The following is a 576,716-nucleotide window of genomic DNA, read 5'->3' as shown; positions in this document are numbered from 1 at the left end:
AGGGTGGACAAAAATATTTACAACAAGGGGTGGTGAGGGACAGAGTCTCTGAATTAAACAGAATACTCTCACCCAGTCAAGAGATCAGGGCTAGATCCAACACCGTTTTTTAGCTCACTGCACCATCCCAGTTTCAGAACCTGGCTGTATGCAAATTAGTCTGTTCCTGTCCCAGTGCATGATGGGAACAGGGCAAACCAAACTACAAAAGCCAATTCTTACACTGGGAAGGAAACAAGCTACCGGGGACCGGTTTCTGGCATTTCAGCCTCTTCGGCCCGGCTTGCTTGAATCCTGATGGTGCAATGAGCAAGGGACTCACATCTGAGTATACCCTTCCACGCTTAGGGTGGACAAAAATATTTACAACAAGGGGTGGTGAGGGACAGAGTCTCTGAATTAAACAGAATACTCTCACCCAGTCAAGAGATCAGGGCTAGATCCAACACCGTTTTTTAGCTCACTGCACCATCCCAGTTTCAGAACCTGGCTGTATGCAAATTAGTCTGTACGGTGATGGATCAAGCCCTGATCTTTGGACTGGGTAAGAGTGGTCTGCTCAATTCAGACACTCTGTTCATCACCACCCCCTTTTGTAAATCGATTTTGGCCACTATAGGTGTGGCAGGGTATACTCAGACATGAGTCCCTTTCTCACTGCTCCATCAGGATTCAAGCAAGCCGGGCCGAAGACGGCTGAAATGCCAGAAACCGGTCCCCGGTAGCTTGTCTCCTTTCTGGTAAAGAATTGGCTTGGTAGTTTAGTCTGCCCTGTTCCCATGATGCACTGGGCCAGGGACAGACTGATTTGCATATAGCCAGGTTCTGAGCTGGGATGGGGCAGTGAGATAAATAACGGTGATGGATCAAGCCCTGATCTTTGGACTGGGTAAGAGTGGTCTGCTCAATTCAGACACTCTGTTCATCACCACCCCCTTTTGTAAATCGATTTTGGCCACTATAGGTGTGGCAGGGTATACTCAGACATGAGTCCCTTTCTCACTGCTCCATCAGGATTCAAGCAAGCCGGGCCGAAGACGGCTGAAATGCCAGAAACCGGTCCCCGGTAGCTTGTCTCCTTTCTGGTAAAGAATTGGCTTGGTAGTTTAGTCTGCCCTGTTCCCATGATGCACTGGGCCAGGGACAGACTGATTTGCATATAGCCAGGTTCTGAGCTGGGATGGGGCAGTGAGATAAATAACGGTGATGGATCAATCCCTGATCTTTGGACTGGGTAAGAGTGGTCTGCTCAATTCAGACACTCTGTTCATCACCACCCCCTTTTGTAAATCGATTTTTGCCACTATAGGTGTGGCAGGGTATACTCAGACATGAGTCCCTTTCTCACTGCTCCATCAGGATTCAAGCAAGCCGGGCCGAAGACGGCTGAAATGCCAGAAACCGGTCCCCGGTAGCTTGTCTCCTTTCTGGTAAAGAATTGGCTTGGTAGTTTAGTCTGCCCTGTTCCCATGATGCACTGGGCCAGGGACAGACTGATTTGCATATAGCCAGGTTCTGAGCTGGGATGGGGCAGTGAGATAAATAACGGTGATGGATCAAGCCCTGATCTTTGGACTGGGTAAGAGTGGTCTGCTCAATTCAGACACTCTGTTCATCACCACCCCCTTTTGTAAATCGATTTTGGCCACTATAGGTGTGGCAGGGTATACTCAGACATGAGTCCCTTTCTCACTGCTCCATCAGGATTCAAGCAAGCCGGGCCGAAGACGGCTGAAATGCCAGAAACCGGTCCCCGGTAGCTTGTCTCCTTTCTGGTAAAGAATTGGCTTGGTAGTTTAGTCTGCCCTGTTCCCATGATGCACTGGGCCAGGGACAGACTGATTTGCATATAGCCAGGTTCTGAGCTGGGATGGGGCAGTGAGATAAATAACGGTGATGGATCAAGCCCTGATCTTTGGACTGGGTAAGAGTGGTCTGCTCAATTCAGACACTCTGTTCATCACCACCCCCTTTTGTAAATCGATTTTGGCCACTATAGGTGTGGCAGGGTATACTCAGACATGAGTCCCTTTCTCACTGCTCCATCAGGATTCAAGCAAGCCGGGCCGAAGACGGCTGAAATGCCAGAAACCGGTCCCCGGTAGCTTGTCTCCTTTCTGGTAAAGAATTGGCTTGGTAGTTTAGTCTGCCCTGTTCCCATGATGCACTGGGCCAGGGACAGACTGATTTGCATATAGCCAGGTTCTGAGCTGGGATGGGGCAGTGAGATAAATAACGGTGATGGATCAAGCCCTGATCTTTGGACTGGGTAAGAGTGGTCTGCTCAATTCAGACACTCTGTTCATCACCACCCCCTTTTGTAAATCGATTTTGGCCACTATAGGTGTGGCAGGGTATACTCAGACATGAGTCCCTTTCTCACTGCTCCATCAGGATTCAAGCAAGCCGGGCCGAAGACGGCTGAAATGCCAGAAACCGGTCCCCGGTAGCTTGTCTCCTTTCTGGTAAAGAATTGGCTTGGTAGTTTAGTCTGCCCTGTTCCCATGATGCACTGGGCCAGGGACAGACTGATTTGCATATAGCCAGGTTCTGAGCTGGGATGGGGCAGTGAGATAAATAACGGTGATGGATCAAGCCCTGATCTTTGGACTGGGTAAGAGTGGTCTGCTCAATTCAGACACTCTGTTCATCACCACCCCCTTTTGTAAATCGATTTTGGCCACTATAGGTGTGGCAGGGTATACTCAGACATGAGTCCCTTTCTCACTGCTCCATCAGGATTCAAGCAAGCCGGGCCGAAGACGGCTGAAATGCCAGAAACCGGTCCCCGGTAGCTTGTCTCCTTTCTGGTAAAGAATTGGCTTGGTAGTTTAGTCTGCCCTGTTCCCATGATGCACTGGGCCAGGGACAGACTGATTTGCATATAGCCAGGTTCTGAGCTGGGATGGGGCAGTGAGATAAATAACGGTGATGGATCAAGCCCTGATCTTTGGACTGGGTAAGAGTGGTCTGCTCAATTCAGACACTCTGTTCATCACCACCCCCTTTTGTAAATCGATTTTGGCCACTATAGGTGTGGCAGGGTATACTCAGACATGAGTCCCTTTCTCACTGCTCCATCAGGATTCAAGCAAGCCGGGCCGAAGACGGCTGAAATGCCAGAAACCGGTCCCCGGTAGCTTGTCTCCTTTCTGGTAAAGAATTGGCTTGGTAGTTTAGTCTGCCCTGTTCCCATGATGCACTGGGCCAGGGACAGACTGATTTGCATATAGCCAGGTTCTGAGCTGGGATGGGGCAGTGAGATAAATAACGGTGATGGATCAAGCCCTGATCTTTGGACTGGGTAAGAGTGGTCTGCTCAATTCAGACACTCTGTTCATCACCACCCCCTTTTGTAAATCGATTTTGGCCACTATAGGTGTGGCAGGGTATACTCAGACATGAGTCCCTTTCTCACTGCTCCATCAGGATTCAAGCAAGCCGGGCCGAAGACGGCTGAAATGCCAGAAACCGGTCCCCGGTAGCTTGTCTCCTTTCTGGTAAAGAATTGGCTTGGTAGTTTAGTCTGCCCTGTTCCCATGATGCACTGGGCCAGGGACAGACTGATTTGCATATAGCCAGGTTCTGAGCTGGGATGGGGCAGTGAGATAAATAACGGTGATGGATCAAGCCCTGATCTTTGGACTGGGTAAGAGTGGTCTGCTCAATTCAGACACTCTGTTCATCACCACCCCCTTTTGTAAATCGATTTTGGCCACTATAGGTGTGGCAGGGTATACTCAGACATGAGTCCCTTTCTCACTGCTCCATCAGGATTCAAGCAAGCCGGGCCGAAGACGGCTGAAATGCCAGAAACCGGTCCCCGGTAGCTTGTCTCCTTTCTGGTAAAGAATTGGCTTGGTAGTTTAGTCTGCCCTGTTCCCATGATGCACTGGGCCAGGGACAGACTGATTTGCATATAGCCAGGTTCTGAGCTGGGATGGGGCAGTGAGATAAATAACGGTGATGGATCAAGCCCTGATCTTTGGACTGGGTAAGAGTGGTCTGCTCAATTCAGACACTCTGTTCATCACCACCCCCTTTTGTAAATCGATTTTGGCCACTATAGGTGTGGCAGGGTATACTCAGACATGAGTCCCTTTCTCACTGCTCCATCAGGATTCAAGCAAGCCGGGCCGAAGACGGCTGAAATGCCAGAAACCGGTCCCCGGTAGCTTGTCTCCTTTCTGGTAAAGAATTGGCTTGGTAGTTTAGTCTGCCCTGTTCCCATGATGCACTGGGCCAGGGACAGACTGATTTGCATATAGCCAGGTTCTGAGCTGGGATGGGGCAGTGAGATAAATAACGGTGATGGATCAAGCCCTGATCTTTGGACTGGGTAAGAGTGGTCGGCTCAATTCAGACACTCTGTTCATCACCACCCCCTTTTGTAAATCGATTTTGGCCACTATAGGTGTGGCAGGGTATACTCAGACATGAGTCCCTTTCTCACTGCTCCATCAGGATTCAAGCAAGCCGGGCCGAAGACGGCTGAAATGCCAGAAACCGGTCCCCGGTAGCTTGTCTCCTTTCTGGTAAAGAATTGGCTTGGTAGTTTAGTCTGCCCTGTTCCCATGATGCACTGGGCCAGGGACAGACTGATTTGCATATAGCCAGGTTCTGAGCTGGGATGGGGCAGTGAGATAAATAACGGTGATGGATCAAGCCCTGATCTTTGGACTGGGTAAGAGGGGTCTGCTCAATTCAGACACTCTGTTCATCACCACCCCCTTTTGTAAATCGATTTTGGCCACTATAGGTGTGGCAGGGTATACTCAGACATGAGTCCCTTTCTCACTGCTCCATCAGGATTCAAGCAAGCCGGGCCGAAGACGGCTGAAATGCCAGAAACCGGTCCCCGGTAGCTTGTCTCCTTTCTGGTAAAGAATTGGCTTGGTAGTTTAGTCTGCCCTGTTCCCATGATGCACTTGGCCAGGGACAGACTGATTTGCATATAGCCAGGTTCTGAGCTGGGATGGGGCAGTGAGATAAATAACGGTGATGGATCAAGCCCTGATCTTTGGACTGGGTAAGAGTGGTCTGCTCAATTCAGACACTCTGTTCATCACCACCCCCTTTTGTAGTACGACACATCAAGACTGCTGGCTGTGCAGCTCTGCACTACTCAAGTGCAAGGGGAGTGGGAGGATCAATTTGGAATAGGAAATGTGGCATGCCTGGCCTGTCCCCCTAACGCAGTACATTGCTACACATAGATGTGCAATTGATAGATGTGCGGCATGGCCCCATGTGGGTCAACAGGTCTGATGACATGAGTGTTACATTTTGAAGGCTACTTCTAGTTGATGAGATGCGGTTGAGTAGAAATGTACTGGGACTGTGACATAATCAAAAAGAGGATTTTACATGTATTTGCATGTTGAACCTTCATATTATGTTTGTTCATGCTCCATGACAGTACATGTGCTTCAGGCGAAGAAATGTTGTGCCGGGTATTTGCATCGCCTATTGCCAGCCACTGTATTCAAGATGTCTCCACATCCTCATCATCCTCATCCTCCATTGGGTCCTGCTGTGGATGGTCCCCATACCTTGGAACATTCATGCAGACACAGATATTGTGTAGAATGGCACATAAAAGTATCATCTTGCACACCATAGAGGGCGAATAGAGTAATCTCCCCCCTGACATGTCTAAACATCTGAACCTGGCCTTGAGCAGACAGAATGTTCTCTCAACAATGTTGGGAGTCTTGATGTGTGCCTGACTGTAGTTTTTCTCCGGGTCAGTCTGGGGTGTAATTGGGGTCTTGACCCATGGCTGGAAATCGTACCCTTGGTCAGCTGAAAATGAAAAACAAATGTAATTTGTCAATGCCTTTCCTTTCTGTCACAGCTACATTACTGTCCATGTGTGTTATGTGTACTGAAATACTCATACACATTTCTTACAGTAATTCACAATATGTGTGACATCTGCAGTTGTTCATTGGTTTAGACATGTCTATTCCATTTCTCTGTGTAATAGCAAATGATGAGTATGGCCTGATACATTGTACACTTCTACATCAGGACTTTCATGTCACTCCAGTAGATTTATGTGATGGCTATTTGGAGATGTTCCTGACCACTCAATCTTGTGTGCACTCACTACATGTGTGAACTGACAGATTGGTGGTTAGACATTTGGCTTGTTGAGTCTCTCTAGGTAGGTAGTGACATTTCCAACATGTACTAAACTTACTTATACAGATGGCCATAGTAAACCACAGATGTATTTTTGGCCTACGTGACATTGGCACAGGCATTTCATGGTACACTTATGACCATGTGATTTGGGACATACATGCAGTGAAGTTCAAACATGTCACCTGAATTGTTATGCTATTCATTGATCTAATTTGTAGGGGATTGTGTACTTCAATGGCTTGATTTCTTCCTTATTGCTGTTGCAAATGGATGTTGAGTTTGGTATCTTGAGTACACTGTGGTACCTTGTTCAGGTAGGATATGTTGATCACTGAAGTAGGAAATGTTTGGCAGTATTGGGTTTGACTTTGTGAGTTTAACTATTCTGGGGTCATATGCTTTTTATTTGATATACTTACTACACAAGTGAGTCGTCACATTGGTGACATCTGTCAATGCTGCTGTCTGCCTACATGTATGTGTGTACATCAACTGTCAGTTTTCCACAGACCTATATGTGTTTTGTACTGTTGGTGTCACAATGTTATCCAGGATTGACATTTAGACTTGTATAGGACCTACACTGACATGGTATGCCACACATATGCCTTCCACATACTTTTTTCTGAGACTTTAGTCCACATACAATTAAACTGCCATGTGTAACACACTTGATTATTTCCAACGTACTTGTTCTCACAACTCTGACCTTGTTGGACCTGTGACTGATACCAAGAGTTGATACGCCATTGATGAGACACTCACCTCAGACTTTGCTCTGGTATTGCCTTTGTACTCATAATTGGGTTATGTGTCATGCCACATGATTTCCTTCATGATTCATCACCCAGTGTGGTTAATCTGTTTCCATCCATTCACACAGTGTGAACTGACACATTGCTATTGCCATTGACAGATCCGCAAGTGCATGTCAATGTCGCACATAATTGTCTGCACATTGCAGTGCATTGTTCCTGCTATGCTCCCATGACAAAAGGACCCATATATTTGGGAGACTGGCACTGTGCAGTGCAGCAAGCCACCTTTCTGCACTGCAATGCATCACTGAGGAAGTAGTGCATGCCATTTCAGCCGTACAGCACATTCTTGGACATTTCGCAACCCATTAGCACACAATATGCTGCATAGCATGATCACAGACATACTTGCACCATAGTGCTCGGAGGCCTGCATTCATGCAGGATTGTCTTCTTGCAGGATGATGCATCTCCCAGCACATGGTGAACCCTCAGAGGCCTGACCGTCTATGTATGTGTGCCATAGACTTCAACACACATAGGAAGCAGGAGTGCCTTGAATAACTTCAGTTTTTTTCTAAGGTTACACATCACCTGGGTAGACCAATTGATTTGTCATACTACAAAATTATCCTGGGATGAGATACATGACATGCCTCATAAACCATGGGAGTTGCATGGAGACACCCCCACAAAGCTCATGGAACACCTCTCTTACACCCAGTGATTCTACACTGCGTTTTTGCCAGCATTGCATTGCTCTGTAAATTTACGCCATCCAAAGGCACTGAAAGTGGCTTTCCGTGTCTTAACAAGTGTGACTTGGGGGTTGCATTACACATGTACAATGTTACATGGTTCATGTATGAGGCACACCCCTCATACACATGGCCCTATCTGTGTCAACAGACACAAAGATGGCTATTTGTAGTTGAGCTTGGCTTACCTACAAGTAGGCCATTCCCATATTGCCCATTCTGGAAGTGCTCATTGAGAATGAGGTGCCTGAAGATGTAGGTATCATGCACACTCACTAGGTATTTTGTCAGCACGTTGGTGAACATCCACAATGGTCCACGATTTCCTGAGAACTGATCGGGTAGGTGTGCTTCATGGTCCTGTACAGATGTGATGTTGCTCAGGGGGAACCATTTGCACATGTGTGCAATCCATAACACCAAGCTCATGTGGGAAACCTGCGATGGTACAAAACCTTGCTTGGTCTCCAGCTGCAGTTGTGTGTTGGGGAAGAGAAGGTACTGGTGCGTCTGGCGCATGATAGCATCCAGGACAGAGGGTAGGAAAGCCAAGAAAGGTGACTGCAAGAGTCCTACCATTCTGACTGTTGTATTCTGGAATGAACTAGTTACCAGCAAATGGATAACAGCCATCAACTTGGCTTTGCGGAGGGATGTTGGTGGCCCTGGCAGTTGGTAGTTGGAGCTTTGGAGCTATCTGGTGTAGCAGTTCTACTATGGACTCCCTCCTGAGCCGGTATAAGATGTTGACCTCATTCTCCCTGAGGTCAATGAGGGAGGTTCGAGGCCAATAAAACCATTCCCTTCTCCTGCCCTGCTTATGTGGTTGTGGGGGTTTTGGGGGGATGTGGTTAGGGTGGTCCTGGTAGTCGTCATCTCCTTGCGACTCCTAGCTGCAAAACAAGCACCTCCATGGTGTGGTTGAGCTTCCAAGACTGTTTTGTGTGACTTGTCTTTATGTACCACAGCCAATGCATCAGTTCCTATGCCTGGGTTGCCGATGTGCAGAACTTTTGATGCATTTCAGGCTCTGCTTGCCGATAATGCGTTACACATTGACAAAAACATAAATATCAGTGCATACATTTTACAAAGGATTTTATGTGGAAACGCCTCCCTTACATATTTGAATTCCTGCGAGGCACAGCTAGTTCTGGGGCACATATATTCAGAAGCCAGCCTACAAAAACGGACGCATTTCACCACATGTGTCTATTTGTACATATGGAGTATGGTCTGCACCGCCGATGCATTAAAATATTTGACAGTGAACAGAACAGAATTGCTAGCCCTCCCACTTATTTAGTCTCGCCTTAAGTTTATGAGACAACAAACAAAAATCAACGTCTCTTTGTTTGTATGGGTAATTTTATTTAACCCTTTTGTTCATTATTTTTAGTAAGATTTATCTTTTTCATAGGCAAGAAGAACACTTTATATATACCTATATACAAATACAAAACATTTATACATATTTACAACTACTATACAAATATCACATACACAATGGATCAAACAGTTATCAACAAACTTCTCGAATGAGAAATATATAGCAATTCCGTGTTCACAAATAGTTAATCTTTGCGAAATAATCAAAAACCGCTACTAAACCCAAAAGGTTGAAAAGAAAGTAATACGACAGAAATCAGAAATTAATTCACAGTTAATTCCAACAGTAAAGACTGCACCCGTCAAGGGCAGATATTTTGAACTGTCTGTCTGTCGTTTGCCTTGCCAACGCGTTTCGAATCTGTCTAGAATTACAGATTCTCCTCAGGGCTCTCTCAGTGTTTTCAATCTAAACAAAAGAATAAAACGAAGCTTGTTTCAGTGTTTGTAACTTGTTTATAAAGGGCCCCCTAAAATAGCTGGACTGTGCTGAACTAGTTACCTTTAAACAGAATGCGGTGGGCTCTCGTGATTCAGTTGTACACGAAGGGCTGTGCGCCGCAGAAAATCAGTAAAATGGAAGAATTATTCTGAAAGAAATAATAATAATTCAAAGACTTACAAAGCCATCTGGAGCAGTGCCTAGCGACTGCTACAGACCTAAAGCTGAACGCTCATACCTTCGTCAAGTGTGGCATTGGATGCTATCTTAGGTCCTCTGTTTGCTCATTCTATCCTTTTCGTGTGACCTGTAAAGCATAAGGGTCGCGCTCAGTATTGACATTAGTTTATGGTATAGGCACGCTCGTGAGGTGCTGCGGAAACATTGTGAAGCCACCTACCTAGATTTCTGGTAGTGAGCACGGGGCGTCGATCGCCATGCCGTGTGGTCGTTGTCTTAATCTAACTCAGATTCAATCAGTGGCGGGGGCGCGTGTTCCTCACCGTTGTTTATAGATGCGCGGCTCACTCGCGCTGTAAGACATAAAAGGCCCCTTAGTCCCTGACTTAATACAGTTTAGATGTACTGGCATCTCACGCGTAGGGAGACCCACAAACACTCACCTTTCTTCCACAGGAGCGAACCAGGAAATGCAAACGCAGGAACAGCCTGGTGGCTGTACAGGGCTCCTACATCATAGTGAGCTTGGAGCTAGGCATTGTGGATGTTGTAGTTTCCAAATTTCGGGTGCATGAACTTATTACAATCTCGAGATTTCTGAAAGTGTGTTCAACCCCGTTTGGGTACTGTTGAACTTGAGTATCAAATAGGCCTCTTTTTTTAAAAGGATCTGTTCTAAATTGATACCCGTTTTTGGTTGATTAATGCTGAATAGCACGGTCCAAGTGAAATCATTTTCCCCGTGTTGTTTTTCGGAGAAATGTTGGACGAGGGGCGCAGTTAGCACTTTCTTTTTAATGCGCGACCTATGCTGTGTCATACGTGTGTTGACCTGCTGATTGGTCTTACCAATATAAATTTTGTGGCAGGCGCAGATTATGGCATAGACGACATTTTTTGTTTTACAGTTAGTAAAGCTGGTATGAGACCAAGACGTGTTGGAATGTTGAAAGGTGGTGCCCTCAATGGTTGTATCGCACGCGATACAGTTCCCACACCTATGGTGTCCCTCTATGGGTTTGAGACCTCATTTTGACAATAAATCACTTTTAGGTTTGGCTACTCTGATGTCCGCACGGACTAGTTGTTGGCCAATATTTTGATTTCTTCTGAAAGCGAATATTGGGCGTGGAATGGGTGTCTCTAATTGTTCCAGCAAGTGCCAATGTTTCAATACCATTTGGCGTATGTTGTGAGTTTCGGCGCAGAATGTCGTCACGCAAACTAGATTCTTAAGATCACGTTTGACTTTTCTTTCAAGAAGGCACTCCCTCGGTGTACAACGTGCTCTTTTAAAAGAATGCTTGAGAAGCTTTTTAGGGTACCCCCGTTGCGTTAGTTCTTCACAAAATTTTGATCCATGTTGCTCAAATTGTGCCAGCTCCGAACAATTTCTCCTGATTCTCAGGAGTTGTCCATATGGTAAGTTTGCCCTCAGGTTTCTGGGATGTGAGCTCCCATAGTGGAGTATGGTATTCCTGTCCGTTGCTTTCTTGAAGAGTGAGGACTTCAAGGAACCGTCAACATCCCTCACTTCCACATCAAGGAATGTCATTTTGACATTACTTGAGTCAATTGAAAATTTTATGTCCTTATGTCTATTATTGAGCCACTGGTGAAAGTCACCCAACTCGGCATGGCTCCCCTGCCACAGGAGCCACACGTCGTCGATGTAACGATACCAGTGCACAATGTGGTGCGCGAAAGGGTTGTCCACCTCCTGATAAATTCACTATGGTAGAGGAGCCCACTACGTTTTGTAATAGTTTCTCCTGGTTCGCATCTCCCATCTCCCTTTGGCATGGGAGATGCGAACCAGGAGAAACTATTACAAAACGTAGTGGGCTCCTCTACCATAGTGAATTTATCAACTAGGACTTTGACAAAGGAGGAAGAATCTGTCCTTAACCTAGGACTCAAATTTGTTCCATCTAAACAAACAGACTTTACTAAGATTAAACTAGAGGCAATAGAATTTTGCCGCAAAATCCGACTTAAAGTCTTTTTTGCTAACCAACCCCCTAGTGCCAGTATGGAAACAACAGGCCTCAGAAATAAGTCCACTTTTGTGCCCAATCAGAACATTCCTAAACAGGTACACGCATTTGAACAAATCTTGTTATCCTCAATTACCAAACTAGAGAGTAAACATAAATTCGTGAAGCAAAACATCTCGAAGGGACGACGATTGGCCCTTAAAAGCTTGAAAGAAGATCATTCATTGATCATTAAACAGGCCGACAAGGGCGGAGCGGTGGTGTTATGGCCCCGAGAACAATATCTTGCGGAAGGGGCTCTGCAGGTAAACAACCAAGAATGGTATAGAAAACTGCAGGAGGACCCACTACCACAGATTCAGTCTGCAATCACAGAAATTGTCCAAATAGGCAGAGAAAGTGGTTTCCTGGGACCCAAAGAGAGCGATTTTTTGGTAAAGAAATGCCCAAGAACTCCTGTGGCATATTTCTTACCAAAGATTCATAAAAACCTGTCAAATCCACCAGGGAGACCGATCGTGTCTGGTTGTGATTCATGTCTTGAGCCCTTGTCGAAATATATAGATTTCTTCCTGAAGCCCTTTGTGGCAAATGTGAGGTCCTATTTAAGAGACACTACTGATTTCCTGGTCAAGGTTGAAGGGACCCCATTCGATCATACGTCACAACTCATGGTAACAATGGATGTGACGTCCCTATATACCCAGATACCACAAGATGAAGCACTGGAGGTCTTGGAACTCTATCTAGACTTAAGGGAAAGACCACATAGAGTCCCAACGTCCTTCATTTTGAGATTGGCCGAAATAACCCTTAAAAGAAATTATTTCCGCTTCAACAAGGATTTCTTTATGCAAATCAAGGGCACCGCTATGGGGTGCCCTTATGCCCCAGAAATGGCCGTACTATACATGGCCGAATACGAGAAAAAATACGTGGAGGTGGACAACCCTTTCGCGCACCACATTGTGCACTGGTATCGTTACATCGACGACGTGTGGCTCCTATGGCAGGGGAGCCATGCCGAGTTGGGTGACTTTCACCAGTGGCTCAATAATAGACATAAGGACATAAAATTTTCAATTGACTCAAGTAATGTCAAAATGACATTCCTTGATGTGGAAGTGAGGGATGTTGACGGTTCCTTGAAGTCCTCACTCTTCAAGAAAGCAACGGACAGGAATACTAGGTGTGGGCGGAAAATCCGTTACGCTCGCGGATTTTGCGGATTTTTGGGAAATTCGCAATCCGCGAGATTTGCGAATTTCCCGCAAGATCCGCAAATTCGCACGCAGCGGATTTTTTTGGCGGCGCGCGGCGTTGGTGATACAATTTTTGCGGCGCGCGGCGTTTATCATCGTTTGCCGAGTTGTTTTTTTCGATAGTTTGCGAGTGCTGCGCCATTTTGGATCTTGCTGTGTGATCCCGCGGGAATTGGCGAGCGCGATTACGTCATCGCGGCTTGGCAGCGATAGTTTGTCAACGCGAGTACGGCGAGATCACGTCTCGCGGTACTTCGCAATTGCGAGATTTGAGATGCGGCGAGCGAAAATATAAATTTGCAATTCTGCACAAGAAATCCACCAGCAAGCAGCATAAACCTTCTAGAAATGATGATTTTTATGTGAATAACTCCTTAGTTTGACATTTGCCTGCACTTTTTTAGCGAGGAGTCCATTTTGGGGAGGGGGGCAGGGGGGTGGGAGGAAGGAAGTGCCCCACAGTCTTCAACTTCCTGTTCCTGTTCAGCAGGCTCCTCCCAGTGCTTTGTCCATCTCCTGGTCACTTTTCATTTGGGTCTGGAGCTGGAAGGATTACTTTTTGTGGATGCTGCTGGATATTTGGATTTGAGGCCTTTTTGACTTTCTTTGGATCACTGTTGGATTAGAAATTTTACAAGTAAGTTTGTTTGGGGCATTACAGTTGCTGCAATTAAAATTTTGGAATTTTCGATTTTTGGGCTGTTTTGGGGCCTTTTGCCCAGGGGTACTCAGTGGTGGGTGGACTGAGTCTTTCTGTGGGTTGTCTTGAACTTAAACATCATGGAGGCCATGGATGAATTGGGATTGTGCTGATTTTTCTGTGTTTTTCGATTTTTGACCTGTTGTTGGGACCTTGACCAGGGGTAGTGAGTGGTGCATGGGCCTAGTCTTTCTGTGGGCTGTCTTGAACTTAAACATCATGGAGGGCATAGATGGAATGGGATTGTGCTGATTTTTCTGTGTTTTTCGATTTTTGACCTGTTGTTGAGGCCTTGACCAGGGGTAGTGAGTGGTGCATGGGCCTAGTCTTTCTGTGGGGTGTCTTGAATTTAAACATCATGGAGGGCATGGATGGAATGGGATTGTGCTGATTTTGCAGTGTTTTTCGATTTTTGGGGGTGTTCATGGGGAGGGACATGCCATGTGGCTGGTGGCCATTTTGAGTGCAGCTACAGGCACTGGCCATGTGCTGGCAGGCAAGTGGCCATTTTGAATGCAGGCTTTGTTGTTAGGCCTCCAACCATTTTGCCTACTTTTCAACCTTTATTTATGCCCAGGGGTAGTGAGTCTTGCATGGGCCTAGTCTTTCTGTGGGTTGTCTTGAATTTAAACATCATGGAGGCCATGGATGGAATGGGATTGTGCAGATTTTTCAGTGATTTTCGTTTTTTGGGCCTGTACTTGTGGCCTTTTCACCAGGGGTATTTGAGTCTAGCATGGGCCTAGTCTTTCTGTGGGCTGTCTTGAATTTAAACATCATGGAGGCCATGGATGGAATGGGATTGTGCTGATTTTGCAGTGTTTTTTGATTTTTGGGGGTGTTCATGGGGAGGGACATGCCATGTGGCTGGTGGCCATTTTGAGTGCAGCTACAGGCACTGGCCATGTGCTGGCAGGCAAGTGGCCATTTTGAATGCGGGCTTTGTTGTTAGGCCTCCAACCATTTTGCCTACTTTTCAACCTTTATTTATGCCCAGGGGTAGTGAGTCTTGCATGGGCCTAGTCTTTCTGTGGGTTGTCTTGAATTTAAACTTCATGGAGGCCATGGATGGAATGGGATTGTGCAGATTTTTCAGTGATTTTCGTTTTTTGGGCCTGTACTTGTGGCCTTTTCACCAGGGGTATTTGAGTCTAGCATGGGCCTAGTCTTTCTGTGGGCTGTCTTGAATTTAAACATCATGGAGGCCATGGATGGAATGGGATTGTGCTGATTTTGCAGTGTTTTTCGATTTTTGGGGGTGTTCATGGGGAGGGACATGCCATGTGGCTGGTGGCCATTTTGAGTGCAGCTACAGGCACTGGCCATGTGCTGGCAGGCAAGTGGCCATTTTGAATGCAGGCTTTGTTGTTAGGCCTCCAACCATTTTTCCCACTTTTCAACCTTTATTTATGCCCAGGGGTAGTGAGTCTTGCATGGGCCTAGTCTTTCTGTGGGCTGTCTTGAATTTAAACATCATGGAGGCCATGGATGGAATGGGATTGTGCTGATTTTGCAGTGTTTTTCGATTTTTGGGGGTGTTCATGGGGAGGGACATGCCATGTGGCTGGTGGCCATTTTGAGTGCAGCTACAGGCACTGGCCATGTGCTGGCAGGCAAGTGGCCATTTTGAATGCAGGCTTTGTTGTTAGGCCTCCAACCATTTTGCCTACTTTTCAACCTTTATTTATGCCCAGGGGTAGTGAGTCTTGCATGGGCCTAGTCTTTCTGTGGGTTGTCTTGAATTTAAACATCATGGAGGCCATGGATGGAATGGGATTGTGCAGATTTTTCAGTGATTTTCGTTTTTTGGGCCTGTACTTGTGGCCTTTTCACCAGGGGTATTTGAGTCTAGCATGGGCCTAGTCTTTCTGTGGGCTGTCTTGAACTTAAACATCATGGAGGGCATGGATGGAATGGGATTGTGCTGATTTTTCTGTTTTTCGATTTTTGACCTGTTGTTGGGGCCTTGACCAGGGGTAGTGAGTGGTGCATGGGCCTAGTCTTTCTGTGGGGTGTCTTGAATTTAAACATCATGGAGGGCATGGATGGAATGGGATTGTGCTGATTTTGCAGTGTTTTTCGATTTTTTGGGGTGTTCATGGGGACAGGCCATGTGGGTGGGGGCCATTTTGAGTGCTGGTACAGGCAGGCCCTGGCCATGTGCTAGGAGGCAAGTGGCCATTTTGAATGCAGGCTTTGTTGTTAGGCCTCCAACCATTTTGCCTACTTTTCAACCTTTATTTATGCCCAGGGGTAGTGAGTCTTGCATGGGCCTAGTCTTTCTGTGGGTTGTCTTGAATGTAAACATCATGGAGGCCATGGATGGAATGGGATTGTGCTGATTTTGCAGTGTTTTTCGATTTTTGGGGGTGTTCATGGGGAGGGACATGCCATGTGGCTGGTGGCCATTTTGAGTGCAGCTACAGGCACTGGCCATGTGCTGGCAGGCAAGTGGCCATTTTGAATGCAGGCTTTGTTGTTAGGCCTCCAACCATTTTGCCTACTTTTCAACCTTTATTTATGCCCAGGGGTAGTGAGTCTTGCATGGGCCTAGTCTTTCTGTGGGTTGTCTTGAATTTAAACATTATGGAGGGCATGGATGGATTGGGATTGTGCTGATTTTGCAGTGTTTTTCGATTTTTTTGTGCTCTATAACTGAACTGATGTTCCTCTGTCTTCCATTTTTTTTAGGTGCACAAGACTCAAGAGAACCACCAGTGCCAGGAAGAAGTCCTGCAGCGGTGTGTGTGTGCAGCATAACGTCACGCGACGTCACGTCTGGCCTCAGACAACTCTACAATTCGTGCAACTGCGGCCTGCTGTCTGACCTGCTCTGAAGAAGATGGCCCCGCCCCCAAAGAAAGTTCTCCGTAGCTCCTCTAGCAAGAAAGTTGCTAGTAAGGAGCAGAAGAAGCAAGTTACCAAGGAGGCTGGTGTGCCACCCGCCACGTTTTTTGGGAGCAAAAAAAAAGTACGCCTGCAGCAGCAGGATCTGCTGGGGACCAAGCTGGGAGCAGCACCCCTGCTCCATTGGGTTCAGTGCCTCCACCACCACGCCAACTTAGGTCAAAGCCCTTGAGTGCTTCAGAGGCAGTCAGTGTACTTCTCCAATCACCATCGACCAGTGATGTTGGCTCATCGCAAGAAAGTAGCAGCAATGTCCCTGAATCAACACAGGTTGTTGTAACTCATCTGACAAGTGTTGAACAACCACAGCCGCAACAACAACACCATGTGCAAGTACACGCCCAAGTACATGTGGAAGGAGAGGCAGCAAAAGGAGATGCGCAAGCAAAGGTGCATGGAGGTTCACAAGTGCCCACAATAGTTGTTCCTCCCGAAGTAGGGGCACATTTGGAAATCGACAATGAAGCCGAGGTATCATTGGAAGCCACTCCTCCTGATGATCATTCATTGTCTTCCACATCCCTAGCAAGGAAAAGATCAAGGGGGGTGTCTACATCTTCTTCAAGCCCACCTCGTTCTGATGCAAGTGATCTGTCTTGGGAACCACAACTGCGGTCTGACAGTGAGGCACACCATGATCTGACACCGGTACCTAAGCGTAAAAGGAAGGTCGTCCAAAAACTCAAACCTATGGAGTGTGATGAGGCTCAACAAGAAGTGACAGATACTGCTGGTGATGAAGCCTCTCACGATGACGACGAGCCAGTCATCACAAAGGTCACTGCAGCCCCACCGGGCATGCAGCAAAGAGACATTTTGACCCTATCCCGAGAAGCTGCTGAGCGTGATGATGATGTCGGCGAGCAGGCAATGGAAATGGAATCATTAGATTTGGAGTTAAGTAGTACACCAAAACCTACCGCTTCCATATTTCTTCCTCGCAAGAAGGTACCCACCTCGTCCTCGACCTCAATTCGTGGTGGTGAAAGTGCAAAACGTACTGAAGTTCGGCAATCCACATCCTCCACTTCATCTGGCATTAGCAGCAGGACCACCACCACCAGTATCGCCGCCTCCTCCGGCCCCCGAAGACATTTCAAGTCTCCAGTTTGGGACTTCTTTAGTGTTTGCCCAAAAAATGAAAACGTAGCCATTTGTAGCATTTGTAAGCTTCGAGTTAGTCGTGGTAAGTTGGGTTCCAACTATGGTACCGGAGGCCAGAGAGGTCATCTTAGGAGAACGCACGATGTCCAATGGTTTGCGCACCTACACACGATCAAGGAAGCCGCAATTGCACGCAATGAAAACGTTGTTTTTTCATCTGGTGATGACGAGGAGGTAGAAGACGATTCAAACACTTCACTTACACCCAGTTCCCCTGTCAGCAGCACACCCCATGGGAGCCACACTAAGAGTGTGGGAGAGAGTGAGACATCAATGCGGAAAAGTTCATCAGCGAGCGTAACTGGGTCGAAGAGATCATCATCATCCCGTAAATCCTTGGTCCAGGGCAACATTAAAAAGATGTTGTTTACAGAAGCGCAATATGAACGCAACCACCCAATGACCCGCCTGTATAACACTAAGCTGGCTAAAATGCTAGCTCTGGACCTTCTCCCTTTTTCTTTTGTAGAAGGGGTTGGTTTTCTAGAATTAGTGACAGCGCTCTGCCCTAAATGGAAGGTTCCTAGCCGGTTCTATTTTTGCCCGAGTTGCGGTTCCAGCACTACATGAAGATGTTCTGAAGGTGATTGGGGCAGCTTTGCAGAAGAGTGCTGTTCACACTATACATCTGACAACAGACATGTGGACCAGTGGCGCAGGCGCTGATTACATGTGCATCACTGCACACTGGGTCTCTTTTTCAGGGGCTAAAGCAAAGCTAAACTCAGGTGTTGACACTAACATTGTTTTTAAAGGTGCTCGGAAACATGCAACACTAGCCATGTTTGGTTTGGAGAAACGTCACACAGCAGAAAACATTTTGGATGTCTTTAACACAAAGGTCCTTAACTGGCTGTCCCCACTAAAACGCAAGGTTGGTTATGTTTCCACGGACAATGGCGCCAATATAGTTAAGGCCATGAGGGACGGTTACTATTTCAGAGTGCCGTGTTTGGCGCACTGTATAAACCTGGTTGTCCAAAAATTCTTGGGTAATAAAGGCAGTGCAGCGTACAGTGTATTGGAGACCTGCCGAAAAATGTGCAAGCATTTCAGGCATTCTTTTAAGGCCCGGAAGCAGCTGAGGAGCCTGCTATATCAACGTCAAATGCCAGTGAAAGCACTCATCCAGGAGGTGGTAACACGTTGGAACTCAACCTTCTACATGCTTGAGCGTCTGTATGAGCAGTATACGGAACTCGATCAATATTTCTTTAAAGAGGGTATAGAGGAGCTGAGGATGGGTGGGCCGCAATGGAACATAGTTGAAAGCCTGACACGCATGCTTCGTCCTTTTGAGTTCTTCACGCGTGCAGTCAGCAAGGAGGACTCTAATTTGGGAAAAGCTATCCCATTGTTGTACATGCTGGAGGACCAACTGAAGGAGGTGTGTTCTGTGTTTGGAAAAGATGACAAAAACCAAGACTCTTTGCTTCTGGCTGAGCAATTATTAGAGCTCCTACAAGGTGATGAACGTCTTAAAAAGATCCACTCAGAACAGCATTACATTTGTGCTACTATTCTGGATCCACGCTACAAAAAGGCGCTGGCAGGCCAAGCATTCTTTCCTTTTGATGATGAACATGTTCCAAAGTACAAACGTTGGCTAGCCTTGTCAGCCAAGAAGTTTGAAACAGAACGGCTGGAAATTGAAGGAAATGGCAGTACATCAGCAGGCCATCCCCAGTCAAAACAATCCACTTCTGCACCTGTGGCCGTGGCACAAGTGACCTCTCAGCCGTTAAAGACACCGGAAACCGGATCATCTGCACGAAAGACAACAGAAACATTGGAGGCTGAAGAGGATTGGCTAGCTCTGCGTGGGTTTGGTTCTCAAAAGGTCAGAGGCACAGCAAGAGCTAAGCAAAGTGGAGGAACCTTGGATGAGGACCTTGAGTCGATGGTGAAGGACTATCTGAATGACTCAACAGAGGTCTATGTTAATTCTGACCCATTGGCGTATTGGCATGGGAAAAAAGAATTGTGGCCACAGCTCACCAACCTGGCTTTAAACTACTTGTCTTGCCCACTCGCAAGCGTGTCTTCTGAACAGGTTTTCAGTGCGGCTGGTGGGATTGTAACTCCCAAACGGAGCCGCCTCTCGCCCAAAAATGTGGAGAGGTTAACAATGATCAAGATGAATCAGCACCTCATACCACCAGATTTCAGAGTACGAGAGAGCGTGCCGGATGAAGAGGAGGTGGCCAGCAACATAGATGAGGGAATTTCTACTCTGTCAGGTGACACTGAGCTCACCCTGCCTGAATTCGCAGAGTATGATGACGAAGCCTTATTCTTATTCCTGGACCGTGATACCGACTTCGAGCCCTGAAAATGAGACAACGAATCAATAACTTTCTTTTTCATCCTTATTCACTTTTATTCCTGTGTGTCTGTCTTTCTTTGTTGTGCACAGTTAATATAATTCAAACTTTAATCAGATAATCACAAAAACAAGCCCATCAGCAGAACTGTCTTCACTTGTTTGCTAATTGATTTGAAAGTGCCGCAGTCTGCATTCCTCAGGTTCACAAGTTCAGAAGAACATGCTCCTCTATCCTCCTCCTCCAGACTCCTATTTCCATCAAAGCAGAGGGCTGGTTTACGCCCAATGAAGAAAGACTCAGCACTTGTGGGGGTGTTGTTCTACCTCTTTGCAGGTGAGTTGACGGGTCTGGGGCCATTGCTGGGAAGCACTAAAAGTGGTTTGGACCAAATCCGAGGCGGAAAATTTTTTGTGTTTTTGATGACTTGCTTGCCTTTGAGGTGCTCTTAGGGGGGGTTCCGTCTGTTTGTGGGTGAGTTTCGTGGTCTGGGAGCATTGCTGGGACACTCTAATCTTGATTGCATTTGCTTTTCAGGAAATCTGTCGTGCCAACCCCGACTTATGGCCTAGCTACGCAGCGCGTTTGGACCGAAGGCCCAGAAATATTGCAAGTATGAGATTTTGCTTTTGGCCTGTTTGGGGGTGTTATGCTTCTTGGCGGGTGGATTGCCGGGTCTTGGGGCATTCCTGGGAAGGTCTAATACCGGGTAGAAGTGGTTGGGACAAAATCCAGGCCGAATTTTTTTTTGGCTATTTCTGACATTTTGCTCTATGTAGAGATTTCGGGGGTCCTGTTTGGGGGGCTTCCTGGTGTTTGTGGGTGAGTTTCGTGGTCTGGGAGCACTGCTGGGACACTCTAATCTTGATTGCATTTGCTTTTCAGGAAATCCGTCGTGGCAACCCCGACTTATGGCCTAGCTACACAGCGCGTTTGGACCGAAGGCCCAGAAATATTGCAAGTATGAGATTTTGCTTTTGGCCTGTTTGGGGGTGTTATGCTTCTTGGCGGGTGGGTTGCCGGGTATTGGGGCATTCCTGGGAAGGTCTAATACCGGGTAGAAGTGGTTGGGACAAAATCCAGGCCGATGTTTTTTTTGGCTATTTCTGACATTTTGCTCTATGTAGTGTTTTCGGGGGCCTGTTTGGGGGGCTTCCTGGTGTTTGTGGGTGAGTTTCGTGGTCTGGGAGCACTGCTGGCTATATATACTTTACTTTGCAAGAGGTTTGAAGCAAATCCATGGTGGCAGAGGGGACTTAGGGCCTAGCTGCAGAGCGCGCGCGGAGTGATTTGGGAAATTTGTGAAAAGTTGACTAAGTCCCCATTTTTGTACTTTTGCTCTTTGGCTGTTTGGGGTCTTCTACTCGTTTTCTCCTGGGTTGACGGCTCTGGGGCCATTGCTGGGAAGCTCTAATACCGGATAAAAGTGTTTTGGACCAAATCCCAGGCGGAATTTTTTTTGTGTTTTTGATGACTTGCTTGCCTTTGAGGTGCTCTTAGGGGGGGTTCCGTCTGTTTGTGGGTGAGTTTCGTGGTCTGGGAGCATTGCTGGGACACTCTAATCTTGATTGCATTTGCTTTTCAGGAAATCCGTCGTGCCAACCCCGACTTATGGCCTAGCTACGCAGCGCGTTTGGACCGAAGGCCCAGAAATATTGCAAGTATGAGATTTTGCTTTTGGCCTGTTTGGGGGTGTTATGCTTCTTGGCGGGTGGGTTGCCGGGTCTTGGGGCATTCCTGGGAAGGTCTAATACCGGGTAGAAGTGGTTGGAACAAAATCCAGGCCAATTTTTTTTTTGGCTATTTCTGACATTTTGCTCTATGTAGCGTTTTCGGGGGCCTGTTTGGGGGGCTTCCTGGTGTTTGTGGGTGAGTTTCGTGGTCTGGGAGCACTGCTGGCTATATATACTTTACTTTGCAAGAGGTTTGAAGCAAATCCATGGTGGAAGAGGGGACTTAGGGCCTAGCTGCAGAGCACGCGCGGAGTGATTTGGGAAATTTGTGAAAAATTGACTAAGTCCCCATTTTTGTACTTTTGCTCTTTGGCTGTTTGGGGGTCTTCTACTCGTTTTCTCCTGGGTTGACGGCTCTGGGGCCATTTCTGGGAAGCTCTAATACCGGATAAAAGTGTTTTGGACCAAATCCCAGGCGGAATTGTTTTTGTGTTTTTGATGACTTGCTTGCCTTTGAGGTGCTCTTAGGGGGGGTTCCGTCTGTTTGTGGGTGAGTTTCGTGGTCTGGGAGCATTGCTGGGACACTCTAATCTTGATTGCATTTGCTTTTCAGGAAATCCGTCGTGCCAACCCCGACTTATGGCCTAGCTACGCAGCGCGTTTGGACCGAAGGCCCAGAAATATTGCAAATATGAGATTTTGCTTTTGGCCTGTTTGGGGGTGTTATGCTTCTTGGCGGGTGGGTTGCCGGGTCTTGGGGCATTCCTGGGAAGGTCTAATACCGGGTAGAAGTGGTTGGGACAAAATCCGCGCGGAAAAGCCTTTAGTTTTGGCACTTTTTGTAACTTAGGGTTCGTTAGGGTTAGCCCTAGCAGCAGGATTGCATGTGTTTCGGGGTGTTCTAGATTTTTCCAACTGAGTTCTGGGGTCTTAGAGCACTCGTGAGAATGTGTAATTTTGGTTGCAAGTCATTTGAAGAAAATCCATGGTGGGAAAGGGGGGATTTGGCATAGTTAAAGAAAGCCTTTGCCACTATTCTTAACTTAGGGGTTGTTAGGGTTAGCAGTATTTCTATTGCATGTGTTTGAGTGGGGGGGATTTCGAGTCTTGGAGCGATGCTGGCTATGGCTACTTTTGCTTGGCTGCTTGCAAGTGGTTTGAATGCAATCCACGGTGGGTAATGGGTAATTAGGAAGGGGGTACTTCGGCCTACTTTTACTTTCAAAGTAAGTTTTGTCACCAGTTTTCTGCTAGGCCTCGTTTTTTGAGATTTGATTGGGGGTCTTCTACATTTTTGCGACTGGCTTTAGTAAGGGTCTGGGTGGGAGCACTGCTAGGAAGATCTAATTTTGTTCTAAAACACAGTTTACAGTACACCTAGCTTGAGGGGCAAGATCCGCTACATTAATTTGCCCATACTTATTTATCCTTCAAAAGGTGACTCAGAGTACGCACTTTCAAAAATATTGTACTGTCTACTAGGAAAATCAAATTGTGACTTTTTGCACTCCACAGCCTACATACCTTATATTTATTTATCAGTGGTGTTGTAATATTATATCACTTCCTGTTTTTCGTTGAATAATTACAGGCCGGGTTTCAGTCTCTGCAATGGGGAAAAAAGGATGGAGTCAGGCTTCACAGTAGCGAGCCACAATTCAGCATCAGGCAGGCAGTGGACAGGGTGTCTTCTGGTGACCAACATCGATGGACGAAGCGTCGGCTGCAATGGAGGAGTGCCGCTAATAGGAGGATTTTTTTTCTGCAGGCAACTTACTTACCACTTCCAACAGGACCACTACAACCACATAGATACAGTATCCCTTGCCTTTTTCTCTGACTGTGACTGCATTTCTTGGCTCTCTCTCGGCTTCTAAATTGATCCCTTAACACATCACTTAGTCCACTCGACTATCACATCTGCACCACACATAGTCATTTGTAAGTGCTCCTACGTAATTCGCAAGTCGCAGCACGCCCCAGGCCGTAGAGGACTGGGATGGCCCCAATGATGAAGCATGTCACCAAGGGGCAACCCTGGTGAGTGAGGGGACACCTAGAAAAAAAGTAATTTCTCCTTTTCTATCTACTATACCTTCCAGACCAACCCCACTGAGTGTTGTTGTGAATGGATTTATAGTGACCAGCAAGGCTCTCGGGTATCTGGCTACAGAGACCTTATGTTGAATATCGTTATCAATAATTTACACATAGGCCCTTAACTGTTGCATTCTTTCTTCCACAGTTGTCGAATGTACTACTTACTTTTCACTGACATGCATGCAGTAGTGCATGCACTTTCAAAGATTGATGGATAGGTTTGTACCCAAAGAATTGTTTATGTTCAATTGTTTGTCTATGCTGTGCTTTTTTTTACAGGGTGTCTTCTGGTGACCAACATCGATGGACGAAGCGTCGGCTGCAATGGAGGAGTGCCGCTAATAGGAGGATTTTTTTTCTGCAGGCAACTTACTTACCACTTCCAACAGGACCACTACAACCACATAGATACAGTATCCCTTGCCTTTTTCTCTGACTGTGACTGCATTTCTTGGCTCTCTCTCGGCTTCTAAATTGATCCCTTAACACATCACTTAGTCCACTCCACTATCACATCTGCACCACACATAGTCATTTGTAAGTGCTCCTACGTAATTCGCAAGTCGCAGCACGCCCCAGGCCGTAGAGGACTGGGATGGCCCCAATGATGAAGCATGTCACCAAGGGGCAACCCTGGTGAGTGAGGGGACACCTAGAAAAAAAGCAATTTCTCCTTTTCTATCTACTATACCTTCTGTCAGGTTACGCAGCCCCTAAGCGCCTACCGTACTATGAAACTACATTTCCCATGAGTAGGCGGGAGACTTGCAGGAAGTTTATCTGGGGAACAGACGCGCTTCCTGTTGCGCGTTATTCTGGTTTCTGTTCTGCACCGGCATGAGAGCGGACGCTCTGCATGCTTTTCTATCGTGTCTCCTGTGGACTATCACCTCCCCCCCCCCCCCCTGAGGCTCAGTGGGGAGCGCTTCCGTGTTCTGTCCTTGGCGGTAGACGGACTTCACGCGTCTTCAGGTAAAGCCGCTCTAAACTCTTCGGCCGCCCGTGCGGTCAGCTGATTACTGCCTGAACGGATTGTTAAGGGAGGTTCTGTGACTGTTTTCTAACAGAATTCTACCTTTGCTGAATTCCTGTTTGGTTGAATTGTGTGTGGCGGAGCACAGTGGCGGTCTATACCACGTGTTACCGTTCACATCGGGGATCGTTTTTGTACTATTAAAACGGAGCGCGGTAGTAAGGACAACTACGCGTCTCCGTTGTATAACTGTGTATTTCAAAGGACCTCCATAACTGGGCATGTAGTGAGGTAACTACAGGCTACCCCAGTTCTCTTTGTGTAGTGCACCGTGGGGTGTGTTGTTGGCAGAATTCAGTGGTGGTCCCAACTACGTTTTTCTGTTTGACCTTCACCAAAGATTCTCTACTGGGTCATTACTTAGAGAGCGCAGTGTTGTAGTTCTTGCTTCCTACACACTACCGTTTCCCTCTTCCTTTTTGTTGGACCATACATCTTTGCTTTGACTATTTGGAACCCCCTTTGTACATTGAGTCCTCTACCATGTTTGTGGTATGTTGTGAGTAGTGGGTTTGATGTCTTAGTATAACGCGAGTGTGTTTGGTGCGACAGGAGTGTGTTCGTTAACTATATGTTTATGTGTTTCTTAGGCCTTCCTCACAGATTGTGGCAGAAGGGCTATAGTATTTCCTATCCAAGGTCATGTTTTCTTGGTGCTCAGGTACTTGTCTACTTCCTTGGTTATTTAGTGAGACTATATGAGAGTAGCCTTGTATGTTAGGACAGCACTTCACTGATGCCTGTCTTGTCTTCTGTTACAGGTATCCTTTCCCTGCTGACCCTACCTTTACCCATCCCACATTTTTTATTTTAGTTTGTTATTTTTCTCCCCCGCCTAATGGCTCGAACACCCTGTGTTTACACTTCTGGGTGTTGGTGACATTTGGAGGTGGAACCATATTTGCATCGACTGGATCACGGGGAGTAAACCTGACACCTTCCAGACCAACCCCATTGAGTGTTGTTGTGAATGGATTTATAGTGACCAGCAAGGCTCTCGGGTATCTGGCTACAGAGACCTTATGTTGAATATCGTTATCAATAATTCCACACAGGCCCTGTACTGTCGCATTCTTTCTTTCCACAGTTGTCGAATGTACTACTTACTTTTCACTGACATGCATGCAGTAGTGCATGCACTTTCAAAGATTGATGGATAGGTTTGTACCCAAAGATTTGTTTATGTTCACAATTGTTTGTCTATGCTGTGCTATTTTTTCTTGTCTCCCAAAACCTTTCCCAAAAACCCCCGTACCCATCCATTTTTCAAACCCTAACCCTCTTCCCCCGGGCTGTGTGGTTTTGATTGATGTGTGACTAAATTATTATTACAGCAATAAATCCACACACTTGCTGGGGAGGATAAGGTGATAGCAACAGGCTGGTGAAGAAATCCGAGGATATATTCTTACTCTGCTTGACAAAGAACCATTGCTAATGTGAAAGAACTTCAACCGAATTAGTAGTTATACTTTACCATTTGTTAGGCTACAATGTGGCACTGCTCTACTGTACTTCTGTCACCTGCTATATTCTCAGTTGTACAGTTGAATTGCTCAGGAGGACAAACCAGATTTCATTTTCTTTTTTTTCATAGGCATGCAACTGCCACTGTGTCACACCACTAGTACCACCGCTATGAGGAAATTTTATCCGACCAAGATTGCCAACCTTATTCGGTGTTTCCCGTGGAGCCAGCCCTGGATCTAGCCCTACTTTCAAACACAAATTACAGGTAAGATAAGCGTTTGGTGGTTTGGGGGTATAATGGAGTATTAGTACGAGAGACGAGAGACTGAAGGTAGTACTACTAAAGTCCTAGGACTCTTGGATTCACTTCACTTAGTCTGTTAGAGGCACTTAGTGTTGAAAACATTTGGGCATTTACACTTAAAGGAAGAAAATGGAACTAAACTTTCAGGAAAACAGTCAACGTTAAACCCCCACCCACCAGGCAAGCAGTAAAAAACAGGTATGCTCAGATAAAGTTTGAAAAAGTATATTTATATCCCTAACAAAATAATCTCCCGCAAGACCCTCCCTAACCCCAACGATTGTCCTTCAAAAGTCCCCAAAAACCCAACTCCCAATTCCCACCCCCCAAAAGTCTCTAAAAAAGGGGCAAGGGACACTATGGGTGGATGCTGTTAACTTTTTGGGCCAGGGCATCATGCTCCTCGCGGAGCAAGGCGAGCTCCTGCTGAAGGCGGGACACCATCAGGGTAGTGCGGCGCAGGCGTGCCTTCACTGCCTTGCAGGTGCAATGCCTGTGAGAGGCAGCTGTTGGCCTTGCTGCTCGGCGGTGGCGTTTGCCTTTGGAAGCCCGGCTCAGTCTGGGTGGACCACTGTGCTGGGTGGCAGCCCGTGGGGCCACGGAGGCCGATGCAGACGATGTTGTTGTTGTTGTCGACTGCACACTTTCCTCGTCCTCCAGGGCCACCAGCCGCCGATATTCCGCAACAGTGGCCTCGATCCTCCGTTGCCGGGCCGCTCTAGCCAGCTCCTTCCTCCTTGTTCGTTTGGAAGGAGCATCTATATGAAGAAAGAAAGACATAGTCTGTAACCAATGCTCTTTAAGATTAACTCAATCATTCAGCAGAAATTTGTGTTGCAGTACAACTAGCAACTTGCAAGCGCATTACATAACTATTGAGGCCAGTATCTATCTAACCTCACACTTCTTCATCCTTGCTCTAACATTAGTGGGAGTTTAAGGAACAAATTCTACGAGCACTGTGGACTTCCATTGGAGTCGACTATGAAAGTACACCAGTCTTATTCTTCTTCTTATCTCTTGTTTTGGAAAATTGGTACGTTATTTTCTGCAAGCCGGCATAATGCCAGCGCAGTAAACTTGCACCCGAGAAAAAGAGACGCACGCCATGAGGAGTGACCTAGACTTGCGTTGCGTTACTGTACCCGTCCAGTACATGCAGGTGGTGAAGCTCTTACTTTTCTATTACGGGTGGCACTGAGAATACTCTGTTACAACTCAAGGGCTACTGCTTAATTAATTTAACTTTCACCCTACAGTGGAAATGAGTACTAGAAATGGAAAATTGAAGAAGATAAATAATCTGATTATCTATCACTTCACATGGGATGTTTTTGCTTATATATGGGATGACTTCAGGTGCTTTGCTTTTTATTGAGTGACCAGTGATACATCCACACATGAATGACTGAGTACTACTAAACTTATTAAGAGAGGTAGGGAGTGGCCACCGTAATAACCGGATCTATGCAGTGCTTGCAATACAAACTACTGCTACTATTTATGGTAGTATTTGGACAAAATTAAAAGTTCTTTTCCTTGCCTTTCCTACACTGGAACGGACGTGCGGGTGCAGTGTTACATGCTCTTCAAAGTTACACTTAGTTCATCCACTGACCGTCTACTCTCTCTAGATCATGGGTACTCACAAACTTTCTCTCAGGGGCTACATTTACAGTGTAGTTTGGGGCCGAGGGCCGCACTGGTGGGGGTGGAGTCAGAGGGGGCAGGGCTAAAGCAAAACGATAACTTGTGACCATGAGGTTGCACACAGGTCCCTGCAGCAGATGCCCTCATCCACTGAGCCACCAGACCCAGCATTTACATACATCTCTCTCCCTCCTGCTCTCCCTCCTGCCCTCCCTCCATCTCTCTCTCCCTCCTGCCCTCCCTCTCCCTCCCCCTCTGTCATCTCACTGTGTGTGTGTCTATCTGTGTCAGCCTTCAGCCCGGGTTGAGACCGCTTCCTCAACGCGCACACACAGACAACAACACCAAAGTACTTAACAGGTCTTTAAAAGACCATTAACATATTATTGAGGCTTTGTTTGTTGTAGCGCCCCTGCTTCTCCACCCTGACAATCACTGCTTGCCCGGCCCCACAGAGCAGAGGCTTTGTTCTATTTCACCTCTTTGTGGCCTTGCATCTCCACTCTGCTCTGTGGGGGCCAGGGGAGCAGTGATTGTCAGAGTGGAGATGCAGGGGCGCTAACAGGTGAAATACAAAAAAGCCTCTGCTCTGTGGGGGCCGGGGGAGCAGTGATTGTCTGCAAGGTCTGCGCACCGCCAAGGAAGGCTTGCCGGGCCACCACCGGCCCGCGGGCCGTACTATGAGTACCCCTGCTCTAGATACACATATGCTATCTAAGAGTCAGATAGTAGCATGATCCAGGTATATGGACACATACAGTTTCTGTGTCACCCACCCAGGCTGTTGTCCTTCCACCCATCATTGCTTCATCATTCACCCAGCCATGCATCTCATATTCTTGCCTTCCCAGCTAGTCTTCAATCTCAATAAGTAAGGAATATATAAGAGCTTACCTCTGGCCGCCACCACCACCGTCTCAACTCTCACAGCCGCCGCCTCCTCCCCTGAAGAATCGCCCTCCGCCTCCGTGTCGAGCACCACCACCTCCACACTGGCCCCGCCACCAGATTTTCCACCTACAAAGTACATTTAAGAATGTTAGAATAAAGCACTCACTAGTCTTTGGTCTAGGAATGAAGACATGTGAAAACAATGTAATTTGTGACTGTCTACGTTAAAGTTAAAAAAATGTCCCTTTTTCCAGGGAAGGTTGTCTTGCTGCACTTTTTGGCACAACTGATGAAGGCTGTTTTTTTAACACGCACCATTATTCTCCACACAGACAGAAGATGGACTTCTAACAACAAGATCAAGTTGAAACCAGGTGAGAGCTCGGCTCGACCACAAGAAATGTCTTCAATTAATCGTCAGCACTAACCACTTTTCCATTATCAGTTAAACGTTTAGTTTTATTATGACTTCATTTTAATAAATGTGTTTACTTTTAATAAAGCTTTTAAACTTAAATACAATCTGTGTTTTTTGGTCCAGACTAGAGTGACTGAGCGAAAGGTTTTGCAATTTTTGCAAGCATGAGTCCAGATAGAACACTTCAAAAGACATTATGGACAATCCCAGAGGACTGCACTAAGTTGATAGAGCTATTGCTGACTAGAATCATGGGAGTTTCGCCAACCGTGCAATCTTAGTTAGCTACACAGACAGACTAATAAGAATAATCTAGTAATACCACAGGGAGTCATAGTAGAGGCAGGATAAGAATTTAGATACAGTCTACAAGAAGAGCAAAGACAATTTTGAAAAAAGTCAAATGAGGAACGCTAGGAAAAATAGGTACTAGTCTAAAATGAAAACTTACTGGGGCCAGCAGAGGAGCCCTCGCCTGCCCGATCCTGGCCCTGTTGAACAGCATCCGCCGCCTGCTGCTCCTGTGTCCTCCTCTCGCCCCTGGGGGGAGCTGACGTACAACATGAAAGAAAGAACAGAAAACATGGATGATTGTTGCTTGTCAATGTCAACCAAATCAAACATTTCAAAAGAACAATAACAAAATATTTCCGCGAAATTATATTGATTATGGTTACTTTTCATTTATTTGCGGACCTGTGACTTCGAAAGTCACGTAACTCACTAAACAAAGTACTGAAACGTTCACCTAGGACTGGCAGGCAGCAGTCCGCAGGCAAGACGCAAAGTGACAGACAAACTCCATTGTGATTTCAGTCAGATCAGTGACAACACTAACAGTTGCCTGCTACATTACCAGTCATTTAAATAGTCAAACTATCAATCCACCGCCACTATTTTTCTTATTGTCAGGGGTACAAAGGAAGGGGCAGATTTAAGCCCTTGCGGCTCTTTTGCGCCGTTCTTGCGTGACTTTTGTGACGCAGCAGCTAAACAAAAAAGGGCGCCATGGTGCGGCGTATAATATTATAACAACGTGACGCATTTGGGAGATGCATCCCGTTATAAAGCCCTGCGCCATCAGGGGGCGTTCCGGCGCAAGGGAGGGCATTCCTGCGCTGGAACACATCCTAATAGTGGCTGAGGGAAATCTACAAAATATCAATCAGTCACCTTTAGGACAATGATGCGTCACACAAACCCTGCACCTGCTTGAAGCAGACGTACGGCTTGACCCAGCATTGGGGAGATAGGGTACCCCAGAGCATTGATGGAGCTGCGCCATCGTTGCGACGCAACTCCAGCAGTAAAGCTTCGGTGACGTTTTGGGCCCATGGTGCGCCGCATTGCAAATACGGCGCACCATGTTTGGTGGTGGTAGCGGGCCGCACAATTAATGGCGCATCCCTGCTACTTTGCAGGGATGCGACGGTAATTGCAATTCTGCCCCTTAGGGGCATACTTACTTACGCGTTCTGGCGCATCTCCAGAGATGCGCCAGATCAAATGCGTCACGCAAAACTGCCCTTGCGACACGGCAGACGTGCCTCATTTACAATGCGGCGCGCCCTGGCGCAAGGGTAGGCACTTGCGTGACGCATCTCGTCACGTAAGAGCGGCGCATCGCTGGAGTCACGTCGCCAACGCAATGCAACTCCAGTAATGCTCAGGGCCACCCAATACTTAACATGCTGTGTCAGTCCTTTCGCCTGCTTCGAGCAGACATAAGGAATTGAATTGACGTAGCAGCGTCACAGAAGTGCCTGCGTTAAATCTTGTAGATTTCACGCAGGCAATTTTGCGAGGCGCACAGCCGCTGGACCGCCCACCCTGCGTACTAGGAACGCACCCATTGTGGTGCAGGCCCATGGCTTTATAACGTGACGCATCTCCCTAGATGCGTCATGCTGTAAATGACTCGCAGGGATGCGGCACGTTTACGCCGCTGTTGCGTCACGCAAGGCAACGTAAACGTGGCGCAAGGGGCTTGTAAATGTAATCTGCCCCCTAGTGTCTAGCATTACGCAGTTCTGTAAAGTACACTCATACATAATAGTTACTCAGGCCAATGAGACCACGAAATAGAAAACAAATAAGCATAGTAGCAACGCCACTGAGAAGGAGAGCAGTGCACCTGAAATGCACAGAAGATTTTGAAATATAATTTAACTACAATGTAATCGTCATCAGCGGCATTATTGGCTTGCTCCATGTAAAAAACAAATATTTGCAATACAACAACACAGAGCAGGAGAAAACATCATAGTAGTGAGTGATTAAATGGCTACTACTACTCACCAAGCCCGGGGATCTCCAAGCCGAGCTGGTCCAGCAGGTCGCGCTCGCGGTCCAGGAGGTCCATCCAGCGATGGGTGACCTGGCTGTAGGTGCGCTGGACCCCGTAGAGGTGGGATATTGCCCAGCACACCTTCTCCCACCGCTTCCGGCGCTCCCGCATGTTGTAGCCGCCGGCCGCGATCCTGCCGCCTCCCGCGATGGTCCTGGGCAGGCGGCGCTGGACGAAGTAGACCAGCGCGCCCACTTCCTCCGGGCTGAATATCTCCCGTCGTGTCACCTGCTCCCCCCTCAATCTCCCGCATGCTGTCCTGCCACTGGGTCCAGCACTACTCCCCGCCGCCGCTGCGGCCCTCAAGTGCCTGGGCAGCTTCACGGCGCCTGGCTTGACCATGGTCTGGGCAGGTAAGGTAGGAAGAAGTAGAAAATTAAGAAAGAATAGGATAGGGAAGAAGAAAAGAAAAGAGTTTAAAAAAGTAGTTTAAAAGTAAAGAAAAATAGCAGAAAAGACAAAAATATACAGCTAGGAAAAGAGAGGGATAGATAAGAAGCAAAATCGTAAAAAAAAAACTGAAAACAAGCAAAGGATGGCAAAGATACCAAGAGGATTAAACACCATGCCCAGACACAGGAAATGAATGAAAAACAAGATGGCCGGCGCCCGTTCACGAGCGCGAAAGTAAGTTCGCGCGAGATTTTCCTCGCGATCTCGTGCGAACCTCTAGATTTCCCGCGCGATCTCGTGCGAACCTCTACTCGCAATGCGCTTACTGCGCGAGATTATACATAGCGGGCGGAAACGGAAATACGTCACGCAAACAAAATGGCCGCGCCCGTACTCGACCTTGGGGTAAATTCGCGTGTTGCGCTGCAAGCGGCTCGCGAATACTGCAAAAAAACTCGCGAAACAACAAGCCGCAAAAAAATAAAATGCTCATTCGCACGAATTGGCGGCTTCCGCGGTCGGTTTCGCACGACGCCGCGCCCCGCGAATAGCGCGAAAAAAAACGAAAAACGATTTCAGCAAAAGCAAAAGCAATGAGCAGGTGCAAAAGGTCAACCTCATGATTTGTAACGATTCTTTGTAGTGCTTCCTGAGGGGGCCCTCCAGAATTCGGTTGCCTGCTTGCAACTATTGTGTGACCCTGCTCTGACCTTAACTGTATGCCACAAAGGTCCTGATTTACAGCTAAAGGAGCAGACAAGCAGGTGCCAGGCTGGAACTTTAAATTCTTTCAGTGACACATTAATTAGCCCCTAATTCATTATTGTCAGTTGGGGCAGGGCAGGTGTTGTTAATAAACTAACCCCAAATTAATTCATGTCAGTTCAAGCAGGGCAGGTGGGCTTGCTTTTCCCCCCCATCTTCTACAGTGATGATGAACCAGAGGGTGGCATTGATGTAACAGAGGGTGGCATGGGTCAAAGAGAGGGTGCCAGTGGTAAAACAGAGGGTGCTGGGAGGCTGTGATGATGAACCAGACGTAGAAACAACATAGTCGCGACCGTTGCGAGCCGACAAGTAAGTTCGCAATTGCGAACTAGTACCAAATCCTCGCGAACTGGCAGAAACAATTGCGAACACACAAAAAAAAAAATCCGCAAATTCGCGGGAATTCGCGGATTTTGCGGATTGCGAGTTCGCAAATCCGCAAAATTCGCGAACGCGAGATCCGCAAAATTCGCCCATGCTTAAGGAATACCATACTCCACTATGGGAGCTCACATCCCAGAAACCTGAGGGCAAACTTACCATATGGACAACTCCTGAGAATCAGGAGAAATTGTTCGGAGCTGGCACAATTTGAGCAACATGGATCAAAATTTTGTGAAGAACTAACGCAACGGGGGTACCCTAAAAAGCTTCTCAAGCATTCTTTTAAAAGAGCACGTTGTACACCGAGGGAGTGCCTTCTTGAAAGAAAAGTCAAACGTGATCTTGAGAATCTAGTTTGCGTGACGACATTCTGCGCCGAAACTCACAACATACGCCAAATGGTATTGAAACATTGGCACTTGCTGGAACAATTAGAGACACCCATTCCTCGCCCAATATTCGCTTTCAGAAGAAATCAAAATATTGGCCAACAACTAGTCCGTGCGGACATCAGAGTAGCCAAACCTAAAAGTGATTTATTGTCAAAATGGGGTCTTAAACCCATAGAGGGACACCATAGGTGTGGGAACTGTATCGCGTGCGATACAACCATTGAGGGCACCACCTTTCAACATTCCAACACGTCTTGGTCTCATACCAGCTTTACTAACTGTAAAACAAAAAATGTCGTCTATGCCATAATCTGCGCCTGCCACAAAATTTATATTGGTAAGACCAATCAGCAGGTCAACACACGTATGACACAGCATAGGTCGCGCATTAAAAAGAAAGTGCTAACTGCGCCCCTCGTCCAACATTTCTCCGAAAAACAACACGGGGAAAATGATTTCACTTGGACCGTGCTATTCAGCATTAATCAACCAAAAACGGGTATCAATATAGAACAGATCCTTTTAAAAAAAGAGGCCTATTTGATACTCAAGTTCAACAGTACCCAAACGGGGTTGAACACACTTTCAGAAATCTCGAGATTGTAATAAGTTCATGCACCCGAAATTTGGAAACTACAACATCCACAATGCCTAGCTCCAAGCTCACTATGATGTAGGAGCCCTGTACAGCCACCAGGCTGTTCCTGCGTTTGCATTTCCTGGTTCGCTCCTGTGGAAGAAAGGTGAGTGTTTGTGGGTCTCCCTACGCGTGAGATGCCAGTACATCTAAACTGTATTAAGTCAGGGACTAAGGGGCCTTTTATGTCTTACAGCGCGAGTGAGCCGCGCATCTATAAACAACGGTGAGGAACACGCGCCCCCGCCACTGATTGAATCTGAGTTAGATTAAGACAACGACCACACGGCATGGCGATCGACGCCCCGTGCTCACTACCAGAAATCTAGGTAGGTGGCTTCACAATGTTTCCGCAGCACCTCACGAGCGTGCCTATACCATAAACTAATGTCAATACTGAGCGCAACCCTTATGCTTTACAGGTCACACGAAAAGGATAGAATGAGCAAACAGAGGACCTAAGATAGCATCCAATGCCACACTTGACGAAGGTATGAGCGTTCAGCTTTAGGTCTGTAGCAGTCGCTAGGCACTGCTCCAGATGGCTTTGTAAGTCTTTGAATTATTATTATTTCTTTCAGAATAATTCTTCAATTTTACTGATTTTCTGCGGCGCACAGCCCTTCGTGTACAACTGAATCACGAGAGCCCACCGCATTCTGTTTAAAGGTAACTAGTTCAGCACAGTCCAGCTATTTTAGGGGGCCCTTTATAAACAAGTTACAAACACTGAAACAAGCTTCGTTTTATTCTTTTGTTTAGATTGAAAACACTGAGAGAGCCCTGAGGAGAATCTGTAATTCTAGACAGATTCGAAACGCGTTGGCAAGGCAAACGACAGACAGACAGTTCAAAATATCTGCCCTTGACGGGTGCAGTCTTTACTGTTGGAATTAACTGTGAATTAATTTCTGATTTCTGTCGTATTACTTTCTTTTCAACCTTTTGGGTTTAGTAGCGGTTTTTGATTATTTCGCAAAGATTAACTATTTGTGAACACGGAATTGCTATATATTTCTCATTCGAGAAGTTTGTTGATAACTGTTTGATCCATTGTGTATGTGATATTTGTATAGTAGTTGTAAATATGTATAAATGTTTTGTATTTGTATATAGGTATATATAAAGTGTTCTTCTTGCCTATGAAAAAGATAAATCTTACTAAAAATAATGAACAAAAGGGTTAAATAAAATTACCCATACAAACAAAGAGACGTTGATTTTTGTTTGTTGTCTCATAAACTTAAGGCGAGACTAAATAAGTGGGAGGGCTAGCAATTCTGTTCTGTTCACTGTAAATTGGGTCCAGCTGCCCCCTGTCCCAGGACCAAACTCCGTGGTTTTTCTTAAAATATTTGACAGCAGCACAGGCCCCTTGTAAATGAGGCCTAACATTTGGAAAAATTACCAATTAAGAGAAAGAGACAATTTAAAAAAAGGCTTGAATAGGTATCAAATTACTTATCTGCGATTTTTTTGTGTAACAAAAATCACGGAATGGCACTACACAAACACAAGTCCAAATCCTCACCACTGAACACCAATCTAGGAAATAGTGTTACTAGTTGAGGGAGGTGAAACCTTACTCAAGCTGCCACAACAATCTTGTTCAGAGTGAAGTCAGAAGCAAACCCCATACTAATCTGTGCTGAACCTATGGTAGCTTGGCACAAGCAGTCAGGCTTAACTTAGAGGCAACGTGTAAAGTATTTATGCAGCACTTCAAACAGTAATATAGTGAAAACACAACTCAATAAAAATGTCAAACCAATTTAGAAAAATAGAGTGAAATTCACTAAATTATTCTAGACAAAACAACAAAATTGAAATGGTATATATGCAAATTCAAAGATTTCAGATGGTGAAGCGCTTAAAAGCACAAAGTGCCACTAGCGGTTATCTGGTGGTGCGAGACTGGGAGAAAGTCACATATTAAGGCGAACTGCAAAGGAGCACGAGGCCCCGATCCAGGGACTAGGTTAGTCCAGCTGAAAGAGTTACCTTCGAAGTACAGCATGAAGAGTTCCATCCGCAGTGGAAGGTGCTGCGAGGAGCAGAGAGAGCATTGTGGATGGTTGTCGATGTAGCATGAAGAGCAGGCCGGGCATCACCAACGACATAGCTGTAGCTCAAAGATCCTGTCTGAGTTTGAAAACAGTTATTGCTGGAACTTCGCGTTGGCAGACACCGCGAGGTGTCATGTTGTAGCCCGAAGTGCAGATCTTGTGTTGTCTGGCGTCGCTGCAGGTTGCTGTGGCACTAAGAGTCATTTCACTGGAGCTCTGCACTAGAGAGCGGTGTGGGCAGCAGGATCGTGGCAGAATAGGCCCTTTTGCAGTCCTGGAGAGCCCAAAACGTCAGGATTTCTCCTTTTCTTTGGAGAATAGCTAACCTGAGACCATCCCAAGGGTTCAGGACCTGAGAGTCACCTCTTGGGGGTCAACCTACTCCAGCAGATGCCAGCAGGGTTCAGGCAGGTCCATTTGCAGGTCCAGGCAGCTGGTCAGTTGGGCAGAGCTTCTGGAACTTGTTATGTCCCTGTATCTCAGAGAACGAGGTCAGTCAACTGACCCTTGGAGTCACTTGGGCCTGGGCCAGGGATGAAGGGTGCAGGTCCAGTCTTTCTTCTATCCAAAGGTCTAAATGTATACTGAAGAATTGTGTCTGAGGGTCCATTATGTATTTCTTGTGTCCACTTTGAAGTAAGAGATGTTTCTAGAGAATTGCATTCAAAGTCCATGACATTTCCTCCCTCCCCTCTCCTTGCTCCAAGCTGGCTGCATGAACAATGTAGTGGCGACAACTCCTTTTTGTGAAGGCAGGGCACAGCCTATTCAGTTGTAACTGGGGCTGTGCCCAGGGCTGCCCCAAAACCTGCCAGTTGATGGCTCGTCCAAGCACCTTTAATCCCTCCATTGTGTGGCTGTCTGGGAGGAATAAACAAAGTCAGGCTGCCAACTGTACCCAGTCATGTGATCCATTAACTGCAGACACCAAATAGTAAGGGCAGGTAAATGCCAACTTTCTAAAAGTAAAAGGAACAACTGATGGAAGGAATGCTGAACAATGAAAACATTCACCCCCATTCACAAAGATCTGGGTTTGCTCACCACGCCTCTGCAGTTTGGATCCAGCCACGTGCAAATCAGTCTTGACCCTGCAACTCATTGGAACAATCCAGCCCGAACTGCCAAGCCAGGTTCTTCCTGGACCGGAAACAAGCATCCTGGAACCAATATTGGGATACCTCCCCTCATCAGCCATGCTACCTTCAATCCAGTAGCATAGTGAACATGGTGCCCATGTCTGGGCATACCCATCCCACGATGGATTAAACCCAGATCTCTGTGAATAGGTGTGTTTGCAATGTTCAGCATTCCGTCCATTGTCTATTCTTTTTGCTTTGGTCACCCTAAGTGGGAAGGGTATGCCCACTGGATTCAAGCTTTCCTGGCTGATGAGAGGTGATACCCCAAAACCAGTCCCAGGATGCTTTTTTTTAGTCCAGGGAGGAGCTGTCCTGGTAGTTCGGGCAGGACTGTTCTCATGAGGAGCAGGGACAAGACTGATTTGCATATGGATGGGTCCAAACTGGGGTGGCGTGGTGAGCAAAAAAATTATGGATTAAACCTAGATATCTGTGATTGGGGGTGAGTGTTTAAATTGTTCAGCATTCCGTCCATCACCTGTTCTTTTAACTTATTAAAAATGTCTTTTTAAAATTGGAACATGAAATTTGGCTTTACCATCAAATACTTTTTTAAATTATAATCTCTCAGGCAAAAGTACATGTCAACCCTTTAAATTTCAATGCACCCAGCCCTAAGGGCTAGCTAGGCCCTACCCTAGGGGGTGACTTAAGTGTATTAAAAAGGAAGGTTTAGGCCCGGAAAAAGGTTTCATTTGCCAGGTCGAAATCGCTGTTTTAAACTGCACACACAGGTTGTAACCGCAGGCCTGAGCCATATTTAAAACTGCTGCTTAAGTGGGTGGCGCAATCAGTATTGCAGACCTACTAGTAGCATTTAGTGTACAGGCCTTGGTTACATGCTAGAGACTTACAAGTAAATGACATGTGCCAATTGATGGTAAGCCCATTTTAACATGTTTGAAGAAGAGCACACAAGGACTTGAGCACTAGTTATCAGTATCAACGTAGTCCTAAACGCCAACAAAAACGGGTTCAGAAAACATGAGGGTTAAGGCAAAATGTATGGGGGATCACCCTGCAGAAAAGGCCAAGCCTAACACTTCTATTTTAGAGACAAATGTCATAGTTGAGTTTTGATCCATCATAGTAAAGACTCACGTATGGCCTAGTGGTAAATGTCTTGTACTTTCAATGTGAAGGTTAAGTTTTAGTGCCTTGGAGTCTCCATTGTCATGTATCTGGTGTATTATATAGAATACTGATAATAATTGGTTATCCTTCTTTAATATTGATGGTCATATACAAGGGTAGTTTCTTTTCTAGGGCGTTAGGGTGTTGACCCCCCACCCAGCCAGTGTGAGGCACGAGTGCATGATCATTTTAAAAATTAAGTCCTGCTTGTGCTTGCTCCAAAGGATAATGATGTGAGCTCTAGGGGTAGTGTAACAAGGACGAGAGGAAGGGCCAAACCAGGTGATTGGAGTGACTGGCATGTCAGTTGAAGTCCAGTACGCATGTCAAGATGAACAGGTCTCTGATTGTGGCCAACTCAATATGCACACCTCTGGACTCATACCATGCTCTATTATGGAGTCGGGGGGAACTCAGCACAGCCCCCTGTTCTCATTTGGGGCGCTGAATTCACCTGACCCAGCCAATCCTTGCTTTGCTCGCATGCAGTTATAAGAATAAAAAGCATTAGAGCAAAGCCTGGATTGGTTTGGACACTCGAGCTTTCAAGGGAGCCCAGGGGAGGGATTATGTAAGACATGACCTAAGGCTGTGTGGCTTTATTCTAAAGCCACCGAGTCACTGGTGATCTTTAGTTAATGGTGAAGTAATGGCGCTGCTTTTTCCCCTCACTCACAGCGCTAGTGTGACCGCATTGTGCATGAAAGGAGGAGAGATTAGCGGTGCCACATGTCGTGGTTTCAGGCCTACACTCAGAGGGAGCACGAGAGGGCTCGCTCCACACCGGTACAATGTTAAGACTTGGTGGTTGCCCCGTTGTGGCATCCATGATTCACAGGTAATTAATTTTAATTGATGTCATTCTGGCTCTTGATCATTGCCCCCTCCTCCTGAGTACAGTGTATGCACAGTTAATTCTATTACCATGTACTCCAAGGTAGTAGTAGGTGAAGCTTTCCCAGCAGGGACGGCTCTAGGCTCATGGTGGCTCTGGGCAGGGAGCGTAGGTAGGGGGCCCCGGAAGAAGGGGTCTGGGCGGAGTGGAGTGCGGAGGCCAATGAAGAGGTGTTGTCAGGGTGTTTGGAAGTGGAACAGAGTGGAGGCCGCCAAATCCCTGCCAGGGGCCACCATGCAAATATGTATCCATCCTCAGAGGATTATTATATTAAGGATATATATTGGCGTGGTGGCCCCTGGGGTTTGGTGGCCCTGTGCAGGTGCACAGCTTGCACATGCCCAAGGCCGCCCCTGTTCCCAGATAAAGTGAATCCAGTCTACTTTCAGAGAAAGCTAGCGGTGTCTTTTCACAAAGAATACTAGCGCAGTAAGCTCGCTGATAATGCTGGTATGTGGTCATCTGTGAGGTACATGCTTGGCACAGATGACGGTGCAACTTCTTTAAGTAAGAAATATATGTAATTCCAAAAATATCAAAATATTATCCCTGAATTTTAATTAAGCACCATACACTGTGTAGTAACAATTATCGTCTGTCTAGAACAGCCTGACACCTCAAGTCTATGCTAGGTCCACAGGCTCGCATTATCCGAATGTGATAAGCACAGCGGCCCCACGGTGGCGTTATTATACAAAAAATGAGTTTGCAGCATGCAGAAATGATGAAATTTGCTTTGAATCCAGTGCTTTAAATGGAAATAAAATAGTGCAGGTAGTCATTTAAATGTGGCGAGTGGGAGGGGCTGGGGCGGGGCTAAAGAAAAGACATGCGAGGCTTATCGACTTATATACTAGTTGCAGCACATACCAAACACAAGAAATTTGTTTCTATAAACAAAACATGTTAATTCGTTATACAAAACTAAAGACAAACACAGTGATATTTTAACATTTCCTTATTTTGTAATATTTCTCTTGCTTTTCTCTCACACAAAAACACGCACACACAACCAGGCAAACAGACAAACATAAAACTGCCGGAGGACCCCCGTTCCGTTAACACACATTATTAAAAGGACATGAGAGAGATTTCTTTTCTTTGGAGGCGGGGGTCCCGGCCGTATTTATTAAAACATAATATTAAATCAAATTTGAAATAAACAATATTTACACAATTACGCAGAAAACTTTCCATAACATTTGATTACAATTGATATACAGATATCAGATGGCTAACCTTAACATAATTCTAGTACAAGGTATTTCCTATCCGAATCTAACGTATCAATCACAATTATACAATATTTCTTTTCTGCGTATCCTATTTGGGCCTACGGCAAGGTCACTAACTGGTGTCAGATCCTTATCACTTAAACCACGCTCTCCTGTCCGAGTAAAAGAGGGCCCGTTTACCGTGAGGGTACTTTCCCCCCGGTTACCCCGTACGCCCTATTAACCACGCCCTTCCGTCGAAGTGCGCATGCGCAGGGGGCCCGTTTACAGTGAGGGTACTTCCGTCCCCCGGTTACCCCCGTACGCTCTATTAACTCCATTAAAGGGGGCCCTTGCATCTCTGCGCTGTTTACTGGCGTCATTGTGCAAGTGCGGGGTGTCCAACCAGCCTAGAGAAAGCGCGACTCCCTCCTCCCCCGCACCCATGTAGCCAACAGGCTGTAACTGCCCCTGGAGTTCTAGGAGAGACCACTTGTCCCTCTCCTTGGGCGACCCCCATCAAGAATGGCGCCGCCCTATAAGGACCTCAAATTTACAGCTCACCAATCATGACCTTACCGCCACAGGCCAGCATAGTTGACCGACTATCTGGCCCCCCCTACCCTCCTACATTGAAAGGTCATGCCCTGTCCTTAAAATTCACAAACCTAGCAGTTATATTTTGTAGTCCGACTATCAGGCCCCCTACCAACTCGCTGCAAGGTCATGCCCTGTCCCTATACCCCACTAACTAGGCAAGAAGATTCCCGCGACGGTTTCCTCCCCTGGTGTGGACAAATGGACGCCGTCTTTTAAGAAGCACAAATCACCCTAGTTGCACCCCTGGGCTATAGTCTGTAAATGTCAAACCCTAGCTAGCCTCCCCAGTTTGTTACTAGGTACTTGTTTCCTGCAGCCCAATGGACTCACACACTCGCTTCCTCCCCATTGGAAGCTCTGGACTGTCTGCGCCAGGGTGTACCCTGGGCACAGATATGTCGATCCACCCTTCCATCCAGGCATCCCGGTGTACCCAGTCCTTTCCCACCCCCTCCCAAGTGTGGGATAGATATGCTAAGGCTGTCTGATTCAGGGAAAGTAGCCCTGCCGCCATGGGGCCACCAGATGGGCTCAATTGATGGCATCACGCTGTGCCCGATAAGCCATGGCACCCCAGACACTGACACTCATTTTGGGTGCAATTGGAAGGCTACCCAGGGAATCACCAGCCCAAACATTTCCCATGGGCATGTCATGAAGTCCGTGAACCCCCTACACCTGACCGCTATGCTCTGGGCAATGCTCTGTGTATGCCTACCTCCTTACTATGGAATATCCCCACCACGCAATGTCTGCTACAATGGCAGCTGGGAGCATGGGCGCCGTAAAATGCAGAGTACTGCTTTCCACCAAGGGGTGCTGAGGTTTGCATAAGCCCAGTACTCCTGGGTTTGGCCAAGCTGGCAAGGCATACTCCTGTGAAGCAGCATATTGCCACATTCCTACTGCTGGCAACCAATTGGTAAAGTACCTATACACCACCAATATAGTGCTGGCACCTCCTGAGCTCTCCCATAAGCATATCATGTACACCGTGCACTATCTGCCCCTGACTATTATGTTCCTGGGAAAAGCTCAGTGCTAGCCTATCCTCCTACTACGTAGCATCCCCAACACTGTAGTGTCCGCTACGATCGGCGCCCGCGAGCACAGTCGCTTGAAATGGCAGATCACCGTTCCAGGACAAGGGTGTTGATGTGTCGCATCCGCCCGCCATACCTGATTTCTGGTCGAGCTAGCGAGGAGTACACCTATAAGGCAGTGTATTGCTAACTTACCACAAATGGCAAACCCCATTGGTTGACACACTTAAACGCTTCAACTATAGTGCACGGGTTGCACCATATCTTGCTGGTATCGATTGGGCCCTTGAAATTGATTGCCCATCGCACGTGATGCTGTAGCTTGCCACTCATGCTTCGGATCTCCTGGTCACCTTGGTTGTCCTGATCTTGCCGTCCTAGTGGTGAGTGGCGTGTATCCAGTCATACATAAATGAAAATCAAGCATCAATGATTAGTGCCTGTTTGTATATAGATGACCAATCACAATTCGCAAATCAGCGCTACTTCTGTGCCGGTACTGTGTGATGCCACACGGAAGCATCAATCCTGCTTGATACTACACCCGAATCCAGTCTGTTTGACAACATAGGCACCCAAATGTGCACCAGCCCCAGGAGGAGTTGGTCCGATGCGACACAACCCAGGAATAACCTGCCTAATTGTACAGGCCCAAGACGTAAGAAATGCGTGACCCCACACGTATAATTGTACAGGCACCAGAGTGCAGAAATACAGCGTGACAAACCCTCGGCAACTAATGCCCCATTGTACCCGCACAGGGGTGCGATGGTACCTTGCGATGCCACACGGACATCCATGGTACAAGTGCACAGGCTCAATATATGATTGTGCACCATTCCCAGGGATACCCTTGAAGATGAGACAAGAAGGCCTTAGATGTACTGTGATGCCATAAGCGTTGAAAGTATACTTGAGAGAACCCTCAGCGAGGGTCGTGCCAAGTAAACCTGACCTCCAAACCATGCAATAACTATCCTAACTCCCCCAGTAAGTAATATGACCCCATATGGAATCCTGGAGCCTACCTTAGAGGTAACATATGTAAAGAAAAGAAGGTTTGGGCCAACCTGGCAATTTAGCAATTGTGTTTGCAGACCCTATAGTGATAGGTCTGACATAATTACATGGCTTCCCCCTGCAGGTGGAACAAACCCATAAGCAGCTTTTAGCTTACCGGCCCTGACACACACCCGTGTAGTTCCAAGAGAGTTTTCAGTAAATCTGCTAAGTCAACCAGAAGACACCTGGCCACCGCCACAATTTCCCCAGCGGGCATATGCATAAATGAGTGCTTACCATAGCGCCAGTTACCTTATAGTGTGACGTTTTGATCAGTAAGAACATTGTTGAATGACTGCAAAGTGCTGCTAATTAATTAGCAATCAATTGGTAAACCTATTTCCGCTGTTTCTCTTCCACAAGAATTCCCTGAGTTCATAAAGCAGCGTACCACAGTGTGTGATCTAATCCTATCATTGCGTCAGCAATTGCATGGAATACAGCTAAGGGTTTCTCAGTGGTTAAACTAAAGGTAGGAAGTGTGATCCGCCTGCTAAATGTGGCTATTAGAACCAGGTGGGGTGGCCCTGTCCTCTGTTTAAAGCTGAACAACATATCACTTGCGCCATAAATACTAGAGTTATTACGCGACAGCACTGGAAACATATAAACTCCCTTAAAATTAAGGCCTTAGTTGCATTATCATCTGGCTAGCGAATGAGAACGCCTCGCCCAGCCCTGTACCATAGCTGCCAACACCGGGACAGCTCAGAAACTGCCCCCCTTTAGCGAACAGACTAACAGTTCTATTCAAAAGAACAGGCATTTTGATGCAATGTACCCCCAACAGAGCAACTTGACAATGTTTGCAAGTGGCAAATGCTTAGCTGTTTGGAGTCCCTGGTAATAACCAGCATCCTACTAAAAAACGCCAGAATGACTCAGTGCCTTGTGGGGTTGTTGCTAACGAATTTGGAGTCATCCCAGTATCTAATCTATTGCAGGTGTATTTATCACCTATATTCTTTGAGGTTCATAAGAGTTTACTTTGAGCAATGGATAAAAGACCATTCTTGGCTAGGATCATGAAATTGAAGTCAGCCATGCCCACCCTACCAAGGGTAAGTGTACAGTATACCTGCAGAAGCCTTAATATTTAGACTCCCCTTAGGAGTAACCCAATATAAAAGTACATGTTCTACAGTGCCATCAAAACGCAGCTCACAAGCTTATAAACGCTTCCGTTTGAAAAAAGAATTCTGCTGATGCAGAAACTTAAACCTTGCACACCTGCTACCACCAACAGGGGTATCAGACATTATATCACCATCAGCTATCAGCGCGTGTTCACCTACGTTGTAACAACAGCTGAGCAACCCAGGAAGCACATCACAGCTGATCACTTCTCCGTTGGCGACACTGGTTCCCGCGCCGGTCCATCCTCTCCGCTCAAGTTCTGCCAGATGGTGTTGCCCCCGCTCGGCACAGTTCTCCCGGAAACACTGATCGCCTCCCAACTTCTTTTGGGATCTCTCTCCTACACTCTTCTCACGCCGCACACTCCGATCAGCTGCGCCGCTCACTCCACCAACGCAGCTTCTCGTTTTCTCATTTTGCAAGCCTCCACGCGTGGCCAGGTCCTGCCCTGCCGCGACTATCCGCTGTTCTGATCGCAAAGACCTGCAAGGGGGAAAACAAAAAAGAATTACAGCCTCCTAGAGGCTGGAGGGGCAGGCCGTGGAACGCAGAGTCAAATAGGCAGACTCATGCGCTCCCTGGCCTTTTAACCCCTCATCCACCAGGCCGGATCTAACCGGCCTGGTCTTTGATCCCCGGTGACTCGGAAGTGATTTGATCACTTCTGGGTCACTAGGGGACCCGGGGTCTAATCCATGCTGAGGCGCGCCCGCTGCGTCATGGTGACGCAATGGGTCGCGCCCCACCACCGAGAGCGGGTAGCGGGTGGGGCCGGTGCGCCCCGCCATACTTGCGGCAGGGCTGATGTCAGCCCTGCCTTTCTCAGCATGACGCTGTACACTGGGATATCAGGCAAATGTGCCCACGCCGAATAGTTCAGCGGGTGCTCAGCTCAGGGCTATAAAAGTGGTTTGGCTGTCACAGAGACAGGCTACCACCACTAGAGGCCAATGCGCTTACCCTTCATGCGTACCGGTACTCCCCAAGGCAGTAGAGAAGTGGCTGTACTCAGAGTGATAAAAAATAAGAAGTACCGGTATTCAGTGCCTGTGAGTACCGGCCCTTTTGAAGCACTGTTTAAATCCAACTCCGCCTCTGACTATAGCAGAGAACAGGTTCAGTGGGGGTCTGCAATCAGAAGTAACAGCAATTATGAGTAATGGATGACAAGGAGGGAAAAGGGAAGGAAAGGCAAATGTGGCATTTTAGCTGCAAAGCAAGAAAATGAACTTGTATTACATGTGCTCTGTGCTAAGCATACTGTGCTGGAACTCTCAGTTGCACATCCGTTCAAATCCCAACAAAGCACGAGCATTTCAAGCAAGTCGAAAGAATAGTAATTTCTATGCAACCACACTACCCAAGCCTGGGGCCATCTGAGTGTCTGCAACCTCCGATAATGCTGCGTATTCTCTATATATATAAATTCTGCATTCTTTTCCTGCTACAACTTCTAAACAGCCTCTGTCTGCAGAAACTCTGAATACGAAATTATAAACAGCCATATCTGAAAAAAAAAACACACACACACTCTCTCTCTCTCTCTCTCTCTCTCTCTCTCTCTCTCTCTCTCTCAATGCTAGAGATACAGGAACTAGATAATCAGAGATGAGGAGGGGCCATGGGGTGAAGCCACCCCAGGTCACTACAATAACACAACAACACACAAGTCAGAGCGAGTTCTTATCAGATGGGAAGCAGAGACAAAGGTGGAGCCCAGCACAGCTGCCAGCTGCGTGGTGCGGCACCCTGAGTACAATGAACCAGCAAGCAAATGAAAACACTGAAGAGAGAGAACATGTATTCTCAACACAAAACAAACACGAGTTGTCTTCATTCCACACAGAGACTGTCTAGTCGAGGCAGACAATAAGTTAATCGTGCTCTGTCTAAAGCAAAAGCCAAATTCTCTCTCTCTCTCTCTCTCTCTCTCTCTCTCTCTCTCTCTCTCTCTCTCTCTCTCCTGTCCTTCCCATTTTGTAAATTCATGTAGCTGCCAATGTTCACTCACTGATCACTTATTAATTTGTATTATTTTTACTATTTATAGCATTATTATCATTATCAGATGACATTAAAAGATGAGAATGGCCCCAAGAGAAAAAATGCATTGCACTAGAGGGTAAGATCGAAATGACTTCCCCTTAACCCATTCGGTGCTGAGGATGGAACGGTTCCGTCCTCAGCCACGGTGGGCGTGTGCTGAGAACTGAACTGTTCCATCCTTGCGCATACTCATGGGAGAAGCACTAGGGCTCCCCCCGTAGCCTGCCAAATTAACCCCAGCACCAAGGTTGGCAGCGGAAGACCTACCGCTGTCACCCCCAGCCCACCCATCGGCAATATGATGACGTAGGCGCACTCACGTCACACCAACATCATTAAATGCATTCCTTTCCCCATGCCTGGTTGGTTTGGCTTCCAGCCTCGCGGGACAGTGATAGTGGAGCAGGAATCCATATGCCTAGACCACCAGGGATTTTTCATTCTGTTGATGGGCGAGCAAACCCTTAAGCAAGAGTCGCTTCCCTGGGGGGGGGGGGCAAAAATATCTGTGTTTCAGTCCCTTCAATGGGCTGATTCAGCTGATCTGCCCGCTGGGGGGGTCGAAACCCACTAGAAGCTAGGGATGTTCTGATAATACTGATCACAGAGAGCAACCCTTTGGGTAAGTGTCGCTCCCTTGGGGGAATTAAATTTTGGGTAACTCTGCACCCCCCCCCCTCCTCCTCCAGAGGGCAGATCGGCCAATCTGTCATCTTGGAGGGTGTAGAAGCCTAATAGACACCAGGGAAATGTATTTTGCATATATCGGGGAGTGACCCCTTAGTCAAGGTTCACTCCCCTTTATTGGGTGGGCAATATTCTGCCTGTTTATTGCCCCACGGGGCCAGATAAGCCATATTTCTAGGCCCATCTGCCCTTATGGGGGCAGAAAGCCACTAGACAAGAGGAGTTTTAGATTTATGTGTTGAGGAGCGGCCCCTCAGGCAAGGGTTGCTCCCCTTTATTGGGGCTATGTTTTGACTGTTTTCTGCCTCCCCTTGGGGCAGATTGGCCATAGAAACAGAACAAATGTCATCCATACCCGACCTTTTTCATCCAAGCCATACTTCACAAAAGCAGGGGTCCCTCAAGGCTCTATCATATTTCACCTCACACACTATAGCTATGGAGATGACACACAAATACTCCTTAAACTAGAAAGCCCCAAGACAATAGAAACTCACAAAATTTCAGTTGTCTCAGATCCATTGATCAGTGGATGACATGGAGCCATCTCATATTGAATGCTTCTAAAACGGAAATACTAGCATGTGGCACTTGGAAAGGGGCGTGGCTTGGCAAGCCACGATGGCGGCTGTGTCTTGCTGAGGCTCCGCGATCGGGCTAGCATCTTGCCCATTTCCCATGATCGCCGGGAGCCTCAGCCTTTCCATACCTACTCCTGGACGACTCACCTGCAGTGCGGTGACTTCTGCCCTCGTCTGGGGAACTGCAGACGGACGACAGCCACGGACCCGTCCCTCTCCGCACCCGGAGCGGAGTGCCGAGCGCACAAGATGGCGGGCGCGACTCCCTCTGCCTACCGGGAGCGCCTCTGAGACTCGGTCCCTGAAACGGCGACCATCGTGGGACAGGAATATTGCCGGCTCCGGTGCCCGGTGGGGAGCGCGGCAGCTGGACCTCGGACTTTCGGTCCGGTGCTATTGCCCATATTATCTCGACGCACAAGATGGCGGCCGCACTAACGCAGCTCCATAGCGCCGGCGCCTCTTCGCGTCTGGGAGCCTGATCTTCCCAGCACACCGCCGCGGACAGCGGAGCACCAGCGGAGATCCCACCTGTGTGGCGCTGGACCCACCGAACGACCACGATCCCTCCTGAGGGCGGTAGGTGTACGCCCCCCTCCCCCCCTTCCCTCGCGAGCCACGGTGCCGGTGATCCGGCGGCCCCCCTGTCCCCTCTGGGGTCCAGTCACGATCCGCATTGGCCCCTGCTCGGGGGAGGGGAGCTGGTTCACGCCTAAATCCTCGTGTGTCCTGGTGGACCCAGGTGCCTGACTCTGTAATGGCGCCCATGGGTGTCGTGGCACCGTGACTGATGTGAGAACCACCCTGGGGGCACGGAGCTCTACTGGCCCTGAGGCGGTGGCACGCCACGCCGTAGACACTCATCAACCTGAGACCTTCCCTGGGCCCGGGTCGTCTGTTCCTTGGCCCCCGGAGTTACCTGGAGGGCGGAGCTGCCCGCCGGAGAGGAGGGAGCATTGGATCCGACCCTAACGGGGGCGCCTAATCTCCGAAGGGCCTCTGGCCTCTGGACTGTGGTGGCAGTGCCCCTCTACTGCCCTCCTCCTAGCACCCGAAAAGTCGCCCCCTGCGGCTGCGAGCTCCTAAGGGTGTCCTGACCAACAGTGGGGCCCCCCAGTGGGAGGACAGAACCCGCCCCCGGGACCGCAAAAGACTGTGTACTCACCCTATGCTGAGCTCCTATCTATCTGACCATACCAAAGGAAGGCGGCCTGCTGAACGCGATATACACAGGAGCCGGCCCCCCCCCCCCCATTTCCATCAGCACTCATGGGGAAAACGAATGCCGCAAAATGCTCGGCGGTCCCCGAGACGGCCCCCGAGAGGATGCCACAAACGAGGACATGGACGCAGGCCCATGCGTCGCAGACCGACCCTACACTGTCGGCGAAGCTGGATCACGTGTTGGCGGCAATTGAATTGTCCCGCCTATCGATGGAGGAGCGGCTGGGAGCTCTGACGACGGACATTAGTCTAATCCGCGATGACCACCACAAGTTGGCGGATCGGGTGAAGGAGGGAGAACGGATCGTGACCGAGCTACAGCCTGCGGTGAAATCGCAGACAGCGGAACTGAAGGAGGTCCTACACCGTGTAGCTGCCCTCGAGGAACGCACGGTGGACTTGGAAGGACGCTCAAGGAGATGTAACATTCGCGTTCTGGGTCTACCGGAAGGGATTGAGAACTCGGACCCTCTGACGTACATGGAATCCTGGACCAAATCTTTCACGCCTGAGGCAGACAGGACGGCGTACTTCTCCATTGAAAGAGCCCACAGGGTCCCGGCCCGAGCACCTAAACCAGGCCTCCCTCCACGACCCATGCTGGCTAAATTTCTGCACTTCCGAGACCGCGACGCGGTGCTCCGTGCGGCCCGGACAGTCGGTCCCCTACAGGTGGAGGACCAGCATGTTATGGTGTTCCCGGACTATGCCCGAGAAGTACAGCATCAGCGCTCCACCTACCTCGATGTCAAGAGACGCCTTCGCGCCAACGACCTGCAGTACTCCCTGCTGTTCCCGGCCCGCCTGAAAGTGCTGCACAAAGGGAAGGCCCTCTTCTTCAATACGGCGGAGGAAGCGCAGGATTGGACTGAGTTTCACTGCCCAATCATTCCTAATCCTGGACCCCAGAGAGCACGTAATAACGACTTCCGGCGTTCCAGACGGCGAGGTGCGAGCCGTGCTCGATCGGGTCGCCCCAGAGACCAGGAGTCACCCCCCAAGGGCTCACCCGACCTCGCGCAAATCATGCAAGAACGACGAGACGCCTTGAAAGCGGTGTCCGGCCTACATACGTCGCCCATGACCTCAGATCTGGAAGGCCAACCGCACCTGTTCACCCCTGAGAAGGACCGGGACAGTGATGGAACAATGTCGGGGATCGGACCGATCTCCTCCCCCCTTGTAGCGGTAACACCCTGGAAGCTACCCTGGCCAGCTGATCTGGCACCTCCTCCTGAGGAAAGGACTACCTACTGTTATATCCTTCTCATGGTGTTCTGTTGTGCTGCGCGACGTCTAGGAGCCTAGACTGTTTGTCATTTGCTTGTAAGCGCTAATGTGCGATAGACGCTTCTCCTGCAAGAGCCTGACCCGCGCACAAGCCCAGCGGCGACACATGCTGCCACCCCCGCAGTTATTCGTTGTATTTCTCCCCAAGTGGGACACTAGTTTGGATATGTCACCCCCGGTGAGATATCCCCAGTATTGGGACTGTTTCCCACCTACCGTTCTGTTTATTGTTACTCCCCTTAGTCCCTCCCCTATGACTGTGGAAGCTCGGCGCGTAGTAACACGTATGTCACATGCACACCGACGGCCGTCGGGGGCTGCAGGGGGTTCCCTCTCCCACTCACGACACCCTAAGTATGGCAGTCTCATGCACAGACGTTAACGTCCTGACACTGAATGTACGAGGCCTACACACACCCAGCAAACGGTACTCGGTTTACTCATATATTAGGCGCATGTCAGCCAATATAGCGTTTCTGCAGGAGACACATATTAATACCACCGAACTCACCCGCTTACAAGTCAAATGGCGAGGTATCCTCTGTGCCACACACTATTCAGCATTTGCGCGCGGCGCTTTAATTTGGGTCAGACCTGGCACTCCCTTCCGGGAACTTCGGCGGGTGGTAGATCGAGAGGGCCGGTATGCGCTTTTGGAAGGGGTGCTCGATGGCCAGGGTATACTCCTTGGAAGCATATATGCCCCCAACACAGATCAGGACAAATTCTGGGACCACCTTACAGGCGTTCTAGCCCAGTTCACTACAGTTCCATGGGTACTGGGAGGCGACTTTAACTGTACACTAGACCCCGCCCTGGATCGCTCACATCCTCCCCCCACACACTCCCCGGCCCCTCGACAGGCAGACCTCTTCAGGGCATGGACCACGCACTGGGCACTCACTGACGCATGGCGACACCTACACCCACTTGCCCGCGTTTACTCCTTCCACTCGATCCCGCATAACCTCAGGGTCCGCCTGGACCGTTTCCTTTGCTCTGCGCCGATCCTCCCTAAGATCGCATCTGCAGATTACTTGGGTCGGATCCTATCGGATCATGATGCCCACGTCATTCGGCTGAACTGGCGCCCCCGCGCCCGCCAGTCCCCACCTGGCGCCTCCCTAGAGACTGCCTCACGGACCCAGTGTTCAGAGACGCACACAAGTCCAGCATCCAAGACTATTTCGCACACAACACAGACACGGCATCGTCAGTACTGGTGGAATGGGACGCTTTTAAAGTGGTGGCCAGGGGCGAATGCATCCAACAGGTAGTCGGGGTTCGCCGCACCCTGGAACGGATGCTCCAGACCTCAGAGCGGTCTCTGGCCGCACTCACTACGCAGCCTGACGACTCAGAGGAGCACGCCATACTCACGGCCAAGGCTAAGACGGATTATCAGGCGGCCTGGGCTGACCTCAGAAAGTACAATTTTAGAGCTTATGCCTCTAGGGTGCATAAGGACAGAGACAAAACTGGCGCGCTCCTGGCCTGGATGGCGAGGCAAGATACCGTACTCAAGCCGATCACGGATATTATCAATCCAGACGGCGTACTGGTGCGCTCCCAAGCCGATATCCTCCTGGCGTTCCAGCGTCACTATACACAAGTGTACGGAACTCCGACCCACTGTTCCCCTTTTTCCGTGGATAGTTTTTTGGACCCACTGACGCTACCTACAATATCGGAAGCAGATAAGCACACCCTCGACACCAAGATAAAACCCCCTGACATCACCCAGGCGATTCGTGCCATGTCCCGGAATAAAGCGCCAGGACTGGACGGCTTCCCGCTGGAATACTACTCGACATTCTCTCCCCTGGTGGTCCCCCGTTTGTCGCGGGTGTTCGGGGAGTCCCTTCAACTGGGAAGATTGCCCCAGTCACTGCGGGAATCCGTGATCGTCACCTTCCCTAAGCCCCACAGAGATCCACTCCACATGGGATCGTACCGCCCCATCACGCTCCTATCGGCTGACTGTAAAATTCTGGGGAAAATTCTAGCTGATCGTTATGCACAGGTCATACGCCCACTGGTCCACCCCGACCAATGTGGCTTTGTTCCGGGAAGGAACACCTCCCAGAACCTTCGCCGAGTTTTCCATGTACAAGATCAGGTGCGTGGCAGATTTCCTCGCGCCGCCTGTCTCATTATGGACCTGGAGAGGGCATTTGATACCCTCACCTGGCCCTATCTTTTCTCGGTCTTGCAGCGCCTTAATGTTGGCCCGACGCTTGTAGCATACACGCGCCTCTTGTATACTGATTTGACTACGCGTGTCCGCATCGGGAAACGTATATCGCCAGCGTTCGAGGTTCGGCGAGGCACGCGACAGGGGTGCCCCCTGTCGCCTCTTTTATTTGCACTGGCGGTCGAGCCGCTGGCGGTAAGACTACGCCTCGAGGGCGCGGAATGGGGCATCCCGCTAGCGGACAGCACCCACAGTGTCTCCATGTACGCGGATGATCTCCTCATATACGTCCGAGACATTGAAACGGACCTGACCGCTATTGGGGCGACACTGGAGGAATTCGCGAATGCCTCCGGATTACAGGTGAACTGGGACAAATCCACGGTCTACCCCTTGCACCCGAGCCTGCCCCCCCGGGAAGTCGAGCTCGGAGCACATAAACTCTCGTGGTCCACGGAAGCCCCCCGCTACCTTGGTGTCCGCATGTATCACTCCCCAGCGGACCTTTTCGCGGGGAACCACTGCAAAGCACTTGCCAGCCTGCGCCCGGCGGTTGCCTTCTGGAATAAACTCCCACTAGCCCCAATAGGTCGGATTGCACTGGCTAAAATGATAATGCTCCCCCGGCTCCTATACCACTTCACGAATTTGCCGGTGGTGCCGCCCAGATCTTTTTTCCGCGACGTTGACTCCCTCCTAGGGACCCTTATCTGGGGCGAGGGCCGACACCGGGTCGCCCTGCGAACCCTCCAACTTCCCACGACGCTGGGAGGGCTCGGAGCTCCATCCTTCGAGTCATACTTCCTTGCAGCGCAGCTCCAGTGGCTGTCGTACTGGACGGCGGACCGTTACCCTCAGGAAACTGTCACCTCGACCGGTAGACTCGCGACCCCGGAACTCACCCGTCTACTACTCCCGGGCACCAAGCCACGGCGCACATACCCCCTCCAAGTGGCGATAGCGCGCCGGTGCATGATGCGGATCCACCGAATGTCCCCCGCTCGACCTCCGTACTCTCCGCTCTTACCGCTGATAGGCAGCCCCAGGCAAGACTCTTACTTCACGACTCCGTTCTTCGCCAGATGGTCGCTCTGTGGCATCACGGATCTGGAGTCGCTCTTTGGGGAAGGCCAGCTAAAGACACTTGACCGTCTGACCGCTGAATATGGGCTCCCCCCGGGCCAATTTCTCAGATATCGACAGCTGATTGAGGGACTCCGACCCCATTTCGACCTTCGCACGGGCGAGCCAGACACGCATCCAGTCATACACACTATCCTACGTATGGGGGTGGGACGTCATTTGGTCACCTGGTTGTACAAATCCATCCGAGAACTCTCACATGCTCCCCTGACGACCCTGCGCACCACATGGGAGGAGGACATAGGCCGCGCGCTGCACGACTCTGAGTGGACTAAGGCGTTGGAGGCCCCCAAACGCGTCTCTAGGAATGCCCGCTTCAATAATATCCAATACTATATCCTACACAGGGCGTACCTCACCCCAGCGCGCTTACAGAAATTCTATCCCTCCACGTCCTTCCTATGCCCCAGATGCTGCGCCCCTGCTGCAGATTTTCGTCATATGTTTTGGAGCTGCCCCGACCTCCATTCCTTTTGGCGGGCGGTACATGACACCTTGTCGGAACTGACTGGCCTCACCACGTTATCCACCTGGGAGTCTAGCGCACTAGGCATCTTTCATGTCCCTAAGCGGGTTCCAGTACATAGACGCTTCGTGTCCTTGGCGCTCCTGTTAGCGAACAGATGCATTACCATGCGCTGGCGATCCCCGGAGGGTCCCCCTATAGCAGCCTGGACGGGGGCGGTCAGTAAATGGGCGGCGGCGGAAGAGGATGCTCTCAGAGAGGAAGAAGCCAGGGGTGCGCGTAGATTTCCCATATCCATGGAATGGGCCATGCTCCTCCACAGCTTCCGACAGTCCTTCACTGTGAGTGAACCACCTACCCCTTCCCCTCCCCTCCCAGTCCGTGAAGACCGATAGCGTCTGCCTGATGTCTTCCCCCCCTCCCCAGAACACGCTCCTGACTACCTGCTCGCCCCTCTGGAACGCAGGCTGATTGACCCACTGGGTTCCCCCCCCCCCCTGACGCCCGTCACTAGTATCCCCCTACTTTGACCTTGCTAGCGCCCGCACGCTTCCCTCCCACGGTTTTGTTCCCCCCTGTTCTCTGGTAGCACCGTTCATGGGCAGTACAGGCCCCGATCCAACGCCTTTGAGACCGGAACTTACTTACATGTTATCGTCCACTGTTTTTTTTGGCTATGCGGGTTCACCGTCTCCCGACCAATAGACATGGCTATACGACCTGCACGGCTTGATCGAGGAATTGTATATTTGCACCAGTTGTATAAACCAAAAATGTTGCACGCATGGCCGAATGTTGAGGCCAAGTCGGCTGATCATTTTTACTGTACCTGTTTACTTTGATGCAACAATAAAACAAATTAAAAAAAAAAAAAAAATGTGGCACTTGGAAAAATTATGACCTACATGCCACCTGGCCTGACGACCTAGGAATACCACCTTAAGTATCTAAGGAAGTAAAAAACCTCAGAATTACCACAGACTCCAGCTATCAATGAATGCCAAAGTGGCCAAACTAGCAAGATCAAGCTTCATTACTATTAAAGATCTGCAACACATCTTCCCACACCTGGGATTTCCAAACTAAGTATGGGCGGAAAATCCGTTCGGCTCGCGGATTTTGCGGATTTTCGGTAAATTCGCAATCCGCGAACGCTCGCGAATTTACCGAAAATCCGCAAATTCGCACGCAGCGGATTTTTTTTTCTTGGTGATACAATTTTGCGGCGTGCGGTGTAAGTTCGCAATTGCGAACATGTAGGCGCGGCAGGCAGCAACAATCTCGCACTCGCGAAATTACAAAAATTGCAATTCTGCACAAGAAATCTACTAGCAAGCAGCATAGACTTTCTGAAAATGATGATTTTTATCAGAAGAACTCCTCAGGTTGACATTTGCCTGCACTTTTTTGGATTTGAGGCCTTTTGATTTTCTTTGGATAACTTTTGGATTAGAAATCAACTTTCTCATATAAGCTTGTTTGGGGCATTACAGTTGCTGTAATGCTGTTCTGCAGAAAAACGAGTTTTGCAATAGTGAAAGCATTCAGCAGGTTCAAAAGTTCAAACTCATCATTAGTAACCATTCCCTGTAGTGCTTCCTGACAAGGGCCCCTCCAGAGTTCAGTTGCTAGTTGCAACAATTGTATGACCCTGCTCTGACCCTCACAGCAGGCTCATAGAATAGCTAAAAGTAGGCCACAAAGGTCCTGGAAAAAAAAATTGCACTGCAACAGAAAGCAAATTACAGATAAGGAAGCAGGTGCCAGACTGGAATTTTAAAACAGTGACACATTAATAAATCAACCCCAAATTAATTCATGTCAGTTGAAGCAGGCAGGTGTGCTTGCTTTTTCCCCCCATAATCTACAGTGATGATGAACCAGAGGGTGGCATTGATGTACCAGAGGGTGGCATGGGTGAAACAGAGGGTGGCAGGGGTGAAACAGAGGGTGCTGGGAACCTGTGATGATGAACCAGACGTAGAAACAACATAATCGTGACCGTTGCGAGCCGACATGTAAGTTCGCAATTGCGAACTGGTACAAAACCCTTGCGAACTGGCAGAAATCCTTGCGAACACACAAAAAAAAAAATCCGCAAATACACGAGAATTCGCGGATTTTGCGGATTGCGAGTTCGCAAATTCGCAAAATTCGCGAACGCCAGATTCACAAAAATTCGCCCATGCTTATTCCAAACAAGGTTCAAGCTACTATCTCTCTTATTTTGTCTAAACTTGATTACACCAATAGCCTTTACCACGGATCATCTTTACCAACAATGAAAAGACTGCAACAGATTCAGTACTCTGCAGACAGACCGCTCTTACATATAAAAATACAGGCCCACATTTCCCCTGCCTTGAAGCCCCTACATTTGGTATTGATTGCCAGAAGATCCACATTCAAGCTATTTGTATCACCCATGAATCGATGCATTAAAAAGGCCTGCTCTTCATCAGTAATAAAAACACCAAATACATTCAACAGTGGAACTTCCACTTTAGACGGTCACCTCACCTCAATATCCCACCATACAAGGGAAAAACCAAGGGTGGCACATACTTCTCTGGTCAAGCAGCCAAACTATGGAACTCTTTACCCCCAAACATAAAATCGTCTGATAACTACTTTATATTCAGAATACTATTTACAGTAAGCTCTTCCCCACATAACCATCATACTCAAACATAAATATACAGCATATCCCTGTGTATATAAGCACATTTTTGGTTTATATACGTGTACCTAGATATGTGTATTCCAGTGTATAAATGTGTATAATAATCATGTTCATAAATATATAGATATTTGTTAGTTCTGCCTAACAAATGTACATGTTACTTATGGTTATATTATTCAATGTTAGACATGAATGACTCACTGATAAATAAGTAAATTTTTATCATTACTATTCATCTACAATTGCTTCATTATTGAATTAAAAATTCCATCAACCATCGCCCCATTCCCGCTCTACTTTATGCGGATGACTCTGTCATTCTAGCAAGGACGCTAATCCAGTTGCAAAGACAATTAGACAAATATTGTCAGTTCATGCTCTCTTTGGGGTTAAAAGTAAACAAAAGCAAAACCTTTGTCATGGACATTGGTCCTAAGGCAAAGAACCCCAAACCCGTTTTTATAGAACAAGTTAGACTGGAACGTGCCAGGGAATATCCTTATTTAGGTATTCTAATGGACGATCAGTTATCGTGGAAACAAGCAGTGGCAAGTAAAAAGTTGCTCTATCAGAGAGCAACTTCAGCTCTTGTTTCCTTTTCAAGAAAACTGGGCAAACCAGCCCCAACTGAGTTGCTTAAAATATACCACGCGAAATGTCACAGCGTAGCAACTTACAGTGCAGGCGTCTGGGGCTACGCTCCCGTAGACGATTTACAAAAGTTCCAAAACGGGTTTTTAAAATACATTTTGGCACTTCCCCAAAGCGCTCCAACATACGGTTGCCATATCGAGCTGGGCATCGACTACTTCAATATCAGATGTCAGCCGATTCTTTTATGGCATCGTATCTGGAACAAACCACAATGCCATTTAACCCGTTCTCTGATATCTGATTGCTTATCCTTGGCGAGTTGGAAAAAAATTCCTTGGTTAATGTATGTCTCCAACTTCCTAAAGGACTTGAACTGCTCATCTTACTTCACAGAGCCTTCTTCAACATCTGATATAAGTAGAAGCGCTCTGAAAAATCTCTGTTTAAACCATCTCAGAGATTTACGCCTCTCTCATGAAGTATCCAAGCCAACAAATGTGCAGATCTTAATGGTCCAAACCTTTCCTGGTATTCAGCCCTATTTAACTTTCTTCCTATCTAACCATGAAAAATTTGTTCTAACTAGGTTTCGTTGTAATTCTTTTTTCCGCCTTGTTACCTTTCCCATCGAGTTAAACTGGTCCCATGATCTAACCAATTGTCCGTGTGATGGTATAATCATCTCAATTGACCATTCACGTAACCTTGTTTTGCCGCTTTTACGAGCAACCCCGCAAGCGCTGGATTATCTCACTTCTTCGCCTAATGGGGTTGAGAACCTGTTGGCCAGCCTTTCTGGCACTTCAGTTATTAGACTCACAACATGTTGCTAAAAGCGTAGCTCTTTTCTTAAAATCATGTTTGAAAATACGTTGTAAAATTGGGTTATCGTCTCCAGGATTCCATGTTTATCTGTATCAATCTGTAAAAATTGGTTTTATCAAATGTTTTTAAATGTCATTCAGTTTTTACTTGTATTATAACACTGTGTTTTAAATTATACACTGAAATTTTATGATGTACTTTTTATGATTTGCTAAATGCCAATCGAATAAATGTTTTTTGGATTGAATTGAATTAAAAATCAAACAAAATATAAAAACAAATAAATTAGCTTAAAGTACAGCAGCACTTCAAAAGTCTGACTTTATTATATGTAACTTAAATCTAGATATAGTACCTTCCTTATACATATATACTTTCCATGTATTTATGTATTGTTATATTTATTACTTTACTCCTAATTCAGCATCTCCAATGCACTACACTATACCTCACCCTATACCTCTCTCAAAATATCTTCTACCTCCACTCTCTGACTCATCCCAAACTTCAATGTACTAATCTCTCTAATGCACAACAGTGTTTCTCATCCTATACCTCTCCCAAGATATCCTCATCCTCCACCCTCTGACTCATCTCAAAACCCATTCCACTACTATGATCCCCAAAATAACAATTTCTGGACTCTTCCCTCCTCTATCGCTCTTTGCATCATCTCAAACCTCTTTTACTATTCAGATCTCCCAAATAAGCCTGCTATACCCTTCCCTGTGACTCTTCCCTCCTCCTGCTGCTATGATCTCCAAATAAACACTTTCTAGACCCTCCCTCTGGTATCCTTCTCAATCCAACTAATAAACTCACATGCCCACCCCTCAAATTATTTCCTATTTCCCAATACTAATTCAATACTATCCTGTTTGGGTTCAGGAGTAGCGTGCTACTCACCAAAAAGTGTTTTGATGCATCATCTGGGGTATCAAGAGCAATATAAATGCAAACCCTTCCCTCTTCTATCCCTCCACTATCCTTTTACAATCCAAATAACCGACTCACAGGTCAACCGCTTATGTTAATTTAGTATTTCCCACTACTAATTGATCACTAATCCTTTTTAGGTTACAGAGTAGCGTGCTACTCGCCAAAACAGCCTTTGACCCTTCATCAGGGGTAGTAAGCACTATATATATATATATATTCACTGAAAAAACCATAGGTTATAGACCATATATAGTTAGGAATTAGCATTTACAAAACCTTAATTTACTCGCACAAAACCATTGAAATTCGCATATATAGTTAGTTGCGCTAACTATATATCGCGCACCCGCAATCCACTGCTGATGATGTCACATATTACATCATTCATGACATGGTCAGTGACATCACTGATGACATCACTGATGACATCATCCAGTGACTGTATGTTTCTATAAAGTTAAAATATGTCTTTCATATTGAAGAATGAGTGGATGTATAAGTGTCTGGATGAAGGATTTAGTAGGTGCATGACTGACTGTATGAAAGAGTGATTAAATGTGTCTCACTGAGTGCATGGGTTAGTGACTAAACTGTCTTAATTTCTGCATCATTATATTTGTTGTTCTGTAAACTGCTGCATGTGTTGATCAGTAGCTATATGAGTAACTATATGGGTTATTGATTGGTTGCCCAAGTATTTGTATGGGAGACTGAGTGTGTGTGTGTGTGGGTGGCTGGGAGGTGTGTGACTCTGTGCATAGATGTGTGAGCAGTTGATTCACTAGATTTATGGGTTCAAAAGTGCATGTGGAAACAGCTGTATGGGTGGTTGACTGTGTGCATGAGTGTATTGGTGAGTGAATGGATATCTCAGTGCTACATGTCAAAGTAAGTACATATGTAAAACACAGTACATGTGAGAGTTGACATATATAAATAACTGTGCACAAGAGCCAGTGAATGTGTGAGTGGCTGTATGGATCATTGTGAACTTGTATCAGTGATTGTATAAGAGAGTAAATATGTGTTAGGATATGTTTCAATAAGTAAGGTGGGTATAACTGTATAGTTGAGGAAATGGAGGTGTGATTGATTCAGTGCATGACTGACTAGGTGTGTGAGTAACTCCATGGATGAGTGATAGTCTGTGAGTGTCTGTTTATTCTGAATGTATCTAAGGTTATATTAAAGTCTGAAGAGGTTGATCGTATTATCACATGACTGATGTCATCAGTGATGTCATTAGTGATGTCATTTGGGTTGTCATCAGTGATGTCATCAGTGATGTCACTGACCATGTCATGAATGATGTAATATGTGACATCATCAGCAGTGGATTGCGGGTGCGCGATATATAGTTAGCGCAACTAACTATATATGCGAATTTCAATGGTTTTGTGCGAGTAAATTAAGGTTTTGTAAATGCTAATTCCTAACTATATATGGTCTATAACCTATGGTTTTTTCAGTGAATTTCAATGGTTTTTTAATAGCAAATATGAAAAGCTGTAAAATGTCAAGTACGTGGTAGGTAAAAACATTTTCGTATTTATGCACGCTGATGTGCTTTGAACGCTGCCCCCCCCCTCCTCTTTTCTTTTAAAAATTGGAAGAAACAAAAAGTATTCCCTTCCATAAATAACCCAAGACTTTTATTTTGTTATGGCAAGGGAATGAAATAGAGAATAAACTATAGTTGGTCACCATGGGGTTTAAAGAAGGGATGGTTCTTCACCAGATTAGATATTTACCCAGACCCTCATTCTCCAATGTGATGAACTAGGCTAAAATTCTTCTGGTGCCTGCACCCTGTCACAGAATATCACCCTAAAACATGGAATCTCCCAAACACCAGATTGAGTTGAACCCCACAGTAAGCCTTATTTCTTCAGGGCCTCGGAATTTCTTTTGCTTTGCTCATGGAAATTGTGGGATATAGGAGAGATAATGTGTCACCATTAAGAAAGGGTAGTATTTAAATTTGCATATCAATTATGTTAAACCTTTTAGACATATGATATGCTAGCTTGAACTTATGCTTTACATTTGAAGCCGAATTCAACAGCTTAAGTAAGTAGGTTTTCGTAGTTGTAACTTTAAAGGGTGATCTAGCAAGCTGTAAAGATTTTCTAAAACAGTGGAGCGTATTTAGTTTTTTAATGTACATGTTTATGAAACGATTACACAAATGAAACATTTGTGAGTTTTAAATTTCCGGAGAAGTATAATTCACCAATAGCTTTCTCTGTAGATGTTTTTCCATTAACAATCCCAGTTCCATCACCCGCCCAGGATATCACTAATGTTAGTTGTCATTGTTGCTTCTGTTTTAATAAAAAATGTTTTAAGGTGTTTACTGTTTTTGTTGCGATGTATATATTTATAAGTTATTAAAGTGTTATAATCCTATTGCTCTTTGAGATATTCCCTGTCTACAAACAGAGAAGAATAGGAATATTCTGTCTCCCTTTGCAGATAGTGAAGGATAGGTAATGCAGACTTTTGTCCCCCGTTGTAATCCGTCATGCCTGTTTTTCTCCCCACTGATTGATTGATTGGCTGGACATTTATTGTTCAAGGAATAGTTCTTTCGAGGTATTCTCTGTTTGCAAATAACGTGGAATAGAAATATTCTGTCTAGTCTTTGCAAGTAGTGAAGGGTGGGTAATGCGGACCTTTGTCCCCCGTTGTAATCTGTCATGCCCATCTACTCCCCACTGATTGATAAACTAGTTCCACCCGGACCATTTATTAGAGGTACATCATCTGGCTCAACCGGAGGGTACCCCTAATAAAGAAGACATATGTAAAATACAAAGTAATCACTGTATCCTGTTAAACAGAAACTTTAGCATGAAACACACTTGAAAAGGAAGGGAAAGAAATCGAACAAAATCAGTAGGCCACTGATGAGTTTTTGACTTCGCTAGAAATAAGAAACATGAAAGTGGTGAGAGAAGCCAAGCTTGACGTTACGGCAGCCACGAGGTAGCTAGGCTCCGCCACCCCCCCACTGCTCCAAGCATGTCTGTCCCACCGCCGCCACGCCCAATAACGGTAACATGAAATAGATACAAATCAGCAGATACCTACCCCCATTCCGGAAACTCCCGAAGTGCAACAGGTTCGCGGCTACGCCCATCCGGAAGACGAGGCCTTCGGCACGTGTAGGGCGGGTCCTGCTGGCAGCCGTCGGCCGGGGAGGTCGTCGCGTAAGGTGGGCCAGGAGAGGAGCTGAGGCCGACGGGATCCCTTGTCCCATCCTCTTCTTTCTTCAATAATGGCTGCGACAACGGGGGGGATGTCTTGCACATGCCACCGACCCCCCCCTCCCCTCGTATCTCCTGACTTGCCCCGGCTTGGTATGAGCTCCCCGTTCGGTCCTGAAGCGGCGCCCTGCAGGCCACGGGGGGGATGTCTTGCCTCTGCCTCCGACCCCCCTCTTATCGCCTGGTCCGGACATCACGGATATCAACGCCAGGTGTCGGCGTGGGGTGCGCTGGGAGGGAGAGGCGGCGCAAACGAGCCTCTCCCACCCCCCCAGGTGGGGGCCCCTCAGCTGCACCCCCAACGCTCCACTCACCCAATAAAAGGTCTCGTCCACTATTGCGAGGCAATGATGCTCCGCTCACCCAGCGGGGGTCTCGTCCACTGTTGCGGTGCAACGGCACTTCTGAGTTCAGCTAGAAAATGAGTCCTGCGTCCAGAAACGTTCTCCTCAACTTTGAAGATTCTATAAGAGCCACGGGGGCCCCTGACCCCCGCAGACACCCCCGATGGGGAATGACTGCCATGATCACCCACGGAACGACCACGACGTAGCCGCGGGACGTCGGCGCGCTCATGCCGGCGCCGGCCTCAGTCTTGAAATGACCAAAATCCTGCACGACTATCAACTTGATCAGTTCCGGTGGGACACCAGTATGACCCGGTAGGAGAGATTGTTGCCACCCACCCCACTTTGACTGATGGTTCATGTCGCCAGTCCCCTCTGCTACCCTTCAACTAAAACTTTTGGACTGCCGAAAGAGGTCCCGGTCCAACCACGAGTTGGTGGAGACATTTTGACTATACTTGGACCTTCCTGACCTCACCCAAAATGGCGCTGGTACAAATGAAACTCTCAACTCCTTGTTGTGCCCCGATTGCTCAGCCTTGATATCATGAGATATGTATGCAGTTTTTAGCACATGAATTGATATGGGATAAGACTGATTATATGTTCGGACAATGAATTGATCCGGGATGGGTATTGATTATACGTTCGAACAATGAATTGACATGGGACGGGTACTGATTACACGTTCGGACAATGAATTGATATTAAGTTCTAATGCATCATTGATTACTGTATTTATTGAAGGTTCGAATTGTCGACACTTTTGGTACTTGCTCACAATGAATTATCGATATGATTTTGTTGCACTTGTCGCACTTTTTACTATAAAATCAACTACCACTGACTCTGTTATGTTTTCCACAAATAAATACCCCCCCCCCCATTTACAGTTCCAGCCTGCTCCGTGGCCGGCCCACGGGGTTGTAGGCCCGTATTTGTGTACCAATATTTTTATTAAAGGTTTTTGAAAAAGCAAACGTAGTTGTAACGCGTAGATTGGTAAGTTTCGAATAAATGGCCACTGTTTCCGATATAAATTTTTTTTTTAAAAAGCAGGTGAAATGAAGCAGCTCGATTAGTTAAGGGTTAAAAAGTATAGTACGCAGAAACATTGGAAATATGAATGGTCCAGGTTTGTTGTATGTGTTTTTCATTTTTGTACAGCATAAAGCAATCGATAAAGACCCTGGTATTTAGCCTCTACTTTATATGCTACCTGTATCAGGGAAGTTGTTTTAAATGCCCCTAAGCCACCCCGAAGGAATGTCACCTGGCCCCCTAGTACGAACGAAAACGACCCTGTACCACTGTAGGTTATCTCTCTTCCTCAAAGGAGAGCAAGAGCTCGCCCCCACTTTACACCGACTGCCCTTTGTTTTGACCCTCCCCTGCACACGATCCGTAATGCCACACTTGGGCGACCTATGCTATCCACAGGCCTCTGATAATTATCTCTCCCACATTACCGGTCCCCCCTGGGCTTAAATGCCGAGATGGTAGGGACTGCATCCCGTGGAGATAGGCCGAGTATGTAGTAAGTAAAAGCCTTTTCGGGTTTATGCGCGCTGATGTGTTTTAAATGCTGCCCCCGCCCCTTCTTTTTCCCTCTTTTCTGCAGGTCACTTCGGAACGTCGATTAAAGTACGGAAAAATGGTGACTTAACGGCCGATGGGATGGGAAAAAGGGAATATTTCGAGGTGAGGTTTACCCAAGTACCCTCCGTCTGGAGGACTAGGAATGTTGCCAATGTTTAAGATTTACCACCTCCTTCTCGCACCCTCATAGACATGAAACTCAAAGCTGCCCCATTGTTCTCCCGACTGATACCCTCTGTTGCCTCATGCTTTTCCTACTTCGAAGTATCTTTATTGCAATAAGGAATGTTTGTGCATCATAAACATGTGTATAAAAGACGAAACCTCAGAGAAACTTGTTAGAGCACCTCCTGAAGACACTATGTGCGTGTCCGCAATGACAGGCTCTCCTCATGAGAAATAAAACTCTGTTCTTGTGTTCCTGCTTTCCAGCGCCCGTCTCTTTATTTGGTAACCGTTCAAGATGGGAACTAAGTGGCGTCTTGTGCCAGCAGCCTGGGCATCGGTTGTAATCTGGGCTGAATTTTCCTCAGCACGGGGTGTGATTCTCAGGGAAGAGCAGCGCATATGGGAGGAGGTTTATGGCCCATGCATGAGAGAGAGAGCGTGGGTGACCAGTGCATGAGGGAGATGCTTGCGAGGGTGGGGAGCCATGCTGAGGATCGGCGGCGAGCAGAGAGTGGGTCTGGTCAAGGCATCTAAAATGGCTGCCGTGCACGACAAAAGTGTGGCATTGGAAAAAAAGCAAGATGGCGCAGACAATGTTTATCAATACGGATTAATTTATAACAATTATTTTTAACAATATATTTACTCGCAGTGTCAAAATGGCGGTCAACACTTCCTGATTTCCTTCGAATCGAACGTTAACAGACGTCACGCAGCAACAAAAAAAAAAAAAAACGCTCACGCGCAGCTGCTGGAAGACAAGTATCAACATATATGAGCCTCCTCAACCACCCTCAGAAAACATAGGGGGTCAGGATACGTCTCCCGTACCCCCTTATACCCATTTCTCACATTATTTTTCCTCCATCTTGTAAAATGGCGAATTCCCGTTTCGCTACCAGTTCGCGAACCGGGAAGCGTTTCTACCGCGAAAAATCAAAGTTTTTTTTATTTGCCATACGGGACCCTTTAATAACCCCAACATCATTCCTAGGGGGTCAAGAGGGGTCTACCTTCCCCCTTTCATTAAATTCCCGGCTCGTTTTTCTCCTCCTCTTGTCTCTCGATCCTACCGAGAGACAAGATGGCGGCCGCTACGGACTGTTTAGAATGTTTACAGACACCAGAGAGCCAATCAGCTTCGCTTCGCAAAGTTCCGTTACGCGAAAAGTTCGCGAACCGGAGCGCTACCCGGGACGCTGTCACAGATATATACATTTTTTTAAACGTTAATTTCTCAAAATCCACTGGAGCACATATATTGAGACCCAGCAAAGGCACATCGGGCTACCAGTCCCTACAATTTTGCCAAGTTTCGTGCAAATCCATTCAGCCGTTCGAGCTAAAAGTGAGGCCAAATGCCCTATGGAAAACTCAATGTTAAAAACGTGTTTTGGGACCCCCCTTTTTTCTCAGCCCCCCTTTGACGAAACCCCCCCAAATTTTCAGGAGCTGCTCAGAAACAAAATGTGCCATTTTCCTGAAAATGTCAGCCGATTCCGTACACAAACGCCAAAGTTATTAGACATAGAATTTTCAAAAGTCCCATAGAGAAAAAATCCTAACTATATACACCTACTGGCGACCGCCAGTAGGTCATATATATATATATATATATATATATATATATATATTTTTTTTTTTTTTTGTCACTGACCATGTCATGAATGATGTAGTATGTGACATCATCAGCAGTGGATTGCGGGTGCGCGATATATAGTTAGTGCAACTAACTATATATGGAATTTCAATGGTTTTATGTGAGTAAAATAAAGTTTTGTAAATGCTAATTCCTAACTATATATGGTCTATAACCCATGGTTTTTTCAGTGAATTTTCAAGGTTTTGTAAATGCTAATTCCTAACTATATATGGTCTATAACCTATGGTTTTTTCAGTGAATTTCAATGGTTTTTTAATAGTAAATATCAAAAGCTTTAAAATGTCAAGTACGTGGTAGGTAAAAACATTTTCGTGTCTATGCACGCTGATGTGCTTTGAACGCTGCCCCCTCCCCCCTCTTTTCTTTTAGGAGTATTCTCTCTTTGCAGATAGTGAAGGGTAGGTAACGCAGGCCTTTGCCCCCGTTGTAATCCGTCGTGCCTGCTTCCCTCTCCATTTGATTGATTGTTTTCCAAGCATTTACTGTTTTAGAATTGGTTCTCTTTGGTTCATTCTCTATGTACAAACAAGTACAGAGTCGCAATACTCTGTTTAGTCTTTGCAGATAGTGAAAAATCGTTAGAAACAACAAAAGGAATCAAGCAAAATCAGTAGGCCACTAATGGGATCTCTTTTTGACCTCGCTAAAATAGAAACATTAGGAACAACCCCTCATGAGAAATATGAAACTAGTGAGAGGAACTGAGCTCGACGCCATGATGGCTGCAAGACAGCTCGGCTTCGCCGCCCACTCCGCCCAAAACAACGACAAACCCTATGCAAATATTATAAATATATACAACACACCAGCAAAGTAACAGGGTAAAACGTTTTATTAAATAACTATTTACATGGCAGCCTGCTGCAACATCGATCGAAACAAGCCTTTGTATTTGGTGCTCAAAATCAACAAGTTACAGGGTAAAACGTTTTATTAAATAACTATTTGCATGGCAGCCTGCTGCAACATCGATCCAAACAAGCCTTTGTATTTGGGGCTCAAAATCAACCATCAATAGTAAGATTTTCATAGGTGAGTGTAGGTTCATGGTTTTCCATCCACAGACTAAAAGCCTGGAGTGGGAGTGAAAGAACAATAACTAGGTAAGAAGGAAAGCAGAGGCTGTGGGAAGGACTCTGGATATGGTATGTTGCTTGGTCCCTGAGATGCTTCAATGTCACTGCCTTGCACAAATGGCATAAGTCCTGGATGTTGGGTGCCATAGTTGAGGGTTCCGAGCAGCGCTTGTAACACTGTCTGAAGCTTATTTGCACCTGCTGCAGCTTCACTATTCTCAAAGTAAGTGGGGGCTGTTTGTGGACCTGACTGCATTGGAAAACAATGGGATGCGGTGTCTCCCTGAACCGCTTGACGGAGGCCCCCGAGGGGCGGTGTGATGGCGTGGACTCGGAGGGGGCGCTTGGCTCCTGCCCCCTCCCCAAGTCTTGTTGCCCTGGTGTGGCCTAAGATCGCCCCCGACATAGGCGGCCGGCTCCCGGGGTCAGGCGGAACTTTTTGCCTTTTAGTGACTCTTCCATTCTGGACCTTGTCCCACAATCTGTTTGACCTGAAGACACGTCCTGCGGTGCCCTAGTCCGACCATCACATATTCCTGCACCAGGAGACGGTGTGGGGTGCACTAGAAGGGAGAGGCGGCGCAAACGAGCCTCCCCCACCTCCCCAGGTGGAGGTTTCTCAGCTACACCCCAGCGCTTCACTCAACCAGCTGACTTGCGCCCGCTCTTCCGGAACAGTGCCTCGCTCGGCCAGCTGAATTGCGCCTGCTCTTGCTATTACAACGTCTCACCCGCCATCCAACGGAATTGCACCCAATCTTGCGGTAAAGCGACAGACGGCTGCTACGGAGCTCTCGAAATGGCGGTCGGCTCCACAGACTTGGGCCTGGCCTGCAAGGATGGCTCTGGGCAACCGTGGAACTCGGACGCTTGACTGCTAGGGCATGGGCCCCATTCCCAATAGAGTCCCCTCAGCCTTGAAGATTCTACAACAGTCACCGGGACCCCCGACTCCCGCAGACTTCCGGTGGGGAGCGACTGCCATGATTGCTCGCGGAATGGCCACGACGTAGCCACGGGGTGCTCTCATGCTGACGCCAGCTTCAGTCTGAAACATCCAGAAACACTGTAGACTACCAATTCGATCAGTTCCGGTGGAGCCCCAACGTGACCCGGTAGAGAAGAACTTGCCCTCCCCTCTTTGACTGATGGTTCTTGTTGCCTGTCCCTTTTTGGACTGCTGAAAGGGGTTGTGTTCCGACCGCTGGTTGGTGGAGACATTTTGACTATATTCTGGACCTGCGTTGTCGCGTAATGCGTCATATGACGCGCCGCGTTAGCGCACCCGGAAGTGCTCCGGTGCGCGAGGCGCAGCTTCCCGGAAGCGATCCTGGGCGCGGCGCGCAGCGTGTAACGTAAGCATAACAGGTCATGTGACTTGTTAATAAAACTTTTCATTGGTTCATTTTACTTTTTTTTTCTAATGATGGAAGGCTTGGTCATATGACCTAAAAATAACACTTTTCATTGGTTTAGAACATTTTTTTTTCCCAAATGATGAAAGCCCCACCTTTTTTTTCTCACTCTGACTTGTAAAGAAAAGGACCCAGATGCATTTACAGTTTATCACTAACAATGTTCCAGACTAATGTATTTTCCCGGGAAATTTACAACTGTCCTGCAAGTAAAATATTCCTATTTCGAGAAAAAGGGCGTTTCTTCGTCCCATGAGGGAGCCATTGAACAAAAGAGGCTCGACCTGCTGTCTTAGTCGCTGATAGGCATGAATATCGGATTCTTATCGATCACTTTATGTTGCAGGAGTGGAAAACACAACAGTCCTTGACCATTTATCTTTACTGCTTTCCTGCGTATTATACCTTTTAACCGTCATGTAATCGGGCTGCTTTATTTCACTTGCCTTTTACTGATTCGAAAACAGTGGCTATTATTCAAAACTTTACCAATCTAGGTACTACTACCATGTTTTGTTTTAAAAACCTTTATTGTGAAAATGTCAGTATACAAATACGGGCCTATAACCAAGTGGGCCGGCCATGGAGCAAACTGTAATCGTATATGATGAGGGGACATTTACACTGTAGAAGAACGTAACGGGCGGGCCATTAGGTTGCAAGAACTAAGGTGTCTAACAGTTGCGGAATCGGTGGACGTACATTTTATAATTAAAGTACGACAGGGCCAGTTACAATAAAATTATCTAGATATACATTTGCGGGCAAGTACCATGGGTGACGTTAATTCGAACTTTCAATAGTACAGTAATCAATAACACATCAGAACTTAATATCAATAGGGATGTCCAAATGTTCAATCAGTACTCGTCCCCGCCCACCATGTGCTTCAAAACTGCATACGTATCTCGTGATATCAAGGCTGGGCAACCAGTACACAACAAGGAGTTACAAGTCCCATTTATACCGGCGCCATTTTGGGCGAGGCCGGGCAGGTCCAGGATATAGTCAAAATGTCTCCACCAACCAGCGGTCGGACCAGAACCCCTTTCGGCAGTCCAAAAATGTTCCGTTAAATGACAACAGAAGAGATAGGCAACAAGAACCATCAGTCAAAAGAGGGGACGCTTTCGGGAATGGGGCCCATGCCCTAGCAGGCAAGCGTCCGAGTTCCAAGGTGTCCCAGGGCCATTTTAGTAGACCAGGCCCAAATCCAAAGAGCCGGCCGCCATTTTGAGAGTCCTGTTGCAGCCGCCTATCGCTGCACCGCAAGAGTGGGAGCAATTCAGCTGGATGGTGGGCGAGACGCTGTAGCCGCAAGAGCGGGCGCAACTCAGCTGGATGGCGGGTGAGGCACTGTGCCGCAAGAGCGGGCGCAATTCAGCTGGATGGTGGGTGAGGCACTGTGCTGCAAGAGCGGGCGGAACTCAGCTGGATGGAGGGTGAGGCACTGTGCCGCAAGAGCGGGCGGAACTCAGCTGGATGGCGGGTGAGGCACTGTGCCGCAAGAGCGGGCGGAACTCAGCTGGATGGAGGGTGAGGCACTGTGCCGCAAGAGCGGGCGGAACTCAGCTGGATGGCGGGTGAGGCACTGTGCCGCAAGAGCGGGCGGAACTCAGCTGGATGGCGGGTGAGGCACTGTAGCCGCAAGTGCGGGCGCAACTCAGCTGGATAGCGAGTGAAACGCCAAGGGGCGCCCCACTGCAGCTGAGTTGCCTCCACCTGGGGAAGCAGGAGAGGCCCGTTCGCGCCGCCCCCCCCCCCCCCCCGGGGCACCCCACGCCGTCTTTCGGCGCAGCATTGTAGGATGACCACACCAGTGCAACTTGCTGGACACCACCTCGGTGCCATCCGGATCTCGGCGTGTTGTGCTGCCTTCGGCCTATTCGCACATCGGTCCGCTACTGACGCCGCCTCACAGGCCAACGGATTTTGTAGGCTTTTTATAGCCCAAAGCCGCATAACAGGTCATGTGACTTGTTTATAAAACTTTTCATTGGTTCATTTTACTTTTGGTTTCCTAATGATGGAAGGCTTGATCATATGACCTACAAATAACACTTTTCATTGGATTGGAACATTTTTTTTTCCCAAATGATGAAAGCCCCACCTTTTTTTTTCTCACTCGGCAGTCCAAAAAGGTTCCGTTAGATGACAACAGAGGGGACAGGCAACAAGAACCATCAGTCAAAAGAGGGGAGGGCAAGTTCTTCCCTACCGGGTCACGTTCGGGCTCCACCGGAAGTCATCAAATTGGTAGTCTACAGTGTTTCTGGATGTTTCAGACTGAAGCTGGCGTCAGCATGAGAGCACCACCATCTCGTGGCTCCGTCGTGGCCATTCCGCAAGCAATCATGGCAGCCGCTCCCCACCGGAAGCCTGTGGGAGTCGGGGGCCCCGATGACTTTTGTAGAATCTTCAAGGCTGAGGGGATGCTTTCGGGAATGGGGCCCATGCCCTAGCAGGCAAATGTCCGAGTTCAAATGTGTCCCAGGGCCATTTTAGTGGACCAGGCCCAAATCCGAAGAGCCGGCCGCCATTTTGAGAGTCCTGTGGCAGCCGCCTATCGCTGCACCGCAAGAGTGGGCGCAATTCAACTGGATGGTGGGCGAGACGCTGTAGCCGCAAGAGCGGGCGCAACTCAGCTGAATGGCGGATGAGGCACTGTGCCGCAAGAGTGGGCGCAATTCAGCTGGATGGCGACTGAAAAGCCAAGGGGCGCCCCACTACAGCTGAGGAGCCTCCACCTGGGGAGGTGGGGGAGGCCCGTTCGCGCCGCCTCCCCCCCCCCCCCCCGGGGCGCCCCACGCCGTTTTTCGGTGCAGCATTGTAGGATGGCCAGACCAGTGCAGCAACTTGCTGGACACCACCTGGTTGCCGTCCGGATCTCGGCGCGTTGTGCTGCCTTCGGCCTATTCGCACAACGGTCCGCTACTGACGCCACCTCACAGGCCGACGGATTTTGTAGGCTTTTTATAACCCAAAGCCGACTAAAAGACAGACAAAAGCAGCCCATTGTTGCTACTCCGGGGAAGGAGGGGCAAGGACAGTATCAAGCGGACGGTGAATGCTTTGAGATGGCTGTTGCAGCAGGCTGCCATGTAAATAGTTGTTTAAAATGTTTTTTTTAATGTGTTTACTTTGTTGGAGCGTTGTATATATTTATAAGTTATTAAAGTGTTATAATCCTACTACTTTGTTGGAGCGCTATATATTTTTAATGTGACACATAATTGTGAAGACTTTGATGTACAAAAAGGCATCCCTGGAATCTTCCGCTTCAGGCTCGGTCCCACACACCCTTACAGTGCGAATCCCCTCCCCAATCACAATACAGGATCGTTATCAGATAGTAGGAACGCGTGTGGTGTGACGGATCTCATGGGGTGGGGGCCTTGATCTACTGTAACTCCTTTGAAGAGGGGTGATTCTTTACAGTTGGGGCCATAAACTACCTCCGCAGGGCTAGGTGATAGCCTGGGACCGGCCTGGACAATCGGACACAGAGGAAGAGGAGTTTCAGAGGGTGCGGTAGTGAAGAGGGTGAAAGGGAGGTGTCGGGCGGGCACAGGGTGTGATTCTCAGGGAAGAGCAGCGCAGATGGGGGAGGTTTATGGCCCATGCATGAGAGAGAGAGCGTGGATGACCAGTGCGTGGGGGAGATGCTTGCGAGGGTGGGGAGCCATGCTGAGGATCGGCGGCGTGCAGAGAGTGGGTCTGGTCAAGGCATCTAAATTGGCTGCCGTGCACGACAAAAGTGTGGCATTGGAAAAAAGGCAAGATGGCGCAGACAATGTTTATCAATACGGATTAATTTATAACAATTATTTTTAACAATATATTTACTCGCAGTGACAAAATGGCGGTCAACACTTCCTGATTTCCTTCGAATCGAACGTTAACAGACGTCACGCAGCAACAACAAAAAAATCTGCTCAAGCGCAGCCGCTGGAAGACATGTATCAACATATATGAGAATCCTCAGCCACCCTCAGTAAACATAGGGGGTCAGGATACGTATCCCGTACCCCCTTATACCCATTTCCCACATTGTTTTTCCTCCATCTTGTAATTTAATTGAAACGAAACACAAAATGGCGAATTCACGTTTCGCTACCGGTTCGCGACCCGATTCGCGAACTGGGAAGCACTTCTACCGCGAAAAATCAAATTTTTTTAATTTGCCCCACGGGACCCTTTAATAACCCCAACATCATTCCTAGGGGGTCAAGAGGGGTCTACCTTTGCCCCTTTCATTAAATTCCCCCTTCGTTTTTCTCCTCCTCTTGTCTCTCGATCCTACCAAGGGACAAGATGGCGGCCGTTCCGGACTGTTTAGAATGTTGACAGACACCGGAGAGCCAATCAGCTTCGCTTCACAAAGTTCCGTTACGCGAAAAGTACGCGAACCGGAGCGCTACCCGGGACGCTGTCACAGATATATCTGTTTTTTTAAACGTTAATTTCTCAAAATCCACTGGAGCACATATATTGAGACCTAGCAAAGGCACATCGGGCTAACAGTCCCTACAATTTTGCCAAGTTTCGTGCAAATCCATTCAGCCGTTCGAGCTAAAAGTGAGGCCAACCGCCCTATGGAAAAATGAATGGGAAAAACGCATTTTGGGACCCCCTTTTTTCTCGGCCCCCCCTTGACGAAACCCCCCTAAATTTTTTAGGGACTGCTCAAAAACAAAATGTGCCATTTTCCTGAAAATTTCAGCCGATTCCGTCCACAAACGCCAAAGTTATTAGACATAGAATTTTCAAAAGTCCCATAGAGAAAAAATCCTAACTATATATACCTACTGGCGACCGCCAGTAGGTAATATATATTACCTACTGGCGGTCGCCAGTAGGTATATATAGTTAGGATTTTTTCTCTATGGAACTTTTGAAAATTCTATGTCTAATAACTTTGGCGTTTGTGGACGGAATCGGCTGAAATTTTCAGGAAAATGGCACATTTTGTTTCTGAGCAGCCCCTGAAAATTTGGGGGGGTTCGTCAAGGGGGGGCCGAGAAAAAAGGGGGGTCCCAAAACGCGTTTTTCCCATTCATTTTTCCATAGGGCGGTTGGCCTCACTTTTAGCTCGAACGGCTGAATGGATTTACACGAAACTTGGCAAAATTGTAGGGACTGTTAGCCCGATGTGCCTTTGCTGGGTCTCAATATATGTGCTCCAGTGGATTTTGAGAAATTAACGTTTAAAAAAACAGATATATCTGTGACAGCGTCCCGGATAGCGCTCCAGATCGCGTACTTTTCGCGTAACGGAACTTTGCGAAGCGAAGCTGATTGGCTCTCCGGTGTCTGTCAACATTCTAAACAGTCCGGAACGGTCGCCATCTTGTCTCTCAGTAGGATCGAGAGACAAGAGGAGGAGAAAAACGAAGGGGGAATTTAATGAAAGGGGGCAAGGTAGACTCCTCTTGACCCCCTAGGAATGATGTTGGGGTTATTAAAGGGTCCCATGGGGCAAATAAAAAAAAATTTATTTTTCGCGGTAGAAGCGCTTCTTGGTTCGCGAACCGGGTCGGAAACTGGTAGCGAAACGGGAATTCGCCATTTTGTGTTTCGATTTAATTAAATTACAAGATGGAGGAAAAGCAATGTGAGTATTGGGTATAAGGGGGTATGGGAGACGTATCCTGACCCCCTATGTTTTCTGAGGGTGGTTGAGGAGGCTCATATATGTTGATACTTGTCTTCCAGCGGTTGCGCGTGAGCGGTTTTTTTTTTTTGCTGCGTGATTTCTGTTAACGTTCGATTCGAAGGAAATCAGGAAGTGTTGACCGCCATTTTGACACTGCGAGTAAATATATTGTTAAAAATAATTGTTATAAATTAATCCGTATTGATAAACATTGTCTGCGCCATCTTGTTTTTTTTCCAATTCCACACTTTTGTCGTGCACTGCAGCCATTTTAGATGCCTTGACCAGACACACTCTCTGCACGCGCCGATCCTCAGCATGGCTTCCCACCCTCGCAAGCGTCTCCCCCATGCACTGGTCACCCACGCTCTCTCTCTCATGCATGGGCCATAAACCTCCTCCCATATGCGCTGCTCTTCCCTGAGAATCACACCCCGTGCTGAGGAAAATTCAGCCCAGATTACAACCGATGCCCAGGCCGCTGGCACAAGACGCCACTTAGTTCCCATCTTGAACGGTTACCAAATAAAGAGACGGGCGCTGGAGCAGGAACACAAGAATAGAGTTTTATTTTTCATGAGGAGAGCCTATCATTTCACTCTACATATCATACAAGTACCACTCAGCCCCCTGGCCCCCTAATCCTGAGGCAGAATTGCCACTGCAACAAAGGACTTAAACTCCTGCAAAGAACACCATGTAACATTTAATATCATTTACCACCAATGTTTTCATATATCAGTGTTGCTGAACTCACTCAGTGAAAGGTCGCTCATTTCATTAAATCACTTTTAAAGCATGCCTTATAACAATACACCCAATCCTATGTGGAAGTGCTTATATTAAACATGACATTGCTTTAACCAGGATAGACAAAGAAATGACACAGTGATGTAAAAGTTTCTGAAAGAAATGCCAGGAACGTCCCATGTGAAAGGTAATTTTATCTGGCAATTTTTTTGTTTTCCTTCTCATGAAAAGAAAGTTAATGCCAGTTTCGTTACCTGCCTTATCTGCAAAAAAAAACCTCCGAGAGGGACCTAAAAAAAATATAGCTATGGTAATCATACCATGCTTGGGCACATGGAGAGGTGGCACCCTCTTAATTATTCTAAAGCACAACTTCGAGATTTGGTGGATAACCCCCGACCGGCAAAAACATCCACCAATGACTTAGCAATAAGTGAGTCAGAGGCAAGGGAAACGGTCCCAAATCTGCAAAAGAACTTTGGGCAGATGAGATTGACTTGTGTAGCATGTGGAAAATTAATTTCATGCGGAGAGATGAGTATTACTTTAATAAATAGATCATATGAACATCATGAATGTCCATAACGTCCTAGAAAGTAATTTTTGTCATTTTTGAGGAAGAGAGATAACCTACAGTGGTACGGGGTCATTTTCGTTCGTACTAGGGGGGCCAGGTGACATTCCTTCGGGGTGGCTTAGGGGCATTTAAAACAACTTCCCTGATACAGGTAGCATATAAAGTAGAGGCTAAATACCAGGATCTTTATCGATTGCTTTATGCTGTACAAAAATGAAAAACACATACAACAAACCTGGACCATTCATATTTTCAATGTTTCTGCGTACTATACTTTTTAACCCTTAACTAATTGAGCTGCTTCATTTTACCTGCTTTTTAAAAAAAAAAAAAAAATCGGAAACAGTGGCCATTTCTTCGAAACTTACCAATCTACGCGTTACAACTACGTTTGCTTTTTCAAAAACCTTTCATAAAAATGTTGGTGCCCAAGTACGGGCCTACAACCCCGTGGGCCGGCCACGGAGCAGGCTGGAACTGTAAATGGGGGGGGGGGGGTATTTATTTGTGGAAAACATAACAGAGTCAGTGGTCGTTGATTTCATAGTAAAAAGTGCGACAAGTGCAACAAAAGCATATTGATAATTCATTGTGAGCAAGTACCAAAAGTGTCGACAATTCGAACCTTCAATAATAAATACAGTAATCAATGATGCATTAGAACTTAATATCAATTCATTGTTCGAACGTGTAATCAGTACCCGTCCCATGTCAATTCATTGTTCGAACGTATAATCAATACCCATCCCGGATCAATTCATTGTCCGAACATATAATCAGTCTTATCCCATATCAATACATGTGCTAAAAACTGCATACATATCTCATGATATCAAGGCTGAGCAATCGGGGCACAACAAGGAGTTTAGAGTTTCATTTGTACCGGCGCCATTTTGGGTGAGGTCAGGAAGGTCCAAGTATAGTCAAAATGTCTCCACCAACTCGTGGTTGGACCGGGACCTCTTTCGGCAGTCTAAAAGTTTTCGTTGAAGGGTAGCAGAGGAGACTGGCGACATGAACCATCAGTCAAAGTGGGGTGGGAGGCAACAATCTCTCCTACCGGGTCATACTGATGTTCCACCGGAATTGATCAAGTTGGTAGTCTTGCAGGATTTTGATCATTTCAAGACTGAGGCTGGCGCCGGCATGAGCGCGCCGACGTCCCTCGGCTACGTCGTGGTCGTTCCATGGGTGATCATGGCAGTCATTCCCCATCGGGGGTCGGGGGCCCCCGTGGCTCTTATAGAATCTTCAAAGTTGAGGAGAACGTTTCTGGACGCAGGACTCATTTTCTAGCTGAACTCAAAAGCGTTGTTGTACCGCAAAAGTAAACGAGACCCCCGCTGGGTGAGTGGAGCATTATTGCCTCGCAATAGTGGACGAGACCTTTTGTCGGGTCAGTGGAGCGCCGCTGCATCGCAAGAGTGGAGGAACCCTTGTCGGGTGAGTGGAGCGTTGGGGGTGCAGCTGAGGGGCCCCCACCTGGGGGGGTGGGAGAGGCTCGTTTGCACCGCCTCTCCCTCCCAGCGCACCCCACGCCGACACCTGGTGTTGATATCCGTGATGTCCGGACCAGGCGATAAGAGGGGGGGGTCGGAGGCAGAGGCAAGACATCCCCCCGTGGCCTGCAGGGCGCCGCTTCAGGACCGAACGGGGAGCTCATACCAAGCCAGGGCCAGACCAGGAGATACGAGGGGAGGGGGTGGGGGGGTCGGTGGCATGTGCAAGACATCCCCCCCAGTGTTGTCGCAGCCATTATTGAAGAAAGAAGAAGATCCCGTCGGCCTCGGCTCCTCTCCTGGTGCACCTTACGCGACGACCCTTTTGTTGGGTGAGTGGAGCGTTGGGGGTGCAGCTGAGGGGCCCCCACCTGGGGGGGTCAGAGAGGCTCGTTCGCGCCGCCTCTCCCTCCCTGCGCACCCCACGCCGACACCTGGCGTTGATATCCGTGATGTCCGGACCAGGCGATAAGAGGGCGGAGGGGGTCGGAGGCAGAGGCAAGACATCCCCCCCCCCGTGGCCTGCAGGGCACCAGAAGAGAAAGGGAGGACCAGTACATTCCGGGCCGACCATCCCAGGACTTCTCCGGCTGATGGCGGCTAGTCGGGCCCCGCCCTGCACGTGTCGAGGCCTCGTCTTCCGGATGGGCGTAACTGTGGACCTGTTGCACTTCGGGAGTTTCCGGAATGGGGGTAGGTATCTGCTGATTTGTATCTATTTCATGTTACCGTTATTGGGCGTGGCGGGCGGTGGGACAGACATGCTTGGAGCAGTGGGGGGGTGGCGGAGGTTAGCTACCTCGTGGCTGCCGTAACGTCAAGCTTGGCTTCTCTCACCACTTCCATGTTTCTTATTTCTAGCGAAGTCAAAAACTCATCAGTGGCCTACTGATTTTGTTCGATTTCTTTCCCTTCTTTTTCAAGTGTGTTTCATTGTAAAGTTTCTGTTTAACAGGATACAGTGATTACTTCGTATTTTACATATGTCTTCTTTATTAGGGGTACTCTCCGGTTGAGCCAGATGATGTACCTCTAATAAATGGTCCGGGTGGAACTAGTTTCTCAATCAGTGGGGAGTAGATGGGCATGACAGATTACAACGGGGGACAAAGGTCCGCATTACCCACCCTTCACTACTTGCAAAGACTAGACAGAATATTTCTATTCCACGTTATTTGCAAACAGAGAATACCTCGAAAGAACTATTCCTTGAACAATAAATGTCCAGCCAATCAATCAATAAGTGGGGAGAAAAACAGGCATGACGGATTACAACGGGGGACAAAAGTCCGCATTACCTATCCTTCACTATCTGCAAAGGGAGACAGAATATTCCTATTCTTCTCTGTTTGTAGACAGGGAATATCTCAAAGAGCAATAATCAATAAAAAATAAACAACTTTAAGATAAATACTCACAATATGACTACTCAACGAAGTTAAAAAGTAACGGATATAGGTACTTGAGAGGTTTTCGGTGGCAGATAATCTACAATATACACTTGTACATATGAGTCTGATACAGGGCGGATCTCTGTGTAACTATGGATAATTAGATATTAGGATGGCATACAAAGCTCCCAACCTTCTTACTTTTTCTCTTAAAGGGTTCCAAATTGGGGACAAATATTAGGCTGTGCTCTAGAGGTTGCCGGTGTTGCTCCACTGGTACTCGGGCCTTCTCATGAAGCAGAAGGAGCCGCTCTCAATCTCCTTAACTCTTCCCTTGCAAAGTTGACCGGATTCTTAGTCTGCAACTGCTTCAGCATACTTGCAGTTCCACACCAGTTCTTTTTAATTGGGGTCTCCTCTTGAAAGCAGTCTTGCATATGCGGCAAGTAACTTGACTTGCATTCACCTTTTTTAAGACTTGTGAAAATTAATTTCAAAACATTCAATAAATACGGTGTTACTATGCATTGTGTCAAATGCTTTATTAAAAATATGCAGAAAATGTTCCCTTTATTTGTTGTTAAGGTCTTTACAAGAGAATTTGAAAGGAGAAAGTAGGAGATGAATAACACATGACTGACTGACTGAAGTTTTTATTAAGCGCTCGAATGCCGCGGCGTCTTGGCGCTGTAGAATAGAAGGTGATGTGAGACAGATCAGGGCAGGGAGAACAGCCATGTTTTCAGGGATTTTCTGAATCTCAGTTTGGAGGCTTGTGAGCGAAGTTCGACAGGCAATGAGTTCCAGAGTTTGGAGGTCTGATTAGAAAATAATTTTCCACCCCAACGCACTTTCCGGATTCTAGGCACGCAGACCAGGTCTTGATTGGCCGATCTTAGAGTTCGGTTGGGCACATAGCGCGGGAGGAGTTTGGCCAGATCATCTGATCCTTTTCCGTGAACAGCTTTGTGGGCCAAGCAGAGGGCCTTAAACTGGACTCTGCGCTTAATTGGCAGCCAGTGCAGCTCTCGAATGGCCCGGGAGGTGGGGTGACGCTTTGGCAGGTTCAAGAGAACCCTGGCGGCCGCGTTCTGGATAGCCTGCAGCTTGATCAATTGCTTCTCTCCCGTACCGAGATAGAGAGAGTTGCAATAATCAACCCGAGACATTACTAGGGCAGCAATGACAGTCTTTTTTAAGGTGGGTGGAATAAAGGGCAAGATCTTTCTAAGTACCTTCATCATATGAAAACAAGCTGAAGTGACTTGGTTCACCTGCGCTGTGCAGGAGAGGTTTTTGTCCAGTAAGAATCCGAGGTTTCTGACCTTCTCAGCTGGGGTAGGACAACAGCCGGCTTCCGGGGGCCACCATAGCTGACTCCATATCGAGGGCTTCTGACCGAATTCTATGATTTCAGTCTTCTCAGTATTTAATTTGAGAAAGTTTTGGCTCATCCAGTTTTTTACACTGAGAAGGCATGTAGGACGTTATATCTCAAACTGCAAAAATTGATAAAAAGGGTGGACCAAAGTCTGCATGTACAATGCCAGTGGAAGCGTTTCAGGCACACTGCGAAGATTTAAAAAAATATAAATATTGTCAAGTTTTACTTTGACTTGTGATGTTTGATCTCATTTAGTCACTTCAATCTAATTTTAAACACTAAGGCCTAGATGTATCAAGGCTTTTGCGAGTCGCAGAGGCCGAAATTCGCAGAATTTCGGCCTTTGCGACTCGCAAACGGCCGATTTGCGATTTTTGTAATGTATCAAAAAATCGCAATTTAAGGAATCGCAATTATTTGCGATTCCTTATTTTGCCATAGCATTTAAGGAATCGCAAATTTTGCGATTCCTTAAATGCCATGTATGAAGCTTTTTTACTTTGCGAATTCAGGTTAAGGAATCGCAAATTAACACGAACTTGAGGTTCGTGTTAATTTGCGAAATCCTTTCAAAAACCAAAATGTGGCAATTTTGAGGGTGGCATGTGACACACAAACATGCCCATAGGGCATGTATGTGCGCCATATGCACACACATGTAAGTTTCAGGGGTGCAGCAGGGTGTCCATGAGACACCCCTGCACCCTTTCAATAATTCTCAAATTGCGATTAGCAAATAGCGAATTCGCAATTTGAGAATTATTTCGCAATCATTCCTATAGGCCTCCTGGCCCATAGGAATGAATGGGAAATTATTCCTAATTTGCGAATTCGCAACGTGCGAATTCGCAAATTAGGAATGATAAGGAATCGCAAAAAAATAGCGATTTACAACATACATCCCATTTTGCGATTTCTTAATAGCGATTCGGTAAAAATCGCTATTAAGAAATCGCAAATGAGAACGATGATACATCTAGGCCTAATTTTCTTTTTGTTTTGCAGATTAACTACAATACTTATTTTGGACTCCATATTATATGTTGTTTATTATATTGTTTTGTTACTTATAGTTCTAGTTATTTATTGTAGTGTTATCTTTTAGTTATAGTTCCAGTTATTGTTTTAATAAAAGTTAATTAAAAAAGTATATACGTCTGTTTTTTTTGTGGGGGTAGCAGTCATCAATAGAAATGATATTCATAATTTGAAGTATAATGATGAAGCTCACTCATTAGCAACATATTGTGGTGAACTTTTAACCTATGTGCTGACGTAAGTGTTCCATAAACTACTACTATGGTAACAGGCAAAATACTGTTTGGGGGTAGGGTATAATACGCAGGAATGCTGTAAAAATAAATGGGCAAGGGCTGTTTTGTTTTCCACTGTTGCAACATAAAGTGATCGATAAAAATCCGATAATCAGGCCTATCAGCGACTAAGACAGCAGGCTGAGTCTCTTTTGCTCAACGGCTCCCTCATGGGACAAAGAAACGCCCTTTTTCACGAAATAGGAATATTTTACTTGCAGGACAGTTGTTAATTTCCCGTGAAAATACATTAGCCTGGAACATTGTTAGTGATAAACTGTAAATGCATCTGGGTCCTTTGCTTAAAAAATAAAATATAAAATATATTTTTGAATTAGAATAGGAATACATTTTACAGCTTTTGATATTTGCTATTAAAAAACCATTGAAATTCACTGAAAAAACCATAGGTTATAGACCATATATAGTTAGGGATTAGCATTTACAAAACCTTAATTTACTCGCACAAAACCATTGAAATTCGCATATATAGTTAGATGCAATAACTATATATCGCGCACCCGCAATCCACTGCTGATGATGTCACATATTACATCATTCATGACATGGTCAGTGTCATCACTGATGACATCACTGATGACATCATCCAGTGACTGTATGTTTCTGTAAAGTTAAAATATGTCTTACATATTGAAGAATGAGTGGATGTATAAGTGTCTGGATGAAGGATTTAGTAGGTGCATGACTGACTGTATGAGAGAGTGATTAAATGTGTCTCACTGAGTGCATGGGTTAGTGACTAAACTGTCTTAATTTGTGCATCATTATATCTGTTGTTCTATGAACTGCTGCATGTGTTGATCAGTAGCTATATGAGTAACTATATGGGTTATTGATTGGTTGCCCAAGTATTTGTATGGGAGAGTGAGTGTGTGTGTGGAGGTGGCTGGGAGGAGTGTGAACAGTTGATTCACTAGATCTATGGGTTCAAAACTGCATGTGGAAACAGCTGTATGGGTGGTTGACTGTGTACGAGTGTATTGGTGAGTGAATGGATATCTCAGTGCTACATGTCAAAGTAAGTACATATGTAAAACACAGTACATGTGAGAGTTCACATATATAAATTACTGTGTATAAGAGCCAGTGAATGTGTGAGTGGCTGAATGGATCATTGAAAACTTGTATCAGGAATTGTATAAGAGAGTAAATATGTGTTGTTAGTATATGTTTGAATAAGTAAGGTGTATATAACTGTATAGTTGAGGAAATGGAGGTGTGATTGATTCAGTGCATGACTGACTAGGTGTGTGAGTAACTCCATGGATGAGTGACAGTCTGTGAGTGTCTGTTTACTCTGAGTGTATCTAAGGTTATATTAGAGTCTGAAGAGGTTGATCGTATTATCACATGATTGATGTCATCAGTGATGTTGTCAGTGATGTCATTTGAGTTGTCATCAGTGATGTCATTTGAGATGTCATCAGTGATGTCATCAGTGATGTCATTTGAGATGTCATCAGTGATGTCATCAGTGATGTCACTGACCATGTCATGAATGATGTAATATGTGACATCATCAGCAGTGGATTGCGGGTGCGCGATATATAGTTATTGCATCTAACTATATATGCGAATTTCAATGGTTTTGTGCGAGTAAATTAAGGTTTTGTAAATGCTAATCCCTAACTATATATGGTCTATAACCTATGGTTTTTTCAGTGAATATATATATGTGCAATTGCAATTACAAGTTTTAGACCCATCTGCCCCGAGAGGGGTAGAAAGCCTCTAGACAACAGGGAGTTTAAATTTATATGTCAGGGAAGAGCACCTTGGGCAAGGGTCATTTTCTGCCCCTGCCCCGGGGGCAGATAGGCCAAATTTTTAGGCCCACTAGACACCACAGAATGCTTCCGTGTGTGTGTGTGTTTTGTGTGTGTAAACTGGAGTTTAGCTGATGGTGTGCGTGTTCTGGCATTTGTCTGGTTGTGTGTGTATTGCCATTTGGCTGGCGGCGTGTGTAGACTGGCACTTGGCTGGTAGTGTGTGTAGACTGGCGCTTGCGGTATGTGTAGACTGGTGCCTGCTTGGCTTGTGGTATGTGTGGACTAGTATTTGGCTGGTGGTGTGTGTGGCTGGCAGTGTGTGAACCAGTACTTCGCAGGCGGTGGATGTGGACTGGTGCTTGGCTGGCAGTGTCTGTGGACTGGAGCTTGGCTGGTGGTGTGTGTGTACTGGTATTTGACTGATGGTGTGTTTGAACTGAGGATTTTGCTGGCTGTGTGTGTCAACTGACTGGCAATGTCTGTGACTGACATTTGGCTGGTGATGGGCAGACATAGGGTTTTATAATGTTACCTGTTTTATTTCTTGTTATCGTTTGCATTTGTGATTGTAATGTCTTATTTCTCCTTTTTTTCTAGTGCAAAGCTTTTGATTTCATCTGCTTCAACTCCTTCTTGCGGTTTTGGTACTGATAGATCTGAAGTTTGTGTAGTTGGATGTGGTTGGTAAGAACACCTTTGTAATACTTTTTACCGTCTCTGTAATAATAGCAACATATTTAGCTTCTGCTTTATTGTGTGTGAAATTTTCCTGGGATTTGTGCACAATGTGTATTGTGTTGTCTTGTGTGTCATTTTCTTTTGTTGTTCCTTTCTAGTGGGAAATCATTGGTGCTTGCTGTCTCTGCGTACAGTAGGTGCAGGTGATCCTGAGTCTAGCTGTCTCAGGCAAGTGAGTGGTGTCGTTTTTCAATATTGAGGTCTTTGTGTGCTTTGTACGGACTGCCTTTTCCTTTCAGATTACCATTTGATGAAGCCACACTTTGTTTATTAGTTATTTTACACACTGATGGTTATTGTTGATTTATTTTTCAAGTTACTTTTGTTAGTAAGGATTATGGCTAACCACAAGGTTACTGCTCAGGAGATTGTAAGTATGCTTTTTGAATCTTCCTCCAACCATGATTATGAGACTGATTCTGCATCTGAGGCACAGAAGAAATTCTAAGATTGTGGCAGTGGATTTTATGTGTGAGAGGATTCATCTGATGATGAAGCCACACTCTGAGCAGAGGAAGTGCCTCTTTTAGAAGAGGACACTGACAGTGCAGCAAGAGGCTTCTTGTTTGCAGCCTGTGTTGCCTGCCCTTATAGGTGCTGTAGGGTGTAGAGTGAATACTGAAAATTGTTTGACTGTAAATTTCTTTCAGTTATTTATGGGTGATGTATTTTTGGATGAGATTGTTGACCAGACTAATATGTATGCTGAACAGTATTTCAGAGACAACAGTGCCAAATGTAAGCCACACAAGACCTAGTCAGTTGACTCCCACAAATTTGGATGAGTTAAAAAAGTTCTTGGGTTTAACTTTTTTGATGGTCTTGATATGGAAGCCATTGCTGTCTTCATATTGGTCTATAAGTCTCTTGATAGCAACAGTTATATTTCCTGCAACCATGAGTCGTGATCGGTATTTGCTTCTGCTTTTGATGCTGCATTTTGTTGATAATGCTTCATGATTGTGACTGTCTTTTTAAGATTTGGCCTGTCCATGATCACTTTGTTCCAGGGAAAGAAATAGCTGTGGATGAGTCTTTGGTGCAGTTGAAGGGTTCTTTGATTTTTAGGCAGTACTTTCCTAGCTAGAGGATATGCTATGGAATTAGGATGCATATGCTGTTTGACAGTTGTGCTGGATTTGTTTATAATTTCAGGGTGTAGGGATTCCACTATTAACCCCCCTCAACATACTTTGATTCTGGGCAAATCTCTCTCAGTGCCTAACAAAATTAATGTGTCTTTGTGTAATGCAACTGGTGGTCATGTAAAGCGCTCTGATACCTGACAACTTCAGGTCAAGTTTTTGCTATATAAAATTCTGGGGAAAAAATACTTTTTACCGTTTCCGGTACAAGCCACAAGGAGGCACCATAGAGGACTACTGTGGTTCTGGTATTGAAAGGGATACATGGACCATGCTGCGGGATTCTTGGCAGGCAGTAAACACCACAATTTTATTGCACTCCCCTCCCCTCCAGGGGATGTTATTATATCTCTTAAGAGGGTCATACCGAAAACAGATGTATAGGTACTGAAGGAAGGGAGGGGTCATGTTGAGAAGTGTATCCCTCTATTTTTTGTTTATTGCCTCTAATAAACTCAAAAAGGGGAATTTGAGTGATAATATAGAAAGGGGTCCAATGGGCAATGGGGTAATTTCTTGGGTGGTACCCTCTTTTTTATTTCCTCAGCACAAGGGGGCACCCAAAAAGGACTATTGGTGTGGTGGAACTGAAAGTCATTATGTTAAGTACAAAAGCAGAAGGAAGGTGCTCTTAGCGTGATACTTGTGGAGTAGACATCTGAGCAAAGATGGGCTACTAACACAGAGAGAAGGATAAAGTGTGAACAGCATGCAGAGATGCCCACTATGGCACCTGAGAGCAATACAATTTGGTAAATAAAGAGGGTGTCTTGGAAGTACAAAAATGAGGCAGGGAGATGTTACTTGTTAAAATTGGTTTAATGTGACATAGAGAATAATCATGCCATGCAAATAGGCAGCAGGCTATGAATTGGCAGCGTCTACAGAGAGTTTGGGGTGCTTGCCAAATGATTTTTCCCCTCAAGATGAGGTGTATGATTGGGTTTATGATCGGGCTTATTGTTTTTTTTTTTAGTTCAAATCTTTTTTATTGAACAATAACAAAAATGAGAGCGGCAATAAAGCATTGTTAATGATACAACATATTGGAGTGGTGCCGAAATCAAGTATGGGTCAATACATATAAAATGATAAATGAAATAAAGAAAAGTATATAAAACAGGGCAATAATCATCATTCTGGATCTATAAAATAGGTGATAGCAAATTAATAAACAATAATCAATCAACATCGTATTATTACTATTTTATACAATTCCGTAGCAGCCTTCCATCCAGATTCAGACCTGTAATACTATACAATACAATACCTCGTCATCCCTACACAGTACATCAATAGTTGTTATGCCCATATAATTTGGATCATACCCAGTGCATTCTGTGCTGTAGCTACCCCAATGAATAACTAAGCGTTGATTTAGTCAGACAGTGTCTTATGGTGGGTCGAAAGTGAAGGAGGCCTGGTCTAAGGAGGACCATAGTTTACCGTTGGTGACTTGCCATGGTGACGAGTGTAGAGCGGGATTGTCAGTGCCCCTAATGCAGGATAGCCACTCCCTCCAGGCATTGAAAGAGACCTCTGCGGCTGTTTTCCAGTTGCATAGGACCACTTTACACGCCAGTGTTAGCAAAAGGTCCAGAAGCTGGCGGTCATTGTCTCCCTTTAATAGTGGGTCTATGGCTCCCAGTATAATATAGATGAATTCCCTAGTGGGATGTATGGCAAATATGCGTTCAATATAATCACAGATTTTGGGCCAATATGTGTGAAGCATGGGACAATTAAATAACATGTGTGGGAGATCACCAACGTCCAATGAGCAGTTCCAGCATGTCGGGGTGTCTCGCAGGCCAACCTTAAATAGTCTCTGTGGGGTCCAGAATGCCTTGTTAAGTATCATATACTTGGTCTGCGATAGTATCGGCGAGACCTTATGTGTGAGTGCTGATGCATGTTTCCTATCCCAGTCTATGTCTATACCAGTGTTGTTTGGTTCTGCTACCCATTTGATTTCATTACGTCTCATCGATTTGTTGGGTGTTGGTGCAAGCAGTTTATATATTTTTGAGACGAAATGACCCGAAGATTGGAAGTGCGGGAGCATAGATTTTAGCCAAGGTGTCGTAGGTTTGAATGCTCGTGAGGACAAAGCTGATTTTAGTTTCAGGAAAGCGTAGAAGTCAATCAGTAATAGGGAGTGCCTAGCCTGCAGAGTCGAGAAAGGCAATGGCATGTTATTCTCGTAGAGATCTGAGACCACATTAATACCTTTATCAGACCAGTGGTCCCATATGGGGGGAGAGCCACTAATTTTAATCAATGGGTTGCGCCATAAAGATGCAGAAGTTGAATTGTGGATTTGCAGACCAGTTTTGTGAAGGTGATCTAGTCGCAAAAGAGCTCTCTTGGTATTGAGCATGATGTATTTAGAGTACGTAAGGTGCGAGAGGTCCATTGTAAGCACAGCAGAAAGCGGGGCCTTGCCCACAATGGATCTCTCAATATTAATCCATAGAGGCGTATAGTTAGGGTCTTCGGCAAACCAGGAGGCTCCCTGCTTACAGAGAAAGGCGTTTTGGTAGTTTCTGAAATTGGGTAAACCTATACCACCTTTAAAATTTGGGAGTTGTAATTTTTACATGGCAATTCTCGGTTTCTTCCCTTTCCACAGGAAGTCTGTGAGTGGCTTCTCTAATTTATGCAGAAAATCCTCCGTGAAGGTCATGGGGAGCATACACGCCATGTAGTTTACCAAGGGGCTGATCATCATCTTTAACGTCTCTGCTCTACCCCACCATGAGAGGAATTTCGGTGTCCAACCATCTAATAGTTTTTGTATTTTGTTATAGAGTATATCTTCATTGATTTTTAGGGTGGTTATCAAATCCTTCTCAAATTCCATACCTAAATATTTAAAACCTTTCGTCAGCCAGGTAAGTCCGGAGTCGCCCAGGATATTTTTGTCACACAGGTTATTTAGTAATTTCACTTCTGTTTTATCCTTATTCAGGGAGTATCCGGATACACACGAAAAATCTTCAGTTGTAGGGAGTAAAGCCGGTATAGCTTTATCAGCTTTCTCACTTAAGACCAGCACATCGTCAGCGTAGGCCGTGAGTTTAATTGTGCAGTCTGTGAATGGAATTCCTGCAATGTCAGGATTTTCCCTTATATAGTACAGAAAGGGTTCAATTGCCAGGAGGAATAAGGACGGGGACAAGGGGCAGCCCTGCCTAGTACCTTGTTCTAGATTAAAAGGGGAGGAAAAAGCACCACCATCTCTCACTCTAGCGGAGGGACAGGCGTAGAGGGACATAACTAATTTAGTGAATAGAGGACCCAGGTCAAATTTGTGTAGTACAGCATTCAAATATGTCCAGTCCACCTTGTTGAACGCTTTCTCAGCGTCTAGTGTAATCGCTACAGTGGGTGTGGATAAGAGCCTCGCCTTTTCAATAACGTGAGCCAGAATTCTAGTGTTATCACTCGACAACCTGTTTTTCAGGAATCCCGCCTGTGATGGATGTATTAAGGACGGCAGAACCTTCTGGATGCGTCTTTCTAGAATCGAGGCCAGGAGCTTGCAGTCTAAGTTGATCAGCGAGATAGGTCTGTAGTTTTAGGGAGTTTAGAGTCCTTGCCTTCCTTGGGTATTACTGCAATTACGGCTTCAGCTATGGTTCCTGTAACCTCTCCCGTTGTACTAATTTCTTGAAAGACTTCTAATAGCGGAGTGGCGAGAGCATGGGCGAAGGTCTTATAAAATGGTGCTGTATAGCCATCTGGGCCAGGGGCTTTCCCCTTTTTGAGGGATTTGATCGCAGCAGTAACCTCTGATTCAGATATCGGTTCGTTCAAGGACTCCCTTTCTGTGGACGTAAGTGTTGGAAGTGCACAATTTGAGAGGTACGTCTCCATTTTTTCTCTGTCAACGTGTATGTTCCTAGCATAAAGTTTCTCATAGAATTCTTTGAAGATGTTCGCAATCCTAGTGGGGTCAGAGCTAGGAGTGCCATTCCCATATAGCAGAGAAGTAATGGCGTTTTTTTGAATTTTAAATTTAAGATGTGCCGCTAGTCCTTTCCCTGCCTTATTAGAATCACAGATTTTAAAACGCTTCCTCCTATCTAGCCAGATACCCGCCTTCTCACTGATAAGTTTGTTATAAGTGTATTTTCGGTTGGACAGTTCAATTAGGTCCTCACGCTTTCTATCATTCAGGTATTTGCGTTGGAGTTTTGAGATGTCCTCTTCTAATTTCAGTAAGGCCGCGGTGCGGTTCTTGTTAATCGCAGAGGATATTTTTATGATAAGACCCCTTATGGTGGATTTTAGCGCCTCCCACCGAATGGTGTCTGAGGTGTCCCCCCTTTTATTTGTCATTAAGAAATCTTTAATGGCGTTGTCAATGGTTTCTTTGTGTTTTGTGTCATTGAGAATAGCGTCATTGAATCTCCACATGGACTGACGAGTAGTCGGTTTAACATTAGATAGTATGAGAGAGACGCAGGAATGATCAGAGTCTAATCTGGGAGCAATGTCCGAATTCTCAACTCTGGCCACCGCGTTTTTAGATATGAGTATGTAGTCAATTCTCGAGAACGAGTCATGTGGTGGGGAGTAAAAAGAATAGTCTCTACCATCAGGATGTAATAAGCGCCACGTGTCCACCATATGGAACCTACTGCACAGCGTCATGAACGCCTTATGGGCTCTGCCTGGGCGAAAGACGCATTTGGAGTCTCTATCTAGTACTGGGTCAAACGGAAGATTGAAATCGCCCGCCAAAATATGTACTGCCGTGTCTGGGATGGATTTGACCTGTTTCGTGAGACCTAGCCAGAAAGATGGGTCATGTGCATTAGGGGCATATATTGTCGTAATGAAGAATTCAGTATCATCTTTGAGTAGTTACGCCGAAACCCATCTACCTTTCGTGTCTGTTGTAGAGGAGATCACCTCCACGTTTGCAGACTTTGCTATTAGCATCACCACCCCATTTTTTTTAGAGATCGCTTCAGAGCCTATTACCTCAGTGTAGTATTTGTTGCGTAGTGTGTGAAACTGCATCGCTTCCAGTTTTGTTTCCTGCAACAGGGCTATGTCTCCACGTTGCCTACGTAGATAATCAAGTATCTTCTGGCATTTAACCGGTTGATTAAGGCCTTTCACATTCAACGATAATATTCTAAGGTTAGCTATAGTGGTTGTCCCTATTGGAGTATCTATAACAGGAGCCATCAATTATACATCTTCTGATATTGTCTCATAACACATGTATATGTATAGGATTTAGATCGTAAATAGAGCATTAGACATTTGGAAATATCGGCAGTGGCATAGCTGGTATTGATTGTAGGGCTAGCATAATATGCAGGAAGTTGAAGGACAGAATGTAAGCTTCGGAATGCATTGTGACACAGTGGATGCAAAGTAAAATGCAAAACAGAAAAAACAGAGCAAAACAATATACAAAATGTGAAAACAATCCCCCCCCTCTCCCCTACAAACCTCCCTCCACCCTCCTCCCTCACCCACAGCCCACCCCTCCCTCCCCAATAGTAGAAAAGGAACATGGCGACTCGGGAATGACGACCTCGAGACCGCCTCCAAACAGCTTACTTACAACTATTAATCCTTGGGGCTGCAACCCCAGTTTAGCGAAAAAGTGAAACAGGTATGTTGGCAGCGAGAAACAACAATGATGCCATAACATTGAGTTCAGCAAAAGCCACTTCATTAATTGTGGAAGGGGGGAACTAAGCACACCAGTAATAGCGGGTGAAGTATCATGGGTCTACATAAAACCAAAGAGGTGTGCTACAGGGTAAAGCTATAGCATAATACGTTATTTTAAAGCATAAGAACATTAGCATGGTAGCTTAGATATAACAAGGACTTGAGAGACCATTCTGACATAGTTCCGGGTAACAAGCCTATTCGTGGCAGCTGACCATGTACCACTGTTGGTCAAAAGACACTCATACTTAGCTCAGATCAGATTAGGCGCATTATGAGGAGCCAGGAAACATGAGGGTGATAGTACCGACAATCAAAAGCTCATCCTAGGCCGGATGAAGAGGCTCCCATTTTGAGCTGAGGGGGAGACCTCCATGTTGCCATCTCCCTGGTTGGACAGGTGTTGTCGCAGTTTCCGTGGTTCAGAGAACACATGAGTCACGCCTTGTATTGTTACTTTAAACTTTGTCGGACCTATAAAGCCATACATGTAACCAAGTGTCTTCAGTTGTGGTCTCAGTGCAAGGAACGCTTTCCTGACTTCCATAGTCTCCTTACTGAAATCTTGTGAAATTAAAATTTTGTGACCTTTCCATAGCACATGATTATGTTTGCGGACGAAGGTAAGTATCTGCAACGTGTGTTGGTATCTCAGCGGTTTGCACAAAATCGCTCTCGGGCCCTTCTGCTCTTTGGTGATTTGTCCCGGTACTCTATGTGCCCTATCGAACTCCAGTGGCTGAGTGAAGGTTAGATTTGTGGCCTGCGTGAACCACTGTTCAAGGAAGGGTATGCATGAGTCATGGGATTCCTCTGATTTTTCTGGCATACCAAAAATTCTTAGGTTCCCCCTTCTATTTCTATCTTCCAATTCCGCAACTTTCCTCACAAGATGGTCCGAACACAAGGAGAGATTTTTGATGGCTCCACATGTTCTATTTTCGAAGTCTTCCAATTTACTTATCCTGCTCTCGGACTCCGTTAGTCTCGAATTGATGACTTTGATGTCCTGGCGGATTGCAACAACACTCCTCTTTGGTGGATATGATCGGGCTTATTGTGAATCAAATCATGTATACATCCATTAAAGAAGCGGTGACTGGGTGTGCAGAGAGGGGCTGTATAGAGTGGCAAGTGCCTGGAGGAGTGAGCAATGTGCATCTAATCGGTCACTGGAAACTGGACATTGACAGAAGCAACTGGGTTACTGAAAGAATGAAAATGGAGGGCAGGGAGGAAGGGTGTTTATGGTTGCTTAAAGGCTTAAAAATAGGTAGTACACTACCAAAGGTGGGGCACTAGGCGGGAACATTTGACGAGGCAATGAGATGGAGGTATGGAGAGGTCAAAAACTGTACCAAAGGGACATGGTATGGGGATCCTGGTCCCACAGTGGGGGAAGGGGGGGGGTAAAAGTGCCTGCTAGAGTTCATTTCACCACCCTGACCATTTTTTGTGAAGCCTGGGTTCCTCTGTATTGTTTCTCAAGTGTCCTTCTATCCTGCGGATGATTGGAGCAAGCTCACCAAAGTTTTCCTTGGCCTCATACCCCAACATTCCTGGCCTCTGGATGCTCCCAAAGGGTGTGCTACTGATATTCTGGGATGAACCTCACTAACTTTGCACATTTATGAACCAAGCATGGCAAATCCTTAAAACTGCAAAGCATCATCTTGCACTCATACATGGAAGCGGTGAGATAGTGTACATATTTTTGTTTTAAGAGAATATATTCTGCCCTTCTTTCTCAATTGGAGGACTGTAGAGTTACTGTTCCTCTCTCACATGCCTCTTCAAAAAGATAGATGGTACACTCACTCAATCGCTCAGCAAATGTCTATGCTTTGATCCTTTCATCTTGCAATCTTCTTCTTCCAAATATGCCCCCCTCACCACAAATGCAAATTATTCCTCCTACTCAATCACTCAGTCATTTTAGTCCTCCACTCTATAGGCCTCATCAAAGATCAACATGAACAAGAGAAATGCCAGCAAGCAGATTTAAAGCTTCTCTCTGCCATTAAGTTCCTCCAGCTGCCGTGTAGTAATGCAACACAGCAACTACAGCATATTAATAGACTTAAGAAGAGGGTTGTTGTTAGATGGGTTCTTCGTAAATGAATTACAGCAGTAGGAGGGGAGAAGAAGTCTTCTTTATTCAATTGTCACACAGCACAATCCCGACACACCCAGCTGCTTCAGAGGTCTCCGGAATAACTGCCAGGGCCTTGAACACCCAGCTGGGAACCTGAGTACATTCTACTCCCAAATTCCATCAACATTTTGGAAATCATTGGGAATGACATCACAACATATCTTCCCCCTTAACAATAGAGCAAATGGTAACCTTAAGCTACTAAACAGATCACCGGAAAAAAAAGATAAAATGCACAAGTGAAGAACAAAGAAGAAAATAAAACAAAGGAGAAAAACAAAGGAAATCAATTAAGAATATAATCTTTAAAACAATGAGGAGGACATGGTCTCCTCTTGCTCTCTCTTGCAACGGTAGCTGATGTACTGGGGAAAGGACCACCAGCAGGGGCGTCAGTACAGACACTTCGGGCCCGATTCACAGAATGAACTTAAGACATTTGGTATTCACAGAATGCAATTACTACTATCTGGTATTCACAGAATGCACTTACTACTTTCGGGATTCACAGAATGCACTTACTACTTTCGGCATTCACAGAATGAACTTACTACTTTTTGGGATTCACAGAATAGACTTACGACTACTAACTTTACGTCCGCCGCCGGGCTGTAATTTCCGCCACCGGGCCGGATTTTATGTCACATTGGCGGACTTTACTGCACTCCAGCGCAAATTACGATCATGGGCCGTAAAGTACGATTACGGGCCGTAATTTACGATTACGGGCCGTAATTTCGATTGTGGGCCGTTTGTCATGTTAGCCAAGAGGAAACACCTGGCCAAGGTCCACCCATCCCCCACCATGGATCAGCTGACACACAGCAGCCAATCCCAGCCAACAGCTCCATTGTACCCCATGGTGCATGCTGCCACTGCCTACCATCCCCCACCACGCTCCAGCTGAAGCTAATTAACACTAATTGACCAGTACCACAAAACACATAAAAGCAGCACACAGTGAAGGAACAGGTTTGGACACAGAGAGACTGTTACTACAAAGCTTCCAGTGCCAGAGAACATGGAGATGAGAAGGAAAAAAAAATTCAACCATGCTAGTGGAATACATAGTAAGGCACCACAATCGCCTACATGGGCTACCACCATATTGCACCAGTGGGGCACAGAAGCAAGATCTATGGCAGCAGATAGCCACTGCTGTCTCAGCCCTGGGGGTGGAGAGGCGAACTATATAGGACATTAAAAAAAAGTGGCAGGACGAAAAGCAGAGGGTCAAGGAAAAATTCTCAAGGATAGAACTGCGCAGAATCCTCCCTGCTGCATGCCCTGGACCCCGCATCCAGCTCACCCGACTGGAGGAGGATGTCCTGTCAACAATACACCCCCACTTGGTCCATGAGATGCCTGTCAGTGACGTCCGCCACGTGGTACCAGGTAAGTGGAATGAAAAGAAAATGTGCATGAAGAGATTGTCTGTGTTACACTGTTATAGTGATCATGGAAATTGTCCTAAGTTCATATAAATATATGGTTAGTCAGAGACTCATGTGTCACCCACTACGTAGCACCACAAGTCCCAGAATGCTTTGCATCAGAAAAGGCTAATCCCTCCCCCAATTAAAAACATGTGCACAGTACTGATGCCATACATGCACAACCCCGCTAATTCTATAACTGTAAAAAATATTGACAGAAAATGTGCAATGACAAATTGAAATTTAAAATTAAGTTAAATAAATAAATAAGCTAAAGACACACATTAGCAGGGAAGCGCCAGTACCAATGTGGCATCTGACCAATTCAACCCTTGCGCAAACAGTGATGTGTCGTGTACATATGGTGGTGCACTGTGGTGCAGGGATAGACAGATTTGTTAGCTTCTTTTGTTACTGTGCACTTCATGAGTGACAATCGTAATCTAGCAGAGGGACCTATAAACTGTCATCAAAGAGCTGCTTGCAAACTGCATGGTACCAGTTTGTAACGTAAATATCTCCCAGTTATTAATTATCCTGATGCTGCAAAAAAGAAATTGTTGGGTGGAAAAACATTTTGTATGCTAAAGTCAATGCTAGCCACTGTGTCATGTTCTGAATCCTGAGTTTGTGCTATTCCAGACCAAGCACTCTTTAAACATTTCATATACACACTAATTTACATGTACGATTCTATGTCTCTATATGTGTGTGATGTAAAGTGCTCTGATATTCTACATTGGTATGAAAGATGCTATAAAACAAATGAAATACATGTGACAGAGGGCCTATTACTTCAATATAAAACACTAAGGGCCATATGTACGATTGGTTAATATGCGCAAACAGGCTCGCTAACCCGTTTGCGCATGCAAAAACCTATTGGGCCATGTACATAGCCGATTTTGCGAGTTGCAATTTGTTTGCAACTCTCTAAATAGGTTTTGCAACTTGCTATTTGGAAGCGGCATTCCCTTCCAAATAGCGAGTCTCAAAACCATGTACAAATGTTTGTGGTCACAAAACAGTCACAATTACCACCTAGTTAAAGTAGATGGAAATGCATTAGCTAATGGTAAGGGGTCTCCAGGGGACCCCTTCCCCTTAGCAAATGCATGCAAAATTATATTTTAAGGGCAGGCAGTGGTCCCAGGGACCTCTGCCTGCCCTTAGAAAATGTAAAGACAACTTTTCATGTACTTGATTTATATTATTAAATGCATTGTAAACAGGCAGCATTTTCTTTTCAAAACTGCTTTATTGAAAAGCTGTCCCCGACATGGTGGCCTGCAGAGCCCACCAGGCCACCATACCTGGGAGGGCTGGCATTCCCAATGGGCTTGCAAATTGAGAGAGGCACAATAATATTAATTAACCTCGCAATTTGCGATCCCATTGGGAATCCCAGACAGTGTCAAACACACTGTTGTACATTTCATTTAGCGACTCGCAATTTGCCACTCGAAATGTGTAGCAAATTGCGAGGCGCTAAATTAAATGGTTGCACATCTTGCCCCAAAATCCTTACTACTCTGAGTATTTGTTTAGTGTGCACACGTGTGTATTATGCTCAAATTACTGTTAAAATGATTGCTATGTAACTCATACTAATTGCATGGGGGTCCCCGGCTTACAGTGGTAACTCAATGGGGGTCCTCAGGAGTCAAAAGTTTGGGAACCACTGATGTAGATTACACTGACTCACTTGGACGCGGCATATTCCAAAGGAGTGCACACCCTGCCTACCTCAAAGCTGACGTTGCGCAGGGCCTCACAACATGACGATTCACCATAGTAGCGTCACGGTGCGAATAATCCTAAATGTGTTGTCTGTTGTACACCACTGTTGTGTCACAGAAGTGATGCAACAACAGTGTAAATCTATTTTTCCCACAGGCTTGTAAACCTGCCACAAAAGTCTCCGAAAAGTACATCACCCTGTGCCGGCCTAAATCACAAAGCAGATGGTGAGAGTATCCTCTGATGTGAACATGTCCAACACCTATCCTGTTGTCCAATTTCCAATCTGCCACGCCATTACATCCCCAACACACCACTGCTCCTACCTGCCCCATCTGCGGCAGTTCCACGCAATACTGTTATCACACAGAAGATATGGTCAAATCCCCCAAAACGTTACCCAAGCACATTTCCCATTTGTCTACTTTTCTCTCTTCTCACCCATTGACACATCCAGCCAGAGAACCCGACAACTTCAGTAGCAGAGGTCACCGCTTCGCATAGGAGGAATCGGCAACGTACCGATGAAGGCATGTCAACCACACTAACTGGTAAGTCAAAGTGGACAGGAGATGGTCAAAATGTATACATCGTCAGAAGACAACAGAGGGACAAATAGTACCCAGCTATATAAGACAACCATTTATGCTACATTTGCTGCATGACAATAGGAGATGACATTCACCTGTAACATATGACATTTGTGAACAGCAAAAGACAAATTATAAAATATCTTGCCTCATCATACCTTTGTAAATGTGGTACACAACATGTATTACACCAACAGACCCAGAACGGGGAAAACAATCCTGTAATCGAGGGCCACAACAAGTCAAAAGGGTGTACACACCATATTGTAATAGTGTTTGTAGACATAATCAAGAAGTAGCATTTGCACCGATACAGAAATGAAGACCAAACGGGGAGATACCAGTCTCTGTAGTATTGACAATGCATACACTGTCCAACTTTGAATCTGTCATACATACTTTGTTCAGCACAGTCCACACAGCTGATCATGTACTGCGTACATTGGATGGATAATTTTTGGACATCAACAAAACATGATAGTGCACTTTACCTCTGGATTCGTAGGCATGTCATTGTGATATAGGTAGCATCAAGGTAGTGGGCCCAATCTAAGTTATATGTGGGATCACTCATTACATAATGTATGACACACTACTGCAACGGTGGTGACCATGACTGCTTGTGCCCGTCCTGTGCCAGGAATCCAATGCATCACATGTGGCAGCAGGAATATAAAGTTGCCAAACAAACTTATCATTGTAGGTACAATGCCGTCCTCCCATAACCCCAGACGCCCACTGACTTCTGCTACTAGGTTGGACTACACATCTGTCCATGGACCACAGACTTCTCCGGTGCTGTGCCACGGTAAGTCAAGCTTGCTGAATGCTAATTAATTGTGCCTTTCACCTCCACCATATGTGTTGTACAACACTGTTATCTTGCATCACAATATGCTCACATGGGGCATTTGAACACATGGCCGATCAGACCCTGGTGGAAAATGAGATGCTGACACAAAATGTATGCCAAGTGTGTGCACAATGGACATAACATAGAACAATGTGTCATAAGAAACGTCCACAACACAACAGGCTTGCAAGTCAATGATATGCTAAATCCCTAGCAAAATTAACATGGTCAAATCAATATGAAATTGGCATGGCTGAGGCACACACTGGTGCCAGTTGTGTACCTGTGAGATGGGTGTAGGGGCTGCTAAGGTGATTCTTCATGCAGTTACACCTGCAAAATTAGTTTGCTGAAGAGCAACAGGATAATCCAGTGCAGGTGCGAAGATTCAAAGCTCCTCAACTCATCTGCAATGTGTGATCTAATCCAAATGTTGTCTTCTGCTTGCCTCCCTTCTACCATATCCACATGTATAGGTGAGTGTATAAAATATGAGGTTTGGATGTCTGCTGCACACACAAGACACTATCTGTTGTCATGTAAGTAGTACCATGATGTTGGAAATGGAGCATGGGAACAGAGAACACTCAAAGGATGGACATTAGTAATCTGTGTTCTCTCATTCAATAACGAGCTGTGTGCCCTCATGGGTAGGGAAGCACATATGGGCAACATCAGGCCCCTGACAATTGCACATCTCACACATGTACTCCTTTCTGACTTGTCAACAGACAGCATTACACCCATGAAAACAGTCAGTCACAATGGTAAGGGTGAAATCTGTGACCTACTCATACAAGTCCGTCAGTTGATGTGTCATCTTATTGATGTCAGTGCCGCATGGCCGTAAGCTTGCAAATGCTGCTTGTGAGCAGGTGCCCACATGTTAAGTCAATGAGCTACGCATGCTGCACAGCGTCCTTGATTATCCACAAATGGCTAATGAGAATGTCATTTGTTCTCATAGCTACAATCTGTTGTACGAAAATATGGACATGTATTTCTCATCACAGGTGCTGACAGGATGAGACCACTGCAGCGGACACCATCCCAGGGGATGCATGACATCCTGGCTGCAGCTGTGAAACTGTCACGCACCTGTCCCTCAGGTAAATCGGGCATGAGGAGTGTCAACAGCTTAGATTACAAAGCCATTACATAGATCGAGATCCCCTTCTACGTGGAATCAACAGTTGTTGATTACAAAGTGAAATACAGACCAGGAGTGACACATATGCATGTCTGTCATTTGGTGAGGCAGATCGTTGAGAATGTTGTTTCTACCCTCTACAGCTATGTCTACAACAACTATGGTGAGACAGGTGCAGCAGGATAGACTAGGAGGGAACGCAAAGGGACAGAGAGTTGTGGCTGGAACTGGTGAGTTTGCTAGTATCATGTAGATCTCCGTGTAAAACCTCAGGGCTATGGTGTGAGCGGCCATTTGTGGTGCTACCCAAACCAGATCACATGATCCTCATCTGCTGATGCAAGGTGCAGTAAATACAACCCTGGTGTTGCTGCACATGTAATACCTGGTCATTCACCAATACAGTTGCAACCTCTGTGTTTCAGATGATGCTGTGGGAGAGGCTGACAGACCGACAACCAGTACTGGCCGACCAAAATCCAAGGGGAGAATCCCCTGATCCTCCAGGCAGCAATGTCTGCTGCAACTCATGCCCGAGAGGAGGAGGATCAAGAGCAAGAGGACGTTGCCTTTGAGGATGATGATGAGTACAATATGTTTAACTCCGGGGATGACAATACTGACGTCCCCGCCTCACATCTTCTGACAAGCAACGCCCGTCTGCCTCCTCTCAAACTCTCAATACCACAGCAAATATCAACACAGCCAAGGCTACCACACATCCACTCACAGACATCACTCACTCACAGCCCTCACGTCCGGAACCGACATGGTCGTTCCCCTACCCACTCTTCCCTAGGCAGTGAATCCCTGCCATTCTCTCCACCATCTGTGGGAAGTACCAGCCCTGTTGTGGACCAGGTATCCCCTGGGAACCCTTCTCCTGCCCACAGACTTCGACCTGCCAGCCCCCCTGTTTTTGGACCTGCTCATCTCATCCCTGGCAGACACCAGCAGAGGGGGTCTGCACATGACTATGGTGGCCAGTGGGAGCAGGACTTCTTCCAACAGCAGGCAGATGTGAGGCAGGACATTCGGGCCATAGGGGCTACTCTGTCTGACATTTCTGGGTCCCTGCAGGACATGGCCCAATTCCCTCAGGTGGTGGACAGGGTGGGACAAGCTTTGGACAGGATGGATAGCACTTGGCAGGAAATGTCTCGAAATATGAGACACCTGATATCCATCCAAAGGGAAGAGAGTGCAAGACACCATGCCTTGGCCATGAAGATGATGGAGGGCATGGTGAGAGTGGTCCAAAGTCTACCTTCACGGCCAACGCAGGGAGGGGAACAATCATGTCGGCCTGTAGGACAGCACATCCCCACACCAGTAACACAAACTGCACAGCACCACAGCCAAGGTACACAAACACACCCGCACCCTGAACAGTCACTCCCACCACCCCACTACCTGCCCAACCGCCACCAACCTCTGAACAGTCACTCCCACCACCCCCACTACCTGCCCAACCACCACCAACCTCTGAACAGTCACTCCCACCACCCCCACTACCTGCCCAACCACCACCAACCTCTGAACAGTCACTCCCACCACCCCCACTACCTGCCGAACCACCACCAACCTCTGAACAGTCACTCCCACCACCCCCACTACCTGCCCAACCACCACCAACCTCTGAACAGTCACTCCCACCACCCCACTACCTGCCAAACCACCACCAACCTGTGCACAGTCACTCCCACCACCCCCACTACCTGCCCAAACACCACCAACCTCTGCACAGTCACTCACACCACCCCCACTACCTGCCCAAACACCACCAACCTCTGCACAGTCACTTCAACCACCTGATCAACCAGCCCTTTTACAGCCACAGACACCTAATGTGCAGACACCATCGGCACCTGCACCTCTTGATCAGCCTGGACAACACCCACAGACACGAAGGCGATGACCTCACCCCTCACCGCGTTCCTCCCCCCCAACAATTGCGGAGACGCATACCTGACCGCCATTGAAATGGCTTATTTGTTTTGGGCTCCTTAGGAGTATTTGGACAATAAATATCTACTACAGTAACATTCAGTTGTATACTATGTCTCTTCTGATGATGTATGCATGTGTGTGTGTGTGAGACAGGTACAAGTGTAACACATCATGGCAACACATTGTAGTGTGCATAGCATATGACTTACTAAATATGTGTCTATATTTGGCAATAGACATTCAAAATGAAGTCAAACTAGTAAGACAAAGTATAATTCTGCAAAGTCATTTATGTAGGAACACAAACAAACTGTCCGTTTGGAAGGGAGAAAGGAAAACAAATGATGATCTTAATGCAGAAGGAGAAGGGAACTTGGATTTGGGTGGGGCAAAACAAATATAATACGTCAGGTAGCGTCATGGGAACCAGTCTATTCACATGGGGAGAAAGAAATCTTCGTCCAAAACAATGTCTCAGTCCAACAGTCAAGTGTCTTTCTGGTCATCATCCAGGAGCACAATGTCTATCTCCTCAGGGTCGGCCACATCCACACGTCTGGCTGATGCAGGAACAGGCACCACACAGGAACGAGACACACGAGGAGTATGGGGGGAACCAGTGTGGGCCAACGGACAGGGGGACACATTGACGGTGGTATGGGAAGGCACTTGGGAGAGGAAACTCGTAATGGCTGTGTTCAGGGACTGGAGTTGGGTGCCGATGTTGTCCATAGATCGGACTAGGTGCGCTTGCATCGAGCGTATCTCCAGACACACCTGTAGCAAGATGCGAGCGGACATGTCAGGTTGACCCTCGACCATCCAACTCCAGTCCCCTGGCACAGCCACAGGAGGAACAGCACCGGCACTGGGGGGTGGGGGGGGACGGGGGACGGGGGACACAGAAGGGACGTGGTGCCTCAGGTCCGGAGCGGATGGGTTTGTGGGTTTGGCTTGGCGGCTAAGAGGAGGGAGACAGGTATCAGGGGATTGAGCAGGAGTCCCCAATGGCATGGGGGACTCTAGAGGTACGGTGGGGCAGATGGCAGGCCCAGATGGAACGTTGGCCTTCCCCGGGGACACCTCTTTGTGACCCACTGGTGATGTACGTGTGGGTGAGGGGCTATCCCCCACTTCATGGTCCGAGGTGTCCGGTCCTTCACCCCCCCCTTCAATGACCACAGCCTCCACCTGGGACATAGTACCAGTGTCGTGTTCTACATCCCGCGTGGGTGAAACCCTCTGGCCTGCAGATGTTGATGGCCCCCTCCTCCTCCTCCTCGTCCTCCTCCTCCTCTCCTTCATCGCTGGTCGAAAGAGGTTTTAGCCATCGCCGAACTGATGTTCTACTTCTCCGGACTTGTTCCTGCGGATCTCCTGTCTCATCAACCGTGCCTGCAGAAGTGTAAGCAAAATCTTGATGTGGTGGTTGTTCCATGCATGACGCTACACATACATAGAATAGCCTAGGTCCAAATTTGTTTATCTCTGATCACACTGTACAGTTATCAGGGGGCAATTTACTACTTCTGGCGCATCTCTGCTAATCAGCAGAGGTGTGTCTGATGAGTTGCAACGCATCAGCCGACCCATGCGTCATCCCTTATGGACCACATGTACAAAGCTGCACACCGTGGCGCTTGGGTGGGCAGATGTGTGATGCATCCCCGGTGGAAGAGCCGGGCTTTGCTGGAGTGGCATGGCAAGTGCGAACCCGCTCCAGCAAGGCTCGGGGGTGCACGATCGCTAACATGCTGCGGCAATCCTGACACCTGCTTCAAGCAGATGCGTTGATTTGACTTCGCTTGGCCCTAATAGTGACTGAGTGGAATCTTGTAGTTTCACTCAGCCACTTTTAGGATGCGATCCTGCACCGTATGCGTCACGTTGTAATAATCCAGCAGCATGGCGCTTTGTGTGCTCTGCCGCTGCGTCACTAAAGTGACCCAATGGCGGTGCAAAGAGGCGCAAGTGTCTTGTTGATCTGCCCATCAGTCCTTATGGATTAAATGGTGGTTGGGAGCCCACTGCCTCACACTCTCAGCACAGTTTGCCCCTTTGCATCAGGGTATATGCTGTGTACAGTACTAACTAACTCCTGAATCATCTGTGTTTGCTGGGAATGCTGCCAAGTTATTCTCAGGTCACAGTAACACTCACAGGCACACAGCAAACCAAGATGATTTACTTTGCTCTCTCTGAAACTGCAGCTCTCTACTGATGTAGCGCTCATTCCAGGAACACATGTCTAGGGATATACTGCAAAGTCAGCAGCAAATTTGGTGTATGACTCCAGATTATTCCAAAGTAAGTTTGGAATGTGTACTGCATTTACCAGGATGCAAGGGGACAAACCGTGCTGGGACTGTGAGGCAGTGTGCTCCCAACCCCCATTCTGTCCATGCACTTACATTACATGTATGCGCACTGTCATATACTGATTTGAGTTTGACATGGACATCTCATGTGTATTATTGTGGCTTGCGCAACTGCATTATCCAAACCTCAACCTTGGCATAGTTGTGATCTGTGTGTTGTGTCACTGCTGCATGTACCAGTTCAACTACAAGTCCACCAGAGGAGAACATGAGGAGTCCAGATATAATAGATATTGGCTATTGATATTGATTTGCAGCTATTTAACGTCTGGACAAGTGTCATCTGCTTTGTAGCATTGTATGGGACAAGACAAATGTGGGTCACACATCCACGTGGGGTCTGGAGTACTCCTCTAGCTACAATTGTGTGTCTAGCCTTTTGATGTCCCTACACATCTTCGGACAATCCAGTGCCACATAGTGGCTTACTTGACTAACAAGGTAGTGCAGTACACCGCTGAACAGTGGTGGGCGGTTGTGTCAGCTACCTGTGCATGTAAAATGTCATACAGGCCACTGAGGGTGAGACGTCTGTCAGTGGACACACCTTGTAGACCTATGGAAACTTGTGAGTGATGCAAGGATCTCAAAATCTGTCTTGACTCCAGGGCACATGATGATCTGTCTCAATGTGAACACAACGCTACAGGTGCAATGCTAATCACAACATCCAATCCCCTATGGCCTGCCATGTGCAGACTGGGCAGTCTCTGTACCATCGCTCATCCAATGCACACATCCATTATGATAGACTTGGTACAATTGTAGTGGTGCTGGTAGAGCAGCATTCAATATGGATGCATGAGTGTGGCTCATTTACCCAGTTGTCATGAGAAAATTACAACTCCCAAAGTGCACTCTGGCCTGTATAGTCCATATGCCACAGTGTGCCTCTAAAAACTTGGTGACTTCTGCTTGGACATGGAATTGGCTAATGGAGGCATGGGGCACACAATGGTACAGCACTGTTTCACTCACATCATACTCCCACACTCATATTGCATAAGATGCACTTACTAGGTCTATGCTGCTCGTGCTCCTCCAGCTGAGCATGGAGGGTTGGCCACGCTGCTCGCAGGACCCTCCTGTACAGTGGTGAGAGGCGAGGATGATGTACATGGTGCTGGGAGGACAGGCCAGCCAGCTCCGTAGCATTGCGACGGGCCCACTGCTTCAGGTCCTCCCAGCGCTTGCGGCATGCCCTAGCCCTCCTGGTGGACACCCCCACTGCACTACAGCGCTCGGCGATGTTGGCCCATAGCCTGCCCCGGGCTGCAATGCTCAGCTGGTGCTCAGGGTCCCCATATAGCTGAGGGAATTTCTCCAGCACCCCCTCCACCAAGATGTCCAATTCCCTGTCTGAGAAAGGGGGGGGCTCTCTCCTCATATTCCTCAGCCATTATGGGGAAAATGGTCAGATGAGAGCAGCAGGATGCCTGAGGATCTGATCAGTGAAAGAGGATGACTCTGAATGACCACAAAATGGCTGCCAAGTACTTCCTGTAAAGTATTTCCTGTCTCCCACTCGATGTATTACCTTGCCTTTATGCAATGATGTGTTCTAGTTTATTTTCATAATTTACGGCCCAAATTCGTAGTTTCCGGTTCCGGGGCGTCGTTTACGCGCACGCGCATTACGATACGCCGCCGGAAACTACGATTTTGCGCCGTAACTTGCGAAAATGACCCGGAACACTTTATTTCCTACAGGAAATGGTATACAGGTAGTGGGAGACAGGAAATACATCACAGGAAGTATTTTGCAGCCATTTTTTATTCATCCTGGGCCATCCACAATCAGTGAACAAATCCACTGCCATCCTGTTGTTCTGATGTAGGGGAAAGTGAAAGGACAATGCAGGTGTGAATCATGATTATGTATCAAAAGGGGGAACAGTTCATTTCATGTCATTTATGCACTGACAGGGGGTAGGGGGCTGACAACATCCATCCCACTTTCCTATTCTCATACTTTGCATTATGGGACATGTAGTTCATATTGAGTACTCAGTATCAGAGTTGAATGAAGTGTTATGTAACATTGGTGTGGAGAAGTGTGGATATGTCAGATACATATGGGGGCAGCTATACGACCGCTGTGTACCCCAATTGCGCCACAGTAGCGTAAGTTTAGTGGGGCAGCAGCGCTACGCCAACTCCATGCTGTGGGGTATCTTCAACGTGACACATTTGTGAAATGTGTCATATTGTAAGGCCCTGCACCGCAGTTGTGCGTTCCTGCACAGGGGGGGGGATTTCCAGCACACATACGCCTCCGAACAGTAGCAGCGTGAAATGTACAAAATTACACTCAGTCATTTTCATAGCCATGCTGCGTCCCAACCCTGCACCTGCTTGTAGGAGGCCTGAGAATTGATGCTGCATGTTGGGCATCGGCTCGCCGCTTGCCTTGCTGGAGCTGCGTTGCGCTTGCGACCCAACTCCAGTGGTTCTTCACCTTTATGACAGCATATGCTTCACGCTTCTGTCTATACTTGGCCCACAGCGCACAGCTTTGTAAATGCGGCACAGCCATGATGGCGCAAGGGATGTCTGCTGTGAGGCACAATTACTGGGGCATCCCTGCTGATATGCAGAGATGCAACTCTTATTGTAAATCTGACCCATGGTGCATGATTCTGCCATGACATCATCACTCACATTCAGGGCCCATCATTTGTGGGGGAGTCAATTCTCTAGTGGTCATAGGCCTGAGTATGCAACCTTTTGTGATTTGGTGACCCATCCTTATGAGGTCCAGGTATGTCTCTCAGGACATGTATTGCTTGTCATCAGCGTGAATAATTTGTTTAAGGGATGTCCACTACGCTGATTGCTGACATGGGCACGTAACCTGACGCAATATCCACCTTTTGACTTCTGTCAGCGGCTGTGATTTGCATGCAGTTAGTGTGGTTTGCAAAGTCGTCTCAGGGTGGGATTTATGGGCACTGTTGTGTCTGTCCACATTTCATCATTGTGTGAATGTGGGTGAATGTCGCACACGTTACTCAAATTACTCAGGGTATTTGTGATATGTGTGCTGCTCTGTATTAATGCCTGCTAAGCATTACAATTAACAATGAATATGGCCTAACCCCCGTATAGGCTGTTAGGACTACAGTGCGCACTACTTAATTGGAATTCCAAACATTCAAAACAACTCTTCAATTTATCAACCTTGTATTTATTCATTTTTTTGTACTGAACCATATATAAAATCAAAGATTCATTAAATCAATTCAAATTCAACACTGAATATACATTTTGCAGTCATATTGCATGAACTACCACCCAATGCATTTCGGGATGCTCTCGTCCCTTCGTCAGGGGTTCCCGTTGTCAACTGAAAAGAACAAGGAAACAATATATAAACGATGCCATATCACATATTTTCAATTCGTCATGCGTTATAAATCATTCTCATATTTTTCACATTACAAATTATAGGCTGTTAACACTTCTTTTTTATAATGAAAAAACTTCATGACAGTCATAGCAAATGCTCTCTGAAAAAATTGGATGTGAAGTTAATTATCATGAAACAAACATAACATGAATGAAAAACCAATGATTTCTATAATAATGATCAGCATTAAATAATAATAGTACAACAAGAAAAGCGTACCTCGTTTAGATGTAAGGAACACTGCCTGAAAAAATATGTAGATAACCAATCACTCTCATTGAACTACATGAACAACAGAGAGTAAATATACAGGTTTCATAAACTCGTGCTCACCTCAACTAAGGATGGAAAAACGCCGTTAATCCTCAACTCTTAAATGGCGAATGTAAACAACTCTGTAGAAAACAAGGGCCCGATTCACAGAATGAACTTACTACTTTTGGCATCCACAGAATGCACTTACTACTTTTGGTATTCACAGAATGAACTTACTCATTTCGGTATTCACAGAAGTTAGGACTACTAACTTTAGGACTCCTAAATGCCTTCTGTGAATACCGAAAGTCTTAAAATTAGGATTTTTCTCTATTTAGTAGTAGTAAAGTTAGGACTCCTAACTTTAGGATGCCTAAATGCCTTCTGTGAATACCGAAAGTCTTAAAATTAGGATTTTTCTCTATTTAGTAGTAGTAAAGTTAGGACTACTAACTTTAGGACGCCTAAATGCCTTCTGTGAATACCGAAAGTCTTAAAATTACGATTTTTCTCAATTTAGTAGTAGTAAAGTTAGGACTACTAACTTTAGGATGTCTAAATGCCTTCTGTGAATACCGAAAGTCTTAAAATTACGATTTTTCTCAATTTAGTAGTAGTAAAGTTAGTAGTCCTAACTTTACTACTACTAGATAGAGAAAAATCCTAATTTTAAGACTTTCGGTATTCACAGAAGGCATTTAGGCATCCTAAAGTTAGGATCCTAACTTTACTACTACTAAATTGAGAAAAATCCTAATTTTAAGACTTTCGGTATTCACAGAAGGCATTTAGGAGTCCTAAAGTTAGTAGTCCTAACTTCTGTGAATACCGAAATGAGTAAGTTCATTCTGTGAATACCAAAAGTAGTAAGTGCATTCTGTGAATGCCAAAAGTAGTAAGTTCATTCTGTGAATCAGGCCCCAAGTGTCTAAGATCAATACCAGCTCGATGTTCAAGCATAACGTTTCGTATCATCGGTACTCAAAATGCTCACCTCTATCAAGAAGAAGAAGTGTGTACCGTCTACATGTGGTCGAACCAACGCCGCTTCCTACAATATAAAGGTAACGTCAGTACCTTTAAAGATAATACTAGTGGCCGAAAACACACTATTAGATTAACGGTTCAATGGCAAGCTTACCGGTCTTCAAACGGAGTAGCTCCGGACAGACACGCCTCGCTGTTTTGAAATATGACGATGCACTTCCGTGTCATCGTGCCTGGATTTTAAGCAAAACTTCCGGGCGACTAGTCACATTTAACGATGGACTACACATGAAACGCTCTGCCTAATCGCAATGTTACTATGGCAACACTCGCGCTGCCACTAACGTTAATAAACATTAAAATCACCTTGCTGCCGTGAAAAATAGTCATGAAACGACGCGAATCATTGTAGCGCCGAGCTTATATACATTCTCTGTCACAAATATAACTCGAATCTAAACCAAAAAAAACGACCTCACTTCTAATGCCAAAATGTATTTTTAATCAAAAAACCAGCTAACTAACATAATTTGTGTGTGTGTGTGGAAAGGCCACGGTACCTGCCTTAACGAAGAGGCATCCTCGCGCGGGGATGGGTCCGTCTAACCTAGATGATGACTTGTTCCCTCTCCATAGGACTTCTTCTCTCTCTCTCCCTCTGCAGGGTCACCGAGGTCAGAACCCGGAAGACGGGCAACCGGATGCAGTCCTACATGAACCCGGAAGTCCCGCCCCCGACTACATCCCGGAAGATATAAAAACCGGCGAACCACAACGAAGAGGGTTCCAACCCGCGGACTCGTGGCAGGAGGCAGCAAGGACGGAACCGGAGCTGAGAGAGAGAAGCGAGGAGGCGGAGAACCAAGCGGAAGGAGCGGAGGAGGACGCCGACGGCGACGTGTGGTCTGAGGACTGGTGGAGTCCTCAGGAGGTGGCTGGAGAGCGGCCGCAACTCACCAGGGAGTTGCGGCGGGCCACGTGAGTAACCATCATCCGTTTCCGTGTGTCGCTTGTAGATAGTTGTAATTAGTGTAAATAGTATAGCGCTGCACCTAATTGAGCACGAGAGCACTGTATATATATATATAGATAGACCCCCACCTTTCTGCACCTCGAGCACCCTGTCGACCCCTCGTCTCCCCTCCTGTTTGTCGGCCTCTTCCACCTCCCCGTTTTTCCCGTCCCTCACTATCCATTTTCCGTGTCCTCACTTCCCGGTGTCGGTGTCAGCTACCAATCTTGAGAGGAGCGAAAGACTAACGGCCCTCTGTTTCTTCTCTCGCCCCAAAACCTCCGAGGCTCACCAACAGAAGTCAAAGACCCTATGGCACTACAGAGAAGGAAGACCTACACCATCCTGACGACATCAGCCCAGCAGCAATCGGACTTCCCCTTCCCTCCCTGACCGGACGTCTTCTCTACCTCGGACTTCGCCAAAAGAACACCATTGGTACCCTTTGTTCAGAGACTTATTATCACCACCTACCTGTGTCTACAATAAAACTCGCTAAACATAGCGCACTATATCTGGCCTCCCCGCCTGTTATTCCGGCCCGCCGAAACCCACACCCCACAAGTGGTGTCAGAAGTGGGATTTCCCGGAAGCATGGAGGCTGCAGTCAAGAAGCTGGCCGAAAGCCAGGAACAGCTTGGACAGATGATGGAAAGATTCCTGAAAACCGCGGAGGATGACCGGGGTCAACTCCACGACGTCCTGAAAGGGCAAGGAACAGCCCAGGACCAGGCCCTAGGGAAACTCACAGAGGCAATTGGACAGCAGAGGCCTCTGGCTCCCTTACCATCGGTCGTTTTACAAAAGTATGTCGCGGGGAAAGACCCCGACTTCTTTTTCATGAATTTTGAAAGACTGTCTCAAGCGGCAAACTGGCTGGAAAATCGCTGGGGTCCTTATTTGGGTCCATTGTTGACCGGGGAGTTGCAGTCTGCCTATCAACAGGCCAACCTACAGGGGCAGACGCCGTATGCCGACATCAAGACCTGCATCCTCGAGCGTCTGGGGATAGACGAGGAGTCCTATAGGATCCGCCTACGACAAGTCCAAGAGGGGCCCCAAGAAACCCTTCGGGCCCTCTCTTATCGCATCCAGGACCTAACCACCCGGTGGTTGAAAACTACTACGTCCACTAAAGAGGAGATAGTCGCTAAAATAAACCTGGAACAATTCCTCGCCTCTCTTCACCCGGGCACCCAAAAATGGGTGCGGCAGCATGCCCACCTGACGCTCGACCGGGCGGTCGAGATAGCCAGTGCCTACAGCAAAGCCCAAGAAGTTCAGAAGATCAAAGAAGAGCACCTCCCTCGGGGGCCACATGGAAGTCACATCCGCCCCCCCGACCACCTGTTCCCCGAAAGTCGGACCCTGTTCCTTTCGTGCCTTATCCGATGATGCCTCGACCAAACCCACCCGGACCCCAATGTTACCACTGCGGTGGTTTTGGACACATCGCCCGTCATTGCCCACAAAAGGAGGAGCCCATGGAAATTGGGGTGACCCGGAATTATGTGTGTCTTACCGCAGGAGTCTCACCCCCACCGTTTAGGTGTCCAGTTAAAATCAACAACCACCCCCTGATGGCACTGGCCGACACCGGATGCAGACACAGCGTGGTGCGACCTCAGGACATGCCGAAACCCGTCGGCCCTGTCACAGGGTCAGTAGCCATCAAATGCGTCCATGGAGACACCAAAAGCTACCCCACAGCACGAGTCACAGTACAAACCAGCACCGACCACGGAAGAACCCTGAATGTAGGACTGATCCCGAACTTGCCAGAACAAGCAATTCTGGGAAGTGATTATAGTGGTCTCCCCCTTCTCCTAAGGGACACTACCAATTCCCTGGAAAAGTGGTGGAAGGAAGCCCCCTTTTCACAAAACCAAACCTTGAGTCCCTCTCCAGAGAAACAGACCAAAACAAAAAACCAAAAGAAAAAGGAAAGAAGGAGGTACACTGAAGCATATCCGGTACAAGAGGCGCTGCATCCCTGGGAAACGGACCGCGAATTCCGAGCCGCACAGCAAGAAGATCCCATACTTCAGAATGCATGGGGGCAAGCCCATGACGACGAGGACCCGCTGCATGTAGGTCCCTACTTCTTCCGGTCTAGAGGCCTGTTGTATCGAAAAGCGGACCCCCAGAAACCTCCCCAATTAGTTATTCCGGGTCCATTCCGGGACAAGGTGTTGTTCCTCGCACATAGTCATCTCCTGGGCGGCCATTTCGGGGAAGAAAAGACAGGACAGGCAATACTCGAGAAATTCTACTGGCCTGGAGTGTATAGCCAAATTAAACAATATTGCAAGGAATGTGCCATCTGTCAAAGGAATAGCCGCTACCGACCCCCTAAGGCACCCCTCCGCCCTCTGCCGCTCATAGATATACCCTTCAGCCGGGTAGGAATGGACCTTATCGGGCCCATGTTGCCCTCCAGGAGCGGTTGTAGGTATGCCTTGGTGGTGGTGGACTATGCTACGCGCTTCCCGGAAGCCGTCGCCCTGAAACATCCCACCACCCAGAATATAGCGAAAGCCCTGGTGTCTATCTTTGCACGGGTGGGATTTCCACGGGAGATTTTAACTGACCAAGGAACCCCCTTTGTGTCCGCCTTGATGAGCCAGGTATGCTCCCAGTTAGGAATCAAGCAACTAAGAACCTCGGCGTACCACCCCCAAACAGATGGGCTAGTGGAACACTACAACGCCACCCTGAAAGCCACTCTGAAAAAACTATTGGATCTGGAAAGCAAGAGGTGGGAGGAGATGTTGCCTCTGGCTCTGTTCGCTATCCGGTGCAAAACCCAAAGCAGCACCGGATATTCCCCATATGAACTGTTGTATGGGAGACCTCCCAGAACACTCTTAGATATGGCCCGCGAGGCTTGGGAGGCAGAACCCGATCGTACACGGTCCCTTCCCGAGTATGTTGACAATCTGAAGACCCACCTCACCCAAATCCGAGACATTGTACGACAGCACATGGAAAAGGCACAAACATCACAAAAACAACAGTATGATAAGGGAGCCAAGAAGAGGACCTTGGCTATTGGCGACCTGGTGTTGTTACTCCTACCCTCCTCTGACCATAAGCTTCTAGGGCAATGGCAGGGACCATTCTCCGTCATCCGACAGATAACCCCCGTCACATACGAGGTAGAGACCGAGCCTACTCGAGGAGTCCGGCAGATATATCACATCAATCTCTTGAAAAAATGGGAGGGGCCCCGACCCGTCCTATCTGGTGAACCGGTGGATACCCCTATGCCCTTTGAAGGATGCATAGATTCGGATCTACCCCCTTCAATGACAGAGGAACTAAAACACATGTTGTCCCCGGTACAGAACGTCTTCTCCTCCCTGCCCGGACGCACAACACTAGTGGAACACGCTATCCAGACCGATCCGGGGGTAACCGTGAGACAACGGCCCTATCGGGTCCCGGAAGCTCGCAGAACCATAATAAAGAAGGAAACAGAACAGATGTTGCAGATGGGCATTATCGAGCCGTCGGTTAGCAGCTGGAACTCTCCAATAGTCCTGGTCCCCAAACCCGACGGCTCGGTGCGTTTCTGTATTGACTTCCGAGCAGTAAACAAAGTCTCACGATTTGATTCATACCCCCTTCCACGGGTGGATGAGATGGTGGAAAGGATAGGAGCAGCAAAGTACATCAGCACGCTCGACTTATGCAAGGGGTACTGGCAGATACCCCTGAAGGATGACGATAAACGGAAGACCGCCTTCTCTACCCCTGAGGGCCTGTTTCAGTTCCGAGTAATGCCTTTTGGCTTACACGGAGCCCCTGCCACTTTTCAGAGGGCCATGAATAGGGTCCTACAGCCCCACTCCCACTATGCTGGGGCTTATTTGGATGATATAGTGATACACAGCAATACCTGGGACCAACATTTGGAGCACCTCAGGGCGGTGGTGTCCGCTCTGGGCAACAGTGGGTTTACCATAAACCCGGCCAAGACAACCTTGGCCGCACAAAGTGTCAAGTACCTGGGCTATCTTTTAGGGGAAGGCCTCATCCGACCCCAAGACAACAAGATAGAGGCCATCCGGTCCATACCATTCCCTCAGACCAAGACAGAACTTAGGGCCTTTCTAGGGCTTCTGGGGTATTATAGACGGTTCATACCGAACTTTTCCCAAACAGCTGTTCCCCTGACAGATTTGCTAAAGAAAAGTACCAAAACAGAAGAGGCCCTAAGACATCCCTCGGTTCCTTTACTACAGGCCTTCGAGGCTTTAGAACAGGCCCTCCTATCCAGACCAGTCCTTGTGAGCCCTGACTATAGCCAACCATTCATCCTCCAAACGGATGCATCCGATCAAGGGTTGGGGGCCGTCCTATCCCAGAGAGACCCATGTGGGAATGAAAGACCCATTTTATACATAAGCAGGAAGCTCTATCCCAGAGAAATGAACTCTGCCTGTGTAGAGAAGGAGGCTCTAGCTATAAAATGGGCAGTGGACAGTCTCCGCTATTACCTAGAGGGGAGGGAATTTGTGCTATACATGGACCATGCCCCTCTGGCATGGATGGCCCGCAACCGAGGCCACAACGACCGTGTCCTCAGGTGGTTCCTTTCCCTTTAGCCCTATAGGTTCACAACCGAACATAGAAAAGGGGCCGAACAGGGCAATGCGGATTACCTCTCTCGCTTTCCTTGGTCTCCCAACCCCACAAGAAAGACAGCTAGGGAAAGGGGATGTGGAAAGGCCACGGTACCTGCCTTAACGAAGAGGCATCCTCGCGCGGGGATGGGTCCGTCTAACCTAGATGATGACTTGTTCCCTCTCCATAGGACTTCTTCTCTCTCTCTCCCTCTGCAGGGTCACCGAGGTCAGAACCCGGAAGACGGGCAACCGGATGCAGTCCTACATGAACCCGGAAGTCCCGCCCCCGACTACATCCCGGAAGATATAAAAACCGGCGAACCACAACGAAGAGGGTTCCAACCCGCGGACTCGTGGCAGGAGGCAGCAAAGACGGAACCGGAGCTGAGAGAGAGAAGCGAGGAGTCGGAGAACCAAGCGGAAGGAGCGGAGGAGGACGCCGACGGCGACGTGTGGTCTGAGGACTGGTGGAGTCCTCAGGAGGTGGCTGGAGAGCGGCCGCAACTCACCAGGGAGTTGCGGCGGGCCACGTGAGTAACCATCATCCGTCTCCGTGTGCCGCTTGTAGATAGTTGTAATTAGTGTAAATAGTATAGCGCTGCACCTAATTGAGCACGAGAGCACTGTATATATATATATAGATAGACCCCCACCTTTCTGCACCTCGAGCACCCTGTCGACCCCTCGTCTCCCCTCCTGTTTGTCGGCCTCTTCCACCTCCCCGTTTTTCCCGTCCCTCACTATCCATTTTCCGTGTCCTCACTTCCCGGTGTCGGTGTCAGCTACCAATCTTGAGAGGAGCGAAAGACTAACGGCCCTCTGTTTCTTCTCTCGCCCCAAAACCTCCGAGGCTCACCAACAGAAGTCAAAGACCCTACGGCACTACAGAGAAGGAAGACCTACACCATCCTGACGACATCAGCCCAGCAGCAAGAGGTCTTCCCCTTCCCTCCATGACCGGACGTCTTCTCTACCTCGGACTTCGCCAAAAGAACACCATCGGTCCCCTTTGTTCAGAGACTTATTATCACCACCTACCTGTGTCTACAATAAAACTCGCTAAACATAGCGCACTATATCTGGCCTCCCTGCCTGTTATTCCGGCCCGCCGAAACCCACACCCCACAGTGTGTTAAACTAAACATGATAATGATTCACATTTACCTGCCTTCTATTTACACCTTATACATCCATGATGATAATATTCACAACAACATAATTGCTAACCCTGCCTATTATGACTATGAATAGTGTTCACAACTAATGTGTTATGTAGTATGTAATAGTATGCCTTACAGGATTCGTAGGGGCTTTTAAAACTGGCATCCAGACTATCTTTATTGTTTTATAAGTAACAACTCATTTCAAATTTGTCATTTAGCCCAAGTGGGGTCAAAGTCTGTAATTTTTTGATCCAGAAAGCCTCTCTTTGGAGGAGGGTCTGATCATTATTGCAGCCTTCATACCGAGGTACTACTTCAATTATCTGGAATTTGATTTGCGCAATCGTATGTCTTTTCTCAATCCAGTGTCCAGCCAATGGTGATGTACAATTTTGATTTCGTATGCGACTTTTGTGTTCAGATAACCGTGTTTTCACTTTACGCAAAGTTTTCCCCACATACAAAAGTCCACACGGACATTTAATTGAGTAAACAATGAATTCAGTATTGCAATCAGATGTGTGGTATAATGGTATTTTTTCACCAGTTCTGGGATGTGACAATGTATTACCCAGTATCACATTGTTGCAGTTGTTACAATTCCAGCACTTAGTAGTGCCACGAAAAGATCCTCCTTTTGCTTTTAGTTTTGCTCTTGAGGGGTTTGTTAGGAATTCTTTCAAGTTTTGAGCTCTCGTGTACGCAAATAGTGGTTTATCATTGAAAAGGTTATCAAAATCAGGCTCCACTTCCAGTAATTCCCATCTGCGTAAAATAATCTTTTTAATGTCTCTTGATGCTGAAGAGTATTTAGAAACGAATATCATTCTGTTAGTGCTGGTTTTCTCTTGTTTTGTGAGCAAAAGACGTCTTGACATGTTGTTAACCTTTGTGATTTGTCTGTTAAGGTTAGACTCAGGATATCCTCTTTGAATGTATCTTGATTTTTGTTCAAGCAATGATTCTGCACAGTCATTCTCATTCGAAGAAATACGTTTAATTCTCATGAATTGAGACATGGGCAGGTTATCAATGAGACTTTTAGGGTGAAAACTACTGTACAGTAATGCATTGTTTCTGTCTGTCGGTTTTTTGAACAACCTTGTTTCAATAACCTGATTTTTCAATTGAACCATGACATCCAAAAAAGAAATTGCATCATGACTGATAGTGAATGTAAACTGTATCCTAGGGTCCACTTGATTCAGACGATTAATATTATCCAGCAAAGAATCTTCAGAGAGTCACCAGATTAAAAAGATGTCATCTATGTAACGTCTGAAAAACACAAGGCCTTCTTTCCAAACAGAGTCAGTCAGTATATGGTCATTTTCAAATTTTGCCATAAATGTGTTGGCATACATGGGTGCTCCAGGGAAACCCATGGATGTACCATTCATTTGGTTGTAGAATACATCCTGCCACTCAAAATAACTGTTCATTAAACAAAACTCCAATAATTGTAGCACCATGCATTTTTGACTTTCAGACCCTTCATCTTGAAGTAGCGCCCATTCAGCTGCTTCCAATCCAGATTGATGTGGAATCGACGTATATAACGCCACAACATCTATTGTGCATAGTAGCCAGCGCTCTGTATTGTTTGATGAAATTGCTGTCAAACTCCTTAAAAAGTCAGAGGTATCTTCAATGTAGGTTGACCACTTACAGACAAAGAATTGTAAAAAGTGATCAATGAATCTACCCGGAGCTTCAAAAATTGAACCACAACCGGATACAATCGGTCGAAACGGTGGGTTGTTCAAATGTTTATGAATCTTTGGCAGGAAATAAATCTTAGGACGCCTAGGATATGTTTGATGTAAATATTTTCTTGTCTTGCCATCAATCCAATGGAGCTTTTCGGCTTGATCAAGTATTTTATCCAGAGTTTTGGAGATTTCTGTAGTAGGATCCTGGTCTAATTTTAAATAGGTGTTTTCGTCTGTAACATGTTCTGTTCCTTTTCTCAGATAGAAATCAGCATCCATCATAACAAGGCCCCCTCCTTTGTCAGCCTTCTGGAAAGTAATTGATTTGTCCTGTGATAGTTTTTGTAATGTGCTGTATTCAGCTCGTGCCAAATTTTTCAACTGCCTTTTATATTTCAATTTGCCCAAATCAGTTTTCACCAGTATCTCAAAATTGTCCAGAATCTTATGGGACACCGGTGCTTGAAATTTACTTTTAGGTTTGAAGATTGTCATAGGTTCCTGTGTTTCCACATTTTGACAAACATTTGTGAAGAAATGTCTCAATCGCAAAGTTCTCATGAATTTAAAAAAAGAGACTTCGGTCTCTAGTTCCGTCGTGTGATATGTGCTCACAAATGAGGTCCCCTTGTTTAAGACTTTCTCCTCAAATGTAGTTAAAGATTTTTGTGAAATCTTTATTAAGATTGTTTCCCTTGGCTCCTCAATCCGTTTTTCTTTTATTTCTTTTTCCTTTCCCGCGTCTTGTTTTCTGTCTGGATGTTTTGACGTGGTAGGATCTGGTGGTTTGGTCAAGTCCAAGCCTTCCTCTATAAAAGCCACAGTTGGAATACTTTCAGTGGATGAACTTTCAGTGCATGCAGAAGCTCCTCCTTGCTTAGGTTTGCTCAATTTTTGGTTGAGTAAAGAACTGGCAGATGGTCGTGATGTATCCGTGTCCTGATCTGACACGCCACTTTCTTCAGAAGATTGAGTTTGAGTTTGAGGTTTCCTCTGTGTGTATCTCCTCTGGGCGTAAACCTCCGCCCATGTGTATGCTTCGTTGAGTTTGTAGTCAATAGTATCTCTTTTGAATTTCCTGAGCTTAGTTTCCTGGAGCTCTTTCCCATATTTAACCAAGCGGCTTTCCATTTCTGCCAAAAATGTATCCCACGGTTCTGCTTCCATTCTTTTTGACAAATCTTCTTTGATATAATAAATTTCCTCTTCAAGATCTTTAATAGTAGTAGATAATTCTTCAATCAGTAGTAGAATAAGATCTAACCAACATTTGTTTAGGATACTGTACCATTTTTCCATAAAATTGACATTGCTGTTAATTCTGAACAACATTGGCCTGATTGCCAGTCGCAGGCCTCGCGGAATCCTTTTTACTCGATGGTATTGGATTAGGGTAGATGCATGAAGTCTTTGATTCAACTCACGACGAGTGAGATATTCAAGTTGGCGCAGCTGTTGCGCCACTGTACCGCTTTGGGCATCGAATTTTTTTGCTTCCTTGATCAAATTGTATATTTTATCAGCTTCCTCTGAAGTATATGAGTTAGTTGGTGCCCTATTCTCAGTTATTGTAGAAATACTCTTGAACAACATTTTACTTGGTGCTGACACTCACTATTTTAGCAGAGACAATATGTGTGAATGTGGGTGAATGTCGCACACGTTACTCAAATTACTCAGGGTATTTGTGATATGTGTGCTGCTCTGTATTAATGCCTGCTAAGCATTACAATTAACAATGAATATGGCCTAACCCCCGTATAGGCTGTTAGGACTACAGTGCGCACTACTTAATTGGAATTCCAAACATTCAAAACAACTCTTCAATTTATCAACCTTGTATTTAATTCATTTTTTTGTACTGAACCATATATAAAATCAAAGATTCATTAAATCAATTCAAATTCAACACTAAATATACATTTTGCAGTCATATTGCATGAACTACCACCCAATGCATTTCGGGACGCTCTCGTCCCTTCGTCAGGGGTTCCCGTTGTCAACTGAAAAGAACAAGGAAACAATATATAAACGATGCCATATCACATATTTTCAATTCATCATGCGTTATAAATCATTCTCATATTTTTCACATTACAAATTATAGGCTGTTAACACTTCTTTTTTATAATGAAAAAACTTCATGACAGTCATAGCAAATGCTCTCTGAAAAATTGGATGTGAAGTTAATTATCATGAAACAAACATAACATGAATGAAAAACCAATGATTTCTATAATAATGATCAGCATTAAATAATAATAGTACAACAAGAAAAGCGTACCTCGTTTAGATGTAAGGAACACTGCCTGAAAAAATATGTAGATAACCAATCACTCTCATTGAACTACATGAACAACATAGAGTAAATATACAGGTTTCATAAACTCGTGCTCACCTCAACTAAGGATGGAAAAACGCCGTTAATCCTCAACTCTTAAATGGCGAATGTAAACAACTCTGTAGAAAACAAGTGTCTAAGATCAATACCAGCTCGATGTTCAAGCATAACGTTTCGTATCATCGGTACTCAAAATGCTCACCTCTATCAAGAAGAAGAAGTGTGTACCGTCTACATGTGGTCGAACCAACGCCGCTTCCTACAATATAAAGGTAACGTCAGTACCTTTAAAGATAATACTAGTGGCCGAAAACACACTATTAGATTAACGGTTCAATGGCAAGCTTACCGGTCTTCAAACGGAGTAGCTCCGGACAGACACGCCTCGCTGTTTTGAAATATGACGATGCACTTCCGTGTCATCGTGCCTGGATTTTAAGCAAAACTTCCGGGCGACTAGTCACATTTAACGACGGACTACACATGAAACGCTCTGCCTAATCGCAATGTTACTATGGTAACACTCGCGCTGCCACTAACGTTAATAAACATTAAAATCACCTTGCTGCCGTGAAAAATAGTCATGAAACAACGCAAATCATTGTAGCGCCGAGCTTATTTACATTCTCTGTCACAAATATAACTCGAATCTAAACCAAAAAAACAACCTTGTTCAAGAGCACAAAGCTTTATTCAGTCGACGAACGAAAACAAAGAAAATCACAGAGTTCCTCACTTCTAATGCCAAAATGTATTTTTAATCAAAAAACCAGCTAACTAACATAATTCGTGTGTGTGTGTGGAAAGGCCACGGTACCTGCCTTAACGAAGAGGCATCCTCGCGCGGGGATGGGTCCGTCTAACCTAGATGATGACTTGTTCCCTCTCCATAGGACTTCTTCTCTCTCTCTCCCTCTGCAGGGTCACCGAGGTCAGAACCCGGAAGACGGGCAACCGGATGCAGTCCTACATGAACCCGGAAGTCCCGCCCCCGACTACATCCCGGAAGATATAAAAACCGGCGAACCACAACGAAGAGGGTTCCAACCCGCGGACTCGTGGCAGGAGGCAGCAAGGACGGAACCGGAGCTGAGAGAGAGAAGCGAGGAGTCGGAGAACCAAGCGGAAGGAGCGGAGGAGGACGCCGACGGCGACGTGTGGTCTGAGGACTGGTGGAGTCCTCAGGAGGTGGCTGGAGAGCGGCCGCAACTCACCAGGGAGTTGCGGCGGGCCACGTGAGTAACCATCATCCGTCTCCGTGTGCCGCTTGTAGATAGTTGTAATTAGTGTAAATAGTATAGCGCTGCACCTAATTGAGCACGAGAGCACTGTATATATATATATAGATAGACCCCCACCTTTCTGCACCTCGAGCACCCTGTCGACCCCTCGTCTCCCCTTCTGTTTGTCGGCCTCTTCCACCTCCCCGTTTTTCCCGTCCCTCACTATCCATTTTCCATGTCCTCACTTCCCGGTGTCGGTGTCAGCTACCAATCTTGAGAGGAGCGAAAGACTAACGGCCCTCTGTTTCTTCTCTCGCCCCAAAACCTCCGAGGCTCACCAACAGAAGTCAAAGACCCTATGGCACTACAGAGAAGGAAGACCTACACCATCCTGACGACATCAGCCCAGCAGCAATCGGTCTTCCCCTTCCCTCCCTGACCGGACGTCTTCTCTACCTCGGACTTCGCCAAAAGAACACCATTGGTACCCTTTGTTCAGAGACTTATTATCACCACCTACCTGTGTCTACAATAAAACTCGCTAAACATAGCGCACTATATCTGGCCTCCCCGCCTGTTATTCCGGCCCGCCGAAACCCACACCCCACAAGTGGTGTCAGAAGGGGGATTTCCCGGAAGCATGGAGGCTGCAGTCAAGAAGCTGGCCGAAAGCCAGGAACAGCTTGGACAGATGATGGAAAGATTCCTGAAAACCGCTGAGGATGACCGGGGTCAACTCCACGACGTCCTGAAAGGGCAAGGAACAGCCCAGGACCAGGCCCTAGGGAAACTCACAGAGGCAATGGGACAGCAGAGGCCTCTGGCTCCCTTACCATCGGTCGTTTTACAAAAGTATGTCGCGGGGAAAGACCCCGACTTCTTTTTCATGAATTTTGAAAGACTGTCTCAAGCGGCAAACTGGCCGGAAAATCGCTGGGGTCATTATTTGGGTCCATTGTTGACCGGGGAGTTGCAGTCTGCCTATCAACAGGCCAACCTACAGGGGCAGACGCCGTATGCCGACATCAAGACCTGCATCCTCGAGCGTCTGGGGATAGACGAGGAGTCCTATAGGATCCGCCTACGACAAGTCCAAGAGGGGCCCCAAAAAACCCCTTGGGCCCTCTCTTATCGCATCCAGGACCTAACCACCCGGTGGTTGAAAACTACTACGTCCACTAAAGAGGAGATAGTCGCTAAAATAAACCTGGAACAATTCCTCGCCTCTCTTCACCCGGGCACCCAAAAATGGGTGCGGCAGCATGCCCACCTGACGCTCGACCGGGCGGTCGAGATAGCCAGTGCCTACAGCAAAGCCCAAGAAGTTCAGAAGATCAAAGAAGAGCACCTCCCTCGGGGGCCACATGGAAGTCACATCCGCCCCCCCCGACCACCTGTTCCCCGAAAGTCGGACCCTGTTCCTTTCCTGCCTTATCCGATGATGCCTCGACCAAACCCACCCGGACCCCAATGTTACCACTGCGGTGGTTTTGGACACATCGCCTGTCATTGCCCACAAAAGGAGGAGCCCATGGAAATTGGGGTGACCCAGAATTATGTGTGTCTTACCGCAGGAGTCTCACCCCCACCGTTTAGGTGTCCAGTTAAAATCAACAACCACCCCCTGATGGCACTGGCCGACACCGGATGCAGACACAGCGTGGTGCGACCTCAGGACATGCCGAAACCCGTCGGCCCTGTCACAGGGTCAGTAGCCATCAAATGCGTCCATGGAGACACCAAAAGCTACCCCACAGCACGAGTCACAGTACAAACCAGCACCGACCACGGAAGAACCCTGAATGTAGGACTGATCCCGAACTTGCCAGAACAAGCAATTCTGGGAAGTGATTATAGTGGTCTCCCCCTTCTCCTAAGGGACACTACCAATTCCCTGGAAAAGTGGTGGAAGGAAGCCCCCTTTTCACAAAACCAAACCTTGAGTCCCTCTCCAGAGAAACAGACCAAAACAAAAAACCAAAAGAAAAAGGAAAGAAGGAGGTACACTGAAGCATATCCGGTACAAGAGGCGCTGCATCCCTGGGAAACGGACCGCGAATTCCGAGCCGCACAGCAAGAAGATCCCATACTTCAGAATGCATGGGGGCAAGCCCATGACGACGAGGACCCGCTGCATGTAGGTCCCTACTTCTTCCGGTCTAGAGGCCTGTTGTATCGAAAAGCGGACCCCCAGAAACCTCCCCAATTAGTTATTCCGGGTCCATTCCGGGACAAGGTGTTGTTCCTCGCACATAGTCATCTCCTGGGCGGCCATTTCGGGGAAGAAAAGACAGGACAGGCAATACTCGAGAAATTCTACTGGCCTGGAGTGTATAGCCAAATTAAACAATATTGCAAGGAATGTGCCATCTGTCAAAGGAATAGCCGCTACCGACCCCCTAAGGCACCCCTCCGCCCTCTGCCGCTCATAGATATACCCTTCAGCCGGGTAGGAATGGACCTTATCGGGCCCATGTTGCCCTCCAGGAGCGGTTGTAGGTATGCCTTGGTGGTGGTGGACTATGCTACGCGCTTCCCGGAAGCCGTCGCCCTGAAACATCCCACCACCCAGAATATAGCGAAAGCCCTGGTGTCTATCTTTGCACGGGTGGGATTTCCACGGGAGATTTTAACTGACCAAGGAACCCCCTTTGTGTCCGCCTTGATGCGCCAGGTATGCTCCCAGTTAGGAATCAAGCAACTAAGAACCTCGGCGTACCACCCCCAAACAGATGGGCTAGTGGAACACTACAACGCCACCCTGAAAGCCACTCTGAAAAAACTATTGGATCTGGAAAGCAAGAGGTGGGAGGAGATGTTGCCTCTGGCTCTGTTCGCTATCCGGTGCAAAACCCAAAGCAGCACCGGATATTCCCCATATGAACTGTTGTATGGGAGACCTCCCAGAACACTCTTAGATATGGCCCGCGAGGCTTGGGAGGCAGAACCCGATCGTACACGGTCCCTTCCCGAGTATGTTGATAATCTGAAGACCCACCTCACCCAAATCCGAGACATTGTACGACAGCACATGGAAAAGGCACAAACATCACAAAAACAACAGTATGATAAGGGAGCCAAGAAGAGGACCTTGGCTATTGGCGACCTGGTGTTGTTACTCCTACCCTCCTCTGACCATAAGCTTCTAGGGCAATGGCAGGGACCATTCTCCGTCATCCGACAGATAACCCCCGTCACATACGAGGTAGAGACCGAGCCTACTCGAGGAGTCCGGCAGATATATCACATCAATCTCTTGAAAAAATGGGAGGGGCCCCGACCCGTCCTATCTGGTGAACCGGTGGATACCCCTATGCCCTTTGAAGGATGCATAGATTCGGATCTACCCCCTTCAATGACAGAGGAACTAAAACACATGTTGTCCCCGGTACAGAACGTCTTCTCCTCCCTGCCCGGACGCACAACACTAGTGGAACACGCTATCCAGACCGATCCGGGGGTAACCGTGAGACAACGGCCCTATCGGGTCCCGGAAGCTCGCAGAACCATAATAAAGAAGGAAACAGAACAGATGTTGCAGATGGGCATTATCGAGCCGTCGGTTAGCAGCTGGAACTCTCCAATAGTCCTGGTCCCCAAACCCGACGGCTCGGTGCGTTTCTGTATTGACTTCCGAGCAGTAAACAAAGTCTCACGATTTGATTCATACCCCCTTCCACGGGTGGATGAGATGGTGGAAAGGATAGGAGCAGCAAAGTACATCAGCACGCTCGACTTATGCAAGGGGTACTGGCAGATACCCCTGAAGGATGACGATAAACGGAAGACCGCCTTCTCTACCCCTGAGGGCCTGTTTCAGTTCCGAGTAATGCCTTTTGGCTTACACGGAGCCCCTGCCACTTTTCAGAGGGCCATGAATAGGGTCCTACAGCCCCACTCCCACTATGCTGGGGCTTATTTGGATGATATAGTGATACACAGCAATACCTGGGACCAACATTTGGAGCACCTCAGGGCGGTGGTGTCCGCTGTGGGCAACAGTGGGTTTACCATAAACCCGGCCAAGACAACCTTGGCCGCACAAAGTGTCAAGTACCTGGGCTATCTTTTAGGGGAAGGCCTCATCCGACCCCAAGACAACAAGATAGAGGCCATCTGGTCCATACCATTCCCTCAGACCAAGACAGAACTTAGGGCCTTTCTAGGGCTTCTGGGGTATTATAGACGGTTCATACCGAACTTTTCCCAAACAGCTGTTCCCCTGACAGATTTGCTAAAGAAAAGTACCAAAACAGAAGAGGCCCTAAGACATCCCTCGGTTCCTTTACTACAGGCCTTCGAGGCTTTAGAACAGGCCCTCCTATCCAGACCAGTCCTTGTGAGCCCTGACTATAGCCAACCATTCATCCTCCAAACGGATGCATCCGATCAAGGGTTGGGGGCCGTCCTATCCCAGAGAGACCCATGTGGGAATGAAAGACCCATTTTATACATAAGCAGGAAGCTCTATCCCAGAGAAATGAACTCTGCCTGTGTAGAGAAGGAGGCTCTAGCTATAAAATGGGCAGTGGACAGTCTCCGCTATTACCTAGAGGGGAGGGAATTTGTGCTATACATGGACCATGCCCCTCTGGCATGGATGGCCCGCAACCGAGGCCACAACGACCGTGTCCTCAGGTGGTTCCTTTCCCTTTAGCCCTATAGGTTCACAACCGAACATAGAAAAGGGGCCGAACAGGGCAATGCGGATTACCTCTCTCGCTTTCCTTGGTCTCCCAACCCCACAAGAAAGACAGCTAGGGAAAGGGGATGTGGAAAGGCCACGGTACCTGCCTTAACGAAGAGGCATCCTCGCGCGGGGATGGGTCCGTCTAACCTAGATGATGACTTGTTCCCTCTCCATAGGACTTCTTCTCTCTCTCTCCCTCTGCAGGGTCACCGAGGTCAGAACCCGGAAGACGGGCAACCGGATGCAGTCCTACATGAACCCGGAAGTCCCGCCCCCGACTACATCCCGGAAGATATAAAAACCGGCGAACCACAACGAAGAGGGTTCCAACCCGCGGACTCGTGGCAGGAGGCAGCAAAGACGGAACCGGAGCTGAGAAAGAGAAGCGAGGAGTCGGAGAACCAAGCGGAAGGAGCGGAGGAGGACGCCGACGGCGACGTGTGGTCTGAGGACTGGTGGAGTCCTCAGGAGGTGGCTGGAGAGCGGCCGCAACTCACCAGGGAGTTGCGGCGGGCCACGTGAGTAACCATCATCCGTCTCCGTGTGCCGCTTGTAGATAGTTGTAATTAGTGTAAATAGTATAGCGCTGCACCTAATTGAGCACGAGAGCACTGTATATATATATATATAGATAGACCCCCACCTTTCTGCACCTCGAGCACCCTGTCGACCCCTCGTCTCCCCTCCTGTTTGTCGGCCTCTTCCACCTCCCCGTTTTTCCCGTCCCTCACTATCCATTTTCCGTGTCCTCACTTCCCGGTGTCGGTGTCAGCTACCAATCTTGAGAGGAGCGAAAGACTAACGGCCCTCTGTTTCTTCTCTCGCCCCAAAACCTCCGAGGCTCACCAACAGAAGTCAAAGACCCTACGGCACTACAGAGAAGGAAGACCTACACCATCCTGACGACATCAGCCCAGCAGCAAGAGGTCTTCCCCTTCCCTCCATGACCGGACGTCTTCTCTACCTCGGACTTCGCCAAAAGAACACCATCGGTCCCCTTTGTTCAGAGACTTATTATCACCACCTACCTGTGTCTACAATAAAACTCGCTAAACATAGCGCACTATATCTGGCCTCCCTGCCTGTTATTCCGGCCCGCCGAAACCCACACCCCACAGTGTGTTAAACTAAACATGATAATGATTCACATTTACCTGCCTTCTATTTACACCTTATACATCCATGATGATAATATTCACAAAAACATAATTGCTAACCCTGCCTATTATGACTATGAATAGTGTTCACAACTAATGTGTTATGTAGTATGTAATAGTATGCCTTACAGGATTCGTAGGGGCTTTTAAAACTGGCATCCAGACTATCTTTATTGTTTTATAAGTAACAACTCATTTCAAATTTGTCATTTAGCCCAAGTGGGGTCAAAGTCTGTAATTTTTTGATCCAGAAAGCCTCTCTTTGGAGGAGGGTCTGATCATTATTGCAGCCTTCATACCGAGGTACTACTTCAATTATCTGGAATTTGATTTGCGCAATCGTATGTCTTTTCTCAATCCAGTGTCCAGCCAATGGTGATGTACAATTTTGATTTCGTATGCGACTTTTGTGTTCAGATAACCGTGTTTTCACTTTACGCAAAGTTTTCCCCACATACAAAAGTCCACACGGACATTTAATTGAGTAAACAATGAATTCAGTATTGCAATCAGATGTGTGGTATAATGGTATTTTTTCACCAGTTCTGGGATGTGACAATGTATTACCCAGTATCACATTGTTGCAGTTGTTACAATTCCAGCACTTAGTAGTGCCACGAAAAGACCCTCCTTTTGCTTTTAGTTTTGCTCTTGAGGGGTTTGTTAGGAATTCTTTCAAGTTTTGAGCTCTTGTGTACGCAAATAGTGGTTTATCATTGAAAAGGTTATCAAAATCAGGCTCCACTTCCAGTAATTCCCATCTGCGTAAAATAATCTTTTTAATGTCTCTTGATGCTGAAGAGTATTTAGAAACGAATATCATTCTGTTAGTGCTGGTTTTCTCTTGTTTTGTGAGCAAAAGACGTCTTGACATGTTGTTAACCTTTGTGATTTGTCTGTTAAGGTTAGACTCAGGATATCCTCTTTGAATGTATCTTGATTTTTGTTCAAGCAATGATTCTGCACAGTCATTCTCATTCGAAGAAATACGTTTAATTCTCATGAATTGAGACATGGGCAGGTTATCAATGAGACTTTTAGGGTGAAAACTACTGTACAGTAATGCATTGTTTCTGTCTGTCGGTTTTTTGAACAACCTTGTTTCAATAACCTGATTTTTCAATTGAACCATGACATCCAAAAAAGAAATTGCATCATGACTGATAGTGAATGTAAACTGTATCCTAGGGTCCACTTGATTCAGACGATTAATATTATCCAGCAAAGAATCTTCAGAGAGTCGCCAGATTAAAAAGATGTCATCTATGTAACGTCTGAAAAACACAAGGCCTTCTTTCCAAACAGAGTCGGTCAGTATATGGTCATTTTCAAATTTTGCCATAAATGTGTTGGCATACATGGGTGCTCCAGGGAAACCCATGGATGTACCATTCATTTGGTTGTAGAATACATCCTGCCACTCAAAATAACTGTTCATTAAACAAAACTCCAATAATTGTAGCACCATGCATTTTTGACTTTCAGACCCTTCATCTTGAAGTAGCGCCCATTCAGCTGCTTCCAATCCAGATTGATGTGGAATCGACGTATATAACGCCACAACATCTATTGTGCATAGTAGCCAGCGCTCTGTATTGTTTGATGAAATTGCTGTCAAACTCCTTAAAAAGTCAGAGGTATCTTCAATGTAGGTTGACCACTTACAGACAAAGAATTGTAAAAAGTGATCAATGAATCTACCCGGAGCTTCAAAAATTGAACCACAACCGGATACAATTGGTCGAAACGGTGGGTTGTTCAAATGTTTATGAATCTTTGGCAGGAAATAAATCTTAGGACGCCTAGGATATGTTTGATGTAAATATTTTCTTGTCTTGCCATCAATCCAATGGAGCTTTTCGGCTTGATCAAGTATTTTATCCAGAGTTTTGGAGATTTCTGTAGTAGGATCCTGGTCTAATTTTAAATAGGTGTTTTCGTCTGTAACATGTTCTGTTCCTTTTCTCAGATAGAAATCAGCATCCATCATAACAAGGCCCCCTCCTTTGTCAGCCTTCTGGAAAGTAATTGATTTGTCCTGTGATAGTTTTTGTAATGTGCTGTATTCAGCTCGTGCCAAATTTTTCAACTGCCTTTTATATTTCAATTTGCCCAAATCAGTTTTCACCAGTATCTCAAAATTGTCCAGAATCTTATGGGACACCGGTGCTTGAAATTTACTTTTAGGTTTGAAGATTGTCATAGGTTCCTGTGTTTCCACATTTTGACAAACATTTGTGAAGAAATGTCTCAATCGCAAAGTTCTCATGAATTTAAAAAAAGAGACTTCGGCCTCTAGTTCCGTCGTGTGATATGTGCTCACAAATGAGGTCCCCTTGTTTAAGACTTTCTCCTCAAATGTAGTTAAAGATTTTTGTGAAATCTTTATTAAGATTGTTTCCCTTGGCTCCTCAATCCGTTTTTCTTTTATTTCTTTTTCCTTTCCCGCGTCTTGTTTTCTGTCTGGATGTTTTGACGTGGTAGGATCTGGTGGTTTGGTCAAGTCCAAGCCTTCCTCTAAAAAAGCCACAGTTGGAATACTTTCAGTGGATGAACTTTCAGTGCATGCAGAAGCTCCTCCTTGCTTAGGTTTGCTCAATTTTTGGTTGAGTAAAGAACTGGCAGATGGTCGTGATGTATCCGTGTCCTGATCTGACACGCCACTTTCTTCAGAAGATTGAGTTTGAGTTTGAGGTTTCCTCTGTGTGTATCTCCTCTGGGCGTAAACCTCCGCCCATGTGTATGCTTCGTTGAGTTTGTAGTCAATAGTATCTCTTTTGAATTTCCTGAGCTTAGTTTCCTGGAGCTCTTTCCCATATTTAACCAAGCGGCTTTCCATTTCTGCCAAAAATGTATCCCACGGTTCTGCTTCCATTCTTTTTGACAAATCTTCTTTGATATAATAAATTTCCTCTTCAAGATCTTTAATAGTAGTAGATAATTCTTCAATCAGTAGTAGAATAAGATCTAACGAACATTTGTTTAGGATACTGTACCATTTTTCCATAAAATTGACATTGCTGTTAATTCTGAACAACATTGGCCTGATTGCCAGTCGCAGGCCTCGCGGAATCCTTTTTACTCGATGGTATTGGATTAGGGTAGATGCATGAAGTCTTTGATTCAACTCACGACGAGTGAGATATTCAAGTTGGCGCAGCTGTTGCGCCACTGTACCGCTTTGGGCATCGAATTTTTTTGCTTCCTTGATCAAATTGTATATTTTATCAGCTTCCTCTGAAGTATATGAGTTAGTTGGTGCCCTATTCTCAGTTATTGTAGAAATACTCTTGAACAACATTTTACTTGGTGCTGACACTCACTATTTTAGCAGAGACAATATGTGTGAATGTGGGTGAATGTCGCACACGTTACTCAAATTACTCAGGGTATTTGTGATATGTGTGCTGCTCTGTATTAATGCCTGCTAAGCATTACAATTAACAATGAATATGGCCTAACCCCCGTATAGGCTGTTAGGACTACAGTGCGCACTACTTAATTGGAATTCCAAACATTCAAAACAACTCTTCAATTTATCAACCTTGTATTTAATTCATTTTTTTGTACTGAACCATATATAAAATCAAAGATTCATTAAATCAATTCAAATTCAACACTGAATATACATTTTGCAGTCATATTGCATGAACTACCACCCAATGCATTTCGGGACGCTCTCGTCCCTTCGTCAGGGGTTCCCGTTGTCAACTGAAAAGAACAAGGAAACAATATATAAACGATGCCATATCACATATTTTCAATTCGTCATGCGTTATAAATCATTCTCATATTTTTCACATTACAAATTATAGGCTGTTAACACTTCTTTTTTATAATGAAAAAACTTCATGACAGTCATAGCAAATGCTCTCTGAAAAATTGGATGTGAAGTTAATTCTCATGAAACAAACATAACATGAATGAAAAACCAATGATTTCTATAATAATGATCAGCATTAAATAATAATAGTACAACAAGAAAAGCGTACCTCGTTTAGATGTAAGGAACACTGCCTGAAAAAATATGTAGATAACCAATCACTCTCATTGAACGACATGAACAACAGAGAGTAAATATACAGGTTTCATAAACTCGTGCTCACCTCAACTAAGGATGGAAAAACGCCGTTAATCCTCAACTCTTAAATGGCGAATGTAAACAACTCTGTAGAAAACAAGTGTCTAAGATCAATACCAGCTCGATGTTCAAGCATAACGTTTCGTATCATCGGTACTCAAAATGCTCACCTCTATCAAGAAGAAGAAGTGTGTACCGTCTACATGTGGTCGAACCAACGCCGCTTCCTACAATATAAAGGTAACGTCAGTACCTTTAAAGATAATACTAGTGGCCGAAAACACACTATTAGATTAACGGTTCAATGGCAAGCTTACCGGTCTTCAAACGGAGTAGCTCCGGACAGACACGCCTCGCTGTTTTGAAATATGACGATGCACTTCCGTGTCATCGTGCCTGGATTTTAAGCAAAACTTCCGGGCGACTAGTCACATTTAACGACGGACTACACATGAAACGCTCTGCCTAATCGCAATGTTACTATGGTAACACTCGCGCTGCCACTAACGTTAATAAACATTAAAATCACCTTGCTGCCGTGAAAAATAGTCATGAAACAACGCGAATCATTGTAGCGCCGAGCTTATTTACATTCTCTGTCACAAATATAACTCGAATCTAAACCAAAAAAACAACCTTGTTCAAGAGCACAAAGCTTTATTCAGTCGACGAACGAAAACAAAGAAAATCACAGAGTTCCTCACTTCTAATGCCAAAATGTATTTTTAATAAAAAAAACAGCTAACTAACATAATTCGTGTGTGTGTTAAACTAAACATGATAATGATTCACATTTACCTGCCTTCTAATTACACCTTATACATCCATGATGATAATATTCACAAAAACATAATTGCTAACCCTGTCTATTATGACTATGAATAGTGTTCACAACTAATGTGTTAATAGTATGCCTTACAGGATTCGTAGGGGCTTTTAAAACTGGCATCCAGACTATCTTTATTGTTTTATAAGTAACAACTCATTTCAAATTAGTCATTTAGCCCAAGTGGGGTCAAAGTCTGTAATTTTTTGATCCAGAAAGCCTCTCTCCGGAGGAGGGTCTGATCATTATCGCAGCCTTCATACCGAGGTACTACTTCAATTATCTGGAACCCCTGACGAAGGGACGAGAGCGTCCCGAAATGCATTGGGTGGTGGTTCATGCAATATGACTGCAAAATGTATATTCAGTGTTGAATTTGAATTGATTTAATGAATCTTTGATTTTATATATGGTGCAGTACAAAAAAATGAATTAAATACAAGGTTGATAAATTGAAGAGTTGTTTTGAATGTTTGGAATTCCAATTAAGTAGTGCGCACTGTAGTCCTAACAGCCTATACGGGGGTTAGGCCATATTCATATCACATTTCATCATTGACAACAGACAGCAAACCACATGTTGTCCGTGGCACTACAGGTTGCTCATGTGAAATACGTGGCAACGAGCAGATCACGGACTTGCATGCCCTGACGTCGGTCATGTGCAATAGCCCGGTCTCCCACATTCAGAGCTAGTCGAGGGTTGAGAGGCATGTGTAAGCCATGCATTAGAGCAATGTTGTGCAAAACACAACAGGCTAGTATGATCTTGCACACGACTACTGGGGTGTACAGAAGCACACCCCCTGTACGGTCGAGACATCTGAATCGCGACTTCAACAGACCAAAAGTGCGCTCGATGATGGCTCGAGTACGTATGTGTGCCCTATTGTACCTACGCTGAGGTACAGTGTTGGCACGCCTGTAAGGGGTGAGGAGATGTGGAGAGAGTGCATACCCAGCGTCGCCGAAGGAGGGAAGAATGGGCAGTTGTTAACATTTCACTCTTTGACTATCACAGAACATGATCTATACGTTCATACATGCAGTGTCTGTTTGGCCTTTTTTCATATTGTACAATCGTTACTATTGGGGGGCATTCAGACATTTCATTGACGCATATCACCCATTTTCAGTTCTTGGTACTTACCCAGTAGCCACATGTTACCAAATTCTCCAGCAGCCATACGCCGAGCAAGAGGTGACATGCGGAATATGAAGCTGTCATGTGTACTGTCTGGGAACGCTGCATGCACATTGATGAACCTTCCACTGGCATCACAGACTGCTTGAACATTGATGGAATACCATCTGTGTCTGTTGCAGAAGATGTGTGCAATGTGGCGGGTGGCTGAAGGGCCACATGGGTGCAATCTATTGCAATCCTAATCAAGACCCAGTCCAATGGCGTGCACATATATCAGTGACTCCCAGGGGGGTTCAAGTGTCCTACTCCCCACTACACTCTTATACACATTATAAGGAGGTAATGCACTGTACTCCGCCCGCGTTAAAAAACCTGTTCTCCCAGGCAACACCACAGAACACCCACTCACAGTGAGCCAACCCGAAATTGGTCACACAAGCCCACATCAAATATTGGACCCTCCTCTTAATGGAGGAAAAAATGCGCGAGAAGCAAATGACCCCTCACGGAAACACCACCAACGGGGTAACTGGTATGCAATTTCCAGACAGGCCCCTGTCTCATCATCGGTGGTCACTTGCTTCTCAAAGAAAAGTGAGAGGAAAGAAAAGACGTGTCCAAAACAAACAACACATAAAGTGACAAATAGTGAAGTGCAGAAAATTCTGCTAGTGACAAACAAACACAAGTATAACTGAGTGCTTAAAAACACACACAGCACACCAGTCCCTTAACCAATTTCATTCATAGGGCGGTGATCGTGTGCTGTAGAATATTAAAAAAGGCAGGTAGCTAATCATGCATACCTGTACCTACTATTGCACCTAGCACACGTGGAAATTGTGCAAGGAGATAAAAATCTCTTGCTGCCCTTTGTCTCATGTCCAGTGTATATGGCATTTTGATGTAGTTGGGGGCTCTCTCAGTGATGCATCTCAGTACCTGATGCAGGCACCGCGACTGGCTCGCCTGGGAAATGCCCACATGGTCACTGGTGACCCTTTGGAAGGACCCAGTAGCAAAGAAGTGGAGGGCAGAAAGGATCTTGAGGTATGCTGGTATTGCATGTGAGCAGCAGGTCACAGAGTCAAGTTCCTGCTCCCACTCACATAGCATTTCCAGGATTACTTCAGGTGGGAAACGGTACCTGGCCCTTAGATCCTGGCTGGACATTCCAAATAGGTTGATCCTCTGCCTGTAGATCCTCTCTGCTCTCCCCCTCCTCCTCCTCAAGTAGTTTTGCCGCATGGCAAGGGGTAGTGCAACAAACACGTTCAGTGACATCCTGAAAAGGGATTGTTTGTGTCTGCTCTGCATTCATACATGCTGCAGGGCTGGGATTGGCTGCTGTGTGTCAGCTGATCCATGGTGGGGAATGGGTGGACCTTGGCCAGGTGTTTCCTCTTGGCTAACATGACAAACGGCCCACAATCGCAATATACGGCCCGTAATCGTAAATTACGGCTCGTCATCGTACTTTACGGCCCGCGATCGTAATTTGCGCTGGAGTGTGGTAAAGTCCGCCAATGTGCCGTAAAATCCGGCCCGGTGGCGGAAATTACGGCCCGGCGGCGGACGTAAAGTTAGTAGTCGTAAGTCTATTCTGTGAATCCCAAAAAGTAGTAAGTTCATTCTGTGAATCCCAAAAGTAGTAAGTGCATTCTGTGAATCCCGAAAGTAGTAAGTGCATTCTGTGAATACCAGATAGTAGTAATTGCATTCTGTGAATGCCAAATGTCTTAAGTTCATTCTGTGAATCGGGCCCTTCCTTCCCCTCTTGACAAACAGAAGTTAGTTTGAGCATGTTCAGACATGGAACAACCTTCACTAAGTACCTCTTGAGAAGAGGAAGTATCTCCACAACCAGTTTGATGAGATGAAATGTCATTTGGTTGAGTTGAAAAATGAACATCTGCTAAGGATAAAGGAGAGTAATCAGAAGGAATATCACAATGAGAGTTACTACATACATTGTTTTTAACTAATACCACATTCCTTTTACTCCACCACTTGCCGGACTCTAGTACACCGCATGTTTGGAGACTTTAACAATACAAGTCATAGGAAAAAAATTGGAATTAAGACTTTTGACTCCGGCTGGCCTTTTGACTTTAACAAAATCTCCAACAAAAAATTGAATGTCTCTCACTTTCTTGTTTGTGTCATACACTTGCTTCATTTTGACTTGAGCTTTAGTAACTGTATCACGCACATGTTCAGGATTAGGAATCTTGTTTGAACATTTAGTTTGTTCCAAAACCCAATTGGGACTGAGTTTGGAAGAACCAAAACGACCTTTCAATAATACTAAAGGAGGGGTGCCAGTCACAGAGTGTGGAATATTATGGTAACTCCATAACCTTTCTTGGACAGATTCTTGAACAGAATCTCCTCGAACGGAGGCCATCTGAATAGTTTCTTTTAACATCTTGTTCACCGTTTCTACCATGCCATTGTCTTGGGGACTGTAAAGGGCCACAGTTAAATGTTTGACTCCCATGATTTTTTTTAAACATTGCATGGAATGGGACTTGAATAGAACTCCATTATCAAAGACAAGGACTTTGGGAACACCTTCACATCGGAAAAGATCATTAAGTAAGTCAATAACAGCTGTGGTAGAGGGTTCAGGCAAAAATCTACACTTCACCTTTTTTGAGAAGTAGTAAACTACAACTAAAGCAAATCTCATGTTGATTTTGAGGTTATGCATTAGGCCAATAACATCTATGCCTAGTTTTTCCCAAGGCCCATTAGGAAAGACAACTGAAAAAAGGGGAGTTTTGCATACTTTATAAAGATTTGTCAGCCATGGAACATTTGGTACAATGACCTTCAAAGTTCTCTACTTCGACATCCATCCCCGGCCACCAATTGTATAGTCGGAGATGTTTTTTGGTGCCTGTCATGCCAAGGTGGCCTTGGTGGGCAAAATAAATACGTCTTAATCTGAGGGTTACTGAAGGAATTAACAAAGTGCCTCTCATGATGAGATCATTTTCAATGGAGAGTTCATCCTTTACTTTGTGAAAAGGGCGTAAACCTTCACTCAAATTTCTTTCATCAGGCCACCATTTAACAATAAGGTTCTTATTTGTATTATGCACCTGATCAGTATTAGAGCAATCTACCCCTCCTAAAACAAACAAACCATTGCCCAATCCAACAACACATTCTAAGTCATCCTCTGTGTAGTGCTCCTCATGTAGGGGACACCTGGATAAAAAATCAGCACAAGTGTTTTTTCCTCCACGAATATGCTTAATTACAAAGTTAAATTCAAACATTCTGGAGAGTAATCTTACAAGTCTAGGACTGACCTTGTTGTAATAATTTTTTGACAATAAGAAAACAAGGGGCTTGTGGTCAATGGCTAAAACAAATATTCGGCCCCACAAAAAGGTTTCAAAGTGTTTGGTGGCACAAACGCAACACCAACGCTTCCCTTTCGATGGTGCCGTAGTGGCGTTCCATCTGGGAAAGGGATCTGGGGCAAAACCCACTGTACGTTCAAAACCCTCGACTAACTGAGTGAGGACAGCAACTACTCTGACTCCACTAGCATCAACTGTGACAATGGATTTGAAATCATCTCTGAAAAGATGTAAGGCTGGACCTTTCACTTTTAGGTTTTTTAAATTGCTTTTTTAAATTGCTGAAAGCTGAGGTTTCAGTCTCCTTCCATGTAAACTGTTCACCTTTTCTGAGAAGCTTTCTTAAAGGCTCTGTTTGAAAGGCAAAGCTTTTCAATAAATCTTGAATAATACTCACAAAGCCCGAGGAAGGACTGTAGCTGATCTTTGTTCTCGGGGGGAGGGCTGTCAAAAATTGCCTTAACAGGGTCAGACTTAGGCTTAATATCATACTCTGAAATGTGATGACCTAGGTAGTCAATATTGCTCACCATAAATTTGCATTTTTACTTTTTTTACAATTAAACCATTAGACTATAAAATATGTAGTACATCGCTCAGAATCATGAGTTGTTCTTCAATATTCTTTGAAAATACAAGAATATCGTCCTGATATGCAAGAAAATTTTTTCAATTGCCAAAGAGTTTAAACAATATTTTCTGGAATACAGAAGCGGCCAAAGCCAGGCCAAAAGACATTCTTAGGAATCTAAAAGCACCAAATGGAGTGTCAAATGGGGTAGGTGAACGTAAATCACTAGAAAGTTTCACCTGATGATAGGCTGATTTTAGGTCAAGACAGGAGAAAAGTTTGGCACCACCCAGAAGAGCTAGCATCTCCTATATTTTAAAGGAAAACAATTCATTAAAATGTTCTTGTTGAGAGACCTCAAACCAATACAGGGTCTAATATCATTAGTGTCTGTCTTCTTTGCGGCAACAATCGGAGAAATCCACTCCGATGAATCAATCGGTTCAATGACCTTATCCCTACATAAAATTTCCAAGTGTTGCTTTAATTGGTCTCTGATGGATAGTGGAACATTCCTGACCTTCTGGACAACAGGTACTGCATCTTTTTTTGAAATAATGTTATGTTCAAAACTATGCACAAGACCTTACTTGTCAAATAAGGTGTAGTGCTTAAGTAACAACTGTTGCAAAGAGGGATTAACTACTGGTATGTCTATTAAAGAAATGGGATACGCAGTACCTGGTCTCAGCACCATACCAAATTTCCCTTGGTTCTTTAACCCCAGGATGTTGTATCCTTTTTTCACTACATACATTTTAGTGAATATTACTCTGTCTTTAAATTTAATGTTATCAAGGAAGAAACCCAACATGTCGATGTTGTGACGACCAAAGGCGATAGTGCTAATGTCAGGAGGAGATAATTGGAGAGAGTTCCAGTGTTTGAAAAACAAAACATCAGAAACTAAAGTAACTGGGGAGCCAGAATCTACAGTCACTTGCATTTCTACATCACCAATGTTGACATCGCACCGAGGTCCATTATCATTGTCATCAGTATCAATGGACAGTGCAATTCTACTAAAACTTTTGATGGTAGAGACATTTGGATCACAAGAGTCTTCAAAGTGTTCAAGAGTAGTTAACTTGTGAGTAATTCTGCACAAGTGAGCAAAATGACCAGTCTTCTTGCATTTGGTACAAGGCTTACCTAAGGCTGGACAATTTCTTGCATTTGCTAAGTGTGAGAGTAAGCCACATCTGAAGCAGAAACTGTGTCCTTTAATCTTAGGAACTTTATTGAAGGTTGTTTTAGGTTTAGTACCAATAGCATAGGCAAGTTCAACAGCACGATACATTTTAGGCTTATTCAGTTCCTTTTTGTGCTGTCACAGACCTTTCTATACCCTTCGCTATTTCCAGGGTTTCGTTTATAGAAGGATTTCTACAGCACAGCAGTCTTTCCTGAACATTTTTGTTAAAGCAGTTAACAATGAGCTGGTCTCTTAGGTAGAAATCAATGTTGTCATAAACCAAACACTGAGAGGGAACCCCAAGGAGGACAAAATACGACAGCAGGGGTAAACTGGAAAGTTCTAATTAAAGAAGCTGAAAGAGACGATGTACAATGCAATGTTTAATAATTTGTACATAAAGGGTAGGTGTGCGTGTCACCGTAAAAGGTTGTAGTAGATATGTAGGGGAGGGACCCAGGAGATGACACGCAATATATAATGAAGTGTGCGTATCACTGTTAAAGAAGAGTCACACCGGTATAAAGGCGTAGCTGTGGGAAGAGATAAGGGGAAAGAGTGAGCGTTCACTGATGAACTTGAGGCACGCATAATGGTGTGCGCGCCACCGGTGAAGTGAATAACAAAGCGTGTCACTGATGAACTTGAGGCACGCAAAATGGTGTGCGTGTCACCGGTGAAGTGAATAACAGGATGGCAACTGAGCTGAATAAAAGAAATAAAGAGCCAAAATGATTGAATATATTCCCACAAAGATCGACAAGCAGCAGCTGTGCTTTTCAGCGGTGATACCAATCCATTGTGCTTTGCACGTGTGGGTTCGTATCCCATCCTCATCGCCAAGTGTTAGAGGGGTTCTTTGTAAATGAATCACAGCAGTAGGAGGAGAGAAGAAGTCTTCTTTATTCAATTGTCACACAGCACAATCCCGACACACCGAGCTGCTTCAGGGGTCTCTGGAATAACTGCCAGAGCCTCGAGCACCCAGCTGGAACCCTGAGTACATTCTACTCCCAGATTCCATCAACATTCTGGAAATCATTGGGAGTGACATCATGACAGTTGTCCTTTACAAATAATGTCATCCAGTGCTTACTTTGGTTAGAGTCACTGGCTTCTGCCATGATACCACTTCCAACATATAATCTTCAGCAGAATTCTAAATCTGCCTACCTGTCTTAAGCTAAGGATTTTGGCACTTAAAGGCCACACATAAGTATGTCACTCTCATTTAGCAGGGTCCCCAATTACCTGCAGTCACCCTCTATACTGAAACAGGGCATTTGTGGGCATGCTTTGAAGGTTTCTAACTGAGACTGGGATGTTTAAACCCCCAATTCCAGGCCTTGCCAGGCCATGCTAGATCAGGCCAGCCACCCCATCCCTTTACCTGCTGCAGCAAGGGTGAGGCAGACCTTGTGAAGAAAAGGCCTGATCTTGCCCTGATCTACCTCTTGAAAAATGAAATGTCACCCCAAAATGAAGAAACACCATAATTCAACCTATTGTACTATCTATATAGCACCCTCCTCTCAGACTAGTGCTCAGTTATGGCCCGAAGGCAACATTTGCGCTGCACAAAACACAACATTTAAAGAAAAAAGGAATATATTAATAAACAAAGATAATGTTTTGTGTTTTGTCCCTATTTCAACTCCTTGAGCAAAAGGGGGGTGAAGGGGAAGGTTAGTAGGTGCTGGATTTGTCATTTTTGGACTCTAGTCCAAAAAAAGAATGGCTCATTTTGAGCCTCTGTTTTTAAGAGTAAAAATAATGGGGCATATTACCAAGCAATAGCGATAATTATCGCTATTGCTTGGTTATTGTGAAAAAATTATTGCCGACCTGCGGCGATTTTTATCGCAGATAAACCTTGGTATTACCAAGGTTTATCGCAAATGCGATAAAAATCGGTCGCAATGGATGAATATCGCTGAAAGGTCAGCGATATTCATGCATTAGCGAGCTAATGCTCTTAGCCATGTTATCCACCTCCCATTGGATAACATGGCTAAGAACTGCTCAGGGCAGGTGTTAGCTTTTGGAGATATTCGCGCTTAGCGTGAATATCTCCAAAAGTTGGTAATAGGAGATAGCGATGTTAGGGTCTGTTTCCAGTCGCTAACATCTTGGCACGCCCACTTTACATGTCATTAGTGATAAATATCACTGACATGCAAAGTGGGGCCCAAGATGGTCGCTATCTCCTACTAGCTGTCGCTAACTGGTGTTAGCGACAGCTAGGTAATAGGGAGATAATTATATCTCTGCTTTCTTGGCATTTAAAGCAAAAAAAGCGGAGATAAACCCCCTTGATAATATGCCCCAATATTATTAATGAAAATATCTCCCTGATGTTTTGGCACCTTAAGATACATTAACGAAATTATCAAAATGCAAGACCTTGTAGTGGGGAAGCTTCTGCCACAAATGGCACAAGACTGCCACTGAGCTATAGCTCCATGGTGGTACACAACAATGCAAGAGACACAATCAAAAACATATAGGCTTAGGTGGCCTTGCCTGTGGTTTCCATTGTTTATGAAATAGTATAGCCATAATATAAGTAGAATCATACAGTTACAGCCATGGAAGCCGGTGTGGTCCGGTGGATAAGTTCCCAATTTACAGACTAACAACCAGGGTTCAAACCCTTCTCTTAGTTTGTGGGGGGGGCTCAAATTTGGGGGAGCAGTATCAAAGGGGCTGTGGGGTGATAGGCTGCACCGATTGACATGTTTTTTTTTTGTGGGCTGCCAATAGAGTTTTTTTGCCCCGACCTCCATGGGGGTGGCCCAAAAGAACTAGGGGCAGGAGGGGGGACAACGGAACAGGCTTTTGACAGTTTCTATTACTAACCACAAGAAGGCACTACACAGGACTACTGCGGTTATGGTATTGAAAGTGGCAACATGGACCTTGTGGTGGGATTTTTGTGGGGCAGTAATTCCCATCATTTTAGTTCCATCCCTTCTGCCCTAAGGGGCATGCTATAAGGTCTTTTGAGATGGTTGTATTGAAAACAGATGCACAGTCACTGAAGACAAGAGGCATACTGAGAAATGTGTCCCCCATTGTTTGTACATTGCCCCCATTGTTACACTCGGAAAGGGGCAGTTAAATTGACAGTATTGAAAAGGGGCCCTTTGGGGTGTAGAAGGATCAGTCCCATGGTGGCAATTTCTTGTGTGGTACCCTCTTATTCCCCCAGCATAAGAGGGCACCCAAAAATGGGCAATTGGTGTGGTGGTACTGTAAGGGACTATATGAGGTAATGAAACATAAGGAAACTGCACTTTGGGTGTTATTTGGGAAGTTGGCATCTGAGCGCAGATGGGCAACTCACAGAGAGAGCAGGAAAAAAGATGAACAGCATGCAGAAATGCCCACTGTGGCATCTGAGAACAATACAATATGACAAATAACGAGAGGTCAGGGCAGTACACAAATGAGTCAGGGAGAGGTTACCTGTCACAATAGGTTGGATGGGGCGTAAAGAATAATGATAACATGCAAATGGGGAGCAGTGCATAAACTGGCAGCTTCTGTAGAGAGTCTGGGGTGCTGGCTAAGTTATTTGTCCTCAACAGGTTAAGTAAATTATTAGTTATAAGATTGGGCTTATTTTGATGCAGAAGATGTATAATTCCATTAAAGAAGCGTAGTCTGGGTGTGCTGAAATGGGCTGTATGGAGTGGTAAGTGCCTGGAGCATTGGACAATGAGCATTCAACCAGTCAATAGCTGAACAGTGGTAGAAGCACATGGGTTACTGAGAGAATGCAAAGGGAGGGCAGAGAGGAAGGGTATTTATGGTCACTTAAAGGCTTCTAAATGGGTTGGTACACTACCAAAGTAGTAGCACTACGAAGAAGCATTTGAAGAGTCAATGAAAATGGGGTATGGAGAGGTCTAAAATGGTATCAAAGGCACAGTAATATGGGGATCCTGTTCTCACAGAGTGAGGGTCAGAAGTCCCTGCTAGAGTTTAGTGTACCACCCTGACCATTTTGCGCGCAGCCTGGCTTCCTCTGTATTTCTTTTCCAGTGTATTCCTATTCTGCAGATTATTGGAGCAAGTTTCCTAAAGTTTTCTTGGCCTCATACCCCCAAAGGAGCGCCTACATTTCTGGTCTGTGGATACTCCCAAAGGGTGAACTACTGATATTCGGGGATGAGCCTCACTAAATTTGCACATTTATGCACCATACATGTTAAATAATTTAACCTGCAAAGCATCGTATTGCACTTGGAAGCTGTGAGATAGTGTAAGTGTTTTTGTTTTGGGTAAATTTTCTTCTGTGCTTTTTCCCCCATCTGAGGACTGTGGAGCTGCTGTTCCTCTCTCACATGTGTTGAAAAATATATATATATATATATATATATATATATATATATATATATATATATGTCCATATAAATTCATATGTATGCACTTCAAAGTTATCATGCTTAGAAATATCACACTAACATGAGGCCCAGAGCTCCAAAGGGCATCCTATCTGACCTTGACTGGACAAGCTTCTACTGCTATTCTGAACCGCCTTAGAGCTCACTTTGCTTGTCCTGACTTCATGATAGTTTCCTTATCTGGTTGTGCAATTTGCTTACACAGTGCCGAGCCAGCCTTTCATGGTCTACCCATATCTAGCTGTTTATAATTGGCATGGTGCAGATCTTGCACATCCCTGTTAGCCATATTTGGCTTGGTCCCTTATTCTAGGTATGCTGACATAGCATTACTAAAATGTATATAACACCCAGAAACTAGTTACTCTGGGAAGAAGCAGGCTGGGAGCCCCTAAGGCAGGAGACCTGACTTCTTCCTAGCTGATCATCAATGATGCATACTTGGGTACCAATAAATACATCTCACTTTGTTTCTGAGCAACCTGATGTGTCTTGTGAGTTTCATTCATTTGCTCCTGGGGGGTGCACAATATTTCCCTAACAACATGCCCCTTCAAAAAGACACCTTCAATCACTCGACTACGCTTTCATCCTTTCTTCATCTTGCTGATTTTCATACAAAGCTGCCCTCTTAATCACAAGTATAGGCCAATCATTCCTAATTACTCACTCAGTCATTGGTGTCCTCCATTCTATAGGTCTCGGCAGAGATAAATGTGAACTAGAAGAATGTCAGCAAGCAGGCTTAAAGCCCCTCTGTCAATCAATCATTCAATCATTTGTAAAGTGCACTACATACCTGCGAGGGTCTAAAGGCGCTGGGGGGGGGGGGGGGGGGGCTACTGATCGAACAGCCAGGTCTCGAGTATCCTCCTGAAGGTCAACAGTTCTTGGGTCTGTCGTAGGCTCAGTGGGAGGGTGTTCCATATCTTGGCGGCGAGGTGGTGAAGGATCTCCCACCGGTGGTTGTTCCTCAGAAGTGCGGGACGGTGGCGAGTGAGAGGTCGGCGGAGCGTAGCTGGTGGTTGGGGTTGTAGAAGAAGAGCCGTCTGTTGAGGTAGGTTGGGCCAGTCTTTTGGAGTGCCTTGTGTGCGTGGGTGAGGAGCTTGAAGGATATCCTCTAGCTGATGGGGAGCCAGTGCAGGTTTCTCAGGTGGGGGGTGATGTGGCCATGGCGTAGTACGTCGAGGATCAGTCGTGTCGAGGCGTTTTGGATGCATTGTAGTAGTTTGATGAGCTTGGTCGGGGCTCCTACATAGAAGGCGTTTCCGTAGTCGATTCTGCTGCTGACGAGGGCCTGGGTGACTGTCTTTCTTGTATCTGTCGGGATCCATCAGTAGATCTTGCGGAGCATGCAGAGGGTGTTAAAGCAGGAGGAGGAGACGGTGTTGACTTGCTTGGTCATTGAGAGAGTTGAGTCCAAAGAGAGATATTCCACAGCGGATCAAACAACCAGCACCTCTATTTTCCAACGTCCCTCAAAGTGTTCAGTCTTTGTTGTGCTGAGAACCTCCAGGACCTGCTGCGGTTCGGTCCCACTGGAATTCCAGATAGAAACTTTAAAGAAGAATGGAGGCAGCACCAAACACGAAGTAAAACAGGACCACATTGTATCAAAAAATATATTTTTCCTTTTATTTTTTCATATTTTCACAGTGCACAGGACAGCCAACGCGTTTCGCTCCCCAACAGTGGGAGCTTCATCAGGGCAAAAATATTGGTAAGTCTTGATGCGACACAATAGCGTTGACAAGAAAGCTGGCCAATGAAGTGGTAGAAATGCTAATATCAAGATTCCGATATTGGGAATGGAGATGTAAGCAAACGTCACGGGCCGTCAGATAGATAACATCAGTTGCATGAAGAGTAGTATCTCAATTGAGTATTAATATTTAAAGTAGACTGTACGTAGGGCGATGTATGTGCAGTCCTTGGTAAGCTGCTACCACACGTGCTCCAAGTCTCGTATAATGGCAACCGCCCGTGACGGATTCAAACCAAGGACTGCACATACATCGCCCTACGTACAGTCTACTTTAAATATTAATACGCAATTGAGTCCTGTTTGTATCCAGCCATCTGCCACGCCGGATCCGTTGCGATGTGGCTCTGATATAGTAATACCGAGAGGTTCTGCAAAGAAACTGTTTCCGCCTAACGAATAACAAAATTATCCGATACCACGGAACCCAGACTCTCGGCCGATTTATTAGCGCTAAGCACAGAGATTCTTCATCAAGAAAATATACCGCTACGACTTTAAAAATAAAATACAAAGATAATCAGAAGTGAAGGTTGAAATCCTATGAAGCATATATACCGAGTGCAGAGTCTTATTTGGACTTAAACTGCGCCATTGGGACGGTTATCTACAAATCCTACGGCGGACTCACTCTCATGGCATCTAAGTAATGGCAGCACCATAAAAAATATTATATTTAGAAATCGTGGCAAAATGAAGACCACGTCAAGCTTCATTTAATTTTATCGCCAAGAGCTTGCAGTTAAAATAAACAACCCTTTCTAGTCTGTGTTTACATGGTCTGGTCATCATTGGCCTCAGCAATATACGACCACCTGAGGAAGGCTATATTGGCCGAAACGCGCGTTGTGAACCATCTTGCCGTATTGCCAACACTAATTGTCTGCTCCTTACTTTATGTTTGTCTACAACTGTTTTAAAATTCTATGTACATGAAATGTTCATCAGCTATATGATCAATTGATATACAAAAATGTGAAGAAAAGATATATTTATAAATAACAAAAATACTATAAAAAGATAAAGACATTTATAAGAATCTTAAAATAAATAAAAGAAATAACCTTATCTTATTGAATTGTCAGGTGACTTTTTCACTTACTACTGGCCATTTATATAAAGATTTATGATGATCAACATATAGTTTTTATGGGTTTGTACATTTACTTGACTATAGACCGTTTCCAACCTCATACATCGCCCTACGTACAGTCTACTTTAAACATTAATACGCAATTGAGATACTAATCTTCATGCAACTGATGTTATCTATCTGACGGCCCGTGACGTTTGTTTACATCTCCATTCCCAATATCGGAATCTTGATATTAGCATTTCTACCACTTCATTGGCCAGCTTTCTTGTCAACGCTATTGTGTCGCATCAAGACTTACCAATATTTTTGCCCTGACGAGGCTCCCATGGTTGGGGAGCGAAACGCGTTGGCTGTCCTGTGCACTGTGAAAATATGAAAAAATAAAATGAAAAATATATTTTTTGATACAACGTGGTCCTGTTTTACTTCGTGTTTGGTGCTGCCTCTATTGAGAGAGTTGAGTCGAGGATGATTCCCAGATTGCGTGCGTGGCCGGTGAGTGTCGGGGCTGCCCCCAGTGCCGTCGGCCACCAGGAGTCATCCCAGGCTGAAGGGTTGGAGCCGAGGATGAGGACCTCCGTCTTGTCCGAGTTCAGCTTCAGATGGTTGGTCATCATCCAGGCGGCGACGTCCTTCATTACTTCATGGAGGTTGGCTTTGGCAGTGATGGGGTCCTTGGTGAGGTAGAGGATCAGCTGATTGTCGTTGATGTAGGAGATTATGTTGAAGTCGTACTGTTGGGCTACGTGTGTGAGCGGGGCCATGTAAATGTTGAACAGCGTCGGGCTGAGGGAGGATCCTTGGGGTACGCCGCAGATGATCTCGGAGGCTTCGGAATGGAATGGGGGAGGCGTATGCTCTAGGTTCTGCCGGAGAGGAAGGAGGTGGTCCAATCCAGAGCCTTGTCTCTGTGCCCTTATGTTCATTATCCTGCCCTCTGGTAATGCTACACAGCAAATGCAGCATATTATTAGGATTGAGAAGAAGACTGTCCTATGCAAATAAAGTCCTATGATGCTTCAGTCAGAGACGGTTGCCGGCTTCCGCCTTGATACAGCTTCCAAGATATAGTCGTAAGCAGATTTCTATAGCTGCCAACCTGTATTGAGCTAAGAATATTGGCCCTTGAAGGCCACATATAAGGATGCCATCCTTATTTGGCAAGGTCCCTAATTACCTGTAGGCATCCTTTAAACAGAACCTGGTTCACTGTAGGCTTGGGTCAAAGGCTGCTGAATGAGACTGAGGTGTTTAAATCCCCAGTGCCAGGGCACACCATGCCAGGCCAGCCACTCATCCCTTGACCTGCTGCAGCAAACCAGAGGCAGAGCTTGTGAATCAAAGGCCTGACTTTGCCATGTTCTGCCGCTTGTAAAATATAACATCTAACTTCTGATTGCACCTAATAAAGGAGGTTTCACCTTCTACTAGCTTTACCCAGCATTTCATGAGAGAGAGCTCATACTCTGCCTTTATGCCTACCGATCTGCACAGGCAATGTCTACCAGTTTTGAGAACTTAGCTCACATCAAAATGAAAAAAAAACCCCATCATTCAATTTATTTTACTATCTGTATAGCACCCTCCTCCCAGACTAGTGCTCAGTTATTGGCCCCAAGGCTACATTTGTGCTCTGGAAAAAAATTATTTTACTATCTGTATATCACTCTCCTCCCAGACTAGTGCTCAGTTATGGCCCCCAAGGCTACATTTGCGCTCTAGAAAAAAAAAAGAATACATTGATAATTGAAAATAAGGCTTTGCCCCTATTTGACCTCCTTGAGCAAAAGGAGGTTGGGGGAGCAGGAAGATTTGTAATTTTGGGACACTTGTGGAAATATGGGGCTCAAATTGAGCATCTGTTTTAAGTAAAAGTAACAGTACTAATGCAAAACTTTGCGACTTTGCCACTTTAGGATAAATTGATCATGAGTGAGATTCATACCCTTGCACTGGTGGATCCCTCCCAACCAGTGGCACAAGACCGTGTCACTCAGCTATAGCACTTTGGTGGTACACAGCCGCGGTCCGTGCAGGTAACATGGGGGTGGGGCAATGTAAGGGTGGGTTTTCGAGAGACGATGCTGAGGGAAAATTAAATAAATAGTTAATTTTCCCTTGGCATTGTCACTCGAAATCCTCCCTTACACGGCCCCACCGCTGTTACCTGCATGCACCGGGGCTGGTCGTTCACTATAGTGCAGGAGACACTAAAGCAACATACAAGCCGTGGTGTCCTTGCTTGTGGCTTCCATTGAACATGGAAATTGATAGCCATGGGGTAGGTAGGATTTGACTGGCTACAGACATGGAAGCCAGAGGTCCAGTGGGTAATTTAATAACTGCTATCAACAAGGGTTTAAATCCCAGGGTCGGCACCTTGTTAATGAGTGACTATGGAGAAGAAGAGATAAATCAAAGTTAGACCTGGCTTGGAAACGGTGAATTGCAGGGTGCTTGTTAAGTAAAAAGTGCGGGCAAGTGATGTGATAATAGGTCACCACCGATGTTTATAGACCTATATATCTCGTATTCCTGCAATTGTATCAGGAGAGCAGCAAGAGGAACCTGCAGACTAGTTCCCGTATGCGGAGGGGGGACAGGGGCTCTGCACTACAGCCCCCAGCAGCCTCTGCAGGTCAAGCCACCACTGCCAACACACCTATGAGCGCCAGGAGGTGCAAAAAGGCATCTGTGGGCCCCTGTGGCGAGGGAGCCCGTATTCCTATAGTTGTATCAGGGAGAGCACCGAGTGAAACCCGTGGACCAGTTCCTGTATGCGGCGGAGGGACAGGGGCTCTGCACTACAGCCCCCAGCAGCCTGTGGGGGTCAAGCCACCACAGCCGACACACCTATGAATGGCAGGAGGCGCATAAAGGCATCTGAAGGCCCCCGTGGCATGAGCCGCACACAGGCATCGACCGGGCGAAGACGGGGACAAGGGTGGGCCGTCTGTGCCCTTCTGGGTCTGGAGGAGGGCGGGCTGGGCAAATCTACCTAATTTAATGTCTGGGTAACTACAATGGGGAAACGCAACACCTTACCTCCCGTGAGTCCACTAACCACAAGCATTAACAGCATGCTCGAGAGGGTGGTCAATATCATCTCAGGGGAGATTGAACTGACAGAACGGCGCATGTCTCTGGGTATTGACGGACGGGCGGACATTGTTAACTTTAGAAACACATTGACTGATCACACACAAGGCTCACTCCCACCTCAAGGCCAGAGCATTGAATTTATTGAGCCACAAACTGCAAGTGGGAGTACAAGTGTACTAGAGACAATTGAGACAACTGAGACAGATGAGATAATTGAATTACAGCCACAGCCCGACATGGACATTGTTAAACTTGCAGATCTTCTGCTACAAAATGAAAGAGGAAGTGTGTAAAACCAATGTGCACTTAAAGAAAACATCCCACACGTACCTGCCCCCCTCGAACCTGCCTTTCCGCATGGATACACCCACCTCAAAGCATTAGTGTTAGCATCTCTGAAACCTCAGGTTGCCTTGTGACAACTCCCACGACGAAATCAATTTGCTCTATCGGGACACAGACGGATGCGATGCGGGACCTTGAAAACTTGGGGGATGTTACTGCTAACATTGCCACTGCACTGGTGACCAAACAACTTAATGAGTTTATAGACACTAAAATTGTCCTACTAAAGGATCGCTTTGATAAATTGTCCTCACTAATAGGGAGGGGCGTAGCTAGAGCTTGTGGCGCCCGGGGCTATCCCTCAGATTGCCGCCCCTTGAATCCGCAGTCCTGTGATTGTGTGAGGTTAAGTCTCGACTTGAATTTTGAATCTCACTTTATTGACAATTTTCGGGCACAGATATTTCTCACATGTATCATTGGAATGCTAGTTTTACATTGATCTATTAACTAGTGCAAGTAAGTGTTAACTATCTGAAATCGCAGTTGTGGAGGGATACACAATACATTTATACAAAAACCTATGCACACAGTCGTGCTGTTAAATTGTAATTGCATTTATATAGCGCTTACTACCCCTGACGAGGCGTCAAAGCGCTTTTTTGGCGAGTAGCACGCTACTCCGGGACCCATAGAGGATTAGGGTTGAATTAGTATAGTGTATACCTTCTGAGGACAGACCAGAGGTCTGTGGAGCGATAGCCTCAGTCGAACCTGCCAGGGTGGATGTTAATAAGTGTTCCGACGGTCAGTGGTTTTTGCTCGATTTGGGCTGCTAACCTACCACTCATGCTGCCTGTGCAATTGGGGCCATGTTTCCATGGAGCTCTGGTCTGTCCCTAGAAGGAATGCCTTGATCCCTTTGGACAGTAACAGGCATGACATGTGTGCACCATAACGCTGGAAAAGATGGCCTCTGGGCCATTGCAATCGAATGTGGGAGGTGGACGTTCTCCCTAGGTCAGCATGGAAGAGGTTATAAAAAATGTGAATACAAATTCGAACCTTAAATGTAGAGGTCTTGGGCCAAAGTCCAGTAAGTGCCACCAGCACAAAAAGTCTAATTTTGAGAAATAACTACGTCAAATTTTGGGGGAAATGGCTACAGCATGACTTCACACCTGACAACATTAACACTTTGTGGAGATGCATCTTAAAAAATACACCAAACGTAGTTAATTTCATGTATGTAGGTTTATTGGCCAGTGAATGAACAGCTTCCAGACTCCAAATGAGAACTCTCGCTAAGCTCGCCCTTCAGCCTGCATTCCACATTCTACATTCCATGCCACAGAATGTGGAATACCAGCTGAAGAGTACCTCACCTCACACTTGTTTGCGGACTAGGCTTCCTGCCTGTGAAAACGTAACTTAAAATGGTCTAGTCATGAGTATTTTGTTACCGTTCACTGCCAGCCAAATAGCCTGCCAAAATGTATGAGCCATTCACCAGTTAAAAGGGCGGGATGAAAGGCAGGGATGGTGTTTTACGCACTGTGCACACGTGTCTTGGGTTTGTTTAGCCCACCATAGTGATAGGTGACTGAAGACACAGCAAACATGCAGACTCCAGGTGTCCACTATGAGCTAAACACTACAGGAGACACAAAGCGGAAGGGATTCCTCAGGGGTACTTACGATGAACTCAATCTGACCTTGTGTAAAATAACCTAGTGCTCATGTAAACCTCTCTGATGCCTTTGGACCAAGTTCACACTACATTAAACTGCAAAAAACGCCAATGAAAGACTTTTACCTTCAAGGGATCACCGGTTCCAAGGCACGATCATGCGGTACATAATGTTTCCAGTATAGTCGGTAAAATAGTTCCCATCCATTCTGCTGAATTCATGAGCTCACATATTCTGAAGTAGTCTTTGACATGTTTTTGAATAGGAGCTGTCTTCCTCTTGCCTTGCACAAGATTCCCCCACGTAGATTATAATGGCCGCCTCCACGGGCCACAAGTGCCTCGCGGCACAAGGAGACACTCTTTAAAATAAATTCAAGTGGTATTACTCATTTTGCTACTGTTTGCGGCCGCCGCCCACAAGTTAAAGCCGCCTGGGGCGGACCACCCCCTCGCCCCCCCTAGCTACGCCACTGCTAATAGGGAGGATTGGTGAATTAGTGGATCCCGAACAAACAATAGTAGATGAAGTAGGAGCGGCAATGTGAGGGGGAGGGCAGCACACACTTACAAGAGCTGCAGTTCACGAAATGCACCCCCTAACCGTTAGAGTCAACACCCCGTACGTAATCTGCACAGTACACAGGTCCAAACCAGGGGTCGCCCTCATTTTCCTCCCAATTGGCATAGTACCGCACCCCACGTTGATTTACCTACTAACTCGCATTTTTAACCCGAATCGGGTGAGTGTTAGCGGACCCAAAAGAGTAGATCAGATCTCACTGCCTGGTAGATTGAACAGTAATAGTAACATGTGAGCCCCCACCGGGTGTTGCCCCGGTAGAGTAAATCAAGAAGTTTTAAGCCTGCCACCTGCCTCTTGCCCTTATGTGCTGGTGTTAGTAGGCATACCTACTTTAAAGAGGGACCAGCACGGGTCATGGGATCAACTACCCAACAAATGCGTGCATTGGTTAACAATGTATCGGAGGTTCCATCCATCAGATATGAGTGATTTTATTATGGCACGCAGAGTTGAGTGGGTTGGTGCCTCTACCAAGACTATGGAGGGGGACTGCATAGTTATCAACTTTCGTAGACCATTATTGGCAAGACATTTATTAAAAGCGAGTGAGTCAACAACACTTAGCAACTCTAACATCTGTCCACTACCCCTAGGTTATTTCTATAAACCAAACCATAGGTCTTATTTAAATGAGACCCATCAACTTTCTACCTCGAATAGATTCCTGGCATTGTCTGGACTGGCCACACAAGACTGACTACTGCCACCTTCAACACCCCCTGACCCTACCAATGAATGACCACATTCCCCAACAAGAATTGAGTTTACTAGTACACATATACCAACTAATGTGCCAGGGGCGGCTCTAGGGTCATGGTGGCCCTGGGCAGGGAGCATAGGTAGGGGGCCCCGGAAGAGGAGGGCCGGGTGGGGCAGAGCGTGGAGGCCAGTAAAGATGGGGGGGGGTCAGGGTGTTTAGAAGTGGAACTGAGCCAGAGGCCGCCAAATCCCTGCCAGGGGCCGCCACACAAATATGTATTCATCCTCAGAGGATAAATATATTAAGGATATATATTGGTGTGGTGGCCCCTGGGGTTTGGTGGCCCTGTGCAGGTGCACAGCTTGCACGTGCCTAAGGCCGGCCCTGAATGTGCCAGCTAGCCAAGATCTTCGTATCTTAACTTGGAATATTGCAGGGCTGCATTCAAAACTTCAAGAACCGTATTTGCTAAAATGTATAAAGGAACAGGATATTCTCCGGTTCCAAGAGACCTGGGCTACTCGAGAGCTATCTATTGATGGGTTAGAATGCCATAATACTCTAGCAACACTCCCTAAGTATGGTAGGCCTTCTGGGGGATTATCAATTTGGGTTAACATCGCTGCTGGTGGCATCATCACGCCCATCAGTACTAATAATAGCAACTTTCAAGCGATACTGTACACTAGGGGGGCTTCCTCATTCATAATTACCTTCTACAATAATGATTTTCATTCTATACCAAATGGTAATTTTATAAATGTATTCAATTTTATTAGGACTCTTCAAAAATCCAAGGACTGTTTTAAATCAAATGGAATCTGTCTGGCTGGTGACTTTAATGCTAAACTATGCCAACCAGGGCTTAGTAATCAATTCCACAACAGTGGGCAAAAATGCAATAGGCGCATTGAATTATTGGATCATTTGAATAACCATAACCTAACAAATGTTATGGAAATTGCAGCTACCACAAAGGATACCACTCCTCCTGAGCCGACCTTCAGAGGGAGGGGCTGTTCATCTACAATTGACTATGCTTTCATTTCCCCTGTTTCAGAGGCCATTCTATTAAGAGCAGAAACCATGGCCACAACTTTTGGGGACCATAACCCAATTCAAATAATACAAAGAACGTCTCCCGTCCCCACAATCAATATAGAATGTGGTGCCAAGGATCTATCATCAACCACAGACAATTTAAGATTGGTATGGCGGGGTGTAAATAATATTGACTTATTCAGTACACTGGCTAGAGAGAATCTAAACCGCATCAACCTTTGTCTGGAGGACCAGGATCCATATCCTGAGGTAATTCTTACCTCCACCAAACTCTGCTCAGGAATTAAATCCCTGCTGTCTAAACCTATAACTATAGTACAACATGATCCCAGGTGGTTTAACCAAGAGTGTTCATTGGCCAATAGGCAGCCACGGGAGGTCCTGTTACAATGCCCAAGGGGTGGTTTATTGGTTAAGTCATCAAGGCAGACATATGAACTGGCGATGGCCAAAAGGAAGGCAGAATTACTAAGTGAGCATTGGAATGAACTTTTTAATGCTGCCTGTCTTAAAAACGGGAATACATTTTGGACTAAGGTTAGAGATCTAAGATCATTAAAACAGCCATCATCCCCCTTAAGCTGCACCATATTAGGTTCAACCTGGGAAAGTCATTTCTCTAAAATTCACTCTGCGCCTGCCACAGAAGATGATTCTCTTTTCTTAAAAATAAAAATTGTATTGGTTTTCTTAGAACAGCCAACAGTGAGATTAGTCAGCTGTGGAAGTAGTTGTTCTATGAAGGCCCTATAGAAGGAAACTGTCAGTCCACCCGACCCTGGAGCACTCCCCGCTCTCATACTTGACAAAGCTAGTAGGATTTTGTCACATTCAATGGGTCTCAAGAGGCACTCCCTGTGTGTGTTAGTGAGTCACGGAAGTTTTATGTGTGCTAAATAATCTATAATCTCGTCTACTGAGGCAGGGCTTTGAGTTGCATATAGTTCCATATAGTATTGGCGGAATCTGTCTGCCACCTCTGTAACCTCAGTTAAAATCTCGCCTTCTGCTGACTTGATTTCGGCCACCTGTACTTTTTTCCCTATGTTTCTTAATCAATTGGGCTAAGACTCACCCCGGTCTATCGCTCTCACCATACGCCCTAGCTGTGGCATATTTACCCAGGTGTTTAATTTCGTCGTCAGCTGCATATGGTATGCCTCTAGCAAGTCCGAGAGTTCCCTCCTCTCGGTATTGTTCTTATCCATAAATTGGCACCGTTCTAAAATCCTAATTTTCCCCTCTAAGTACGTCAGGCGTTTTCGTATAGAGCGAAGGACCCCGAGTGTTTTGATATTGTGACCCCCCTATATAAACTTTGAAAGCCTCCCAGATGACTTGGTAGTCGTCCACAGAACCCACATTCTTATCAAAAAACGAATCTATTGCCTCAGTTAGTTGTTCTTTGAACACCGCGTCTAGTAGTGATAGGGTGGAAATATGCCTGTGAGGAGTGTCTAGCACCCGTAGAATCGGCGAGTGGTCTGAGAGTGTACGGAGTAACGCCTGGCAAGAGCGGAACCTGTCGCTAAGTGTCCTGGCAGAAAGCCAATAATCAATACGGGTATGTAGGTTATGGTATGCTGAGTAGTGTATAAGGCCTCTTTGGTGCAGGTATTTTATGCGCCAAATGTCGTTGAGATCAAACCTGACCTTTGCACACTCTACCGCCATAGTTGCTGCTGTTGTAGTGTGCCACTCTGGATCTCCTGATCTATCTAGTCCTGGGTTCTGAACTAAATTAAAATCAACCCCCAAAGCTGCTCCCCCTTGCTGAATCTGCCTAATCTGTCAGACAGTGTTCAAAAGAATTCCGGGTTGTCGAAGTTAGGTCCGTATATATTTACTATGAGTATATCCATGCCCTTCCCACAGCACCTCGAGACCACATATCTGCCTGCTGTGTTAGTGATCACTGGATTGAGGGTGAGGGACAACTTAGGGTTAACCAAAGTAAGTACACCTCGTGCATGTGTGGTAAAGCCTGTGTCATGAATGTTGCCATGCAATCCTCTGCAGCGTAACATAGGGGAGTTGGGAGGGAGGTGTGTTTCTTGCAGTAGGGCTATATCTATCGCGTGTCTCGTCAGATATGAAAGGACTTTACAAACTTTTCTGTAATCGTTCAGTCCTCGAACATTCCATGTAATTGTTTTGAGAGTGTCCACCTTCGTCTCCTGACTGCTTTCAGTCGTGTGCGTCATGGAATCGTTCAATGTAGCCTTGGTGTGATTATGTATGATACAGATTTGCAGTATAGCAGGTGTGAATGTCTGTCTTCTGGTACGTTACGTCGTCCTAGTCTCATTAACCCTCCACCCCCAACCCACATCAGGACACCCCCAACATTGACCTGATTAAAAATATACCAATATCCCCCAGTACAATACATATGCAATACTTTCCAGAACAGCCATAACCCATACCACCCTCACAAACAAAAACAATTCCAATACCCCAAGGGTGTGTTTCACTCGTAGGCAGAGGTTGCTAACAGAAATCTGCCAGACAGCAATGTTTAGTTATCGAACCCCTCCGCACACCATCAAACTAATAGTACGCAGTAGCAGAAAGGAGTACATATCCCACCCCCGGTGAACATGGGTTGCCCAGGAACCAACCAAGTCTACACCCCAGCAGGCTCAGGGCATCTAACCAGGGGAGGGAGAAACTACAACAGGACTTGTGTGCCATAGCCAGGTACATGCAACCAACCATTACCCCCCGAGATCAGTAAAATCTCCCAAATGGCTTTGTCTTACTGCATCACCCACTTATGCTCAATTCTTATCTGTGTTGCGGTTATGCAAGAGCTCAGTCCCATTCTTCCGTGGAACCTCCATCCGCTCTGGAAGAGATGTCTCTATCCGGACTGCGTCGTTGTGCCCTGGTCTAGTCTTTCATGGCTTTCTGTAGGATCTTGGGGTCTGTGAAAATTTGCGACTGGCCTTAGTGGTTAACACATAGGCAAGCAGGGTACAGCATTGCATAGTCTATATTATGCTCTTTTAACTACCTCTTGAGTGGCACAAACTGACGGCGCTCCTCCTGAACCTTCATCGTGAAGTCTGGAAACAGTGAGAGGATGGAACCTTCATAGTGTAAGGTCTATTTCTCTCTGGCTACTCTCAGCGCTGCGTCCCTGTCATGGTAATTTGGCAGCTTTGCAATTATTGGCCTCGGGGGGCACTAGGCGGCGGGTGAGGGCCCAGGGAGCGATGCGCTCTCTCAACCACAAACATGGGCAAGAAGATGTCACTACCAAGGAGCATGACCAGCATTTTTTTTACGAATTGTTCCATGTTGCCAGTCGGCGTCGATTCCGGCAGGCCTGTAATTTTCAGGTTGCTCCTTCACAATCTCGCTTCTAAGTCTTCGGCTTTATCTTGCAACGCCTGAAGCATCATATCTAGTTGTTTGTGTTATGTTATGTTAGTATGAATTTGTAGAGCGCACGTTCACCCCAGGGTTTCTTGGCACTGTGTGCTGCTGGGGAACCTGTCCTGGCTTTCCCTGTGAGATGGACCCTATTGGGCATCCCCAAGGTGAAGCCAGGGATCCCCAGCAGTGAGGGGGCCATAGTGGAGATTAAGCAAGCTATTGGCCAGAGTTGCAGCGTGGGACCCATGGTTAGAGAGGCACTGAGGTGAGATTTATCAAGCCTGCTGACATTGGTTCCGTACCCTGCCGCATCGGGAATTGAACCCTGGTCCCGGGCTGACCTCTGCTTCTGGGTCTGCCGCCTCTAACCGGTGAGCCACACTTCTCCTGTGGCCAGTGACTAATTCCGTCTGCGACTCCTCGACCTCTGTGATATGCCGTTCGGCCATATCAATGCATTCCGCATGCTTGTCAAGCATCTCGGATATCCTGTCCATGCGGTAGGATAGAGAATCCATCTTCGTGCCCAAGACAGCTAAAGAGTTTTGTAGGCCCTTCTCCATCGAGGCGAGCATGGACTTTATATTGTTGACCTGTGTCTCCCGTTTTTGTTCTATACCATTTTCTCCTTCCTCTGTAGACGTTGCATGCTCTCTAGGTTTGAGTTGTTCAAATGTTAATTCCGGCTGTATTCTGTCCTTTCTGCCCATACTTGCCAGCTTTGGTAGTTAGCACTAAGGCAGGGAGCCCCAGCACAGGCGTAACAAGCCCTCTCCTGTGTGCAGCAGGTTAAGGCACGTATTGGGCTCTCAGACCAGTTGTGTCTGCTGCGTTCCACTCCGGGACAACTGCTCAGCAAAACCAATCACTCCAATGTCCATAGCCCCACTCCCACTGGATCTGTTGTGGCCGAGCGCACCCCGGTGCTCTCAGTCAGTGGCAGTGCACTACTGCGCATGTCCCCCGTACCCTCTGGCAGGCTCCCAGCCACCATTGATCGCCACCAAGCAAGTGGAGCTGGGGGGGGGCACCTCGAATCTGTTTGATTATAAAATACAAAATTGGGGGGGGGGTGGGCCCCGGAGCGGCAGTATCACTCAGCCACAGAAGTAGTACAGCTGGGGATGTCTATAAAGCGTCTCCACCAATTCCAAGGGTAGACCTGTGATCGAACCAAGCCCCGCATTACTGCCCAGTATAAAATGTCATCCTTACAGATTTGAGTGCACAAAATGGCGGGTCCTGCCTTGCACCTCTCCTCGTGTGTTGTCTCTGTCGACCTTGTTTTTCAGGGCAGTCCGATTAATAGAACATCTGGGCAGGGGGAGAAACACTGTGGGTCCGCCAATTCTCCACTCTATCAGCGTTCCGGAACCGCCGCTATCATAGAGGTCCGATCTAGGAGCGTTCGCCAGTTGTGACCCCGTCCCGGGTGTGCGCGCAATCCTGCCACCTCCCGCTGGTAATCAGGTAGGCGCTGATCACACTCCCTGCCCCGAAGCTGATCACAGGGCTCCAAGATTGCTTTACGCCGTTCCGCAGTTCCGGCTGGCACACCGAGGCACAGCACCCAAGTGAGGTCCACAGCCATTGGGCGTGTGTAACTACCAGAGGCCAGGGCTTTGAGGCCTGATCAGCGCTCCACTCCACCGAAGACGTCCGTTCTGCCCACACTTTACCCCCAGACGTCAGGGGCGGCTCAAACCAAAGCGGAGCTCCTCAGCTGTTGCTAATGCTGCATTAATGAATTGACGCTTTCTGGCAATACCAGATTCCTTCAGGATTGTGGGATGGTTGTGCGGAGCTCTTCTCTTAGGTGGCCATCTTCCGCGCCGGCAAGCTCTGCCCCCCCCCCGGAGATGAATCTCTTAAGTTTAAGGTTTTGAATGGGTTTTCAATATCGATAAAAGAGGTTGAGGAGGCCATTTGTCAGAGCGCGGGCAATAAAGCCACAGGCCCGATCGATTACCCATTGACTTGATTAAATATAAACCTGATTTTTGGGCCCCATTGTTGTTGAATGTCTTTAAAAATGTAATCAATGCCCCTTTGCCCGAGACCTGGGCTACTAGTTTTATCATACCTAATTTTAAACAGGTTGATCGTTCCCTACCAAGTTGTTGTAGGCCGATCTCCTTAATTGAATAAACCCTCAAAATGTCAGGCCGAGTTTTATATAATAACATTTTAACCTGGGCTTAGAATAATCATATTTTAAAGCAATGTCAATGAATTTTTAGAAGCAAGGTACGTATAATTGAGCAGTGCTTTAATCTTAATTTGATAATTGGAAAGTATACAATTGCACAGCACTCTCCACTTTATTCAAGAGGTGTGGCGCCGCGGCTAGGGTGACTGACTCCGGAATCTGGGGATCACGGTTCGATCCCTGGCACTAGCGGCAGATTAGCCCAGCACCATGTGACTCTGGGCAATAGCTTACTTAATCTTCCTGACGGCCCCCAGCGCCTAGAGTCCCTAACGGGTGATTGTGCGCTTTACAAAATGTGGATTATTTAGCCTTCATGGACCTGACCTCTGCCTTTGATTTCGTTAACAGATGCCGATTATGGTCCATTCTCCTAGCCTATGGCCTGGACGAGGCTCTTGTCCATTTCTTGGCCTATCTACACATGGATCTGAAAGTACGGGTTAGGATTTGCAGCGGGCGCGAGGTGTTCAACATTATTAATGCTGGTAGAGGGGTTAGACACGGGTGCGTCCTGGACGCTCTTCTTTTTATCATTTATATTAACAATTTGCATAAAATTTTAATTACACTTACAGATGACATACCCAGAGCTAAAGGCAAAATCCTTCAGTGCTCTTATACGCAGATGATGTGGTTTTAATTGGACACACACCAAATGCACTACACACTTTAGTACAGGGATTTATGGATTTTATGCATACCCTTGACTTATGCACAAATTTTAAGAAATCTTTTATAATGTCCTGTGAGCCAAGGAAGCCTTCCCTAAGATCCATTTCTATGGGAGATCAAACATTAGTTAGCACTGCTACCTTTCCATATCGGGGGATGGTCTTTGCTGCGAACAGCACCTGGTCTGAACACATGGTGTTTTGTAAGAACAAGTTCTCAAAAGCCACTAATTCTATCCTCAGCCTTCCATGCCCAAAAAGAACAGGGGCAATCCCTGTGATTTTAGAGATTTTTAAACGAAAGTGCGTACCAATAGCGACTTATGGTGCAGAGGTTTGGGGTATCAATAACAACTCTAGTGTCCAATTAGAGGAATATATATTTTGCAGAAAGCTCTTGGGCGTACCAATTTCTACCCCCAGTATATATGGCATAGTGAATTAAAACAAGGCTATATTAAAGATGTTATAAAGGCCCGTTCTGCACTGTTTTGGTTAGCCTTAATGAGAAATCCTGCAACCTTGCTTACTAGGCACATAATAGACAACTGTATTAGATGTGATAAGGGGATGGATATCCCAAGGCTTTCTGTGGTTAACAGAAGATTGAAAAGTGTTAATTTTGAAGGATTGTTTCTAAATCCAACAAGTCCCCAGATCAGCACTATGTGCATTTTACAATACAGAAAGAATTGCGAGGGAATCAAGGAAACAAACTGTTGCTAATTATATACCCATTGTGCAAACTGAACACCGGCTACCTACTTACTTCACCTTACCAATGTCCAACTGGGACAGAGGTTTACTCTTTCGTCTAAGAGCTGGGGTCATAAAATATCTGCTCTGCTTCCCTCTGGGGTATAATGTGAAACTTTACTCTCTGCCATGCCAAAGTGACTGAGAAAGTGGCCACACACTCTTAAATGTTGTAATCTTCTGTAGATATTACGTTAAGTATGTCCAGTGGTTGCTGATCCCATTTTTTTTAATTGTCTCCAATTCAATTACCCAATGTTATTAGCTCAATACTTAATTTGGTTGACGATTAATTAATTTTGCGTGTTGGAACTTTTCTGCGAATGGCCATAAGGTTCCGTAAATCAATGTGTAACCCATGAAGCACATCTGCACTTTGTCCTAATGTTATGTATTTTTCTTTGCTATCGGTGATTTCTGATATGCTCATTGTTTTTATTCTTGTATATGTACTACTTTTATAGATATGTTGTTATCCAAATAAAGCCTTTTGGATTTGGATTTGGATTCGGATTGACCTCTATATCCCTCTGTGGACATGCTAATCAGCCAATGTGCAATAAGAGAACTTGTTTCAAAAGAAAGGTTAGTGAGTACTTGAATACGTCTCCCTGCAACATTGACTGAGACAAGAACATTATTGAATAATGTAAAATAAAACAGATGGCCCCAGGGAGGAGTGTCAGTGCAAAAGTAAGAACTAACTCTGATACAAAGTAGCTGAGTCATGAAAGTCCCAGTAAAAATATCTATAAAATGTGCACAACTTACTCACATATCCTCTTTCCAGACATTCCTGGCAGCTGTCACAGCTTCGCAGAAGTAATCACGACCTAGACAATTAGGCATACAGAAATATAGAAATAATAAATTGCTGCATGCATGTTTGCTGAATACCTTTATTTTTTTATTTCCCCAATAAGGAAATATATTTGTTTTCTTTGCTGTTCTCTTTGGAGAAGTCCTTTCTTCTACACAGCCACCAACTTGTGGAAGCATTCACTGTCTTCTCAAAGATAAATCCGATGAATGAACACTTTGTGCCAGTGTTGGCACGAAAGGTGATGCAAACTGGTGCAATGTATTGTTCTGGGATTAGGCTTACAGTGCAAAACTTTTTTTGATACTGAAAAGTTGCCTTAAGTTATGGAATGTCGAGCTTTGTGATACCTTGCTTCAGGGGGGCATCCCTTGGATGGCACATGACCGTGGCCAAGCTACCACTTATTGTTTTTCCGGCAATGCTCTACCTACTATTGATGATAGACTGGACTTTGCGCCAAATAGTACAAAAAAGTGGGAAAACTTTTTAAGTATGTCTGAGAATAGCATTTTGCACTAGAAAGGCGCCATTCCAGTACAAAGCCTATGCTATACACCACACACACGATTTTGCACTATGCTGTGAGAATGTGTGTGTGGTGCAATACAGCTGAAAGTACGCCAGCACTTGTGAAAGGAGCTGCACCATATCCTCGTAGTTATCACACTGTCCATCTTGCTTCTTCTCACACAAAGCAGCACAGCAGCTATGGCTGCTGCATTGTATGGAGTGACAAATTTGTAAACCGGCATAAGTATTGCCTCCTGAAAGTAGTAAATCCCCTACCACGCTTAGAGTGGCAAACTACCTGTAAAAGGATAATTACGCACGACTACCCGGAGGCATCTCGGCGCTTGTGCGAATACCGCAGAGGAACCCTTTCTGGCCTTTCCTTGTGAGGAGCCCACTCCTGGGCACCCCCAAGGTGAAGTCAGGCATCCTCAGCGTTGTTGGGGCCATTGTAGAGATTAAGCAAGCTATTGCCCAGAGGTGCAGAGTGGGGCTCATGATCAGGATAGGCACCGAGACAAGAATTATCAGGTCCGAGAAAATTGAGCCAGAGACTCACTGAGGCGGGAATTGAACCCTGGTCCCAGCCAGACTACTGCATCAGGGTCTGCCGCTCTAACCATTGAGCCACACTTCTCTACCTACCAACTTTTGTTTTTGGGATTATTTGACAAATGTTTCATTTGTACCCATCCCAGGTCATTGATAAACCGACCCTGTGACTAGATTTAGCCACATGCAAAAATCTGTCATCGTGGTAAATCCAATAATGGGGGCAAAACATCACTATTCCTCATTCAGGGGATAAAGATTAACATTTAGGGGTCTATTACGATGGCGGGCAGACACCGTAACGGTCAACGGGACCGACCGCAAGAGGTGCGGTGGTCCCGCTGTGCCTATCAGGATGTGACCGCCACCATGGTGGTTGCATCCTGTATATTTCTGTTTGTAACAGTGAACCGTACACACCGAGTTACGTGCACATTTACTTCAGAGTAAGCAAGACGTTGTTTTTCAATAGACTGATTTCCACCAACTAGCTTCTGTTGAACGTTTCTATTTTTTTTTTTTTAAAGTATATAGTTTTTTTCCCTTATATCTTATTTCATTTATACACTTTATCAAAACATTTTTGTTTTTTTTACAATTTTTTTACATATAACACATGACAGTAAATTTACACTGATTGGTTCATAAAATAGCTTAATTTAAACAATTCATAATTTCATTTCTTGAATACACAATATATTCCCTTCAACGCGTTTCGGCCGATTGCCTTCCTCAGGAATTCTGCATTTTCTTTTTTTGCATAAACAGTAGCTATAATGATGAGAGATAGTAGTTTAGTATTTTGTCTATTTCAAAATGTTATTCACAAACAACGTCTAACAATTACTTCTTTACTTCTCTATATATACATGATTCTGTTCAATTATCTATCTGTCGTGATTATCCCTCTACTAAAAGCTGCTCCTAACCTACTGAGTGCTGGGGTTTCTACATTAATATACATTTTTCTATAGACCTATACATTTATATACATATTATACAATTCTCTCATCCCTTATCCGAACGTTTATATACATTATTTACAACAGTTGCATAGCTTCTTAATATATTCCTTAAATGTTGACACTTGTTATTACTCTAATGCTTGCAGATGGGAGCTGAAAAAGGGACAGAATTGCCTATGATAGCCACATGCGGGGAGGGGGGGGGGGGGAGAAAAAAGGGGGAGCAAGGAGTTTATGGTAGAAGAAGATATTTAAACCTGGAGAGATACCATAATACTAAAAGGATGTTTAAAATGAGCACAATAGTGTGCTGTACGTTCTATACTGGTTGTTAGTTACTGGCCCCTAAATATGTTTGCCGAGTTAATTGTATAGATTTTAACCTTTCATACCTTTACTGCACAGGTATGCACTGAGGCTGAATGACCGGTTCAAAGATTTTAAGCGGCTATGACGGAGTTAGTATTTCTTGATGTAAGGGGTGAGATCTAGAATTGAAGCACACAAAGCGTTAACTGACTCGCTTATGGTTGTCAGCGTTTGTTTCTTTTATTTATTTGAATATTTCCTGGTATTATCGTACCCGATATTTTCACTAAAGGAGCATGTTGTATGGATTTCAGTTGATGTGTGCCGAATTGGAGGGTATAGGTCCCAAATTGTTACTCCTGGGGTGGGAAATATATGTATTAACATATCTATGGCTATACTTAAAAATGATAAAGATGTCATACTCGATGTATAAAAATGGGCTTCTACCTGTTTTACTGCACAGCTAAGTCTCCGTTATGACGTTGTATTCTAATGCCGAGATTGAGAGATACTGCTCCTCCGGTCATAAGGCTTTGCTGTATGTTCGTCTAGGTCTTCTATAAAATTTATATATATTTCTTTTAGTTATCAGACCCAAATTAAAGGACTACAACGAGTTAATATTCGATTGTTAATATTACTACCTGGATTCGTAGAGTGCCTTAAGTTTCAATCCTATCTGTGAAGGTCTTGTACCGTAGTGGTTCTCTGGATACCCGGTATCTTCGCCTTCTCGTACCCGCCGTCTCTCGAAAGACTAGGCGTAAAAAACATACAGGGGTGTCTTTTAAGACTAAACGCTAACTTCGTAAATTATGTAAATCTTTATATTTTCGCAGCTCACTGGTTCCTATTTATTGTCCTATATTCATGCTCCAACATACCTGGTTAGTTGTTAAGAGATATAAACGGCATGCCGTCGGTCCTGTTTCGTCGCTCCGCTACACTAGCTTAATTCGGACTTCCTTTAAAGATTGACTTTTGGCGCCACTCCCGGTAGTCTCGCTGTGTAGATCTCGCGTGAAAAGGATCTGCAAGAGCTATTTACTATCCTAGTGGGTAATCTGGGATTGAATTCCACCATCTTGTAATAGCTATAGATAACACTGAATCGTACGTGATACCGTGTTGGGATGTGTTATAGCTTTGTGCCTGGCTTATATTTCTTTCGTAATTGTATATGATATTTATTTTATGTGCCAGTGTGTTGTTTTACCCGGCGCTACCTGTATATGTACATAGTTTTATTATCCTCTAATATCGGAGATTCTAATTAGATCGTTATTTTTGTGGTTACTTAGATTGCTTTTGATCATATAGCTTCGCATTCTAATATAAACACTCGGAGTGGATTTATTCTTTTAGATCTTAGCATGAGCTCGCCATCTTAGACTATTGTTTTGGACGTAATCGATATCGGAGACCTAGTGGATAGTAATAGTAGGCAACCAGAATGCTGCCATCTGCAAGCAATAGACAAAAGTTAATATCAGTACAAATACACAATGGCAAACATTACTTTTGTACATCTCTCCATGAATTTAGAAATATGTTTTATATACTCTTCCTTTTTCTTCCATAGTCTCAACGTGACCAGTCTTGTTATAATAACAGAGTAACTCCTCTTATATAATTGCCTGTTCCCAGGGAATTTCAGCGTTCAGCCCATTAATTGCAGTCCCCAAAAGAAAAATCCATAAAACTTCTCTCATTTTACGTATCTTATCCTGTTCTAGTCCTGCTTTTGGATGTATTCTTTCTAAGATGAACCACGCCATATTATCTGGTGTATGATTATGTTCGACATAATGGCTCACCATAGGTGCTGTTATCTTCTTAGTTCTTATTGCTGACCTATGTTCAGTCAGTCTGACATTGAGGGCTCTGCCTGTCTGTCCTACATAGCCCTTTTCGCAGGGACAGACGATAAGATAAATTACATTTGTGCTTCTGCAATTATTTAAGTCCACAGGTTGGATTAGCTGTTTATTAAACGTGAGACTCACCCCTTGAATTGCAGTCTCACACGATTTGCAATTAGAGCAGCTGTAGTTTCCTACTACTAGTTGCATGTTTGTTACAGATCGCTGCATTATGGGTGTTTTAGATATCATTCTGGATCTCACTATGTGGTCCTTAAGTGTTTTGTTTCTTTGCAAAAATGGGTTTAGGTAACTGCTCTTGTTTGGGAACATTAGCATTTAGTATGTGCCAATTGGCACATACAGTTTGTCTTATCCTTTCATTAATGATTGAGTGCTTAGTTACGAATACCAACTGGGGAGTAATTTTGCTCGTTTTTGGTTGTAACAAGCATTGTCTGTCATAAAAACGGGCCCGCTTATATGAGTCTCTTATTATTTTCTTTGGATATCCTCTGGCCAGGAATTTTTCTTTCATCATTATGGCTTTGGTATCGTAGTCTTGGATATTAGTACAATTACGCCTCAGCCTTAAAAACTCTCCAAATGGCACGCTATTTTTTTGTGCGGATGGATGATAGCTATCATAATGGAGGAGTGTGTTTCTCGCGGTAGGTTTGACAAATAAGTCCACAACTAATGCCCCCTCTTGGTGTTTTATTACTACATCTAGGTAGTTTACTTGTTCCCTGTCAATATGGTGTGTGAATCTGATGTTACTGTCACATGCGTCTATCCATTGTAGGAAATCTTTTAACGTGTCCTCATTATCTGTCCAAATGAAGAACACGTCGTCTATGTATCTGGCCCAGTTAGTCACAGACTCATAGAAGGGTGCGACTTCATTGAACACAAACTGAGATTCAAAATATGACATATAGATATTAGCAATAGTGGGGGCACATGAAGCCCCCATGCTGACTCCATAGGCTGAGGCGTAATTGTACTAATATCCAAGACTACGATACCAAAGCCATAATGATGAAAGAAAAATTCCTGGCCAGAGGATATCCAAAGAAAATAATAAGAGACTCATATAAACGGGCCCGTTTTTATGACCGACAATATCTTCTTCTACCATAAACTCCTTGCGCCCCCCTTTTTTCTTCCCCCTCCCCCTCCCCCTCCCCGCATGTGGCTATCATAGGCAATTCTGTCCCTTTTTCAGCTCCCATCTGCAAGCATTAGAGTAATAACAAGTGTCAACATTTAAGGAATATATTAAGAAGCTATGCAACTGTTGTAAATAATGTAAATAAACGTTCGGATAACGGATGAGAGAATTGTATAATATGTATATAAATGTATAGGTCTATAGAAAAATGTATATAAATGTAGAAACCCCAGCACTCAGTAGGTTAGGATCAGCTTTTAGTAGAGGGATAATCACAACAGATAGATAATTGAACAGACTCATGTATATATAGAGAAGTAAAGAAGTAATTGTTAGACGTTGTTTGTGAATAACATTTTGAAATAGACAAAATACTAAACTACTATCTCTCATCATTATAGCTACTGTTTATGCAAAAAAAGAAAATGCAGAATTCCTGAGGAAGGCAATCGGCCGAAACGCGTTGAAGGGAATATATTCTGTATTCAAGAAATGAAATTATGAATTGTTTAAATTAAGCTATTTTATGAACCAATCAGTGTAAATTTACTGTCATGTGTTATATGTAAAAAAATTGTAAAAAAAACAAAAATGTTTTGATAAAGTGTATAAATGAAATAAGATATAAGGGAAAAAAAACTATTTACTTTTAAAAAAATAAAATAGAAACGTTCAACAGAAGCTAGTTGGTGGAAATCAGTCTATTGAAAAACAACGTCTTGCTTACTCTGAAGTAAATGTGCACGTAACCCGGTGTGTACTGTTCACTGTTACAAACAGTACTATACCTGCTAGGGTTTATCCTTTAAGGCAGGGGCCCCGATCTTCCAAAATAAATATGCATCCTGTATATTTAACATTGTGGTGGGCGGTGCTGTATTCAGCACCCATCACAATGTTCAAAAAGCATGTTGTGCATTTGCATGCACAACGTGACAGGCACCGCGCGGTGCCTGCCACGTTGTGCATGCAAATGCAGGGGTGTACCATAGGTACCCCCCATGTGCCCCACCCACCACCCCAACATCCTGGGGGAATGCAACAGGACCCTAACTGCGATCACTGCATGCCTTTCTGTGGTGGCAACGCTTCCTGCCTGAATTCTAATATGGATGGCGGTGTCTTGCAGACACCGCCACCATATCAGGACCCTTTTATGCCCGTCACCTGTGTGACTAGCGGAAAACTGGCGGACGGTCTTACCGTCTGCCGGGGTCCTACTCGCCATCCTAATATGGCGGGGGAAATAGGTGGTGGGCGGGGAATAATTTATTTATTTATTTATTTATTTATTAGAAAGTTTTGTATAGCGCGAACAAGACCCGTGGGTATCAGAGCGCTTAACATATAGGCGTATGCGACAGACAATATATATCAGTCAGTTATACGGGCATCGGACGAATTACATATGAGGCGTGGACGAAAGACATATATATCAAACAGTTCTACAGACAACAAATATGAGGTAGATGATAAGAGGTAGGTAATAAATATAGTCAGTGTTGGATATAATTCAATCACGAGAAGATTTGTAAGCAACTATGAGGTAGATGATAGGAGGTAGATGATAAATAAAGTCGGAGGTGGATATATTTCTATCATAGGTAGAGTGTGTAAACAAGTATGATATTTAGTTCATTGACAGTTCGAGACTGATCAGTTCTAGGTAGTGTATTTTTTCATCAGAAAGCTCTTTAACTCTCGCTTGAATGCTTCCACATTTTGGATCTTCCTGATGATAGGATGAATTGAGTTCCATATTCTGGGGGCAGCTCCTGAGAACGCTCTGTCATAGGTTTTTTTCTTGTGGAAAAAGGCTGGCCGTAGTAGAAATTCTTCAGTACTCCTCGCTGGCCGATTCCCTCCCGATAGCTGGAGTTTCTTCGCTAGGTATCCTGGGGTGTTGTGGTGTAGCGCTTTATGGGTGATACAAGCTATCTTCATTTGGATTCTAGCTTCATAGGGTAGCCAGCTTAAAGCTCTCAAGTGTGGCGATATGTGGTCGTATTTCCTGGATCCGGTGATAATTCTTGCCGCAGCGTTTAAGCATGCTTTCAATGGTGCTGTGGACATTTTTGGTAAGCCCGCTAAGGTGGTGCAGCCATATTCAATCCTAGAGATAACTAAGGATTGGATAGCCAATTTGAGATCCGCCTCTGAGATGAAAGGTTTCAGTTTTTTTAAGTAGTTCAGGTGGAATCGAGCATTCTTGGCCATTGCGTTGATGTGGGCTTTCATGTCTAAATTCTCATCCAGAATGATTCCTAGAGATTTCGCTGACTTGATTAATGTTGGGGTGCAGTTTAGCGCAGTCACCACTTTCGTCCACTCCTTTATTTCCGTACGGCTCCTTGCTGGTGAGATTAGTAGGAACTCCGTTTTGTTGGCGTTAAGCTTCAGTTGGTTGGTAGTTAACCATTGCAGAGCCATTTTTAAAGCCTTGTTTCCTCGTTCCAAGTCTTTTAGGGACGTGATCTTTAGATATATTTGCGTGTCATCTGCATACATGTGATACGATATCCCTGCTTTTTGGAAAATTTCTGTAAGCGGCTCAACATAAAGGTTAAACAGATCTGGGGATAACGTAGACCCTTGAGGGACTCCGATTGAAATAGGACAAGGAGGTGAAATTGACTGGTTGACCAGGAATCGTTGTGATCTGTTCTGTAGAAAAGAGATGGACCATTTCAGCACAATTCCTGATAGACCCATCCTGTCCCGTAACCTGGACAATAATGCTTCGTGATTTACGGTGTCGAAGGCCGACGACAGATCGAGGTGAATCAGTAGGCACGCTTTGTTTTGGTCGAGTGCCTGTAGCGCATCGTCAACAATATGGAGGATCGCAGTTTCAGTACTGTGACCTGTTCTGAATCCTGATTGGCATTCATCAAGCAATGAGAACTTGGTGATGTGTCGGCTTAGTTGGTTCTGTACGCATTTTTCAATTAGTTTGGCCAATAGCGGGATGTTGGTCACTGGGCGAAAGTTGTTTGGGTCTGATCTATCTGCTGTAGGTTTTTTGATTAAGGGGGCAACTTGACCTGTTTTTAGGCAGTCAGGGAGGATCCCTTGTGATAGTGAGGCATTTATAATTTCGGTCCATATTGGAATCAGAACGTGATTGATTTCTTTTACACATTTTGCGGGAAGGGGATCTTGATAGTGATTGTTTGGTTTAATTTTGGAAAGCGTTTTGGCGATACTGTGCTGGTCATACAGTTCGAACGTATCCCAACTTGCCTCATTTTTTGTTATGGTATTCTCCGTTGTCACGGCGATATCTATCATAGGCATTTGTTCAGTGGGAATGTTTGCCACAGCGTCTTTGAGCTCAACTTCAAGAGATTTCGCCTTCTCTGTGAAAAATGTAGCAAATTCTCCGCAATTTAGGGGTGTTTTTGAGTTCTCATGGGCAGATTTGGCTAATTTGTTTGATTGTTGCTTTAGGATTTCAAAGAGTTTTCGTGGTCTGTTTTTGGCACTCTCCAGTTCTGACCGTATGAATTCCTGTTTTGATTTGATGATCATTTTATTATAATGGCCTCTAATTTCTCTGAGTGCTTTCAGCTCTGGGGATGAAGGGTGTTGTCTCCATTTTCTTTCGGCCATTCTCAATTTACGCCTTTCTTCATTTAGCGATTCATTAAACCATGGATTTTTAGTCTTCTCCGAGATGTTTTTCAGTTTTAATGGCATGGTGTTATTGACAATAGTTTCGACCGTTGTTATATAGTGTTCGGTCAGTTCGTTTACGTTCTGCAGGTTGTTATGAGGTTTAAGGTCTCTTTCACAGCTTTCCACTAGTAGCTCTAAGTTTGCATCTCTTGTGTCTCTAACCCATTTTTTGGTCTTGACGGGTTGTCTTGTTGTGCCTTTTTCCATTATAGGTAACGTGAATGTAATGGCATGATGATCCGACCAGTCACATGGTGTTATAGAGAGGATTGCTGCATCGTTGTTTCGCGCAATAATCCAGTCTAACGTCGCTCCTTTCGAGTGTGTGGGTTGTGTGCATAGTTGAGTAAGGTTCAGTTCAGCAAGGAAATCTTTCAGCGATTTGACCAGTTTGTCGTTGTGGTCCTCCCAATGTAGGTTGAAGTCGCCAAGAAATATATTATTGACGCCGTCATTAGAGTTGGTCGTTATGATCTCCATTAGCTCCTCTGTAAACTTTTCGCTGTCTCCTGGTGGATGGTAAAAAGAGTGGAGGTTGAATCTTTGTTTGGTAGCTGTTCTGAAGTTAAGACCTAGGTATTCACTTGATTCTAGGGGGTCGGCTTGGATTTGTTTGACCTCAATCTCGGATCTGTGAATGCAGGCTATGCCTCCTCCTAACTTTATAGGTCTATCGAGTCTCAAAATGTTGTATTGGGGTGGTACTAGGAGATCCATGATAGGGGATGAGGATTCCGTCAGCCATGTTTCTGTAAGAACTGCTACATCAATGTCCTTGTTGATGATGAGGTCAGCTATATCCGATGCATGTTTCGATGCCGACCGACAGTTGAGTAGTAGACATGCCAGCGGTTTTTCTTTGTTGCTGAGGTTTACATTCTTGTTCTCTGTGGCTGTTAGCTGTACCTGTTGTAGATTGTGAGGATTAATTGTTCTATCATTCTTTCTCGATGTTCTGTTTGAGTCGAGTGGTACTGTTTCGATTCTTTCCTCTCTCTCGTGTTCCGGTGTTTCATACGATCGGGTCAAGGCCAGAGTTTCCTCCTTTGATAAAGGTTTTGCCCTATTCGGTCTGTTGTCATTATGATTCAACTGCCAGATCATTTTGTTACTCTTTCTTTGTGAGCGGTGTATCACGTTTTGGATGTGCGTGACCTTGGAGTGAATGCTCGCCATCATCTCCTCGATTTTATCCATTGCTTGTGAGGTATTTATAGTGATTTGTGCCATCTTGTTTACAAGTTTCTGGAGCATATTAAAATCTTTCCTGTTCTGATGTGACTTCTTAGGGTGGGCAGATCTATCGTTCCGGGGTTTGTACTTTGTTCTTCTCTTTGCCATACGGGCAGTGGCGATCTGCCCGCCATTATAAAAGATTCCTTAGTCTTGTAAATGCTTTTGTTTGAATACCTAAGTTACACCTATGTGTGCAAGCAGTTTTATGAAATAATGCAATGAAGGAGATGAAATGATACAGAAGATAGGAAAGGAATTGGGAAAGTATGATGCGGTGCAGCCCCTTTTAGGCCATCAAACTCTATGGGGCATATTTACAAGCCCCATTTGCCATTGTGGCGTAGTGCCATTTATTATATTTAAAAGGTGGAGCTAAGCCACTTACACGTGGCTTAATGTCACCTTGTAAATATGCCCCTTTCTGCTGCAGTCCTTTGCGGCAAAGGGGTGTGCAATGGGTGTTGCTGTGGGCATTCCACCTCAACATTCATTGCTTCTTGACACTGCCCCAGATTTGCAAGGCTGAGGCATCGTCAAAAACGAACATCAGGGAATACCTGGTATAAGCATGGCGATACGAGAAAAAAGTGTTGATTTCACACATTGAAAGAGAAAATAGCCATTATTGATTGTTTATGTGCAGGACGGTGTGCCTTCATGCACATAAACAATTGCCCCAGCAGCGTAGGCACACTTCAACATGGCGGCAGAGTGCCTGCACTGGCAATAGGGAGCGTGTTTTCAACCAGTGCTAGGGGAAACATAGATCCTGTTTTCTTCTGAATACAGCACATCCCTACGTTTAAAAAATGTCTGAGCGTGGCATTGCTAAATTTGGCATAGCACCACATTCCAACATGTTTTGTAAATTTGTCCCTGTGTTTCTTAACTCCTGGTAAAATTGATTGGGAGGGCGGAGCTATCCAGTTTGCCACTCAAGCATTTTCCTAGTGAGTTGCACAATGGACTGCTAGGTCAAACCATGTAAGTCACATGCCTCCCTCTATCAAGTTGCTGCCTCATATGGTGTTGATAGGACTGATTTTGTGTCCACCCCGGTATTGGTGATTGGCAGCCAGTGACACTGCTAGGGATTTCAAAGTACTGTGATCATACAAATAAACCCATAAAATGTCAAAAGAGCTCTTCTGTAACCACTGTTGAGCCCTTCCACATGGAGTTAGTGGCATAAAGCATGGCAACAAGAAATTTAGTAACAGAGACAATGAAAATATGGGGTTTTATTAGAAATTCAATACAAACACAATTCTTTCATTCAAGGTAGAATGCTACGAATCTGTCAAATCTGTCAACATTTTCATCCGTGTTAGATGACTCATTTCTCAACTAAGAACCCAGAAACAGCCCATAAATACTTCATCAGGCAGTCTATCCAAAAGTACGGCTCTGCATATACACCCGAATATGGCTGCCACTGTAACTACAAAAACTTGACATTTCTACAGAATGGGTGTGTTTACATCCTAGTGTATGAATCCTCTGAATCCTCTGTCCAGAAATGACACTTGCAGTCCCCATGCTTCCTTAATATTCATCCATCCATCTGGTCCAATATACACTCCAAGTGGCAAATCCGGGGGGGCTCAGTCTGAAGGCACAATATTAGGTGGTTTAAGCTGGAGGGACAGACATCCAATCAGAATAACCAGCACAATGGCAGGTGGTTTAAGCTGGAGGGACAGACATCCAATCAGAATAACCAATGTCATTCCAGATGATGGTCGGCTACCACATGACACCTTGCGTTGCGTAACGTTGGAATGGTAGCTCATCTCACCAGGTGTTCTTTGTCGACCTCTGGCACAGTCTCATCGACGCCATTAATGTCCTGTGAGGTGGGCACCTCGCCAGAAGCGTGAACTTCAACCGTGCTCGTTTCAGAAGCTAGAAAGACAAAAAAAACATATAGCGTCAATTTCGTTTTTAGCAGATTAAGATTCCAGACTCATTCTGGTCCACCGCCGTGCTGCACGGCGTCATTTTTCCATGTTTTTTTTTAAATACTATTTTGAACAATCATTTCCTGTGTGGAGGTTTTTGGATGCCCTCGGGAACTATGCAGGCATGATCAAAGCGGAGGCTGACACAAAATGATCTCGGAATGTGAAGTCACGAGAGGGCTCGTGGTCTAGAATTAAGCCGGTGACCGCCATGCACATAATGTATTCATGTTTCCAAGAATGTAAGGAATTAACTTTTTGGTGAGGACAAAATGTGTGTAATCACAAGGATAGGCAATGCTTGAGCGTTTTACAAAACTCATGATAGGGATAGAAAAAAAAAACACAAACCAGAGAGCAAAACTTCAAAGAACACGAGGAATACGTAAAATGGCAACATTTTGATAGTAGAGATCACTGTAAGCAAACTTCTGAAGATATTCGAAAAATGTGATCAGCCCCCTCCGGTGGATGGTTAAAAGAGAGAAAAACATGAATGAGTGCTTACAAATCACCCCACCAGTCAGACCACATTTGGCGGTGGGGGGGTGGGGGGGGGGGTCATGACAGAGAGGCTTGTTACGTGGCCCCACACGTGATGGTTGGGATCATTCCCTCTGCTGTTGTGGGGTGCATACTACTGTGGCTCTGCAAGTTGGCCAGCTACATCCTATTCCACACTTGACTCCCAGGATAGCGAGGGAGAGCAGTCCTAGGCTTCTCAAAGAGATATTGCAGGCGACTAGAGCTCAGAGCTCAATATCCACCCAACAGACACTGTAATATATTGTTACTCCGAATGCATATCTTTTATGTACAAGAAAGTACTTTAATCTCACATCAGAAACAAATAATATGCTGTTCAATGGGAAAGTAATACAGGGAGGGTTGTAATCTAAGTAGCAGGTAAAAGTGAAGAGCTACACCCCTTCACTTTTTAGTGTCAGGACTCCCCACTAGGGATGAGATCCGACATCTACAATACGCTATTGTACACACTATGGCTTAAGCATCAATTAAACAAAGGTGCATCTAGTGTCACATTCTCTCACTAAAGTGCACCTCAGTTCAGTGTCTTCTAGCTCTCTGGCAAAACTCTCAAGCATGAGTAGCAGACTCACCTGCACATGCCAATCTCTTGTCTCGGGATGAGGCTAAGACCTGCGATTACCTGCTGGTTAAATCCATCAATCTAAACACAACATTGCATGGTAAGCAAAGTGTAAGTAGATGATGAGTTAAGAACAGTACATATATACACATACCTTGACAATGTTATGGTAGGCTAAGTAGTGACTGCAAAATCTTTGTACTTTAATATTAATAACTTTGATATACTGTCATGCAACATAATTTTACTAAGCATTTCTATAAATATATTCATCATGAAGGTGATGTGTGCTTGCTGTGACCTCAGAGTTTCATAACCTTATAAAGGAAATCAGCCTTCTGCTTCGTTCCCCTACATGGCCATGGAACTCCTTGGTGACTTGTAATATCCATACAGTAAGGGGTACTTCATCCCTCATAATAATATGAATATGATTATTGTTGATGTTATTATTTGCAGCTAAACAAACTGGGGGGCATATTATCAAGGGATGTATCTCCGCTTTTTTGGCTTTAAAAGCCAAGAAAGCGGAGATAAAATTATCTCCCTATTACCTAGCTGTCGCTAACACCAGTTAGCGAAAGCTAGTAGGAGATAGCGACCATCTTGGGCCCCGCTTCGCCTGTCAGAAAAATGTATCACTAATGACATGCAAAGTGGGCGTGCCAAGATGTCAGCGACTGGAAACAGTCGCTAACATCGCTATCTCCTATTACCAACTTTTGGAGATATTCGCGCTAAGCGCGAATATCTCCAAAAGCTAACACCTGCCCAGGAGCAGTTCTTAGCCATGCTATCCAATGGGAGGTGGATAACATGGCTAAAAGCATTAGCTCGGTAATGCCTGAATATCGCTGATTTTTCAGCGATATTCATGCATTATTGCCGATTTTTATTGCATTTGCGATAAACCTTGGTAATACCAAGGTTTATCTGCGATAAAAATCGCCGCAGCTCGGCGATAATTTTTTCTCGCTAACCAAGCAATAGCGATAATTATCGGTATTGCTTGGTAATATGCCCCTATTTTCTTTCCCCCTATACTTTACCATGCGGAGCTCTCTTGCATGACTGCAGAGCCACCTATTGTGATGTATAGGGAAATGTAACACATTTATTTAACTCAAAAAAATTATTTCAAATATTTTTATGTTAGAGTGCCAAGTGTTAGACCACTTCTGGTGCATAGAAACAGAAGAGGAGCTAAGGGTGCAAAGGGTTCGATTCAGACCACACTCTTCTTGATTTGGCTACCTTCCTATTAAATTAGATACTGAACAACTGCAAAGAGACGATCAAATAGAGAAAAAATACCAACATTCAGTGCAGTGGAAGAAGTGGTTACACCAGTAAGAGTCACCACTCACCTCCCCTGAACTTCACTGCAGTTTCTTGTGAGGAGTTGGAAGAGTTTCTATATGCTGTTTCCATGTCTCTGAACTCTTAGGCCTGACTTATGGCTTTCTTACAGACAAGAGACAATACCCATCTCCACAATCTGGTTTCACGACCCAACAGCAGCAGGGGTCATGTAGATCCAAGACCACAAAGTGTTCAGCGAGGAGGAGGAAAGCTTCAGCTGATATCCACAAGTTCAGGCAGTTGGTCAGCATTACTCAGTCAGTTAGTGTCAGCTCATAAACACAATATCAAAATCAAGTTGCTAGGCAATGGAGCACTTCAGTCTCCACACATGAGTCAGTGAAGATTATCTCTCTAGAATGCAATGCAATGGTCTCTGCTTACTTGCAGAAGAACAGGTGTACACTCCCAAGAGATGCTAAAGTAGAAAAATGCGTATTCTCTGAAGACAGCCCTGGGGGGAAAAGGTAACGGGAGAGTAAGTCGAGGAAGAGGCTGTCATATCTGGCATCTCCTGCCTCTGTCATCGAGCTAAAACTCTTAAAACAATATTCACAAACAGCAATGGGTAATCCAAACAACAAGGGCATCTGGAGCGTCAAAACTATAATAAATTATGCACATAATGTTCAACAAACATTAATAAACTAATAAAGGCCAAGGAAGGCCTGTCTGCTGCATGCATCACAACCACAATTAGATGTAGATGCCAGTAGGTAGCGCTCATAGGTGCAACTATGCACCCCAAAAATTACAACTGTACTGCTATTGGTCACAGCTTCGGCAGAGGGAGTTAAGGGAACTACACTCTTGAGTCTACAAGGGTGGAATACCTATGGTGAGCCTCCACATCATCCGGTACGAAAAATACTCAGTGGAGCCAGGCCCTTCGGGACGCTTTGTCCAAGTGATGGCTGAGGGTAGAAAATTTCCTTGAAAGTTAATGGTGCTGAACTGGGAGTGTATTGATGAAGTTGGATGACAGGAGAGACTTTTGAGCAGCTGACACAGGATTAACTAATTTGAAATTTTGGTGCACAGAGTTCTTGGGTCGTTTTGTGCCACTCAGGACAGGAAGTGGGTCACTTTGCTAAAAACCAGGAATGGGACATTTCAAAAGCTGACTAGGGTAACCTTTAAAATATTACTCGTAACCTGGTCTGAAGGTAAAATCTGCTTTGAACTGAAGAGGAGGGTAATACACTTACCTCCTACACCCAATAAATTGCTGCCAGCCTGCCAGAATTAAATGGTGTGAATTCTAACCTGCTCTGTCTGGACGTCTGTTTCTACTATTTTTCTCCCAAGACTGGAGATGCCAGTACGCTGCTATCTCAGTGTGTTAAAATGGGACAAATTCCTGCAAGGACACCCTGTTTGCCCTACTGGGTATTTTGGCCTGAGACTATAGTGCGTAGAAGGTATAGTGCGTAGAAGGTCCCAAGGCAGAAGCAGTCATTGCTTGCCTGAACAAATTCCAGTGGACCAGCTGAAAATTGGCTTTTAAGGTGTATCTAGAAACTGCATTGAGGCGAATCTCTTGCCCCACAACTGGAAGATGTGGACTGCAGTGGCACAAGCCAGTCCTATATATTTGCAGATATGTTTTGCAAATTCTGATGGTACCATTATCAAAAAGTGTGATAACAATGCGGACTTTCTGAAAAAGTTCCATTGGGGGACCAGAGGCATTCTGCTCACTCTTATCGAAAAAGACACATTCTCAGGGACCCAACTTTAATACTTTTCCTACAAAGAGCTTTTTAGTTGCAAAGTTTATGTCTGGCAAAGCCTTCAGGAGAGGCCCTGGATACACAGTCTTTTATCTAGGGCCTCTTATAGGAAGTTGGACTCCTCTTCTCTTTGAAGGTCCATGCACCACATCAGGATCACCGTCTAGAACATCTGCACTCTGGAATGAAGCAAGCATTCTCATCCTCTATCAATGGTGGCATCCCCAGATCACTTTGCAGGGCTGACCATATTAACCAACCTTACCACTTCCTGTTCAAATACTGTGACTGAAGAGAATGCATAATTCTTGAAAAATGAAAAATATATAAATCATCACTTTATGAAAAGCCTTAGTTTTGAATTTGTAATGTCCCTGAGTCGAGCTCCTATACTTGCTTCTCCTTGTTCTCCATTTTTATTTTTAGCTCTTCATTCATACTCGGCACTTCTGAGATCTGCCATTTTATGCCACTGATGGTATTTCACAGATACTCCAAAAGCTTATGTAGGATCGATTCCCGTGCCATTGAGCCTAGACGATAGCTAGACTGTAAATGAAGAAATCCCTTTTGTGATTCTACTCTAGGTTTAATTGCCTTGGAAGGTATCGTGGGACTGCAGATAACACAACAGCACTGTACACAGAGCAGTGAAAGAAGCAACAGATTGCAAGGGGCTCCTCATCAACATCCTCTCAGTGTACAGCCAAGGTAAAACACCCGGGTCAAACAGCAGATAACACCACAGCACTGAAGGAAAATACAGAGGACCAACAGTCTATAGGGATATGTCACCAAAAACCACTTTGTTGACAGTCAAGGTCTTTTGAAGTGCTCTTACTCCCACCACCTCTGTGAATTCTACAGGGCCAAAATCTCCTCCTCTCACAATCCCCACAGCCAGAGGCTCCCTGAGGGCAATTCTCAAGCAGCTCTGATTCAGGTGCAGGAACCCTGTATAGCCTCAGGAGTGATGCCTCTCCCACGCTGCTTGGATGCAATGGTAATAGATGTATCAAACAATCAATCAAGGGTTTGTAAAGTACAGCTGCTCACTTGTAAGGGTCTCAAGGTGCTAGTGGGAAGAGCGGAGTGTGGCTCGGTGGGGGTCTTCTCAAGAGCCAGGTCTTGAGGTCTTTCCTGAACTGGAGCATTGGAGGACTGTAGTAGTAGTAGACAGAGTAGGCTGTATCATCTCGCAGAGTTCCTTAAATTTGGCAGGTTGTAGAATTGCACAGTTTCAATCTTAGCCTCAGGAGCCACGCTCAGGGGCCCTATGCTAGCTCAGATTTTAGCACCAGAGAGTCCAGAAAACACCAATTTCATGGCCTTTAAAGGCACCATCGATATTTTACATCCTCGTCCAGGTCTACCTTTCTCTTGAGTCCCAAGGAGTTGTACCGTGCCCCAGACATGAAGCTGCACAAGCTCAGAGGAAGGGAGCTCAACCTGCTCTGCCCCCTCAATATTTCAACTTTTTGGTACTTAAGTATCTTTCATTAGGCTTATAAAAATGAAACATAATCTCTGAATAAGGTATTTTAATAGCTTTACAAAGGCAATTAACTTTGAAATTTAAAAAGGGGAAAAGTAAGGGTAAATTGAGACATTCACAGTTTTACAGATCCTGGTTCAACACAGGAGTCATATTCCAAGTGTCTGATGCAACCCGACATAGGCATACCTGTGGGCTCAGTTAAAATCCCCTAGCTTCTGAGTCATAGAAAATTACAGCTGCTTCAATAGGATGCTTGAACTTCAGCCAGTATGAGGCTGGCGGTCTCCGCCTTAATTCTGGCACGGCTGGACTATGGTAATTCCCTTTACTATGGCCTCTCAAACAACCTTCTGGCCCGACTACAGGTCGTAATGAATGATGCGGCCAGGCTTATCTTTAATAAACCTAGGCGTACTTGCACTACGCCCCTACTCCGCAGCTTACATTGGCTGCCCATTGCCCAAAGAACTACATTTAAAAGTCTCTGCATTGCACACAAAGCTATCTACGGCTCAGCCCCTAAATACATCAAAGATCGGCTCCCCAGGTACCTACCTACTAGGTCCCTCCGGTCGGCTGAGGCATGTAACCTACTTTGTCCTCGGTACAACCTTACATCCAAGGGCGGCAGAGCCTTCTCTAGCACTGTCCCCCTGGCATGGAACCATCTTCCTGCGGAACTTAGGAAGGAAACTGAGGAAATATAAATTTTTGGTCATGTTATGTTCCCTAGCGCGTACCCCACCGACTCCATGTACCAGCTTAAAGTGCATGTAACTTCCCTCCTGTGTCAGCTATGAAGACGCAAATACATTTGCGTCCAACGTTAACTTGTCCTCTTTCAGATCCACCATGAATGGATTAAATGGTCCATTCCTAAGTATGCTATGCCACCGTCTTTTTGTAGTGTACTTTACATGTTTTTCTGCTCTGGCAAAGTAGGCCCTGAATTTCTGCCATCGAGCCTCTTTTCTGGCTTTTGACTCTGACAGCCTCTGCCCAGGCTGCCTCTGTACCCGTGAACTCTGACTTACTTCCAGCGCGGCCCCTCGTGCTCAGCTCAGCCTGCTTTCTGCCAAGACTGACTATAACCTTCGAGTTATCTGTTCCGCTCCTCGAAATTGCATTCCTGCCTACTAGCTTCAGTAAACATCCTCCCCAGCTGCAGAGCCAAAGGGCCGACCCGTCCCAGTGCAAGTAATTCATAGCCTCTGTTACCATGCTTCCATGGAAGGCCCCGTGCCCCCACGCTTCTCATGCAGACACTTAGGCGCTTATACACGCATCCACAGTTAGCATAGAATAGCTTCTGCCCTAGAGACCTTTTCCGCCCAGATAATATGGTTCCTAAACATCAGATATCAGATATGATAGAAGTACAAGTTGATCTGACATGCCAGACTTCTGTCTCTTTCCGTCAGTGTAAATGTCAAGTCCCCTGCACCCCTCCAATCACACGTCATGCAGCTGCGCGCGCATCCAAGCTTCCGATTTCTGCTGACATTGCCACATTTCTGCTTAGTGCCACCCACCTGTGACACCTATCAGTGACGTTTCTAGCACACACCTCCAGTTCACGCCTCTTGATTACGTACTAGTACCACGTGTATACTGTTATCTTGTCTTCTCTCAGCTGTTACGCCTCTTGCACTGTTGCTTATGATATGAATTAAGTATATAAGCTATGTATTGTCAATAAAATGTAGCGCTCTATCCCTTCTGACACCCCTGTGGTGGTCAGAATCCGATATCCTGGTCATGACCATTCCTTTTTAAGGAATAAAACCCCTAAGAACTCTAACACCACGGACTCTGGTTTTTTCTTTCCGATCTGAGTTATTATTGATTAAGTACTTACCTGCATAGAAATTAAGAGAGTAAATTAATTATTTACGTCATTTTGGCGCCCGAACAGGGACCCCTCCCCCACCTCACGCGCCGGTTGGCGCATTGCAAGCTCTGTCCCCTGCCATCAGTTAGATGGAACCTACGCGTACCGGCAGGATTTCCTGCATCTCCCTCTGACCCACGGAGGTGACGAAGACTGCGATCAGTGCCCAGACGAGGCGGTGAGGAGTGCGGAGGATCCCGACCAGAGCCTAGCCGAAAGAAGCAAGGTCCGAGGTGTCAAGAGGCCCACCAGGTTTCCGAGGTTTTCCGAAGTTTTCCGAAGTATCGAGTCGAGTCCAGTCGAGTTTTCCGAGGCCTTCTGTTTCCGTGCTTCCCGGTGAGTACCATTGCTGGGACGTATCTAGACGGGTTTGGGTACACAAGTCCGGTCTGCACTGTTTTTAGGCAGTGTATCTGTACTGTTTAGCAGTATATCTAGTATTCTGAATTTCTGCACTGTTATACCAGTGTATCTGTACTGTTGAGCAGTACATCCAGTATAGGGGGTAGTCATCTATGTCTCAAATGTCTTCTTATGTGATTAATGTCGTGGTATGAATGTGACCGTTTAATGTGCATTATTGTGTTTCTCGTATAAACTAGCTGTAACCAGTATTAAGGAGTAAGGATTGAGTATTCAGTAACAAGTAAACAAGATGCCGTTTTTCAACAAGTTAAAACAGATAGGAACTAGGAAAGGGATACTGGAGGAAGAAATTCCTATTCCCCCTAGGGACACTCCAGGTAACTTTATGTATCATAAACATGGCATAGATGCCATATTGTATCTAGACTTATGGGCCGATTATACCAAGCATCTAGACGAAAGACACAGATGGCCCACTACCGGAACATGGGATGCCGAGTGCATCATGAAGGTAGAAGAAGCATTATGGAAAAAGAAAGCTAGATAATCTCAGAAAGACGCCATAGAATTTTGGCGTAAGGAATCCCATAAGCGTGCTGAGAAAGCACTCCGTAGAGAAGACAGACTTAAAGAATCAGAAAAAGCCCAAGAAAACGAATTAGTTATTGAAGGGATCCGAGTAAAAACAGAACAAATAGACCGTGCCCGAAACAATCTCGTAAACGGTATGTATCTCGCGGCCGAGGGCACATCTGAAGCCCTATCAGAAATACCGAAAAACTGCTCAAAACTCTGAAGGCTCTAGGAGCTATAATATGCTGTTCCCCGGAGGGAGTTAGACTCTTTCTACGGGATTTCAAGGGTCATTATGTTTTACGAGAATTTGATGTCAGATTGAAAAATGTACCAGATCACCTATGGGCAAAAGGCCCAGCTGACGTAGGTTGTATGCATATCACTCCATACCGTGTTACACTCAAGACAGGAGTTGTTCTACCCAGAATCAGACAATACAAGTTACCACCCGATGCTGTAGTGGCTTTACTGAAAATCATTGAAGAGCTTATTGCCCAGGGAGTGGTCGTAGAGACCGACTCCAATATCTGTAATTCACCCATCATTCCAATTCTTAAACGTACAGACCCCAATGCACCGCCAGTATATCGGCTGGTGATTGATCTTCGAGAACTGAATAAATGCATTGTACCACAGTACCCTGTGGTCCCCGATATCTCTTCCCTATTGACTGCTATTGATTCAGAAGCAACGTTCTTTACCGTAATTGACCTTAAGAACGCTTTCTTCAGTGTACCTATTGATCCGGAGAGCCAATATCTCTTCGGATTCAGTTTAAATGGACGAAGTTTCAAATTTTCCCGCGCACCTCAAGGATTCACAGAAAGCCCCAGCATCTATAGTCAAGCACTGAAAAGACAACTAGATTGTATTCAAATGCCAGCTAACACCGCTTTACTGCAATACGTCGATGATCTACTGATCACCGCACGAAGTGAGCCCGAATGTGAACAAGCATCACTGACAGTTTTACATTTCCTGGCCGACAAGGGACACAAGGTGTCTCCTTCGAAGCTACATTTCTGTGTTCAGCAAGTTGTATACTTGGGTCACTTGCTGTCCAAAGTGGGGAGACAGCTCACTCCCGATCGCATTCAGTTAATTGTAAACATGCCACGACCCCAGACACAAAAGGAAGTGCGGGCCTTCATAGGCCTCACCTCGTACTGCAGACAATGGATTCCTCAATATGCATTTCTAGCCAAACCACTCATCCAGTTAACGACGCAGGAGGCAGCAACTTCGATTGCCCTCCCTTGGACTCAGGAACACACACAAGCCTTTGAGGAATTAAAGAAAGCATTATGTCAAGCACCAGTTTTAGCGACACCATGTTACAACAAACCGTTTACACTTTTTGTTACAGAACGTGACGGTACAGCATTGTCTGTCCTCACTCAAGATCAGGCAGGTTCACATAAGCCTTGTGCTTATTTTTCAAGTACATTGGATTCCGTAGCACAGGCACTCCCTGCATGCTTAAAGTCAGTAGCTGCAACAGCGTTAGCAATAAGACAAAGTGATTCAATTGTTTTAGGACATCAGTTAACAGTACAAGTACCACACTCTGTAGAGGTTCTTTTAAACAGAACCCAAACTCAGCACCTGACTATAGCACGACTGACAGGTTACGAATTAACACTATTCCAGCCACACATAGAAATCAGACGCTGCAGCATCCTGAACCCAGCAACACTGTTACCTACCATTATGACAGATCCAGCCCCGCATGATTGCATAGAGATCATTAATGCAGTAACAAAGCCCCGACGAGACTTAACAGATGTTCCATTGACAAATCCTGACCTGACACTTTATGTGGATGGTTCATGTATGAGAACAAGTACAGGAGAATTAGTGGCCGCGTATGCCGTGATCACTGAAACTGAAGTTAAAGAAACACATCGTATTGATACACTGTCTGCTCAAGCGGCAGAGCTCATCGCTCTGACCCGAGCCTGTATTCTAGCCAAGAACAGAAATGTCAACATATACACTGATTCCCGTTATGCGTTCGGAGTTGTACACGACTTCGGCATGTTATGGCAAGAACGAGGTTTCCTGACCTCTCATGGTGCCAAGATCCAACATGGCCCCCTCATTCAAGCACTGTTAGAAGCAATACATCTGCCTTCAGGCATATCCGTCATGAAGTGTAAAGCACATACTAAAGTCACAGATTCTGTTTCCCAGGGTAACGACCTGGCAGACCAGACAGCAAAACATACAGCACTGACTCACACTCAGACAACTGATATGACAAAGACAACAGGACCGACACACTGTATGACAGTCAGGGATCCCACACTAGATGTTATCGATATTCAGACACATGCTACCCCAGAAGAAATAAAGAAATGGATTGAACAAGGAGGGATCCAAACAGATCAAGGTTGGGTGACGAAGGGAAAATCTACATGGTTTCTCCCTGACTCTATGGTTCAAGTCATGATAAATACAGCACATAGCCCAGCACACCTAGGAGTGAAAGCGATGTTAGACAGTTTACAAAATCTTTGGAACAATAAACACTTACGAGCAGCAGCGAAACAGAAAGTGCGTACTTGCATGATCTGTTGTCAGTTCAATCCAGGTAAAAGCGTCCCTGTAGAGCAAGGTGGATTTCATCCTCCCGATCACCCTTTTGAAGTCCTCCAGATGGATTATATCCAGATGGACCGTTGTCGAGGATTTAAATATGTTCTCGTAGTTGTCTGTGCTCTGTCCCGCTGGACCGAAGCATACCCAGTCCCAGATTACACTGCTCCGACCACTGCCAAGCAGCTGGTTCGTGAATTCTTCCCACGATACGGCTTGCCTCGTGTCGTGTACTCAGATAACGGTCAGCCATTCTCATCTGCATTAATGAAAGAAGTTTCTTTATTACTGGGATACCAGTGGAAATTCCATTGTGTCCGACATCCTGAAGCCGCAGGCCTGGTAGAAAGGCATAACCAGACACTAAAGATACGCCTTGCAAAAATATGTCAGGAGAAAGGGGTCGACTGGATAGTCGCCCTGCCAGTGGCACTATTCTACATGAGAATGGTTGCCCATTCGAGATCAGGGCTATCCCCGTACGAGGTGGTCTTTGGCAGACCACCGAATATGTGGGGGACGCCCATTCCGAAGAAGATTACTGATGTTGATTGTAACATGTTGACAGATTACCTTGCCTCCTTGATGTCTGCACTCCAATCATGTCGTTCACAGGTTGCCGCAGCCTTCCCTGACAACACTGATGTAAAGCCACACGATGTCCGTCCAGGGGACCTCGTACTAGTGCGCAATTTTGATAGAAAGAGTCAGTTGGAGCCCCGCTGGAAATCGCCGAAGACCGTCCTTCTCACCACGAGGACCGCCGTGAAGATCGAAGGGAGAAAGGGGTGGGTTCACACGAGTCATGTGAAAAAAATTTTTGAACTGAAACCTGATCGAGACTCGTCCACCCCCACCAAAGACTGTGTTGAGCCAAAAGACTTTACAGAATCTGAACGAGAAAAAACTCCCCAAGAGGAGTATCGTATGAAACTCCGATCTAGCAAGTCAGACAGTTTAATTGTTTAAGTCCTCCCCTAGGTGAATCGGTTAAATAGTTTCTGACATGTATCCCCTAGATCGAGATAGAGAGAGAGAATATAAGAAACGTACATATTGTAAATCACTTCGTAGTCACTGTATAGTGACACTATTAATCATGTTTATTCTGAGTATTTTAATTATTGTTGCTAGCGTCCTTCTACCTATCTATTGTCCTATTTTCAAGCGTGAACAATCTGCCTACAATGTATCTGCTGAACACACTTTTAGTGAGTTACCTCCACACGAACTCTCCTACAGACTTGCGCTGCGCAACAACACATTTATTAGTATGCTACACCATTCTCATCAAACTAACAATGCTACAGATTGCTGGATATGTGGCCGACTCCCTCCCTACCAGAATTACAAGGGAGCTCTGCCCCTCTTTCCGTACCCGTTCACTCATAATGGCTCCTGCGGCGCATGGTTTAAAATAATTAATTCCTTAGATCCTGATATTGCTGTTTTCGATGGGGGCTGGGTTTGGGGAAACCTGAACTTAGTCCTGCTCGACGTCTGTTACCCTGATAAGGAGGGACTCCCCACTAGAATAGGAACTGATCTAGAAAATGAAGTGTATGGGTTAGGTAACTATACAATTAGCCTTATGATTCTTACTGTTGAATCCGAAGCCGCACCTGTTATACCCACAATGTCAGTATTGCCAGTCACTGGCGAATTATGTATCAGGAAGAAAGGTTCAGTACACTTGGGTCATAGTAAATGCACTACTGTGGTCGAATTCAGTGATCATGGTAAATCGTCCTTTAAAGCTATTCGTCATTCTTACTTTGTGTGTGGTCATACCGCATACATACGTCTACCTCCAGATTGGGATGGTACCTGTTACATTGCATTCCTTCTGCCCCCTGTTTTCCTAGCTCCCCCTGATTACCATAGAAATACCAATCTAGTAAAAAAATAGACCCAGAAGAGATATCCCACTTGTCGACTACACAGAAACGGCATGGGAACAGTACACTGATTTTAATAAAGGATTCTTTTTCTTTTTAGGACCTGTTCAGAATAGTAAATTAATACGTAGATTAACTAGAACACTTGAAGCAGTAGTGAATGAAACTGCCTCCGCCTTAGGTAACTTAACAGAAGAGCAGTCCGCCATGCGGGTTGTTGTCCTTCAGAACCGTCTTGTTATTGACGTCATCTTGGCAGATAGAGGTGGAGCTTGTAAGGTCATCGGGTCAAGTTGCTGTGTTTTCATACCACAAAACGCACCATCTGTATATCAAGCTATTACACGTCTCCATAAAATTGCAAATCAGATACATCAGAATCCAGGCACCTGGACTTGGTCCGGTTGGTTCTGGACAACGTTAACCGCTTGGGGATGGAAGATCCTATCCTTCCTAGGCATTGGCCTAGTCCTAGTATTCAGTTGCTGCCTGTGCCTACAGTGTGGGCCAGCGATTTGTGGACTATGTGCCACCTCTTGTATTGAACATTCCAGTTTTCTCTCAAAACGTAAAAGAAAGAAAGAAGAACAAATGATGTTACAAGAACAAACTGATCGATTCATGAGGATCGAGATTTCATGAAGGGTCCGTAGGGAACAAGGAGGGAATGAGGAAATATAAATTTTTGGTCATGTTATGTTCCCTAGCGCGTACCCCACCGACTCCATGTACCAGCTTAAAGTGCATGTAACTTCCCTCCTGTGTCAGCTATGAAGACGCAAATACATTTGCGTCCAACGTTAACTTGTCCTCTTTCAGATCCACCATGAATGGATTAAATGGTCCATTCCTAAGTATGCTATGCCACCGTCTTTTTGTAGTGTACTTTACATGTTTTTCTGCTCTGGCAAAGTAGGCCCTGAATTTCTGCCATCGAGCCTCTTTTCTGGCTTTTGACTCTGACAGCCTCTGCCCAGGCTGCCTCTGTACCCGTGAACTCTGACTTACTTCCAGCGCGGCCCCTCGTGCTCAGCTCAGCCTGCTTTCTGCCAAGACTGACTATAACCTTCGAGTTATCTGTTCCGCTCCTCGAAATTGCATTCCTGCCTACTAGCTTCAGTAAACATCCTCCCCAGCTGCAGAGCCAAAGGGCCGACCCGTCCCAGTGCAAGTAATTCATAGCCTCTGTTACCATGCTTCCATGGAAGGCCCCGTGCCCCCACGCTTCTCATGCAGACACTTAGGCGCTTATACACGCATCCACAGTTAGCATAGACTAGCTTCTGCCCTAGAGACCTTTTCCGCCCAGATAATATGGTTCCTAAACATCAGATATCAGATATGATAGAAGTACAAGTTGATCTGACATGCCAGACTTCTGTCTCTTTCCGTCAGTGTAAATGTCAAGTCCCCTGCACCCCTCCAATCACACGTCATGCAGCTGCGCGCGCATCCAAGCTTCCGATTTCTGCTGACATTGCCACATTTCTGCTTAGTGCCACCCACCTGTGACACCTATCAGTGACGTTTCTAGCACACACCTCCAGTTCACGCCTCTTGATTACGTACTAGTACCACGTGTATACTGTTATCTTGTCTTCTCTCAGCTGTTACGCCTCTTGCACTGTTGCTTATGATATGAATTAAGTATATAAGCTATGTATTGTCAATAAAATGTAGCGCTCTATCCCTTCTGACACCCCTGTGGTGGTCAGAATCCGATATCCTGGTCATGACCATTCCTTTTTAAGGAATAAAACCCCTAAGAACTCTAACACCACGGACTCTGGTTTTTTCTTTCCGATCTGAGTTATTATTGATTAAGTACTTACCTGCATAGAAATTAAGAGAGTAAATTAATTATTTACGTCATTTTGGCGCCCGAACAGGGACCCCTCCCCCACCTCACGCGCCGGTTGGCGCATTGCAAGCTCTGTCCCCTGCCATCAGTTAGATGGAACCTACGCGTACCGGCAGGATTTCCTGCATCTCCCTCTGACCCACGGAGGTGACGAAGACTGCGATCAGTGCCCAGACGAGGCGGTGAGGAGTGCGGAGGATCCCGACCAGAGCCTAGCCGAAAGAAGCAAGGTCCGAGGTGTCAAGAGGCCCACCAGGTTTCCGAGGTTTTCCGAAGTTTTCCGAAGTATCGAGTCGAGTCCAGTCGAGTTTTCCGAGGCCTTCTGTTTCCGTGCTTCCCGGTGAGTACCATTGCTGGGACGTATCTAGACGGGTTTGGGTACACAAGTCCGGTCTGCACTGTTTTTAGGCAGTGTATCTGTACTGTTTAGCAGTATATCTAGTATTCTGAATTTCTGCACTGTTATACCAGTGTATCTGTACTGTTGAGCAGTACATCCAGTATAGGGGGTAGTCATCTATGTCTCAAATGTCTTCTTATGTGATTAATGTCGTGGTATGAATGTGACCGTTTAATGTGCATTATTGTGTTTCTCGTATAAACTAGCTGTAACCAGTATTAAGGAGTAAGGATTGAGTATTCAGTAACAAGTAAACAAGATGCCGTTTTTCAACAAGTTAAAACAGATAGGAACTAGGAAAGGGATACTGGAGGAAGAAATTCCTATTCCCCCTAGGGACACTCCAGGTAACTTTATGTATCATAAACATGGCATAGATGCCATATTGTATCTAGACTTATGGGCCGATTATACCAAGCATCTAGACGAAAGACACAGATGGCCCACTACCGGAACATGGGATGCCGAGTGCATCATGAAGGTAGAAGAAGCATTATGGAAAAAGAAAGCTAGATAATCTCAGAAAGACGCCATAGAATTTTGGCGTAAGGAATCCCATAAGCGTGCTGAGAAAGCACTCCGTAGAGAAGACAGACTTAAAGAATCAGAAAAAGCCCAAGAAAACGAATTAGTTATTGAAGGGATCCGAGTAAAAACAGAACAAATAGACCGTGCCCGAAACAATCTCGTAAACGGTATGTATCTCGCGGCCGAGGGCACATCTGAAGCCCTATCAGAAATACCGAAAAACTGCTCAAAACTCTGAAGGCTCTAGGAGCTATAATATGCTGTTCCCCGGAGGGAGTTAGACTCTTTCTACGGGATTTCAAGGGTCATTATGTTTTACGAGAATTTGATGTCAGATTGAAAAATGTACCAGATCACCTATGGGCAAAAGGCCCAGCTGACGTAGGTTGTATGCATATCACTCCATACCGTGTTACACTCAAGACAGGAGTTGTTCTACCCAGAATCAGACAATACAAGTTACCACCCGATGCTGTAGTGGCTTTACTGAAAATCATTGAAGAGCTTATTGCCCAGGGAGTGGTCGTAGAGACCGACTCCAATATCTGTAATTCACCCATCATTCCAATTCTTAAACGTACAGACCCCAATGCACCGCCAGTATATCGGCTGGTGATTGATCTTCGAGAACTGAATAAATGCATTGTACCACAGTACCCTGTGGTCCCCGATATCTCTTCCCTATTGACTGCTATTGATTCAGAAGCAACGTTCTTTACCGTAATTGACCTTAAGAACGCTTTCTTCAGTGTACCTATTGATCCGGAGAGCCAATATCTCTTCGGATTCAGTTTAAATGGACGAAGTTTCAAATTTTCCCGCGCACCTCAAGGATTCACAGAAAGCCCCAGCATCTATAGTCAAGCACTGAAAAGACAACTAGATTGTATTCAAATGCCAGCTAACACCGCTTTACTGCAATACGTCGATGATCTACTGATCACCGCACGAAGTGAGCCCGAATGTGAACAAGCATCACTGACAGTTTTACATTTCCTGGCCGACAAGGGACACAAGGTGTCTCCTTCGAAGCTACATTTCTGTGTTCAGCAAGTTGTATACTTGGGTCACTTGCTGTCCAAAGTGGGGAGACAGCTCACTCCCGATCGCATTCAGTTAATTGTAAACATGCCACGACCCCAGACACAAAAGGAAGTGCGGGCCTTCATAGGCCTCACCTCGTACTGCAGACAATGGATTCCTCAATATGCATTTCTAGCCAAACCACTCATCCAGTTAACGACGCAGGAGGCAGCAACTTCGATTGCCCTCCCTTGGACTCAGGAACACACACAAGCCTTTGAGGAATTAAAGAAAGCATTATGTCAAGCACCAGTTTTAGCGACACCATGTTACAACAAACCGTTTACACTTTTTGTTACAGAACGTGACGGTACAGCATTGTCTGTCCTCACTCAAGATCAGGCAGGTTCACATAAGCCTTGTGCTTATTTTTCAAGTACATTGGATTCCGTAGCACAGGCACTCCCTGCATGCTTAAAGTCAGTAGCTGCAACAGCGTTAGCAATAAGACAAAGTGATTCAATTGTTTTAGGACATCAGTTAACAGTACAAGTACCACACTCTGTAGAGGTTCTTTTAAACAGAACCCAAACTCAGCACCTGACTATAGCACGACTGACAGGTTACGAATTAACACTATTCCAGCCACACATAGAAATCAGACGCTGCAGCATCCTGAACCCAGCAACACTGTTACCTACCATTATGACAGATCCAGCCCCGCATGATTGCATAGAGATCATTAATGCAGTAACAAAGCCCCGACGAGACTTAACAGATGTTCCATTGACAAATCCTGACCTGACACTTTATGTGGATGGTTCATGTATGAGAACAAGTACAGGAGAATTAGTGGCCGCGTATGCCGTGATCACTGAAACTGAAGTTAAAGAAACACATCGTATTGATACACTGTCTGCTCAAGCGGCAGAGCTCATCGCTCTGACCCGAGCCTGTATTCTAGCCAAGAACAGAAATGTCAACATATACACTGATTCCCGTTATGCGTTCGGAGTTGTACACGACTTCGGCATGTTATGGCAAGAACGAGGTTTCCTGACCTCTCATGGTGCCAAGATCCAACATGGCCCCCTCATTCAAGCACTGTTAGAAGCAATACATCTGCCTTCAGGCATATCCGTCATGAAGTGTAAAGCACATACTAAAGTCACAGATTCTGTTTCCCAGGGTAACGACCTGGCAGACCAGACAGCAAAACATACAGCACTGACTCACACTCAGACAACTGATATGACAAAGACAACAGGACCGACACACTGTATGACAGTCAGGGATCCCACACTAGATGTTATCGATATTCAGACACATGCTACCCCAGAAGAAATAAAGAAATGGATTGAACAAGGAGGGATCCAAACAGATCAAGGTTGGGTGACGAAGGGAAAATCTACATGGTTTCTCCCTGACTCTATGGTTCAAGTCATGATAAATACAGCACATAGCCCAGCACACCTAGGAGTGAAAGCGATGTTAGACAGTTTACAAAATCTTTGGAACAATAAACACTTACGAGCAGCAGCGAAACAGAAAGTGCGTACTTGCATGATCTGTTGTCAGTTCAATCCAGGTAAAAGCGTCCCTGTAGAGCAAGGTGGATTTCATCCTCCCGATCACCCTTTTGAAGTCCTCCAGATGGATTATATCCAGATGGACCGTTGTCGAGGATTTAAATATGTTCTCGTAGTTGTCTGTGCTCTGTCCCGCTGGACCGAAGCATACCCAGTCCCAGATTACACTGCTCCGACCACTGCCAAGCAGCTGGTTCGTGAATTCTTCCCACGATACGGCTTGCCTCGTGTCGTGTACTCAGATAACGGTCAGCCATTCTCATCTGCATTAATGAAAGAAGTTTCTTTATTACTGGGATACCAGTGGAAATTCCATTGTGTCCGACATCCTGAAGCCGCAGGCCTGGTAGAAAGGCATAACCAGACACTAAAGATACGCCTTGCAAAAATATGTCAGGAGAAAGGGGTCGACTGGATAGTCGCCCTGCCAGTGGCACTATTCTACATGAGAATGGTTGCCCATTCGAGATCAGGGCTATCCCCGTACGAGGTGGTCTTTGGCAGACCACCGAATATGTGGGGGACGCCCATTCCGAAGAAGATTACTGATGTTGATTGTAACATGTTGACAGATTACCTTGCCTCCTTGATGTCTGCACTCCAATCATGTCGTTCACAGGTTGCCGCAGCCTTCCCTGACAACACTGATGTAAAGCCACACGATGTCCGTCCAGGGGACCTCGTACTAGTGCGCAATTTTGATAGAAAGAGTCAGTTGGAGCCCCGCTGGAAATCGCCGAAGACCGTCCTTCTCACCACGAGGACCGCCGTGAAGATCGAAGGGAGAAAGGGGTGGGTTCACACGAGTCATGTGAAAAAATTTTTTGAACTGAAACCTGATCGAGACTCGTCCACCCCCACCAAAGACTGTGTTGAGCCAAAAGACTTTACAGAATCTGAACGAGAAAAAACTCCCCAAGAGGAGTATCGTATGAAACTCCGATCTAGCAAGTCAGACAGTTTAATTGTTTAAGTCCTCCCCTAGGTGAATCGGTTAAATAGTTTCTGACATGTATCCCCTAGATCGAGATAGAGAGAGAGAATATAAGAAACGTACATATTGTAAATCACTTCGTAGTCACTGTATAGTGACACTATTAATCATGTTTATTCTGAGTATTTTAATTATTGTTGCTAGCGTCCTTCTACCTATCTATTGTCCTATTTTCAAGCGTGAACAATCTGCCTACAATGTATCTGCTGAACACACTTTTAGTGAGTTACCTCCACACGAACTCTCCTACAGACTTGCGCTGCGCAACAACACATTTATTAGTATGCTACACCATTCTCATCAAACTAACAATGCTACAGATTGCTGGATATGTGGCCGACTCCCTCCCTACCAGAATTACAAGGGAGCTCTGCCCCTCTTTCCGTACCCGTTCACTCATAATGGCTCCTGCGGCGCATGGTTTAAAATAATTAATTCCTTAGATCCTGATATTGCTGTTTTCGATGGGGGCTGGGTTTGGGGAAACCTGAACTTAGTCCTGCTCGACGTCTGTTACCCTGATAAGGAGGGACTCCCCACTAGAATAGGAACTGATCTAGAAAATGAAGTGTATGGGTTAGGTAACTATACAATTAGCCTTATGATTCTTACTGTTGAATCCGAAGCCGCACCTGTTATACCCACAATGTCAGTATTGCCAGTCACTGGCGAATTATGTATCAGGAAGAAAGGTTCAGTACACTTGGGTCATAGTAAATGCACTACTGTGGTCGAATTCAGTGATCATGGTAAATCGTCCTTTAAAGCTATTCGTCATTCTTACTTTGTGTGTGGTCATACCGCATACATACGTCTACCTCCAGATTGGGATGGTACCTGTTACATTGCATTCCTTCTGCCCCCTGTTTTCCTAGCTCCCCCTGATTACCATAGAAATACCAATCTAGTAAAAAAATAGACCCAGAAGAGATATCCCACTTGTCGACTACACAGAAACGGCATGGGAACAGTACACTGATTTTAATAAAGGATTCTTTTTCTTTTTAGGACCTGTTCAGAATAGTAAATTAATACGTAGATTAACTAGAACACTTGAAGCAGTAGTGAATGAAACTGCCTCCGCCTTAGGTAACTTAACAGAAGAGCAGTCCGCCATGCGGGTTGTTGTCCTTCAGAACCGTCTTGTTATTGACGTCATCTTGGCAGATAGAGGTGGAGCTTGTAAGGTCATCGGGTCAAGTTGCTGTGTTTTCATACCACAAAACGCACCATCTGTATATCAAGCTATTACACGTCTCCATAAAATTGCAAATCAGATACATCAGAATCCAGGCACCTGGACTTGGTCCGGTTGGTTCTGGACAACGTTAACCGCTTGGGGATGGAAGATCCTATCCTTCCTAGGCATTGGCCTAGTCCTAGTATTCAGTTGCTGCCTGTGCCTACAGTGTGGGCCAGCGATTTGTGGACTATGTGCCACCTCTTGTATTGAACATTCCAGTTTTCTCTCAAAACGTAAAAGAAAGAAAGAAGAACAAATGATGTTACAAGAACAAACTGATCGATTCATGAGGATCGAGATTTCATGAAGGGTCCGTAGGGAACAAGGAGGGAATGAGGAAATATAAATTTTTGGTCATGTTATGTTCCCTAGCGCGTACCCCACCGACTCCATGTACCAGCTTAAAGTGCATGTAACTTCCCTCCTGTGTCAGCTATGAAGACGCAAATACATTTGCGTCCAACGTTAACTTGTCCTCTTTCAGATCCACCATGAATGGATTAAATGGTCCATTCCTAAGTATGCTATGCCACCGTCTTTTTGTAGTGTACTTTACATGTTTTTCTGCTCTGGCAAAGTAGGCCCTGAATTTCTGCCATCGAGCCTCTTTTCTGGCTTTTGACTCTGACAGCCTCTGCCCAGGCTGCCTCTGTACCCGTGAACTCTGACTTACTTCCAGCGCGGCCCCTCGTGCTCAGCTCAGCCTGCTTTCTGCCAAGACTGACTATAACCTTCGAGTTATCTGTTCCGCTCCTCGAAATTGCATTCCTGCCTACTAGCTTCAGTAAACATCCTCCCCAGCTGCAGAGCCAAAGGGCCGACCCGTCCCAGTGCAAGTAATTCATAGCCTCTGTTACCATGCTTCCATGGAAGGCCCCGTGCCCCCACGCTTCTCATGCAGACACTTAGGCGCTTATACACGCATCCACAGTTAGCATAGACTAGCTTCTGCCCTAGAGACCTTTTCCGCCCAGATAATATGGTTCCTAAACATCAGATATCAGATATGATAGAAGTACAAGTTGATCTGACATGCCAGACTTCTGTCTCTTTCCGTCAGTGTAAATGTCAAGTCCCCTGCACCCCTCCAATCACACGTCATGCAGCTGCGCGCGCATCCAAGCTTCCGATTTCTGCTGACATTGCCACATTTCTGCTTAGTGCCACCCACCTGTGACACCTATCAGTGACGTTTCTAGCACACACCTCCAGTTCACGCCTCTTGATTACGTACTAGTACCACGTGTATACTGTTATCTTGTCTTCTCTCAGCTGTTACGCCTCTTGCACTGTTGCTTATGATATGAATTAAGTATATAAGCTATGTATTGTCAATAAAATGTAGCGCTCTATCCCTTCTGACACCCCTGTGGTGGTCAGAATCCGATATCCTGGTCATGACCATTCCTTTTTAAGGAATAAAACCCCTAAGAACTCTAACACCACGGACTCTGGTTTTTTCTTTCCGATCTGAGTTATTATTGATTAAGTACTTACCTGCATAGAAATTAAGAGAGTAAATTAATTATTTACGTCAAAACAAACCTATTGCTGTTCAGGAAAAAGCTGAAGACGGTGCTTTTTGAGGAGGCGTGGGGACCTCTGTGATCTGGATTTTGTACCCACAGATGTTGTGTTTCCGCTGACAGCGCTTAGATACCCCTGGGTGATATAGCGCTCTACAACCTTATAATAACATAACATAACATAAAATATGAAGGTGTAATATCGTTGGGAAAACCCACTGCACCACTGCAGAAAGTATTTTATGGTTCTTTGCCCTGGAAATAGGCCAAAAACCTTCTGTGGCTGTCTACATATGTTCATACCTTGCAGTAATATCATTCACTAAGCTGGTGGCAGTGTGGGTTTGATCTAGAACTATAGTGACTGTGTAGGTACAGCAGCAGAAGACCATGCCCAATAAATCACATATGTGAACACAATGATCCTGATGAACCATGTTTTTTTTGGGGTTTTTTTTCAAACAAGACAGGAGTATAACCCATAGACCAAGTCAGGACTGGGTCGGTAAGGTGCAATTAGAAAACAATGTCCTGAAAGGTAAAAGTCAATAGACAATTATTCATAGCATGCACATAGCATTACTTGGGTGGACAAGAAGGAGATAACTCATAATTTTTGTCAAAAGGTACTTATTCAGCATTATGTGGTAACATTCATTTCAAGGTCGGATATACACAGTTAGAAAACAGCACTGCATAGAATGTATTGACAACCACATAGGACTTGGTGCAACAAACGTGAATAAATAGTGCAGGTGGCGATGCAAGTGAAAGAAAACAGCGTAGTCGGCGCGGTGTGCATATGGTGCAAGCTATTTACAGTGGGTGGCTAGAACGGCGCATGTGACATTGTGATATCACAGTGGGCACAGTTAATTTTGGTTCAGGTCTAAAGCCACTAAGGAAAAGTGCGCCTATTAGTCAGGCTGTTGGGTCGACGGCGTTTCGATCCAGAGAAATTAGGATCATCATCAGGACTGGTTGTCTAAATTAGGAAGTGCTTTGAAGGATCCCAGAAATTATGAGTCCTTAAGATCTAGTGGAATGGGATGGTTAGAGGTAGCTTTGGTATATGGCAGCTTGGTGGGTCACACTCACCGGTAAGTTGGTGTCATCGCTACTGGGCCATGCGGAAATTCGTGTCTTTTGTTGGTGGGCTGTGCTCGCTGCCGCAGAAACAGTGTTCTTTGGCCCTGTGGATTGGCCTTGCTCCGCTAAATGACTGGTGGCAGGATCAGAGTTGCAGCCGGCCGAAATTGATTGACCGCGCTGTCGGTCAGCGCTTAATGAATCAGCGCGACCGTCCGTGTGCCAGTGGAGACTGTCTCCACTGGCACACGGCCAATCCACAGGGCCAAAGAACACTGTTTCTGCAGCCTGACTAATAGGTGCACTTTTCCTTAGTGGCTTTAGACCTGAACCAAAATTAACTGTGCCCACTGTGATATCACAATGTCACATGCGCTGTTCTAGCCACCCACTGTAAATAGCTTGCACCATATGCACAGTGCGCCGACTACGCTGTTTTCTTTCACTTGCGTCGCCACCTGCACTATTTATTCACGTTTGTTGCACCAAGTCCTATGTGGTTGTCAATACATTCTATGCAGTGCTGTTTTCTAACTGTGTATATCCGACCTTGAAATGAATGTTACCACATAAAGCTGAATAAGTACCTTTTGACAAAAATTATGAGTTATCTCCTTCTTGTCCACCCAAGTAATGCTATGTGCATGCTATGAATAATTGTCTATTGACTTTTACCTTTCAGGACATTGTTTTCTAATTGCACCTGATGCACCATGGGCACATGATGCACGTATATATAGATCATCACACTTGCTATACTAATATTAGCAGAGTACAATAGGTTGAATGTATGACTGCACATCACCACGTGTCAAAAAGATCGCACAGACCATCACACCGGCATTTTTAACATTGCATGGCGTTTCAACTCCAATGCCGTGTTTCCTATTGCCAAGAAGAATACATCGCACACTGTAAAAGCGCATGCCATTACAATGCATATGTGTAGTCCTACCACAGCTTCAGAAATTTTTTTCAAAAATGTGTGATACCGCCTCTAACCCCCGGCCACTACTGCCCCTCCTTCCCATGACGCAAATTCTTTTCTATTTATATATATATATATATATATTTTTTTTTTTGCGAAAATAAATTCTAAAAGTGAAAATGGGCCAGCATGTGGGTGGCTGCAGACAGAATGGGCATGTATTCACTTGGCACGAAGATGCTGTAGGCCACTTAGCATTCCAGGGGTAGAGGGATCCGAGTCACTTTTAACACTGCTGTAGGCTTCATAAGCAATGTCCTGTCTGCATTTGTTGTCATCTGAATGTACAAGACCTGACAGAAGCCTCAGGTGTCATAAACGCTTATCTCTGAAAACATGAGCACATGTGCTGTCTGTGCGGATGAGCGATAAAGTAAAATGTCCACATGTGAGCTCACCGCAAGCTCATGTCTGTGCACATAAAGGTCTATAACGTCACCACACGTCATCACAATGTCGCACAGCAACCACAATGTCACTGCGACCACATGTCACCACGATGTCACTGCGCGCAGCATCTGTCAGGTAACCACACATGCACAGCATCGGTAATAGCAATTACGTCACCACACGTGCACAGCATCTGTCAGGTAAATGCCACAACACCACACAGGCATTAATGTCATCCCATCACATCATTTGGGGCAGCATCTGTCAGGTAACCACACGTGCACAGCACTGTTCATGTCAGCATCGAGCAATGTCACTGCACCCAGCATGCAAAACGTCATTGTATCCATGTATTCATGCATGTCAACATCGAGCAATGTCACATCAATGACGTCATCCGAGCAAAACATAATCAATGACATACTACATCGGTAATAGCAATTAAGTCACCGCACCGTTCATGTCAGCATCGAGCAATGTAACTGTGTACAGCATGCAAAACGTCATTGTATCCATGTATTCATGCATGTCAGCATCAAGCAATGTCACATCAATGACGTCACCCGAGCAAAATGTAATCGTAGGAGCAATGTCACATCAATGACGTCATCCGAGCAAAACGTCATCATATTATGCAAAACGTCATCATATCTATGTATTCATGCAGGTCAGCATCAAGCAATGTCACATCAATGACGTCATCCGAGCAAAACATCATCGTATTATGCAAAACGTCATCATATCCATGTATTTATGCATGTCAGCATCGAGCAATGTCACATCAATGGCATCACCCGAGCAAAACGTCATTGTATTCACACATCAAATTCACACATCAATGACGTCACCCGAGCTAATCGTCATCATATTCATGTCAGCAAGCAATGTCACTGCGCACAGCATCTATCAGGTAAATACGTTGTAATAGCACGCGATGTGGAAGACCCTGCGATGTAACAGGTTGCGTTGTGGAGACGCTCTATGTGAATGTTTCCGCGATGTGAAATATGCGTTGTAATGCAACCGTGATGTGTGCACATCGTGGTAAATGGTGTTCACCAATAGGTTTGTTAACTGCCACTTTATCTTCAAACTATACGCTAATTGTATCAAAGCATCAGGGTATGCATTGTTTTCATGACCCATTGCTGTGCTTGAAAAGTTTAAGGGGTATCAACAAGAACCAATAAAAAAAACAAGGTTAATTCACAATTGGATGTTGTTCTTATCACCTGGTTATTCAAACATGATTGTACAGCCTGAAGACCAAATGCTGTATATTGCCAGGTCTGAAATCAGTGGCGGCTCCTCCGTAATGGCAGAGGAGAGTTGCCCGACTGCCTGACTCAGAGCCAGGAAATGTAAAATTAAATTATACTCTTGCATCGTTTTTTTTTACATTTGTCGGTGCTGCCAGCTATGTTGGGAGAGGCGGGGCTTAGGCATGGGAGGGGGAGGAGGAGTGCTATGTACACTCCACTCCCAAATCGCGCATACGTATTTTTGCCGGCTGTCTCAGCCTGACCAAAACGCACATGCGCACTTAGGTTTTCTTGAGCCCCACTGCATTGAGACTTCCCGGTCTGAGCAGGGCCTCTTCCCTGCCTGCTCAGTCCAATCCTTGAGCTGCTCTGCAGCACGGGGATTGGATGGGAGTCAGGAAGAGAAGAGACGGCGATCACGACACTGGAACCGGTCGGTCGCTGTGGCAAAAGGTACATTTCATAGATTTTTTTAATATTGCATTAACCCCTCAAGCCCCCCCCCCCTTCGGACGCCTCACGCGCAACCACCCTTTGATTATGGCAGCCGCCGCTGGCTAAAATTAGTTTAATGCAATCTTTACGTCTTTTTACGGTCTAATGCTTTTTGTGACTTTTAGTGATATGTTGCAGGTTTCTTTTTAACCTAAAAAATAGAAATTAGAATTTATCAGTGTTTATGCAGCCCAACCTCCCATAAAAATGCTTAAAACTGTGTTTCCCCAGCTTTTTAGAAATATATTATATTTACTACAGCCTCTGTACTGGCAGCAGGTTTTCCGTAAATAATTATTACTGATTGATATATATTACATATGAGACCTGTAGGTATGTTTATATGTACTTTCGAGTTGTTCGCGGATAGAAATGAATATATAAGAATATATAAGATAGAGTTCGATAACTGAGTGACTGAATAACCTGTGTACCGTGTGTGAAAATGTTCAGGAATTAGTTTGTAATTTAGAATTTGGCGGACGAATACCTTGTCACATATGTGACTGATATCCTGTCCACGGTGTTACAAGTGCCATAAGATACAATGAATTTGAAATACGGTGGATGGGATATTCTGTCACAAATGTGACGGATATCCCACACCTCAAAATCTAAATCAAACCATTAATTTGATGATAGTGATAGGTAAATGTCACATAGTGTCGGAAAGTTAGGATTCAACATTTAAATCATTCAGAGCACAGTCCAGAAAGCTAGGGGGCCTAGTCACAAAGGCATTTTTGAGGAATATATGATAAAATACCGACAACAATAAAATCGACCTACAAAATTATCGAGTACTAAATATCGATGACAAATAAATCGACCTCCTATATTTAACTAACAAACAACATAAATATCGAGTTAAAAATATCGTTAAACACAAATATCGAACACAAAAAAATCGTAAGCACACAAGTCGAAATCAATTATATCGTCAGTCTTAACTAAATATAGCACATATCTAAAATATCGTAAACAAAAATATAGACATCAATATTATCGACTATACATAAATATCGACAGCTAAAAAATACAAATAAATGCTTTATTTACACTCTATAATTGGAAATAACGATATACACACTCATAAAAAATGTTATATACTTAACAAACTCAACTAAAATGAAAAATTATCAATAAAATAAATAAGCATACTAAATAAACTAAAACATTTTTAATAAACACATTTAATTTATAAAACAATTATAAACAATATAATACCTTTTCAAAAACAACATACCTTACAAAGACCTTTCATAAAATGAGAAAAACACAGCAAAATTTGACGCTACAAATTCACATACAATTTAAATAATTAACAAAGTGAAAAAAATTCAAACTAACCAATAGAAACACATTTAAATATAAGTAACCAATCAAAATGAACAACTAATTAAATACTCACTATATAAAGAACTAAACTGAAAACTCTCACACCTTCAAGGAAAGAAACAAGGAGAAACTCTACCAGATCTGCTACAACTTTAAGACTAATTTGAAAACGACACAACAACGAATATCAAAAAGTAAGTAAGTAAAACCTTAAAAGTAAACTAACAATTTACTTGTAATCTGCCTTTCATCATCAAAACATAAATACAAATGTATATGTTTATCTCTCTATATAGCCACAACAGACCCAACTACAAAAAACAGAAGAACTTTTTCTACTACAAAAACAACAAATCTTAAAAGTAAGTATACTATTCCAATGCCTTAAACACTAAATAAAAGACAACTAAACATCTAAAATGTTTCAAGTATGAAACAAATGCCATTCAGATTTTTAATATTTCCTATAAATGTAAACACTTTTTTTAAATACAGATAAAATAAATCTAGTATTTAAAAATGCTTAATGTATATAAAAATGAAATTCAACACATAAAATACATATGACTTTCTTTCAACAGCCAACTGAATAAATTAAGCAGAAAAATCTTACAAGAACATCAACTTTGAAGTGCAAAAAAACAACACTTGGTAAGTATATATTAAAATCACAAGTACTACTAATAATGCTTAATATTTAACAAATTCTAAAGTTAACTTAATGAAACAACTTGTCCATTTTCTTAATTACTTTTATTAAATGCTTAAAAAAGAAAATTAATATGCTAGTCATAAAACAATAAATCCTACAAAATGCTAAAACCAATATAACATTTAAGCATGAACTAAAATGTAATTCACTTTTTTTCAACAGATCACTAACATACAAAAGAGCATCAATTAAAGAAGAACAAAACTACATGCAAAGTGTACTACAATATAATTGGTGAGTATATATTAAAAATGCATATACTATTACTAATGCCTAAACATTTAAACATTTACTGTAGGAAGGGGGAGGCTCTAGTTGGCGCAGTGATACACTAGCGACAAGCAGGGACTCTCTCTTCCTCGTCAGGGCTGAGGGTTACCTTCCAGACAACCTCTGCTTACCCTCTAGGTAGTGTGGCTTAAGCAGTCGTAGGCTAATCTTTGGGGCACATAGGGTTAAACACTTGCAATATTACACCGTCACAACCAACCCACCACACAATGAGACCAAACTGTATTCTGTAAAAATATATATCTTTATATAAGTTTCAAGCAGGCTTAAGAATACAGTTATCGACTTTCAAATAGCGGTTTCCAGGTTACTTGGTTCAAGTTGCCACAGTTCTTTCGAGCAATAAGAGTTCTTTAGGGCCTTCTGCCCAGTTCAACAAAGTTCTTGTGGAGCAGGCGGCTCCCAGGGGATCTGTCCCACGTCGCGTTGCCTTCCCGGGGTCGCTGTTCGTTGCGGCTCTCAGCCGAGCAGTTCACGGGTCATCCGGGGCAGCGGTGTTCTGTGGCGGCAGGGTCCTCTCCTGGTCGTCCGCTCCGACCCTGGAGGCGGCGGTTGCGTGGTGGCGGCAAGTGGCAGTACGGTCCTCAAGTGCAGGACGTACCCAGCCAAGTGCCGGTGCAGCTGTGCGCTCACAGCCGAGCTGTCGGGCAAGATACTGACTCAGTGGACTCTCACAGGGCAACTGTCCGTCTTTGCAAGTGGATTGGCTGCTCGTTGCGCAGTCAACTCGAGAGCTCGGACCGGACGGGTCCTCCTTCGCTTTGCTCTCGGGCTCCCGGCGCAGGTGCGGTCACGGTGTTCGGGCCAGCGGCGGCTGGTCCTCACTTTGCTCTCGCTGTTGCTCTGGGCCCCGGTCACAATGGTCAGGTGGATGTCGTTGCCTTGGAGGAGATTCCTCCGTCGGTACTGCCACGGAGAGCAGCACACGCAGTTGCTTTCTTCAGGGTGTAGCGCCCACTGGTCCTGGGGCGCTGGTCAGGGGGCAAGTTCAGTTACAAGCCCTTGGAGATCTTTTAGCAGAGTTCGGCACAAAGTCTTGTAAAGCAAAAGTCTTTTCGTAGTCTTTCCTTTTTCCTCTCCTTCGGCAGCAAGGCACCAGACACAGGCAAGAGACAGCACTCTTCCTTGTCCTTCCCGGTCCTTCTCGTCGGGCAGAGTTCCTTCTGTAGCCCAAACAGGATCTCATTTTCAAGGAGCAGGGCTCCTTCTTTTATATGGCATTTCTTTTGTTCTCGCAGGCCAGGGGGGCCTTTGCATAGCCACTCTCAGTCCTCGAGTACCCCGGCGGGTGTACTCCGGCTTCTCCTTTCAGTGTGAGGGGCAGGAGGTGGAGCCAGCATTGTGCGGACAGGGGCAGCCAGAGTACCTTGTTGATGGGGCTTCACCCTTCCTGGGCCAGGTGTCGGCTGAATCATCCGACGCTCCCCAGGAGGGTGGAGCCAGCATGGTGGTGGCAGAGCACAGCAAGATCCAGAGTCAAGAGCCACTCCTACCTCCCACTAAGGTGTAATCTGCGCATTCACCACCTGTCATCCTCCCAGCCCTGTCACTCACACGTCCCAGACAGTCAGATACACATACCAGCAGAGGCGGACTGAAATGGTTAGGCAAGCAAAGGCTAACTTTCTAAAAGTAGCATTTGCAAACCCAGGATACTAAAATAAACTTTACTAAAAGAAATATTTTATCATCCTGAGTTCAGGCATACTAAACACGACGCGCTACCATGCTCCTTGAGCCTGCTGGGGTTATAGGGTGTAATAACTCCAGCAGCTCAGTCTGGCCTAATGGAGCAGGTAGCCTTCAATAGTGAAATACGGTTTTGGTTGTAAGTCACTACTAGGACATGCCACACACATCAGGGCTTGTCCTACCTTACACCTACAACGCACCCTGCCCGCAGGCCTACCATAGGGGTGACTAATATGTAGTCAAGAGAAGGTTCGGGGGCTGGCAAGTGGGTGCACTTGCCCAGCTAGCGTGACAGTACGAGACCGCACGCGGGTTCTGCGGTCGCAGTTCCCAGACACATCTTTACGGCTGCTTCGGTGGGTGGCGCAACCAGCGCTGCAGGCCCACCAGCAGTATTGGCATCTACAAGCCCCGGCACTCTCTAGTGCACTTTACTAGGGACTAACAGTAAATCCAATGAACCAATCATGGATACCAATTGCATGTACAATTTACAGTAGGGAGCACTTGCACTGCGGCACGGGTCAGCCGTGGCGCAGTGCCCTGAGTATCGGAAAACCAGCAAAACATCGGAGGCACATCAGCAAAAAGTGGAAGGGAGACTCACGCCAAGGTGCCAGGTCTAACATGTGTCCCCTCCAGCTGAAATGTGGGGGGAACTACCCTTCCCCAGGGAGTTTCACATCACTAAGGCGGAAAAATCTGGACAGACCGTCAGTGTTGGCGTGATCGGTGCCAGGGCGGTGTTCCACCGTAAAGTCCATACTCTGTAGAGAAATGGACCACCTCAACAGTTTCGGGTTCTCACCCCTCATTTGCATCAGCCATCTGAGGGGCCTGTGGTCCGTCTGAACTCGGAAGTGAGACCCAAACAAGTAGGGTCTTAGCTTCTTCAGCGCCCAGACCACAGCAAATGCTTCACGCTCTATTGCACTCCACCTACTTTCCCGTGGAAGTAACCTCCTACTTATGAAGGCTACGGGTTGGTCAAAGCCCTCCTCAGTCATCTGTGAAAGAACGGCCCCTACACCATGCTCTGAAGCGTCTGTTGCACTATGAATTCCTTGGAGAAATCAGGAGCCAGGAGCACGGGCGCCGTGCACATGGCAGTCTTCAGGGTGTCAAAAGCCTTCTGACAGGTGTCAGTCCAAATCACATTCCTGGGCTGCTTCTTCGAAGTCAGCTCTGTCAAGGGGGTCACGATCGTGCCATAGCCCTTGACAAACCTCCTGTAATACCCAGTGAGCCCCAGGAAGGCTCTCACTGCAGTCTGGGTTTTGGGGGGTTCCCAAGCCAGGATGGTCTCAATTTTGGGCTGCAAGGGTGCTACCTTGCCACTCCCAACTTGGTGTCCCAGGTACACCACTGAACCCTGCCCAATCTGGCACTTGCTTGCCTTGATTGTGAGGCCTGCTCTGCGCAGAGCCATCAACACTTCCCAGAGGTGTCGCAGGTGTTCTGGCCAGGTGCCACTGAACACCGCGATGTCATCCAGGTAGGCGGCACTGAACTCATCCAGCCCAGCCAGCACCTGGTTGACCAATCTCTGAAAGGTGGCAGGGGCATTCTTCATTCCAAATGGCATAACCCGGAACTGGAAATGCCCATCTGGTGTAGAGAATGCCGACCTCTCCTTTGCCCCATCGGTCAAGGCGATCTGCCAGTACCCAGATGTTAAATCAAACGTACTCAGGAACTTGGCAGCCCCCAGCCGATCAATGAGCTCATCAGCTCTGGGGATGGGGTGCGCGTCAGTCTTCGTGACTGAATTGAGTCCTCTGTAGTCCACACAGAACCGGAGTTCGGGTGTGGCACCCGGCGCAGCAGCCTTCGGCACCAAGACCACGGGGCTGGACCAAGGACTGCTGGAAGACTCAACCACCCCGAGGGCAAGCATCTTGGAGACCTCCTCCTTGATGCAGGCCCGGACCCTGTCAGTCACCCTGTAAGCCTTATGCTTCACAGGTAAGCTGTCTCCAGTGTCCACATCATGGACGCACCAATCTGTGACACTCGGAACCAGGGAGAACAGATCTGGAAACTGCCCCAGCAACTGGCGGCAGTCTTCCTGTTGTTCGGCGGTCAGGGTGGGTGAGAGGTTAACTCCATCCACTGACCCATCTTTCTCACAGGCCACCAAGAGGTCAGGAAGAGGCTCCGACTCCTCCTCCATTCCGTCATCAGTTGCCAACAACATGCCCACTTCGGACCTTCGCAAGTGGGGCTTGAGGCGGTTGACATGTAGGACCCGCAAAGGGTTCCTGGGCGTCTTTATGTCCACCAAGTATGTCACGGGGCTCTTGCGCTCCACAACCTCAAATGGGCCTGTCCACTTATCTTGAAGGGCACAGGGCTCCACTGGGGCCAGGACATACACCTCTTGTCCAGGCTGAAGCTCGACCAGAGTGGCATTCTGGTCGTACCACCGCTTCATTTCCTCCTGGCTTGCTTCCAGATTTGCCTCGGCAAGTTGTCTGAAGCGTCTGGTCTGGTTTCTGAAGGCCAGCATGTAGCTATATACATTCTGGGGAGTTTTCCTGGGAGATTGCTCCCAGCCTTCCTTTACCAAACTCAGCGGTCCTCTCACGGGGTGACCGTACAGCAGCTCAAAGGGACTGAACCCTAGGGACTTCTGTGGCACCTCGCAATATGCAAAGAGTAGGCATGGTAAGAGGACGTCCCACTTACACCTCATCGGACCTTCTAGGCCCATGATCATGCCCTTCAGGGTTCGGTTGAATCTCTCAACCAACCCGTTACCTTGGGGATGGTAAGGCGTGGTGAACTTATACGTTACGCCACACTCTTGCCAAAGGGACTTCATATACTTGGATATGAAGTTGGTCCCTCTGTCGCTCACCACCTCTAGAGGGAATCCTACTCGTGAGAAAATTCCCATCAGTGCACGTCCCACCACGGGGGCCGTCACTGTCCTCAGAGGGATGGCTTCAGGGTACCGGGTGGCATGGTCCACCAAGACCAGGATGAACCTGTTGCCCATGGCTGTCTTGGGGTCCAGAGGCCCAACAATGTCAATACCCACTCGCTGGAATGGCGTACCGACCACAGGGAAGGGTTGGAGGGGAGCCTTCTTCTTCCCTCCGGTCTTCCCACTTGCCTGGCAAGTCGGACAGGTTCTGCAATGAGCGTCTGAACTCTTATGCATTTGTGGCCAGTAAAAGTGGGTGACAAGCCTGTCATAGGTCTTGTCCATCCCCAAATGTCCTGCTAAAGGCACATCATGAGCCAGACCCAGTAGGAAGGCTCTGAACTTCTGGGGTACCACCAGCACACGGGCTGACCCAGGTTCAGCAGCCTTAGGCTCTGAATACAGGAGGTCGTTCTCCCAGTACACGTAATGTGTTTTGGCCTGAACACCATTGGCCTGGTCTGCAGCCTGCTGCCGCATACCCACGAGAGAGGGGCATTCCTTCTGCTCCTTGCAGAATTCCTCCCTGGAGGGTCCTCCTTCTTGCTGCCAATGGGTCAGCTCAGGCAGGTCCCCCAGTTCGGCGATCTGTTCCCCTGTAGGCTCCAGGGCATCCCCCTCAAGGTCTGCTTCCTCCTGGACCGTGGGAACCTCAGGGGCCGATTTCCCGCGCCCCCTGCGCCCTCTCCCTAAGGCCGGTTCCTGGGCCTCTCCTTCAGGCCCCAGGACCTCTTGATCACCCCTACTGGCTGTCATTGACCGGGTGGTCACGCACGCCCAGTCAGGCAGACCCACCATCCGCAGGTGAGTCGTTTTCTCCACCTTTTCCCAAGGGGAGTGCTCCAAGTCATTCCCTAGCAAACAGTCAACAGGCATGGTTTTTCTTACACAGACCTGCAGAGTACCAGAGACCCCCCCCCACTCGAAGGGAACTTGAGCCATCGGACACTGACTCTCAGAATTATCAGCGTTGATAACCCTACAGTAGGCATGGGGTACAACCTGCTCTTGAGACACCAGGTGCTGCCTCACTGCAGTCACACTGGCTCCTGTGTCTCGAAGAGCCTCAGCTTCCTTGCCATTGATGATCACCATCTGCCCATATTTCTTAGTGTTAGAGGGCAGGTGGTTCGTAGGGATCATCTCACTGTCTCCTAGCGAGACTAGGGTCATCTGAACGGGATCTCCACCCCCCAGGACCATCACTTCTTCTCCTAAGTAAACACTAGTCACTTGACGGGGCGGAGCACCAGTGGGTGCGGGTTTTCCAAACAGGCGACACTTGGGGTCACTGGATATGTGCCCAGGCTTGCCACATTTGTAACAATTGAAGGGCCCCTTTGGAACAGGTTTACCTGTCGGGGCCCATTCTGCTTTGGGGGTGGGGGAGGCTGAGAACCTTGCTGCTGGTTCCCCTGGGAACTACTTTGGGGGCCTTTTTGGAACCCTTTCTGTTTTCCCCCCTTGTCCCCCCCACTCTTCTGCTGGGGACCCTGCCCACTCTTGGCGGAGTCTCCCACGGGACCCTTGTGGACCCTGGTGCTGAGCCAGCGGTCCGCCTCCTCAGCAAGCTTCCTCGGGTTGGACAGCTTGCTATCGATCAGGTGTTGGCGTAACTCAGGAAAACAGTGATCAGACAAGTGCTCCCATGCAATTAAATCAAAGAGACCTTGAAAATCATTCACTTTGCTACCCTTCACCCAACCATCCAGTGCTCTGCAAAAATAAGTCACATACTCCACATACGTATTCCCAGGCCGCTTAGTACATCCCCTAAACTTCTGTCTATACATTTCAGGGGTAAGCCCGTACCTGCGCATTAAAGCTTCTTTCATGTGGGAATAGGATCTCTGTTTCTCAACGGGCAAATCTAGCAAGGTATCTCGCCCTTCGCTAAGGAACCTTCCCCACAACCCCGCTCCCCAATCCTTGTCAGGGACCCGGTGGGAGGACATGGCTACCTCGTATGCCCTAAACCACTTTCCTATGTCATCCCCCTTAAAGAACTCCTTAACTATGTCCTTCGGGATGTGCACTCTTGACTCTACCTGCACTGGCGATGTGCTGCCACCAGAGGGAGGACGATCCAAGTCTCTCTCCTTGAGACTTATCTCCCTCATTTTCACTTCATAATCCATTTGGTGCTTTCGTTCTTCCAGCGCCATTCTTTTTGTTTCCAACTCCAGTTGGATTTTCAATTCTGCCAGCTTTCTTTCGTGATTCCTTGTTTCCTTCCTGTCTGCCAGCTCCTCTGGCGACAGGCCTTTACCAAAGCTGTGCACGCTGTCTTGCCTTTCGAGATCCACCAGATCCATAGGTGCATTCTGCTCTTCAGTCGCATCTTGCTCCGCGAGGGCATCTTGATCCTCCAGGGCCTTTCTGGACTCTATCCAGGCTTTCAGGGCCTTGTAGAATTCTGGCTTATTCTTGCAACCAGCGTGCGGAACTTTGAGTTTCTTACAGAAAAACTTCAGCTCCGTCTTTGAGTATTTGTCCAGCTTTGCGGCGTCCCACTCCACCTCCAACACCTCAGAGGTCGTGGACTCCGCTCCATCCAGGCTCTTCGTGCCCGGCATGGTTCTCACACTCGGAATCTTCTTTCAGCGAAAAGCAAAGTCTGTGGCTAAGTAACTGGACTGAAATCACTGTGCAATGGTCGGAAGCTAAGGTATAGATACCGCAAGTGTAAATTCGAAAAATCCTCACCGCTGCGTCCAATGTAGGAAGGGGGAGGCTCTAGTTGGCGCAGTGATACACTAGCGACAAGCAGGGACTCTCTCTTCCTCGTCAGGGCTGAGGGTTACCTTCCAGACAACCTCTGCTTACCCTCTAGGTAGTGTGGCTTAAGCAGTCGTAGGCTAATCTTTGGGGCACATAGGGTTAAACACTTGCAATATTACACCGTCACAACCAACCCACCACACAATGAGACCAAACTGTATTCTGTAAAAATATATACATCTTTATATAAGTTTCAAGCAGGCTTAAGAATACAGTTATCGACTTTCAAATAGCGGTTTCCAGGTTACTTGGTTCAAGTTGCCACAGTTCTTTCGAGCAATAAGAGTTCTTTAGGGCCTTCTGCCCAGTTCAACAAAGTTCTTGTGGAGCAGGCGGCTCCCAGGGGATCTGTCCCACGTCGCGTTGCCTTCCCGGGGTCGCTGTTCGTTGCGGCTCTCAGCCGAGCAGTTCACGGGTCATCCGGGGCAGCGGTGTTCTGTGGCGGCAGGGTCCTCTCCTGGTCGTCCGCTCCGACCCTGGAGGCGGCGGTTGCGTGGTGGCGGCAAGTGGCAGTACAGTCCTCAAGTGCAGGACGTACCCAGCCAAGTGCCGGTGCAGCTGTGCGCTCACAGCCGAGCTGTCGGGCAAGATACCGACTCAGTGGACTCTCACAGGGCAACTGTCCGTCTTTGCAAGTGGATTGGCTGCTCGTTGCGCAGTCAACTCGAGAGCTCGGACCGGACGGGTCCTCCTTCGCTTTGCTCTCGGGCTCCCGGCGCAGGTGCGGTCACGGTGTTCGGGCCAGCGGCGGCTGGTCCTCACTTTGCTCTCGCTGTTGCTCTGGGCCCCGGTCACGGTGGTCAGGTGGATGTCGTTGCCTTGGAGGAGATTCCTCCGTCGGTACTGCCACGGAGAGCAGCACACGCAGTTGCTTTCTTCAGGGTGTAGCGCCCACTGGTCCTGGGGCGCTGGTCAGGGGGCAAGTTCAGTTTCAAGCCCTTGGAGATGTTTTAGCAGAGTTCGGCACAAAGTCTTGTAAAGCAAAAGTCTTTTCGTAGTCTTTCCTTTTTCCTCTCCTTCGGCAGCAAGGCACCAGACACAGGCAAGAGACAGCACTCTTCCTTGTCCTTCCCGGTCCTTCTCGTCAGGCAGAGTTCCTTCTGTAGCCCAAACAGGATCTAATTTTCAAGGAGCAGGGCTCCTTCTTTCATATGGCATTTCTTTTGTTCTCGCAGGCCAGGGGGGCCTTTGCATAGCCACTCTCAGTCCTCGAGTACCACGGCTGGTATACTAGGCTTCTGCTTTCAGTGTGAGGGGCAGGCGCATCAGACGCCCCACAGGAGGTGGAGCCAGCATTGTGCGGACAGGGGCAGCCAGAGTACCTTGTTGATGGGGCTTCACCCTTCCTGGGCCAGGTGTCGGCTGAATCATCCGACGCTCCCCAGGAGGGTGGAGCCAGCATGGTGGTGGCAGAGTACAGCAAGATCCAGAGTCAAGAGCCACTCCTACCTCCCACTAAGGTGTAATCTGCGCATTCACCACCTGTCATCCTCCCAGCCCTGTCACTCACACGTCCCAGACAGTCAGATACACATACCAGCAGAGGCGGACTGAAATGGTTAGGCAAGCAAAGGCTAACTTTCTAAAAGTAGCATTTGCAAACCCAGGATACTAAAATAAACTTTACTAAAAGAAATATTTTATCATCCTGAGTTCAGGCATACTAAACACGACGCGCTACCATGCTCCTTGAGCCTGCTGGGGTTATAGGGTGTAATAACTCCAACAGCTCAGTCTGGCCTAATGGAGCAGGTAGCCTTCAATAGTGAAATACGGTTTTGGTTGTAAGTCACTACTAGGACATGCCACACACATCAGGGCTTGTCCTACCTTACACCTACAACGCACCCTGCCCGCAGGCCTACCATAGGGGTGACTAATATGTAGTCAAGGGAAGGTTCGGGGGCTGGCAAGTGGGTGCACTTGCCCAGCTAGGGTGACAGTACGAGACCGCACGCGGGTTCTGCGGTCGCAGTTCCCAGACACATCTTTACAGCTGCTTCGGTGGGTGGCGCAACCAGCGCTGCAGGCCCACCAGCAGTATTGGCATCTACAAGCCCCGGCACTCTCTAGTGCACTTTACTAGGGACTAACAGTAAATCCAATGAACCAATCATGGATACCAATCGCATGTACAATTACAGTAGGGAGCACTTGCACTGCGGCACGGGTCAGCCGTGGCGCAGTGCCCTGAGTATCGGAAAACCAGCAAAACATCGGAGGCACATCAGCAAAAAGTGGAAGGGAGACTCACGCCAAGGTGCCAGGTCTAACATTCACCTATAATATTTTATATAATTTTTTCTAGAAATAAGAAATCCACAATGACTGAAGATGCAAAATGTATTACATCTCAAAAAGGCAAATTTCTGTTATGCTATATGGGGTATATTTATACTCAAGAGAAACAAAAAGACCTTAAAGTAAATTGGAAATGTACAAAGTATTACAGTAATAAATGTTATGGTCGTGCCACAACTAGGGAAACAAGTGTGATAAATACTACTGAACACAATCATCCCACTAATCAACTGATTCTGCACTGCTCCTACACCACGGGTCCTGGATTGTTGAGAATAGGGTTGGCAGTATCTGGGGATTGTCGGCGAGGGTGTGGAATGCCTGTTACATTCCTTCATATCCTGTGGGAGTGTGAAAAGGTCCGTGATTTCTGGACCAGGATACATCTGAAGATGAGTGAAGTTTGGGGAGTGCGTATCGAGTTAGAGGCGCGTCGCTGTTTGTTGAATGTTTGGGAGCCCTCCGACCTCTCCAGTCATGGCAAACTGTGGGTCACACTAGCTTGTGCGATAGCCAAATGCAATATTGCACAACTCTGGGGTGCTGCTCGAGCGCCCCAGGTTGGGAAGTGGATGGAGGACCTCGACTAGTGTGTGTTCCGGGAGAGGGCTGTGTATGTGTCGAGGGGGCGACCCCGCAAGTGGGGCAAGGTCTGGGGAGTTTGGAACGCTTACCGGGGTGACATTTGTACGCCACCTGATGTAGACCTTGACAGTATGGAACCGGAGGACACCTAAGTCTGTTCTTTATATTCTTTATATTCTGTTGATTTGTCTCTGGTGGAGGTCTATGTTCTCATTGTATACATTTGCAGTCACTCAATGTGCTCTGGTAGGTTTTTTGTTGTGTAATGTCTTTATTATTGCTTAATAAAAAGATATTTAAAAAAAATCATCCTCCTAATCTAACAGAAATAGAAGTTAGATCTACTATGGAAAATATTAAAGAATTAAGCAGCACCTCAGAACTACCAACAAGTGTAATACTTAAAGAAATACTTCCTAAAGTACCTAGAGAAGCTATAGGTCAACTTTCAACAATAGCTTCTATAAAAAGAACTAGAACTAGAACTAAAAAATCTACAAGAGCAACAATACCAACACCTAAAACTTTTGAAGAGATAATAATTACCCCTGACCTTACCATAACTCATAATGACAAACCTTTTAACTTTTATGATAACAACAATAAAGATAAAAGAATAATTATGTTTTCTACAATAAACAATATAAACAAATTAAAACAAAGCCAAACATGGCTGATGGATGGCACTTTTAGTATATGTCCCAAACCATTCTACCAATTATATACAATACATGGACAATACTATAACACCTGCATTCCATTCATCTATTGTTTCTTGCCAAACAAACAAACTTCAACATACACAGAAATGTTGAACAAAACAAAAGAAGAAACACCAGACTTCTTTCCCCTAAAAATAATCATTGACTTTGAACAAGCCATTATAAATACCATCCTTAAAATATACCCTCAAACATCCATACAGGGATGTTACTTCCACTTGAATCAATGTCTATGGAGACATTTACAAAAATCAACACTAAGGGGTCCATTATGATGTCGGGCGGATTTCCTCTGCCAGGCTGGCGGTGGCTACCGCCAGCCTGGCGGATGAAATCCACCCGGCATCATCAGCCTAATTCCCCCCGCCATATTAGTATGGCGGGAGGAACCGCAGCCGTGACAAACACCGCCCACATGTTTTCCGCCCCGGTCGCCTTGAGGCCGGGGCGGAAAACCAGTAACATGGTGGCGGTGTCTGTTAGACACCGCCCGCCATATTACAATGGGCTGTGGACAATGCCTTCCCGTGGCGGCAATGCTGCCACGGAAAGGCATGCGGAGACTCCCTGCGGGGGCCCGTTGCGGGCCCCCTGGGAGTCCGTGGCTTGGGGGGGTGCACATGGGCGGTACCTATGGTACCCCCCCGCATTTCAAAGTGCAACATGGCAGGCACCACGCGGTGCCTGTCATGTTGCCCTTTGAAAAGCACAACATGCACGTTTACCATTGCGGCGGGCGGAGAATTCTGCTCCGCCCGCTGCAATGGCAAACATACAGGATGCGCCCGCCTGCATGGCGGGCGCATCGTAATACCTATGTCGGGACCCCCGTACTGTTAGCGGGCGGTCCAATTCTCCGTTACGGTGGCGGGCGGCCAAAGCCCGCCCGCCATCCTAAAGGACCCCTAAGTGTTGATTATGCAACCAACATGACATTCGCATACCAAATAAAACAACTTATAGCCCTAGCATACGTTCCAGTCACAGACGTAGCTGAGCACTACAACATACTAATAGAAAGTCCATTCTACACCAAAAATGAACAAAAACTAGCTCCCCTTTTAGACTATTTCGAGGACACCTGCTTGGGGAGACTACACAGATCAGGCCATAGACGACAACCAAAGTTCCAAATCCCTTGGTGGAATATATATCTATCAACCATAAACCAAGAAGCAAAAACTAACAACGCAGTTGAAGGTTGGCATAATGCCTTCCTATCTTCAACAGGCCGAACTACTCCTACCCTACACAAACTCCTAATAGCAATCCAAAAAGAACAAAGCTTTCAAGAACTAAGAATGGAGCAATCTGTCTTACAATTAAAACCCAAGCTATCACGACAAACTGCTCAAATGTACCAATATTTACAACAACAAGTCCAACTTTATCCAACAATAAAAGGACTAGAATACTTAAGAATGATTGCCAAAACCCTAATCTAAGATTTAAAACTTCTTAAACTAAAAACAAACCCAAATATCTCTAAAACATTAACAAACACTTTTCATTTAAAAAAATGAATAATTATTTGAACTAAAATATATACAATTTTTCTTAAATATATAGACAAAATAATTATATAACAAAACACCAACAATTAAAAATAACACTTTTACCCACCCCCAATAAAATATATTTAAAATAACTTACTTTTACCAAAGTGGTAAATCGACAATCCAACTTCTACCAAAAAATCCAGATAGTTAGAAATACATGGGAAAAAAAATAAACCCCAACAAAATGGAAAAATACAACTGTGCCAAAGCCATCGAATATCCATGAAAAATCGATAATACCCAATCCATGAAAAACCTGAAAACGTGAAAAAAACACGAAAAACGGCTCCAGTAAACCCGAATAATAAAGGAAGTGTTAAAAAAACATTAGTTGAAACCACTAAAATACACTTCCTTTTACAAAAAAAACGCCAAACTTCAAAAAACGAAAACGCTTTCTCCAAAACCCTAAAATAGAAACACGAACATTCCCACCCACATAAAACGTTAAATTACACATTTTAAAACACAATAACAATCATCATAGACACAAAAACTAAGTACATACAAACACAATAAGACTAAGTACGCCGTAAATCCAAAAAACGCCACTAAAATTTAAAACCTAAATAAATGACTACAATCATCACAACTTCTAAAATAGAACTCCACACACCCTAAATATGAAACTACTACCTTCAAAATACACTTAAAACAGTTAAAAAATACCGAAAATATCTCTTACCTTCTCAAACGCGAAGCAGCTTCCAACCGCGAGCTTGAATCTTCCCAAATGACCCAAAAAGACCAAGAGCGGTTACAAAATAAAACACCCAAATAATAATATCAATGCAATAATAGTTAAATAAATGATTAAAAAAAGTATTTAACAAAAAATTAATATTAGAAAAATTATACAAACATTGTTCCAATTTTCTAAAATTGTATATAATGTATTACAAAATGTTAATTTTTTTTCATATATTGTAAAATTATAAAATGACATATCACATTATACTATTTAATATTAAAATAAAAAAATGTATGTTTAAAAAAACCTGCAAATTAACATATACATTTAATTTCTGTCTGATAATAAATTTCCTAATATTTTAAATGTATTATTATTAATAAAAACATATTAATATTAATAAAATGCATACATTTATTTCATACAGAAATGCTGAAATGTTAATATAGAAAAACTGTTTAGTATAAAATGTACTAGATATACTGTAATCCATTTACTTTACATGTATATTGACATACATATCATAATTGTTTGAGAAAAATAATATGCAAATGTAGAAAAAAGGATATAGTTATACAAATTTTGTAATAGAAGAAAAAAATTCATCCAACTATATGTACAAAATATATTCAAATGTATAATGTATTTACATTAACTATACTGTTTCTATATCCCTATAATGTACTTCTCTTAAAAACTATACAAATGAAAAACAGTATTAAATTGAAAAATCCAAATACTTATATATTTGTTAAAAATGCATACTGTTATTTATAATACAAATTTGCTTTAATTTATGTACTCTTGGAATAATGTAATACATTTTTTTTTTTAAATGTGTAATTTATTTTAATACCAAAAAATAACTAACACTAGCATTGTACTAAAATGTGTATTTGTTTTAGAATATTAAAATATATGTCCTTCAGGCTACATTTAATTGTGGTAGGTGCTGGATACTAAACCTAATTAATTTACTATTCCCACTCCAATCTACAGTTAATTGGGGTAGGTGGTGGAGACTAAACCTATTTAATTTACTATTCCCACTCCAGTCTACATTTAATTTGTTGAGGTTATGGACGCTGAACCTAATTAATTCACTATTCCCACTCCAGTGTACTTTTAATTGGGGTAGGTGCTGGATGATACACCTAAAAATGTACTATTCCCACTCCAGTCTACATTTAATTGGGATAGGTGCTGGATAATAAACCTAATTAATTTACTATTCCCACTCCAATCTACATTTAATGAGGGTAGGTATTGGATAATAAACCTAATTAATTTACTATTCCCACTCCAGTCTGCATGTAATTGGGGTAGGTGCTGGACACTGAACCTAATTAATTTACTAGTCCTACTCCAGTCTACATTTAATTTAGGTAGGTGCTAGACACTAAACCTAATTATTTACTATTCCCACATTTAATTGGGGTAGATGCTGAATAATAAACCTAATTAGTTTACTATTCCCACTCCAGTCTACATTTAATTGGGGTAGGTGCTGGACACTGAACCTAATTAACCCCTTTCATGCTCATGACAAGGCCAACTCGTCATGAGGCACGGTTGAGCTGTGCTTATAACGAGTTGACCTTGTCATGAACAATGGGAAAGCTTAGAAAGCAGCACAGGAGGGGAAAACCCCCTAGCAGCCAAGGTGTTACATTTACTATTCCCACTCCAGTCTACATTTAATTGGGGTAGGTGCTGGAGACTGAACCTCATTAATTTACTATTCCCACTCCAGTCTACATTTAATTGGGGTAGGTGCTGGATAATAAACCTAATTAATTTACTATTCCCACTCCAGTCTACATTTAATTGGGGTAGGTGCTGGACACTGAACCTAATTAATTTACTATTCCCACTCCAGTCGACATTTATTGGGGTAGGTGCTGGATAATAAACCTAATTAATTTACTATTCCCACTCCAATCTACATTTAATTAGGGTAGGTGCTGGATAATAAACCTTATTAATGTACTATTCCCACTCCAGTCTACATGTAATTGGGGTAGGTGCTGGACACTGAACCTTATTAATTTACGATTCCCACTCCAGTCTACATTTAATTGGGGTAGGCGCTGGATAATAAACCTAATTAATTTACAATTCCCACTCCAGTCTACATTTAATTTGAGTAGGTGCTGGATAATAAACCTATTTAATTTACTATTCCCACTCCAGTCTTCATTTAATTGGGGTAGGTGCTGGGTGATAAACCTAATTAATTTCCTATTCCCACTCCAGTCTACATTTAATTAGGGTAGTTGCTTGAGACTGAACCTAATTAATTTACTATTCCCACTCCAGTCTACATTTAATTGGGGTAGGTGCTGGATAATAAACCTAATTAATTTACTATTCCCACTCCAGTCTACATTTAATTGGGGTAAGTGCTGGATAATTCACCAAATTAATTTACTATTCCCACTCCAATCTACATTTAATTGAGGTATGTGCTGGATCATAAACCTAATGAATTTAATATTCCCACTTCAGTCTACATTTAATTGGGTAGGTGCTGGACACTGAACCTAATAATTTACTATTCCCACTCCAGTCTACATTTAATTGGGGTAGGTGCTGGACACTGAACCTAATTAATTTACTTTTCCCACTCCAGGCTACAAGTAATTGCGGTAGGTGCTGGACACTGAACCTAATTAATTTACTAGTCCCACTCCAGTCTACATTTAATTTAGGTAGATGCTGGATAATAAACCTAATTAATTTACTATTCCCACTCCAGTCTACATTTAATTGGGGTAGATGCTGAATAATAAACCTAATTAATTTACTATTCCCACTCCAGTTTAAATTTTATTGCGGTAGGTGCTGGACACTGAACCTAATTAATTTACTATTCCCACTCCAGTCTACATTTAATTGGGGTAGGTGCTGGACACTGAACCTAATTAATTTACTATTCCCACTCCTTTCTACATTTAATTGGGGTAGATGCTGGATAATAAACCTATTTAATTTACTATTCCCACTCCAGTCTACATTTAATTGGGGTAGGTGCTGGATAATAAACCTAATTAATTTACTATTCCCACTCCAGTCTACATTTAATTGGGGTAGGTGCTGGAGACTGAACATCATTAATTTACTATTCCCACTCCAGTCTACATTTAATTGGGGTAGGTGCTGGATAATAAACCTAAATAATTTACTATTCCCACTCCAATCTGCATTTAATTAGGGTAGGTGCTGGATAATAAACCTATTTGATTTACTATTCCCACTCCAGTCTACATGTAATTGGGGTAGGTACTGGACACTGAACCTAATTAATTTACTATTTCCACTCCAGTGTATATTTAATTGGGGTAGGTGCTGGATAATAAACCTAATTAATTTACTATTCCCACTCCAGGCTACATTTAATTGGGGTAGGTGCTGGACACTGAACCTAATTAATTTACAATTCCCACTCCAGTCTACATGTAATTGGGGTAGGTGCTGGACACTGAACCTTATTAATTTACTATTCCCACTCCAGTCTACATTTAATTGGGGTAGGTTCTGGATAATAAACCTATTTAATTTACTATTCCCACTCCAGTCTTCATTTAATTAGGGTAGGTGCTGGATGATAAACCTAATTAATTTACTATTCCCACTCCAGTCTACATTTAATTAGGGTAGTTGCTGGAGACTGAACCTAATTAATTTACTATTCCCATGCCAGTCTATATTTAATTGGGGTAGGTGCTGAATAATAAACCTAATTAATTTACTATTCCCACTCCAGTCTACATTTAATTGGGGTAGGTGCTGGATAATAAACCTAATTAATGTACTATTCCCACTCCAGTCTACATTTAATTGGGGTAGGTGCTGGAGACTGAACCAAATCAATTTACTATTCCCACTCCATTCTACATTTAATTGGGGTAGGTGCTGGATAATAAACCTAATTAATTTACTGTTCCCACTCCGGTCTAAATGTAATTGGGGTAGGTGTTGGATAATAAACCTAATTAATTTACTATTCCCACTCCAGTCTACATTTTATTGTGGTAGGTGCTGGACACTGAACCTAATTAATGTTCTATTTCCAATCCAGTCTACATTTAATTGAGGAATGTGGTGGACACTGAACCTAATTAATTTACTATTCCAAATCCAATATACATTAACATACTTTTCACAATTAAATTAAAAATTATAATACATTTTTAAATTGTTAAAATTTTATTTCAAAATTAAATATTAAAATACATTTACATTATTCTTTTCTAAAAATGCAAACACCCACTATAGACTAAACACCCCACTTTTAAATTATTTTAATATTTTTTCAATAATATATATTTTAAAATCTAGCAACTCCCAATATTTGAAACAATCCCCCACCTTCATCCCCTATAAACTAAGATCCCACTCCTAAAAAGTACTAATAGTTTCTACTTCCTAATTATAAAAATCATATTTCAATTAAAATTATAAAAAATAAATATATATTTAAAACACTCACCACCCTTATCCCCTATAAACCCAACATCCCAATCCTAAAATTTGAAATTCATTTATAAATTTAAAATTTCAATTTCCTATTTCCAATTTTTTTTTTAAATGTAAAAGTGTTAAAACAATCCCCACACTTATCCCCTATAAACCCAACATCCAGGTCCAAAAATGTTAAAATTTATTTCAAAATTCTAAATCTAAATTTCCTAATTCCAATTTTTTTTTAAATTATATATTTTTAAAACTCTCCCCACCCTTATCCCCTATAAAACCAACATCCCGCTCCTAAAATTTTAAAATGTATTTTTAAATTCTAAATTTTTATTTCGTAATTCAATTTTTTCTTTAATAAATATATAGTTTTTAAAACACTCCCCACCCTTACCCCCTATAAACCCAACATCCCGCTCCTAAAATTATAACATTTATTTCTACATTCTAAATTTTAATTTCGTAATTCCAATTTATTTTTTAATTATATATTTTTAAAACACTCCCCACCCTTATCCCTATAAACCCAACATCCCGCTCCTAAAATTTTGAAATTTATTTCTACATTCTAAATTTTAATTTCGTATTTCTATAAATCTAAAATATATATATATAATTTTTAAAACACTCCCCGCCCTTATCCCCTATAAACCCTACATCCCGCTCCTAATATATTTCAAAATTTTAAAATTTCTTGAATATTTCTTAGAAAATAAACATACATAAAATATAAACAATTACAATGTACAATACTTAAAACTACGATATTTTTACTTTTCGATATTTTGTACATCGACATTACCTACATCAATATTACATACACTAATCAAAAAACTATATTTAATAAATCAATATATATATAATTGAAATTTCTTGCCTGCGATATTTAGGTGTCGATATTACTGCATGTCGACATCATTGACTCGATATTTTGACTGTGCACCATTTTTGAGTAAGTAAAGAAGTCCTAAAGGAGTAAACTCGAAACGTAAATGGAAAAGCCCTTCGTGAATTGGCCTCGAAATATCCATCTCACTATCTTTAAAAGTGGAATTAAGGAACAGTTTTTTTTATTTATTCTTGTGGATATTCTAATTGTATTCCCTTTTTAGATATTTGGATGTTTAATTCAAAAAGACTCATGAATGATATTGTAAATTTACTCTTGGAAACATACATAGACAAAAATCGATGTTTTCAGTGAATTCATGTCAAAGTCACAGTGACGATTACATTATAATTTTCTGGTAACAGAACGAATTTGTCATATTAAAGAGACGACATTTTGTCCACTAAGGCCATTTAAAGTGTTTATTTACAGACAGAATGCTTATTTGTTATAACAGGTTTCACTTTGCTTACGCTACAGTAAGCCAGTGTGTATTATACATTTCAGAGAAAGGGTTAAATGATTTCAGGTGTTTTTGACAAATCAATATATTGAGAACATACACACCACTACAACATGAGACTATTCTAACACTATAAGAGGTTTATTCAGCCACAGAAACTAACGTAAATACACAAATGCAGTGCGTGAACATTCCACTTCCACAAGAAAGTTTGAGCAAAAGATGAAGAAACTTGTATTAAACTATTTCTCTAGCTGTAACAACAAACATTTTGTGTAGGGAGGGTTATATGTTCATGTTAGGGGGCGTATGCTCAAGAAATGAAAAGACAAGTTTCAAAACACAAGTCGAGAATGACATGCAAAGCAATCAATGCACTTTTAGTGACAGTCCTTGACTGATGAAACATTCTGTAGTATGTCACTTTAAGATTTGTGAAATGTGTGGAACCTCGAGTAAATTCCAGAATTGTTTATATGTGTATGGTGATTCTCTGGTATCGGTTATGAGAGAAGCTGTGCTACTTGACTGCTGTACTATTTATTCCTCCTGTGCCGGGGGTTTAAATAAAGAACTTGATTACATGAAACTACCAGTGTATCTTTCAATACTACACCAATTTGTCAACGAGGACCAGGAACCCCCAGAACAAGCTTCAAAGAAAAATTTGAATGCACTTTGTATTTACAATAAGTCGAAGGAACTAACTACTGGGAAAATTCAAGGATGCGCGTTAGCTTATTCAGCTCTCCACGGGTGAAAAGAAGACTCTGTACATTCTTCTATCTGTGAGTTTTTCTCCATTGTGACTTTTTATGTTACAAGCTTTTAGCGAGATTACTTCGGTTATTAGCAGTAAAATCAACAAACATTGAACTTTGTAGCAGTTTTCCGTATTTAAAAATGTAAGCACAAACTTTCAAATGTGAGACAGCTGTGTTTATTTTTTTTTTGGGAAGTTTACGAGGCTTCCACGACCTTAAGCGCTAGCCAGTATTGCGTGAGCACATCTGTTTACCTTTGAAATCTGAGCTGCCGACGGATCCTGAGCGCGAACTTGTTGCCATCGTTTCTTCATGTTTCCCTTCAAACAACCGGCGCATTGCTGTCTTCACCGGAAATTCAGCGCATTAATGTCACAGGTCACGCTAAGGTCACGCAACGTGTCGGCCATTTTTTAAAAAATCTTATTTAATTTAGTGCGAACAACCAGAATTTTGAGGAGTTAACTTTAGCGCGATCAACAGAAATTTGGAGAAATTAACATGTGCTTTCCCCAGGCTTGTAATTCATCGTTCTTATACAGTAAGACTAAAATTGTATTATGTATTTCCTATTATTGTTGTAATTCATTAAAAAAATAATAATGGAGAGTTAAGAACAGCATCTTCTGTACAGAGTAACATGACAGCTTCTACTTCACATAGTAACATGAGCATTACGTTGAGTGATCCAAAAGAATTTTTAGTCAATCCAGGTGAACCAATTATCAAATGGCTGGATTGGAAAGAATATTTTCTAAATTATATTGCCACTCTAGAAGATAATAGCAGCATTATGTCTCCAGAAAGAAAAAAAAGAATTTTAATGCACTGTTTAGGACCTGAAGGTCTCAGAGTGTATTTACAGATGCAGAAAACTGAAAGGAGTGGAGATTTTGATGTATTTAAATGTGCTATTGCAGATCTTGATGAACATTATTCCCCAATTGTATGTGTGGCAGTTTCCAGACGTACTTTCTACAAGCGTAAACAGAATACAAATGAAACCATTGAGGATTATGTCTCTGCATTGAAGAATTTAGCCATAAAGTGCAAGTTTGAATCTCTACACGATGATATGATTAGGGACCAAGTGGTTATGTGCAATAAGAATAAAAATGTCCAAGACAAATTGTGGATAGAAGGAGATGCATGTCTTAAAGATATAATTACATTGGTTAAGAAAACAGAACTTTGAGATAGATGTGCTAAAGCAGTCTCTATTTCCAATGATCCCGTGACTGTTAATAAGATCAGTGATAAGAGGAGAGACAAGAATCCTAATGTTAGACAGTTCAAACAATATCAAAATTGGAAACCACACCAACATTCAAATTTCAAGAAGGAAGATAAATCTGCTCAATTCTTTGCTTGTTACAGATGTGGCAGTACATCACACACTGCTAGATTTGATAAATGTCTTGCTTTGTCATCAAAATGTGCTGCCTGAGGCCTGATTGGTCATTTTACTAAACAATGTAGAAGGAATTCTCAAATGAAAACAAGAGTAACTTGTGTAACAAATAACGACTCTGACTTATCTGATGATGATGAGAGTTATCGTGATGAGGATTTGGATACTTTAAGCATTAGAGCTAGACATGTAGTTGTGAACATTACGTGTGATGATAATAACAAACCATTATGTATGGTTTCTTTTGGTGGTATAGATCTACAAGTAGCGGCCGATTCTGGATCTCCGTTTACTATTATACCCAAATCTATTTGGGATAAGAAATTTGTATGTGAAATCGGTCCACAATTACAACCTACAGATGTGATTCCTGAAAGTTACACTGGACAGAAAATTGTCATGTTGGGTTTCAGATCTTTCATGTTTGAGTTCAAGGGTAGAAGGGCAATATGTAAACTCTATATAGCCAAAGATGGACCACCTATTTTGGGCTGGAGGGATCAGCGCTCGCTTGATATAATTCTAAACCCTAATAGCCCTGAACAGGTGTTGATTATGAGTGAATCTGAAAACACAAAGAATTGGGTTTTGAAAGAATTTCCTGAAGTTTTCAATGGAGGTATTGGAAATCTCCAAGGTTTTTAACACAGAATCAGAGTCAAACCTAATGCTGTTTCAAAAATTCATAAGGTGCGTCACATACCTTTAATTGCACGTGATGAAGTAAAATAAGAAATTATTAAATTGTTAAATGCTGGAATAATCGAACCTGTAGAAGCGTCCGATTGGATTTCTCCAATCGTGATTGCTAGACGTTCCAATGGTAAGATCTGCATGTGCATAGATAAGGTATTTAAATGATAACATTATAATTGATCAATTTCCTCTTCCCAGGATTGATGAGATGCTTACTTTGACCAGAGGTGCTAAATGGTTCTCAACCATAGATTTATCTTGTGCATATCATCAGATTTCCTTGCATCCCATGAGTAAACATCTCACTGCATTTTGTACCCCTTTTGGATGTTTCCAATTTTGCCGCATGCCTTTCGGACTTGCGTCCGCGGCTGCATGCATGAGTTATTTGGTGATATGCAAGGGGTGATATTCTTTCAAGATGACATCCTTATCATGGGGTCAAACAAGAGTATACATGATGAGCGTTTTAGAAAAGTGATTTGTATTTTACAGAGTAAAGGTGTTACAGCAGAACCATCAAAATTTAAATTTGCAGAAAAAAGTGTCACTTATCTTGGACACGAGGTTAGCTCATCAGGAATAAGACCAAAGTCTAGTTTGGTAAGTGCCATCCAAGATGCTCCTGCACCAAAATCCAAAGAAGATCTGAGATCATTCTTACGTCTTGCAGAATTCTATGCGAAGTTTGTGGATATATTTTCGGAAAAGACCCATATCATGAGATCTCTTTTAAAGAACAAAACACAATTTAATTGGTGTGCTCTTTGTCAGAAATCTTTTGAAGAAATTAAAAAAGCCATTTCTCAAGCACCCAGTTTACAAGGTTTTGATCCTTCTGCCAATACATTTGTCACAACTGACGCTAGCAGCAAAGGTTTACGCAGCGTTCTTACCCAGAACAATGATAATAATGAGGAGGTTATTATTGCGTTTGCTTCACTTTCCCTCACTCCCACAGAAGAACGTTATTCTGTGGTGGAAAGAGAAACACTTGCTGTTGTATGGGCTTTGGAACACTTTAGGAAATTTTTGTGGGGAAGGAAATTTACTGTTCGGTGTGACCACAAACCTTTGACTAAATTACTAACAACGGATGGTCTCACCAATGCCACAGCTAGAATAGCTAGATTATCTATGAGACTACAAGATTTTATGTATGACATTCACTATGTTCCTGGCACAAGAAATGTCACTGCTGATTCTTTAAGTCGTATGTCCCTGCCATTGATTGAATTAGACAAAAATCAGTGGAATTACTTTTCTGTTGCACACATCTCTTTTGATAGTGCTCAGGGTAGTTTTAGTAAGGAAGAGTGGCTAGATGCAGAAAACTCTGACCAAATTTTTCTTGTTGTAAAACAATTGGTTATTAAAGGTTGGAAGGGAATGGACAAAAAAATTGCTAATGACGACTTCGGAGGATACTGGGAAGTTCAGGATCAACTTAGTATCTCAGATATGTTAGTTGTACCTGGTAATATGATTGTTCCACTCAAGGATCTGAGAGGAAAAACTATTGATCTATGTCATGAAGGACATTCAGGGATTACCGCGCTAAGCTTTGTGTAAAAGAACTGTATTGGTGGCCAAAAATGGACGTTGAAGTTGAAAGGTGTGTTAGGTCTTGTGTAAAGTGTGAGGTTTCTGACAAAACTTTTAAAACTTTTAATCCACCATTGGCATCACCTGATTGTCCAGAACTTCCTTGGGAAGTCGTATCTATTGATTTTATGGGCCCAGTCATTTGGCAAGATAGTGTACAAAAGTACCTTTTGGTTTTGATTGACACATTTTCAAGGTGGTTGGAAATCAGTGTAGTCAGCATTATCAATACCAAAACTTTGATTAACTTTTTGGACGAAATTTTCTTGAGAGAAAGTTTTCCCAAGTATATTTTGTCAGACAATGGAGTACAGTTCAAATCCCAGGAAATTAAAAATTATTTGCTGTCTTCTGGAATACAACAAAGATTTACTACTCTTTATCATCCGAGTGGAAATGGTATTGTGGAAAGGGCCAACCGTAGTATTAAAGGGGTGTTACAGTTGGGCAAATAAAGGTAATCTATCATGGGATGTTGAGAATTACTTTGGGCTTATAGAAGTACTATTCATGGTTCTACAAATCAAAGCCCCTTTTCATTAATGAGAGGCAGAATTTCACATTCAAACATCAATCCAGGATAGATGAATAAAGGAGGTATGACTAATAGTGATTTATCTAAAGTTAGAGAGAGCATTAAAAATTTACAAACAAAGAATAAAACCTATTACGAGTCTAAACACGGAGTTAGAGAGGTTAATCTTTGTACGGGTCAATGGGTTTGTGTAAAGAGTGCCAGAAAAACCATTAGGGGTGAGAGTAAATACAGTGAACCCAAATTGGATATCAAAGTTATGAACAATACAGCTTTATTACAAAATGGTGAAGTATGGCATATTATCTGTCTTGCTCCTGTGTGCCATAATGGTGTATATGAAAACAAAGAGGTGAGCAAAAATTCTACATCATGTTGGTGGGATATTACGGTTGAAAGATCTCAGGATTGTGATGTCTCCTGCAATAATTCACCGCCTAGAATTGATTTTAAGAGTGAAAATTCTGTTATTCAGGAAAGTAATTCTTTATCTGTAGATGGTTCACAAATTGAAGAGAATTTACAAGTGTTACCAAGTACATCCAACATCATTGGAGAGAATCACAGAGAATTAGTCTATGGTAAGGTTTTTCAGACCAGTGGTTCTGGAGCTGCAATCTTAAATGAAGGCTCTCCTCACAATGGTGGAACACCAACAGTTCTGAGCAGAAAACAAAGAAGGATGCACCCTTAGGAACAATATATGCCTCCTAGGTATCTTAGAACGAGCCGAAGGACGCAATGTGGAGGCATTTTGAGAGGACTAGCTCCTCAAGAATGTGTTCAAAGGGGCACCACTGAAGTCTGCAGTGGGGAGGGTACACAGAATACCAGGCTGCCCTCCTGTGCCAGGAGCCTCCTCGCCCTATTGTGGCATGTATGTTACATTACTAAGACTGGGACAAACACTACAAGCCACCTGGGAACGGAGACCATTGTTGATTCAAAATAATAAGGCGTGGGTGTTCCCTGACTACACCACCACAACTCTGCTGCATCACTCCTTCACGAAGGTTAAGCATTTACTACCTCAAAACGAGGTCCCATGAACTTAGCTATATTCAGCATGCCCTGCTGCCCCATTCTAGCTACATGCTTTGCTACCTTATAAATCCCATTTTGCAAACTTGGTCTTCTGATGCTCGTCTCTCGTTTTCATATCTAGTCTTACTTTATATAGACACAGGCTCTGTTTAGGCCTTGTATTTTGCTTGGCCTGTTTATTATCTTTGTGAGCCATGTTCATCGAGTTATTGTTTATTATACACGGCCCACATTACCTACTCTCAGATCCCTAGCCTTACTCTATTATTGCCCTGATATCCTTGTGTTTATTACGTAGTTTCTAGATGTATAGGCCCAGCATTTTGCCGTTAGAGGATAGTTAGTGATTTTCTCCTTACATATCTTTCTTAGATTTTTGGGCTGGTCTATTATGCCCCCCTGACCCGCAGTGGTACTTCTGCTCCCTCCCTGAATCTTGCCTGGATTCTCTACAGGCCCCTGAAATTGTGCTGCTCTGAATCTCGACTAACAAGCGAGCGCATGCACCTACTGGGTTCCGTTTATTCTTGTTGTTGTCAACTACCTGCTATTCCTCTGAAACATCTCAGTGGCCCCATTCTTGAGGGCCCCTAGGTAGGCTGCCTTTTCCCGACCTGTTGTCTTAAACATACTTTTATTTGTAGGTGTATTTTTTATGTGGTGGTTTGTCTATGCATTTTCTGGCTTCATGACACACTTTACCAGTTTTGGCTACATTCAGTGCACAATTCTCCTTCACTGTTTTCATGACGAGCACTCTGGGATATAAGGACATCTTACTTTTGTGGTATGCGTGGACTCGGTTTCCTGAATGTTTGTTTTTTTCTGACTCTTATTAAGGCCTTCATTCTTTTTAATGAATGATATTTTGCAGTTTTTCTTATATTGTTTCTTTTGCCCACAGAATACCCACTCTCAGCCCTTGCTGCTACTAGGACCGCTCCTCAGGACCTTGTGCCAGACGTCATTTATTGTGTGTGCCTGTTTTCTACTCCAAGTGCGCCCTGATGAAGGAAGCCTGTATTGGCACTTGTCCGAAACGCGCGTCGGCGCTTTTGTGTGTGGTGATATGTATGTGAATGTCTGTGTATGTATTTGATTGTACAAAAGGTGTGTTTGATTGTATGAGTGCATGTACTTTGTGCCCTTTTTTGAATTATATTTGCGTGTCCTAGTTTTTTTATATTATAATTCTGATTTTCTGTATATGATTATAAAACGTTTTCTAGATACTATTTCACTGTCTTAATGAAACCATTTTTCTATTAAAGCAATGTGTATATATATATTTTAAAAAAACAAAAATTAAAAAGCTTTTTTGAATAAATAAATCTTCTTTGTGGCTGTGTGGGTTAACTGAATGTTTGATTAGGACTTGGTTCCTTTTGTATTGAGGGAACACCCATTTCCATGTTTCTCCCTAGTGATGCTCACCAGTGACCTTCGATTGGCAGCACAATATGGTATAAGCCGTAGGCCTGGTTGTTCTGGACCGTGCCCTTTGACCTGAAGGTATATATTTCCCTGGGTGACCGCTGGAGCTGCTGGTTCTCCTGGATGCATTGGTGAAAAGTCAAAAGATGGTTAAATCTGAAGTATCTAAGCCACTGAAAAATATGCAGAAGAGATGCAACCTGGCAAGGCTAAAGATGAGATGTACCCTCTGTTGAGTGTTGAAACTACATTGGTATGTCACAACAAAATATTCATTCAAAGACTACAGGCGATCCTGAAAACTAATAGCATGATGGAAGCAAAAATCAATTCAGAGTGAATAGAAGTGACCCTATTAGGAACTGACCATAAAAAAACTCTCTGAGAGAATCACAGAGAATTAGTCTATGGTAAGGTTTTTCAGACCAGTGGATCTGGAGCTGCAATCTTAAATGAAGGCTCTCCTCACAATGGTGGAACACCAACAGTTCTGAGCAGAAAACAAAGAAGGATGCACCCTTAGGAACAATATATGCCTCCTAGGTACCTCAGAACGAGCCGAAGGGCGCAATGTGGAGGCATTTTGAGAGGACTAGCTCCTCAAGAATGTGTTCAAAGGGACACCACAGAAGTCTGCAGTGGGGAGGGTACACAGAATACCAGGCTGCCCTCCTGTGCCAGGAGCCTCCTCGCCCTATTGTGGCATGTATGTTACATTACTAAGACTGGGACAAACACTACAAGCCACCTGGGAACGGAGACCATTGTTGATTCAAAATAATAAGGCGTGGGTGTTCCCTGACTACACCACCACAACTCTGCTGCATCACTCCTTCACGAAGGTTAAGCATTTACTACCTCAAAACGAGGTCCCATGAACTTAGCTATATTCAGCTAAGCTGAAAAAGACAGTTGATGGAAAGTCACACTTTTTCACAGCACTGGATGAGTCCCTGTTGGTGAATGGAGATGACTAGGCTCAATGCAGCGCTGAACTCAGATGGAACCGACAACAACATAAGGATGCTAAGGGTCACTGCCGAATGCCAAACAAGCCTACAGATGAACAGGCAACTCTGAAGAGAGCCATGGTAGTCAAAAGTGTGGCCAAGTAGTAGATCTAGAGGAAGGCGAAACTTGACACACCATGAGAATCAACGGGCAAGGAAGACGATATGGCTATAATCACTCTGAGTAATATAATAGGGCAAGGTCGAGCACTCACCCCAATGACTAGAGACTTTGTGCATAAGGTCCTTTAAATATTACAAGCAGCTTCACTGATGAACAGTGGGCATTGATTATGTTTGGGGCATTTGAAAGATTCAATAACTGGGACAGCCTTTGCAGTTGATACTTTTGTTGAGATCCTAGGTTTGGTACCCTGCTTGGAGAATTTCTGGGGGACAACATATGCTTCAAACTTAGTCCTGACGTGGATACCCATATCTAAGTTCTGTTGATGCTTTACTTTGGTGGGGTAGTGTACAAATCTCAGGCAGGATGTCTAATGGTTAGATGATCTTTAGTGTCACCATAGAGACTACTGGAAGGAAGACAGGGTTTGCAAGGAGTGTCAGTAGGAAAACTATGGAATCCTTCAGAATGGCATATGTAGAAGCAAGTTTTGGTGGTTCTGTAAGTAATCCAGGAAATGAAATTTGGGAACTAGGAATGGGGTAGAGACATTAAAATCTTAACTCTGGTTGATAAACTATGAATATGAGTTCAAATGTTACTGTTTCACTTGGAACCTAAAAGGGCTGGGCACTCCATCTAAGAGATATATATATCATAGGCTTTTTCCTGGAGCATGTAAAAGTGCATTTTGTCCTTCTTCAAGGGGGCCACCTCACATGGATAGTGCTTCAGAATTTTAAGAAACGATGGAAAAGGCTACCAATCAGTACCACATATTCAGCATTTGCCAGGAGTACCTTGCCTTGCAAACCATCTGGGGCCCGTTTATTGCTAATTATGCCCACATAGACAAGGAAAGTAGATATACACTGGTGGATGGAACCGTGGATGGAAATGAGTTGACACTAGCTTATGTTTATGCCCCTAATACTAATCCGGGATCTTTTGACTATACATTGACTCCATCACTATTTAGGCATTATAACACACCAATTATTTGGGGAGGTAATTACAATACGGTTACAAACACTTACATGCATACATTGATACTGCCCTCACCAAGTGCACCTGATAGAGTGATCTCATAGAGGTTATTTATTTATTTTATTTTATTTTTTAAACTTGTAAGGCGCAACAGCTACCCAAAAAGGGTTTCCCAGCGCCGAGACACAGCCTAAGAAGTAACGAAGGTAAGCAAGGACGTTCCTGATTATTGCTCAAACAACCAGGTTTTGATATTCTTCCTGAATCTGGCGTGGTTTTCCTCCTTGCGGATGTGAAGAGGGAGTGCATTCCAGAGTGTTGGTCCAAGATGAGCAAAAGATCTGCCACCCATTCTAGCAAGTTTGAACCTGGGTATGCAGAAATTTGCTGCTGATTGTGACCTAAGGTTACGACTAGGGGTGTAGGGATGGGCTAGTGCAAGAAGATATTTGGGAGCATTGCCTGTTTTTATTCTAAACATATATTTTAGTGCTTTAAATCTGATTCGGTTTTCCACCCTGAGCCAATGCAGGCCACGTCGGTAGTTTGAGACACTGGTGGTTTTAGGAATACCACACAGCAGCCTGACAGCTGAGTTCTGGACGAGCTGTAGTTGCCGTACTACAGCTTGATTAGAGCCTAGGTACAAGATGTTACTGTAGTCAAGCCGGGATGTAATGAGGGCATTGACTACGGTTTTTTGGGTGGAGATAGGCAACATCCAGAGTATTTTCCTCAGCCACTTCAAGATGGTAAAGCAGAGGCCAACAACTTTGCTGGCCTGTTGTTTCATGGAGAGGGAGCTATCAACAATGACCCCTAGATTGCGTACCTGAGTGGCAGGGGTAGGGAAGTTTCCCATCTGGGAAGGCCAGTGGGAGGGGTTCCACAAGTCATGTTGTTTTCCTAAGAGGAGGATCTCCATTTTGTCTCCATTTAGTTTCAGCTGGTTCCTAGTCATCCAGCTGAAGATGTTTTGGAGACCTAGTTTAAGGGGAGACGAAGGTGACGGGCTAGGATCAGACAGGGAAAAAATGATCTGTGAGTCGTCTGCGTAGGTCATGAGGGTGAGTCCTGATTTTTCTGCAAGGTCAGCCAGAGGTCTAAGATAAAGGTTAAAAAACAAAGGGCTCAAAATGGATCCCTGGGGAACTCCATGTGGGGCATTGAACACTCTGGTGCATGCAGATGAAGATGTGATTTGGAACGTCCGTTGTGCCAAAAACGACCTGATCCAATCAAATGCCATACCACAGATTCCATATTTTCTTAACGTAATTAAGAGTTTTTCATGTGATATGGTGTCAAAGGCCGCGCTCAAATCTAAAAGAATGAGCGTGACCGTTTTACCATCGTCAAGGAGTTTGCCGATATTTTCGGTGACTCCTAACAGGGCAGTTTCTGTAGAGAAACCGGCTCTGAAACCGGATTGAGATGGATGAAGGAGGGAGTTTTCTTCAGAGAAGAGGGTTAGGACCGAGTGAATGTGTCTTTCCAGCAGCTTTGAAAAGACAGGGAGCAGGGATATAGGTCGATAGTTTGACAATATTTCAGGGTTAGCTGTGGGCTTCTTCAGCAGTGGGCTAATCATGGCATGTTTCCAAAGCGATGGAACAGTTGAGAATTTCAGGGAGACGTTTAAAGTATTCACAGTGACTTCCAGTGAAGGAGCGTCCAGTTGTTTTAATATTTTGACGGGAATAGGATCACGGGGAGAGCCGGATTTGATGGTCTTAAGAATGGCCTTCAAAGAGTCTGTCATGATGGGAGGCCAAGATTTCAAGGTATTATTTGCTGTAGGGACAAGGTCCATATCGGCCTGAGGGGTGGAGTCATTTGTGTTGCTATTAATATCACTGAGTAGTTTGTCTATTTTGTCCGAGAAAAACACGGTAAGATCCTGACATTGTTGTTCATTGAGCGGAGGAGCCGAAGCAGTGGCTTGCGCACCCTCTAATTCCTTGATCGTATTGAACAGGGTTTTGGGTCTGTTTGTTGCTTCCATAATGGTGTTGGAAATGTACAGGGCTCGCGCTTTTGTGCAGGCTGTGTGGTATTTGTTTCTGGCAGAGGGCTAATCATGGCATGTTTCCAAAGCGATGGAACAGTCGAGAATTTCAGGGAGGCGTTTAAAGTTTTCACGATGACTTCCAGTGAAGGAGCGTCCAGTTGTTTTAATATTTTGACAGGAATAGGATCACGGGGAGAGCCGGATTTGATGGTCTTAAGAATGGCCTTCAAAGAGTCTGTCGTGATGGGAGGCCAAGATTCCAAGGTATTATTTGCTGAAGGGACAAGGTCCATATCGGCCTGAGGGGTGGAGATATTTGTGTTGCTATTAATATCACTGTGTAGTTTGTCTATTTTGTCCGAGAAAAACACTGCCAGATCCTGACATTGTTGTTCATTGAGCGGAGGAGCCGAAGCAGTGGCTTGCGCACCCTCTAATTCCTGTATTGTATTGAACAGGGTTTTGGGTCTGTTTGTTGCTTCCATAATGGTGTTGGAAACGTACAGGGCTCGCGCTTTTGTGCAGGCTGTGTGGTATTTGTTTCTGGCAGAGTGATATCTCTCCTTTTTATCGGGTGCCTAATCTTTTCGCCACTGACGCTCTAGTACCTTACATTTAGATTTCTCTTGTTTCAGTGAGTCGTTCTACCATGGAGCTGGGGGTCGGTGACTGTTTCCCTTAATGTGAGGGGTAGGTAGGCAGGAATCAGCGGCGTCCCTAAGCCACAGTTGTGTAGCTTTTGCTATGTTTTCCATATTGAGTTCTTGGGTGGGGGGGTTTTCGCAGAATACCTTGTTTAATTGTGCAATGTTGAGTGTTTTCCAGTTTTTTCTGGACGTTACTGGAAAAACAGGCTGCATAGAAGTTAGGCTTGGGAGTTTGAGGCTGAATTTTATTAGATAATGTTCTGACCAACATATAGGGGTGATATCATGCCATGCCAAGTCAGTGAGGTTGGTGATGATAGGGTCAAGCAGATGACCCGCCTTGTGTGTGGATCCGGAGTTTAGTAGTCTCAAATTTAAGGCTGTCAGATCTTCGAGCAGATTGGAACAGGTGGAGTTGGAAGAATCCTCCAGGTGCAGGTTGAGGTCTCCAATTAATGAGAAGTTTTTTGAGGCTACGTAAAAGGGAGTGAGCAAGTCGGCAAATTTAGACGCCCACAGAGTTGAATTTCCAGGGGGCCGGTATATCAATAAGCCGGACAGCGTGAAGTTAGGGTTGATAGAAATTTTAAAAAAGGCAGCTTCACAGTCAGGGATGTCAACTGAGTCGAGGCTACACTTCAGCTCTCTATTAAAAATTATTGCAATCCCACCACCGATTTGGTTAATTCTGTCTTTTCTAACAATAGCATAGTTGGAGGGGAGAGCAGTAGCTATGTCAGGGCCTGCGCTGTCGGTTTGCCAAGTTTCCGTCAGAAAAAGTGCGCTAGGTTTCTCTTCAAGTAATAAGTTGAAGATATCGTGTTTGTGTTTAGGTAGGGAGCGGTAGTTCGTGCTGTAAAACAGATAGTCTTGTGCCCTAATGTTTGGGTGCTGTTTCCTCTTCCTATGTCTGTTTCTGAGGTCCGGGTACGGGTGATAATTAGTGAGTGTAAGATTGCAGTTTGGACAGGTAGAGTTTCCTGACTGGTGGAACTCCAGTACAGTGCACAGTTCGTAAGTGGTAGGACACAACGTTCTTAATTGACTAGAGGACCTTACCATCCTGTCTAGAGTCGCCGGGGCAGGGCCCTCAGCTCCGTGCCCCGTCCTGGCCCGGACGGGCACAGACGGGCTGGTCTTTGGCGCGTCTTCGGCGCAGGGACGGCGCGGACGCTGCGCGCATCCGCTGCGCGTATTAGGTGGCATCAGGTTTTTGTAGAGGACGGGCTGGCAGTCAGCACCGCCTCTACACCCTCGCCCACAAGAGCCCAGCACCGGGAGGGAACCCAGAAGGAGGTACCGCCCTGCACCCTCCACGACAATCAAGCCTAGCGCTTGCGGTGGAATGGGGCTGCAGAGGCGAGAAATGAGCAGCAAGATTGGGGTGAGGCAGTGAATACAAATTACAATTTTACAAATTAAGGAAAAGTGCATCCGTGACTTGTTAAAGTCAATACACAGGAAGCTTTAAAACAATGCAGGTCGCGCTGCGAAGGTCAAAGTGCTTGTGTCCGTGAATTTTAAAATCAATACACAGGAAGCTTAAAATATTTCAGGTGGCGCTGCAAAGAACAAGTGCTCGTGTCATCAAAAGAGCAGCCTGTTTATGGGTTTTTGTAGAGGACGGGCTAGCAGTGAGCACCGCCTCTACACCCTCGCCCAATCAGAGGCCAGCACCGGGAGGGAACCCGGAAGGAGGTACCGGCCTGCACCCTCCACGACAATCAAGCCTAGCACTTGCGGTGGAACGGGGCTGCAGAGGCGAGAAATGAGCAGCAAGATTGGGGTGAGGCAGTTAATACAAATTACAATTTTACAATTTAAGGAAAAGTGCATCCGTGATTTGTTAAAGTCAATACACAGGAAGCTTTAAAACAATGCAGGTCGCGCTGCGAAGGTCAAAGTGCTTGTGTCCGTGAATTTTAAAATCAATACACAGGAAGCTTAAAATATTTCAGGTCGCGCTGCAAAGAACAAGTGCTTGTGTCAGGTTAGCTGCATGGTCTCAGAGTTTACAAATGACCAAGATTTGGCGAGAGTTGCATCTGGATAGAAGGTAGGATTGATTCTTTTTCTATTCCACAGTATTAGCACATGACTAGATATGTATTGGTAGGGTCTAGTTAACCAAATACTTTGACTAAAATGTAATATCTGGGTCATACGTAGTTGGATTGTAGTCCTCTGCTACTGACAATCAAATGGGGAAAAGCCAGCATTGCCCATATGGTGGCTATGCCCTGAAGCACTGTTGGGTGCTCCCTTTAGAATCACTGTTGGAGATCACATTGATTAATATTTCTCATAAGATGAAGGCACCACTGTAGACCCTGCAAATGAAAGAGATGCCTTTAGGTTATTACAGGCATATGCTTGAAAATGAGTTATGGAATTAAGTTGACCATAAATAAAGTCATTTTAGAGACTTAACAGAAGATAATTTATAAGGAATATATGGCCAGGAAGCATATCAAAAGCAACAGCGCTGGGCAATTGCTTGCATGGCTGTTGAGGTCTGAGCTGGAGAGGAGATCCTTCAGTGCGCTGCAGTCTGTTGCAGGTGAAAATATGCAATCCAACCAGATAACAATCATACATTTGCGCATTAATATTGAGCACTACATGAGGCCCCAAATATGGGGAATACTCTGAATGTTCAAGACTTTCTAGAGGCCGTGCCCATTACACATTTGAATGGGGAGCAAGCAGTGACGCTAGATGCCACTTTCATGGTACAGGAACCTGGTACTGTTATTAGCCAGCTGGTCAGAGGCAAGAACCATGGAGCTGATGCTCTGCCCCCCTGAGTTCTCTGTGACCTAAAAGCAAAGCTGGCTCCCAGGTCATTAAGTATGTATGAGGGGGCGATGGAGAGAGGGGAGCTGCCTTGGTGGATTAGGGAGACTAACATTGTTGTCTCCACAAACCTGGCAGTGACCCATTGGACATCAAGTCCTAAATACCTTTAGCTCTTCCTAATACAGAGTATAAACCTTTACAGAACATTATAGTGAACATATTACTTCATTTGGTGCAGAAGTTGATACATCCAGACCAAAGTGGGTTCATACCCACATTGAACTGAGGTTCCATTTCCATGTCCTAGATAGAGCCCTGAGGGAGCAACAATGGCCTGCAGCTGCCTTCTTAGACATTGAGAAGGAGTTTGATACCATACTCTGGGAATATATATTTGATGTTTTGCAGAACATGGGTCTGAAAAATGGTATACTTAAATCAATTGGACTTTTATGTCATCAACCGACCGCTATGATCTGTACAGGGGACATCTATTCAGGGCAGTGACAAATTAGAAGGGACACTAGACAGGGTTACCTCCTCTCCCCACTGATCTTTGAGCTAGCTATGGAGCCAATGGCTTGTCTGATGTGCAGTAAGGCTCAGGACTTGGGTGTATATCTATCATGGAATGTACATATGATATCACCCTCCTGTTTGTTAATTACCAAATTAGCAGTTGTCTTGATATAATCACAGAACTGGGGAAGTTTGATAAAATCTTGGGTCTCAAGATAAACTTGGATAAATTACTTCCTTCCCCATTGTCGAAAGTAGTTACGTCAATTCAACTTCTCTGAAACCGGCGTGCCTCGTAAATAGCAGCTAGATACTTTTAAATAATAGTGGGTCCAGATCCATCATGAACACCCCCTTTTGGTGTAGGTAATCACTAAGATACTGCTCTTGCACATATTTTTATCCTATTTTCTGGCACTGCCTATAATTATTAAACATGGGTTTTCATACTTCTCAAGAGATTTCTGAAATGTTGAAAGTTCTAAGTTCTTTCAGTTGTTTTTGCTGTGAGTAGGGCAATAAAGGATGTATACATAAGTTTAGCCTCCATGGCTTGACATAAACTCATGTGCCTAAAAAATGGAGAGAGGCACCCACCGTCCAAAGGGAGGGGTACCATAAAGACCATGGTCACAAAAAAACCCTTTGAACAAATACACACTTTACACAACATTCATACATACATTGCCTCTCAACCGTGGAATGGCTATGTACACCAGGGATGCATCAAAAAAAGAAGAAATCTAAAAAGATCTAGAAAAGTAGACACATTTATTCATAGTTAAAATACACCATATAATTCACAGTCTTTCCAATCATGTGATCTTCATTAAAAACACACGTATATCTATACATAAAGCACATAAATGGACAAGAAAATATTAAACAGAAAAAAAATGTATACAGAAGAAATTATATAAAAGAGTTGGGAACATAAAAGGAAAAACAAGTTCCTATTAAAGAGGAAAACCAATGAATCGTAGACAGATCAATTGTGACAGCTATTGTTCATTTTTTAAAATGCTGTAATTCGAAACAATTGTCACCACAGATTTAACACTGATTCCTCTTAAAAGCATAAACGCATTTCGGTGGGCACTAATTCTTGGCCAACACCTTCTTCAGGAAAATATTAATAAAAAATCCCACACAGTCTCCAGAGTCCGGCGTTTTTAACCCTAACGGACAGATATAGTCGGAGCCCGGGTGTTAATGAAGCAAAACCCTGTGTGCAATTAGTTAGAACAATACAGATCCTAAGTTGGCATATGCGCAGTCATTAAACAAAGTGAGAATTTGGTTTTAACTTTTTCCTGTGGAGCTACATAAGACCGTATGGTGGTCAGGATCCAAATAATAAGAACAGAATAGAAACAAGTACTTAAAAATGGAGCAATTAAATTGAATCATTGATGGACGACAATCGCTTCATAGTGGCATAGTAGTGCATCGAGTCTAGAGTTCATCTCAAGGTATGGACAACAGCGAGTACTTATTGGCAATATCTCTATAGACTCTCAGTTGGTTTTTACTCTGAAGACTGTGTGTGCCCAGAAGAAACACATCATGTTTGTGATTGGGATGTTTTTATTAATATTTTCCTGAAGAAGGTGTTGGCCAAGAATTAGTGCCCACCGAAATGCGCCAATGCTTTTAAGAGGAATCAGTGTTAAATGTGTGGTGACAATTGTTTCGAATTACAGCATTTTTAAAAATGAACAATAGCTGTCACAATTTATCTGTCTACAATTCATTGGCTTTCCTCTTTAATAGGAACTAGTTTTTCCTTTGATGTTCCCAACTCTTTTATATAATTTCTTCTGTATAATTTTTTTTTCTGTATAATATCTTTTTGTCCATTTATGTGCTTTATGTATATATATATATGTGTGTGTTTTTAATGAAGATCACATTATTGGATAGACTGTGAATTATATGGTGTATTTTAACTATGAATACATTTGTCTACTTTCCTAGATTTTTTTAGATTTCTCCTTTTTTTTGCTGCATCCCTGGTGTCCACAGCCATTCCACGGTTGAGAGGCAATGTATGTATAAATGTTGTGTAAAGTGTGTATTTGTTCAAAGGGTTTTTTTTGTGACCTTGATAAACTGATGTGACCAATGGAACAAGATGACCTATACACACACAATGAGACTTACACCTGGCAGCACAGTTAGTATCACTGATGAAATGTATGGGTACAAACTCAGATGTGGTGGGGGATGCAACAAGGTTGGTGCTTAATAATTTCTTTGTACGGCACATGGATGCCTCTCATAGGAGTTGCCTGGCTCCATAGGTAGCACCATCTAGGTAGAAGGGCTTGTCCCTTTTTAGGATGTTTTAATCAGTTTATGGTTTCTTACTCCCTTTTACTTTATTGTTAAGCATTACTTTGCCAGTATTCTTACTGCACAGGGGAGCCTGTGCTTGAGGACAGAGGTTGCTGGACCTCAGTTTGTAATTTACGTTTCCCCAACCTGTTTTTTCAGACTCCACCTCACCGCTTGCGGCACTTGCCACTGCCCCAGCCATGCCCCTCTCATGGCGGGCTTGAAAGGCAATCCTGTCTACGCCCGTTGTGCCCGGACTGTACCCAGCGTCTGTCCCCTTGGCCAGTTTCACTCAGACCAAGCACGTAGACTAACATACTCTTGAGAAGCGTTGTTGGCTTTAATCTCTTTTGGTAAGTCCCCTCATTGAACTAGATGGTGCCCTTCTGCTTCACTTGAATCCGCAACAACTCTATGTCAAATATGAAAAATCAGCTGGTGTTCACTGTATCTCTCTGAAAACACAAAGACCACAAAGCTAGCATCTCCTAGTACAAACAGCAAAGGCCCTATGGATCTCTCAAAATGTAACTGTTCATTGCAGAACACAAGATCTTTAGTTAAGCACCAATCTGGATTTCATGAATTCCTACTGACATACCATACCACAGACATAATTTTTGGAACAGAAAAATGGGCTAACTAATGTTTCTGCCCAGAGATAATAGCAGTGGTTCCTCCTGGCTATAATATCCTTCGGTTAGATAGAGAGAAAAAAAGTATGAGGGCTAGTAGAAACTTTCACCTCAATTTCTGGGACGGGCTTTGAAGCCTTACAGTTCAATATTGAGCTCAGAAAAACGCTATCATTCAACGGTGTGCTGCTGTACCGTCCCCCAGGACCCACATCTAGTTTCTTTGACCAGCTTAGTACTCTTCTTGAAACAACTATTCTAAATTCCAATTTTACAATATTGAGAGATTTCAACTTCCATCATGAAGAGATTTAGAACTTGGATTTAGGAAGACTGATGTGTTTTGGACTCTCTCTTAGAACCAATGGTTCTATCCATCACACTGGTCACATGCTCAATGGAATATTTTCTAATAATCCCCATTTTCAATAGTCCAATAGCCCTGCTTTTAATCTGGACAGATCACTTTGTGGTTTACTAGCAGATCCAGATTCAGGGAAAACTAACGCAAGCATCAGTTCAATACAATTCGTTCTACAGAGACTGGCAGAAAATTCAACCTTCAGAATACAATTCAGCAATCATGGGGACACTGCCTAAAGACTGTGCAGAGCAGATGGTGGAGAGCTATAATGACTGGATGGTAAGCACTCTAAATTTCGTGGCCCCTTTAAAAAAAAGGATATAACTAAGAAAACAATTTCACTACCATGGTATAATGATACCCTTAGATCCTCTAGACAAATATGCCATTGGCATGAACGAAAGTGGCATGACACATATGAGACCTCAGAGAAGATAATTTACAAAACTAGTCGGACGTACACAAAAAACTCATTACAGTAGTAAAAATATAATTCTTTTCAGCACAAATTAGATTAGTAAATGACTCAAATGAAGCCCTTTTTCATACCTTCAAAAAATCAACTGTACCATCAACTAGTAATTTGGCTGCAAACATCCGACAGTTTTGTGACTCAATGGCTTCCTTCTTTCAAGATAAAGTTGCAACCGTTTGTAATCAATTTCCCGCTAGCAACCTGGCCAATCATATAACTCAGTCTCCTAACCTAGCACTACATTGCCCAGTCCTTAAGACATTCCAAGCCAGTGGAACAACAGAGGACACTCATTCCCAAACTTAATCTGGATCACCTCATGATCCAAGCCTACCAAGGATCATGCACATGGCATGTGAACAAGTAGCACTTCGGAAGTCAGATATTTTGGCGGCTATGTTTAAGGCCAGGGTGTTACCTTCCTACTGGAAATCAGCCTCAGCCCACTTTTAAAAAAGCCAATCCCAATACACTGAACTTAAACAACTACCAACCCATCTCTAGACTTCCCTATCCTCCCAAACAGGTAGCCAAACAGGTAGGGAAGGTGATTATTGAGAAGCTTGCCTACTTTATTGAAAATAATCACCTCCTGGATGACACCCAATTTGGGTTCAGTTAGGGTCATAGTACAAAATCTTCTTTGGTAGTGGCAATAGAGGTGATCAGAGCAACCTTGGATAAGGGGGTAACTCTGCCCTTGTCCTTGGACAAGGGGGTGTGTCTGCCCTTGTCCTACAAGACCAATCGGTGGCCTCCAATATGGTAAAGCATGCTGTTGACCGCATGTGGGACAGGGGATTGAGGACTCTGCCCTCACTCCACTATAATCTTTTCTTGTCAATATGCAACAAATGGTGGCAATGGGAGCGTTTAAGTCAAGACCATACACCCTTTTATGTGGAGTCCACAGGGCTCATCATTGAGCCCAACAATGTTTAATCTTTACGTGACCCCACTAGCCATGCTTATAAAATCCTTTGGCCTATCCCTAGCATCTTATGCAGATTACACCAAAATGATGGTGTCACTTTTTAAGAATGATGCCAACTCTGATGATGCCTTTAGAAACTTCATGAACGAAGTTCGCAAATAGATGGATGGAAATTGTTTGAAACTTAACTCATCTAAACCTGAGGTGATATTATTTGGAAACAATCTATCTTTCTGGCCTCCATAATGTCACCATCATGGTGGCCTTCCCAAATGAGTCCACTCCCTTCCTCCGTCCCAACTGTCAAGAATCTGGGGATTCTGATAGACTGCAAACTGAAACTCAAAGAGCAAGTCAAGAAGGTGATGTTGTCATCTTTTTACTCCTTAAAACTGGTTAAAAAGATTGAAAAATATCTTCCTAAAATGGTGGTGATCTTGCAGGTACTGGTGAGATTTCACTATTGTAACAGATGCTACTCTAATCTCCGGTCTAGCTCCCTGAAAAAACCTCAGGCGCTGCAAAAAGCTGCGGTTCATTTTTTGTTAAACATTCCTAAGTTCCAGTTAGCTAGAGAAGCTGTCAAGAAACTGGACTGGCTATCGGTCAGACAACGTATTGCCTTTTTTCTCTCAGTATGTCCTAAAAGGCTCTTCATGGTCATGGTCCTGTTTATTTTACGGAAAAGCTGATATCGTGCACCTCCAACTGGACACTTTTCTCCGGCTTCACAAAAACCTTGTAGTACCTGCTTTTCAGAAGACCACATTAGGTGGTAAAAGCTTTTTCAGGTCCACATCTCTTTTGTGGAATAATATGCCAATAGATCTTGAAACAGCCCCATCCCTTGCTACATTCAGGAAGTCCTTAAAAACCTGGCTTTTTTAACCAGAAACAGTAGTTTAAAACCCTCCAACTTTTTATCTGAAATAGAGGATTCATATCCACCTTCCTTTAGGCAACCAGCGTCAAGATGCCTCCGGGCATTTGTTTCACACCTAATATTCTTCTCATTAATTTATTCTCATTCATTAATGAGATTAAGGTGTCCATCGGGCATCACATAATCAAGTATTGTTATTGTTATTGTTAATTGGGATTTCTAGAGCGCATAATCACCTACTGGTCTCTAAGCGCTAGTAGGTATTATTTGGAGATGCATAATTGCACAAGGCTTAGCCAAAGCTCTGAAAATTAAGAAACATTGCTGGCAGGTGGTTTTCAGAAAATAAACGTGAATGTTATGGGTCCCAGAGCTGCCTCTATAACGTTTTAAAAGGTTCGAGGAGGTATCCTTGAGTAGGGGCTGGGCTTACATCGGTGGGAAATCTATACCTGGGGACAAGATTCGTACACTTGATTCTGTAAGAGAAGATTACACTGGACAGTGTATGACCTACAATGCTTTGATCAAAACAGATTGACTGATGTGAGTTGATGCAGAATCTCAATCTGTCCAATCAGAGATACTTGCTAAGCCTTTGTCAGTAGGGGTATGTAGTCATGTAGTGATTATGCTGCAATCTGAGATTGCTTCTGCATTCTGCCCAGACACCTCTGCAGTTGCAGTGAGGATGAGTTCAAGGTAGAATAAGAACTAAATTAACTGACAGAGCATAGCAACACGCAGTCCAATATACTAAAAAGCTAGTGTCTAGAAACCTATGTTCAAATGTAACTAGTTTAATATCTGCATTAAACTATCTGGCACCCACAAGATTGGCCTGTATGTACTGTGGAGCCTCAGACGTGTGCCCGAGGTGAGGTTCTGAACAGGCAGATTTTATCATATGGTATGAGACTGCACAGAGATCTCAAGTTTGGGGGTATTAATAGTCACACTCTTCAGGAAGTGAATGAAAGAAGGATAAGGCTTAGGCCTGAGTTGATTCTGGTGTGATACATGCACAGGACTAAACACTCTATGCATTTGTATAGATTTCTAGGCCTAGCCTATGTGATCGTCAAAAGGAATATTGCATGGGATAGAAGGCCAGTGGAGCACTGAATGTTAAACCAGCATTGACAAAGCAAATAGATCTCGCCTATATGAGAGCTATTGGCTTTGCAAAGATCATTTACAGCAGCATGGCTGTGCAGCATGGTTAAAAGTAAAGTGAGGAAAATAGCGATATAACACAGCCAGTACTGACTATATCATAATTGGTTCTTTTTCTTCTGTCAAGTGGTGGTGGGCAAGATCGATAACGGATGGAGAGGGTGTGTGGGATCGAAGGACAAACACAATAATAAAACAGGCATTGGTAAAGCCAATGGGTTTAACCTATGCGAGATCTATTGGCTTTGTCAAAGTTTTTTTTAGACATGTTGCATATCAGCGTGACAATGGGAGGAGGGCAGGGAACACAACAGACAGCGGGAGGAGGGTGGGGAACACAGCAGACAGTAGAAGGAAAGTGGGGAACACAAAATACAGCTGAAGAAGGGCAGGGAATACAACAAACAGCAGGAAAATGAACACAAGATACATCAGGAGGTTTAACACATTAGATAGCGGAAGGAGAGCGGGCCGGTGGGGAATACAATAGACAGTGGGAGGAAGTCAGAGGGTTGGGAACACAAGTGTGCTGCAGGGTAGGGGAATAGCACCTACAGACAGCAGCAGAAGGGCGGGGAGACCATACAGTAACTTGCAATCTGGTATTCAAACAAAATATTGAGTTGGAAATGTCGACTTAAACAAATATCGAGTTGGAAATATCGTGACACAGAAATATCAACAGCAAGAATATCCTGGTCAAGAATATTAAATTTAAGTTAAGAAATATTGTTTTAAAAAAAATATAGAAATCATACATATCGTTGGCAAAAATATAGATTAAATTAGCGTTATGTATTTTAGTTTATATTTTAAATGTATGTGATGTATGTTTTTTTGTATAAGTATTGTTTATGTTTTTTGATATATGTTTTATAGTTTTAGTAGTAATCAATTTTATTTTAATTTCATTTTTTGTTTTTTATTTCCGTAGCAGGTTGTGGGTTTATAAGGGAATAGGGTGGGAAGTAATTTAATTATAATAAATTAATGATTTGTTTTTAAAATATTAATATTTATTTAATTGAGTTGTTATAGTGTTAGTTGTGGGAAGTAATTTATTTGTAATAAATAATTAATTGGTTGTTAATTCATATTAATTAATTAATTGATAATTAATTATTTATGGTCAGTGTGTAGCAAAAATTAGGTGCAGGTTGTAGGGTTTACAGGGGTAAAGAGTGGAAAGTAATTTATTTTTGATTAATTAATAATTAGTTATTTGTATTCATGAATTGATTGAAAATTAATTATGAAAATTGTATAATGAATTTTAGGTGCAGGTCATGGGGTTTATAGGGAAAAAGGGTGGGAAGTAATTTATGTTTAATTAATTATTAATTAGTTGTTGATTTACATTAATTAATTTATTGTAAATTAATTCTGGAAATTGTGTAATTAATTTTAGGTGCTGGTTTTGGGGTGTATAGGGATAAAGAGTGTGAAGTCATTTATTTTTAATACATTAATAATTAGTTTTCCTTTAATATTAATGAATTGAAAATTAAATATGGAAATTGTATAATTAGTTTTAGGTGTGGGTTATGTGGTTTATGGGGTAAAGGGTGGGAAGTAATTTATGTTCAATTAATTAATAATAGGTTGATCATTAATATTAATTATTTGTGATATTTAATTAGCATATTTGTTTATATTTTTGTGTGTGTGGATTTTACTTTTATAGGGGTAAATTAATGTTACTTTCTTTATAATTAGTTATTAAATACTATTTTTTTTCAATTGAAAATAAGTTTTAATTGTGTAATACATTTTTTATAGTTTAATTTTAGCTGTGGGTTGTGGGAATTATAGGGGTAACGTGTGGGAAGTTTATTAATATTTTTGAGTTTTAATTTGTTTTTTAATTATTATTATTTCTTTAATTGGTAGTCAATTATGTTAATTCTGGAAGAACGTTTTTAATTTAGATGTGGATGTGAATTGTGTGGTGTTATAGGGTAGGAAATATAAAAAAGTACATGTATGTAATAATTAATGGTTTGGTTTCTAAATAATTTCTAATAAAAAATATTTATTTGTTTGGAAGTTATCTTTTATTTATTTAATATAATATTTGTAGGTATTTGTAATATGTATTTAACATTAGAATATGTGTAGTTTTAATGTTTAATACTAAATATGTTTGTACTTTAATTTCTAACAAATTTATATATTTTTTAATGTGTTTTGTTTTTTAAATACTTTTGTTGGTATTAATCTTTTGTTTTTTTTTATATTTTGAAGTAACTGGAGTGAGAATATTAATTGTTACTCCTCTGCAATCCAACAGTTTTCCTACTGTTGAACTTATTAGAGTGAGAATAGTACATTTTATCCCACCACTAGCCAACACTTTCCCTACGGTTGCACTCACTGGAGTGGAAATAGTAATTTTTACCGCTCTGCTATCCAACACTTTCCGTACTGTTGCACTCATTGGAGTAGGAATAGTAATTTTCACCCTTCCACTATCCAACACTTTTCCTACTGTTGCATTGACTGGAGTGGTAAATGTAAGTTTTAAGTTTTAAGTTTTATAAATAGTTTTATGATTTAATTAATAATAGATTTGTTTTATAGATTTTATATTATTGGATATATATATATATATATATATATATATATATATATATATATATATATATATATATATATATATATATATATATATATATATATATATATATATATATATATATATATATATATACAGATATTTGAGGTGAGCAGATCTAGAGTGTCGCTGGTGTTGAGAGTGCTCTTACAGGGGCTGCTTTCCACCTAAACTTGAGAACTACCCAGAGTTCTCGCCTTCTTTTTTGCATAATTTATGCGTCACTCTATGCCTGAAAGGGTTTTGTTTTGATATATATATATATATATATATATATATATATATATATATATATATATATATATATATATATATATATATATATTATTCCAAAGATCACCTCAGTGGGGTATCCCTCGTCCAGTGGGGGTGGCGCGCTGCCGGCGAGGTTACCGGTACTCAATATAAAGTTCAAAACGGCGTTCCAAGCGTGCACTCAGGTACAGCAATAATCCACACTAGAATTGCAGGTCTGTCAAAAAAGTAGGGTTTATTCACGCCATAAGCCCTACGTTACGTACTGCAATTCTAGTGTGGATTATTGCTGTACCTGAGTGCACGCTTGGAACGCCGTTTTGAACTTATATATATATATATATATATATATATATATATATATATATATATATATATATATATATATATATATATATGTATATATATCCAAACTAACCCTACTCCTCACAGAACAGGGCACACAAACGAAGAGTGCTAGGTTTCAATAGGCATTTATTGCATTAGGCCTCCTCTGACCAAGCAGCACAGGTATATATATATGTGCAAAGACTTTGTCTGGAACTCCACAATTGATACCCGAAAGACGAACACAGACGAACAGTTAAGTGCAATAGTTGTTTATTAAATCCAAACAACATGCACCACTGGCATGACGCGTTTCGGCATTAAGGAGACCTGGATCACATGATATTGTAACAGGAAACCATACATTTAAAGTGCCAGTGCGATATCACGTGCAAAGTTGGACAGATAAACATAGAAGAAATATTTACTTCACTACTTTCCTCTTATCACTGTTGTACCACACGATAAAATGCATTTTAACAAATGTGCAAGTCATAAATATGTAAATAAAGCAATAAACAAGCATTGAAAATGTACAACTACACAAATATCAATAAAGCCCGGTCAACACTTATATTTAGAACTAAAATCTCATGTGTTGAACCCAAATTGGTTGAACCGATATGCAATTACACCACAATGGTACGGAGTGCAATCAGGCAAGTAATAGTAGCAGTCAATTGTGCAAATATGCAGAATATGGATAAACCATCAATGGTAAGGAGTGCAAATATGCCGACAATAGCATCAGTCAATTGTGCAAATGTGCAAAATAATAATAAGCCATCAATGTATTCCAAAACTACATGTTACATGAAAGGCCAGATGTCACTATGACTTTGAACCCATTTAATTAATACTGCCTTGCCCATTTGGTGTGCCCATGACAACACTGATAAAGCCCTAGTGGACCCCACTGCAGGATTATGAAAAGATGGCAGAATTCTTTTGGACACATGTTGCACTATAATGCACCTTGGCCAGTGCATTGTGTACATATCTTTAATGCTTCTGATACCACCCTAGTGGGTCCAATTTATTTGTATTTACCATCAAGCATAGATATACTGTCTAAAGAAAGGTACTGTAATGAAATCATATATAAGTATATCTAAAAGGGAAAGAAAAGAAGTGGCAGTGATGGCTATTACATAATTTTAAAAACCACATTCTATATTTATTCATTCATAGATATGTAAAAAACAAACAGATTGTTATCACCATCCTATTAATCCTAAAACCTATTAAATGTATAGGAGCCTAAAATCCTAATAAATATTTATTGCCCCATAAATATTTAAAATCAAATTCAATTCATGTTCAATTGAATAAATAGGAACCTAAAACCCTAATAAATATTTATTGCCTCATAAATATCTAAAATCAAATACAATGTCAAGTTTGCTAATATACATTGTTATATAATTTTAAAATGATAAAATAAATTAAAATTAATAGTTTATTAATTGTTTTAATGTAATTATATATATATATATTATTATTATGTAGGTGTGTTTAACTTTTTTCATTAAGTTTATTTGTTATATTTGTTAAAATAAATTAATTTGATTATTTAATATATTTAATATTTCTTATGTTATTTTATATATAAAATCGATATTTTGTACTTACCTGTTTAAGTATAGGGAGTCGATATTTTTGCATTCTGTATTTTTTCATCAATATTGTTTACATCTATATTTTTTACATCAATACTTTGTGAGTGAACCATGCAATCTTATAGAGTGAATGGCAAAACTTTTTTTTAAATTACTTGGAGCAGCACACAGCCAGAATAACAACTCGCCACAAACCAGAAGCTGTGATAGGTCTATGCTTCACGGCAGGAGGAGGAGGTAAACAGCAGGAAAAGAAGCAGGACGTGTGATCAGTAAGAAGTAAGGAAACTAGAGTAACGTGGTTGCCAACCAATGGTAAGTATTGCTAAGTATTGGGCGGGTTCTAAATCCATTTTTAGGCTTTATTTTTTTTAACAAACACTTTTACTAAAAAGTGCTATGGCTGCGTCATAGTCCTTTTTTTATGCCAGATGGGGGAAAGGAAAACAGACAAGGATAAAACAAAATTGACATTGTGAGAAGAAGAAGCAACACATGGGTGTGGAGTGGAAGGGGAAGAATCAATGGAATAAGAATAGTTCCGGAGAAGAATCAATGAGAGAAGAAATTAGATATTCTTTGAAGCACGGCGAGGAGCGGATGGACAGTAGCACAACACTAATAACATTAAATCTATAAGTAATTGGTCGCTACTCCCAATTTTTGAAAGAAAGTGACATCTACAAGTGCTGGCCAATTAGGAGGCCGGTAATAAGAGTGGCATTGAAGCCAACAAATGACAAGTTATGGTTGGGCTCCAAGCCCCTTACAATAAACAATACAACTGCCAGCAACAACGCATGTGCTAAAGCAGATGAGACCTAAAAAGGAAAAGTGCTCCGGTATGTCAACCAGGATCTCATGATAATTAAGTTCTGGAATATGTGGTAAGCTGACATCAACAAGAGTCATGGGGGAGGGGTGGTTGGAGACCTTTCTCGATCAAACAGGTTGTTAGATCTGGGGGTCTCAAGTTGGCAATGGTATTCACCTTTGTCCAAATAGGGACCCTTACTCCAAGTGAGGATAAGGGGATTACACGCCTTACTAACCCCTACTCACCCCCTTGGTAGCTTGGCACGAGCAGACAGGCTTATCCCAGAGGCAGTGTGTTAAGCATGTGTGAATATACACAGTAATACAGTGAAAACACTACAGATGTACAAAACACAGGTTTTATAAAAATAAGTATTCTTTATATAGACTTAAACACAAGACCACAAATGACAAAAATCCACAATACTAAACTTAAGATTAGTTTAAAGATGAATAAAGTTCAAGTTGTTGGTAAATGCGACAAAGTACCTGGATGCGTAACGCAAAGTGAACAAAAGGCTCGCAAAAAGGGGGGATGCGTCGTTTCCGTGACCCGGGGGGGGGAACGGTTGCGTCCTTCCTCAATGCTTGCGCAGAGTAGGGGACTCGTTGTGAGCCTTACCGGTGCGGAGGTTATGGGTAGATTCTCGGCTTGCGGGCCCTTTGCAGTGCGCAAGATGGCGCCTTGATGTAATGCGATGATCCGGTTGCGATGCTAGAAGATTATGCCCTTGATGCAGCGATGCGATTATGATGCGCTGACGCCGTGGCAGACTTGCGACAACTCTGTACTTTGGAGCAGTGACAGGCCCTGCAACACGCTTCTCCGGTGATGCAATGGCAACTCTCACAATGGCGTCACACTTCTCGGGTGATGCGACAGCAGGCATCTTCAATGAACACAGGCTTCCAGGGAGATGCGGCGAAGGCTCGCTTCTCCGGCGTTGCGACGATTTCAGCTGCGGTGGCGACACGCTTCTTCTCGATGCATCGTGCTTCCAGCTCCCAGTGGCAGGCAAGTGTCTGGAGTCAGAATTACCAGCTAGAAATTCAGGAGGGAGCTGGAGGTGAAGTCTTTTGTCCCTGAGACTTCAGCAGGAGGCAAGCACAGTTCAAGCCCTTGGAGAATTTTCTGTAGATAAAAGTCCTTACAAAGTTCCTTCTCCTTTCCCTTGGCAATGAAGCAACCACTGCAGGGCAACCCAGCAAACAGCACACTGGCAGAGGGGCATTCCAAACTCCTGCAGCTTCCTTAGTTATTCTCCTTGGCAGAAAGGTTTTTTGTTCCAGAAGTGATCTAATTTCTTGGGAGCAGTCCAAACCAGTTCCTGAGCACTTTGTTTACATGACTCTCTTCTTCCTTTCACTGTGCAGGGCAGAGACATCAGCCGCCCCACAGGAGGTGGAGCCAGCACAGGGGAGGGAAGATACAGCTCTGGAGCACTCTGTTGACATGATTCCTCCTCTCGTTTCACAGTGCAGGGCAGAGACATCAGACAAGCCACAGGGGTTGGAGCCAGCATTGTAGAGGGAAGGCCCAGCCCTACTCAGGTCCCAGGTGCACCTCCTCCCTCCCATCTAGATGCAGATCTTTCTATTCACCACTGGGCTGCCCCAGCTTGTCTCCTGGAATCCTCCAGCCCTGTCACTCACAAACCCAGACAAGGAATGCACAACTCAGCAGAGGCAAGCCCAGATGGTTAGGCAAGCAAATACCTACTATCTAAAAGTGGTATTTGCAAACACAGAATATTACAATAAACTTTACTAAAAGATGTATTTTATTATTCTGAGCTCAGGCATACTAAATTCGAATTTCTACCATGTTCCCTGAGTCAGTTAGGATTATACGAATGCCCTACCTTATACTTACAATGCACACTGCCCTTGCGCCTACCATAGAGTTGTCTAATATGAAGCAAAGGGAAGGTTTAGGGACTGGTAAGTGGGTACAATTGGCCTAGTTGACATTACAGTGCTAGACTGCACACAGGCCTTGCAATGGCAGGCCTGAGACACACTTTACAAGGTGCTTCTGTGGGTGGCACAACCAGTGCTGCAAACCCACCAGCAGCATTTGATTTACAAGCCCTGGGCACACATGGTGCACTGTACTAGGGGCTGACAGATAAATCAAATAACCCAATCATGGAATAACCAATTAGTCCATCAATTTCACATAGGGAACACTTGCACTGTGGCACTGATTAGCAGTGGCACAGTGCCCAAAGCGTAAATCCAGCAAAAACGTATCAAAACAGAGGAGACAATCCGTCAAAAATGGAAGGGAGAATCCCGCCAATGATGCTAGGTCTAATACGTGTCCCCTCCAGCTGAAATGTGGGGAGAACTACCAATCCCCTTGGGAGTTCTCTTCACTAAGGCGGAAAAATCTAGACAGACCATCAGCGTTGGCGTGTTCTGTACCAGGGCGGTATTCCACCATACAGTCCATACCCTGTAGGGAAATGGACCACCTCAACAACTTTGGGTTCTCACCCCTCAGCTGCATCAACCATCTGAGGGGGCCTGTGGTCGGTCTAAACCCGGCAGTGAGCCCCAAACAAGTATGGTCTCAACTTCTTCAGTGCCCAGACCACAGCAAATGCCTCACGCTCAATTGCACTCCACCGCTGTTCCCGTGGGAGTTACCTCCTACTGATGAAGGCTACAGGTTGATCTAGGCCCTTTCATTAATCTGTGATAGAACAGCCCCCACACCATGCTCTGAAGCATCTGTCTGTACAATGAAGTCTTTTGAGAAGTTGGGCGCCTGAAGCACAGGTGCTGTGCACCTGGCAGTCTTTAGGGTGTCAAAAGCCTCCTGACAGGTGTCAGTCCAGTTCACTGTCTGGGGCTGCATCCTGGAAGTCAGCTCAGTCAAGGGTGCAACAATGTTGCCTTACCCCTTGGCAAACCTCCTGTAGTACCCTGTGAGTCCTAAAAAGGCTCTCACCTGTGTCTGAGTCTTTGGGGGTTCCCATGCCAGGATGGTGTCAATCTTGGGTTGTAGGGGCGCCGCCTGGCCCCTTCCTACCTGGTGATCCAAGTACACCAGGGAACCCTGCCTGATCTGGCACTTACTCACCTTGATCGTGAGGCCTGCCTTGCACAGTGCCATCAATACTTCTCAGAGGTGATGCAGATGTTTTTCCCAACTGACGCGGAACACTGCAATGTCATCCAGGTAGGCGGCACTGAAATCCTCCAGTCCAGCCAATAACTGGTTGACCAACCTCTGAAAGGTGGCAGGTGCATTCTTCATCCCAAAGGGCATAACCCAGAATTGGTATTGCCCATCTGGTGTGGAGAATGCTGACCTCTCCTTAGCTCCATAAGTCAAGGCGATCTGCCAGTACCCAGACGTCAAATCACTAAGGTACCGTGCAGCCCCTAACCAATCTATGAGCTCATCAGCTCTGGGGATGGGGTGTGCATCAGTCCTGGTGAATTGAACCCTCTGTAGTCCACACAGAACCGGAGTTCGGGTGTGGCACCCGGCGAGGCAGCCTTTGGGACCAAGACCACTGGGCTGGCCCAAGGACTGTTGGAGGACTCAATGACCCCTAAAGCAAACATCTTGGAGATGTTCTCCTTAATGTAAGCCCTAACCTTGTCACTCACTCTGTAAGCCTTGTGCTTCACAGAAGGGCTGTCTCCAGTGTCCACATCATAGATGCACCACTCTGTGACACTGGGAACCCAAGGAAAAAAGATCAGAGAATTGCCCCAACAGCTAGTGACAATCTTGCTGCTGATCAGGGGTCAGTGTGGCAGAGAGGCTGGCACCATCCACTGACCCGTCTTGCTCTGTTGCAGACAGGAGGTCAGGAAAAGGCTCGGTCTCCTCCTCTATTCCATCATCTGTCGCTAGGAACATGCCCACTTCGGACCTTTCTAAGTCAGGCTTTAGGCGGTTAACATGCAGGAGCCGCAAGGGGCTCCTGGGAGACCGCAAGTTCACCAGATAAGTGACATCACTCTTGCGCTCCACCACCTCATATGGCCGGTCCACCTGTCCTGGAGCGCACAAGGCTCCACAGGGGCCATGACACAAACTTTCTGTCCAGGTTGAAGCTCAATCAGAGTGACATTCTGATCATACCACCGCTTCATCTCTTCCTGGCTGGCTTCCAGATTTGCCTGAGCGAGATCTCTGAAATGCCGAGTCTGGTTCCTGAAGGCCAGCATGTAGCTATATACATCCTGGGGAGGTTTCCTGGGAGATTGCTCCCAGTTTACTTGACCAAACTCAAAGGTCCTCTTACCGGGTGACTGAACAAAAGCTCAAAGTGGATGAACCCTAGAGACTTTTGTGGCACCTCACGGTAGGCAAACAGAAGGCATGGCAAGAGGACGTCCCACTTATGCCTCATTGGTTCCTCAAGACCCATAATCATGCCTTTGAGGGTCCGGTTGAATTTTTCAACCAGCCCATTATCTTGTGGGTGGTAAGGAGTGGTGAACTTGTAGGTAACATCACACTCCTTCCACAGAGACTTCATATAATTAGAAATGAAGTTTGCATCACAATCAGACAAAACCTCTATGGGGAACCCCACATGGGAGAAGATCCCCATCAGTGCACGTCCCACCACAGGGGCCGTCACTGTCCTAAGTGGAATGGCTTCCGGGTACCAGGTAGCATGGTTCACCAAGACCAGAATAAACCTGTTGCCCATGGCTGTATTGGGGTCCAGTGGCCCCACAATGTCAATGCCCAACTGTTCAAATGGGGTACGGACTACAGGGAAAGGTTGGAGAGGGGCCTTGTGCCTCCTCCCACTTTTCCCACCTGCCTGGCAAGTTTGACAGGTCCTCCAATGAGTTTCTGTACTCTTTTGCATCTGGTGCCAATAGAAGTGGGAGACAAGCCTTTCAAAGGTCTTGTTCTTCCCCAGATGACCAGCTAAAGGAAAATCGTGAGCCAAACCCAGTAGGAAGGCTCTGTAGCGCTGGGGTACCACCAGCACACGGGCTGACCCAGGCTCAGCAACCTTTGGCTCGCTATACAGGAGACCATTCTACCAGTAGATCCAATGTGATCCAGACTGATCACCTGCTGCCTGGTTTGCGGCCTGGTGCCTCAAACCCACAAGAGAAGGGCACTTCTGCTGCTCTTCACAAAATTCCTCCCCGGAGGGACCCCCTTCTTGCTGCCAATGGGTCAGCTCAGGTAGGTTACACAGTTCAGAAACTTGCTCAGCAGTAGGTTCCAGGGCATCCCCCTCAAGGTCTGCCTCCTCCTGGACCGTGGGAACAATGGGGGTTGGTTTCCCATGCCCCCTACCTCTTCTCTTTAAGGCAGGTCCATGGGACATACTTTCAGGCTCCAGGGTCTCTTGAACACCCTTAGCTGCCATAGACAGAGAGGTCACACACGCCCACTCAGGCAGACCCAACATCTCTAAATGTGCCTTCCTCTCTACCTTAACCCAAGGGGAGCTTTCTTAATCAGGCATGGATGGCCTCACAGCTGCTTGAAGAGTACCAGAGACCTCACCCCATGCAAAGGGAACCTGAGCCACTTTGCAATGGCTCTCTGTATTGTCAGCGGCAACAACTGGGAAGAATGCATGTGGGACTACCTGCTCTTCGGAGATCAAGTGACACTTGACAGCTGTCACACTTGCTCCTGTGTCTCTCAGAGCCTCCACTCTATGGCCATTGATGGTCACCCGCTGCCTGTATTTTTTAGTGTTCTCAGGCAGCTGAATTTTAGGGACCAGCTCAAAGTCTCCTAATGAGATAAGGGACATTTCTGCGGGACCCGACCCACCTTGGGCACCCATCTCCTCCCCACCCAGGGCTACACTGGCCAGCTGATGGGGTGGTGCACGGGGTGGCACATACTGTCCTTTCTGAGGACACTGGGGATCATACGAATGGTGTCCGACCTGCTTACACTGAAAGCAGGTAACGGGCCCCCTCTGAACAGGATTACCTGTTGGGGGTTCTGACTTATTTTCAAGGGGAGGCTGGGAACCCTTACCTTGGTTCCCTTGGGAATTACTTTGGGGACCTTTTTGGAACTCTCTCTGGTTACCCTTGTCCCCCCCACTCTTATGCTGGGGACCTGCCCACCTTTGGCGGAATCTCCCGCAAGACCCTTCTGGACCCTGGTACTGACCCAGCGGTCCACCTCTTCAGCAAGCTTTCTAGGATTAGTCAACTTGCTATCAATAAGGTGCTGGCATAGCTCAAGAAAACAATTAGCAGACAAGTGCTCCCTGGAACTCAAATCATAGAGAGCTTGAAAATTATCCACATTGCAACCCCTCACCGAACCATCCATAGCTCTGCAAAATAAAGACACATATTCTACACAGGTAGTTCCCTCCAGTTTCTTACAATTCCTGAACCTCTGTTTATAGAGCTCTGGAGTTAACCCATACCTTGTCATCAGTGCTTGTTTCATGTGGTGATAAGACATCCTATGCTTACTGGGTGGGTTTAACAAAGTATCCCTCCTCTCAGTCAGAAGCAGCCCCACAATCCCGCTCCCCAATCCTTCTCAGGGACCCGGTGGGCCAACATTGCTATCCCATAGGCTGCAAACCACTAACCAATATCTTCACCTTTGTGAAAATCTTTGATGACATCCTTGGGAATATGTACTCTGCCTTCTGAATGCACAGATGGTGTGCTGCCACCAGAGGAATTGATTTCTAAGCCCTAGGCCTTGATCTCTAACTCCCTCAACATTCCAAAGACAACCTTTTATTCTCTGTTTCCCTCTGACCCTCCATCTTAAGCTTAGCCATCTCCAGCTTGTGTGCAGCTTTTGTGCCCTACTTCTCTCCCTGTCTTCCAACTCTCTGGAGGACATGTATTTGGAAGAGATGCTGCTGCCAGGGGGGTACGACACCCCTCCCCTGGCTGGAAACACTGGCCCATCAATTTGCCCTTCTGCATCCCCAACAGGCTACACCACAAGATCAGGGATATTTCTGGCTTCTGCCCAGGCCCTCAGCGCCTTTTGGTAGTCTTCCGTTTTAGAAATGCCTGGTGTAGCAACTTTCAATTTCCTGCAGAGATACTTGAGCTGTTTCACAGTGTAGGTTTCCAACCTCTCTTCCTCAAAATCAAGATCCATAGATGCAACAGATGCTGGTTTACTCATGGTAGTAAGAAATGGGAGTTTTCAGGAAAAACTAACAGTTCCAAAGAAAAGGGATTCTAAAAAAAGTATGTGGTCGCGTTTGATCTGCACTCACTAGTAGTGTACACCAATCACTGTATATGAAACACAAATGCAAGGTCCAAATCATCACCGCTGACCACCAATGTTAGATCTGGGGGTCCCTAGTAGGCAATGGTATTCACCTTTGTCCAAATAGGGACCCTTACTTCTAAGTCAGGATAAGGGGATTACACTCCTTAATAACCCCTGCTGACCCCCTTGGTAGCTTGGCACGAGCAGACAGGCTTATCTCAGAGGCAGTGTGTTAAGCATTTGTAAATATACACAGTAAGTAATACAGTGAAAACCCTACAGATGGACACAACACAGGTTTTATAAAAATAAGTATTCTTTATATAGACTTAAACACAAGACCACAAACGACAAAAATCCTCAATACTACACTTAAGATTACTTAAAAGGTGATTAAAGTCTCTTAGTTCAAGTTGTTGATGAATGCGACAAAGTTCTCAACAAAGTACCTGGATGCGTAACGCAAAGTTAGCAAAAGGCTTGCAAAAGGGGAGATGCGTCAGTTCCGTGACCCGGGGAACGGTTGGGGCCTTCCTCAATGCTTGCGCAGAGTAGGGGACTCGTCGTTAGCCTTACCAGTGCAACGACTCTGTACTTTGGAGCCGCGACAGGCCCTGCGACACGCTTCTCCGGTGATGCAATGGAGACTCTCACAATGGCGTCACGCTTCTCCGGTGATGCGACCGCAGGCAGCTTCAATGAACACACGCTTCCAGGGAGATGCAGCGAAGGCTCGCTTCTCCGGCGTTGTGACGATTTCAGCTGCGGTGGCGACACGCTTCTACTCGATGCGTCGTGCTTCCAGCTCCCAGTGGCACACAAGTGTCTGGAGTCAGAATTCCCAGCTAGAAATTCAGGAGGGAGCTGGAGGTGAAGTCTTTTGTCCCTGAGACTTCAGCAGGAGGCAAGCACAGTTCTAGCCCTTGGAGAATTTTCTGTAGATGAAAGTCCTTACAAAGTTCCATCTCCTTTCCATTGGCAATGAAGCAGCCACTGCAGGCCAACCCAGCAAACAACACACTGACAGAGGGGCAGTCCAAACTCCTGCAGCTTCCTTGGTTCTTCTCCTTGGCAGAAAGGTTTCTTGCTCCAGAAGTGATCTAATTTCTTGGGAGCAGGGTCCCAATATTTATACCCCAAAATCCTTTGTTCTCTGAAGGCAGAGAGGCCTCTGCCTAGTCCAAAGCAGTTCCTGAGCACTTTGTTCACATGACTCTCTTCTTCCTTTCACTGTGCAAGGCAGAGACATCAGCTGCCCCACAGGAGGTGGAGCCAGCACAGGGGAGGGAAGATACAACTCTGGAGCACTGTGTTGACATGATTCCTCCTCTCCTTTCACAGTGCAGGGCAGAGACATCAGACAAGCCACAGGGGGTGGAGCCAGCATTGTAGAGGGAAGGCCCAAGCCTATTCAGGTCCCAGGTGCAATTCCTCCCTCCCATCTAGATATAGATCTCTATATTCACCACTGGGCCGCCCCAGCCTGTCTCCTGGAATCCCCCAGCCCTGTCACTCACAAACCCAGACAAGGAATACACAACCCAGCAGAGGCAGGCTCAAATGGTTAGGCAAGCAAATACCTACTTTCTAAAAGTGGTATTTGCAAACACAGAATACTAAAATAAACTTTACTAAAAGATGTATTTTATTATTCTGAGTTCAGGTATACTAAATTCGAATTTCTACCATGTTCCCTGAGTCAGTTAGGATTATAAGAATGTAATAATCTAACTGCCCATTCTGGCCTATGAGAACAGGTAGCCTTCAATAGTAAAAAAACGAAAATGGCTGTAATTCACTATTAGAACATGCTACACACATCAGAGCATGTCCTACCTTATGCTTACAATGCACCCTGCCCTTGGGCCTACCATAGGGTGTTTAATATGAAGCAAAGGGTTAGGTTTAGGGACTGGCAAGTGGATGCACTTGGCCAAGTCGACATGGCAGTGCTAGACTACACACAGGCCTTGCAATGGCAGGCATGAGACATAGATGTATGTCATTACATCGCATTCTAATACCACGCATACCATTTCAACGCGGGTATTACAACGTGATGACAATGACATCGCATGCCATTACATCGCATACTTTTACCATGAGTATGCTTTTACCACGTATGCCATTACAACGCAAAGGCATACGTGGTAAAGCTATACTTATGGTAAAAGTATACAAGGTAAGTTACATCCCTATCCCTATACCTACACAGCAGACTACTCCCACCCCTACACTACCCCAACCAAAAAACACTACCACACTACTACACTACCCACACTACGCCCACCCTTACACTACCCAAAACCACTACTACACTACCCACACTACTCCCACCCTTACACTACCCTAAACCCTAAAACACCACTACGCTACCCACATTACTCCCACCCTTACACTACCCTAAACCCTAAAACACTACTACGCTACCCACACTACTCCCACCCCTACACTACCCTAAACCCTAAAACACTACTACGCTACCCACACTACTCCCACCCCTACACTACCCTAAACCCCAAAACACTACTACGCTACCCACACTACTCCCAACCCTACACTACCCTAAACCCTAAAACACTACTATGCTACCCACACTACTCCCACCACTACACTACCCTAAACCCTAAATCACTACTATGCTACCCACACTACTCCCAACCCTACACTACCCTAAACCCTAAAACACTACTATGCTACCCACACTACCCCCACCACTACACTACCCTAAACCCTAAATCACTACTATGCTACCCACACTACTCCCACCCCTACACTACCCTAGACCCTAAAACATTACTACGCTACCCACACTACTCCCACCCCTACACTACCCTAAACCCTATAACACTACTACGCTACCCACACTACTCCCACCCCTACACTACCCAAAACCCTAAAAACTACAACACTACCCACACTACTCCCACTCCTACACGACCCTAAACCCAAAAACACTACTACGCTACCCACACTACTCCCAACCCTACAATACCCTAAACCCTAAAACACTACTACGCTACCCACACTACTTCCAACCCTACACTACCCTAAACCCTAAAACACTACTACGCTACCCACACTACTCGCACCCCTACACTACCCTAAACCCAAAAACACTACTACGCTACCCACACTACTCCCAACCCTACACTACCCTAAACCCTAAAACACTACTATGCTACCCACACTACTCCCACCCCTACACTACCCTAAACCCTATAACACTACTACGCTACCCACACTACTCCCACCCCTACACTACCCTAAACCCTAAAACACTACTACGCTACCCACACTACTCCCACTCCTACACTACCCTAAACCCTAAAACACTACTACGCTACCCATACTACTCCCAGCCCTACACTACCCTAAACCCTAAAGCACTACTATGCGACCCACACTACTCCCACCCCTACACTACCCTAAACTTAAAAACACTACTACGCTACCCACACTACTCCCAACCCTACATTACCCTAAACCCTAAAACACTCCTACGCTACCCACACTACTCCCACCCCTACACTACTCTAAACCCTAAAACACTACTACGCTACCCACACTACTTCCACCCTACACTACCCTAAACCCTAAAACACTACTACGCTACCCACACTACTCCCACCCCTACACTACCCAAAACCCAAAAACACTACTACGCTACCCACACTACTCCCACCCCTACACTACCCTAAACCCAAAAACACTACTACGCTACACACACTACTCCCAACCCTACACTAAACCCTAAAACACTACTACGCTACCCACACTACTCCCACCCCTACACTACCCTAAACCCTAAAACACTACTATGCTACACACACTACTCCCACCCCTACACTACCCTAAATCCTAATACACTACAATAAACAAACACTACAACACTACACTACCCTAAAACCTAAATCACTACACTACATAAACAATACACTACCCTCCCTAATACACTACACTAAATAAACACAAAACCACAACACGCACTAAATTGTTTTAAAAAAACACACACAACACAAACATTACCACACTACTTTTAAAGTACCCTAAACCCTACATAAGTAACCCACACCCCATGCACAAACCCCCTTACCTCTCTCCTCTCCAGCGTCGCCTACGGATCCTGCTTCCTCCTTCCTGCTTGCTTCACGTCATTGTGAGGAAACAGCCTAAGTTTCCTCAAAACTACGTGAATAGCCGCCATTGCCGCCGCCGCCATTACACAATACATCACATGCGTTGTAAAAGCACATGCTATGTAATGGTATGCGTGGTTCTACCACGCGTTGTAAAATCGCATGCGTTGTAATGCATGCGATGTAAAAGCACTGCGTGGTAAAACCTGTGCTGTAATTGCTGTTCCCCATGAGACACACTTTACAAGCTGCTTCTGTGGGCGGCACAACCAGCGCTGCAAGCCCACCAGTAGCATTTTATTTACTAGCCCTGGGCACACATGGTGCACTGTACTAGGGGCTGACAGATAAATCAAAAAACCTAATCATGGAATACCCAATTAGTCCATCAATTTCACATAGGGAGCACTTGCACTGTGGCACTGATTAGCAGTGTCACAGTGCCCAAAGCATAAATCCAGCAAAAACATATCAAAACAGAGGAGGCAATCCGTCAAAAATGGAAGGGAGACTCACGCCAATGATGCCAGGTCTAACACAGGTCATTCGCACTTTAAGGACATACATCCACAAATTAAAATGTGTAGTAAACGTTTTCAAAAGCAGAAGCTGTAAGGCTTGACCTGCCAGGCAACCAGCAGTTGGACCCTTGGGCCAAAAACCACTGCTCGAAAATCCAGCAGGCGTGTGGTGATATTTGGTTTGAAAGGAGGGCCAGAACGTGCGGAAGCCTGCAGAAGGTGAAAACATGCATTTATGCAATAGAGATCAGCAGTTTCAGCCCTGTAATCACACTGTCACAGCAGGAAAGACGAGCCCTACAGTACAGCTGATGATCCTGGTGGGACGAGATCACCACGCACACACACAACACAGCCAAGGGAACCTAGCTTGCTAAGGTTTTTAACCTGTGGCCATTGGACATTTACACCTATACATGGCTAACTCACCAAGTTACCTTTTTACACGAATGCTGCACCTAGTGAAAGGATTACGTTTAGAGTACAAAAACTACAGTATCCCCCAAAACGTGCTCAACCTCAGCCATCACTGATTAGTTTGAGATGGAAGAGAACCTAGCACCGTGCCATCAAAGAAGTGTGCCAGAAATTTAAATCCTACACATTCATAGCATTATGTGTTTTGAGACAAAGTGAGGCCTTTTCTTCAGGTACCACAGCAGTCAGAAATTACTGTCCATTCTTTGGAACAATAATGTTATTGTTAACAACGGGCGCCCAATTGGATGGCCAAGTACTTACTTTTACACATGGTTTATTCTAGAAAGTGATGCAAGGTTAGAAGTTCAAACAATACGACACAGACAGTTCTTCACTTTGTATATAAAAATGACTATTTACAGGCAAATGAACCGCTCAACAGATAATATAGAGATAGGCTTTGAAAAGCAGATTTACCTCTGGACAACAGAAGCATTCCCAAACACTCATAGTTTAACCATGACCCCCATGTCCCTTTTACCTTACCTGTGAAGTTTCTCCTTCACTCCGGTCTGCAAAACTGAAGTGCTTACACGTTGAATATCACAGACCAAAACCAATGGCACATTTATAGCTTCAGTATGCACACATTGCATTTCACAGTCAGGTCATTGAATGTGTCTGATGTGCATGCCGCAAATCCCAAAAATGGTGCTCTTACGTGAACCAAAGGATCATAATCAAAAATATGAAGCGCCAACCAATCAGGTAAGAAAACGTTGCTCATCAGGACTCTAGTAGGGTTAGAAGTGCGATGAGGGGGGGGAGACATAGTGGGAGTCTCATCACCAGTGGCCAGGGATCTGTAGGCCTGGTCAAATCCTTTTTACTCCAGCGGGGTCCCTGAGGTACCCCCCTCCAGATTTGGGGGGACAGCTTATTTATACCTTGCCCCCTTTCGTTATTTTTCTTTTGTTTTTGGGACTCTGCTACAGGCTGAGTCCCAAGATTGCTGTCAACACTTCCTGGTTGAAGTGTTGGCAGCCAATTATATTTTAGTAGGATCCGTAACTCCACTGCAAGGACTCGAGTCCCCAGGTGTATATATGTTTTTTAAAGTTAGATATCAGAAATTCTACAGAACGGATCTACACAAAATCACAAAAAGCAAGCTTTCTGGACCAACATCTAGCCTTCTGCCAAATTTAATGTCATTCCGTTCAGCAGTTCCGGCAGTAGTCATGTTCAAAAAATGAAATATCCCCATCGACATAACATGGGAGAAACATGTTTTGGGCTGTCCAATGGAAATATACATATAAAGGACAGAGACTGTTATCAAAAGGTCCCTCAAAGTAATCTGACAGAAATCAAATACAAGTATATAAAGGAACTTGACAGATGAAAGAATCTAGGTCTTATCAGTCTGTCAGAATATCTGTATTTGAAAGTGGAAAATCCTATACTACCGATATTATATGTATCTAATACTCAAGAATCATAAGCATAGAGAATAACCGCCAGGCCGACCTATTATTTCGGCCATAGGCAGCTTATTTGAACCGACCTCCAGGTATCTGGATTCTTTCCTACAAGAATATGTAAGAGCACTATCAGCGTACATCCAAGATTCAAGGGATTTTTTAAATCAAATAGCTAACCAAAGGTGGGAGGAGTCATATCTTCTCATTACATTAGATGTCGTTATCTTGTATACAAGCATTGCCCATGAGGACGGGATACAAGCTATTAGACACTTCTTAAGTAAGAGACCTATCAACCTATACCAACACATCAACATGTTGATTGAGATGTGTCGTTTGTGCCTCACAAACAATTATTTCATGTTTGGAGGAGACAAATACAGGCAACTACAGGGCACGACGATGGGCACCTGCTTCGCCCCCAGCTTTGCTAATTTGCATATGGGCTGGTGGGAGGAGCAGGTGCTCAAAGCTGAGTTTGAAAGGGAATGGAACAACCACATGGTTAAATGGATCAGATATATTGACGATTTGTTTATCGTGTGGAATGGATCCAAAGAACAAGCCCTTGAGTTTATAAACAGCATCAATGTAAACAACTTAAATCTAAGATTTACGGCACAGATTAGTGAGAAGAGTGTGACTTATTTAGACCTGGAGGTGTATATCTTGCAGGGAGCTATTCATACGGAAACATTCAGAAAGCCAACTGCAGGCAATACAATCTTGCATGCGAAAAGCTTTCATCCCTCAAGATTGAAAATGAGCATCCCGTATGCAGAAAATCTAAGAATGAAGAGAAATTGCAGTGAAGAGGATGCCCAAGGGGAAGCACAAAAAGCTCTCTCAGATAGATTCCTACAAAGAGGCTATGGTCTACAAATTTTAGATCAAGCAAAGAAGAAGGTACACAATATAAACAGAGAAGCTTTGTTGAAGCCCGATGTAAACAGGACAAAAGAAAAGACAATAGATACACAAAACCAGATAAGAATGATCACTGGGTACAATGCCTACCAGGCGAAGGTGAGAGACAGCCTGAGTAGACATTGGTACCTCGTAAGGCAAGATCCAGTCTTGCAGGGTAAAGTGTCTAGGAGACCTATGATCACATTCAACAAGGCGAAATCAATGAGGGATGACCTATTCAAAATGAACCCAGAAATAAAGAAGGGGGGTAGTTGGTGGAAAGTAATCCCTGGCTTTCACAAGTGCTACAAATGTAAAGCCTGTAGATATGGGTCAAACGAACAACAGTTAATTTCACCCCTTTTAAGTAGCCCATGGAAAATACTTATCCCTTTAAACTGTAAGAGTGATTTTGTTGTTTATATTCTAAAATGCTCCTGCCCTAAGATGTACGTTGGCAGTACGATTCACATGGTTCTTGTCCGTGTTTTACAACACTTAAGAGCAGTAACAAACAAGGACGAAAAATTATTTAGTGGCCAAACATATTAATGAAGAACACAAAGGAAATTTGAATGATCTGGTTTATTTTGCAATTGATCAGGTCCCTAAAAGCATGCGAGGCGGAGATAGGGAGAAAAAACTCCAAAAACTAGAGTCAAAGTACATACTCCTGTTTAATACGAAGATCCCAAATGGGTTAAACGTGGAGGAAGATCTATATGTACACTTAGCATGAATCAGAAACTCCATTTCAATGATTTTTAAAGTTAGTTTCTTTTAAATTTGAAATTCAGAGGAGAACAGTAGTTAAAATGTCACATGCATTGTTATTTTCATTTTGAATTAAATTTTGCAGTTGATTAATGATACAGGCTATAGAGTAATGTTTGAGTAAAAGGATAGTTCAAAGAGATAGAGATCAACAATGTAAGTTAGAGTTTTAAATATTGTGGATGCTGGATACTTGTATATTTATTTTGCGACAACTTGCATAATATTGTAGGACTACTATGTCCTATGCAGGATATTTATGAATTATGTTATGGTAAAAAAGCACTAGCACATTATTAATGTATATTAATGTTATGAGTTGCACTTACAAGCAAGTTTTTGCACAGCATAGTATGCACTATAAAGCACTTGCCCTTTATGAAAGGTCTTTTAGCATTGTTTCACAAGCAGTAGCTAAATTGTACTGCAGTACGTTCACATTTTAAATGTACTATGAGGAATCTTGTATACCATATACTTGTATTAAATATGTAACTATTTGATTTATTGACAGAAAAGAACAAATGAATTGTGCTTAAGGGCACTGGCCCACTATCTCTTTTAAAAAAGACTGTCTGACATCACTAAATCCCATTGGACGAACTTTGGAAACGCAAACACAGAAATTAACAATGTCACTAGCTATTCAAAAGAGAAATTCGGGAAAGGACTTCCATTGAGACTACACCATGGAAAGAATAATTAATCTCGAATATATAATCATATAGACTTTTTCTGGTGAAAATGTTTTTATAAATGATCTGCTATGAGTTTAATAGTTGATAATTTGGCGTGTTTAGAAATGTTAATGAATGACTGACTTATTAAACCCCTCAAATTAGGTTTGCATTGTATTATAAACACCAAATGAAGTATGCATTGTATCAATTTGAATTTTAGTGACAATTTTAAACTATTGATTCAAACAAGTGATCGTTGGGAATCTTGTGATGTAATGACATAGCACAGTAGGATTTCTTTCTGTTTCATTATAATGCTGATCATGTGACACTTCTTACCTCTGTTAAAAACACTTGATTTTTTGTGGCTGACCATTGTGAGCAAGGCAGGTGCTCCGAAACGCGTCAATCGGAAGATTAAATAAACGGCTGGATGGTAAAGCTTATGCCTGTGTCGGAGTCCGATTTTTTCGTAAATCGGGAGTGGTTGCTATATATATATATATATATATATATATATATATATATATATATATATATATATATATATATATATATATATATATATATATAGTTTTTTTTTTAATCTCTGAGTGACCATCTGACCAATAGCCACTTCTAAGACTCCCCCAAAGCTTCAAATAAAAAACCGGTATGTGGCTTCTATCCTTGCATGCACTGTAAGGCGTGCAAGTATAGTAGGAAACGAACGAAATATGAAGGGAGACCCAATGATTCACGCCCTATAAGAACTATCACAAAATTACTGAATTGTAATTCAGAATATGTGATCTACTGCCTGGAATGCCCGTGCTCCAAGAGATACATTGGCAGTACAATCAATCAGGCCAAAAAACGTATCCTGGAGCACATGCGTGCCATAACAAACAGAGACAAGAGTTACCCGGTGGCACACCACTTTGAAACTCACCACAACAGCAATAGGGACCTATTGTCGTACTTCCTTATCGACCAACTAGATAGGAAGGAACGTGGGGGTGACAAAGTAAGATCGCTAAGGGAATTAGAATCCAGGTACATCATTGACCTCCAAAGTATGCAACCGAGAGGTTTAAATAATGACAAAGAATTATGGGTACACCTGGAATAAGAAAGGAGAGAATGTGTGAATATTGCTATTGGTCTATAGAATAGGAACTCTTCAGCTGTGCATGAGTACTCGCCCATACAGGGCATAATCGCAAAGCAGGGATTTGTGTGTCTAACACCTATGCCCATACAGGGCTACACTACCTGTTCGCATATGCACACACAATTAATTAAGGGACGGAGGAATCAAGATAGATTTGAACGTTGATGATCGTAACATGCGATGTTTTAATTCCCAGAACATCTATAAAAATGTACATTTTGACAATAATGTGCACTATATAATCTTCTGATGCTCTTAATTTGAATGAATTCTGAACAATGGAGGGCATCTCTTAATGACGAGCACATGGAAATAACAATGGGGAAGGTTTTGATGCTGATGTTAATGTTTTATTCCTCCCAGATGTCCCCTTAAGGTAAAACGATGTGTATGCGACTAAATGAATTGTTATAATATCAATCTGGATATTTCTATGTTTTTAAATTGCACGAGCACTTTTTATACACCATCTAACCCACTAAGTAAAGTTTGAAAAACGATACTCAATATGATGTTGCATATTGTAAGATGGCCGCCAATTAGGCGAGATTTGGTCCTCTTTCTATGTTGTGGAGGAGGTGGGGATGAAATGGTGTTTCTCACTACAATCAGGTTGACACTGACGAAGCCCTAGTGGTGAAACGCGTTTGTGGAGGTGGCAGGGGGTCTGCCAATAAAATTATTTTCTTGGACAAGAGACTTTGGAGTGCCGTCTATCTTTCGTTTGAGACAGCGAAGTGTGGCGAACACACATATATATATATATATATATATATATATATATATACACACACACATCTCCTCCTCTCCAGCGCGGTGCAAGCATCACACAGGTTGACGACACTTCGTACTGGCCAAAATAAAATGTATTAGGTTAGCTGTAAGGACGCGTTTCGCCTGACCAGCAGGCTTTTTCACCAACAGTTTACCGTTTGTGAAATAGCCATTTTTAAACACTGTGCATAACCATCACGTGACATGACTACAGAATTAGGGCCCGATGTAGGTAATCCCAGATTACCGATCCTTAAATACTGAATCATACCGATTCGGTATTTAAGAACAGGCAAATGGAATGTAGGTAATTTTACCCAAAAAATTACCAAATTGGTAAGTTTCGGTAATTACCGAATCGGTAAATACCGATTCGGTAATTGCCATACATTCCTATGGGCCTGGAGGCCCATAGGAATGAATGTCAATTACCGAATAGGTATTTACCGATTCGGTAACAGGGGGAAACATTGAAGGGTGGCAGGGTGTCTCTTTGACACCCTGTTGCACCCCTCAATTGTGTATGGGTGCACATGTTGCAGACACACATGCCCTAAGGGCATGTATGTCTGTAACATGGCACTGTTGGAAAAGCAAATAAAATGCTTTTTTCAAGGTTTTCATTATTTAGCACCAACTTGTAGTTGGTGGTAAATAACGAATCCTAAAAGGAGAAAAGCACTCATTTGAGTGCTCCCTACATAGCAAAATCAGTAATTTACCGCTTCGGTGTTTTAAGGAATTGGTAATTTACTGATTCCTTAAAATACTGATTCGGTAAATTACCAAATCAGTAAAATGCCCACCCACATCTAATTTTCCAAATACCGGTCGGTAACGGCAGAAATTACTGAATTTCGGCCGTTACCGACCAGTATTTGCCTACCTACATCTGGCCCCAAGTGTATTAAAAGACAGACTCGTAGTTCACAAGGCTCGCTGCCCACATCAGTAACAGCACACAGATCTTAGTTAGAGAAAATACAATTCATAATTTGTCTGCCAGAATACTTGGACCCATTGCGGTAAACCCGTAAATTGTCATTACTGCATTACGGAACCTCCAGGGAAGCGTGCACATTATAGACGCCTACCTTTTTTTTAACATTGTTTTTTTCTTCTCTGTTAACTTTATTGGCCCCGTAACATCCTCCTTGTGGACACGCTACAGTGCTGTCTTTGGTAGATAATTATTGATACCAAGCTCCATAAGTTTCCTTGAGTTACGGCTTGTATTAAGACAAGTCATGAGTGGCCCACTGGGGCTATATGTAACAACGCAATATTGATGGATTGCACAGAAAATGTATTTATCCTGCTAAAAAAAAGAAGGTACTGTAGCCATAGGTAAATCACTGCGACTGCCGTATTAAGTGACATATTCATTGCGCACTGTAACTAATGTTAATAATATACAAACTAGGAGTTCCTGTAGAAAAAAACCCCAAAAAACACCACTTTCCCATATTTTCAACAACAAACGAAATCTGCAATGCTACCTAAAAAAACAGGCAATATTTCCATTTACCACTTACAAATTAATATCAACATTTAACTAGTGTAAGGACGTCGACTATGTACTGTGTGAATTACATCCAACTTACGTATTTAAAGACAAATATGTGTTAGAGGTACTAATCATGCACTTCCAACACCCAACAAAATCACAACACCTAGCGAAACCACCACTACAACCACCCCTCCTGACCCATCCCCCTCTACTACCTCAGAGGCAGCGCAAAACAGGACAACGGACTTTCCCAAAATAGTGGATCCCCTCAACAGCACACTAGCTCAATGTTCAGAGATGTGGCAACCAACTATGTATAAGGGAGGGACTCGCACATCGACAATAATGTACACAATGCTAACACTACCGGTAATATGCTATACACAACTCACTATACAAACCAAAAACTTTTCCGTGTGTAGAAATACTATTGTTACATGCAGTGTACTGCACAGTGGATGCAACCATATTATCTCAGACACTGGGGAATATCTCGGTCATGTAGCTGTGTTGTCTCCCCCCGTTGAAGCAGAAGCGTAATGGGCTAGTCCAACATACGCAACTTCAGCGTAAGAGTATAAATAATTAGGCTACGCCTTGGGCGTGGTTCACTTGTGCAAAGAGAAAAGACTCTGCCACACCGAAGGTCCTCACCCTGCCACGTGGTTGCCGCCATGACCACGTGCCTCCTCGATAGAGGCCCATTGCAAACTCAGCGCCACAGCACCGCAGACTTATAATAATAATAATAATAATAATAATAATAGGGGTATTTGTAGAGCGCTGAGTTACGCGCAACGGCGTGTCCCCGCGCTAGGATGAGAGAGGCAGAAGCTGAGAGTTTAGCTGGAGAGCAAGCGGTCTATCTGACATACAGGTAAGTTTTTCATTTCGCACGGAACCTAATTTCTACTGGTTCCAGGCGTAACTCCATCGGAAGTTTATTCCAATGTTTAGCCGCTAGGTGGCTGAACGATCGGCCTCCCATGCGGGCTTTCTTCACCTTGGGGATTCTCAGCAGTCTCCCACCCGCAGATCTTAACACACGGGTGGGTTCGTAGGATTCAATCAAGCTCTGCAATGGTCGAGGTGCCCTGCCATTCAAAATCCGATGGCAGGTGCAGAGAGCCTTGTACTCTACTCTGCTCCTCACTGGGAGCCAGTGCAGCTTCTGCAAGGCCTCCCTCAAAGACGCCCTTTTGGGCAGCCTGAGAATCAAAAGTGCTGCCGCGTTCTGCAGCACTTGAAGGCGACCAAAACTCTTCCCAGGTACCCCCAGATACAGCAAGTTCGCATAATCTAGTCTTGCGGTCACTAATGCGTGTACCAGGGTTTTTTGGGCCTCCATGGGCAGTAGTTCCAGGACTTTCCTCAGTTTTTTCAAAACTCCGAAGCACAAGCCCACCACACGGTTAATTTGGGGGCCGAAGGTAAGGCCCGCATCAAACCAAGCCCCCAGGTTTTTTGCCTCCTGACAGGGGGTGGGGGTCGGCCCTAAACAGGGTGGCCACCAGGCCGACGACCAAGCAGACTGGTCTCTCCCCACCACAAGCACCTCTGGCTTGCTGCCGTTCAGTTTCAAACAATTCATAGCCATCCAGTCGGCCAGATCTTTCATGCACGACCGGAAGCCATCTGCAGCAAGACAGGGCGCCTGCGACAGGGAGATGACCAGCTGCGTACATCGGCATAAGAAACCATTTGGAGGCCATAGCTCTCCACAATGGAAGCAACGGGCGCTACATACAAGTTAAAAAGGGTCGGGCTCAGAGACGAACCCTGAGGCACGCCCTGGCCCAAAGGTACCCCTTTGGAGTAGCAATCTCATTGCCTCACTTGGAAGCTTCTGCCCGTTAAGAAGGCCTGGATCCACCTCAGCGCAGTGTTAGCGAAACCGCCTCTGCTCAGACACTGTAGCAAGGTGGAATGTGCTACAGTGTCGAACGCCGCGCTGAGGTCCAACAGGATCAAGGCCATCGTTTGCCCCTCATCTGCACCCTGTCTCAGATGTTCCGTTGCCATCAATAGGGCAGACTCTGTCGAGTGGCGAGGTCTAAAGCCGAACTGCGTCGTGTGGAGCAGCCCTACCTCCTCCACATATTCCATGATTTGGGTGTTTACCACCTTCTCAGCCACTTTGGACATAAAAGGTAGGAGAGAAATGGGCCTCAGATTTTCTAACACGTGAAAACTAATGTTAGATTTCTTCCGGAGGGGGAGCACCACTGCCTGTTTCCACCCCCTAGGCAACATGCCCGATTTAAATGAAACATCCAGGACATGCCTTATATAAGGCTCGAGGACCTCCAGGCTATCCCCCAGACGTTTAGGGGACACCGGGTCCAAAGGGGAGCCAGATTTTACAGAAAGACATATACTGACTAATTCTTCCGGAGGGGGGGTGGAAAACATTGTGAGCTGCCCCGGATTCTCCGTGCCCTCGGATGTTACACCAGGCTCAGCCCCAGTGGAAAGAGGATTGGGGAAGGTCGAAAAGATCTTTGCAATCTTGGTAGAAAAATAGTCAGCAATACGATTGCATGCTTCGATCAAACAATTCTCTGGGTCTGCAGAGGAGTCTATAATGGTCAAGGACTTGTAGATGCAGAAGAGCTCCTTACTCGAGTTCTTTGCCCCTTGAATTTTATCTGCGTAAAAGGCCGCCTTCGATTTCTTAATCCGCCTATGATGTATCCGCCTTTTTTCTAAAAACAGTTCCCTGGCCTGACTATCATATGCTACTCTCCATGAACGTTCCGCTCGCTTGCACTCTGCCTTGGTCCGCCTTAGTTCTCCATTAAAATCAAAAGTAGAAATGATGTTTGTAACTAGAAGTATAATACCAAGGCTCACTCTTTACCAGCTCTTTACCAGAGTCTGTAGCTGCAATTAACGGTTCCTATGGGAAAAATGTAAAAGTTCAGCACACTTGCTGTTTGGATTAGCAACATTGTGTGGTGACCATGTGACCTGTGTGCCCAGTTAAGTGTTCCATGAACTGTTACTATGGTAACAGGCAGTAAGCAGTTTGGTGGTAGGGTTGAAAGGTACAGGCTGTACAGCATTTGTTATATTTACCCAGGATCCTCTACATGACAGACGGGGAAAGGAAACTGAGACGACAGAACACTATGTACATTAGGAGCAAAAGAAGTACACAACTCTTCAAATTTACCTCAAGAGAGGGCTCGAGGAATAGCTACTGACGTTACAAAACCCCATGTACAATTTGCCTACTCTGTACTCAATAATGTGCAATTCTTTATCAATCACAATCAGACACTGTTGCTTCACGATTCACAGTGTGCACTTCACTAAACACTTTGGGGCAGATTTATGTTAACTGGCGCATCCCCAGGGATGCGCCAGTTAACGTGCGCCACAGTGCGCCACAGCTCCGCCACCCATGGTGCGCCGCATTTATAATGCGGCGCACCATGGTGCAAAAACAGCACAGATGCGTGACGCATCTGTGCCGGAAATGTGGCGCATTGCTGGAGTTGCGTCGCAAGCGCGACGCAGCTCCAGCAAGGCTCGGGGGTGCCCTATCTACACAATGCTGCATCAAGACCTACGCCTGCTTCAAGCAGGCGCAGGGTTTTGACGCAGCATTGGCCTGAAAGTGACTGAGTGAAATCTCATAGATTTCACTCAGCCACTTTCAGGAGGCGTTCCTGCTCAGGAACGCCCCCCCCCCCTGCGCAGGAACGCCTCCTTATGGCGCAGGGCTTTACAACGTGACGCATCTCCTAGATGCGTCACGTTGCAAATAGGGAGCATTGTTTGCGCCGCAGTTGCGTCAAATAAAGTGACGCAATTGCGGCGCAAGGGCATCATAAATCTGCCCCTATGTGCCTATTTAAATGGGAGATGGGTTTTCAACATTCCAAAATTTAGCGGCATATTTACAAGAACGGCATTAAAATTATCGCAGCTTTAGCGGCAGCAAACTACAGCTAAAACAGCGATAATGGACTTTAAAATCCTTTGTTGTCTTACCGGAAGATTTTTTCTACACTGCTGTTTGCTATGGCAGGGTGAGAGCCGAGGGTCCCGCCCTGCCGTAGCAAACTTGGTTTGCATTTTGAAAGAGAGAACACGAAAACCTACTCTCTCTTTTAAAATGCAAAGCAGAATGCTTTTCCCCACGGAGAGCTGCATATTAGCAGGTCCCCGTGTGGAAAGGTAATGGTGGCTTCTGAAGGACTAAGGGAGCTGACTGGGACCGTAGGGACATTGGGCCTCCACCCACAGTACCCAACATTGTATATTCGCCAATGGGATGGGATCCCGAGGAAGAATGAAAATGTGTACTAGGTGATATTTTTTTTACGGTAAAATTAGGAGTCTGTAATGGACATATTTACAAGGACAGCATTAACCCCTCCCCTGCTGGTGACGGAACCACTCCGTCATCAGCCACGGTCACGCTGTGCTGATGACGGAGCTCCATCATGAGCACAGCGCGACCGCGGCTGGTGACGGAGCGGTTCCGTCACCAGCATGGGCGCGCCACGCGGCCCCCCCCGCCCCCTTAGCACTGCGGCAGAATAGCCACTGCAGTGAAGGGGTTAAAATGTTCTGGTGTAAACCTGTGCTTCTACTGAAATTCTCAAAACTCTGTTATTAAGCCCATTGTGGCCGCTTTAACAGCACTTTCCTAACGCTAAAGCTACGATAATTTTAACTCTGTCCTTGTAAATATGCCCCCAATATCGCGAAGAATACAGCGATAATTCATGTTCACAAGTGAAAAGCTCGTTAATATAAGACTGTGGACTTAACATATCAATTCACCTCGCATATTAAGCATGCGTAAGTCTACTGCAGATCAGATGTTAGGATCCGACTTAAACCGTAATAAGCGAGAGTTTTGCTATAGGTCCTCAAATCCAGGGCCACCTTGTAAATACAACGCTGTTGTCCTACCTCCCTATTCTGTGTTATATTGTCATAGGAACACTTACCTTGCCACTGGAAATGCCTACATTGCAACTCATTAGAGATACGAGGCGAGCCGTTAGCAAACCGGCTGCTAACATGCGTTAATGCATCTTGGCGTTGCCTAGTAAATAGGGCGATATCATTTTCACCACATTTTTGGCTTTTTTTTTTAAATTGCGGCGAAATGGCACTTGTTAATATGCCCTCAAGTTTGCTATGACACAGCGGGAACCTCGACTCCCGCCCTTCCATAGCAAACAGCAGTGTCCCGGGGGTAGGCAGTCCAAGACACAGCAGGAGCCGGTCCTGGGGGGTGGTGTTCCCCAAGGGTTTCGACTGCTCCAGAATGGGGACCACGCAGCCCCCTCCCAAAATATGAAAAGACTCGGAGGGTGGTAATCCCCGGGGCTTAGACAGACCTTTGAGCTCCCTCACCAATTTATTTTGTAGCATCGAGAAATGGCGGTCCCCAGGCTACAGGGCCCCTCTGAACTCAAATGTAATATTTTAGGCCCTGGGATTTGGCCCTCCCAGGTAGCTAACTTTTAAACAAGCACAGGAGCCTGCGCTTCGTTTGTATTTTTTTTTACAGCGGATCCATGCACCCAGCGCACATTTCTCAGTTTAAAAAAAAAAAATTGGGGGGCCCTAGGGGTCCTTGTGGGACCCCCTAAGCAGGTCTAGAGGGTCAAGATATTTCTAACCTGCCCCTTTATACGTTTTGAACACTTCTTCCACTAATTTCTAGATCCTCGCTTCTACCGAGGCACAAAATGGCTGCCAACACTTCCTGGTTTCGAATGTTGACAACCACTTGACAGCCAATTAGCATTCAGCGCGTGAGCGGGACGGTGTGCTTAGGGTGCGCTCAGGATGCCCGGATCCACCAAGGCCATAGATATATATGTACTTTTAATTGTCATTTTCTCAGGAACTACTGAATGAATTTACACCATTTAGGCAAAAGGCACGAGTCTGAACCAAGGACTACCTCTTTGCCAAATTTGGTGTAAGTCCGTTCAGCAGTTCGGGCTGTAGCCGCGATGAATGGTTCCTATGGAAAATTGCATGGGGAAAACACGTTTTGGGACCCACTTTTTCTCGGCCCCCGCTTCACGATTCACCCCAAGACTTTAAGGATAGGAGCAGACTGGAGCGCCCCACTAGTTCTTTGATCTTAAAAGGTGGCAGCGCTGAAGGGACAATGCGGGAAAAACATCCTGGATCCCCAAGTTACACCCTGCAGTGAAGTAGTCCAGACGATAAATAAAGAAAACACTTTATTTATGTACAATAGGGAGCGAAGCATATCGCCAACAGATGCAGTCTCTTCCAAGCACCAATCTAACATTCCTTTTATCTCATACAATTATAAATAGGAGATTCTATACTCTAAGGAAACTCTATAGGGACCAATATGACAGGGATAATATATAACACTATGTACACACACTCTTAACTCTAAACACAACACACCCTTTCTCTGATTTTCCAGAAGAGAACTAGTTTGCCGTTAGTGCATTTGGAGGAAGCAAGTTCATCTGAAAGTGTGTCCCAAAACAGCAGAGACCATGGTCCAAATTCCAGCTCAAGTATTTCTAAGCTACCTTGAGACAGCAGGATGAAGCCTCCACCTCCAGCCTTTTAAATTGTTGAGCGAGAGGGAAGCCAGAGCCTCCTCCTGTAGTTCCTGATAGTTTAGCACAAAGGCAGAATCCAGGGAAAATGTATATTTTCTAGACTCTGAGTCAAAAACGTCACAATTCATAAATCCCCTCTTGGAGTGCTTTTCAATGTTCTTAAGCTGAAAGTCCCACCTAATCACACTGGCCAACCCTTGGGCATAGGAGCTTATAAAACAACATTTCCAGGCTCATTGCAGGCTTCAAACGGACGAGATAAAATTACACAGTTTACATAAGAATTGCCCTTCCCTTTCATCTAGAAAGTCCCATTTTGTCACATTAACAGACTTCTATGGCATAAAGTGGAGTCAGAGGGACTTTCACCATAAAAATGGATAGCAAATGAATAAAATGATTTTGACCCATCGCATTATAAAATGTACGTAATCCATTGGCATGTAAAGAGGCCATAGAGGAACAATGCTTAGTATGTGCTTTTTCCAGCATGTTACCTGCTACTATTTTTCCTAGATAAGTATATGAATTTACAATATCTAGCTTCTCTGGACCTAAGCCCTGGGTGAATTTCCTGGTCTTCCCAAACCTTCTGCTTCTTAAAATGAATACCTTGCTTTTTGAGACATTGATATTCAAGTAAGGTAGGGTGGTACACTATTACTCAGGCCCTTAGGAGTTAGGTCCAAAATTGCAATATCACCAGCATACATCAAGCAATCTCCCTTGTTAGATGCAAGGCAGTCAGGAAAATCCAAGACATAACATGATAAAGTAATGGGGCCAACAGACGACCCTGTTTCAGGCCATTTCTAGTTGGAATTATTGAGGATAATCCTCGACCCTCCCCCCCCCCCCCCAGTAGCAGCTGGCACAATGTAGAGGAGTGGAAGGCAATTTTTAATGAAAGGAGCATATCGGCGGCTTTAGCTTTTTTGAATAATGTTGGATGGTCCACTGTGTCGAAAGCCGTAGGAAAATCTATGAATGCTACATACACATTAAGCCCTCAGATTGAAGTTAACTTTCCAGTTATAATTTTCAGCATACATACGTTATCAAGTGTAAAATGTTTCTTTCTGAAACCAGCTTGTTCAATAGGAGTGCTCTTTTCTCTTCCACCCACTTGCAAGATACTCCTAGCAAATATTTTCCCTACTTTGTCCATCAATGCTATTTGGTGATAGATGCCAGGGAGATGTCTTGGACCTTTTTTATATAGCAGAATTAAAACACTTTCAGATCAAGGAGGGGGGGTAACACCATACTGATAACAGTAAGCAAAGAGGGGAGTAAGTTAAGAGACCCACTTAATAATATCCACAATCTCTTTCATAGAGGCGGCACAACATACTGGGGGAGAAAGAGAAGATTCAATGAAGGAAGTATGTAGCCACACAGAATCGGCGTTATCTAAATAAAGTACTTTCAAATAGGATCTCAAAACTTCTTCCTTTATTGGAAGTGAGAAGGAGTTTACTCCGGTGCCAAACCTGTTAAAAATAATTTCCCAATATCTTTTAGCATCTTTACAAGAGGGTGCATCTTTTTACTGTACCCAATTCTAATAATCGTTTCCTTTCTTTAGAGAATTGTTTTATTAACTTCTCCTTTTCAGTAGATTAATCAATTTACTTTGATGAAAAAGGCCAGGTATTGTATCCTCACTAATCTGCTTATCACCCTGTTTAAACCAATAACTGGGTCTGGATTTCGCCTCTGGCGGGAGGGTAAGTTGTTTATTTTGCAAGCAGAAACCAAGGTTTTTAGACAGATTCCATGCTTAATTAATGGATCAGGGTAAAAAAGCTGTGGATATCCCAATAATGCTGTCAGTGATTCTTTTAGTTTTACGGATGCATTGAAGTTCTAATTAGTTCTACCATTTGATCTCTTGACCCCACAGATACATCTTTGAAATTCCAGGTTCCTTCTTCCCTTAAGGTTGCATCAATCACACAGGAGAACAACATATGATCACTATAAGGATTATCAAGGACATCCATATGTGACATCATATTACACATGGAAAATGGAACAATTACATAATCAATAATGTAACAACTGGAGAAAGATTTATGAGTACAATCTACTGGGGTATCATTCCCTATTCTTCCATTTACTATTAGGAATTCAATATTTCTTAAAACTTCTAACAGAAGCAATTCTCTTTTATCATCTCTATAGTAGGGAGGGAAGATTGCTAGGGGATTTGTAATGCTTCCTCTTTAGGGTCATGTGCAATTTACCTTATAGCATGATTAGCGACTTCCGCTTTCAGGTCGCCTACTAAAACTATGGTTTCAGACCTCCCTCAGATGACGGGTGTGCATAGAAGGGTGTGGTGAGGGACTGCCTTCTCCTTTCAGACCTCTCTCTCAGATGACAGATGTGCATTATAGGATGTGTGGATGGAGTGCCCTCGCCTTTTAGACCTCTCTCTCAGATAATGGGTGTCCGTAGATGGGTGTGAGGAGGGACTGACCTCTCTACTGATACCTCTCTCTGTAATGATAGGCGTGCATAGTAGAGTGTGGGGACAGCCTGGGCTCTCCTTTCAGACCTCTCTCTCAGATGATGGGTGTACATATCCCAGTGTGTGGAAAGACTGGCCTCTCTGCTGAAATCTCTCTCTGTAATGATAGATGAGCATAGTAGGGTGTGGGGAGGGACTGGTCTCCCATTTTAGACCTGTCTCAAACACTATTTTTCTACTACGCAGGGTATGTTCTCCGGGCATTGAGATTATGCAAATTTTGCCTGCAGGTTTTGCAATTATCACAGGGAAAGCCTTGCTCATTTAGTCTGCTGCTAAAATGTGCTTGGAAATTGAGAATTCTTTTAACTCCAATTTTTAATTTCTTAGGAGTTCGAGCATACAATGAGATGGTATTACAGTGCTTTAACTCTAGTGAAGGACTATTTATTGCCAATTACTCGAAATATGGGCAGTGGACCAGAACTACATGCAGCATCCAATCGTTAGTCACCTATGTCATTTATGACCAAAAGAATGTCCCTGTGTGCAAATCTCCACATGCCCCCCTGACCAGCGATACCTCCCTACAACAGGGAGGTTAGAACAACAATACACAGATGGAACTGCACCACATGCAGACAAACATATAAACTGAGACAATGTCAAAATAAAACGTGTGATATGACACTTCCTTATAAATAACAGTATCTATTTAGTCCATAGGTTATTGTTTCTTCCTTTATTTAATTGTATTCATTTCGTAAAAAAACCATCAGCCAATGCGTATCATCCATTTAAACATGGGACTTCTTCAGGGCTGCTAGAAAGTCAAACGCCTATTTCAATCAAAAGGGTATGCACCAGAGTTCAGGGCGCAATTCCAAATTTATTGCAGAAATGTGGCTTTTGCACAGGACTGTTTCAGATGGCAGTCCCAATCATGAAGAGAAAATATAGACAAGTTCCCAAACAGCAAAGAATTGCAATAAGACATATAGGTACTGTTGTCAAATAGAAGCAAATGGCATTGAGATGCAAAACACAATAAGAAGTGCACCGCATAGGGAAGATTATCCACCTATCCGTACACACTGCAATGTCAGCGCATCCCATCGCATTAGCAACTCACCGGTCAAAAGGTATTAACAAGTTTAGAAAATATATGACCAAGATAAATATGTGAACAAGATAAACTTGACGCTCTGCATCTTGCTGTTATTTAATTACACAGCATTTTATTGGATACGTTATAACAGACTGCTGCTCCAGGATTCATCACTTTATCCAGTTAGGCATGAAGATGTTTGGGTTGACCGACAATAACTGACTACTTTTACCAAGCAGGAACCTACAAGTAAACCTGCACCACAGTGTCATGCGATTATGCACAGAGACAGTATTGTATTTGTATTCCATTGGGAATTATAAACTATTAATTAAACTAATTAAAAACTATGTATATCAGTATTTATTGACTAACACGTAACATACTATTTAGTCAACTGCGAACAATTTTGTTCATACCTCACTCTAGTGTTAATCCTCTAACATGCTGTGCTAATTGATATCCCAGTAACTTTTTACAGCAACTTTCAATTGCTTTTGTAATTACTGATATCTTTTTAACTTGTTTTTAAAGTTTTATGTTTTTATTAACTATATAAAATAAAATTGTATATGGTTTGTATGCTTTGATTTTAAATACTAAATTGCTTTGACAGTTATGGAGCTCAGCCAGGGCTCACATCAAGACTGCAGCCTCTTTCTCCCAAAGTCTAAAAACCTAGGGGCATATTACCAAGCAATAGCGATAATTATCGCTATTGCTTGGTTAGGGACAAAAATTTACCGCCGAGCTGTAGCGATAAACCTTGGTATTACCAAGATTTATCGCAAATGCAATAAAAATCGGCCGCAATGCATGAATATCGCTGAAAAGTCAGCAATATTCATGCATTACCGAGCTAATGCTCTTAGCCATGTTATCCACCTCCCATTGGATAACATGGCTAAGAACTGCTCAGGGGCATGTGTTAGCTTTTGGAGATATTCGCGCTTAGCGCCAATATCTCCAAAAGTTAGTAATAGGAGATAGCGATGTTAGCGACTGTTTCCAGTCGCTAACATCTTGGCACGCCCACTTTGCATGTCATTAGTGATAAATATCACTGACATGTAAAGTGGGGCCCAAGACGGTCGCTATCTCCTACTAGCTGTCGCTAACTGGTGTTAGCGACAGCTAGGTAATAGGGAGGTAATTTTATCTCCGCTTTCTTGGCTTTTAAGGCCAAAAAAGCGGAGATAAACCCCCTTGATAATATGCCCCCTAGTTTCCTCCAAGTTAGCTAAGTTGATGGCCAAAAGCTGGTTGAAGAGATAAATCATTATAGGAGCATCTCAAATGGACGAAAATAACAGACTACAGAAACTCTACGTATAACAAATAATGCACTATAACCAGGATAAAAACTAACAGCCAATAACAACCCAGGCCAAATTAAGTAGAATTGCTTTTTTAAAGCTGCTGTGGAAAGCTGAGAGAAAAGACAGCATAGGTAAACACAAGGGAAGAACCAACCAAAATCATGTTGACTGGAGAAGAAATTAAGTGGGTGGGGCAAGGTGCATTTTGAGAAATGTAGACATAGTACACCTAAATTGAGTGCATAAAGGAGGTGGCTAGGGAGGTAAATTAGGGAAACGCTAAACAATCCAATACATCAAAGCACTACTGCAGACCTTGAAAATGACAATACGTATAGCAACATACCTACAGGAAACTAAAGCATGCAGAAGATATATAAGGAATGGAAAAGTATAATAGTTAATGCAAGACACATAAATATGCAGATAAATAGAGGAAGTTCATGAGATGACTGCAGCTGAGCAGTAGGGTTGCCTTACTGTTACCTGTAAAGAAGCATGGAGACATTTCAATAACAGAAACTTCAGAAATTATTGGTAAAAATATAATGGTATACTGAAGAGCCCCACCAGGAGCAGGAAGTTTGGTAGCTTTCCTTCCAACTGTTTTCAACTGACTTCGCTCTCACTATTTGGCAATTCATGCCTGCATAAGAAATAGTTCCCACATTTTAAATTCCACTTTAGCATCCGGGATAACAGGGCATAGGTGCATGAAATGATGTGTATCTATATCATAGCACATCTCAATGGTAAACAACAGATTTCCCATTTCCTCATCCATACAGAACTAGAACTGATATCTACTGGTCACACTGACAAAGCTAACCTCTCTTCAACTACACACTGTTTTGCCCTTCAGGCCTTTTAGGAATCTTAAATAAATAAAACAGACAAAGCAAATGATTCTCAGTCCTCCCTTTTTTCTTCCTAAAACCATTCAAAGCAAAATTAATTTCAGCACAAAGGACAGGGTTTCAACGTATGTGGTAGGTAGTGGCGCCAACAACGAGTGTGCTTAGTTGTGTAGCTTCAATATACGTAGGATGGTGCCACCGGTGGGGGTTAACCCTGAATCCCCTAAATGAAAGACCAATGGTCATACACAATAACATTTTAGTGTATTTATGTAACAATGTATCTCCATTTCTGATAAAATGCGATACAGAGAAATGTTCTGCAGATGCTGTTTACATCTGTACAGGCTCATTGTCAAAATGACATTCAACCCTGATTTCATGCAAACCATCTCAGCCATTTGAAACAACATATAATTCATGTTCTGTTGCAAGGCCCATGGCCTCACTCTTTATTGTAATGGATGCTGTCCTGCACTCTGCCCTCCCTCTATAAGACACTGGATCATATGACAATGGTGATAATATTTCCCTGCATCGCGGTGCTGTCTGATTTTATGGTAATTATGGGGCATTTTAGCTGCTTCTTGGGGATTACTTCATGTTGTTTTAGGTGGCCTGTGATGCCACGAAACCAGTAGTACACACACACATATGTCCGACACATGTTTCGTCCTGGGCCAAAGACACCCAATGACTTCCTCAGGGAAGAAATATTATAAGTATCTCATCATCAAATAATGCATCGGTCTAGGTAAGATTCCCATATATCAGTATTCTAGTATCAGGTTGACTTCCGTTGTCTCTATTATGTTCCAACCAGGAGTCTAATTGGAGTTGCACAATATTTCTTAAAAAGGACTCAACATGCAAATCCACAACGTTTCTCAAAAGGAAATTCATTTAATTGACGGCGTTTGAACATCATGGCGGGAGTACTCTCCGGGACGTGACTTGGGAGTAACGACACTACCCTACTTGCCTGACCTGATTCACCAGCGCTTTAAAGATTTAAATGAATTTCCTTTTGAGAAACGTTGTGGACTTGCATATTAAATCCTTTTTAAGAAATACTGTGCAACTCTAATTAGACGCCTGGTTGGAACATAATAGAGACAACGGAAGTCACCCTGATACTAGAATACTGATAAATGGGAATCTTACCTAGACCTATGCATTATTTGATGATGAGATCCTTATAATATTTCTGCCCTGAGGAAGTAATTGGGTGTCTTTGGCCCAGGACGAAACATGTGTCGGCTGTTTGGCTACACTGGATGATACCAAGCCGAGAGGATCATCCCTCAGAACTTGTGTTTGATTGATCTACATAAAGATAATAAATAACTTTTTGTGTAAAGGCATTATCTGGAGGACTTATTTGGACTGAAATCTTGAGAATAATTCTCTCTTACTGCTGTATTTCGCTGCTCGGGGACCAATTATTGTTTATATTTCACTGTTTTCTGTTTTGTACAGGAGATTGTTTTGGGCACGTTGGTGGCTGTTGCCTTTGTGTTCCCTTGAGCAATTATCATTAGCAATATATTTCTTTCTACTCATTCATTGGGTTTGCGCAAGACACCACCCAGCTACGCCCCTCCTTGTTTACACACACATATGTCAGTGGTACTACTGGAGCACGGGATTCCTCTCCTCACATTTCCAAAAACCCCTGTGTACAGGTCGATTGACCTTGGTTGTCAGCTGAAACTAAAAGTTAAGTCTCAATATAAATCATTATCAATTATTATTACTTTTGTTCACTCAATAAAGGGAGTTAAGTTGAGTTAAAGGGTTTTATATTTAAATATTTAAGTTAATCCTTCTTTTTATTGAAGAATTATTCTCCAAGTTCATCTTTAGAGGTTAACATAATCAATCAATCAATATTTAGTAACAAAGTGTGTCAATTCAGTAAATCAAAATAAAGAATCAATATAATAAATGTAACAAGTGTGTTCCATAAAGAAATGTCTCTATTCTAAGCTGTCTAGATAGTTGCAAGAAGGATAAAAGGTGTTCATTCAGATACTCATGAAGAGTTATGATGAGAGAATCGAGCATAAGGATAAAACTTTAGCAGAGTGAGTGTGAAAGTATTTTCAGCTAAAATAATAGCAGATCAAGGGATAAACTAAAGCTTCTCATATAGGGATGTCCAGAAGACTCAGTATAGAGTCTCCACTCAGAGAGTCGGGAAAAGGGACATATACCAACTGCTGCAAATTGAGAGTTCTACAGAAAGTCTGCCAACTAGTCTAAGAACACACTAATATAAACACACGTTTTTTTATGATGCAACATTAATATTCTTTCTTCTTCTTGTTGGCCAATAAGATTTCACGAACCTCCTGGAAACAGGTCTACTCCACATCTTCTCACCTGAGTACAATCATCTTTTAGCCATGTGTCCTTGAATGTTGCTGCACGTCCTTTTTTCTTTTCATAAACATCTTCCCATGAATCATCATCCCTGTCATCTAGAACCTCTGTGGTATGAACCTCACTATCAGTTGTCTAATATAACGCATGTTTAGTCATTTACTAGTAGTAATCAATAGCTTTCGAAATTGCAATGTCTGCAGCAGAGAAGAAAACCAACTTACAGAACTGTGGTTTATAGTGAAAAACAAGCATTTCAGTATGTATGGGCCTTCAGGATGAAAAATTGCATTTTCAGTCATATCAGTTTTAGAATTTGTTCTAGGTTACAGGCCTATTGTGTTTAAGTGGGGTTGCCTCTATAATTTTTGCATTAGACACACTTCATTTTAAATGTAAATTCTGCACATTGTATTTTTAATAAAGCATTTTGTAAATAATTACATTAATGTCAGAAATACTGCTGTGTGATTCTGAGGCACTCATTCCGGCTACAATAGCACCAATACAGCTTGTAGCTGAGTCCTTACCTCAGGATCAACCCCTTGTGCTTCTGTTGTACCATTGTGGGTATTTTAACCTGGCTGTTGACACATTGTGGTATCTTGTATTCAGTGCCATACATCCTTCCCATTTCCCTACCTTGCTGCTCAGCCTGAATGCATGTGTTGTGAATGGATGTGTTTTGGAATGCTGGTGCGTGTGATGTAATGGAATGTTTGGGATGCCTGGTGAGATCCTGGTGGGGCTCACTGATTGATTTACAGAACTATTGATTACTTGATTTTACCATCTATATCTCCATCAATAAATCATCTTCATGATTTCTACACCTCGGCATCTTATGGACTTATTTACATCATAACATTTGGCGACAATCTGGTCTTGAATCTACAAGTGCACCTGAAGGATTCCTGAAATGTTGAAACTGAAGTAACCCTAAGGTAATGAACTAATTATTCTTCATCTACAATGTTCGCTTCAACAGCATACTGGCACCCTGAGAGTCTCACCAGTGACCCCTCCACCGGTGGCCCACTCCCCAAGCGTGCCGAGTCCCTGCTTTGACCTTTCCTGTATCCTGCTGTGCTGCTCCTGCCTCCTGAGTTCTGCCACTTGCCTGTATTTAAGCTTGCCTTCCCTGCTGTTTATTCACCACTCAAAGTTACTGTCCCTGTTGTGGACTTGAAAATTATCTTAATTTTAAAAGGAGCCAAGTCGTGAATTTTTGCCATCAGGCACAAGGAGTCTTCATACGGCATGGATCTGCTTACATTTCTTCGTGGTTTTCCTTTCATTCCCTTTTATGACTTTCATTTTGACATTTTATTTAGTGAGGGAAAGAACATCAGCGCATTTTAATACTTTTAATTTGGTTAAATATAACAGCACAGGTGCACCACAGCATTTAACACAAGACAAGTCAATATTTAATATACAATTCCAATAAGTCACGGAGATCGAAGTTCCTCAATTTGATTTCTTTATTTCAATAGAAAAATGAAGCACCATACAGCCGACGCGTTTTGTCTCTAAGAGGGACTTCTTCAGGGTTTATGTTGGTAGGAAGAGTCTTCAAAAATGGGATGATAAATGAAGATCTAAGGATGTAGCACAGCTATTGAGGGAAAGGCTCGTCTCGCCAAATTGTGGACAGGTGATCCAATGGTCATCTAGTAGAAATATCCATAATATTCAGTGGTACTGGTATGTGTGGGTCCAAGAGGATGGATCTACATATGATAAATAGATCTAACTGTCATCCATATCAGATGTACGATCCCACAGCATATAGACAGTCATACATATTATTTGTATGGTTTAAATGCCCAAATCGTGATTTATTAGACACGACCAGCAGTGTCAAAGTCCACACAGCAGCGACCACGATGAGTCCTCCGGCAATTTGGTATTTTAAGGGGTTGGCTGATTGGAAAATGTTCTTTGGTTTCCCGATTTCATTCACAGCCATCTCCATGTCAGTTCAACTGCCGTGTTTAGTTTCAAAATTACAGCCACGAGTTCCCTTAGAGCGCGCACCCTTACCTGTGTCTTGCGCAGCTCCACGAGTCCCTCTATGGCGTTCTCCGTCCCTGCTTTCTGCTTATCTCGGACGCTTTGGTGCATGGGGATGCCGGGAACCATCCGGCCCGACGTCAACTATGCGTGCCTTCATTTTACGTAATCCATCTTCCTGCATCAAATGGCAGTTCTTATCGTGATAGACACTTTGCCGGCCACGTTTTTTCTTGACACTGGACTATTCTTCAAGTGAAGTGGTGTACCGTCATGCTGCGCTTGGAGGCACCGCTTTTCATCACTCACAGAGGGGTGAGTCATTATGTGTGACTTAATACTTAAAATGGACTATAGCGCACTCCGAGCGCACTCCGCTTTGATGTACACAAAAGAGGATGTTTTCACTTTTGAACACGGCAACAGTTTATTTTATGACACAGTCTGTCTACGTGGGATCAACCTTTTCTGTTTGGACGCTTTGCTGTTTACCTTAATGCATTTTACCTGACTTTGTATTCCTCTTGAATATATGGCATTTCAGCGTGTTTTCATGGTTTCTACAGTTTAGATGGATTTCGGGTGAGGAGTCGCTCACCGGAGTGGATCATGACCTTTTTAAAACTGTTCTGCTAATGTTTGATGCTTGTTATGCTGTACAATGCCTTACTATTGTTACTTATCTCCTTTAATACTTTACTTTATTACTTTCTTAATGTTTTGCGACTTTCCACCTTCTGCACAGATATTTGTGCGTGGATAGGTCATTATAATTTAAGTTTATTCTATGATAGTCTCTTTAGACTATGTGACTCTACATGTCACCTACTTTTGCTGCATGTTCTTGAATTAATGTACTTTCTTCAAGTTTTATTAAGGGATGTGTTCCTGCTTGAGATATGATTTGTTACAGTCGGCTAGACTATGTGACTCTCCGTGTCACCTACTTTAGATGATTTGTTTTTTGTTCGATTTGTTATAGTCTGTTGGACTATGTGACTTTCTGCATCACCTACTTTTCATTATAGCTTTTATTACTTTTACTTCATGTTTCACAAGCCTTGTTACATTTAAGGTTGCTCATTGAGGTACGTTTTATATAACTTCCACCTTTCGCAAATTATTTTGCGTGGAATTTTTATTTTGTTTACCTATATGATGCTTGTGCTTCAATTTTTAAATTTGGTTTCGCTAGCAGATTTTTCTTTAGGGTACCCTTTTTCCTGGTGTTTAGTTTGTAAAAATATAGCATTAGCTGTGTGACTTTGCATCTTTCTAATTATTTGCTGGTGCATTAGTCCCTTATTTCTTAGTTTCCATGGTTGGGAATGTACCTCTTTTTCAGGTATGTGATCCTATGGCTCTTAAGCCACGTGACTTTTGGTGCACTTTCTGTGTGCGTTTAGTTATCACCTTTTGTGTTTACTGCTTATCTTTCTTTCTTTTCATTTCATGATGTTGCACTGTGTTTTTTATTTATGGCGTTCGCTAATTATTCTTTTACTTGCTGGTCTGGCCAACTGGTTCGTTCTGGTGTTTTCTGGACGTTTTGCCCTGTGTATTTTCTTCACTTGCGTTAGTTTACTGTGTTGGTGTGAATTTTGCTTCTTCTCATTTTCCTTTTAATTTTTCAGTGTTTCACTCCAGCTTTCAACTTCAATGTTATGCTTCTTTCTTTGAAACCAGGTTTTCATCCGGTTTTTCTTTTGTTTTTCCGAAAAGGGGAATATGTGTGTCGTTATTGATTCATCATTGATTTATCTTTTCATTGTCTTCTCCTTCCTTATTGTGATGTTCTACATTATTTCATTCCATTGCTTTATTGATTGCTTCTCTTGACATGCTCATTTCTGTTCTGCTTATGATATTGTTGAGCAGCATGTTTTTCCTTGTTTGCATTGGTAAAGAGGGAAGATGTGTGGTATCTTGTATTCAGTGCCATACATCCTTCCCATTTCCCTGCCTTGCTGCTCAGCCAGAATGCATGTGTTGTGAGTGGATGTGTTTTGGAATGCTGGTGTGTGTGATGTAATGGAATATTTGGGATGCCTGGTGAGATGAGTGTCAGTTGGAAGTAAGGGCTGAGCAGCAAGGGAGCTGCTCCTGGTGGGGCTCACTGATTGATTTATAGAACTATTGATTACTTGATTTTACCATCTATATCTCCATCAATAAATCATCTTCATGTTTTGTACACCTCAATATCTTATGGACTTATTTACATCATAACACACATGTTGCAGCACATAATGCTTATGGATTTGCTGCTCATGCACAGGGCCTATGGCATAATGGATCGTGATTGATCCTGCCATGGAGAATGCTATCCTCTGTTCATCTATTTCCTGATGGTGCCTGTGCAGGGAGAGAGGCTCTGCTGGACTGAGATTCCAGGTGTCTCATGAGCTGCAACAGGCAGAAGAGAGTTAAGAGCAATACAACAGCTTGTCACCCACCAGTATTCCTCAGAGCCTTGAAATTGTTTATTAAAGTCAGCATATTTACAACTCACCTGTCACATTGACTGAGAAGTGCTCTGATTGTGACAGAGACTACAGGCCTTTGCAACAAAGAAGGTAACCCACACTTCAAGTTATATTACACCATTCTGTTTTGGGTGAACAGATAAACAAAACTTAATATGTTTATCAAGGCGATTATTTGCGCCGTTTTTATTTTTCAAATTTTGTAGAAAAGATGTTTGTGTGTACAGAGAAATCACACTGCCATTTACGTAGTAACCAACCAAGTTTAGCTACACAAATCATAAATTTACAAACATAAACAATATGAAAACAGTGCATAAAAAGTTTTTTGTATACAACAAAGTGAACATATATCATGAACGTGGGGAGGGAAAGATGTCAAATTGTTTTTTCAAAAACATCAACAAACGCAATTAAGCAAACATTTTTCAAACCATAAAGCAATTATTGCCCAAGGAGCAGCCTTTCAATGAATCTGCATGAAAACAAAATAACCTCTCGGAAACAATGTTTGTAAGGTTATAGATTCCCAAGTATTTTAACGTATTTCCAAACTTAGGACGTAATCCTGTTCGCCTACGCGTTTCGAGTTTGCAGGGTATCTTCACAAACTCTCTTCAGGGCCAAATGAATTCTTTCCCCTGTTTCTCAACCTATTAGTGAAAACACAAATAATTGCGGACACTCATTATAAATTGCTCTCCTCAGCCCACTCATACCTTCTCCTATGTACAACTTAAAAGTAGGGGAACGTACCTCAGGGGACTTGAGGTAAGATCGGTTTGTCCAGAGTATAAAAACAGGATTTTTCGAGTCTGTGCGTTTTCTAAAAAGACACAAGTGGTTGTGTCAGAAAATGTGCTATTTGAGATTATTAGCCAGCTCATTATGCCAGTAGAAGTAACCAAACAATTCCTACCTGGATACGTGACTCAGGAGGAATCAAGTGGATTCTTCAATTCTGTGGTCAGTGTTTGGCGTTAATTCACTTCTCAAAACTTTTTTGTTGAGGGAGGGTCCTGCAGCGGACCGGTTCCCCTTTACTGATCCTTATCTTTATCTGCAAGTGAGAAAAGAAGGACCGAGCGCCCTTGTTTAGAAACGCACCCGTTTGGTAGTCTATGGGTTGCGCGGCTCGTCTTGTGACAGCACGTACCTGCTAGTGTGTCAGCATGTTCCACTTCCTCATTCCATCAGTTAGAGTGAACGGCATACAGCTCCAACAGTCTCTCTAAGAGGCTCGCTGTTATGTAGCCAATCACGGGAGGACAATTTTGAAAACCATTCGTGGTGCATTATGGGACATGTAGTTGAATTACCTCTGAGTGAACTTGAAAGTCTAGAAATTTCACTCATTGAGTTAAGGCCCGTGTTGATGGTGTCAAAGCGGAGTATCAGGTACGCCTCTTTGCGCAAAAGTGCCTGCTCTATATTGGGCGATCTATGTTGTGGATCTAATCCAGACAAGACCGTCCATTTGAAGTCCGTTTCTTTGTGGCTGGCAGCTAGAAAGTGCTCCACCATTGGGGCATTCTGCACTTTTTTCTTTAGTCTCGAGCGGTGTTGCGTTATTCTGACATTTACTTGTTGACAAGTTTTACCTATGTACAATTTGTTGCACGCACACAAAATCCCGTAGATTACGTTTTTACTCTTACAGTTTGTATGTAAACTGTGTCTCCATTTGATGCCATTATGGCAGAATTCATCTCCCTCTACAACATTATGGCAGGCCACACAAGTACCACATTTATGATGGCCTGTCACAGGTTTCAGATTCCATTTGGATCTGAGGTCACTCTTTGGTTTGTGTAGAGAGCTATCAGCTCTGATGATTTGTTGTCCGACGCTTGGATTTTTCCTCATTGCAAAAATGGGTTTTTGCAAAGGGAATTCCATCCCCTCCAGTAAATGCCAATTGCGTAAGACGATTTGGCGAAACTTGTTCGTGTGCGCCCCATAGGTAGTCACACAGACCAGTTTTTCCAATTCCTTTTTCTCCTTGATTTTTAGTAACTCTTCTCTGGGAGTGTATCGTGCTCTTTTCTTAGAATGTTTTAGGAGTTTGTGGGGATATCCCCTTTTGGTTAGTTCTTGGCAGAAGTTGTCCGCATGGGTATCAAACTCCTCAAGTTCAGAGCAATTGCGCCTGATTCGCAATAGTTGGCCATAAGGGAGGTTCTGTTTTAAACACCTTAAACTCCTAAAACATTCTAAGAAAAGAGCACGATACACTCCCAGAGAAGAGTTACTAAAAATCAAGGAGAAAAAGGAATTGGAAAAACTGGTCTGTGTGACTACCTATGGGGCGCACATGAACAAGTTTCGCCAAATCGTTTTACGCAATTGGCATTTACTGGAGGGGATGGAATTCCCTTTGCAAAAACCCATTTTTGCAATGAGGAAAAATCCAAGCGTCGGACAACAAATCATCAGAGCTGATAGCTCTCTACACAAACCAAAGAGTGACCTCAGATCCAAATGGAATCTGAAACCTGTGACAGGCCATCATAAATGTGGTACTTGTGTGGCCTGCCATAATGTTGTAGAGGGAGATGAATTCTGCCATAATGGCATCAAATGGAGACACAGTTTACATACAAACTGTAAGAGTAAAAACGTAATCTACGGGATTTTGTGTGCGTGCAACAAATTGTACATAGGTAAAACTTGTCAACAAGTAAATGTCAGAATAACGCAACACCGCTCGAGACTAAAGAAAAAAGTGCAGAATGCCCCAATGGTGGAGCACTTTCTAGCTGCCAGCCACAAAGAAACGGACTTCAAATGGACGGTCTTGTCTGGATTAGATCCACAACATAGATCGCCCAATATAGAGCAGGCACTTTTGCGCAAAGAGGCGTACCTGATACTCCGCTTTGACACCATCAACACGGGCCTTAACTCAATGAGTGAAATTTCTAGACTTTGAAGTTCACTCAGAGGTAATTCAACTACAGGTCCCATAATGCACCACGAATGGTTTTCAAAATTGTCCTCCCGTGATTGGCTACATAACAGCGAGCCTCTTAGAGAGACTGTTGGAGCTGTATGCCGTTCACTCTAACTGATGGAATGAGGAAGTGGAACATGCTGACACACTAGCAGGTACGTGCTGTCACAAGACGAGCCGCGCAACCCATAGACTACCAAACGGGTGCGTTTCTAAACAAGGGCGCTCGGTCCTTCTTTTCTCACTTGCAGATAAAGATAAGGATCAGTAAAGGGGAACGGGTCCGCTGCAGGACCCTCCCTCAACAAAAAAGTTTTGAGAAGTGAATTAACGCCAAACACTGACCACAGAATTGAAGAATCCACTTGATTCCTCCTGAGTCACGTATCCAGGTAGGAATTGTTTGGTTACTTCTACTGGCATAATGAGCTGGCTAATAATCTCAAATAGCACATTTTCTGACACAACCACTTGTGTCTTTTTAGAAAACGCACAGACTCGAAAAATCCTGTTTTTATACTCTGGACAAACCGATCTTACCTCAAGTCCCCTGAGGTACGTTCCCCTACTTTTAAGTTGTACATAGGAGAAGGTATGAGTGGGCTGAGGAGAGCAATTTATAATGAGTGTCCGCAATTATTTGTGTTTTCACTAATAAGTTGAGAAACAGGGGAAAGAATTCATTTGGCCCTGAAGAGAGTTTGTGAAGATACCCTGCAAACTCGAAACGCGTAGGCGAACAGGATTACGTCCTAAGTTTGGAAATACGTTAAAATACTTGGGAATCTATAACCTTACAAACATTGTTTCCGAGAGGTTATTTTGTTTTCATGCAGATTCATTGAAAGGCTGCTCCTTGGGCAATAATTGCTTTATGGTTTGAAAAATGTTTGCTTAATTGCGTTTGTTGATGTTTTTGAAAAAACAATTTGACATCTTTCCCTCCCCACGTTCATGATATATGTTCACTTTGTTGTATACAAAAAACTTTTTATGCACTGTTTTCATATTGTTTATGTTTGTAAATTTATGATTTGTGTAGCTAAACTTGGTTGGTTACTACGTAAATGGCAGTGTGATTTCTCTGTACACACAAACATCTTTTCTACAAAATTTGAAAAATAAAAACGGCGCAAATAATCGCCTTGATAAACATATTAAGTTTTGTTTATCTGTTCACCCAAAACAGAATGGTGTAATATAACTTGAAGTGTGGGTTACCTTCTTTGTTGCAAAGTATATTGGGCCCTTACCCCACTTCTGTCTGCATGGGCCAAACTCCTTTTTGTTACAGAGACTACAGGCCAACATCCTTGAATTGGTCTTGGAACTGGGCATGTGTGGAACCTTGAAGGGTTGACAAAGCGCGCAATGTTGCTCTGTAAACCCTCACATAGAACAAAACCCTTCAGTGCACATGCCGTACATGTGGTAGAACACCACTCCTTTATTTGTAAATTGATGGCCTCTATTTGATGCGTTACAGTGTTGCATATGATTCGCAAAAGAGCACATGCTGTATATTCTATGTCATCTGAGGAATGTTCAGATTGTCCTTTAAGTATGAGAGACATTTAAGTTGACACTACACAAAGTCACATAGACAGGGTCCCAAGTTACATGTGAATGTATTTGTTAAGTGTGTTCACTGTGAGTAAACATCTTAGAGGTGTTTGGCAGTACAAGGGATTGAGCACAGAATATATAGAAGTAGTTGGCAAGTGTAGCACTGATGTATTGTATTGTAATTGCATTTATATAGCGCTTACTACACCTGACGAGGCATCAAATCACTTTTTCAGCACGTAGCATGCTACTTCGGAACCCATAAAATATTAGTGGGGAGTTAGTAAAGTGAAATATGAAAGTAATTCGATTGGTGGATATGTTAGTCAGTTATTTGGATTGAGAAGGATAGCTGAGGGATAGAAGAGGAAAAGGGTTTTGCATTCATATGGCGCTTGCTAGCCCTGACAAGGTGTTGAAGCGCTTTTTCAGCCAGTAGCATACTACTCCGGAACCCATAAAGAATTAGTGGTGAATTAGTATAGTGAAATATGAAATTAATTTGAGAGGTGGACATGTTAGTCTGTTATTTGGATTGAAAGGGATAGTGGAGGGATAGAAGAGGGAAGGATTTAGACTGTTTTAGTGGGAGGTCATAGCAGTAGTAAAAGTGGTGGGGAGGAGGAAGAGTCAGAGGGAAGGATTTATAAATGCTTGTTTTGGGGGTTTGGAATAGTAAAAGAGGTATGAGAAGATGCAAGGAGGGGTAGAGTAAGGAAGAGTCTATAAAAGGTTATTTTGGGGATCATAGTAGTGGTATAGGGTTTTGGGATGAATGAGAAAATGGAGGTAGAGGATATATTGATAGAGGTATAGGGTGAGAAATAGGGTAGTGTATTGGAAATAGTAGTAGTAAAAGGTTTGAGATGAGTCAGAGAGTTGAGATAGAGGATATATTGAGAGAGGTATAGGGTGAGAAATAGGTTAGTGCATTGGATATGCTGAATGTGATGAAAAGTAATAAATATATCGACCCATAAGTACATGGAAAGCATATAGATGCATAAAGGAAGGAAGTATATGTAGATTAAATATGCTTTAAATAAAGTCCGGCTTTCAAGTGTTGCTGTACTTAATTTTATTTATTTGTTTATATATTTTTAAACAATGCAATAGTGAAGAAATTGTAGATAGTTATGAGAAAAGATTTACTTATTTATGCAGTTATGTATATGCATGTTAAAACATAGAATAATGTAACTATCAGTAATATGTACAATTGTTTTGCAGGACTAATGAAGATCTATTTATATTTGTTTTAAAAATATTTATTCTACATGTTTATACAAAGCAATACACATATATAGGTGCATAATACATTTTTATATACAGAAGGATATGCTGTATATTTCTGTTTGTTTATGGTGCTTATGTGAGGAAGAGCCAATTCTTGAGTACTTTTCTGAAGATAAGGTGGTTATCCATGGATCTTGTGTTGGGGGGTTAAGAGTTCCATAGTTTGGCTGCTTGAACAGAGAAAGGATTGCCACCCATGGTTTTCTCTTGTATCTTGGGATTTTGAGGCAAGAGGCCACTCTAGAGAGGAAGTTCCTTTGTTGAATGTGTTAGGTGATTTTATTCCTGATGAAGAGCAGTCACGTTCCATTTATCGCTTTGTGGGTGATACAAAACAGCTTGAATGTGGATCTTCTGGCAACCGGTAACCAATGCAGGGCTTTCAATGTGGTCTTGCAGTTTTATATGTAGGAGTAGTCGGGCAGCCGAGTTCTGAATCTGTTGTAGTCTTGTAGTCTTTTCATGGTCGATAAAGGTGATCTGTGGTAAAGGCTATAGGCGTAATCGAGTTTGGACAGAACTAGGGAGATGGTAGCTTGGATGTTGTGTGGAAATCCCAAATGGGGGAAGATCTGTCGCAGAGTTTTTATAGTAACAAAGCTTGATCTTGCTAGTTTGTCCACTTGGGCATTCATCAATAGCTTGGAGTACAAGGCCATTCATAGGTTTCTTACTCCCTTCAATACTTTAAGCAGTGTTCCCAGAACATCAGGCAGCGAGCGAGTCATAATGTTTCCAATCACCACACGTGAGTATTTCTGTTTTGGAAGCATTCAATTTTAGAAGGCTCTGTGTCATTCATTGATCCCCGGCTCTAAGACAACTGAAAATTGGTGAGTTTCCAATGTCTTTGGGACATTCCAGTTGAAGGAGTATTTGAGTGTCATCTGCATAGTTATAGCACGTGAGGTGAAATTGATTGATCAGTGTCGGTAATGACTTCATGAAGTTGTTGAAAAGCATGGGAGAGATGATAGAGCCTTGCAGGACCCCTGCTTTTGTGGAGTAAGGTTTGGATGAGAAAGGTGGGGTATAGATGACATTAGTTCTGTTGCGAAGGTAGGAATTGATCCAGTCTAGAGCAGTTCTCTCTGTGCCAGCTTTGCATCAGATTGGCATGGTCAACCGTGTCAAAGGCAGCTGGGAGGTCCAAAAGAAGAAGCGCAGCAACCCCGTTGCAGTCAGCTGTGTTCTTTAGGTCATCCCAGACGGCAAGGAGGGCAGATTCTGTGCCTCTTCCTGGACTGAATCTCGTTTGGAAGTCTGAAAGTATGGCACTATTTTCAATGAATTGTAACATATGGTTGAACGCTTCACTTTCTATCAGTTTGCTGAGGAAAGTTCCATTTGTAATCAGTCTGTAGTTGTGAGGGTTCAGAGAGTCCAAGTTTGTTTTCTTCAGTAATGGGCGTATGTTTCGTTTTTTAGTTGTTCTGGAAATATTCCGGTAGTTAAGGAGTTGTTGATGATTCTTCTTACTAGAGTGGCAGCGGATGTTGTTAGAAGAATTGTCTTGAAGATTTGTGGTGGACGTGGGTCAAAAGGGCTCCCGGCAGGCCTGCTTACTATGACCAGGTCCATAAATTCATTGTGTGAAATGTGTTGGAAGGAACGGAGAGGATGGGTTAGAGTATGCTTGGATTTTTGTTTTGTTGAAGGGCCAGTGCCGGTGCTTTGTCTTTGTTTTAATTATGAGTCCAACGTGTCTACTTTGACCATGTAATGATTTGCCAGTTTGTCTGTGAAATCTTGAGTAACAGGATGAGCTCCTTCTAGGCAATTTGGTTTACGAAATTTATCGAGTATTTTATAGAATTCTTTATTTGCACATTTAGCAATTTGAATTCTATCTGAATAGTTTATTGTCTTAGCTTTTTTGATAGCTGACTTGTATAATCTATTTTCTGTAGGCAAAGTTTATCTTGATTAGCATTTGTTTTGAGCCAGGCACGTTGCAGCTTTCTAATTTGTTGTTTTATGTCTTTTATCTCTGTTTTTCTCCAAATAGTTTGTTTTCTTTTTTTCTGCATTTAGTGGTATCAGGATAGCAACAGCTTCCTGTAGCCACTCATATAGTTTTTGAACAGAATGTATTGTTTCTAGAACTGTACTGGATGTTAGTTGAATTTCTAAGTGTTCCAAATTGAGTCTGCTCCACTTTTGATAGGTGGATGCATGTAAGGTGGTCTTAGGTGAGTCGCTTAGTGTTGTCTTATGTTGAAAAGCAAGCAATTGGTGTTCTGGCCAAGTGACCAGAGTTATAGTTTGAAAGGTAACTATATGGTGTTAGCATAAAATTACATCTAGTATGTGCCCAGCATTGTGTGTGGGTTTGTGGATGACCTGATGCAGGTTCAGTATGTCTAGGTCAGCAATTACTTTCAGATGGGGCATGTGGGGTTTGTCAAACCAAATGCTGAGGTCACCCAGAATGCATAGGTTGGAATGTAGTGTTATCAGGTTTAAAACCATGTCTAGAATTGTGCCTGGGAATGTCACATTGCAAGGTGGAGGTCTGTAAAGGAGCAGGAAGTTACAGGAGGAAGACGGTGTAGTATTGCATCTGGTAAAAAGAGCCTCTCGATTTTTTATGGAGACATTGTCAACTTTAGTAATATGTAATGTTTGCCTGAGCACAACAGCTAAGCTACCTCCTTTTTTGCCTATACGATTTTGGGTGATTGTTTGATAGCCTAGAGGAACGACTTCATGCAGGGCTGGAGAATTATCATCTCTCAACCATGATTCAATTATGAATAGTATGGTGGGTTTTGCATCAGTGAGAGGATGGTAAATGTGATGTTTGTTTTTAGAAAGTGATCGAGCATTTATTAGTAGACAGTTGAGAGAATGTGCTTTGGCGATAGTGTGATTTGGTTTTGTAGAAGAGTGAGCAGTATTTCGTTGGAGTGTAGATGTGTACTTAGTGCTGGTATTAGCTGTATGAGGATAGCATAATGTGTATGATTGAAGCACAAATTCTAAGGGACTAAATGAACCATTGACCATAAATGAAATTAATGCTCTTCATGACCATGCCACCATATAGTTCGAACTTTAGAGTGGTTGTAAATCAGTCCTGGATTGTGGTAATGTGTAAGTCCATGTTTTGAATGAACAATGAGAATGGACAAAATTGCCCAATACCAGAATAGCAACAGTGGCAGTATTAATCCCATTGTTAATTTATATACTCAGAACAACAAAACCTGATCTCATGCACGACTCTTTGAAATTTGAGTTAGTGTACTTACAAAGCGATGTTAAATGGGTTAAGCAGACGTATTTTCACTCCACACTCAGTGCTGTAGCTGTACTTCTTATCCCACCAACAAAAATTAAGAAACAGTCAAGATAGTCTCAAGCCTAACAAATAATTGCTTTTTTATCTTTTAGGCTGCCTACTCTGTTTCTAAGGCACTTTCACACTAATCCTGCATAATTGGGTTATCAATCCTGGGAAGAGGCGAGTCATTTGATAGGATACAAGATACTTTCTCCCTGGCTACCTCATAATCACTCTATGAATATCCTACTACCCATTTTAACTAGTCATCATTCAACTATACTCAAAGAATACCTGGGAAATAAACCAGTATACCATTATTATTGGGTGATTCAGGTATGGTTAAAAATAGTAGGCAGATGTTTCTAAAGGAATTTAGTATCCCTATGCGTGAACATGTTGCAGTCATTGTAATTACGCATCTAAGGGTCCTGGATTTCGTCAGGACCTATATGGATGCCCTGCTTCTTTAGTGTTATTGTCTCTGGGGGCCCATTCGACAAATTCAATGACTTTGTCAGACAACACAAAAAATAACATATATGAAGGCCAAATTGCCTGTCGTCCAAATGAGCATATGCTAATGCCCATTACGTATGTGCTAATAACCCACTAAGACAGGCGGGGGAATGCACCTACAGTCATACTCATTCCAAGAATACTGTGACACTTGCAGTGCCTATTCTTATACTACCCCGGCCTCCTCGATCTTACCTTTGTGGCATTTACTAGTTAAAAACTGTTTGTAGGACATTCCTAGTGCGATGTGTTTCTGATACACACATCTTAACATCTGGTGTTGTGCATAGACCTTGCTATTGTACTGGGGCCTTCCACAGATCAGCATGCCCAGATTGTGTGTTGCCAAGGATACACAATTCATGCAACATGGAAGTTTCTCTATAGGAGGTGTATGCTAAGGTTGGCATGCATGCTAGATCATGAACCATGGTGATCTGATGTGGCGGTCCCTTCGCTGTTGATGCCTTCTCTATCCATTGTTGCAACTTACCTCCTTTCTCAGTGTGACCATCTCCTGACAACAAAATCACCTTATCATTCAGAATTTCGGCTGATAACTGCTCCTCCCTGGTCATGGCGACCCATGGATACTTTCACTTTCAATGGATTTGATGTACATGCTTTTCTCCCTTCCTGTTCTCCATCTCTCCTGCCAGATTATATAATCACTTCCTCGCATTCTAGTGGGTTGGACAAAGAAGCAAAAAGAAGACAACCCGAAGGAAGACCAAAACAAAAAAAATACAGTAGCCAAAATCAAAAAAAACAAAAGAGTAGCCATTTAAAACATTCAAACTAAGTAAACAAATTCAAAATTCCAAGGTAATTAAAAAATGGACGAAGGAGGCAACAAAAAAAAGTAAAAAGCCAAACTAGATGAGCACAAATACTGGAGAGGGGGAACATAAACCTCCTCCAACAATATATAAAGGTGACAAAAAGAAAGTATGACCGAAAAGAAACACTCAAAAACAGACAAATACAAAAAACGGTAAGTCGATATACAACCTCGTGGAACAATTGAAAACTACTTAACAAACAAGACAAGGTGCAACAAGAAAAACAAAGAACCAAAACTGCAATGCAACAAAATAAAAATAGGTTGACGTGTGAGTACTCAGAGACCAAATAAAAAGGGCACAGGGAAATTAAGACAGAGAAATGCAGTTTTCAATAGTAGAATCGGTTGGGAAAATGGAAACAATGTCACAGAGACTAAGGGCCCGATGTAGGTAAACGCGATTTTCCGATTTCAAAATACCGAGGCGGGCCGAATCGGTATTGTGAAATCGGAAAACGATATGTAGGGAAAAAAAACCGAATGAATACCGATTCGGTCGGCATCGGTAATGAGATTCGGTATGTTCCGATTCTGCTCGGTCCGAATCGGAAAGTACCGAATCGGCCAACAACGAATCGGAAATCACCGAATCGGCTACCACCGAATCGGATATTCCCGAATCGGCGAATACCGAATCGGTAAAAGCCGAATCGGTAAAATCCGATTCGGCAATCATAGACCCATGGCGAAAAAGCCCATAGGAATGCATTGAATGAACCGATTCGGCCTTTACCGAATCGGATAATACCGAATCGGATTTTACTGATTCGGATATTACCGAATCGGTAAAAGCCGAATCGGCAATAGGCGATTCAGCCAATGAGGTGGCTCCCCCTCCCCCACCCAAACAGGGAGTGGCAACCCTGGCAGGTGCAGCTAATTAAGAAGTTTCTGGAAGTTTCTGGAAAGCCTGCCTGAGCCCAACACACACAGTTAGCAGCAGTGGGAGAAGGAGGTTGCAAACTGAACAGGAGAAAATGGCAGATCAGTCAGGAAGCCAGAAGTCCTCCCAGAAGAGGAAGCCCAAGTTCACCACCACCGAACTTCAGGTGCTGGTTGAGGAGGTGGTGAGGGTGCACCGCCAGCTGTTTGGCAAGCTGTCCCTCAACGTGCCAGACAGCACCAAGAGGAGAATCTGGGCCGACATCGCCCAGAAGGTGAATGCTGCGGGTGTCACCCCCAGGTCCATAGAGGAACTGAAAAAAAGGTTTTACGACATCCGCAGCCTCACGAAGAGGAAGCTGGCTGACATTCAAAGGCAGGCTGGACTCACTGGAGGAGGCAACAACCCGGCGCCACCCCTCACCGAGCTGGAGGAAATTGTCTCCAGCACCATCGAGAGGGAGAGTATCGTAGGAATCGGGACCCTGGACAGCTCTGCGAGAGCCACAGCTACAGGTAAGAAGCATGCGCATCATGACACACCCTACCAGACACCTCCCCATTAGACACAATGCATAGGCAAACACCAGCACTGTACTGTCACCAACATACAAGAGACAAGCATCATGGTACATGTAGTCAGCAGAAGTTAGCCAAAAATGTCAGTGCAGAATCACAAGACAGGAAACAGTGTGACACGGTGTAAGGAGATGCAAGGACATGTGGAATGCCATAATTGTACTGACTGTAATACATCGGCACTCAGTTTACAAATGCTTCTTTGTACCTAGGGGCCCCATCAGGCGGAACAACTGCGACAGCAGAGGGAGCAGCAACATCCAACACTGCAGTCGCAGGGCCGAGCACCAGCCAGGCTGGCCAGGAGGAGGAGGAGGAGGAGGAGGAGGATGAGGAAGGAGACACCCCAGGGCTAGGAATGGAGGGAGTCCTGGTCATTGACTTCCAAGCAGTGCACTCACCAGTACTGCCCAGCACACCCCCCTTGCAATTCTCACCACAAAACTCCCCTACAAGGCAGACTATTCCGCCTACACCAGCTCCTGCCACAACCGTGGCCTTGCCACCTGTCCAACCTGTCCTGGGAGCAGGGGCTCCGGGACCGGCCAGCACCACACCCCCACCAGTGGCACCCCAGCCCACTCAGCAGGCCGGAAGCAGCAGTGCCCGACGCCGTGCCACCACCACCACTGCTGCACCAGCACGGGAGGGCAGTGTGTTCCTGGGCCTGGAGGGACAGATGGTTAAAATCCAGCGCCAACAGGCCAGATCCACCATGGCCTGCCAACGCCAGCTCCTGCAGCACAACATGCAGATGGGGGAGTTGGTGAAGGGTTTCCAGGCTGTTGTGGACAGCAACAATGAGGTCGCAGCAGGGTTAGGCAGGCTGACCACTGCCATCACCCACTCATCTGCCAGACAGGAGGAGCATGAGGTTGCACGCAGGAGGGATGCCCGGGTGCTGAACCGGGCCATGGCCCGCCTTGCAGCGGCGACCGCACAACTGTGCCATCGCAGCTCCAATCAAGAATCTGTGCTCAGTCAGCATACGGCTGAGCTCACTAGGGGGATGGCCAGGATCACCACGGCCATGGAGGCCATGATAATATCAAACACCGCCTCCAATCCTGCCCTGGACCTGGGTGATGCTGGAGACAGCAGCAGCCGCAGCAGCCCGGCCAGCGCTGCATCTGAACCACGGAGGAGCACCAGGCGATCCGCTGATGCTGCTGGGCATTCGGAGGGGGCCGAGGGACACCCCAGTGGGTCTGGCAAGCGGGCCAAAAAATAGCCTGGCAAGGGGGGATGAGCAAACCAGTACCCTGGACTTTATTTGATTTTACATACTCCATTTTTTGATGCACATCAGTGCTGTAACTGTGGTGCATCACTATTAAAATTTAATTTTTTGCAAGCAACATTTAGCTGTCTTTGCATCTGTACTCAGTCAGAAATAGTTCTCAGTGATCTCCTCACGTCTGTATCTGCCATCACTTGGCGTACACACCCCAGCTGGCTGTGTCAGTGGCACAGCTTCGTCGTCGTCATAGTCCTCGTAGTCAGACAACTCCACCTCAGTGCCCTTCTTGACTGCAAGGTTGTGTAACATTGCACATACAGCTATGATCTTGCAGCAGGTGATGGGGGTATACTGCCTTGCACCTCCACTCTTGTGCAGGCATCTGAATCTACTTTTCAAGATGCCAAAGGTCCGTTCGACAACATTCCTTGTGCGTATGTGGGCCCGGTTATACCTCCTTTGGCTGGGTGTGGAGGGGTTGAGGTAGGGGGTGAGTATGAATGAGCGGAGGGCATATGCACTGTCGCCTGGAAGAGAAAGGGGTCACATTAGACACATGCATACATGTATTCCACCTACCTACTATGTGTTATGGGGGTCTGATGATGTGTCTCACCTAGGAGGTATCCTTCTCCAAATTCGCCAGCCATCAGCCGTGCATATATGCCGCTCTGTTGGAATATATAGGAGTCATGGGTACTCCCTGGATATTTTGCTACCAGGTCTGTGATGGTGCACTTGGCATTGCAGATCACCTGCACGTTGATGGTGTGTGTAGATTTCCGATTGCGGTATATGTATTCGGTGTCCGCTGGTGGGCAAATCGGAATGTGTGTGCCATCTATGCAACCGATGATTTGGGGAAATTGTGCCATCTGGTAGAAGTCAGCTTTAGTTTGTAGCAGTTCTGCGTGGGTTGCAGGGAAAGAGATGTATTGGTCCATCCTGTCTATCATGGCGTCAAGGAATATGTGGAAGAACCTTGACAGGCTGCTCTGGCTCACCCCTCCTGCTGCTGCTACTCCACTTTGATAGCTGCCAGACGCAAGCAGGTGTAGGCTGCATAGCACCTGGACGTGCGCAGGGATGGCGTGTGCCCTTGGGGTGTGGTGGTCCAAGAATGGCTTAAGGTCCCTGATGAGCTCGAGTATGGTGTCAGAGTCCAGCCTGTATCTCTGTAGGATCTCAGCCTCAGTGAGCATGAACAGGGTTACCCTCTGTCTGTAGACCTGTTCATTTCTTAGCCATTCCCTCTGTCCTTCCTGCTGTAGCCGTAGCCGCCTCGCAATGGCATAGAAAGCTGCCATCCTGCAAGTTGCAATGCATTTTGGGACTGTTTATATGGGTTGGAGTTGGTTACCACCTGATTGCAATCCATGGTAAATACCGAGTGAATTCTACCGATTTTGAGCCGATTTCGGTGTTTCTGTGCCTCCCTACATCTCCCCAACTGTCGGAATCGGGGAATTTCCCGATCGGAGAATCATACGAATCGGCATGTTTTCCGATTCGGATCATGTCCGATTCGGTATTTGTACCGAATCGGTAATTGGACCGAATCGGTGATTTTCCGATTCGGTGTCACTTACGAATCGGTAATTGGACCGATTCGGTGATTTTCCGATTCGGTGTCTCTAACGAATCGGTAATTGGACCGAATCGGTGATTTCCCGATTCGGTGTCACTAACGAATCGGTAATTGGACCGAATCGGTGATTTCCCGATTCGGTGTCACTAACGAATCGGTAATTGGACCGATTCGGTCTTTGCATCCGATTCGGTGTTTTTCCGATTCGTTACATATCCGATTTTCGGTATGTACGTATCGGATTCTTTCCCATTCGGTACTCATTCCGATTCGGTTTTCTATCCGATTCTTTCTGTTTTTGGTTCCCTACATCTCGATGGCTGTTTACCGATCGGTAAGGGCCAAAAATCGGTATTTTCGGCCGTTACCGATCGGTAACGCCCTACCTACATCGGGCCCTAAGTTACCATGGCAAAGTTCACATATATGAAAAGAAACACAGCACATGTAAAGAGTTGGAAATACATTATATGAAGAGAAAAAAAGCAAAAAAAAGAAGCAAGAATAGAATCGCAGACAAACAGAAGAGAAAATAGGTAGGAATTGAAACACATAAAAGGCAAATGGAGGACCATGACAAAAGAGATGAAAGTAATGAAGGAAATCGCACTTGACTCTTGTATGTACTCAACCAGATTGGGGGTTCAGCTTCTCTCTCAAGAGTAAAACCTTGTTTTTAGTGTGCTTGTCAATAATAATTATACAATCAGTGCCCATAGTCTACTCAGACCTAATTTATTTTTCATTTTGGAACGTTGCAGGCTTGTAAAGAAAGAATGGTGATGTTGACATTCAAAGCCATAGTTCTTTTCACATTCTTGTTTGCCAGCAAACACTGTGTTTGAAACCACAACCTGGATTTCAGACTTTTCATACTCCAGCAGAATTTACAGGAAAAACGGGTAGACCATCTGGGCATTTGGCACTATATATGTAAATTAAATTTGATGTTGTCACCAACGAAATCTGCTCAGGTTAATCTAATATCAAGTCAAACAGCATACGCTTATGTTATGGGATACTCCTGGTTGGAGCCAGCAAGAACAGTACCCACCATGAGAGTTATCACTTTGCACAATAGTTTTTCCTGCAGTCCAGCTAGAAAATGGCATTTGAAAGGGAACCACCTAAAACTGATTCCGTACCTTTTGGCAGTGTATCAACCTCTCCTGTCTAAAATGTGAACATAAAAGTTGTATCCAGACATTTCCATTTTGCACCAGTACAAGTTCTTATTGACCAAGAAGGGTAGTAAACCACAGAGTATTTGAAGATTTGCGGCGATGCTTGGCTGGTGCCTGCTTGACTGACAGTTTCCAAAAGGTCATGGGACATCACCTGAAATCAGTTCAATGTAGGTTGAGATTTATTAACACGCAATTACTAAATTAACATGTAAACATATGCAGTAATCAAGAAATATCGAGAAGACTACCTTATAAAGATGTAGGGGACTCTTGAGAATCTAATGCTCCCATTTTATCTAGATAACTAAGACTGGCAGTCTGTAGGATTCTGAAGGCACTAGACATCAGCTAAATAAATAGTACCACATATATGGTGTCAATCAATCTGGAAAACATACAAGCAATCTAAAATCGGAAACAAAGCAATCAGTAATAGTGTGATGCTCATCAATCCACTCCTGTAGCAACAGCGTAATGAGATGCAAAACATTTATCAGTGCAATGGAAGGCAACAGACCAATATGGATTGTGAGGCCTGGCATATGCAGTACCTAATGAGTTTACAATTAATACCTAACAAGTACGCATGTGCTCAGTCTTCACACACAATCACCATGATCTCCAAGTAAGGGGCTGCTATGCTCTTGTTGGTTAGGAAATCACTGTCATCCCTGCCACCACTGCTGCACTACAATCCAGGGTTAACATGTCACCATGACCAGTAAACAATCAGACACTTTATCCTTAGTGGAAAATTTGTGAAGTGGGCCCACACTTGTATACTAGGGTCATCCGTTAAACAGACTATAATACAATTTCATAAGAAGCTCTAGCAGAAGTGCCTTATTGGTAACAGCCATAGAAGTGTGGAATGGTCTTCTATCCAATCGGTGAACTATTGACGGCTATATGTTCCTTGGACATGAACTCAAGACCAGACATTCATGCACCCACTCAAAGACTTATGCACCCACCCACAGACCCACTAAAAAGCCTCATGTACCCACTCACAGACCCACTCAGAGACTAATGCACTCGCTCACAGGACCACTCAGAGACACACACCCACTCACAGACCCACACAGACAATCATGCATCCAACCAGAGACCCACTCAGACACTCATGCACCCACTCAGAGACTCAAACACCTAACCACAGACCCACTCAAACACTCATGCACGCACTCACAGACCCGCTCAGAAACTCACACACCCACTCACAGACCAACTTAGAGACTCATGCATTCCCTAACACCCCTATTCAGATACTCATGTACCCACTCATGGTCCAACTCAGAGACTCCTGCACCAAGTCACACACCCACTCAAAGACTCATGCACCCACTCACAGACCCAATCAAAGACTCACGCACCCACTCACAGACCCACTCCGACTCATGCACCCAGTCACAGTCCACTCAGAGACACATGCACGTGCTAATAGACCCACTGAAACACTCACACACCAAGTCAATGACCCACTCAGAGACACATTCACTCACTCACAGACCCACTCAGGCACTCACACATCATTCACTGACCCATTCAGACACTGATGCACCCACTCAGACACTTCCATGCTGAATCAGAGACCTACTCAGAGACTCATGCACTAAATCACAGACCCATTCAGAGATTCATGCATCCACTCACAGATCCATTCAGAAACCCACTCACCCAGTCACATGCATAGAGTCACTTATATATTTGTGAATTTTAAATGTGCTTGATAAAGATGCATGAGGAACAATGACATTGCTGAAAAGCACACAAGGTCTTAAAAGACATTTCAACCTGGTCTATTACACAGCTGAGCTGTACAATATGCACTAGACATTTACGCAACGAGGTAGCGCTTACTAATTAACCAATAGAAAGTACTCCAGTTGGGTAGACATTTTGTGCAAAGCTGTGTACAAATTAAAGGTTACAAGGATGTTATAGTCTGGAAATAGAATTTAAAAAACCTCAGAACTTCACTGAAAAAACCCAAGGGTTACATGGACATTATAGTTAGGAAATAGCATTTTTTTAAACTTAGAAATTCAGTGGAAAAAACAAAGGTTACAGAGACATTATAATTAGGCTCATATTTCACTTGTACAAAACCTATAAATTCAGAAGTTATAGTTACCTGAGCTAACTATACCTTATGCCCCCACAATGCACTGCTTATGACCTCACTTATTACATCAATCTTGACATGGTTAGTGACATCACTTATTACATCTCAAATGAAATCACTGATGACATCATCCACATAACCACTCCCACGCCCACTCACACCCCCATACAACCTCTCATACACCCACCCACACAACCCCTCACATTTCCATCACCGACCCAGTCAACTACTGCCACACACCGATTCACTCAACCATAGAGCCACCCACACAACCACTCACCTGTACAGTCACTCATAAAGCCACTCACTCACCCATAAAGCTACTAACGATGCTACTCACTCACTCATACAGTCTCTCGCACATCCATTCACTCATTTAGAAAGCCACTTACATACCCATTCACACATCGATACAAGCACTCACACACCTCCTCACTCATTCATCTATACAGACACTAACACAGATACTTAGTGTGCAAAACAGCCACTCACACATCCACTCACATACCCATAAAGCTATTCAGAAAGCCACTCACCCATAAACCCACTAACACACTCAGTCACTCATGCATAGAGCCATTCACACAGCCACTCAGTCACCCATACACCACTCACACACACACTCCCCCCATCCACCCATAGAGCCACTCACACAGAATATAGCACTTTACAACACGATGTATTACATTGTATGCTATTGCAATGCGGTTGTTACAAGGACTGCGTTGTTAGTACGCAATGCATTTACATCGCAAATCTTTACAACGACTTCCACTAAGGGGCGCGCTGGACTTAGGAATAGTATTATTTACTATTCCTACTCCAGTTTGCACAACAGTAGGGAAGGTGTTGGAATTTATTTCCAATGACTCAGCGTCCCCTAGTGGAAGTCGTTGTAAAGACTTGCTATGTAAATGCATCCCGTACTAACAATGCAGTCGTTGTAACAACCGCGTTGTAAAGGTATCGCGGTGTAATGACCCCGTTGTAGAGGTTGTTTCCCCTCACACAGCCACTCAGTCATCCATACAGCCACTCACACACTAAACCACTCATACAGCCACTTATCCACCCATACAGACACACACCCACCCACTCACTCAAAAATACAGTCACTCACACAGTTACTCACTCACCCATACAGCTACTCACGCCCCATTTATTCACCCTAACAGCCACCTACAAACCCACGCACACACCCCTACTGCCACTCATACACTACCACACTGTTACAGCCACAAAGCCACTCGAATGACATATGTTAGAAACAGTATCACTCATTGGTAGTAAAGACTCAGAAACGTTTATGGAACACTTATACTCACTGGATGATATCATCAGTGATGTCATTGGAGATGTAATCAGTGATGTCACTGGCCTTGTCATTACTCTTGTAATATGTGTGATCATAAGCAGTGCATGGGAGGGTGTAAGTTAAAGTTAGCTCAGGTAACTATAACTGCTGAATTTCCATTGTTTTGTACGAGTGAAATCTGATGCCAACTACAACGTCTATGTAACTTTTGGTTTCTTCACTGAATACCTCTATTCAGCCTGCCTGCTTGCCCGCCTGCCTGCCTGTCTGTGTATATATTGCATTGGGGCTAATTTAAAGTGGTATCTCTGTAGTCCTCTTAACAGGTGTCTCTAAAACGGAATCTGTTGTAACTAATCAACTAAAATTAAGTGAATTGAAATTAGCTCCTTTCTTTTCCGTTTTTACGAAACCCTCAAGCAAACTATGTTTTTTTTATCCTCCCAAAACGTCATCAAGCTTCAATGTTTTGTTATAATTCTAGCTTTCACTTTATAGCTCTTTCCTGTCGCTGTAAGTTTTTGCAAATATTTTCTTGTTCCAAAACGAATCGTTTCGTGCCATTTTTCTCAGTAAATAGTCATTCTGATTATTATTTTCTAGTTCCAAACTTTATCTTTTTCGGTCATGGAACAAGGGACCTCCAATAATGTCTTCCACTCCCCTTTAAATGGGAAAATCTCTTGTGTACACACACACCCCTCCCCCGCAGGCTGCTCTTAAATTAGGAGGAATCAAGGGCCTTGAATGGCAACTGTGCTTATGTGCAGAGCGTGCCTTTTGTTAGCTTCTCAGCTGGAATTTCTAGAAAATCCTGCTTTGGCTTTGTTTATCTCTTTCGACCCGTATGACCTATTAGCTCGTGCGTTGGAAACTGCAGCAAGTGAACACTTGTAGGCAGATGAAGAAGGCAGGACTACTTTCTAAACATCTTTCGGTGTTACTCATGGTTGGTGAACGGCTACACCGTCTCTGGTGAAATTCTCTGTAGGCTTTAGAGAGACATTTAGCGAATGAGGTATTTGAGGCCCAGAAAGAGGATACAGATTTTCACTACTTCAGACATTGTTAAACAGGACATATTTACGCGAGAGACATCTATCTGTTTAGAGCCATCGTTGTGTTTTGTTTTTCCCAAACTGTGACGGGCACTCTTCTGTGTATAATAACCATTCGACCAACAAATGGAAGGTGTCTAGACTGTCGAATATTAAGTGTGTGGACAAGATAAAGGGTTCTGTCAGCTTCGTACATGTTTTGTAGGATTTAAATGAATGCAAACAGGTAGGAGTAACCATTGCATATCAAGGAGGATAGAACTGATATGGTTATAGTTCTCTAGGCGCTAATAAATGGGGTCAAAGTGTGATGAGCGGCCTTTAGCGGGTAATCGTGAAGCAAAGACCACAGGCCCGTGATGAAGGAGTGACTACAACTCCGAAACGCGTAGGACATCGTGCCTGAATAAACTTGCACTACAATACTTGTGGCCGCGGCTCCTTTGTTGTCAACTCGTCGTGAGTGGGAGGAGTTCTAACATTGGTGACAGTGTGCGGAATGTATATGTATATGTATATATATATATATATATATATATATATATATATATATATATATATATATATATGTATATATATATATATATGTATTGTTTTCCAAAGTGCCCGGCAGCAAAGAAGCACTCGACAGCAGCAGGTATGTGACCATACTTTAATTTTATGCGTGAAAGTGACATTTCATCCGTCATTTGCAGCCTTTCACCAACGCGTTTCAGTGCTGTCCGCTCCTTCCTCTTGGGTGTAATGGCTACTTGCAGTTAATTTCCGGCTTTTGCACAGTCACATGCAATCGTGTCTTAAGTAGTCACCGCTTAGTAGCGCGATTTCATTACAGTGCATTATGGGACTTGTGGTAATTGACCTGCCGATTTTCACCCACAGTGGGTCCTGCAAGCTTGCCATATCAATTTAAGGGTTCACAGTGGTTAGTGGATTCCCTGTGACATAAAAAGGCACTCCAGTGTGCCTCGGTATGATCTGCTTCCCTTCATTTGTTTGCGCGCTGCTGTGCCATCAATTATATATAATGCATATTTGAATAACGAAGCAAACCACATTCACTGGATGATGTCATCAGTGATGTCATCAGTGATGTCATTTGAGATGTCATCAGTGATGTCACTGACCATGTCATGAATGATGTAATATGTGACATCATCAGCAGTGGATTGCTCTCTACTACTCACTCTACAACTTACTCTACTACTCTCTACTACTCACTCTCTACTACTCACTCTCTACTACTCTCTACTACTCACTCTACTATTCACTCTACTATTCACTCTACTACTCTCTACTACTCACTCTCTGCTACTCTCTCTACTGCTCTCTACTACTCACTCTCTACTCTCTATTACTCACTCTCTACTCTCTACCTCTCTCTACTTCTCTCTCTACTAGTCTCTACCTCTCTACCTCTACACCTCTACCTCTCTACTTCTCTCTACACGCACACATATACACATATATATGCATATGCATTTATATATATGTATGTGTACCTATATATATATACATATATAAACATATATAATCTGCATATCTATATAAATACAAATATAAATGCATGCATAGATATACATATATGCATACATATGCATGTTATTTACATGAAAGTTTTAAAAACACTAATAAAAGCAAAGCTAAAAAGCCACCTCATTACAAACAGAATGGCTTTAACTTAAACGAGGGCGAGATCTATTGCATTTTCAATGCTTGTTTACTTTGGTTCCATCAAGAAGGCATTCAGATGTGTCACACATTTGCCATAAATTCTGAATGTTACCACTCTAGTTGCTCATTAGATCACTGTAGTAAAGCTACTGCTCACCAGGGAAGTCTGCTGCTGGTGTTCAAAGTGCATGTTTCAGTCTGCATGTCAGAATTTTTTTAATGAAATAGAAGAGGATTTGAGAAGTCACTCAAAATGTGCCCTAATTTTTCTTTCTGAAGCACTAATCATACTTTCTATGACAAAATGAGCCCCCTCATTTTGTTCCTTTTTAAATTAAATGTTTTCAGACTTACCACTTCATTCCAATCAAGATGGCTTCTGGTGTGCCATACTTTTGTCAAAAGTAAGACTGTTAGCGCTCTAGTTGTTCTTTAGAACACTCTGGGACATTCTGTCATTGGGCTATACTTGGGCTACATCTGGATGATATTTGGGCTACATTTGGGCTCTTTTGTCTCTGGTGGCCATCTTGGGAGACTGCATGTTAGAATTTTTTAATGAAGTAGAAGAGGATTTGAGAAGTCACTCAAAATGTGCCCACATTTTTCTTTCTGCAGCACTAATCATACTTTCTATGGCAAAATATACCCCCTCATTTTGTTCCTTTTTAAATTAAATGTTTTAAGAGTTACCACTTTATTCCAATCAAGATGGCTTCAGGTGTGCCATACCTTTGTAATAAGTAGGACTGTTAGCGCTCTAGTTGTTCTTTCGAACACTCTAGGAGGCTGCAGTAGAACACAAAGGAATCAACTGACCGTCTCTGTCCTTGTTGTATGTACATGTTTTACTGAGAATGTCAGACTTCATTCTCACATGACTGAGAAAGATAATGTGTATTTACAGAAAATATGCTTTCAGTTTAGCTTATATATCCCCTTCCAAACCACTGTGGGAAAAGCATGAGATAATAGTTTTCTTTCAAACATGATTCATGATATTCCAGCAGAAGGCTTTTTCACATGGTAAAATCACCTTAGAACACACCACAATTCCTAAAATGAGTATGGTACCATCAACAAATGATTTATAATGTAACTATTAACTACAATGCTTTTTAATGAGGTGCTATCATGTATATTTGTCCCAAGATGGATGCCAACACTTCTTGGATGAAGTGCTGACAGCTAATCAGATTTCACGATGAGATGTGTGGTTATGCTCCACCCAGATATATATGTGTTTTTGAAATTAATTTTCATAAAAACCACTGGAGCAATTTTCACCAAATATAGAAAAGGCACTTCTGCGTACCAGTCCCTACAATTTTGCAAAGTTTGGTGTAATTCCATTCAGAGGTTCGGGCTGTAGCCTTGTCTATTCGTCCTATGGAAATTAACATGGGGAAAACACGTTTTGGGACCCCTCTTTTTTCTCGGCCCCCGCATGACAATCCCCCCCGAAACTGCCAGGGAAGAAGCGGAGTGGAGCTGGCCTAAATTTTGGAAAATTACATGCAAATTTCTCAACCGGCGCCAAAGTTATTCCCAATAGAATGTTGCGGATTTCCTATGGTAGCTAGGTCCTAACTATATATACCTACTGGCTATCGCCAGTAGGTAATATATATATTTATAAACGTATATATCTATGATCCTCACTTATCATTACAATAATGTACAGTGTGGTTATGATGTGCAAACAACAACTGGAATAATGGGGGGGGTTTATGCATGGCTCATTTCTAAAACGAAATCATTAAATTTACTGCATGTGATCTGTAAGCAAATTGCATTTCCCGTGGCCACTTAGCTGTTTCAATGAAGCCCTTATCTTCTGATAAAATTCACTTAGAGCATGGCTTATTATCAAAGAACTCGTGATTCTGCTTGTGCTTTTCATTTACTCAAAAGACAGGATTCTGGAAAAAACAACACTATCCTTTTACTCTTAATGTTCAATAAACCAAACATTTCGAATAATGTTGAATCCAATTATTGTCTTAGGGTACCTTACAATATATGGGTTGTGGAGGTGTGCCTGTTAAGTAAAATCAGACAGAACCTCTCTAAAGGAGCAGACTATCTCCACATCTAAATAACATGTATTTCAAATGTAAACACATATTGATTTTAACATTCTTAGTGCCAATGGTTAAATCTGTTCTTAGGCTAGGGCTCCTTGGAGCTCTTATCAAGGGGCAGAGTGTTTTCTTTCCACTCATTGTGCATGAGTTAGCATGTTGCCATTGTCATGATGTGCAATATATATTGTTTTATACAATGGATATAAAAAATTCTGCATCAACCCGCAGAATCCAAAAAATTCTAGCATAGGTTTTAGGCATATTATTGTGTGTATTTATGTGCCTTTGTATGGTGTGGTGATAAATATACAAATAACAATTAAATGGGAGGCGAATACATCTTTTATGCTTAAAACTGCTCTCCTCATGAACTAAATACTATATAAGGGGTTATTAAATGGAGGAAACTATTATCAATGCTCTATTATGGATGTGGAATGAGGACAGCACACCTTTTTCTGTGTTGCTGTTTCTTATAGGAGATTCCATGCCCATTCAATATTCTATTATTTTCAAAGTTCTCAGTCACAGCAGACACTTATAAATACAAATAAAAAAGCATCTGTTTTGTTCTTGCAAGCATTTAATCATTCATATTGAGGCCTGCTTCTATAATATACATCAGAGAGTTGTATGCCCAAACTTTTCCATTCATTTGTCCCCAGTTCATAGAGCATTTACAGTATATGTGGACCGTCTGCATGCTCAAGGTTCTAATATATACAAAGTACAGTTTGATGTTTTGAAATTCATTATTTCATTGTTCCCACTACGTTTTTTTGCAGGTTACATCCTCAAGTTGGTTGTACCTAAACCACTTTATTTTGTCATAGGCCTTATCACTCAAATCCTAATTTCTTTGATTCTGAAAAGACTCAGGATGCATCTTTATTTCCAAGGAGTCAGTTCATTTACACTACTCAGCACAGATTTCACAGGGGAGCTTGTCGAGAGAAAAAAGTCTGTATTTGTATATTTTTATCACAATTTCACTGGGAATTCAGTTTTTTTCCCACTGCAGCATGTAACTGGGTGTTTTACAAATTCACCTCCATGTATAATATTTGTTGTGATTATTTTCATTCTTTACTTTTTGCTGCTGATTTCCCTATTTTATGTTCCTTGTATCTATCAAAATGTTCTGATGTGGTCTTTATACTAAATAATGCAAACGTAATCTACAGTAAGGTTTAGGACTATTGATAAAAGTGATATGATCATTTACAATGACACAGTTGTATTCACTATCTCGGCTCCATTTACGAGTCCATTGATTATACATTGGATAGAACATCATAAGTTAGCAATGGAAAAATGAATATTGCTGCTTCGACTGTGCATTTGAACATACGAGACAATTCTTTATTAATGCAATTTATCTGCTTGAATCTCAGGAGAATGTTTTTTTTTTTTTATATATTTCGATATACTTTGCATAGCAGAAATTCCAATTACAACACTCACGTGGAACGCCTCCACCGGAGTCAATAACGTTTCTATGAACCCAAATTGCTTGAAAAGCATCTCTACCCATGATATACCAAAGATTTCCAGGAGCACCATCAGGTGGTCGGTACTCAGGTAGATTATGTCCCAAAACCTACCTAGCTGGCAGTGTCACTGGGAATCATGAATTATGAGTCACACTGCCACAAACAACTGTCCCTTTAGAAATGGGACCCACAGGCCACCACTGGGGTGCATTTCCCCCACTCGGTTTGTTATGATGGCAACTTCATTCAAGATACACTGCTAATGATTGAAATGGTAGTCACATCTCTCCTGTTGCAGATAATAGTGTCACTCTCTAGCCCTGAACCCACTTCTTATTCAACAATCTAATAGATGAAAAAAGTGGAAAAGTGCTTTAATCCGAGAAGAGGATGTCAAGCTGGGAATGGATCTGCTCCAGAAAAGTTTCATGGTAAATGAATTCCTACTGTGTATGGGTCAAAAAAAACGGAACGCATGGAATCTGTGAGATCAAAGGTCTCAATCAAAGCTTGTGCGGCACACAAACAAACGGGATTTAAAATCAAACCAGAACTGCAGCACTAATGCTGGTAGGACAAATGGAATTAAGAAGGTGAAAAAAATGCCAAACCCTCAGTGACCTGATCATCAGCGTGTTCTAAAGCAAGAAGACATAGGATGCTATTGTATTAGACCCAGAAAGGAAACTGATGAAAGAGAAGATGGGGAACAATGATCATGGTCTTGTTGAATAATGGGTTAGCATCGGGAGAATCCTGCATCAGGAAAGAAGGAAAGAAAAGCTTTGCATAATACTTCTTGAACCCAGGTTTTACCAGATGTTAGACAAGTAACAGTGAAGAAGAAAAGCAAATTTGTAGCAACTAGACTTCTGAAATGTAGTGGTTGTTCTGATTGCTGGATTTAACAGCTATTTCTATTCTTTTTTTGATGCCCCAATCACCTAATCACCTCTGTAGCTTTATTTCTCAACTTAAACAACTTTTCTTTCATTTTTTGTTGAAAAGGAAGCAACACTGGTTCACTGTGGCATCATTTAAATGCAGTAAAGACTGTAGGGACAGTAACATTTTGAGATAAATACATAATTCCTATCAGTTAATGCATTGGTTCCATCTGTAATGCAGAGAAACCAAAGGTTTTTAGACTAAAAAAAACGTTGATAATTCGTATTGGTTTTTGAACATTAAACAGCAATAGGGTGCGGAGTGCTCAAACAAGATCAGAAGATGTTAAGTGAACAACAATGTGAAAAACCTCTGAGTATAACGAGAGATAAAAACCACTGGAACTTTGGACAATAACTGAAATATAAAGAAGTCCATCCAGCCTGTTTTAGACAGTATTTTTCTCGACTTAGTGGTTTATTTTAACAACTGGATTTCTTTACATGGCCGGACTACTTCAACTCCTTTACTGCCAAACCGGGAGGCAGGGACTGCTTCAGCTTCTCTGCCTTTTCCTTGTCTGTAATTACCAGTGTGTACAAGTACTTGCTGCAGCGCACCTTGAACTTCATATTGTCCTTGTTTTTCTTGATTTTCACAGATTTAGCATCTTTTCTCCTGGCTGTCAGCAGGAAGTCTTTGATCTCTTTGATTTTGCGAGGCATGGTTCTAAGTTACTGCTGACCAGGAACTGCCAGCGATTGACCTATTTTCTGTAACATTGATGCGTTTCGACTCCTTGCAGTGATACGGGAGACTGCATGCATTTGTGTTTATTGCAGGCAATGCTTGTGTGATATCACAGAAATCAACAGTAAAAACTGACCCACCTGGCCATAAAACAGGTCAACAAACTGCTGAAAAAATGGCCCACACGTTGATCTGTCAGACCAGCCAATTGGGCACTGCCTGATTGCCCTACAGGCCAGTCCTCTCATTAGTAGCTCGCACTGCATGCCCCAGCCTGACCCTCTATGCTGTAGAGTCTACAGAGTAGAAAGCCCAACTTGTCAAGAAGTAAGCACAATTCTGACTTTGGTAAGCTCTCTCCTCCACTTTACCAATAAAACTTACAGTTATTGATTTATGAAAAAGAACTAGTCTATCTTGTGACAGCTTCCCCAGTACCCTCTGCTTCACGGTTCTTCATGCGAGTCAAAAATTCTGACTTGATTTCTTTTCACTGGCTGGGTGATGGCCAAAAGAACAAATGTAAGTTAAAACCATTTGTATATTGGATTCAATCCCTCACCCACGAACAGGGCGTCACATTTCGCTTGCACGGTATGGCCTTTTTAAATTGAACGTATTTGTCAGGTTGCCAGTTTGTCACATGGTTTCCTGAAGCACTTTGTGTCAACCTACGTTGAAAATTTGCATAACTGGTTTGGGACCTACTCTGTTGCTGGCATATTATTACTCATTATGTACACAATTTTGATTAGAAAGTCACAGGAGAGAGTAGGGAGCAGATTGCGCCACATCCAGCGCGAGTCAACACAAGCAGATGACCCCCTCTCCCATTAAGAGTACTGACATCAAGATTGCATAAGGACCACAGCATATAGTACATAAAACAGCTCCTACATTTGGGGTACAAATACATACTTGCTTATGTTTTCATACATTATTCTACAATTGACTCATCAGGTTTATATGAAAACAATCACCCCCTTTGGTTACGAAAGAAAGCAAGAAATATGTACTAGGCTCATTGTCTACCAGTTAGATTAAAATAGATCATATTATTGGAAACGACACAGTGAGAAGGAAATGCATGTGGGCCAATGTACAACTATATTCAGAAGGGCTGGGTGCAACAACCAGCTATGTCTTTATTCATCTGCAAAGCAGAGTCCACCCAAAGAGCTTGACACAAAAAACAACAACTGATCTGAACAACCCAGCTATGTTTTCAGAACATAGAATATTAATATATATGAGATTTGTGTGCCTATAATATTTTTTAATTTTAAAAGAGATTATTTGCACATTTGTTAAACAGATTTAAAACTCAATCAGATTAAGATATCAAGATGATTAGCAATCTCAGCCTTATGTCCTTCACTAAAAACACAATCATTCCCTGATTCACAGCAAGAATGTAATATTATTTTAGTATACAAACAAGGAAGAGTTCCAGTAGATTATGGGAACAATAGGCCTATTTCACTAATTAATATAGCCTCAGAGACAGCCGTAGCGGGCTCTACCGGCCATTAAGGGACCGTTCCAGCATTGAAGGCCTGAGCCAAACGTGGGTAGAGCCTGCTATGGAGCACGCTAAAGCTAATGGAACATTCTGCCCCTAGAGTGCATAATGTTCTAATTTGTAAATCAAAGACCTCAAGGAACCTGAGAGGGTTGAAATTCCCTGGGATTCTGTGAGGCCTTTGTTCACAGCTGTTGCTGTGATCAAACTTTGAAATGTAGATTCTCAGGGCTTCTACTAGCCATTAGAAGCCCAGAGCACTCCATTGTTTTTTTAAAGGAGCACTCAACATACCAATGTTCTATTATAGATGCAAAACCTATAACAGAAATATAGGAAATTGGCTCCATTTGATTATCGAGAATTAGTGCATCATGATTAATCAGGTTACTTTAAAAAAATTATGCAGGAACAATATCAAACCGGTGGTGGATATTCTTCAAATAGCATAGATGAAACTAGAGCATCCTCTATGAGCTTTGATGATGTAGAAATGCTCTTCACAACGTAAACATGAATCATGTATATCAAATGTTTAATTTAATTATCCTAGAGGCAGACTTTTGCACCAACATAAACGCCTTAAATGCGAATTTCTCACTCATAAGTAATACGAGTTGACTACTTTTAGGAACTTTTATAGTAAAAAATGGCACTCACCAGGGACGTCCATTCCTACCTCTGTTGTTCATTCTAGCATTGGAACTATCAGCTACAGTGATCAAGTCAAGCAGTAGTATTGGGGTAAGATCTTGAGAATGCAAACTATTCATGTTTGTAGAGGACAGGCTAATAACAACTTATCCAACAAATTCATAATTTTTCTTGTTAGTGCTAGTTGAACCTGTAGGATTGGTAACCAACTACCTGGTCAATTGGAACACGTCTACCTTTATACCTATATCATGATATATTGGGTAACAAACAATAAATCAAAATCTTTATTCCGCCTTGGCCATAAAAGTAAAAAATAGATTATTGTGAACAAATAATTGTAGTAACATTTTTTATACAGTATAAAGCAGTAGGAGCAAAGCACAATCCTATTCCTTTCTCAAAGAACGATAAACTCATATCTTTTCTTGATCGCTACTGCTCTTCTTATGAAATTAGGTACGGCAAAACAGGTATCTATAATGAAAAGATTTTGCAAAAAGGTCAAGCTCTCTGTGTGACTTCTTAGATTGGCTTTCCGTAAAACAGGAATTAAGAACTCACGTCCAAGAACAAAATAAAATGGCTAGTACTTTGTTCGGTGAATTTGCCACACCGGCAGGGCAGTAAATCATGTGACCAGACGCACTGAACAGGAAAAGTTATCTTCCAATGTATCATAAAAAACTAAAAAGGGAGAGATAGCATAGGATTTGTGACCCAAGCAAGGTATGGTTCTACATTAGCTGTCATAGAGATCATTACATATCCTGTGATAGCTACCATGGACTGTTTTCTGAAGCCTTAATTGCGAACAATAATTAAGGAAACACAATTTAACTTTGACTTTGAATTTTGGCTGATCAGAGCTGGCTTTTCAAACAATTATTTCATACCTATTAATTCAATCAGAGATTTAGTATCGAACTAGCCATGCCACTGGATTTATCCTGCACTTAATCCTCAGTAATAGTGGTGCAAGACCCAGAATGTCTTTCAAGCAGGTAAGGCCTAGTTCTTCAGGGCAAATCAAAGTAGCAATCTCCAGGGGAACCATTAATAATCTCTGTAACAAACAATTTTCAGGCCGCTGGAGAATTTCAGAGTTTGCCAACTCCCCATAAACCTGCGCCATATGATCCTGCAGTGATATATTTAGGTTTATATAGATTGATCATTTCTTTGATGGGTTTCTGCATTGACATTTCTTTTGACATATTGTGCCCTTGAAATTAAGAATGACTTCGAGTTAAAGGAGGAGTTAAGAGAATCTCTAGGTAGTTAAAATGGCTTACTTTCTCCAAGACTGAGATCACCGTAGTGAAGGTTTTTCATTTGGTGTTGTGGGGCTAACTTGTCATAATGAAGGATTTAGTGTGTTTTATCCTAAGATCTAAGTTTCCCGTGTAGAGAGAAAATGAAACCAATAGTTTTGGAGCCCATTTGCCGCACTGGCAGTTAATACCGTGTTGGAGCAGGGTTTCGGCGTAAAAAGAAACCTGCTCGGATTTAACCCTCTGTAACATTTACTAACGGTGTGCAGTGAAAAATTAACAGAAAAGACCTAAAACAAGTGAAAATGCTACAACACAAGTGCGTACTAAATTACTGAAGTAGGCCGCAAAATGCTTTTTGACTAATGTAGAGCAAAAAGAACTAATGTTGCTTTAGTGCATGTTAATAATGACAAGCTAGGAAATAATAATAATTACCCTGGGTTGCTCAGGGATAAAATGCAGCATTGGGTTGGTGCGTAGAGGAAATCATTTACAAGTGAATAATAAATGTTTGGGTTTGTTTCTTGTAGAAGAGTGGCTTTCTATTCTACATGACAAATAAAGGGTTAAAGTTGAGAAATAAAAAGCTAGAAATTAGAGGGATGAGAGCAAGAGGAGAAATGGAACGTTACCTTGTCCTTTGAATCCTGAGTGCTTGACAAGAACTTTTATGAAAGAACAAATGCGGCAAACGTAGAAGGAAGCTTTCTCTGCAGAGAGGCGCTCAGCGGAAAATATACAAAGTATATTAAAGTGACCGTAGAAGAGGAAAGAGATTAAAGAAGCCCGGACTTGAGTTTCCTGAGGTGGATGCTGATATCATCTGAATGAACAAAGCAATGAAGTCTTTAAAATCGATGGACATATGAGTGGTGAGACAGAACACCCTTTTCCTTAACCAATCAAATGTGTGAAAAGACCTATGTTAGATACTTCTGTGGGTTGGTCTGTTGGGTTTAGGGTATAATTGAGGTACCTGGTGGGAGGGATATAGGCAGACATTTTTGCTGACCGTTGGGGTGAAATCGTCGTATGTCGTCGGTTTGCTGTTCCCTCCCGTGTATCCTGACTTTAGTCTTTGCGACTTGAAATATTCTTGAGGGGCTCTTGCTGTTCTCGTGGCCAGAGAATAGCATTTCCTAATTGGGTTAGTATTAGCCTGATATCTGAATTTGCCTAACCTTTTGCAAATCCGTTTGTTTTTGAGTCCTTTGTTTCTTCTCCTATCCACTCCTTTATTCATTGTCATTAATTGGGAATTTGTCATTTTCTCTTCCGATGGTCTTTGCCTTGTGATGATATATGATTTGTGCTGAAGATTTGTACTTGATGAGCATTTATTCACACTATTTAGATAAACATTATAAGACTTAAAAATTAGTCAGTCTTTATTAGAAGTGTCTTTATTTTGGAGTATTAATTTATCTAACGTAATCAACTAAATAAAGATTACATCGCCAGAATTAGTATCAGTAAATGGAAATTGGTAAGTTTGTATTGACATTAGAATCTCACTAACCCAGCGCAAAGGGACTTGTTGTGTAATGGAAATTGGGCCCTGTCTTTGGAAAATTATAAGTTTCTGAGCGCTGGATCAACGGCATCATCTGCAGAGACTAACATGGGGCTTGTTTGACCATCCATTCGGGGAATGTCCTTACCTACCTCGGACAGATGTTTAGAAATGTATTTCATATTAAAAGGTCCCCCTTTTTAAATACCAGAACAATTATAGCAGTCTGTCAAGATTCAGAAATCTGTCCCTTTACTGTGCTCCTAAATACGTTTGTTAAAAGGGGTGCCCATAGATCTGGATTTGATTTGTCCACTGGTACCCCATCTGGGCTTGGTGCTTTCCCCAATGCCCATTTCTAAATTGCATTTACAACTCCACCTACCTCTGTATTTAGCAATGAATCCTGTATACTTGTGCCAGACAGATTTGGGTCGAAGGTAGGGGGGTGCTGAAAGAAGCAGTGTCTTCAGGTTGAAAAATAAGTGTCAAATAGGCCTCTCATAAATCTGCAGGCATCACAACTTTAAGTTTCAGCACATCGTTTTCTGGATGATTATCTATCTCCCAGAGCAGCTTAATATTCTTAATGTGGCAACTTTTTGAAGATCTTCCCATGCTAGAGTCTCCTCTACTGTGCTACCGGTGTCTTTCTATTCTAACCTCTGGTGTATATATAGAGCTAGCTAGACATGAAGGTATCAGAGCACTTTACAGAATTCAGAGCAAAGCAATAATCCACTCGCTGAGAACAAGGTGCACAACAATCTTAGGTTCAAGTACATACGAAATATATACAAAGAAAACATTGTTAGGCAATGAGGGTGGAACACACAAAATATATACACTGAAATATAGTTAGGCCATGAGGGAGGATTCCTGTTTGTGGTCAATTAGCACAGTATGAGTCCAAGGAGAGAAAAACTTTCTAGACAATAGAAGCAAACAAAAACAGCCAACTGTTCAACAGGGTCTGAACTGAAAAATAGAGCTTATTAGAACCAAGTTCAGATTGCTCATGTGTTCCAGTATGTGTTGAGGAGATGGACTTTCAGGTCTCTTTTGAGGCCAGAGAAGGAGGGGTTGCATTGTGGGTCCCTCTGGAGAGAGTTCCTTATGCTGGGTGCACTTCCAGAAAAATGGTGAGCCTGTGTTCATTTCCTTTTTAGTTTGGGAGGAAAGAGAAAAAGTGTTTTGGAGCTTCTCAAGAGTATGGGTTCTTCCGGCTTTTGTGAGTTTATTGTCTAAATCTTCCGGGGTGTGTGAGTGAAGGGCTTTGTGTGTGATACAGGCACTCTTGTAAGTTCATCTTCCTTTGATGGGAAGCCAGTTGAGGGTCTTGAGGTCAGGAGTGATGTGTTCAAAACATTTAATATCTGTTATGAGCCAGGCTGCCATGTTTAGTACTGATCTGAAGGGTGCAAGGTGGGTATTCAGGGTCCCAGTGAGGATAGCATTCCTATAGTCAAGTTTGGAGAGGACCAGAGATTGAACAACCCACTTGAGATCATCAGAGGCAATGAATGGTTTGATTTTGTCACTGGGTGATTGGATTTTGTAGTAGAGTTGAGTGTTGTCACCATAAAGGTGATATTTGATCCCTGCGTGCTTCAGGATGATAGTAAGGGGTTCCATGAAGAGTTTGAAAAGTGATGGGGAGAGGATTGAGCCCTGGGGGACAACATACGTAACAGGTGTGGGTTTAGAGAGGCAAGACTTGATTTTGATTTGTTGTGAACAGTGTTGTAGGTAAGATGTGAACCATTTTAAAACTGTGCCATTGATACTGAAGCGGATCTTCTGTGACTCCAGTAAGGTTGGGTGATTAACTGAATCAAAAGGAGCTGATAAGTCAAGTAGGTAAGTAGGCATATCTCCTTCGTCTAAGGATCTATGGATGTCATCTGAGATATTGAGCATGGCGATTTCTGTGCAGCAGCCTTTCCTAAACCCTGATTGGAAGGAGTCAAGTAGGGTGAATTCCCCTATATGTAGGTTGAGTTGTTGAAAGACACATTTTTCTATAGTTTTGGTTAGGAACGTGAGGTTGGATATAGGTGTGAAGTTGTTGAGATCAATTGGTTCTGCCCTGGGTTTTTTGATATGGGTGTGATTTGACCAAGTTGGAGGGAATTAAGTAGACACCCCGAGATGAGGAAAGTATTTTGTCCAACTCAGGGCGATGATATGGTTTAGATTATGTACTATTTTTGATGGGAAGGGATCATTAGTGTGTGAAGCGGGCATTAGTTTTGCAATAATATTGAAGACTTCTATTTCTGTCATGGGTTTGAAGTCCGACCAGTTTGCATTGTTTTTCACTTGGGAGTTAGAATGGATGCTGTTTGTTCCATTTGGGGTCATTTGACAATTGATAAGCTCAGGTGGTGAGACTACCGTGGAGGGGGGGTGTCAGTGAGGATAGTTAGTAGGGGAGATAGTGTTGTGACTTGAAGGAAGGATTGCTCAATTTTAGTGATTTTGACAGGGAAGAAGCTGGCAATTTCATCACATTGTCCGTTAGAGGCTATTATTTTGTGTGGGGAGGAAAGTGTGGTTTGTTGTTAGACAATGTTAAAGAGCTCCTTGTGCCTTTTCTTTACACGGTCAAGTTGGTTGCGGGAGAAAGAGGCTTTCACTCTGAAAATGTCCTTCTTGTAGGACAACGTTGCAGATCTACGTAGAGTTAGATGGCATGATGAGGAGTTTTGTCCCCATGTCCTTTGTGCTTGTCTGCGTTGTATTCTTTTGTTATTAAGACCTGAGTTAAACCAAGATTTTGATTGGATTGATCTAAGTTGTTTTTATTAGAGCGGTGCAACTTGGTCGAGAACTTGTATTATCGCTGTGTTGAAGTGGGCCGTGAGATCATTACCGTTATTAGTGGGAGGGTGACATTGTAGTTGTTCATGAATCTTGGATTCTAGTTCCGTAATTGGGACTTGTTTGAGGTTTCACCGCTTAGGTTTATTTGTTAAGTCTGTGTTTGGTCTGACATTGGTATTGATATTGAACAGTATGAGATGATCATCTAACCAGTTAATGGGTAAGATGGCACTGAGAGAGACCAGGGCATTTTTTGTGATAGTCACATCTAGAGTAGTGCCTTTGATGTGTGTTAGTTCATTGCAGAGTTGTTTTAGGTCGTTCATTTTAAGAAGGTTCATGAGGCGCCGGACTGTGGTGTCTTCTGCGTTATTCTAATGAAAGTTAAAGTCACCCAAAAAAATGTCCTTCGTGTCAGTTAAGGAAAACTGAGTTAGTAGGTCAGATAACTCTTCTGAGAAGAAGGTGAGATCACCAGGAGGGTGGTAGATGGTGTGAATTTTGATAGGCAGTCTTTGCCTTTAAGTTCAACACAGAGGTGTTCAAAAGTAGAGTATTCTGCGTTATTTAAGATGGAAAGATGAATTTCAGCTTTGTGGATTATGGCTAGACTGCCACCTGTTCTTTCAGGTCTATCATGTCTAATGATGGATGGAGTAACCAGGTCAAGTATGGCAGTAGAGTGGTCATTGAGCCAGTATTCCATGAGGAAAGCGATGTTCCCTCACTGAGTATGGTTTCAGTGATATCTGTAGCGCGCTGCGCTGCCAATCTATAGTTGTTGAGAATGCAAGATACAGGGCAGGGATTATCTTTAGCGGATTGTGGTGTATGAATTGTGGTGTATTGAGCAGGAGGTCTGAGCAACTTTATAATTACAGGGGTTCTATTTATTCCCACTATTACTGGGATTGTGAAGGGAGGATTTGGGACCATAGTCTGGGACTTGGGGAGGTAAAATTCGCTGAGAGCATCCGCTTCCGGTGCGGATAAGGGACAGTGAGAATGATGGGATCTGTGGGCCAGCCGGCACAGGAGAGTAGAGGGCCAGGGGATGCATTGTAAGGTTGTCGGAGAACCTGTGAGTGACAATTTCCAACTCTCATATGTCTAATTGCAAGCAAGGATGGCCTTGTTGGAGAGATCATGTCTAAGATGCACTAAGTCATTTGGAAGGTAGTCGATTTTATGCTCCATTTGGTTTAGAATCTGTGGGATGTGTTATTGGTGCAATTAAACCATCTGTAAAGGGGATTTTTTACTCCGGGATCCATTTGAAGTTCAATTATCTGAGATTGGTTTGCATAGACTCTCAAAACCTTCTAGTATTCACTAATCCAATCCTGTATGTTGTCTGATAGGCAGGTAGTTACTAAGGCTGAATACTTGGAGACAATCTGTCTGATGAAATGCTCTGGGTTTAACTTTTCTCATTTTATTTTGACATCCTTTTTGTTTGGGCACACACCATTGCTGTATATATCTATTTTAGGGTTTATTAGCTGAGGGTTCAATGCTAGAAGAAGGGGGTTATGATCACTCATACATTTGGCACCAACCATGAAATCAAGGATGGATTAAACAAGTTCATAAGTCATAAGAGTAAAATCAATTTAACTATCCTTGTACTACCGGAGAAAGTCGTACGTTTACTTTTCTCACTATCAACCCTATCATTAGCTAAGACTAGGTCACCTTTAAAATAAGACTATTCAAAGCTTCCCTACATGGTGAGTGTTTAAAGTGGGTAAGGTTTTTTTTGTTTGAATTCGTATAACTACACATCCATTTCCTGCTATACTCACAAAGTGTAATGTTAAAATTGCCTACCAAAAGCAGCACAGTCTTACGTTTAGCTTTCGGGAGGAAAAAAACTACAAGATCATCAAAAGAGTCAAGTGGTTAGAATTATTATAGTAAAAGCTAACCAGCATGTCATATTCCTTAACAGCGGTGAATAAGATAACAAGGAAGAGCAAATCTTAGACAATTTAGTTGAGGAGATTTGAACAATTATAATGTTCGCCAAGCCACCCTTGGCCTTTCCTGCAGAGGAAGAGTGTGCTGGCTCCAAAAAGGTGTGGTGACCATTTGAGTGGATGTCTTCCATCATCCAAGTTTCCTAGAAAGAAGCAATGTCTTCAAGATTTACAAAATCAATCCAATGTGTGTAACAAACACGAATATGAACTATTACCATTTAGGTATGAAGCTAACCAAATATTTTGGCTTTATACTCCCAAAAAGTATACAAAATCTTATTTTACGAAACTTCACCAACTAAACAAAAATCTTGTGGAATAAGACATTGAGAAAGGTCTCTTGGGGCTTTCTCTGGGCGGCACTGGAGAGCATTAATATCGGCAGGGGGTGCATAAAAGCGCTACAGGTCCTATACAAGAATCCCAGGATCCGTGTTCGGGTCATGGGGGGACAGAATGCTATATTAGGCATTAAACAAGGAACCAGGCAGAGGTGCACGTGTTCACCCCTCCTCTTCTCTTTTTATATTGACCCGTTTATTAGGAAAATAGAATCAAATAGAAGTATTGTTCCAGTACGATTGAATGGATGCGAAACAAAGATCCTGGGATACGCGGATGATCTGGCCATTACGACCGCTAACCCCGCTGAGACATTGGCTGAAATCAAACATGAAGCAGATCACTTTGGGGCAGTCACCGGCTTAACAGGGGAATAACTCAAATCGTTATCAATGAGAAGATTAGCCTGCTAGACTCACGAGTGACCGAATCACCTACCTATTTAGGGGTTTGAATTATCCTGCCTGTTTGCTGCTGAAGACGGCTGCTAAGCCTTTGCAAAACTTGAAACTTTGCTGCGTGGCCTGAACTCGCCAAGCTACTGTGTTCTTTGTAGCGCTATTTGGAAGCGCCAGTGCCTCTTCTACATTTGTAGCGCTATCTGTCAGCGCTTGTGAAATCACCGCTCGCGTTTCCCGCTTCGCGGGAAACACTCGCTGTAAAGGGCTTGCTGGCCGGCTTGGAGGACACGGAACATCAACGCCCACAAGCCAGTTGGGCTCAGAGAACCTCCCCGCCACGCCCCCCTCAGCTGGGACAAATTGCGCTGAGGCAGCGCTGAAGTGTGGAATTATCCTGCCTGTTTGCTGCTGAAGACGGCTGCTAAGCCTTTGCAAAACTTGAAACTTTGCTGCGTGGCCTGAACTCGCCAAGCTACTGTGTTCTTTGTAGCGCTATTTGGAAGCGCCAGTGCCTCTTCTACATTTGTAGCGCTATCTGTCAGCGCTTGTGAAATCACCGCTCGCGTTTCCCGCTTCGCGGGAAACACTCGCTGTAAAGGGCTTGCTGGCCGGCTTGGAGGACACGGAACATCAACGCCCACAAGCCAGTTGGGCTCAGAGAACCTCCCCGCCACGCCCCCCTCAGCTGGGACAAATTGCGCTGAGGTAACGCGCATCGCGGGACGCGTCGCGGGACGCGTCGCCGGGCTAAGCCCGGGCAAAGGGCGGGCCCTCTGTGGCCCTCAGTGGCCGAGGTAGGCCGGGCTGGGCCCTGGTATCTTGACTGTTTAGTCGTATGCTTATAGATACTAGTCTGCGTTATTATATTCCAAGGTAATGCTAATACGCCGATAGAAATATAGCCACAAAGTATTTGAACTGTTAGTTTCTCTCCCATTTCACTTCTTGTATATTTATATTATTTTTAAACTGTGTTTTTACAAGACTGGGAGATTTATTGTAGGCTCTGTTTTATTTACGGTACTATGGAGGCTAAGACATTACGATCCGGGAAGGTTGTAATGGAGAATCACGGTACAATATCCGGTCCGAGTCATTTGAGAAAAAAACAAATTAACAGTGTCATCATGAAAGGTCAGATGCAATTAAAACAAATTTGGGAGAAAAGCTTGAATAAATCCCTTGAAGTTTCCAGGAAATCTGATAGTGATCAATTACAGCAATTAAATCCCTGCTCTAATAAGGAGGAAGGTAATGAGGTGGCCCCTATGGTGGAAATGAAAAGGTCACTAAGTCAGTCTAGTGTGGTAGACCTGCCAACATGTCTTGAACATGCGGCTGTTGTTGATCCCCTGTTAATATCGCAATCTTTGAGACATGATACTCTTAAGGGGAATGATACTCTGGAAGAAGATAAGGGTGATGTCTCTATAGCTACCAGTATTGACTTTGAACTCTGCGGAAGATATGTGGATAAGACATCTTTACCTCCCCTAGTAGTTAATAAAACGCCCAGTGAAGAAACACCATCTGGTCTGCTATTATACAGCAGTACCCCCTCCATTAAATCCACAGATAATTTTTCTCCGCTGATTGATGCACAATCCCCTCATTTTAATCTATCGGGGATTTGTCCCCTTACATCTTCAAGTTATCCAAAAAATGATAAACCCATCTCTGAGTCACTCATAGCCCTTGAGCAAATTCTGTCTTCCATACTACTTTTAATGGGTAAATTTGCTGTAAATTCTGATTGTATTTTATCTTCAGTTACTGAAATACTGCAGGCATTGTTGGCACAAAATGTGAAAAATGTTGAAAATGAATCTAAGCCTCTTGTTTCTCCTGCTAATCCTGCGCTTGTTGTGCATCAAGAGGTTGATTACTCTACTGAAGTGAAGGGAATTGCCCCTTTGGGATTACCTATAGAGGCGGAGATTCATAAGTCCCCTAATCTATGCATCTCATCTGCCCTGCCTCTGAGAACGGAACCATCGCTAGTTGAGCAGGAAGAGAATGTGAGTGAAGTACTTCAAACGGGGGGCCATGATCTTTTTCCCATTTTTGTACATGATAAAAAGGAGCGAGAAGTTTTTGTGGGGTCTCCTCGAGCTGCCAAAATGAAAACAAGAGGAAAAAAGGGGAAGCCCATACGTAAACATAAAAAGAAAAGACCTAGACAAATTATTTTTCCAAAACATATAATAACTGAAACGCCCACTCCTATAGAAAGAGGGTATAGCCCACCTTCCGATATTCCGGATAAGGTAGATGTGGAAGGTATCTTAAATGATTCTAATGATACCCCAGTTGAAGTAACTACGAATAGGGTGGTTTCTGGACCAGTAATTGAGGCCCCAGTTGAAGGAACTTCGAATAGGATGGTTTCTGGTTCTGTAATTGATGCCCCTGTTCCCCTCCCTATAAGTGTGGATGTCATACATTCTCCGATAGTAACAAGAGCATTTAATCCAACAGCTCCTATTTTTCTGCCTCAGACAAATGTAGCTAGGAATGTAATACATCAGTCAGCAAAAAGTACTATTTCATATGTGGATACTTTGTCATTGGATTTTCTTCCATTACTTGATTCTGATTTAAGAATGAACAGATCTTGGCTACTTAGCTGCTTTAATGAAATTGAAAGCTTAAAGTTGGTCTTAACAAATGATATTGATTTAGTTCTCCCAATAAGATCCATAAATGGCCAACGAACAAGGGTAAAGTTTTACTCTAAAATAATTGCTAATTTAGTCCTTCAACAAGCAGAAGCCTTTCAACGTAGAGGAATTGACGTGCTACCTTTTGTTAATAAAAATTTGTGTCTTTCTCTTACTGAAAGAAATACAAAGTTGACCTCTGGACAGGATGATTTTCCTATATGTAATAATGACCTAAAAATTTGGCTCTCCAGAGGCAAACGTATGGTTTCTCAGGTCTTTCCCCTATCTGGTAGCACGGATAACCCTCTAGCTGAAGACGCTTCGATGTGGAACTGGTTACCGGGAGTTCTCTCAAACACCACCTCGAGAAACCCACGACCATCTTCACATCTTTAACCAGTGTTTAAAAATTGTTTCTTGGAATGCTGCTGGCTTGTCTAATTGCCCTGAGAAATTTGATTATCTTCTTTCTCTGAATGCGGATGTGTATTGTATCCAAGAAACATGGTATGATACTCTCCCTTATGGAGGGAATGACTACTTCATCCTAGAAGCCGCTGCAACGCCATCTAAAAAGGGCCATGCTAAAGGTGGAATTGCTTGTTTGTTATCCAATACAATACAATGGCAATTCTCACATCATAAGGATGAGAGTAATCTATTCCAATCCATAACCATCTCTAACCTGGATCCCGTTGTTCAACGGTCTTCGTTTATAATATTAAATGCCTACATTCCTCCCGAAGATAATTTTACGTCAGTTTTAAAACGTATGTTTTCCTATATAAAGCAGTTATTAGAGGTGGATGACCCCCCATACTTACTATTGGTGGGGGACTTAAATTGTAAAGTGTCCAATACTTCCTTAGACATGTTTAGAAACAAAGTAAAAGAAGAAGTATTTAATATTCCCCAAGCTCTCTTCCCTAATAAAATAAAAACGAACAAAAGGGGCAGGATTCTTCTCGGGGAGCTCAGTGCCGTGGAGGGAATTATCCTAAATGGCAGAATGCCTTCTGATTCCCCGGCAAATTATACACATGGTTCTACTAGGGGAGAATCTATTTTGGACTACGCAATAACAGACTTTGACACGTTCTCTTGTTTTAAAGACTTGGTAATCACTCATACTCCTTTGAGTGACCACAAAATTATTAAATTAACTGTCTCATTACTACCCCCTGAATCTGACCGCTGGTCCCTAAAGAACAAAGGCTTTTCTATTAATCGCCACTCTGGTAGATGTTACTGGGGATCCAGTCATAATAAGGATGTACAAAACATCCTCACCCAATTCTTAATTGAACTCGATTCTTGGCAAGGTAGGGAATTCATGTTCCTGGAAACGCTCATTCAAAAAGTCACTGAAATGGCCAGGAGTAAAGGAAAGTATAAAAAGAAATATTTTTCTCCTAGTCTTCTATTAAGGTTAAATAAAGAGATCAACAAACTTGTTAGGATGCAATACCTTAATAGATCAGGGGAGATTGGGTTACAGTTAGCTCTGTTAAAGAGAAGGAGGGTGAGATTAAGAGCCAAGTTAAAAAGAGACAAAGAAGATACTTTATGGATCAATTTAAGAGAGGCATCCACTTGTAAAAACTCTAGAGCTTTTTGGTCCATAATAAGACAAGGATGTGGATCTGTAAAAACGTCCACTCCTACTGTTATTACTGAAGATGTCTGGACCCAATTTGTGATCACCTTATATGCGTCCAATGAGGCAGGGGGTGACGCATGGGTTCCAGACCGTAATATCGATTCTAAAATGGAACTCCCCACTGAGTATTCCATAGCTACCGCAATCAAGAGCATGCGCTCTTCCGGGGCTATGGGACCGGACGAATTGCCCATGTCTATAATCAAGCAAGACGTAACCACTTGGAGCAGGATTCTTCTTCCAGTGTTTTGGGCGTGTTTCAAAACTCGAACAGTTCCCGACTCTTGGCGGGGAAGTATCCTGATCCCAATTTTTAAAAAAGGAGACCGTGATAATCCCTCTAATTATCGCCTAATTGCTTTATTAGATGCGATAGGGAAAATTTTTGCTAAACTTTTATTAGTATTAATAACAGAGTGGGCATTTTTAAATAATATTATACCTAGGGAACAGACAGGCTTTCGAAAAGAGCATGGAACTCTAGATAACCTAACTATGCTACAGGTAATCGTAGACAAATATGTTCGGGTTCGTGGTGGGGGCATATATGCAGCATTTATAGATTTCTCCGCAGTGTTCGACAGGGTCGACCGACCGACGCTGTGGAGAAAACTGGCGGCATTGGGTATGCCGGGATACTTATTGGACTTAGTTAAGTCCCTACATTGGAATACATGGTGTAGGGTGTTACAAGGCGGAGAAAGGGGTCTCTCTCAAGCGATCCCCTCTGAAGGACTGGGTTCTTTTGGACCCAGCGGTGCCAGGGCACAACACCTGAAACCTTCGTGGGTAACCTGCTCCGGCGTACAAGTCACAGAGACACGGGACACTTCCTTCGGCGTCAAAGATTCAAGGTTTATTTACTGCAGGGAACACAGAAGTCACAGGAAGTACATCGAGTGTAGTTCGGGGAGACTGCTTCAAATTGGTTCTGTGGATCGCTCCTTTTATACAGTTTTTACCCATAGGATAACATGATACACAAAAGTTTACAACCCGGTTCCCACAATTAGCCCCAGAGGGGTCGCTTTGGTCACTTAGAAACACACAAGGTCCGGAACATAAGTGCGGAAACATTTGGCGGTTCCCAACTGTAAAAACCCATCTTCCCACCATTAGCAAATTCCAATCAGCAGTAAAGTAGATCGAAATAGGAACGAAGACAGGTGCAGAGGAAGACGGAGACAGTAGGGAGATCGGAAAGGGTGTAAAAGGGGAGGTAACGGGAAACACGAGATACAGGCATCAAAGGGACGTGCCTAATGAGATGCACGGCTGGAACAATAAGTCCGTGCGGCAAGATGAGCCTCGAGCGGCGCCATCTGCCTTACAGCAGCAACCCCCTCGTCATAAAGACACTTACAAAGAACATGTGTCTTCCGCAAATATCTTGGGAGTCCCAGGGTCGCGAAGCGGACAGCGTCCGTTCGCTGGCTACTTGAGGGCAAGAGACAAAAATGGATGCCGTATCTAAGATGGAACCCGTGGGTACAGATGAAAAACCCACATAACAAACGAACGGTTTAAGTTAGCACAGCGAAACTGCGCACACTTACTAAACTCGTCATTTGCGGTTCGTAGATACCAGACTCGACCATATTCGTGCGAGTTGAAGACACCACTTACAATTGTCACGGAACCTCAGACGCTCCTTTTGCCCTCATGTAGGCAAGCACTAGTCGGAATCATATTCAATATTCATCAGACCATTAAGATGTTGTTGTAGCATAGCTCTGTCCAACCGAGTCCCCTTGGTAACAGATGGTTGTCTCATACACGTTGTAGCACAGAGGCCACATAAGGCAGGACCACACTGCACGCAAAGGCAACACGTGAACAGGAACACTACCACAACCCCGATGATCATCAGAATCTTCCAACCCCAAGTCGACATCAGGCCCCAAAACCATCCAAGTAGCGTCCAATCCCCTACATCCACGTGTATGGATTCGGAGATCTTGTGCAACCTCGAGATGGCTTGATAGACGGTAGGAGCATTATCTGGGATGAAAATGCAGCAGCTCGAATGGATCACCTTACATACCCCACCGCGATCTGCTAAGATGACATCTAAAACCATACGGTTTTGTAACGTCATAAGTCTCTCCGCCTGAAGTTCTGTGGTGATATTACCAAGGGCACTGGCAGTAATATTAGCTGTCGATTCTACCACTCGAGTCAACTGTCTCAGGTTCCTACTATTAACCATAGGTCCCCAAAACGGGAGGAAACCCTTGAAAAAGTCTCCTGCCTCTTGACCGGCAGTGTCTTCTTCGCTAATTACGCCTCGCACAACTCTAGTCTTATGATAATCGGCATCTACAGTGAACGTCGGAGGCAACAGATTTGCAATAAAACATGAGCCCATAAAGTCTGCGGGCAACCATGTGTATGCACGATCATAACAGATAAAGTATGTACCCTTGGCAGCCAGAAGCACAGGGGACGAGGACATTGGCAGAATGTAACTTTCAGTGCAAGCACTTGCTCCAAGTAGGGCTTGCGATCTTCGACCACAACCCACAAGACAAAGATTACCAGTGTGGGGTACGACCCATATTGGAGGTGAGCTTTTAAGCTGCTTTTCGCTAGTGAACACACTATATTCACCTCTACTTAGGACCTTATAAGCTTGTACCTCTTCTTCAGGGATAAGAAAAGGATCATGGATCTCATCCTCCATATCCTCTATTGCCATCGATAAAGACTTCTGATACGAGGTAGGACCAGAGTAGGGGGAACGTTGTTCTTGAATGGGGTGGAAACCCAGTGCGCTTCGAAACATTGTTTGAAATGCTCGAGCTGACCCTTGGGAACTATACGGTAACACCAGATATGGAATTCCCTTATCCGTAGTATGTGGCATCAACCCACACACCCAACAATTAGTAGTGTTAACCACTAGCTGATGCTGATGGAGGAGCTGAATAAAGGAATTGTTGCGGAATTCTACACGTCTAGCCTGCTCGTGTTCCGGTAACATGTGAAAGGAATGGGGAGAAGCAGTAGAGGTAAGATTAGGGTAAGGAGTAGGAGTAGGTGTAGAAGGTAGAAAGTAGGACAACGTGTAATACACACCACCCGCCAATAATGCAGAAGCAGTCAAAAACAATACAAACAACTGAAATATGAAACATTTGGTACGACTGAGTTGCTGCAGCTTGAATCTATGCGCCTGAGCTCCTTCCAAATCATTCAGCTTCGAGAATGCCATTCCCTACGACCGTCCGCAACGTTTCTTGACGCACTCCGTTCTGTGCAGCAATAGTCAATCCCCAGGAGTTCCTAGGAACCGACGGCCTTTAACCTAGCGTCAAGACCTACTGTCCAGAAGGAAGTACGCGCGCGGCCCTACGGCCTTCAATACACAATATGTATTATATATAAGCACAATGTCTCTCAGCTGTGGAAGTAAAAAGATACAAGGAAGGAAGCTTGATATATGTACAAAAAATTTTCAATGATACGAATGTTCAAAATTGATCACGGGAAATCGGGGATAATGCAGTTGTCAACTTAGCAAAGCAAAAATATTTTATTTGTCCTTAGTGTGAGATCGCAAGGAATATCGATTTTTCCCGGGACGTGTCTGCTCGTCGAACAAAGGATCCGTTGAAGAGACAGCGTCCTGCTGATCAGTTGAGTGTTCGGGTCTTGAGTCTTTTGTTGACAAGTGTTCAACAGTGGCTTTCTGCTGCGCTGAGGATTCTCCAACAAGCTGTGCGTCACTGAAAGGCACAAACGCCGGCAATGTTTCTGTTTCTGTTGACGCAATGCCTTTCCTTACCCACGGGTCTGCCGGCAAAGGAATAGGGACTCGCTTACAATGGGTAGCATGTACCCAATTTTTCCGCCCCTCTAGACGAACGGCAGTCCTCGTGGCCAGGAGTACCTGGTAAGGTCCGGTAAATCGGGGGTCCAGATTGTTCTTGCGTGAAAAGTTGCGAGTAACCACCCAGTCCCCGGGCTGGAGCTGGTGGCCTGGACCCTCCGTCTGCGTCGGCAAGGCGTCGTAAACCTGTTGGTGAATTAACCTCAGTTTAGCAGTCAAGTCATGTAAGTAGTCAATCAACATCGGATACTCAAGATCAGAGAATATTCCTGGCCTAGGAACCCCCCACACATTCGCAGGACGGCCGAACACTATCTCATAGGGACTAAGCCCTATTCGGGAGTGTACAGTCGCCCTAGTTGACAGTAGTGCTAGAGGCAAAGCATCAGGCCACGAAAGTCCAGTCGTAGCCTGAATCTTCGCTAGTTTTAGTTTAAGGGTGCCATTGTACCCCTCAACCAATCCAGCTGACTGGGGATGATTGGCGCTGTGGAATTTCTGATTTATTCCAAGGCCCTTACACACACTCTTCATTACACTTCCAACAAACTCACTTCCGTTATCTGACCACACGACTCTAGGCATTCCATACCGAGGAAAATATTCCTTCAGTAGGATTTTCGCAGTAGACAAAGCAGTATTGTCTTTGAGGGGATAGGCCTCGATCCATCGGGAGAATGCGCAAACCACAACCAAAACGTATTTCAGGTTATTGCATCGCTCCATATGGATGAAGTCCAATTGGATCACCTCAAAGGGATACGAAGGAGGAGCAAAACTGCCAGGGGGAGTTGGGGTTCCTTTGCCAGGATTGTACATTATGCACACCATACAATTCTTCACCAGACGTTCAGCACATTTCGTAATGCCATCATTCTTCCACACAGCAGCCAACAACTTGCAAATACCTTTCGCGCTAATATGTGCTAACCCATGTGCCATTGTCACAACGGCCAGCACATACGCATCCGGCAACATCCATCTTTTCTGATCCGACAAATCAATCCAACAACCATTCGCATCCAACTTTCCCGTACTTTCTTTCCACTTCGTCTTTTCAGTCTCAGTGGCCTCATTCTGAATTGCTTTCACACTCTCTATAGTATCCTCACACATACTCGATTCTGTAGGCCACCTGACCGAACTCGTCACATACATTCGAGTGCTAAGGTTCCGGGCAGTCTCCTTAGCAATCTCATCTGCAAACGCATTTCCACGACCAACATCATCCATCACTTTACGATGCGCACTACACTTAACAATCGCAACTAGTGTAGGCAAAGTCAAAGCATCCAAAAGATCGTTCACAAGCTGGCCATGTTGGATTTTCGTGCCATGCGACGTCAAGAAACCACGCTCTCGCCACAATCGTCCAAAACTATGCGCTACACCGAAAGCGTACTGGCTATCGGTGTACACATTCACACATTTACCTTTTGCTAACACACATGCTCTAGTAAGAGCGATCAGCTCTGCAGCTTGGGCAGAATTCTGATTCAATCTTGCAGTCTCAACAACAGTATTCAATGTTACAACAGCATAAGCAGTAGTCACATCGCCATTCGGCAACTTAAAACATGACCCATCCACGTACAGAGTGCCATCCGGATCTTCCAATGGGGTGTTTTTAAGGTCCACTCGACCTTTCGTTTCCTCTTCCGTCCGCAAGTAACAGTCATGTTTGTCATGTGCTTATCTAGGTTCCTGATCGATACTGTGACCTTATGCCCCTATTTGGCTATAAAGCCCTTTATTCCCTATATTGGCATAACCGTTCAAGTACGATTTTCTGTAAAGTCATCTCTGGCCTCACACGAGCAGAGCCACAGAGCCACATTCCAGCATGACTCTCTGCTACTTCCTTTGCGACCAATTAGTGCAATGACAGAGCAGCAGTCACTATCTGATATTCCTAGATAACACTCCGAGTTCTTCAACAAGATAAAAACTTAGCAAACCTGGAAATCCCCGCTTGCTATGTTTTGATTAGTAATAGAACTCTAATGAGCAACTGATAGCTGCCACTTCCTAGTGACATCTTTAATTGACGTCTTATGTCCAGCAAACTTGCGTCAAACCCGGCACCTGTCAGGTATAAATATTACCAACGTTGCCTTAAGCAATGCGAAGCTAGCTGCTGTTGAGCGAGCGAACATGTTGCTGATGCCAGCTGCCTGCATGACCCCGTGTTGGTAAAAACTAGCACTCTGTCGCTGCAGCCTGCTATCCTGTGGTGGTGAAGCTACTGATTACCATTATCGCCGCTACAGCGCGACCTATGGTGCAGTACGCTTGAGGAGCCGTGCAGCCGTCCTCTGCGAAGACATCCAGCCCAGCTGCCCGCGGACGCTGTCACCCCTCCTTCCTCCAGACGCGCTGAGAGAAGCCGCTGCCTTTCTCGTGCAGAGAAATCCAGTCCCGGCGCTTCCGGTTTACCCTCGCGGGTGACTGGGATATCGAGAGAGACCCCTGAAGGAGATACCAATCCTCCATCATTCTATTCAGAGGTATGGTGTTGACTAAACCCTTAGAAGAGAATTCTTGAAACAAACCTTGGCAAAACCAACTTAACTTAAGCTACTTACTTACTCCCCCTTCTCACGTGTTAGGCCTAGGTCAGGCACACTGGGGTAGGCTTAGTTAGAAGCACCAGTTGAGTATGTTAGCCTAATGTATATATGACTGTATAAATGTTTTATTACTTTTAAACCATTGTATGGCTAAGAAACCATATCAATGCTTTTACAGTTCTATTTCGCTATTCTTATCTTACTGTACGTACTTTTCATAATAACAGTTATTGCAATTGTGGCAATACATTTCTCTTGTATGAGAAGAAAGACTGTTCAATAAATGTTAACCTTTATTGATACACGCCCGTCTCTCTATTCTCTACATACTGTGAAAGTAAACTGCACTAGACTGACTGAGTGAAATCTATGTCTATTGTTTCACACGACCCTAGAGATCGACTCTTGATCTGAGGAGCAAAGTTGTCATGTTGCACGGTTGTTGGAAAGCTGAATCCCTTCTTGTCTGTGCCAAGGAAGCTGATCACTTCCTATGCAGAGAAGAGAGTTTCCAGTGACCTCTGAGCTAGTTGGTAACACAACCCAATTAAGTTTAGCATAGTCAGTGGAGGCCTGGAATATAGCCAGTTCCACGTCGATACTACTGTTTATGTTATTCCAATGCGCAGGGCCTAGTGGGAAACTAGGAACTACACTACATGGCGCCCTAACGTTTGGTAAGGCGATAAACTAACGTAAGACTTGTAGAGTAACTCAGTCGTGCATATTTCACACCCCTTTCTCCCTTAAATACTCCAATAGACGTCTGGAGTGGGTGAAAGGTTAAAATCCGCCCGACCTTAGTAGGAAGAGATTCCTATGTAAAGCTCTGGTTTATTCAACGTTGAAGGATACAGTGTTCCAAAATATTGTGCATCTAATCTTTGTTTCCTTGGAGACCTACTCTGCAAAGCCTGCATTTTTAAAAAAAAAAAAAAAATGCCAGACAATGAAGAAGCAGCTAGGCTGGCTTCCATACTAATAGAGGAGGACTCGAGTCTCCTACAGGCAGACCCGGATGCTATTATCATCCCGGTCCAGTTAAGAAGATCTATAACTTTAAAACTTATAGAAAACGGACTGCCACCTCAAGGTGGTACAGTAATTTTCGTGATAGAGGCTCACGAGTATCGGCAGACAGAGGTATTCTATTCATGGATAAACTTTCCAGCGGTAAACGCTATAACACAAGAGTTTCACTATTACAAAATAGAGGAACCTCCGGATGAGTACGCCCCTTTCGAGGAGGTTGAAATTCCACTTAAATTTCAAGAGCACCTGCTCTGGTTTAATGGCGCCCTAAAACACAATGATCACATTACCAGGCTCGGTCCACTAGGTAGACCAGGAGCCACGTGGCCGGTTCTAGCCAGCTACACACCACATCCTGACATTATAAAAATGTCTAGAGAAGAGCTGTTAGCACAGCTAAACACATTAATAAAAATACATAGGCAATTAGTCCAATATGTAATACGGACTGCAACAGTCCAGCCAGCTGTTAATTCACACCAGCTGACCCCTCATCAGGGGAACACAAATAAAATTACACCACAGAACATACAGTCATGTCTTGGTAAAACACCCGTAAAACGGGAACAAATTCCTTTCTGGTTAGCCCAGAAAATCACTCAAATAGAGGCAGTATTTCCTGATACTACCCCTATTGAGAAACACAGAATCTTGACCATCTGCCTTCCTATGGGAATCGCACCACACGTGGAGGACTGCGACACTTGGGGTACAGTCTTTGCTTCCATTTACACAAAAACACACGGTGTTCCGTCTATGGCGGTAATACCAGACGTGCTAAAACAGATTCAAAATGAATTCGGTCCAGAACCAGCTTTAAATCTAGGTATGAAATTACTGAAAGATTTCAAGCAGGTCACAGCTATATTATTAGCCAACGTAAAGGGAGAAGCAGCATCTGTGGCGATTCGCCAGAAGTTGAGGGAAACAGATATAAAAGATCCTGTTGAGCTTGCAAAAATCATAGAAAAATGCTATGAAGAATTAGGTAGAGACAGCTTGGGTGGGAAACCAGTTAAGCCCCAACTGCTCGAAAATCCAGAAAAATTATTTATTAAAAATAATTTAAACACTCCTAAAAAGAGCTGGGATGGAAATAAACAGTCCAGTCCCAAGGAAAAAGTTTTCCAGTCCAGAGGAAGGTCTCCTCGACGGAGGGAAAGAACTCCGACTCGAGAACGCCAGTCTCCCCAACGGGAGCCCTCTGAGAAAAGATATAACCTTAGAAATAGGGATAATATAAAAAGACCTGATAGATATCAAAGTATTGATACACGTCCCTCTCGATCTTTTCCACAGAATTCGGAAAGAAGAGGACGGTCAGACCCAGGAGAGCACACCAAGTCCAAAGACAAGGAACCTGCTCAAAATAAGAAATCTCAATTTCAGAAAAAGAAGGTAGCCAGTATTAGAGTAATCAACCATGCCGAGAATACTGAGGACACAGTTGAAAAACGGGGAGTGGGCATTGACAATGTTGGACAGTGCAGCAGAGATCAGTATAGCGCGCAAGATCTTGATGAGTCATCTGGAGACAGTGGACACGAATGAATACATTCAGGTTGAAACTGCCGACGCCAGGCTTAGCAAGCCCCATAAAATATACGAAATAACATTGCGTATAGAGGGTGATAAGACTAGGAAAATTAAGGGTCTGTTTTGGGATAAGCTCTCGAAAGGCTATGATATTCTGTTAGCTGAAAAAGATTGGCCCCCAGAGTTTGTCAGGGAGTGCCCTCGTGGCGAAGAGGTAATTATGCCTGCCTTCTCGAATCACATACCGATTCACAAAAAATACACATATGCAAGGAAATGGGCTGTAGCCCAGGCACCTGCATTGTATAAAAATCACGTAGGATGGGATGAGGATTCTACGCCTCACAAAATCCAACTAAAAAGTGAACCAACTGCCCAACGGCAGTATCCCATAAAGCAAGAAGCTAAAAAACAGGTCAGGGAGATCTTAGATCAACTTGAGTACCAGGGGGTGATTGAAACATGCACCTCTCAAATGAACAATCCTTTGTTTCCTGTCTCCAAGCCAGACAATTCATATCGTCTAGTTTTGGACTACAGACACCTTAATACATGTTGCAAAACTTTTGCAGTACAAAACTCGCATAGTGCAGCCCTAATGAATAACATAGTTAGGAAAAAATACAAAACGACATTAGACATTTCTAATGGTTTCTTTTGTCAAAACATTGCACCAGAAAGCAGATACTTGACCGCTTTCTCCGCATTTGGGTCGCAGAAAAAATTCTGTCGACTCCCACAGGGGTTCAAGAACAGCCCAGGACTATTCTCAGCTAGGGTAACAGAGTTACTACAAATCTATGATGATGAAGCGTTATCTTACGTAGATGATATTTATCTCACAGACGACGACTTGGATACTCACTTGAAAAGAGTGAACACCATTATACTTGGGTTCGCAGCAGAGGGTTACAAATTCAACTTTAAAAAGTCCCGAATTGCCCATCTGACAGTACTGTTCTTAGGGTACGAATTATCAAGTGAAGGGAAAAGCCTAGCGGACAACTTCTTAGAGAAGTGCGCTGTACTCCAAGCTCCAAAAACGCTGAAGAATTTACAATCAATACTAGGTTTTCTGAATTTCGGAAGAACTTACATCCTAAATTACGCAGAGAGGGTTAAACCTCTCTACGAACTAATAAAACCTGATTTAAAACAAATCAATTGGACTCAAAAACACACAGAAATTTTGAGATCACTGCAAACAGACATGTTAGCAAAAACAAAATTAGATACACGTGACAACACGATCGATCTTGTAATCCGAGTCATCCCAGGAAGATGCGGATTCACGTACCTAACCTCTAATGAGGGAGAAAAGGTACCCATTTCAATTAAAACTCACTTGTACACACAAGCAGAAAAAACATTCAGTCGCACAGAAAAAACTGTGAACGCAGTGCAAATCGCATTAGCAAATGAAAGAGAACTAGCACACGGCAAACGGATTAATATCCTTACAGCGGAATCCGCCTTCGAAGCGCTATTCAGCCCAGTAAACCTGCCTACAGTGTCACTGGATCCAAAATGGATACAGTGCATAGATTCTCTAGGAGCGGAAGATGTAAAATACTATTTCGCCCCGCAATTTGAAGAACTGAATGATTTAGAATATGAAGAAGAATATCCTCTGCCAATCGAAATCCTGCCTCTCCCACTATATGCCTGTATAATCTATACAGATAGCTCTATACAGCATTTCAACGTAGAGAGAAAATCCTACGATGCAGCATGTGCGATCATTAAATGTCGTTGGCTGTGCGGTAAAATCAAACCGAAAATAACAAAAACTGAATCTGTAAAGTACTGTTCGGTTCAAAGAACTGAAATCAGATCTTTAAAGATGGCGCTCGAAAATGCAGAACGCGAATTCCCCACACTTATCGTGTGCGATTCTCATTTTTGCGTCAATTCTTACAACAACAAACTGCAGAGTTGGATCGAAAACGACTACAAAGATGACACAGGTGCCACAATAAAGCATAAATTGCTTTGGGAACAAGTAGCTCTTTTACACAAAGAACTACAAAAGACTCACGTGATTCACGCACAGAGTCTTCAACGTGATGGCGTTCACGTTGCAGGGAATTCATTGGCTAATACAGCCACCACGGAAGCAACTAAACCGGCTTCCGTAGCCACAGAAAAGCGTACAGATAAGTATATAGACGGGGAAACCATGCTAGCAGTAAAAACAACCGTAAAAGGCGACTGTGCAGCACTACCCGTAAACTATCCACTCAATTATGCATACATAATCGATGCAAACTCCGTTCCTTTTGCTCGAATCCCTGGAGTGGGGGATAGAGTAATTCCAAACATGAACAGGAGAATATTTTTAATAGCAGACGCACACATGGGTTTGGGTCTTAGGCACAGAAAGATCAAGGAATCACTGACTGAATTACAATCAGTATTCTGGTGGCCGGGAATGAGTGTAGAACACCAAATATATGCAAACAACTGTGAAAACTGCAATAGGGATCGCAGTAGCGAACCTTGCTACCGGCTACCAATCAGAAAGAGCGTAACGCTGCCTACACCCCGTCCTGCGTCCTATTAATAGTTAAGACGAAATGCACTTAAAATAATGAGGCCACCAGCGCTCGGCTGACGCTAGAAACGGTTATAAAAGATTAGCGAGTCCATATCGGCACATACGCAATTACCACGTTCCATTCTGACCAGGGTCCTGCTTTCAGCTCTCGAGCCTATAGGGAGGCCATGGCCAGCATGGGAATTGGGTTGCGGTATTCTTGTCCGTCGCACAAGTGTGGTAGAAAGAAAAAGCCGGGACATAAAGCAATCTATAACAGCGAAGGTATTAGGTTCAGGCGCTGGGTGGGTCAAACATTTAATAAGTGTCCAGACTAGCCTTAACAACATGCCAAGAAATTCTCTAAAAGGTTTCAGCCCATACGAACTATTGTTCGGAATAAGAATGCGCGTTCAGGACCTCGATAGTCAGATGTCAGTGGTACAAGAAGAAACAAAGCAGTTTGAAGTAAAAGACCGTTTGGCTGTTTTACAGGAACTGAATGAAACAAGAAAATCATTAAGCAACATAAAGTTAAAGCAACAGCCAAGTACCACTGAGGAGGCATCACCCGCAACAGCCCCAGCAAGGCCTGTCTGGATTCCAAAGATTGGGGATCTAGTCAGAGAAAAGATCGCGGTTAAGAAGGAATTTGGGCCTTCTTACAGAAAAGCAGTACCTGTCTTAGCAGTCACCGGAACAAGATCAGTTGTGCTACCGCCCCTTGCTGGTAAAAAGGAGAACAGAGTCGTGTCCATCGACCTGGTAAAACCACAAGCATGTGGCCTATAATCAACAGTAGGCCCAGTGGACTCCCAAGAAACAACAGAATACCCAAACTTGCAACAATCCAAGAGGTTCAAACTGAAAGACTAATCACATTCGATCAGCCTGCAGTGCACAATGAAGGACTATGCAATAATGCCATGGAACTCGTGCCTCTTGAAACACAGATTGAAACAGTTCGTCAAGAAACAACACCAGTCTACAATGATGTGGCATCAGAAAGTGCTACCGAGAGACAGATTGAAAGAACAATCCCATCAATTGACAGAACTGCCTCTGGTTATTTCATCAACTTCGACAACTTCTCTGAAGATCAAAACGATCCCGAAGTGATGCCAGAAACAAAAAAGTATTCTAAAGAAAATACAACAGGACTCCTTCAACAAATCAAAGAACTTTATCTGGATTCGCCGTTGATTGAGCATTGGATTATCACAGGGGTATTCATACTCCTACTCTGCCTAATTTTAGTTTTAATTTTAGGAAAGTTCATTACAATTGAATGGACACAGCAAGTCAGAACATCAACCTAGTCCTGAAACCACACAGATCATCCCACGTGAAGAAAAGAGAACTGTCAACAGTAAATGTCACAGCAATTCCAATACCTGGTGGGGTAGTATGGGAGAAAACAGACTATGAGATCTATGGTCCGGTCGAAATCCTGAAGTATCCTCATCAACTAAAGGTTTCCTTAAGTGACTTTGTGACACCAAGTACATTCTCTGATGATTGGGACTTTAACAGTATTAATGACATGATGTCTGATTTAGTAATGTCAGCTAGATTCACAGATCATGATTATTTACAAGGTTCATCTAGTTATGAGCAGTTATTCTGTTATACCCACTATGGGGATCATTACTTGCATAAATCTGCACAGCCTAGAAATGTTTTTATGTATAATCAATGGGAACATTGTTCTACACCACCTAAAAGCAGTTCTAAAGCATTTTTTGAGAAATTCAAATATTTTTCAGGGTTTAACACCAGTGATGCAGAAACGTTTTATTATAAACTGTTAGATAAAACAGGAATGAAAACAATGCTGACAAATTCTAAATTGATATATTCAGAAGCATTTTATGACAAAATGATGACATTTGGTTTTGATTATTGGAAAACTAATATTGAAACGAAATCAATTTGGGGTACAAAAGATTGGCAGGTGCAAGGCATAGAAGCACTGTTTAGAACCTGCATGATACCAGAACAAATGTTATTTTTAAATGACACTGTACACCAAACATCTTGTCTTGGCCTAGCCAAAAACAAAGAAATGAAAACACCGTCTATACCGAAGCCAATACCTGAGAATACAACTGCAGATAATGAGTTAGACGTGTCACACATTTTACATTTCAACAGAACACATCCTGATTGGAAAAAGTGGTTAATCTGGCCTACAGACACAAATAGCTGTCAAGATAGGTTCCTGAACAAAACACAGGGTTTAAAAATGACCAGATTAGACTCAAGATATTCCCAGAGACAACATCCAGGAATTATAACTACATACAGTGTAGGCAAACTCTGCCTAGAATGGCTAACTACATCCACACTGGCTGAAATTAAGCAACACTTGTCTTTATTAAAAGATGGTGCTGATTTGCGCGATTTCATTCTTGGACCACGCAAACAGCGTCAAAAGCGTTTCATAGCGACCAGCATCTATGCAGCTTACAACGAGGCTTGGAAAGTAAAGCAATATGAAACTGCTGAAAAAATACGAGAAATTGATCGTATTAATTTGGAAAAATCACTTTCTGTAGTAGACAATGGGTTAATGACTCTGTCTTCCAGAATATATTCTTTCGACAATATTGTATCATCTGCCTTTGATGTGATAGACAGAGATTTGCTAATGTTACAACATGGCCAATCTCAATTACGCTCTATTATAGAATTAGGCTGGACGCTGCAAAATCTTCGTTCAGGCTATGTGCCTTGGCGTCTGATAAACACAACGTCATTATTTTCCATTTTTAACCTTACTGATAAACAGATCAGTTTGGCACAGAAAGGAGCAGACTATACAATCTTGAGCATCGAGAAACTCGAGAGATTACCATTGACAATGTCAGAGAGCCCTGTCATTGAATGGATAATACACGGAATTATCACAATTCCGATAACAACTTTCAGATTTCATAAATGCCTTGAATACATACCTGCTGGCCAATATGAACAATTGGGTAAGGGATATGTTAAATCCGAATGGAAATTACCATACACTCATTCTTGCTATAGTGACAGCGACAAAAATGTATTTCTTAGTGGTGACAACTGTAAACACTCACTGAGCGGTATACTTTTGTGTCAGGGTATTAATTTACACGGAGCATGCGATGGAAATTCAAAAAACCTTTCATGCCACCAGCTAGTCACACCTGCAACTCAGATAGAGCCCTTCTTTATGCAACTCGCAAACGGGAGTTACATTCTAAGAACGGATCACAGGTGCTGTGGCCTCGCGCCCGGACTAAGTTATCTAGTAGAAGTAACGTCCATGGTCAAATGTTGTATGCAAGCATTGTTTCCGAGCGGGCCTCCAGACACAGTGACTCCCCTCTGGCCTCGTCTGAATCTCTATTCTATACGAATTGATACATTAAGCAAAATGAAATCTGTGCTTTTACAGACAACAGTGCCTATAACGTCATCTAAAGAGACGTATGATCTTCTAGTCGCAAGGACGGCTACTGAGGTCCATGACCTTTTATCAACAAATTGCCCCGTGCATTTCGTACAAATACTCGAGCAACTCTTTATCATGTCTAGTGCCACGAGCATCCCAGGCATATTTAAGACAGTCTTTACGGGACTGCTAACACCCTTCCAGGCAATTTTGGGAATCTTTCCTAATTTTGTGCACTCCATCTTTGGTGGTATTCCACTATTTTTTGGACTCATCGCAGGGATTCTATTTTTGACCATCCTGCTACGTTATGGCAAACCTCGGCTCAGACATAGCTCCCATGGGAATGGAAGAAACAATCCTGGCAATGCGCTACAGGGACAGGATAACTAACGTCCTCGGATTGGCCAGGCTGAGAGATCTAAACATGACCTGGTTCCTTTCATTCAGGCCGATATGGCAAAATTGCATTTTACCTGTGCTACGGTGTATGCTTTGCGGCGAGGAATGCGTGTTGGACATCTGTCTTTCACTTCCATCAGCAGTACCAATGGATGTCGATACTTTGCTAAGTCCAATAACGGCTCACGCATTGTGTTGTCCCCAGCGGCTACCAATCCTGATGACGGCATTCGTGGAGACTCCTGTACTACAGCCAAGTGGTAACAGTGGAGCGAGTGACAAAAGCAACATCATCCAGGTACAACGTTCTGTGAGCATTGCTGATCCTGCCTTCGATGACAGCAATCATTCTCACACCTGCCAAGTTACAGCGCTATCTAATTTGGTTGAACTATCACCTGATTTTGTAGACCAATTCTTTGCGAGCCTGTCTGATACGATGTTCTCACCCATAGAGAAACAATAACTTTTGAGAAGCTTTCCGACACACAGCGTTCCCATGAACTCTGGATTCGGCCTTCAGTTTTGATCAACATAAAACTGCCAGGAGCTTTGGTAAACTGATTTTTCTTTGAATTGGACAATTTTTCAAATATTGACCCCTTTCTTTTTGGCACGAACAATTCTTTGCTTAACGTAAAAACTATTCTTAGAGAACAGAAGCTTCACACTTCTATTTCTAACCACATCTAGAGACATAACAACATAACACCAGCCTCTAGCACACATATTATTACAATGCATTTTTATGTGATGATTTATCTCGCATTTCTTCTGTCAGAGATACTTCATGTGTAATTCTTTATGCATAATCGTTCATTGATTTCATATGCAATAATTTTTTGAATGATTACTATGCTTTTAAAACTACGTACAGTACCTAAATTCCATGTATTACAAGTACGCCTATTTCGAATGCATTTATGTATTTTGGGGTGGGCTATGTTACACAATGTTACACATGCATCTAATTGCTTAGTTTTAGTAATTTTGATGGACATGAATTCGTGGAGTGGGTGTCATGTGCTTATCTAGGTTCCTGATCGATACTGTGACCTTATGCCCCTATTCGGCTATAAAGCCCTTTATTCCCTATATTGGCATAACCGTTCAAGTACGATTTTCTGTAAAGTCATCTCTGGCCTCACACGAGCAGAGCCACAGAGCCACATTCCAGCATGACTCTCTGCTACTTCCTTTGCGACCAATTAGTGCAATGACAGAGCAGCAGTCACTATCTGATATTCCTAGATAACACTCCGAGTTCTTCAACAAGATAAAAACTTAGCAAACCTGGAAATCCCCGCTTGCTATGTTTTGATTAGTAATAGAACTCTAATGAGCAACTGATAGCTGCCACTTCCTAGTGACATCTTTAATTGACGTCTTATGTCCAGCAAACTTGCGTCAAACCCGGCACCTGTCAGGTATAAATATTACCAACGTTGCCTTAAGCAATGCGAAGCTAGCTGCTGTTGAGCGAGCGAACATGTTGCTGATGCCAGCTGCCTGCATGACCCCGTGTTGGTAAAAACTAGCACTCTGTCGCTGCAGCCTGCTATCCTGTGGTGGTGAAGCTACTGATTACCATTATCGCCGCTACAGCGCGACCTATGGTGCAGTACGCTTGAGGAGCCGTGCAGCCGTCCTCTGCGAAGACATCCAGCCCAGCTGCCCGCGGACGCTGTCACCCCTCCTTCCTCCAGACGCGCTGAGAGAAGCCGCTGCCTTTCTCGTGCAGAGAAATCCAGTCCCGGCGCTTCCGGTTTACCCTCGCGGGTGACTGGGATATCGAGAGAGACCCCTGAAGGAGATACCAATCCTCCATCATTCTATTCAGAGGTATGGTGTTGACTAAACCCTTAGAAGAGAATTCTTGAAACAAACCTTGGCAAAACCAACTTAACTTAAGCTACTTACTTACTCCCCCTTCTCACGTGTTAGGCCTAGGTCAGGCACACTGGGGTAGGCTTAGTTAGAAGCACCAGTTGAGTATGTTAGCCTAATGTATATATGACTGTATAAATGTTTTATTACTTTTAAACCATTGTATGGCTAAGAAACCATATCAATGCTTTTACAGTTCTATTTCGCTATTCTTATCTTACTGTACGTACTTTTCATAATAACAGTTATTGCAATTGTGGCAATACATTTCTCTTGTATGAGAAGAAAGACTGTTCAATAAATGTTAACCTTTATTGATACACGCCCGTCTCTCTATTCTCTACATACTGTGAAAGTAAACTGCACTAGACTGACTGAGTGAAATCTATGTCTATTGTTTCACACGACCCTAGAGATCGACTCTTGATCTGAGGAGCAAAGTTGTCATGTTGCACGGTTGTTGGAAAGCTGAATCCCTTCTTGTCTGTGCCAAGGAAGCTGATCACTTCCTATGCAGAGAAGAGAGTTTCCAGTGACCTCTGAGCTAGTTGGTAACACAACCCAATTAAGTTTAGCATAGTCAGTGGAGGCCTGGAATATAGCCAGTTCCACGTCGATACTACTGTTTATGTTATTCCAATGCGCAGGGCCTAGTGGGAAACTAGGAACTACACTACATGTTCTGCTACTTCATCTGACTCTGCACTAATTGGTAACAAAGTTGCCGGATTTAGGACATTACAACGTTTTATCTGAATATGGCTTGCCAAGAGCGTCAATTCGTACCCAGACAACCTCGCACTCGTCAAGTGCTGAGTTTTCGTACGATTCAACAGAGTATCAACTGCATGCGGAACCATCACCGTAAGCATATTATCCATGACCAATCCTGCTGATTGTCGGATGGAGACCGCAGCTGCCGCAGTTGCTCTCAAACAACTCGGCAATGCTCTAGCTACTGGGTCTAAGGTCGAGGAAAAATATGCACATGGACGTTGCTTACCACCAAAAGGTTGCGTTAGAACACTCAAAGCACAACCTTCCCTCTCGTGAACATATAGCGTAAACGGCTTACTGTAATCAGGGGTACCTAACACAGGAGCCGAACACAATGAATCACGTAATTCAGAAAAACTTTTCTGACATTCTTCCGTCCATGGTAAAGGAGTTGAAACATCCTTGCACGTAGGGAGTCCCAGGGTCGCGAAGCGGACAGCGTCCGTTCGCTGGCTACTTGAGGGCAAGAGACAAAAATGGATGCCGTATCTAAGATGGAACCCGTGGGTACAGATGAAAAACCCACATAACAAACGAACGGTTTAAGTTAGCACAGCGAAACTGCGCACACTTACTAAACTCGTCATTTGCGGTTCGTAGATACCAGACTCGACCATATTCGTGCGAGTTGAAGACACCACTTACAATTGTCACGGAACCTCACCTCCCGGAATGGTTTAAAACAAGGATGTATATTGGCACCCACACTGTTTTCCCTGTATATGGCCGATTTGCCAACTGCTGTTGCAGAGTGTGAGGGACTAGCCCCAGTAATTGGAGGGACTGCTATATCTATTCTAATGTATGCAGATGACATACTAGTTTTAGATCTGACCCCGAAAGGTCTAGCTAATCGTCTTCATACATTGAATGAATTCGCGGATACACACTATATGAAAATTAATAGCTCAAAAAGCAAGATCATGTGCATCTTTGGCAAGAAGAAGTGCAGATCTAGGAGCTTTAATTGGACATTAAGCGGAGAAAAACTTGAGGTAGTTAACTCCTATACGTTTCTGGGCAAAATAATATCTTCTAACCTTAGTGAGAAGCCCCATATCGAAAATAACTCTAGAAAAGCAATGGCCCATGGTAGGGGACTATGTTCCTTGTATAATGCGATGGGGAAGAGGCACTTCTCCTTATGTTTGGAGGTATTCCGAGCGAAGATTCCTGCTACCCTCCTTTATGGAATGGAATTGGTGGATGTAAATCAATGGGATTTTATGCAAAAAATGGAGGGAAAGGTATTAAGGAAAATCTCCTCATTTAATTCAGCCTGCTCCACATCCTCTTGCAGGCTGGAATTCGGACTGCGAAGCTGCTGGGCTCAAGGGCTGGCTGCTCTTGTAAGGTGGGTAGCATGCCTGGCCAGAGGTAAACCAGGAACCCTACGTGAAATCTTAAAAAAGGAACTTTTAGGTAACTTTAATGAGTTCTCGCAGCTGGTAAAAAATTTCAGAAACGCTGTTTTACTATTGGAACTGGATGAAAGTATGTTATTTTCTCTTTCTCCATCAGAGTTAAAGTTAAAGTTAAAAAGTAGGTCCTGGGAACTATGTTATAAGCTGGATATACTTGCCCAACAGAAGTATAAAGAAAGGGAAGCCCTGGTCTTAACCTATACACCTAAACAAGCACAACAATACTTAACGTGGAATATTCCGCATGGTGTCCGTAGGATATGGTACCTATTACGTCATAATTTGCTTCCACTTAATACACTCCTCGCAAAATGGTATGGAGTATCTCCCTTATGCAATCTATGTAATAATGCTGCTCAAGACCTTAACCATGTACTGTTTATTTGTCCGATATTACGCCTATTGCGCAAAAATAGGATAAAACCAATTTGTCTACAATTGGGAATTATGAATATAAAAATGTTTTTCCATGCTCTGTATTGCCCCCCTAACGAAATGTTCTGTTCCAGAATATTTAAATATTTTAAAGAATTTTTAGACATATATTAATGTGATTTTGGGAGATGTTGATGAGTGCATTATTCTTTACAACAAGTGGTTATTTCTGTTGCTGTATGTAACTTGTGTTTATTTTCGTTATGATAATATGTATGTTATTTTATGTGGCCCTCTATGAGAGCCAAATCATAATAATAAAAACTTTGGGTTGTAATTTCATCTGATTTAACAAAGGTTGTTGAAATAAATCTTTCACCCATAATTCAGAAGTCAAGGAGGGATCTCAATAGGATGAATAATCTGCACCTAACAATCGTGGGAAGATGCAATATTATTAGAAATGTTATTCCTACCAAAGGTTTTATATTTATTTAGCACCATACCCTTGAAATTTGCTAATAGCTGGTTTCAGGAAATGGAGAGAATGATCAACAGATTTATATGGGCTCAAGGGAAAACGAGAAGAGCTTTCAAGCACATGACTTTCCCTAGGGAGAGAGGAGGTTGGGTAGTCCCCGATCTAAAATTATATTATTGGTCCGCAGTATTACAGTACATACGAGGGTTGTTGGGGGGAACTGTGATCGATAACTGGAGGGAGGACGTAACAGTGCTAGATGTATACAAGCTTCTTTTAAAAGGTGAAGCTCGCAATTGGCTACTTAGGTTTCATGAGGCCAGCTATTATAAAAAAGTGAAATTTAAGACCTTAGGGGCTGCAGTATCAGTCTGGTCATCTGTTAGGAGATGGTTCGGATTGAGCAGAATGAATCACTATACTCCTTGTTTGGGAACCCATCTTTGCCAGAGACGTTTCATGATAATATAATGAGGTGATGGGACGGGGAGGGGGTTAAGACAATTGGAGACATTATAGATCCTGATGGCATAATTACACTTGAAATGGCACAAAGTCGGTTTAATTTGGAGCGTAGTGAGTTTTTAAAGTTTTTACAGGTAGGATCGGCCCTTATTAAAAAAAGTGGGGGAGAAAAAGTTTTTAACAGAGATTCTGAAATGGATAGGCTGCAAAATCCTGAAGGCAGTTCCATTGCCCAGATGTATTCCACGCTAAACCAAAAGCAAAATGATGATATTAATAAACACTCTGAGAAATGGTGGGAGAAGTTGGGTTATGAAGGTAATGAGCTGGTAACATCGCTCAAGCTGGGACGCACTGTATTGAAAGTAGCGAACTTACAAGCCCAACATTTTAAAACGATTTTTAATCTTTACTATACTCCGGTTAAAATAGCTCAGTGGGGAGGACGAACAGGAACCTGCTGTCCGCGGTGTGGCAGCACCGAGGCTGATGTGGTGCATATGCCCAAAACTAGATCAACTGAAAAGGGCAATAGAGCATTTCATGGGTCAATCCCTGAGGATTATAGTAAACCTATCTAATGAATTAGTGATTCTAGGTACCTGCAGGGAGGGAGTTGTATTAGTGCACAGGGAGTTCCTATTTATTGCCATGGCGGTCGCTAGGATCTGCGTAGCAACAGCTTGGAAAGATCCTAACCCCCCCCACTTTTCAACATTGGGTTTCACGGCTCTTAGTCACTTACAGCCTGGTAAAAGGCCTTTATGAGAAGAAAGGGTGGAAGGCTATAAAACTGGGGAAACATATCTGGGCTCCGATCACAGACTGGAAGGCTAGGATGGAGCAATCCCGACCATAATTTTCGTTATTGATATGTACTGTATAAAAACTGTATGTGACATGCTGTAATGTTACACGTGTGCTTTCTGCAATGCTCTGTCTTGGTTAGATTAATTGTGTATTTTAATGTAAGAATTCTTTCTGTTCACCTTTTTTCTTTGTGTAAATCTGATGGAATACTGATGGTGAAAAATAAAAATTATTTTGTTTTAAAAAAGGAATAAGAAACTGAGAGCTTTAACACACTTAGCTTTAGTTTTTAGGCTAGGATTATTATTACATTCATTTATTTACCAGAATCAAACAAGTCTGTGTTCCCTATGGTATCCCTTTATCCATGCCATGTACTCTGCAATGGAACAATGTGTGTTAAGATTTGACAGCTAAAAAGAAAGGTTTGCCAATTGTGTACATCAAAACTACAATTCCTTTATAGGTAGGTAGATAGGGGTATCCAGATGTTTAATCTTACATTAAATACTTCTTTTTATGCAATGTCAAGCATGGGTTCACTGTTGTCACCTCTGAAACACTCAACTGTGTGAAGAAAAAGGTCCTGGTACAAAATATGTAACTACTGTTAGATATTATCTTAACTGCAGATAGTATGAAATCTGGGTCACTTTTGGTTGAAATCTAGGTTAATTTTACTAGATTTTTTTCAAGTGACTGATCTTGTTCTATCTCCGTTTTTCTCTAGATGTGGGCGAATCTGAGGTTGTCAGTGATTTCTAGTTTTAGAGATAATTCAGCCATTAATATTCAAATGAAAAGTATATGTTGGTTATGTTGTATAAACCAGGGGATTCATGTCATAGATCAACTATTTTAGAATGATATCTTTATATCCTGTGGAAAACTACAAAACTATTATCAGCTATGTAAAGAAGCATGTGGAATTATCTGATAATCTCATCAATCAATGCTGTTTGCATTAAGGTCAATCAGGACTTGTGTATGATCATGGAATATGCCTTTGCCTAGTTATAAGTGCTCACTCACACTAAAATGTTGAATTTGGTTATATGAACTATTTGTAATATATTTTTTCTGGCTCATGAGTGTTAATTTCCCTTCTTTTTCTTATTTTCAAGTATTTATCAATGGCATTTGTTTTAACGTGTATTTGTATACATGCATGCAGATTATTCTGTCTTCACCAATGCGCTTTTGTTTATAGTATTCGAGTCTTGATGAATACTTCTTTTTGAAACGTTGTGGGCTCTTTAATGACAGGCGCTGGAAGCCAAAACTGGGTTATACTGTGGATCAGCTTAATTGATAGGTTTGATGAATACACTACTATTTTTATTAGTTGTAGGCTAATTTGGGATTGTCAGTATGACTTGATTCTAACTGGTACATTCATGAAGGAATCTGTCTTTCTATAACTGCCATTTTCTGATCAAACACATCATATCTACACAGTCTATTGTAAGAAAAATTCTGAATGTTTGAAAAGCTTGTTGCTGTCAGGTATACTATGCAATTCCAAATTAATATTTCAAGATTCATACTTATGCATATTTTTTTGTCTGAAGCGTGTAGGTAAAGTATGTTATCAAAGCCTTATAATAATTCTGATTCACAGACGGGAGCTTTTCTTTCAGGGGGTATTTTCATACCCCTTCCTATATGGAAATTAGCATATCAACCATTCTCTGTGCTTCATGTAAGTCCAGTGCAAGGACCTACAATGGATGAAGACGAATTGCTTGGTTCAGGTTAGTAAAATGGCTCTGAAGCTGTGTGGGTAAGAGAATGATGTCTGCTACCTCTCTAATTGTGCTGACATTTGTTGGGGTTGCAAAGGCCTTTGAACGGTTTTAGGGTGAGAGGAGCATGCAACATTTTTGTTGGCTATATACCACCCAAACATAAGATCAGTAAGGTAATTTCTTGCTCACCTGTTTCACTTTCAAAGAAACTACTAATCAAGAGTTTCTTGAGAAGCTCATAGTATCTATTGTCTTAGTTAAGCTCTGAAATGCCTAAGGGACTGTAGAGGAGACCTACTGACGATCACCTAAAATTGTTGGAACTTGCCTGCACTTCTTACCAAACAACATTGATTTAGTCACGAATTGAGTAATCAGCATTCATAATGTCCTTACTGGAGGTAGGTGACCTTTACTCTTTCCCATTTAACTTTGAAAGCCATCTACTTCCCTGCCATTATTTCACAAGCCTTATAACTTGTCCGCAACTACTGAGTTATATCAGGACTTCAACAAACGCATAGTGAAAAAGACTTGTTTAGGTGAGAATAATTTAGCAATATGATTAAAATAATTGATAAATTATTTGCAAATATTCATACTAATGTTATTGTGTTTAATGTATAGCAAGGCTTTGAATTAATACTGCTAATCTGAGCTGACAAGGGACTCCCTATCACAGGCAACCATCCCATAACACATTTCTCAATCTTTGATTCAGACTTGTGTTCACAAACTGAGGCCCCTACGCTCATGGACCTGGCCACATTTGCAGGCAGTCTTCCCTCTAAGAGGCTGACAGAAGAAGAGAAGAGCCTTCTTGAGGGTCAGATAATGGTCGAAAAACTGGGTGCGGCGCTTGCCCAGTCCAACCAGGACAGGGATAATTCCACCTGATCTTTGAAGTGCCATCAGCGTAGTAATATCCAAATCTGGTCAACCCGTTTCCCACTGTGCCTCTTACTATCCAATCTCCCTCCTTAATGTGTAGGTCAAGATTTGGGCCAAAGTCCTAGTGAACAGACTACTGCAGATGGTGGGCTCTGGGTACATGAGGATCAGGTGTGGTTTAAGCCCTACCAGGTCACCAGACACTACAATTTCTGGGTCTAAAATGCCATTGCTCTTCCAGGCTCCTTGACCAGAGTACAAGCTCGGGTCCTGATTGATTTTCATACAGCCTTGGACTCTGTAAAGTGGGACTACTTGTTCTTCTAACTAGTTAAGATGAACTATGTGGCTGATACATCAGTTGTGTCAAATTACTCTACACAGTTTTAAGAGCAAGTATAAGAATCAGTCACACAGTGTCTCATGAATTCCTGATTCAACGAAGCCCCCGGTAGGGCTCCCCCTATCCCCATTTCTCTTCCCAATAAGTATAGAGCCTCCTGCAGCACAGATTCGGATAGACACACAGGTAAAGGATTTTGAGGGAGCACCGGGCATTGTGAACAGAGTTGTGCTTTATGCAGATGAGGTCCTAGTCTTCTTGGATGATCTGGAATGGTCAGGTCCAAGAGTTCACCAGATCCTGCTTGTGTTTGGCATTTCTACAGACCTTAGCATTAACACAGCAAAGTCCTCTATGTACATGACTGACTCCTCTTACGATCCCACAACGTGGACAGGAGACATTCAGATGCTGACTGATAAGGTTTGAATCCTTAGGTATGTACATCACTAGAGATCCCCAGAGAACGTGGCAGAACAACTTATAACCTCAAATGGACAGATTGCCTATGGGCATAGGATATTGCTCCACACCCCCCACCTCAATCATTGGTGGATCGTCAATCGTTAAGATGGATGGTGCTGCCACGCCTTTCTTACCAACTCCAAAACTTTCCACACACCATCTCCACTCCATTCTTGCCCAGCTTAATGCTGTTCTGAGAAGCTTTTTGTGGGATCCCCAGACTCGAGGAATTGCATTAACAAAATGCTTCGAATCTACCTACGATGGGGTAATCACCTTCATGACATTGCTTCATAATGGGCGTGCTTCTGAGTCTTCCCTAATGAACAGTGGCTCAACAGGTTCAACAATCCAGTATATGCCTCTGAACATTGGGAAATACAGAGAACTTGAATCCCCAAATTGCTGTACGGCGGCTCAACCAAACTCCCTCTTTTCCCATCATGAGTGAGCTGTTCAGTGTTTGGAACGCAAAACTTAGCCCTCGGTTGGGACAAACATTTCTGTGGGCACCCTTGGACAAGCTCCTAGACACATACGAACCACCATGAACAGCAACAAAGCCACACTCCCCCACCAGACCAGAACGCCACCGAGATCCTACAAAGCTCAGGGTATGCTACCATCTTTTCCTTTTCTCTACCCACCTTAATTTCCTATTTCTTCCCACTTTCACACCCTCCCGCTCACTGGGAAAGTGGATAGGGGGCAGCCAAGCATAGATGTTGCGAACCTGTACTACCAGTAACATAGCCAGGCTGGGCTGCTACCATGTACCGAAAAACGCTGATGATTATATGTTATATGTTTTATGTTGTATGTGTAAAAAACGCAATAAAAATTATTTGAAAAAAAAACAACAAAAATGCCTCTCTGGGCAAGGCAGCTGCTCCGACAGGTGGAGGAACTATGAGGATTTAGACAATAGGACTTTATCGGGGTGTCAACATTGAGGGTCCTGATGCCAGTGAACACGATTAAATACTTCACTGACTTACACACAGAGTTTGGTCTTCACTGTCGCCATTTCTATCAGTACCTACAACTTAGTTATGCTCTCATGGCCTACACCTCTGTTCTCAAGGTACTCTCAGATTACAGCCCTTTAAATGGAAAGAGCCTACTCATACCCCATGACAAGCAGAAAATCTCATCTATATGTATAAATTCTTGGTGATTAATGCCCCAGACTCCTTTAGGCGACTGCGCGAGGCGTAGGAAAATGGCCTGGGCCTATTAGTGGAGAACAATTGGCAGGAGGCCCTGAAATCCCCACATGAATGGGCCATAGCACCCAGATGTTGTGCCATCCAGCTGAAATATCTCCATCATACTGACTTTAATAGAGAAAATCTGTGAAGGATGGAGGTGGTTGCCACTCTAGGCTGCTGTTGATGATCCACCCAACCTGCGGACTTTCTGGACACCACATGGCATTGTAGAGCCCTTAAAGCGTTCTGGACAGAGGTTCTATGATACCTGGTGACCGTCCTAGGTGGGAACCTCCCTGGTAACCCTAGAATCATACTGCTTCACATTGATACGTAGACGGTGACTGATACACAAGGGCACTGCTGTGGCATGGCATGGTGGTTGCTAAACATGATATTGTGCAAGCATGGAAAAGTATACAGGGACCGTCCTTGGAGAGGTGGAAGGTGGTCATGGACCAATGCATGAGTTTAGAGCATACCATATATTGAGAATGAGTTTGCACAAACACAGGAAAATTTAGAGGGAGTGCAGTCACAACAGGGGAACTCATTTGGAACCCAGTGGTCTTGGTGACAGGAAAATGAGCGCCTAAGGGAAGTATAAAATGCATCTACGCTCCTGGTAGACTTTTGGGGGAGTGCTAATGATGTACTGAGACAATAGAATGGGACTGTCACAGATATATACCATGAGATAGAGCACCAAAGATGTTTGTAATTCATATTGACCACAGCCACTTCTCTGTAATCCATTGTACTTTTCTTTGTTACTCTACAAATGCCAATACAAAGTTGTATTTAAAAAAATGATTTCAAAGTTATAGCTTAATCAGGCAAAATAAAGGTAAGATGAAGTAAAGGCAGGAAAGTAAGGGTGAGCTGAAGTAAAGACAAATAAAGTAAAGCCAGATAATATTACTCACCATATATTTTACAAAATACAATCCAACGGTAAAAACAGACTAGAGAAAGCTCCTTCAGCTGCGAATATGAATAAATGCATTTTGTTGTGTGCAAACAATATTCACTATTATGCAAGAGCGAGAAATGGGCCAAGAACAGTGCAAACAATGCTAGAAAAGAGCACAAAGAAGGAGGTCAAGGCACAAGTCATTAAGGCATATTGTGACTACAATGTTGTGATTAGAACTAGGTGCAATGGACCCAGGATGTGAACTTCATGCATCCCCAAAAGGATGGTACACAACCTCCTCGAACAAATTTGAGCAAGAATGGCGGTGCTCTCAAATATACAAGTGGGTAATTGGTAAAGGCAATTAGTGTCCATAGTCCAACACAAAGAAGTAAAGTTATATCTGCCCAAACGAAAAAACGTTAGCCAGCGTTTTTGCTGTAGAAAACGCTTCCTTTTATTCTTTTATTCCATAGACAATTCTTTAAAATCACAGCACGCAATGGACAAGACAGCCGACACGTTTCGTCCCTCTTGGGAGTTCTTCAGGGCTGGATGAGTAAAAGACATATATCATATGTTCTTTGTAGTTTAGTCCTTATGTGAGCAAGCGAAATAGTAGTAAAACAAGTAGATGGGATATGTATTTCCCGAGGTTAGTTATGGAGTCCGGTTAAAGAATTGAAAAAAAAAATCTTGTTTGTGTTGGACTATGGACACTAATTTCCTTTACCAATTACCTACTTGCTCATTTGAGTGCAGGGCCATTCTTGCTTAAACAATGCTAGAATTTCACACACAGTCAAATCCGCAAAGCTATCCAAAGTAGAGCAGCCAGGCTACCCATAGAATCCTAGCACCAAATGAAAACAGGCACAAGCAATGCTCGAAAGGCAAATCATGTGACATTTCCACATGTAATACATTTAATGTCCATTTAATTACACATATGTGATTTGTCATTGGGTGATCACCTGTGTATAGAGATCTGTAGAGGTGGATGCACCAGAATTACAAAACTGACGCAAGCACTCTTCAACAGTCCGCTGGTCTGAAAGCAGCATCACACCATAGCTGCTGTGATTTTAATTTGCTAATTTGATTTTATTATTTCCTATAACTTGCTTCCTTAGTATAATTATTTCCCACTTCCTTATTCAATTTTTGTTCCCGGTAGAAACAAGTATTAGGGAGCTAACCGGTAGGTTCAGAAGCGGCAGTGCCCGTGTTAGGAATTTTATTTCACCCACTAATTTTCAGAGCATGGTGTACATCAGGATGCACTCTGGTCTTTCTCTATATCCACGCCCTTCATATATGGTGGACTATTTTAGAGATGCTGCTGCATGTCTGCGCACTGGTGAGCTGAAGATGTGGCAATTGCACACCTATCTGCAGGATGTAGATGTGGCTGGTGCCAGAACGCCTGATCCTCCAACTCCTTGATCCGGTTTCAAGGATAAATTACTCATAATCTGATCTCCCAGCACTCTGACCTCCATGTAAGCATCTTACGTGCCCCATTCCCCCCTTATCATCTTACTGAACAAGTATCTTTCCACAGCTGCCACTTCACCGCCACCCCCAATATATATCCCAAAATGTCTGTTTCGCCATTTGTGGGGTAAAACCCTCCTTCAATATTCTTAACAGTGATACAATTGGTCACCTACAAACTTTACATTGCTTCTTACTTATATAAAAACATATATCACTTCCCAAACATCAACTGGGTATTTTCCACTTTATTCTTGATTATCAACTCAATATAATTATTTAACCTAAACTTGGTGAAAACACTATCTCGCTTCCAGTATCGCATCTGCTAAATGACAGGGATATTTAATCTTCCACTGTGACTGCAACCATAAAACAGGAGGTGTATATCTAGAGAAACTATCTAAAGACGCCTGGAGACCCTAACGGGTGATTGTTCGCGCTTTACAAATGTGGATTATTATATATCTATTGTATAGCATTATAATCTCAACTGCTCTGTCTTGGGGGTAAGCACTCACTTTGCTGAGGAAAGCTGCTTTTTCTCCATCATATTGAACATACTTTTTGCTGTCTGATACTGTCCTCCAGGCCCAAGATCCCCTCAAAACCCCTCCTGAGGCGAAAAGCCGGGAGCCGCCCTGTTCTTTTTCTTTTAAAACTGTAAAACGTGTTACTTGTGTGTTTTTTAAACTCACTCACCCCCTGAGCACTCGCCACAGCCAGCACCCCGCACAGCTGATTGAAAGCTGTCGCGGAGAGTGTTGACACAACTCCAAGCGCCATTCGCTGGACGAGGAGACACGCCCACTTGACAGGCCACGCCCCGTGTTTGCCCCCTCCCCCCACCCTCATAACCATGATCACTCGTAGGACGCGCTTAAGGCAAGCTCGTCTGCGCTCGTCCGCGCCCGGCCGTGCCCAAGGGCCATGTCCCCTGACCCCACCAGAGACGATAGACAGGTATACAGCCCGAGCCTCCTATATCAGCTACGGCCACCGATCTCCCCCAAGTGTGGTACCCCGATACACCCCCTGGAGATTCCATGACACTGCAAGCACTGTAAATCCGACCTAATCACTACAACCACTAAACCCAGAGCCGAGGTAAAGAACTACTCTATGCTCCTTCTTAATTGCAGGTTCCTAGTGAAACACTGCCTAGAAATTTCCTTACTACTGGAGGAATATTCCCCAGATGCAATCTTTCTGACTGAGACATGGCTTAACCAAGACTCCCAGCCAGACCTGGCACAGGCCATCATCCCGGGATACCAGATAGCGCGGGCTGATCGACCACTGGGCAGAGGTGGCGGCCTCGCGATTATCTACAAAGAAAGCTATACCTGTCGTCACTTAATGGAAGACATTGAGGACTGTGAAAACCTCTCTTTCTCTATCGAGTTTTCTCCTAATGCCTGCTTCACCGGTATTCTTATCTACTGTCCCCCTGGTCCCATTGGACAATTCAACACCTCTCTTCTCTCAGTGACCTCCCAGTCGGTTGTCTCTCCTTCCAACTTCACACTACTAGGAGATTTCAACATCCATTTTGACAACCTGCAAGACCCCACGGCACTAGAGACACAGTCAAGCCTGGCCGCCATCCAACTTGAGCAACTGGTCCCCTGTGCTACACACGAAAAGGGGCATCTGTTAGACCCAATCTTCAGTAACTGCGACCAGCTCAAAGTGGACAACATTACCAGACTTCCATGGTCGGACCATTTCTTGATAGCCTTTAACTGGACTACGAGCAAACCACCCCCTTCCTCATTTACTACAAGAAAAACACGCAATTGGTCAAAACTCCCCATTGACAATTGGGTGCAAGCTCTTTGCACCACTAGACCTGTGCTCTCCCAAGACCCAACCTCAAACAACATAAAATATGAGGAATGGATAACCACCTCTCTTGACTCGTCCTTCCTGAATACTCATCAAACTCCAAGAGACATAGCAAAACAGCTCCTTGGTATACAGAAGATCTTAGAAACCACAAACGCCTCTGCAAAAGACAGGAGAGGAAGTGGCGCATATCATACAACCCCGAAGAAAAAGCCACCTATAGGGAAATGATCAGGAACTACAAGCTGGCCATAAAAACCTCGCAAGCTGCCTACTACAACCTCAAAATAACTACGGCGAAATCTAAACCCAAAGAAATCTACCGTATAGTAAACTCCCTGATTAAACCTCCCCCACCTGTCACAGATAATAACAACTCACCATCCAAGTGCAACGATCTGGTGGAATTCTTCTTTCAAAAGGTTAATAAAATGTATCTTTCTTTTCCCAACCCGCCCACCGATTCGCATGTCCAAAGCCCGCATTCAGCCTCAAACCCGATCAAGTGGCTGGAGTCCTTTCCCCTGATAGCACTGGAAACCTTAGAGAAACTGGCACAACAAATAAAAACCGGCTCCCCCTGCGACCCTGCACCCCCAGGCTAATTGAGCTTGGCCAGCAAAACTATCTTTCCCACCCACCTGGACCTACTGAACTCCTCCATAGTAAGCAGCACAGTTCCCACGACCTGGAAGCATGCTAAAAAAACCCTCCCTTGACCCGGCCAACCCCAGCAATTATCGCCCGATCTCTCTACTCCCATGGGCATCTAAGATCTTGGAGAAACACGTCAATACCATCCTGACAACGTTCTTCGAGGAAAACCACCTCCTCGACTCCTCCCAAACGGGCTTTCGCACCAAACATGGGACAGAGACCGCCCTACTGGCCATAACGGAGGAGGCAAGACGGATCCTGGATCGAGGAGGGTCAGTGGCTGTGATCCTCCTCGATCTAAGTGCCGCGTTTGACACGGTACACCACAAAATCCTGCTGACCCGCCTTGCCGACTTAGGAGTGACCGGAGATGCCCTGACATGGTTCGAATCTTTTTTATCAGATAGAACGTTTCAGGTCTTCGACGGCACATCCCGCTCATCCAGTCGTCCTCTGGGATGCGGAGTCCCGCAGGGCTCCTCCTTAAGCCCTACGCTCTTTAATGCATACATGAGGCCACTGGCTGGGATTGTCCGTCCGCATGGTGTCAATATCATCTCCTATGCGGATGACACCCAGCTGGTGGTTTCACTTGCACAAAAGAGCGGCCTCCAGCCCCCACCAGACCTAGCGGCCTGTCTGGAAGACGTAAAGAGCTGGATGATGAGTTCTTGCCTAAAGCTCAACGACGAAAAAACTGAGCTTATGCTCCTGGGCCCGGCCTCCCCCTCCACCATAGAGCTGATCTGGCCATCAAGCATGGGAATGGCCCCACCTCCTAGAGACAACATCAAAAGCCTAGGTGTCTGGCTCGACAAATCCCTGAGCCTTAATACACAGGCCACCAAGGTATCAGCCACCTGTTTTGGCCTCCTTAGGGTGATTAAAAAAATCCTTTCCCTCCTCCCATTCGAGGCCAAACAAATAATCATACAGGGCCTCATCCAATCTCGTCTGGACTTTAACAACGCCCTCTACCTGGGAGCACCAGACTACACCCTACAAAAGCTTCAACGCACCCAGAACTGCGCTGCCAGGGCGCTGCTGGGAATCCCTCGGAGGACCTCAATAAAAATCGGCCTAAAAACTTTACATTGGCTGCCTGTTAGGGACAGAGTAAAATTTAAAGCGCTCTGCATTGCCCACCAGACATTCTGGGAAATGGGTCCAGACATCAACCGCTCCCTGATTTCTCCTTACAGGCCTAACAAGACTCTTCGTTCCTCAACGCCATTCCTAGCCAAAATTCCCAGAATTTGTAGAACCAGAGCAGGAGGACGCTCATTCTCGTATAATGTCTCCAAACTCTGGAACACCCTCCCTCTGCAGCTGAGAAATAACCCCAACTTAACCAGCCTCCGCAAACAGCTAAAAACTCTCCTGTTTAATGCTTAAAGAATAGTAACCTTATGAGGGTTTCCTAGCGCCTGGACGCCTCAGGGCAGCTGCAGCGCTCTACAAATCACATTTTCATGTCATTTCATTTCATTTCATTTTCATTCAAGATCTAACTTCTCCAAAACCTGCTGGATCTTCTCTTAACCTACATTTATAATTTTCCAATTTCACCATTCTTGATGATTTGATGTTCCATCTTGAAATTGGAAAAATGTTGACTCAGTTTACCTGATTGATAGCTTACATAGCCTTGGAATACATCTGTCTATTCCCCACACATTAGGCAAGTCCATTACTTGACCCTCTTCTCTACTTGTAAATCCCTCTTAATTCTCCTTCCCTGAACACACCATTTTGCTCTCATTTTCTCTTTCTATCTCTCCCTCAGTACAAGTCTTCTCAATCATTCAATCATGGCTGGTAAAGAGCAACTACTCCCCCATGAGTGTCTCAAGGCTTCTGAGCCAACTGGCTCTGCTGTCCAGCTCTCTAGAGCACTATCCAACGATACCTTTCTAAACTTTAATAAGGCTAGCTTAACATATCGACTGGATTCATTAAAGGATATCTCTATGGCATCATCCTCCTTTAGCCCAAAACTTGATACCCCTGCACCTCTGAATGCACACAAGTCTCGTCACAGTCTACCTTCCTACCCCAGTTCACCAATGAACTTTACTGAGCTAAAATGCACTGCACACACCTTCCTTGAAAGAATTTGGAGAAAGAACTACGGCCCAATATTCAAATTCACTTAGAAAAATTCCCACCAAATAGTGCCAGCATCACATTTGAATAGCTCAGATTTTATGCCAACTCCCAGCAATATGCCATGCCAACTTTACTATTCTTAAAGATGTTCTTCATTCCATTGCTGGGAACACTGTAGTTACTCCTAAAGAATTATGGTAGAATCTTTCTAAATTCCTTTATAAGGCATTTTTTATAACCTGTGCTATCTTCTAAGCTATCAATTGCTACTTTAGAACCAGATCTACATTATCCTATCCCTTTGTTAGGCTCTATTCTAAATGAGATGTCTCTTTTCTCACTCTGGAAGGCATCACTACATCCATAGAGCTAATTAAGTCTTGGTCTCTTCTTGACCCCTATGCCCTTCCTCTTTTCTCCTTAGGTCAAGACTCAATATGCCAAGCACATTGATACATTTGTAATCTTTCCTTCGAATCCGTCATAGTTGCAGACAGCTGAAATTTAGACAGAGGCTGGCCTGAACCGTTCTGGATCTTTCTCCATATTTAATACGATCTCCCTTGATAACATAGGTATCTGTCATAGTGCCCTTACCTGGTTTCTTTCTTTCTTGGTTGACCACACTCAAGTGATGTCCCTTCCCCAGTCACCTACGATCCTTTACAAGTCCCTTTCAGAGCCACGCAGGGTTCCTCTTTTAGTCCCACACTATAAATGTCTATGTCACTTAGCCACATTAGAATGCTCATTTGGAGTCCAAATTATGTTCTTTGCTGACCACACTTAGAATACAGTATTCTTCTTCTACTCAAGAATAATGTGTTGCCTGAATGTCTTCCGCCACCGTCTTCAGCCACCGACTAGATGAATTCCAACTACCTTAAGCTAAACAGTGGCAAGACCGAGGTACTCTTTTTTTAAAAACAACCATCCATCTGCTGTTCAGGTTGGTGATTTACAGACTTAGTACCATCACATGCTCCTGTAATTACAGCGAAATTTTGGGATTTCGCATTGATAACAACCTAAGATTCACCAGTTAAATCAATCAAGTTTCTGGTGCCTGCTTTGTCATATTGAGATCCCTGAGAAATTACATTTCTTTAAACAGTAATCCATCCCTCATCTTGTCAAGCCCGAACTATGGCAATACGCTTTACATTGCCTTCCTTAGTACCTTATGTCTCACATTCAGGTTGTGCAGAACTCAGCTGCCTTTCTTATTCTCCATCTTCTGTCTCATCAATCCGTTTTCTCTACTTTTCACTGGTTTCCCATTAGGAAAACGTCCATATTCATATCCCTACGCCTAGTTCATAGCGCTTTAATTCTAGTTCTTCATTTTCTTATGACAAAACTGTGCATTATCTCCATGTGTCCCCGAAACTCATCCCATCTTAGTCTGGAACGCACCTCACGCACTTCTCCCAATCATATTAGCAGCTGATCCTTCTCCCTTCATTCTGCTAAGTATTGTCACTCTCTCCCTCCCAATCTCAGTACCAACCAACCACACTTAATTCAGAAAGCAGTTAAAAACTTGGCCATTTCAAATGCAGTTGTGGTCTTTTGTCCCTCCTCAGGTACCCTGGCTATTTACCTTCATATAGCTCCAGGATTTGCTTTTTGGATACCAGTGTGCTTTATAAAACTGCTCTCAACTCCACCGGAGCCATCCCTCTCAATTTGTGCCACAGTGAAACATGTAGTAAATATACGCTGGGCAATTTTTGGCTGCTCAGTTGATAAAACACTGCAGATTTCCTCAAAGCGGTGCGCCTGGTACAGATTGGCTGATGAATTTAGGATCACTCAATGATGAGCAAGTAAGGTACAGAAAGCAAACTTTTAATGGGCAGGTAAAAGATGTTGATGCAGGAACATTGCCTAAAGCTGCTGTTAGCAGCCTACATTAGTGAAATCAAAAGCTAACCGCTAATATTACATTTTTTTCTGGGATAATTTATTGCTAAGACATCTAATTAATGGGCATCGTGAGTGACACAGAGTGCAGAATGTATGATCAAAGGAGCAATAACTGCGCCACATCACTGCCCAACAGAAACTTAGTTCTGCTACTTTTGTTTACTGACATTCTCTTCTACTATTTTTACTGCCATTTTTACAATTCCAGTATTTTGTCTCTGCATCCTAAAGATACCTTTATTTCTTTTTCCAGAGGTATTTGATACTCTTAGAAACAAATTGCTCCAACCATACTTTTGGGAAGCCGGAAGGCGCATCAACTGTATTTTTATCCCCAACTTCCTTCCCCTCCCGAAGTTTCTTACTGACCCATAGCCAGGCACAGTTCCACAGCTCCACTGATTGCTTATTCCAGTTGGACGTCCACCAATGGTCCAATTTATGTATGCAATAATTAATGACGTCATTATAAACACATTGGTAAATCAAATGGGTCTTTGGCAAGCCTGCAAATGTTTTTCCTTAAAATATTTTTTGCAGGCATGAATGATATTAAACAAGCATTTGCAAACATAAAAAGTATAAAAATGAAATAAAAAATAAAATAAAGGGGAGGCTCAGCAGCCTGTTCACAACAACCCTTGCACTGAAGTGAACTCTTTTTCAGGTGGCGGTACACGGGGATTCGGGTAAAATGCAGTCCCTTCGAATGGAATACTACCAATAAATGATATGAGTAGCCCACAGTCCCTTGCTTTATGTTGTGGAGGGCGTAGCAATATATGAATGACAACTGAACAGATCAATGGATGTAGGATGTTTGTGTGCATCTTTGTACTTTCATGAGATTTTTGGAAAACAAGAGGCTAGAGAAAGAGCCAAAGATTTCTAGACACCTAAACACAGGTGTATAGAGCTATGCAGGGGTTTGTAAATCTAAAATGGTTTTATGTTATGCTATGAAATGTCAATCTCACACAAGTCGTTCCTGATCAATGTGACCAGACAAATGCAAACTTGCAAAAATGATGTTTACATTGTGAGATTGGATTCATCAAATCAAATCCTTCTACAAAATGAATTTTCTCTCAAAATGCTTTGCAACCTTAAACATTTACTGCTTCTGTTTTTTTTATGGACGGTGAATACCCATCTATTCTTTTCTCACCTGCTCGCTGTCTTCTTGGCTTTACATGTTTTATATTTCTAGGGCTCTTTTTAAAGTTCCTGTTTATCTCGTTACATAAGCTCCACCTCATCCCGCTTTACCCGAGAAGAAGCCCGATTCACAATACTGGCTCTGCTACTCGCTTGCTTCTACAACTCTCCACACAAAGGTTAACCTCACTCCCATGTCTCACTCTTCCTCTCTACCTCCATTTAACCTGCTGCCATTTTGCCTTCCTTTCCTCCATAAAATGAGCCCAACTACACTTGTTTTCAACATTTTCATTAACTCCGGGTTAGGCTCACACACAATCATTTTACGTGTAGCCCATTCTCCTATTTCCATTCCCTCATGCCTTATCTTCTGTAATGATACCTTGCTACCTCTTATATCTCCTCCCAAATGTATAGTCACTGATCAAGTCACAGTAAACACAAAACACAGATTACTGTCACCTATTTTTTGCCCCAAATCCACTTTCCATATTTCTAAAGTAAGACACTTTACGAAATGTTGATTTTCAATCAATAAAACTTTATTCGGTCATCAGACCATAAAATAGCAAATACATGTCTGCAACCCAGTAAAAATGTTTTAAATGTTTAAATAAAAATGTTAAAAACCTTCGCAGGACATAAGAACACAACTATTCATAAATATAAACATAGACCTTATCTTCTATCTTAAAGTTATACAATGATTGGTATAAAACTGCCAGCAAATTCATTCATGATACCTAATACAGGGTTATGGCAAACTGTTTAAGAATATGGGGCACATGCATCAATATTGCATTTTGCGATTCCTTAATTGCGAAAAATAAGGAATCGCAATTAAGGAATTGCAAACTGCAATGCATCAAGAAATCGCTATAAAAATAGCGATTTCTTAAAGGCCTAGATGTATCAAGCATTTTGCGATTCGTTAAGGCCGAAATTCGCAGAATTTCGGCCTTAACGAATCACAAACGGACATTTTGCATCTTTTGGGATGTATGTGAAATTAGAAAAATAAGGAATCGCAAAAAATTGTGATTCCTTATTTTGCTTAAGCATTTAAGGAATCGCAAGTTTGCGATTCCTTAAATGCCATGTATGAAGCTTTTTTAATTTGCGAATTCAGGTTAAGGAATCGCAAATTAACACCAACTTGAGGTTCGTGTTAATTTGCGAAATCCTTTCAAAAACCAAAATTTGGCAATTTTTAAGGTGGCATGTGACACATATACATGCCCATAGGGCATGTATGTGCGCCATGTGCACACACATGTACGTTTCAGGGGTGCAGCAGGGTGTCCATGAGACACCCCTGCACCCTTGCAATAATTCTCAAATTGCGATTAGCAAATTGCGAATTCGCAATTTGAGAATTATTTCGCAATCATTCCTATGGGCCTCCTGGCCCATAGGAATGAATGGGAAATTATTCCTTATTTGCGAATTCGCAAATTAGGAATAATAAGGAATCACAAAAAAATAGCGATTTTAAACATACATCCCATTTTGCGATTTCTTAATAGCGATTCGGTAAAAATCGCTATTAAGAAATCGCAAATAGGAACGAAGATACAGCTAGGCCCAAATTCCTTAATTGCGATTCTCTAATTGAGAATCGCTGTTAAGGAATACCTCCCTATCCATTCCTATGGGCCGAGAGGCCCATAGGAATGATTTGAAAGACATTCTTAATTTGCAATTCACCATTAGAAATTCACAAATTAAGAATGCAATTCCAAGGGTGCAGGGGTGTCTAAAGGACACCCTGTTGCACCCCTGAAATCTGCTTAGAAGTACATTTTTCACACTCACATGCCCCAAGGGCATGTGTGTGTGTAAAATGGAACTTTGAAAAATGCACTTTAGCGCATTTTTCAAAGTTTTCACAAATTACCATGAAGGTCACCTTCATGGTGATTTGCTCCCCTTATTTGCGAATTCGCAAATTTTTAGAGTTTGATGCATTGCATTTAAGGAATCTCAATTTGAGATTCCTTAAATGCAATCACAATTTAAGAAATCGCAATCTTGCGATTTCTTAAATTGTGAAAATTACAAAAATGTTAATGCATCCCAAAAATGGGAATTGCATTTGCAAACAGCCGAATTTTGCGATTCGCACCTTTTGCGAATGCAATTTCCTTTGATGCATGTGCCCCCTAGTTACAAAGAGAGAACCAAATAGACTGATTTAGTCATGCTACCACTGACAAAAAACAGCATACAATTGAAACCTAAAAAGTTCGCTCAATTGCGTGATTTAATTGTAATCAAGTACAGTTCCCTCAACAACATGATCTAGCATGTTATCATAGGGTAGAAATTGAGCTCTGGGCCTTCCTTCTAATTCCCCACATGTGGTCCAGGAACTTCATGATTGTGCTTATAAATAATGGTCTAGTGTCTGTTTTTTTTTTTTACTGGTTTTATTTTCAAGAAAAGTGCATCGGTGCATAGCATAGTACAATCACATAAATAGGTCCAATCAACGGAAAAAAACAGAACATTTGCTCCATCACCTCCCATAAATTAGGCCGAAAATACCTCAGTTCACTGCCTCTGGAAGGCCCCAAAAATCTATGCCATACAACTCTGGGCAAAGAATACATTCCATGATACATTGTAGTGATAAGTCCACATCAACACCATTGTGCTAAATCGTCGGTGGGAAGGGCCTAGCTACGTCCGTGGGGAGGGCCATCATTATTTGTCTTTCACGCTTCAACTCAATTGTGAGGGAGACGCAGATGTCCCCCCCTCTATTTGCTCTCCTTACCCCATTTATGATCCCATTTCCTGGGGCATCCCCGTCCCTTGAATACCGTTTTTTACGCTATCATTGCGCAATCCATGTCTTGTGCCCAATTTTTTACCAGGGGGCTCACGGCCACCCCCCATTTCTGTGCTATGTCGCGCCTTGCAATACCCCCACCCCGTTGCAGCCCACGCCTTCTCCGCCTGGGAGAGGTCAGTAGCCTCCCATATAGTGAGAAGGCAGAGTTTTGAAAGGGTCTCAGGAATTTGTCACATGTCCTAGACATTTGGAGTGTCACCTTCTCCCAATAGTCATGTATGCGTGGGCATTCCCACAGTATGTGTGTGAAGGTGCCAATTTGGTTGCATTGTCGAAGACACAGCGAATCGGGTCGTCGATCTAATCGAAACAATAGTTTAGCATCATAGTACACCCTGTCAACAATTTTAAGCTGGATAAGGCGGAGATGCATGGGGATCGCTACTTCTTTGGGAGAGGCTAGGGAATCTCTCCAGTCTTCATCGTCTATGTCCCCCAGGTCAACCTCCCAGCTCCAGCGTAATTTCTGCATTGGGTGTACACGTTTTTTTACCAGTTTTTTTTATAGGTGAGGGAGATAGACTTGTAGTCCATTGGATCTAGTAATAACCGGTCCTCTAACGGGGAAGGGTCAGGTAGAGGGGTTCCCATTGGCAGTTGAGATAGCATGACTGATTTGGAGACATCGAAAGGTCTCCGAGGGCGCAAATTGGTACTTGTTCTGGAGGTCGGCAAACGTGGCCAATTTCCCTTTCACCCACATGTCCCCCTCTGTAGAAATAATAGGGTCCCATTAATCAAAACCGGGGCATTTGCTGAGTCGACCCAATATGTCAGGTTCCCAGAGTGGAGTTGCTTTAGTTAGATGATTATGCCACTCCAGTGTTCTTGTGACTCTGTGCCACAATTCAACCGTACTGGCTGTAGGACCCATCAAGTTTCATTTCCAGGGGTTGGAATACAACGCCCTGTTATAGACACCCTGTCCCATGAGTCATTAATCAGTGCGGAAATTGGGGTTGTCGTGTGGACCAAACACCCAACTATTAACAGCCGTCAGATGGGATGCCTGGTAATAGAGTTGTATGTCTGACAACCCTTTACGCCCGTCATACCATCCCATGGTGAGTTTATTCATAGCAATGCGTGGGGGGCGATCCTCCCAAAGTAACCGTCCTACCACACTGTCAATTTGGGAAAAATAGGAGTCTGGGACAGGGTAAGGGGCATTTTGGAACACGTTTAGGAAGCGTGGGAGCGCAAGCATCTTAAATAGGGATGCATGGCCCAGGAGAGTGAGAGGGAGAGATCGTCAGCGCCCTGCCGTCTATTACCGCACCAAACGCCCCCCAAAGCATCAAAGCCTAGGATACCGACCCCATATTTTCTGCAAAATAGTATTCAGTGTCTTGAAAGAGTGCCTCCTTAATGTGAGGGATTTTAAGTGCCCACGGTTGTATCCTTATAGAGCCGGGGCGCCTGGCCCGTTGCATGCCAAAAGTCGTTAACAGAGAGGAGTGATCGGAGATTCCTCGCGCCAGCCAATGGGAGTCAGTAAAGGCATGTATATCGTGAGCGTGCGTAAACATGTACTCAATTTGAGACTGATTGCCATGTACACCCGATTGAAATGTGTATTGTGGTCGCAAGGGATTCAACCACCTCCAAATGTCAACCACCCCCAGAGTATTGGCAAATTCCTGGAGTTGCCAGCCTCGCAGCGGGTCTACTCGGGGTGGAAGTCTTTCCCGGGACCCATCCATCGTTAAATTAAAGTCGCCCCCCAATATCAACGTCCCCACAGGCATTTCCGGTAACAACGTACCTACGGGTCGCAATGTCAGTTGCTGCGATACTGCAGGGGCATAAACAGAGCTAGTGTCTGTTTTTAGTATGCGCAAGGCTGCACGAAAGTCACGAGTTCCAAGTTGCTTGCGAATGAAGATTATAACCATTTAGCTCTAGATTTTGAATATGCGGGGCAGGCGAAGAAGACATGACCTGTTGATTCAGTCATGGCAGAACAGCAACGGCAGCCTTTAGTCTTGGCAGCGTTGCATAACCAGGGATATGAGAATTAATTTATAGGCAAGGAGCCATACCTAAATTGAATGTATAGTGTCTTGTCAGCCGGCACCCTAATAAGATCAAAATAACCTTCAAGGAAGCGCCTAAATGTAAATTCCCTAAATTCCTCGGTTAATTTGCCCCGCTTGTGGTCCCTGGAATCGTTCTAGTCTAGCCAGTCCCAATATGGCACTTTAATTTGTTTCTTAGTGAGTGGTGGGGCACAGTTAAAGCTATGACCTGTTAACCCAATACTAGAAATGATGTTTCTAATATGATGGATCCATCCTATTTTGCTCGATCTATTTAGAGAACAAACATCAGCAAAGGCAAAAGTATACGCGGACAATTCTAGGGTTGAAACAAGCCTATGCCTGAATAGAAGCGGGTGAAGCTTCGCTATGTCCTTAACTGGTGTGATGCCCATGTCAAGCTTTAGGGGCCAGAGTGATGTGCTTGGTGGAAGGGTTTTTATTCACCCGACTTTGGGCCTCATTAGGATGGCGGACGGACCTGCGTCCGTCCGCCACCCCCGAGGTGGAGGGACCGTCTGCAGGGGCAGCGGCGGTCCCTCCGGTGCAATTAGGATGTGACCGGCACCCTGGTGGTCACATCCTGGATCTTTAACCTTGCGGCAGGTGCTGCTTGAAGCAGCACCCGCCGCAAGGTTAAAAAAGCATGTTTTACATTTACATGGACAAAGCGGCAGGCACCGCGCGGTGCCTGCCGCTTTGTGCATGTAAATGCAGGGGGGTACCATAGGTACCCCCCATGTGCACCACCCACCCCCCCTTCACCCTGGGGGCCCGCAACCGTCCCCCAAAAAAAAGACCGTATGCCTTTTCGTGGCGGGATTGCTGCCGCGGAAAGGCATGTCCCAATGCAAATCCTAATATGGCTGGCGCTGTCTGATAGACACCGCCACCATATTAGAGGTTTTCCGCCGCGGTCGGAAGGCGACTGCGGTGGAAAAGCGGCGGACGGTCTTACCGTCTGCCGATGGCCCCCCAGCCATCCTAATCTGGCGGAGGGGCCTTTAGAATCACCGCAGCAGTAAATCCGCATCCTCCGGGCCGGCGTTGGCTTCCGCCGGCCGGAGGATGCGGATTCACCGCAATCCTAATCGGCCCCTTAATACAGTGTTTGACTATGTGTTCTCATTAAGTCATTTTGGAGAAAAAAAATGTTAACTACTTACCCATTTGTTGAGAGGAACTTTAGTGAAATTATGCTCATCTGTTTCGAATTTTCCAAATTAAATTTTTGATAGAATGACGGGGCATATTACCAAGCAATAGCGATAATTATCGCTATTGCTTGGTTAGAGACAAACATTTACCGCAGCGCTGCGGTGATTTTTACCGCAACTAAACCTTGGTATTACCAAGGTTTAACGCAAATGCGGTAAAAATCGCCGCAAAGCATGAATATCGCTGAAAAGTCAGCGATATTCATGCATTAGCGAGCTAATGCTCTTAGCCATGTTATCCACCTCCCATTGGATAACATGGCTAAGAACTGCTCAGGGCAGGTGTTAGCTTTTGGAGATATTCCCGCTTAGCGCGAATATCTCCAAAAGTTGGTAATAGGAGATAGCGATGTTAGCGACTGTTTTCAGTCGCTAACATCTTGGCACGCCCACTTTGCATCTCATTAGTGATAAATATCACTGACATGCAAAGTGGGGCCCAAGATAGTCGCTATCTCCTACTAGCTGTTGCTAAATGGTGTTAGCGGCAGCTAGGTAATAGGGAGATAATTTTATCTCCGCTTTCTTGGCTTTTAAAGCCAAAAAAGCGGAGATAAACCCCCTTGATAATATGCCCCGACGTTTCTTGGAAGTGATAGACCTTTCTCCTTTTTAGCAGTGAATCCAATGACAAGAGGTAAGATATAGTAATTGTATATGGTTATCTACAGAGTAACCTTGAGAATTCACAGGTGTAGATCGGAAAATGTGTATGACAATTTCACCTTCTCCAATTTGTCTAAAACCCAAATCCCAGTTCGATTGGAGAAGCAGATTATACTTTACCCTTGAAGATCAGTTGCATTCACTTGGATCAAAACTTTTCAATGTAAGAGTCAAGCTCCTACGATGATACACCATCTAAGAGTAGAGGCATGACTCCATCTGGGGGGCCCCTCGCGTCAGGTCCGTGTTGGAGTGTAGGCAGGAGATATAGACTAGAGTAGCAGAAGGTTTTTCTGTTCCAGTGGGTTGCAATGGGAGAGATCTGTGGATAGCGCTGCTTGAATCATCAAGTGAAGAGCTCACAATCCTGCTCACCTAGCCAATTCAGTCTAGGCAGGACCCTGTCTGGGCCCCAGTAAGCCAGTATGGATTGGTGTGTTGCTCCTAGAACCAACGCAATATATCTGCCCTCTTGGGATTGAATTGAGATAGTTGAATGTTAAAATGCGCATCAGTATCTGACAAGATCTCTTCCCAGAACAGTGTTAGTTTGGGGCATTCCCACAGGATGTTCACCAGTGTCCCAGGGGAGTCACAGCGTCTCCAGCACCCATCTTCTCTGTCTGGGTTCTCTCTGTGTAGGCGGAGCAGGTTTAAATCCCTCCTCCAGATCTTGTGGGCCATCAGGAGGACGGCACCAGACCATTTCAGCTGCAACGACAAAGGTACCGAATGCAAAATATAGGGGGATATAAAGTTGCCTTGCTGGAATTAGCATTGAAAAAGATAGCGGAGGACGGCAAGTTGCACACTAAATTTAATAATGGCATGAGTACAAATGTAATCCTAAATCAGGTACAAGGAAGATATCTTGCATCTGACAATATCCAGTGTCCCCTGTGTGCCTATACTACTGCCCCAAGAGGACTCTCTTAAATCTGTGATTCAGGGCTTTTGGAAATACAGGTTCTCCCAGACGATGTCAACTCTGGCACCCAGGTGAGAAAGGCATACTCACCAGAGGCAACAACAATAAGACAGTCAGTAAAAGCATCGAGGGAGAAGAACTGGGCAATGAACAGTAAAAAGAACAGGTTTTGAAAAGGGTGAACAATAACCGTTTTGCAACCATACAAGAGGAGTGTATTTTGATATTCCCAGTTTATAGGTCGCTTGTCCAAAGAAGACAAAGTCTACACACCAATTAAAAAAATTAATCAGTTGCTCAAACTGGGGTTAGATGCATCCCTGTGGTAGCTGGCAAAGACTGCAGTTTCCTCTGAGAGACATCGCCACATATTCACCCAAGAAGCAGCTGCTATTTGGAGCTTAGACATGACAGTAAAGATGCTGGGTCAGGATGATAACTGTGGGTCTGGTTTTGGGAAAAATGGTGTGATGGGTCACTAGGCTAACATGGTACAAATGCCTTTAGATAGTGACCCAGAGGACAATAGGATGAACTGCTGTGATTGGTACGTTAGGTTTCAGTGTTAATGATTTTACAGTTGGAAGTCCCTTCTCTCTCGCTTTCCTCCGTCCCACACGTATAGGGGTACAAATTAATTTGGTTTTTATTTTCTAGTATCCTTGGTTGGTTATATGATTGAGGAGAATTATGTCACAACTTTCAAGCTCACCATGAGCTTGTGGTGGTTGACTGTATATATGTTTGCTCATTCTAATAATTTTTTCGAACTTAAAGCTGTTGTATCCAATGCTGGATCAAGAAAAGAATTCATTCTTCACGAAAGTTAAAGAAACACCATGAGATTAAAATTAAATTATGTGTAACAACAAGTTCACGCTGACTGAGACTACTTCTGAATGACAGGAAAAGAATGTTGCCTATTGTTTGAGGGGAGTTTAGACACTGGCACAGCTGTGGATTACAATTCCGGAAAAGCACTGAGAAATGTGTAGACACTTAAGCTATTTAAATTGGATTTCAAATCTGAACAAAAATGCTTCTTCCAAGAGAGATTTTGAGATGCCAAATTATGATGATTTCTTCTCAAATTCGGGGGAAAACACATAGTAGTGCTAAAGACAACTTCTGTTTTTCATCGTTCATTTCCTTGGAATATCTTTGATCAGAGCATACGATTTGACAACAGACATAAGAGACTATAAAAGACAAAATAATATATGCTAACATCTATTAAAACAGGGTTTGGATCGACCTTGCTCAAGGGTAATATTGTCATGATGAAGGGCTTGAAATGTTCTCTTATTTCATTCATTATGTCCCTGGACCTGTTCTTCGAATCTCAAACCTCTGCTTTCCACTGGTTCATAGGCACAGAAAAGTGAGATCTGGTAACTGTGTCTTTTCCTACTCAGGTACCAAATACTGGAATGAGTTACCAAAAGTCTTTCACCCAACTGACGACAGCTATCATCTTAAGGCCATCAAGACTTGGTCATTGTAGTAGGGATTTTGTAGCATGATTGCAGTTATTGGTTTCTCATCGATGATTCTGCACACTCAATATATACTTTCATCATTATTAATTACTCTTCAAATGGTAGCAAAATATTGGGCAGCTGATCTACATGTTAGTCTCCATCTATATTTGCTATGTTTCATAAGCTCGGAGTCCAATTATAGGATGTTTACTATGTATCTTTTCTAATATACCATTAATTTTCCACACTTTGCGAAAATGTATTTGCTATATAGTCAAACGATTAGATACATTAGGTAGTTAAAAAGTGCTAAAACTGACTAGTGCTGAATCCTGTGCGTAATTTCAAGCTACAAATTTAAATCCAAATCAAATGGCAGCGTGCTACGTTTCTATATATTTAAAATGAACACCACTGACTTGGTTAAAAGAAGCCTCTATTATTTAGAAAGCCCTGAGACTCAAATCACATATTAGAATACAAATATTTTTTATATTGTGATTATATGAGCATGGTCTACTTGAAAGATGACACAAGGTCAGTCAAGGTCAATTGATTTTCATTTATTATTAGATATGGGGTTTCTTAACATCTATATTTCTACAGTCTTGAACTTTCTTCAGCACAGAATAATTCTAGACTTTGAGGTGAAATGGTAAGCCAAGTAAAGTCAAAAACTTTATTTCGATTAAAAATCAGAAAATCTGATACATGTCATAAGAGAAGGGAGCTAAAACCACAAAAAAAGCATACCATTTAGCTATTGCACATCAAATTCTATCATTAGAATATTGGTCACAATATATAAAAATATACACAAAACACATTAAAACCACATTAAAACCAGAGCAACCCTAATATATATACCATTTACATCATTTGGTTCAACGAGCAGCAGTCCAAAAATACTAGTAAACTACTTCAAAGGGCATAGTGCAAATATTGTAAAGTGCATGGTGCAAGGACGTTTACAGGAGATAACTTTATCATAGGACATTCGATTTTAGATGAATAACCCACGCACATCCCAGAAACTTTGCGACAGCGATCACTATTGGTTCTTCCAATGATGTGGTTAGAAGCCTCACAGCCACAGTGCTAGACCTGGTCCCATGTTCTGACAGACAGGTTTCAACCATTTTTGCCTAGGTTTATGATAAGCTGGACAGGCAATTAGAATATGAACCACTGGCTCTACCACATCTGAACAATGTGGGCAGGCACTAGTATTCAGACCATTCCATTTCAATGTGAATACCTTAGTGGGTAGAGAACCCACCCTTAGCTGGTGTTATAATTTCCTTTCAATGGGGGTGGTTATTAAATCCCAATAGCCTTCGTACTTGGCTTCATGTTTTTGGTCAAGGAATGCTCTAGACAAAGAAGGCCCACTAGAGGAGGCGTAGCGCCTGGTTACAACCATGTTCCAGTATGCTTCCTTTATCTCAGCCTTAGTCAGAAAAACAGCATCCCCTGGGTTAGTCCATGGCCTACTCATACCCATCTCACTGAGTGTATTCCTCACACACCTTACCCATAAAATGTTGTTAGAGACGTCCGAGTTCTTAACATCATTTAGCGCCAATGCATAATGTTTAAGCTCTGGAGTCACCCAAATCCTCCTCCAATAAGCAATTGGTCTAAACTTTGCCACATCCCTAATGGAGTGGCAGCCAAAGTCCAAGAGTAACGATAACAAAGGAGTGGACTGTAGGAGCGCAATTAAGGACCGCATAAACTTGTTTTGCGCTAAAACCAAATTATCCAGGTTAGCGTAGCCCCACAGCTCAGCCCCATAGAGAATTGCGGCCCCTATTTTGGTGTTGTATATATGGAGGACAGGGGCTATCGGTTTCGTGTAAGATGATCTATGCTCCTTGATCAATGCACCTGACAGCTCGGCATGCTTAACTGAAAGGAGATCTACTTGTGGTTTCCAGCTCACAGCGCGATCAATGTGAACCCCCAGATAAGAAAAGGTATTGGTTTGCTCCAATAATCCGTCCTTCATTTCAACCCTGCCAACAGTCAGCTTACATTTGTGCAGGACCATGTACTTGGCTTTGTCCACGTTGACAATAAGTTCATGGTCCTCACAAAACTCCTCAAATCTAGAGAGCACTCTTTTGACCAAAAGGAGCAGGATCTCCGATGGCATGCCCAGCTGTGAGAAATAACACCACATCTTGGTTTGAGGAACAAGATCTATCTTATCTAGAAATGGTAAGTGCTATTAGCGCCTGATATTATTCTGCCAAATCTTTAAGATGGCCAGAAACATAAATGCTAATTAGTGCTTGAAGCCATATTCCTGGGGAAGGATGGAACTTTACCTGGTTAGGTTAAGGGGGAAGCTTGTGGGTTAATGTTGAGAAAAGAAGGTGGAGGGGCATGGGGCCTTCAAGGTGGAAGGTGGGAGGTTTCTATTCATAGTCACTGTAAATACATACCATTAATGACTGAAACAGGTTTTGATGAGTGTGAAGGCTTATGTAATAGAATATTGGTGTTGTGTGCTGAGTGGAAGTATGTAGACAGTTACAGTTAATGAGAGTTTAAATTACTGACAAGAGCTTTGTACCTGACGCTGTACCCAAGTGCCTAACTAGCACGTAAATAAAGAAGATGCCCTCCTCAACCTGCCCGACTTCCAAGTCAACTTTAAAGAAAAGTTCTCAAGACTCTGCAAATTGGCAATGTGTGTTTATAGAAGAACTTGGTTGGAGACGCAGGGCAGCTCGGAAGAAGATCTGGAGCTCTTCCTGGGAGAGGAAAAGGCCTGCTTTGATACAGAGGAAGACATAAAGGCCAGGAATGTGTAGTTTAAGTATACCAACTCTCAAATCTACGGGCAAATGAAATCAACATGAGCTGCCAGGCAGGAGGAGCCCTGTAAGAATGGCGGGCAGAGGAGTGAAAGATTTCAAGTGACTTATTAGTTTTGGATACTATGTAATGAGTTGTACAGGTCTCAACAGAGGAGCTGCAAGAAGTGTTAGTTGTTGAACAAAGGGCAGATGTTTGAGCTACATTTCACAGAACAGTGGGAGCAGTTTCTGTGACTTAGCTTGATTAGTGAGAAGAACAGAGGCTGAGCAAAAGGAGCAGGAAAAACTTGAGATGTGTATGGACACTGTTGTTTTTGAAGGAGAGAAGGATTCAGAATAGGCAGGTTCTGGAACTGTAAGGAGATTTTGTTTTGGTGCTTTGCGGGATTAGCCACTGGCCAAGTGGAGTTAAAGGTACTCTGTTCTCTTGGGGAAATTACAGGCTTTTTTTTAGCTCTCTAGTTGTCTGCCTGTTCTAAGCAATAGTCTGTGTGTTGATTTCGTGTCCTCCTAGTTTGGGCACCTTCTCACGTTTGACCAGTAGGTACTAGTCAACAGGGCATCCAAAGATTTAGAACACTATGCCGTGCAAGAAACAATCATTTGTGTTTTGTTAGAGTTGACAACTAACTATGTGCTGTGAGAAGTGCCTAACACATTTGTGGAGCGCAAGGATGTGAGCCTGTCCATGGATGGCAGGGGTTCTCACTGTCAATGACTGTGCTGTGTGCCATCACTGTTAGCATCTACGCAAGCTTGCATTTGTTTACTGGAACCTGGCAGAGCTGACGAGGAAGCATTCCTGGCTGCCATCTCATCCTCAGCACTAGAGGAATTCAAAGCTCGAAATCTCTTCAGTGTGTATAATAGGGAAAAGCTGTCATCAATGAGGTACTAAGATAAACAATTTAATTAAAAAGCCTCACAATGTATTATGCGATACAAAAGGGGATGATGGACGGAGCGTTTGAGCAAATCAAACACTCACCCCCAGTCAACTGATCTGGATTTAATCCATCACCATTCTTTAGCTCACTCAGCCACCCCAGTTCAGACATGGCCATATGCAAATCAGTCTGACCTTGTGCCTCAAGGGAACAGTCCAGCCCGAACTGCCAAGCCATGTCTTCCCTGGACCGGAAACAAGCATCCTGGGACCGGTTTCGGATTCATAATCCTCATCAGCCAGACTATCTTGAATCCAGTGGCCAAGTGATTAAGGGACTCACGTCTGAGCATACCCTGCCAACTTAGGGCGAACAAAGCAATACAAAAGGGGATGATGGACGGAGCGTTTGAGCAAATCAAACACTCACCCCAGTCAACTGATCTGGGTTTAATCCATCACTATTCTTTAGCTCACTCAGCCACCCCAGTTCAGACATGGCCATATGCAAATCAGTCTGACCCTGTGCCTCATGGGAACAGTCCAGCCCGAACTGCCAAGCCATGCCTTCCCTGGACCGGAAACAAGCATCCTGGTGGGCTAAAGAACGGTGATGGATTAAACCCAGATCTGTTGACTGGGTGTGAGTGTTCGATTGGTTCAGATGCTCCGTCAATCACCACCCCTTTTTGTATCACAATGTATTATGAGCGCTCTGTAAAAGTGTGTCTCAGGTCTGCCATTGCAGAGACAATGTGCAGTCTGGTATTGCCATGTTGACTGGGCACGTGCACCCACTTGCCAGTCCCTAAACCTTCCCTTTTCTTCATGTCAGACACCCCTATGGTAGACCCAAGGACAGGGTGCATTGTGAGTATAAGGTAGGACAAGCCCTGATGTGTGTGGCATGTCCTAATAGTGAATTACACCCATTTTCGTTTTTCACTATTGCAAGGCTACATATTCCCCATAGGCCAGAATGGGCAGTTAGGTTATTACATCTTATAGGACTGTGTTATTACATGAATAGGACTGTGCCTTCCCTCCACAATGCTGGCTCCCAATCATTTGATGTGTCTGATGTCTCTGTCCTGCACTGTGTAAGGAAAGAAGGAGTCATGTAAACAGAGTGCTCCAGGACTGACCAGAACTGGTTTGGACTAGGCAAAGGTCCCTCTGCCCTCAGAGGACAAAGGATTTTGGGGTATAAGTATTGGGACCCTGATCCCAAGAATTTAGATCACTTTTTGGGACAAGAAGAGGAAGTGGAAGCAGAGAGACTGAGGAGAGGCTATCCCTAAGCTGAAGTGCTTCTTGGGGGATTGGCCTGCAGTGGTTGCCTGACTGCCAAAGAAAGTAGAGAGAAACTTTGTGTGTACTTTCATCAACTTGTGTAAGGATCTCCAAGGGCTTGAGAGCAGAGCTTGCCTCCTGCTGAAGTCTCAGGGACAACAGACTTCACCCACCAGCTCCCCAAGAGTTCTCTTGAAGTGCCTGCAGTTGTGCTGGACTTTTTGAGGACTTTCGTGTCACAAGGAGTTGGAAGAGCAACTCAAGAACAGGAAGCGTGTCGCCGAACTGCCTCTTCACAACACGAAGCGCCTCGCATCGCCGGAGAAGAGGATCAACGTCGCAACAGACGCCGCCGCATCACCAGGAAGCGTGTCGCAGGAGAAGAGGATCGACATCGCATCAGATGCCGCCGCATCTCCAAGAAGCATGTGGCAGGGCCTGTTGTGGCTCATCACCGAAGAGTATCGACGTCGCATCAGACGCTGCCGCATCACCGGGAAGAGTGTTGCAGGGCCTGTCGTGGCTCGCATTGTTGTGGAAGCAACTCGCATCGCCAGGGGAGAGGATCGACATCACAGCAGATGCTGACGCATCACTGGGAAGCATGTCGCAGGGCCTGTCGCGGCTCGCATCGTGTAAAGCTCTCGCATCGCCGGAGAAGAGGATCGACGTCGCAGCAGGCGCGGCCGCATCACCGGGAAGCGTGTCGCATTAAGGAGAAAGCGCCATCTTTGTTTCTTTGCACCAGATATTCAACGCATCACCATCCTTGCATGTAAGGGACTACCGCATCACCTTTCCTGCAACACTTTTGTTGCCCTGCGTGTCGTATCTTAAGGTACATTGACTCAAAGTGTCGCATTTTAAGATCTAAAGAGAACTAAGCTAATTCAACCATTTTAAGTACATTATTGTGGATTTTTGTTGTTTGTGCTCTTGTGTTAAATCTAGATAAAGATTACTTATTTATAATATTCAACTGTGTGGTGTCCATCTGTAGTGTTATCACTGGGTTACTGTATGTGTTCACAAATGCTTTACACACTGCCTCTGAGATAAGCCTGTCTGCTCGTGCCAAGCTACCAAGGGGGTGAGCAGGGGTTATTTTAGGAGTAGTTCCCCTTACCCTGACTAGAGGTACGGGTCCCTATTTGTCAGAAGTACCTACCTGTGTCAACTAGAGACCCCCAAATCTAACATTGGTGGCAGCGGTGATGATTCTGAACTTGCATTTGTGACTCATATACAGTGATTTGCAGACCAAAACGCGATCATATACTTTTTGGTAGATTGTTTTTTTCTGGGACTTTCTATTTTTGCCAAGTTTAACTACCATGGATAAAGCAGCATCCATAGCCTCAGTTGATAATGATTTGGAAGAGGAGAAATTGGAATGCTACACTGTTACCCAGCTCAATCTCCAGAAAAGAGGATTTCCAAAAGGCGCTGAGGGCCTGGATGGAAGCTAGGAATACCCCTGAGAATGAGGAAGGGGATGAGAATGCAGATGGGCAGCTGGAAGGGCTATTGGATCCAGGGGGGAGGAAAGTAGTCTCCCCAGCAGGTAGCAGTAATTCTGCCAGAGGACTGTCTCCAGAAGAGTTAGAGGACAGGAAAGGGAGCAGGTTGCATGAAATAGGGCTGACCAAGTTCAAGCTGAATGGGCAGTTAGAATTTGAGTTGCAAACTAGGAAATTAGCCCTGGAAGAAAAGAAACTGCAGTTTGAACATGAGAAGGTTTTGAGGGAGTTGAAATTGAAGGCCAAGAGCTTAGAGATTACTCCCTCTGGTGGCAGCACACCGTCAGTGCCTGTAGAAGCTAGGGTTTATATTCCTAAAGATGTGGTGAAAGAATTTAATAAGAATGATAATATTGGGCAGTGGTACAAAGCCTATGAGGTAGCCATGTCTTCCCACCGGGTCCCTAAGAGAGATTGGGGAGCAGGGTGTGGGGCGGTTCCTTAGTGAGGGGTGGAACACACTGTTAGACTTGCCTTCTGAAGTCCATAATTCCTATAGTCACATGAAGGATGCATTGATATCTAGATATGGCTTGACCCCTGACTCTATAGACAGAGGTTCAGGAGTTGCAAGAAGATTGAGAGCAGTACCTGGGTGGAATAGGTAACTTTCTTTTGCAGAGCATTGGATGGTTGGGTAAAGGGCAGCAAAGTTAATGATTTTCAGGGGCTCTTTGATTTGATTGCATGGGAGCACTTGTCCAGTAATTGTTTTCCAGAGCTGCGCCAGCACCTGCTTGATAGTAAGCTGACTAACCCTAGGATAGAATTACAGTAAGAAGGTGAACCCGGTAGTCAAGGGACCTGGGTAGTAATATGTTATAGAAAGAGTGGTCCCAGACCTAATGGAATTACTTTATGCGATAACAAATTTTCTTAAACCAATTCTTTTAAGAAACACTATTGTTTATTCAAAATAGTGTATATACGTTTTTCACTGTATTTTTTCTTTTTAGTTCAAGTGACAATCCAATTGTAAATTGCTTCATACAATTGAAAATGGCTTCACAGGGGAGCCAAAACTGAGTTAATCAAAACACTCATGATAAACATCAATACAGCATCATAAATGACAGGTGTACTTAATCACACTCCGACCATGTGCTGTGGCTGATAGTCGACGTTTAGACCCTAATTGTAGGGTCGAAACGTCGACTATCAGCCACAACACATGGTCGGAGTGTGACTTGAACCTACCCACACCTTCCCAACACTGCACCCCTTTCCCCTTTTCCCTGTACAGTGGGCACTGTTAAGATGTGTATCAAATATTTATATGTATATATGCACTAAAAAAAAAAAATACAGTGAAAAACGTATATACACTATTTTGAATAAACAATAGTGTTTCTTAAAAGAATTGGTTTAAGAAAATTTGTTATTGCATAAAGTAATTCCATTAGGTCTGGGACCACTCTTTCTATAACAGACTAACCCTAGGAAGCTTGCTGAATAGGCGGACCGCTGGGTGAGCACCCGGGTCAACATAGTAGACTCAGCCAAAGGTGGGCAGGGTCCTCAGTAGAAAAGTGGGGGGGACAAGGGTAAATGGAGGGAGTTCCAGAAAGGGCCCCAAAGTAATTCCCAAGGGAACCAAAGGAAAGGTTCCCAGCCACCCCCTGAGAGAAAGCCAGGGGCCCGACAGGTAATACTGTTCACAGGGGACCCCCGAGGTGTTTCCAATGTGGGGACCTGGGTCATAAGGCAAATGATCCACGGTGCCCCAAGTTTGGAAAAGCAGCACCCCCTGGTGCTCTACCATGGCAGAGGGCAAGTGTAGCCTTGGGGGAGGAGATTGGTGTCCAAGGTGGGTGGGGTCCCGCAGAGATGTCCCTTGTCTCTTTAGGAGACTGTGAGGTGGACCCAACTACCCAACAACACTAAGAAATATGGACAGTGGGTGACCCTCAATGGCCATAAGGTGGAGGCTCTTAGGGATACAGGAGTCAGTGTGACAGCCGTCAAGTGTCACCTGGTGTCTCAAGAGCATATTGTCCCTCGTGCATTTTGCAGAGTTGTTGACGCCTACAACACAAAGAGCCATTGTCTAATGGCTCAGGTTCCCTTTAAGTGGGGGGGTCTCTGGTACTCTTCAGGTAGCTGTGAGGCCCGCCATGCTTGTTGACAGTTTGATGGGGAGCGATTTGGAGAGCTCACCTTGGGGAAAGGTGGAGCGGAGTACTCACTTGGAGATGTTGGGTCTGCCTGACTGGGCGTGTGTAACCATGCGGTCAATGGCAGCCCGTAGGGGGGCTCAAGAGGACCTGGAGCCTGGGAGGGAGGCCCAGGGACCTGCCTTAGAGAGAAGAGGCAGGGGGCACGGGAAACTGGCCCCTGAAGTTCCCACGGTCCAGGAGGAGGTAGACCCTGAGTGGGAGGCCCTGGAGGCTACAGGGGAACAGGTAGCTGAACTGGAGACCTGCCTGAGCTGACCCTTTGGCAGCAGGAAGGAGGACTCTCCAGGGAAGAATTCTGCAAGGAGCAGAGAGAATGCCCTTCTCTTGGGGGTTTGCGGCAACAGGCTGCAAGCCAGGCAGCAGGTGATTAGTCTGGATCAAGTTGGATTTACTGGGAGAATGGTCTCCTGTATAGTGAGCCTAAGGTCACTGAGCCTAGGTGAGCCTGTGTGCTGGTGGTACCCCAGCGCTTCAGAGCCTTCCTACTGGGGCTGACTCGTGATGTGCCCTTGGCAGGACATTTGGGGCAGGACAAGACCTTTGAGAGGTTTGTCACCCACTTACATTGGCCCCAAATGCGCAAGAGTTCAGACACTCATTGCAGGACATGTCAGACTTGCCAGGCGAGTGGAAAGAGTGGGAGGAAACAGAAGGCTCCTCTCCAGCCATTCCCTGTGGTCAGCACCCCCTTTGAGTGGGTGGGTATTGACATTATGGGGCCACTGGACCCCAAGACAGCCATGGGCAACAGGTTCATCCTGGTCTTGGTGGACCATGCCACCCGGTGCCCAGAAGCCATACCTCTGAGGACAGTGACGGCCCCCGTGGTGGGACGAGCACCAATGGGAATTTTCTCAAGAGTAGGATTCCCTCAAGAGGTATTGTCTGACCGAGGTACAACCTTCATTTCTAAGTATATGAGTGTGGGGTAACTTACAAGTTTACCACTCCTTACCACGCCCAAGGAAATGGGTTGGTTGAGAGATTCAACCGAACCCTAAAAGGCATGATTATGGGTCTTGAGGAACCTATGAGGCATAAGTGGTATGTCCTCTTACCATGCTTGTTGGCATATCGTGAGGTGCCACAGAAATCTTTAGGGTTCAGTCCCTTTGAGCTTCTCTATGGTCACCCAGTGAGAGGACCTCTGAGTCTGGTCAAGGAAGGCTGAGAGCAATCTCCCAGGAAACCTCCCCAGGATGTAGATAGCTACATGCTGGCCTTCAGGAACTAGACTAGGCGTTTCAGACAACTCGCTGAGGCGAATCTGGAAGCCAGCCAGGAGGAGATGAAGCAGTAGTACGACCAGAATACCACACTGGTAGAGCTTCAGCCTGGTCAGAAAGTGTGGGTTATGGCCCCAGTGGAGCCCTGTGCACTCCAGGATAAGTGAACCGGATCATTTGAGGTGGTGGAGCGCAAAAGTCCTGCTACCTACTTGGTGAACTTGCGGTCTCCCAGGAACCCCTTGAGGGTCCTGCATGTCAACCGCCTGAAGCCCCACTTGGAGAGGTCTGAAGTAGGCATGCTCCTAGCGACAGATACTGGAATGGAGGAGACCGAGCCTCTTCCTGACCTCCTGTCTGGAACAGAGCAAGATGGGTCAATGGATGGGGTGAACTTCTCTTCCACACTGACCCCTGAGCAACAGAATGACTGCCGCCAGTTGCTGGGACAGATTTCTGATCTGTTTTCCCTGGTTCTGGGTGTCACTGATTGCTGCATCCATGATGTAGACACTGGGGATAGTCTTCCTGTGAACTAAGAAATCTTACAGGGTGACTGACATGGTGAGAGCTTGCATCAAAGATGAGGTCTCAAAGATGCTTGCATTAGGGGTGATTGAGTCCTCTAACAGTCCTTGGGCCAGCCCAGTGGTCTTGGTCCCAAAGGCTGCCGCACCGGGTGCCACACCAGTACTACGGTTCTGTGTGGACTCATCACCAGAGCTGATGAGCTCATCGATCGGCTAGGGGCTGCAGGGTACTTCAGCACGTTTGACTTAACATCTGGGTACTGGCAGATCGCCTTGCCTGATGGGGCCAAAGAGAGGTCAGCATTCTCCACACCAGATGGGCACTTCCAGGTCCGTGTTATGCCCTTTGGGATGAAGAATGCCCCTGCTACCTTTCAGAGGTTGCTCAACCGGGTGTTGGCTGGACTGGAAGAGTTCAGTGCCGCTTACCTGGATGTCATCGCAGTGTTCAGCACCAGTTGGGCAGAACATCTGCTCCACCTCTGGGAAGTGATGTTGGCCCTGCGGAAGGCAGGCCTCACGATCAAGGCGAGTAAGTGCCAGATCGGGCAGGGTTCCGTGGTGTACTTGGGATGCCAGGTTGGGAGGAGCCAGGTGGCGCCCCTACAGCCCAAGATTGAAACCATCCTGGCTTGGGAGCCCCCCAAAACCCAGACAGAGGTGAGAGCCTTTTGAGGGCTCACTGGGCATCACAGGAGTTTTGTCAAGGTGTACGGCAACACTGTTGCACCCTTGACAGAGCTGACTTCCAGGAACCAGCCCATGAAAGTGATTTGGACTGACACCTGTCAGAAAGCTTTTGAGGCCCTGAAAGCTGCCATGTGCACAGCGCCCGTGCTCCTGGCACCCAACTTCTCCAGAAAGTTTATCGTTCAGACAGATGCTTCAGAGCATGGTGTGGGGGCTGTTTTGTCAGAGATGAATAAGGAGGGCCTAGATCAACCTGTAGCCTTCTTCAGTAGGAGGTTACTTCAATGGGAACAGAGGTGGAGTGCTATTGAAAGTGAGGCATTTGCTGTGGTCTGGGCACTGAAGAAGCTGAGACCATACCTGTTTGGGACTCACTTCCGGGTTCAGACAGACCACAGGCCCCTCAGATGGTTGATGCAAATGAGGGGTGAGAATCCAAAGCTGTCCTGTAGCAACTCGCATCACCAGGGGAGAGGATCTACATCGCAGCAGGCACCGCCGCATCACTGGGAAGCGTGTTGCAGGGCCTGACGGGCTCGCATCGTGTAAAGCATCTCATATCGCCGTAGAAGAGGATCGACGTCGCAGTAGATGCCACTGCATCACCGGGAAGCGCGTTGCATCAAGGAGAAAGCGTCATCTTTGTTTCTTTGCACCAGATCTTCAACGCATCACCATCCTTGCGTGTAAGGAACTACCGCATCACCTTTCCTGCAACACTTTTGTTGCCCTGGGTGTCACATCTTAAGGTACATTTTCAAAGTGTCGCATTTTAAGATCTAAAGAGAACTAAGCGAATTCTACCATTTTAAGTACAGTATTGTGGATTTTTGTCGTTTGTGGTCTTGTGTTAAACCTATATAAAGAATACTTATTTTTAATATACAACTGTGTGGTGTCCATCTGTAGTGTCACTGGGTTACTGTATGTGTTCACAAATGCTTTACACACTGCCTCTGACATAAGCCTGTCTGCTTGTGCCAAGCTACCAAGGGGGTGAGCAGGGGTTATTTTAGGAGTGTACCCCCTTACCCTGACTAGAGGCAAGGGTCCCTATTTGTCACAAGTACCTACCTGTGCCAACTAGAGACCCCCAAATCTAACACCAGGGGTACCACTAGGAGCTAATAAAAAATTAAAAAGAAGCCTTCGCATGGCATTATGTTCTGCTCCTTGCTTGGCGCAGTGAATAATACAGGAGCGGCTCCTGCCCCATAGGCGTGCAGGATCCAGCAGGCCTTTTTTTTTAAACTGAGGTGCTGAGCGCGGGAAGCCCCGGGCCGGGCCGCACCAGGCCTTGAGGCAGAGGAGGACAAGAGTGAGCCCACGACGGAGGACAGATCTCGACCCAGCCTCTACTACCACTAGAACGAAGAGATATGGGGGGGGGGGCAGTTTTGAAGCGGACGCCTTGGAACCTTAGCCCGGCCCGGTCTTTTAGGGCAGCTTAGCGACACCGGGAGGTGGAGTCTGAAAATGGCGGCGCAGCACTGCGGTGGTTAGTGTGGCTGCCGAAGCTGTACTCAGAGGGCCCCGGAGGACGGTAAGCGGGGCAGTGGAGCCGGACATCACCCAGCTGTTGCACCCTAGCCCACACGGCAGCAAGTAAAGGTAGTGCTGAGGGAGGCTGACCGGCTGGGAGGGAGCGGATGAGTAATTGAGGGTGCCTAGACTCCCAGCGGAGGGACGCCAGCCCTGCTGCTGCTTGACGATCCAGTGCAATAGCTGTGGCAGTGGTGGCCTGGAGGAGTGAGAGGGGCCCGGCGAGTGATAGCGTAGAAGGGGCAGCACTGAGGGCCCCCACCACCATCCCAGTGAGCCGGAGGCCTACATCTACGAGCGCCTATACCTGAGTGCACAGTGGGCCTAACGGGTACGCCTTCTGCTGCCCCTACGAGAGCGGCGCCTGTTATGCACTAAGCGGAGTCATCCACGCCAGGGGGAAGGGTGAAAGGGAATTGGTGAGTGCAGACATAGACGGAGCAGTGCAGCGGGCTGATAGACACCGCCCCGGTCATCAAGAGGCGAGTATTGGGTGCCAACCACGATGGAGTGAGTAACGGGCCATGCGGTCGGGCCTGGTGCGCGTCCCCAGAGAGTGAATTTGGTAAACAGGGTGCGACAGCAGCGATGCGAGGTGCAGCGCCTGACAGGGAAACTGGCACACTAGCATTAAGGGACTAGGGGCTACCATCAGGGCGAGGCTCCGGCAGAAACTGGTGCAGACGTGGAGGGGCCCTCCATGTGGGACAGCACCAGAAGTGCTGAACAGCGGGCTCTACAACGTTTCCACAATATGCAGCAGCCTGTAGCCACGACCGGCCCACTGTGGGAGTGAGGTGACCGCAGTGGAAGCACAAGACGCCAGAACCGGGTCGTACAGTGGGGTGCAGGGGATCAACGAGGCTGACGTAAGAGCAAAGCGGCATACACCCGGCCAGAACATTCAGCTGGCGGAGAGGGGAGGAGACGGTCACAAACGCCCGCTAGTGGGACCAAACAAAAGTCAAGAGGTACCCTGGCCGATGCGAAGCAGAAGGGTAGCCACCTGACACACCTGAATACTGCAAGAGGAAGGGGGACACCCTCTGCAGCCTGAGAGCAGCAGAGAGGCTGCTGAAGTGAAGGCAGAGTAGGGAGGCAGGACGGAGGTGAATCCTGCCGGAGGTTGTGCACCCCAGGTGCTAAGGGGCCTAACTCACCCTATGACAAAATGCTGTAGCGCTACTTAGACGTCCCGGAATGTGACGAGCACCGGGGTTGACCCCCCCCCCCCCTACGAGCTGCACAGAGATGTCCTCAGTGAGGAAGAAAGGGGAAAGATCTTTGAAAAAGGTGCTCACCAAAGGGCCCCTTCCTGGGGACAAAGGTAGTAGAACGTCCCCAGGCCCTAAGGCTCCTACAGACCTGGAAGACGGAGAGTTCCCAATTACTCACTCCTTCCTCGAATCACTTTTCAATGTTCTCAGAGAGGACTTTCAAACACTTAAGAGCGAAGTGGCAAGCGAGGTTCTACGAGAGATTCGCCGCGACGTGGATGCAGTTGGGGAGAGAGTAGCAGCGATTGAAGAGCGTGAACTAACCAAAGGAGAAGAGATCAAGCAACTCCAACAAGAAGTGATCCGCTTACGAGATCAACAACTGGACTTGCAAGCGCACGCGGAGGACCTCGAGAATCGTTCACGACTAAATAACATTCGCGTAAGGGGGTCCCCTCAAAAACGGAAGGGACGGATGTGACCCAATATCTCCAGGGACTGTTTCCTGACTTATTAGGAGAATCACAGGACTTTGCAATCCGCATAGACCGGGCACACTGTGTAGGGCTGGCGAGACGGGCTCCTGCTCCTCCCACAGACATACTTGACTTCCTGCCGGACTTTCATCTCAAAGAACGAATACTGCAGGAGGCTCGATCGAAACAATCAATAATATATCAAGGGCATTCCATAGCTCTCTACCAGGACCTGGCTTCCATCACACTGCAAAAGAGGAAGGCTTTTTGAGAAGTGACCACTCATCTGAGAGAACAAGGGGTGGCGTACTCCTGGGGCCACCCCTTTCCCCTGATCTTTAAATTGAATGGCAAGCTCCACCAACTCCACTCCTTCCCAGAAACTTCTATGATCCTCGGCCTGGAACATCATCGAACCTTGGAAGAGTCACCCAACCGTGCACAAGGATTGCTAGGAAACGGATAGAAAAAAGTGGGCCGCAGACGCTCTCCTAACCAAGATCGACGGCCGGTCTCTGACACCATGGCACAGGAAAGAATGGCGGCACTTGAAACAGTTATGAAATTAAAGGAGGACCCCGCACAGACTAATAGGGGACTGGGGGGATAGTAGATCTGAAAAAAGACAAGGGCGTCCCCACACAAAAAACACACAAAGTAAGAGTGTGTCTCACTTCTATTGAGTGCACCCTGTGGTGAGTATTTTACTCTAAGAACAGCATGCCGTCAATGCGGCGGGAAAGGTAAAGTTACAAGACTTGAAACCCAATTTCTAAAAGCGTATTTCAACTGGAAGGGCGAATTCTGTGTACTAATATCCCTGTGTATCTACAGTTACCAAGTCTTTAGCAAAAGGCCTATTTTTAACTATATATTCAATTCAAACATAAGCATTAAAATCTGCGATATTTATGAATAACATAAATCAAACAATTAAAAAGAGATGTTTTCCACACCATAAGTTTCGTAAACCTCTGTAATACATTTATTGCATTTCAAAACAAAGTTGATCATTATACAGTATACAAATTTTAAAAAACATGATTATACATTTTATAAAAAACGAATTAAAAAACAAAGAATCACAAGTCGAAGCGGCGTTTCGGTATTCTGTTTGTCTACCTTCTTCAGGACTGATTCTAGATAGATTTAAAAAGATTTAAAAACACAGAGTTACTCTTCTTACATTGGTGCAGATACCCAATAAATAAAAGCTCTAAGTAGTCACAACTATAGCAGCTATATTATTGTTTTTTTAAAACATCTCTTGTACAAAGGGCATCAAACTTTAACACAAAGTCTTGGTATTTCATTATTTCAAATTCTTTTCACCCATATGATTTACATTTCTCCTCCCATTCATGGAACACGTCGATCCTTATTACTTTGCGTTCCTACGCTTGAACAAAACTAATAATGTTTACCTTTCCCTTGGACTAAGAAGTCCAATGCTCATGAGGCCAAATTTGGAACCTCTGTTTATGGATAAAATGATAGGATTCTCATTCTCGCGCATACCTTAAATCAGGTGGGGCAAGTCTCCCCTACTGGACACAGTTTGCTTCAGTTCAGAACCCTGTTGCCTTCAAATTACTGGGCCTATTTCCGGATTCTATTTCTCAGTTGTGATGTCACTGGATAAGATAAATACATAAGTGCGATGTTTTCAATACATCTCCATACTATGGGTTTATCACAAAAATCTTATTTCAATGTGTGATCAAGGTAGATTATGTTTCATACCTCAGAAAAAAAGGACAAAATATTTTCTCTATATTTGCTTATAAATTTCAGTACCTGATTTTCAAGATAAGTATACTTGGTCTTGGACTACCAGGAGGAGCCACCGTATTTTCAGTTGTGGGTTTCATCAATGACCCTGGGGAATTATAATTATTCCATATTAGCACATTTGGGCCTCATTTTTTTGGAAACCAATTTTCTGATAATACATATTAGTCATGGGGGGATCACTCACCATTAAAAATTAGATGAGGCTGGTATAGAGTTACATAATGGGGTTCTCTTTGTATGTGTGTACTAAAGAGTTCCTGATTGTTCTGTTTCTCCGGTACGAGAACATAGGCTTAGGGATAGGAACCTGTGCTTTATCTGAAATAAGGTGCCAATTTCTGTTTATTATGTTTTTAACCTTATAGCTTACTTGTGAGAAGTTAGTCACAAACATGATTGGCTGTATTGTATTCTGGCTCTTGTTTTTTGGATTAAAGAGGTTTTCCCTGTTAAAATATTTAGCTCGTTTAAAAGCATGTCTAATCATTCTCTTCGGGTACCCTCTCTCTAGGATTTTTTCTTTTAGGCTCATGGCATGAGTTTCATAATCTGCCATTGAGGTACAATTTCTTCTTAAACGAAGAAACTGACCGAAAGGGATATTGTTTTTCTGTGACGCTGGATGGTTACTTTCGTGGTGTAACATACTATTTCTGTCAGTTTGTTTCGTGTACAGTTCTACTACTAGTGGCTTACAGCATGAGAGAGTTTATAAGTAAAAATGTGGAATCAGGAATAATAATTAAACCGACAATATAGCACGCTTGATATATATATTCTATATTTTGTATTGTCCAATATAGAACGGACTTTCTATCCATAACGGAGTGACTTGGAAGCAACATACCCTTGAAATTGCGCCAGTCATCTAATTTTTAATGGTGAGTGATCCCCCCATGACTAATATGTATTATCAGCAAATTGGTTTCCAAAAAAATGAGGCCCAAATGTGCTAATATGGAATAATTATAATTCCCCAGGGTCATTGATGAAACCCACAAATGAAAATACGGTGGCTCCTCCTGGTAGTCCAAGACCAAGTATACTTATCTTGAAAATCAGGTACTGAAATTTATAAGCAAATATAGAGAAAATATTTTGTCCTTTTTTTCTGAGGTATGAAACATAATCTACCTTGATCACACATTGAAATAAGATTTTTGTGATAAACCCATAGTATGGAGATGTATTGAAAACATCGCACTTATGTATTTATCTTATCCAGTGACATCACAACTGAGAAATAGAATCCGGAAATAGGCCCAGTAATTTGAAGGCAACAGGGTTCTGAACTGAAGCAAACTGTGTCCAGTAGGGGAGACTTGCCCCACCTGATTTAAGGTATGCGCGAGAATGAGAATCCTATCATTTTATCCATAAACAGAGGTTCCAAATTTGGCCTCATGAGCATTGGACTTCTTAGTCTAAGGGAAAGGTAAACATTATTAGTTTTGTTCAAGCGTAGGAACGCAAAGTAATAAGGATCGACGTGTTCCATGAATGGGAGGAGAAATGTAAATCATATGGGTGAAAAGAATTTGAAATAATGAAATACCAAGACTTTGTGTTAAAGTTTGATGCCCTTTGTACAAGAGATGTTTTAAAAAAACAATAATATAGCTGCTATAGTTGTGACTACTTAGAGCTTTTATTTATTGGGTATCTGCACCAATGTAAGAAGAGTAACTCTGTGTTTTTAAATCTTTTTAAATCTATCTAGAATCAGTCCTGAAGAAGGTAGACAAACAGAATACCGAAACGCTGCGTCGACTTGTGATTCTTTGTTTTTTAATTCGTTTTTTATAAAATGTATAATCATGTTTTTTAAAATTTGTATACTGTATAATGATCAACTTTGTTTTGAAATGCAATAAATGTATTACAGAGGTTTACGAAACTTATGGTGTGGAAAACATCTCTTTTTAATTGTTTGATTTATGTTATTCATTAAATATCGCAGATTTTAATGCTTATGTTTGAATTGAATATATAGTTAAAAATAGGCTTTTTGCTAAAGACTTGGTAACTGTAGATACACAGGGATATTAGTACACAGAATTCGCCCTTCCAGTTGAAATACGCTTTTAGAAATTGGGTTTCAAGTCTTGTAACTTTACCTTTCCCACCGCATTGACGGCATGCTGTTCTTAGAGTAAAATACTCACCACAGGGTGCACTCAATAGAAGTGAGACACACTCTTACTTTGTGTGTTTTTTGTGTGGGGACGCCCTTGTCTTTTTTCAGAGGCACTTGAAACAGTCCAGAAATTAACCGCTGCAACGTCCCACCTGTTACTTTACCAGAGGGATTGTTTAGCATTGATATTGCATTGGCCGGGAGGGGGTGGTCGGGCGGGGTGTCCTGGCACACTAGGGCCACACACTAACCTCGATTTTTTGCTGACACTGATGGGACGCTGGGGTCTTCTAGTTGGGCTTAGGGAGGGCAAGGGGGGTGCAGGGCGGAAGGGCAGGGGAGGGGGAAAGGGGCTTCTTGCGGATGAGTTGGGGGGTGTTGGGGTTAGGGAGGGGGAGGGGGAGGGGAAGGGGAACTGGTGTGCTATACAGGGAGGGGATCCATATGGGGCGCATGCTCAGAAGTGTAGGGTGTTGAGAACTCAGGAGGTAGTCAGGTGGACAGGGGGGTCTTCCCCATCAAATTCAGCATTCTGATTTCGTAATCGCCCTATGTCAAGATCCACATTGCAGATTCTCACCCTTAACGTGAACCGGCTGAACAACCCCATTAAAAGGAGAGCAATCTTATCCTACTTGGAGAATTCAGGGGCGTCAGTTTGCCTTCTGCAGGAGACCCATCTCCTCCCCAAAGACTGGCACTGTATGCGGTCCAGAGCTTTTCCCCGCCAATTTTCTTCCTCCACGTCAGATAAGAAGGCAGTAGTGGTCATTCTGATAGCTAAATCGTTCCAAGGTACAGTAGGGAGCAAGGTGGAGGAAATAAAGGGCCGTCTACTGGCCTATAGGATTTGGGTGGGGGGGCCCTACTAGTGGTGGGCTCTATCTATGCCCCAAACTCTGGACAAGAACAATTTCCGAAGTTGGCATTGTTGGAGGTCAAGTGTTCCCAAGAATGAAGGATGGTGGTCGGGGTGACCTAAATCTGGTCATGGATGCAGAGACAGATAGGTTAGGGCAGCGCTATGGCCAAACTGGGGCGCTCTCCAAGACAGGGACAGGGGCTTGATAGATTTGTGGAGGGTAGCTCACCCCCAACTCCCGCAATTTTCCTTCTACTCTCAGGTGCATCACACCTACGCCAGTCTAGATCATTTATAGGGTCCACAGAAGTAAACACATTGGTAGATACTGTGAACATCATCCCAGAAGCACTCTCAGATCATGACGCAGTGACACTGACTCTCTCTATGCCCTCGATCCGTGGATCTCCGGGGAGGTGGAGACTCAGAGAAAATTTGCTTTTTAGTGCCCCAACAAATACACAAATGCATCGCTGACTATCTAGAGACAAATGACTCCCCAGATATATCTATCTCTGCGCTTTGGGGGGCACTCAAGGCTGTGGTGCGGGATGAACTAATCGCCATCTCCGCAGCTGAAGCCAAAGAGCGTAAAGAAAAGATGGAGCTTCTTACTGCCTGAGTGACCGAGCTAGAACGCATACATCAAGGCATCTGTGCGCCTCGGATATGGCGCCAACTAAAGGCAGCAAGAGCGCAGCTGGGGACAATTGAATTAGATAGTGTTGAATATGCAGCCCTGCGGCTGAAGCACTCCTACTAAGTGTCGTGATTGTCAGTAGTTCAAAAATATATAAATCGCCACTAACCTGTCTCTCCTGGCCAGCAGAGACGATGACAGACGTATATCCCCCCAATTCCCCCTGACGCAACTCCCTGCAGAGGAAAAAAACCTACTGTGTGAAATTGTGCCCAAGGGGAAAAGGGAAGTGGATAAAATAATAAACTAGCTGTCAATTCTGTGGTCCCTTCAGGATCTGGTCTGGGAGACTGCACGGCAATAGGAGGGATGTGCGTACTGTAGGACAGGAAGTCAAAAAAACAAGTATAAGGTATGCGTTCTCTTGATAAACACTGATCTTCCAGCTATACCTCTCTACCCCTACTCACCAGAATATATACAGCCAATGCACACACACAAAAAAGCATAAGCAATGCTTTCAGAGTAGGGACATTTCCTACTAAATGGTTTCAAAGTCTGAGAAAAGGTTCACTCAATATCAGGAGTCAGAGACACAAAATTGAAATAAGCAAGTGTTCTTCTTAGAGCTGAAACATCTTAGAGAACCAAAACTCAGGTGTTGTTACTTTCCTCACAACACAAATGAAAACAGAGTTGCAGAAGGAAGTCCTTAAAATTGTAATGTGCTCGACAAGGCAATGTACATAGTAAAAAGTGTCTGAACAGAACAAAGAAAAAACCAAGCCAATACTGAAATGTCCTCTAGACGTCCTTTGCAGATTGCGAGGCAAGGAAAAATCAATACGGGTGCTTTAAATCATGTGTAACAGACTGCAGAGAGGCTCATAATTGGTCGGCACAAAGAAATATTTCTTTCAATGGATTGCTGGTACAAAAACACCCTCTCCTAACACAAGTCACGGAAACCCAAATGCGCCCCAGCACATTCAGAGCTACCGCGGCTAATAGCAAGGTAAACAAATAATGAAGGTCGAAGGAGGAGGCAGCCTGCGCTCCTTCCTTGATACCTGAGCTCAATTGTGACGCACTCCAGGGGATATGAAGCCACAAAATGCGAACGGAAACAAATGCTGGAACCAAGGCAAACTCACTCAATCCCAGATGGACACAGAGGCACTGGATACAAGGCTGTGATCTTCTCGCTGGAATCCGGCGGGGACACACCATCCGCCATTCCTATCTGAAACGAAGATTGTCAAGCACCTTCCCATTGTGGAGGATGTGGTATATTGGAACTGCCCTGTGCCTTGCTCTGACTCGCCTCATGGCCTGCTGGTAGTAGTAGTTCCTAATGCCTTTTTGCAATGTAAACCAAGGAACTACTCTAGGAAGACTAGTATGTAGGTAGGAAATCGCTACACTAAGTGGGAGGGGATAAAACGGGGCGACTCCAAGCCAGCAAACTTAGGACCCGTGCCCAGCGTGCAAAAATACAAGTGCTTCAGAATGACAAAGGGGACATGGTTGACGGGGACGAGGAGATTGCTGCGGTCCTTCGGGACTTCTACTCCACGCTATACGGCAAAGCCTCGCAGTTGAGTGACGATGGGGAAACATATCTTCAGGGGGCCGCTACGAACGGCGTTAAACGTCATGGGGGTCGAAGCACTGGATGCACCCCTTAAGATCGAGGAAGTGATTGGGCGATTTCTCGTCTCAAACCACTGAAATTGCCGGGTCCTGATGGCTTTTCGGCGGGATTCTATAAAGCATTCTGCCCATTTCTGGCCCCGATTTATTTTTTCCGCAGCTTTTTTATTCTTTCCAGGGACCCGGGACCATCCCCTTGGACATGTTGGCTGCTGACTTCGTAGTCATTCCTAATCCGGGTAAGGATGCGATTCAGTGTAGTTCATATCGACCAATTTCCCTCCTCAACCTAGATCTCAAGTTGTTTACCGGGGTCCTTGTGGCTAGATTGGGCCCGCGCCTACCTGGGATTATCAAACAAGACCAATCCGGCTTCATATCCAATCGTCAAAGCAGAGACAATACTAAACGCCTCTTCCATTTGGTAGATAAAGCCCATCGCACTAATATGAATGCCCAGCTACTGTTGGTCGATGCCGAAAAGGCTTTCGACAGAATTATTTGGGATTTTTTAGACAAAACCTTAGCTCATTTTGGCGTAGGAGATCAGAGCTTGGGTTGCGAGCTGCTACAACAGGCCCACAGCGGTCATTAAGGTAAACAGGGTGGCATCCCGGCCCTTTGAAATACCGAGGGGTACGAGACAGGGGTGCCCTTTTTCACCCCTTCTCTTTGCCCTTTATGTGGAACCCCTAGCACATAACATTCGGGATAACCCAGACATCTTAGGTATTCCATTCGAGGGGGGAACGCCATACGTGAGCTTATACGCCAATGATATTCTGGAGACCCTGTATCCCCTGAGCAATTGGCACCAGCTTTCTTGCGGGAGCTGACAGCCTTTGGTTGGGTCTCCGGCTTTAAGATAAACGTCGGGAAATCCATGGTCTCACATCTGGGGAGTGGGGCAGCTCGACACGAGGATGAGCGGCCACAATACGGAGAGCTGCAATCCCGTGACACAATCACTTACCTAGGGGTAGACCTTGCTGCTTCTGTTGCAAGAACTGTTACACAGAATGATGCCAAGCTCCTTTCCCAAATTCAGAAGGACCTTAGACAATGGTACAAGCACTCCTTGTCTCTTCTACGCTGCATTGCAGCCATCAAAAGGAATATCCTGCTCAAAGCTCTATACATTTTTCAGACCATTCAGGCCTCGCCCCCACCGGGGACCCTCCATAAAATACAAAGCATGGTGCACCAATTCATCTGGGCCGGGGCAAGTCCTCAAATGCGCAGAGATCTATCCCACAGAACCCAGACGAAAGAGGATTGGGTATCCCGAACTTTCTAGAATATTTTAGAGCATCACAACTTAGACACTTGGTGAAGTGGAGCAGACCTAAGTCTGAAAAACGGTGGCTGTTCCAGGACTGGGCGCTAGCAAAGCTCTCCTTGTGGAACGTGCCTTTTCAAAGGCGGCCAGATAGACCACCAAATCTCAGGGGCTCCCCAATCACAAACATGCTGCTTAGAGTCTGGGACTCGGTGGCAGTCAAACGCGGACTCACATCCTTTCAAACGTCCTTGACACCTATCTTCGACAATCTGGAATTTCCATCTGGGCTTGAATAACGAGCATTCCCACAATGGCGGGCAACGGACTGCAGGCCAGCGGGACACCTCTTCACTTTAAATGGGTTCCTCCCTCTTGCAGAAGTGCAACAATTCTACGCATCCGTGCAACGCTAACAATACTTCCAAATCCGTCACTGGCTCCTCCACCCCGAGGTGCAGCCGTTGGTTCAAAGAAAGCTCACCACATATGAGAAATGGCTCATAACCAAAGTCTTGGATAAGAAGATAATCTCTGAACTTTATAGTATGCTCTGTCCACCAGCTCCCTCCTCACCCTCTGCGGGGCAGCGGCGCTGGGCGCGGGAACTTGGGAGAGACCTAACAGAGAAAGAATGGCGCGATATATACTTTCAGGCTAATCCCACGGCTTGCAGCACAGCTAGTAGGGAAGCTGTGGTCAAAGTGGTTACTTACTGGTATTTAACTATGGCCAGGTTGAATAAAGAGAATCCTGACGAAGCCCGACATGTTGGCGGGGTTGTGATGAAGAAGGTACACTGACTCATCTACTCTGGGACTGTAAGGAACTGACTGATTACTGGGGTACTGTTCTGGATGATATTGACAAGCAATTTGAGACCGAAATCCCCCGATTCCCCACCTACACACTACTAGGGCTCCCCAACTCACTCATCTATCCATTGAAATCGATTAAGGGAAAACAGATGGGGCTGGTAATGGGAGCAGCTGTTCAACATATCCTTTCTTTATGTGGCACACTGAGCCAACAGACTCACACAGGCTGGCTAAACAAATTATGGTATATCGTAGGCATGAAACATATTCAAGCCACTATGACGAACTCTACGAAATCCTTCCGGACTATACGGCGCCCATTGCTGTCACTGCTGGCGCTTGAAATGAATGGGGTGACATGCCCCAAATACCTTTGTCTCCTTCGGCTCACTGAAGTACAACAGGCGGATGAAGCCCTTAAACTTGCTCATTAATCGGCGACCCTTACAAAAGGTTCTTAAGAGATATGCGCCTAGCACACCGGTTCAGGGAGGGAGGGGGGAAAGGGGTAGGGGGGTTTGAGGGAGTTTAGTTTCTCACTTACTCTTCAATTTCTTATAATGTTTACTTGGGTCAATCCCAGGCTGTACCTTCCTTGCATTTACCTCCCCACTCGCCCACAGCAGAATTATTGGGATTTATCTTTGTATGTATGAATCTGGCTGATATGGGGGGCGGACGGTAATCTTGTGATCATGACATGGTATTGTCTGACGTACTCAATGCTGTCTTTAAATGTTTGCAAATCTATAAAAACAGAGTTAACCATAAAATTGAGGTGCCCCGGTGCCCACCCGGGGCACTCCACAGCATTTTTAAGGTTGTGGGCTGCAGGGGGAGTCCCCCCCCACCCCTTCAACTTCCCTCAAGCACACACTGCGGGTGCAGCGTTAACCTTCACTGCTAATTCCCGATGGGAGATGCTTTTTGTTTGCTCTCGCTGGGCGCAAGCAATTGTGTTTCCCTGCCCAATAGTGCAGGTAGGGAGACATTTTTGTGCTCCCACCCAGTGGTGGCAGCTTTCTGCTCCCGACAGGTGGAAGCACATTAGACTTCCCTGCCCACAGTGTCCAAGTGGTTGGGGCTCTCAGGATACCCTCCAAAAGTTTGGCCAGGGGATGGGGTCCAGGTCCATAAAATTGCTCAGGGAGAAGGGCGGTAAAATGCCCCTCTCCCCTTTAATTGCACATTGGCCTCAGAGGATGGGGTGCCCGGGCCCTAAAGGAACACCAGGGAATCGGGCAGTGTGTCACTTTCCCCTTTAACAACATATCAGACCCTGGGAATGGGGTACTGAGGGCCTCAAGGTTTGGGGACGGGGTAACATGTCCCCCCTCCACAATAAAATATATTTTACCACCCCCACCAAGCCTGTGCTTTTTCTCTTTAATTTCTCTTTGCATTTTTCTGTGTATAAGCTGATCAACGGGGAACAGCGTTTACAACGCAACTTTTACCACGCACTACCTTTACCACACAACTTTTACAACACAAGTCGTTACAACGAATTGCGCTGGGGGCGCTGTAGGATAGGGAATGGTTTAATTTACTATCCAAAACCTTCCCTACTATTCACGGGAACTGGAGTTGGAATAGTAAATTAAACTATTCACTATCCAGTGCCCCCTAACGCAAGTCGTTGTAACGACTTGCGTTGTAAAAGTTGCGTGGTAAAGGCATGCGTTGTAAAAGCATGCGTAGTAACGACATACATCCCTGATCAACATCAAATTCACAATAACATTTTTTTTTTCACCTCTGGCTGGGTCCCTTACGGACACCTCCCCCCACCCGGCCTGAGGATCAAGATATCCCTACCATGCCCCCTTATCTCTTTTTTTACAATTATTTCCTGGACAGAGGACTTAGTCCCAGTGTCCTAAAATAACTGCCATGTTACAACAAACAAATGATGGATGGAATGATGACAATGCAAACATTCTCCCCCAGTCAAAAGATCTGAGTTAAATCCATATTTCTTTTGTTCACTACACCACCCCAGTTTGGACCCAGCCATATGCATATCAGTCTTGAACGCTTCAGCCAGGCTCATATTAGACATCCCGCGTAAAGAACACATCTCTGGTCACCTGAAAAACCTCCACTGGCTCCCCGTCAATAAGAGGATTACTTTCCGGCTCCTAACCCACGCACACAAAGCACTCTACGAAATCGGACCCGAATGCCTCAACACACGACTGTCCTTCTACACCCCCTCCCGCCAGCTACGATCCTCCAACCAAGCCCTTGCCACTGTACCTCGCATCAACAAAACCACCATGGGAGGTAGATCCTTCTCCTACCTGGCAGCTACAACCTGGAACTCTCTTCCCACTCACCTTCGCCTTACTCAGAACCACCTAGCATTCAGAAAGCAACTTAAAACATGGATATTTGACAAGTAATTCCCCTCCCTTCTTCAAGCGCCTTGAGACCCTCTGGGTATGTAGCGCGCTATATAAATTTATTGACTTGACTTGACTTGACCCTGTGCCCCATGGGAACAATCCAGACCGAACTGCCAGACCAGGTCCTCCCTCAACCGGGAACAAGCATCCTGGGACAGGTTTTAGGGTGTGTCACCCTTCTTCAGCCAGGCTAGCTTGAATCCAGTGGCACAGTGAGCAAGGGACCCACTTCTGGGCAAACCTATCCCACTTAGGGCGAAAATTGTTACAACAAGCAAATGAGGTTCAAACTGGAATGGCATGGTGAGCAAAAAAATGATGGATTTAGGCCTAGATCTATGTACTGGGGTGAATGTATGACATTACTCTGCATTCTGTCCATCAACTGTTGTTTTTGCATTTGTCACCCTGAGTGGGTCGGGTATACTCAGACGTGAGTCCCGTGCTCTCCATGCGCTGGAATCAAGCTATCCTGGCTGATGAGGGTGGAAAGCCCGAAACCGGTCCTAGGATGCTTGTTTCCAGTCCAGGGAGGACCTGGCTTGGCAGTTCGGGCTGGACTGTTCCCATGGGGCACAGGGTCAAGAATGATTTACGTATGGCTGGGTTCAAACTGGAATGGCATGGTGAGCAAAGAAACGATGGATTTAGGCCCAGATTTCTGTACTGGGGTGAATGTATGACATTGTTCTGCATTCTGTCCATCAACTGTTGTTCTTGCATTTGCCACCCTGAGTGCGACGGGTATGCCCAGACATGAATCCTGTGCTCCCCATGCCACTGGAATCAAGCTATCCTGGCTGATGAGGGCTGAAAGCCCGAAACCGGTCCTATGATGCTTGTTTCCTCTCTCAGTAGAGAAATCAATGGCAGAGAGATCGAGGAATTTAAACACCCCCTTCACCGTACACAGTCTCAATGATGCATAATCAGAGAGGAAGTGAGAGACACAATAGTGCAGCCATCTCTGCAGGCACAGAACACTAATGTCACACAACACCACTAGTTTTTTGCCTCAGGATGGCTGTGGATTTAATGCACTACAGTAACAGAGCCGTACAGCAGGCCTCCTATACTTTTTATGGAAAAAGGAAAGCAGCTTTCATTAAGGCAGGAGAGGCCCTTTTAAGTACGCTGCTACCGTTTCATTGCCATTGTAGCATCACTCCTTAGCAACCACAGCTGAAAGCCCGAGACAACATCGTCTGGATTCCCCGGCCCCACACCCTTAAATTAAGGAACAATGCACACTAATGGGGAACACCGGGAGAACACAAACCAACTGCAGCAGTAAAGCTATATTTTAAACTGTGCGCTGTGTGCCCCCCCTCTCCCCTCTCCTACATCCTTCAATGCGACAACACCACCATAAGCAGGCCTATATAAGTTTAAAAAATGCCCGCCTTGGCCTTACCTTGTGAACTGCCCCAGTCAGTCGGTGCAGTCCAGTCCTAGTGCTGTTCTCCCCCCGGAGAGCAACGTGCAGTGAAATAATGATTCAGAGTCTGAGGACAGACTCCCTGGCCTGCGATGTCTCGGCTCTGAATGCATTCTTTCTCGTGGACTGGTGACGCCGTAATATGGCAGCTGCTTACAACACTCTCTTACTGCAGACTCACACGTGCGGGAAGCAGTCTGTCAGAGATAGACTCTGCGCAGACTCGGATTCCTCAGCTTCCTGCCTGCCACACCCTTTCCTATCTCGTCACAGGGAGGGGCCCCACCCACGCCCTGTAAGGAGATAGGAAAGGGTGTGGTGACAAGTTCTCCACTTTCTAATTGACGTGGAGGTTAAGTTAGCCCCGGGCTTGTATTTAAAGCGCCCGGGGCTAACTTAACCTCCACGCCATCAGGGGGTGGAGACTGCGCCTTGCAGCTATGTCTTTGCCGAGCTGATGACCTCACAGCCTTCAGGGCTGTGAGGTTTTCCGCCGGCAACACAGAGGTTTCTTTGGCACGCCCGGGGACTAAACAAATGAAGAGAGAGACTGTCTGAATCAGTCACGTGATGTAGTCACATAAGTGGAGGTATATACATAATGAGAGTAGTAGTACTGTAGACTACAATAAAGCAGTACTGCAATAACGTTTTTTATTGCATGTTTATGAGCTGAGCAGTGCACTTTATAGCGGGGGCAGAGCCCCGATGCCCATGAAGAGAACCGCTGTTGCTGTGGATCCTTTGCAGCGTGAAATATCACAATACTTCAGGTTTTTTTTCTTAAAATCTACTGAATGGATTGACATCAAATTACAAAACTCACGCTTTCTAGACCAAAATCTGTCTGTCTTCCAAAGTTGGTGTAATTCCGTTCAGCCGTTTTGACTATAGCTATGTCTAATTTTCCTACGGAAAAATGAATGGGGAGAACACGTTTTGAGACTCTAAACTTAAGACAAGGCTACATCAACAAGGCTACATCCTGAACTGCTGAAAGAAATTACACCAAATTTGGCGGGAAAGTAGCTATTGGTCCAGAAAGTGACATGTCTGTGAATTGGTGTGAATCTATTCAGTAGTTTTGGAGTTATATAAAGGTTTTTCAGATATACAACTGGGGACGTAAAGGGTTGATGACCCCTCCTGGATCTCGTGCTGAGATCTGATTGGCTGCCAACTCGTCAAACCAGGAAGTGTTGGTGGTCCTCTTGTGATTCAATTGAACCTAGTGACAGAAAAATAATTATAAAAAGAAAAGGGGGCAGGGTAGAAACACCCTTACCACCTAGGCCTCTTGAGGAGGGGACCTCCAGTAAGTCCCACACAGCCTGATTGCTGAGAGGACTTCGGAGGCCATGCCCCCTTTCTCCAACACTCGGCAAACGCACTTCCTGGTGCACTGCTCATTGTGGGATGAAATCCCCTTGGCTCCAGAGGGTCCTTGGGGACCAACAAGCCCTCCTTCAACTTTCAGTAAGTTCCACACAGAGCACGATTTTTGTGAGGACTTTGGAGGACTTTCCACCTTTCTCCACCACTCTGCAAAAGCGCCTCCTGGTGCACTGCTGGTTTGGGGATGAAGTCCCCTTGGCTCTAGAGGGTTCTTTTGGGGCCCAACAAGCCCTCCAGTACGTCCCACACAGCCTGATTGCTGAGAGGACCTTGGAGGCCACGTCCCCTTTCTCCACAACTCTGCAGACATGCCTCATGGTGCACGGCTGACTGGGAGATAAAGTCCCTTTGGTTACAGAGGGTCCTTGGGGGCCAAAAAGCCCTGCTGTTACCTTCAGTAAGTTCCACACAGAGCACAATTTCTGTGAGGACTTCAGAGGCCACACCCCCTTTCTCCACCCCTCTGCAAACGCGCCTCCTGGAGCACTACTCGTTAGGGGGCAAAGTCCCCTAGGCTGCTGAGGGGCCTTGGGAGCCAAGATGCCCTCCTGTTACCTCCAGTAAGTCCCTTACAGCAGGATTCCTGCAAGCTGGTCAGAGGTACCACCCCCTTTCTCCACCAGACTGCAACCGCGAATACAGGTTATAAAACATAGAAATTCACTTAAAAACCAAAGGTTACAGGGAGGTTATAGTTAGGAAATAGAATTAAACAAGCAGTTGCAATACAATAGGTCTCGCAATTGCGATATTTTTAGCTATTGCCATTGTAAATGACAAGGCCTTTTATGTATGTGTTTAAAAAACCTGCAATAATAAAAGGTATTGTCATTTACAATACCAATAGGTCAAAGTTTCTAAAATGCAAGACCTATTGCATTGCAAATGCTTGTTGTTTACAAGCACACCATGCAGAGCTTTCACGTTAATCGAGGCCAGGCCCCTTTCTTCAGACGAGCCATGTCTGAAGAAAGATCCGCAGTCGGTATTTAATCAGAAGCACGTTATGGGGCACCTTTACCCTCCAAACAATGTTGACGAACAAATGCCTTTTTTTCAAAAGCACCCTGTGAAAGCATGCATCGCATGCTGAATGCGCTGAATGTTGCAGGAAAGCATGTAGTGCCTGCAGTAGGAGAAACTTATTAAACAAAATAGTGCTTACAGACATAAGATGTACCAGGTTTCAACCGAAGTAAAAGGGCCAGTCCTCATGGGAGGTTACAAATGAAGACAAGGCGGTACTAAGGGGGGACTAACAAGCCTATTAAGGAATCAGAAGAAAGCATTTACAAGCCAATAACAAGTATAGGCGGAGCGTGGGAGGGGCTTCAAGTCCATACTCCAATACAGCATGCCTTGCAGAGCAGCGCATGTGCTGCTTAGGCTCAACCTAAAAACCCTTAGAAATTCACTGAAAAAAACACAAGTTACAGGGACGTTATAGTTAGGCTCAGTTTTCACTTGTACAAAACCAGTGATATTTGACACTTATAGTTACCTGAGCTAACTATAACTTGCGCCCCCACTTTGTACTGATTATGACCCCACATATTACATCACTCATGACATGGTCAGTGACATCACTGATGACATCACTGATGACATCTCAAAAATTGCAACTCCAATGACATTACTGATGACATCATCCACAGAACCACTCACACACTCACTCACACCCCCATACAACCTCTTGTATACCCACTCAGACACCCACACAACCACTGACATACTCATTCACAGACTCAGACCAGCACTCACACACCCACTTGCTCCTCCATAGAGCACTCACCCACCCAATCACTCATACATCCACTCATGCAACCATTCACCCTCGCCCATACAGCTACTGATACAGCCAGTCACTCACATGTACAGCCACTTACACTCAGCCATACAGCCACTCACACACCCACGTATTCACCTACAATCACTCACACACCCACTCACTCACCCATACAAGCACTCACACGCTCACATACCCACACAACCACTTACATACCCATTCACACATCGATATAAGCACTCACACATCTTCGTACTCACCCATACAGCCATTCACACAGACATGTACTCTACAACACACCTTCTCCCATACCAGCTCACATAACCAAACAGCCACTCACTCACTCATACAGCCACTTACACAACCAGTCACTCAGTCAAACAGCCATTCAAACACCAAATCACTCACCAATATTAAAATACACACCCACTTACCATTCATACAGCGACTTACACAGCCAACCACCCACCCATACATCCACTGACACACCCACTCACTCATCAATACTCACAGTCACTCACTCAGCCATACAGCTACTCATGCACCTATTTATTCACCCATACAGCCACTCACACATACATACAGACACCCACTCACAAACAGATATACTCAGTCACACAGCCACTCACATAATACATTTTAGAAATAGCATCACTCATTAGTAGTAGAGAAAGTATACTATTTTAATGTTTGTAATAGGTTGGTATATATGTTTAACACTCAATCCTTTAGAAAACACACACTCACTGGATGATGTCATCAGTGATGTCATCAGTGATATGTCATGACTGATTTGATATGTGAGGTCATGTAAGGTATATTTAGCTCAGGTAACTATAACTGCTGAGTATCACTGGTTTTGTACGAATGAAATCTGAGCCTAACTATAATGTCCCTTTGCTTTTTTCAGTGAACAAAACACCAAGAGGAATTAGAGTGCTTTACACAGAGAAAATTGCTATACATTTAACAATAATACAATCTAAGGCTAGATTAAAATCGTAAACGGTACATATCATTGAAAGCAATCTATAGGACAACATCTGAAGCTGGTAGTAACAGTCAACAGGTAGTTATTCTATGGAGAAGAGAACAGTCGACAGGTATTAGAAGGTGGCAGTCAACTGCAGTTATCCTTAGTTTGACAGGTACACCACGAAAGGACATCAAGGTATGTTTACTCTCAGGTCAGCTTGTAGTGAGTCCTTTATGAGTGACACAGCACCTAAGAAGGATTGTTGTGGAGATATGTGGTTTTTAAAGCAAGTTCCATCAACAGATTGTTTTTGCTTCTGCATTCTCTGGCAACCCCTGACTCCACATGGAAGCAAGATGTAATTAAGATTTGATGTAAATGGCTTTCCAGGCCAGACATCCCAACTTGAACTTTATTCTGGCCCCAATGTAAAACCAATGGAAATCAAAAAGAATGGCCGTAATATAGTCAAATCTCTGGGTGGACAACACAAGTCTTGCCATGACATGTAGGACATCTCTCAGTGACAAGGGGGCATTTTGTGGGATCAGATAGCTTTATTATCAAGGTAAGTAGATGTGGAGTTAAAAATAGTAATTTATACTTCTCTATATTTATTTACCCTGACAATTTAGTGATAGTCAATATTTGTGCAGGTAGACATCAAAACCACAACACAGTGATACACAAACATTGCTACACAATTCTTTTTTCCAGATGTATTTTATTTTATTAATTTGCATTTACAAAGTATAATAGGCCCGAGTCAGGCTCTTTCATTGAATCAAAGCATAAACCATAAAGCCTCCTTCTCCCTAACTTCCTCGAAAGGTTGACAAAACAACAGTCAGCCACAGCTTCTTCAATGTCGTAGAGTTCGCCCAGCTTACGCATGGTCAATCAATACCTCCAGCTCCTAAAAGCCTCTTTATGCCTTCAGCTTCAGAGATCTCAAGGATTTTGGACACCTTTACATTGGCGTGTGTGAGGAAAAATACTCTACTAGAGGGCTCCATGTTTGTTCATATTTGTGGCTCATATCATGGAGGTCCTAAGTTAGTTTTTCCATAGCCAATAAAAACCATAATTTACTTCCCCATTCATGGACTGTTAGTATGATCGCTAAATTCCATTTCTGAGCTATCAGTAGCTTTGCCGGCACTACCATGTTTGCAAATTTCCTTCAGTCTTCGCTGGTGAGCTGTTTGTATTTTGAAGGGCATAAATATAACAGAATGACATCTAGGTCAGGTTGTATAAGGTAGCCATGCACCCCCTTCACTAAGCATTTCTTTCCAGAACATTTTCAAACGGGGACAGGACCACCAGATGTGTATATTATCCCCCTCTAGTCTATACCTCCCTCAAATTAATCCCCTTGTTTTCTGGACTATCCTTGTAATCTCTTGGGTGTCAGAGGCCACACTGATAAATATACTTATAAGACAATACCCTATTCTGAACGCTTCTACACACAGAGGGGATGTCCATCTGCAATGTTTCCCATTTCCCCATAGAAATATCCTACTCTAAAATATTTTGCCATCTCCTCATATATGTCCATTGGACTTCAGGACCTGTACCCATCAGCAACAAATAAATATTGGAAGTAAGCCCCCTGGGTATTGTGTATTTTAGGGAAAAGCTTCTCAACGTCAAAGAGTGATCTAGTGGCTGCCATTTTGTTCTCAGGATGGATCACCCATTGTCGTAACTGCCAAAATATCATTCAATCACATTCCTCCAATGTTTTCATTTCTTCGTTCTCAAATGGGTCTTCAAGTATTCAACATCCGGCCTCCACCCAAAAACCAGCACCTTCCTTCGCACTCTCTAGGGAAAATTTCTGGATTCTCCATAGGGGTGTGTATGGGGAGGGAATGTGGGCAGACCTTTTTTTCTAGTGATCATGTCCCATATCCCCGCTGTAGGCCTGAGAATCTCAGAAAAATGGCATACCGGGATGGGGGGAGGGGTTTGAGAAGTTTTTGTCAACCACGGTATGGCCTATGGAGGCTGTCCTGGGAACTCTGTGTTCCTGTGGATCCAGTGCCTTTCTGTCACTTAGAGAAACTCATCAAAGAAGACTCTAATCTGTGAGGCATAATATTGCTGCCTTATATATGGGAGTGCAAGAAAAGGGGTTGCTGCACTGTTCCTGTGTAGAAGTTGGGGAGGTTTAGCTGGCATGACCAAAGGTGTTAGAATGACACCTTGGGGCATCCATTATGTTGGATGTAATTGCCTCACACACCCAGAAGGATGTCATGCTTCATCATTGGCGTTTGCTCCTCGTCGGGGAGGCGGTGCAATCCCCGACGGGCTCACCTCAAGAGGGGCTCTTTGGCGGAGATCTTTTATCCAACAGCCTTATGGTGAAGTGGGGGTATGTGGGCAGGATGGTGTGTTATGATGGTATGATTGTTAAAATGTAGCAAGGGGTACCGGAATTCACTTTATTCTGGGGGTCCCCTGGCTGCAATTAAAACGTGGGACTAGCTCGCTAGGTGTCAACAGGTTAGGTTGAGTGACCCTAGAGAAGGCTAGAGGTGAAAGTGGTCGACATGTTTCTCGCTTAGGGTCAAGTTACCCGCGATTCATCAGGACCTTACAAAAAGTGAGGAAAGAAAACATCATGCTTGTGTCATGTATGTGGTGTATGTTACCTCTGTGGAATCTCCTATGCCTATACATAGAGAAAAGGAACAACGGTTAATACGTTTTGCAATAGTCAAAAACAAGTTACGTCAATGCCAGGAAATCTAGAAAATGTGGCATGCTAGCGGTATTGTGAACTATTGAGCACAACCAATGCATGCCTGGGAACATTGAGCGTGCAACGTGCATGTGCGGGGCACACTCAAACACTGTGTACGTGAGAGGGATTGTGGTGTAAAAGGGTGGTGTTTAAAAACAATGATTAAAATGCAGCAGTCTAGGAGGGATGTAATACCCATTCAGTGTCATATCATGAGCAGTGCGTGTGTCAAAGGCACCCATTAAGAAAATTATATACACTGGTGCTTGGCAAAAACCAGATGCAAAATCACACTGCTGTCTGACAATTGCTGCAATCATATAGTATGCGCTCCCTACTCACCTAAAGGTCAGGGACTACTTGGCACATGAGGGGTCGGCGGGACAGAACATCAGGGGTGAGCCCATTAGATGAGGCTGGAGGTAAATACATAAGTAGCGCCTCTGTGTTAATAGCGCTCACAAAGTAAGCCTCTAGGGTAAATATTATGACCACCCTCGTCCCACTGTTACCGGTGTCACTCACCTCGATATGCCTGTGTCCGCGTGGGGAGACCTACCCATATCCGCCGAGCTCGAGTAGATGAAGGAGCTCGGCGGTCGGAGTTATTTAAACAAACGCGGAGACCGGCGTGCACAAGCGCGTCATCGCCCATAGTGTAAAGTCACGTGATAGACGCCGGTAATGTGGTGGCCATTTTGTAATGGTCAGGAAGTACTGTACCGCTACTCATTAGATTGTGTAGTGACTCGTGATTTGCACCATTGGGCATTGAAACGCAAAACTTTGAAGGAATACGAGGAATGACCCAGTATTAGAAGATGAGCCCATAGAGTTTCTGCGTGTAAATCGGTGAGGCTACCCGGCCTGTTACCGGCTTTGATTGTGGCGGCCATGATGTAATGGGCAGCAAGCCTCCCATGAGCAGAGAATGTCGTTCCCTTTATTAGGGATATCGACCTTGTATACAACTTACAGTTAGGCGGACCCTGGTATGTAGGTGGCTGGAACCCAATGCTGACGTGTGGGTCAAGACCAGTGGGAGTGATAATGACAACAAGGGAGAGTTAGATTCGATGTTGTATTCAAACTTGATGTTTCGCCTTTGTCAGGTGTGAAAATAAGGGGGTAAAAATGACCACGGTATAAATTATGGAGCAGGATGGTTTAGAGTGAGTGCCAGGGAATGTCTTCATTTAAGCCATGTTTATCAGAGGACAGTCGGTGTACCCATCTCTGTTCCTTCCGGAAAAGGGCATTCTTGGGGCAGTTAGGGCTGGATTCTAGTACAACCCATTTCAAAGAGTCTTCATTATGGTTGGAGTCGACATAATGTTTACACATTTTTGTATGGGTTTTCTTGCAGCGAAAGTTGCTGCGATGTTCGGTAATGCGGATTTTGATGGGGCGGGTAGTCATCCCGATGTATTGTAAGCCACACGGACAAGTAAGCATGTATATGCAATGTGATGTGTTACAATTGGTGTGATGTCTGAGCTCCCATTTGAAAGTCTCAGAAAGCTGAATGGTCTTAAGTGTCATGGTATATCTGCAGACCCCACACATGCCACAAGGGTAATGGCCCGTCACGGGGGGTAGATGCCACAAGGTTTGTTGAGTTTCTTTCCTGACACCCTTGGGCCTTGTGCTGATTAGGATATCCTTCAGGTTTTGGGATCTTTTGAAGGCGAATCTCGGTTCTTCCAGTACCATGTCACCTGTGTTAAGAATACCCCAGTGGTGTTTGATCGTATTCCTGATCTTGTTGGATAGTGGGGTGAAAGTGGTCACACAGGTGATTGGTTGATTCTCAACCGGGGCTCTTTCCTGCCGTTCCAGGAGGGCTTCTCGGTTGTTATTCCTGGCCCGTTTTCTAGCTTTTAGGACTTCACTTTTAGGGTAGCCTCTATCTAGTAGGTTCCTCGAGAGGATAGCGGACTCCTTCTTGTAGTCGGTTACAGCACTACAGTTGCGTCTTATCCGCAGGAATTGGCCAAAGGACAGGTTATTGCGTAAGGCCCTTGGGTGGTGGCTCTTGTAGTGTAGAAGGCTGTTGCGGTCCGTGGGTTTTCTGTACATGGTAGTGCTAATGGACCCTTCTTCCAGTTTTATTGTTAGGTCAAGGAAGGAGATCTCATTAGGTGAGGAGGCCATGGTGAAGTGTAGGTAAGGGTTCAATGTGTTAACCCAATCAAGGAAAGCTTCTTGAGAGGTTGGGGGGCCTTTCCACAAAATTATGATGTCATCAATGAAGCGTTTCCACATTTTGATGTTGTCCCGGAAAGGATTCGACTCATGGTGTATATGTAATCCCTCGAAGTCAACCTAACCTGTTGACACCTAGCGAGCTAGTCCCACGTTTTAATTGCAGCCAGGGGACCCCCAGAATAAAGTGAATTCCGGTACCCCTTGCTACATTTTAACAATCATACCATCATAACACACCATCCTGCCCACACCCCCCCACTTCACCATAAGGCTGTTGGATAAAAGATCTCCGCCAAAGAGCCCCTCTTGAGGTGAGCCCGTCAGGGATTGCACCGCCTCCCCGACGAGGAGCAAACGCCATTGATGAAGCATGACATCCTTCTGGGTGTGTGAGGCAATTACATCCAACATAATGGATGCCCCAAGGTGTCATTCGAACACCTTTGGTCATGCCAGCTAAACCTCCCCAACTTCTACACAGGAACAGTGCAGCAACCCCTTTTCTAGCATCCTCTGTACTAGATACGGACACAAGCTGTTACTGGACCTTCCACCACTCTGAGTGGTAATCAGTGTCCGTTGATCAAGTGATCAATTTTCCTGCCTCCTTTTTGATAAAAACTTCTGCACGGTGCCACACCATGGGAGTTCCCTCTCGGCGGGTTAGATTGTTCAAATCCCCCTACCAATCAAGCCCACACCATTGTGTTGGGCCCCACTGTGTCCACACCCGATTTTGGTGTTGGACCCCTTTTTCTTTTCCCTTTCCCTACCTTCTGTGAAGGACTCCAACTCACCTGGACCAGCCCCCCTTGATCACACCATTATGGAGGGTCAAGGACTGAGTTTTGGTGAGGAGGATGCAGCAGCAATTATGAGGACACCCTCCTTGTTTGGCATTGACATCGAACCAGCAACGGGTAGCAACACAACCGAGTGGCAATCCCTGTCCGACCTCAAACGAGAATGGATAAGGGTAACAATCCACAAGACTATGATGGCAGAATATTTTAAAGCCAAAATTGCACCTAATGGCCTAATCGTCAAAAATTTCCCCAGAATTTTTTGGGAGGATGGACAATTTAAAATTGAATGGTCACAAGTATCATGGAAGTGCACCCACGACCATTATATATGGGAGTCTCAGCCCTCCAATTGTCTGTGTGCATGTAATACCTTCCGCTCTATTCAACCTTTCTTCCCCACCCAAATAAAGGAATCAATTGCACTCTGTAGTGTTTCCAATTCTAAATCATGGATTCTAACTGGCAGTGCTTGAAAGATATACAATAAATGGGGCAGAAAATTCATCTTGACAGCAGCTACCTTACAAAGCCATGACATTTACAGATTGTACCATTGAAGCATGTAGGTGGTAATGTCACTGAACAGTCAAGGGTAGCTCACTGAATAGAGGTTCCACATTTTTAGGACATGTTAATTCCTAGATTTAAGTTTTTCATTGGACCAATTAAACAGCCTTTTTTTGTTAGGGCCACTTTGTCTGACAGCGGCAGACCTACTCCCACCCATTACCTTTAATTTTGTTATGCTGACCTTAAAGCCTGAACGCTTACCATAGTATTGAGAGGAGATCTACCACTGTTAGCAGTATATCATAAGCAAACAAGTGTTTCTAGAGCTGTTCATCTCTGAAAAGCATACCTTTGACCCCAGAATGTTGCCTAACATGTGTGACTAAGGGTCTTAAGGTCAAAATAAAGAGCAGGGATGGCAAAGGGCATCACTGTCGAGTGCCTCTTTGTAAGTACATTGGTTCAGATTCAGTCCCATTAACCATAATTTTTACTGACTGGTTTGTATAGTTGTCTGCTATCCATTTCAGCATATTTCATCCAGGCCTTAAGTTTTTTGATTACTTTGTAGAGGAAGACACAATCCAATACAAAGATCGTAAGGGGGATCCCTCTACAGGATGCTTTTTCTATGAAGTGGAGCAGGCATTCTATATGGTCAGCTGCTTGATGCTGGGACTAAACCTGATTGGTCTGGATAGATAAGATATGACATATAGGGCACCAATCGCTTTGTCAATACATTTGTAAGGATCTTAGCATCAGAATTCACGGGGACCTAAAGGTTGATACGAATCACAGAGATCTGGCGATGTATCCTCTTTGTGTATTAGCCAAATGATAGCCTCAGTCTTCATGGATTTTACCATGCCTGTTTGAAAGAAGTAGTTAAATGTGGTAACAAGGCACTGAGTCAGCTCTGACATAAAAGTATTTATAGATCGCATTTGTTTGGCCATTAGGGCCTGGAGATATGTTGAGATGAAGATCAGTTATGGCCTTAATTAATTAATTAATTAATTATGTGCTTATATAGCGCTGGAATCACTCCCGAAGGGGTACCTCCGCGCTTCGACCGCTGCGAAACCCTTCCTGGCTTCCCTGAGAGATGGTCCCTTAATGGGTATCTCCAGGGTGAGACCAGGCATCCCCGGCGGTCTGGTGGGGCCGTTAGTGAAGATGAGACAAGCTAGTGCCCAGAGTTGCCGAGTGTGATCGCTGATCAGAGTGGGCACCGAGGCGAGAGAATTATCGAGTCCGCTGACCCTGGTCCAGAAACCTGCCGCGTCGGGAATCGAACCCTGGTCCCAGGCTGTCCTCTGCTCTCGGGTCTGCCGCCTCTAACCAGTGAGCCACACTACTTCACTACTTCATAACTTGTTTCAAGTTACCAGTTCATCTAGGGCTACACTGTTAGTTCTGGACAATCTTGGCAGATCTGCTGTGTCAATGAAATCGTCTACCTCCTGTAGGCATACTGGATTAGTCAAGTAGATCTCTGAATCTCTCCAGAAAGCAGTGATCCGGCCCAACACCTTCGCTTTTCTGAACCTCCTAGCCAGCATAGAGTATGCCTTCATGACCTTTTCGTAAAATGTTTGCTTTAGGCACGGCAGAGCTTTTTGCAATCTCTCCATGGTCAGGAGACTGAAATAACCTCTCACTCTAGTTAAAGCTCATATAGATTGCACAACCCTATTGTTTTAAAATCTTCTTCTGTTTTTGGATCTCAGCTTCGAAAGTCTTATGATGCAGCTTATATATGTTGTTGCCTAGCCCTCTTCCTTAATACACTCTCCCTAGCAACTGCTTTACAGGCATCAAATAGTACACCTGGGGGACCTCTCCAGTATTATTCTCTCGAAAATAGTTTGTGGTCACCTTCCTTAGCAACCGAAAATGTGGTCAGGGCTTTATTGAATCACCAGAGCCCCCTCCTGCAGGAGATGACAGACAATTCTCCCTCACACATCTGCATTGAATGGTCCAAGATTGCTATCAACCCATGAGATATAGTACGGGTGTTCTTCCCCCATACTTGAGTACGCCAGATTAGGTTTATTCATTAGCAAATCAGTGGACATAGAAGAAAGTAAAATCTCTTCCTCCTGGATTTTTATCTCACCATATATCTATGAGTCCTGATTAATAAATTCCCCAAGAGGGGACAATGATATAGTGCTATGGAAGTATCTTTCGGGGGTATCTAAATAGCTTAGTATCTGGGGCCACAATGAGGTCATCTTCTGCATTTTCAGAGCAGCTCACACGGGTTCCACTCCTGTATTTTGCCCAGCATGTCTGTGAGGAAAGTGTCCTGAGCCAAGCTTGAGACGTAGGTAGATATTAAGTATGCTCAATTGTACCTCTGGTCTTAGTCCCTCTAAATATAATAAACGACCCCCACCTTGAAAATCTCTTAATCTTTTCTAGTGAGAAATCACTTTGTATCCCTATCATAACTCCACTTCTTTACTTGCCAGTAGCTGAAAAATAAGCCTGGGCTATAGCTTGTGCCGCATGAGATTGACATCTGAAGATTTTTTTAGCGTGTCTCTTGAATGCATATTATATACAGGAGGACCCTATACACCTTCTTCCAGATTTTATGCCACTTTACTGTGGAGTTCTATCTCTGCACATTCCACAACACTATCTCACCATATAGTCTTTAGAGGTGTATTCTTTCAATATGAGGTTGTAATTTCAAAGGTCACAAGTGAGTTTCCAACATCTAAAAGCATCTGAGTCAGTGTTCACTGCCTCTGCACCCACACAAACGTCAAACTCATTAACTCTCCCCAACTTCCCTTCTCCCATCTTATTTGCCTTCTTCTGCACTCAAAAAGAGTAGGAGTCCAAAGTCTTCCAACAATGGTGATACGTGTTGCAGCCGGCTTCTCCCCATTCCCCACTCAGTCCCACCCCAGCAAACCTCAAGTGTCATATGTAATGTCATACTTTTACATCTACGTGAGAGGTTCAGCTGCAGCTGTATGTATCTGGTACTAGGAGCAGGGATCACTAAGACTATGTTCACTTGCCCCAAGATCACTAGTGTATGACATTCTCAGACATAGGTCATCGTATGTGCTCCTTCAAGACACTTAGACATCTTTTTATTTCCGTCTAGTTTTAATTGTTGATTTGGGTTTGGTTCCTGCATTGCTTTATTCCTCCTCCAAAGTTTCTGTCTGCGATACGTCAGTAACTGCACTCAAAATCTCTTGTACTTTCTCCTCTGCCTGGATGAGGATGCCTATTTAGCGATAATGTCTGTGGGACGACCCCCCATGCTTCGATGAGTGCTCCCACCTTATGAGCTCTAACAGTGTCAATAGCATTTCAGGGTCCTCCTCAGAATAAAATTAAATAGTTGACAGTTTTGAACATCATCCGACTTACATACTTCCACACAAGTTGAATCTGGATATTATCACACCGGCAGAGTTCAACTAGGTCTGTACATTTGTACGACAGTTCATAATACTCTCTCATCTTGGTCTGCTGGTCTTGCGTATTTTCTAGCTCTTAGCTCATGGCCACTAAGTTATCCTCATCAGTGGATTCTCATTCTCCCATCCTTTACAGGTTCTAATCAGATCTGATAGAGTCTATGTCATGTCCGATTTCAAGGCCTGATTTTGTGTGATGGCCATTATTGGAGATTTTGTCATGTAGTTCACCAAGGGACCTTCCTTGTATAATAGAGGCCAAGTTCGCAACCATGCTAATTTTTGCTTTATCGGATATATTGCTTCATTCATCCGTATGTCGCCAGTAGGTGGATTGAGGTCTCTGTGCATTTGTCTTTGGTGGCATTGACCACAGGGCACTTCAAATTCTTGTCCCAAGTGTCTTGTGGAAATTTCACCACCCGGTATCCCAGGCTTTGAGGGACAGGGCTAATCAGTGTTACAGTGAGAAAACTGTGATCCCTGCGGTAGTGTGCTCATAAGTTAGCGGTTGAGCAGTTGGGCCTCTTGAAGTCCTGCAGCAAACTTTTTGTGCACCGTTGTTTTTGCTATTGGCTTTAAGTGAAAATGGAAAATGTATCTCTCCTTACATGCCGCAGTGCAGCAGCTCTCTCTTGTAGCTGCTGCTCCTCACCACCCAATGTACTCTGCTCAGGAAGACTCGGTAAGGAACCCTAGTTGTGCAGAGATGGAACGCCATGGAGCAGTAAGACCCTTCACACATGCATCATTAAGTACTATCTATCAAGTTGCAGATGCTCCAGTCAGGTGCCTCCGTTACGCAGAATCACAGACTCATTCCCTCCAGGATCCCACTCTCAGGGACTCACAGGTGCCTTCTCAGCTTCATTGGGTGAAGGCCCCGATCCGGCTATCAACGGACTCTTCTCCAATATCAAAATAACATGGGAGCCATGGTATGAAGTATGGTCTGAGCTTACAGAATCCAATTGGGTGTGGATATTATGCTGGGATATTTATATATGGTCACCTGGTATTTCCCTACAGCAATATAGGAGAAGTGCGAGTGTCCCAAGAATTGCAGGGAGAACTGATCCATTTTACACTTAGACTTTGATGTGATATTGCTGTAAAGAAATACATAAACCCTGATAAAGTCCTCTCGGAGGATGAAATGTGTTGGTGGGGCTGTTTCTTTGATGTACTGAAGAGTAATAAAGAGAATTGTTTTCAGACTCCATACCGTGGCTCCCATGTTATTTTGATATTGGAGAAGAGTACATTGATAATGACACCATTGAACTATGTGCACTTCATGAAAGGAGGGGAGAAAAAACAAAGGGAACAAACTCCACAACACAATTGTTGGACTCTTAAGGCACTCCCTTTTGTGTGTTATTACTGTTTTAATGTATTTTTTACAGAGTTTTATATAGCACAATTTTGACCTGTCTCGGGTATCAGAACGCTTTACATAGCAACAGTTGCATTACATGAGGACACATTAATTTTTGTTAGGCACGGGGAGATTAATTGATTTGCTCAGAATCACAGGATATTCAGCGTCATTGCCGAGACTCTAACCCAGTTCCCCAGATTCGAGGTGTTGAACGCCCTAGCTGTTAGGCCAACTCCTCTCACTGGTTTTGGAGTAGTTTGACTATTAGAGGGGTGAGTGCAAACCACTATTACCTTGTGAAACTAGCACCTGTGCAGCTATCTTTAGACAGAACTACTCTTGCTTTGGGATTACCCGCCAAACTTTACATCAGCCTAATTTTCAAAGGCCACATTGGAGATCAGCGGCTTGCACTTCAGCGCTTTGAGTTCTCTACTCCCTTACATGCGCTCGGCTAGCTCCCTGGGTTCTTAGCTACACCTTTCTGGGATACCTCTCCGCTACATTCTCCAGTGGCATATTTTGGGGCTCGGACAGGGGGATCTCCTGCAAAGCTCACATGAAAGCCCCCCTGCGCAACTTCCAGTAGCCCACACCCTGCTCCTACACAATTCTTGACATTGGTTCAGAGAGGCAAATTTTCACTGCAACAAGAGTCAGATGAAGAGAGTTCCTGTTCAGTGTGTTTTAGATCAACAAATTTACATCTCAAGTATTAGTCAAGTGGTTACAGCAGAGTGTGCTGAGCCACATTTTAAGAAATCTACAGAGGCCATTTTATTTTTCAAAATCCAAAGGCATAGAAAGGGAGATTCTGGAAAGTATTTTCCCCTGGGTGGTACACTGAAATATCTCGACCTTGAAATGTTTCTAACCCTGAAAATGATTTACAAAGTAAAATAGATGTTTGCAGTTACTGCAGCCTGAACATACCATGACAACAGGCCACAGGTCTTAGTGTTTCAATTTTGTATCTTTGGTAGATTTTTTGAAGAGCACAAGATGTTTAATCGATTACTGCTTTGAAAGTCAGCCATGGAGCCAATATCTGGCAAGTGCGAATAGTGCAAGTGGAATTTCGGCAGATAAGAGAGAATTATTTTCATTTTTATTAGTAAGAAAACACAACCAGTTGCATTTCTATAAAACAGGACACTAAGCATCATAATGAAAATAATCCTTCTGATTTCAAAAGTAGGAGGCAAAATTCTCACAATCTCTACAAATCCAAATGTAACCAGGGCCTGACATAAATCCAAGGCAACGAGAAGAGAAGGATCCGGTGGCTGCCAAGTTTCACAGTATCAAGCAGCATTAAATCATTGGACCTCATAGCAATAAAAAAAAACAACTTCAGATGGGGCACCATGTTGATGTCTTAACAAATCATTTATTTCTCATAGAAAATTTGATCCACCGGGAAACTGGTATCAGCTCACATCGCAATAAATAACTTATCACAAGTGATGAGTGAAATGGTGTCATCCAAGATACAAAAACACAGCCCAGCTGTAAACTTAATAAGGTCCTTGCACAGGATAGTGTCACTTTCAATTCTATAAGCCCTGGTAGACAGGGGAGTTTCTGTTTAGTATGACAGCAGCACTGGTTCTGTTACCTTCAGACAAAATGCTCACAGCCTCGTCGGTCTGCTGGCCGTTCCCCAGCTCTGCCGTCTTTCTCGGGTTCTGGATGTAGCCCGGGTAGTTGAGAGATGAACCAGCAGGAGAAATGAAGCCATTTTCTTGAGCTGTGGAGGTGGACATTGATTCCCACTGGATTTCTTTCTTTCGAAAGTTTAGATCCACATCAAATCCAGTCCAGCCGTAGAAAGCTAGTGTGAAGAGAAAACCCTGCATTGGGTTTAATATTCCCTGCGGGGGAAAGGGAAAGAGTAGAGCTTAGCCCACCATGTTATCCCGAAGGAAAATTATTTACTCATGTATATGTAATCATTTACCGAACATTCCCCATTAAAAGCAATTGAATGTAAAAACGGATGGAGTGCCACAACCTTAATAAACAACATATTCATTGAGCTTTAATAAGCATGCCTCATGTAAAACTTGTGACAATAAAAACAAACAAAATACGTACAATCCGCTTAAAAAAAGAATGACCTGCAAAACATTTTTTTGAAAAAGAAAATAAACCCAAAACAAGCTCCACACTGGTACATACAATTGTTTCCATGGTGCACGTGGTATGGGTCACGTGATTTGCACTTACTTTGCGTTACCATAAAAAAGTAGGGGTTTATTTACAAGCCACCCGCACGTCACTTTTCCCATGTTAAAAATGACGCAAAAGTCACGCAAGGGGCTTCTAAATAAATAAGCCTGTAGTTGTTGCACTTGTTTTGGAGGATGCTGAGAGGAATATTATCAACGGCCAGCGATAATTATCGCTGGCTGTGCTTAGCGATAATAATATTATTGCAGGCTATCTCGGGCATTTATCGCCCTGGAAGCGCGTTATTAACCGCGTTTCTCCAGGGCGATAAAAATTCCAGAGATAGTGAGGTTATCGCCCTATTGCATGGAACATTGCTGGTTTTCCACCGATGGTCCCTGCAAAACGGCGATGAGCTTGCTGATACGACCCATAGGGTTGTATCAGCATAATCTACCCCCTATTTTAGGGATGGCTAAGTCAGGATTTTAGCAGACGTTAGATTTTGTCTAACGTGTGCTAACATCATGTGGGCTGCCTTGTAAATATCGCGATGTGAACATCAGCAATATTTGCAAGGTAGTCCATCCAGAGTACGCCCAGTAACGCCCACTTTGCATCTCATTGGAGATGCAAAGGGAGGCGTTGGGAAAAAGGGTGCTAACATGCGATTATGCATGTTAGCACGCTCTTGTAAATAGGGCGCTGGTTTTATCTCCACTTTTTTGGCTTTTTAAGCCAAAAAAGCAGAGATAAAGCCCTTGTAAATATGCCCCTGAGTTTATTAAGAGGCGATATGTTTCGTTAAGATCACCTGTGGGAGCCTATGTTATTTCTAAGGTTGGTGTTCATACTTCGATTTAATGGCACGATAGACACTTATTTCAGCATGATCACATTAAGGGTGGATTGTCACGAGTTTTACATGAGGCATGCTTATTAAAGCACAATGAATATATTGTTTATTAAGGTTGTGGTATTTTTGTTCAGTTTTGAAGTTCAGTTGCTTTTAATGGGGTGTGTGCGGTTCTCACGCATTATCCGTCAGTTGTTTAATGGAACTCACATGGTGATATTTTTCGGAGTATAATGAAAAGGCTCGATTGCTTATTAATGGAAGGTTTTTGGTTTCTGCAGTACAGATGTACCTTTTTTATATCACAGTTGAAGGGTTAAACGCCCGAAATGTATTGAGTTTAAAACTTCACGTTAACGTACGAATTGTGAATTTCGACATGCTGAACAGAAATACCTGGAGGAGCCCTTTATAAGCATTTGAATATCGGATTCATGACTTTTGGACAAAAACCTTGAAGAAGAAATAAGTCAAAGAAATGATTAAATGTGGGTTTAAATGGATGAAGTGTTGATACATTGGTTCACGTTTGCCTCTTGATTGATGGTTGTCACATCCTGGGCCTGGTGCAAGTTTATGCACCAGCTTTAGAATGAATCATTAGCAATGGTCCATGGGGCGGGGCATTTTCCAAGACAGCACACCAAAATCTTGCCGTTGAGCATGTGTCAAAATTTGAAAAGTGAAACATTTTGATAACACTGGAGTGCAGGCCACCATTTATACAGCTAGAAAAGCTCTATCATATTTGAACAAGGACTCTTTGAAGCAAAGCCCAGGATGTGACAACCATCAAGCAGGTCCCACTACCTGGGACAGGCGCAGTCCCAGGCAGCTGGTGGGGGGCGATATATGAAGCGTCACGTCTAGTACTGCATTAAGGTCGTCCCCAAGAACCAAATAACCTACCACAGTTGACAAGTGTGTGAAAAAAGCTTCTTGTTCAGTATTAAGTGTGTAGATACACCTGAGAACTATCATGTCCCTATCCAGGGTACCTCTCAATAGCACATATCAGCCTTGTGTAACAACCCTCGAGTCCTGTAGCCCAGATGGCACACCTCATTTAACCACACCACTTCTCCATGTGCAAAGGCCGAGAAGGAGGTATGAAATGGTTGGCCTTGCCAACGCTTATGTAATTTGGAGGTCTCAGTGGCAACCAGATGGAGAAAGGCAATATGGACCTGAAGCCAGTGCAGCTGGGCTAAGGTCCTATGCCTTTTTGTATGGTTCCCATACCCCGTAAATTCCGAGTTACTAATTTACATTTCTTTGTCACAGAGCCCTACCAGCTGCCTGTAAGATTGGATACACATCTGAGCGCAACGCGCCTGTAGACAGCACTCCCCCCCATGATTGTGGTGACCCACTTCAATAGTGTTTATAAAAGCTTTCCCTAAATAATCATTCCAGCGATTATAAGTCGTTCGACTAAACCTGTAACAATAAGCGTAACATTTCAAACTTATATAACCAGGTGCATCTGCTATCGGTGTGCGACTAGCCAGTCCAGCTAGGTGTGTCAGGGTTTGGTTTCTTGGGAGGGACCCTATGGGCCCTCTCAACTACAAACATGTCCGAAAGCCCTGTGGGAGCCATTGTCGTCCTGAGCCATTCCTCTATGAACTGGGTGGATCTTGTTCCTTCTTTGCCCTCTGGAAATCCAATGATGCAGACGTTATTGTGACAAGCTCTTCAACCCGCATCCTTCACCCAAACCTGCAATAGATCCACTGGATGTCACAGCTGTATCACTTGTGTATTGAGTTGTTCATTGTCTGAGGCCATTGTTGAGAGCGTCAGTTCATCTGCTTTGACCCTGTTGGATTATTTGCAATGGTCATCCTTAACAGGCTCACATTTGTGGTGATGGTCCCTAGTTGCTGCTCCTTCACCTGACACAATTCTTTTATTTCCTGTAGGATTATGTCTAGTTTATCCTGTGGGGGCATCGCTCCAGAGAAGACCACATCAGTATCCATGGTCTTAACTGGTGAGCTGTCCAATGGGGGTGACTGTGATTGAGCTGGCAAGACTTACCTGTCTGTTTTGGTCCTGGTGCACCCCATGATTGTCTGTACAATCACAAGTAAGTGGTTACGCTCTCCAAGATCTGTGATTGTGCTGCAGTACTACGGGCCCACCCAATGGACCACCATTAGCCGGAGCAGTGTCATAATTAGAGGGCCCCTAGGGGGATTTCCCCCAGTCTTTGCTTGTCCTGCACCCCCTAAGGCCACAATCCGAGGGCTGTCGATCTAGCTTGTTCAGGGTGCCACCGTAGAGGCCCAAGGGTGTCAGTAGTAGACCAGCACCCTCAGGTAAAGTCACCAGGCCTGTCGGTCACCCCACCTGGGCCCTGGATCTTTTCCACCTGTGCTCCTCCCTTGGGCCCTCCTACGTGTTCCCGGCACTGCCGGCCCTGTTGTACCGCTATCAGGGAGAGATCTCAATGCTAAGCCTGGGGAGGGTGGCTACGGAGGCGACAAGCTCTGAGGTATCACCAGCATACTATTTCTTGGGGCTGACCCCACCACTTGGTATCCACTTCCAGGAGTCTTCTTTACTCCCAGACCACCGTGGGTGCTGGGCCTACGCGCCCACACAGCGCTGTCTGTTTAGCGCTACCGGCCTCCAGTCTCAGGTAGGACACTGTGTCAGGGCCAGCACCAGGGGTCTAACACTACACCACCGGTCTACCATAGCCCCCCCCAGGGGGACAAGGAGCTCATTGTGTGTGGTCCTCCCTATGGCCAGCCAGCCTTTAATGTGCTCCGCCCACCATTCTGCTCTCTCTCTGCAAAGCCCTCTATTACACTTAGACTGAGTGGGAGAACCAGGGGCAGGTCAGGGGAAAAGGGCTGGGGAGATGCAATGCAAAGGAGGACCCCAAGCCTCCGCTTCCACCCTCAGGCGGGTCATGGAGGGCTCCACCACATCTCTTAGACCTTTACCAAGACCTGGCCTTGTGTTTTCCAGCTGAGTGGGCCATGCTGTGCAGAGGGCGCCTGCAGCGATATCCTGGTCTCCCACTACATCCGGTTGCTCTGCCAGGTGCTTTCTCCTATTGTGTGCCACCAGTCATGTTCTGCTCTTCTGGGGGTCAAGAGCCCGCAGCACACCTGCTTTCCCCGGGGCCGGCCCTTAAGTAGGGAACCATGTCCTCCATCCTGTCCCTCCTTATCTCCGGGCTGCCGAGGACAGACTCACCAGCCTCCAGGCTGCCTCTTGTCCGCCCCGCAGCCAGATGTGGCCTGCAGTGGAAGTCCAGAGTTTCCGGCGCACTCTCAGGGGCACAGGCAAGTACTGATTCCTGAAGTCAGCCGACTGAGTGGTCTTGCTTATCTCAGAGGTGCCTCACAGTCTCGATGCCAGGCGTCGCCGCCTCTCTGTTTTCCCCTGGATATCCCTACCTCTCCTCCGGCAGTCGATGGCACCAGAGAAAGTGCAACTTTGGCTGGATTACGGGGCGCAGACGCCATCTGCCATGTCTGGATGCTGGCCACGCCCCCATATATATGCAATTACAAAACAATAAAATACACCTGTCCAAAGGGTTGCCTTTAGATGATCACAAATGTATTTATGTGCATTCATTCGTAGAATCGGGTGTTTGTGAGGTCTCGGGCGCTTATAAAACCATCTCATACAGTTGTATATGAACAGGGTTGTAACCCGTGGTGCTTTCAAATGATGGGAAGATACACCCAACTCCTCTAATTACAATCCTGAGAATGATCACCAATGTTTTACATCATGAAGCACACACAATTACTACCAACAAGTTCATTCAAAACATGAAATATATATTGGGCACAGAGAGCTTCTTGTCTTGATTTTTATTGTAGTTTTATTTTCAGATTTTTTTCTTCTTTCGGCAACACATGTTTCGTCGTCTTTGGGAGTATCCCTATGACTTCATCAAGGCTATTCTGTATATGTGTCCTCTATATTCATAAGGCATATGAAACAGACCCAGTTTCAAGCACCTGAAAAACTTGCATTTACACAGACCTTCGTGGACAACATGACAGTGCTTCCTAATTACAGAATTGCTTGCAGCCAAGGTCCGCATGGCTAGGGCTAATCACAAGGTCTGCTGACCTGCTATGATGTTTCTCTTCATAGTTCTCTGATTTACCCAAGTCAGCCCAAGAAGTCCACATACGTGAACACAAGAGGAATAAGAAATTCTTTCTACCTATAACTAAAGAATGGAGGATAGCTGCCCAAAAAGCACCACTCTTCAAGTCAGATGTGATGACTGTGGGCAATGCCTGGACAGCACACTTCCTCCCTATGCAAATATTTGCTTGTGGCCTATTTTACTTCTGTATGACTCATGACCCAACTCTAGATTTTTCACAATGCCTAATAGTGTTTGCTTGGAGAAGTGCAAGCATGGGTCCATCACCAGTCCCAGTGTCTAGGTGTTGTGAAACATTTTCCTAAGCACCACATATGTCCATTGATGTTGGAACCTTCCTGGCTCTGCTTGCAGGATCCAGAAATCTCAAACAGTTTGAGCCTAATGTTTGCCCTTGTATCTTTGAGCTCCAAAGCAATTGTGCCAGAAGACCCCCTTTCAAGTACAAAGATCCAACCCCAAAGGAAGTGAACATATCAGCCCATTGTTGCTGCTACACTCAAGTAATTTGATATCTATTTGTCAAGTTATCAGCAAACTGTAACAATAAACTGGGAGACAAAAGAAGTATGCCTATTCGGTAAATCTTAAATACGTCTTAAATGTGATATTCAGACACTTGATTTACCGCAATACAATCTGGTTTTCTTCTCTCACGAGGTTCACTACTTTTATCCTGTTTAAAATGTGGTAGGTACATACTTCAACATTTATCAAGATTCTTAACATTATCACAGGAATAGACACAGCTTAGTGAATATAACATTGCAAACACACATGTGTATTTGGTTTTATCTGTCTTGCAACAATATGATAAAATATCTGTCCTTCAAAAATATAGTTTATTAAATATTAAAGTTGTTATACATTTAGAACAATAATCCAACGTTTTTTCTCCCATTTGCATATATTGCTCAGGCTTTCTCAAAGCATAGGCTGTGTAATAAATCAAAAACAAATTTAAATAATAAATCAGACCCCATCTACTTGGATGCATAATTGCTGTACTAAACATTTAATTTTTATATAGCAATTGTAATGTTTATAGTCTCAAAGGGGATATTTGTATTGTGCTTTTTCTGATGTACAATGAACATCACATGCACAGCACAAGTCCTCCACCACTAATATATGGGACGTGATAATTGGTAAAACATCTTACTTTCAAAATCTAGATGCAGGCTACAAGCAAACAAACCTATAACTGTAGGAGGAAGGGTTTCTCCAACCCTACATGGAAGGCTTTACCTCCATAATTAAGAAAGTAAGCTAGTCTTTGTGCAGTGGTAACAAGTGTTTTGAAAGGAATCGATGCTTTCATATCATCAACAACTGGTATTAAAAAGTGGACACGTGGCATTGTTTTGAAATATGAGCTTTCGGATAACATTGGGATTTCAAAATTAAACCCTGTCATTTTCCCCAAAGACACAACTACTAGGCCACTCCCTCTTGTAGTTATAATACACAGCCATACTCCAAACCAGGGAGGAAAAGAATATAGTGGCCTATTAACAAACTGCATTTTGTAGTACATTTTGCAGTCCTACAAAACATACTACAAAATGCTATTCACAGACCAATTTGCAGAGTTTACACATCCGCCTCTCCTACCCTTTTCTATTTTGCGTTCTCTGTCCTGATTGTGGAGTCTCCACACACTTAAGTCTATATTTTAGTAGTAAATGTGGGAGAGGCTGGGGAAAGGATGGAAAATGGAGAATACTTACTACTAATGTGGAGAGGAACAGGAAGGAATGCAGTGTAGGTTAGAGAGGAGGTGAGCAAGGGACTTGTACCCACCCTCAAAAGATGAAGCCCATTGCTATTAAAAAACTGCACTGCACTTCTAAAGTTACTGCAGCCAAAAAAGAACAAAAACTGTAGTAAATTACTCCAGCTCATAGATGGCCTAATTCCAGCATCACACGTAGCCAACCACTGGTACTTCAATACCTTCCCACAGACATCAATGGAGTTAGGAAACTAGAATAAAACCCCATAGGACATTATATTAAATTAAATTACATCATTTAAAATAGTTATAAATGTAAACAATTATAATGTCATGCTTATAAACATATATAAAATAGCACATACTTTTATTTAATTCTAAAATATTCTATATATTTTCAAATTTAAATTGAATGTAACAATAACTGTTAGTAAATACGGTTAAATACTTTCAATTAATTGTCTAGACCACTTTTAAGAATTATTACTGCAAGATAAAAAAAATATGTATTTTACCTTGGGATTTTTATATTCAATTTAAACCTGAGAAAAATATTTTGAAAGTAATTTAATATGTTCATATTAATGAAAGATTTATTTCAGAATTCAGTTATTAGTGCTTTAGGATTTGTTCATTAGTTCTAAATGTAAAATAAACAGATAAACTAAGTTATATTAATTTTAAAAAAACAAATTTCCATTAATATTTAACATTAAAATATTTTTGCTAACCTTTCCAACTTTAATAAATGTTTTTATTTTTATTTATATTTTACTAGAGGGAAATCTACGCAGTCAGGTAGGAGGGCACTGCATGGTAAAGAATTGGTAAAGGTTCCCTATACTTTACCATATTAATGTTACATTCATATATAAAATAAATAAAGTTGCTAAAATATTTTATAATTAAATAATAAATATGCTTATTTTTTGTACTACCATGAAATTATATTTAATCAATTTTAAAGAACTTGATTTGATTTGAAATTATTTCCTATGGGGTTGTATTTTCAGTTCCTCTCTCTATTATTCCCTATGTGCGGGTATTGCATTATCAGTTGTTGGCCATGTTGGGTGAGGGAGTTACTATTGTTTAGTTTTGGCAATAGTAATTAACAATTGTAAATTTGGACTCACCTCCTTTTTCAGTGGGCGGAGACATGTTAGTCTTCATTTTTGAGTAATTTTACCCTTGGATTTTGTGAATAGCCAAAAGAAGTTAAGTTACTCAAACATGTAAGAGTAAATTAGAAATGGTATTGCTCACAGTTGTAAGCTACTTTTACGAATAGCCCTATCTGGTTTTAGTGGGTTAAATTTAAATTCCTGTTAAGTTAGACCTGCTTCACTTGTAGCCAAACTTTCAGGTATTCCTTGCCCCTATTCCTTTTTTAAATTTTTTTGTAAGTTTTGGGAAAGTTTGTAGGATGCAGTATTATGCCACATGGTAAGGAATACTACCATTAAAACCCTTAAATAAATTACAGTTGTCTTACCATAATAAACCACGTGATGAGTGCTGCATTTCTCACATTTTTCAGGCTGTTTGCGAAGATATCTGGTTGCATTTCAAGGTAGAACAGAAGGCACTCATTGATGATGTTTGATGACCAGCTTTGGGAAGGATAAAAGAAATGCAAGAATTTACTTTTTAACCCTTGTCCTAGGAAATAGTTACAGTTCTGGTTCTGACTTCTGTAAACATATGTGTGTGTGACAATGTATTTCCTTATAATATGAGGGAGCACATGGATATTCAGCAGATTTTAATCAGATAAATCCAGTAAAACAAAAGAAAGCGAAAGTAAATAATCTTTAGGGACTTCCGAGATTATAGGTTTTGGAATTTTGCATTTCTGGGTAAAGAATTATATTCAATTGGATTGGTGAAGCCCGTGGCAATTTTGTCACCCTTTAATAACATTTTAAACACTGACCATCACTAAATGATAAATCAGACACTAATCATTAAAATAATATGTTTCACGTGCACTGTTTCCTCTCGGCACTTATTGCAGACAGACAACCTTTTAAATGATATCCCTCATCATAAATCCCTGTCCTTCAACTCACTGCTGATACTCTCCATTTCATAAACAAAATCTTCCTGTTTTCGTATATTTTTCCTTAATACTAGCAACAAGTAAATCAAGTGCTTTTGACCGTCCTTCAGTGATGCATAAAAGCAATTTGATGTATTTGATTTTAAACCAATCCAAAAAACTCCTTCTCCATGATTCTTCCCATTAACTGTCTCAATCTCCTGCCCAATACCTATCTGTCTTAACCCACCTTTTATGTTATCTTTGTTTCTGCTGCCTCCCACATGCCACTTCTTTCTTTCTCACCTATCCACCGCTCCTGTTTTTTTCCCCTCCACCTATGATGATGATCTCACACAAAGACACAAAGGGCCTCATTACGATGCCAGTTGGACCGACCGTCTGACCTCCATCATCACAGGCCCTTTCTGGCCTCTGAGGCCGGGAAGCTTCCCCACGCCTTAGTATGATGCGACCGCAGCTACCACAGCAGTCGCGCCTACGGCGGAGCACATATCCCCAAATATGTTGCTACAAATCCATACAAAAGTCACTGAAAACATGTGAGTTGTACCCACATGCATGACATATGTGGGGATATGCCTCAAAATCCATGTACCCCATTGCTGGAGTGTGTTGGAATGTGCACAGTACAGTCAATGGGGATACACACTGCAGGAGGACTTACCTGGATTCCAGCGCCCACAGGATCATAGTCATCGGGGTTCACCTGCCCAGGTGAATGGGGGACCTGGAGGAAACGGTCCTTGGCAGAGGCAAATGGAGAGAAGTAGTTTGGAGTGAATATGCACTCAAATTCCTTCATTTCAAATGACTAGAGGCAGTCAGTCAGACTGCCACGATCGAGTCGTCTGAAAGCATCATAGTTATCTGGACGGTGGTTGGAGATCCCATGACTACCCTATGTGTGCTGTATTTCTCCGACCGCCATCTTGGCGGTCGGGGAACAGCTGTCAGAGTTGGCCCTCTTTCAACAGTCGATCGGACAACAAGATTCCAACATTGTAATCGGGCAGGCGGACCAACCACTTCAGAAGAGACCACAGTGGTATGGCCGCCTCTTACAGGACCATGGAAGCCGGTCTGACCGGCATCGTAATGAGGCCCTTATTGCCTCTCAGCTTATCAGTTGCAGGCTCAAACCCTCAATTAGCCTTGACAATGAATTTATTGGAAACCTATGACAATTAGTTCAGCATCAGGACATACTGTAACACATGATGGCAACTAAGATGGACATCTAGAGCTGTGGTAAGAGGTACTAGAATCAAACAAGCTTCAGTTGGATCTCATCACTTGGGCTACTTTTGCTATCTATTTTTGAAAGATAAGGCCCAGTAAGTCAAGAGTACCATTTTTAAAGAACTCCATGAGGATGCATCAATTTAATAGCAGGCCATAGGTCCTATTAAAGAGCATTCAAAAGGTAAGGATTAAGCAAAAAGATAAATACATTGAAGAACCTTGGTGAGAGTATAGCAAACGATAATTAATATATTCTGAATGCAGTATCAAAAACTGATGATGCTGATATTTGTCAATATAAGAAACACAGGGACATTTTAGCAAGAATCTCGTTAAAATTATCGCCGTTTTAGCGGCAGGAAACGGCCACTAAAACGGCAATAATGGGATTGCTAATATGCGTTATAGAATTCCAAAAGAAGCCCAGGTTAGATGTCCTGCACATCTTACATGGGCTTCTATTGGAATTCTATAAAGCATATTAGCATGTCCCTTATCACCGTTTTAGCGGGAGTTTCCTGCAGCTAAAACAGTGATAATTTTAACGAGGTGCTTGCTAATATGCCCCACAGTCATAGCAAATTCCTAATGTGTATTTTATGATGAAACATTTGGATATATGTTTCTTCTAATCTCTCACATATGACTGCACAGCAGATAGTGTTTAATTTGCTATTAACCTAATCAGCACATATACAAAGATCCCTTAATATTCTACTAATGACGGCTCTCATTAGAAAGAACTATTGGAATGGAACATATAATCAGCCGAATAGGTTGCTTTCTGGTCTTTCAACCTATTATTAAGTAAAGATTTAATAAAGCATGTAAATGGCGCAGCGTCTTTGCGCTTGCGTCCTATGAAACTACTTAAAACGACCAACTTAGTATGGAGGTGAATATAGTCAGGTTTTTAACAATTTCCTAAAATATACCTGGTTCTTTTGAGATCTCATAGAAAAAGGCATGGTGTTCCAGAGTTTACATACTGAGAAGGAAAAGCTTCTGCCTCCCCATCTGGCTTTCTTTTTTTTGGAATGGCCACTAATTTCGCCACACCTGATCCAAGATTATGATTGGAGACATGCCAAGAAAAGATCTAAAAATACAGAAGGCGAGTTTTGTGCAGCGTCTTGCCGACCATACACAGAGCCTCAAATGTGACCCTCTCACAAACAGGTAACCAATGAAGGCCAAAAATACTCTTTGAGATGGGGCTGAATTTGGGAATTTTTTAAAAGCAGACGAGCTGCCGAATTTTGCAATAATTAAAGCTTCAATTGCAGGGGTTTCTGAATTCCTGATATAATGCATTGTAATAATCAATCATAAAAAGAGCAAGGGCCCCGATTACCATTTCTCCATATCTAGAACGATATACGGAAAACCTTTTTTTTTAAATATCCTGAGTAGCTGAAAACAAGAGGAGGTAATATGATTAATTTGCTCAGAAAAACAGCTGCCCATCAAATATAGCCCCCAAATTCTTCACTTCTTGAGCTAGAGATGGAAGAGGGCCAAGATTGGGGGCCATCATGAAGTATTCCAGAATGAGATGTTGTTGCCAAAGAGGATCACCTCTGTTTTCTTGGAGTTCAATTTCAGACATTTATCTGCATCCAGATTACAATATGTACCATACAGTTTTTTAATTTATTGGCAACCTCATCGACATCAGATGAAATTGACACAACTATTTGTGTCTCGTCAGTGTAAGAGACCGCAGAGAAACCACGGGACCAAATACGTTTAGCTTGGGGGGGTTGACATAGCTGATGAAAAGTGCAGGGGATAACTATGATCCCAGTGGTACCCAAAAGAGAAGAAAAAACGAATTCAAAGTGAAATCCTCAAAAGGAACAAACTGTTCTCTATTGGATAAAAAAGAGCTAAGGATGGTCTCTCTCTAGCCAATTGATAAGCAAAGAATGATTAACCGTATCATACACAGCAGACAGATTGAGAAGAATCGGCCCAGCCCACCCTTCCTTGTCCACTAACATTCAAATCTCTTCAGTAGCAGCCACTGAGGCTGATTGTGTACAATGCTGGTGTCTGAAGCCATATTGCGATGGATCCAAGAGATTGTTGGCAACAGGAAAAGTCATCAAGTCTTCATTTATAGCTTTTCCCAGTATTTCCATTGGCAAAGGTAAGTGGGAGATAAACCAAAAGTATTTTGTGTCACCTGGATCAATTGAAGATTTTTCTAGAATAGGACTCACTGACGTCTTTTTCTAGGCTACTGGAAATTAGCCTGAAGTAGGATTACTGTTCAGGAATTTAATAAGATGCACAGAAATCGTGCTGGAAACCATTTGCAACATATAATGCAGACAAGGGTCTAAAGGAGAACCTGATTTAGTAGTCTTCAGAAGGATAATGTTACTTACCCAGTAAACATCTGTTCTTGGCATGTAGAGTTGTAGATTCACATGCTCTGCATACTTCTGCCATCTAGTGTTGGGTCCGGATGTTTGCAAGTTGTTTTTCTTTGAAGAAGTCTTTACTTGTAACACGGTAAGATGACTCCTCCTTTCGGTGATAGTGTGCATGGTCATTGACTCCATTGTTAAATTGTTTTCCCGCAAAAGGGTGAGAATAGAGTGAGAAAGTGTAGTATAGAGATGTCAATGCGTATAAATGTATAATGAATAACTGCAACTACTACAGGTACCCGGGGAGATGGGTGGGCGTGAATCTATAGCTCTACATCTCAAGAACAGGTGCTTACAGGGGCTGTAAAGATACACATGCTTTGCATAGACTACAAAGCAATATACGTCCAAAGCGGTGGCTAACCTGTAGCTGTTGCAGTTGTTTGGAACAGTGTTTTAAGTACTGCTTGGCCTACATTAGTCTGTTGCCGTTCTAACACATCTACACAATAGTGTTTGGTAAAGGAGTGTGGTGCAGACCATGTCGCTGCCTTACATATGTCAGCTAGAGGAATGTTACATAAAAAGGCCACTGAAGCCCATATTTTGCGAGTGGAATGTGCTCTAGGCGGTATGGTGAAAGTTCTTTTAGCTGTAGCATAGCATGTTTGAATGCATTTAACAATCCATCAGGCAATACTAAATTTTGAGATAGGATTGCCTCTGTGAGGTGGAGCAAATGCAACAAACAGTTGTTTTGTTTTGCGAAAGTCTTTTGTCCTATCTATGTAGTACAGTAAAGCTCTTTTAACGTTAAGCGTGTAAAGAGAACTTTCTGCTGCAGAATCAGGTTGAGTAAAGAAAACTGGTGACTCAAACGATTGGTTTATATGAAAAGTAGAAACTACTTTGGGAAGGAATTTAAGGATGGTGCAGAGAACTATCCTGTCTTTGTGTAGCTGAAAGAAGGGTTCTTCTAAGGTTAACACCTGTAGCTCATCAACTCTCCTCAGTGATGTGATGGCAGTGAGGAAAGCAACCTTTCATGAGAGAAATTGCAAAGGACAGTTGTGCAGTGGTTCAAAAGGTGGCTCTATGAGCCTTGTGAGAACAATGTTGAGATTCCATACTGGGGCAGGAGGAATCCTTGGTGTTATTACTCTTGGTAATCCTTCCATGAAAGCTTTGATTATGGGCACCCTGAATAGTGACATATGTTGTCTATTCTGAAAGTATGCAGCTACCGCTCTTGAGGAAGATGACTTATTGTTACCTTTATATGTTGAGGTATTCTTGTCTGGGGATAGGGCTTCAGACCCTTCTCTGTAAAAGGAGCAACGAACAGAGCCTCTGTTGGACAGAGACTGGAGCACTCCCATGGACTTGGCCAATTCAGTGTCCTTTTTCATCTTCTCTAACGCTTGATCTACGCTTGGATGAAAGGGATGTTCTTTATGAAAAGGTGTATTAAGGATGGATTGTTGAACTTCTGACTTGAACCCAGAAATTCTTACCAAGCGTGTCTCCTCAGCAAGATTCTAGTATTAACCTCTCTAGCCGCGGTGTCTGCAGCATGTAGAGCACAAAGTATAAAGAAATTAGAAATGAGTTTACCTTCATTTAGTAAGTCCTGAGCCTTAGCTGAATGCTCATCTGGGAGATATTGAAGCTATTGCTCCACCTCATCCCAGTGTGCCCTGTTGTACCTGGCTAAAAGGTCCTGCGTATTTGCACTGCACCATTGATTCGCAGCTTCTGCAGCCATGCACTTGCCAGAAGCGTCAACTAACTTGGATTCCTTATCTGGCAGAGGAGCATTTCCTGATGTCTGGGAATTCGCCCACTTACGAGCGTTAGACAATACCAGAGAATCTAATGGTAAGTTGCCCTTGATAAATATGGGGTCTGTAGGGGAAGCTTTATATTTTTTGTCAACCCTAGGAGTCAATCTGCGTGCTTTTACTGGGTCTTTAAAAATGTCATCAGCATGTCTCATCATGCCTTTAAAAATTAGAAGTGTTTGTGATGACCGTGTGGATCCTAAAATTTCTAACAAAAAATTGTCCTCTAGTGATTCTTTGTGTAATGCCGCCACACGATATTGTGCAGCCCTGGCAATGAGTTCTTGATGGGGTGCATTGTCGTCTAGAGGAGATCGCTTAGCTGGGTTAAGGTCTTACTCATTATCTGCTGGGGGATCAATTGTATAATCTGTCCAGGGATCAATTGGGAGATGTGTCCCCCCATCATCTGCATTGTCATCATCATGGTGAGATTGTGGAGAATCCTGAGGTGTAATCTGCAAGGGATTCTCAGGCGGAGAAGGAAGCTGTGGAGGTGGTGGTGATGGTAGATGCAAATCTTGTAAGAAGGGTCCTCATCAGGAAGCTTGCATTTCAGAGGTGGCTTGGTGTGAATACTATATTATTATATTATATACTATATTCAGATCCCAAGAGGTGTCTTTCTGTTTCGGTGCCAAAGTTTTCAGTGCCGGCGTTTTTGGTGCTGGCGTAGGCTGGCCTTTCGGCGTGCAAGGTTTTGGCTCCGAAGGTTGTTTGTCTTTCCGCACGGAGGATTTCGGCTCTGAGCCAGACTTGTGTTTGGAATCGGATTGCTTCGGTTCCAAGGAGGACTTTTGATGACTCAGTATTGTGCCGGAAGGCTTGATTTGGTCTTTCAGAGCCAAGCCTGGAGGTGGGGAATCGGAAACGTCGTCACAGTGCCGACCTTGGCCAGAAGGCAGAGGTGGTGCCAAAGCCTAGTGTTTATTCGAAATCGTTTGTGGGGGCAAGGGGTCTTCGGTGCTCAAGTCACCTTGTCCCTGCAGCAGTTCTTCGGCTTCGAGGTCTATCTCGAGCTACGAGTCTGAGTCCTGATTGGAGAATACTCCCTCCTCCTCTTCCGCTGATGCCCCAATGTCTTCCTGACTGGAGTATTCACTTCGATGCTTTGACACTGCATCTCTCGACGTCAAGCCCGACGGTCGCAAAGAGTTTTTTTTTCGGAACGATCTGCAAGCCTCTCAGTGTTCTTCTTTGTGCTCCGGAGACAAGCACACGTTGCACACTTAATTTGAACTGGTGCAAAGGTACTTAAAGTGGCACCCAGAGCAGAATTTAAACTGAGTCTGATCTATCAACGGAGAGCTGATTCGGCGCGGTTAGGCCCAAAGGCCGACCACAAAGCTTTCCGATCGAAACGTCTGTTCCGTTGCTGAAACAATATACGTAGAAGTGGGAAACACTTACGAAACAATTCCGTGCAGGGTAGAGAGGATTGCACGTCGAGGGGAACCCGAAGAACGGTTTCGAACCGGAGCGTAGCAATCCACGTCCGAACCCAATGGCGGAAATAACAATCTAACAATGGAGTCAATGACCATGCACACTATCACCGTAAGGAGGAGTCACTTTACCTTGTGACTAGGAAAGAAAAAAAAGCTTGCAAACATCCGGACCCAACACTAGAGGACAGGAATTTGCAAAGCATGTGTATCTATAGCACACATGCCTCAAGCATCTTATTACTCTGTCTTCAGTAAGAGGAGTAAAACTATCAAGTATGTTTAGGGCGCAGTCAGCATTATAGTGCAACGGCAAAATCAAGAAGATAAGTGGAGAATTCCTTGTAAACATGCTTTAACTTTGCTTAAAAAAACGTTGCCAACTTATTTCAGAAGGCTTGATTAGGAGTAAAGATTTGACTAATGTCACAGTTTCAGATAGTGGTAAGAATTTAAAAAAGTAATCTTGTAGAATATTTAGCAGTGTTCATTTTTTCTATATAGTGTTGTTTTTTCCCAAATAATTGCCACTTTACATTCAGCAATTACTACTTTATATTTATTTTTCTCCTCAAGATTGTAAACTCTCCTCCATCTCTGTTCTTGGGCCCTGCATTTTTGTTTAAGTTTTGTTAGCTTAGGGGAGTACCATGAAGCAGATGGACTTTTCCTGTAACTATACATAGTTTTTTTGGGGCTATTGAGTGGCTGCAGAGTCTATCCCGTCAGTAAAATTGGTAGTGGCAGCTGTACTGGGTCCAATGCACGAAGTACATCAATGAATAGGCGTGGAATACTCAGGAAAATTCAGGAATAAGTCATAACTATCCCAAGGATATGTCACAGTTACCCACAAAAAAACGCTGTGCATTAGGCCCATTCTTTTTTAATTTCTACAGGGAGGGTGGATTTTCTTTTTTTTAAAATTTTATTTCAAATGTTTTTATTAAGAAAACATTTACAGTACAGAAAGTATTGCACAGGTGTTACTGTGGTTCTCGGCGCCTTCGGCGTAACACAAGCCTCATTAAATTCCAAGATAGGCACTGCAACTAAGATAGAAAATTACAGATCAATAATTTTGAATCAATCATTTACTTGAGGGGCTGAAAGATTGGGTGACATTTAAAAAAATCTGAAATAACAAGGCAGCAGAAATGCAGGCCATTCAACAACCAATGAAATTCTGAATTGAGAACATATCCTGTTATAAACACCTTTTGGATTGTGTAATGGGTTTAAATTCTGCATTAAGCTTGGTAACTTGGACCAAATCTCTGATTGGCTTACATTATGAGGATAATGCCCTCTGTTTCTTTGTCTAATGAATTATTTTAATGAGGATGTGTGGTCAGGCAGATTTTTACTAGCAGACACATTCATAATTGGAAATGCACTCCATCAGGAATAAGCAACGGTACCAAGATTCATCAATATTTATGTTCTAGACACTGTCAGAGCTTTGGGAAGGAAAAAATACTTCAGTGGAACCTACCCAATGTCCTCATTTGTGTTAGTAAACAACGGTTAAGAGCTGCTGGCAGTAGTGAAAGCTTTTGTGGGCGCACACAGTACAGCGAGTCCTTACATTTAAGTCAAATTGGTTCTTAGAAATTGTACCTTATTTCTGTAATAACCCTTAGACCAGAGGTCTTCAAACTGTGAGGCGCACCCCCCTGGGAATCCCTGGTGGCATTTCCAGGGAGGCGCAAATGCCTCAGTAAGCACTTGTAAATAAAGATTGCCTGGAAGCGCAACTTTCTTTATTATTCACGTTTTTGGACCCCTTCCTTTACATGGAGCATTGAAGTTAGGGATGAAATCTTTCACAGTGAAAATGGTCGGCCATCTGTTCACATTTCATGATTGTGCAAAGGCCCAGAAATGGTTAAGTAGAACATTATATGGACTTGCCTGTATTCATTCTCAACACGTTTTTTTGTTGTCTTTGTTTGCTTTATTTTCTGTCATGGGGCTTGAGGACAGCTGTGGAAGCGTTTTGTAGTGTTTTTAGCTTACATTTACTGGTTAATGTATGTACAGAAAACAGGAACAAATGCTTGCAAACAAAATATTATACAAGTACTTGGTTGTTTTTTTCACCTTCAGGACAACAGCAAATTAAATAATGCAGAGACCTTAATTGAAAAATAAATGCAAATTAAACTATTAAGTGGCAAATTTACTCATTTGCATTATGAAACATTAATTAGTTAATGTGATGACTGCAAGTGTCTGCTAGTGACACCAGAGTGTCACGGAACTGATCCCGCCTTGGCGCAGTACAGAATAGCGAGTTTTATGTTTATAATTCAATTAGATCGCAGCAAGTAACAGAAAGCACTGTAAATATTTAAGTCTTTATTTTTAACTTATATTACACACAATATAAGATAGGCTGCTGCGCCACACCTCTTCCGAGGGCCTTAACTCCAGGGGCCTCAGAGTAGTGGCCCAGGAGAAAGCAGAATACAGCAACATCCGTGGGTAGCGACTGCTTACTAAATAAATAATAGTAGCAGATTCATAAAGTATACATACAAACAAAAGCAAAACTCAAAATGTCAATTCACTGTGTAGATGTGAAGGCATTGAAATTGGAGACTAAATATAAATATATAGTATCCTTATCTTGATTCATGATTAGCAAACGGAATCTTGAAGGGATGACTGGGGGCCGCCTCAAAGGAAGCACTGGTATGCACCGACAAAAAGAGAACATGAATTAGGAGCACAAATGTGCTATCTAGAATAACACTTCATCTCTCACAAAAAAATTTAATTTTGAAAATCTCCAATCGTAAAAATAATGATTTTGACTTTCATATATTTTTTTTGCTTATGAACTAAATAAAATATTTCATAATTTGTGTCCTAGTTTGTAGTTGTATACTTGTTTCTGTAATTGTGTGTATTTCTTTAAGTTCAAATCCCACAAATGTTCAGGCGGGGATCCCTAGCTTCCAGTGGTGATTCGGGGGGTTCCACAGAAGCTAAAGGTTTAGAACCACTGCTCATTGTAGTTGCATAATAGCCACTGCTCTAAGTCATGTTTTGAAGGTTTCAGGTGCAGCTCATTATGTGCACACCCAGTTTCACATTCCATGTCAGGCATTTCTGCTCAAACCAACTTTCCTACGACAGAGAGCTACGTGGTCAGCATAGCCATAGGAAACAGAATTATGCAAGCGAGGAGTAGCCAGATATTTAGAATGTACGTTAGATTAGGGTTGTATTATTTATTGTATGTACATGGACCGGATCATGATACCATTTTCTGCATTGCACCAGCACATAAGGGGTCTGTGAGCTTCATTTTGGAGTCTTGGGCGCATACATTTACTCTAATTATATGTGAGTTAATGCATGTTTTGCTGACAGCAGAGCACAGAAACAAAGGTCAGTAATCTGCTGTTAGAAAACCATGCATTAACTCTGAGGTATTTCAAGTGAAGTAGGGGCCCAATACATCAGAATGAAGCACACAGACCCCTTCTGCACTGGTGCAGAGCAGACACCTTTGAAAAGACAAAAAACATCCGCGACAAAACTGTTAGGAGTCCCGGAAGGGAATTACCCTGTTGTAGAAAGACCTAAAATTAGTGCATGTGTCCAAAAGGGACCAAGGAATTAAAGGAAAAGTGTAAGGCAAGCCCTCAAACAACAACCTAGATGTCATGCTTCATCATGGAGGTGCCACATTTGTCAGGAATGATTAGAACATCTTCAGCAAGACCCCCAAGAGCTGTGTCTTCGACTGTATGGAGCTGCTTACTCCTCCCTCCCCCCCCCCCCCCCCGCGCCTTGAGACCCTCACGGATGAGTAGCGTTCTTTACCATTCCCTGATTGATTGATTGATTGATTGATTAGAGCGAGGGAAGGTCTCCCTGATTACAGAGAGTTTTTTTGTGACGACGTGGTGCAGAAAAAGTCCCCATGATGAGCCCCCTGGGGAAACATACTTTTCTGATCACAATACTGCCTGGAAAAAATTACTTATCCACTCAGACACAGCCAGAAAAGCTGTGCATGGTTTGTAATTTCAATACATCACGACCCACTTGGACAATGCTGCTCAACTTACAGATAGAGCTATCGATTCACAGCTGTAGTTAAAATGGTAAACTTACCAGATAATGAATATAAGCATGAGTTTGAAAAAGCGTATCTGAATCTCACTGCCCAGGCGCCGCTCATTCTCTGTGTAGATGCCTTGCCTTCCTTTTAGCAGCGAAGCAACTGCAAAGTGCAAAACAATCAATTGTGTAGTTATGAACACATGGCACCAAAAACGAAATGTGAGAAAAAAAGGGTTAAATATTAAGTGTGACTCGGACATTTCTGAATTTGTTAATTCACGAACTCTTGTGAGCTGGCTGATATTGTGAAGTAAAACAGAGTATGATGTCTTTCACCGAGACCACGTGATGATAGCATACCAGAATATGCAACGTTACAACAAATGCGATACAACGCATTTCATTACAATGCGGTCATCACAACGACTTACTGTAGGGGGCGCTGGATGTTGGAATAGTATAATTTACTATTCCAACTCCAGTCTGTGCAACAGTAGGGAAGGTGTTGGATTTTAAAACCAACACTTTCTGCCCCCTTCAGCAAGTCATTGTAACTACTTGCATTGTAATGAATTGCGATGTAACAACACGGTCGTTGTAACAACTGTGTTGTATTGGAATGGGCTGTATAGCATTCGTTGTAAATGCTGTCCCCTGCATACCAGTGTGCATGCTCCTACAAAGGAAAAGTACACAACTGAACGCAGGGGGAAACCAAAAAGGTTAAGGGTCATATTCACAAAGGTAAAAACACACATGTATCTTTATTCACATGCACATTAACTGTTACACCTAGGTGTAACTCTCCACTTTCTTGCTAGTTACCATTTCCAAGTGGGGGTTTTGACATAGGTGTAGACACACGCCTCCAACCGATAAAATGAGGAAGTGGAGCCTCCTACAACAGAATTTGCAAGTGTAAAATTACTACTAGTAAATTATCATCTGTTCGTGAAGACCTCCGGCACAGAGGTGGAGACCTCCCTCTTGGAAATTATAGTGAACATATTTTAATGTATAATATAAATAAAAATACATTGAAATATGTATTAATTACTTGGAAAATTGTAAAATATAATTTTACAGCATATTAACTCCTCAAATTGAATGTTTACTAAATAATTAGAATGATGTAGCATGATCGGCAAAAGAATGATGTGTTGTAAAGATAACCAAGCGATTGGTAACGTAGGCATTCCTTCCATCACCTTTGTGTATTTGATGTACTGCCCTAGGTGGCCAAAGGTATGCCCAGACATGGATCCTGTGCTCACTGTGCCACTGGAACTAAGCTACATCCGACTGGGGAGCCCCAATAAGGAAGAGTCTTGGGTTGCTTTTCTTTCCTCGATTTGGCAAACTCTCCTGCTGTGAAATCTCATGGGATTCCATGTTATGTCCGCTCTTTACCTCTCTGTTCATGGAGCAATCTTTGGTTCCTAAAGGTAGAGTATTTTTGGAAGATTTATTTTACTAAGGAAACTGGTTTTACGGTCTAGCCACCTGCCTCCTCCGTTAGGTCATCTTTCTTTTCTCGCTTTTCTATATCACTTGACTTTGCGTCACCTGACTCTCACAATGGTCGCACTCTCACCTGTCTCCATCTCTGTAGCACATCTCTCTTACTTGTCTTTCCCTTGTTCTGTCAGCGGTCTCTTTCTTATCCATCTCTTAATCACCGCTCTCTCACTTGTCTCTTTCTCCCTTTCCTGTTGCCCTTTAATATCTGTCTCACTTGTCATGTCTCTAAACGGTCTCTTCCTCACCTGTAACTGTAGGGTCCTCTATTCCCCCCTTTCTCTCAGCTTTTTCTAGCCTGTCCTAATCTCCCCTATCCCATCACTACCTTACTCTCAGCTCTCGCTGCATCACCTCGTTGTCTTCTTATCGCCTCTCTCACCTGCCTTGCTCTCTTCCTGAGCTGTCTCTTTCTTCTATGTCTTTTTCTTACTTCTCTACTCCTCTCAGTGGTCCTGTCCAATCTATCACATTATCAGCTCTTTCTCAGCGGTTTCCCTCTCACGCTAAGCTGTCACTTCTTTTCTGTCTGTCTCTCCTATCCCTCACCTATCCTCCCTTGCATCATAGCTGTCTCTTTACTTCGTTTTTATCTCCCTTCTTTCTCCTGTCCACCACTTATTAACAGTGGGTAAAAAATTGCGCACCAACGTTTTGCAACTTGCCTGTCATTTTGATACAGGACCTACATTCTAATAGGTCACAAAATAACCAATGACAGTTGGTTGATAAACGACTTGATTAAGGAACATTAACAAGGCAACTATTTGCACCTCCCTGTGATTGGCAACTGTTGGACTTAGCCCTTTTGGCAGGTTCACCCCTGAACTTTTTGCCTGTAAATGTGACCTGATACTAGTAGTTTGTGACCGCTGCGCACTTTAGCACTGTGGCCCAGTGAGTGCGTGCGCTCTCTGAGTGTGTGTGGTGAGATTGGCCTGCCCTCCCATAGGAATGCATGGGGGATATGTGTGTCCATGGTAATTCCTGATGTGAAAGGAGTGCAGGGGCGAGTTTGGTATGTGCGAACTCGTGAGAAGAAATGCTGCGTAATGGTGCGCGCAAATTTATTGTGACTAGTGGAGAAGTGCCACTTTTAGAAGTTAGCATTTCTGTGTGCAGTGTGTCTGCCTGCCTGATGTGAATTGCATGTCTGGCTTGTGATTAACAGGGGCTGGCTGGTGTAGTTGGCTCCAAGAGCCAGGATGGGTCTGCCCGGTGGTGAATAGGGAGATCTGCTTGTAGATGGGAGGGAGGAGTTGCACCTGGGACCCGAATAGGGCTGTGCTTTCCCTTCACAATGCTGGCTCCGCCTCCTTTGGTGCGTCTGATGTCCCTGGCCTGTCCTGTGAATAGAGAGGGAAGCTGAGGGAAAAAAAGTGCTCCTGAACCAGTTGTATCTAGTTCTCCCCTTGCCCTACAGTTGTAGACAAAGGATTTAGTGGTATAAGAAGGGGCTGTGACCCCATGAAAATGTTCTGCTTTTTGGATCCTGACAGAGGGGGGCTTGCTGCTGGTGCGGCCCAGGAGGGACCGCCATGGGGGCTGCCCCTTCCTGGAGTGCCCTGTGTGCTGCTGGCCCCTGGGCCCTACATTGCCCCCCTGATGCCTCCAGGACTTCTTGGACCTCTTGCTCTTGATATTGACCTTGCAAGACTTTCAGCAGCCTTCCTGCGCTTTATTTTGAGACTGGGCGTGCTTTGATTTAATTTCCCTAGGAGAGGGAGACCTGGGGGCTGAGCAGCGCGGAGCTGCAGCCCTTGCCAAGGGAATCCCCCTCGGAGGGATTCCCCCTCCTTGTGGGCTTTGGCGGGTGCCCACCGCGCTTTTTCCTCTTTAGCTAAGCAGTAGCCCACCCTGAGTCGTAGTGTGTTATTTTACTTGATGCACAGGTGCCCACCCCTCAAAGGGCACAGGTGTGCCAGGGCCCCCATTTTGTTCTATCCCCAGCTGCACGCCACCAGCGCGGGCAGCTTCAATGTATGGCTCAATTCTTGAGAGAGTCCCTGAGAGGGACAAAAGTGGCACAAGAGGTGCCAAGCCTTCCCCATTGTTCCCAGCTGCGCAGCAATTAGTGCCAGCTGCACCGTTTAGGAGCACAGTTCTTTTGGGGTCTTGCGAAGTCAGGAGTGAGATGGACTCCTTTGCCTTACACTTTCACAGCTGCCCAGCAAGTAGTGGGCAGCTGCTACGTTTAGGTTTGCCCAGTGGCGCACCCTTGACTTTCGCTGCCTAGGCTGCAGCCCTGACTTTGTGGACATAGGGCATTTGAGACCCCTTTTTGGATGGCCAGTTGGCCAGGGGGGAGGTTAAATTTATAGGGCGCCAGCCAGGCCCTAATGTGATTTATGTGCTAATGTGATGTGGTGCTAGGAAATGTATTGTGCATAGTATGTTTTGCGCACCCTGTGTTATACCTCTAACTGTGTTTTATGATTAGGAGGTTGTTCTGCATATCATGGTTTATGCTAGTGAGATTATGTATCACTGTTTGATTTACGCCCCTAATGTGAGTTATACTTAGGAAGTTAGGGTCTAATGTATTTAGACTTGTGTGATATTGTTCATAATGTAGTTTATGTCACAGACTGATGCTAAGTACAGTGATTACCAGTGTTTACTGGTTGTACGTTTATGATCTGTTTTACTTTTACCAAGTTCGCTTTGTGATGGTTCTGACCGTGGTCCATGTGGCCCGGTCAGGTGTAAATAATTCCCTTGTAAATATTGCCCAGTGCCAGTTGGCACATTGTACATGATGTGATTATTATTCTTTTTATTTTTTTTTATTTTATTGTTGGTGTGATTATTATTCTAATGTGTTTTGAGAATACAAAGGCTATTTTTGATATAACCTTGTGTGGAGTTCCTTTTGTAGTGTGTCTGGGATGTAGTTGCTGTTGGGTGCGTGCGCAAATGCTTTACATATGGCCTCTGGGATAAGCCTGACTGCTGGTGCCAAGCTACCAAGGGGGTGAGCAGGGATTGTCTTTGGCGTGTAACTCCCCAGGCCTGACTAGGGTAGTGGTCTCTGCCTGGCTTTGGTGCAAGCCTCCGCCAACCAGAGATCCAATTTCTAACAGCAACCAACACAGGGATGGTGTCCTACAAGGGACAGTCGACAAGCCTCCGTGTTTACATTCCCAAATGGGGGAACAAATGTAAACAGCCCATGTTCCTTAAAGGAACAGTGCTCCTTTAACCCCTTCCATGCTCATGACGAGCTCAGCTCGTCATGAGGTAGCCTGGAGCTGTGCTCATGACGAGCTGAGCTCGTCATGACACCAGCAAAATGGCAATTCCCAGCACAGGAGGGGAATTGCCTTAGCAGCCATAGTGTTAAAAAAAGCACAAGGTTTCCTGTAATAGAAGACATCAGAAGTGCAGGCAGTGGTCCCCAGGACCTAATTCTCAAAGAGGAAGATGCTCAACAGGACAGGTTCCGCTTTACAAACAAGTTTACACTTCTTCTGAGATATTGCCACCTTTTCAGTGGTTTGTGATCACAGTAGCAGACAAAAACAATTAATCTCATTGTGAATCTCAATTAAGAGCTTAATATCTTTTCACACCACCTCCTGGTATCAATTAAGAAATAGACGTAAAACCCTTTTTGCCTTCGGGAAGGCTTTTCCAAATCGCTAAAGGGTAGCAAAAAGCCTATTAAGCAGTTGCCAATCCAATAATTTTACATACTGCAGGGTTTGCAACAGCAAAATATATTATTACATGAGCGCACGTCTCACCTGCGATGACGCAGAATTGATTTTGATTATTTGCGCTTAAATAGCATGTTAATCTATGACCCACATTAACTTTAACATATATATGATTTTTTAATTACGTACTCGAATTATGCCATGTAGCAGTTTCATGTTATTCACTTTTTGATTTAGCAGAGTCAACCCAATACAGATTTTTGATTAGCTTTAGTTAGCCAGTGTGCATTTACAGAATTTTTCACTGCCAATGATATTTTACATGTTATTTACATTATGAGCAATTTGAATTCCTTGACTAATCATTGCCTTTTGCCTTCTGTATGGACTCTTAAAATGTACATATATCTTCGTGGTTTGCACTTAGAACCTTGCTTCCTTTGGATTTTACTTGAGCGGATGTTATGCCTGTATTCGAGGAGCGGGGTGACTCGATGCTGACCAAGGAGTCGGGGTGAAAGCCTGTATGCGGTCTTCCTGCTACTGTGGAGCTGAGGTTTTGTAAATCTCTTCTGTAAAGTATGCTCTGTAAGGAACGGTAAGGCAGTATTTCTGACTCACAGGACCCCCTGGCCTTTAAAAACTCCAAATAATAGCCCTCATATCGAGCTCACATACCAAAAGGACTACAAAGGACCTACAGTGCAACCCCCCAAGTCAGTCACACGGCTCTCGTCGCCTGTCATGCTGAAAAGAACCAGGAGAGAGAAACGCAGGCTTCAGTACAGTTGGTACATTGTGCTAGATAGGTCAACACAAGGTTAAATATTTATATAAATGCCTGAGAAAAGTATGAATGTAATTATAAGTGTACTAGCTCCATATTTATTACTTGCATATTAGTAAAACGTATGAGAGTGGCTCTTACTCATGAGGAGTTTTTTTTTCTCAGCAGGTTAGAAAATTGCACACACGTGTAATAAAGAGCCACAGTTGTGTGGAAAACCGTTGGAAGACAACGCATTACACAACTTCATCTGTGAGAAGAATGCCAGAACCGGACTAGGGCGGAGGAGTATCGCCTTACTGCTTTCTTGCAGTGCAGAAGCAGAAACATAAAATAGTAAAACAACCATTTTATGTTTCTGCTTCTCGCACTGCAAGAAGGCAGAAGTGTTAGGTTGCAGGCGTGCGGGACTGCTCTACGAGCAGGCTGGGCAGGGGAGGAGTGGTGTGCCCACTTCAGAGTGAGCACGGGCTGCCCAAACCAGTCATGCACACTCTGCCCTTTCTCCATGCAGGCTGCAATGCAGCCTACATTTTATTTATTTATTTAAGAGTTTTATATAGCGCTGGCCAGACCCGAAGGTATCAGAGCACTTTACAACATTTATCGTGATGCAATCGAACACAAAGTATAACAATAATAAGCACATTGATTTGTGACGAATCCTGTTCAGGGAGGGGGGACAAAGTAGCGAGCAAGTCAAGAGGTAGGTAAAGTAGAAGCCTTCTTATGTGACTATATACTGCAATGGGCAGGATTCTACGTTAGGTAGCAACTATCCATTCTGAAGAGTTTGGTTGAGGAAGAGGTCTTTGAGCTTGCTTTTGAAGTTTATGAAGGAGGAGTAAGCCCTGATATGGACTGGGATGGAGTTCCATATTTTGGGTGCATTTCCAGAGAAGGAGCGTGATAAGGTTTTTTGTTTGCGAGTTTTCGGTGGAATGAGCAGTAGAATGTTAGTACTTCTGAGATTCCTTGTCTGACCGGCCTGCATGGAGAAAATGGCCTCCCTATAAGTGCCTGGCTGGGCACTGTCCCGACCAATCACAACGCTGCCATAGCAGCATTGTGATTGGCTTAGGGGAGGGGACGGAGGCTGCCTGCTTTCTTTTCCAGCCGGAGGCAGGAGAACAGAAGCAGGAACAGAGAAAACGGGGGACCCGGCCAGCCAGCAGACAGGTACGTTTTTTAAATGTATTATTTTACCCCCCTCCCTGCGCGACCAACCATGTGGACAGGGATAAGTCAGGAACAGAAATGTCAAGTCTAGTCTATTTTAGATAGATTATGATGTATCACTTGTGTACCAGAAGAACAAGAATAAGAAACATTGAGCAGTAAACTGTGCAGGGGTTTTATGTTACATTATATATGAGAAAAAGTACAATGTTAGAGAAAGCTGCTCTCAGAGGCAAGTAGTACTCATCCTGAGAAATGTATCAGCGCTTTTATACAGTGTAGTAAGGCCTGCTGAGAAGAGATAGTCTTACAGGAAACATTGTATCATCCAACAAGAGGACAGACTACCATAGCAGTACAAGAGCAACTGGAGATTTTTACACATTCGTGGGGTACAACGCAATGTGAATCAAACACACTTGGAGGCAGTCCAGCAGTTCTCAAGAGACCAGATACAAGAAAAAACACTGTCAATTCATAGAAACTCATACTACATCAAGCCTCATCCAAGAAAGAAAGAAAATAAATAAACGGTCTTAAATATGTGTTCCTACGCAGTTTATAACCACCTGTAGAGAAAACAAGTCTTTATGTATGAACTCAAATGCGCTTCTTTTGTTTACAGAAGTTACTTTCACCCCAACCTCTTCGGAAAGATCACATGATATGCAACATTTCTGTTATTGTGTGGGTAAAAAGATCAAAGCAATATGAAAGACACTGGGTAATGTTAAATTAACAAATAAGATTATAAGGTATTGGAGACTCCAAGAAAATAACTGAAAGAGTTGCAGGAAATAAGGCTTTAGTCATGTAGGGTAAATATTTATTTTTGATGGGGCAAAGGAGTTGCTTGTCCACAGATTTTAAATGACAGACCTAGCTTGCTCAGCAACGCAGAGAGTCTTACTTATGATTTGACGAAGCGCGAAAAACACCATAAAAGGAGATGCTGTGGTAGCGGCTCTCTTCACATTTGTGTGATCCCTGCCAGGCAGGCAGGGATCTCTAAATGTGGCAGGCGGCCCTCTGCCAGGGTGGCTGAAGACACAACCCCTCCTTGGCAGTACAGAGTAAAACCAGAGTAAATCCAGGACAAAACAAGGCCCTGAGTTATTACATATCTATTAGAATGCTTACAAATTTGTCTTTGTTGTATGTAATTAAGAACTGGGGGTTTGAGTAACTTGCATAATTTTCGGGTAGTATACTAATGTAAAATTGAAAATAATGTGTAATTATGTAAAATGCATCTCACACTCAAAAATGTACCCAAATGGTTTGTTCGGGTAACAATTTAAGTTAAAAATTTAATTTTTAGTTGATTTCCGGTTGCTGACATTCAGAACACTGCTGCTTTTGTTCGAATTTGTAGTTTAGTGCTAAAAAATTACTCGAGCAGTCAAAACAGTAAAAAAATCTATCTAAAATGTTTGTTGACCATACATGTTAAAGGAACTGTCATTTGCTTTCAAAACACTGCCATTCTCATTCAAATTTGTAGCTTCGCAATAAAAAATTACTTGAATGGTCCACTCGGATAACAATTCTACCTGAAATGCCAATTGCGTTAAAAAATTACCCAAATGGTATCCCTTGTGTTCAAATTTCTCCCTGAAATTACGTGATGTGGCGTAAAGGCATAATCTTGGTAATTTTGTGTACATTTTTTTTATGCAAAACTACCAAAATGATGCCAAATAGTCTGACGTAATTAAAATTTCAGCCAGGCCTATTGTAAACCACAGTAAAAAATGTCAAAATGTGCCTTGAAGCTAGAAGAACCTCAAAAATGGGTGAAAGAAAGGAAAAGATGGCTGAAGATAATAGGCCATTCAAAGATTGAGTCTGAAAATGTTAGCTTGGCTCGTAAAGGGCATAGGCGAGCAGATGTTAAATATAAAATGCCAGGTCCCCGACTTATTGCAGAGTAACAGCTAGGCGACTGTGCCAAAGCTACCCATCTATGAGGCTAGAACTTGTAAAACGGTCATCTTTGTTTTTCTATTAAATGACAACAAGCCATTTCATTACAGGATGCAATAACCCATTAACTAGAGTGTAGTATTAGAATTTAAATAATTATGTACTCTAGAACAATGTGTTACTTGCTCTTAAAAGGCTAGGTTGCAATTTGTATAAGTCATAAGTGTTCTTGTTTACAATGAAAAAAGTTAGAATGCTTGAAAAGTACTTGAGAATTTTTGGGGGGTAAATATAATGGGATATCAAATACTAGAATGCAACTGGACTGGACTCATGGAAATGACCTAGAAACAGTTGCTGTTCACAGTCCAAGATGTCTGAGATTCTGCCCCTTTTACTTTACAGGCTGTTACTATTGACTATTCGAATACATGAAAGATAGTATTAGCATCAACAAGTCTGACTTTATATAGTTCAATGCCCGTTACACTTGTTGAGCCATGCAATTACAATATGTATGGTATTTTAAACAGTTGTTGAATGCAAAAAATGTTCACTCTTGCTCCTAGAATCTTACCTGCGGCTACTGTTCTGGAAAATAGGATTGGGTTTACCACTAAAACTAGCAGTAAGGGTGCATATGTTGTGACATAATGTGGAATCGCGTGCTCCAAACCATTTTCACAGCTGAAAAGAAAATTATAAATAGTGTGAATGAACATTTCCTCACAAGTCTTAGAACAATCCATGTCAAAACATTGCAAACTGAGTAGTGTGGGGGACAGGATGTATGACATCTTTTGTCATTTAAGTGGACTCATGTTGCCCATCTGCATCAAGTTAATGTTACACCACACACCAGCTATGTAGAATTCTGCTAGCACTGCAGGTATAGGACAAAACATGCCCATCTAGTAGAAATGGGTGCCAACAGTGATACCAACATGCAATGTAAATTAAATTCTGTTATGATGAGTGTTCAAGCATTTATTCACTCAATGCAACTGGCTGCATTAAACTGACCTACTGCAGACGCCAGCTGGGTAAATAATGGAAACATACGCAATTACAATAAAATATTTGTATATAGTAATTTACACCACAGACAGATTTACTAAACATTAGTGCGTAACGTATGTGGTCAAAGCACTGCTGCGTTTTTTGTGCTGAAAGTTGAAGTGAGCACAGCGCTAAAGGCCATTGTATTGCATAGTGCCAAAGGCCTGATAAGCGGTGTCTTTATTGACTATGAAACAGCGCAAACACCCCAACGATTCCACACCAAACGTGATAACCTAAAGTCATACAGAATAACTTGGCCTGACTTTGCACCAACAAATGAATCAATCACAAACAATCGGCAAAAGTGATTTTTCTATAAATAAAACATGTAAAATACTCTGTCGCTTTGAAGAAGTACCCTGCCACCATATTTTGAGATGTTCACTGGCCCTGCTGACACCTCTTGCTTTTACAGGAACCGCAATTACAATGGTTCCTGTAAATGCATTGAAAGTTTGACATACAGCTCCGGCAACATGACAGAGCTGAACGTTAAACTTTAAACTTAAAATCTTAAAGGAAGATTTAATTTTTTTAACTAAAAACATAATGAACCCCTTGCAATGGTCGCCTGGGAAGAATACACATGGATTCCTACCAGAGCAGTACCCTCAAAGTTGTACCTGTGCTTCTGCTCACAGGCAGAGGACCCTGTATTTCATTCTGCAGTGAGGACCATCCCATGCTCATCTGTGAGGAGGTAAACTGTGCACTAAACTGGCTCCTTTGAATCTGGACATGCAATGACTAAGAATGGCAGTGGGGAGCTCCCAACTGCCTGAACCTGGGCAAATGGTTGGTGTTTTTCTACAGCCTGTTGAATACCTTCTAGACTTAAACCTATCTGGTTTTTGATTGCTTTTTGATGGCGCTGAGGGATATGTAGAAGAGGCAACATAACAGGAGCTAAGACTAAGGGCAAGTTAGAAAGCTGGGGTTTGATCAGATTTTTAAAGGTTGCAAAGGTGTGATATGCCCAAATATGTCAAGTCAAGTCAAGTCAATAAATTTATATAGCGCGCTACACACCCAGAGGGTCTCAAGGCGCTTGAAGAGATGTGGGGAATTACTTCTCGAATATCCAAGTTTTAAGTTGCTTTCTGAATGCTAGGTGGTTTTGAGTGAGGCGAAGGTGCATGGGAAGTGAGTTCCAGGTTTTGGCCGCAAGGTAGGAGAATGATCTTCCTCCCATTGTGGTTTTGTTGACGCGGGGAATAGCAGCGAGGGCTTGGTTGGAGGAGCGCAGTTGGCGGGAGGGGGTGTAGAAGGAAAGACGTGTATTGAGGCATTCGGGTCCAAGTTCGTAAAGGGCTTTGTGTGCGTGGGTGAGTAGGCGGAAAGTAATCCTCTTATTGACGGGAAGCCAGTGGAGGTTTTTCAGGTGACCAGAAATGTGTTCTTTGCGCGGGATGTCTAATATGAGTCTGGCTGATGCGTTCCTGATGCGTTGGAGTTTTTTCTGAAGTTTTGCGGTGGTACCGGCGTAAAGGGTGTTTCCGTAGTCCAGGCGGCTTGTAACCAGTGCGTGGGTCACCGTTTTTCTAGTTTCGGTGGGGATCCAGCGAAATGTTTTTTTGAGCATGCGAAGGATGTTGAAGCAAGATGAAGAGACGGCGTTGACTTGTCTGGTCATCGAGAGTGAGGAGTCCAGGATGACGCCCAGGTTCCTTGCGTGATCCGTCGGGATGGGTGCTTTTCCGAGGGCTTCTGGCCACCAAGAGTCGTCCCAGGCGGAGGGGGAGGTACCTAAGATAAGGACTTCTGTTTTGTCTGAATTCAGTTTCAGACGGCTATGCTTCATCCATTCGGCTACTTCTTTCATTCCTTCATGTAGGTTCGTTTTGGCGGTGTCAGGGTCTTTGGTGAGTGAGAGGATCAGTTGAGTGTCATCAGCATAGGAGATGATGTTGAGGTTGTGTTGGCGTGCAATGGACGCGAGGGGGCTCATGTATATGTTGAAGAGGGTGGGGCTGAGTGAAGATCCTTGTGGCACGCCGCAGATGACTTCAGTGGCCTCTGACTTGAATGGTGGGAGGCGTACTCTCTGAGTTCTTCCGGCAAGGAATGAGGTGATCCATTCCAATGCTTTTCCTTGGATTCCGATGTTTCTGAGTCGTTGTAGCAGGGTGTCATGACAGACTGTCGAAGGCTGCGGAGAGGTCGAGGAGGATGAGGGCGACTGTGTCTCCATTGTCCAGTAGAGTTCGGATGTCGTCTGTTGCTGCGATGAGTGCGGTCTCAGTACTGTGTTTGGCTCGGAAGCCGGACTGTGAGGAGTCGAGGGATTTGTTGGCTTCGAGGAAGGCGGCGAGCTGGTTGTTGACAGCTTTCTCGATGACTTTGGCCGGGAATGGAAGGAGCGAGATGGGGCGGTAGTTTTTGAGTTCGGTGGGGTCGGCTGTGGGTTTTTTCAGAAGGGCGCTGAGTTCGGCGTGTTTCTAGCTTTCTGGGAAGGTGCCAGAGTTGAGGGAGTAGTTGATGACATCTCGGAGGTGTGGTGCTATGATGGAGTCAGCCTTGTTGAAGATGTGGTGAGGGCATGGGTCTGTGGGGGATCCTGAGTGGATGGAGTTCATCAGGCGGATGGTGTCCTCAGTGGAGATTGGGTTCCAGTCATTGAGGATGTTCAAGGGCGGTGAAGGTACGGCAGAGGGTTGGGTGGGTTGGTCTCCGGGTTGGTTGTCGAAGCTGTTGTGGATGTCTGCGATTTTGTCGTGGAAGAACGAAGCTAGGGAGTCGCAAAGGGTTTGAGAGGGGGTGATGTGGTAATTTATTCAAGTAGAAGGGGGCCTAAAAAAAAACCTGAAGATTGTCCTCCATTTGAGTGGTGTGAAATCGACGAGGAGCAGGTAAAATGATACTCGAAAACCTCAGAGTCCTTGTCAGAAGGTAGAAATTAATGCAGGACGAGAGGTACAGTGAGCCAGGCCCATACAAAGCCTTGTGGTAAAAACAGAGAAGTTTGAAGATACATCTTTTTCTAATCGGCTGCCAGTGCAACCATCTCTGACCCTGAGCTATTCTGGAGCCTAACGGCAGTAAGCAAACCAAGCATGCTGCCATATTTTGGATGACTATGCCTCGTTTTCCTGCATGCTTTTTTTACGCTGGATGCTGGAATAGTATCATTTACTATTCCAACTCCAGTCTGTGCAATAGTAGAGAAGGTGTTAGGTTTTAAATCCAACACTCCCGCTCATCAGAGATAAAAGCAGAGCTGCCAAATAAGTAGACTCCAACAAAGTGCATGTGAGCTCTGAGTTGACTATGGCTGATGAACACAATCTCTCACTTCATCAACTGCTATATTCTGCTTTGAGCTTCATTTTCAACCTGTTGCTGCTGTGGCCGAGACCCAGTTGACTAGGAAGGTTGGGAGAAGCCTGTGTGGCCTGCGAGGACCTGCTCTGTCATTTCTGTGAGCCAGACAGTAATCTGATCCCTGTTCTTTGAGTCTACCCCCTTTGCTTGAGGAGCCACTGACTATAAGGCTCAAGGTCCACTGTGTAGTAAGGCAACCACATAGTGGGACAGCCAGCATCACTAACCCTAAATCCAGGAAGGTAGGCTTACCTTTCTGAAGCCTGTAAAAACATTATCTAAACTTGAAAAAACTGTCCCCTTCCTTTGCATGTTACCATGTGTGTTGTTAACAGTTCCAATTTGTTTAGCTATTTTCTTGTGTTTTATTAGATCAATATGTTACAGATTAGTAACAGATATTGCATTTTGAAGGGAGGATTGAGAGTCCTCTGTTTAGAAGTTTATTGACTGTGGTCAGACTGCTGTCGCAAGCATCTGTTGTTTCCCCACAGTAGCAAACACTTTCAATGTTTCTGTAATTGACTACAGTTAATATATAGTGTACATAGGAAGAAGCTGTGGTTTTAATACTGTATTGGGTTATGCAGTTGTTTCATTGCGCTTCGTGTATATTGTTTTGTGTAATGTATTTTTTGTGACCTACCTTACCAATTCTACTGTACATATACTTATATATTTTTGAGTTATTACTGAAGTTTAAGACGTTAATCTTTTATGATGACTTATGTGTTAAGCAATTAAAGCAGGACCAGCATTATTTCACAACCACAGACAGTGGTAAACAGTTCCTTGTCACAGGATTTGCTGGTTTTCGCTGGAAGCATTTGTTGACATATACCTAATAAAACAACAGAACATAACACTACAGCATGCACAAAGCAACATAGTCCAATTAAAACATAGCAGGGCACATCACAGGAACAAAGAATACTGCACAGTGACTGCAGTACAACAAAACAAAATCGCATTGTAATAATGCAGCAAAAATACACAGCAGCACAAAAAACAACAGAACACATCACCTACACCTCAAAATACCACACAATAAATATGCATAAATGTTCTTCTCACTCACCTACATAATCCTGTTTTCATAATATGGGGGTAAAAGGAGTTTAGTGCAAGCACTGCCTTAACTTACCAACAATGATATAAAATGGCGCCATTCAAAAATGTTTTGTGATCTACGCCTGCAGCTTAATCTGGTGCTCTTATTGCTCACCTTATATAACATAGCTCTATACCTCTCAGAAATATGGGCCAGTAATTTCTGAGTTTCCAATCGCACACATTTTCTTCCGTGAACATCTCTGGTGGAGATAGGTTATTCGTGTTGTCTTACTTTTCTTTGCTTTGCCCAATTAAAGTTATTAAAAGAATGTATTCCCATTAACTCATTCATGCTTACCAAATGCCAAGGGACAGCCTTAGAAAATCAAATAATCAAACAGGTAATGATATCTACTTACTTGGAGACGGTAGGATAATAGAGCATAACGAGTCCTTCCACACAAAGCAGGATGGCCAGACCCCAAGTCATCATGTGATATAATACAATCGTGCTAGAAAAAATGAAAGAAAAACAATCAGACACATAGATTGCATGCCATTTGTATCTAAATGTAAACATGTATGGTTGAACATCATTTTAGCCCTTCTGTAGCTTCCATGTCCTTTTTGCTAGAACTAAAATAGGGAGGCTTTTGCCCTATTAAAACATGAACGTAGTCAGTCCTGCCAACTACCACGCATCAGGTTTGAGACTAACGCATTTCAGTGTGGTGCTGCACATCACCACACTGAAATGCATGATCATGCCTCAGCTGTAAGACAAGCCATTTTATTAGTGCTCAGCTTAACTGCCTAAATAAAACTCAGGTGTCAGAGGCAGCTGGCAGCACGCAGTAGCATGCGCAAGCTGCTTCCTCAGGCTTGGGGCTCGCTCTGCTGCTTAATGCTGCTACAATGGCTCGCTCTGCTGCTTAATGTTGCTACAATGTATCACCATGAAGTTGAGTTCTTGGAGGCTGATTCCTGCCAAGGCTCTCAGATGACATCACGTTGGTAAAGCCCAGTGGTTAGTACTGAGACATGGCAGCCCAGTCAGGTTGTGTGATACAACACTGACTTAAGAACCACGGAGCCCGGACGGGAAACGGCCTCTACAACAAAGCCGTTTCCACGAAATCCTTTACCACGCATGCTTTACAACGCATGCGTGGTTACAACGAGAGGCTTTACCACGCATACCTTTACTACAAAATACGTAGTAAAGGCATGTGTGGTAAATGAAAAAAAAGGGGGGGTTTGCGGGGTCTCCCCCATAAAATAAAATAAAGCGTTGGGATAAAAAGGGGGGCTGGGGGGTCTCCCCCCCCAAAACAACAAAGCTTACCTGAAAAGCCGAAGTGAAGACGAAGCTGAAGCAATCTACGTCGTTAGAGAGGAAACGGAAAGTAACTTCTGCTTCCTCTCAACGACGTACGACCGACGTAACCAAAGAAGAAGGAGAGAAGGCCAGTTAAAAGGTAAGGGGCATTTTAGTAAAATAAATATATATATATTAAGGGTTAAGGGCAGGGGTAAATATAAGGAGTGGAGGCAGGGGGCATTTAAGGGGAGAGTTATAACCTTTATCAAGAGTATGCCCTCACCATGCATACATTTACAACGAAAAACGTTGTAAATGTATGCGTGGTAAAGGTATATTCGAGGTAAAGGTTAAGCGTGGAAAACGAATTCCGTTGTAACGCATGCGTGGTAAAGGCATGCGTTGCAACGGAATTCGTTGTAACGTCATACATTCAGCCCGGACATCACGTCCTGCTGCCGGAGTCAGCGCCCCAGCAGTGACAAGGCCCAGCCGAGTCCACGCTCCCACGGTCACATGGTCGAGCCTGCAGCGGGCGGGCGAAAAAGAAGCCTGTCTCGGTCAAGGGAGATTAGCACTCGTGGCGGCGCATCGCTCATACGCACACGTCCCCAGCACCTGGCCTCATAGACTGGCAATGGGAAAAAAAGACACACAGCAAGCCAGCACTCACACCATCACGAGCTTGGCTGTGAACGGCTCCACCAAACACCAGTTGTTGTCAGGCCTCCAGGGTTCAGGAGCCCAGAGCCCACAACACACAAGCCACCCTCGTTGTAGTGAAAGTCACTACTTGCCTGTGTACTTGCATCGCTAGCATGCCTTTCAGGTCCAGTGGCGTCAGCATCATTCGTGGCCCGCATCGACCCTGCGCCCAGCAGTCTGCCCTGCCACTCACGCTTGCGAGTATCGGCGAGCGCACTAGCGACTGAAGATGAATGTGCAAAACGCAGATGGAGGGGGTGGTGGCAAAATGGACGCCTACCACACTTGGCAGCTCTGTCAGGATTCCACGACTGGGATAACATTGGGATCTCTACCCTGGGTGACGTCATGCGGGGGACCGGGTTTGAAATTCTTCCAGGATATCCAGAAAGACTTCCAGATGCCGAAAAACCAATTTTTTTAGTATCAACATGCTCCGACATGCTCTTTCCCCTAGCTTAGTGGGGTTGGAAACACTGGCAGAGTTCAGTCCAGTGGAGGCCAAGGTCTTTTTGGGGGACCTCCATGACCATAAGATTTCTAAAATGTATCAGTCCTTGTTACGCACTGCTCCCCATCACTACAGCACCTGAGGGAGACTTGGGAAGGTGACGTTGTTCAGATGGAAGAGGAAGACTGGATGGAGGCGTTGGCCTCTCCACGTGGGGGGGCAATCGCCATGAGCCTACGACTTATCCACTTCAAGTACCTACACCGGGTATATTATAACAGGGTTAGGCTTTGGAGGGCGGGTTTGGTGGCCTCCCCAGTGTGTCTCCGATGTGAACATGAGGTGGGAAACCTGTTGCATACTGTCTGGCACTGCTCTGCTTTAGCGCGATTCTGGATGGGGGTGCTGGCCTGCCTCTCTAAAGTACTGGGGTGGGACCTTCCAAACCTCACCAAAGCTAGTCCTCCTGCATGTTATGGAAGGGATTGGGGCAACATTTAGAAGCGCCATCTCATACTTCTGGGATTTACCCTGGCAAAAAGGGATATTGCTAGAGCTTGGAAGGCAGGGGTGGCACCCTCTGTCTCTGCCTGGAAAAATGGTCTGGATTTCTGTATGGGTATAGAGACCCCAATCTTTGTGGCCAGGGGTGCCCCAAAAGCATTTTAAGATCTGGAAACGTTGGGCGGACTATCGTGGGCTGGAGCTCAAGCCGCCACAGGTGGCCTGGCACCAAGACCCAGAATGACCTCCCCACTAGTCGTTATTACATTTTTTTCTCTTTTGTTCTTTTCAACTGCTTTCCTATGGATGTTCGGCAGGATAGCTGCCTTGTAGGTACTGATGTGTTACAGTTTAACAATTACAGTCAGCGATATGATGTGTTGCTCTGGAATGGTCAACAGTGCGCTGGGGGGTGGGTTAGGGGTGTTACAGTTCTAGGGCCAGATGTAGGTGGCCGAAAATAGCCATTTATCGATCGGTAACGGCCGAATTCCGCCGTTACCGACCGGTAAATGGCCATTGACATGTAGGGGCCATTAAGGGCTAGATGTAGGTAGAATAGATTTACCGATTTTTAATTACCGAATTTTACCGATTCGGTAATTAAAAATCGGTAAATCTAAGGGGTGGGTATGTAGGTATTCCAGATGTGCTGGAATACCGATTCGGAAGAATTCGGTATTTACCGACTCGGTAAATACCGAATCGGTAAGGCCAATTCATTCCTATGGGCTTTGAAGCCCAATGGAATGAATGGGCATTACCGATTCGGTATTTACCGAATCGGTAAATACCGAATTTCACAAGGGTGCAGGGGGTGTCACTTTGACACCCTCTGGCACCCCAAAAATAGGCATGTGCGCCATGTGGCACACAGACATGCCCTAAGGGCATGTCTGTCTGTCATATGTCTAGGTGTGCATGCACACATGTGCATGCACACCTGAATTCGGTATTTTAACACCCAAATGGATTGGGTGGTAAAATACCGAATTTGAAGGGCCGTTGGGACTCAGAAGAGTCCCACCTACATCTGGGAATTACCGAATCGGTAAAAATACCGATTCGGTATTTTACAAATTCTGTAAATTTACCGATTCGGTAAATTTACAGAATCTGTAAATTCTGGCCCCTACATCTCAAGATGCCAAATACCGGTCGGAAACGGCCGAATTAGGCCGTTTCCGACCGGTATTTGCCACCTACATCGGGCCCCAAATGTTGCAATTTCTGTAATTTTACCGAAAATGCAAGATTGAAATGTGGGTAGCCAATTTTCCATTGGCACATGGCTTTCAGAATCGGTATTTTATCATGGAATACAAATCCATGGTAAAATCCCGATTCCTGTGTACATGCACATCTGTGCATGTACACATGTGCCATGTGACAGACAGACGTGCCCTTAGGGCATGTCTGTGTGCCCCATTGCACACATGCCCGTTTTGGGGGTGCTAGAGGGTGTCAAAGTGACACCCCCTGCACCCTTGACAAATTCGATACTTACCGAATCGGTATTTGAATTGAATCCTATGGGCTTCAAGGCCCATAGGATTCAATAGCAAATACCGATTCGGTATTTACAGAATCGGTAAATACCGATTTTTTAAGGAATCTGTAAAAAATCCAGATGTTGGTACCTACATCCCATTTACCGATTTTGAAATACCGAATCGGTAAAATTCGGTAATATTCGGTATTTCAAAATCGGTAAATGTGATTTACCTACATCTGGCCCTCAGTGTTCAGATTGTATTTGTATTGCTCTTCATTTTCTCCTGAAAATAAATGAAAATGGTCAAATTCAAATGATGTGTATTGATGTGGCAGCAGCTTCTGGGTTACAGAGCTCTGCGTCATATGTGATGTTTTGACAAATAAAATTTGTTTTAACGAAAAAAGATTAAGACATGAAGAATGAGTTTGCTGTGTTGTAGCACTAACAGACAAGGGTTGCTCTCCGGTTTGCACAGCTGGGAAAATGGCAGGTATTCTTATGGCTAGTGCTTTTGGTGTAATGAACCTGGGAAAAGAAAATTGATAAGGATGATTCTGGAAGGTTGGGCAAGAAAACATGGAAAGGCAAAAGGTAAGGTGAGACCTATACAGAAGGCATTTTGGAGGTGGTGGTGGTTCGGGAGAGACGCATGTGTATCCCCTTGGGAATTCTCTCTGCTCTGTTCAGTTTTTACATTAATGTTTTTCGTGACTTTGAGGGGCTCTGAGGTAGCTAGTTCAAGGGCCTTTGGGGAATTCAAAGGGAAGATGTGCAGTGACAAAGGGTTGAGTTATAGCTACACTTGAGTAAAACAGATTCAAGAACGAAGGGCACATGAGTGTCAATAAGTAAAGCCTGTTTTGGACATGCCCTGTGTGGGTATTGAAAAAACTGTTGAAAAACAGAAGACAGGAAAGGTAACCATTATATGTACATGAGGATATAAGTACGCAAGTACTGGATATTTTTTGACCACCTTGCTTAAAGAGCAGAAGTTCAAAAGACACAGACTTTGGAACCCAATCTTTTAGGATAGGTGCAGCAACGGTGGGATTTCAGAAAGGGATGGATAAGCAGGACTGTAAACCTTTGAGGAGGTGGAGGAGTGGCTCCATGTGAGGGCATGTGCGACTATAAAGCCTATGGTATATACATAGTTTCTCTCACTCTGCAGATGACCAATGGATAGGTAACCGGAAGGAGGGACTATGGATATGCGGACACTCCATGATTCATTGGGCTGGAGTGCAACCGGAATCTCTACAACAAGGAATACAACTGAGATTGGACTTGGACCACTGCATAATGAGATGGTTTGCAAGAGGGGATACAAGGGGAGCAGCTGATGCCAGGATTACAAGAAATCAAGAAGTTGTGATAAACTGATGTGCTGATTACACATGTGGGTGAGAATGATCTTTCGCAGATTATGGGTCTACAACTCTTAAAAATTATAAAAGGGGATTTGACACTGGTGAAGAAGTGGTGACAAGAGGCTCAACTGTAGTAGAGCCAATGCTTCCAAGAAAGGTTTGACAGGGGCAAAAAATCCAGCAGCCATCAATGGAGACAGGAGTTAAGAAAATAGGGAACTTCTGTGGTTTTGCAGGACAGAAGGATTTTAAGTTTGAAAGCATCCATAAATTGTGGATGAGAAGCTGGGGTTATTTCAGGAGGGTGGGTTCATCGGGGAATGCATGATACTTAGATGGACTAATGCACCATTTCGGTACCTTGAAGGATGGAAAATGAACTTCTCTGGTCAGCTCCCTGGGGGAGAAGACGAAACACCTCAAGTGACGGGTCCTTCTGGTGGTGGTCAGAAGGGAATGCAGGATGGGATTTGGGGTATCAGGAGAAAGTCCAAGGGAAGGTTAAGAATGTAGGAGTGAACAGAAGGATGGGCGGCTTGGTCCATGGGTAGCCGAGCCTGCCAAGTGGGAAAAACAGAGGAGGCCAAGGGAAAAGCCAGAGGAGCCTCAGGCTTGCATAAGGGTAGATATGATACAGAGGAGGCACAAGAGGGGTATTTAAAGAAAGTAGAACTGTTTAGGGAAGGTGGGATTAGCTCGTTGGTTATTGTTTAGTTCAATGATTACAGAATTCTAGTTTGTATGGCAAGAAGCCAAAGGATGATGTTATTGACATGCCCAGCTTGCTTCCCAATAAAGCAGTTTTACGGCTTAAGAGGGCCTGGGAGTACTTTCTTCTTCACACTCATTGCAGGAGTGATGGAAACTGCTGCCACAGACTCCAATGGGTAGTCAGTCCATGCAAAATCGCAATACTCTTTTGCAGTATTTAACACAGCACTATCATTCTACCAGCAAACTCAGCAGTTTAAAGGTTATAAATGGGCACACAGCACAGTAGTAAAGGCGCTTAATCCAGGAAATCAATCTAGGCATTGTTTGTATGTATTCTCAAGTCCCCATTGCACAAAGAAGAGTAGAGACACTTGAACCATAAACATCGGCTGCTCGCTTAGCAGCTGACACCACCTGAAAACAAAACTGTGTATTAATCATCTCATGATCCAGTAAATACGCCTAAGCAAATAACGACTGATTCACCCCGGGGCTCATTACTTTGTTATGTGAGAAACAAATGAAATGGAGATAAAAGAAAAGTCAAATTAATGGCTTGCAGCAAGACCAAAAATATGTTTTGAATGTAAATAGGGCACAATAACACTTTTTCTAATTTAGTAAGTCAAAAAACATACACTTGTCACCTCTGATCCAATATCTCTAGTTTTACATAAGGACAGCCCAGCATCCCACCACCCGAGTAACGGCTACTGGTCTCTCCACCATCTGCTTTGGATAGTCATAAGCTCTGGTTCTTGCTCCCAAAATAAAAGAAAAATATGGGTAGCATCTTCGAGCAAAATAACAAACTAGTGAAGAACTCCACCTTTCAATTACCATTATGTGGGAAAGTCATCCATCTCCGGCAAAACAACCATGGCAAAGAGTGAACTACATCAAGGACACTCCTTTGGGAGTTTCTACATCGGGAGTCACTTCATCTGGAGCCAATACATTGTAAGTGAGTTTTTCTACTTCTACAATGGGCATCTCATGACATCGCATGTAAGTATTGTTAAGTAACTAAAACCTAAAATACAATGTATGCCTTAAACCTAAGATCTATCTATCTATCTATCTATCTATCTATCTATCTATCTATCTATCTATCTATCTATCTATCTATCTATCTATCTATCTATCTAATAGATCTTATCTATCTAATCTATCTTACCTATCTGTTCACTGAAAAACCCAAAGGTTAAAGTAGCATTATAGTTAGGTGTGATAAAACGATCATTTTTGTTTTAAAAAAAAAAACTTAGAAATGCACTGAAAAAATCAAGGGTTAAAGTAAACTAAAGTTAGGTGAATATGTCTGTGACATCTGAGATGTTGTCAATGATGTCACATATGATGTTATAGACCTTGTCATGAGTGATGTAATATTTGAGATCATAAGCAGGGCATGGAAGGGGCGTAAGGTATAGCTAGCTCTGCTATCTATAGCTAGTGAAGTTCTGTGGAATTTTTAGTTCAAAATGTTAATGTTGCCACTAACATATTCATCTAACTATAACATTACTTTATACTTGAGTTGTTCAGTGAACGTCTGTGGTTTATTTTAAACAAAATCATATCTTTTTGTCACACATAATTAGAAAGTTACTTTAACAATTGTTTTTTGTGTCTTGGGCATAAAAGGAATTCCAGATTCACCACAGTTTAAAATCCCTCAGACACGTGCAAACATACCTGAACTTTCTATCTGTGCTTAACATTCCCACTTTCAGATTTGGTGGGGAATGTATCTTGGAGATTTGCAAAGTGTACCGTTCACCTTCTCAGGAACGGGTGCATCTGATGTTGTTTAGCTAGATACCCAGGCCCTTGGACATTCCATCAAAATGTTTGATCTGCTCATTTTGTCAGCGGTCAAGAAGTTTGTATACAGAGTATTCCTCTGTGGCTGTTGCTCCCTCTTCTTGTCTATTAACATGACTCCTGTTTGGCCAGTGAAAAGTCCCTTCTTGCTTTTCATAGGGTTTTAAAGACCTGGCTCTTCCCACTCGCTATTTAGATTACCTTTCCGATATCTCCCCTATGTCTGCTCTGCGCCATGAAACCCCTTAGGGAAGATGTGTGCATTACAAATACTTTAAATAAACAGTTGGCATCCTGTGTGCTCTAACTATAGAGAGGAAAGGGTATAAACTGTGCAAAGCCACCTGTTGATGATCCAGTTTTCCTTGAAGGTCACTGAGGCTTTGCCTTCTGCACCTTCCAGCATTCCAATCATGCTTGTATTACTGCTTCTAATTTTGCTTTCTGAGTCCTCTGTTCTTTTTGTTCTAAAAATGCTACTTGTTCTGCTAAACTCTGAATTTGTTGTTCAGTTTAAGGTTGAAGCATTTGGATTGTCGATTCAGTTTCTGTCACCCTCTCAGTCAGTTTCAATTGTCCCTCTCTGATAAAGCAACGATGAATTGATCTTAGCAGTTAATAATGCATCAAGATTGTTCACTGGCTGAGTGGCCCTTTCCTGTGAGGGATCAATTTGTGATATTTCCGTGAGTTCTGTTTCTGTCAACCTAGGTATTTAGTACAGCATGTTAACTTCAGTTCACGTCAAAAGTTTCTGATCTACAATACACGGATATTTCATGGTCTCTGCCAGGAACACCATAAGCCTCAATATTTCAGCAAGCAACTGTTTCAAAATGCTAGAGAAACTACTAATGTCTCACCCAGAAGAGGCCTCTAAGCAGTGAGTCAATGCTTCAGGTAGTTACCCCACCCGCAATTACATTGGCATCCGAGAACTTTTGTTGTGATCCAAATAATGTTGACACTTCTAGCCCAGTGCCAGGTGTATTTCATTGCTGACCTGCTAGTTCTCCAAATAAACTATCAAAAGTGTGCTTTGTCTTGTCTCGTTTAGGTGGGATGGCAGCTTCTTGGTCTGTTCCTATAGTCAAGAGGAATGAACTTCTGTTGTACAACTTTGAACATTTCAAGAGTGGATTAAAAACACTCTTTTCAAAACACTTTTGTCCAGCCAGCTGACACAGACTGGTTGCAACTGAAGAAGGGAAATAGTGACCTAATCCCATACCTTCTAGAAAGTAATCGAATAATTGCAGAATCAGATTGGCTGAGTGTAAGAAGGCTTCTTTTTTCTTTGAAGTTAGAAGAACTGAAAGATAGGCTGGCTCAAAAAGTAGAATTACCATACAATTGAGTAATTAGGAAATTAAGCTAGATTACTGTGTCACATAGAGAAAAAATAAGTGAAACAAGAAAGAGGGGTAAAGGTGATTTCTGTCAAGGAGAAAAAAGAGAAAACAGAGACTTATTTTAAATCTGATAAACCAAAACCAATGCAAGATAGGAGGGATGTGTGGCCATTTGTCCAAAGGAGAAAGGGAAGCTAGATGGGGTCAGGGATGTGTTTATATTTTGGTTTTTAAAAAGGACCATTTGTTTCCCCAATGTTCCACAAAACCAAAAAGTAAATGAAGCACAAAATCAGCAGGGAAACATAACCACATGATAGTGCAGAGGTCATACTCCTGAGTAAGTAAACCTGACAGACATCCCATGAGTTGTGAAATTTAGGGATCAATTCTTGTCCACATTGTTTATACCTGTCTCTATAACATCTATAGGCAGTACTATGAAGTGGAAAATAGTTGCATTTAATAGATTCCAGGGTAACAGGAGATTTTATGGACTTTGCATTTGCTAAGTCAGATCAGATACCTTTGGTAGCTAAAGAAAATACAGCATTCTTAAGGGTAATTGACCAAACTAAACTTACTTCAGGTCCAATAGTTTCATAGACAGTAGCCCGTCAGACGATAACACTAAAAACCAAGAAGAGATCATAAACTTCGATGTTTTTGATAAAGCCAAGTCAACCGCCTTTACCCCACATAGGGAATATGATTGTTGCATTAACGTACAACCAGGCTCCATCATCCCGTGTAGTAATGTCTATGCCCTTACTGAGAAGGAGAATTAACACTTAAGAAAATATCTAGATGAACTGTTGGAGATTGGCTTCATACGTCACTCAAATGCACTTACTTCTTCAACTCTCTTTTTTCCCAATGAAAGAGCTTTGAACCAAATGACTGTCACAATCATTACTCCCATCATTAATCACACAACTATTATCAACTTCATAATGCGATAATCAAGACCTGAGAGGGGCTTGACATTTGATTCAGGTGATTGAGGTGAGTAAGTGAAAAATGGAGTTCAGACTAAATTTGGATTGTTTGAGCATTCGATAATGTCCTGTGGACTGTGTAATGCCCCCAGCTTTTCAGTTCTTTATGAATCAAGTTATATGAAAATTTCTTGACATCTGTGCAGCTGTCTATCTAGATGACATAATGAATTATTTTAATTCAGAAGAAGAATATGTGAAGTATTAAGGTCAATTTTAGAATGTGTTTGAGATAATCTTTTGTATGGCAAACTGACAAAAATATTTTTTCATGTAACCATAGTACTACAGTATAATTTTTGGGTTATGTACTGTGAACATTAGGAGTTGCAGTGGATCAGGAAAAAGTCAGGGCAATAACAGATTGCAAATCACCCGCCACACGGAATTAGGTGCAGAGTTTACTGAGATTAACAGACTTCTAAAAGCTATTGACCATTTTTCAGCAGTTGTTTCCCCCAATAACTAAGCTGCTAAAGAGAATGGTGGGCTTTGTTTGGACTGATGAGACTGAGAATGTTTCCCAAGTATGGAAAAGAAAAATAACTAGTACACAGATCCAACATCATTCAGATACCAGTAAACCTTTTTTTAGAGGCAGAGGAAATAGGTGGTAGCAGGAAGAGTGTTGACTTAAAGGCCTCCTGGAACGGGGAACCACAACTTCTTCTGAAAGAAGGTATCCCATGCTGAGTATAACTCTTCAATATCAGATCGAGAGTTGTTGGCCACTAGTGAGGAATGCCGACAATATCTGTTGGGGATCCGGCATACAGTTATGATCTTAAAAGATCATTGTAACTTGCAGTTTTTTAAGTTAGCATGAGCCCTGTCTGCTCAACAACTTAGGTAGTCTTATTTTTCCAATGACTATGATGTCATTTAATTCTGAATTGGGAGTAAAATTAGAAAAGCTGAAAACATTATCCCATTAAGGTTGTCACTAAGAATGCGCCTTCTATTGTACCTTTGATGTTTCCACCAGAGAAAATTGTTGGAAGTCTTTCAATTCGTTTTCATGTAGATTTACAGATAGCTTCTTACATTTTAGATCATGATTGCCTGATGTGTCAAACCACTTCTTTCATGATAAGACTATTATCCTGTAGTCTTATCTAGTGGTCCTGTACTATTCCTGTAGTAATTGAGATCTCCATGAACCGTATAGTAGTCTGTGCTTATTTAACTTTACTGGAATCTCCAACAGTAACTTAATTAAAATGGCAGCTAATTTAAAACTAGTATGGATCCAGCTGAATCTTATTACAAGTTTTTTTAAGGAAATGGTTCACTTACTAGTTACTCTCTTGTTAGATGTTTTCAGTAACTAATTTCAAACAGCTACTTTTCATATCTCATTAAAAGACTGACTATCCAAATTTAGACTTATCTGGAATCAAACTTGATAAATGGGGCCAGAAGCCTGGTTCTGCATGGATAGAGGAAGTTAGACCAACCTAGTTGATGTACATAGTAGGTTACTGGAGGACTTGGAAACGGGAAACACGACATCCTGATTTTTTTTAACCTCTCAGCTGTTTTGGTACACTCAATCATGTGGAACTCAAGGATCAATCTTTATTATGGTAGGAGGGCAGGGCACTGTTGGTAGATGGTCTGCCTCTTTTCTATCTACCCACAACTGTTGTCTGATATCTGAAAGTTCTTACTTTCCTGTAGTGTTTCACAAAGGTAATCTCTGCCACTTCAATGAGCCAATCTAATTGTAAACTGAAGTATGAGTTGCTCTACTAATATTGAGTGCGTTTTCACATTTAGGTTGAAGATAATCAGATCACTCTACAAATACCAGCTGACATCTCCACTGACTTCAACAGATTTAAACTAATTTAAAATAGAATTCAGGAATGCAGAGAGACCAACTGGCTTAGTTACACTACTGCTAAAAATTATACTTTATTCTGTGCCACACCTCAGGCAGTTTTAGCTGGCTGCTAAAACAATGTATCTATTTCAGCTCAATGGCACAGTATTGTGAATGCTTGGAAGGACAAACCTTTTGGGAGTCCATTTTGATTAAGATATGAATATGTATGCTCAGGTGAATGTCTTATCATCTCGAACTACTTAGGAATTCCAGTCTTTTTCTAACTGAATTTAATATACTGAGAGGGCAATAATTGTTCAACAGATTAATTACTTCAATGCTCTGAATATTAGTTTACTTCAATACTTTCTGCTGCAGTTACTCGTGCTCCATAATTACACCTTACACATTTCTAAGAATGTTCCTAAAACAATGTACAGGATCCAGATCTAGATTTGTTGCAGCTCGCATCAAGGTGTCATTTCGTCAATGACAAAGCTTGCCCTACACGAGAATGCACCTCAATATTGCAAATGTAACATTGTCTTTTACCAACCTATCAGGGTACTTCATTTTGAAGACAGGGACCTTCTTATTCTATCATATAATCAAAAGAGATGTGGAGTTAAAAATGCCTTAGTTCATTCAGCTCTCCGCTGGTATAGTTTGCCGAAAGGTCTTCGTAAACTTTCTCTTTTTTGACATTTAGAAAGAGATTCAAGACTGAGTTATTTGAGTTGAGCTACTAGTTCCTCTTCCAATTACTGCTTTCCAGTGTTTGGATGTGCCTTAAAGTGTGTCAAGCTGCACTAAAGAAATCTATTTGCAACTAGAATTGGTGGAAGGCACAAATGACTCATGGACAACGTATCTAGGAGACCACATACTAGGAGAAGAGTAATGAAAGAGACAAGAGACTCCCAAAAGGGTGCTAATGAAGACCTGATGGGCATAAAAAACCTCCTGTCAAGTTTGGGAAGAGAAGCAGAATATGATACTAGAGCTCTAACCACTATACACCCCGTAAGTAGGGAATATAAGGGCTGGACTGTAATAGAAGATTCTTGGATGAATATGGAAAACCTTTGGAAATAAGGAAATAAGGAGAACAAGCATTAGCAAACCTAATAGGTCTCACCTTTAGGACCTATTTATTTATAAAGTTTTATATAGCACGAACAAGAACCCGAAGGTTATCAGATTACTCACAGTTCATAAATTGCAGTCCTGATATAACACAGTGATTAATACAAATATTTCTTATGCTATTCACAAAGTTACGATGCCTCAACCAATTATCTATGCACTGTTGATTTGATACGTCATGGACCCATTTTGATAAAGATTGTTTTTGCCAATGCTTTCTGGCGAACCAGCATCAATAAAACGCAAGAAGCTTTTTGCAGATTCTGCACAGCTTCAGCAAAAAATACATTTTTGAAGGGAAAAGAAAAATCATGCTGCTACTGGCTGATGAAGGTTAAAAACCCGAAATTGGTCCTATCATGCTTGTTTCCGGTCCAGGGAGGACCTGGCCTGGCAGTTCGGGCTGGACTGTTCCCATGGGGATCATGGTCAAGACTGATCTGCATATGGCTGGGTTTAAACTGGAATGGCATAGGGAGCAAAACAATAATGGATTTAGGCCCAGATCTCTGTACTGGTGTGACTGTTGACATTGTTCAATATTCTGTACATCAATTGTTCTTTTTGCATTTGCCACCCTGAGTGGGACTGGTATGCCCATACCTAGGTCCTATGTTCTCCATGCCACTGGAGTCAAGCTAGCCTGGCTGATGAGGGGTGAAACTCTGAAACCAGTCCCAGGATGCTTATTTCCGGTCCAGGGAGGACCTGGCCTGCAGTTCGGGCAAGAGTGTTCCCATGGGGAAAAGGGTCAAGACTGATTTGCATATGACTGGATTTAAACTGGAATGGCATAGGGAGCAAAAAAAAAAAGAATTTAGGCCCAGATCTCTGTACTGGAGTGAATGTTTGACATTGTTCAACATTCTGTCCATCAATTGTTCTTTTTGCAATTGTCACCCCAAACGTGGGTCCCGTGCTCTCCATGCCACTTGAGTCAAGCTAGCCTGGCTGATGAGGGGTGACACCCCTAAACTGGTCCCACAGTGCCTGTTTCCGGTCCAAGGACAACCTGGCCGGGCAGTTCAGGCTGGAATGTTCCCATGGGAAGCAGGGTCAAGACTGATTTGCATAAGGCTGGGGTTAAACTGGAATGGCATGGGTAGTAAAAAAACGATGGATTTAGGCCCATATCTCTGTACTGGGGTGAATGTTTGACATTGTTCATCAGTCATTCCATCAGTTGTTCTTTTTGCTACTGACGCCCACGTCATTCAACAGGCATGCGCATGCATGATGACATACGCAAATGCATCTGGTACGGCGCTGAATAACATCTGGTTCATTTTGTTTATTTTTGTATTTACGGATCCTCGATATTGTACTCCACTTAGCACAGAAAATAGTGAAAATTATTTTGAATAATACCTACTTACTTACTTACTTACCACCCTTGCCCGATTGTTGGCCTCTATTACTAAAAGTCTGGGAGAGCTTCTTACAAAACATACTCAAATGCACTCAATTGATTAGGTCCAGAAATTTCGAAATTGTAAAAGTTAAGGAGGGCCCACCAGTTAAACCTGTCAGCCTTAGGGAGCTCTTCCTCTAAACCATGTGTCTTCACCCCTACTGATTTGTTTAATTTGTTACTGTTGGCCTTAAGACGCTGTGCCCTTTATCACTGCTAATCAATGCTTAAGTGTTTGTGCTCACTCCCTAAAATATGGCAAAATTGGCTTACCCCTGATTGGTATATTTAATGTACTTATACATGGTTTACTTATAAGTGGTTCCATTTACTTATAATTTATTTACTTACTAGTGAAGTCTTATTAGTGGTTCAATTTACTTATAATTTACCTACATATGAAGTGGTATACCGTATACCCAGGGCTGGCATATTTATTTATTTTTTTCTTTTTATTAAACACAAACAAATTATAATACACTTACAATAAATACATTGGACTGCCACTCTGCACAATAAATCCGTTCACATCCTCCTATTCGATATAGATCAACAATGATTTCTATATTCGGGTTCAGGGATCCTCCAGCACTTTTGGGTCCACTAATGCCGCCGAGGGAGTGCAGATATCACCCCTATAAGCATTCCAGGGCCCCCATATCTTGCCCCATTTCTTTGGCCTCCCCCTTGCCACATACACAGCCCGCTCTCTGAACATGCACCAATCCAAATCATCCATCAATTTCCAGACTGTCGGTGGCTGAACAGACCCCCACAGCTGAGCTATATTACGCTTCGCAATACTACATGCCAATGTGGCCCACATCTTTCCATGGGATGGGAGATCTGTTGGGTCCCAAACATTCAGGAGGCAACGCCTCGCCTCCAACTCAAAACCCACTCCCCACACCTCCCTCACCTTGGTATGAATAGCAGACCAGAACCCCCGAATGAGGGCACAGTCCCACAACACATGAAAGAACGTTCCTGACTCACCACAACCTCTCCTGCATTCGCCACTCACAGCTAAAGCCATTCGCACCAACCGTGGCCCAGTCACATAGCAGCGGTGGAGAATCTTTCATTGAACCAGCCGGAGCCTCATCTGGATGGCAACGACCCTTGGAGAGGCCACAGCCCCCCTCCGGTCCTCATCATCTGGGATCAATCCATCTGCGGTCCACTGGTCCCTTAGAGCCACCAAAGCATCCTCCGCATGATTAACTAGTTTTTTATAAATCAGGGAGATCGTTTTCGTCGGGAGATTACCATCCAACACTCGATCCTCCAGCGGGGACGCCTCCGGGGGCGTCTTGTCAAGGGGCAGCGGATGCCTAATCTGAAGGTAACGAAACCTCTTGCTTCCCTGCATTTGAAACCGTTCCGGCAGAGTCTCAAATGGAAGGATGCCACCCTTACCCCATAGATCCCCAACTCGGGAAATCCCAAGGAGGTCCCACTTGTCAAAACCCTTGGATTTCCATAAACTGCCCAGACGTTCCGAATTCCAGAGGGGTGTCGCCAGCGTGATCTTCCCTTCCCACCCGAGGGAGCGGCTAGCCTCATGCCATACCCCAACTGCCACCGCCGTTGGTCCCACCACGGGAAAACGTCCCCGTCTCGCATAAAGTGACCTATTGATTTCCCCCCCCGGGAACCTGGCCACGGTCCATAATATAGCCGGGGTCCAGTGGTGAACCGTAAACAGCCTGATTACCGGCCGCCAACTGTGATGCCCAGTAATACTTCCGAATATAAGGCAGACCAATCCCGCTGTCGTACCACGGCAATGTTAATTTCGCAAACGCAATTCGGGGCCTACCCTCCAAAGAAGTTGTCTCTGGAGAGACTCAACCTCCCTGAAATACAACGGCGGGACCGGGTCCATAGAGTTCTGAAGCGCATAAAGGAAACGAGGAAGAGCCATCATCTTAAACAGAACAGCTTGACCAAGAAGAGAAAGCGGAAGCAACTTCCAGCGATCCACGTCGCGCCTAAGCCGGACCAAAGGAGGCAACAGGTTTTTGAAATATCTGCTCTGAGGGTCCAAGGATATAAAAATACCAAGATATTTGAATCCCTCCACTTCCAATTTGCCCTGACAACTTGGAAGAACCTCCGGGGGATCACCACTCAAAACAAACAGGACTTCATCCAGTTAATGGCAAAGCCTGAATATCTACTAAACACCTCCAGTACGTCTAGGAATACCATAAGCGAAGCTCGAGGAGAGGTCAGATACAACAAAATATCATCTGCGTAAAGCGATATCTTGTCTTCCCAATCGGGCGTCCATCAGAGCCCCCTAATCGATCTATCCCAACGAACCCATTCCTCAAGCGGCTCGAGCGCCAGTGCAAAGAGCAGCGGGGAGAGCGGACAGCCCTGTCTGGTGCCTCTCCCCAGCGCGAAGTCTGCCGACCTGTGATTATTAACAACTACTCGGGCCAGCGAACCTGAATATAGGAGGCGGACCCAAGAGACAAACTCCGAGCCCATGCCCATCTTGCCGAGGACAGCAAAAAGATAGGGCCACTCCACTCTGTCAAAGGCCATAGTGGCATCCAAAGATAACAAAATTGTCGGCTCGTGCATCTGCGAAGCCCCACCGAGTACGCCATGCAACCTATGCAGATTAAGAGCTGTATTCCGGCGGGCATAAAGCCTGACTGGTCTGGATGTACCAGTGTCATAATAACCTTGACCAGGCAATTCGCCAACAGTTTCGCCAGGATTTTGGGTTCGGCATTCAACAGGGATATCGGCCTATATGAGGAACACTCGGTCTTCGGCTTACCCTCCTTATGGAGGACTATAATATTTGCAACACGCTGATCATATGGAAGCCGACCCCTCTCCCTACTCTCCACGAACATACCCTTGATAAAAGGGGCTAACCTATTCGCATTAACTTTGTAAAGCTCAACAGGGAGCCCATTAGGGCCTGACGCTTTGCCTGAACGAACCCCTCTAATCGCCTGCGACACCTCATCATTAGTGAGAGGAGAGTCAAGTAACTCCCTGTCTTCATCAGAAAGAATGGGCATTGGGATGTCCCTGATCATATCCATGTTCTCGGCCTCCGAGTATTGACACTCAGCTACGTAGACTTTCTCATAGTATCTGGCAAAGACGTCCACAATCTCCTGTGGGTCAGTAACTTTATCGGCCCGAGAGGACTGCAGCACCGGAACCAGCCGCGACGCCCAGTCCCCCTTTTCCAACCAAGCAATCAGCTTCCCAGCCTTGTTCCCATGCTCATATACTCTACTCTGGGTATCTGCAAATTGTGATTTTGCGTTGTCACGGGCCAGGCACCTGTATTCGTCCTTAAGGAGACTATGTAGCCCCTCCGGCATGGAAGCTAGAGACACCTCTCGCTCCAGCACATGCAACTCTGATTCCACCCTGTCAACCTCAGCGCGCCCCTCCTTTTTCTTTCCCGAAATATACGAAAGCAGCTCCCCTCTAAGGACGGTTTTATATGCTTCCCATAGGGAGCAATCGGATTCCACTGAGTCTACGTTCTCCTGAAAATACCTATCGGCCACACGCACGATCTCCTTCTTAGCCGCTGGGTCCCGGAACCTCCAAGCACTTATTGGAGCAAACCGGGCCACATCGCGCCCGCCAAGATCTAGACTGAACCAAACGGGTGAGTGATCCGAGACCCCTCTGGCCAAGTGCTGCACCTCCCGGAGCCACGCCGCCTGGGCCGCTGGCACCAGGACATAATCTATTCTGGACAGGGATTTGTGCGCTGCCGAGACGTGCGTATATTGCGACTCAACAGTGTTCTTAAGCCTCCAACCATCCACCAGACCTGTAGTGACCACAAAATCAACCAACCACCTCTGGGAGGACAGAAACTCACGAGCCGGGCATCTATCAACATTCCCATCCATGACAGCATTGAAATCCCTCCCAACTACCAACAGTTCGACAGGCAAGGACAAAAAGATCTTGCACAAATCATGGAATGTGTCTGTCTGAAGGGCCGGAGGAACATAAACAGACAAAAAAGTCACAGTTCTCCCCTCCCACAATCCAGAGACACCAGCATACCTCCCCCTATTGTCAATCCATGTGGCCTGTATGGCCAGTGGGAAGGCATTCTTGACCAAAATTCCGACCCCCCGTGACCCAGTCATAAAACCAGCGTGAACTACCAACTTATAGCCCCCTCTGTGGAGAGCCTAACACCGCTTTCCCATAAGGTGGATTTCCTGCAATAACACCACATCCGGAGAGTGTCTACGAATCAATTGGCCGACCACACCCCTCTTAATCTTGTCCCCCAAACCATTGACATTCCAACTCAGTGCAGATATCCCCACAGCCCCTTTAACGGAGGACATTAAGAAAACAAAAGCAAACATCGTAATGCAATGGCACCCAGTGTAAAAAAAAATTACATACAAAAATACAATAACCAACCCCTGATCCCCCCCAACCCCCTCCCTGCACCCCTGCATATAGCTTGCGCTCATCCCCAACTAGCAGTGTGCCTGTCACCCCCAACTAACTACAAAAATCTTAAAGTAGAACACAGAGGAGGGCCTACAGACCGACCCACCCACCGGCTCCATAAATGTAATGGCGCGTCATCGTTACTCAACAAAATCTCTAACAAAAATTCTACCCAAAGTCCAAGCACCGCCACCCGGAAAAACACACCCCTTTCAACTATCCACAGCCCCCTGTTAAGCCCCACTCAACCACATCATTGTTCCTCTGCCTCCTCACAATCAGTAGACACCTGGTCCGGGCGCTGGAGTGTCTCCAGCCAGTCTGCCGCCACCTCAGGTTTGTCAAAAAACCAGGTCTTCCCATCGAGTTCCACACGAAGGCGGGCTGGAAACATCATGGCATACCGCATGCCTTTGTCTCTCAGTTTCTTTTTAATCGCGACAAACCTCTGTCTTTGCTTCTGAACCGCCTGGGTGAAGTCAGGAAAGAACAGGAGCGTCACATTTTCAAATTTATGGGGATCTGCCGAACGGGCTGCCTGCAGGATAGCGTCTCGTTCCCGGAAATTAAGCACTCGGGCAATTATCGGCCGAGGAGGAGCCCCAACCCGGGGCCTGCCACCCGGCACTCGGTGGGCTCTTTCCAGGGTGAAGAACTTACTAAGCCCCTTCGGCTTAAGATGGTCAAGGATGAGGTTCTCCACAAAGAGATCCGTGGCCTGCCCCTCCACATTCTCCGGAACACCTAAAATGCGGACATTATTGCATCAGGCCCGCCCTTCGTATTCATCCAGTCGCCGATCCGTATTCTCCTCGAGGATCTGAGATCACTCACCTCCCGCTGGAGCTGGCTCACATCGTCTATGAGGCTAGTCGTCTTAAGCTCCAGCGACTTAACCTGCTCGTTGGCCTTCGACAGATCGGCCCTGATCAGCCCCATCTCAATCGACACTGTGTCAAACTTGGCATCCAGAGTCTCCATCTTCTGTCCCAGGGACGTATGGACTCCCGTGATGGCCGCCATCAAGTCTTTTAAGGTGGGCTCCTCCGCTGTAGGATGATCATCAGCGCCGCCGCTCGGACCCCTCTTACATTCTACTGGCAACCCCTTGGGCAGGGTCTATCTGTCGAGTTTGTTGGATTGCACCTGCCAAGCCCCCCTGGAGGTCTTGGGGCCCTGCTGCTCGGAATCTGTCTTTGTCGCCATTGCTAGTAGCACAGGCTACCACCGCAGCACCGCAGGTTCAGCCCCAAACAGGATGGAGTCAACCACAACGGAAGCCGACCCCACCTCCAAAACAGTCCCAGTCCAGGGGTCTGGCCTTGCACCAGCCAAGACCGCAGGGAAATGCTACGCTCCAAGCCAGTTGGCTGTCTCGTTAGATCCCCACCGTCACCAGCGGCCTGACAAGAAAGCTCCACTGGGGCCGGGCTGCCCGGCCGGTGATTTCTTCTGGTGGGGTCCCCCCTCTCTAACATGGGGGCCCACGCCACCGCAAGGACAATCGGGGACACCAGGAAGGGCCACCACCAACACCCGGGCCCTACCCGCACCAAACTTCAGGCGGGGGGGACCGCCTGTCCCACTCCCCGCCAACAGCAATGTCAAGCTGGTTCATGCTGCTGAAGGGGCCAGCTCCAGACCCCAGGGCAACTACCCATGCGCAGCAAAATCAGGGAAAAAACTTGGGCTCCCGCACCGGTCTCCAGGGGCTCACACAGGGCTAATTGCAGCCCCTTCAAATATCCGGGCCCCCCCCCCCCAACCAGCAGGGGTCCCGCGCTGTGGGCAAAGCTCCAGGGGCAGATCGCCAGCCGTCCCCCCGACCGCCGACCGGGCGTGTTGTTGCACTCCGGTCGAGGGGCCTGGCTACTCGAGTCCCTGGCTTCCAGTGCACGCAGGCTGCAAATCTCCAGGCGGCACTGCACGGTCCCCGGGGCTCGCAGAATGTCCGGGGTAGTCTCTCCCGGCACCGCTTGGATTCCCCCGCCTATTACACTAGGCGGGGGACAGGATTATGGCGAGGATGATGGGCCAGTGGAGCTGGGTCGGCCGGAGCCAGTCTTCAGGCGGCCATCCTGGTCGCCGGCTCGGCTCCTCCCCCAGGGCTGGCATATTAAATGCTACTAGTGGGCATGCACCACTCATTGTGCCACATATTTAAGTACCCTCTTAAAACGTGTCTCAGGCCTACCATTGCTGCCTGCATGAAATGTTAAACTGGCAATTCGACTAAGGTTAATTAACCACTTGTCAGTCCCCAAACTCCCTTTTTATTACATATATGTTACCCGTAAGGTAAACCCTAAGCATCCCATAGGGCAGGGTGCATTGTGTTTAAAAAGTTGGGCATGTACTTTTAAGTTTCGCATGTTCTGGTAGTGAAAAACTCACAAATTCATTATTCACTATTGTGAGACCAGCCTCTCCCATAGGATAAGATTAGGTTAGCCAATTACATTTAATAAGAGATCATTTTTGTTGGAAGCAGATACAAATGTATTGTTTCGCGTCTAAGGATTTATAAGTTTAAATTCTCGTTATTGGTAAAGTCAGATTTTACATCATAATTCTGAAAATGCCACTTTTAGAAAGTTGCCATTTTTCTTGTCCTAACCCTTTGGTCCCTGTACACTGGTTCACATGACTAGGTGCAGTTGGCATTTGTGTATTCCTCCCAGACAGTCTCACAATATGAGGTCTGGGTGTTGGCAAAATGGACCCTCTAAGTAGGATGGAGGCAGAACTGTGAACAGCCCCATTTGTACTTCAAAGACCCCACATCAGCTAACACACAATGGGCCATCCAGCAGAATGGGTGGGGAGCTGTGCTCAGTCCCATTTCCACTTCAAAGACCCTACCTCAACACACACACACACAAAAACTTCACACTAGTCTATTGTGACTGCAGACAGCCTTGAACCAGGGCTGGGAGGCAGGAATTCCAGAAACTTCTATGTGAGGAAAACTCCAGAAATGTATTCAACTTCAAAGCTGGCACCAGGTTAAAACTCAACTCTTCAGTTCACTTCTGGACCAGTGGGAAACCTCTCAGAGGACTGCCCTGCTACCTGTGGGCTGCTGTATACTTCAGAGGACTGCCGTCCTGCACCAAAAAGAATGCCCTGTTGCCTGAAGTAGGCTGTGTGCCCCTAGAGAATTGCCCTGCTGTCTGAGAACGCCTTTCCTGCCTAAACCTAACACTTCTATAGTGACTCATAGTGCAATTTATCTTGCCTTCTGATCAGAGCCTCAAGGACAGAAAAGGACCCAACCATCTTGAACCTGCATCTAGATACAGCCTGAGTGAGTCCTGACCCTTCAAGTGGTACCCCTTCAGTCCTAGGCCCTTTGAAGTTATGCTAAAGGTGGCCATAATCGCCAAAGAAAAAACTTGGGACTTAAAAAAAATTCTGTCAAAAAGTGCTCAGAGAACCGCAAGGAGACCGAGACGCACCTCATCATCAATTTGCCCAAAGTGCATTGTCAGTGGGCCTGACATATCGGCAGCTCCCGCTACGTTCTTCTAGTCCACAGCAGCAGGTCCTGTACAGCGGCTCCTCACAGAAGGAGCATCGTCCTAAAGGAGCCCTCGCCAGCTACAGCCTGCAGCGTCATCTCACTGGAGATGTTTGACTTCCATAAAAGAGATTAGGTCCGGATATACTAATCTTCACTGTGACTTTGTCCAGCAGCTTAATGATGCCTTCTCCTCGGACACCGCCAGATGCCATACCCCACTGAGCTTTACTTTCTCAGACATCTTTCTTAAAAAAATTCTCTTAACTCCGAAGATAGGTGGAGACAGATTCCAAGCCACTTTGTGTATCTGAACCACGTACCATTGCAATTGGCATTAACTTTTGACTTTGCCGCTGTTTTGCGCGACTAGATGTTTGCGGTTGGCACTTTGATCTTTTTGGGGTTATACTTCACTTTAAACTTTAAAAAATCATAACTCCAGTTCCACTGATTGGATGGTTGTTGTTTTGGTGTCAGAAAACGTAATAAGATTTACTCTATGTTTCTAAATTGGTGTGGGGTTTTTCTTGTGTTGTGATTTTCACTTTATTACTGTTTAAGTGCTGCATAAATACTTTACACATGACTCTAAGAGAAGCCTGACTGCTTTTGTGCCAGGCTACCAGAGAGTTAATCATAGGTTAATTTACTGACTATTTGTGGTTCATCCTGACAAGGATTGTGACTGGAACTTGAGTAGGGTTTCACGCACCTCAACCAACAACCCAATTTCTCACACTACCATTTTGTCTTCAAAGCTTTACATCCAGTGGTTGGTTATAAAGACCCTGATTGAACTCCCACTTCATGATTACACAATGCACAAGAGCATTGGCAGAAAAACAACAAAAAACTCTAAATACATTGCTCAGCTGGTTAGAAAACCTTGAAAACTTAATGATGCCACAACGATTTGTGTAAAAATGCACTGGTTAGTAGTGGCTGACAGGATTGCATTTATGATCCTGTTCCTATTTTATCAATCCATATTCTAACATGCATTCAACTAAATATTTATGCCAGATCCTCGCACTCTACAAATATTCACAAGGGGACAGAAAGATTCCTTCAATTGTGATCTCGCATTTTAATAAATGTACTTCTTTGTTATTGGCTTTCAACACTTCCTCTTCTGAAATCAGCATTACACTTTTCTAATTCTCTGTCTCTACAGCAGTCACCTCACCAGGTAAATTTAATATCATCACTTAGTGATAATTTTGCATGTGTGAGAACTATATAAGAATGCACATTAATTCACCCCCATTAATATTTATATGGTGAAGCCGGCCACCTGTTTTGTGGTAGAGCAAGGGCAATCAAACCTAGAAACCACTAAAATATAGGAAGTTAGTTGTAAGAAGGCAGGTATTTGTAGCTTTAGCTCTTCCCAGTTTACACTGGCTCTTGTGCATTTTGCTCTTCCTTCAAGAATTAAGCAGCTTCTTCAACAGGCTAAAATTTGTGTGCTTTGTCCCTAACAGTGCCTCAAAGTATTGATGTGACAAAGATCCAAATCCCTCAGGATCAGACGCAAGGATTATGCACCAAACATATTTTATCCCAACTCCAGCTGCATTGAAAGTATCATTAATAGAAAACAGTGTTCTTACAAAGATCAACAAGATTGAAATACAAACTACTAATGCCAGAACCATTTGTTCCAACCTTGTAGCATGAGGAGTGGACAAATTTCATAACAGCCACAGCTTCCTCAGAGAGGTCCTCTCCTCTGGCCGCAAGATAAGTACCTCTTGGGAATATTGTAGCTTAAGTGTCTGTTTTGAACCTCCTTACCGTGCTGTTTTGTTGTTTAACTGTTTGATACAGTTATGAAAATAAACAAATGCCTCTGACACCATCAATAAAACTGTTAATTATGCCTCAGTTGTCCTTTTTATGAACTCTGGGCTGCAATCATTAGCTAATCTTTTTATATCTTTGAAAAGAGATAACTCTTGCAAAACACATTTAGATATACACCTCAATGTTTTAGACAAAGAGCTATTTTCAAAACGATTTGAAAAACATACAACATACAAAATATTTAACATTCCATAAATATGCGATTTACAACAAATGTTCTCACATATAAGCAACAACAACAAGGACTGTGGCTAATCTTACAAATTTGCAAGGCACAAAATGCTTCTAATCTACTGAAAGTGCTACTGGTTTACAACTTAATGTAGGGGCTAGATTGATTAATGTCCACAACTTTGTGTACTTTGTAGGTCCTGAAGAGGTTAGAGGTCTACTTTCAAACTTTCGGTCTAAAGCTTGATGAATCCTACTCAAGACACCTAGATATTAGGTATAGATTTTCACAGTTGCTCTAAACCTCTGGGTGGTGAGAGCCAACACGTTCTGACCTTCAGTTGTAGGGACCAAAACACTGAATATGAATGAAGGTCTTCATCAAGGTGAGGTAGATTTCGTGTCGGACTTGTGTTGCCATGTTTGGCTTGCAGAATCGGCCAAGATGAACTTCTTGGCTTGTTAAGTTTGGTGGGTTCTCTTGGCTTCATAAATCTTTGCTAATGCTCCTGCTAGACACGTCTCTTCTGTCTCGTTTTTGTAGAGTGCACGGGTTCCTTGATTCTCTTCATCCGAGGAGACTGCCCCGAACTGCTGAACGGAACTGCTGAACGGAATTACACCAAATTTTTCCAAAAAGGTAGCGCTTGGTTGAGAAAGCAAACTGTTTTAAAATGGTGTGAATCCGTTCATTAGTTTCTGAGAAATTAAAAAAAGAAATGATTCGATATCTGAGCACTGAGGAGGAGTCACAAACCCTCCCGAGCACAAGCTTAATTCTAATTGTCTGCCAACATTCCAAACTAAAATGTTTTGGCAGCCATCTTGTGACTCAGTAACCGAGTCACAAAAAAAGAGGAAAAAGAAGAAAAGGGGGCTGGGCACAAACACCTTGACCCCCTGGTCTGCTGAGGGGGTCCCACAGGAACCCCTCGGGCCCAAAAAAGCTTCTTTTTTTAAAAAACATCATCGTCGAAATTCACGCTGGGTGTGCAAATCTGGAAGAAAAAACAAGCATTTGCAATGCATAAGGTCTCGCATTAGGAAAGTTTGAGCTATTGGTATTGTAAATGACACATTTTTATTTATGTGTTGGTTTTGAAAATAGCAAAAATAATAGCTTTGTCATTTACAGTGGCAATAGTTATAACTTGTGTCACCTATAGCATTTGTAATGCAATATGTGTTGTATTCACGTGACTTAGATGTATTGATATTACAAATAACAATGGCTTTTAATTTTTGTAATAATTAATACTTAAATAAAAGTTATTGTAATTTATAATGGCAATAGCTTAAACTTTTGTAAATAACTTTTGTGAAGAATATGTTCAGTGTATTTTATTGTGACGAAAATCCAAGAACAGAAGTGAAATACTAACCTCTTTTTGTGACATTTGTAATAAAGCTTGAAACATTGAGAGAAAATATTTGACCCAATTGTTGTTCAATGGTTGCACAGATTGATGCTGTGGTGGCGACTAGTGATGCTGTGGTGGCGACCAGTGATAGATAGATAGATAGATAGATAGATAGATAGATAGATAGATAGATAGATAGATAGATAGATAGATAGATAGATAGATAGATAGATAGATAGATGGATAGATGGATAGATGGATAGATGGATAGATGGATAGATGGATAGATGGATAGATAGATGGATAGATGGATAGATGGATGGATGGATAGATAGATAGATAGATAGATAGATAGATAGATAGATAGATAGATAGATAGATAGATAGATAGATAGATAGATAGATAGATAGATAGATAGATAGATAGATAGATAGATAGATAGATAGATAGATAGATAGATAGATAGATAGATAGATAGATAGATAGATAGATAGATAGATAGATAGTTGTGTGTGCGGTTGTGGTTGTGTGTGCATGGTTGTCTGTGTGTGGTTGTGTGTGTTATGCTTTGTTTTCCTATGCTATATTTTGTTATGCTATGCTATGTGTTGTTGTGTTTGGTATGCTATGCTATGTTTTGCTATGCTATGATATGTTTTGTTTTGTTATGCTATGTTTTGTTGTGTTTTGTTAAGCTATGCTATGTTTTGTTGTGTTTTGCTATGTTTTGTTATGCTATGTGTTCTTGTGTTATGTTATGCTATGCTATGTTTTGTAATGTTATGCTATGTTTTGTTATGCTATGCAATGTTTTGTTTTGCTATTCTATGCTTTGTTTTGCTATTCTATGCTTTGTTTTGTTGTGCTATGCTATGTTTTTTTGCTATCCTATGCTTTGTTTTGTTATGCTATGCAATGCTTTGTTGTGTTTTGCTATGATTTGTTATGCTATGCTATGCTTTGTTGTGTTTTGCTATGTTTTGTTATGCTATGTGTTGTTGTGTTTTGTTTTGCTATGCTATGTTTTGTTATGCTATGCAATGTTTTGTTATGCTTTCTTTTATTATGCTATGCTATGTTTTGCTATCCTATGCTTTGTTTTGTTATGCTATGCTATGCTTTGTTGTGTTTTGCTATGCTATGCTTTGTTATGCTATGCTATGTTTTATTGTGTTTTGCTATGCTATGCTTTGTTTTGCTATGCTATGTTTTGTTATGCTATGTTTTGTTATGCTATGCTATGCTTTGTTATGCTATGCTTTGTTATGCTATGTTTTGCTATGCTATGTTATGCTATGCTATGTTTTGTTATGCTATGCTATATGTTGTGTTTTATTATGCTATGCTTTGTTTTGCTATGCTATGTTTTGTTATGCTATGCTATGCTATGTTTTGTTGTGTTTGATATGCTATGTTTTGCTATGCTATTATATGTTTTGTTTTGCTGTGCTATGTTTTGTTGTGTTTTGTTAAGCTATGCTATGTTTTGTTGTGTTTTGCTGTTTTGTTATGCTATGTTTTGTCATGTTATGCATTGTTTTGTTATGCTATGCTATGTTTGTTTTGCTATCCTATGCTTTGTTTTGTTATGCTATGCTCCGCTTAGTTTTGCTATCCTATGCTTTGTTATGCTATGCTATGGTTTGTTGTGTTTTGTTATGCTATGCTTTGTTGTGTTTTGATATGCTATGCTTTGTTATGCTATTTTGTGTTATGCTATGCTATGTTTTGTTTTATTATGCTATGCTTTGCTTTGCTATGTTTTGTTATGCTATGCTTTGTTATGCTATGCTTTGTTATGCTATGCTTTTTTATGCTATGCTTTGTTATGCTATGTTTTGTTATGCTATGTTTTGTTATGCTATGCCAAGCGTTGTTTTGTTAGGCTATGCTATGTTGTGTTCTGTTATGCTATGCTATGTTGTATTTTGTTATGCCATGCTTTGTTGTGTTTTGTTATGCTATGCTAGGTTTTGCTATGCTTTGCAATGCTATGTTTTGTTATGTATGCTATGTTTTGTTGTGTGTTGTTATGCTATGCAATGTTTTGTTGTTTTGTTATGCTATGCTTTGTTATGTTATGCTATGTTTTGTTCTGCTATGTGTTGTGTTTTGTTATGCTATGTTTTGTTATGTTATGCTATGTTTTGTTATGCTATGCTATGCTATGTTATGTTTTGCTATCCTATGCTTTGTTTTGTTATGTTATGCTCTGCTATGTTTAGTTTTGCTATCCTATGCTTTGTTATGCTATGCTATTTTTTGTTGTGTTTTGCTATGATTTGTTATGCTATGCTTCGTTGTGTTTTATTATGCTATGCTTTGTTTTGCTATGCTATGTTATGATATGTTTTGTTATGCTATGCTATGCTTTGTTATACTATGTTCTGTTATGCTAAGCTTTGTTTTGTTATGCTATGCTATGTTGTGTTTGGTTATGCTATGCTATGTTTTGTTGTGTTTTCTTATGCTATGCTATGTTTTGCTAAGCTTTGCAATGCTGTGTTTTGTTATGTATGCTATGTTTTGTTGTGTTTAGTTATGCTAGGCTATATTTTGTTGTGTTTTGCTATGTTTTGTTATGCTATGTTTTGTTATGCTATGCTTTGTTTTATGTTATGTTATGCTATGTTTTGTTATGTTATGCTGTTTTGTTCTGCTGTTTTGTTCTGTTATGTTATGCTATGCTATGTTTTGTTTTACTATGCAAAGTTTTGTTTTGCTATTCTTTGTTATGTTATGTTATGCTATGGTTTGTTTTGATATGCTATGCTATGTTTTGCTGTGTTTTGCTATGTTTTGTTATGCTATGTTTTGTTATGCTATGCTTTGTTTTATGTTATGCTATGTTTTGTTCTGCTATGTTTTGTTGTGTTGTTATGCTATGCTATGTTTTGTTTTACTATGATGTTTTGTTTTGCTATGCTTTGTTATGTTATGCTTTCTTTTGTTATGCTATGTTTTGTTATGCTATGCTATGTTTTGTTGTGTTTTGTTATGCTATGCTATGCTTTGTTGTGTTTTGCTATGCTATGTTTTGTTTTGTTATGCTATGTTTTGTTTTGCTATCCTATGCTGTGTTTTGTTATGCTATGCTATGCTGTGTTTCGTTATGCTATGCTATGTTTTGTTATGCCATGCGGGTGAGGGTATGTGAGGGTGTGTGAGGGTGTGTGAGTGTGTGTGAGGGTGAGTGAGTGTGTGTGAGGGTGAGCGAGGGTGAGTGAGGGTGAGTGAGGGTGAGTGAGGGTGAGGGGGGTGAGGGGGGTGAGGGTGAGGGGGGTGAGGGGGGTGAGGGTGATGGTGCGTGAGGGTGAGAGGGTGAGGGGGTGTGAGGGTGAGGGGGTGTGAGGGTGAGGGTGAGGGTGTGAGAGTGAGGGAGGGTGTGTGAGGGTGAGGGTGTGTGAGGGTGAGGGGTGTGAGGGTGAGGGGGTGTGAGGGTGAGGGGGTGTGAGGGTGAGGGGGGTGAGGGTGTGTGGGAGTGAGGGGGTGTGAGGGTGAGGGGGTGTGAAGGTGAGTGAGGGTGAGAGGGTGAGTGAGGGTGAGAGGGTGAGTGAGGCGTGTGAGGGTGAGTGAGGGTGTGTGAGGGTATGTGAGGGGTGTGAGGGTGAGAGTGTGTGAGGGTGTGGGGGTGTGAGGGTGAGGGGGTGTGAGGGTGAGGGGGTGTGAGGGTGAGGCGGTGTGAGGGTGAGGCGTTGTGAGGGTGAGGGTGTGTGAAGGTGCGGGTGTGTGAGGGTGAGAGGGTGTGTGAGGGTGAGAGGGTGTGTGAGGGTGAGAGGGTGAGGGGGTGTGAGAGTGAGGGGGTGTGAGGGTGAGGAGGTGTGTGAGGGGTCAGGGGGTGTGAGGGGGTGAGGGCGTGAGGGTGAGTGTCTCCAATGAATGTTGCTGCTTCGCCTTCTTTGAAAATGTTCAGTGCTGCAAATAGAGCATGCCGTCCTAATTATCACAGCATGAGGCCCCAAAGTGATAATTATCACAGCATGCAGAGAGGCGCCCCACACTGCTGGAGCACTCAACTGCACATTAATTATAGTTGAGTGCTCCAGCAGCCTGGGGCGCCTGTTGACATGCTGTGATAAGTGGGGTCTCATGCTGTGATAATTGTTACTTGCACGATACTGATTTCCTGCCCCTCCAGGACTCCCTGCCCTGCCTCATGGTTGCCAAGGCAATATTTCTGAAAATATTGTCGTGCCACCGTAAGGCAGGTCATGGAGTCCTCGAGAGGTGGGATCCAGAGAAGACAAATCTGCTAAACAGGAGCTTTTTCCAATGGCAGGCCTCCGTTTCCAGAGGCCTGCCAATGGAAAAAGGGTGCGTGGTTTCACACAGTACTGAAATCCCCCTGTTCACAATAGGTCTTTGCCTGCAGCAGGGCCATGCCCTGCAATGCAGCCTTCGACCTAAAAAAGGAAGCGCAGGCTCTCGCGCTTTGTTTTTGAAAGCCCCCGGGTGGGCCAAGTCCCGGGGGCACTCACCAATATAATATAATTGAATATGTTTAAGCTGGATGACCTCTATTACCCCAGGTCCGTGGAGTGGTCCGGCAGAAAAAGTCACCCAGTATGTGGCATATAGGTTGAGGAGAAGCAGGTCAGGGCCCAACTGAAAGCGGAGTGTCAAATCGCTCCTTGGAAGGGAATGTTACATCTACTAAGTAGATTGATCGTAAAATGGTTACTTTTCTATCAAATGTCTTGAGGTGCTCCAAGAAGGGGATCAACAGGTCCTAAAGATCCTGTCAGGGTAAGTTGTTTTATGTGGTGGCCCTCTCACTCAAATTTTAGATTTGGCAGAGGAAGCGGAGGCTTTGGGTTATTGCCCAAGTGATCTTATCTGGCTGGGCGCAGGTGGGGGATTTGCCTGCTGCACTTTCCCTACAAAATGCAAACGATCCCCCCTGATAACATTTGACCTTGGGCTATATCATTGTACACATATTGTCTAAAAAGGTTATGAACCCTTCAATTACTCCTCTTCCACGTGGAACTACCCCTACCCAGTCTCTTTCATAGCCAATGACTTTCATTTTGCTGCTCTTTCAAGATCTCATTACTTTACACCACCTTTTGTACCTCTTTTTCCTACTCACCAACCCCTCTCTCCTGCTCTTTCACTAATCCATTTCTTTACCTCCTTTGAAATTCTGATCTCCATCCATAAATAAATAAATCAGCCTAACCTGTTCACCAACAGCCTTAGAGGCCCATAAATGACACATAGATCATCTTGTTCTGACTAGCAATACACCCACTCACCCCACTGTACTTGTCATTTAATCGCTCTTCCTTGTTATCTTCTTTGAATGAGAAGCAGCCCCCTTCTGTACCAAATCTACATTTCTTACCCTGATTTTCAAGTTTCTGTCATGCCTCACTGCAGCTATTCCTGTCCAACACTGTGAAATGACTGGTTCATCTGGTTCAGGACCCACGTCATGATCACAGCCTACTAAATCCCCTCTTGGGATTCCAATGCCAATAGAGTTTACTCATCTCTATCCAATTTCCTCACCAAACAACACCACACCTGCTCTCCACCCTCATGTTCCTACATGTTTCGTCTGTATTTTGTACTTCTAACTACCACAAACATCTGGCCACTCACTTTTGTCCTCAAGGTTGACAGCTCACCACACCACAGATTCTCGTTTTATTTTTTTAACTGACATTTCTTTGTCTTCTGGAATTTTTCTATCTTGCCAACATTCTACTCTCTGTAAGTTTTCCCTAGAAATCAATCCTTAGTCCTCAGATCTTTTCACGTTGTTCCATTGTCTGTGAGACCCTAGCTTCCTCACTTGGGTTCTTCCATTCCCTGGCGTTACATCACATAAGCTCTTCTCTTTCCTCACAATAACTCCCCACCTACAAACCACAACCCACAACTCACTCACAGCCATCCACAAGTGGAAGGCCTTCTCTCTCCAGTTGTACTGAACTCTGTAAAAACTGCGATCAGCTGCTTCATATCTTCAGTCACACTCCTAAACAGTGCTGCTCCTCATTTCCATACCAAACACAGCTTTACTGACATCTCTCTGCCACTGCAGACATTTCACTCTCCTCCAAATATTTAAATTTGACCTAATTCCCATTCAATCTTTCAAGTCATTGATAAAAACCAAAGCCTGGGCACCTGCCTGCAGTAGCATCTAACCACAGTATTCCATCACCCAGCACAGATACGATCATCAACTGTGCTACATGCAGACAGTTCAGTCTTCCCTAATTTCCCCCAACCACTTGCTATCGCCATCAAGCAGTCTGTCTCTCTGCAAGAACAGTCTGTGCTCAAGTTCCCAGACCTGGTCTGACACACAATAGCATCAGCATCTACTTCCCTTCCTGTGCAATATGTTTAGTGCCCCAACATCTTCATCTAACAACTAAATCACCATGAATAATATCCTGGTTAGATACTTCTGCCCTTCTTGCTCCTCACATATGAAATCTGCACTCCATAGACTTAAGTGGTTTATCTAATTTGGACATTTTTTTCATTTCATTTCAAATCTTTATTTCGGTTAGTTTTAACCAAAAAAGATACAAATAAAATTTACAATAAAATACATTCTTAATTAGTCCAATAGTTTCAAGGCAGCGTGGCAGGGCAAATAAATCCATGGTAATTACATGATCCAAATCAAAAAAATTGCCAATAAAACCTATCTACATTAATAAATATTTATAAAATGCATTTAAAAGCCAGGCTACCTTTACATAAAAGTATAACATATTTCAAAATAAATAATATATTGAGTGTTTGATCATTTAAAAAATTTTTACAACTATACAACAAGACAGTATTATTAGCAACAAGGGAGAACAGCTCATCAATAAAGCAGCCATTTTTCTTAAATGCAAGTGCAGAATGTTTACAATAGGTTATCGTTGATCCCCTAGTGGCTAAAGCTTTAGTCCCATTTTGTTCCTTATAAGATATACATTAAACAGGAATCTGCTCACGCTGAAGACAACTATTTGTGATGTATCCGTCTTCAATATACGTTCTGCCTCTTTGCAATGCCTGATGTTCAGATTTTTACAGAGTGGTCTTAACCATCGTTTCCTAGCCTCATCATAGGCAGGACAAAAGAACAACATATGTAAGTCGTTTTCTACGGCCATTTTTGCACATAAAGTGCACTGGTCGCAGCTATTGTCACCATGGCTTTTACTCCATCTAGATTTGTTAATGTTTAGCTGCAAGCCCCAGACCTGAATTGCAAGAACAGGGATTTTGCTAACTGGGGGCACACCTCATCAAGATACAGTTCAAATTGCGCAGCATTTTTAAGGTTTAGAAATCTAAATGTAAGAGACCCCACAGAGGAGCCATTCAGCACCGTATCATTGATGTGTGCCCAAAATAATAATTGTAATTGTTTTTTACAGGCCGGAGTAAATTGAATGGAATTCTCCCAATAATGGGAGACACCCAACTTGGTCATCCATACTGCTACATGTTTGAACCAGGGGATCTCTTTACACTGATCGAACTTCATGATCTCTTCTAGACCCTCTCTATAATGAGGGAGCTCTGGTGTTGACCAAAACCTCACCCAAAATAGGAGAGGTCTCAATAATGCATGATGATCAGTCCGTTTGAGAGTAAGATCTATAATCACTAGAATTAGAGGTGTTCTAGTAGGGATACTTAATAATTTCCGAAAAATTTATTTTCTCCCTTCTCAAAAGTGTGCTTGCAGTAAGGACCCCAGATTTCCACCCCTTATAAAGATGCTGATTGAGCTTTGTATCTAAAGACCTCTATTCCGGGGGAAACAGCTTTTGATGTGCTGGCCCCATGTTTTTTTAAGATGGGCAAGGAATTTTGGAGCAAAATTATTTTGTTCTTTTCCAGTTGAGGCTTCCAAGATAATTTAGTATCCAGTGTAATCCCAAGATAGTTAAAACTATGCACGTATTCTGTTTTTTTATCTTTTAATACTAGATTACTTTTAAAAGATTTATGAGGGTTTATAGACATGTATTTTGTTTTGCTGGAATTGATTTCGAGGCCTCTCATGGTACAGTATACATAAAAGGAATCCACGAGACATTGCAGTCGCTTTGGGGTTTGCAAAATTAAGATGGTGTCGTCTGCAAACAATAATGCTGGAATGATTCCCCCCCCCCAGCTTAGGCGAGTCATTCTTGCAAGATTCCAGATGTTTTGGGATGTCATTTACAGAGAGTGAGAAGAGCGTGGGTGCCAATACGCACCCCTGACGCACTCCTCTACTAACTGGTATCGCCTTGGTTAATTCGCCCATGGACCCTATCTTACTTTAGCAAAGTTCCCTTCATGTAGCCTAATTAGCTGTACTAGTAGTTCAATCAGCACACCTAAGTATTTCAACCGGTTCCACAATAAATGCCTGGGTACCAGGACGAACGCCGCCTTTAAATCTACAAAGGCAATATATAAACTGCCTTTCTTTACATCAATGTATTTTCAGCATATACATGTAAACCTAAAAACTTGATCAACCGTGCTAGTTTTAATTCTAAACCCTGCCTGGTATTTTGACATTATTTTCAAAGAACAAGGGAGACCCAAAGGAATATCACTAGGGACCTTGGGCAGTTACGTATTTCAAAAGACAGTGGTCCCTAGTAGTTCAGGGATTAGGCAGAATTGATGGACATACACTCAATAGTCAGTATGACCTTTGTCCAGCAGGACAGGTTTTTATTTTAAGAGATATGGAAAACATAAAAGGATTTTTTACAAGGTGGGTACAACGAGTAACCCACAGGGGACAACACAAAACAGGGGGGTAAACTTGACGCAACAAAGGCGGTCTGTGCTAGTATCTCAGTGAACAGACAATGGTAAAGTACAAAGCATCATTGTGAACAATTTTCTATCAGTAGGGTACATATGATGCTACTATGTCGACGGCGTTTCGATGCCTACACACAGATACATGGCATCATCTTCAGGACAAAGAATTAATTTGTTTGTCTTGAAAGCATAACAGTTTTTTGGGGCCAATATTGTGGTCCACAAAGTAGTCTGTTAAGCAGTACCTATGCTTTTGGAATCAAAGCAAGTAAGGAAATTGAAGGGTTTAGGAGCACAATAGTATCCAAACCAGGGCAAGGGAGCCTCTAAATACGGGACCGGACCAATTGTGTCTCATTCCTGGTTTGGCTGCTCCTTGTCTATGCAGGATACAAAATGGCGGGAATCGACAAGGAGCAGCCAAACCAGGAATGAGACACAATTGGTCCGGTCTCGTATTTAGAGGCTCCCTTGCCCTGGTTTGGATACTATTGTGCTCCTAAACCCTTCAATTTCCTTACTTGCTTTGATTCCAAAAGCATAGGTACTGCTTAACAGACTAATTTGTGGACCACAATATTGGCCCCAAAAAACTGTTATGCTTTCAAGACAAACAAATTAATTCTTTGTCCTGAAGATGATGCCATGTATCTGTGTGTAGGCATTGAAACGCCGTCGACATAGTAGCATCATATGTACCCTACTGATAGAAAATTGTTCACAATGATGCTTTGTACTTTACCATTGTCTGTTCACTGAGATACTAGCACAGACCGCCTTTGTTGCGTCAAGTTTACCCCCCTGTTTTGTCTTGTCCCCTGTGGGTTACTGGTTGTACCCACCTTGTAAAAAATCCTTTTATGTTTTCCATATCTCTTAAAATAAAAACCTGTCCTGCTGGACAAAGGTCATACTGACTATTGAGTGTATGTCCATCAATTCTGCCTAATCCCTGAACTACTAGGGACCACTGTCTTTGGTATTTTGACATAACCTTAGTCTCCTCTATCCATTTAGTTAATCTGTTTAAAATATGCCTGGCAAAAACATTTTGTAAAATATCGATTAAACGAATAGGGCGATAATTTGCAGGATCATGTCGATTACCCTTTTTAAAAATTGTCACTATCTCTGCCCCTTTCAACGTTTCAGGTATTGGTGTGCCTGTCACTATTGCATTTCACAAAAAGTTTATGTATGGCCCCAAACCTCTCAGTCATGTTTTAATAAATCTCCTGGGACTTTATCAGGCCCTGGAGCTTTCCCTCGTTTAATAGCCTCGATTGCCTTTATAGTTTCGTCCAGGCTGAACTGCAAGCTGGCTGCTTTTGCGGCCAGCTCCATGTTTTTGATTAGAACAAATTGATCCCAGTTTGTATCTGAATACAGCCTAGAAAAGTGATAAACCCATGTTTTTTCGTCTAGGAACAGGTCTTTGTTGGACCTGCCCATTTTATTCCCTTTGGCTATGATTCTCCAAAAGCCGGCCTGATCTTTGGACCTGGCTGCATTAATTAAATCTGTCCAATTATCATCCTCCCAATCTTTTTCCGCTTGTGCAAGTAATTTTTTATAGTTGTGTTTTTTCTCCCTTACTGTTATTATGTTATTGTTTTTAATTGCTTGGATTAGCTCTGTTTTAGCTATCCAACAGTCTTTATTGGACCAGGGAATACCCATCTTACTGTGTCCTTTACCATCACTATCCCTTCCTTTAGGTAAATTGCTTAATATTGGGGCTAGAGCATGTATCAACTTATTATGTAAATCCAACACTGGGATTTCCTCAGCTGGTATCTCTAAGAAGGGTATAATTGTCTCAGAAAAGGTACTGTAAATCTTAGTCAAAGATCTAACATTGCCTAAAATATTCGGCCACTTAACAGCTCTCCTGTCGTTGCTTATTAAAAGCACATCCTCAGTGGTACTATTTTCTCTTTCACCCACTGGGGTAGATACCAAAGGTTCGGGTATTAACATAAGCTTTAGAGGACGATGATCACTCTCGGTTCTGGGGTCATTTTAAAATCTACAGTATATGGCCATAGCTCTACAGAGATCAATATATAATCAATGTTACTCCGCGAGCTGCCTCTGCAAAATGTATGTGCACTTGGCCTATCAGAAGATAAGCGCCCGTTGCATGCTCTCAAATCGTGGCTCAACATAAACTTCAGTATTTGTGCCACTGCCACAGTACATTTTACCTCCCTTTTGCTTTTTAATGCCGGGATGTTATTTGCCATATCTTGTTCCTCAAAGAGCTTGTGAAATCCTTTTATGGGCTCATAATTACAATTAAAATCGCCTCCTATGATAATCCTTGATTTAGGACCTAGGCCATCTAAAAGGAGTCCAACTGCCCTATTACTAGTGAATCTTTATGGGTACGGTTCGGTCTATTATAGATGTTAAATAAATATAGGTCTTTTCCATCCCTGGCAACTATTTTTAGACCCAACAAATCACATGATGGTATGTACAATTCAACAATATCAATTTCAAGTGTGATTCTAATCCATATTACCAAGCCCCCTGATGGTCTACCCCTTAGTGATGGTCTTGCGTCCACACTGAATGTCTTAAAACCAATTCTATGGGAGGTTTCCAGTAACCAAGTCTCCTGTAGGAGAATGATATCGCTCTGTTCTATATAGTCATTCCATACCAAATCAGTTAGGTTCCTATTTAGCCCTGCTATTTTCCACGAGGTGAGCTGCACTTCCAAGCTCTCACTCATTTCTAATGCTGGATGTCGCCTAGCTCCTATATTTTCATTTGATTGCATTACATTTTTGTTTTTGTTATCCAGAGGGTGATCCAAGTATGGCTTTAAGTTTGGCACCTGTGGCATTAGTACAGGCTCCATCTCCCCCTGTCTTAAAGACCCATTTGTCCTGTCGATTGGAACATTGTGTGCATCTATACTCTGTCCAGATTCACCAAGTGAATTTGACCTGAACACTATACAGGTATTCCCTATATGTAGTCAGTCTTGATCATCTAAAGACAGGAGCCCTTCAAATCTATTTACGAGTAGAGGGGTGTCCACATTATTAGTACTGTTCCTTATCAATGTTTGAGAGAGAATGGGTTTGAGTTGAGAGAGCAGGAAGCAGTGGCGCTCTGAGCAGTGTGACCTTGATGCTGAAATTTTCGTGCAGTTGGCACGCGGTGCAAAGCAGGACAGGGGAATACAAACCCAACAGGAAAAACAACCCGTGTGGTGGTGTAGGGAGGCCTAAACCAACAGGAATAAGCACAGATCCTGTGCACACGCTAGTAGGTTATTTTGTCCTAGTGTAAGGACATGCATTTACCCGCTGAGAGAAAGTCTACATTAAAATTCAAAAACGCCAAACACAAAGATTCATGTGGGTGAAAGATGTTTATAAGTCAATTGTTGGTCAGTACAGAAAATAGTAGCCAGCCGACACGTGTTTCGTCACACCGTGAAGGTAGATGCCACTCATCAGGGCTGAGGGGCTACGGTGGTATCGGAATCGTGGTGGCAGTAACCGGTAGAATGCCAGCCACACGTGTGTGGGCTGAACGTGAAAAGTCGCTAATTACCCTGTTCTTCCAAAAGGAGGTGAAGTTGAGGACGTGTGCATCCCGGGCTTCATGGGGTGCTTACCCGGACCACGCTCGCCCTACGGATGCACGGATCGGGTGCGCTCTCCCTACCCCAAGCACCCCATGAAGCCTGGGACGCACACGTCCTCAACTTCACCTCCTTTTGGAAGAACAGGGTAATTAGCGACTTTTCACGTTCAGCCCACACACGCATGGCTGGCATTCTACCGGTTACTGCCACCACGATTCCGATATCACTGTAGCCCCTCAGCCCTGATGAGTCACATCTACCTTCACGGTGTGACGAAACACGTGTCGGCTGGCTACTATTTTTTGTACTGACCAACAATTGACTTATAAACATCTTTCACCCACATGAATCTTTGTGTTTGCCGTTTTTTAACTTTAACGTAGACTTTCTCTCAGCGGATAATTGCATGTCCTTACACTAGGACAAAATAACCTACTAGCGTGTGCACAGGATATGTTCTTATTCCTGTTCCTTATCAATGGTCTATAAAAATACCATAATGGGAGGGTACAAAAACAAGTATTTATTAAAGAGCTCTCTGCTTGGACATTTAATATATTCATAACCAGGTGGGGGCGTCTAAAATTTATACCCACACAGTCTCCTCTTATATTCTTCGGTGATTCCCCCAGCCACCCTACTCTGCAAACCATGAGAATGTCTTCGATGTTTAGTGGGCGGAAAGATTTAAATGTTGATAACCAATCCACTACTTTGTTCCGTAAGTTAGCCCAAGATTCCTTCTGCACTCTTCTTAAAGCAGGCACTCTAGCTAACACTAAAAAATACGGACATGATGCTGGGGGTAACTGCAAGATCTCCTCATTAGGTATTACGTCTGTGCCTTTAGGGCTGTATATTGCTGTATTAGCGAGATGGCTGCTTGATGTGTCAGGGGCTATTTGAGCCTGCAAACTATTTATCAGGTTCATTCCTGTTCCTGCTATAGCTCGTAGCCTGCCCTCAATATGCCCCTCTTTGCACGATTCCAGATTACTAGGTTTAAATATAGGTGCATCATTGGGTGCATTTCCCCTCCTGCGTGTACCCTCTTTGTCATTAATGACCCGACCCTCCATTTGTGGTTGCATTTGAGAATATGACTGTGCTTGGAGGCCCCCATCGCGGATATCCATACAAGTAAGGCCATCACTCGACCTCGAACGCCCTATTAGAGTATTTAATTGCTCCATTTTTTTCTGTAACAGGTTAAAATTTGTATACATACTTTCCACCAACTGTCTTAACCTTGCCTTGAGTTCAGATTCTAAGGACAATTTTATTGTGTGCTCTGCCCTTCCCACTATTTTCTCTATCTGTGAGGTATACGAATCATAGTCTAATTCTGTCTGTGTACTGACTGAATTCTTAACTAACGTTCGTGGCTTAACATATTCTGATTTTGACACTTTAGTTATCCCCCGCCTTTCTTTATCTTGGGATTCTTTACAACAGGTTTGTTGTTCTTATGTCCCAGCTGATCTTGCCCCTTTTCCCCCGCAATCAAACTTTGCTTCCATAGCCTTGATGTTATGCCTGGACTAGGTGAGCTACTCTTTGCCTCTAACGATACTTGCAGGGAAATTATAGGGGTATTTGACAACCGTGACTCATTTTGGACCATTATCACTGGGCTCAACGGGATTGTTTGCATATTCTCAGTAGGTTTGTGGGAAAACAACAGCCTGTTTGTGGAGGAATTAGTAGGGTCAAGCGATAGAAGCCTTTCTACTAATTGAATTTCGTGATTCAAAAGTGATTCCGCTCTTATAATAAAGGCATCTAGTGTGGCAACAGAGCCCTTACGATTACTCATTGTTTTGTCCGTGGCTCTTCAGCCTTAATAGATACTAGAAGGGAAAATAAGACCCAAAATAGTTTAAGGCCGGGACAAGATATAACAAATAGAAGAGTAACTCAAATCTATTTAGCAATTACTGGACTTGTGCCCTATACACAAGATTTAACACAACCAATTGAGCTTACCCCACGGATGACAGTATACATGTGTTAGGGGGGTAGCCCAGTCTGGTCTCAGCCAGTCACAGTGTATATAGTGGAAAGAAACAGGACACTTAGCATACACAAGAGTTTCAAGCGATACAATAGTCCAGGCTTACCACACTGCTACAAGGCTATCAATGTCCCAGTCCAGTCTCTGTCAGGCTCTGACGGGCGCAGACGGGCCTGCCCTTGGCCAGGGCACGCGTCCCGCGCTGCGGGAGCCCTGACCCCCTTATGAGCACCTCCTGGTGCTCACCAACATGAGGCGCGGCGTGACTGCTCAATGATTAGAGCGGCAGGCCCTGATGCAGAGGTATAGCCCGGGACCAGGGTTCAATTCCCTGCCTCGGCGGGTCTTGGGCTCAAAATTCCACAGACCTGATAATTCTCGCCTCGGTGCCTATTCCAATCATGGAGTCCCACTCTGCAACTCTGGGCAATAGCTTGCTTAATCTCCACAACGGCCCCCACAACGCTAAGCATGCCTGGCCTCCACCTTGGGGGTGCCCAGGAGTGGACGCCTCACAGGGAAAGCCAGGATGGGTTCCACAGCGGTATTCGTACAAGCGCCTTGAGACCCTTGCGGGTGAGTAGTGCGCTATACAAGTATCAATTTACTGCTGCGCAGGATGCTGGGGGATGTAGTTCCCTGGTTGCAAATGGGCAATGGCAGCACTCGGAGGCACTCAGATAGTGCGGCGGCCCCTTCTGTGTCCCAGACAGACTCTGTGATAACTCAGGCAAGTGCTGGCAGGTTCCGCGTTGACTCAGGCAAATGTTGGCAGGTTCGGAAAAAGAAACACGGGCTCCATTTTAGATAGTCATGGGGTCCTCTCAAGGAATTCTGGGCAAATCAACAGCCTTCTGCCTCCAAATTTGCACCTGTACATTGTAATATATTTTTCATATGGCCTCTGCTACTTACTGTACGATATCTATACTCCCCCACACACACTGCAAACATGTTAAAGGTAACTTGTACTCTAACCCTACCTTTGCTAAATTTGGTAAAGTGTTTTGGTATGATATGTTCTTGGAAAATTAAAACAAATACCTACAATAGACGTCTTGAAGCGGAAACACATTTGGTAATTGTACATACTCTGATCTCATTTTAGACATGTGTGCAACACATTTATGATAGTAGTACCTTAATCCTGCCGATCTTCTAACCACAAGGAAGGCATCTACTGCATAGCAAAACAACCACCAAAAGCAGGCACTATAAAGCAGTTGTATCCACATCTGCAGAAGAGAAACAATGTTTGTCACTGGCAATCATAACATATTTGCTATATCTAGACTCAGGTTAAATGATGAATTGTATACATTTTCTGTGCCAATTGTTCTCTCGTTAGAACATTGTCGCATGACATCTAGGGCTTGGAAGAAAACTGGAAATTTCCACGGTCTAATCCAGAATAGACATTTCTGTGTAAAATATATTTAGAAATTTTAGGTATTACTGGACAATCTCTTGTACACATTCACAAATATTGCTTGTACCGTGTCACACCAGAAATTCTTAAATATACTATAAAGTTTGCTACATTATTGCTCCTTCTCTCGTTCTATCATAGAGCGCACGAACTTTAGCAAAGATCTAATAATAGTAATAATAACTACAATAATAATAATATTAATAGTAATATTTTATAAATGTAGCAAAGTTGTGAACATTTTACTAAAGTTACAGATGTACACCTGAAACACTGACATAAAATGACCCTTTCAACCTTTTCCGAGATGCCTGATAACAGGCGTAACTCTGGGGGATGCGGAAGCCAGCAAAGATCAGCTCTTTTCCAAATCCCGTCCTTAATAACATTGCCCGCAGGTGGGACACCTCTCAGGCATGAGACAGGGAGTCTTTAGCTCCATTGAAAAATGTATGATACTCTCCTAGCCTATGGAAAATGCCCTACCCCTTAAGCATGCCATTAGAAGGTTACACCAGAAAATTCACCTTACCTCTTTGATTTAGAGGTGTGAGGTTATATTATGAGCCACTACGAAAACAGGATATGGAGATGGGTGTATAGTACAGATAATTTCACATTAATATCTAACATATCTGAGAGGTGTAAGAGGCTGATTGAGTTTTTCTGGGGTAAGTGTGTCTTACTTCCGACATGAGTATGAGTTACAACTAAGGGCAACCACCCTTAGAAAAAGAGTTTTGAATCCAGCCCTAAATGCCAAATTCTACTACTGAGAAATCATGAAATTCTTCGGCAATATACATTTTCAAACAGTGGTGGTGTGGGTGTCCATTCAAATATCAGCTGGTCTAAAAATGAATTACCCTGGAGCAAATCTTTTGCATTTACCAAATATTAACACTTGGTAAGACATGATTAAAACATGGGATATAAACTGACGAAAATGCACCTATTAGGTCTCTAAACAGATATCATTCAAATTTAGAATTTTCATTAAGATTCTCCGTATGCCTGTATCTGTAAGAAGCATGTACCAATTATATCTGAAGTATACCTCTTAAAACAGACAAATAAACGTACAACAATATGATGCATGTATGTAGGTATTTCTAAGCTATTTCTAAAGTTCGATCCTAGCCAAAAGGCAACGAAGTGCTGTACATTTGTCAAAGGCAAGCTTGAAGTCAGCGAGTAATAATACAGGAAGCTGAGTTTTGAATGGTTAATGAATTGTGATGAAGTATCTTTAAAGAGGTGAGTCTTCAACTCTTTACTAAATTGGAGTAGCATTGCGGCGGTCCTGGATGGATACGGAAATATCGTTCCAGATCCTTCATGCCTAGATGGAAATGGCCTGTTGTTTTGGCTTTACTTTTTAACACTTTTTAGTCTGCAGACTGATGGTGTCTTTGCTGTGGTTTGGCAGTGAACCACCAGAGATGGTCATCGTGTCTGTCAGATAAGCAGGGGTGTTTGGTGTAATGGCTTTGTAAATGATGCCGCTGTTTTTGACGATGGTGCAGCCTGGCAAGTGGAGACAATGATGTTCCATCAGGGTTGGGTGTTGTGATCATATTCTTCAGGTCCTGCGATTTGATCATGCTCAATTAGATGTGTGATGTGTCCCTTGTACTTTAAATTTGAAGATAGCTGGGGCTTGCTCGCTTTTTAAGTGTGAATTACTTCAAAATGGCAGACTTGCGTCTCCACTTGCACGCAGCCGATTCTCATCCATCAAAAATAGGCTCCCAGCCAATCACATCTCTGCAATATGCTGACAACGTGGTACTCCTGAACCAAACTGGAGTTGGGTTACAGAGATTAATAGATACTCTCAACAATTAGTGTAAAATAAAGAAAATGGCGCGAAACTTCGAAAAAAAAGCATATGTGGGAGCAAAACGCAAGGAGCAATGGCGGCTAGCCAAACAACAATAAATACAAGTAGTTGCGATTCCACAAGATGACCGAGGAGAGCATCTTCAATACCAATACTCTTTGGTATTCAATCGCTTCTGAAATCGATCAAGAATCCATCACTTACGCCAATTTCTAGAGTAATAAAGGCTAAGCTCATTCGCACCATTTGACACCGAGGCATTCCCAGATACATTTAGCATTTAAAAAAAAAACAACAAGTAAAACCCGCTGCTCCCTACTAAACTTGCCCCAAAATGTCATCCCCAACACGGATTAGGCTTGAATTCAACCAAATTGAACAACTGGTGCAGCTTTTCTAAAATATACGCACACACTAAGTACAGCAAAAAGTACAGTGAAGTCTCTCCTTTGGAAGAAATTGAATCCTGCTCAACCTAAAGAGAATAAGGCCTGCACTAATGCCTTGAATGTCAGTCTGCAATGGGAAGGAGTCGAGGGTGAGGAAGCACGTATCACATGCTCTGTTCAAGAAAATGATAAACAAAGTGAAACCAGGAACTTCCTTCACCACAAAAACAAATAGTTTCCCTAAAACAAATCACGCATGGCTTGTAATAAATTCTTATAGAAGTCACCAGTGCAGAGCTGTTTGACTGAACCTTTTAAATCTCATTACAAAATTAGGCTGCTGTAGGTTCGCATGGGTCGCCTCCCATCCCCTGATTTCCTGCCTAAATGGGTGGAGAGGCCCGTCCTGCATACTGGTCAGCTATGTTCTCAATCTCAAGAGTCAGTGGCATATTTTCTATGCACGTGTCTATGACTAATTGCGAATCGCGGACTCTTTTTACATAACATTTTTATACAGTATGGCATTCGCACGTTGTCATGCCATTATTTTCTATTCGCCAGATGAGTATCCACTTGCTGTTAACCAAGGCTTCCGGTTTTCCGTTTTAACTGATTTTTACAGATACATACAGACAGAAAACAATGTTTTTCCACCTGTACTTATTTTTTTAAAGCGTAAAAATACAGAAAACTGTGATCCTTGTGAGTGACTCGCCATGCAGTCCTTCAGAATTCCAGGTCAACAGCTGAGCATGGGAAGTTTAAAAAAGCATTGGCAATGCTATAGGTCTCGCATTTATGACAGTTTGAGCTATTGGCATTGTAAATGACAATGCCTTTTATTTATGTGTTTTTTTTAAACCGAGACATAAAAGGCATTATCATTTATAGTGCCAATAGCTTAAGCAATTGCAAATGTGTTAGGAGAGAGCGTGTCCTGCCTTTTCCTGCTGGCAACAGCAGCCAGGGCAAATCTCTATGCGAAAATAGTGCTCAGAGGCTGTAATTAAAGCCTACCGAGCAACACAACACGTAAAAGGGGGTGTCTTCATGGGAGGTAACAAAATGGGAAAATGTGGTACTAAGGAGGGTCTACTAAGTCAATTGACTAATGAAAAGCCACAGCTTACAATTGACAATGACACAAACCAATGAAAAAACTGGGCGGAGAGTGGGAGGAGCTCCACTTCCATACCTTAAAACAGCATGCCTTGCAAAGCAGCGCATGCATTGCCCAGGCTCGACCTAAAAAACAGGGTGAGATTTCCTTAAATACAGGCCTTAGTTAACATATATTTATATATAATGCAATATTTACATGTGGGTGTAGTGTTTTGTTATATTTGGCAGCTTAATTTGCTAAAGTGTGACAGGCATCAAACTATGAGTGCATGTTTATTAGTTAAATAAATGTGGAAATTTTACATTTTACGATCCATTTATTCTCAAAACACAAAATAAATATGGAAAAATACCAATAAGGTGGCTAAAATATAAATATGGATAAATATAAACGGAAATGTTAAAAAAAATATATATCATAAAACCAGGATCAAGGGATCTAAACGCTTTGCCAGGTGCTCGGGATGAGGACATTCTGTGCCCATCAGTGCTTCAAAAAGTGTCAACCTTGTCCTTTCCAGAACATCTAACATGCACACACTTCATGTAGTTATGGGTGAAGATTCAGCATGGTCATGGTCTATAATTGTTCAGTGTGCATTTGTGTTCTGGTGAACCGTCTTGGTCTATTCAGTTCATCAACTTACTTGCCCTACTAAAGAGGGCATTACTAGTTAGAATCAGTTCAATACATGCCAAGGGGCTGGCCGCCACAGAAGATTTGTAATATTTGTGTATCGTTGAACATACAAGTATCTGCTTCTTGCTGGAATGTCCCAGTAGTGTCCAATCCAGACCACAACATCCCTACGGAGAAAGCCTTCAGGGTTGTGACAAAAGAATAACTAAACATTCTCAGAAATATCGGGGAAGTACCTTAGCCCTGCCAAAACATAATGGAACAGTTCAAATAAAAGTATTCCTGTCCTGGGAAGAGCTGGTAGTATCTTGTTTAAAGAACATAGGCCCGTTAGAAGAGTGTAGTTACCGTCTCAATCTAGAAACCGCAGGGTACTGGGCTGTTTTAAGTAAAGCAGCTGTAATGAGGAGTAGTCACATTCTTCCATCTTAAATACAACAGTCCAACTGATAAGTCCTGGGTCTACTCATTACGTGTGTGGCAGACCTGCTGAGAAATGTTGGCTTGGTTTACTCAGGAATGTGAAGAATATGAAATGTCATTACATAGCATTCCACTACCCCTAATTTCATCACTTGGAATTCCTGTCCCTCTTTTTTGATGAGTTTGTACTTTATCAGTTATTTGTTGCTTGTGCTTTGCTTAGAATAGGGGATTAGGGGACAGCCGACCTGACTGCGTTCTGTCTTCCGTAAGTATTGGGGGAATGGTGCCGTCCAGTGCACTGTGCATCTTTTGGGCTACATACAGTTAACTGTTGTAGCCCAAGCATTTATAACCGACCATTTGGAGCTGTCACTCACCATTTTGTCATTAGGTGGCACAGTGGCAGCCCTATAGTTAGTGGGTCCTGTCCGTTTTTTAGGTAGCCCTGTTTTGATATAAGTTTATGATGCCTGGAAAAAGGTGCAGCATTGACCTACTGGCCAAGGGCACGGTCTTTGCTCTGGTCTGCCCGGCGAGGCCCGCTTCAGGCGGTGGTGCTACTGCTATGTTGGCATGCACACCACGAGATAGTGGCCGGTATGGAGCCAGGGCTGTCACATATGCGGAGAGTGGCATCGAAAGCATGTAGAGGGCGGAGCGGGTTGGATTAAGGGCCGCACATGGAGAGCGACTTTGCGGGAGGTGTGAGTGTCAGTGCATGATGCTACCCAGAGGGTCTAGCTGCATGCAGGGGAACACATATATTTCAAAGACATGTGGGTGGGTGGGGGGAGGGGATTAGGCCTGAGTAGAACAGCCAGGGGCTGAAGATTAGCCCCTGTGAAGGAAACCAGGCCTGACACAGACAGCGCATCCAGAATGTGCTGAAGGCCCTGGCTATCTACAGGGACACAGTGGGACACCGGTAGGGGGCGCAGTACAGCACCTAACCAGGCCTGGGGTTTCTCACACCAGTAATTTGAGGGAGGGGACAACTAGCCGCAGTCAGAAGAAGGATTGGCATAACAATGAAGAAGAGTAAGGGGGGGAGGAGGGACAGGCCTTTGAAGAGCTGCCCACACCCAGGGCGTTTAGAGCGGCAGGAAGGGATGATGATTAGTATAGGAAATCCCTGGGGAAGGGGGATTGGTTGAAGAGAGTGCCTCAAAGATTGCGGTCACAGTAGCCAGTAGGGCTGCTTTTGGGGCGGAGGGACACTGGCGGGGCTTTAGGTCGAGGGGGAGCAGAGAGTTCAGGAGGGGACAGTGGCATGAGCCCCATCTACAGGGCCCGGCACCTGCCTTAGTGGGGGCACTCTTGGAATGGAGCAAAGATGAAGGACAGGGAGAGGAGTACGAGGAGGGGGTACATTCTGTAAGCAGACAATGAGGGAAGACAGAGGTGGATTATAGGGGTTCAAGGACATTTCTGCTGTAGGTGGCAGGATATCCTCACATGGCAGACTTGGGGAGCACACTGAGGCTCCACAACCACAAGGAGAAGTGAAGGCATGGCACAGAGTGGTCAACCGGATGGCATTGTAGGTCGCGGCATTGGCTGACACGAGAAGGTCTAGTAAGGCCTGGTTAGGGCTAACAGCAACCAAGAACAGAGCATCTTCGGGAGAAAGGATATACAGGTCAAGGCGGTCAGCGGTGACAGAGCACCAAGGAGGGCTTGTTATGGCCCCCAGGAGAAGGGAGACATTCACAGCAAGGTGGGGTGCAATGTACCCTATTAGGTGGCGGTTCCACCATCACCTAAGTAGGCGGTGGCTGATGAATTGGCAGATTGCATGGAGTTGGACTATGAGGAGGATAGTCTTGAGGAGAGTGAAGTTATGGGCAGCGATATACCTGCTGAAGCGGAACAGAGTTGGTTGCAGGGCATACAGGGGGTCATTAATCAGTTTCCGCATAGTGTCTTACAGGCTGCATACAAGGTTCCGACAAGATCTACTGACACCAGGTTCACAGGCAGGGGGCTTCCACTGGCAAGGTGGCATGCTACGGATCGGACATCGGTCATAACACCAGGTTAGGAAAAAATAAGGGTCACCGGACCCTGGTTATGGTGTCAATTGGAGTGGATGCTTGGACTGAGCGGGATAGGAAAGCACACAGTTACAGAAAGGCTGGTATGTGAAGAACATTTGGGTAGGCATAGAGGAGCGGAAGTCAGATACAAGAGAAACAGAGGGTACACATGAGAAAGAAGGGGATGGGGGACCGCCCCACCAGTGGGGGAATCAGCGAGAGAACAGCAGGGCAATAAGGGGAAGGACACAGGGACAAGTGCTGGAGACAAGACGGGGTGAAGGAGAAAAATGAAAGGTTGAGGTAGCCGACTTCAAGGAAAGCAAGGAGCTGAAAGAGAAGAAATTGCCATCCACGTGTGTAACTAGACCCTTTGGGGCACACATTATGCTGTCCACAAAGGAGAAAATTTGAAAAGGGGGATAAGTTGAATGGTTTAAGCTGTCACATTGGGAATTTAGGGCCAAGGAGGAAGAGTATGAACTGTCCGAATGACCTAAAGTGTCTATAACCATAGAAAACTGAACTGCAGCAGTTTTAGTTCACACCCGCTTCTACTGTGAAAAATATCTTGAGGGGAATGTAGAGTTGTTCAAGTATATGGATGTCACCCGTAAGGTACAGATCACTTATGGGGAACATGCGTGGGTGCAGTATGATGACAAATGTAAGGCCTGTATGGGCCTAGAATTGGAGGCAAAATGGGGAGATAGATTCCGATTTGTGGCAACACACAATGGGTGTGGCAAAATTCGGGAAGACAATATGTACAGCTAGTGGTCTGCCCATAGTATATTGGGCCTTTTAGGCTCACCCCACCTGAGAGGTGGAATCAACAGCTAAAAGCCAGGAAGAATGCTGGGAGCCTGCTGGGATTTTAATGAGGGAATACTGCAAGTTCCAGCACAAATTATCCAAATGCTTAGGGAGGCAGGACCTTGTGTACTGTTTTGGCACAGCAGGGAGGCAGCAAGAGGACATTCAGGGGTAAACACGGCACAGTGGCACAAGAGTCAGGGGGTTCAGGCACGCCTCAACCCATGGCAGGCAACTATAGGAGATGAAGGGGGCACAGGGACAAGTGGGAAAGCTCATATGCCAGTTAAGCGGGACAGGTGGAATTTTTGGATGCGATCTTACGCAATAGAGGCCGATCCCAAAAAAGAGCAGCGCCAGTTTCAGCTGACACAACACTTGTCTTGGCCAAAGGGGCACTCAGTAAATGATTTCGTAGCTGAAGATTTGGCCTTGTGTCTTATTCTTCCATGGATGTGTTTATGTCAATAGTGGAGCGGGGGTAGGTGCAGAGATAGAGAAGCATGACATAAATTCAGCTTTTCTGCTGTTACCAGTACAGCCAAAGACTTTCAATTGCTGGGCATTCAGTTTGAGGGGCAGTGGTATATAGACAAAGCCCTGCCAATAGAATGCCCTATTTCGTGAACTCTGTTTGAGCATTTTAGCTCATTCTTGCAATACCTGTTAATTGGTGCATGGACCACAAGTGGGTTACCCACTATCTGGACAATGTCTTCTTCGTTAGCAGCCCAGGCTATGCAGACTGCCAGCAGTGGCTAGTAAGTTTTCAAGGGCTCATGGAGGACCTTGGGGTAGCCTTGGAGGGAGCCCTTGGTTCAGATGCTCCGTCCATTACCACCCCCTTTTGTACCGCTTTTGGCCGCCATAAGTGTGGCAGGGTATGCTCAGACGTGAGTCCCTTGCTCACTTTGCCACTGTATTCAAGCAAGCCGGGCTGAAGACGGCTGGAATGCCAGAAACCGGTCCTCGGAAGCTTGTTTCCGGTCCGGGGAATGCATGGATTGGCAGTTTGGGCTGGACTGTTCCCATGAGGCACAGGGTCAGACTGATTTGCATATAGCCATGTCTGAACTGGGGTGGCAGAGTGGGCTAAAGAACGGCGATGGATTAAATCCAGATCTTTTGACTGGGTGTGAGTGTTTGATTGGTTCAGATGCTCCATTCATTACCACCCCCTTTTGTACCGCTTTTGGCCGCCATAAGTGTGGCAGGGTATGCTCAGACGTGAGTCCCTTGCTCACTTTGCCACTGGATTCAAGCAAGCCGGGCTGAAGACGGCTGGAATGCCAGAAACCGGTCCTCGGAAGCTTGTTTCCAGTCCGGGGAAGGCATGGCTTGGCAGTTCGGGCTGGACTGTTCCCATGAGGCACAGGGTCAGACTGATTTACATATAGCCATGTCTGAACTGGGGTGGCAGAGTGGGCTAAAGAAAGGTGATGGATTAAACCCAGATCTTTTGACTGGGTGTGAGTGTTTGATTGGTTCAGATGCTCCGTCCATTACCACCCCCTTTTGTACCGCTTTTGGCCGCCATAAGTGTGGCAGGGTATGCTCAGACGTGAGTCCATTGCTCACTTTGCCACTGGATTCAAGCAAGCCGGGCTGAAGACGGCTAGAATGCCAGAAACCGGCCCTCGGAAGCTTGTTTCCGGTCCGGGGAAGGTATGGCTGGGCAGTTCGGGCTGGACTGTTCCCATGAGACACAGGGTCAGACTGATTTGCATATAGCCGTGTCTGAACTGGGGTGGCAGAGTGGGCTAAAGAACGGCGATGGATTAAACCCAGATCTTTTGACTTGGTGTGAGTGTTTGATTGGTTCAGATGCTCCGTCCATTACCACCCCCTTTTGAACTGCTTTTGGCGCCATAAGTGTGGCAGAGTATGCTCAGACGTGAGTCCCTTGCTCACTTTGCCACTGGATTCAAGCAAGCCGGGCTGAAGACGGCTGGAATGCCAGAAACTGGTCCTCGGAAGCTTGTTTCCGGTCCGGGGAAGGCATGGCTTGGCAGTTCGGGCTGGACTGTTCCCATGAGGCACAGGGTCAGACTGATTTGGATATAGCCATGTCTGAACTAGGGTGGCAGAGTGGGCTAAAGAACGGTGATGGATTAAACCCAGATCTTTTGACTGCGTGTGAGTGTTTGATTGGTTCAGATGCTTCGTCCATTACCACCCCCTTTTGTACCGCTTTTGGCTGCCATAAGTGTGGCAGGGTATGCTCAGACGTGAGTCCCTTGCTCACTTTGCCACTGGATTCAAGCAAGCCGGGCTGAAGATGGCTGGAATGCCAGAAACCGGTCCTCGGAAGCTTGTTTCCGGTCCGGGGAAGGCATGGCTTTGCAGTTCGGGCTGGACTGTTCCCATGAGGCCCAGGGTCGAACTGATTTGCATATAGCCGTGCCTGAACTGGTGTGGCAGAGTGGGCTCAAGAACGGCAATGGATTAAACCCAGATCTTTTGACTGGGTGTGAGTGTTTGATTGGTTCAGATGCTCCGTCCATTACCACCCCCTTTTGTACCGCTTTTGGCGCCGTAAGTGTGGCAGAGTATGCTCAGACGTGAGTTCCTTGCTCACTTTGCCACTGGATTCAAGCAAGATGGCTGGAATGCCAGAAACCGGTCCTCGGAAGCTTGTTTCCGGTCCGGGGAAGGCATGACTTGGCAGTTCGGGCTGGACTGTTCCCATGAGGCACAGGGTCAGACTGATTTGCATATAGCCATGTCTGAACTGGGGTGGCAGAGTGGGCTAAAGAACGGTGATGGATTAAACCCAGATCTTTTGACTGGGTGTGAGTGTTTGATTGGTTCAGATGCTCTGTCCATTACCACCCCCTTTTGTACCGCAAGTGCTCCTGGGCCATCTAAATTTCACATGTAGGGTGGTAAGTGCGGGCACAACTTTTGTAGGAGCCAGGCATGTCTCTCCCACACCGTCATGTGTGGCTGTCTGCAGGTGTGAGGTAGGATTTGCATATGTGGTGCTTCTTTTTGGATTTGTTCAACCATATTCTTTTACATGTTGCAAGATTTCGAGTGAGATGTCCAGATCTGACAAGGAGGGGGGTTATTAATTCTCACAGGTGTTTACACTGGCGCTAGACCAAATAGCATGATCAATATACGTTCAACACAAAATCAATGCGGTGCTACAGGTGGAAGAAAATAACCCCCTTAACCCCAAAAACAGGACCAGGTGGTCCGTAACAATTTGTAACAACAGATCCTATGCACACACAATAGAGTATAAAAAGTGATGAGACACTGTCCTTGAAGTTCACAAATGAAGACGCAATCCTTAACTGGTGTGGTTCTATTTTAATGTCGTTTTCTTGCGCACAAGCAGCCAGCCAACACGTATTTCGTCAGTGGCTAGTGACACCCTTGACTTCTTCAGGGATTTCAGAGTTCATGATGAGTTTTTAAACCTCTCCACTGGTGATATTTCCGACACGGTTGGTCACACAATGCACGTTGTAAAATTAATTCCAAGTCTTAGATCCAGAAAGTGTGTGGTCTGAGCTTCTAACACAAACAAATAGCCTCAAGTATGGCGCTCCCCATACGAGTGCCAACAAGCCAATACTGGACAGCTGAATATGCCGTCTTGTTCAATCAAAATTCCGAGCTGTGGTGAGTACGCCAAAAATGTCCCTAGTATCCTCTGGATCTAGGTCAACCGGATGCGTCCAGACCTATTCCAATGCAGCAGGGATTGTGGGGTTTGGTCTGTACTAGCAGGGGTGGTAGTACGCAGAGTAATGGCCTTAGGTTTGGAAGCACTGGGCCGCAATATTACATTTCTGGAGTTTCTTTCATTGGTTATTGATGTTTCCATGTGGGGGGAAAAGTTGGCCCACAAAAAAGTGTTGATCCAGATTGACAATATGGCAGTGGTTCAGGTGGTTAACAGTCTGCCAGGGACGCACAGGTGCTGAAGTTGCTACAGATTTTTGTGCTTGAATGCTTGAGACATGACATTTTGTTCAAGGTGGACAGTGACTTTTTGGATGCTTTGTCTCATTTACAGTGGGAAAGCTTCCTTCCGTGGACAGGGACAAGACATGTATGCCGACGGAGCTATAAATAAATTGATACTAGTATAGCGCACTACTCACCCGCGAGAGTCTCAAGGCGCTTGTACGAATGCCGCTGTGGAACCCATCCTGGCTTTCCCTGTGAGGTGTCCACTAATGGGCACACCCAAGGTGGAGGCCAGGCATCCTTAGCGTTGTGGGGGCCGTTGTGGAGATTAAGCAAGCTATTGCCCAGAGTTGCAGAGTGGGACTCCATGATTGGAATAGGCACCGAGGCGAGAATTATCAGGTCCGTGGAATTTTGAGCCCAAGACCCGCCGAGGCGGGGATTTGAACATTTGGTCCCGGGCTAGACCTCTGCATCAGGGGCTGCCGCTCTAACCATTGAGCCACACTTCTCCAGCTATGGATAGTAGGAGACATAGGTTGTTCTAGCTAGTGGTAGAATCTTTGGCAGAGTCCACCAGGAAATCGTATACCCAGACATGGGAAGAATTCTTGAGCAATGGCGCTCTCAAGAGACTAGAGGGCTGGCAGAGAGTGGAGTTAGTAGTCCAGTTTATATTGGCAGTGATGGAAAATGGGCTTTGGCAAATAATGATCCCAGGGAAGTTGGCAGGGATTGCTTTCATGGGGAAGTTGCTCTGGGGGTTTGCACCGTCAGTGGTGGAACTGGGGAAGAGTATGTTGGATGGTTGGGCCAGAGAGTAGGGTCATTCAGGGCCAAAGCAGAAGCCCCCTACTTGGCAAGTTTTTACACAAGTAATCTGAGCTCTGCCGGCTATATGCAGCGCAGAAGGGGAAACAATGTTGTTCATGACCAATTGTTGAGAAAGCAGTTCATTGCATTTTTTCCCTTTCTGCGATTTGTTTTTCAGGTTCGGTTCTGGGCCCCGAGGCTGCCGGCTTGTCTATGGGCATAGCGGGGCTTACTTTTGCGAAATGGGCTAATAGGAAAGCCTTAAAGAGTCCCCAGGGTCAGAATCTGGGCTTGGATAGAAGTTCGCTTTCGGTGTCCTGGTACAAGAAGGGTGGTATGTGCTGGAAGGAGCTGTTTCTCACTCCAAACAGGTTTAGGTTGGGAAAGAGTTGCCCTGATGTTTTGTTAGTGCATTTAGGGGAAAATGACTTGGTGGTGGACAAGGCCTTTGCAGTGCTGCGAGCATGAAGCAGGATTTGACAGAGATCAAGATGCAGTGGTCAGGTTGTTTTGTGGCATGACTGAATTTATGCCTAGGAGAATGTAGAGAAATGCTAGCAAGCCGGTGGCAATTGATAAGGGTAGGAGGAAGATCAATAGGGAGATGTGAGGTTTCTACAGGGGGGAAGTATTGGGCCGAGGGAAGCATTCCGATTTGAGACATGATAGAGCAGAGTTTTTTCGGGAAGACAGGTTTCACCTTTCCCGCTATGGGATGGAATTATATTTTTGGGAAATCAAGGATTTTTAGATAGGACATTGACGGTACAGCAGTGAGCAAAAAACACTTGGGCGTGCAGAAAAAGTCAGTTTAGTGTCTTTTTCCGAGTGGCGGTTTGCTGACCATTTTGCAAGAGTTTTGTTAATGTTATTGGTACTGTAAACAGCGAACTAGGCTGAAAAGGAGGGTGTGAACAAGCTCACACCGGAATGAGGCAGGAAGTTAAAGGTTGCATTATAGGAAGTTAAGTCTAGTAGATGTTAATAGATTCAATGTTAAGCATTAGGGAAATTTAAAAACGTCACAATAGCAGGAGTGCAGTAGGTTAAGAGGTAGATACTTGTTGGGTTACGTTGTGTGGCGGGCGGGACATTTAGGGTTGGGGTAGGAAATTAAGTGACAAACTTTTGTATAGTGAGGTTTTTGTTTTGTACGGTGGACTGCCCAGGATTTTTTTCGATGTGCACCTGTTTCAATAAAAGCAGCCTTTTTCACATATAGAAATGTGTCAGTGGTCTATGCTGCGCCTCTCTCACCCAATCGGTTGAAACTGTGATGTCAGGACTTCCTTCCTCTGCAGCTCTCTCACACCCTCTGCTTTTGCCTGGTTATTTTCGATTGTCTTGGTCTTCTGCAGTGACTGTCATAGCCTCATTAGCGGAAGTACTGGTAACAGGATAACTAACTGAGAAACGGTGTCACTATAGTTATCTCCTCATACTGCTTTGAAATTATCTGCGCTTCACGTCATGTTTTCAGGTAAAGGCTTCTATCCAGAAAAAACCTCCTTCTTGAAACTCCATTCACCATGAGGTAGGTCTCCTGTTAACATCACTCTCTCTCCCTTCCACTTTCTGTGCTTGCTGCCTATGATGTTTTATCTGTCTGTCAGCAACACTCACAACAGTGGAGATAGGGTAGCCTTCACTGCTGATTCACAACACTAATGGACCTTGAGAGATTTTTTCAAAAACTGCCTGTCAACATGGTCCACATAGCCCTGTCCCTTTAAAGTTGTACTCCTGCACTCACGGTTCCTGGCCACTAACCTCCACAAGTCCTCCCATGATGATGCGTTCCTAGCATGTTCTCATATTTAAAGGAGCAAAGAGCCAGAATGCGAGAACCCCAAAAAAAGTTGGTACTGAACTTAAAATTTGGGGAGAATTTACTTTTTAAACATTGTACTGGTGCTGATGGTGTCAATTCTTCATTGAAAGTCAATAGTGAGTTCATGTACGGTGGAATATTTTTCTAAACATTCTTGTTATTAAAAACATTAGCAAACATGTTCAATCATGTGAGTACATCGTACAGAGAAATGCAGGAAGTAAACCGAAAAGCAGGAGGAGAGAGGAGGGGAGGGAATGGGAGGGGAGGGGAGAGGAGAGGAGAGGAGAAGAGAGGAGAGGAGAGGAGAGGAGAGGAGAGGAGAGGAGAGGAGAGGAGAGGAGAGGAGAGGAGAGGAGAGGAGAGGAGAGGAGAGGAGAGGAGAGGAGAGGAGAGGAGAGGAAAGGAAATTTACTAATACTACCCCAATCTCACGTGCTTTTGTGGCAAGCCATTTGAGAATAAAAGTCACATTCAATTCTTCAGGTAAAAATGGTGACACAATAAGTGAACAATTACGAAGTGAGAAGGGCATAAGGAATAGAACATCAGTTAGATAACACATATCATAAACACTCTTAAAGAAGAATTAAGAAAATTACAGTTCACCCTGCTCACTACTTGGGAAGTGAATGAGGAAAGAGTAGGAAAAAAGGCTTAGCCATGCAGTGACAGAGTTAGGGTCATGGCAACAGCCTGTTTCATCCACAGTGTCCAGTGCTGAAGTATTGCGAGTCGCGTGCACTGTTGGCTGCGCCAAGCGCTCTGTGCAATTTTTAAAACTCCCTTCTTGATTTGTTTGGAACCTGTTTTAACTTTGTGTCCTTGCTCGCCTCTTCGCGCTCGCCTCCCGCTCCGGCCCCGTTCCACCGCAGCTGTTGCTGTCTGTTGTGGAGGGCGGACCAGTGGAGAGAGACACGCCCCCAATTGAAACTTACTTAAGGACCCAGCCTAGGGACGCGCGGTTGAAGTATTGCTAGTCGCGTGTACTGTTGGCTGCGCCAAGCGCTCTGTGCAATTTTTAAAACTCACTTCTTGATTTGTTTGGAACCTGTTTTAACTTTGTGTCCTTTCTCGCCTCTTCGTGCTCGCCTCCCGCTCCGGCCCCGTTCCACCGCAGCTGTTGCTGTTTGTTGTGGAGGGCGGACCAGTGGAGAGAGACACGCCCCCAAATGAAACTTACTAAGGACCCAGCCTAGGGACGCGCGGCTGAAGTATTGCGAGTTGCGTGTACTGTTGGCTGCGCCAAGCGCTCTGTGCAATTTTTAAAACTCACTTCTTGATTTGTTTGGAACCTGTTTTAACTTTGTGTCCTTGCTCGCCTCTTCGCGCTCGCCTCTTGCTCCGGCCCCGTTCCACCGCAGCTGTTGCTGTTTGTTGTGGAGGGCGGACCAGTGGAGAGAGACACGCCCCCTCTGCCATGCCTCTTTCAGCCACCCCCTCCTCAGTACCACTGGAATACAAAAACAGGCACTCACCCAGAAGGTGCAGCGGACGTGCGCAGCGGGCACGCCGGAGGCGCGCCAAAGGCGCGCCAAAGGCAAGCCCGTCTGCACCCGTCTGCGACCGTCCACGACCGACCGGGACCAGCCACTATGCCCATCTTACCTCCTACACCTCCCGCGAGCTCCAAAAATTACAGGGCAACTGGCCCATCAGCTCTAATACCAGGGCTGCCCTAAAAGAAGAAGGAATCCTGCACCTTAGTCACATACTCCCCGACCTTCACTCCCAGTGTAGCACTCCCTTGGGACTGCCGGCATCCACCGCCCCCTGCTCCAAGGAAGCAAGCCCTCTAGCCATCATCTATTTAAACACTCGCTAGATGGTAAAGCACCAGCTTGATATCTTTCAAATGCTGGATTCAGACAAACCTGACATTTTACTTCTGTCAGAAAACGACTCCAACCCCGATATTCTGGCAGCAATACCTATGGGCTACTACATACTCCATGCTAATAGGGCATCGGGTAAACCTGGAGGTGGAGTGGCAGCCATCATTCAACACAAACATAAATTTACCACCCTCCAGACTAACGCTTTACCCCATGTCGACAGTCTTATTTTAAAATTTGACTCCCCCAAGTCCTCCTTTATCTGTGCTCTATTTTATCACCCCCCGGACCATATGCCTCTGTTTCCTCAACTTTTTGGCGACCTTATTTCACAATTAGTCATCAATCATGCTAGGATTATTATCCTTGGTGACTAATTACTGGCCTGCTGACACCCATGAGAGCCCAGCTTCGGTTGAGTTTACGGACTGTCTACAGGGCATAAATTTCTCCCAACACGTACACAAGCCCACCCATGCCAAAGGGCATACCTTAGACCAAGTCTGGACCTCTAACTTAGAAATTACACCACCTCTAGTCTCTCCCTGCACATGGTCTGATCACCATTGTATCTCCTTTAACATAACCGATACTCCCTTCACCACGTCGCCCCTATCAGAAATCTTTTGGCTAGAAATTGGAAACGAGCTAACTTGGACGAATTCCATGCTATTCTAACTACAACCCTTCCCCAAGAAGAAGAACACGTCCCCATCTCCCTACAAGCCTCTAACCTCGACAGCTGGCTAGAAGCAGCCAGCAACAAGGTAGCCCCCCTGAGAAACATCTCACTCAAACGACCCCATGATGCCCAACGCTGGTTCTCTGACGCCCTAAAAAAGGAAAAACTAGCACTTAGGCAGGCAGAACGCCGTTGGCGCAGAGCCTATGCTTCTGAGGAGAGAGCGGCATATGTCGCCTTACAAAAAAGGTACAAAGATTCCATTTTCAAGGCTAAATCGGCCTATTTCTCCCAAAAAATCACGAACTCTTCTACGAAGGCTAAGGACATCTTCTCGATTGTCAACGAGCTTGCCCAACCTGATAGGGTCTCCCAAAAATCTATGCCTTCACAAATATTATGCGACTCTCTAAATTCGTTCTTCATAGACAAAATCACCCTTATCAAAAATAATATCCCTACCAGCCACTTCCCCCTCCGCCCTTCCTGTTATTTGTAAAAACCCTTCCACGCTCGACCACATCCCTCTGATCTCCAGAGAAGAATTCCTGACACTCCTAAACAGAGTGGGATCTGGCTCCCCCAATGACCAATGCCCCCCCATATTCTGAAAGAGGCTTTTACCATCTGCCCGGACCCGCCGCTGTAGCTCCTCAATAACTCCCTTAAAACAGGCATCGTCCCAGACATTTTTAAATGCGCCACAGTCGTTCCCATACTAAAAAATCCCAATGCAGATCATTCGGTGCTAAGCAACTTTCGTCCCATCTCTTTGCTCCCCTACCTCAGTAAAATTCTGGAGGCCCATGTCACGAACTGCCTTAGCTCATTTATTAAGCATTCCCAATTCCTCGATCCCCGGCAAGCGGGGTTCAGGCCTGCTCACTCCACAGAATCAGTCATTTCGGCAGTTATGGACGAACTCAGGAATGGAGCTGACAATAACATCTCCCAGGCCTGGTGCTCCTGGATCTCTCGGGGGCTTTTGACACGGTTGATTATGAACTTCTGATCGACCGTGACGGCAACGCCGGCATCCAGGGCATGGCCCTAAAATGGATCATCTCCTTCCTCGACGGGCGCTCCCAGGCAGTGTGCCTAGATAATTTCTCAGCGAAAAAAAACAGTCTGACCTCTGGGGTTCCCCAGGGCTCGGCCCTCTCGCCCCTCCTTTTTAACTTTTACATGCAACCCCTGATCGTGTCTCTACGTAACAGCCCTGCCCCAACTTTCAACTATGCTGACGACTTCCAGCTGGTCTTCAACGTAGATTCCTCTAACACTTCCATCACTAACTTTCAATCCACCATGACTTTTATCAGTGAATGGATGTATTTCAGTCAACTTAAACTCAACCCCGATAAAACCGAGCTGGTTTTAATCAGAGGCTCCAATAACCCCTGGAATCCCAGCTTTTGGCCGTCTTCATTAGGCTTCGCTTCTCACCCAGTAAACTCTGTAAAGAGCCTCGGAGTAATCATCTGTAGCGACCTGTCTCTTAAGCCCCAAATCAATGCAGTAGTTTCCTCCTGCTTTTTCCACCTCCGCAGAATCTGTAAAATCTGCAGATTCCTTACCAAGGAAGCCCTCATCCTTGTCATTATGGCCCTTGTCACCTCCCGCATCGACTACGCGAACACTCTGTATGTGGGCATCCTGGCATTCCAACTCCATTGCCTGCAACTTGTAAGGAATCAGGCAGCTAGGCTCATCTTTCGCCAACCCAGACACCAACACATTAGTCCCCTGATGAAGAACTTGCATTGGCTACTGGTAGCCAAACGCTGTCTCTTCAAACTTTGCTGTACCATCTTCAAAGCTCTCGCCGACCAATCCCCTGCCTTCATCTCTTCCCGGATTCAACGTTACGCTGCGTCACATGAGCTCCGTGCCTCCCATCTCCACTTGTTCATCATTCCCACCTTTAGGCGGAAAAAACATGGAGGTGTGAGATTCTCCTTCTTAGCCCCCCGCTTCTGGAACTCCCTTCCTAACGAGCTCAGATTGGTCACATGCTACACCAAATTCAGAACCTTCCTCAAAACTCTACTATTCTCTCAAGCATATGAATAGTACTCTACGACTCAGCTCTTCTTCTCTCAGCCCCATGAAACCGCTTGGTGTTAGCGCACTTAAAAAATAATTTTAACATAACATAACAGCCAGTTATTGAATTTGCAACAGTGAACTAAATACAGCAGCAGACCTTAAGGGGCACAGAAAATAGAGAGAGATATATCTCAGGCCAGCAGACACTGGAAACAGACTGAAACTACCAAGAGCAAAATAGGTTGATGCTGGGCATTCAAGGATCAGTCTAATTGTAGGTGTTGTGATCCAATTTCTCTAGTCTTTGCAAGATGGTGTTTAGCATATGTTGACAGGAGGGAGTATGGAAGATGCAGGTTTGCTGCAATACCTATACCCAGGGCTCTTACAAGATTTCTTCCGGTCAGTGCTAGGAGTCCGGCTCTGTTTGATTTTGTTCTTGTCCTCCCCAGGTGAGTCAGTCAATGGTTTGCCCTCATTGGAACAACATACTTTGAGGTGGGTGACGGTGCAATTTTTGAGATTGCAAATTCTTGGCCGGAGCTAGCTGAGGCCAGGAAAGGGAAGGTAGCACAAAATAGTCCAGACCAGTGCAACACCACCCCTGCTCTCAATACAGCTTCTCAAGCACCTTTAAAACACAGCACGTAACTCTATGCAGCTTACACTTAAGCCGTGTGGGCTGCTGCACTCCGCTGATACCCAACTAACCCAGGGCTTACTGCAGATGGATGCAGGCTGGGACCTCAGGGATTTTAGCTGTTTTATCATAAAACAGGCTTAATACAGGGGAATGAAAAAGGATACACAAATGAAAGTGAGACTGCGGTAAAGTGAGAGTTGATAAGGGACTTCTTTACTGCCAGACTTTGGAGGGCTTTGAAGTTAAAGAGCAGAGCAAATCTAAGGCATGAACTGTGGGGTAAGAGAGAGGGCACCCTGGCCCAAAAAGAAGAAGGACAAGACACCAAGGCAAATATTGGAAGAAGCTGCTACTAAGGCTAGACGAGTTAGATGAGCAAGACACTGGGGGAGGGTTCAAATAGATATTGCTTTGCGATAAGGCCAGAATTATGGAGAACTGTGTAGACTCATTACACTGCGCAGGAGATGCTCTCAAGGCTGGCATTCTGACGAGGTACCAGGGATCACAACTGCTGCCAGCGAACTCAGAGCATGGGTATAGAAGGGGTTGTCTCTCATGAGTTGTGATACAGATGCATAAATATAGGTCTTCAAGATGATAATTGACATGGAAACTCCCTGATCTGGGTGAACCCGCCAAGAATCCTTCATAACTAAACTTTGACTTTACCAGTATAACTGCCTACAAGGCAGTAGCAGCCCTCCTTACCCATGCAGACGTAAATCACAACTGATGCATGCTGGGCTTGGCTCTGCTCTCCACAAAAAAACACCCCTCCTTATATCCAGGTATAGAACCAGGAATATATACAAAACTGTGCTGTACAGTGTTAGCAATAAATCAGCCTGGAGGCATTTGCTCGGCCTGGCTCAACAGAATCAGGACTGACAATGTGATCATAGGCAGCAGGGACTGGCAAAAACAAACCAACTAGAAACAAAAAATAGACATGTGACAACTGGAGAAAAATAGGGAGGCAACTAAACAGGCCTGCCTGGCCTACTTGCATCTGACTTGGCCTTACTTAGTATCCTTGGTCTAGTTCCGAAAGGGTTCAGTTTAATATTGAATAGTAGGCTGGCATCCTTTTATTCGTCAGTGATATCAGAAGAAATCTAGTTTTGGCAAGACTGAGATATAGGAACTGTCTGGTTAGCCTGGTGTCAACTATATCAAGACCTTTCCTATAGGAAACTGTGTCTTAATCAGAGCTAACTTAGACCTTGGGATTTTTTCTTATTTTTACAACGTTTCTTCATTACATTTTCCCAAGGATCATAATACCAATGACAAGAAGGCCTACTGTCTTAACAAATACGGTCTGGAAAAAACACCGCATAAACAGCTGGAAAAGACAAATTAGCAACCCAAAATTTCAGTCAAGTAAATATGACATAAACCATGCTTCCCCATCAATGTAGTAGCCACGCGGTTCACACGTGTCCTCTGGATTCCTAGCACCAACACAAGTAACACTGGGAACAGATTATGGAGGAGGGTGGAGCAAGGATGTAAGGCGCATAGAGATAGGCATTTCGACAATTCCATTCCTAAAGATAAGGTCCATTTTTCTTTCTTAACCTGCAATCTCAATTAAGAGGTTTCCTAAAATATGCAGATTAAGTTATGTTATATTGGATTTTCAATTACTCTGTATGAAGCTATTATCTTAAATTGGATCATTTAGAAAAATGCCTTATAAATAATTGTTTCTAAAAATTATATATTATATTTACCCAAGAGATATTTCAGATAATCAAACGCTGCACGGCTCATGCTTTATGTTTCTTTATTGAATACAGTAGCCAAGTTACAACAAACAATAATAAAACGCATTTGCCCATAACCATCAAACACAACACTAAAGACAAAAAATCCCTCAGAATTACCCAGTCCATAAACTCTCCCTCATTCCAGGCCTCTGTCTATGCTGTTTGTAGCCAGATGAGTATCCTTTGCTTCCTTTTTGATGATCCAATGTCCTGCGCCATTTGAATAGAGGTGTAGTTGAGGCTCCACATATGTTTTCACACAAATTCAACTCATGCCCCTGATGTCTGCGCTGCAGAGCTGGTTGTGCGCAGTACTTGAGTGAGCCAGCCAAAGCATCCGCATGTTATTTCCAGGTGACGTTACAGCATCAGAGCTGCACACCAGGAAGTGAGGTCTCCAGCTTCTGCTTGCTGCTGCATTGAATGGGAGGAGTCTGGGCTATCGAGTCCTTCCTGGTCTACCTGCAAATGATTCAGCGTTAGTCGCATTCTGGCACTATTACTCTTTACTGGTGTCACTCTGTGTGGCTCGTGCTGCCCCTTCCAGGCTGACCAAGCCTTTTATCTTTTATTTAAGGATGCAGGGTTCACTGACGCGCATGAATCCATAGGTTATCCCTCACAGTTGTGGCACAGATCCACTAAATAAAGGACCTTTGCTCTGAACTGTCACTGTGGGTCCTTCTTGCCAGAAAGTATGGCAGAGGAGTGGGCATGTACATCCCACGAAAAGGAGTATGTGGAATAACACATCTTTCAGACCCTGACTGGAGACCTCTCCAAGGTGGAGCTCTGTCCAGAGATTTGGGATTTGGGTTTTGATGGTGGCGTACGCCTCATAGACAAACACATGTAAAAGTGATCACATTTGGTAGGGAAGGAGATTGTGATCTAAGAGAGTCCCACGTTTTTTCACTTTTGGACCTCAGGTTTTTGGACGTCTGCTGTGATTGAGCCACTCTAATGGAGCGCAGCTGGATTAGGAGTCTCTGCGCATGTTACACATAAGCATGGGTACATGCAAACGAACATATGAGTGAATACTGAATGAGGAAGGCTGTTATCTGACTGAGCATGGCATCTGTGCAGAGGTTGTTCCCAAGACGATCAAGTCAGCTGTGGAGCTTTGCTTATCTGGAGTGTGGGCAGAATCCCACCGTGTAGAACTCTTCACCTCCATTTTTAAGCCTCTGCACGGGAAAAACCTTTGAGCAGCAGATGAGAAACAGAAGAAGAAGCACAAACTCATACCTGTCTAGAGGGGAAGGGTTCCGGACGTATACTACTTGCGCTTTTTGGACTTTGTCTCAAGAGTTAGTGGCAGTAGCTGTCCAACTTAATCCTGGGGCCAGCAGATTATGGAGTCTGATGGAATATTAATGGTTGTAGGTGCACCCAGCATGAGGACAGGCTTCTGTTGGACATACCGGCATTCTGCACGTGACAGAAGGCCACTGGTACTTGATGGGGGCATGCTGAAAGAGGGAGCTGCTGCAAGGACACCTAAGGGTAGGAAACTACTAAAGGCTAGACAGGAATGCAGGTGAGGCCCTACCAGACTTCAGCTAAGGAGGAAAACACAGCAGTAACAAAGGACTGTACAACCAAGAAAGTACCATCTAAAATTTGTAGTCCAAAACGACTCAAAAGAGAACTCCAGGAAGCTAGAACGTGTCACGAGTAAAATGCACCAAGGGCTCTCAAAATGCCCCATCAGGCCAAAGTTATCTCAAAAGGTAGAAGCCACACATGTGCAGCGCTCAGAGTGATGCAGAATATATGCTGGCTATGCCTGTGTGCCTTCGAGTTAATCCCAAGCGGGATCTTAAATTTACACCTGGAGAACCCCGTGCCACTGCATCCCACTCAGTGGACAACTGCACAAGCCTGGCAGCACATGTAGCAAACATTGCAAACTAAGGCGACTCAAAAAATGTATACTAAAAGAGAACAAACCCAAAAAAGATATAGGCTATAGCGCATCAAAGGAAATGCTGTGACATCGAATTACCTGACCCCCTTGACATTTCCTCCCCTCACCCCTACGATCCACACATGATAAAAAAAAACACCCTGCAACATACAATATATACCTTCCAATAAATTACATAATACACAATCTTATCACATACATTATAACTCCAACCCTCCCAAGACCTACAATCCTATTTGCCTTCCTCCAACTGTAACTAACTACCCTCTAATGTAAACTTCCAAACTGCTTAACCTTCCCCGCTCCTGTTCACCAACTCCCCAAACTTAACGATAAACTACTAAACTCCAGCCAAACTTGGCCAACTTCAAAAACAACTCAGCCACCCAGGAAAAGGTGGAAGGGTAGGTGCTTACACCGCCTCCTCCTTTTCCTGCCCCCCCCCCCGCCCCAATCCAGCAACAAAGATAAACAGGTATGGTCATCGGATCTAGCACTTTACCTAGAAGCTACACTAAACATTTTAATTGAACAAATTGACAACAAAGTTGGCCAAATGCTGACGGTTTTACTAAAAGACTGGCATATGTAAGTTGACAATCCTCTAATATTTGTTAACCCCTTTGCTGCGGCGGCTATTCCGCCGCAGCGCTAAGGGGGAGGCGGGGCCGCGCGGCGCTCCCGTGCTCGTGACTAAACCGCTCCGTCACGGCCCGCGGGTGAGCTGTGTTTGTGACGGAAAGGTTCCGTCACGGCCCCGCCCGCTCTTCAGAACGTCAGCGCAGGCGCGGAATTCGCGCCGCGCAGGCGCGGAATTCGCGCCGCGCAGGCGCGGCGAGCGGGCCGTGACGGAACCGTTCCGTCACCAGGACAGACCACCTGAGGCTCGTGACGGAACCGTTCCGTCACGAGCATGGGAGGGGTTAAAGTATACATTCACCCGGGCAGTAAATCAAGAGATTTTTCTCAAGAAATGTATTCAATCTTCTCACAAAAAGCCTATATGATTACCCTCAGCCTAACATCAACATTAAACTGATGCCATCTTTACTTAATAATATTTCTCCTGGTGTTTCCTAACCCAGCCAGAATACAAGACAAGGTACAGAGACACCAAGGACTAATTAATAACAAAAGAGGTTGCAACACTTGGCTGAGAATTTTAAATGGGCGATTCCAATATGATCATCCCCCAGCATGGACCTATCACTTTGAAACTACATGTTCCACAATTGACTTCACAATGGTCTCTTTGCCCCTCTTTGCCTTAATAAATACATTTTGAATTGAATATAAGTTGGATAGCGGCCACCATCCACAGGTAATCAAGCTCACAATTAATTGCCCCAGGTACAAGACCGCAAATAATCTGCCTGGAAACTTGGGGGCATATTTACAAATAAAATGTCAAAGCGCTGAGCTACGCCAAATTTGGCAGTGGCGCTCTACTACATTTTATAAACGCGGGGATGCGCATTATTGAAAAGAATACGCTGCACCCCTGTGTTTCCCCTAGCACTGGCAAAAAAGGATGCCTAGCGCTAGCGCAGGCACCCTGCAGCCATGTTGCAAGGGTGCCAGCACTGCACGGTGGATTGTTTATGTGCAGGATGGAACAGCTTCCTGCACATAAATAATCAATAATGATGATTTGCTCTTTCCATATGTAATGCAGAATGCAGAACACATGGAAAGAGCAAAAAACTTGTATAGTCATTCTAAAACCTGGTAGTCCATGGCATTCGTTTTTGGCGCTGCCTCAGCCTTGTAAATCTGGGGCAGCTTCAAAAAGCAATGGGTACTGCAGCGTAACACCTACAGCAACACCCAATGCATGCCACTTTGCCACATAGGACTGCGGTGAAAAGGGGCATATTTACAAGGTAGTGTTAAGTCACGCCAAGTGGTGTAGCACCACCTTGTAAATTTGGGAAATTACTCTACGCCACCAGAGCATCAAAAACAGTGATGTTCCGGTGGTGATAGGGGCTTGTACATATGCCCCTTGGAGCCAATCAAACTTAAGACGATCCAGTGGACCCAGAGTACAATCGACTGGGTTTGCATCTTACATTTGTCAAACAATTATGCTCAATCCCAGATTACTAACTGTGAACTTTCTGTGACCAAGAAAAACAGGTCTGTAGTCAGGTCTGTAGTCTTTTCTCCAGCCTGAAAACAAATTAATCAACTCTCCTGGCTACTAGGGCCGCAAAAACACTGCTGAACAGAGCCTGCACGTACTGAGGCATGCCCCAAATAAACAAGATAGTCTGGGGAACTTGCAACTCGTAAAAAGGACATCTAAAAAACTTCTGTCGGAGGAAAGTTATTCCTCAGAAAAGGTGTTCTGGGCTATGCCTCTTTTCTCAGTAGGAAATCGAATTCAGAAGACTTCTGGAGAATGGTAATAGCTTTAACAGAGTGCCAAATATGGCAAACAATTCCACTATTATACAATCTAGCTGGGCATCTTATTTAAATATCTGTATTTGTCCTACATTAGAAAATAACCTACCGCTAGAAACCGAAAGGCAAGCAACTGCAGGGGGTTCTTGATTTTGATTGATTTGAATTAATTTTTGTAAAGCGCTAACAATTGCCCTGAGACGTCTTAGCGTAAATTATGACAGAGGGGACGGACGAGAATCAGCTTTCCAGTAATAAACTTTTCAAAGACACAGGGTGACAATCCAGGTCTTTAAGTCCTTCCTCAACGTAATCAAAGAGGTGACATTTTTTAGTTCCCAGGGGAGACGATTCCAGTATAGTGCCATGCACCGTATCAGGCTCCTGCCTTCCCAGGTAGCTTGTCTGAGGGGGGACAATCAATTCTCGAGCTGAGCTCGAACGGAGAGTCCTATTTGGAAGATACATTCTGCCCCTATTTCTCAGGTACATTGGGCCCTGGCCCTGCACTGCCTTATAGGCTATACAGAGTCCCTTAAAGATGATATACATTTTCTAACTGGCAGCCAGTGAAGACTACTGATGGCTCAGGTGACTGAACCGTATCTAGGGATCTTCGTAATAAATCAAGCTGCTGCCTTTTGTACTGTCCTTCTCTGTGTTTACAAATTCTCAAGCTTAAGGATCCGCTGCTTTGGACGACATGCTATCTTCCACTGAAGTGCGAGTTTTAAAAGAGATACAGGCTGGTTGAGGGCCAAATGAAATCCCACAAGTACTGTACAAAGTTAACCCCACTTTTTAGTCTAATACAATGACCTCAGTTTTCAACAGTGTTGTGGAGCACCAAGCAATCCCTGACTCTGGAGAGGATCGGTGATTACCCCTACCTATAAAGGAGACAGGTAGCAACCAGTACTCTGCAGGTCTGCTTTTAAAGGAGTTAATAGAATGACCAGCCAAGGAATACATTAAACCACAGAATCAAGCAGGTTTCACCCACAGAGTACGGACCATAAAAAAACACGTTGGCACTTTCTATCCTAATTGACAAAATGAAACTGAATCGAAAATCTCTTTATCTCTGCTTTGTTGACTTTAAGTCAGCATTTGACTGCATTCAACGCAACCTTCTTTGGGCAAAATTATCATCTTGGGGCATTCTTTTGGCATTATTAAAAGCAATACAATCCTATACTCAGGTACTTGTGTACATCCTCGGAACCTCCCCGTCAGCTTAGAACAACACCTAGTGGCCTGCCTCCCTCGGCAGCCCCCCGACCCCCATGGCCCATGCTCGAAACCTCAGCATCGTACTAAACTCCTCCCTCTACATGAACCGACAGGTCAACACCGTCGCCTCCAGCTGTTTCAACATCCTCCGCATCCTCCGCAAGACTTTCAAATGGATCCTCCAGAATCAAGGAAGACACTCACCCACGCACTCATAGCCATCAGACTGGACTACTGAAACACCCTCTACGCCGGGATCAACAAGTCTCTACTCCACAAGCTCCAGACAATACAGAACACCGCAGCCAGGCTCGTCCTCGGCATCTCACAACATGAACATATCACCCAACACTGACAAGACCTCCACTGGTTCGCCGTCGTGAAGAGAGTCCCTTTCAAGATACTCACCCACGCCTAGAAATGCCTCCACAACACCGGACCCCAATACCTCAATGAGAGAAGCTCCTTCCACGTACCCAAAAGAAACCTCCAATCCACCAACCTCGCCCGCGCCAAAACCCCGCTCATCCACAGAGCCAGAACAGGAGGAAGAGCCTTCTCCGACATTGCGACCAAGACCTAAAACGAGCTCCCGATCAACATCAGACGCTCACACTCCCTGAGCATCTTCAGAAAGACACTCTGAACGGAGCTGCTCAACCCCCCTCCTCCAGCGCCTTCAAACCCTCACAGGTGAGTAGTGCCCTTTCAATCCCGATTGATTGATTGATGTGTAAGAATAAAACTCAGTGAAGGCTCTACTCTTTTGAGAAAAATCTACCCAGAGGGTTTGAAATAAGGATGTGTTTTAGCCATTACTTATTTAACTTATTTTTGCCTGACATGTCAAAGTCACTCAACGCATTCAATGCACATCCGTCTAAGCTAGGACACCTAACAATCTCAAATATTTTATATGTAGTAGTCAAACAAATGTTGGCTTTCAAAGCCTTATTGATGAACTCCGCAATACGCAAAAGAGAACAGTATGGTAATTAATCACAAAAAAACTAAAGTCATGACGATAAACAACAACAGGGGGAACAACTGTTATCAGTACCTGCACAACCAACAGCTGATATATGTTACGGAGTATAAATATCAAGGTGGCTTAGTTTACGATAGCAGAACCTTCCTTTCACACAAACAGGAGTTCCTTAATAGTTGCCTTTCTTACACTAAAAGAATCCTTGGTCAGCCCCAGCTTTGACCCATTGTTAAATGTGGTCCCGGCAAAATGGTTACCAACACTAACATATGGCATTGAAGCCCTCGGCGGGCAGGATGCTGCCATTCTTGACACAACCATTTCAAAAACCTATAGGCATCTCCTTAGCTTAGCCGCTAATGCCTCCCATGCTCAAATTCATCTGGAGTTCAGGCTGACGAAACAGTCAACCACAAGGATGGGGGCTTACCTTAAAACATGGCATAAATTAAGATCATCATCCAATGATAGCTTAAGCAAATTTGTTATGGCAAGAACTATCCAGAAACCAAAATGCCCCCACTTGGCTTGATCTAGAATTTGCCATGAACACTCTAGGGGCACGATCACTCTGGGACCTTAACATCCCTCCTGCATTGTTTTAAAAAATAATAAATTGTTTGACGAGGAAGCAGTCAGCAACTGAGGATAAGGCCATATTTGAAAAAAAAAACGAATGGGTGGATGCTTTTTAACAAGTATAAAAACCCTTAAACCACAGAGCTATTTAATCGCAGGCTGGGACCAGCATCTGAAGAGGAAATGTATGGGTTTCCGCTTTGGCCATCTATCTGCACTATTGCACACTTTACCATGCCTTCAGCAAGAGGACCCAAACTCCAGTCGACTAGGTAGGATAGGTTTTGAAGGTTTGACCCATCTTTTATGTAATTGCTCCAAACTCCTAAAGGAAAGGAGAGCCCGCCTAAGAATGCCTTTTAAACAGCAGGTGCATCGCTCATACAGACAAGCTGTTTTAGCCTGCTTTAATACACTGGACACACCTCTAAACTGCCACTTCGCCATATTACTAATAAAAGTGGACCAAAACCTCAATGTGACGGAAGAATATGGCACCCTAAGATTAACTATTAATGATTAATGAAATTGTATTTTATCTTGTGGTTTGTTTAACTGACAATTTGTTATCACTCTTATGGATATTTGCAATAGAAGATTACTACACCTCTGGATCAGTTTTTAATTATCAATGAGATGGTATTATATTCTGTGGTTTGTTTAATTAATTGTTTTTACTACTCTTATAGATATCTGCAATAGAAAAACAATTAGCAAAGTGTTTTACTACTCTTACAGATATTTGCAATAGAAACATGTTTCTTTTTTTAAGATGTTCTTAACTAAAAAGTAAGAAACTAAAAGACAAACATTGGAATGCTGAAGCAGAAGGCTTATACCAGCCATAATTGTCCCTGGGCCACTTCATCGTCTTCAATGGAGCTCTCAACATTCCAACGTTCAAATATTAGTTATGGGGCTGAGCAATAATATGTATAACCGGTATAAGTAAACTGGTCCATCAAAGATTAAGCAACTAACATACTCATCCTAAGAACAATACTGAGATCATAGGTGGACATTCATTTTGAGAGGATGAAGGGTGAACTATTGCAGAACGCACAGATATGTTTCCAATGCAAACAGCGAGCTGGATAGTAAGCTCTCTGTTTATATGGTTCTTGCATAAAAAGTAAGGAAGAAAATATGTATTTAATGATTCATTACTCCATGTAAATACCACTGACCTGATATGAATAACACAAAAAAATATTCGGGAGGGGGGTCCTGAGGGCCTAACCATTATATTTAGGGTAGATATGAATGTGTCTATTTCATGGTTATCAACAACTGAGAGAAAGGTCAATTTCATTAAACTTTTGTTTTTTATGACATATAACAATACAAATATGTGCGATGAATTCCAGACACTAGACACGAATTACACCTTCAGATGTGTACTCTCTGCCACACTACAAGTCGGAGCATGAATATTTCCTGCTCCTAAAATCCTACGCAATTCAGACAATTAACACTGTAGGACCTCACCCAGCACACTCATATCCATTTCATTTATGAATGTTATGCAATTCTTACTCCCAGGGACATTACTAGTTACAGGTTCTGCAGGCTGGTATAAGACATTTGGGATAAAATACCACCTGCCATGCACAAAGATACTGCAAGTCATCGAAGAGTTCTGTGACCATGGAAGGAATAGCTCATGTACAAGATTATGAAATTCAGAGACGGGGGGGGGGAGGGGGGGGGGTTATTTATTATATTATATGGTTACACCACGACCCCACCCAAAATTGCTTAAATACTTGATGAAAGAGATGGTATGGTGCAGACATGAAGAAGAAATGAGAAATATGTAATGTAAAATTAAACACACCAAAAATAAGTTAGTAATTTGTTGCAAAAACATATCAGTTTAACGTAAATCATTTTTTAAAACTATTCAAAAGCTCCAAATGTGTATGAATATGTCATAAATATCTCCCTTCTGATGATCACTTATTTTCAGAACAAACATTGTCAGCCAATAGGTCGCTCTGGTGAGAGCTATTGGCTTTGGCAATGATTTCACCCATGCTGTACAACAGAGCGGCTGCTGTGCAGCTTGATTAAAAATAATTTTTTTATAATGGATTATGCACTAATGCACATTTTTATTACAAAAAACACAAACAGGGAAGTGGGCTGGAGAGACATGACAACAGAGAGGGTGGTAGAGAAGGGCGCGGGTAAGGGGAGAGGGCATGCAAGAGAAAATGGGGAAGCACACGAACAACAGACGGTGGGCAGGAGTGGCTGGGTAAGTACACGGACAACGGAGGGTGGGTGGCACAGACTGCGGAAAGGCACACGCAACGGAAGGTAGGTGGGAGGGGCTTCAAGGCCAATGGAGGGGGGTTCTCGAGATGGGCCATTTAGCTGTCACTCGAGAGTCGGTGAGAGAAGCTGGGGCAGCAAGCTGACAATGGACGGTAGACTAGAGGGGATGGATAAGCAAGCTGACAACGCACAGCGGGCTGGGGGGAGTGGGAAAGAAGTAGACAGTGGAGGGTGGGTGAATTGGAGGAGCTGGGGAAACAAGCTGACAATGGAGGGAAGGTAGGAGGAAATGGAAGAGCCAGGTGACAAAAAGGACGGAGGAAGGCGCTGGGAGAACAAGCTGACGGTGGTGGTTGGGCAGGTAGGGCTGGGAGAGGATGCTGACAACAGTGGGTGGGTGGGAGGGAGGAGCTGGGACAGTAAGCTGACAACAGAGGGCGGTAGTGAAGGGCTGGAGGAAAAAGCTGACAACAGAGGGTATGCGAGAGGGAATGGAGTAGGGAAATGACAACAGAGGGTGAGCAGTAGGGGCTGGGACAAGCAAGCTGACAAAGGAGGGTGGGCAGGAGGGGATGGGGAAGCACTTGGAATGGAGGGTGGGGGGCTGGGGCTGGGGCTGCGGAAGCACACAGACAACCAAGAGCGGTTGGACTGGGGAAAGACACAGACAAGTGAGGGTGGGGAGGAGGGGATGGGGAAACACATGGACCATGGAGGGTGGGTGGTTGGCGATGGGGAAGCAAAGAGGTAATGGAGAGGGGGCAGGCAACAGAAATAGGGGCATGGAGGGGGCAGAACTACACGAGGGAGACAGTTGGAAAACACATGCACACTCACAGAGTGCTTAAAAAAAAGAAAATGTTGTGCCTGAAGAGTGAACATTGGAAGTACACAAAGGAATGCATTCATGCACTTAGGAAGGGGCAGATACAAAAAGAAGACTTTCTGTAGATGCTGACAAATAAGAAGCAAGCAAATGAGTGTTAGTGAAGCCAATCAATAGTAAGCAATGAACAGGCTCTAAGCCTACTGTAACCTAACAACATGTCTCACAACAGACAGCACATCTCTGATCTTAGGCAAGACCTAACACCAGATCAGAGAGTAAAGGACATTTTTCTTTTTTATTGCTTAACGTGCAGCTAACTGATAATTTGTGACCTGACACTGCCCTTGGTTGTTGGCCCTACAAGCAGGCATACAACTCAAATGCATTATTAAGGATGAGCAGCTACCGTTTCATTATTAACGATAACTAGAGGTGTCACAGCTCTACTGTAAGAGATGGAATAAAGATCCCCTGCCATACTTTATAAGGATATTGCAAGTTACTGAGGAGTTCCATGACCTAACAGAGGAACGAGGCAGAAGGATGAATTCCTTTGTAAGGTTATGAATCTCCAAGATGACTTGCAATATCCTTATCATGTACAGCACAGGCTATATTATTCCCTATAATGCATGGTCACACCAGCACTCTTTAACAAACCACTTAAATCCTTAATGCGTAGCTATTTCATATGAAAGAAATATCATGTTTGCAAACATGAAGGGCAAAATTAAGCACATCAAAAAACGGTTAGATATTTGTCACAAAAATACATTAGAATCAGTTTAATACAAGTCCGTTTTTGAGCAGTAGCTTAAAATGTGTAAACACATGCAGAATTCTACCTTTTCTATAATCACCTAAAGAGTGCACAAATAAGCATGTTGCCGTAAATATCTAATTTCTGCAGGTCACTGTACGACAAGAAAACCAGTCCAGAAGAAAGAAAAGCCACATTTTTTTTAGATGTTTAAAGAGCTGCTTTAATTATGCGCTGTGACGTGACCTGCCTTTCCCCTCAGCTGCTGGCATCACGCATTGTGACGTCAGAACTCAACTGTTATAATTTATTACAGTTGAGCAGCTACATCATTTCTTTATAATAGGCAACAGGGTGCTTCACTAGTCACTTATTATAAATGGGATAAAGTATTCCCTACCAATAAATTATAAGGATATTGCAAGTCACAGAGGAGTTATAAGACCATATAGAGGAATGAGGCTGAAGGCCAAGTGCCTTTACAAGTGTTGGTCAGAAAAGTCCTCAGCATAGTTTGAGACGTGAACCCCTGCCCTGAGTGCCCATCTGTACTGTTGTCTGGATCACTAAATGTGAATTTTTGTCATAGGCGAATATGGATCAGGCGTGTGCGCCATGACATAGGCCTATCTCACGGATTGCGGTCTTGTTGGTCCGGGAGGGGTGCACACAGCGTTATCCTTATAGTGATGAAAGACCGTTGCCTTCACCAAGAGTTAAGCAGCAAAAGCGTGTTGCTGAAAGCATACTTTGAAGTGAACAGTAATAGTGAATAGGGCTTTTTTACCGCTGTGCCACTGGTGCGAGGTCTACAGGCTCCCTCACCTTTTTAAAAGTTCAGCTGCTGTGTGCTTAACTCACCCTTGGCCTGCATCAGGTAGATGTGGAGTGCTGCATAGCGCAGGCGTATGACTATGCGCTGATCTATGTGTGCCTAGGATAGGGACATTACAGGGATACAGCAGAATGGTGTAATACATGTGGGATCAGTGCATGTGCTGAGTGTATGAATGCCTGTGAGGAAACATGACTTGAAAGATCTTGTGCTGTTCAGTGTGGACACAATTAAAGCACTTGCTGGATGGATGTGTGCTTGCATGAAATACAATACGTGAAGGCTGAAGTGTTGTGTAGCGTGCACATGGTGAGTGTGTGTGCTGGCAGAGTGTTTGTTTGTAAATAGAACACCCTAGAACTGTACAAAAAAGCTACAGTACTGAGCAGTGCATGCAAACTGAATGTGTATGCTGAATGCATGTGTGTCTGTAATGGCACAACGCATGAAAGTGACAATACTGGAGAGCCAGTATGCTGTAAATGTACACTGAATGCAAGTTTGCCTGCAATGGTGATTTGTATGGAAGGTCCAGGGTTCCATTTCGGGAAGCCCAGGCCTGCCTGATGAAGATATGTGGAGGAGAAAAATCTCCCCAGACAGATTTGTGTCACTCCCAGGAGCTAGGATAATTCAAATGGTTACTCTTTGATTCAGTGATAGATCACTAGGAAGGGGTCTGGACACATCTGAGGAAAGGAGATGCAACTCATAAGGGAATCATAAAGAGTAGAGCTTGAATCCTGGTATTAACTTTTTGATGCACATAGCACTGCAGATGACATCCAGTTGTGAACTCTGGTCACTCCCATGGAGTGTGTTGTGGGTCAATCTACTTCAGAGTCTTGCCTGCTGTGATTGACAGCATTTAAAGAGGAAAGGTATGCGTCAAAAGAAGCAGAACCCCAACATAAAAATTCAAAGACTCAGATCGTATATCACATTGGTGTCTGGAAAAGGACTATGAGAAGAGATGGTTGAGACCTCCAAATTAGCCAACTGCCAAGCAGCCAGGCAGGCTGCATGAGAAGGGAAAGCTCTGAATGACTTCTGCCAAAGACCAGGACTTGGGACAAAGGCCAGCTAGTCTCCCAAGGAAATCAAGATCACCTGCCTTGGAGCCTGAACCACCATTGCCTGTCGGCGTACCAATATCAGTGTGCCCTGTGCGGAAGAGGAGAGCATTGGAGGAAGAGAGGTCCCGAGGGGGGCCCTACCAAGAGGAATCCCTGAGCGAGATGCGAGGGAACAGCTTTGCACTGACTGGGTCATTGCCCGTGTGCAGAAGTGATCCAGCAACTCCTGTATGCCAGGAGAGTGCCGCCGTGACTTAAGGCGTGTTGTGTGCAACACGCAGGAAGCACCAGCTCTCCACTGCCTTGCTGCAGTGACCATGTATGCAGAGGGAGCCATTGTAGAACTATTTGTTGCCAGGACTGTAAGGACTTGTTACCACCACAATTAACACTCCAGATGGCAGGAGGGGCCACCATTTTGAGGGAAAGTGTAGAAGAGAAGTTTGAGCCTCAGCAGAGAGTACTGCAGCAACTCAGTATGCCAAAAGGGGTTGCCAGTACTCGCATCTCCAGAAATTCGGGTTGTCACCCAGGCAGAAGATGGCGGAGGTGACAGGCGAGTCAAGTCCGCACAACAAAATCTGCCCCTGACTGCACCCATGAGGACCACGAAAGACGCCACATGAAAATGTGCGCCCTTACTGAGCTCCAGTCAGGAGCTGGAGGATCAAATATCATCCTTGTGAGGGGAAGAGTAACCTACCTCATCTTCGAGGAACTTGGACAGCTCCAGTCACTTGAACAAGCCGGCAGAGCAGCTCAAGAGAGAGGGCCTGCGCCTGTCAGGTTACTGCTGCATGCATCACAGGTAGCCTGCCTTCGCCAAACAGGATCCGGACTTGTTTAATTTTTATTTAATTTTTAATTCAGTTTTAGTACACTCAACAAACCTATAAACACATAACTACTCCCTCCGCCATTCCCCATTCGTCGGCACATCCCCCTCCAGACATACAGACCTGTGAATGTACTTCCCACAATCCAGCCATAGTGTGCTATCAACAGGTCCCAGAATACCAATCTCAGTTTTTGTGGCTCCAATATGATCCTTCTCCCTCCCTTCATGCTCATTGTCCCACAAAAAGACGTTGTCCATCCCCTTCCATGACCCCACACTTTAGTGAATGCTTTCGGTCAACCATGTGTAATGTATATTTTCTCTTCAAACCTCATACACCAGTTCATATAAGACTCCCATTGCGCCCACCACGTACTTCCCTATTTTTGTTATATGTCTCTCTATCCCTTCATCAGGGCCACATTGCAGAAGAGGAGCATATACCTATCAAACGTCTGTTCGCCCCAGATCCCTCAAATAATTATCTTGGCCTTCAGTTCCAATGGTTCTCCTAAGACCTGAGAGATCCTACTATGGCCATCTTCCTACAGCATGCAGATTTTGGGAGAGGCATATAAAGTGTGCACTAGAGTGCCTCTCTGCTCACATCCCCACAGGCACCGATGCTTCCTATGCATTGCAAACAATCTAGTCCTGGTGTACTACGCTCTGTGTAAGTTCTTGAACTGGACCAACCTAAAACATGCTTGAATCACCACTTTGCCAGGGTACCTATAGGTCTCCCTCCACTTGTCGTCCTCCAATCCTCCCAGGACCCCTTCCCATTTATAATTGATGAATATAATATGTTTGTTAAAGCTGGTGTGCATCCCTCCACTTTCAAAAACTTTCGTAACTTCAGCCCTACCCAGGGATTGCACCCGTTCAAGAAAGAAAAAAACGGAGTGAAAGAAGATCTTTAAAAGTTTCATACAATCGGAGTAAACATCGGAGTCCATCGCAGAATGTTTAATCACATGTATGCATTCGGCAAGTTTTTAGAACCGAATGGAGTTGAAACAATGATTTTTTAATATTTTAATATTGTATATATACGGACATTGCAAACATTTCATAGGATGCATTCTGGGAAACGTGGTGCACTAAGAGTCTATGGTTATGACGCATCAGGGAGTGTCTCGGATTATGGGCGAATTGGGAGGGAGAATACTAGGGAGGAGGGTTCAAAAACGTGGGCGGGGAATGACTCGGTACACCGGTTGAAGAACCAGGACGAGGACGCTAGACGCATGTAGATTGTTGTTTTAGGTAAGCGATGGCGGAAGGAGGATTCGCTTGTTTAGCAATCTGTATAGGAAAGAGGGAATGCACGCTTTGTACTCTTAAGTAAAACAATTTCAGCTAATATAGCACATGTCGAATAGCTCCAGCTTTAGTGCAAGGCAGCGCGCAAGGGTTGATCCATCTAGAAAGCATGTCTAATACAGATGGTTAAAGGGACGCACCGCGCCCACGTTGGTGGGAGGGTAAATGACTATGAGCAATTGTAGGACACAGACGCTGTCGAAAAATGAGATTCATACCCTGTTTATTGAGGATAAGTTGCATAATGACCCCAGCAGAAGCATGGCAGTCACATGAATATAGTGCACCAGGGAGTAACGTTAGGATTATGGTTAATTAAGCCCAGAAATGAGATGATGTCGTGATGTGGTGTCTTTCAGATATTAATTGTATAATAATGTGTTTGTACTGTGATTAATTTGTAGTGACCCCCGAAGAAGGGCACATGGAGGCCCGAAATGCATTGGGTTTTTAACTGCATAATAAACAACTACTTGCGAAGGACTTCTTGCATCTATCGCATTCTTTCGAAGAAGCCTGGATTGGCACAGTCAGAATGTTAGAAATTTGAAAATTGGCACCTGTACCCGATTGGTGGACTGAAGAGAAAATAATGAATTATATGTTAAAAAAAAGGAATCAAAATATGGACTAAAACGGTTTATAAACTTAAGAGTTGACAAAGGAATGTGAATCAAAAGTGCACGCTAAATAGCGGCACAGAGCTGTGCATTTGGCTTAGGGGCTGTAAAAAGTCCCTCTTCTTACATGAATCACCACTTTGCCAGGGTACCTATAGGTCTCCCTCCACTTGTCGTCCTCCAATCCTCCCAGGACCCCTTCCCATTTTTCACGCAGCCTCTGTAACAGGTGAGCACTATTGGCCAAAGTGTGTTGTAAAAAGCAGAAATCACATGTCAGTGGTGGGGGTGCTCGCAGGACCCTATATTTCAATGGACTCTCTTCCGGTATCTCTGCTGTGGGGGTAATATAAGCCCTGAGGCGATATTGCACCTTGTGGTATATAAAGTACAGTCCCCTCGACTGGTTCATACTGGGATTGAAGTTCATGAAATGGCAAAATTTCTAGGTTTTCCCATACAGCACCCAGTTTTTATATACCTATCAAATCCTACTGTCTGGGGCCCTCAACTCCCTGCAATAGTGTCAATCCCTCTGCCTCCCATAGCAGAGTCGCCAGGGTAAGCACTCCCCAACTCAGTTGCGTGGTTGCTTTTTTTCAGGAGTCAACCATGGCAGTCGGAGCTGCTAATCCTTGTGAGCTTTTCTTCATATTGATCAACCTCATATACCTCTGTGGCTTCAAGGACCTGCTGTCTGTCCAAAGGAAGGGCTTAGTGTGGTCTGCAAAGGAACATTAGTTGAGCACTACCAATTGTGTTGCCCAATAGTACAAGCAGCAGTTTGGCAAAGCAACTCTTCTCCTCTGCCACCTTTCTTGTGAGAGCAGGAGCCTGTGTCTGCATCCAACGATTTGAAAACATTTTCAGGGACCTCAAATGGGGAGTTCTGCAGTGCATACAGGAATTTTGGCAAGTAAATTATTTTATACAGAGCTGCCATGCCCAATAAAGGGTAACTAGACATAATATCGAGTTCAAAATATCGATTGGACATAATATCGAGTTTTAAATATAGATTGGACAAAATATCGAATGGACAGAATATAGATATCAAAAATATCGTTTTTAAGGTAAGTAATGTAATATCGAATGTTAAAAATATAGAAAGTTAAAATATCGAAGTATATAATATAGATTGTTAAAAATATCGATTTTTTTAATACTATCCAATTTTTATAGTGTTTTTTATGTTATAATATGTGTGAAAAGTGTGTATTTATGTTATAATTAATTTTTATTAATGATTTTTGTATTTTTCTTTTTTGCGTAATTTAATTCTGGAGTGGGTTGTGGGTTTATAGGGGAATAGGGTGGGAAGTAATTTAATTATAATTAATTAAATATGTAAATTTATTTATTGGTATTCATTTATAATTAATAGTTAATACATTTATATTTGGTAATGAATTATATTTTAATTGGTAATTAATTTTAATTAATTGATTAATTGATAATTGTGTTAATTTTACAAATGTATTTTCTGTAGCGGGTTGTTGGTTTATAGGGGAATAGGGTGGGAAGTAATTTATTTATAAATAATTAAATAATTAAATTAATTGAATTGTATTTAATTCTAATTGATTGTTAATTAATTTTTAATTATCAAATAATTAATAGTGAATTAGTAATTAATTTGTATTAATAGGTAACTAATTGTAATAATTAATGTTAATTAGTAATTTTAATTGATTAATTATTATATTATATTAAATTGGTAATTACTTTTAAATAATTTTTTATAGATATTAATTTACATTTTTTATAATAATATATGAAGTATTTACTTTCCCTAATGTTGCATTCTCTGGAGTGGGAATATTAATTTTTACTCCTACGCTATCCAACGCTTTCCCTACTGTTGCACTCACTGGAGTGGGAATAGTAATGTTTACCCCTACGCTATCAAACGCTTTCCCTACTGTTGCACTCTTTGGAGTGGGAATAGTAATTTTGACCCCTACGCTATCCAACGCTTTCCCTACTACTGCACTCTTTGGAGTGGGAATAGTAATTTTTACCCCTACGCTATCCAACGCTTTCCCTACTGTTGCACTCACTGGAGTGGGAATAGTAATTTTAACCCCTACACTATCCAACGATTTCCCTACTGTTGCACCCACTGGAGTGGGAATATTAATTTTTACTCCTACGCTATCCAACGCTTTCCCTACTGTTGCACTCACTGGAGTGGGAATAGTAATGTTTACCCCTACGCTATCAAACGCTTTCCCTACTGTTGCACTCTTTGGAGTGGGAATAGTAATTTTGACCCCTACGCTATCCAACGCTTTCCCTACTACTGCACTCTTTGGAGTGGGAATAGTAATTTTTACCCCTACGCTATCCAACGCTTTCCCTACTGTTGCACTCACTGGAGTGGGAATAGTAATTTTAACCCCTACACTATCCAACGATTTCCCTACTGTTGCACCCACTGGAGTGGGAATAGTAATTTTAACACCTACGCTATCCAACGCTTTCCCTACTGTTGCACCCACTGAAGTGGGAATAGTAAATTTTACCTCTACGCTATCCAACGCTTTCCCTACTGTTGCACCCACTGGAGTGGGAATAGTAAATTTTACCTCTACGCTATCCAACGCTTTCCCTACTGTTGCACCCACTGGAGTGGGAATAGTAATTTTAACCCCTACGCTATCCAACGCTTTCCCTACTGTTGCACCCACTGGAGTGGGAATAGTAATTTTAACTTCTACGCTATCCAACGCTTTTCCTACTGTTGCACTCTTTGGAGTGGGAATAGTAATTTTAACACTTCTGCTATTGTATGGTAATAATATTGGATATTATTTAATTATTTTATGTTACTATATATATATGTTTTAACAAATGTGATTTAAAAATTTTTTTTAACTTTTATTAATTATTAAATTATTATAAGTTAATTTAAGTATTTTTAAGTATATTTTAGTAATTAATTTTTAATAATAATTTAACACTGTTTTTAATAAAGTCGATATTTTTATAAACTATATTTTAGTAAACGATATTTTAAACTCGATATTTTTGTACTTACCTGTTTGTAGATACAAACTCGATATTATGTCTGTCGATATTTTTTACACAATATTTTTGATAGTCGATATTCTGTCCCTCGATATTATGTCAGTGATCCCCAATAAGGACAGAGGGAAACACCTCCACTGGCTCATGTCTCTTTTATTTCCCCCGGCACCCTATGGAAGTTGTGGGAGTAAAAAAGATTACTATTGCGGGTGATGTATGTGCATATGTACCGAAATCCGACTCTTTGCCACTGTATGGGGCATTTCCACTTCTCTCGGTGGGCACATCCGACGGGGGTGTAAAGACAGGAATTGGCCCAATTTATATGGAGACTCGAGTACTGCCCGAACACCCCGAAGACCTCCAGAATCCTATTGATGGAATCCTTTCAGTCTGCCAAATAGAAGACGTCAAAATCAAAAGGAACAATTGAGAGATGGAATGCTGAACAATGCAAACATTCACCCCCAGTCACAAGGATCTCAGTTTAAACCTTTGTTCTTTTCCTCACCATACCACCCAAGTTTGACCCCAGACATATGCAAATCCGTCTTGACCCAAGCCAGGTACTCCCTGGACTGGAAAAAAAGCATCCTGGCATTGGTTTCGAGGCATCACCCCTTATCATCCAAGCTAGCTTGAATCCAGTGGATAGGTGAGCACTGGGACCACATCTGTGCATACCCTTCCCACTTAGGACGACAAAACCAAAAGGAACAATTGATTGAGGGAATTGCTGAACAATGAAAATATTCACCCCCAGGCACAAGGATCTGGGTTTAATACATTGTTCTCTTGCTCACCAAGCCACCCCAGTTTGGACCCATCGAATGCAAATACGTTTTGACCCTTATACTCATAGGAACAGTCCAGCTCGTCCTGCCAAGCCAGGTCCTCGCTGGACAAGAAACAAGCATCCTCGGACCAGTTTCAGGGCATTACCCCCCCCCATCAGGCAGGCTAGCTTGAATCCAGTGGCGCAGTGAGTACGGGACCCACGTCTAGGCATATTCTTCCCACTTAGGGTGACAAAAGCAAAAGGAACAACTGATGAACGGAATGCTGAACAATGCAAACATTCACCCCCCAGTCACAAAGATCTAGGTTTAATCCATCATTCTTTTTCTCACCACTTCACCCCAGTTTGGACCCAGCCATATGCAAATCAGTCTTGACCATGTTCCTCATGGGAACAGATCAGCTTAATCTGCCAAGCCAGGTCCTCCCTGGACCGGAAACAAGCATCCTGGGACTGGCTTCGGGCCATCACCCGATCATCAAAGCCCGGCTACTCAGCACCATTTCTAGATGCCATTTTCAACAAGAGTTCAGCACTCTGGCCCTCAGTCTTTTAAGGCACAAAAATGATGCGCACAATGTTGCGCCTCAAGCGTCCCTTCCGCATCATCCAGGTGCTCTGTGACGCTCCCGACCTCTTTTTGAAATGTATGCAGCTGGTGCATTGTCTCTGACCACTGGTGCAGTCTGGGCCAGTACCGTCTCTGTTTCTGTCACTTTACCGGCCAGCTTCTTGTGGTCGGCGCAAAGTAGCCCCAGGTCCAGCGCCACTCTTTTGATCTTGTGCTCCAGGGCCACTTTGGTGTCCTTGATCACCACCAGGATTCATTCAGTATGTGCCTCTAGCTGCCCCTCTCCCGCAGGCTATGACCCATGATCAGTCTGCTGCCCTACTTTACTTTGTTTAGGCCACTGTTACTCCAGTCTCGACAAGGGGTAAGGCGTCCGCCAGGCGGTTCACCCCCTCCACTCCATCCACCAAGCCCTGGCTATCCTTTTTGTAATGCGGTCCCCCATTAAAATGGGGCAATCCGTGTGTCAAGGGGACAGGCGGCACCCCCAACTTTCCCCTTCAAGAGAAATCTCTAATATCCCTCTAGGCTCTTCTGCCCGAGACCCAATTGGATGTAATGTAATGTAATGGTGTCTTGTAAAGCGCATGTATCACCCCGCCATGGGGTATCTCAGCGCTGTAGACCGCTGGGGAACCCGTCCTGGATTTCCCTATGAGATGGTCCCTGCTGGGTATCTCCAAGGTGAAACCAGGCATCCCCAGCGTATGTGGGGGGCCGTTGTGGAGATAAGGCAAGCTAATGCCCAGAGTTGCCGAGTGTGATCCCTGGTTAGAGTAGGCATTGAGGCGAGAATTATCGAGTCCGCTGACCCTGGTCCACGACCCTGCCGCGTCGGGAATTGAACCCTGGTCCCTGGCCATCCTCTGCTTCCGGGTATGCCACCTCTAACCAGTGAGCCACACCACTACACCATGTGTTGTGCCTTCTCTCCCCTAGGGTTCTACTCCTCTATGCCACACTGCCCCACGGCCGCTGCCACACCTGTCATGGCTCTCTGTCTGGGGGGGGGGATACTGCTAGTCCTCAGGGTACCTCAGGACCCTGGTCTGCTGATCTGCAACCTTCCTCTGCCTCACTGTTGGTTGTTGCATGCATGTTGGGCCCCTATGAGGCTGACACACATATTTCCAGTCCATTGTCCACGGACCACCGATCTGGCCAGAACAGGGCCGCTGAGCTTTCCCCCGCCTCTAGCCAGCCTCCAGATATCAAGGCGATCCCTCCAGGCAGAGCAGTCAGCAGTTGTCTTCAATGTGGGCCCCTGGCGAGGTGGATACACCTGTTCTCTAATACGGCCCAGGCCGACAATGCAGGTTTGCCTCGCTGAACCAGCTGGGCAGTCACCGCTTTCAGTACGGGACCGTCTCGCTGTGCCCTGACCTGAGGAGAGGCAGCCACGCCTGTTCGAAGCGACCCCAGCCTGTCTGTCATGGACCTCTGAAGTCACTAGTATGCAGCAGGGTGGGGGAAAGGCAGGGCGCCCAGAGCTCACCCCCAAGGTTGGCTGACTCTCACTGGTCACGCTGGGTAAAACAGATCCCCCGGGGCAGTAGGATTATGAGGTATTCGTGAATACTGGCAGCTGAGCTCCTCTTCATGCGTCCACCACCACTGCTGCTTCGGCCACGCCTCCATGATATGGACTTTTGAGCATCCACATAGGGGGCCCCAATGCACAGCTGAACATTTCCATACAGCCAGAGCAGGTAAGATTAGAATTGGGCCTGTGGGGCCCTGGTGGACTCACTGCTAACAGTTCTGCGGCACCATGGACACTTTTGACTAATGCCTGAAGAGCCAAAGGGGAAGTCTTTAGTATGTCCTATTGATAAGCATTTCCTGGATGCAGCCACCAGTGAATGGGGAATAACCCTGACCACGTTATAAGCAAGAGGGTGGGGCAGGGATTTGCCCGACAACCACTAGAGCCCCAAACTCAAGGGGATTGTTTTGTTGCCTCTGAATGTTTTTGTTCCTTTGCATGTGTAGAATTAGAAATAAAATACTTATTGTTCTTATCTAAGTAAGTATTGGACTGGACATTGATTAATTCTTCGTGCTGTGAGTTCTTTGAGTTATGCGTCCAACATACCTGTATCTATACTCTCCCCCTGAGGGAGCCTTTGACTGCTTATCCACAGCTACCACTGAGAGTCAATTACAGAAGGGGTACCGGACCCAGTAGCTCGGGATCCATTCCAAGTCAGGCCACAAGACATTAGGAGTTAGGGACCATATGTATCATCAACCTGATTTGCGATTCCCAAATAGAGATTTTTAAGAAATCGCTATTTGAGAATCGCAAATAGGTATGTATGTACAAAATCGCATTTTTTTTGCGATTTCTTAAAATTTCTTAAATGCGATTAGCAAATTGCAAATCGCAATTAAGGAATACTTTCCCATTCATTTCTGTGGGCCAGGAGGCCCAAAGGAATGAATGGGAAGTTATTCTCAATTTGCAATTCGCAATTTGCTAATTGCAAATTGAGAAAAATTATAAGAGTGCAGGGGTGTCCAAAGGACACCCTGTTGCACCCCTGAAATATGTATGGGTGCACATGTGGCGCACATAACGGCCCTAAGGGCATGTATGTGCGTCACATGGCACTTTGAAAAATACCAAAATTTGCATTTTTCAAGGAATTTGCAACTTACCACCAACTAAAAGTTGGTGGTAATTTGCGATTCCTTAAGGACATTTTGCACATTTTTTTTGCCTCATACATTGCATTTAAGGAATCGCAAAAATTGTGATTCCTTAAATGCAATTGCAAAATAAGGAATCGTAAATTTTGTGATTCCTTGTTTTGCACCACATTTTGCTTAATACATACCATTTAGCAAATTTGCATTCGCAAAGGCCGAAATTCTGATAATTTCGGCCTTTGCGAATGCGAATTTGCTTGATACATATGGCCCAAAAGGCCTCATTCACCACAGTTGGGCACAGTAACCCTGGGTGCCCCATGGCCCTCTGAAAGGGATTCTAACAATAAGGTTATGAAACTTCGCGATGACTTGTAATATTTTCATCATGTATCGCAAGGGGTACATTTTTCCTTACAATAGCTAGTTGCACCATCACTTTCCCAAATCTTTGGTGACTAGCTCATTCATATGAAAGAGAGAGCATGTTTGCAAACATTAAAAATCTAAATAAAATCTCTAGTGCAATGTTAAACACATCAAAAAGGCTGTTAGTTGTCTGTTGGAAAAAAGATATTAGAATAAGTTTAATACAAGTCCGTTTTTTAAACAAAAAAATGTGCAGTTGCTCAGAATGTGTAGAAGCAAGAAGAAAGATTCTAAATCTTCAACAGATACCATAAGGAGTGCAAAAAATGAACATGTTTCATAAATATCTCCATTCTGCTTGTCACTATACAGTTTCGAAAAAACAGATAAGAAAGAAAAGCAATGTTTTGTTTTGTTTCGACAGCTACTTTAATTATGCTATGTGACCTGCATTTTCGATTGATATCAAAACTCAACTATAATAAGTTATTACAGTTGAGTTTTAACTTCATTTCTTTATAATAAGCTTCCAGGTTTGTCACGAGTTGTCTATTATAAAGAAATTAGAGACTGGTTTTTATACAAAGAATGCAGAAGCCCATGGATAAGTACAGCCTGAAGTAAATTATAAGGATATTGTAAGTCTCAGAGGCATTTCATGACCATATTGAGGAGAGAGGCTGAAGACCAAGTTCTGTTATAAGGTTATGAAACTCCAAGGTGACTTGCAATATCCTTAACATGTATGACAATGGGTCATTTATCCCATATAATACATGGTCACACTATCACCTTTCCCACACACCACTTAAATCCTTGGTGTGTAGCTCTTTCATATGAAAGCGAAAGCAAGTTTGCAAATATAAAGAAGAAAAATAGAATCTATAGTGCAAAATGATACACATCTGATAAACTGTTGGATATTTGTAGCAAAATGATAACAGAAGCAGTTTAATGAATGGCAGTTTAAATAAATGCAGTAGCTTGGCATGTGTATAGCCATGCAGAAAGATTATAAATGTTCTATAATTACTTAAGGAGTGCATAAAATAAGCAAGTTCTTATAAATACCTCATTTATTCTTGTGAATGTAAACTTGAAAAATAGAACAGAAAAACTGAAAGCAACCTTTCCTTTTTCTATAAAGATCTGCTTTAATTGTGCTCTGTGCCCTGGCTGACCTGCTTTTTCCCTCAGCTGCTAGGGCAGCAATTGTGATGTCAGAACTCAACCAAAATATTTTAGTGTACAGTTGAGTTCAGAGGTTATAGAGATGGATTTTTATACAGGCATTGCAGAACTCCTTATATTACAAAGAAATTAGAGACAGGTTTTTATACAGGGATTGTAATCCCATGTATTATGAAGAAATTAAACAGGCTTCTGAACAAAGATTACAGACTCCCATGTAAAGAAAAATGTTATAAGATAGTACCTACCGCACTCCCCACACAGAAGGCCGTGGGCCACGTACTAGTTCCATTCACAAGAGAGATGTTTCCAATAAACGTGGGCGCGCCCAACCAGACCGACGACCTGATTACTATTCCTGTGGAGCAGAAGAAAAACTCCCATCAGAATTGCCTGTTATTTACAGCGCTTGTACACAGGCAAAAGGTTCAACTTGACAGCACTACAGCAAATTCACACAGATATCTTTTGCCATTGGTCAAGCCGGAATGTTAGCCCAGGATGCCTGTTTCCGGTCCAGGTAATGGCTTGGCAGTTCGGGCTGGACTGTTCCCATAAGGCACAGGGTCAAGACTGATTTGCATATAGCTGTGTCTGAACTGGGGTGGCGTAGTGGAGCTAAAGAAGGATGATGGATTCAACCCAGATCTGTGACTGGGGGTGAGTGTCTGAAAAGTTTCAGCGCTCCGTCCATCCTTGTGTTTGCAGAGCTTGAATTAGACCATTTCTAAATGAACATGTAAGCAAGGGGGTGTACCCCTCAGCGAAGGTGCGTCCACAAAGGGGTGCTACAAGTACACCCGTCATTTGTGTGGTTAAACCAATGAGAGGGAACTTCTGCTGCAGCTGGGCACAGGGCAGACGGAGTTCGGTTTATACATTTAAGGCCGGAGAACACGCTGGCATGGGCCTTCCTTCCGCTCGGCTACGAGCCTTCAGCACCTCTGGGATAAAAACAGCTCCACAGCCATCTCATGACCGACATGGTCGACGTTAGCAAGCCACTAAAGTTTGCTTCCTGTCCAAGCAGACTAAATGTTAGATAAAAGGTCTAATTTCTACCCAGACCGAATAGAACAAACAATATGCAGAATTATATCGGTTTCAACTAAAATTAGGCTGTGCATTTGATGACGTGTGTTCAGGGGAATAGCTTTAACTGGTGTAGCAGATGCAGTGGCGCCGGGGCACAGAGTTGAAAGAGGCTCAGGGAAGTCAAAGTTATGACTATATTTTATTTCACGCCCTTTGCTGTTTTCCGTCATTATATGTGGCTCCTGTCATGCTGCATTCGTTCTCTAAATAAGTGAGTGAGCGAGTGTGAAAGCTCGTGTGCACGTGAGAGGCTGGAAGGAAAGCGCGGAGTTAGCCAAGGAGAAAATAATTCATAAGGAGGTGTGGCGCACTCAAAGTAGCACATGATCAGCACGAAAACTTTGTAGCATGACTTTAACCGACTTTTTCAGAAGTCGAATTAGAAACAGAGAAACTACAGAAGGGCGCTCGTGAGCAAAAAAAAACGATTGCATAACCGCACTGGGCAGGAGTGTTAGCTTTTCAGAATGGCATGCACTAGGTGCAGAATCGCACTAATAGAACATCAGAATGAATGCAGAATATCAAAAGGAGTTAGTTGCACTTGTTACAAAATTGCGCAAAACAGATGAAAATTAACTGCACACTTGCATGAATGAATGCATATAGTGGAATGGAAAAACTGCAACCTTGTGCCAGAAAGTAGTAAACTGCACGAGCTCATTAGGGAGAAATATTCAAAGCCGAATTGCATCAAAGGTGGCCCTTTGCCTGGTGAGGTGAGCAGGAGCTGGGGTGCAGTGGTGGTGACAGAGGCGAGCTGCGTGTCCCTGCCCCAGGAACGGGAGGCCTCTTACCCAGACAGCCCAGCAGGTCGCAGACGCAGACCATGAGCAAGATCCTGGAGGAGGATGAGGCGCGGGGGAGGCTCGCGCGCCCCAGCTTGCGATAGCTCATCTTCTTCTTGGGCAGCAGCTGCAGGGTGGTGAGCAGGAGCCCCAGGGAAGCGCTGGCCAGGCACAGCCCGCTGAAAACTTCCGGCCTCGAGGTCAGCACCAGGTGCGTGGCCGGGTCCCGGTTGGGGCAACAGAAGGTCTCCAGCCGCGGGGAGGCCATGGTTGGCGGGGGAGCTGAGGCGGCTGCCTGCTCAGCGCGCAGGGGAAGGAAGAAAGAGGCGGCGGCAGCGGTGAGGCAGGGAGGCGCCCGCCCTGCTCATTCCTGTCCCGTCACCCGGCACTGAGCGGGATCACGGGGAGCAGGGCTGCAGATCATGTGCTCTAAATCCCCCTCGGGGAGCGTCTCCTGTTCCTTGCTGCTGGAGGAGGAGGCCGGGGCTGAGGCTGCGCGTGCTCCTGGGCTATTGTGAAGCTGCCTGTCCTGCCCCTCAACTCCGACGCCAGGACTCCGCCACTCTGGAGCCATGAAAGGACTGGGGGCTGAACCACACGCCCCAAACGAGGACGGTTTGTGTCGTATGTGTGTCAGCCAAAGAGCACGCAGGAACACTTCAAGCACTAATGAGACCCGCGTGCCAGCTCCTCTTTGAGTGAATTTGCTGCAGGGCCTTTGAAGACTGTCAGGGCAGAAACATGTGACCTACGTCTTCTCTATTGTCTCTTTCTTTATTGTGTATACTTGAAGTATATTTATGTCAACATATTTTTTTTTCCACGCATCAGGTAAATATTAGGAAAATAGAATCTCACTCCATATGTCTATACATTCTCAGCCAGGGCGTTTGAATCTTTGTTTTTTAAACTCTGACTTGTGTTAAACCTAATTCTAATATATTTTTGCAACAATTATCTAACTGGTTTTTGGTGTGTTCAATTTTGATGTAGATTTTCAAATTTTACTCTTCATATTTACACTCAAACCATATCTTTCGTATGAAATAGCACCACACAAACTATATAAGTGGTTTGTGAGATAGACTATTGTGTTACCATGATTTATAAGGAATAATGAATCGCCTGTCATACATTATAAGGATTTTACAAGTCAACTCTGGGTTCCATGACCCTATAAAGGAGCGCAGCCTTTTTTTATCAACATGAGAAAACGATGTAAAGTAATAACTTTTTTGTGGTGTGCAGCTGTCACAGCACTGGAAAGGTTGCATTGTCTTTTTGTGTAAATATACAATATGCACTTTTATCAAAAAACCTTTGCCAGTGCCTGCCTGACCACTAAGATGCAAAAGTGTAATCTTTAATGTACTACATGCACCTTCAGACTTATCACGTCGATTTCCATGCTCAACTGATTCAGTTATTTGTTTCTTAATTAATAGGTGATCTTAAGTTGACCTACCAAGTTTTCTAAGTCAATAGTCTCAACTCTCACTTGATCCATAGCATTTTCCACATCATTTATAGCTATGACTCCCTCATTTTCAATAGCAGGCCGGCCAAGTGGATCTTGCCTATAAAAATTGACGCTCTCTTTTATACAATAAGAATTCACTACACAAGCAATAGTTACTAACAACCAAGCCTACTGTTTAAACTGAATCATAGTGATCCAGCGGATTACCAACAACAGGTAATCTAACACCACATACTCACCTGGGCCCATACATTTCAATTCACAACATACTGGCAATCACTGCTGGAGTCATTTTGTTTTTAATAATTCTCTATATTAGTTACCTCTATTCCCTAACTATTCTTTTCAGTGATCAAAACGTTCTTTCCTCTGGTCGATGGACCATTAGTTGAACTAGTTCAGCGTTTCCCAAACTGTGGTCCGCGGACCCCCAGGGGTCCGTGACACATTCCCAGGGGTCCGCAGGACTTGAGTGCCTAACATCAATATAAAAAACTAAACACTCATGAGCCCTCGCAGCACATAAGGAGGTGTGAATATACTTGGCGCCCGGGCGCCAACACTGCCATACAATCTGCCCCTCAGGCTCCCCACACAGGAGAGGTGTGAATGTCCTTGGCGCCAGGGGCGGCATGACTGCAATGAAATCGGGCCATTTACCCTTCAGCTATAGGTGCAAGCTGAAGGGTGATTGCCCTTATATTGTGTTAATCAATCTCCCGATCATCCGACCTCGAGCTCGCACAGCAGTGCGTGTGATTCCTGTTCTGTTTGTGACCAGGCCCTGGGCATTTTGCTATCTGTCCCCCTTTTGCCCTGAAAGCAGCTGCGTGCCGAGTTTGAAGAGCGCTGGAGCACGTCGAACGGGCAGGAGGGCTCTTCTTCTGGAGCTGCATGTAAGTATTTAATTTGTGTGTGCATGTTGGTGTGTAGATTTATTTTGTTTGTTTTGTTTTGTAATTACATTTAAGAAAGCAGTCTAAAATCTGTGACGCATCCACTCAGGACTACAGCATACCAGATGAGTGATTATATTTGGAAATAAGTGCGCTTGTCACAACTGCCCAGAAGGTAAAATGATTCATGTGTTTTAATCTTTTCCTTTCTTTTCACTGAAAACAAACATAAGTGTAGCTTCAGAACGAGCTGGCATTCCCGGATTAAAGACAGTGTGGGAAAATAAAAGAATTCCAGGCAACCAGTCATAAATAAATGAAGATTAATGTCCGTGGTTTTGCCGCCCCCTAGTGCAAGGAGGGCTTTATTTTTTATTGTTGCAGCAGTATCAACAACCTGCAAAACGTGCCCATCAGGCCTCTTTGGCTTGCCCCAGTATTCTATATTTGCATGTGTACAATAATGTATCCACAGTGTCACGTACTTTCTAATGCTCAAGAATGGCTATCTTATATGCACTATTGCTCTGTCCGGTGGACAACAGAGTTTTGGGTATAATTTCAGTCTCAAGGTTTTTTTAAATAAACCACTCTTTGCTTTTTATTGCGGTCTTCAGAAGCCACAACACATTATACAAGAAGCTAACATACTAAACAAAAATCACTGACCAGAACCCATCTTGTCTGAAAAGACTTCAACTGTGGAATTACTTCACAGTGATGTCTGCTACGAGGTAGAGCAGTTACATAGAGACTAGTCTTTATTTTCCAGTTGACCGTTACAAAAAAAGTGTTCCACTTGAGTTCTTTGCAGTGGTTTTTCCAGTCTTCTCAGAATGCGCAATACTTAAGCCTGTTGCTTTGACCACAGCCTCTGGCTCACCAACATTACATGCTAGCCCCCACCATTGAAGTTTATAAAAGGAAACGTTTTAACACAGGGCACTGTTGCGATTTATGTTTTTGCTGACTTACAACTTTGAAAAATAGTAGGATTGTGTGAATATTACCACAGTTTTCATTTTGATGACCACCTACCTCTTGGAAATAGCATTTCCACTGTAGCAGAAAGGTTTGCTTTAGTCTCTCAACTTCTTCCTGTTCCCCCCCCCCCCCCCCCGCCCCACAAATCCCCTAACATAGGTTGTGCCCTTTGTTACATGCATAACCCTTCTAACATTAATTATGGGCTGTGAGCCCAGTACTGAAGTGCAGTGCTTGGACATAGATGCCCGCACAGCATGCATCTGCTGGATGTTAAATAAAAGAGAGAAATCATGAATTGGACAATCCAGCGTGCTAACACAGCAGAGGGCACTCTAACTAGTGGTACCTGCCATACACCATGAGTGGAGACAAAGGCAAGCTTGTATTTTTAAACAAGCATTTGCAATGCAATAGGTCTCTCATTAGGAACGTGTGAGCTATTGGTATTGTAAATGACAATTTTTTAAATATGTGTTGGCTTTGAAAAATTATAAATTAATAGCATTGTTATTTACAAACCCAATAGCTTACACTTTCCTAATGCGAGTCCTATTGGCTATGGCAATGCTTGTTGGTAGCAAGCAAGGACAGTTCTGTTGTGGTGCTGAGTGATGCTGTTGTGGTGCAGAGTGCTGATGTGGTTGGGCTGAGTGATGTGGTGGTGTATTAGAGTGATGTGGTGGTGTATTAGAGTGATGACGTGGTGTCCCAGAGTGATTGGTGGTGCCCCAGAGTGATGTGGTGTTGTCCCAGAGTGATGTGGTGGTGTCCCAGAGTGATGTGGTGGTGTTCCTGAATGATGTGGTGGTGTCTGTGAGTGATGTGGTGGTGTCTGTGAGTGATGTGGTGGTGTCCCTGAGTGGTGTGGTGGTGTATTAGAGTGATGTGGTGGTGATCCAGAGTGATGTGGTGGTGTTCCTGAATGATGTGGGGGTGTCTGTGAGTGATGTGGTGGTGTCTGTGAGTGATGTGGTGGTGTCCCTGAGTGGTGTGGTGGTGTATTAGAGTGACGTGGTGGTGTCCCAGAGTGATTGGTGGTGCCCCAGAGTGATGTGGTGTTGTCCCAGAGTGATGTGGTGCTGCCCCAGAGTAATGTGGTGCTGGCCCAGACTGATGTGGTGCTGTCCCAGAGTGATGTGGAGGTGTCCAAGAGTGATGTGGTGGTGTCCTATAGTGAAGTGGTGGTGTCCTAGAGTGATATGGTGGTGTCCTAGAGTGATGTGGTGGTGTTGTGAGGCATGCAGCAGTGTGAGGCATGCAGCAGTGTGAGGCGTGCAGCAGTGTGAGGCGTGCAGCAGTGTGCAGCATGCAGCAGTGTAAGTAATGCAGCAGTGTGTGGCGTGCAGCAGTGTGTGGCGTGCAGCAGTGTGTGGCATGCAGCAGTGTGAGGCGTGCAGCAGTGTGAGGTGTGCAGCAGTGTGAGGCATGCAGCAGTGTGTGGCGTGCAGCAGTGTGAGTAATGCAGCAGTGTGAGGCGGGCAGCAGTGTGAGGCGGGCAGCAGTGTGCAGCATGCAATAGTATGAGTAATGCAGCAGTGTGCAGCATGCAGCAGTGTGAGTAATGCAGCAGTGTGCAGCAGTGTGAGGCGGGCAGCAGTGTGAGGCATGCAGCAGTGTGTGGCGTGCAGCAGTGTGTGGTGTGCAGCAGTGCGTGGCGTGAGGTGAGGGGGTGTGAGGGTGAGGTAAGGGTGAGAAGGTGTGAGGGTGAGAGGATGTGAGGGTGAGAAGGTTTGAGGGTGTGTGAGGGTGTGAGGGAGTGGGGGAGGTGAGGGTGTGTGAGGGTGAGAGATTGTGTGAGGGTGAGAGGGTGTGTGAGGGTGAGTAAGGGTGTGTGAGGGTGAGTGAGGGTGTGAGGGTGAGGGGGTGTGAGGGTGAGAGGGAGTGAGAGGGTGTGTGAGGGTGAGAGGGTGTGAGGGTGTGTGAGAGTGAGTGAGGGTGTGTGAGGGTGAGGGGGTGTGAGGGTGAGGGTGAGTGAGGGTGAGTGAGGGTGTGAGGGTGAGGGGGTGAAGGTGTGAGGGTGGGTGAGGGTGAGTGACGGTGAGTCAGGTTGTGTGAGGGTGGGTAAGGGGGTGAGGATCCGAAGTAAATGGTGACAGGGCAGACATCATTGCAGCTAGCAAGTCGAGTGTTTTCAAGCTGAGTGTCCCTAGAGCGATTGCAACACAGCAACAGCATTTGAGGAGCAAGGCTACTGTAAACATTGTCGGAATTGCTGTGGCGGGGGCGGGGGAGTGGTAGGGCATTCCTTTGAAGTCTGATGGGGGAGCGGCTTGGGAGCGGATTCCTTTGAAGTCTGATACCGAGGCTGATGGTGTTTGATGTGCATGCGCCTGACTCACACGACTGCCTCACATGAACTGGTTGTAATCCGCAGTTTGGTAGAGATTTTGAACTGCCTACTATAATCTCGCCTATCTAGCCAAATGTGTAGTTTGAAATTTCCCATATTTGTACCACAGTCTTTCATTTGTCAGTAAGCGCTCTCTCGCCTCTGTTAACCTCGTGCTTCTCCATTTATTTTTGGGTTCACAAGCCGTCGTTTATTATTTTATTATAGTTATCGTTGGATTGTAGTTGTTGCACTTTTAGATCTTTTCTTCTCAATTCAATTTTAATATTTTTTTAATTAAAAGAGTACTTTGTTTTAGAATAACAAATTCCCCCTGTCAAACTATACTAACAAGTAAACTCAACTTCTGAAAGTGTTCCCTTCCCAATGTGCACAGCCTTTGGCCATCCGGGCCCTGTGCCTAACCCACAATTAAGCCTGGATGGAGTTTGCTTCTGCCATCTCTTTATTATAATTTTCCAGCATGCTGCAGACTTCTGTACAACACAGCTTAAAGACATAGGCAAAGTCAAAATCTCTGGCTAAACACTTATAAGGTCCCAAAGGCGAGACCTATTGGCTATGCCAATGCATGTTTTTTCAGCCCCACCTCGCCCCTGTTTCTAAATTTAAAGAGCACTGTAATGGAAATAATCATCTGATAGACTCACGGAAGTGAGGACTGTACCACTGACCCTCCAGGGGGAGACTGAGCTGGAATTCAAAAAGTGTTTTGCTTCGACAAAAGAATCATTTACATATCACTGATCACCAGGTTGACAAAGTAATATATTTCTGTTTGGGGATTTGTTTGCACACAAACAAAAACCTACTCCCCTTCTGACTTTGAACAGGGCCGTCCTGTCATGCGAGGTCAACCTCGAAGCTGGTGAACTGGGTATGAGTCTCAGCAGGGACGCTCAACATCCTGTGATTCTGGGCAAATCACTTTGTCTCCCAGTGCCTAACAAAAATGAATGTGTCCTTCTGTAACGAAACTGGTGGTCATGTAAAGTGCTCTGATACCTGATATCCTCGGGTCTAGTTTGCGCTATATAGAACTCTTAAAAAAAAAATATAAAGGTCACAGGTCTGAACCTGGAGGAACCAGTTGCTAGGGTCTTCGGGGCGCTACAAGTTGCTCCTGTGTAAAAATCCTATTTGAGTATGCCTGAACGGTTGTGGAATATGCTCCCTTACCAGGACCACTTAATAGCCTCTGTGGCTTGTTGTTGGCAGGGGATGGAGACAGTGGGCACCTTAACAGGAGTGGGTCTTGTCAGGTTCCATGTGAGGCCTCTCTAAAATATGCCTTAAATGCACTGCTCACCTATTGGTGGTAAAATGTTGTTCTACTGTCTGTGACTAAAGATTATGCCTAACAGGTGTGTATGGTAATTGGAATAACATTGCTCCATGATCTTGCTGAAACAATATGCCTCCAGTGCAGATACCATACTGCCATCTCTTGCACAAAATGACTTTCTGAAGTGTTCTCGCTAAACTCCAACCCTGATCATATTTTCCCATATTATTGTGCGAATCTCTCTTTGCAATCAACAATGGACTGCTTCCACAATGGAGACCAAATGAATGAGCTATGTTTAATTAAACTGAGCAAGTGGAATTATCTTGAATCAGAGTACATAAGATTCTCATATCCATGCATATGATTTGCTAGAGTCCTCTGTCTTTTCAACAAGTGCTGATACGGTGTTAAAATCTTCTTACAGGTGCTGCTTCATCTCTAAACTTCAAAGCATGTGTAGTTCGGAAATATCGGATGAGGGCAACCTGTAGTAGGTAAAGTAGTGAAGGTCTACTACGTGCCTCACCAAAAAGCTTGGATAGAAATGTATTCCATTACCTGCTGTGAAATAGACTTGTCATTTGTATCCCAAACATAAGGAAGATGGATCGCTTGCTTAACCTTAAGCGGAAAGCCACTGAAGAAATCAATGATGGGCCATCATGGTCAAAACGAAGTGATTTAAGTGACAAGAAAAGGAAGGGCCGGAGATACGATGGCGAATATTTACTAATGGGTTTCACATGTTCAGGTTCAGAACATGAACTGCAACCAAAATGTGTGCTATGTTATGAAATGTTGTCAAATGAGGCCATGAAACCTTCTAAATTACGAAGACACTTGGAAACTAAGCATAAAGAACATGCAAATAAATCAATGGAATTCTTCAAGAATAAAGAGCAAGAGCTCCTCAAAAGTAGAAAGATAATTAGGAAAACTGCAACAGGATCTGTTATAGAAAATGCTCTGAAAGCTTCATATGAAGTGTCCATGCTCATAGAAAAAGCTGAAAAACCTCATACAATTGCTGAAGAACTAATAGTACCTGCTGCTAAAGCCATGGTGACATCAATGGTTGGAGAAAAAGCAGCAAAAGATTTACATTTGGTGCCATTATCTAACAACACTGTAAAAAAGCGAATTGACAACATTTCAAACAACATAAAGGAACAGTTGATCGAAAGAATTTGAAGAGTCTGCATTATAGCCTGCAAGTAGATGAAAGTACTGACATAGCAAATAAATCTCATCTCCTGTGCTACGTTAGATATGATTTTGAGGGGAACATTATTGAATATTTACTGTTCTGTCGCTATTTGATACATATCAATCAATGTGGGCTAGCTAGTTTAAGGGGAGGGAGTATTTAGGTGACTCAGGTACGTCAGCAAAATAGATGAGGAAAAAGCACTGTTTTCCTTAGAAAGCCCTCACCCACCGACCTAGTCGGTGGCATGCTTCATCATCGGGCCCACCACAGTGGCACCGAATGTGCCCCGGGTGTGCTGCAACGCCAGGTGACTGCGGAGCTGGTATATTGCTGAGTGTGCAGTGAAGGGGTGTGAAGGTGAAGAATTGAAATGCTATCCAGGAGGTCCCAGCACCCGAGGGTTTAGCAATATTTAATGAACTGGGCCTCTGTTAGCAGGTTTAAAAAGGCAAGAGGACGTTTAAAGGAGAGTTACGATGACCTCCGGCGTCCAGTGTGGTCTACATGTTTCAGCCAGTGCCTTTTATTCTAAGCTGGCTTTCCTCAGGACCAAAGAGAAATGTGAAAAAGTGCAAAATTATAATAAACTTAATTTTAAGTGTGTGTTGTTTTTTCTATGTGTTGCGCCATATGGCATATCGGGCGCCGCGGATGGACGACTAGGTCCCAGGAGGAACCAGACCGAACTACTCGGTCTCTTTCTCTGCCAGGCGACCCATGAGGCTTTTTACTAAGAAATAACAGAAAAAGCTTGAGGGAATCCCCCTCTAACAGTTATAGCGCCTTAGCGTGCGCAACACATAGAAAAAACAACACACACTTAAAATTAAGTTTATTATAATTTTGCACTTTTTCACATTTCTCTTTGGTCCTGAGGAAAGCCAGCTTAGAATAAAAGGCACTGGCTGAAACATGTAGACCACACTGGACGCCGGAGGTCATCGTAACTCTCCTTTAAACGCCCTCTTGCCTTTTTAAACCTGCTAATAGAGGCCCAGTTCATTAAATATTGCTAAACCCTCGGGTGCTGGGACCTCCTGGATAGCATTTTAATTCTTCACCTTCACACCCCTTCACTGCACACTCAGCAATATACCAGCTCCGCAGTCACCTGGCGTTGCAGCACACCCGGGGCACATTCGGTGCCACTGTGGTGGGCCCGATGATGAAGCATGCCACCGACTAGGTCGGTGGGTGAGGGCTTTCTAAGGAAAACAGTGCTTTTTCCTCATCTATTTTGCTGACGTACCTGAGTCACCTAAATACTCCCTCCCCTTAAACTAGCTAGCCCACATTGATTGATATATATAATACTGGGGATACGGGCTAGCTTACCTAGTCCTCTCTCTCTTGTTGATCTGTATAGCTATTTGATACATACCACTGCTGAAGAGGTCTTCAACAGTTTCGATGATTTTCTGACATCAAATGGAATTCAGTGGTCCAAATGCATAGGAATCAGCACAGATGGGGCACGTGCCATGCCTGGGAGACTAACTGGACTTGTAGCAAGAATAAAGGAAATTAACCCTTCAGTTGTATGGCATCATTGTTGCATTCATCGAGAATCATTAGCCACTAAGAAGATCCAGAGGAATTAAAAAAGGTCTTGAATGAGTCAGTCAAAATTGTAAATTTTATCAAAGCTAGGGCACTAAATTCAAGGCTTTTGAACAGCTTTGTCAGTCCATGGATAGTGATCATCATCAGCTTTTGCTGCACACAGATGTCCGATGTCTGTCTCGTGGTAGAGTTTTGTCTCGGCTTTTTGAATGAAGAGATGAAATCAGAGATTTCTTCACTGAACTGGAATCTCCATTTCCGCTTCATGAGCGCTTACATGACTATGCTTGGCTAGCTATGCTGGCATATATGGCAGACATCTTCACCCGTTTAAATGCACTCAATTTGAGTATGCAAGGAGTAGGTATCACAATTTTTAATGTTGAAGACAAGATTGAGGCAATGATAAAAAAATTAGACTTATGGACTCGTCGCTTATTACAAAGAAATTTTGATTCTTTTCAGAACCTGAAGACATTCTTGGAATCTGCTGATGATGAATTATCGAACAAAGTGTTAGAAATGTTTATCCAGCATATCCAAGATATGCGGTGTAGTTTTTGTCAGTACTTTCCACTTCCAGATGAAAGCAAAAACTGGATTAAAGATCCTTTTAATGTAGATATTGAAAATTTAATGGGGCTGACTGCATCTGAAGAAAACGGTTTGACTGAAATCTCTACAGATAGTGCACTTAAACTTCAATTCAAGGAAAAGGCTCTGAGTCTGACAAATTTTTGGCTGCATGTACGTACAGATTACCCTGAATCATCGTACAAGGGGCTTAAGGTTTTACTTCCTTTCCCCACCACATATTTATGTGAGAAGGCTTTCTCAAATCTTATGTACCTTAAAAATAAGTGCAAAAATCGCTTGCAAAATGTTGAATCTGACCTAAGGATTCAACTTTCTGAAATAAAACCAAACATTGAAAAGTTAGTAGCCGAGATGCAACACCATCCTTCCCATTAAAATGTTTTGATTTTTGCATATTTTTCAATGTAAAATAATAAAAGCTTTATTAATGCACGCATTTGTTTGGTGTGTACTTGCTTGTGTATTTTTTGCGAATTACTATTTAAATTTTTTGAAATTGAAATTGTACAAATTGCTTGGGGGTCCCCGGCTTCCAGTAGTGATTCAGTGGGGGTCCTCAGGAGTCAAAAGTTTGGGAACCACTGAACTAGTTGATGGTGAAATTACATAAGATTTCAATTTACTTACACATTGGAAATGATCACAGAGTCGGAATGAATTTAAGGTTTTACCTCAGATTAATTCATGTGAACCACTTACACAGTAAAAGAACAAACTCTGTTTCTCACAGGAAGGAAGATTCAAATAATCAAATGCATTTATTTATATTTTGCAATGACACTGCACGAAAGAGAGAGGATAGAGCGAAAAGCACATAAGCGCATACACAAATATTTTATATTTACCAAAGAATGGTGAGAAAACCAACTCCCAGGCCTAGGTAGTGGTAAGGGTCCCCCAGGAAAGGTCTGGCGAACAAAGGCTTCAGGACAGGAATTAGGACAGGAATCAAGATAGGACAGATGACCTCTCTGTCACCGACGTTTGCGTAGCACTCCTCTCTGACACCCTCTTCCTCCCGAGATTTTTCCGCGATCTTCTTCTAAATAAGTTACTTAAGAGAATTGGTTCAGCAATTCAGTTCTTCTTCAGCATCTCTGTCTTCCGACTCTGTGTGCTTCGGACAGCATCCCAGCCTCCAGACTAACTAACTAACTAATGATACTTCAATTATACCTTTCTGGGGGGGAGGAGCTTCGCGGGCAACCAAGATGGCCGCGTGAGCTCGGAGCTCCGAAGACCCTCCGATCCTCCGTATTGATCCTGCTACCCATCCTGTCCCACAGTAGTGGGAATCTGTTGCGGTGCTGTTGCTGAGGCGGGGCCCGTTCTCCGATCGAAGATCCGAGTTTCCTGCGCTGAGTTACACCATCGTGAAGATTGGTGACGACGACGCCATAATAGTCTGGCACTACGAGGGGGACGGTGGCGTTTTCACACGGTGGCAGCCCGAGAGGGTTGGAGCTGCCCCGTTCTGCGCTGGTGGCCAGATCAGATTGTCCAGAGGCCTGACGCTCTCTGGGACGGTGGAGGTGATTATTGCCTTCGGCCGTCTGGAAGTGGTAGTGCCGGTTCGACCTCGCTTTGGGTCGTGATATCCCCGTCGCCCATCATGGCGGGCAGAGGAGATCCGGACAAAGGGAAGCCTCCGAGAGTCAGCAGGAAACCTTCCCTCTCACAGACCACCATCTCTGAACGTTTCTCCCTTCCTAAGGGATCGCCTGGTGCTTCAGGCCGCACTAAAGACTCGCAGCGAGATGTGTCTCCGGACGATGTTGAACCCACCCTCCGGGATGTTATGGGGGCCATTGCGGGCATCAAGGCCGAAATGCACAAGCAGCACGAAGTGTTGTCGCACAAGGTCGACACGTTGACGATTGAAGTCAACCTTATCAGGGCCGACCTCGGAAAGACGAACGACAGAGTCAAGTCGCTCGACATTAAGACGTCGAGTCTGACTACCGATATGTCCGACGTGCAATCGGAGGTTCGGGACCTGAAAGCCGCTAACTCGATGCTTGCCCGCAGGCTCGATGATTTTGAAGGACGGGCACGGCGCCAGAACGTCCGCATTATCGGTGTGTCGGAGGGCGCTGAGGAGGACGCTGTCGATCTCTTTGTTGAGGACTTGGTGTTGAAGCACTTGGCTCCCGGTGGCCTAAGCAAGTTCTTCTCGGTGGAGCGAGCGCACAGACTGCCCGGTGGCCAACCGAAACTGGGAGCGTCTCCGCGCCCCATCATTGCCAGACGTTTCAACTACAGGGACCGGGATGCGATCCTGCAGGCATCGAGGAGAGGTGGTCCGTTAAAATTCCAGAATGCAGAAGTGAACTTTTTCCCCGACTTCACTCAAGCGGTACAGAAACGCCGGCAAAGCTTTATGGGTGTCAAGCGTAGGCTGAGGGAGATGGGGTTGAAGTACTCTATGCTATTCCCAGCAAAGCTTCGTATAGAACATGGCGCTCGGGTGGTGTTTTTTGACTTGCCGGAGGCAGCTGGGGACTGGCTGGACACCTTGCCTCAACGTCGGACTACCCCTGAGGATCAGTCGGAAGGACCGTCAGGTGGTCCTGATCTTCAGGAATGAACAATGTTTCTTCGGACTTCTTTCGGTGGAGGGCCCTGCAGGTGCAATCAGTCACTGACTTATGTTTTTTCTTTTTCTTTTAATGCAGCTTTTCAACTTTGGAGGATAACGGGGGTGATAGGATGTCTCCTTTCTCCTCTGGGGGCTTTCCGTAGATTCGTTTTTTTGGGGGCGACAGGCACACTGCTAGTTGGGGGGGCTTCTTAGTCTAATGCAGGGGTGCAGGGTGGGGGGTGGTTGGTTTGAGTGTTTTCCTTATGTTTTTCCTTTTTCCTTTCTCTCGAGGCAAGGTTGCTATTCTTCTGTTTATAATGTTGCGGTAGCTGTTTTCTGGGGGTGGTGGATGGGACTGTGCATCTTTGATGATGGGGGGTAAGACATTAAACGTGTTGAGTTGGAATGTGAACGGGCTGGGGGATCGCATTAAACGTGGGGTTGTACTACAGATGTTTAAACGGTGTGTACCCGATGTTATTCTATTACAGGAGACGCATCTCACTAGCAACACGTGTCACGCTCTCAATAGAAAAGGATTTAAAATGGTGGCTCACTCCGGGTTCTCTTCGGGGTCCCGAGGGGTTGGGATCATGGTGCGCATGTCTCTCCCACTGGAGGTGGAGACTAGGGTGATTGATGATAGAGGCCGCTATGTTGCCGTTGTGGGTAGATGGGAGGGGCGTACCCTGGTTTTGGTTTCTGTTTATGTCCCCCCAGGTTTGCAGACGACTACCTTCCAGGATCTCGGGGGCGCCATTTTGGGCCTCCCAGAGGGATTGCTTATTCTTGGTGGGGATTTTAATGCGGTGGTGTCGGGAACCCTTGACCGTTTTCCATCCAGAGACCTTCGCAGTGCGCAATCATGGCTCCCAAATTTCCTGAGCACTATGGGTCTTATTGACTGTTGGCGACTTCTTCATCCCGCCCAGCGGCAGTACTCCTTTCACTCGGGCGCGCACGGAAGCCTCTCCAGGATTGATTATATCTTGACTCCGGCGGTCCAGGCATCGACGGTTTCTGGAGCCCGTCTGATGGCCAGAGGCATATCGGACCACTCCCCGGTCTGGGTGTCGTTTGACTTTGGTATTGTGGCAACCTCCAGACTGGTACCGGTCAACCCCTGGTACTTTCGCAACCCCAAAACTCGTGACCTCCTAGCTAAAGCTATCGACCTGTATTTCTCCGAGAATACGGGCTCGGTATCGTCGGCCTTATCATTGTGGGAGGCCTTCAAAACTGTCCTGAGAGGAGAAGCCTTCTCCTTGATAGCCGAGGTGCGCAGGCGCAGGGACGAGGAAATGGTGCAGTTGGAGTCGGAAATTGAGGGCCTGGATTCTCAATTGGAAATAGACCCGACACCCGAATTGCTGCACGCCCTCTCCCTAAAGCAGTCGGAGTATCGAGCCACTGCCACTGACGCTGCCAAGGCGATGGGCAGGGAACAGCAAGGGAGGATCTATGATGCGGGTGACAAGGCGGGCAAGCTTCTTGCCTGGTTGGATAGGAGGGAGATGACTTCCCGTGTGGTGCCTGAAGTTCTGGGAGAGAATGGGGTGGTTGTTACTGACCCCAGCGCTATTGCTTCGGCTTTTGCAGACTATTTCGAGACGGTTTATACTTCGGTCTCCACCTTGACTGAGTCGGACTCGGCCTCTTTTCTGGAGGGAGTTGAGCTCCCTTGCCTGTCGGACACCGAGCGTGACGACATGGACAGGGACATTACGGCTGATGAGGTGGCGCTCGCGATACGATCTTTGCGATCTGGCAAGGCCCCCGGTCCCAATGGTCTTCCGGTGGAACTCTACAAAATTAAGGCCGACACCGTCGCAGTGCCCCTGCGGCGTATGTTTTTGGAGGCCCGGGAGGCTGGTGCACTCCCGCTGGACCAGCGTTTGGCCACCATTGTGGTCATTCATAAGGAGGGGAAGCCCAGGGACCTTTGTAGATCGTACCGCCCGATCTCCCTGTTGAATGCTGAACCCAAGATTCTGGCTAAGTTACTGGCTAACCGGCTGGTGGGTGTGATTGCTGACTTGGTCCATCCGGACCAGTCGGGCTTTATACCTCACCGCAACACCGCTCTTAATCTTCGGAGGCTTCACACTGTCATAGCGCGGGTGCACAAACTCTGCGAGCCGACCGTCCTGGCTTCACTGGACGCGACAATGGCGTTTGATTCCCTCGAATGGAATTATCTTTGGGCGGTGTTGTCCAAGTTTGGGTTTGGCCCTGACTTCATTAGTTGGGTCAAGCTTCTCTATGCCTCCCCGTTGGCCAATGTAACGGTCAATGGCCGGATATCGGCTTCCTTTGCCTTGCGCAGGGGTACTAGACAGGGTTGTCCGCTGTTGCCGCTCCTTTTCGCTCTAGCGCTCGAGCCGCTCGCTGCCTGGATACGCACCCATTCTGACATCTGTGGGATCAAGTGGTCACCGGGCTTTGAGGACCGAGTCTCACTATACGCGGACGATATCCTGCTTTATCTGACTTCCCCCTGTCGGTCTTTGATTGTGGCTTTTGACGTGTTGAGCACTTTTGGTGGGTACTCGGGCCTAGTTATTAACTGGTCGAAATCCTATCTCTATGTGCTCAGTGGAGAAACCCCACGTTTTCCGAGGGGTTGCGCTATACAGGTCTCGCAGCAGGGATTTAAGTACCTGGGTATCTATATATCAACGGATGCCCGGGCACGATACACCAACAACTTGCTTCCCCCTCTTCCGCGCCTCAGGCGCGATGTGGAGGGCTGGAAAAGATTGCCGCTGTCCCTGCTGTGCCGAGCGGCATTGTTCAAGATGATGTCCCTGACGAGATTCTTATACGTGCTCCAGAACACGCAAGACCCCGTCCCTTCCAAATATTTCAAGGAAATTGAAGGTCTACAACGGACCCTCTTGTGGGAGGGTAGGCCGCGTATCGCTGTAGTTAAACTGACTATCCCATGGTACGATGGCGGTATTGCTTTGCCTGACATCCGCCGGTACTATTGGGCCTCCCAATTGGCTGCTCTTAATCATGGCTTTTATGGACCGGCGGAGAGTCCGGGATACGCCATGGACCGTTGGCTCTTGAGTGATGGGATGTACTACAGAGCGCTGTACTCTAGGTCTCTGGATGGAAAAATGACTGGTCCCACCAAGACTGCTGTGCACATTTGGAGGGCCATTACGAAAGCATTGGGGTGGAAGGGTAGACTTACTATGGCCACTCCACTTTATGACTCCGACTTGCTGGGTAGGCTGTGGCACTCGAAGGGGTTTGACCGGTGGGACCTCATTGGTATTTCCAAGGTGGCTGATGTGATGGCCAGAGGGGAAATCAAGTCTTTTGAAGCCCTGAAGACTGAATTCCAACTGGGTGTCACAGAGTACTTCAGATACGCACAATTGAGACATGCCCTTACGTCCGCCATGCCTGTTGGTGAGAAGGTCCCCGAATCATCCCCGCTGGAAGACAGGGTGCTGGACGGCCATATGCCTGACAGTGCCATTTCCCTGACCTATAAAAAGCTGATAAATGTTCGGACGGATTTGTTGCGATCAGTGGGTGCGTGATGGGATTGAGTTGGATGATGAGGATTGGCAGTGTGCGGTGTCTTCCCCCAAGGAAGTGGCAATTTCGGCTAGGCTGCGCTTAGTCCAATTGAAGATACTCCACAGAGTTTATGTAACTGGCCCCAGAATGATCCACATGGGGCTCTCCTTGGACGGTCTCTGTAGGCGAGGATGTGGTGCACTGGCCACCTTCATGCATACCATCTGGGAATGCCAGGTCATTGCTTCCTATTGGGAACGGGTGCATGTAATTATGCGTGAGGTGACTGGTGTGGACTTGACTGCTGAAGCTCGATGCTGCTTGTTGAACGTGTGGGGTCCGACTGACTACACTAATGCTCAAACCCGCTGGGTCACGTTAGGGTACATGGTGGCCAAGCGAGACATTGCTCAAAAGTGGGGTGCCCCGACTCCCCCCACCGTGGGACTGTGGAAAACCAATATGGACTGGTGCATGCTCCGTGAGAAAACTGTGTACATAGCTAGGGGTAAGCCCAAGAGGTGGGGGGTTGTTTGGGGTGCGTGGAATGAATACAGAGGTGATATTTGTGTGCCCCCCAACACAGGTCCGCTGGAGGTTCGTCTCTCTCCCGAGCCCTTCCTTCTGCCCAACTTTTTACTTAAACGAAATCCTGGTTCCTTCCCCCCCCCCACTCTTGTATGCTTCTCCAGTATGATCAGTGCAGAGTGCTAAATGGTCCCACTCGCCCCCTGGAATCGTGCATTGCCGCTCCTATGTTGTACCTTGCCACCTCCTTTTTCCTTCTTTCCTTTTTCCCCTTTATTTTTTCTTTATCGTTCTTTCTTGTTGTTTTCTTAGATTTCTTAATTATATATAAAATTAAACCTGATTTGCTCCTCGAATTGATTTGTGCGCACCTCTTCTCCGCTCTTTATACTGCTGCCTAGCCTCAGGGATGTAAGGCTGAATAGCTGTGTGCTTTGAATTTTCAATAAAGGTTTTAAAAAAAAAAAAAAAATTATACCTTTCTGTATGCTTCCACCACCCATTACTGTTTCAAACTGACGAAAATACTAACTCTGATTGGACAGACCAGGGGAGGTGATCATCTCACCATGCTTACATATTACTCTTTTCAGTTGGCCCTTTGTTAATAAACCCATCCCCCTTAATTGTTTATTCAAACTTTATTTCCCACCCGCATTCACAATGTAATTGTCACAAATGATGAAGCATTCTGTAGGTTCCCATGCATTTCGGTAGACTGTCATTCTGGTTCCCATGAAAGTATCCACTGGAAGCCTTGGACGAAGTTCAAGTTGACATGGCATCTTCCAGCTAGGTTGCACTACGCATGAGCGGCAGAACGAGAAGGAATAGACTGTGGTTCATGACTTTGGGCCCATATTAATCACTATTGAAAGAGTCAAAAAGACAAATGGTTTTACTGTATACAACCTATCTTTACTCTTAATCCCAATTACTTATTATTACTCTCCCTGCATTAGCATTAGTAAAAATATCTTTGTTTAGTTTTTCAGCAAGCAAGAAGCAAGCATGTGAGTTTCAAGCGGCCATTTTATTACCTACTGCGCAAGCGCAGAAAGTTTACTCCAAGCGATAGATACGTCATACTACGTAGATGCGGTAGACACACGCGCACTAAAGAATTTCAGTGAGTGGCCATTTTAGAATCACTCTAGAGTTACTGGTTAGTAAAACACATAGGCAAGCGTCGTTCTTACTATAAATGTCATGTAATGCATATTATTTCCACAATACAAGTTTAGTACGGGGTTAGAGGTTACATGAGAAGATTGCATCCAATGAGAGGGTGAGTGCATTACCTCAAGTGTAAATGCATCCCTGCATATGGGCACTCTGTAGTGGTTCGTTGTCAGAAGACAATCAACTCCAATAAATGTTAGTCAACAAATGATCATTTAAGTTCAAAAGATCCACAGTTTACTTGACATATTCTTTGAACTGATATATTCTCAGTTATTCAATATCCATACTGTTTTTCAAATTTCACCATCTATGGTAACATCAAGGTTGAACATACGAGCTCCGATGCATTTCGAGCCGGTTGGCTCTTTGTCAAGGAGCACTACAAAGAAATGCAAAAATAACGTACTCATCAACGTATGCTAAAACATATACATAAATCAAATGAAACAACAAAGAAATCTTTGAGTTGCATGCTTGTCCCGTGGTGCTATGTATCATGCTTTGGGAATCCGGGGTGAAAGGGTGACTGATGAACGAACTGTGTAGGGTGAAGGATCGGGGTAAAATAGTGGTTGCGGACGAAAATTAAACCAGGTGAGAAAGCGCGTAGAAGTATGGTGCTTAAAAAAGCAGAGAAGTCCAGAAGAAAACAGTGCATTCGGATTTAGACACGTTCACGGGATAGTGTGCAAGAAATGAAATCGACGTGCTCGGTGAGATAATGCCTAGTGCAAGTCGAGGCTTACGGTTAAGGTTCAAGATGCATTCCCACGATCGGGTGATCTGAAATGGCAAGTTGGAACACAAAGGTTATGATCATCGTACCTATTGGTACACTATCTCGAGGGGAAATGGGGAAAGGGTGAGACTTACTGGTGTGCGGTGTTTAAAGATCGAGTCCTCGTGGGGAGTGCAGCTGGGCTTGCGGAGTCCGCGAAGACTCCGTGTGGATCACTCGCAGAGTGTTCAGTGTGCTCGGGTTAACTGGGAAGGGTAGGCGTGAAGGTCAAGGACGGACTAAGGAGTTAGTGACCCGGCGGGCGGCCATCTTGGAGTGGTTAAACGTGAGGGATGTGCACGGGGTGTGTAAAGTGACATGAAGTGGTTAGTCAGTGATATACAAGCCTGGCAAACCATTCACGGCAGCAGTGTGCATGTCATGTACCCAATAGGTACTATAAATAGCAACTTAGTTTCAAACGATCATTACCGTATTTTCCGGCGTATAAGACGACCCGGCGTATAAGACGACCCCCTACTTTGCTTGATAAAATTTAGGTTTTGTGCTATACTCGCCGTATAAGACTACCCCCACTTCCAGCGCAGTCCAACGCAGTCCTGCATAGCCATTCCGAGAATGTACCGTATTTTGAACTTACCGTATTAGTGATTCTAATCCTCCTCCCTGTGGGTGAGCAGTAAGGCTTTATCAGTGGACAGTGTTAAGCGTTTATTTTACAAACTCAAAGACTGAACTCAAACAAATTGGTTGTATAAACAATATTGCTTTACTCGCAATATTTTTATTTAGAACCATATGAAAAACTGTCACTTGTGAACATACCGTACCTGTTTGTCATCAAACATGTACGGTACGGTAAACATAAATTAGTGCATGAAACAGTGCAAGTGGATTAAACTTTCCATAACTTTTCATAAATCCAAGCGATTTCTACAGGATTTACAACGTTCCCTTTAAAAGCCTTCAAAATCCTCCTCTTCGTCATCTGATCTCATAAGTAAGTCAATGAGATCTTGTGGTACATCTGTAAGGCAGTCATCGTATGGATCTGGTACCAATTCCGTATCAGATGATGTGGTCTCTGCTTCGGCATCCTCTTCATCTTGCCACAAGTAGTCGTCCTCCATACCATCTAATGAATTTGATATGCCACACTTCTTGAAAGACTTTATGACAGTTTCTGCATCGATGTCGTTCCAGGCCTTTATGACAAAGGTGCACAAAACATCCAACTGTGGAGCACGCATGTTTCCTCCTCTTGTGAATGTTTTTTCACCGCTAACCATCCACTCATTCCACTGTTCTCGGATGCGATCTTTAAATGGCTTGTTTAGGCACACATCCAGTGGCTGCACCAACGATGTCAATCCTCCAGGTATAACTGCAGCATCTGTTTTTAGTCTTGCCAGCCTTTGCTTGGTGCTTGGAGTTAAATGAGCCCTGAACATATCCCACACCAGTAGACTACGTCTTTGTAGAAGTCCACCTGGTCGCCTGCTCCATACATTATCAAGCCATAGGTTTACCCCTTCTTCATCCATCCATCCTTTCTCATTCACATGCACAAAACAACCAACAGGAAACTTGAGTTTCGGCATTGTTTTTCTTTTGAAAATAACCATTGGTCTCAGTTTTGCGCCATCAGCTGTGCATGCTAGTACCACTGTGAAACTGGACTTCTCATGTCCTGTTGTTTTTATTAAAATTGTCTTTTCACCTTTTTGATGGACAGTTTTGTTTGCAATCATATCGAAATTCATTGGAGTTTCATCCATATTTCCGATGCTACTTAGCGCATAGCCATGTTCATTGCGCAGCCTAATAACGTAGCGATGGAAGCTATGCATTTTGGCATCAAGATCCGCAGGTAATTTTTGGGCAATTTTTGTCTTTTGCCGCAATACCAGATTATGCCTTCCCAAGAATCTGGTACACCAGGATACAGTGGCCTTAAATCTGTTGCTGAGATCTGGGTTAGATTTGGCCCACTGAAGTGCAACCAATCGGATTTTATTTCGGGTCACGACATAACCGCTTTGGCGATGCTCGGTCACCATGTCTGCTACATGCTTTTCGAGTTCTGGCCAATGTGGGGTGCCTCTTCTTAATGCACACTTACCCCTTGGCATACTCCGTAATGCTTTCTCATTTGCTCTCCAGGCCCGAACCATCTTTTCTGTCACTCCATATTGTCTTGCAGCAGCACAGTTATTATGTTCTGTGGCAAAATCCACAACTTTAAGTTTGTAACTGGCTTCATATTTCCTTCTTCTTGCCACCGCTGGAGCCTTGCTGGGTTCTTGACTGCCAGCCATTTGCACTGGATGTACTGCTGGAGCCTTGCCGGGTTCTTCACTGTCTGCCATTTGCACTGGATGTACTGCTGGAGCCTTGCCGGGTTCTTGACTGTCAGCCATTTGCACTGGATGTACTGGTGCTGTACAGTATGAACAGGTGCAGAGACTGGTGCTGTACTGTCTTCACCACCACATGTACGGTACGGCAAATATCTGCTCACCAGACTGCCTTTCCTCTTCGCAACTACCAGCCAATCACGGCAAGTGCTCTACTGCCTTCGGGAACATTCTACAGTCCCCTTTCTATGCCCATGCCCATGTCATGGAGAGAGGAGCGCGTGCCAACCGTGTCAACACAGCGGGGGCTGCCATCTTCGGCGCTGGCTGCCCGTTATATATTTCGGACGTCCTGCTGCCTCGTCCTGCTGCCTCGTCTGCCTGGGGATGTGCAAGCGGTTGGAGGCGCGTGTGCAGCGGCAGCGGCAGTCGAGGTAAGACTCATGGCGCCATTTGCTCGCTTGTGAAGCGGTCTGACACCTTCGAGTGAAGTCCTCGCTATGAAAAAACGCTCGCTTTCGATACTTGCACAGTTCATGGCGCGGGGCCTGGGTGTGGACTTTGCCAGTGACGGTGGCTGTATTTTTTAACATAAGGTGTGTTGTTTCTTGTTATTTCCTATTGTGAAGCGGTCTGACACCTTCGAGTGAAGTCCTCGCTATGAAAAAAAAGCTCGCTTTCGATACTTGCACAGTTCATGGCGCGGGGCCTGGGTGTGGACGTTGCCAGTGCCGGTGGCTGTATTTTTTAACATAAGGTGTGTTGTTTCTTGTTGTTTCCTATTGTGAAGCGGTCTGACACCTTCGAGTGAAGTCCTCGCTATGAAAAAGTGCATGAAAACATACCATAAAATTTGGTACCCGGCGTATAAGACGAGCCCCGACTTTCCAGAACATTTTACGGGGTTAAAAAGTCGTCTTACACGCCGGAAAATACGGTAAGGCCATGAGGCCTCATGGCTTGCAGTCTATAAATCCAAGAAGTTTCTCTTTGGAGGAGTGTCTTGTTGATATCTCTTCCTTCTGTTTTGGATACCATCTCTAGGACAATGAATTTCAACTGTGCAATATTGTGGTTGGCCTCGCTGAAATGGACAGCAATGTTAGATTTGGTGTTTTTAGTCCTAATGTTTGATTTATGCTCATTTATGCGGGTTTTAATCTTCCTGGCTGTCTTGCCTACATAAATCTTGCCACACGGGCATTTCAACAAATAGATCAGATTGCATGAATCACATGTCGCGTTGACTCTCAGTTTGATATCAAATCCCCTCATTGGGTGGGTGATGGTATTCCCTTTTATGATATTGTTGCAATTGTTGCAATGATGGCACGGGCGTGTGCCAGTGTAAGTGCATTGTTCCTCTGTTTTTTTTGACAAAGTTTCTTTGATGTTCTCCGCTCGGGTATAGGCGAAGATCGGTGTCTCTTTGAAGAGGTCGCCAAAGTCTGGTTCTGAAGACAGGAAACGCCAATGTTTCATTATAATGCTTCTATACGTTTGGCTAGAAGTCGAGTATTTGCTGACCAGTACTGTTCTCTTATTGTCCTTCTTAATAGTGCCTTGTAAGGCTTGCGTTCTTGAGATGGTAGATACATGTGTTATGGCTTCGTCGAGGGTTGCTTTTGGGTATCCTCGCTTCAAAAATCTCTTGGCCATGGTTTCCATCTGGTGTATGCTGGTGTTAGGATCTGATACAATGCGTTTAACCCTCAGTAGTTGGCTGAAGGGGAGATGTTTTTTTAGGGAATTTTGGTGAAAGCTAGTGAAATGCAGGGTGTTATTTCGATCTGTGTTTATACGATATAAATCGGTTTGTAGGCCTTGGGTTGTTGATCTTATAAGTACGTCAAGGAAGGTTATTTCCTCGCTGTTAATGTTCCAGGTGAGTTCAATTCGATTGTCTTTAGAGTTCAATGCTTTAAGGGCGGTTTCCAAGTTTTCACGTGAGTCTTTCCACACGAAAAAAAGGTCATCTATGTACCGAGCATAGAATTTAAGATTGTCTGTCCAGTTGCTATCTGAGTAAATGTAGTTGGATTCAAATTCACCCATGTAGATGTTAGCATAGGACGGTGCTGCACAATTTCCCATGGCCATTCCGGACATCTGTAGATACCATTTCTGTTCATGTGAGAAATAGCTGTTGTAAAGGGTGAAGATCATCAGCTCCAGGATGAATGTTTGAAGTGGTTCCGCAATGTTACTGTTTAGTAGGGCTTTCTCCACTGCCTCAATGCCACCTCCATGGGGAATTGAGGTGTAGAGGCTTTTGACATCGGCTGTGCATAAAATGATTTGTTCATTTTCGCTGATAGGTATTTGAGACAGTTTAGTGAGGAAGTCAGTGGTGTCCTTAATGTGACTTTTTAGGTTGGTTACAGATGGTTGGAGATATCGGTCAATGAATTTTCCGAAGGGTTCATGTATTGACCCTCTTGTGGACACGATTGGGCGAAAAGGTGGGTCTCTTAAGTTTTTATGAATCTTCGGTAACATGGTTATGGTCGGACTTCTAGGGTGTTCTACTGTAAGGAATTTTTTCGTTCTCTCATGTATGATTTCCTCATCAAAAGCTTATGAGATCAGTGACATTAAGTTGACTTTGAATTCACTCATGGGGTTCCCACTTAGTGGCATGTATGTATCCGGATCTTGGATATGTTCCGTGATTCTTTGGTTGTAAAGGTTAGTGTTCAAGATGACTAGGGCCCCTCCTTTGTCAGATTTCAAGCATTTTATTGAGGTGTTATTAGCAATCTTTTTTAGAGTGTCATTGTCTTTGGTGGTTGGATTTTGTTTGCGTTTTTTACGGAAGTTTATTTTTGAGATATCCTGCTTAACCAGCGTCTCAAAGGTGTTGATGCTCTTGTGGCTACAAGGAGGCATATAAGTACTTGGTGGACTCAAACCTAATAGCAAATCTGGTTTAGTGTCCGTTGGAGGTTCCACTACTTTTTCCAAAAATTATTTTAGGCGGAGTTTGCGGGTTAGCTTAAATGTGCTCACATCCAATTCAAGTAGATTGGTATCGTTGGTTGGGATAAATGACATTCCCTTTTGAAGTACGTTACCAACCAACGATACCAATCTACTTGAATTGGATGTGAGCACATTTAAGCTAACCCGCAAACTCCGCCTCCGTACCCTATTTACCGCTGAGCAAGCATGGAGACTCAAAGAGGAGGTACAGGCATATACAGGAATAGTTATTGACTAACATGGGCAGACAGAAATTGCTTGGTCAACAAAGTGGGAGGGGAAATAGTCCTGCTTACTTCAGTTGGAATAGCCTGAAAGTTACATTCCAAAACAGGCGCATTCTTGCAGCTACAGGCCTTTCTGAGCATAAGCAGTGCTGTGGCTCAGTACTGAAGGAATTGACTACAGTTGATGACTCAAGCGAAATAGAAAGGAGAGCAACAGTGAAGACGGCAGAATCACATGGCTAGCACATGGCTAATGCAAATGGATGCCACTAACAAAATGGCTTCAGCCTATGCTAACAGTAATTCCTGCAATTTCCACAACTGATTGCAGGTGGGGTTCAAGGCGGGTTAACACCTGTGTCACACATACTGACAGGACCAGACTGGGATGGGTTGTGCACTAGGATCCATTGGAGTTTTGGATGAGACTTTAAGCTGCTGACTGACAGCTCCAACTTAGCACTGACACAGATATTTTTCTGCAGTTTTGTCACATGAGATGAGCACTTGGTATTATGATTAGTCTGATGATGTTCAGTTAGAGCGTGGAGCTTCCTGTGATTATTGTCCCGCACTGTTTCATTTCAAGAGTTGGGCAAGCAACACAACTGTGATGTTGCATGAATTGGGCACTGTTACATTATTCTACAGTATTGTTACATGAGATGAGCACTTTGTGTTGTGAATGGTTTGATGATATACAGTTAGAGGATGCTTCCTGTGATTATTGTCCCGCACTGTTGGATTTTAAGTGTTGGAGAAGCTACATAACTGTGATGTTGTATGAATTTGGATTGAGAACCCTGTAACAGCATTAATTTGTTTTGGTTAGACTACTTTTCCCCTCAATACGTGAACATTTTGAGACAAAATAGGCGGAGCATTTACAGTAGTTGTCGGGCGAGCGCAGCGCAGCGCAGCATGGCTGATTTCGAGTGAGGCAATTAGGGGCAGGTTGTAAATACCACGTCGGACAGAATTATGGAAGATTGTGATACAAAACAACTATTGAGAATCAGTTTGATTTGGTAGAACCATGATGGGATAGCGTGGGTACGATGGACTTAGGTTTTCATCTCAAGAACGCACCTAGAAGACATTAGTCCAGACAAGGGCCAGAGAATATCCTTTGAGAGGTGGCGCAATAGAAGGGGGAGATTTTGTGTTTAATAGAGACATTTTCGTGTACAAATTGATGCATCAGCTGTCGCTATACACAGGACAGGTTTTTGGAAGTGGGAACATGTTAACTGGGAATAATGCAGCCACTCGGTGTGAGGTGAAGGGTGGTGTTGAACGGGTCTCTATGAGTGAGGACCGGAGAGGAGACGTGTTTTAATTATGCAAATTGAATAGACTAGAAATATTGTTTCCCGATTGATTGTGCTAGATTTAAATAGGAGAACGGATTTGTTTGGAATGTACAGTGGGAGTTATCAAACTGTCCCCACGCAGAGACATGTCGGAAGGGAATGCATCGGACTACAGGCAAGTGCATAGAACGTATGAGGGATTACCGTTTAGGTCTTCACCTTAAAGTTGACTAAAGGATGGGGGGAAGGGTTTGAAAAAGAATAGCTGTTGGAAAATGAGGCCGTATCTGTGAGACCTGCCCAAATAACATGACTACATTTGTCCTTCACTAGGAACCAAACACCCAATTGTAGAGTCTGACTCTCAGAGGGTAGCATTGCAGAGCAGTCTTACGCTTACTCAACGGAGGTGGTAGGGGCTAGTAATCGCCATTACAGGTGCGCATCAATAACACTCAATAATTGATTTTGGAGTTTGTACTTTGCTTTATAAAAGTAAGAGTGCTTTTATTAAACACACACACTACTCAATACTATACACCAATTTACAAATATACATACGCTGTTAGAATTACTTTGTGACATTGCGTAACATCTCCACCCCTCCCGCAGGGGGTTGGGGTCTAGTACCACCACTCCCATGTATGCACATCATCTTGCCCCCAAATGCAGTTAGTTGAACCTAACCTTGAGGGAGGGCCCTGCGCACTGGTATCAACCCAGTGGCGACCCACCCCCGGTACCTCAACAAACATTTAAAATAGGTACACCTGCCCTGATGACACATAACCCTGACTGAGCATAAAGTATACACTTCTACATCTTAAGGGCTAGCAGTCTGGGTTCTTCACCTAAGTCCAGCAGCAAGAATACATGTTTAAGCATCACTTTAGAATGACAGTACTCATCACATTTGTGGATCATTAGAACGTGTTGTAATTACATCCCCTAAAGGCATCACAGATGAGATCACAAGATTAAGCATATATAGCCAGACACCCTTGCAGGAATGTCTGGCAACATAACCCCACTTTGCTTATGACATCACCTTACACAGGTGCTTCACATGACACCAGTGAGCTTCAGTCCCTCTGAAAGAAATAACATTAGTAAATGCACTACAGGTGCAATTACACCTCTTCACCTCCAGGAGATGCCCTTCTCTAGACATCCCCAACTCAGTCCTTCATACCTTGGCGCGCTTCTCAATCCTCCTGCAGCTGTAAAACAAAAGTTCCAGCCCAAGAGGAGTTAAAATGCTGGCTGAGCCCTTGAGGGGTTATTCTTTTCAAGTCCCCATGAGTCTTAGGGAGGGACTTCCAATTTCGTGCTGGGTGAGACTGCGCTTCTCCAGCAGCTACCCCTCCCTTGGTGGTGACCCCATTCTCCTGCAGACACCACAGGCAGAAAAACAAGCAGGCCATTTCCTGCAGATCAACCGGCCTGCAAAGCATTATGGGGCGCTTCTTCCAGCCTTGTGCATATTATAATAACGGCTCCCCCAAAGCTTCGGAGGGAGCCAAGATCTTGCTGCCAGTGGCTTCACCGCATCTCCTGCCCTCGATGGGGAGCCCGGTCCCACCCCAACACCCAGGTGAGTGCTGCGACTCGGGGAGCCCACCCCCGGCTGCTTATGCCAATTTTTGGGAGTTTGGTCCCACCCGGGCCCCTTGCACTTCTCTGGGGCCCCGGTCCCCACCCGTGGAACCAGTCTAGTTTCCTCCATGGAGAGCCACCCGGGAAGTCCCCCTCCCCAGTGGCTCCTGCCTCCTCCCCGCCCGGCCAGCACCCTTGTGTGCTGCCGCGGGAGCCGGCACTAGTCTTCTGGTCTGTCTGCTCCTGCAGGCAGACACGGAGGTTCCTGCCGGTTCCAGCACACCTCAGGGAAGTGTGATAGCACCCAACTACCCCCAACTCCCTCCAGCTTCGGGGCCCAGAGATAGGGTCCGGACCCTCTCCTACTCTTCAGTCTTCGGCTGTTTCAGCAGGGGCCAGGGTGGGCTCCTGGCACCTCGCAGGGGGGACATCTTCATGGGGAGCGCAACGGCGCTCCCCACCTTAACTTCTCCGACGGGGGCCAGGAGTTGGGAACCCAGGCCCCAGCGTCTTTTTTGCGGGGGCAGCGCGACGGCGCTCCCCCCTCTATCCACTGCATATGGGACCCAGGGTTCGGATCCCGGACCCGTGGCACATATCCTAGGGGGGTGCGCGACGGTGCTCCCCTGCTCCATTTGTTCTCAGGGGCCAGGGTGGGCTCCTGGCACCCCTCTTCACCAGCTTCACGGGCAGCACAACTGCACTCCCCGACGCCACTTCTTGTGGGGGCAGCCCCCGGGACCTGACCCACCCCGGGGGCTCATCTTGGATCGGCGGCGGAGTCCCATGTGCTTCATCATCGGTCTGGGCAGGGGTCAAAGGTTGCCAACCTTCTGAGGGGCGTATTTCCCCAGGGTACTGATCTGCACCCTTTTTGCCTCTTCTTGCTCCTGGTGGTGCTCCCCAGCCACTGGGAGCACTTTCCTTGGCCTCTGGGTCTCACAGAGGGGGATTCAGCAAGGAGCTGTCTTAACTGGCTCCCTGTGCCAACCTTTTGCCTGGCTCTTCTCCCTGCACAGAGGCCCCTGCTTCTGCGCACTGATCCTGGTCTCTTCTCCTAGTGCTGTTCAGGAGACTGGGGCAGTCAGGGGTTCCTCCTTCCAACTGCCCATTGGGGCAGGCTCAAGCACCCTCTGCCTCAGCAGACCACACCCCAGAGAGCTTCTCTTCCTGTGCAAGTTTTTTTTTAAGATTTGGGGAGGGGGCTGGCAGGGAATCTCTGTTTGCCCGATCACACAGTGACACATCACTTCTCTGCCCCTGCCCAGGCCTCTGGGTTTGTTCAAAATATTGTCTTCCAGGGTCTCCTGCCACATGGTCTCTGAGAGCCCCTTCCCCCAGTCTGCCTTCCCTCCCTAGCGGCCTGGTGCCTGGCACCAGGTGTCAACTACTGATGGATAAACCTGTAGGTCTACCCATCTTCTCCTCTTGGAGTGGAGGCCCTTGCCTTTAGAATGCTTGTTGTGCTGGGCTGGACCTCTGAGTCCACAGCTTAGAGAGGAAGGTCATTAAATCAGCCTGGCAGAGTTAGCCACCAGCCAGGCCTTGGTTATGAGCTGACTCAGAGAAATATAACATTTCTGTATCACCCAAAAGCAGTACAAATATGACTTTGGACTCTACAGAATACTCCTCACACAAGTTACAGTGGACTTTAGTGCGTGTTTGGAATTTGTAGGACTTAGGAAAGTGTCACTAGCCAATGGATTCCACATCCCGTAGGAGAATAATGAAGTGAAAACAGTAAAACACAGTGACTTTCCCTGGCATGTTTCTTCCCAGTGTATACAGCCTATTCCATGTCACTACCCAATTCTGCATCAGTCCTGCCACACCATTCACTTTGTAGCTGCTCCTGGGCTGCGCACGCCTGTAATCTCCCCTGCACAGCCTGTACTCGTGTGCACACGCATGTACACATGTGTCTGCATGTAACCAGCCCTGTGCCACTTACCCCCGCTGCTGCGCAGGGGCCTAGTCAAGCTAGGGAGACACCAGTAAAATCCACATGCAGTCTCTTTCATCATGAGTTCACTGTGGGTGAGTCCCAACTTAGGAGGCTACCACAGTAAAAGCTCAACAAATAGGTGCTCAAAAAGCGAAAAATTTGGGTGGCCCAGAGTGTCAGAACCACCTTCTAACAAGTGGTTGACATGTACTTGAGATGGACCTGGAGTGGACGCTACTCCTCTGACAACACTGGATGGATTCAAGGGATACAATATGATGTTTAGTTAGATGTTAAAGAACGCTGTGCACCTGTGGGGTATGCCGTAACAAGGATAGGGTGAAAAGGGAGATTGTCCTTAGTTTAAGGGTAGCCTGAATTATACATCGATAACTAACCAAATGAGAAGTTCCGGTTTGAGAAGTCAGAGTGAGATGTGATCTTTACTTATATATTTTTTGTAGATAAGGACCTTAAGGCCTGTGGTCCAAGCCCAAAGAGGCAAAACAGAACATGTGAAGTCTTGAGGTAATGCCTTAATGTTTAAGCAGGGAGATCCACACTTGACACATGGGAGGAATGTCATAGGCATGAGTTTTGCTGTGTACCAATTGTGATTATGGTGTTGGTGTTGATGTGATACACATGAGAGCACTGGATAGCTGGCAAAGAGGGTCTTGCTAAGAGCAGACCATGGCTAATTCGAGTATGGGGGCCGAACAGGTCATATATACTGCGGCGACAATGCTTTCCTGAACAGTGACGGGTTCCAAGGATATTGTTGTTGTTGTGAAAACGTTTATTGCACTAATTGGATAAGGAATCGAATAGTAGTAAATGCTTTATTTGTTGATTAATTAAAATCGTTACAAAGAAAAAAATACATAACAAGGAATACAATAGATATAGGCAGGGAGTCATATTGATTTGTCAAAGGAAGGACTTAATCATGTTTGTTTTGCATTTGTGAATGATGATTGAATAATATTTACTGATGCTCTTGTCTTCTAATTTACAGCCCTCATGATGTCCACTGGATGGATTGTTGTTTGTGAGGTTTTTTGGATGAAATTATTGATTTTTTAAATAAACAACGAATTGGAAATACGTAAGGATTCCCTATGGACTTACTTTGAAGTGTAATATCAAATGAATTATTACGAAGCACTTTGCTTGTGAAGAGTGTACAATTTGGGCACTCCTTTCTGTAGGGTGTGTCAAAGTACTAGCCTCCTCACACAGTCCTCTTCCCAAGGCAATAGTCATATGTAGTAGGGTTTGAAGGACTGGTCTCTCCACACAGACAACTTCTCAGGGTGACATGTGTGCATAATAAGCCAGGTCAAGGGAATGGCCTTTCTGCTCAGGGTGTTAAGGGAGGGATTGGCCTCTCCACTTACACTTCTTTCAAGAGTGACAGCAAAAAGAGTATTGCATAGTAGAGTGTTGTGAGTTGCTGGCTTCTCCACTCACACTGTGATGAATGTGCGTAATATACTGTGGTAATAGACAGGCCTCTCTGCTCATGGTATGCCATTGAACTGGCCTCTATGTTCAAAACATTTTCCTGGGAGGAAGGCTTAAATAGAAGGGTGTGGCGGTGGACTGCCCACTCAGCTCAGAACACTTTGCACGGCAATTTGTGTGCGCAGTAGGATGTAGCAAAGTACTCACCTCTGAGCTCAAACTGCTTCCCAGGGTGACAGGTGTTTCTAGTAGGTTGTAGAGAGGGACTAGGTATTCCTCATAGATCACTTCCCAGAGTGACCGGCGTGCATAGTAGGGTGTGGCAAGGGATTGGCCTCTCTGCTCAAATCATTTACAAGGGCATCAGGCATGTGTTTGTGGATGAATATGGAGAGGGGACTGACCACTCCACACAGACACTTCACAGGGTGACGGACATGTGTAGCAGACTGTGAAAAAGTGCTCAACTCTCTGCTCAAACCATTTCCCACAGTGATGGGAGTGCATAGAAGGGTGTGGAGAAGGATTTACCTCTCTGTACAGACCTCTTCCCAGGGCGACAAGTGTGCATTGTATGATGTGGTGAGCAACTGGCCTTTCTGCTTAGAACGCTACCCAGAGTGACGAGTGTGCACTCAGATCACTTTCCAGAGGTACGGGTGTGTGTAGTAAGGTGTGGTGATGGACTTGCCTCTCCTCCCAGAGAGCTTTCCAAGGCAAATGGCATGTGTAATAGGGTGTGATGCCGGACTTGCCTCTCCACCCATACTACTTTCAAGGGCAGTGGGTGTGCGTAGCAGGCTGTGGCAAGGTATTGGTCTCCCCGCTGAGACGGCCTTAAAGAGCTACGGGCATGTAGAAGGATGTGGCAATGGACTGGCCTCTGCACTAAAACCGCTTTCTAGGGCTATAGACATAGGATGTATGACGTTACAACGCATACTTTTACCATGCATGCCTTTACAACGCGGTATTTACAACAGTAGGGTGTTGAAATATCGATTACATAAATATAGTTGACATAAATATAGTTGTAAAAATATCGTTTACAAAAATATCGACACCCTATACCTAAACAGGTAAGTACATAAATTACTCAAAAATATCGTTGTAATAAATATAGATGTAAAAAATATCGACTTTTTAAATTAATTAAAATTACATTAAATAATAAATAAATATAAGTACTATTAACAAAATACATTACATTACTTTTATTTTTTAACTATTTAATACAAATTAACTACACTTTTTCATTATAAACTTAATAAATGTGTACATATACATATATTTAACACATTACTTTATATAACAAAAATAATACATACATATAATTAAAATATACAATATATTATTAGTTAAAACATTTGATAGCGTAGGTGTAAAAATTACTATTCCCACTCCAGAGGGTGCAACAGTAGGGAAAGCGTTGGATAGAGTAGGGGTAAAAATTACTATTCCCACTCCAGAGGGTGCAACAGTAGGGAAAGCGTTGGATAGCGTAGGTGTAAAAATTACTATTCCCACTCCAGAGGGTGCAACAGTAGGGAAAGCGTTGGATAGCGTAGGGGTAAAAATTACTATTCCCACTCCAGAGGGTGCAACAGTAGGGAAAGCGTTAGATAGCGTAGGGGTAAAAATTACTATTCCCACTCCAGAGGGTGCAACAGTAGGGAAAGCGTTGGATAGCGTAGGGGTAAAAATTACTATTCCCACTCCAGAGGGTGCAACAGTAGGGAAAGCGTTGGATAGCGTAGGGGTAAAAATTACTATTCCCACTCCAGAGGGTGCAACAGTAGGTAAAGCGTTGGATAGCGTAGGAGTAAAAATTACTATTCCCACTCCAGAGGGTGCAACAGTAGGGAAAGCGTTGGATAGCGTAGGGGTAAAAATTACTATTCCCACTCCAGAGATTGCAACAGTAGGGAAAGCGTTGGATAGCGTAGGGGTAAAAATTACTATTCCCACTCCAGAGGGTGCAACAGTAGGGAAAGCGTTGGATAGTGTAGGGGTAAAATTACTATTCCCACTCCAGAGGGTGCAACAGTAGGGAAAACGTTGGATAGCGTAGGGGTAAAAATTACTATTCCCACTCCAGAAGGTGCAACAGTAGCGAAAGCGTTGGATAGCGTAGGGGTAAAAATTACTATTCCCACTCCAGAGGGTGCAACAGTAGGGAAAGCATTGGATAGCGTAGGGGTAACAATTACTATTCCCACTCCAGAGGGTGCAACAGTAGGGAAAGCGTTGGATAGTGTAGGTGTAAAAATTACTAAATGTATTTACTCATTTATAAATTAACAAATCGTTATTTTTATTTAATTAATCATTAATTAAATAATTATTCAATTAAAATGTAATTAATTCACTACATTTTCACTAATAAATTCCAGTACACACACCTAAAATTAATTAAACAATTAACATAATTAATTTACATAATTATTAATCAATTAACTAATTGAAATTAATTAACTATTATTTATTACACTATTTATATTCATGTAAAACATTAATTAATCTATTATTTTATTATATTTAAATTACTTCCCACCCTACTCCCCTATAAACCCACAACCCGCTACGGAACTATTAACACTAAATTCAACATAAAATACATTAATAACTAATACAATACTACAAAAAATACTACTTTGACAACCAAAACTCATTAAAAACACTACATCACTTATAATTATTTTAAAAATGATATTTTTGTAAACTATGTTTTTGTAAACGATTTTTATTACAACTATATTAATGTTATCGATATTACTTACCTGTCTGTCGATATTCTGGTCAAACTATATTTTTGTCATCGATATTTCTTCGTGTAGATATTTCTGCGGCGATATTTATGTTAGTCGATATTTTTACGACGATATTCCCGCTCTGTACCATTTACAAGGAATACCTTTACAACGCATAGTGCTCTGGGGTGCTGGTGCTCTGGGGTGCTGGATAGTGAATAGTTTAATTCACTATTTCAACTCCAGTCCCCGTGGACACTAGGGAAGGTGTTGGATAGTAAATTAAACGTATTCCCTATCCTAGAGCGCCCCGCAGCGCAATGCGTTGTAATGGTTTTCGTTGTAAATACCGCGTTGTAAAAGTTGCGTCGTAAAGGATGTTTCCCATAGACATATGTAGTAAGGTGTGACATGGGTCTGGCTTCTCTACCCAGACCTCATTCCAGGACGAATGGTGTGTGTAGCAAAGT

At 44.2% G+C, this 576,716-nt stretch overlaps 1 protein-coding gene and 1 pseudogene across 2 annotated transcripts; both read right to left on the bottom strand.

Moving 5' to 3' along the window:
• Positions 1-170,996: 170,996 nt before the first annotated feature.
• Positions 170,997-543,212, bottom strand: GPR143 (G protein-coupled receptor 143). Of its 2 annotated transcripts, none has more exons than XM_086934792.1 (9): positions 542,675-543,096; positions 541,031-541,140; positions 495,349-495,443; positions 453,694-453,786; positions 448,416-448,525; positions 438,821-438,929; positions 427,214-427,331; positions 418,424-418,679; positions 170,997-171,691 (listed from the first exon to the last, which is right to left on the bottom strand). In XM_086934792.1, the coding sequence occupies exons 1-9, from the start codon at positions 542,931-542,933 to the stop codon at positions 171,576-171,578; spliced, it is 1,266 nt and encodes a 421-aa protein (XP_086790918.1). In that variant the 5' UTR covers positions 542,934-543,096; the 3' UTR covers positions 170,997-171,575. The 2 variants fall into 2 exon arrangements, with proteins under 2 accessions (XP_086790918.1, XP_086790919.1); XM_086934793.1 differs by lacking the exon at positions 170,997-171,691 and adding an exon at positions 301,905-302,523 and having other exon boundaries at positions 542,675-543,212.
• On the bottom strand, positions 313,525-313,737 carry LOC147698120 (large ribosomal subunit protein eL38 pseudogene; annotated as a pseudogene).
• Positions 543,213-576,716: the final 33,504 nt, after the last annotated feature.

Source organism: Lissotriton vulgaris, chromosome 8 (assembly GCF_964263255.1).
Source record: "Lissotriton vulgaris chromosome 8, aLisVul1.2, whole genome shotgun sequence".
Taxonomy (NCBI): domain Eukaryota; kingdom Metazoa; phylum Chordata; class Amphibia; order Caudata; family Salamandridae; genus Lissotriton; species Lissotriton vulgaris.
This window is presented reverse-complemented; position numbering and strand designations above follow the sequence as displayed.

Excerpts from the sequence above, each read along its gene's own strand:
- GPR143 (XM_086934792.1), bottom strand. The coding sequence starts at position 542,933 with ATGGCCTCCCCGCGGCTGGAGACCTTCTGTTGCCCCAACCGGGACCCG. Across the intron at positions 495,444-541,030 it reads CCTTCTGTGTGGGGAGTGCG|ATGTGGATACAACTGCTTTA; the intron begins GTAGGTACTATC and ends TCTCTTCTGCAG. Across the intron at positions 171,692-418,423 it reads TGTGAGCATTTTGTCTGAAG|CTTCTGAAACGAGCACGGTT; the intron begins GTAACAGAACCA and ends TTGTCTTTCTAG.